At 37.3% G+C, this 576,716-nt stretch overlaps 2 protein-coding genes and 1 long non-coding RNA gene across 29 annotated transcripts in view; 2 read left to right on the top strand and 1 right to left on the bottom strand.

Annotated features, from left to right (window-relative positions):
• The window catches only part of cadm1a (cell adhesion molecule 1a), a 308,628-nt gene extending 178,854 nt beyond the window's left edge, over positions 1 to 129,774 (bottom strand). For all 4 annotated transcript variants that reach the window (XM_048165550.1, XM_048165552.1, XM_048165553.1 and 1 more), the window contains exon 1: positions 129,605 to 129,774. In XM_048165550.1, the coding sequence (XP_048021507.1) occupies positions 129,605 to 129,695 (91 nt within the window). In that variant the 5' untranslated portion in view covers positions 129,696 to 129,774. The remainder of the gene's footprint in view (positions 1 to 129,604) is intronic.
• A 128,221-nt stretch (positions 129,775 to 257,995) lies between these two features.
• Positions 257,996 to 261,373, top strand: LOC125252352. Of its 2 annotated transcripts, none has more exons than XR_007181210.1 (3): positions 257,996 to 258,837; positions 260,178 to 260,399; positions 260,740 to 261,373. It is a non-coding gene; the product is annotated as an uncharacterized LOC125252352 (long non-coding RNA). The 2 variants fall into 2 exon arrangements; XR_007181209.1 differs by having other exon boundaries at positions 258,006 to 258,837; positions 260,864 to 261,373.
• Positions 261,374 to 276,563: 15,190 nt separating this feature from the next.
• On the top strand, positions 276,564 to 556,853 carry ncam1a (neural cell adhesion molecule 1a). Of its 23 annotated transcripts, none has more exons than XM_048166423.1 (23): positions 276,564 to 276,827; positions 469,843 to 469,917; positions 470,915 to 471,124; positions 471,373 to 471,516; positions 472,726 to 472,863; positions 475,889 to 476,006; positions 476,877 to 477,037; positions 478,734 to 478,876; positions 491,608 to 491,637; positions 499,302 to 499,452; positions 502,381 to 502,565; positions 504,734 to 504,830; positions 508,210 to 508,377; positions 512,580 to 512,726; positions 515,288 to 515,302; positions 526,131 to 526,178; positions 531,476 to 531,478; positions 534,713 to 534,837; positions 537,609 to 537,789; positions 546,633 to 546,831; positions 548,902 to 549,018; positions 549,304 to 549,789; positions 556,650 to 556,853. In XM_048166423.1, the coding sequence occupies exons 1-23, from the start codon at positions 276,776 to 276,778 to the stop codon at positions 556,771 to 556,773; spliced, it is 3,117 nt and encodes a 1,038-aa protein (XP_048022380.1). In that variant the 5' UTR covers positions 276,564 to 276,775; the 3' UTR covers positions 556,774 to 556,853. The 23 variants fall into 23 exon arrangements, with proteins under 23 accessions (XP_048022380.1, XP_048022381.1, XP_048022386.1 ...); XM_048166425.1 differs by having other exon boundaries at positions 276,568 to 276,827; positions 512,601 to 512,726; XM_048166424.1 differs by lacking the exon at positions 515,288 to 515,302 and having other exon boundaries at positions 276,565 to 276,827.
• Positions 556,854 to 576,716: the final 19,863 nt, after the last annotated feature.

The following is a 576,716-nucleotide window of genomic DNA, read 5'->3' as shown; positions in this document are numbered from 1 at the left end:
TTACACCCCTACAGTGCAACACAAACCCTTGACACTCAGCTTTAAATGAGTCAGACAGACATGGTGTGATTGAACCAATCTGCAATAAAACAAGTCCCCGCAATGCAGAGCAGATTTATTCCTTTTGTATTCAGTTGATACAGGTGCACGAGCCTACTTATAAAACAGCATGGCTGCCTACACCACAAACACAAAGCAGGATTTCAGCAGTAAGAAGGCCTGTTCCTTCACATAAAATACCTTGCAAGTAAGCCTTTTCTTTCATTTCCATACAAAACCTTGCTAGAAGGACTTCTTTTCATGTTTTTTTTTTTTTTTTTTTTTTTTTTTTTTTAAAAACAAGGCCTTGATCCCTGCCGACAACAAGGCTGCATAATTTATACATGCCTACTACATTGACCATTCACGTTAGGGCTTTGGACAAATACAAACCTGCCACTAACACAGAAGTTAATTGTTATGAATAAAGGACCAGGTCTGTAATTTCTGTGAGCGCTCAGAATCTATATATAGGGATGAACAGAATTAAATTACACTGTGCTTCCTTAACAATGTTATTTAAATTACATTAGGCTTTGCAAAATCTAATCAATAGTTTTTAGCTTGTTTAACCAATTTACCATGACAAATAGCTGGCCCTCCTTTGCAAACAAGCACGAAATGTCACATCAAATGGGCCGCGAACTCACACGGTGCGAAGGATGGCAACACTTCTGAAGAAGAGGCGTTTTTGAGGAAAACATTCCAGGTTTTTTCTACACATAAGTAGACTTCCATGGCTACCGACGTGTTGAAGGTTCAATTTGAAGTTTCAATGCAGCTTCAAAGGGCTCTACACGATCCCAGCCGAGGAATAAGGGTGTTATCTAGTGAAATAATCTGTCATTTTCTAAAAAGGAAAAAAAAAAAATAAAAATAAATATTATATATATATATATATATATATATATATATATATATATATATATATACACTTTTTAACCACAAATGCTCATCTTGCACCAGCTCTGCAATGTGCCACGCATTACATAATCACGTTGGAAAGGTCACACATGACATAGGTGGAAGTACCATGGTAGGGCGAAAAACTCCATCTTATTTTCTCCTCCAACTTCAAAATTGTCCAACATCGTTGTTTTACCTTTTTTTTTTTTTTTTTTTTGTAAAGGCCATTTGACTAAGTCTTTGCACGTTCTCATTGTAAACACTTGCTCGGTACTTCCGCCTACGTCACGCGTGAACTTTCCAAAGTGATTACTTAATGGCGCATCGCAGAACAGGTGCAAGACAAGCATTTGTGGTTAAAAGGACATAATTTTTATATTTTTTAGAAAATGACCGATCGTATTGCTAGATAAGACCCTTATTCCTCGTCTGGGATTGCGTAGAGCCCTTTGAAGCTGGATTGAAACTGCAGTTTGGACCTTCAACCCGGTAGCCGCTGAAGTACACTGTACAGAGAAAAATCCTCAAATGTTTTCCTCAAAACCTTAATTTCTTTTTGACTGAAGAAAGAAAGGCAAACATCTATGGTGACATGGGGGTGAGTAAATTATCTGGAAATTTTAATTCTGAAGTGAACTTCTCCTTTAAGACAGACTAGAAACACAGTGATCAGCACTTTCAGATGTGCTGCAGTTGTCTGTATCATTTAGAACCGAGCATGCTGTGAGTTTCTTCCATTAAATCTGAAAACCACAGATTATATTTAAGCAATAAGGTATTATAGGCAGTGCCAATAACTGAATATAGCAAAACAGTTCAACCGTCTAGAACAGTAGTCCCAAGCCAAAAATGATTTATGCAACTTAACAGATCAAATGTAATAATAATAATAATAATAATAATAATAATAATAATAAATCAAATAAATAATGTATCTGAGTTTATGTATCAGAGTTAAAGGTGCCCTAGATTTAAAATTTGAATTTACCTTGGCATAGTTGAATAACAAGAGTTCAGTACATGGAAAAGACATACATTGAGTTTCAAACTCCATTGCTTTCCCTTTCTTATGTAAATCTCATTTGTTTAAAAGACTTCCGGAAAACACGCGGATCTCAACATAACACCGACTGTTACGTAACAGTCGCCCCAACATTTGGGTGTACGCCCCAATATTTGCATATGCCAGCCCATGTTCCCAACATTATGAAAGGCATTAGACAAGGGCAGCCAGTAACATCTGGATGTGCACAGGTGAATCATCAGACTAGGTAAGCAAGCAAGAACAACAGCGAAAATGGCAGATGGAGCGATAATAACTGACATGATCCATGATAGCATGATATTTTTAGTGATATTTGTAAATTGTCTATCTAAATGTTTTGTTAGCATGTTGCTAATATACTGTTAAATGAGGTTAAAGTTACCATCGTTTCTTACTGAATTCACGGAGACAAGAGCCGTCGCTATTTTCATTTTTAAACACTTGCAGTCTGTATAATTCATAAACACAACTTCATTCTTTATAAATCTCTCCAACAGTGTAGCATTAGCCGTTAGCCATGGAGCACTATCAAACTCATAGAGAATCAAATATAAACATCAAAATAAATACTTTACTCACATAATTCGAAGCATGCATACAGCATGCATGACAGACATCTTGTAAAGATCCATTTGAGGGTTATATTAGCTGTGTGAACTTTGTAAATGTGCTGTAATATAATCGAGATCTCGTGTGGCAGGGAGCACGCGAATTAAAGGGGCGGCGCGCTGAAAAAATCAGTGCATAGTTAATGATGCCCCAAAATAGGCAGTTAAAAAAAAATAATTTAAAAAAATCTATGGGGTATTTTGAGCTGAAACTTCACAGACACATTCAGGGGACACCTTAGACTTATATTACATCTTGTGAAAAAGCATTCTTGGGCACCTTTAAATAATAAAATAATAAATAAATAAAGTAACATATTAACAAATAAATACTTCAGGTGGATGTTTATAGTGTACTGCTTTCTGCTAAAGGCTTACATACTAAATTTTTCATTAACCTCATTATGGGCATTGCGTGCCTAGCTTACATCATAAAGTGCTTTAAATAGAGCACACAAACAGTAGAGTACAGTGCTAGCAACACCAAGACCATGGGTTTGATTCCCAGGGAATGCATGAGCAGATTAAAAATGTATACCATTAAGGCAATGCAAGTTGCTTTGGATAAATTTAGACCTGCCAAATGCACAAATGTGAATGTAAAGAAGTCTGGAAAGGAACCGTGGAGTGAAATCTTTAGAGACGAAGCGAGTCTTAATCTCTGCTGTTCGGTGGCGTTGGCTCTATGGATCCTCAAACCTCCTGTTTGCATACCACACACGCAAAGGGATTGCTGAGGCAGGACAGAACGCCCCTATTAGTGTGCCGTTGAGTGATTTGTTTGTGTCGACTAAAATGTTATTGTTCAGCACAAGTCGTTCATTAAATCCTGCGTCAGTTAAGACCACCTTAATCCGACCCCTGCTCCTGGGAATTCAAATGATTTAGACGGAGACTGTTATAACCAGACTGAAGGTCTGGCTCCATTGCAGCTGCTCACAAACATAGTCATTACCCAGGAGAGAGCTGCTCCAGCCAGGCAGGACAGAGGTGAGGGCACCTTTAATGAGTGGTTCTCCAAGAGAGAAGCTACTCCAAACAAAATCCTTTCATTTTAGGTCAGCCTCACTTCTGGCCTTTTCACTCAAGCTGCTGGCTCAAGTGAAGTCTAAAGGAGAGAAAATTAGCTGCTCATTCTGACATGGCTCTGAGCGTAAATGCTTATTCAACGGATCGCCGAAAAACCAAACCCCGTCTGACTTGGAATACGCAACTGTGTTCTTCTCACACAGGGATTTATACAACTCATGTGGCTAATTTCTGCCTCCAACAATCGCACAACATGTTTTCAGTGTCGGTTTGATCCAACAGATTTATTAAAAAAAAAAAAAAAAAGAATAAATAGGAAATAACATTAAAATAAAATAAAAATATATAAAAAATAATTTAAATAAAATATGAAAAATAAAAATAAAATAAAATAGAAAATTAAGAGATAAAAGCTTAAAACTAAAAACAAAGATACAAATACAAATAATACTATGAATGTAATTGGTGAATTTACAACTAACCAAAAGCAAAAGTTCATAGTAATCTACAGACATCATGAAGCAGTGACATTCAGAGGACATAGGGGAACATACTTTCTCTTTACAAAGACATTTTTCCTTCCCCCATTAGATGATTTCTTCTAAATGGCCACTATACTAAGCTAATATGCAGTCTAGCATGACTTGATTTGCACATCTTCAATTTGTTAAGTAACTAATTGTGTTTTGATTCCTCTAGATGTGCTGTTTCAAACAGATAAACTCCGTTTAGTGTCCATTTGTCCTCAAGGGTGCGACCCAGACGGTGGAAATGAGTCTTACCATAGTCCATTGCAGAGCACTGTTCACCCTCCGGCTACAGCGGGACAGCCCATCAAAGACAAAGGGGAAATGTCGAGGTCTGACACATGAGTATAAAATGCCAAAGGGCCATTGAGCTGTTCATTCATCAAAGTAGATAAACTACCTCTATGTGCTTGAGATGGCTATTGATGTCATGTGCTCTGAGGAAAGTTTCTTCATGAACAGAACATGCATTTACACTCATACTGTAATTACAAGTGGCAAGATCTTCAAAAAGGTCTTAATGATCTTGAAATCAAGAAAATGGGTTTAAGTTGTAATCAAGTCGCAGTCGCTTGCTGAGAGTATGAACGCCAGTGAAGGCCTTTCATTCTTTTTATTTTTTTGTGGTAATGAGCTACTGAGATTCTATAGTTCTGCTTGCACTTGACTAGGTGGAGATATGGATTTAGTTCGACAGGTGGAGTCACTGGAGGCTGTTCTGAATGGAGCGAGTCTGACAGATCAGCCACAAGCTAGCTGAATAAAGGTCTCAGAAGCGTGCAGAGCCATTGCTGCCCATGTCAGAAGAACAGAGACTTTGGCGTGATCATGGGGGAAACAATGACCCTGTACAATTTATGATTGACTGGTTGATGATGGAGCCATATTTCAAGCTCTTTCCACTCTGTGCATTTAGCTTCTCTTCTCTGCTAAAGACTTGAAATGACATGCTGCAGATGATGCGTTTATTATTTTAACAATTAGCAGAAACACGGTGAGCAGCAAAATAGATCAATTTGCTAAAACACTGCAGAAAATGAGAATGTACAATTATTTATATACTGTAGATGACTCTTACCATTTAACTAAACCAGGTTTGTAATGCTTTCTCAGTCACAAGGCCCTTCATGTGCCATACACACAGGCATCTAAATGTAAAAATAATAATAAAACATACAATCTTACCTTTTGATGAAACATTTACTTTTTTGGTAGAAAAAAAATTCTCATGATTTCCAACTAGTCATCTTTTTGAAAATACCTGGTTTTACCAGTCAGATGGCAAGATAGTGCCCAATATGCCATACGTATCTAATCACAAAAAAAAAAAGTTTAAAAGTTTTTGAAAAACCAAGTCAATTACTGCATTTTCATTATTACTTCAGCGTGCACAAGCAGCACACAGAATATCTCTGTTTCCTGAAAAAGTCACATTGCCACATGCTGATGTAATCTGACTGTCATTTTAATTGTATCTTGAGGCAATACCTGGTAGTGTTATGACAAGATATGACAAGAACCATTGGTAAAGACACAAGATGAATTTTCAATGACCATCAAAAAAAAAAAAAAAAAAAAAAAAAAACACCCCTGTAGAGTGACATTTGTTAAAACGTGAAATCAATAAAAGTCATTGTTTAAACATTACACCGAGAGTCGATTTGCACGCAGCGACCAATACATTGATCCCTTCTACTTGCTTGGATCTCCTCTCCTCAATAATTTAGATGAAAGAAAATGACCAGAGAAAAGAGAACAAACATTTGTAATGGGCCACAATGGGCAGCAGCCAGTCTCCCTTTATCTCTTTCATTTCCTCTTTCTCCTGGGCCAAGCTTCCTTTTGTTCTTTGACCCAGTGGCCGTGATAAGTGGCATGTGTGCCCGTTTCACTTCCTCCCACATGCCAATGGGCATCCATTAGCATAGATCTGCTTCACACCAGGCCTAACCTCTGCCCCTCTCCTCTCCGGCACCGCCAAACCTTCCTAGCTACGAATGTGCCATGGCAACACCACTTCAAAAAGAAAACGTGGCTGGGTAGATGTTACAGAAACAAGATAAATCACTGCTTCTCACCAAGAAGCAACAGCTGATAAGCATGCGGCAGGATAATAACTTGTGTGCGCCCACCTCTAATGGAGGAGCATATCTCAGTGAAAATGGAAATTGGCTTGGCAAATAATGATTTAAGGAGGTATGAGATGGAGGAAATTAAACATAATGTTTCTCAGAACAGTAAAAAATAAAATAACACTAGACCGTGGTCCTGCATGCAATTAACTATTCCCATGTACTATTCCCATGCCTGATAACCTTTTGCATTTATAAATAATGCACAAAACCAGAGAGTACGATCCATCACCTGAACGGCACACTTCACAAACCAAGTACAAACAAACACGAATACTCGAAGTGAATCCTTTAAGCCTTGAAGAATGTACGATTTTGGCAGGGCTGATGCAGTCCAGTAATAATATGTATGTAACCCATCTAAATGACATCTTAATACTTTAATCTGGACTCTCTGCAGACATGCTGGTCTATAACAAGTCAAGACAAATCCCTACGTGCTTCATTTCTACTCTCAACATTTGTTTGTAGCCTGATCCACATTATAAACTAAATATAGTAGCCGTTGCACTCTAAAAAGGTATTGTATCTATACTGCATGTGCCACCTTCTCATGTTACATTACTTTGTGACTGGACTGCACATATGCTAGATTTTTATTTTAACAAGTTTATTAACATATTAAAATACATAATCTTAAAGGGTTAGTTCACCCAAAAATGAAAATTCTGTCATAAAGTACTCACACCCATGTTGTTCCACACCTGTAAGACCTCAGTTCATCTTCGTAACACAAATTAAGATATTTTTGAAAAAATCTGATGGCTCAGTGAGGCCTCTATTGCTAGCAAGATAATTTACACTTTCAGATGCCCAGAAAGCTACTAAAGACGTATTTAAAACAGTTCATGTGACTACAGTGGTTCAACCTTAATGTTATGAAGCAACAAGAATACTTTAGTGCACACACAAAAAAAAAAAAAAAAAAATTCAACAATATCTAGTGATGGGCGATTTAAAAATACTGTACTGATTTGTTTCGAATCAGTGCTTCGGAGCGTGTATCAAACTGCCAAAGTCACGTGATTTCAGTAAAAGAGGCTTCGTTACATCATAAGTGTTTTGAAATTTCAGTGGTTCACCACTGGGGGGCGTGACTTTTGGCAGTTTGATTGGCAGCTCCGAACCCCTGATTTGAAACAAAAGATTCATAAATCTCCGAAGCTTCATGAAGCAGTGTTTTGAAATCGCCCATCACTAGATATTGTTGAACAAATTCGTTATTTTGTTTTTTTGGCACACAAAAAGTATTCTCGTCGCTTCATAACATTAAAGTTGAACCACTGTAGTCACATGAACTGTTATAAATATATCTTTAGTAGCTTTCTGGGCATTGAACGTATTAATAATCTTGCTGGTAATGGAGGCCTCACTGAGCCATTGGATTTCATCAAAATATCTTAATTTGTGTTCCGAAGATGAACGAAGGTCTTACGGGTGTGGAACGACATTAGGGTGAGTAATTAATGACATAATTTTGGTTGAACTAACACTTTAATGCAGTAAATAGCATGTCAAATTGTACATAGTGAAACCTTGATTTGACAGCCTGTAATCTCAAATGATATATGTAATCCCGTGTCAAGAACTTAAACCGAAAGTCAAACTCTACGACAATTCATACTTCTGATTTCTGAAACCTATACAGTTTTTCAAACATCCTTCAAATATCCCATCCTAATTTAAATTTCCATAGTGATAATGGTCCACTTGAATATCACAGAGTGTATTGTTATGAGATGTGTGGGTGGATGTGGTGTACAGTATGCTTGTATAAGTGTGTGTACAAGGCCAAGGATGCAGGACTCTTCCAAAGTCTTACTTTAGAATATGGGTTCTAAACATTTTTATTAAATCTAGTTCTATAACGGCACTAAAAAGGGGTTAAAAAAATACAGAAAGAACCTTAACATTGCAAATTGCATACAAGTTAATGATATGAGTGTTAATGATAAAAAGTAACGTTAATTAGGTGGTTATACGTTACACTTTCAATGAATGGTTTCACATCTCTATGCATTGAAGAGCAACAAGTAAAAAATCTTGTCAAATGCTCACTTTTCCACACATGCAAGGCAGATGGCATTTCACATAAAAAACACGTAAATGAATTAATTCAAATAGCATTGAAATAGCTTTATATTTAAAAAAAAAAAAAATACATCTAAAATATACAGGTTCCAAGTAGGCCTACAGGCCCTCCTCTGTTTTCCCCCAAGTGCACAGACATTTATAGAATGTGTCGAGTCCCAGGGAGGTTAATTATGTGGGGCGTGATCTGTTTACTTATTTAACCCGTCTGCAAGATGTCTACCGCCTGGCTATAGGTGGAGAGATGGCTGGAACTGGAGCTAAAATGTTAGACTACTACAGTAATTCACTTTATAATCTCCCTCCACTGTGAGTTTATGGTTTTGCCAATCTAGCTGAACACTATATTATCCCAATTTGAACATTTTTATGTAAGCAAAACATAATTCACAAGGGATAAGGGATAGTTCACAAAAGGACAGAGTTTGGGTCAGTAAAAAAAGAATTCTTATTATTTTTTTTAAATATTGTAATTTATAACTGTAAATGGCAAAATAAATTTCAGCAGCCATTATTCCAGTCTTCAGTGTCACATCATCCTAAATCATTCTCATATGCTGATTTAGTGCTTAAAGGGTTAGTTCACCCAAAAATTTCTGTCATTAATTTCTCATGCTCATGTCGTTCCAAACCCGGAAAACCTTTGTTCATCTTCGGAACACAAATTAAGGCCCCGTCCACACGGAGACGCGATTCTGTGAAACCGCACAAATTTTTTTATAGGATAGGCGTTTCGTCCACACGGATCCGGCGTTTTTTAACGGTGAAACCGCTATTTTTTGAAACCGGGTCCCAGAGTGGAAAAATTTGAAAACGCCGTCTTTGCGTTATCGTGTGGACGGAGCAATCCGTATATTTTCTGAAACGATGATGTCATCACCCCACGTGTCGACCCTAGTCAAGACGTGCTAACCCCACAAAACAGCACCAACAACAGCAATAGCAGACTCTACATGCTTGTGTTCGTGCTGCAGAACCTACTGAGCCAAAATAAAGCGTTATTTCAAAAACGCTGTACTGTTCGTTCAAACTGCCGCCGGCGGGAGGGTCAAAGTAAATGACTAGTTGTGGCAACCAAACGGAATCCTCTCAAGCGAGGACCTCTACATTCCGACTGGTTGCCGCTGAACCGCGTCATAGCTCATTACCATAAAGTTGACTTGATTTCAACTCTCCTCGACGTTCTCACCGTCCTAGACGTGCCGCGCCGCTCTTGCCGGAGCTCGCCGCCGGCTCTCATTGAAAATGAATGACTTCCTGTCACTTTGACGCTCTCGCCGCTGGCGGTGTGAACACACAAGGCGTTTCTCAATGTCAAGGAAGGATCCTCGGAAGCCAGAATTTCGAGGATGCTACGTCATCGACATCCGTCGAAGGACTGTTCCAATGTCGAGGATCCTCGGAATTTCAAACAAGGACTGAGTCCTTCGTTTGAAAAATATCCCATATACAGGAAAGGATGCATATGTGTAGCCTTCGCGCTCTTTGCGCTCTAAAATAACCCACAATCCTATGCGCGCAGCTTTGCAATCTTGTCACAAAAAAAAAAAAAAAAAAAAATGTCGGACGTTAGCGGGCAATATGCTTTCAAATGTAAGTATATTTACGTTACCAAACATTTGTTATAACTGTAGTAAATATGTCAGATAAATAAAGTTTAACGTTTAAATGCCAGTACAAATTACTACCGTATTGATTTTATAAATTATACAAATACAAATTACGTTATTGATGGCTAACTGAACCGGACCGTCATTTAACAATTGTTAGCTTGGTTGCCGTCACCGGCATTTCTTTTACCTTTTCACTGACCCTTTCACCAGTCCTGCCAAGGAAGTATCCTTGACATTGAGAAACGCCTTCTGTAAAGCTTTGCTATAGTTTGTATTCAGCGCGCAAGGTTTATGTGCATGCTCCAAGTCTTCTTCGCTGCTTTAAGTGCATTTCTGTGACAGAATTACAGCGCCACATAATGGTCTGGCATGTATACTACGTCATTTTGAGCCATTTTACTGGTTTCGTGTGGATGCAGATATTTCTTGATACGGCGCCGTGTGGACGGGATTTTTTTTTAGAACGAGGGAAAAAAAAGATCGTTTTGGGGTAAGCTCCGGCTTCGTGTGGACGGGACCTAAGATATTTTTGATGAAATCCGAGAGGTTTTTACTCCACCATAGAAAGCAACATAATTACCACATTCAAGGTCAAGAAAATCAGATGGTCCACTTAAACAAAATAAAAATAACAACTTTATTCAACAACTTTGTCATTCGCATGCATGTCATGCTGACGCAGGAGCTGGCCAATACTGAGTCGGTGTTCGGACGTAGAACACGGAAGCCTGCACCGTCTATACAACGTAAACAGAGTAGGAGGCTGACTGGAGAGAGACGAAATTGTTAAATAAAGTCATTATTTTTGTTTTGTTTTTGCACACAAAAAGTATTCTCGTCACTTCATAACATTAAGGTTGAACCACTGTAGTCACATTGACTATTTTAAAGATGTCTTTACTACTTTTCTGGACATTAAATGACAGTAATTACATTGCTTTCTATGGGAGATAAAAAAAAAATTTTTTTATTGATTTTAATCAAAAATAACAAATTTGTATTCTGAAGATGAACGAAGGTTTTTCGGATGTGGAACGACATGAAGGTGAGTAATTAATGACAAAAAAATCCTATTATCAATGTTGCAACAGTTGTGCTGCTAAATATTTAACTTTTTTTTTTTTGATGAATTCAAAGCCTTTATTTCCAAAAGGCCAACAATTTAATAAAAACCTCTCAGCAAGACAATTACTGTGATAGAACAAATAAAACCAATGCACTGTTCGACTGCTTCATTTTTGCCAAAGATTCATGTGCTTCTTACTTAAGACAAGATAATTTGCTTTATTTAAAGTGAATAAGAATCTCTCAGTGGCAGCCATACTTTCTCTCTCTATCAGCGAGTTGATTGTAATCCTAGCACCATTAGCATCTCCAGGCAATACGGGCTCATCACTTCAATAGTGTTCCTCTCAGTCCTTGATTGTCTCGGATATGCGCCAACTTTATGCACCCAGCAGCGGAATGAAAAGGGGACATTCTTCTAATTCATCAATTGGCATCTAGGGCAGAAGACCCTCCCTGTCCTGCGCTCTCAGGCTTGGTGAGACTGACTGTGGTGCAGCAAGGGTTTGGGATGAGGGTGGGGGATATTCATTACTCAGTATTTCACCCAGCAGAGAGTATGACTGTAAAGGGCCAATCCAACCCTCCGCACCATCCATTCCTATAAACCCCCTGACCTCCCGCTCTCTTGGATCAGTTGCTCGTAGGAAAGTGCTTTCAACCGACCCGGCTAATGTATTATAAATCAATTATCTTCTACTATGGGTTGAGCTCTCTAATCTTTTTCTGACATCCAATTAAATAATATGAGCGCAATACAGATGGGATCCCACCCAGTCTATTCACCGTGATGCTAACATGTTTCAGAAACTATTTAAAGAAGATCTATGAATACAGTGATTGATTTCCATTCATTAAATCTTAAGTCATGCTACAGGCCTCTGCAGCTTACGGAGAAAATGATGGTGGGCTGCACCCCAGGTGACTGCTAACAGCGTATGAATAATACAAAAAAATTTATGAAGAAAATAACTAGAGATATTTAGTAGAGTGCAAAAGCCTGAGATCAAGGATTTAAAATTTTATGTAAAATTTGCAATTTTAATGTTTTTAAAATTGCTAATTTTACATAAATTTTTAAATCCTTGATATTTTAAATTCTATACTACTTCCAGGTACTAATGAAGTAACCAAATGCTAAAACATTCTGAAATTTTAATATTTAATTCATATTTTCACCCAATTTTTGCACGTAATATACATTTATAATGAAAAAACAACAAAATTATAAAAAAAATAAAAAAAATCCAAGTGGTCTCAGACTTTGGACCCCAATTTCATAGATTTATGGAAAAATGTTACAACTCTGAGAACCGTTAGTGGTAGAACAGGATCTGGAAATGTTGCAAACCAGATTTGAACTCATCATACACTAACCGATAAGCCTCAGCTCTGACCAACTATGCACATACTGTAAAATGTTTCCCAAAAACAATTGCTACGGGAGCTTTGAAGAGCTGACTGAACGTAAAGGAAACGTGTTCTGCACTGACTCCGACTCGCTAAATGTTCAGGGTTTTGTTCTTAACACAGTCATTTACAGCGGGAGCCACTGGAGATCTGTTAATGATGCCTCGGGTTTGACTTTTCCATGCGACAGACCTTGCACAGAGTTCTATGGGATAGAAACGGAGCCCCTGAGCACTTCTCCATTTATCTCTCAATTGCTCTCATGACGATACCCTTCTCTATCACAAGTACATAAGAACACTGGTGTGTGCACGTGCCTCTCTGGCTTTGGCCCCGTTTACACCTGGTAAAACCTGCCTCGGGGAACCGATCACAAATTGTCAAGGGAGACAGATCGGCATTAACACCTGTTATTTACATGTCTCCTGTGTCCACAATCTCTGGTTTCGAGATATTGCTGATTACATCAGTGTGTGAGAGAGAAACAAAAACAACACAGAAGACAGTACACTATTGCTTCCGAATATGTTTACTAGAGACAATATATTGGTAATATAGCCATCTTTTTTTTAATTATGACCTATAACATTAAATCACATTTCCTATCTTCGAACTGTCACTTAAAATTAAAGATGAAGAAAATAATTTAATAACAGTTAAATGTAATCTTTTGCAAATCTCAAAAGAAATATCCATTTTTTTATATGGCGTGATGTCTAAAAGTCCTTGAAGCATGGCAAATGACTGATTTTAGTTTTTTATTATTAATTTATTTACATAAGATAATATAGAATTTTAATAACGAACATTGAATCGTTTAAGGCCATAACCTTACACTGCAAATACGATATGATCATGCATTTCAGACCAATTCTGAATGTTATTTGAGTGATCAGATCACACAAGAAGGATAAGAAAAGTTACCAACCACCCATAATCTTCATTTTATGAAAAATACATCCATCTTTCTTGCATATTATAGTATCAGACTTTAGCGATTAATGTGTTATATGTAACAGAAATAAACACAAATGTCAGGGCATGTCAAAACACCTCCAGGGCCAAGAAAACACTTCAGACCCCAGCGGGTAAGTAAGTGTAAGCGGGATATTTTAGTCTCTCATACACACATCGGTAAATGCATGAACTAATGAACTACCTCAAACATACATGTGCAACTTATCTTTCACATATACTTAAAAAAACAAAACAAAAACAAGGAGTGGGGCGATAAAGAGAAAATAACTGCCGCCCGCTTAACATCTGTATTTGAAAATGCATGCGATTTCTCACTTATCACAGGCTGACACAATCACATCTCTTTTGCTTCAAATCCACTTTTCTTCTACTCGCGAGCACAGTGGAGAATCCCGGAGTTTCTGGTGGAAAACAAAAGAAAGCCGGGAGCATAGTTTTCAAGGCTGTGCTGCGTAGGCAAGCGGCCGATGTAGTCAAACAACAAAAAGGGCTAGACTGAGAAAAGGTCGGTCAGGTGGTGATGGGGTCTGCGATTGAAAAGGGTGAGGGAGAGCAAGAGCTCCACGCTGGAGAGGCGAAGCTGGCGGCGGAGCTTTTTTAATGCGGTATTGATGAGTGAGGTCACTGGCAATGATTAAACTCGCAGTCGATCATCAGTGCGTAGCAGGAGCCCTGCGTACTGTTTGCACGGTGATGAGATGAAAAAACAGGGTGGCAGAATGGAGTGCTATGCTGCACCTTAAGCCTTGATTTAGTGCCTTCATGGGGATTGATTGAAAAGAGCAGCACGTCTCTGCTAATCTGTGGGACGGAGGGGCTCTGGAGGCCCCTGCTGCCGCCACACATACTGACGAGAGCTGGAACCAGCCGGTAAGCCGGAGCGTATCCCATTAAAAGAGGTTACGTTCAGATCAATCAGAACACGCATGCGTATACACACTTTGTGTGCACGATTAGAGCATGCAGTCACATACACAGATACAATTACAAACAGCCAAGCGCAAATACACTAACCTCAATAACACGCACATACAAATGAAGTCAAGCTTCACACATATAATTAATATAATATAATATAAATATCTTTTACAATTACAATATCTAAAATGACATTTTTTCATTGTACAGCTAATAGTATAATATATAATGATTTGTAAATTGTAAAATAAAATATTATTATTATTAGTCATCATCATTATATTTTTATAATTAAATGGTTAGTTAAGCAATGAGAATACTTTTTGTGCAGCAAAAAAATAAAATATAAAAGAAATAACGACTTTTCTACGACATCTAGTGATGGCCGATTTCAAAACACTGCTTTGAAGCTTTACTAATCTTTTGTTTCGAAGGAAACACGGTGCATTAAGAGCCGGAGGGGTGAAAACTTTTTGAATTTGAATATCGAGGTAAATTGTACTTAATTTGTCTTCCAGGAAATGTGAAAATATCTTCTTTTGCTTCAGAAGGGAAGCACAAAATGTGATATTTAATCAAAATAAGAAAAATTTGGACTTCCTTATCCTGTTGAAAAGTTTTCTTTTGTCTTGTGGATTATAGGTAAACATCTTTTATGTAAAATATTTTACTCAGGACAGTACTAAATAAAAAATAACATGCATTTTGTATGATCTCTTATTTTGTTAAAAGTTTTGAGCTCAACTATATAATAATATATGATATGAATGTAAACTTAAAGCTGCTGTCCGCAGTTTTTCCTCTTTGTCGCCATGTTTGAAACATGCGATTGCAGTCATATGCGGAACAGTTATCTGTACGTGCGTTGTCAGCGCGTCAGCGCGGATGAATCTAACGTTTGCTGTCAGTCACCGCACCGGTGTGGATACTGTACTTCAGAATCACAGATTCTACGTCTTGAAAGTATGACCAATATAAGAATTTTCACTGGAAAATATCATCTGAACAAGTGAGTAACATGTCTGCCACTTTTGTTTTGACCAACTGAGGCAAAAAGCATTAGGCCTACAGTAAATCGCGCTGCCAATGATGATTAAATCTAACGATCGCTTAGCTCTGATCACACCAAACCGTGCAAATTATTATTACTGTTATACTGTTCTCAAATTGTTAATGTTAACAACATCAGCACTGCGTGACTGTGTATTTAGTGTGTATTAGCGTTACCTGTAGATTTCAATTTCTGTAGCCACTCCACAGTCCAAAGTCTTTTGCTTTTTGACTACAGGTGAATCTCCAGTTGTCAATGATGATTGTCATTTGGACCTTTCTGGATTACAATCCGCCATCAAAATGATAAGTTTAATTATTTCAGCTGCTGTGAGAAAAGGCTATAAATGTGCCGCTACCGTCAGCTTCCTCACGATATAACTGACTCGACGGGACTCCTTCCTATGTTTACGGACGTGACGCAATGATGCACAGAAGAACTGCTGCATGCTTGAATATCCCGCGGAAATCCGCCACGTCGCTCTTATTATAAAACATTATTACAAGCTTACTGTTGTGAATCGAGACAAGATAATTAGATAGTTTTGAACACTGGCTGGTTATGTACTTGTTCAAAAGTTGACTTTGGATAATTTTTAACCAAAAAAAGTTGCGGACTGCAGCTTTAAAATAAAATCTAATCAGCATTATTATTTCTACTACTACTAGATATATTATAAATAACTCAGACAAATACTACAATATATACTATAATTATAAAAATAACCTCTTTTTTTTTTTTTTTTCACAATATTGTCCAGCTCTACAACCTACTATAGCAACTCACACCCTGGCTTTCTAGTAGTATCTACACAAAACTGCACATGCATTCATTCAGTGTAAGTCTCTATGAATAAAGCTGAATCACACAGCAGTGAGTGCAGAGATCGACTTCAATCCATACTGTACAAAGATCACATGCTCAGTGCAGTAGAGAGGGCAAGACCTTCTTCATTCATCTTCTCAACGTTCCTTTAAAAACATCCCTACTGAACGCGTTCAAAGAAAGCATTAGCGGTATCCTTCGACAAGCTAAGATTTCTACAACATAATTTGCCCTTCGAACAACGGCTGTTTGGCCCCTTCAGAAAAATAATTGCAAGTTCAGTCTTTAAAAACGAACATTCTGCAGAGGCCCTGAGAGCGTTGACTACTGAGGAATGGCCTGAGGCTGTGGGATTGGACTGGAATGAAGATGCTAATTGCCTAAACGAGGAGAGGCCTTGTGTCATCGCCACTGACTCTCTCTTACTTCCTACAGAAAAACTGCCAATTGTTTTAACTCTCTAATTAGCTTGGAGGCAACACCCTCAATGACTTCCAGATTAAAGCAAAAGTGACACTTTGCTTCTATGGCAATGTGCATTGCCCTGTCAATCATGGCTTAAATAAAGCTTATAATTTCCAACAAGCGAAATAATATGCAGATAACTAGATTTCGACAAGATTTTTCAAATGAAAGGTGAGAATAATTTCTAAATGTCAATTTAACGTGGGTGTGTGTCATGTGGTGCACTTCATAAAATATTGTTAAAAAAAAAAAAAAAAAAAAACATTTTTGAGGTTTCCTCCAGTCAGAAATTAAATAACATTTATTCGCTTTTCCAGCAATTTTCTTATTTTAAAACCATTTGAGAAAAAAGACATAAGCCTCAGCATACCATTGAGGCTCCTGAACTATGAAAGAATGTTTGAAAGTATGTTTCTCTAGACATATGTGGAGAGTATTCAGAGAAAATATGTGTGGTCTGCATACATTTTTGTACTCCTAAAAAAGCTGTTAGACTCCATTTGCACCTCAATATTTGGCAAACAGCTTTGCATATGGCTCAGCAAACAAAAGAATATTATGGCATTTATCTGATATTTTGCGACGGAATGGTTGAAAACAGTGATAACAGATGGAAAATTACAGAGTAGATGACAACTCCTGTCCAAACAATATCTAAACACCACTACCCTTGCAGGTTAATTAGCAGTGGCCACTACACTAAGAAGCTCAAAACCCATTAATTCTACTCACGATCATCTTGGTGAATCCTTATTCCAACCAGACACGCAAATCCACGCACAGAGCCATTTCAAAAGAAAGAAACTCTGTTTTATGTCTGCATTTTGTGTCAACATTCATTTTTGGCTGTGCTGACGCTTCACTTTAAACCAATAAATTCAAACAAACCTTAGAGGGAGAAGGTCACATTTTTTTTATTCTCTGGCCTCCCAGCAGGCAACAGAAAAATAATCCCCCCATAGCCCTTTAGCCTAGAACTACAGCTACAACACAGGAGGAGCCGCTGAAGCCCCAGGCAGGGATAGATCAGGGCCCACTGCTGCTATGAGCCATACCAAACCATGTACTGACAAACTGAATTAAGGGATAAGTAGACAGCTCAGGCCAGGCTCTGTTTTGCACTCCTCTTCCTTCAAGAGAATGGTCAGAGATGAAAGCTCAGCTAGCATGAGCAAGCAAGTGCATGTGGACCAAACCCGCATCTCACCTGTACACTGTAAAAGGTTGACTATTTGACCCTTTGTAGAGTATTTCATCCTTGAGCCTTATTGATTGACTAGCGCTGTGCACCTTCTTTTTTTTTTTTTTTAAAGAAAAAAAAGTATTCAAACAGTTGAGGACAGATATTTACTGTTAAAAAGTTTCAGGTCAGTAAGTTTTTTCTTAAATTAAAGTTGGATGAAATGGAAGTTGCGATCAGTTTCACCGATCAGGCATAACATTATGACCACCTTCCTAATATTGTGTTGGTCCCCCTTTTGCTGTCAAAACAGTCCTTACCCATCGAGGGATGGACTCCACTAGACCCCTGAAGGTGTGCTGTGGTATCTGGTACCAAGATATTAGCAGTAGATCCTTAAGTTGCGAGGTGGGGCCTCCATGGATTGAACTTGTTTGTTCAGCATATCCCAGAGATGCTCGATTGGACTGAGATCTGGGGAATATCGAGGCCCAATATAAGACCCAGTCCTTATTCTGAATCCTGGGGGATGCAGATTCGGCTGATCCTGCCTGAAGATGAAAACCGGGGCGGAGCCAACCCCCATGGATGGCAGGACCCAAGGTTTCCCAGCAGAACATTGCCCAAAGCATTACACTGCCTCTGCCGGCTTGCTTTCTTCCCATAGTGCATCCTGGTGCCATGTGTTCCCCAGGTAAGCAACGGACACACACCTGGCCATCCACGTGATGTTAAAGAAAACATGATTCATCAGACTAGGCCACTTTCTTCCATTGCTCCTTGGTCCAGTTCTGATGCTCACGTGCCCACTGTTGGTGCTTTTGGTGGTGGACAGGGGTCAGCATGGGCACCCTGACTGGTCTGCAGCTATGCAGCCCCATACGCAAACAAACTGTGATGCACTGTGTATTCTGACATCTTCCAATCAGAACCAGCATTAACTTCTACAGCAATTTGAGCTACAGTACCTCGTCTGTTGGATCGGACTACACGGGACCAGCCTTCTCTCCCCACAAGCCTTGACTGCCCATGACCCCGTCGCCGGTTCATCACTATTCCTTCCTTGGACCACTTTTGATAGATACTGACCACTGCAGACCGGAAACACCCCACAAGAGTTGCAGTTTTGGAGATGCTCTGACCCAGTCGTCTAGACATCACAATTTGGCCCTTGTCAAACTCGATCAAATCCTTACTCTTGCCCATTTTTCCTGCGTCTAAATCATCAACTTTGAGGACAAAATGTTCACTTGCTGTCTAATATATCCCACCCACTAACAGGTGCTGTGATGAAGAGATAATAGTGTTATTCACTTCACCTTGTCAGTGATCATAAAGTTATGCCTGATCTGTGTATATCCAAGTGAAACAGCTTCTTTTGTCCATCCGGAATTGACTGGATCGTTGTTGTTTGCTATTACTGTGATCTCATGTGAGTGTTCCGCCCTCATGCTGGTGAGATGATGACCATGTTATCAGAGAAAAGAAGTTGTTGAAAGAGAAAGAAGTTATTTTGATTAAAGATTATGAGGGCACGTGGATTTTTTAAAGAAAATAATTATTTGCATGGATAAATACTGCAATATTCTATAAAAAATAAGAATTGTCAATTCTAATTTCTTGGTGAGTAATATTTTTATTCAGCAAGAATGCATTAAATTGATCAAAAGTGACAGTAAAGACTTTTAAATTCTATTTTAAATAAATGCTATTCTTTTGAACTTTCTATTCATCCTGTGAAATATATCAAAGGAATAAATTACATTTTAAAGGTGCCATAGAACGCTTTTTCACAAGATGTAATATAAGTCTAAGGTGTCCCCTGAATGTGTCTGTGAAGTTTCAGCTTAAAATACCCCATAGATTTTATTTTTTAATTCAGTTTTTTAACTGCCTATTTTGGGGTATAATTATAAATGCACAGATTCAGCGTGTGTCCCCTTTAAATTCTCGTGCTCCCCGCCCCCAAGCTCGCAACTCTATAATACATTGCATAAACCAAGTTCACACAGCTAATATAACCCTCAAAATGGATCTTTACAAAGTGTTCATCATGCAGCATATCAGATCTTGTAAGTATAGTATTTATTTGGATGTTTATATTTGATTCTGAATGAGTTTGATAGTGCTCAGTTGCTAAAGCTAACATTACACACTGTTGGAGAGATTTATAAAGAATGAAGTTGTGTTTATGCATTACACAGATTGCAAGTGTTTAATAATGAAAATAACAACGGCTCTTGTCTCTGTGAATACAGTAATAAACTAATAAACGATGGTAACTTTAACCACATTTAACAGTACATTAGCAACATGCTAATGAAACAAATTTTAGTTTACAAATAGTAATAATAATAACTGAAATAGTTCAGTTATTATTGCTCCATCTGACATTTTTCGCTGTTATCCTTGCTTGCTTACTTGCATAAAGTCTGTTGATTCGGCTCTGTGCACAGCTCCAGACATTAATACTGGCTTGTCAAATGCCTTGAACATGGGCTGGCATATGCAAAATTTGGGGGCGTACATATTAATGATCCCGACTGTTGCATCACAGTAGGTGTTGTGTTGAGATTCGCCTGTTCTTCAGAGGTCTTTTGCACAAATCAAATTTATATAAGAAGGAGGAAACAATGGAGTTTGAGACTCACTGTATGTCTTTTCCATGTACAGAACTCTAATTATTTAACTATGCCGAGGTAAATTCAATTTTCAATTCTAAGGCACCTTTAAAATATATTCAAATAGAAAATTATTTGAAATTGTTATAACAATATTTCACAATATTACTGTTTTTACTGTGTTTTTGATCAAATAAATTTAGCCTTGATGAGCATAAGAGACTTCTTTCACTTTTGTTTTGCTAAATAAATTACTGTAAATCTAGGTTTGAAGCACCACACATGCAAAATTAAAAAATTAAGATCTGCATAAGCACAATGGCATTGCTTGCATGCATACCCTAACACTCGTGCCAGCGGTCAAGTATAAACCAAGCTGATGATTTCTGCATGTAGCTTCATAATGTACAACACAACAATGGCTTACATCCTGAGAGCTGGCGATTGCTTTGAGACTTCAACATGTTGAGTTAATGGAGTTTGGTTTGGCTTAGACGCTCCCTCTGCCAAACTACTTCCATTAAAAGCTCAGGAATTGGGCAGACATGGGCTCATTTAAATCATGGTAGAAGCAATCATTCGTCTCCCGCATCCACAATTAGCGCCATCTGGTTTAGGGGCCTCCAACTCTTTAATGAGACTCCATTTATCAATTTGGGAGTGGACCCTTCCTGGTTCAGGTAGCAAAATATCAATTATGCCAGGATATCGCAGCCTGCTCTGTGTGAAATAATGTGAACGCTATGGTGTGCTGAGTGAGGGTGGAATTGATGGGTTGTTTCTCTTTTGTCTCTTTGAGTTTTTGTGAGAGGCGCTGGATGTGTTTGTGAAAGCGTGGAGTGGCGTCTCAGCATGTGCGTGAACGCATAAAAGTCTATGCCTCTGTTGCCCAGGGCAAGGTATAGCCCCTTCTAAAGGCCACTGTACAGTAGGCGTCTAGCTGAGCGATATGAAAAGATTGTGGAGAAGAGTGTGTACATGTGTGATGTCTGCATGTGTCTATGAAGCAAAGTATCGGCCTTTCTGGGCTGTCAGTTTGGGTGATGTGTATCAGGAGACAGATTGCTGATTCAGCAGGGCCTGGGGGTTCTGGCTTCTCTCTGCAATGCATTAAGTGTTCAGTGGCGTGTTACATCACCTTCATCGGTCTCCCACACTTCATATAGAACAATCTAGAACACCAGGGCGACACAAGGCACCCCTTATTCAACTGCCAACACAGCGCAGGGTGGGCAAAGTGCTTACCTATGGGGAAAAAGAGGAGAGAGAGAGAGAGAATTTAAGCACCAGCTGCATTATGTTACAGTCAGCAGTACATATTACAGTCAACCATCCATCAGCATAATATATACCATTCTAGGATTATCTTATCATGAACTGGTAAATTTCACATATATGGAAGTCTACAGACACTTTTTGACTTTTATGACATTATTAAAGCTAAGAGATTACAACAACTAAAAACAGTTTTTGTTACAATAGACATTCAAATAAATGCTTTATGCAAAGATTGCCTAACTCTATATTTTTTTTTTTTTTACAATTATCATCTGAACAGTGACAATATTCTATTTCAGTGTTTAATGTATGAAAATTCTATCATTTATAGACAATTATGACTGACATGAAACAGAAAAAATGAAGCAAATCACAATAAGACAAACAGAATATTTGATTATGCATTTCTAATAAAGCTTTTATTTTGTTAAATTACTCAAACGTGAAAATATTTATTTGTGTATATTTAGAAAATATAAAATGCTAGCTATAAAATTAGGCTTAGAAAGATAAAAGGGCCTATAATTTATTTTAAAATGTTGTAATTTCCACCAAGTAATATTAATTTAGGGAATTGAGGAAATGCCACTGTGGGAAACAAAAAGAAAAATAAATATGACAAAATTACATGTAATGCATGTAAATACACTTTTTGACATTGTTAATGGACAAATTTAACAAGAGAGAGAGTGAAATATTTTAAGCAAGTTTATTTACTAAAAACCCACAAGGCCAAATGTCCATAGCTGAAGAAACAACCATAAAAACAGTCAAAGAGGTGTAGAGAGAAAGAGAGAGAAAGAAAGACAGAGGGAGAGAGAGCGAAATGAGGGGGGAAAAAAAGAAAGAAAAAACAGTTGGCAAATGAACTTGAAACTGCATGTGCCCTTTAAACCCTTCCGCTGGTGCCAGGAAGATGCCTCCAGGCAAACACTTTACCGACTCTACTGATTTTCCGGCCTCAGCACAATCAGAGCACATGAGGACGTCCACCATCAGCCGAGCTCTACAAACAAACAAGCGGTGCCATTCTCCAAACTGCTGGACTTCAGGCCCTGGGAGGCTGCATGGATGCTCTGACTTTGCAATCAGCGTCTACATCAGATATCAGAATCTAAGCCGACCAGTTTTCTGACATGCTTACTGTTGACAAGCCCTACAGGTTAGCTTTTCAATGGTCAAATTATGAAAGCTTTAATGTGAACAAATTAAAGAGGAGTCATTTCAAATTACGTAACGATCTTAAATGGCAAAAAAAAAAAAAAAAATATCCGCAAGCTATGGCTCTACTGCGGCAGTTCAAGCTATGAACTTATATAAATATGTGAGGATTCCATCAACTGCCGCAATCAAAGCAGACATCTAAAATTGGCTGTGAGGAGCAGGTACTAATGCTCAAACCAGGGGGGTGGAAGCGCACAACAGGAGCTGGAGGGATTGAATTATCAGGGTTCATTTATTCCACCGACTCCAGCCAGTGCCTGAATCAAGACTGATCGAGCTTTCATTTATCCTGGGCCCAAAGAGCAACGCAGCTCAGGAGCTAATTCTCAAGGAATAAGAAAAATCCCACTGGCAGAGTAAAAAGAGCAGTGGTAGCAATCTTGTGCTATGACCTCGTTTGTCAAGAAATAAAAGCTGTTCCCTTGTAGAACACAATCCCTCTCTTAGTCTGAGGAACGATTATGAGATATGTATTGTATCCGAAAGCATCTCGGTCAGAGTGCCTGCCCCAATGAAGCTTGTCTGGTGAATAAGATACACATTCTCAGCTATACATACAACAGAGCACTTTGGCTTTAGAAAATGATGTGCAAAACTGGGTTCCCACACATTTTGATCAATGAATTTATATGTTTCCATGAATTTACTTTTATTAAAAAATAATTCAACAGAAATTGTACTCGCAAAGAATAATTTCTAGCTTTTCAAATATAAAAACAAACTTATGAAATAATAATAATAATAATATTGACACCTGGACTCCTGTTAGAATCGACGAATCTCTTATTTTCATTGTGTTTGCACTGTTAGTTATAATGAAAGCATTCGTTAGTGTGCAGAAATCGAGTTACAATGACGAGATCACTGCATTCTTGCGCTCAACATGTCTGTGATCAGCTGCCACATTCTCAATATATTACTATAATCAACACTTTTCATGATTAGTAAACCTTGAAAACTGTAATAGTAAAAATGTGATAAAAGTTTCAGAGAGAGTTTCACATAGCTATTTCCATATGCAAAGATGTTAGCCAATCACAGCAGTGGCCGTTTACATTGAAGTCTCATGACAGACACGTCCCTAGCGTTCAAATCAGAGGGCTAAAATCAGGGAAGGAAAAATGCCTTTTATTTCTAAATTATGACAATATTTATACTAACACTTTAAGTGCACCAGGAAACATTATAAAATAATAAAATAATGCAGTTCATGACCTCTTTAAGCCAGGATCAGGGAAAAAAAAACAAAAAAAAACATTACTGTTGTTCATCTTGAGACAAAACAATGGCACGGACATATTTTGAGATATGCCAGTGCAAGTTGCTTTCAATTAAAAAAGCTCAAACATGTATTTTAGTCTGGGACTAGGCTAAAACATTGTCTGTGAAACCAGGCAATAGTATAATAAGATAAATTAAAATGTATTTTAATGTTCTAATTTTATTAATTGATTCTCAGTCCTGGAAAATTAAGCAAGTAACTAAGTACTAAATAAACAGCCAAGAAAATAAAGTCAATAAAAAAGTAAATTAAAGTAGTAGTAATAATAATAATGATAATAATACTATGCTTGTACCGGTGTTCTCCTTTATTTGACAAATATGCTTATTATTTATTAAGTTGTTTTCAGAAATGTAAGAAGATTTCTTCCACCGCATTACATTAAGTGGTATGAGAGCCAATCCCAGCAGGCCACGCTGTCCCCTCTGTGAACTCAAGGCGTATGGCGCCATTGCATGGGTCAGCTTTATGCTTCAATATTGTTACTGGCTAATTTGTGGAGAGCTTTGAATGCAGTCAATCAGACAACAGCTGGCCTCAGGAGGACTCAGCCAATCGATGTCCATGATGCAACCGACTCGCCTGTTCCCCTTTACCACCCAGATCGGCCAGACTAATTAATGAGATCTCATACTCTCAAAGCGGGCAATGATAAAACAATTCCTTGAGAAGGACTCTGAAGGGTTTTCTGAATGTTCATAAAACCGAGCAGAAATCCCTGACGAAGGCAGACAGCTCTCCAAATGCTAATTTGCAGAACAGGCTGGAGATGATGCAGAACAAGGCTTTCACCTAGTCCCGCTATAAATTATTCATACTATTGACTGGCGAAGCAATGCCACTTCATGCACTGGGCGACCACGGGGGTGCCACTTTCACACGCTGGGACGAGCCAACGAATCCTGACCAACTGTGCAGCTCCACAAGGCCAACAGCGCAAAGCACAATAAGTAAAAAAAAACCCACACTAACGCATTAAAACCATAATGAATTATTACATTTTCACAGTACTTATATGTGTAAAGTACACAAACCGCGTGTATATGAGAGCTAGGGTACAATGCAGCCATTGTATACACGGTCTAGAATTATTAATGGATCGCTGCACTACTCCCAAAGGGTTCATGAAAAATAAATTAATGTGTGCTCCTTCATATGACCCACTTTGGTATATCCCTCTGCAGATAACAAAAAGAGTTTCTGGCTCTGGTACTTGATGAACAGAGAGCAGGATAAAAAAAAGAAAAAAAAAAGAAGCCATTTATTTTTGATGTAAGAATAAACAGGCAGGCTTGTGAAAAGGGAGTTATTGCTGGTTTGAATGTGCGCTGTGCATATGGCGAAGTAAAGGGGTGTTCACACACAACTGACTAAAAACAGGGAAAAAAAAAACAAGTCCCTCTCAGACCCAGATCTGCTGCACAGATGGTACCCGACACTGGACCAACTCAGCTAAATCTGATAGTTGGAGACTATTCTGAGCACATATGCAACAGAATGCTGTAGCGATTCCACACAAAAGAAACCTACTGATTCTTTTAGATGTTTTTTTTTTTTTTTTCCCATTATCATGAGAGCTGAGCTGTTCGATAAAACTTGGGCATCATCACTTTGCCGAAAGCTATTCTTTCAAAGTGTGGTAAAACTTTTGAAAAAACTGAAGCGCAAGCGGCTATCTGGTCCAGCTGATTAGCACTGGGCATCCTGCATTAATGGGACATAAAATGCTAGTTGCTTTCTAAAATCCTTTGTTTTAAAAGAGTCATCCGAGACACACGAGAGTTGTTAGTTTGATAAATCGCCCAATTAATAAAACGTCTCCTAACAGGACCCCTGCAAGCACCACAGGGGCCTGCGCTACGCCACCAGTTGCTACGCTAATTAAAATCATCCTTGTTTTATTGTGATACTTAAGAAGCAACAGCGATGGCTATGAGTTAAGATCCCCCCTCCCTTTCCGAGTCGTCCTATCAATTTGAATTAGGCGGTAAACAAACAGAGAAGACGGCGGAGAGTAATTACAAACGCACAAAGACAACCCAGCAAGCCATGACACATGCCAATAACAGGAGGGGAGCTTTTGTGTACAATCATTATGATTACTTCATCAAATGCAAGTTTTTACAAGCCGAACAAGTCAAACATTCATATCGGAGCTTTGATGAGAGTGACTGGCATCTCTCAAGAGCTTGGGCGCAGAGCGGTGCTACAGCATGTGGTCTTTGAATAAACATCTGCAGGAAAATGTCTCTGTCAAAACAAGTCCTTGTAAAGGGCCGCTTTGTTCGACTGCTATTTCATGCTGAATACCGCAATTGATAAACCGGTAATGCCATTTGATTGGTTGGATTTGCATAGCACTTAAAAAAGGTCAACGGTGCCTCTTATCTTTGTGACGTGCATTAAGAATGACAATGGCCTATCATAGTCAATTCCGAGAGTTGATCCAAGCTTTTGATAAAGCAGCATCGCAGGTGTCGCTGCATTTGCGTGCTGTCATTTGGAATTAGTGTCTTCTTTGGATTTGTGGCTTTAAAGTCAAAATGGTGCCAAACGATTCATGGCAAGTTTTAGGTATGGAAGATGAAACGGGGCTGATAGAAAGATGCGGAAGAGGTTAATGGAAATTTCAACACCTTGTTTGTGACTGAACCCTTGAGGAAGACAACAAAGGAAGGAGCGTGACCAGGCGCCAATGGCGTAAACTGCCTTCCCGAGGGACGAGGTGGTAATTAAACTGATCATTAAAGCAAAAATTACTTTAATAATTAATTGGCCAAGTCAGAGTTGTCCTTTACAAGTCAAATTAAATTTCCTCTTGAAGCAGCCGTGGCATTTTAAGATTGGCCTTATCAGTCAAACGATTTCACCTCAGGAGGAGAGGAGTGGACGATCGCATGCGCTCGCATACACTTGATATGGCCACAGCTCGCCGTTTCTCCTCATCTTCTCCAAACGCTCAGAATACACCTTAAAGTTCCAAACAAGATGCTTCTGGCAAGCCACAAGATAAAGCAATTCCCTTCAAAGAGTAGGTTTCCAAATAACTAAAATCATTATTTGAAAAATACTGACTGTGTATAAAAATTAGCCTGGGTCCCACAGACAAATAACCCATAAATAACCCCAATAAATAAAGTTTCCATTTTGCCTTGGTGTTGTTTTTCAAATGTGATTTACAACCTCTGTTTATAAAAATTAATCTGCCTTTGACTCCAGAGAAGGAATGAATAATCATGCATGCATTATTTAATTTTGTTATTCAAATTTCGACTTATCACCTTGTGTCAAAAATGAATAATTCTGCCTCGACAATATCAATTTTAGACAGTTGTAAACTAACAGAATGCTGAAAACTGTTATTAATTGATGGGTACCAGAACACGAGAATGCTTTTAAAGACAGATGGCACTGTGTCATAGAGCAGACTATTAGAGGGCTCTACAAACATCTCTGTAACAATGAGATACGCTAATCAAGAAATGTGAATGCCTCTTTCTCTCAGTAATAGAAGGTCATTGGCATAGGTTCCCTCTCTCTTCTCGCAGCATCTGGAGAAGGTGCTGACTAGATACTCCTGTCTGCCCACTGGGTGCCAAGAGGGATGCTATTTTGTTCGATTTGCATGTGGCAGCTGTATACTTCTGTCCTGCTCTGTCAATGCACCCCTAAACTGTGAGGTTCCCTACTGCATGCTAAAATAGCCAATATATACACTGTAAACGCTCAAAATAATTAATTGGTTTGAGTAGGACAAACGTAAATTAAACAAATTAGTTCAGTCAAATTAACTTTTATGAGTATTTAGTACTTCCTTTTTCTTTCAAGTTCACAGAACTGATATATTTTAAGTAAACTGAACTGTTTAATTGTTTTGAGTTTTATTAACTTATTTCTTTTAATTTAGATGAACTTAAGTTTAACTCTAACTGGGCTGGGATTTCTATTTCCCAGCATGCTTTACCTATGGCACTCAAAAGGGAGAGTAAATGTTAAAATTATATATATATATATTGTGTGTGTGTGTGCGTGTGTGTGTGTGCATGTGTGCAATATTAATGTTAAGTGGGAGATTCAATAGTGATAAATGTTTTGTTATGCTAATTTAGAAGAGTTTCTATTAATGTGGGTTTTTGTAGAGTTACCATCATGGTGACAAGTGGTGCATGCAGCTTGGAGAGCAAGTATGTTAAATGCTTTATGCTGCACTCATTCAGCAAGTGCTATACTATATGCTATTGTTAACATGTTAGCAAATTAGCAAGTTAGCACTTTCTGAATTAGTGTGTTATACTGTAGCTAGCCAAGTTTACACTAATAAAAAATTTCACATTGAGGTTGCATGAAAATAAAGTTAAATGCATGAATAAGTATACTCAAATATTTCAAATTAAGAGCAATTAAAATTATAAAAATCTGCCAGTTCTGCTTACTTAAACTTCAAATTCCTTAACTTAAAAATTGAGGCAACTGATTGCCTCATATTTGCTTTAGTTTTGCCACCTTATTTGGGTTTACAGTGTAGAAGAGACATCAGTTCAGTCTCTCTCAATCACATTTACAGATTCAACTCCCTAAAATGATTTATCATTCTCTGATTCATAACATTACATACCAAAACATTTCTTTCTATTAAGTCATTTGGCAGACATTTTTCTCCAGAGATATTTTCAGTCTGTTTTCCAGTAAAAATATCTATAAAAACTTTGATGTAAATCATTTTACAATGTACATCTTTACTTACAAAAGATGCAAAATCAGCAAAAAGATAAGATGCATTAATTTGCAGACAACTTCTCTAACTTAACAGTCTTTTGTTATCCTAAACATAAATCTCTCTAAATGTTATTGCATTTATGCTTTTACCAAAAGAAAAAAAAAAAAAAAACGCATAGGTAAAATAAAATGTTTTTAAAAAGTTTTTATAACTTTTAAAATAAAATTTATAATTTACACAATTCTATTTCTAAAACAAGACAAAAATACTGTTTTTTTGGCACAAAGATTAAAGCTCATATCCTTGTGGGCTCAACCAGCAACAGTTTGGTTATTAGCCTTGAGATACACCACACCACCAAACAACCCAGTTCCCATTAACAGCTGCTTTTCTCCTGAGAGCCTTTTATATCAGACCTTTTCAGGCTGGAATGAAAATAAAAAAGCTTGGTGTCATTCTATAGTTTGCTTTAGCTCATCTGAGGGTGTGATGGTCTTCAAGAGGATTCTCAAAATTTTTTTGGCTGTTTTAACATCCCTTAGGAAGGAAAAAAGGAAAAATAAAAAAAAAATAAAAAAACTTTTTTGAACTTTTCTTTATTATAATGTACCTTTTCAGACACTTCCTGAATTCAGCTGCACATAAACAAGGGCACGCTATGCCCTTCAGACCTTATCATTTGAGTGCAATTTCTGTGCCGAACAATGACATTAAGCAGCAGCCCTGATGGCTTGAAAACTGCCCAAGGGAGGTCAGCTCTGTGGGCGAAACTCATCTGTAAATACTTGAGCATTCATACGCTGTCGGACATAAGAGACTGGCTGGCTTTCCGTTTGACTGACATTTACATTAGAATTAGCTTCATAGTGCCTCTGAGAATATCAGCAAAAGAACCCCAGCATTTCACCTCTGTGAATGAATCCTTACATGCAAAGCTTCACCACTCATCCTCACGCAAAGATTAAAGACAGTTACAAGACAGCATCACTTTGCATACCACATTATTTCATCCATGCTAGCAGCATATGCAATTTGCATAGCAGACAACACTAACATGGCCACGGGGTCAATGTCCCCAAAGTGTCTAGAAATAGCCAGATGTATCAACTGGAATAGCTGGTGATGTGAAACAATTGCAAAATTTGCTGCAGTTTTGTTTGTTTGATTTCCCATCAAATGCAATTGCAAAATGGCCATCACATCTGTAATTTTTCCAAAGGCCCTCCCCAAAGTTTGGTTCATTAAAATAAATGGTTAAAAATAAAATTAATTAATAAAATATGAATGAATGAATTAATCGATCAATCAATCAAAAGAATTAATGAATGAATGGATCAAATTATCAAATTAACAAACCAACCAATCGAAGGAATGAATGACCGAAAGAACCAATTCAAATTAATGAATGAACGAACCAATCAAATGAATGAATGAACAATCCAATCAAATAAATGAATGAATCAATCAATGGAATGAATCAAATGAATCAATGGAATGAATGAATCAATTAATTAATCAATCAATCAATCAATCAATCAGTTGAATTAATTAATGAATAAATGAATCAATCAATCAAACAAACAATCAAATGAATCAATCAGTCGAATAAATTAATCAATCAATCAAACAATCAAATCAATCAGTCGAATGAATCAATCAATCAATCAAACAATCAAATCAATCAGTCAAATGAATGAATGAATCAATTAGTCGAATGCATGAATCAATCAATCGGTCAAATGAATGAATCAATCAATCAAACAATCAAATCAATCAGTCGAATGAATAAATGAATCAATCAATTGGTCAAATAAATGAATGAATGAATGAATCAATCAATGAATCAATTAGTCGAATGAATGAATGAAAGGAGGAAGGAAGGAATGATCACAGTATTTATACTTTGTGATGATCAACCTGCCAGTATTTTACCATTGAACTCTCAGCAGCTTCAAGGTTGTAACTGCATCTGTGTGACATTCAAGAGAGAAAAAGAAAAATCCCATCAGCTTAATCAAGATCTCTCTTTTTATTCCTTGCTTCTTGTTGTCATTATTATCTTCCCTTCTAAAAGCTTCTTAAGCGACGAGTCGGAAGCGTCCTCCTGTGCTTCGTTTTTGTTGGCCCCAGATGCTCAGCGTGGCATCTTCCAGGAAGCGCTAAATTCAGTGAGCTGGGTGAGTACTGCCCTGAGAGCTCTCCAGTCCAGCGGGAGCAGACTGACGGCAGGAGGTCACCGCGGCAGAGGAAGTGTGCGTGGGCGGGAACGAGTGATAGGAGGAGGGCGTGTGGACCGTAATCTCTTTCTCCTCAGTGATGGGGGCACATTAGTTCACTTCTTGGCTTGACAAGGGAGGGGGGAAAAGCAGAGAAAGGAAAGAAAAAAAAAAGAAAAAAAAAATGTTCCAGCGGTGACAGGCGCTGCCATGTTTTTTCTCTTGTGATGTGTTCCCAGTGGTAGTGAAGGTTGGTGAGGGGAAGAGAGGAGAGATAACCCCAACTTAATCCACATAACTTCCAGTCTTCCACAAGGTGAATATGTACTTTTTTCACTAAAATGGGGCATGGGTGAGTCAGTTCTAAATTAGTTATTTCAGTCTGAGATGCACCTGTAAGGCTGGAGTGCTGAATTACAGAGGAAGGTCAATAAGAAGGTCGGGCTCTCAGCCCTAATCTACATTTAACATGGAAATGTACGTTTATTATTGCTTGGTTTAATTAAAATCGTCCAGGCTGTGACATCCTCGCTAGCCATGGCAGAGGGAGTTCTTCTGGGGCGTGTCGAGGTAGTCCGAACGTCTCAGTTGGATGTTCCGGTGCACCGCGGTTAAGAGCTGATGATAGCAGACGACCTGAAAATTAATTAGTGCCTGTTCTCTTTCATGTCAGGATTACCTTGTGGGTCGATTTGACTTCCAAGTCGCATCAGAAAAAGACCCACACTCTTTCTAATAAGCCATCTTAATGTTAGATTGGACCAAGTATATACAATATTTTGGGACAATGAAAGCTCACTAAAAGGTTTTCAAAGGCATTTGATGTTCAAAAGAGCAATTGCAATGAGTGACTTTGTATTCACAGGCTCCATTCATTAAGAACATCATAATTTCTATGCTCTCAGTCCAAATGAATGAAGCAGAAATACAAATCGAACCCAAAAAACGTGTTCGGCCCAGATCGGCTATTAGCATGCTCGCAACAAAAACAATGACTACTCAGAGCCCGCTCTTAAAAAATAGCAGGCTCTCTTTGGGCCGTACAAATCAGTACGGATATAGCAATGATCATCACGCAGCTTCCAGAGCCTCTTCTAATAAATGAGAACAATAAAAGCCCTTCATTACAATCAAACTTAATGAAACTGCCCTTAAAGAGGAGAACGCAAATATAAACGCATGCTCGCCTGCATATGTATACGAAATCAAGGCAGGCAAAGGCATTAATCAAGACTTTCTCTGGGCAGAAAATTAAATAAGAAGACAAAGAAAGTGCGACCCTTGACACGCTAGAATATTGAAAGACTGTGCACTTGGCCACAGCTTCTCATCTATTTATCATTGACATAAAGGTAATAGAGCTTCACAGCAGCGCTAACGATCAACGACAGCCTCCCTCCAAAATAGATGAAAGCTCCCAAGCAATGAGTGGGGCTTCTAAAACGAAAGACAGTGCGGCTAATGAGTAATTAGGCCGTTGTGTAGGGGTACAGGCCTGGGGCTTAAAGGCCACCAGTAATTTGAGGAACTCGACACGGAGATGACACTAATTGTGTCCGTCAGAATGGCATTGATTCTCATTTGAAATAAAACTGGCCCGAGTGTCTTTTTGATGTGCTGTGCTGACAGCTACTGTCTGCCGCTGAGCTGGCTACCCACGAGCCCCGGTTTGCTGCAGAGCCTCCAAATTGGCTCTGCTATCATGACAGGAGCTGGTGTTTCTGCTGGACTAGGGAATGTTAGTCCATCGCCTGCCCTTTCTCATTCGCTTTAAACCATCAAATCGGTCTTCAGCTCTAAATGGACTCAGGGATTCATTGAGAAAAGCACATTAAGGAAGATTCTTTAATGCACTTGCACTGAGAAGGTTTAACAAATAGGCTATTTTTCTTACCTGTCGTGAAAAGGTACTGGACGGCATGCAAAGTGCATCATGGGAGAGGTAAGCAAGGCCCTGGTCGGTGTGGAGTTTTAATATGAGTTATGGTGATGTTAGGGCTGAACAATAATTCAATATCATTATTTATATTAATTTATATATTATTATTTTTTTTCCAATAACGGTGATATGATTTTTAAACATTTCCAATATTTCAATATACATTACAGCATGTGTCACTGACTGACGTTCAGGGCGCACCCGTCAGAAAGAGCGGAAAGGCAGCGTGTCCAACAAAGCGTTTTTAGCCAGCTGAAAACGATAGGCGCTCTGCTGAAAATGCCTTACTGTGAGCGCTTGAGAGCATTTCTTTTTTTTCAGTTGAGACAGTTTGCTTGTTATGATACGCAATATCCGCAGAAGTGTTACTAGTATCTCATTTCATTGTTTTTTATATAAAAATGTCAATACAATGTAAATATTTGCTCTGGTTCTGGTTTTAAATAATTTTGTTCCGTTATCATGCTTGTTACTGTCATCTGTGGCAGTTGGTCAGTGTTGTATTTGTCCCGCCCCTCCTCCACTGTGATTGGACGGCTGGGTAAAAAGTGAAAGTGATGAGCGCTGCATTTTACCCAAAGTTGAACATTCTTAAACTCTCTGCGGCCGGTAAAAAACACAGAGCCCTCAGCATTTCAGCGTGAAATAGATGCTCAGCGCCTCGTTACGCTCCCCAGCAACGTGTTTTTGTTGTTGCTTACTCTTTTTTTCTGCTTTCTGCAGCAACTCTGAGCACGTTTCATATTCATTATCCTGGCTGAAGCATTTTTGTTTCAATCTATAAGAATATAATTAGCCTATGTTATAGTTTAAAGTTAAAGATATTAATATTAATAAGGTGAGTCTGAGAGTCTTATGTTTATTTGACGGCGATTGCACATTTCTTGTTTGCATGAAGGCAAAATAAAAATAAAAGGGTTTTTTTCATTAATTTATTTTTACTGTTTTTATTTCTAAAATATATCGTTCTTTAGAAGGAGGTTTGTAGGTACAGACATCCGTTGTGGGTGTTCTTGGCAGTTTTTTTTTTTTTTTTTGAGGCTTTTATATTGTTTATATCGAAATCAGAATTATATCGTATCGACCGATATTAAGAAATATATATCGTGATATACATTTTGGCCATATCGTCCAGCCCTAGTTGATGTATGAGGTTCCTTTTCTTGTTTACTTGCCTTGGTTGCAGGAGTTACGATTAGGCAAGCAAAAGACTTCACAACTTCACACAAATCAAAGGGAATGATGGTGACAAGTTCCCCAAAGGCATCACTAATCAGCAATGTACTTAAAACTGTACTTAAATTGAACTTTAAATGGATCATTTGGTGTTCAGACTTGTATGGCTTAATACAACATAAATTATGTCTTTTACTGAAATATGTAGTAGAAAACCCCTGAAAGATTTACGTTATTTAAAAAAAAAAACATGACGTATTTGGACAACGGGCGGCGCCATTTTGTTTGTGTTCTATGTCGATGTCGTCAAATGGTTGCACTCTGTCAGCTACTTACATTACTCTATGGCTATTTTTACCGCAACACAACTTGAAATATAATATACGATGCCACATTGTGCAGCTTTTGGTTGAAAGAGAAGCAATTTAAGTCTTTACTGCTTTACCAGCGATAAGAGGAGAAAAGAATGGGAATTTGTGAAGAATGTGGCACTCGAGACGGATATAAATCACTCAAACCACTTCAGGAGGTGGAAGCATTCCAGTCAAAACTGAACAGGTATGAATGCATCTGGTTGTTGAAACCATATTGGTTGTTGAAACCATAAATTTAACTCCTCCCAAAAATACAAAAAAAATAAACGTGTGAGAGCGTGTTATAGGCTAAATAACATGTTAGCCAGATATGACAGCGCTACTGCAGCACGCATCGCCGCAGCTGATTTTCTCTTCAGCAACACAACGCGCAAACTGCCGCAAATCAAACTGAAAGTAAGTCGCAGGCGCTCAAAACACAATCATCTTCATTAAAGGTACCAGTGCTGTTGCCGTGCTCTCTCTGATTGCGATCTTGATTTTGAAATTAGCTGATAATCAATCAAATGCAGATCATATTTGTTGCTTTCGGTGACGTGAACTCCATGAAATCTGCATATAGTATGGGAATTGAAGATCGGATATATTTTGCGGAGACATTTATGTGATCAAGTGTAAATGCAATCGTTTTTATAAATCAGATAGCTATCCTATCAGAGATATGAAGTGACCAGGTGTAATGTTCTCTCCGCTTTAGCCCTGATGCCTTTGATTATTTTTCATCTGTATACTTTGGTGCAATGGTAATCTAGTAACACAAGTCTTAATATCCGCGGGGTTTCTTTTAAAACACGATCAGTCTTTTCAATTTGAGCCAGAGTGCAAAATTAGTGAGACTGAAAACATTGAAGAGTGTAATGACTCTGTGACTATTACTGTTGTATGGTGTGTAAAAATCGTCAGATATGTCACCTGAATGTATACACACAGTTAAACAAGCTGAGAAGATGCTGCTGTTTATGCGATCACAGATATCTCGTGCATCACAGCGCACGCGCGCTTTGAGGCAGTCTGTCTCAATCGAGATGTGTTATAGGCTTATCGCTACCCTGACAGCAACATAGTGTCGGGCCAGATCCGGCCCACATCTGGTCCGCGTGTAAACCACATGTACCAGATGTGGGCCGGATCTGGGCCACACTATGTTGCTGTCTGGGTAGTAAAGCAGTAAAGACTTAAATCGCTTCTCTTTCAACCAAAAGCTGCACAATGTGGCATCGTATATTATATTTCAAGTTGTGTTGCGATAAAAATAGAGTTGGGAGTAAGGCCGTGTCCACCAGAGCGTTTTTTCCAGCTGCTAGCGTACTTTTTCAATTGTTTTCAATGGGAACGCCGCGTTTTTTAAACGCCAGGAGCGTAACGAGGCGCTGAGCGTCTTTTTCACGTTCAAGCGCTGAGAGCTGGGCGTTTTTTACTGGTCGCCTCGAGTTGAAGAATGTTCAACTTTGAGTAAAAGGCTGCGCTCATCACTGTCACTTTTTAGCCAGCCGTCCAATCAGAGTGGAGGATGGGCGGGACAAATACAACTCCGACCAACTGATATTCCGTATCATAGCAACAAAGCGTCTCAACGGAAAAAAACGCTACGCTGCAGAAGCGCTCTCAAGCGCTCACATACGGGCGTTTTAAGCAGAGCGCCTAGCGTTTTCAGCTGGCTAAAAACGCTCTGGTGGACACACGGCCCAGACCTGCCAACATGTACGCATTTTGCGTACCAGGTACGCATTTTGACCTCAAAGTACGCTGGTACGATTTGTCACTCTATACTACGCAAAAACCCGGTGAGTCCTCTGTGCACGCGTAGTGCTCAAATCCAGCAAAAGAAAGAGTTTGACCAATCATATCGCTGGGTTCATTTCCCCAAATAGCAAGCGGGGATGATTGACCTATCAATAAAAAGAGACTGCAAATCGACAGCAACACAAAATCCCGCGCGATCCTCCTTCCACTCCTGCAGTCTCAGTTGACTGAATTCTCAAGCGAGGACAGTACAGCAGTCACGGTACTTCTGACTCCTTGAGGTAAACGGGTATAACATGCTCAAGTAATGTTGAACAACAAATCTAAATAAAATTGAAATCGCTATATGGCTTAGTGATTATGAAAGTGCTGTGATGTGTGACTGACTGACAAGCGCGAGTCTGGAGAAACAGGCGTTTATTTATTTATTCTCTTGATACGTATAGCCTACATGTGTTGCGTTATTGTGTTAATACTAACTAAAGTACCTAATTATGTTACATAGCCTACTTATTTTGTAAGAAAACTAGCACATTAGTTACTTATGCATTTAAAAGCACCGTTGTCTCAGTGCTGCGCGAGCTCTCTCTCATACACACAAACGCGCGCGAGCACAGAGAGGGAAGATCATTGTAAAATGAAAATTGATGTGCTTGGTTTAAAATTTGTTCTTGCTTGTGTTATTTTTTTGTCAGAAAACATTTTTAATTATCCACCCGTGTTTTTAAGTTTCGGTAAATGACGGACTCTTTAGTTAACACAACCCCTCGTTATATAACTAACTTCTTGATATTCTTGAATTCTCGATTCGTTTTGCACTTATGGGTACTGTCTATTCACTGTTAACTGTTTTCTATAAATATGCTGTATTTGAACAAGACAAACATTCGCTGATTAAAGGTTAGCCAATACAAACATGTTACAAATAGATACCTTTTTTTCTGTGGGATTTAGTATATCCAATATTATTCCAATATCCAAATATTTTAGCATATTTGGATATTGGAATAATAAATTAAGTATTTTAAATGAATCACATATAAACTCAATGTTTACTCTTTTCTAAGGGTTTCTTAATTTTAGACTAGTTTTCATTACAAAACCTGTGTAAAAGACTCAACTGTCAGGTTAGTTGTATGTAAATATAACCTACTTGAAATTGCAAACACAATTTTTTAGTCCATATTAAATATGTGAATGTGATTCACTTGTGGTTGTCAGTTTGTATAAGCACACATTATGCAATGCAATGTTAATCATGAATAAAAAAAATGCTTTTGAGCAGGTGTAGTGAAAATATAAAATAAAAGTCAAAATTAGATTAACGAAGATGGGTGTGTGTTTGTGCTTTGTGTATTGTATTCTCAAAAATGTAAAAAAATATATAAAAATTATAAAAATTGATTTACCAAAATAAAAAATAAAAAAATATATACATTAGACACATACGGCTAAGACACAACTGTCATGCACAATTGACAAATTTCAAAATTTCAAAAATAATTCATACCCTTTTTTAAGTAAAATCTTCAGTTTGCATAAATACGCTCTACTGGAGAAGATTAAACTAAGATTTAAAAAAAAAAAGAAAATAAGTTGTTTCAGAGACAAAGCAAATTTTGATGCAAATTAAATAACTTTCTTTTTAAAAAAATTAGAAAATAGACTTTTTATGTTGACTTTATGAGAAAGAAATTCATAGCAGATACTGTATGGAGCCAAATGACTATTTGTTTGAAAGAAGGCTAGTCAAACATACTTAAAGAAAGTAAATGCTGCGGGTAAAGTATTTTCAAACACAGCATGCTTTGCGCAAATATTCAACCAGTCTCAGCATGCCATGGCACAAAAATAAGTTTTGCTGGGGAAATGAATTGTCGGCAAACATGACGACAATAAGCATTCCATCTAAGGTCAACTTCTCAAAGTCAACTGCAGAAGCTTTGTTTTGTTTTCTTTTTTCCCATGCTGAGGCAAACAGCTACGCATGAGAACAGGCAATACCACAATCTGTCTTTCAGTGGTCTAGGAGGGAAACATAACCCACACTCAAAAACTCAAATAAGATCAGACCACAATTCCCAAATCTGTTTTCTCACATATTGCAGCTATGCTCCTAAATTTTCATTTAAAGCTTCCTTGAACTGTAAAGTCATCTATCTAGTTCTTGTCAACATGACAGAGCTGGAAACAGTTTTAAAAAAAAAACTTTCTCTTACGCTCTCTCAAGGGAAAAGACTAAGTATTTGAAGCAGTGAAACACCTCAGAGATCTTGTACTCTTAATTGTGTCATATCTGTGCTCTGGAGAATGCGGGCAAATCTTCTGGACACTGAAAGGTTCACATTTAAAGCTGCTGCCCAATGGAAGCTGCCTCTGTGCCAGCACGGCTTCTTTGTGCGCCAGTGAATTAAAACCAGGTGAAAAGACGAAAGCTTTCATTACTTCCTGATGAAAGCATCAGCACAGAGCGAAAAAGAGTACCTTTTACAGGCACGCTCAGAATTGCATCTCCCCACCGAGATCATTACATCTGCATGTGATTTTTCATACTTTCCTTGAAGAAAAGAAAAATGAAAATTTGGCCATCGTTGACTCATCCGCACGTCGCTTCAAAACTGTATGATGTTCTTTTGGAAAACACAAAAGATGATATTTTGGAGAATGTTTCAGATGTTTTGTCCTTACAATGAAAGGCAATGCGATCCAAAACAACAAGAGACTTTCATTTTGACTTTTGGTTTCCAGTCAAAAGATAACAAATCACAAACATTCTTTCACCTACTTTATTCTTTTCCATTATACTGATAGAGACAGTAGTGAATGTGATCAGGACACAACACAAGCCTAGTTCAATATGAGCACCAAGACTCAACGTGTCTGAAAAGCGTGCGATAACCTCTAGGCTTCAGCTCCATGAAGCTTTTTAAAACTATAAAAAAGGCCAATTCGTCAAGCCTATTTGACTCTGTAAGATGTAAATCTACACTACGTGCCTCAAACTTCCTTCCAGTCAGCAGTCTTTCACACTTCCGCTTGGGGGAGAAAAAAAAAAAAAAATGATGCAGCACTGGCGTTGTTGTACATTATGCATGCTTCAGACTCCTCCATCACATCCAGTGAGATCAGTTTCACAGATTTAAACACTCATCTCCCCCAGCAAACAAACACACGCTCACACACATGCACACATGGGAGCTAAGAGGTTAGGGCAGGATAACATTTACAATCCGTAATAATAACATAGGCTAGCTGGCACTTTAATCACCCTTGAACTCAGCTTAGCCCGGCCTTATTGCAGTTATTACAGAGGTAATTCCAGGCACTGCTGAGAATCTTTAGATTTCATTTAAGACTTTTGGGATGATGCTGAGCGGTGACAATGGCTATCCATCTTTCTAAACACTCCTAATCTTAACGGAGGATCCCAGCCTCCGATTGTGCCGTTGATGGATAGCTCTCTGTTTTTCCCCCATCCTTTCATCCGGTCTGAAGAGTTTCTGCAACCACAGCAAGCAAGCCATGCAGCCGGGCAAACGTCCTAGAGACTGTGGCTTTAAATGTGTGAATCTGTAAGGTCTTAAATTAGCTTACTGCCAAACAGAATGTGGTTTTAGAAATCTCTATACATTTTTAGAATAATGTCATAATAAAAAGATTTTACTTTTGTCGTTTTTACATTTATGACAGTAACATCGCAATTTACTTCATAAATAATGTGTCTGATAAATATTTCTATTCTTTAATTTATTATCTTTTATATAAAGAATTCTTATAAATATTAAAGGCTTTTTATATTTATTTTAAATATTTTACAAACATGGCTCATCCAATGATATTTATAATGCAGGCTTTATAATACAAGGCTTTTTGTTTTCAAAACATTCAGTCAGGTCTTGACAAACTGCTTTTCTATCTAAATATTACTTATATTAATTTCTTTTCATTTTAATTCGTCATCTTAACATTCAAATTCGATAATGCATCTCATTTCAAATTAAATTCAGATATAGGAATTAAATTAGAATATGAAAGTCTCTCTCAGTTCAATTCTGAATGGCAATGAATGGCATGAAACTCGCAATTCTGACTTTTATTCTTAGAATTGTGAGTTTATACAGTCAAACCAAAATTTATTCAGACACCTTGAACATTTCATTCATTAATACAGTTAATTCACTATATTTTTAAAAAATGGTAATAAAATATGACAAGATCTCTGAGTTAAACTGTGTCAGAAAAAAAAAAAATCTTAATTATGTCAGATAACACTTAAAGGTGCTAAAAAGGATGTTTTGTTTTATACATTTTTGCAATATTACTTGAAACTGTCTTTACTAACTGATAAAAGACTATTTATTAGGTGCACTGAAAGTAATAATATTAATATACATCATCTGTGCACGAGGTAGGGCCTTAAAAACATCAGCCAATCGTTTACGCGATCATCGCGTAAACGATTGGCCCTCTGGCTTGTCAATCACTGTCGTGACGTTCCTTGTGAGAGACGTGCGCGGATTGGCCCTCTGGCTTGTCAATCATTGCCGTGACGTTCCTTGTGAGAGACGTGCACGGACTGGCCCTCTGGCTTGTCAATCACTGCCGTGGCGTTCCTTGTGAGAGACGTGCGCGGACTGGCCCTCTGGCTTGTCAATCACTGCCGTGGCGTTCCTTGTGAGAGACGTGCACGGCTGCGCGCTCCAGTAACTTTCCACACTCCACAGGCGCCGCATGCAATGTTTTTGTCAGGAAACAGGAATAACAACTGCAGAATATGAGTTACCTGCGGTGAGTCCGACATAATGAATCCAAAAAACACGACACAGCGAATGCTGGTGGTAAACACTCGTGTTCCAATACTAGTGCACGAGTTTTGGGAGGCGTTCCTTTGAAATGAGCTGTGAAGGAGGGGGCTGTTCTGACGCATGCGCTCATTTCAAAAACTCAGTAACAGTCTTTGGATTCTCAGTCGATGAAAAAATCCTCTCTATCACCTTTAAGCAAAACGTGGTCAGGTCAAATTGTCTGAATAATTTTTGGTTCCAAATTTTTATCAATTTTACTGGTAGTCCACTGTATGAAGAATTTTTGGGTATAAAATGTCACAATTTACTTTATTTTACTATCATTCCATAAATAAACAAACTGTGTGTAGATAAAGCATACAAATTTTTAAAAATAAATAAATAAAAATCCACTTTACACTTATGATTGTGTGATGCTGGTATTTCGTTTTCCAATTCAACAAATTGTCCCTAGTTCCCTTTTTTATTCCTCTGGTTTAAAAAAAAAAAAAAAAAAAAAAAAAAAAAACCTTACTGTAACTACATCTTAAACAGCAGTAATGAAGTAGTGTAAAACTTCATGTAAACATTTTTCCCCTCCTTTACCTTCCTCCTTCAGTTGAATACAAGAAGCTTTTAGTCACACCTCACAGAACAGATTTGATTGGGGAAGTTTTGGCCTTTAGTCATTCACTCCCTTCCACAAGAGAATGGTGGATTTTAAAGGTAACACTTGAACTGCAGTCACAAAATCTTCGGTTTAGTCACACAAGCTGAGAGGCATGACTGACTTATCCCATGGGTCCACCATCATGCTGTCTTTGATCAGGAGATTCCAAGGATTGTTCTACAGCACTCAAGAAATTTAAAAACTACTGACGTCTTAACTACAGAGAAAAATCACACCTTTTATTCAAATCTGGGTACATGCTCGCTTAGTATGTTGTACCTCAAGTGAGCGATATGGAGAATCACCAAAACAAATATTTTCGAAAACTTTATGCAACCAGGATGCCTATGGGACTGAGAGAGTATTCCTTCTAGTCTGAGTGTTGTCAGCCTGTCATCTACACTAATCCATCACAGTCAGATTATAAGGCAACTATCTCCACCCTTCTAGACAGGACCTTATGCACACAGGGAGAGACCCAGACAAGGGGAAAACAAGCTTAACTGCTCAGGATTCAAGGGTAAACAGCTCCCATCCCCTCTGGATTTAAAGCAAAGCTAGCAATTTTTGTTCTAAGGTGTCCCTGCGAACAACGCCAGATGAACAAATTAAACTCGATTCACTCTGATCTGAGTGGAAATTAGTCCTTTAGCTGACTATTTTATTCAAAATGACTTACAGTACACTTATTACTAAGAAAAAACAACGCTAGAACAACCTTGTTTAAATGGTAGTTTACAAACCATCCTTTCTGCGGTTCAAACCTTGAATCTGCCAGATTAAAGCTCATTAACCACTTCAAAAAAATAAATAAATCAAAAACACCTAGAAAATTTCCCTGAAAAAAGACTGAAAATTCAGCTTAATTAAAACTAGTTTTAAAATATTAAACGTTTTCATACAATAATTCACAATCTGTCATACTGAAAGAAAAATGATCAATTTTACACCAAGGCCATAAGTGCGAAACATCATTTTTACATTTTCACACACAAAAAGCAAAGAAAGGAAGAAAAAGAAAGAAAGAAATTATTTTACACAGTTTCAAGGTCCAAGGCTTGATTTGTCCACTTCTTCAAGGGTGTGAAAGGCCACATGCTTTGAACTTTTTATGGATGGTTAAAAAGTACATTCTGATGTTTCAATTACTGACCTTTATGCACAAATGTGAGAAACACCCCAACTGATGCATGATGGCCTATTTTCAATGAGTAATGGCCTCCCAGAAGCTCTTTTTAAAGCGCATCACTGCGGCTCAGGTGGCACATTGTTTATCCGCCATTGAGAGAACTTTGAAAGGCTGTTTACTGTCAGTGTGTGGTACGGCGCAGTCATTAAAGAATTAAAGCAAGCTTCAATGCCTAAGGAATTAATAGATAAACGCTTCCACGACTAAATAAACAGACACACAAATCCATCAACCATCAGAGACCTCCTGTCATCTTTCACTGTAAGCCAAACATCCCATCTGTAATTAACTCATTTTGGGACAACATGACAGGGAAAAAGAAAAACTCAAAAATTAAATGAAAGAAAAACAGCTCAAGTAGATAAAGTCGCAATGGAAAGTTTGTCCATCCCTAATTTTGCACATTTTAATTGGTTATTTAAAATAAAACTCCAAGTGAGCACATACCCTTTCTTTAACTAAAATAGCTGTAGTTCATGAACGACTTGGTCTACCCATTTTTAAAGTACACATGGTAGTTTATATGACTAAAACTTACTCAAAATCAGAATAAATTAAAGACAAAGCAAAAGAGTAAAATCTCAAATTTACTGAAAAGTGAACAGCAATTTATTTGCATAAAATATATATTTTTAAGCTACTGGCCTTATCTTAAAGGGCACCTATTACACTCTAAAAAATGCTGGGTTAAAAACAACCCAAGTTGGGTTGAAAATGGACAAACCCAGCAATTGGGTTGTTTTAACCCAGCGGTAGGGTTAAATGTTTGCCCAACCTGCTGGGTAGTTTTATTTAACTCAACTATTGTTTAAAAATTACTGTATTGCTTAATTAAAATTAACCCAAAGTATGTTGGAAATGAACATTTATTAATGTTCAATTAATAATTATTAAACAATAAACATTTATTAAATTGCTTATTAATAAACATTCACCTTTTGTCTATTATTGTTGCCTCTAATTGCATCTGGTTTTTAATTTCCCAACTATTTTGGATTCATTTTAAGGTAGCCATATAGCAATTTTTAAACAATAGTTGGTTTAAATAAAACTACCCAGCAGGTTGGGCAAACATTTAACCCAACCGCTGGGTTAAAACAACCCAATCGCTGGGTTTGTCCATTTTCAACCCAACTTGGGTTGTTTTTAACCCAGCATTTTTTAGAGTGTACGCTTTAATATGGTATGTGTTTTATTAGACAGGTGAGCAACTGTTTGGATACATTCATCGACAGAAAACTAATTGTTAAATAGCTCAACACAGTAAGTCTTATTGTTTAAATCTCGTTTTCTTGATTTACCACGAGTACCATGTTTTACCATGACTAATATCGATCTAGCTTACCCTAGCAATAAGTGTCTCACGTCGTGCTTGTCTCTCATTAGCGATCGTTCCAGCAGACTCATTCCACTCTGATGGTTTTCAGCTACACCCTGCTTCAAACTACAGTAATGTTAATAATTCTTTAATACATTAGCCCATCCATGAATATGATTTCGGCCCAAGTCTCGTCGGATTCTTTTCCACCGGGTGTAGACGTGAAGACAACACCTCCCATAATTCCGCGAAATCAAGGCGTTATCAAGCTTTTGAATAAGCGGTGAAAACTACATAGTGTGCCTTTAAATATATAAATTAAATTAAAATAAGCTTGCACAATTAAATATCTAATATAAATTAACGCCAATAAATAAATAAATAAAACTTCACTAGACGATAAAACCAATACGGTTTTGAAATATTGCACGTCCCATTGAGAAATAAAGCAAAGTTTAACAAATGTAAATAAACAAACTTTGAATCAGAGTGGAGATCTTACACTCCAAAAGGATAAAAAAAAAAAAAAAAAATTAAACTAACTTCTGGAAAACTAAAGCTACTACATAAAAATAAAACCAGTTTATCACATGCTATGACAGTCCCAAACTTCATTGCAAATTTGAAGCACGGCATAAATATTAGTAAATGAGGGAAAATTTGACAGGAACACTCTCTCTCTCTCATCTGAGTGGTGAAAGTAGTCAAAATGCATTACAATCAGTTTCTTGTTGATGCACCTGCAGAGGTGCAATTTAACCAGGAGGCCTCGGCTCTGCAGGAAGGCTGAGGAGGAGTGGGGGGGTAATGAGCTCGGTGCAATTCTCTCATTATCACCATGTCTGTTCTCCCATCTCCATTCTCGCATGCTAAACTGTCTCACCCATCAATCATCTTTATGGTCTGTGGGGGGATTCATTAGGCCTGTTATACTTGCAGTCAAAGATGAGACGCCCCACCCCACCACCCACCCCACATTCACATGCAGTTTTAGCAGGGCAAATGGGAGAAAAAACAGGTTATTTTGACACATGGAACATACGCCTAAACATCCAACTATTTAGCTGTGGTGGCTGCTGGAGAGAAAGTGCAGTGGCACAAAAGACAATACCAAATGGCTCAATATACTAAAATCGCAATAACCACACTAACTTTTTTTTGTGTGTGTGTGTGTGTGACATTTTTAGCTATTTAATATGGATGTTGAAGCTAAATATTTTCTCATTACTAATTTAAAGTAACTCATTGTACACGAAAGCCGCATACTGTAAGAGCCGGTGTCTTCTAGCAGTGTAAAAGAGTGCATGGTTTTGCATTTCATATCTTCTCAAGGCCTGTTTCACATAAAGGAAATAGTTGGAGGCAGAGAGAATGGAAAGATGCTCGAGGCAGCATTTAATATACATTTAAAAGGAAGGAACTTCAAAACGTACTGTATGATTAACTCTGAACCTGGATCAATAGTAAGAACCCTGCAGGCCTGAAACAAAGAAAATCCATTGAGTCATGTGGAGATAGAGCTGCTATATCGTTGAACTATCTTTGCCCAGGTTCACCTGTCATCCCTTAAACTAGACCCCCAAATCCCCCTGCTGGCCGATACTTCAAATGAACTCAAACTGAGCAAGGTTTGATTTTAAATCTGGATTTTGGTTTTAGAAAAATACATAGACTGATGAACTATAACTAAGAAACATGTTTTTAAGGCCATTGCTGGGTGGTTGCTATAGTGCTGCTAGGTGTTTGATTATTTAAAATCATTATTAATTATAAAAATATGAAAACTTGGCACAATTTTTATTTAACAAAATTTGAAATAAATAAATAAATATATATATAAAGAGTCTCATGTTGAAAATACTGGCCAACAGGGGAACAAATCTTATTGTTGTGATGATGGATTTACAGTAATTTTGAGATTTTGAGTAATTCTGTTAACAAAAGAGTGCATTGCAGTGATTGTAGTAGAGTGAATCTTCTATAGTCATGTAACCTCATTTTTGGAGCCTTGTCTCAGACATGATTTAATATGATATAACAAGGCCGCCGCACTAACATTTTGGCAAGCATCTCAAACAGTTACGCAACACCATGAGCACACAGAAGCCACTCCACCTCCAAAGCTACATTTCCACTAGAGCCTAAAAATACATTTCATATTATATATTTTTTTTAAAATCCCAGTGAATAAAAAATTCAGGTGCACAGAAACAGAAGGGCCAGGAGGCTGGTCTATTCCCAACCCAATAGTCATTTCCTGAGATTTATTTCATGGTGGTAATGAGCATGTTGCTAGTGTTCCGAATAGTGTTGAACACAACCAGCTTTACAGTAGGTGGCAGAGATCTGGCCAGCCATTATATGTGGAAGCTAATTATGGAAACAGAACTGGTGTTTTCTCCAAAGTGGCGAAGAAAGCCAGTGCCTCACAAATTCAGATGAGACAATTGACATTAAAGAAATACAACTAAATAAAGCAATAAGCCGTGGTTTACAGTGGTATGTTTTCGCGAATTTTACAACTGCTTCGAAAGCAGCTCAACCAATCAGAATCAAGAGGCGGAACTATCCGTTTTATAACAAGTATTAAACGACATGATTATATAGTGCATTTGTCTCTAAAGTTACAAAAGTTGATAAGTAATGAAATGAAAAAAAGTTACTTTTATTAATAATAGTCAAATTACAGATAGTAACAAATATAATACAAACAAAATGTGCCCATTACTGAATTAAGTAATTATTATTGAAGTAAAGTAAAACTTTGATTTTACAAAATTTGATTAAACATTGATGTGACTTGGTATTCATGAATAATACGCTTAGGGATGCAGTGATGCACCAATATTAACATTATGGCTGATATCGACAAGGTGATAATTATTTTCATATTATGGCCAATAACTGACAAACTGATATTAAAAATCTACATTTTTGTCTAAATAAATGAGAAATAAATCACAAAAAAAAATAATAAAATCAATCATTTTAAATGCTACAAGTGAATTCAAGCATCACACCACTATAATGTACAGTATTAAAAAAAAGATATTCATTTTCAGATGCGCTAAAGATTATATTTAAGAGTGTTATTAAATTACTGCTTTTTTAAAGATGTTTAACTTTAAATGAGCACTAGATGATGGCAAAGGTAATCTAAATGTAAAAAATAGTGGAAATGAGCATGCACAATGAAATATGGAATACTGGCCAATTTATGTCTAATAACTGTTATCAGATACCAGATATCAATAAATAAAATAAAAGAAACATCTTAAATATCAGCCAATAACCAATATGACATCAATAAACTGCGCATGCCTAAAGATAATGTAAACATACAAAATAATTGATGTTGTTTGCTTTTTGACAGTGTAACTGTCTACTTTCAGAAGTTCACCACCATCTGGCTGACTCACAGTAAAATACAGAGGGGAAAAAAAAAATAAAATAAAATAATAATAATAATAATTTCCATATTACTGAAATGGAAGTGCAAAATAAATGCACTGTTTTCACAGTTGAATAAAATCACAATCATGTAAACTGATAAATAGTGTTATCTCTAAAAAATAAAGTTGAAGCCGTTTTAGGCAAGATACAAAAGCTTTCTGTTTATCCCCAACCCATGATGGTGGAAGAAAAGACTGAGCTGCCTTTGTTTTTTCTCCGTGTACCTTCACATAGTCTCCTTGTTACAAAACGGAACATACGATCATTAGCCAAAAGTCAGAACGGCAAAGTTCATGGCTGATTGACCCTTTTAGCAGTAGTAATTAATAATGACATTGGGTCTGGCATCTGGACCCTAGAGTCGATTGTGTTTCTGAGTCAATCACTCAGGGCCCCAGTCCTTTCAATCGGCAGCTTGCCTGCAGTCTCCTGGGCTTTCTGCATGCGCTAATGGGCCAACCTTGTAGTCACCAAGTCATAATCCTATCAATAATAAAACAGGAGGTGCATCTGTGAAAGCGCATCCCTCTTTGTCGCCACTTTCCATTTTCTCAAATAAGCTTCTCTAAACCGCCCATCCACCTTGAGCATCCCCCCCTCTGTCTCGCATGCTATCTCACACCCTTCTCAGCCAAAAGAGCTCTTTAATTGTGTGTGAAGGAGTTCGTTGCCAGCTTTGGTTTTATGCAGCTCTGCTTGAAACATTTTCTGCATGAGGTACCAAAGGAACCATGGATGGCATCTAGTAACCCCATAAAATTCTTGAGCTCTAAAGTTCATCCATTTTAACAGCCAAATCAAAGACATTTTCAATGTTAATGTGAACAAATAGTCGTAAATGAACACAAGGGCTCTTCAGATCATTTTATAAACATTCCATTCAAATCATACAAAGTAAAACTTAATGATCTTGTAAATTTTACATGCGTCATTGATCAAACGGTTATTAAAACACTACTGTCACAATACCAAAATCTTCATTAGTTGATACTAATCCCAATTTCTATGGAAGTAAAATAATGAAAAACGTTTTTGAAACAAAACCGCTTTTTTTTTTTCAAGCTGTTTTGTTTCAAAAACATTTGTCATTATTTTACTTCCATAAATTTCTAGTACCAACTGTTAATCTTTTGAACACTTAATTTTTTAATATTATTATTTCTATTATTATTATAATAACTATACAGTACATGACCCTAATTGTTTTAATTTTTAATTTTATAATGTGTATATGTATATATATATATATATATATATATATATATATATATATAACTAAAATAATTTAAATTAAAAAGAAAAAAAAAAGGAAAATGAATCAGTAAATTGTCAAGTCTATTTTTTTTTTTTTTTTAAGAAAAAAAAAAAAGAGAGTTACATGATCCACAGCGGTACAGAATGGGGTCTGCCAATTTGAGTAGTTGATACCAATTTCATGATACTCGAGTGCTTAGCCTGAAAAAGGTCAAAGACTCTTTGAGTACTCCATATTACCGATACTGCAGAAGCATCCCTGAAAATGGTATTCACACTGATACACTATCGTGACTAGCAAAAGGCAGCGACAACATTCCTGATAGGTGTCCCTCATGCCTTTTTGAAATTCTGGCCAGGTGCCTCAACACAGGTAATGTCTTTCTCTCCATCTATTCTCACAAAGGGTGAGCAATCACACTCTGCAAAGAATAAACATCTCTACCTTTCTTTGTCGTCACAGTTTAGACAGAGAGAGCCTAGGACAAGCACAATGGAAGTCAAATGCCTTTTGTACTTGCCGAGACGAAGCACTGTTGCTATCAGCCCTGCCATCACCATCCCTGGATCTGAGAACACTGGGAGTCATTATAGAACCAAGGGAAGCCTAATAGACTGACTGACAGATATGAACTTTCAAAGACCTAAGGGGCGAGAAAGAAATCAAAAGGATGGCAGAACAATGCAGTTCGCCTCCATGGATTTTGAAAGAGTGCAATCGGATGGAGATCCACAATGCGCAAGCTGTGGAAAAACATCCTTTATTGCAGACTACACACTGGAACATGAGTGATTTGGTGTATTAGACTTTGAGAAAGCCATTGACACTTGTCTCAAGAAAGCAAACAGATGGTCAACAGTGCAAAGACGACATCTATCTATCTATCTATCTATCTATCTATCTATCTATCTATCTATCTATCTATCTATCTGACTAACTTTTTTACTGTTTTGCAAGTTGATAGTGTGCGGGATTTTCCTGTTTTTTTCATATTTTGACTCTACCAGTCTTTTTTCCTACGCACCTACCTATGACCTTCAGGTGTGCAACGCTAATTGATAATTAAGTTGACTAGTTAAACATTAAAAAAAAAAATCGAAATTGAGAATAAATCGTTCTGAAAAACAAACACATTTTTTTTTTTTTTTTTGCCATATCGCCCAGCCCTACTATCTGCCTACAGCACCCACTCACCCTCCCATCCACCTATCCATCCTCTCACTTTGTGGCACCAGAGAAGGTTTTACGGTACGACTTGCTGCTGCTAAAAATAGCAAAAATTAAAAAAATAAATAAATCTAGATGAGCTAGTCATCCTCACTAACTGACTACCTGTTCATTGGACAACTAGCTGACCATCCTGACCCATCCAGAGTAAGAGAGCTCAGCTAAAACATGACACCAGCAATCTGGCTGAGATTTTGGCTCCATCAGGTTACCATGCATGCCGTTCAATTAGCTGGAGAGCGCACACTCTTCCGGGCCCAAATGAAAGCAGACTGTGGTGCATTAGGGGCACTTGCTCTCCATCTGTGAGACAGAACAGAGATGCATACGCAGTGATGAGGAAAGGCTCTGGTGGCTGAGTAGGGCCTCTGGTGCCCAGGTTTTACGCTCAGCTGTTTCCATGCTAATTGCCCAACAAACAGAAGGGCTCAAGCCTCGCCCTTGCACACACCAGGGCCCGAAGTGAGGCGGCAATTTATGGTGCCTGTCTCACTGATGGCACCAGTGTTTGACAGCAGTCCATTAACCAATGCAGAAAGATCCAAAACCGCCACCACAAACGTTCTCCATTCCCACTGGGGCTCCGCTGAGACATGGAATGCTGTAAATACTACCGACACATGCTAATGAGAACCACTAAAGTTTAAACAGCTAATGTCAGCTTTTCTTCACATTTAGGTCCTGCTCAAGTTGTAGAGAATGAGCTAGCACTAAAAATCGATAGGAATGTGATGTTAGCCTACTGTATATTCTCATGTGTACTGTATGTCCAGGGGAGCAAATTGGATTCAGATGAGTGGAATTTCACTTATGGGGAAATGACAATTGCCAATGATTTTTTTCCTTGCCTGTGTGTTTTTTTTTTTTTTTTTTTTTCTCCCCAATAATACTTGTAAATTTAATTGAACATAACAGGATATACCTGTCACTCACAAGTCCCATCACAAACATGTTCATGCAAATCAACCGTGCTGATGCTGATGCCTAATGGAAAATGACAGATTCTTCTGTACCTCTGATAAGCAACATCACAAACAACTATAAACTGTGTTCCTAGATCCCTGGAGCACAGTGGCACTTGATACCATTATGAGGGAATAATAAACATTAGCACCAGACCTATGGTTAGTCCCGCAAGAGATGAGATAAGGCCATGGACACCAATGTTTAGCAACAGACACCTCATATTAAATTTATAGGCCATTACAACAGCTAATAGAAAACACTAGTGACTCACATCTACAGCTGAAGCTGTGTCCAATGACCTCTGATTTTATTCTCAGTTTAAGGCCCGATGTACTTCAAAGCAAAGTTCTCTTTTCACTCTTCATTTAGGGGTATATCGAAAAATGTGAGCAGCAGAGGTGTAAAGTATTTAAGTAAATGTAATTAGTTACTGTACTTAAGTATCTTTTTGGCTACTTTGTAGTTGTACTGAGTATCAAAGATATTGGCAACTTTTACTCTCTACTTGACTACATTTTTGAACAAATAAATGTACTTTTTACTCCACTACATTTGTGATGAGTAATGCAATTACACATTACATTTTGCATGGCACCTAACTTTTTCTGCAGCAGTTTGATTCTGATATAATGAAACAATTTTTCCATCTAAGGTCATTGAAGGTACTATATCTTGTGCGTTTTGCCTTTACTCAACTTGTCAACAAGGCTACTTTACGTGAATGTGAGTGCATTAGCAGTTATTTTCTGAATCGCAGGTGTTTGATTTAGGATATGAGGTCATGACTGCAGCCGGTGATGAGGCCGAAACCAGCACATCTAGTGCAAGTAGACTTTGACTATTTAATTTTACTTAACATTATTTTATCCGCTATACTGAGGAGACCTTTTTGACAGATATTGGTTTACATATGACCTTTTAGTGCGCTTGAGCTTAGCTGAGACTTGAGAGTTTGTAGACTTTTAAGAAGCTGTTGTCAACCTTGATTTATTGCAATATTGAGGTGTTCAGTTTTATTTTGATTTTACAAAATAAACATGATTTCTCATCTTACAAATCAATTGTTTATTATTTTCACCGGCATGTCTCTCAGGTTATGAGGACTAGTGCATCTTTGAGCCTACATTCAGTATAAGTAAAATACTTAAGTATTGTTAAAATCAGATACTTCAAGGCTTTTACTCAAGTCGTACTTGTAACTTGTAAAGGAGTCATTTTCGATGTAAGGTATCTGTACTTTTGCTCAAGTATGGTTTTCAGGTACTCTTTACACCTCTGGTGAGCAGCAATATACTGTTATCGAACATCTGACACTGCTAAGAGCGACGGTTAGATGAATATGTAAATACATGCTTTACTCTCAAAAACAAAATAAACAACAAAATTGAAAAACTAGCAAGCATTTGATCATAGCAACGCAGATGTGTGTGTTTGCACAAGCTCTGTAATTCAGCACTCAAGTAAAAAAAACATGTTTATATTATACCACTTTATACAATAGATTGCTTAAAATCAAGCAGCTTTACCATATTAAACATGAAAAATAGTGTCAGTGTCACTTCATCAAAAGTACAACTTCGTTTTCAACTATAAAGCAGCTCTCCAGTGTTCACTTTTCGAGTGAGTTCGCTTTGGCAAGCCGTTTCGAACTTCCAGAACAAACTCCAAACGAACTTCGGTTGGGCCTGAATTTGATAGAAATTATGTCAGTCCGTTTTTCGATTTAGTTTGATTTAGAAGTATATAAGGGCCTTTAAACTCTTAATAACATGCTTAATATAATGCAATATAATACACATTACCATGATATTGATATTTCACTCATACCATCCACCCCTACATCTAAGAAACCTTAATAATGAAGGTCAATTCCATTTTTTTCCTCCCATGCGGCAGATATGATCCATCAGATATGAGCCACAACCGTGTAAGCAGGAAAAAAGCACATGGATTCCCATATTTACCGATTAGTTTCAGGCCTCATTCATAGTGGAAATATATCAGACATGAATCGGATACATGCATTTGCACCTGCCGTGTAAGCTGACAGATCCAACGCTATCTCGTGACCAATTTGTATGTATTTTACGAGGTGGCTAATTCATATAACCTCACTAGTACAAATTCATACAAATTTGGAAATTCATACTTTGATTTAGCAAAAAAAAAAAAAGTGCAAATTCGTACGAATTAGCCACCTTGTAAAATACATACAAATTGCCGTGAGATTGAGTTGGACAGATTCGATATTCCCCTGTAAATGCGACTCCTGCGTAATTGAAAAGTGAGTTTTTTCGCAGTACAGACATACCTATAACAAATGAAACATCTCTAGTTGACTAGCAGAGTATTAATTTTGCGCTTTTGTGTTAAATAAGTTATGTACGCAGCATGCTTCCACTTTACACTGCACTTGCCAAGTGCAGTCTAAAATGCAGACATCGGATACAGGTCACTTTTAAAAGAAATGCAAGCACGTTATCCAAAAAAAATGGCTATAGTCACAAAATCAGAAATGATCATCAAGGTCTGCAGTGTAAATGCAGCCTTAGAACACCATGTGTGGTTAAGAAAATATGGAAAATGGACTTATGGAAATATTGTACATGTGACCTGGCCATATGCAATAGAATTACTTAAAATCTTCTAGGCCACATTATCAACACTCACAGATTTGTTGATGCAAGGCATCCATTTTTTGGCAAGTAAACGAGTAGGTCATGAATTTGCGTTTGGTGCACTACGAATGCACAATCTAATGAGAAAGTGAGTGAAATTTTCTCCTTCAAACGCTTAAATCATTACCTCACTAGGATGGTTTGACTCCGTTTAGTGGCTTAATGTGATTCTAAGCCTGCAGGTGAAGCAAAAACTTTTTTTCAAAAGCAAATCAATAAATCAATTTTGTCAGGGCCTCTCGTGAGGCTTTTTTTTTTTAGCCCGTTTTGCCCAAAATCATTTTTTAAAGCTGTGGACAGAACAAGGTCCATCTTATCAGCGCAAACAAACAGCGGTCTAAAATGAAACCGAACAGCTGTCCTAGCAAGGGCAACAACCCCACTGCACTGTCCGCATGGCTGTTTCCCTCCATCTGCTTCACGGCACATAATCATAAGACTCTTAACAGGCCTTTTAGTGCTGTTTTGACTGACAGCGTCCTGATTAAAACAAGCTTGCACATGTTGAGACAACTCCCCAGACCAATTACAAATGACCAGCTTATTATTATAGCTCCCCTCTTTCTTTTTTTTCCCACCAACTTCATCTCCTCAAACAAATTTGGCCCTATCCCCACGAGATGCGTGCATATATGCTGGTTGCTTCGCTTTCGTTTGAAAACTGCTTCTGAAAACGTATTCCCAAAACATTAATTTGTGTCAGCGTCTGTTTTTGTTATCCGCCGCGTTCTAAATGATTCTCTACGTTTGATCCCCTTGTCCTAATAAAAGTGGATGCTGCCAGACAAATGCTCCTTTAGGGTACTATAAACTGAGAAGTCGATACATCAGGGTAGGTTAAAATTTGCACAAGATGACAGAGAAGAAGGAGGGCTTGAGGGAAATAAATGAAGACAGGAGAAACCAGGTCAGACCTGACAGGTCAGAAATAGCCACTGTCCTCCGCAAAGCTCCCAGCGTTTATCACAGAAGACTGGTCAAGACTTCCAAGAGGCGAGTCAAGTAGATTAGCCTAAGAAAAACGCTCAAGCATATTCATGGAAGGGAGCACATCTGAGTACATTTTGTCCAAAGACAGATGTAAAGGTGGTCCCTGCTGACTCGTCCGTTGGCAGATGTCGTGTCACCTACGTCAACGACATGGAAACGAGAGATAGAGCCGTCTCGAGCTCCACTGTGCTGCTTGTGCTGCCAAAAGACACAAAACAATGGTGGCTATGTTTAATGAAATTTCTCTTTGATATGCCATTGCTTTGACATCAATAAATGTCAAACGTAGGTCATCTTTGCGTCTTCAGAGAAACTCAGAACTGCTGTGTCCAGCGCTGTGCTCATTCCACGGTCTGTTAAATGTTTTAAAGAGCACCTCAATCTGGGAAAAATCTCAAATTGATAATGACTTAGCACTTTTACAGCCTGTTAATATAGAAGAGAGCCATTCATTCTCCCTGTTCAGGCACTAGCCTCACTTACGTAACTTATTACCCTTTTGAAAGTTTAAAGCCTGCCTGGGTAATAAACAAAACCACTTGCACATGTTAGGGTCTGTTCGAGCATTGCAGGAGCTTTCGTTTGCACTTTCAAACAGCAGGGATGCCATTCTGATTTTGAAAAATGCATTTCAGCATTTAGGCCCTCCAGAAACCCAAACTTCAAGGGAACTATTGTGTTCAATCTTTGATGTCATTGGTGCTTGTTATTTTAGGCACCCCAGTCTGGGGTTCGGTGATGCTATATTTTTCATTGAGTTGGCTATGTTTTCGGTTATATAACTGCTGCTTGTGACTCGGTGAGAGAGGAATACCATTGAAAACCTTGATGAAGGAGACAGGGCTGAATATCACAGGTGGCTGGAACCGCGGGGGCTGCCCAAATCTCCATTACTGACCCTGCAGTGCAAAGCAGCAGAAGGAAGGATGCAGAGAGGAGCGCAATATGGCTGCTTTATTTTCACCTGGCCACACAGTTTGACCCCTGCCAATGTGTCAGCCCTCAGGAAGAGCTTAAAAATAATTAAGAAGCTCATACGTGAGACTGACGGTGTCCTACGGCGTGGCGATGGAGGACATGGTCTTGCTTTATTCTGTATTTAAAGCAATTGTTCAATAGTCAAAATTCAAACATGTATGATTTTCTTTCTTCAGTGGAGCGCAAAAGATGACATTTTGAAGAATTTCAACTGATTTTGTCGCTACAATAAATGTCAGTGGAGTCCTAAACCAGTGGTTCTCAACATCTTTGACTCGAATTCCCCCTGTTGAAATAGATTTACATTATACTAATATATTAACAATCATTTTTAAATATAAAAACAGTTGAGAACCACTGTGAACATTTGACCCCATTGATTTTCATTTTAATGAAGAAAAAGAAACAAAACATCAAAATATCTCCTTTTCTGTTCCACAGAAGTTAGTTTGGAACTGGTTTGGTATGACGAGAAAAAAACACTTACATTTTTGGGTGAACTATCTCTTTACATAATTTCACACAGGCAAAACTAAATATCAGCATTCATGTCCAATCAGATTAAAGAAACTAACTGATACAACAGATCTTGGAACATTTTTTGCCTTTTTACCCTTCATGCTATTCTCAGGAATGTTGTATCTGTTCTAATCTATAAGGGTTTGTTTACAGGTGCTGGTCTGAAAATATGTCAAGTCTGGAGCTGCATGTCTGCACAAGCACTGAAACCATGTGTACAGCCCAATTGCATCAAGAGGTCTCAGATGTTCACCTGGCAGATCTATGTTTAATGCAGCTTCCAGGGGCAAAGCTCTTGACTGGCGACCTCCACTCGTCACGCAGAGAAGAGAAGGGTGAGAAATCAGGGTCTCTACCACTCTTGCTGCTGACCGGCATCCTACACACACACACACACCCCTCACCTTCACCCACTGTGCACAGGTGGCCGGTTCATTTCAGTTTTGCACAACTTATCTATCATGTACTGACCACAACTGTGCACAAACAGCACAAAAATAATGTGAATTAATCATTTAAAAATATCAGCATTAGATGATAATTCAAACTAAATCTCAACTGTCAACTAATCAACTAATTCCAAGCCATCATGATTTTCTTTCATCTAAAGAACTCTGCTCTTGTCCATACAATGAAAGTGAATGAAGACCAAAGGTGACCAAGTTCCAAAATGACCAAAAAAAAAAATAATAATAATAATCCACACAACTCGTATTCCAAATCTTGTAGAGTCATATGATAGCTTTGTGTGAGGAACAGACCAAAAAATACTAAAATCTTCCGATATATCTTTCAAAAGGATAGTTCACCAAAAAAATGAAAATTCTGTCATGTATCATGTACTCAATCAAGCTTACTTTCTTCTGCAGAACACAAAAGAAAATATTTTGAAGAATGTTTTGGTAAACCTTGACTTCCTTTGTATGAATATGTTATTTTATGTTCAACAGAAGAAAGTCATACAGGTTTGGAAGGACATGAAGGTGAGTAATATATACACACTTGCGCAACTTTGAATATGCACAACAGATCTTAATAAGAATGAGAGAATGTTTTCTCTAACAAAAAGCTGTTACATGGGTAAGAAGTCGTGCATAAAGTGCTCAAATCATCAAGTATATTCCATTTTTGTTGTGCTCTTCATTTTGTCATCCTGGAACTTCAGTTTCATTGAATAGAATAAAGCAGAGTGAACATGGTGCCTAACATCTTTGGACTGTTCTATGGAAGGAAGAAAACAGCAAGGACATTATTTTTCAGTGACCTATGCCTTCAACATGAGTTTAATTAAACGGCTTTGCAATCAAAACATCTCAGCTCTTATGAAAAAGCTACTCTTTCGCAATCAGACCTGGTTAAGGTAATAAACACCTATTTTGTTCCTCATATGCTTTATGCCTTTTAAATCACATTGGTCTTTTCTGCAACACAATGAAAGATAATTTCATTACTACGGCAGCATATAAATAATTAAATAAGTAGAGCTTCAGAATTTCCTTGTGTCAAAAGCCTTCTCTAATTAAAAGAACACTATTATTATCTCATCATTAAATTGACAAAATAAACAGCACTCTTTCCACTTTCAAAACTGGATGGCACATGTCACTTTGAAAAACAAAATTATAATGATTAACCTTATTTTAAAGTCTCAAACAGCTGCTAACATGAGGAATAAAAGCTGATTTCACACTGTCAAACTAAAAATCTAAATCTGAGAGGTAGCAACATGTCACCATCACCTGCTTCATGAGTCAAGAACACACTCAACGGTTGGAAAACACCCTCATCTGTCCCTACTGACACTCAAAGAGCTGATCAAAGGAAAAAAATACACTTTATGACTGTCAAAAGTCTGTTCAATCATGGTTTAATAAGCCATTATATCACATGTATAATGACCATAAAAGATATCCCTGTGAGCCGATCGACACGGTTTTCATTAGTGCTCAGCAAGAGCACATTACTTCTAGTAAGTCTTTGAGGTTTCTTCACAAGAATGCACATAATGTTCCATTGAGGCGCTGTTCAATGGTCTGCAAAACCCAAGGGTCGTCTGGAAAACCCACACAAAAGCACATTCACTAGGCTCCCCCAGCAATCCATATTTAAGATACTGAATTCAAGTACAATTCGATAACAAGTACGGCATGTTGCAAGTGACCACTAGGGACTCATAATCGGCACAGCGACGGCTTACAGAAAGAAACTCAAGAAGATTAAGGCCCGAACAAACTTCAATGTCAAGGCCCCCTTGCTAATTCTTCCGAACTTGCTTGACGCAACACTTAATCTCTTTATATTCACCTGGACAGAGGGAACAGCTGACAACAGATGCCCAAAGACGAGCACTCAGGCGTGTCGCAGATATTGGAAACAAAAGTTTAAAAGAAAACAACCGTGTTACATCCTGTTGCATCAGATGGCAGCGAGACTCGGTCGGAGTTGCTTTAGAATTCATCATCCCTAAACTACCACCACTTCAAACATCAGAAAAACAATGTTCCTGCATGATTGATCTTTCTGGCATAAACATTTCTGCGCTTTGAAAAAGTAACTGTGCAGGCAGGCAGAGAAAAACGGGTGGGAGCAGGCGGGGGTAGTGCTAAGCCACACGACTCGACCGGATTAAAGTCTGTGTTCTGAAGGCGCCTCATAAAAAAAGATCTACACAACTGCATGTGAAACCGGGTCAAATGGGAGGACTTGTGTGCGATGACAATTGCTTTGTGTCACGAGCCATTCCACCCTGAATACTGATTAATGATTTCATGCTTGAAAAACAACAGTAGAAAGTCAATATCTGTGTTAAATATAGATTTTTCATCGGAACTGTTTGCCCATAATTTAACTTTGTCTATAATTGATCAGTGGTTTGAACACTGTCAGGTTGAATGTCACGGCTCGATATCCTCTTCTATTAAAAACATGCCTGTTTTCTGACAAAACAGACATCCATATAATTCAATTGACTGCTTCGAGAAGATGCTTTCAAAATATTGTACTGTACCTTTTTAAATTATTTATATTCCACTTTTAATATTATATTACATTATCGAAAATAGCAATACAATAGCAAAATTTTCTTGGCGATATGCTATTTACACTGTATAAAAGTAGCAGTTCTTTGCAATACGTGCAAATAGTTGATAGATAAGTATAAATATAGTTGATATTTATACTTATAGAGGCAGATACTCTTTGCACCTCAGTATTGCTGAACATTAACAGTATGCAATATTAATAGTGTAAATGATTATATTTATTAAAATTATTCAGTGCATACCGCCTTATTGGGAAAATAAAGCCCTCCCTACACCTACCCCTAACCATACCCAATAAACACTTTATTATTAAATGATCGTTAGGGACTTTATTTCCACTTTTCAATTATTTTCTCAATTTTTATTGAAAATAAATACCTTTCCGATCTGGTAATTAAAAAAAAAATAATAATTTTTGATTGAACTGTGTATCCTAATGAAACACATAATGATTGAACAGTGTATCATATCACTTTAATGTAATGTCTCTAAATGCATCTTCTCAAAATAGTCAATAGACACATTTTAAACCTTAAGGCATAAAAGTACTATGCAATAAAACACTTCTTCACCTCCACTTGTGTGCTCAATGTCAATACGTTCTCAGTTAATTCCTTTATTTTAACATTTCATTAAACTGTCAGTTAAAATAATCCATATGAGATGAGATAAGGATATGGAAAAAAATAAGGAAAAAACAAGAGAGATGTTGAGCGAGAAAGAGATGGAGGAGGAGGAGAGAAAGAGATGGACCCTGCTGTGGCACAAGTGCAAATTCCTGCCAGGTGGCGATGGTTCAGGGTATTTTTAAAACTCTCCTGCCAATGAATCACCTCAGTGGTCATTTCTCAGGGGCATGCACAGGGTCTGCATCCAATGCCTGGACAAGGAACAGAGCCAAATATCGCCATCACTTACCTATAGAGAGAAAGAAAGAGAGAGACACATAAATAAATGAGCCCGTTCTTTCATGACTGGCATTCTACATACTACATGTACATGAAGAGCTACGGGATTATCCTTTGAGTACAAGAAAACACTCGAGCTGAAGGTTGCTTAACAGACAGCTGCATATGGCCACCGTATGCTTCTAAGTATATCAAGACAGCTTGAGATACTTCGGTCACACGTTTCAGGTAATTTCAGCCTTTCGCACATTTTGAAGAAAACCAAACACATTTTAAGGGTCTGTTAACAAACAAATATCTGCCTTCCGTCAATGTGCTTAAGGCAGTTAGCAACCTGTGGTAACATCTGGTGTCCACTCTGGGAAAGGGCCAGATTGCAGTTTACGATTCTAAGAGAGCAAGCCATTGTTGGCACTGTCATTACCTGAGCTAACAAACTACACAAACAGGGGAAAACAGAGGCTATAACAGAGTGTTGACCGTTAGCATCCTGATGCTCCTACAGACAATAAAATTATAGCATAACACATGTGAAGGGATGCAATATAACCTATACTTTTAATAAACAACTTCATAATGACCAAAATGCATTCACCTTATAATCATATATGTGGAATGGACTGTAATTTTAACTCATAACCGCAGAATTATAAATGGCATTAACTATAAAGAAAGTTTATAGGACTGGCAGTCACAATAATCAAAGTCCCTAAAAGAAAATAGAAGAACATATTTAAAAATGGATATGAAATGTCAAGCTATGTTTATTCTCCAAGTTTAAAATAATGCCACTATATTCTTGGCTTGACTTTATGCAGATGAACTTTAATAATCAGTTTCATGAGCCACTTACTGACCATAAAACAGACATCCTTTAAAGTTTCATTATAAATGAAAGGTCAATGAAACCAGAAGACTCATAAAGCCAACATTCAATTTTTGTGAAAAATAATAATAAAAAGAAGTTAAATTACCAGAACTTACGGTCTTTCCCCAGTTTGATCAAATTATTACAGCCATTTATTTTTGAGTTCCTCTCTGCTTGCTTACAGCAACGTAGAATTAACTGCTCTAGGAGACTTAAGAATGATAATGACTCAATTATACGACATGGCGCTTGGCCAAAAGCAAGAGAAAAGAGGTAAACTAACTGTATACAGAGCTGCTTATCATCACCTTAGCAAGATCCAGAAAACAATGACATATATCAAAAAAAAAAAATAAAAAAAATTACAAAGCAAAAATAAATAAATTACACTGTTTTACCACACTTTATTCATACCGGTTGAGTCATGGAAGACTCATTCGTTTCCCCGTGTGGCTGCATCATTAATAATTCAGAGGATAAATATTTTCTTAGACTACAGGCTGTAAGCGTGCTTCTGACAGATCTGAGCTTGCCTCAAGATGACGAGGCCTTGAGCTAATTTTTAAAATGTTTCAATGACTTTCACTTCTGTTGACCCACACTGAAAAAGAATCACAGCAAACATATTCATCAAGCATGTGCTGATGTCACTGCGGTCTTTACTGGCATGTCTTCAAGCTAGTGCATGTCAAAAAAAAAAAAAAAGGGAAACCTTTTGATAGCTTCATCATTTTAAGTGGGGTTGTTGGCCTTGAGGTCTGCTGGTGTGAAGTTTGTAAAATTGGGCCCTTTTCCAAATTAAAAATTTGAAGAGAGAAAAGGCAGCAAACATGAATTTTGTAGTATGTCTATAATATAATATAATATAATTAATATAATATAATATAATATAATATAATATAATATAATATAATATAATATAATATAATATAATATAATATAATATAATATAATATGGGCTGTCAATATAAAGTGTTAATTATGGTAAAAAAATAAAAAATAAATAAATAAATAAACATGTTAAAATTACTAATGCATTTAATGCAACAGCCCCACCCCCAACCTACACAGCTCATCTTGCATTCCATACAGTTGATTGGTGATGAACATGAAGCAGGGCAACAACTCAATGTGTGATGAAGTCTCTAGAATGCAGTTAGAATGCCCCTAAAATTCAAGATATCAGGGCAAAAATGTTCCTGAATGAGTTTTTGTCCCATAAATATCAAGGTATAGTTAAGCAACATCATGGGAGTAACAAGCACAATATCACACAAGTGCTGTTTTTGTCCCGAATAGTTTGAGTGCAAATGTGATTGATTTTATACAACAGTTCAATAAATAAGAACTTAGTATCGTGTTATATTTTAGACACAATTTGTCTGCTTTTGCTCAGTTTTTCCAATGAAAATATTACCTATAAAGCCAGAGCAGAACTGTTGTGCATCTCCCAGCAACACACAGCGGTGTTTCCTTTCTGAATGAATCCGCGTTTTGAACGAATGATTCAATGGCACATTCATAAAGCGAGCCGTTTACTTAATTCCTGAATAAATCAGCTCTTTGAAAGGTGCCATAGAATCAAAAATTGAATTTATCTTGGCATAGTTGAATAACAAGAGTTCAGTACATGGAAAAGACATACATTGAGTTTCAAACTCCATTGCTTCCTCCTTCTTATGTAAATCTTATTTGTTTAAAAGACCTCCGAAAAACTGGCGAATCTCAACATAACACTGACTGTTACTTAACAGCCAGGATCATTAATATGTATGACCCCAATATTTACATATGCCAGCCCATGTTCAAGGCATTACACAAGGGCAGCCAGTATTAACGTCTGGATCTGTGCACAGCTGAATCATCAGACTAGGTAAGCAAGCAAGGACAACAGCGAAAAATGGCAGATGGAGCAATAATAACTGACATGATTCATGATAACATGATATTTTTAGTGATCAATTGTCTTTCTAAATGTTTCGTTAGCATGTTGCTAATGTACTGTTAAATGTGGTTAAAGTTACCGTCGTTTCTTACTGTATTCACAGAGACAAGAGAGCCGTCGCTATTTTCATTATTAAACACTTGCAGTCTGTATAATTCATAAACACAACTTCATTCTTTATAAATCTCTCTAACAGTGTGTAATGTTAGCTTTAGCCATGGAGCACAGCCTCAAACTCATTCAGAATCAAATATAAACATCCAAATAAATACCATACTCACATGATCCGACGCATGCATGCAGTATGCATGACGAACATCTTGTTAAGATCCATTTGAGGGTTATATTAGCTGTGTGAAATTTGTAAATGCACTGTATTATAGTCGAGAGCTCAGGGGGCAGGGAGCGCGATTTAAAGGGGCTGCAGCGTGAATCTGTGCATAGTTAATGATGCCCCAAAACATCTTGTGAAATCTGGTTCTAGGGCACCTTGAACAAATCAAATGAATGAATGATTCAATGACATTCATTTAGATATTTACTGCCACCTACTGGCAGTTTTAGTTTCTTTAATATAATATAATATAATATAATATAATATAATATAATATAATATAATATAATATAATATAATATAATATAATATAATATAATATAATATAATATAATATAATATAATATAATATAATAATCTTTTGTTGCTCTAATTCCTAATAAATCTAAAATGGTGATGTACCAGTAAAATTATTGGAAGGCAAGTGTAAATCTGAACTACCAGCCAGGAGAGAAAAAAAAAAAGAAAAGAAAGAAAAAAAAACCTATTGTTGAGTCCTGTAATGGGGTCTCCATTTGATTTGTTGGCTAGAGTGTCTCTCATCTCCCCAGATGCACAGAGCTGGTGTGATATTCCCACACAATCTGTGAGCCTCGCCTGCCATTACACAGAGAAGTGTTTCATTTTGAGCTCATGTGACATCTCCCACTTATTGCGTTCAATCTGTACACATTAGACTATACGCCGAGAGCTACTTGAGGACCTGTCACTGTGCTGTCTAGCATATGCAAATACGCCATACATAAATAATAACGGGTAGGACAGAGCATAAATAATCCAGCACTTCAGGGCAGAATCGGAGAACAGCTGTCCCAAAGGAGTGGCAGACACTTGGGCAGGCACTTCCGCCCACGTCCCCTCCCTCCTGCCGGAAAAATAAATAAATAAATGAATAAAAAGACAGTCACTTCCTCCCTCACTCTGCACAGCGTTTATGAACAGATGGAACATGGCTCTTGTTAAGGTTTCTAACGCAGCCCCTTGGTCCCCTACGGTTCCCCGAGGTACAAGCCGTCTGGTGAGCGCCCGTCCCATCGTCCGGAGGAGCGGGAGGGTCAATCGGCTATGGACGTGTACAAATCACCACATCAGATGAGAACTGCTGACAGACCGCTGCTGTGTCTTTTTAGCTGCCGCCCGCTGAGGTAATTAGGGTTATGGTAAAGAACATTCTGGGGGCTGCTATGCTTTAATTTTTATTCCCTTAAGATGCTGCTTATCCCATGCAGAATTGTGTAAAAAAAAAAAAAAAAAAAAAAAGTGAATGTTGCACTCATCAACCAGTTTGTGCCAACAAGGACAGCGGGCTGGACTGTCAATGGTGTAAATATCACATTACGAAAATGTCTCCATGATATTCTCACAGGAGGAACCTAAAGAACTCTGAGCAGACGGCTTTTGGAGGAAAGAGGGATGAGGAAAGTGGGGGTGGAGTTCTAATCTGGTTCCCAAATATTACTGAATTTCCATGTGTCAGATGTATTTGTCACGGTAATGGTGACATCGGTCAAATGCATTTCTTGGTCAAAAAGCATATCTTGGTGATAGGTTAATGTAAACACAGTTACTTAAATAAGTGTAAACAGAGGGCAAACAAAGTGTTAAAACAGAAGATCTGTTAATCTGTTAAAGTGCAAATGCAATCAACAGACTAATATTAAATCATACAATACTGACAAGAAAAAGAGAAAACCACTCACTGCTCTTGGATAACTAAAGCCATGTACAACTGCAAAATGAACAATATTCAGCTTTGAGTGAGTGAATGAGTGAGTCAGTGAGTCAATGAGTGAGTCAGTGAGTGGGTGAGTAAGAGTCCGTGAACAAATGAATTTGAGGTTGTTACTGGGGCCATAAAGAGACAACTATGTACCTCATCTACCCCTAAAAGCTGCAAATTGGTAACTTAGATAACTTACCATGATGGGGTAAGGTGTAGGGTACTGTCCCAGTGACAAGCTGTTGTACCCCTAAAGGTACAAGTTTGATTTTATTTTTTCCTGAGAGTTCAAATAAATAAATAAACAAATAAAACAACAATACTGCTTCTCAGTCAAACTCAGAGATCATAAATCCATATTAATTTAAGTGGTTTTACCATTTGATTTTGTTATGCTGATGTACCAAATACCTGAAAAACTGATTACTTAATTTCTTTTTACTTTAATAACTACTTGGAATTAATGTGTGTTTAAATATGAAATGCTTAAAAAGCTACGTGGCACTTCATTATACTGCCAGATGTACTTAGTGAAGCTGGCAGTCTCTAAAAAATATGGAACATAATTAATAATAGTGAGTACAAATCAATTATATCATGATTGTGACGCATGAGTTACATTTTAACTGATGCATTCACATAGGACTATAAAGCACACAAACCACCATGAGAGCCGTCAATCTTCTAGTTCACAACATAAGAGGAAAAGTAATAAATTCCATGTTATGATTTCTCATTTTGTCTCAGAACTCAAAACATCCTTTCTTAATCATTCCTGATTATAATAGTCTGCCTGCTGGGCACCCTGATGTCATCTGAAGGACTGGATGAATTAAGTCATTTATGAAAAAATGTATCCGAGCACATTCCTGACAAGACCACGAGTAGATTTCTACAGAGATATTTCCTTTTTGCCAATTCTCTTTCAGATAAATCGCAGCTGAAATTGGCAGGTGATGTACATCACAGCTTTAGTGCTGTAACTGACATGCCCTGAAGCGGAATGTGTCGACGGGAAAACAAGAACAAAGTTCCCACTGCTCATTCCAAAAGCACAACAACACAGAGTTCGAGACGAGTACAAAAAGAGGGGGCGATATAGTGAGAAAAAAAAAAAACTTTGTGACAGTAGCTAGTATGATGTCTACAGGATGTAAATGAAAACAAGGTTAATACATTCACTTCTCATTATCCCTGCTGGAAGGAGCCACACATATCGAGTAAAGAGCAGGAAATCAAAACAGTGTGAGGTGCAGGCAGCACGCCAGCAGCTCCACAGACAAGACACACTCTGTTCCTCTCCATTCCAGAGAGCTTGGAGAAAAGAAGGGAAAGAGAGGGAGCCATCCGGCACGCTCCTAAGCCCCACTTAATGTCACGCCCTCAGAACCGGCTCCCGGGCGGCAAGAAAAAGCATTTCAGGTGAATTATGACATACTGATGGTGTGGTAAACTGGTGAGCTGCAAAATGACTATCCAAGGCTTTGGGGAAATGCCGTAAGCTCTGTGCATATGACAAAGCGGAGTAGGAATAAATACTACCAATAATGCTCCATAAAATGTTGTTTATAAGTGGCATATAACCCCAAACTTTTCCTATATGAAGAAATGTGAGGCATTTAAATGCGTTTAAGTGTGTCATTTCTTTTGCCAGTAGAAAAATTGTTCCAAAAAAGAAAAAAAAAGATTTTTCATTTTTTAATTCAGGGGTAGAAAATTAATGAACAGCTTAAATATTTAATCTCTACCGAAGATCACACCGTGCTGTCAACAGTTGTTCCTCAGTTCCAGACAACAGAATAATTGTCCTCCACTGCTTCAGTTGCAATTCTGCATTCTTAAAGCGTTTATTGCAACTACATAAAATTCATCAAGATATAAATTATTACATTAGTTGTAAATTAAATCTGTTTAAATACTAATAGAAAAAGAAAAGAACACTACAATGTCTTCTTAGGTATATTATAGGCCTACATTACGTACGTTCGCGCAAGAACCGTCGTTCTGACTGACTAACAACCAGTGCACAACAGATATATTAAAATACATATGTACTCTTCTGATTTTTATAATGTAGTTCTTGTGTTTTGTTAAAATATATTATAATTGATATCTCAAAATTATGTGCATGAATGTACACAGGACCAGTGTTGAGGGTAACCCATTACAAGTAACTTAAAGGGTTACTTCAGGATTTAGCATTAAGCTTTGTATTAGTAGAATACCACTAGTATTTTCGAATTACCATGCTTTCCCCCTTCATATCAGCCAGAGATGAGAGATTTATGCATTTTTATTCTGTAAAAAAGCCTCCGATGACGCAAAAATCGTCATTTTGCGTCATCGGAGGCTTTTTTGGCCAGAGGCTTAAAACTACAGCCAGTAATAGCAGGTAGTTCCGCATTTTTTCACCACGCCCATACATATGCGCGTTTAAGGTTACTCACGGACATAGATCAAAGATTTTATCAAAAGTGGGTGTCAATTATATTTTTAAGCTTACAGTAATTAACATATTTTGTTATAGTCTGCACTACATCAGTGGTTCATCTCGCAAATTTATCGGTCTCTGCAGTCATCTCAACCAATACAGCAACAGGCTTTTGTGGTAACGTTAGCATAAATAGATAAATAGACTAACTCAGTTTTACAGAACAGTGGCTTTACTTTGATAACAGTCAACTTATATGCAACTTATATGTAATTGTCTATCTAACGTTACTTTGCTAAGTTTGCAGTTTTACTGCTACCTACAACACTACATATAGGCTACTGTGTTATCAGTCTAGTATCAGCGAGTCTTACCTCTACGCGAATACGCTTAGTACCAGATGCCCAGGCTGTTCGTCCTCTGGGAAAGTGAATATCGGTCGCGGTGTCCTTCAGAATGGTTCTCTTCATTGCAAGGATATTTGGTTCGTAGTCCTCGTGCTTGAAATGGAGACTACATATTCTGCGTTTTTTTAGGTTTTCTATAACGGTGTCATCTCCAAACTTCGGGTGTTTGATGGCCTGCAGCCACTGTTTACATCGCTCCAAATCTTTAACTTAATCGGAAAATTATGGAAACTTACTTGTTAGGGCTGTAACGATATGCGATATGAAACCGAAATCGCGATACGCAGGTCCACGAACCTGTATCGCGATGTGAGAAGGCAGAATCGCGACACACCCCTTCCAACTCCCAGAGTTATCCTTCCTGTCCAGATCCAATGCTACCACATTTTTAAATTACTATAAGTATTAGGGGTGTAACGATTTATCGTAGATGGTGTGTCTCAATCAGCTCTCTAGTTCAGTAAGTGTTTCGGGCACACATTGAATCTTGCAAGCAGGTTTAAACGTTTCTCATGTCAGTCTCTTGCATGGTCGCGTGAGAAAAGTCGTGGCTTTCTTTCACCGCAGTGCACAGGAACAGCTGTGCTCACAGAAAAGCAAAAGACGCTTGCGATGCTTTGCTTTAAGAAGTTCTGTGGGGCCGTTCACATATTGCGTCTTTTCCGCGTGCAAGTCAGTTATTATTTTCAAATGTAGCCGCGCGGCAAGCGCGCTCATAATGGGATCAACGCGGTCGCGACGCGCATGCAATTCTCAACTTCTCAGAATGCCGCAAGCGCACCGCAGGTCGTGTGACAAGAATCAACCGATCAGCTATGGCCTTTCCGTAACAAAACATCAAAAGCTCAGCCGAACAGCTGATCATAGCTGTACATGGTGGTTTTTATATCTTATCTCCATCAATATATCTCGTAGTAAAACTAATGCAAGGGCTAGAAATCATTTATCCTTAGCAGAAACATCCTGATCCTCTTGGAGAGCTCAGTTCATGGTTGCATAGCAACGACCGACGCCACGGGAGCGCAAGCGCTTTGGAAAGAAGGAGAAGCGGTGCGGCCGCGCCTTCCACGCGTTTTTAGACGCGATATGTGAACGGCCCCTATTCATAATTCTAAGTTCATGTTAAATTTAACATTTTTTTTCAGTGACAGACAGCCCTATTCAGCTGTTAATTTGAATACAGAAGGTTTTTATTAAAATTTTATATTTATTTATTTTATTGAAATGTGATCTTGTATGTACAACAAGGAAAATTATTGAAATTTGTTCATGTTTTTTTAATAAATCTTGTTTGAATTTCAGTTTCATTTTGTTCAAAATATCGTGATACGTATCGTATCGTGAACTCCGTATCGAGATACGTATCGTATCGTGACCTGAGCGTATCGTTACACCCCTATTACTTGTCCTTTCCTGGTTTTGGGTGTACATCCAGGTACAAAGCAATTTAGCACCATTTCGCTGTAAATGTATGAACTAACTCACGATTTATAGAATTAATATGTAACAAAGCAAGCCTAGTTGTTTGAATTTTCCTGGTAATGCCGCCTGTAACCGATAGGCGTGGTTTGGGCGTGGCCTCGCAAGGGCAGCAAAACAAGTGCATTCTGGGAGTTGTTGTCTTTCATCCACATTAGTCAAAAATACATTTTCTGCCTTTTCTCAGTCTAGAAAGCTCCAAATTCAAAAATAATTTCACATTTCTACTACATAAATGACCAATTTTAAATACACATTCATCTTTCCAGGGGTGAAGTACCCCTTTAAGTTACATAATTAAATTTTTCAAGTAACTAGTAAAGTAACGCATTACTTTTTTCTATTTACAAGAAAATATCTGAGTTACTTTTTCAAATAAGTAATGCAAGTTACTTTTTCCCCATTTATTGACTGACAGCTCTCCTGTCCCCATGTTGAGAGAAATAAAGTGCAGAGGTGTTGCGTGCGCTGTGAACATGATGGTTATTGTAGTTCTAGACTAAATGTGAAAATGCATTTACTCATCTCACTCATTGCCCAGGTGAGAAAAAATAACACAAAAGTAATGTAAATAATTACTTTTCATAAAAAGTAGCGAGTAACTAAATATTGTAATGCATTTTTTAAAAGTAACTTTCCACAACACTGCACAGGACTGCAATGCCAAGATTTTTGATTAATTTATTACATTTTCGGTTTGTTTCTCACCAAACACTACAGTATACCTTCAGAACACTTGGAATATACGGTACAAGTTGCATATAATTATTTTATGACATATTTGATTTAATTGAGTGTTAGATGATGACAAATCTAAGAATTTATGTATACATGCAAAAAAAAATGTAGGAAATGTGCATATATAATTAAATATCCAACATCAACCAGTATAGTGTAGACTTAGATTTAGCAGTTATTTATCGATTTCATACCAATATATCATGAATCCTTAAGGTATATAATGGGGGGAGAGAGAGAGAGAGAGAGAGAGTGGGAATAGGGAATACAAATGGCTTACTTATAGTTGAATAAAGAAAGTATTTTAACGTTTAAAAATCGCACACATCACCTTTAAGGCTGTAAAATTGTGCGACCCCATTCTAATCAAGGGCGCCAGGATGCCTTGAGTCCCACCACACAAGGCTGACCCACCCACTTGGTGGTTTGCAAAGAGAGGCACAAACAGGCATTAAATCTGCTTGGGCCACATCCCTGCAGCCCGCCTCTGCTGCGGCGTGACACCTAATCACTGAACAAAGGCTGTCTGCTGGCCAGCGCTCGCCATCAATCTCTCTAATGTAGCCAAGCAACTTCCACCCATACGTAGAACCTCTGCAAACACAATATGGGCCAGTTTGCATTACAAACCACATGGGAAGAGCAAAGGGCACTCTGTGCAGAGGGGAGGTGGGCTTTTACAGCTTAAGCATAAACAAAAAGAAAACAAAAAGAAAGGATATAGCGAGGGGGTGATGTATTTACTTTTCCACAGAATTACCACAGGTCCATTTAACACAACCCGCGGCAATCAGCTAAAGTGCAGCTTACCCCCATGCAGCCGCATCTCTCTGCTCTGAAATAATGCCTATTATAGTGTTTCGGTAAAGAACGGTCTTGACAGGTAAATGCGTCTCCAAAGAAATGTTCCATGATAAAAACAGTCAGGCCCGGATGCACATTATTTCTCATTCATCATTCTTACAAGTTGTGGAAGGACTCTCATTTCTCCCCTTGGTTTATCGTCAGGCGCGCTACATACTGCCATTGCTCAGCAAATCTGCAGCGTAGCATGCTAATGGAAAACAGTCTAAAAGAAGCGATTTGACTGGAGATTAATAGGCCGGCGGAGGCAAAAGCCGCCTTTAGTCTAAAGCAAGAACAATTTTGCAACACTGCACTGATGCTATTGCTTTTAGTCTTTAAGACTAAGTATTTAAGATTGGCAAAAAAACATTATACTGTAATATGTTCTTTTACCACGATATAAGATACAGAGGGGGACAAGTCATCCCCAAAAAATGTGAAATGGTCAAATTTCCACCCCAATATTTGATATTTTTGATGTGGCTCTGTTTATTATTAGACTGGTCTGCTTCAGCGGTCTAACGGCACTCACCAATGTCAAAATAACTGAGATGGCCAATCATATCGAAGGTGGCTGACTTTGAATGAATGAATACCAGAACAGCGCTGCAGTTTTTAATGATGAAAGAGTGTGAGGTAGCTAAACGTTTGACAATTGTTTTACAACAGAAATGTTAAACAGTAATATCCAGTGTTGCTTCTAATTTCTCCTTTTTGAATTGAGAAAGTTTGAATCATTTACATGATTTATGCAATTCATAACTGAATGTGATGAGATAAACCTTTTGGCATTTTGCATTTTCGTCAAAGTCAGCAGACAGATAAGTGTGAATGTGTGCATTATTTTAAAATAAAATATTATTAGCAAATAAGGCAAACTTCAAATGTTCTTTTTTATTATTATCCATTTACATCCTCAAATGAAATTAATTACTTTAAATAAATAAATAAATAATTAAAAACATTACCCCCTCTAACCCTGACATCCAAAAGTTCAAGACTTGGTTCAGCCTTGTATAAAAATACTTAATCGTGATTTGTAGCATACCGTCCACCTCTAGCCAAACATATCCAATTTCGGCTGATCTTTGAGGAGCATGTGTAATGTCTCACACTGCGTATGATCACAGTCAGAGGAGAGATATCATGCTGCGGTTGAATGATGTAAAGATATACGACAGATGCGCTCTAGCCAAGCAGCTAGTTTAGGTCAGAGTTGCTAATCCATACCCACAGCAGAGGGCCAGCTTTCATCTAGTTCCATCACAGCCTTTGCTGCTATGCAAACAAACACCTCCATATGCTTCCTCGTGAAGGTTAACCTGTTACTCCTCTCTCACTGTATAAATATTACATTTGGTTTCCTTTCAGATCCAGGACAGAGTAGTCGAGGGATGCTCTATAAATACTGCCTGACAGGCTACATACTTTCCGAGCGTGTTGGAGTCTTACTCTTCTAGATGTGATGTCGACCGTGGTTCTGATCATGGTATGATGTAGTAGTAAACTGCTGCAAATTAAAAGACCCCGTGAAATTGCTTCTTGACACGTGGAGTTTATTCTCCTGTGTTTATGTATTTGCCTGTTGAAAAATTGAAATTTGAAAAAAGAATGATAAATAAATGTATTAAAATGTATTTATGATTTATTTCAATAGTGTATGCTTGAAATGTTTAACAAGGTATCATTATAAAATTTGTATAGACATATATGTATATATATATATATATATATATGTATGTATGCATGTATGTATGTATATTTTTGACAACACTACATTGCAGTTTTTTTTTTTGTTTGTTTGTTTTTTTTTTCAGATGCCTTTTTAACCCTCTGGTCCTCTTCGTTTAGGGGTCACTTGGCTTCTTCACGGTCAAAAATTACCAAAGCCTTAAAATGTAACCACCCATAGATATATACATACAGTTGCAAGAAAAAGTATGGGAACCACTTGAAGATTCTGTGAAAATGTGAATAATTTTAACAAAATAAGAGAGATCATATAAAATACATGTTATTTTTTTATTTAGTACTGTCCTGAGTAAGATATTTTACATAAAAGATGGACCCATACGGTGAACGTGATTTCACCAAGTACAACAAGTTCCTGGATCAACATCTTTGTTGATCCTGGAACAATATTCCAATCAACCAATAAGATTTGAGGGACAAGTTTACAGTTAATTTCAAGTTTAGGCTTATAAGCAGGGTTAGGTGCTTCTATATCAGTGTTATTCACCTATTATTTCCCTCTGATTTTATGGATGTTATGGGTAGGGTTAAGTTTAGAGTTAGGTATAAGGTTAGGACAAAATTCAGACAGAAATGTTCCAGGATCAATAAAATATGCTGATCCAGGAACATGTCTTACTTGGCGAAATCACGGTGACTGTTTACATAAAGTCCACAAGACAAAAAAATAGCTGAATTTACAGTTACTGCTGGAAAGGGTTCAAATATGCAAAAAAAAATGTTGAAAACAAGAATCTGGAGGATTTTTCTGAAGAACATTGGGCAGTTTAACTGCTCAGGACAAACAAGGGACTCATGAACAACCATCACAAAACAAAAAAACAGTCGTAGATCATCCAGGTAACAACACAATATTATATTCAGAACAAAGGGTTCCCAAACTTTTGATATTATATATATATATATATATATACACACACACACACACACACACACACACATACACCTGTACTGACAACAATCATGATAAAGTATAATATGATGTTAATGCAGAATTCACACTGCACTATTTTAGGTTCGATTTCACTCGGCGAAAGATTTTGCGAAATCACCGACAAAATGCACAAACTCAGAGCTAAATCGGTGCTTGTTCATGCGAGTGACAATCATGCAATGTGAATTATCAAAGACGCGATCTGAGAGAATTTGACGATGCATGCTAAATATCTGGACCTGTTTGCGATTCAAAACCCTGCTGTGGGAAATGTGTTCTGACTGAAAATTACATTGGCGATGACCTACAGCCAATAATCGTAAGATACAGGTCATACATTTTTCATTCTCAAAAAGCAACAATATACACCAAAGAAAGTTGAAAATGTAAAAAAAAAGCATTATAAGTCCTCCTTAAAACGTCAAACTCAACTCCAAAGGATCTCAGACACACCAGCAAGAGAATACAGAGACCAGACTTAAAGCTCTTTAACCAGAATATCAATGGAACCTAAAAAGAGACGACTGTAAATGATGAACTACCTTAACAACTTTACACTGACCCACTGGGCTCATGAAAGAGAATAGTTAGGAAGCCAGACTCCACATAAACAAGCCTCAGAATCCATACTAAAATCTATAAAGCGATTAAATGTTTTACTTCCACCACACATTTAGAATATAGACTCTCTCTTCTCCTGCTGTTTGCACTGAATTCCTCATTGTGTGTTCATGTGCTAGCGGAAAAAGTGAAAATTTCCAGCATTTGCCATGCACCCAATATTAGCATCATTTAAAAGAAAACAGCATCTGGAGCACCATCACAGCTCGCTGCTCACCCTCTCAAATGATTTAATTACAAGCCTGCAGTTGAGTATGTATTTTAAGCCATCATTATCTACAGGAGAACACGTGGTTGGAGAATGTGACAGGTTTATACCACATAAAAAAAAACCTTAATGAAACCATGCAGCAGACCATAGCGAGCCAGACAGAGGGCATCTATCAACTTCCTGAATCTGACAGGAAGTAGTGTTCAAGACTCAGGTTCTCTCAAGTTTACATGTTTTATTCAGGTCTGGATATAGCTAAAGGAAGAAAACTAACAAGAATCCTCAGAGGATCGAATTAGGCCAGTTGTTTCATTTGCGCTGGGCCTCCCAAAGCCCTTTTCAACCTCAACAAAATGAAACCTTCGGTCCCACATTACATTTCTACACATAGAAGGGACTCTGAGGCAATCCAGACAGAAATAAGTCCCCTGAAGCAAACTCATTAACTGGGAAAAACTGACAATGCATCCTTTCATGTTCAGATCAGGAATCTGGCAATCTAGTGGTTTGGACAAACATAAGGTTCTTTCTCCAGCCACACTGCAAATAACTGCCCATCCTCCCTTTCTACCCAGCCAAAGTGCATAAAATGATCACAGCCGAGCAGTCTATGAATTTATGACAGCTGACAAAATCTAATAATCCAATTTGAAATTCACTTTCTGTATCATACAACTTTTATGACTTGTTTTACACAATCCAATATGTGAGGTATGTTTCTGCTGTATGTAATGCAAGGACATGCCAATCATCTGTAACTTGCTGCTGGCATCCCCCATTGCATTCTCCACTCATTCTTTGTGAAATACAGAAATATATGGTATACCTGCTGATCAGCAGGTGACATTTCATAATTAAAAACTGCTACAGTGGGGAATCTCTTCAGAGAAACCCTGTGGCTTACTAGCTTATTTGCTCTGCGATGACAAAATGTCAGCGTGATGCTGTCTTCCTACGACCTCAGTACCGTGCCTGGCCTGGAGACAGCAGAAGCTGAATAAAGGGATAGTCCAACTCAATTTTTATGTTTCTTTAACAAAACTAAAACAAACAGATTTTTTTTTTTTCCTCTTTGGAAAATGTCTTGTGCTATTTTTCAAATGCCTTATAATGTACAGACTTGTCTTTCCCTTAACCCAGACATCCAATAGCTGTCCAATCTAAAAATATGAAAATCAAAGAATATTACACTTTTTTAAACTACTGTATGAGGATCGAAACAAAGTGAAATGAACCACTTCAGGTTCATATACATTTTAACACAAATTATGAATGATGCTAAGTTGTAACATCATTTCCCCAACCACCAATTCTGCCACTAATTCGATATAATTATATATATACTGATTATTTAAAAGAAAAAAAATATATGCATGTGCGTCATTTCCTATGAGAATCTCAAATAACGTAAAACCTGAAAATAGAATTTTATATGGCCACATTTTCATACACATTTTCACATACATCATATTATTCCAAAATAAATTTTAAAGGATTAGTCCACTTTTAAATACACTTTTCCTGATAAATTTACTCACGCCCATGTCATCCAAGATGTTCATGTCTTTCTTTCGTCAGTCGAAAAGAAATGAAGGTTTTTGAGGAAAACATTCCAGGATTATTCTCCTTACAGTGGATTTCAGTGGCTACCAACAGATTGAAGGTCAAAATTAAAGTTTCAGTGCAGCTTCAAGGGCTTTAAACGATACCAGATGAGTAATAAGGGTCTTATCTAGCGAATCAATCGGTTGTTTTAAAAAAAAATACAACTGTTTATGCTTTATAAACAAAATATCGCATTGAACGTACTTTCCGCTTCCACATTCTTCATATCGCTCACGCGGAATGTTCTACGCCTTCCCTATTCAAGTTAGGGGAAAAAAACGAAACTGCGCGTTCGCTCCGTAAGTAGAATAGGGAAGGCGTAGAACATTCAGTGTGAGCGTTATGAAGAATGCGGAAGCAGAAAGTACGTTCAATGCGATATTTTGTTCCACTGAAGCTGCACTGAAACTGTAATTTTGAGCTTCAACCTGTTGGTAGCCATTGAAATCCACTGTAAGGAGAATAATCCTGGAATGTTTTCCTCAAAAACCTTCATTTCTTTTCGACTGACGAAAGAAAGACATGAACATCTTGGATGACATGGGGGTGAGTAAATTTATCAGGAAAAGTGTATTTAAAAGTGGACTAATCCTTTAAATGCCATTGCCACAACTAACATTTTCCACAACAGAATGTGTGGAAATTTAATATGTGATGGAAATGGCTTTTTTATCGATAGATCAAAAACTAATGTACATAAGTAATAAATAAATAAATAAAAATAAACAATTCCTCTTTGATAGTATGTCGATGTTCACTGTAAAAACTTTAAAAAATATTTAAAAAAATAAATAACTGAAAGTGTAAAAAGTCTAAAAGTCTACAAGGCCAAAAGTGAGTATAGCTGCAGAAACTGTGATTACCACAAGCACAGGAGCAGAAGAACATAACATCAGTGTGATGAGCTGCTGGATAAAGCACAGAAAACAAAAACAAAGGCTCTAGGTTAAACAAAAGCAAAATTGGATGGTACCACAAATTATCACATTGTTTTTAAGAGCATCTTTGGTATTAACAATTTGTGTGGTCATTATATGAACGGGAAAGCATTTTTCCAGTGTCATGAACTCACAGACTATAAATCGGTATACACAAATCTGTCTATTCAACTTCTGGACCACTGCTCTTAAATAAGCAATGTGCAACATCCAAAGCTTTTTAATTAATGCTTTTGGATTTCAGCAAAACTTTCCATGGCAGGATAATATGAGCACGCTGAGTCATTTATTTCCATGTGCCTTGGGACCCAATTAGAAAATAATATTAATAATCCACATACCAGTCGCACTCTTTGCATTGCTAAAGAATGATATGCTTTTCATCACTGTGCACATAACCTTCTCATGGGCTGTCAAGTTTTATGGATTAATCCAAGAATGCGGAAAATAAAACTGTCATAATCAGCTTTTCTAATTCCTACATGAATGTTCTCCATGGCAGCCCATGAACCAGTCCGGAGGGATTGTATGGACTATTGAGCGTGTTAATATAAAACAGGATTTGAACGCTTTTGCCTAGCTGTTTTGGCGAGGATCACAGATTAAAGGAAAAATCCTGATGTTTTCAGTAAGACGTTTAATATGAAGGCTGACAATCGTTTTGCTCTGATGTTGAAATAAGAGCCTGAATTTTATATATATTTTTTTTTTAATTTAGGGAGAAAAAAAAAAAATGTAATCTATTAGCAGTTGCAATTTAATTTCAAAATCGAACGAATGGGATAAATCAAATGGAATGTCTTAAAGCTGCAAGGGTTATGTAGTCAGAATGACGGATTGGGGTCCCATTATTCAAGATTTGTTATTCAATAAATCATTGATGTGTTCTATGAATAACCGGAGTGATGGCCCAGGAGTGAGGGACTGCTCGGCCGGGCTGCTGACACAGCACATTGGGCCATACTTGAGCACACAATCACATACACATACACATAGTCAGATCCCACAGCCATGATTTATGGCCATGCACGGGGTTGTAGTAATACAGTGCACAACCTTCACAACTGTCTAAATAAGAGATGACTGGCTCTGGATCCATATTCCACAGTGTACGCAATGACCATCCAGTGTGGTTTTAGAGAGCAGAAAATTCTATTGGCCGTAACAAAGACTGTCTGGAGTCTGCACTCACTTGCACTTAAAATACTTTGTCATTTTAGGTCATACAGATAAGAGTAATACATCTTTTGAATCGGTAAAGACCATGTAAACTTGCCTCACAGAGATGAAAAATATCTATAGAAAGCGAAATGTCTACTATTAAATGATCCAATTCAAATGGAAAACAAATATTCTCAGGTTATGTAGGTAATCCATATGAAACATGCATATAGGTGCATGCACTACTGCGAAGATGACAAGCCAGCATCGTCAACATCCCTGCAGCCGAAAAATACAGAAAACACTAGTTTATCAATTAATTATTAAAATGTTAAAGCAGTCTCCTTGCTGTTTTTCTCCAATGCATTCATGATCATCACTTCTGACGGTGCGCTGTGGCAATCGTTATGTGTGCGCTTTATTATGATTTATATGGTTTAATAATAAACATGCGACTAATTGCTTAAAATGAACGACTACTAGTCGACCAGAAAAATCTTTAGTCGAGGACAGCCCTATTTTAAATCTAGTTACACTGATTTTTATTTTAACCCACAAAAATATGTGTTATTTCTATGAGAGTCATATCATAACTGAACATTGTTTGGATACAGGGCAAAAAAAAGTTTTTACATAACTTGGAATGCAACATACATGCAACTCAAAATCTCACATACAATGGTGCACAATATCATCTTTAGTTCAGTTGTATCTGAATCCATTTTTTTTTTCTATAACACCTTTCTCATATATCAAACTATATAACTTTCACTATGTACTGAATAGTGAAAGAGTCAGCGGTTTTGGACACAGAATGCATGAATGCTGAAAACACATCTGTTGCTTGCGTTCTCTCATGCGCTTTGCGGGTTTAGCACTTGGGCGAGATGGCATGCTGTATATGAGTTGAAGAAAGATTTGCTGATTTTTGTACTCACTTTCCACACTGACAGGACAGCTATTCTCAAGAAAGCCTTGAGCTGATCATTAGTACAGCAACCAATGTATTTATACTGGATATTTCATTCAGCAGCAAAATGACAGTCCTAAAGACCGAATCTGAAAACCAAATAAGATTTGTCTGCACTGCGAACAAAAGCCTGAGAGAAAAGTAACGGAAAGGCAAGTATATGACTAAGCCATTCTCATATTAAAACCCTTGTAAAGATATATATTACAAATGCATGGAAATCTCAGTACCGAAGATCAAATCAGATGAGTTCACATCAGTCAGGTCATTTGAGGGAGTTGATGTACGGCTGCAGAGATACAGCAGTGTTGACTAGTGTTTGACGGAGGCATCTCTCATTCCGCTCTCAATTGTTCTGCCTTAAGGCTGACTGATGCATCACCGTGAAAGTCAAGGCGTCTCCCTAGCAACAGAGAAGTTACAACAGCTCTTGTCAGGAAGCATTTCGATCACTTCTGGCTCCCCAGCGAGGGCCAACGTTGCCTCCGCCTCACCTAGCACGAGGCTTCAGCCAGGCCCCCTGAATAGGGCTAAACCTGGGCACCGAGACACAAAGCCTTCAGAGATTTACACCACCCCCACGTCGCCCCGGAGTATATCAGACGTTGCCTGAGATGGATAGATAGATTGCAAATTGAGAGAGAGAAAAAAAAAAAATAAGTAAAAGAACAGTTGGTACCAGTCATGGCATTCTCACACCACATCAATGAGTACATTTACATGCACCCTCATAATGGAATTATCATGGGATTTTGTCAATATTGCTATTTAACTTTACCTCATGTAAACACAATACTTTGATTAAACTATTGCAATTAAGCTCATAATCGTAGTAAATAAATCTCAAATAAATTGTGTACACATTTTAATAGCAATAAACAGGCATCTAAACACCTGTTCTCTGTCCTATACATGCTGGATACCATGTGTTATTCAACTTCATGAATGAACTAAAGTTTCCCTCCACTCCAAATTCTAAACTGTCAACACAACTTGCTGTGCAGTCTGTATCATGATGCAGAGATGGCACAAACAAAGCGGTGTAGCGTAGGCCAAACCCAGTTACAGTGGCATTGCGATGTTCATCACGGTGCAGAATAACCTTCCAATACATTCATAGAAATGTGATTTGAATTTGATATAAGTGATTAAAACAGTGGCCAGTAACACGCCTACTGTACAGGAGTTCATTGTTTATGGTGTGGGGTATGCATAAAATGGTGATAAAAATAACCACATATCATAGCGAATAATCAAAATAATTAAAATTACATGTAAACGGGAGTGAAGAGGTTTCCTCATGAACTGATCATCTCTTCATTACTAGTTATAGCACAAAATAACATGAATGAACATCAGAAGGTATGTTGTTTCAACCTCGGAAAGATGTCAATACACATAATTTTCAAGTTCAAGTCCACTGACGTTACTTATTGTTTGGTTTGTTTGTCAGACAAAATGGGTAAACTCTTGGCAAATGTTGAATTCCTTTCTATGGTATATTTCATCAAAGTTGCCCTAAAACCTTCTTAGGACAACTTTGATGAACTTTTTTGAACCACTTCAAATGTTGACTATAGTTCAGAAGTACATAGACTACCCAGGGAGTAATTCTAGAGCACATATGTCATTATGACTTTTCTTAAAAAGCATAAAGTGTCCCAATATTTACTTTAGGCATTTGCTCATGTACAAATTTATGTTCACTATATACTGATTATCATCATAGGGAACTGGGAAGTGAAATGAGACACAGCCAGAGAAACAGTGAGCTGAATGAACATGGCTGATTACCTGAAAAAGCAATCCGTCACGATGGGCTGGAGAGTAGATCACTCAATCTGCTCGGTGAGAGCTCAACGGGGGATCAAGAACCAGCCCTGCAGTGCTGAACTGCCCATCTCTCCCCCATCAATCAACCCAACTCCTCCAGGAGTAACAACCAGCCAACAAAACCAGCCATGGCGACACATAGAGCAATTACAGTTTACACAGTGGCACAGTGCTGCTACCCATATGAAACTCACAAACAGTGAAGGGCCACCACATACTGTAGAGTATCTGACAAACAGAAATTGTATTTCTTGGCCATTTTAACTCTCAATAGATAGTATAGTGGAAAAAAGGACAGGAAAATGGGATCAAAAAGTGTTGAAGTAAACAAAATTCATAAATTCATAAGGATTGTACTAGCTGGTGATTTTGCATCAATTTGTGTGATCGGACTAGTATTAAAATATATGATTTGTAGGTAAAACATTCACCATGAAAATTCATCACTAAACTAGGGATGTGCATGAGTACCTGATGTGACACTGTCGATCAATCATGAAAACGATGATTGCCGTGACATAATAATATTACATATATTTCTGATTGGTGGTTACTGCGGCATTTTGAGAGGTATCCGAGGTCCGACTGGATAGCATTTCACCAGACTGGCAAAAGAAATTGAAACTATGGATTTGAAAGCAAGCGGTGATGGCTGGAATCACTTTGATCATGGAAAGTGCAGTAAAGTGCAAGATGTGCAGCGCCAATCTGCCACATAACATTATAATGAGAACACTTTTGTGATAGAATGTTGTAAATTCTTTGTGCTTTACTTCCCTGTGTGTGTATATAAATTTATATAAATATATAAACTTTGTTAGCTGCTGGCTGTAATAGACACAGAAAGAAAGCAGTTCACCTCACCTCAATCCTGTACTGTGCAAAAAAAGTATGGTTACAATAAAAATGAAGTAATCAAATTGTATGTGTGCATCAGGGAAACAATACTAGAGTATTAAGAAAATTATCATGAGGGCCTGTACAGAGTCATTGGCTAATAACATGCTGCTACTTCGCTTTTTAAGATGGGGTTAAGAATTTTCAAAGAGAGCATCAGTTGCACTTGACTTGACTTAAGAAAACTAATGCCTTGACCCCATCAGTCAATGAAAGGCTGTTTAAATCCAAAGTGGTTTTACTACTTTAGATCAATTCAGAGAGAGATATGGCTCAGTATAAGTGCCATTAGTGCAATGAATATCACAGAGAAAACACCGTAGGAGTCAGTTGCATTTGTATATACACCTGTACAAACATATTTTGTCTAGTTTGTATTTTTATATACACATATATTTATTCACATATATTTTTATTACCTGTGTCTTGTTGCTGTCATTTTGTCAATGTACTGGAAGCTTCTGTCACCAAGACAAATTCACTGTACGTGTAAGCATACTTAACAATAAAGCTCATTCTGATTCTGATTTATTAAGTGCACTAGTGCTGCCCATATGTCTATATCACTATCTGTATCACTGTATCATCCTTAAGGTAAAAGTGTATAATTTCAGCACCACTAGCATTATCAAACAAAACTGCAAAAATAATGATTGTTTTCTAAATGGATTTCCTGAATATTCCCTCATCTGTTCACACTTGGCATGTTTGGTTCGATTAAAACAAAGCCTTGTGCGATTACTCTGTTAGTGCGGTTCATTTGAGCATGTGTGAACGATGCCATCCGAACCCTGGTGCGCACCAAACAAGCGGACCGAGACCGCTGAAAAGATGGGTCTCGGTCCGTTTCCAAACGAACTCTGGTGCGGTTTGAATGATATATGAACGCAACACAGACAAAAGACATGTAAACAAACCAAAACAGGAAGAGGAGACCCTAAAATGGACAGAATCTTCACATATATCGTTTTTTCTCATCATAGTCACGAATTTGCCCATCACAGGCATCAGACGAGCGTCTCCACGCAGCAGATTGTTTGTGTGAGTGGTGGAGGGATTCCCACCGCTGTTTTGACTCCTTAACACATTTTATAAGCAAATGAACCAAATGGACCAAATGAACGGAACTACAAGTGTGAACGCACCCTTAAAGGGTTAGTTCACCCAAAAATGAAAATGTTGTCATTAATTACTCCCCCTTATGTCGTTCCACACCCATAAGACTTTTGTTCATCTTCGTAACACAAATGAAGATATTTTTGATGAAATCTGTCATCATTCTGTCCCTCCATAGACTGCCTTCCCAACTAGAACTTTCAAAAACTTAATAAAGAGATTGTAAAACTAATCCATGTGAATTGAGCGGTTTAGTCCAAATTTTCTGAAGAGACGCGATCACTTTATATGATGGACAGATTTAATTTAGGCTTTTACTCGCATATAAACATTGATCAGCTAGCATTCTAGCTATTAATTCCATACACAGCTTGGATAGTAGAACATATTTAACATTGAACAAAATACACACTTTGACTTCACCTTTAAGAAATCACACAGTTACTGGCTTCAGCCCATACGGTTTGATTAGGCAGTTATTTCACTGACTCTGCAGCTGTCACTGCTGCCATACCACAATATAAGTAGACTAAACAGCATGTGAACTTCCCATAATTGCGAACATTTTAGCCTGTGGTAAGGATACTAAATATTAAATGAAGGCCAGGGTTTAATTTTTTTTTCTTTTCAGAATTACTTCACTAGTCCACTTAATCCATCTCGTAATGCACAGGGGAAATTTCTTGTAATGTGCTGTAAATATGTATAAGAGCACCTTGTTCCCTTTGAACGAAGTCCGAGTGACAGCAGGAAGAGGAGAGCTAACCATTTCCTGCTCTCATTAATATAAACTGAAAATGAAAAATTCCTCTGAGTGCTAACCCTCCCCTCCAGCCCCATTCTGAGAGCGACAGGGTCACTTTACAGAAGAGATAGCTTTGGGAAAGGATGCTGAGGGGTTAAAACGGAATCCCATTCGGTATAACGTTACGGATCCTTCATTTCGCCGGTATCTGATGGAGGCCTCCGACTCGGTCCTCCTCAGCCTCTCTATGGAAATATACGCCGCTGCCTCTCCCCACAGCCCCCTGCGTCCTCAACAGATAAATGCATGGGAGAGAGACTGAATGAGCCTCTAGAAATTATCCTTCATCCACGCCAGCAAACCAATTACCATGACTACGATAACCCCATTTTCCAGGAGGGGAATGTGGCACGGTGGATGCTATGCCTTTAAGAGGACGAAACGGGCCTATTAAAAGTCAGTCATAGTTACTTTTTTTCCCCTTGTAATATGCCATCTACCCCGTCGCATCACCCCCCGTCTGCCCGACGCGCTTCCTCGGCCCCCCCACCACACTCTAACGTCGCCTACCTTTCCACCCCCATAAAAACACATTAACAGCAGTCACACGCACTGCGCCTGGTGTGAAAGTGACATTTTTCTAACAGCACTTCATTTACATTTTCCTACAGTATCTTTAACTGATAAATGTCATTTCTGTTCCTCCTGGCTATAACTCATGCTGTTCCGCGATGAGTAGCTCTTGTTGTGGTGCCAAACTTCTGCTGTAAGCTCACAGCTTTGATTTATTCCTCCTGCCTTGCTCTGACAAACTTCCTGATTTATGCTTTGTTTGGGAAGCTTTTCGATTTCTACCAGCGTAGGGAAGTCAGCAAGTGCTGCAGAAAGGTAAGGATTAACGTTAAGGTAGTCAGGGAGAGACACACTAAATCAAGTCCTACTGTTAGTCTTTGAGGATGTGCTGTAGTCTACGAAATTTATTTGATTAAATTCTCATTTTCAAAGTCATTTGCACAACACGGCAAACAGTAAATTTAGATTATTTCCATGCGTCGGATATTAAAAATCTGACGCTGTAAAATAAATCAATAAATCGCTTGTTGTAAAATACATCTTCCTTGTGAGTACACACTGTGTCTCTTACAGCAGTGGTTCTCAATTGGTTTTGCTTCAAGATTTAGTATTGTACTTTGGATATCATTTGGAGACCCAACACAGTACTACAACTGTTTACTGTACAAAAATAAACAAGATTCATAAAATCATTGAAATATATCATTTATAATATCGTTTATATGTTTGTTTACTATATAAAAAAAATGTACACAAGTATAAATTAGTGTTGTCAAAAGTACCAACTTCGGTACCAAGGCGGTACTGAAATTTTAAAAATGTGACACTTTGAACGCTGTTGAGCGGATTTGTAAACACCTCTGATTGGCCACTGTGTTCAGGCTGTCTGTGATTGGCTACAATGATCAATGCTTCAAAAACATGTAGGGCTGAAACAATAAGTCGACATTATGGACAGCGTTGACAATAAAAAATTGATGACACATTTTTGTTGTTGAATAGTCTTTTGATCTCATATGACCTATTTGAAGGGCCTGCAATAACGACGCTTTGGAGTGCACGGTGTAAACGAAGCCGAACCCATAAAATGTGGGAGTTTAACATAGCATAAAACATAAACATAATGTTTAGCATAACTACAAAAAAAAAAAATATCTGTCATGCAGGGCCACCAACTCATTCAAACTCACTGTTCTCATGCCACACATCCATTTTCTCACGCAATGAAAGATGCATACAGTGGGGATCGAAAGTTTGGAAACCCCTTTCAGAATCTGTGAAAATGTGCATTTTTAACAAAACAAGAGAGATCATACAAAATGCATGTTATTTTTTGTTTAGTACTGTCCTGAGTAAGATATTTTACATAAAAGATGTTTACATATAGTTCACAAGACAAAAAAATAGCTGAATTTATTAAAATAACCCCGTTCAAAAGTTTGGGAACCCTTGGATCTTAATACTGTGTGTGGTTACCTGATGATCCATGACTGTTTTTATGTTTTGTGATGGTTGTTCATGAGTCCCTTGTTTGTCCTGAGCAGTTAAACTGAGCTCTGTTCTTCAGAAAAATCCTCCAGGTCCTGCAAATTCTTCAGTTTTCCAGCATATTTTGCATATTTGAACCCTTTCCAGCAGTTACTGTATGATTTTGAGATTCATCTTTTCACACTGAGGACAATTAAGGGACTCAAACACAACTATTAAAGAAGGTTCAAACATTCACTGATGCTCCAGAAGGAAACACGATGCAATAAGATCTGGGGGGTGAAAACTTTTGAACAGGATGAAGATGTCCACATTTTTCTTATTTTGTTGAAATATATATTTTTTTAATTTAGTACTGCCCATCGGAAGCAACAGAAGATACATGCATGTTTCCCAGAAGAAAAATTAAGTACAATTTACCTTGATCTTCAAATTCAAAAAGTATTAATGCATCGTGTTTCCTTCTGGAGCATCAGTGAATGTTTGAACCTTTTTTAACAGTTGAGTTTGAGTCCCTCAGTTGTCCTCAGTGTGAAAAGATGGATCTCAAAATCATACAGTGACTGCTGGAAAGGGTTCAAATATGCAAAAGATGCTGGAAAACTGAAGAATCTGCAGGACCTGGAGGATTTTTCTGAAGAACAGAGCTCAGTTTAACTGCTCAGGACAAACAAGAGACTCATGAACAACCATCACAAAACAAATAAACAGTCATGGATCATCAGGAAACCACACACAGTATTAAGATCCAAGGGTTCCCAAACTTTTGAACAGGGACTATATGTAAAAATCTTTCATGTAAAATATCTTACTCAGGACAGTACTAAACAAAAAATAACATGCATTTTGTATGATCTCTCGTTTTGTTAAAAATTTTCACATTTTCACAGATTCTGAAAGGGGTTCACAAACTTTCGATCCTCACTGTAGCAGAGCAAAGAGGACACGGACAGCGCGCCAACCGATAAGACAGATCAGGTTACTTTTCATATAAAACAAAGTCTCAGCTTTTAAATTCTGTCAATTTTACTATGGGATTCAAACAATGCATGTGGTTTTGGCGCTCTTTAATGTGGCGTGACAGATCGCTGTAGAACCTCTGGTCAAGCGGCACGTGAACCTATTATCTCTTCCTCTTTTTTGCTATTACAACATGAAATAAACATGAAAGAACATCAAAAAGTATGTTGAAAGGTACAGTACAACTTAGTGAAATTAATCCATCTCTAATGTAATCACTTAATCAGAGTTTTAACCTCAGAAAGACTTCAATAAAACAGCTTGCAAACAAATGTGTCACAAAATGTTACATTTACCTCAGAAAAACCATTCAATGACCATAAACTCATTAGTTAGTTAAAAAAAAAAGAAAAAAAAAAAGAATAGAAAGAAAAAAAAAATCATGCACAGTATTACATATTCATATTTTTACTCTTATTAAAAAGTTATTATTACAATTCCCAGACTTAATAAAAACACAGTACCAGTCATTTTAACAGTTGGACTATTGATCACTTCAGAGGAGGAAAGAAAACCTGAAGAAGATTAGTCTATTTAGTTGGCTTGAAATGTATTAAAAATAAAAAGTGATTTCCTTGTCTTATTTATAAAAGTATAACTAATTGCTAAAGTGGAATAATCAAACAAAGCGTACTGATTAATCAGTGTAATAATCTTTGATTAATCGTTCCAATAATCGTTAGATTAATCAATTTTCAAAATAATCATTTGTTGCAGCCCTAAAAACATGTTGTAAATAGACATCAATGACGCCCTTCACCGAGCTCTTACACAGACACACACGGGAGCATTTGAAGACAGTAGGGTTGCGATGGCTGACCGACATCACGATGGAGAGACAATCGACACATGCACTAATCCTAGTCTCTTCTATAGACTATAGTTAACCTAAAATCTTTGAAGGAATTGCTCTGTAAATTAAATTGAGAAATTATTTGTAAATTATTATTGTACAAAAACAATAATAATGTCCATATGAACACACACATACATATAGACACATACACAATCTCTCGCTCTTACAAACTGTATTCATCTTGCTATCTTAAACATACATATGCACCTACACAATTTGTTGCCTTTTTTATTATTTACATTTACCTTTTCCCCCCTCCTCGTTGCGGTCCATGACCTTATCAGAACAGGTCTGTGTTTTTGAGTTGTGACCCATAAGGCCAGAAGTACTGGCCTTTACCTTTTTACGGCCACTTCTTTGTCAAATACATATCAATAACAATAAAAGCCAGAATATAAAGCATAAATAAAAATTCATAGATATGTATGTGTGGTTTCTGTCAGGAGTTATTTAGCAGAGAAACACACAAGACAGGAGTGGTGAACTTCATCTGTCTTGTTTACTCTTTACTTCCGTTCTCACACATGATGTCAGAACGCAACACTTCAGTATTTTGAAGAAGAAGTCTGGTCACAATGCCAATTCTTTTTACGAACACAACAGTATGCCACTATGTCAGCTCTAAAATATGAAAGATTTATGTTTTTATCATGTAATAAAAATGCCCTCAGCTATTTGTGCAAAGCATCACAGCTTGAGTGAGCTCTCTTGGAAACCATCCTAACCAATTCTCTCACTACAGCAGCAATACAGCTCATTCTGAAGGTTAAACGGGCCTAAGACGAACGGAAGGCTATGGGCCTTTGCCAGCCCCGAAGATAAATAACTCCGGTAGATATGTAACTCATTCATCTTCACCAGGTTTCACCGTAGTCTGTTTGTGTAGCTCTGTGGTGCTGATCTGCTTTGACTGGCATGCCTCCAAAACTTGCTTGGTAAAAAGAATCAGCACTGAGCCAAAAAAAAAAGAAAAAACACTGTTGTTTCTACCCCATCTCTATAAACAGTTACAGCACTTGGCTCTTCACTCCAGATCTTTATTTGCTTTGAGTGTATAACGCTTCACTCAACACTCACTCTATAGACCTAGCAGGAGTTGTCTTTAGCTTGGGGAAGGGTGAAAGGACATGGGTCTCCTAAAATGCAGGTTGAACCTCCGCACTGAAAAATGGAGATATGAATTCCCAAGGTCGGAGAGAGAGTTTGCAAGCGTGCAGTTTTCCCGTAAAGTTCTTGTAAAGCTTTTCTGTCACTTTTTGTTAGATGTTGGTGAATTTAGAAAATGCAGAAAGCCAGGTGCTGTGACCAACCAACCCTTATAAAACATACAATACAAACTGCTGCTGCTGACATGAGGTTTATCTGTATATTTAGCAGTTTTGAGTCAGGAAAAACATGTCCTTGTGTTTTTGTCTGACACAAACAAAAACAAAAAAAATTATGATATATATATATATATATATATATATATATATATATATATATATATATATATATATATATATATATATATATATATATATATATATATATATATATATATATATATATCTCAAGAGTGCAAAACAAAAAACAAAGAGTATTATAATTTATAATACAAAAAGCAAATATCTTTGCAGATTTTCTACACTGCATAAGACAGTGTCATGCAGGCAAGTCTAACCAAAGAGCTATGAAAAAGGGATGCACTAAAAGACATCAGCAGTGAGATCAGAAGTGTGTGCAGTGAGTCATGCCTTCCATTTGCACCATTCTGATCTAAATTCCCTCTGTGCAAAGCAAGAACAATGTCCAAGAGTGCAGTGGTGATGGACGTCTGCTGGATCCAATGTGCATTGACAAAGCAGGAAAATGGAAAGTCGGCGGCATTAAGAATCTGCACACAAGTGGCAAGTGCCGTGTTACACTTTAATTAAGGGTGCTGCATTCACATAATGGCTGGAATAATACCAAGTATTGTCATTTACAGACACAGAGAAAGTGACAATAGGAGAACAAGATATGAATTCAGACATCAGCAGGGAAGCAAACAAAAGGCTGTTGAGAAATAGTAAAGGAACCAAGCAAATTACATCAATACAAGAGATAAGTGGAAAAGCGGTTAAAATGCAAGATTGAGGCTCTGAGAGAGAAAAACAAAATTCATTTGTCATGGTTTAACCATGGACGGAATAAGAGGAGAAGTCATAATACTTCCTGAAAAAAAAAACAGCAAATGAAAAAAACACAAAAAAAAAAAAAAAAAAAAAACCTTTTGTTAACTCAATCTCAAATAAAGAAAAGACGCATTGACATGTATATAACAGGGAGGTATATCAGTCTCTTATAATATATCTGTTGATGTCCAAATATATATATATATATATATATATATATATATATATATATATATATATATATATATATATATATATATATATATATATACACATATATACATATACACATATACACATATACACACATACATATATACATATATATATATATATATACACACATATATATATATATATATATATATATATATATATATATATATATACACATACATATACACACCAATTAATTTTTCATGCTACATGAAAAAAAAAATTATATATTATAAATATTTGGTGGGACAAAGATCCTTTGAGGATTTCTTTGTCCCAAAGATTTCTTTGAGCATTTAATGTGACAATACCTGCCGTTCTGCAGTACCAGTACCCACTGATAGCTGGCTGCTTAACACTTCAAAATGCTCCAGTGAGTGTTTGTGTGAGCGCTCTGTGAAGAATGTCAAAGGTTTCTATTTACAGCGTGTTTTTGCATCTTTGAGCTTTGTAGAAATGGCCAATCAGATGTGCTTAAGTTAGTCAGAATCAGTTTTTGTTCAGTGCGAGCTTTGAGTTCTACATGCTTGTGAATCCTTTCACTGTAACCAACAAAGTATAAACACAATGTCAAAAAGATAGTCGCTGCACAGCATAGCTCATAAGATCATTGATTATGATGGGAGTTTTCACAAGAGTGCAGCTTTGTGTACCTCGCATGTAATCGGTAGCTTCAGTGACTCAATGGCAACGATATTTCCTCGCTTTCTATGTATTATATATATATATATATATATATATATATATATATATATATATATATATATATATATATGCAATATATAAAAATATAAAATATAAAAAAAATATATATATAAATATATATATATATATTTTGCATGCTGCTAACTATGCATTGCATATTTAAATGGTCGACTGAATCAGATTGACAGTGATAACCATATGGATGGAACAAAAAACAGTCTGATGCTTTGTTCATCAACTCTTGCCAGTGTAAATGCAAAATAATAGACATGACGCTTTTTATATATAATGTGTAATGTTTTATTTGGTTGTTCAATTTTATTATTTACTTTTCAAATCAATCACTCAGTGACTTTTTACATAGAAATTTCCAAAATATTAAATATAAAATAGTTCTAATCACTTTGTATTATGATCTGTGTCGACAGTAATTATTTAGTATTTCATGAATACATAGAATAAGTTATTACAAACGGTTTCTTTGGATTTATTTTGGATTTATTGTCAGTATTGTGCTTGCAGTTCACATGGATAGGGTACTGCGTGTAAATTAAACCATGTAGACCATATATTTTAGACATAATAATAAAATAATAATAATGTTTGTTAATATTATGTTAATAATATTATGCAGCCTGACACTGGGATAGGCTCCAACATTCCCACTACCCTGTAAGGATCAAGTGGTTTGGAGAATGGATGGAAATATATTAAATAAATCTTTTTTTTTGTTTGTTTTCCAAAAGTAATTGGAAGTTTCCATGGTTAATGTTATAATTAAAAAAAATAAATAAATTCTCCATTCCCAATCCTAGTAGCACCACAAAGGAAAATCTAAATTGCTCAAGCATTTTTATACTTTTGTTACTTTGGCATGCACAGCCACTAGGTGTTAAAGATGTGCTCAATCAAAACACTTAGAAGCATTTGTTACTGATGATGTGCTGCCCCTTTCAACTGTTTCTTTTGATTGCAGTCTTCAAAAAAAAGAGGAGAAGTGAAATGAACGGATTAATTTATACTGTGGAAAAAGACCCTTTAAAATGATCAACAAATTTGCTTTCCTTCACAAAAAAAAAAAAAAAAAAAAAAAAAAACATTTGACAAAACGATTAATGTTTTATGAGAATAACCTCCAGGAAACAAAAGGCCAGATGGTATCAGTACCCAGAATTTCACATCTTTATAAATTTTTCAACGTGCGGTAGAAAGCTTTTTATAGAATTAAGATATGTGTGAGGCTCCAGGCACACAACAGCAAAATGAAGACAAAGGTTCAAATTAAGCAAAGCTCTCTTCTCCACAGACAGCACACACATCAAATAAAGACAGTTCACACTGTGTCAGTACCGTCAAGTGACACTTCCTGGGAGTTTTCGTGATACTTGGCCAATAACGCCATCAACTGCAATCCTTGACAATTAACTGATTGAAACACCTCAGGGCTGGGGTTACACTTGTTATAGACAGCTTAAAATCCTCTAGTCAGACTGACAATCAAAATAAACTTTGCTACTCTTTGATGGCAGAACAACCTTTAGCCATAGCGCTGACATGACGAGACAGGATTCCTCCTTGATAATCCGGAAAGTTAACGCAGCCTCTTTTTAAGCAGATATTCATTTGTATTCGCCACAACTCAACAGCATCAATTACGTTCTCAAATGCTGCAGTGTAGGTTTAGCCCAAGCTTTTACACTCCCAACTTAACTCATTATGGCTGTCAAATGTGGGAGAAGCTTATTAAATTAACAAGCCTTTCCACCCAGCAAAGTGATTTAGCTTGATTTACAGTTTGTCAGTGCTGTAAACAAAAACAGGCTAAATAGATGGGAGGAAAAAGTTAGGCACAGGCTTGAAAGAAATTGATTGAGATTTCTATCCGCTGTAGACTTGTAATGCCAAGTAAACAGACCTCAAAAGACAAAACTAAAGGCCTGTTTACTCTGACAGGGATCTAAAGTCAAGTGCAAATTTACCATTGCCACTATGACAAGTTGATAAGTATAACTATGCAAATATGCAGCGGTGTGATGTCGCAACTACAAATTGGTGTGAAGACAGTGCAGCTTCTACATGATTTGTCTCCATCCACATGCAGCGATATTAGGGTAGCACTAAAATTTACTCCCATATTGACCAATAATAATTTTCATGCTATGGCTAATAATGGATAAATAGTCAATATTAAAATTCTAAATTATTTTGTCAAAATCAATTGAACAAATAAAAAAAAAACATTTTAAAAGGCTACAAGTGAATTTAAGCATCAATTATAAAATGTACAATATGAAAAATGAATATTCATTTTGAGATATGCTTAAAAGCTTACATTTAACAGTTATTAAATTAGTGATTTTGAATAACAACTTTAAGTGAGAGTTACATAACAGCATAAGTACTTGAAATGTAAAAATGAGGAAAATTATCGTCATTCTAAACACCACTTTTAACTCCGGGTAAAGGAACGTTTCACATTTGTAATTTAGAAGCATTTGTAATCTGGAGCAGTGTCTCAAACTTGTGCCAAACTTGTACAGTGTGAAACGATGCGGTGTTGGAATGTTACAACTAGATGCTTAGCAACCGACAACCAATCATGTGCCTTATAGTCACGCACTTTGAGCAGTCACTGAAACACTGCGTGATGTATAAATAGTAATTTCTGCGTATGATAGTAAAAAAACGGCGATGGAAAACGCGACAATTTAAGTGAAAAAGACGTGCAATGCTGCATTTGTCCAGTCAATGACACCACAAATATGCAAAAAAGCACTTTAACCCGGGGTTTAGGAATGTGCAGTGTGAAATGGTACAGTAGCTTATGAATACCCACGATTAACTGTCAACCCCGGGTAAAGTAGGAGCAATGTGAAACGTGAAGCGATAACCCAGGATTCCATTTACCAGGGGTTTAGAATGACCCAGGATTAACTATTTCAAGTGTGAAAAGACCCAACAAGGTGATATGATAATAAATAAATAATTTGGCAACAAGGCAGCCTATTATTGACAGTACATATGTCAACAGTTTGTGCTTTTAACTCATGCCTTCACCTTATTTCCATATACCTTCATCAACAGGTTGGAGGAACACCTAGACTGCAATTCTTCACAGCAGTATAAGCATTTCCTTCCATTGCAGATCAGTCCTCATGGACAGGATGGAGAAGGGTGTGATGTCTCACAGGACACTGAGGCAAGGGCAGAATGGACACCCACGATGCTGTCGGGAGGGTTGCTGATGCTATCTTTCAAAACCGGTCAGCAGCTTCAGCTCTGAACAGAGGCGTTCGGGGAGCGGTAGAGAAAGATGGCCTCCCACATGATCAATTATCCCATCTTTTCACACTATCACCAGCATCCTCCTGTCTCCAATGACCTTTCTCATCTCTCAGATCCAACTCGTCAAATTTAGTCCATTATCTGGCTTTAGGCTGGTCTCAGTCCTCACAGTCACAGCAGGAAAGAAACTTCCTCTTAGGTCTGTTTAGACACAGGAAGCACCTTTAGACAAATTTACAACTCTGACACTATGGTTTCTATTAAAGAAGGAAGGTGTCAGATGATGAAGATACAGCTTTGCAAGCATTTAAAGGGAGGTAATGATTTTTATCTTTAGATGTATTCGTGCATAAGGGTGTTGCGCCAGCAGCAATGCAAATGCCTCCTACACATTCAATTTTTAGATAAAAATAAATGTCATTTCAGAAGTCTTCATCTAATACACCAGTAAAAAAAAGGGACGACGGATATAAGCTTTTAATGGTAACTTAGAAATGACTTTGGCTAAATAAGAAAAAATTATTTTGACCATGTCTTCAAGAATATAACTGCATTACATTGTATATCTATGAACATAACGTATCTTTAAATTTCTCCATTTTCAAACTGAAAAATGCCAGTGTTTTCTGTTTGCTTTAACCCTCTGGAGTCTGAGGCTGATTTGGGGCCTGGAGAAGTTTTGACATGCCCTGACATTTGTGCTTTTTTCAGTTGTTGATAAACATATAAATGACAAAAGTGTCATTACACTGTATTCAGCACAAACTAGGCTACAATAATATGTGAGGAACATGTATGTACATTGTTTGTGTTTTTGAAGGAATAATGTTTATGCGTGGTTACTGAAAAAACAAAAAACTTAAGTCACTGAAATAAGTATAGTAAAAAAGTATATATAAAAAAGTATAGTAAATCTGTGTTTACAATACTTTAGGGTATTGGAGGTTGTAAACTAGAGTTTTTGCTTCAAAATTGTGTAAAAATTATGCTGCCTACTCCTTCATATAAAACAATATATTGATTTAGTTGTAAGACACTTTTTGCCAAGAAACACAGTATGCGTGGAGGCGTGAATCACCACTGAAAAATGGGCCATTCTCACCTGAGAAGACAAAAGAATTGGATAGTAATGAGCTGAAATGACTTGCATATTAATGAGGCATTTCAGTCAGGTAGGCTGTGAAAAAAACCTTCTGTGATGTCTCAAGCTCATCATGATATATGAAACATACAGAAAAATATTATTACAATATAAAGTAATGGTTTTATATTATACTTTAAAATATAATGTATTTCTGTGATGCAAAGAGTCTGAATATAGGCTTTTAGTTTAAAAGCATGCACATTTGGAGAAATATTGGATTCTCATATGCTTATGTCAATTTTCTATACAGAGGAATTATATATATTTAATATTCATTGTCATTACTATGAGCGCTGGTGTTTTCAATTCATCCTTGAAGTCGGACGGCGCTCTCTGTGCATTTTTTGTCCACAAATTCATCTAAAAGAAGAAGAGGCTATTCCATGAATGGAGTTTCCAATTCATACTGCAGCCGGAGGGCGCTAAAGAAACAAAAACTCATCTAAAATTCATCTATAGAAGAAAAGAAAACAGGAACTAACTGCATGTCTTAAGCTCGCTAACCATGACTTTTACATCCAGATAAACACTTTTCAAGACAATAAATACACGATTGAGACGATGAATGCATGTATTGCCTCTGAATTTGCGTCTGAATAGCGCTGGCTCCGTGGGCGTGGCCGCATTAGCGGATAATGAGCTGAATCACGGACTTCTGACATGGCTCTCTTTTCATACAGATTACATAAACACAGAAGGTTTGTTTTCGATTTGACTTACATGATTTAAAACCTGACATCTTAACGTTTTTTTAGACTTAAGTTTAATTTTTCTGTGATTAGTATTCACTAAGTTACAGTTCATTTTCTGAGAACTATCAGATTGGACTTCGTTCAGAGGGAGAGGAGAGATCACGCATCATGTTAGTTTTCTTTATTTTACAAAAAGCACAACATTGTGTTTTTACTCTGAGTGTATACAAATAAAAGAAGATATTCTATAGTTTCAATTGATATATTACTTATGTCTCTATGACAAAAAATGACGGAGTATTTTAAGTCTGTTTTGCTGCAATGTGAAAAAAAAAACCTGCAAAACGCGCCGGCGCGTTTTCAGACCTCAGAGTGTTAACCACACAATAGGTCTGTACAAGTACTATTAAAATATATAATGTAAAACTGTAAATAATTAACTAAATAAATAGCTAAATATAATTGGTTTGAGTGGTTACAATTGGTTTGAGTAGGGCAAACTCAAATTAAACAAATTAGTTCAATCAAGTGAACTTTTATGAGTATTTAGAACTTTCTTTTTCTTTTGAGTTCATGAAACTGACACATTTTAAGTCATCTGAATTGTTTCATTGTTTTGAGATTTCTATTTCCCAGCATGCTTTGCCATGACACTCGAAAGGGAGAATAAATACTCAAAATACTCAGAAATTTCAAGTGAGGAGTAATTAAAATGTATGAGTACAAAATTAAAATCTGCCAGTTCTGCTTACTTTGAATGTCTTAACTTAAAAAAAAAAAAACTGATGTAACTGATTACCTCAATTTTTTTCTAATTTTGCCAACTTTGGGTTTACAGTGTAGCTACACCACAATTTTCATGACATTCATGAAATCACTTCACTGAAAAGAGGTCTTTAAACTGATTCCTTGAACTTCATCACTAATAAAAAGTGCATTGAATATATAAATGCAACATTCATTATCTTCTTTAATATTATATTGTCAAAAAAGCAGACTTCTGTGTATCACATCAATAGCTCATCCTTCTTAGAATAATGTGATCTACTGCCCGAACATTGTTTACGAAGTGACTTTCTAAAGAGAATGACAGCATTGAGCACATCTAACAACTTGTTTACTAGAAGATGACTTAATGGCTTGTTGCAGGACCATGAAACCTCAATTACAGTTGGGCACTTTGGCTTGAAACCTGGAGAAGCCTTGTGTAGTCGTAAGGACCTCCGTGTAATTCTGAGAGACAGATTTTCCAATTTTATGTTGGGGGAATAAGAGGTGTTACACTTTGGGATGTACATCACTGTCATTGAGAATGTGACCCACAACAAAATTGCTATTGATCTGGTGCTGCAATCATGTTAACAAGAGAACAGTCCTCGTAGGCTCATATGAAAGCAATACAGGTGTGTGTGTGTGTGTGTGTGCGCGCGCTTGTCCATGAGGCTATCAGTCAACGTGCACTCACTTGGCATTTACCATTAATGTCAAAATAACTGACTAAATTGTTTTGAAAATTAATAGGCACACTTTCAAGAGGATGTTTTAAATGTGCACTCTTTCCTTCTTTGGCCACCATCACTGTGCATTAGCCTGTCAAGAAACACAGGACTTTCTCCCAACTAAATAGTAATTACTTGCTCGCTCCCATCAACCCAGCCCATTCTGCAGCACTTTACTGAAATAATAATCAAGACATGTTTTCAAAAAGCTGTGCGCTAAGTATGACACGCTAAGCAGGTGGGTCTCAGCTGCTCGCCATTCCTTGACCATTTTTTCCCCCTCACATGGCGATTTGTTCAATAAATTGCTGCTTCAAGCCATTTCACGTCCTAACAGTAGGGCAATTAGACATGTGTGCACGAAACCTTCCAGTCTCATTAACATTAGCTGAGAACTGTAAAATGGAGGCTAATGGGAGAGGAATGAGCTGGATTCATTAAACAGCTCTAGCGTTGGAAGACATTACAGGTTCAGGGATAGCCATAACATGGGCGGCGATCGATCTAGTGCTTGAGCTGAAGTGACGGTATTGCTTAGGTTGCACGTCTCTGGACTGGTGTGAAAATGATAAATTTAAAGGCCCGTTTGGCAGGGTAATTAAAACGTTTAGACTACACTGAGCAGTCGTTTTTCCTGGTAACCGTTTGAGACAAAGTACCTCAGATAACCTTTGTTTTAAACACTTTGCTTGAGGGTTTGTTGGCAGTACAACAGAAGAGTCCACCGAGTGTCTTTCTTCAACGTAGTATGAGAAACAAGCTTCTGTAGGCTAATGAAGTGATTATGCAAATGGAATACCTATCCATGAGTATAATGTTGCCATTGTTAACTACAACAAACTGTTAAATGCTTTTGTTAACTGAAACAAAACTGAAATTAAATAAAATATAAATATAACTAAAACTGTTGCTAATAAAATGTAACTGAAAACTGAAATTCATGTATCGGTCAAAAATGATTATATTGATTATAAATGATTATATAATATTTATTTTTTATTTCAGTGAAATAAATGTGCTATATTCTAGTACAATAATGTTTTTTTTTTTATTTAATATTTTGTATTTTTAGGGGATTTTATGGTACTAAATTATATTTACTCAGTAGTTATAATCCATTTATTCACTTTTTGAGCATGGACCTAAAAAATAAAATTTCCAATTTAAATTGTCATAAATTTTGAATGCTTTAGAGAACAGACTTAATTTTAGTCTCTTTTTAAAGATGACAAAGAAAATTATTTCTGAAGTGACAAAAGTTTAAAAAAAAAGTTAACTTTAAAAAAAAAAAAAAAAAAGTTACAGAATTTTACATTAATTGTTATGAAAAATGCACAAAAATACTATTTTCAAATTTTATATGAAATATACATTTATTTTCAAAAACATGTTTTTCTCTAAAACTGCAAGAAAAATAAAAGCCATGAATCTAAATAAGTTGTGTTCCAAATTTGAGCTTGATATCTCAAAATATAAGCTTTCAGTAAGATTGTTTAGCCACAGTACCAAAAGTTTTCACTAGATGAAATTAGTCTCCCATTCATTTCCAATGCGGTCATTTTTTACCTCAAGGAGCACAAGTTTTTTTTTTTCAGGACCATTTAACCTTTTCGAATCATGTCCATGATTTTTTGTGTGTGTGTGTGTGTGTGTGTGTGTGTGTGTGTGTGTGTGTGTGTGTTCACATAGCACATGAACACACATGTAACAGTTCACATGCATGTAACAGTGATTAGTCCAGTATGTTCTGCTGTCTGTGTCAACCTAAAACTTGGATGTTTTGTAATCTTTTGGAATAATTAAAATCATGCAATTATCACAAGCCGTTGTGATATGCATAGCACAATATGTACATTTGTGATAATTTCAATATATTTTGCAGCCCTAATGCTAACTGTAGCTCAAGGTCTAGAACGTGGATTCTGCTGTGAGGCATGTAAGGTAAGTGTGCGCCCACACAGAATCATGCTGGGGATCAAGGAAGGTGCGTTTCAATTCAGCTTCAGAAAACATTTGAAGGCTTTCTAAAAGGACAAAACTCTGTCCATTCTGCATTTAATTTTTTTAAGGATCATTCTCACTCTAAAAGGGCACTTTTTGTCAGTACTAGGCTAACTCAACATTGGTATTATAATGCAAGGTGTCATTGATATCAAAAAACAGTATGTGAACCAATCTTTAGACTTTGTTTCAACACAAAAGGACTAAAAAGGGTTTCAAGAGATGCAAGATGTCTTTTCAACTGTTAAAACGAAGCTGACCAGACAGTCGACACCGAAGGCCCTTGCATACTGAAAAAAATAAAATAAAATAAAATAAATAAGTGATAAAAAAAGTGGTTTAGGATTTATTTTGAATACATTTTTTTATATTAGGGTTCGGTTGAGGGTTAGTTTCTTGTAATTATGCATATTTACTGTTTTATCTATAGCAAGAACATGTGAGATAAACGTAAAAAAAAGTTACAGAATTTCTAGTAATTATTATTATTATTTTAATAGTTACAAAGAAATGGAAAGTAACACATTGAATTAAACAAGTTTAAGTAGACTAGTTGACTATAAAACTGTTTAGTCGGGAGCAGCTCTAAATAAAAGCCAATTCTAAATATTAATGAAAACTAACTGTATATAAATAACACTTAAAGGTGCTAAAGAGGATGTTTTGTTTTATACATTTTTGCAATATTACTTGAAACTGTCTTTACTAACTGATAAAATACTATTTATTAGGTGCACTGAAAGTAATAATATTAATATACATCATCTGTGCACGAGGTAGGGCCTTAAAAACCATCAGCCAATCGTTTACGCGATCATCACGTAAACGATTGGCCCTCTGGCTTGTCAATCACTGCCATGACGATCCATGTGAGAGACGCGCGGCTGCGCGCTCCAGTAACATTCCACAGGCGCCGCATGCAATGTTTTTGTCAGGAGACAGGAGTAACAACTGCAGATTATGAGTCACCTGCGGTGAGTCCGACATAATGAATCCACTAAGTGTGTGCGCGGCTTTAAGCATAAGGCCGATTATGAATGTAAATTGATACTTATGACTGATCGCGCTCAAACGCGTCCAGTCAGAGCCAGTTGCTTTCAGTCTGCGATTACAGTCGGTGTTCAAATTCCATGTGAAAGTATATAAATCTGCTTCAGGAGCAGGAAACAATCACTGTATGTTGAGCATAGTCAGAATGTTTTAGCTAGTCGTTAAATGTGTGCCCGGCTTAATAACACAGCGAATGCCGGTGGTAAACACTCGTGTTCCGATACTCGTGCACAAGTTTTGGGAGGCGTTCCCTCTAAATGAGCTGTGAAGGAGGGGGGTTGTTCTTACCCATGCGCTCATTTCAAAAACTCAGTCGACAAAAAGAACCTCTTTAGCACCTTTAAGTAACACTGCATAAGTATTATAGCTCTCCAGTGGCATACCACTTTAATATACATTCATATAGAGTTTTCATCCAGACAATTAACTGTGCAAAAATTAGCTCCAACATAAAAACAGGGATACAGGATTTGTCCAAAAAAGTAATAATCATCATATCGGAACTATTTTGACAAATACTGCAAATGTGATTTCAACTGTGACATGATAACCAGCTCAATGCTGCTTATTATGGCTAAAAAAAGATCAAAAGCATAAAATCACATTGAAGCAGCAGCTCTCAAGTCAAACATGGAGTTTGAAAAATACAACCTTAAGTTAACTTGTGAGCTATGACTTTTGTTCCCAAATGAAGTCATGTTTCACCTACACACCAATGTCTAGTTCTTCTAAGGGTTTCCACTTAAAGAACCAAACTCAGAGCTCTCTCATTTGACTCAAAAGTTACTACATGTTGTACTTCAACTTTAAGTGAATTTTTGGTCCACTTTAGCTATAATCGGATCTCAGCACACTTTTCACTCACATTTATTATCTGAAAACCCAGTCGTGGAATATTTTTAATATGATACTGAACTACTATTATTAATATTGAACCTGGAACGTTTCACATTCACAATGCACTTTAGTTAACATTAGTTAACATCGCAATGAATTTAAAGAAAACCAAAACAGCGTCCACCACCTCTTGACGTGGAGTTTGGTGTGGTTAAAAACAACATATGAGCATCATGCACTGGAGTAGTCTATGTGTAGCACAACAGGCAAAAAGAGCACTTGACTTTCAACTTTAAAGCATGCAGAATATGCATTTATTTAAAAAAAAAAAAAAAATGCAGCCTTTAAATAATATAACAATTTCCTGGCCTAAAGTATGCTGCCCAGAAAGGAAGCTGTTATAGTCTTAGCAGGGAAGTGAAGAAAAGCCAGGTATACACTAATTTATGGTATAATTATGCCATTACTAAGGTAAGTTAATTACTCTCCAATCAACCATGAATGACAATGCAACATTATATTAAGAGACCCCCATGCACCTTCATAAACAAGTGCTATTCTACCTGGATTTACTTTCTACTTTAATTACAGCTCTGCTTATGAGAGGACACGTTGTTGTGGTGCCAGTACACATAAAGCTCAAGGGTTAAATAAACAACAAGCACGACTAAATGAAAGCTCCTCTGGCCCACAAGTCTCGTTCTCAAAGCCAGTAAGTTTGACAGGGGTCAGATTAACCAAGCTTTAAATACCATCATCAGGCCTCTGGAGAGCCCTTTTCCCTTGCATTTATTTCAGGGCTACAGAATTCCCTGAGCACAGAGAGATGGATGCACATGAAATATTAATGGAGTGAAGTAAGAATGCAAAGTGCATTGTCCTGAGACTTTAATTTTACATATCCTTACAGGGCAGTTCTTTCCTGCTGTGCTTGTTAAATGAAAGAATTATGAAGTCCAGCCTGGTACACAGAGCTTCGGCAGGGGAATTAGAGGCTCGCCGTCATGTGACACACAAAAGCGGCTGGAAGCAGGGATCTCATCCCAAAGAGACATATGGCAAATGAGAGCCTTACTATGCAATCACACAAAACAATACATCTTAAATGCTGGTTCAGGGTTTTCTCAATTGTAGGCCTAAAGCTGTCCAACAACAGTAAAACCACCCTGGAGCTAGGTCTGTATATGATGCTATATACTGTGCAGCTATAGCAATATTAACAAGTCTGCTTTATCATTCATACCACAGTATGATTTTAAATCATTTTTATATGTTTTAGGGGTGTAAAATATACACCCCTAAAATATATTTACACAGAAAATTAAGTATAGGACGGTTAGGCTTAAGCTTTGAATATAGTTTAAGTGAATATACTCCTAATGCACAAGTTTCATTTTTCATTATTCTATTTATTTTGTACTTTTTTTTTTTTTTTTTTTTTTTTTTTTTAAATCATCAGCCATGCAAAAAATATGTCGTAACACTTTAGTTTAGGGTCCAATTCTCACTATTAAGTAGTTGCTTATTAGCATGCATATTACTAGGATATTGACTTTTTATTAGTATTTATAAAAGTAGATATAAATGCCTTATTCTTCATGACCACATTCTTCATCTCATAATCCTACCCAATACCGAAATTTAACAACTACCTTACTAACTATTATTAAGCAGTAATAAAAGGTTTATTGAGGCAAAAAACATAGTTAATAGTTAGTTAATCGAGAGAATTGGATTCTAAACTAAAGTGTGACCATTTTTCCTATTGTACCGGAATCGTACTGAACCGTGACCCCAAAATCAAGGAACTGTGACTTCTGTGTTCCATTACACCCCTTATATATATTATTTTAATATATATTAATTTTATTTTATTTTATTCTCATACCTAAAGTTTAGCACAATTGCTTTTGAAAAGATTGTCCTTAAATGCTCTTAAACTGAAGAATACCAAGCAATCCATTCAGACTTTCAAATCCAGATTTATTTACTCTGTGAGTTTGTATTATATCTTTGGTTTCAAATCATGGGATTTTCTGCATGAATAAAAGCATATCCTCTAAACAAATCTGGTGGCTGACAAGCTTCCAGAAAATCAGTAATGTTATTGACCTCTAAGAATATGTTGCATAGCTTCTGTTTAAGCGGAAAATAATAACCGTCTCTCCAAGAAAAGATCGAAACTGATCACTGGGCAGTGAAACTGTGCCAAAATAGCAGCAGTTCATAGAAGCTCACAGTAGGAGGTCACCTCCGAATGCTGAAGAGTTTAATTTACACACTCCGCTTTTCCAATTTGCCCTTTGCCCTAACTATGAATTTCTTTGTGACAGCAACTAGCCAGACTGTGGTGGGAGAGCTAGAAGTGAAATCTGTATCCATGCCTTGCAGAGGATGTCAAGACACCAGTGATTTAGCTCTATTCTGTCTGGGGAGATGGAGGGAAGCTAATGATGGATGTGTAAAAGTAACATTAGTGATGAAACATGCAATCACAAACACTCTATATTAGAAGGACATACAGATGGCGGCTCAAAGGGGGAGGTCCTGCATCAAGGATAAGCTGAACGCTGCACATCTGTCAGTCTACAGCAGTCACAGTGGGACCCACATTACCGCATCTCCTCTATTAGCCTTCCTCACTAAAAAGGACCAGGCCTGGGCTGGCTGCAGAGCTGAGATCAGGCCCACTGGGTGAGGTGTATAGATGATTCATCAAATCCTGCTTCATATAGTGGAATTCAATCAAGAGACAAGCAAGGGTAGAGTGCACCCTTGGCCTTTTAATAGTAACAAATATTTCAAAATGCACTTACAAGACTATAGGCACAGCACAATACAAATTGTATGCCTGAGATAACTGGACCAAGCTGAGTTATCACAGCGCGAGCGGAACGAAACAAACTGAAAAATGCTAGGGCAGGTTTTTGAACTTATACTTCTAATAATAATAATAAAAATACTTTGTAGAGTTAGTTCAGTGCTTATGGTATTCAAGAACGAGCTCTTATCCAAAGTTACTCTGGGCCTAGAGGTTTCATTACTCAAGCTTGACATTTAGCTTTTAACCAAGCTTACCTCATTTGTCTCAAAATATTTTAACAATACAGCTTCAGTACACACTGTATAAGGAGAGCTGGGCATGAGTTTACCCCATGTCTCATCTAAGATGTTCAATAACGGCGATACTCATAGGATTTTATTATATATGTATAGAAGAATGAAGATAGAATTTTGGGACACACATACACTAAAAAAAGCTATGATAATTTTAGATATAAAGTGGGTCATGGCTTGCAGTGAAATGTCAAAATTATATCATTTTAGGCAGCTGTCTTACCATTTTATATCCAAAATAAATTAGGCCATTCCTGTAACAAAAAATAATATCATTGTAGATTTGTTTGGCGGTGGAATGTAGCAGCATCCAACTAAGCTTTGCTTTTCTTCCTTTCTCTTTTATTTTTTATTTATTTATTTTTTACTGTCATCACCTCTTTCTTCGGGTTAGGCCACATACCCAGCTCAGCAAGGACATTGCAGCTTTCAAAACAAGTTCTGCGTTTGCAAATTATCAGCTTCTTTGCAATCCACTTCTTGGCTGTCTTGGCAGGATAATTCATAATCTCTAAAAGGAGAGGGAAATAAAAAAAAAAAAAAACAGCACGGGAAGAGAGAGCCACGTTGCAACAAAATCTCTCTGACAGCAACAAATCATGGATGCCGACACGAGAAGTCTGCACCACAAGTATGCATCCCTGTTTCTAACATTAGACATAAAACGCATGCAAACGCTGTTAGGTCGTCACCACTGAGCACCAAGCACACTATATGTGATGCTCTAACACTCAGGAAAAATGAACACTACCACATTTTAGACCATTCTTTTGTACGGCTATGGTTTATTTGAAGTGCAACAGATACTTCAATGAATTTAATAAAGCTTTTTGAAAGCTGCATGACTTCCGCTGCTTTAGGTTTTGCCCTTGCTGAATTTTGTGAGTGCCATTCTGCAAGAAGGAACAATTGAGCCTAGTGTCAATCAAACAGCACAATCTCCATCAGGCTGTCAGAGTATAGGGTTGGATGACGGCTGATATGGCTTCCCTAAGTTGTCCCTTAGGTATAACTATTCATTGGATTGGATTAAAAATCCGGCCAATGCAACTGCATCGATCTTTAAATTCACTATTAAATAATGAATCATTCCAATATGACCAATAATTGATTTAAAATGATAAAATTACAGTACTTACACTTACACACACACACACACACACACACACACGCACACACACACACACACACACACACACACACCTTTAAGTATGCAAATAAATTATATAAAATTCATTACTGTCACGGATGATGAAATGAAACGGACACTAAATTACACAGTATGCGATTAATTTTATTTTTAAATCCATTATTGACCACCAGTGATAAGTTTATCTTTCAACAATTGATAGAGAAATGTTTCTTTAGCAGCAAATAACATATTAGATAAAAGAAATGTTTCTTTAGCAACAAATAACATATTAGAATGATTACTGAAGAATCATGTGACACTGAAGAATGGGGTATTTATTGGCTGCTGATAACTTCAGTTTGCCATGGCAGGAATAAATTACATTAAAACGATATTTTAAAAATAAAAAAATGCATTTTAATGTATTTTAAATTTTAATATTACAACAGAAGTGAAAACATAAATGTTTTAGGAATTATTCCAGATAAAAATGTCTACATATACACTTACATACACACACATACAGTCAAACCAAAAACTATTCAGACATTTTTTATATTTTTGATATATTTTTACTAGTGGGTGCAGGACACTATAGTTCATTTATGTAAGTGAAGATAGCAAAATAAAGTGAACGCTGACATATTATACCCAACAATCCTTCATACAGTGGACTACCAGTAAAATTGATAAAAAAAATAAAAAAACATTGGAACCAAAAATTATTCAGACACTTTGACCTGACCATGTTTTGCTTAAGTGTTATCTGACATAATTAAGATTTTTTTTTTTTTTTTCTGACACAGTTTAACTGAGATCTTGTCATATTGTATTACATATTGTGTGTGTGTGTGTTTGTGTGTGTGTGTGTGTGTGTGTGTGTGTGTGTGTGTGTGTGTGTGTGTGTGTGTGTGAGAGTGTGAGTGTGTATGATGTCATCCCATGTAGTCATGATGGGTCCCTGTTAATGTGGGGCACAGTGGAGACAATGTCATATTCATGGTTTTACTTCCTCTTTTGACCCCCGTACTCATTAGCACGGCTCTGGAATGAATGGTGCATTATCTGGTGTCCATCCTATAGTGTACACACATTCTGTGGCAACTCCCCGCATGCTCCTCTCTCACATTGTTCCATAAAATCCAATGTCTGCTCACAAGGCTTACGCCTCTCCCCTACTCTCAAAGGAGTGGGGTCAGTGAAGCAGGTAGTGTTGCCATGGAGACAACTTTCTAGTTTATTTCAAGCACCCAGGTGAGGTTGTAACCTTGACCCGTGTTATTATCAATAAGAATTATTGTAAACCGTCACACTCTTAAATCGTGCAGCCGCGGTTCGGTTCCAGAGAATGAAGATGCCAAGCGAGAGAGAGGGGCGAGAGGGAACAGTGGGCCTTTCATTAAATTGTGAACGAGTCAGGGCTCTTCTGAAGGAGCTGCAGATTGCTGCAGCTAAAGCAGTGTCTTCACCCTGTTTGCTTTGCAAGGCCACTCGCCGCAGTGAAAAACTTTGCTTCATGCCCTGACCCCCTGCACGCTGCTGCCACTCTCTCCCGTATTGTCATAGCCCATCCTCTGGATTCAAGTGGGCAAACAAAGCCAGGATATCAAGCTCTGTAAATGCTGACTAGGGCTGCACGATTTTGAAAAAAAATGTGATAACCTGTTAAATAATGTGGGTCATGGACGGTGTGTTTCAATTCATCTTCAGGAAACATTGGAAGGCTTTCTAAAAAGGAAAAAAACTCTGTGGATTCCACATTTAATGATTATAAGGATCATTCTCACTCTAAAAGAGCACTTTATGTCAGTACTAGGTAGTGTTGTCAAAAGTACCATCTTTGATACTAAGTCTTTAGTGAGATGCTTTGAGCGCTGTTGAGCGGAACACCTTTGATTGGCCATTGTGTTCACTCGCTCATCAGATATTTCTGTGATATGCTACAATGATCAACGCACAGGAGCAAAAGCACACAGAAGTGTTTGAATTTTAAAGCATTTTGAAAGCAGGCGTCTATCAGCGGACCGGTTGAATTTGAAATGCTCCCGTGTGTATCTGTGCAAGCGCTCTGTGAAGAGTCACTGATGATTATTTACAACATGTTTTTGAGGTGTTGATCAAAGTAGCCAATCACAGACTCATCTGATTAGCACGTGAACACAATGGCCAATCAGAGGTGTTTACGAATACTACAGCACTCAAAGTGTCACATTTTTAAAATTTCAGTACTGACTTTGTACTGAAGTCGGTACTTTTTACAACACTGGTACTAGGCTAACTTAACATTGTTATTATAATGCGTGTCATTTTGATATCAATATACAGTATGTGAACCAATCTTTAGACTTTGTTTTAAAACAAATGGACTAAAAAGGGATTCAAGAGATGCAAGATGTCTTTTCAATTGTTAAAACAAAGCCGACCAGACAGTTGACACTGAAGACCTTTGAATACTGAAAAAAAAAAAAAAATAATAATAATAATAATAATAATAATAATAATAATAATAATAAAAAAAGCGGTGCAGGATTTATTTTGAAACTATTTTCACTCAAATTTTGGTTATACTTTATTGTATTAAGGTGCCATTGTTACGGTGTAATTATACAAGTACGTACTGACAGGGTTTGGTTTAGGGTTAGTTGCTTGTAATTATGCATTATTTACTGTTATTACTATAGTAAGTACATGTAAGATAAACGTAAAGAAAAAATTTTAGAATTTTAATTTTTTTTTTAAATAATTACAAAGAAATAGAAAATAACACATTCAATTAAACATCAAATTTTGCAGAGGACTGAAATACTTTATCTTGTAAAACGTGTACCGATAATCTTTGTGAAAAATATTTTTCTCAAACTGGTAAATAAAACATTTCACCATTACTAACTACGTTCCTAACTGTCGCCAAAGCCGAGCCCTTCAGCCATCTGTAGGCTCTCTGTACCTCTGTAGCAAGATGGTTTGGAAGCAAACTGAGAAAATCCATCACCCCATCCTCCACAACAAACAGCACTCGGTTTTTCAAGCCTGACCATGGTAGGCTGCCATTGGCATCAATACTCAAAGAGAATAGGGAGGAGGGAAGTCAGCTTCTGCTTGAATTAGCGATACTCCACATTCGCCCCAGAGAGCTCTGAAGTCACGGATGTGCAAAGATAGGATTACCGCCAAAGATATTCAAGCCAATCCTCGAACATCAACAATTATGGGCTGAGAGGCACAGCCACATACGCTCATAGAACAGCAGCACTTGATTTACTTTCTTATGTGCTTATACTGAACGCAAATCAGTGGCGTTATGCAACACCAGCTGTTGTCTCCCTTCAGTAACTGCTGCGTCAGAGGAAGATCGCCTTGTCGCTCTTAAAGGGAGCCACAATTCTGTTTAATCCTTCCAGCCCTATAAACCATCACTGACTGCATGTGCATGCACAAATGTATCAACAATGTGTTTAGCACAATTTGGACAAAACACCCCTAGAGACCCTATACTCTCAGTTTACAATTTACAAATGAATGATACTGGCATTGTGGGAGAATGCCCACTAATTTACAAAATAAAAATATAAACATATAAACAACATAAAATATAAAAGTACACATGACAAACAATGTGTGTTGACATGGTTTTAGTATGGAGGGGGGCTTTATAACCTTACAACTTTGTAAAAACACAAAATGTATTTTTTATAAAATTACAAGCATCACTTTTCTGCTTTTAAATCCTTCTAAAATTAGTTGAATTTATAAAAAAAATAAGTTAAAATTCAAGAATACTTAAGTGGTAATCAACTAGGGCTGCAACAACTAATCGATAAAATCGATAATGAAAATCATCGACAACGAATGTCATTAATAGCGTCTGCCCACCATGCACGAAAACTTACAGCGCTAAATAACGCATTTCTATGGACAAAATGGATCTAAAAATAGTGGAGGAAACTGAGAGAGCTGCTGCGGGAAATTACATGATCCAAGCTGCCAAACATGAGAATTCTTTAAGCTTCAAGCTAATGCATTAGCCTAATGTTTAACATGACTTGCCCTGACAGGCACTTTGACAGATGTGTGTGCTGTTTAATGTGTGATATGTTTCCTTAGCGCAAAACATTCAGTTTACAGTTACATACTTTTCTGTAAGTGTTACAAATTCACACAAGTATTTCCATTTTGCATGAAGGCTCTTCTTGACAGTCTGCTTTAAACTTCAGACGCGTGCGCGTCAAACAGATGGGTGGCAGAGAGGGAGACAATTAATTTTCAGCACAAAAATATGATGAAATATCAGATGTTGAAAGTTAAATTTAGGTTTAGAAGTCAACATGTAATTTTTCCAGTATTTTATGAGAGTGGTAACTGTAAAGAGTTAACGGCATGTAATTGAATACAAATGTATTTACTGGATACAGAAATTACAGAAACAGGTTACTGTGTCCAGAGTGAATGTGTGTGTCTGCAAAACATTCTTCTTGCCCGTTAACTGAGGTTGTTTTTTTCCTATATTATCTTTATTACTATCTTCATTTTTAATGTAGGGATTTAAACTGTCCCTTTACTTTATAGCTTTATTTGCATATAGCATAGATATTAGGTGCGTTTACATGACAACGTTGTACTAAAAAACGGCAACGTTTTTTCTTTGTATAGATGACAATGTTATCAAAACTATCTCTGTTCACTAGGGGTGAAATGGTTCTTGACTTCTTGAAAAAAAAAAAAAAAAAAAAAAAGTTAACACAGAGATGATACAGTTTTCAAAAATTTGTACTTTGAAACCTGTTTTTAAAAGTTTGCATTTTCACACCCCCAAAACTCTGTTGTTGTGTAAATGTAAGGCCAACATGCATAAAAAGTTTTCCATCTTATTTGAAAACGTTGTTGTGTAAACGGCCCCATAGATATATTCCCTAAATATGTTTTCATAGCGTTCACATGGCACATTTGTTTGAAGGACAGCATTGGGCAGGATGTGGAATAGTGTGTTTTGTCAAAATTGGGCTTTATCCGATTAATTAAATAAATAATCAGCCAACTAATTGATTATCAAAATAATCGTTAGATGCAGCCCTATAAATCAACATTAGCCACAAATGTTGTACCGAACCCAGAATGTTTATTTAGTTCCAGCCACAGTGGCTGAGTTACAGTATATTAAATGACATTTCCTTGGTTGCAAAAAAAAAAAAGAAAAAAAAGAAAGGGGGAGGGGGGTGCACTTTGAAGGTAAGCTTATTCTGCCTTGTTAATGCACCCCTTCATCGTCCGAGTATGGGCTTTTTTGTGTCAGCAATTCAGTACATGCCTGAATTATAGATTTCTTGCAAATTAAAACTGCAGGCAGACTGTATGTTTTAGCCCATTGACAAAACTGGAACCTTGGAAGTTGATGCTTGGCGCTTTGCAGATTTGAAGATCAGTCATTCTATTGTGCACCCTCTGGACCAGAGGGAAGCAAGCAGAAAAGAGGATATGTTTTTTTCCCCAAGCATTTTCATTCCCGTTTTCATCCCAAAGCAGCAGATTTCTGTGCTCCTAAAGGAACTGGTTCCAAAAAAAACAACTGTGCTGTGGTAACGCAGACTAAAGCTCTAATTACATTTATGGGCTTGCTCTGCAGAAGTCATAATTATACTACCTTTATTATGCAAATTAATGGGCTGATTTCAAAGAATTAATTACCCTTGTCCAAAGTTTGATTGGTAAATGGCTGTTTTCTGGTTCCAGCTATTTTTGTTGCATTTTGTACAGTTGGAGCATTTCAGACCGAAGATTCTGAGACGAAATTCCTGCAAAACGAAGTGATTGCTTTCCTTTTGATTATCAATACATGCCACTACTTAAGTGGCAAGATCATTTCTACAACCCCATACTTGTGCGGTTGGAAATGAATAAATAAACAAAATTAAATTAAATGCTGCAACCCTTTTCTTATCACATGAGTGCCTTTAATTGGAGTAATTTGCATCGCTCATCTGATAGGACTAACTTAATTTGAAAGTCTCTGTTGCTTTTAACCTCCATAGAGCTGAAGGAAATCAGTGGAGTGAAGTGATGCAGCTTTAAGACAAAGACTCAACTCAATGCTTCCTTTTTATTCAGATGGAGTCCACACAAAAACTCAGCAAATGAAATGCAAGAGCAGAGCCGGCCACAATGGACCGCTTGAATGGGCTGAAATGAGTTAGCCGAACAAAGAAGAGGATGAATAAGTACGGACCGCAAGACCCGGTGGATTAATGGCCAGTGGAGGTGGGGGATGATTCTGAACCTGAATGAGAACTCTCAGGCCAATCAAACTCAATCAAACCAAACTCTTAACCTCTGCTGGCGGATGACCTCGAACATAGAAGCGCCTCTTCTCCTTGTGCTCATAATCATGACTTAAGGACTCGAGAGATAATCACATATGCGGTTTCTGTGGAAGGAACGTATTTAGACTCAAGTCAATATTCGCCTTTTAAATAGGGCAGAATGTAACAACTCGCCGTATCGTTAGCATAAAGGAATGCCAGACAGCGCACATACATAGCGGAGACATCTTTGTCACCAAGAATATCATCTACTGTAGTAATTTAAAGGGTTAGTTCACCCAAAAATGAAAATTCTGTCATTAATTACTCACCCTCATGTCATTCATGTCATTGATGAAATCCGAGATCTCTCTGACCCCTCCATAGACAGCGATTCTATGGAGTTCTATGTCAGAACACCGACTCATTATTGGCCTGCTCCTGCGTCAGCATCACACACGTGTGTCGTGCTGCTCACATGAACAGCGTCGGCCAATACTGAGCCGGCGTTCTGATGTAGAACCTGGAAGCGCTGAACATAAACACCATAGGAGAATGACACAGAAGAGAAGATATTGTTGAATAAAGTCATTATTTTTGTTTTGTTTTTGCGCACAATAAGTATTCTCGTCGCTTCATAAAATTAAGGTTGAACCACTGCAGTCATGTGGATCATTTTAACTATGTTTTTAGTACCTTTCTAGACCTTGAAAGTGGTGGTTAAATTGCTGTCCATTGAGGAGGAGTCATACCTCTCGGATTTCATCAAAAATATCTTGATTTGAGTTCCGAAGATGAACGAAGGTCTTACAGGTTCGGATGAATTATTAATGACAGAATTTTCATTTTTGGGTGAACTAACCCTTTGAGACTTTATCTTGTTTTTGTCATCTAGATTTTGTTCTTTCACAGGTGTGGTCACACCATATGTGTGCTATCTGAGAATTGCACATGTAAATGCCTGTAGCGTCTACTTTCTATAAAAGCATTAGTAGGCCATACTTTTAATATCTGAGAATGTATGACATTATGAAGCTGTGCCAAACACTTAAGCACATGATAAGCACATCAAGAATGACATTCTGATTGTGACAAACACTTAAAGAAATGTCAAGCGCTTCAGGAACAGAGCGATAGGATACAGCAACAATCCTCTGACCATGCTGAGAGACAGCTTGAAAATATAAGCAGCCCTCTTTTCCACCTATTCAAATTTAACCGTTAGGTATACGAGATGACAGATTGCAAATTTTTCACTTGCGTACTATAACCTTTATCTGATAGCGACCAAAAAAGAAAAACACTAGGATAGCATAAGCAAATTACTGTGAGGCTTATATCTTCACTAAGCTCATTTTCCACTGAAATGCTTTTCCAACATCACAGATAAGGCTAGGAAAACACTCCAAGCTTGACATCTTGTTCCCTGACAGGGTGGATCAGAGCAGAGCTCCTCATGCTCAGATAAGAGGGGGTTAAAGCAGAAATAAAGCCAACACCAATCCCTCAGACTCCCAGCGCGGATGTTGGGTGCGCCAGACGGGTGAGCCAGGCCCCCAGAAGGCTTCGTTGGCAATGTTCAGCCACAGAATTGCTGTAAGTGCCTCGTTAAATGCCGAAACCTGGAAAACAATCGCGTTAATGAGTGAGAATGCAAGACGTCACAATGCACTCGATCCAGCGGGGTTCTGAACCCGGCCCCTGGCTTCTCAGCCACAGCGCCAACGACACAATATTACAATTAGCATGCTGATTAGCACCTGCCAAGACTCACTGGGAATGACAGGGGGCTAATGACAAAGTGGGCCAGTGTTGTATGTCATGTTCATTGGTAAATATCAACCACTTGGTATTCAGTATGCCCGCATATGTGCCCTCTTCAGCAAAAAGGAATTGTTTAGTTGAAAGCAAGACTGAGGAAGACAGCGGCCACCGGTGTGTCTCATTATTTCCATCCATGTCTGAAAATCAGGGCTGCAAAAAAAAACAAAAAAAACAGAGTAACAAAGACTTTAATTGTCCACAACCTTTATTTAATGAGCAGCTTCGAGACAAAATGGCCTGTCTGTAATGTTTTATCACTAATGACGCAACTTGCTTTTCATGCAAGGAGGAGACTCAGATGATACTCTGAATACACACAGTAACAAAAAATGCGTAGAAATTCTCAGAGGGTGGCTCAGGAACTGGCTTAATATGCAGTTAAAAGGGGATTCCAACCTTGTGAGGTTACTTTATTTCCCAGTGTTGAGTTTATTTTTTATCACAGCATTGTTTATCACCTCACTTCCTGTTCCCAGTGAATCAATATGCGGTCAATCTCTAGGCAAGGAGAACGCATCGATTTGGTTCTTAAGGCTGTACAACCTTTAATCTCCTGAAACGTCGCCGAGCTCCTGAATGCTTTGAGGGCACTTTATGCTGGACTGTGCAAAAGCTAAACAGGGCAGGAAATCTATGCACAATCAACAATCCAGCCTCTTACGGCTAACGTAATGGCAAAAGGGGGAGCGTGTTTTGGCTCTGTTGAGCCAACCTATGAGCTGAGATTTAGCTCTTTATTGATCCTCTTCCATGTCCATTTTATTGGTCACATATGTGAGTTTCAAAAAGTGCCACTAAAACTAAATCTAGTGTGAATAGTAGTGTGTATCACTTGAAAGTTGTGTTTGCCACAACTCTGATTTGCTGTGAATACATTCAAAATATATTCTACAATGCCTTTCTCTGATTGCGAGCAGGAAGGTAATTATTTCTGTGAAAGAACAGAATGAAGATGATGTTTGGTAATAGGTTCTTCATGAGGGTCTTTGTAGCAGGCATTGTGAGATGCCAAGGCCATGTTAATAAATATGTACACTGTCCGCTGTTTGATAAAGTTTGAAATTAATTAGTGGCTGCTAAACAACTGAACTCATCAGGCCTGTATTTATGAGACAATACCCCTGAGTGTTCGGAGAATAATCCAGAAGTTTGAGCTGCTATTCATTATTGATGATAAAAGCATAAGTTAGTTCTCATGTTCCATGCATAACACTGAATTTAACAGCACAATGGATCACATTATGCTATGTTTTATACCAAACCTTGATCAGGCTTTTGTGTCAGATGAGAGTAACTAAAACAACCCCACATTTAAAATGAATGACTACTCGAGCAAATCGCAACGATTTTGCAGCACATGCCTCGAGAATAAGTTTGTCTATTAGGCAGATGTGCCTGTTTTTCAGCCATTTAAATTATTTACATCGTTTTTAGATTTATTTAACAGGCCTCAGTAATCCAAAGAGAAAGATCAGACAGATCATTTTGTCTGAGAACTTAAAAGTAGTGTTAATTTTGTCATTTTTTTTTTTCTTATTTTTTTAGTTAGTCTTAGTCACGTGTTAAATGTCCTTTTTTAGTTTTATCATATTTAGTCAACCTACTGTTTTTGTTTTGTCAAGTTCTGGTTGATTAGATAATCACAATTATTTTGCTCAAAACTGTTATCTTGATTACAGAGCACAGTTTTTTTTTTTGTCATGAGAAATTTCACTTTCACCTAGACCCTGTTTATACAGTACCTTGTTTTAACAGGCATTTTTGTCAATCAGATCACAAGTGGACAATGCTAAACACAGGTATAAACAGTGTCTAAAACGTTTTGAGTTTGTTCACTTTCGAACACTTCCAGAAGTTAGCGAAAACGCAATCGACCGGATTGCAAAACGGTTAAGTGGTCAAATGCGTTCAAACAGCCACAAAAGACCACCTAGGTCCGCCTTCTGACCTAACACGTAAACATTATGGGAAGTGCGCTAGCCAGATGGGGTCTGTTGGCTGAGGAGTCTGGTATGAAGAACATACCAAGCACAATTTTCTCTCACCATTCCTGATTTCTAACACACACTCACAGCGTTTGGCATTGTCTTGCGGCTGTCAGAGCAGAAACGAAAGCTGCTGCTCACTGTATGTTTTGCATCGTCTCCTTTCACGTTCATATGTAAATTGAGCTTATTTTGTCCATTAGATTAAAAGATCGTGAAAAGCCCAAACATTTACCCACCCATAGACCCTACCCTTGAAGAAATCAGGACAGAAGTGGTTGAAAGTGTACAAAAGAGACGGATTAAAACACCAGATGTAAACGGGAATGTGTGTACTTTATCTACTTGTGATCAGATCGACCAAAAAGCATCCAATTCTGTCATCACTCACCCGTAAGACCTTCGTTCATCTGCGGAACACAATATCTTTATTTATGTTCCGAAGATGAACGAAGGTCTTACGGACATGAAGGTGAGTAATTAATGACAGGCATTTTCCTTTCATTTTTGCTTGGTGAACTAACCCTTTAATACCAGGTATAAACAAAGGCCTAGAAGCACAAATCAAAAGGAACATCAACTCATATTCATGGTTTGTTTTGAGCATTTTTAACTGATTTTTAATCTGATTCACAAAATTTGAAACAAACAAAAAAAACAAGTCTTTCTTTTGTCAAAGAGGTTGCATAAGTGCATTTATTCCACAACCACAATCACAAACAATATGATAAAGAGCAATGTTTGATCTATTACAGTTTATTACTGAGAATCAGTGCTTGACATTAACTTTTTTGCTCACCAGCCAATGTGGCTAGTGGTTTTCCAAAGTTACTAGCCACTCAGCATTTTCACTGGCCACAATTTTGCTGTTGGGAAATTACATTTTATATGATTAAAGTTGACTCTGGCATGCTTAAATTACTTGATTTTGAGTAATTTTACTTGATTTACAAGATTTAAAACCCTTTCAAACTTACAAATGCAGATTGACCACCCAAATCAAGACTATACATTGTATATATCAGATATGTACAGTTATTTTTGTTAGGCTATATAAAAAGAACAAAGAAGCAAATTACAAATAGTAATTTAATTTTTTTTTTTTTTTTTTTTTTTTTCCAGATACATATGTTTATTTAGCATACATGTATACATGTATTTAACATTTTTTGATGTTTGATTAACATTAATGACAGAGGGGTATTTATTTGGGGGCTGCTGAATGCATGGATGTCATATCCATTTTTACCCACCTGTTTACGTCCACTTAGCCGTAAGCCATAGACGACTGTATTCACGCGAGATACTCCACACGATGCATTTTGACATCTGTGTGTGCGTGTATTCAGGCGCAAGGAGAACTGAATCGCGCATGCGAGCGCTTCTGTTGTGTCATTTAGCGTGATTCCGCCTATCCCACCTTCACTAACCGCAAGTTAATCGATAAAGAATTGTGACTGAATCGTAATTTTGTGATACGACAAGCTTGGCTACTTTTCATTTGGCTGTAGGCTGAAATTATATTCAACCCGCCAAAGTGGCTAGTGGGAGTGGCTGTCTTACCCGCCACAGCTGAAATCTACCCGCATTTGGCGGGTTGGCGGGTGTTAATGTCAAGCCCTGCTGAGAATGTTTGATTGCAAATTTAGTCATAGCAAACAGCACAAGTGACCTCGTGGAAGAACATAGACTGGCTGTATTGCGCTTTCATTTAAACATAATATCGCTATGGAATCACTAAACTCCAGCATACATGTTTGTTGGTGTTTTCAAATCCTGTTTTTTTTTTTTTTTTTTTTTTTTTTTTTTACGCAGTGCAGGGAGAGTGTGCACACATAGTTGCCAGGTTGCAAAGATTAAGTAAAACACTGGGCAGAAAAATGTATCCTTTTAAGAGGAAAGTTCAGATTGGGAGATTGACTGGGGAAAAAAAAAAAAGCAGAACTATTTTTAATGTGGCAACCCTAAAAAAAAAAACTCATGATGTTCCAAACCTGTATGATTTAATATATTCTACAAAACACAAAAGATGACATTTTGAAGAACACCTCAACCGTCTCAGTTAGTTTGGACCCTGCTGACTTTCACCCCCTCCACCCCCCGCAAAACAAAACAAAACAAAACAAAACAAAAAAAAACAATATTTTCTTTTGTGTTCTACAGAAGAAAAAAAAATCATACAGGTCTGTAAATGTAAATTACAGAATTTTTATTTTTGAATGAACAAGCCTTTTAAGTACACAAAATGCAGTGGTTCTCAATTCATTTTGAGGTGGACATAATGAAAGTATTATTAATCTCATCACTTTTCATTCAGACTGCAAGCTCAAAATGAAGCATTATTCTTTTGCTGTGATTCAAGAATGGTACTGGAGATACTGACACTACATTTTAGTGCGCTTTCTTTCCAAATAATGCAGTTTTTTTTTTTTTTTTTTTACAAAAACTGAACTAGTTGTGAATAATTTCAATCCTCAAACCTTCATATAATCAACTCTTTATACAGAAACTCACAAATCTGTAATAAAACTTCAATGAATCTACAGAGGTTCATTTCCAGCTTTCTAGACATTCGTTCTTCCCTCTTGCCATCTGTTGAGAAAACATGAATAAGTGGGTGCATTATTTAGCAATTAACGAAAAGTACACTAAGTGAGTTTGCTAGAAATGACATTATTGCAGGACCTCTACAAGGCACTCTACAAGGGTTTATTAGTTGGCACAAGACTGAAACACATTTATTTGGACTGCCTAAAAAGAGAAGATGCAGAACAAAAAATCGTGAACGTAACAAAACTCAAACAGAACCAGAGTAGTATAAAGCATCCACCTACACCACATCCAGTGCACTATCGCTCCCCATTAGCGACTACACGCATGCCCCACTCTTTATCATGGTCCTTAAATAGGGCTGTGGAATTATAAAGGAAGTCATTAGATTTAATTAGACCAATTAGATCCAAATTGGAACTGAATGATGCGGGTGCATGCCACCAAACAACATGGCACCGATAGAGTGAATCCTAATTGAAGTGCAGACTAGACAGAGGAAGGGATAAAAGACAAACGGCAACAGGCACATTTATGAATAAAATTTAGCCTCAAAAGCAACCGAGACCCCATTCCCGACCCATATATGCATGCATCAAGCTCACAGAGAACCGGGGACCACACTGCCTTTTTTGTGATTGGCAGTGTTTAGAAGAAAATTACAGGCCTCCCTCCCCACAGGTTCAGCTGATTATTCTCAAAAGACAAGCCGAGCTGCACCATAATCTCCGTGTTTCCATGGGGTCCTGATTGTAGCACAGCCCTGGAAGTTTGATAGAGCAAACTTCAAAGGAATGAGCGAGGTAAGGTGCCTGCTCTCTCGGGATTGCGGTTGTGCAGGCGAGGGTATCGAAGCATGAATTATCTATTAGTGTGACTGATATTACAGCAGGGGCCCTATTTTGAGACTGAAATAGACATATATATCATGAACTTGTGGCTGCGTGGCATTTTTCGTGCTGCCGCTAAAGGCTGATAATCTAACACAGTCATTAGACCACTCTTATTAGACCAGATTTGACGAGCCATGGATGTACAAAAATGCTACACGTGTTAAAAAACACAGCACAATTGAAATTACATTTATATCCAAAAAATTTTTTTTTAAAAAAATACACACTTTCAAAAGGAAAAATGAGTCTATTCATGCTGGAAAAGTGCTAGTGAATCCCTTAGATGATAAAAAATTAACATTTAACTGCATATAAGATTTTACTCTTCCATGAAAATCAGCATAAAGACAAAACAGCCAACTGAACAAGCTATTTTAGACAAATTTTAAAGAAATGTGGGAGGAATCTCAAAGATCTGCAATAATATTCTGTGTGCACAGGCTCAGCATTTGGCAGACAGTTACAGTTGAAGAGAACGTACTAGATGATCCAAGAAAAACATTGTCGAGTCCCCCACCAGCCCCTTTCACAACAATGTACACAAGGGCAAATATTTAACAGTAACAATTTGCAGAACACAAGCGCAGCACATCACTTACGTATGCCCTATAATTTTTGAACTGTGAAAAAAGACCTTGGGGAATTAAAATATGGCATTTGTATGGAGATCGTATATTTGTCATCATTCACCACTTGCTTTGTGGACCACAATCCCTACTGCTTTGGAATACCACTGGGAAACAAAGCCAAATGTTCCAACATCTCTTCAAACTTTCATTTCATCTTTTTCCCCCCTGTCTCTATTTCTGCTTTATGTTCATCTGACTTGAATTTCACATGCTACTGTATGCCCTGAACCGTAATTTTCCAAAGCTACAACAATTTCCTCTTTTCTCGACCCAGAAAGGGAGCTGGCTATCCTATCTGTGCCTTCTGTCTTGTTACTGTTCAGGGATGACCGTCTGACCTGAAGAAAAAGAAGAAGAAGAAAAAAAGGCAGATGGCTTCTTTAACTAAGCTCTTGTCTGAAGCCCAAATATGTCTGTTGTCAGCACAGTAGGAGAACAAAAGAAGAACCACTCAGTTAACAGGATTAACAAATCCAGATTGGAAAGATTTTGTCTACATGGCATAAGCACACATGAGGAGGGTTGCTAGTCCGTTGCATGAGCCTTTAAGACCCTAAGGCAAGCTAATATCCTTTATTTCATCACACTTATCACTAAATCGTATCAAGTATTTAAGAATCCACAAAATAGTGGATTAGACATCCTAGCAAAAAAGATGATTAAACAAATCTTCATTCATGTGCAATAACATTGGTGACCGGAAATTTGAAAGTCTAGTTAAACTGATGATATACTCACCAAACTAGATATTTTAAGCTATAAATATACCATTTAAAGTTGGGGGCCGGTAATATTTTTTTTTTTAATTACTTTTTTTTTTTTTTTCTCAATGTTTTTTGAATAAACTTTATGATCAAAAGTTTTTGATTAAACATACATTGAAACAGTAATAATCACTGTTAGATGTCACTGCAGATTTAACAGCACAATACTATAAAAACCTACAGTACAATACCACATTTCTACATTACAGTAAAATACCGTAATTTATATATTGCATTCTAGGTCATTCTGATTGTAACTGGAATATTTTATATTAGTAACTGGAATAGTATATTTTAGTGTTGATGTGACCTACCTAGCTGTAATATGCCAGGCAATAATACAGAATTGCAGTAAATAATGTGCCACCAGACGTCACATCAAGCAAACAGAACATAACTGCTGGTGACAGGAAAAGCAGAACGGTGGATTTCTGGAAGTTTGGTAAGTTAATTTTATTATTAGGTTCTTACACTATAGTGTACATCATTTTTAGTGTGGAATAAAACTGCAAATTTAGCCAGTGAACGTTGCAATCTCTTCCCTAACTCAGTAATTTCTGGTTGAAACATAGTTACAGAGTTAGATGTCTACCCGCTGTTTCACTCTGCTGCTTTCCTGATGTTTTAAATTAACTTAGGGTTTATTTCGTCCAAACCATATTCTATGATTTTTGGAACAGTGGAAATTCAAACTGAAATGGTTTTGGTGAGTTTTATTCAGTTTCTGTCAAGTTTGAATGTAGTTTGTTTTTATGATGGTGTTCGAAGTAAAATTACTGTGTTTGTCAATGGAGACAGGTGGGTTTGAGGAGATCGATGAGTAAACTAAAAAAACAAAACAAAAAACAAAACAAAAAATGAAATACATGCCATGGCAAAATATTCAGCAAGGTTAAATATAGGGTTTTTTTTTTATTGACCTAAATTGTTGGAGTGTATGTGTTAGCCTAATATACATCATTGAATCAATCATATTTTGATTTCTTACAGCTCTACAGTGTGGTCCACTCGTCTTTGCACCCTGGGAAGGGCATTGTTGTTACAAGGTAGTTTATGAGTATTTTGTAAGTATTAGCCTAATTAATAGATTTATAAACTTTTAAATTTAGTAGGATTTGGTTTTGCTACAGAATTTCCATTCGCCATTTCTCCTTTACATTGTCTGTTCATCTTTATTGAATACATTTTATAAGATGAATTAAACTGTTAATATATTATGCATTCATTTGATTACCACTGTTTTGATAATTTTGTATTAAATAATAAATCCAGAAAAAAAAATAAAACAATTTCTTGAAAAAAAAAAAATAATAATTCAGGGAGCCATATTATTGTAAATAATAATAAGTTAAGTTAATTAAGTTTTATGAATTCAATTTAGTAGAAATGCATTTTATTGTTAAAATCTAATTAAACTATTAAAATGAAATCCAGAAGAATAAAAATGTATAAAAAACTATTTAGAAAAAAATAAATAAATAAAACATTTCAGGGCCATAATTTTTGTTTAACTTTTTCAATAAAATTATTGTTAACATTGTTAACATTTTTTTTTCTTCAATTATATAGACATGCTTTTTGATTACTAAAATTTAATTTTAACCATTAAAACAAAGTCCAGAAAAATCTAAATGGAAAAATACCAAAAATAAAATGGATTTCAACAGCTATGCTGCTTAATACTTTTGTGGAAACCAGCATGTTTTTTTTGTTGTTGTTGTTTTGTTTTTAATTTCTCTGAGGAATAGAAAGTTAAAAAGAATAACATTTATTTAAAATGGTATTAGTATATAATATTGTTACCAAAAAAACAAAAAAACAAAAAATTGTAGTTTTGTAAATTTGATTGGTAGTGTGTCTATATTGTGTGGTTTTGAAATGGTCCAAATGTTAAGAACCAAACCACTTTTGTAACAAATTCAGTAGATAAACAACTGGTATTTGGCAAAGTGCAAAATGATCAAGCACAGCCTGAACATTTCTACATTCCAATTTGCAGGTCTCACTCGTGTGCCGATTCAGTGCTCAAGCATCGCTGTGAAATGAACTTGACTTTTAGAATAACTACCATAATAATAACCACACCACAAAAACAGAGCTGTAGCCAGAGACATTCACGCATTAAAGGTGACACTTGATTCTTAAGTAGCCACAGAGCACACATAAAGAAACTTCATAAGAAGCTCAGCAATTATATAATTCTGCATAGGACAGTTCCTGCTCTAAAGGACACCCTGGGAATGCTATGCTGAAATAAACTAAATCTGCCTAGGCCTGGAATCTCTTCTTTATGTAAAAAGCACAATAACATGTCTCTGCTGATGGACAAATCTGACGGGGACATCAGTGGATGACAAAAATGACTGAAAGCAGCTTATTGCCAAACACTATTGCGAGTCCATCAATGTGCTCTGAGTGACCGGATTACTGAATATCTGTTCAGGGAGTGCATAAAAACACATGATTACAGGCATTTGGGACTCAGCGTCTGCTTTTCTATATTAAAAATGAATAGATTCTTTTACGTCACTGTTGTAATGCCTAACAGTAGCATGTATTTTTCAATAATAACCATGTTTTCATACATCTATAAACATATAGGCCTGTTCTTCTGTCATATATTCCTGCCAATTTATTTGCAGTAAAGAGAAAACCTTTTTTCTTCAATTGGTTTATATCTGCACAATGTAAAGCTTCACTGCAATGTTATGCAGATATGCAATTCTGGTTCTCTGCACATGCACAGTATCTACTTAAGACTAATGCTGCATCCATACCCATCTGTCTAGCTCATTTGTACAAAGCCCCTAACTGTAAACAGTCAGTGATTATGGACTATATTTTAGGGATGGGTCACAATAGTCCAACAACCATCTAGTCAAAACTATTTGGTTTCTTTCCCTGCCATGGACGCAAGAAATAAACCACTTGGCTTTACTTTTGAGCTACAGCTACTCTGTTTTTTTTTTTTTTTTTGGCACAAATTGCACAAACAATCGATTCTCCTAAAATGTTTCAAGGGAATCCAGATCTATAATAACAGTTAAATGTAATTCTAACCTGCCTTTGATACTGACATGAAAACCACGATCCCCGTGGCGAGTTTGCAAATACAAACACTATTTTTAATCTGATGTTGACCTAAGACATGAGACTTCTGAGTACTGAGGAATCCTTGCCGTGTGGTTAGATGAAGCGCAGATCACCCCAGCGGGCCACCATACCGCATTTCACCAGACACTGAGAGATTACAGCCTGACCCATTTTGTTTTATTAGGAAAAACGAATCCTTTTGACATAGTAGGTCAGAGGAGCCAGTACAAATGGCTACATTTTTTCATTGTAAAACAAACATTGCCTGCATGCACTGCCTTTCACATTTGCTCTTCAAGTGTGACCTGATAAAATTATTTTAATAAACCTTAAGGTAGAGTGAAGGGGATAGAACGATGAGTGTCAGCCGTGCTGATATAAAGCCCCAGCGATCTTAAATAACTAGATGAAACGGGGAGTGAGATACAAATTGTAATGTACCCAATGATTCAATGTCAGAACACAATAAAATGACAAGCGCAAAAAATAGGCTCGCCGAGCGCTTGTGCGTTGGCTGTAATGAATGGACTGAAACTCCAAAAGATTGCGTGCACATTTATCTTTTTGTCTGCATGCTGCGACTCTAAGCTACAAAAAGCTCTGAACAATACAAGCTGTGAACAAAGAGAACTATCAAAGAACAAATTGTTATCCAGAAAGAAGAGCCAACAACTTCCAAGCCATTTAACATCTTCAATGGATCCAACAAGTTCAATTCTTGCTGGATGGACCAAATATGTAATCCAGCGTCTTGAGATTTCCGAACTACGAACAGACCAACCTCTAAGCATTTTGACTTTGTAGTGATTTCTGAACCAAAGAGTCCTATTTTATCTTCCTGTGTACTACAAGAGGAAAAACTCATTGGTGTTTAGAAAGCACTAAATCCTTATTTGTACAGCCAGAAGATAAATGGATGTGCTTCCCAAGGGACCTTACTTTATGATAACATTCAGTACATATCTCTTGTCTCTTGATGGGGACTAGATATATGTTGAGAAAAGAGCAGCGATTAACCTTATATGCAAGACTTCTGAGTGGGTGAATTGGTCTTAATGGTAATGCTTATGGGTGCTGGTAATCTCTATTTAATGAGAACTTGCTCAGTGTGAGCTGCAGTATAATGATGAGGTAAACTGCTCCATCATCAGCAGCTCTCCAACACAGGATGGGAAGTGGGAAGTTGCGGTGGCGCTGCGTTTCACAATTTGACCCTTTGGTTCATCTGTTGTCTGCAAAACAATTTTTACAGTCACAATGAACGTTAAATAACGGTCTCAGTTTCCGCCAAGCACCAAGGTACAACTGCATAATGCCAGACTATAAATGATGTTCAATGAAACAACTCAATATTTGAAAGAAATCTGCCTTTTTTGTGCTTATTTCCTCTAAAAATGTAAAGGATTAGTTCACTTCAGAATTAAAATTTCCTTTTTTGGAGGAAAACATTCCAGGATTTAATCCATTTAGTGGACTTAACAAGGGTACAACAGGTTGAAGGCCCAAATTTCAGGTTCAATGCAGCTTCAAAGGGCTCTACACGAGGAATAAGGGTCTTGTCTAGTGAAATGATAGGTAATTTTCAGAAAAAAAAAAAATTATATACTTTTTAACCACAAATGCTTGTCTTGCACTGCTCTGTGATGCAATTTGGAACTTCAACCCTTTGTACTAGAGTTGTCAAAAGTACTGACTTCGGTACCAATCGGTACTGAATTTTTAAAAATGTGATGCTTTGACGGCTGTTGAGCAGATTCATAAACACCTCTGATTGGCCATTGTTCACGTGCTCATCAGATATGTCTGATTGGCTTATGAAAGCACAAAGAAGTGTTTGAATTTGAAAGCGTTTTGAAAGTGGGAGTGTTTGAAAGCATATCAGCGGACTGGTACAATAGACGGGTGCTTTCAAATGCTCCCATGTGTATTTATGTAAGCACTCAGTGAAGAGCGTCACTGGTGACTATTTACAACATTTTTAAGCGTTGATCATTGAAGCCGGGAACACAATGGCCAATCAGAGGTGTTTACGAATCAGCTCAACAGCGCTCAAAGACATTTTTAAAATGTCAGTACTGACATGGTACCGAAGTCGGTACCTTTGACAACTACTGACATCGGCTAAAATGCAATTCAGTATACAGCACTTTAATAAAGCACATTCTGTTTGATATTAATCTTTTGGGTGATACATCATGGGGCGGCTGATTACATGACATTGAATTCTTGGGGATTCTCTTACTCAGCAAACAAGCATCCCAGTTTGGCTTCTGTAGAATAAAGCATCCTTGTTGGATATTTCACCCAAACAAAGAGCAATTTAGAAGAAATTAGAATCAAACAAGTTACTCATTTGCTGGTCAGCATGTATTTCGCCTTCGGGGGCTCCATTGTGAAGAAACAAGGGAATGTCATTACAGAATTTTAATCAAGACACAACTGCCTTTATTTACTGAAATAAATACATAATTGAATCCATGATTCATGTTCACAATGGGTTTGAATAGGGGCTTTTGTCTTTGTCAAAGTCAATGAGTTCATTGATCATCTAGCGGTGGAGTCTTGTATTGCTTTCAGCATCTTGACTCATCAATCATTATCATCACGTCTGTCAGTGGCGTTTAGGCAGAGGCAAATAAACTGACCTTTGCTTAACTAAAGGAATAGTCTCCAATCCAAAACATCCAATCCCAACGACAATTTATTGCTTGCTGATTTTCTAATCATGACATGTACAGTATTTCATTTTCAGTCACCAAATAATTGAATCATGCCATAAACTGAATAAAATGGCTTCTAATAGAAATATACACCATGAGAATGTTTGTCATCCACTCACACACGTACTGTATAACAAAAACATTACCAATAACACCAGTAATCTCTAGAGATACAGCCCAAACTGAAAGAATTAAGAGAGCTCTTGTCTCTCCTTGCGCTGTCATTTACAGAGCAAAGCAACCAATCAATAGCGAGGCGGGCATGGCAGATTCCAGACGTAATCCTCAAAATATTCTTATGTGGATTAGCTTCTCCTCCAGCCATTTTCATTTTCACTCTGTAAGGTATTAGTCTGACAGCCAAGTGGAGCAAAACAAATAATACACACTTCAAATGGGAAGAAACGTCTAATAACAGCAACCTGGTTAAGCTGCTGCTTGCCTTTTCTCTATTTCCATATAAACTTATTTGCTGTAGGCCCTAAACAAATTATATGTGCTATATGTTGTGTACTAAACGTTCATCTGATTTGAAAAGCATTATCGCTGGCTAATGGAAACTAGGGAGTCCCTGAAATATGAGGCTACTGTCAAAGCAGGGCTGTTAAGCATAAGCCTCTGTCCTTTACATTCAAAGACATTGTGTGAAAACACAAAAGCACAATTAAATAAAGCTTAAAGCCTCCAAACAATGGGCACAGAAGACACTCCAAGTGTGTAAAGAATTAGAGGGGGTAGTAAGAGTAAATTGATGGAGATTTTGTACTAGTTTGGAATCGACAGTGATTGTTAGCTGGTATAGGAAATGCTAGGTGTCACATTATGAAGGCATTATTAGAGTAATTTTAGGGGTTCAAGACTAATTAGACAAATGTTTGTTTTCTCTAGCAGTGATTTGCTAATGCAAACATAGTTCAAACCCTTTATCATATATCATAATATTTTGCTACAGTCATGTAAACACAATAAAACTGAGATATTATACATTCAGACAAGAGTCAACTATTTAATCAGAATATGCCCCCAACATAATATGCCAGAGTTTTTGTTAAAAACATTGACTGCCACCTACACACAGTTGTTCAAGTAATCATAGACTAACACACAAAAGGTTTGCAGAAATAACTATTACTCATCATCACATCATACTGTCTCGTATACATATAAAAAAAGACAAGTTGTGACAGATCAAATAATAGATATTATTGCGACATGACAAGACTGAATGTCTATTGCGCAAAGATCTATGAGGACATCTAACTTAAGAAACCGGTTTTTCATGCTGTAGATCTCTGAACACTATGTCTGGCACGGAGCACCGCACCGCACCGCAACGAAACGCATAAAGAAAGGTAAAGGTAAAGGTAAAGAAAGGCACTTGTTTTGACACATTGTGTTTCCAATCACTGACTATTTTTTCAACAAAAGTGAAAGCAGCTGTATTATTGCACACGTTTTTCCGAGCATCGTCGCCCGGAGGGATAATAGGCACTATTTACACTGCAAACGAGCGACACGACGCGGCAAACGCAGAACCTCCAAGTTACAATCGACGCAAAGGGACAAACTACGCTCCAGAAGCGAAGCGTGCATTGCAGCTTCTGAGCAGAAGCAGCACGAGCGTCGACCAAGACGCGTTATTATTTTATCAAGTGAAAAGACCTGCACTTGTTGACTCCGTTTGAACACCACGACTTCTGTTGACAAGAATAATACTCTTCTATAAAGAATATTCGGAGATAAAAGATGAGAGCGGGTAAATAAACGGTTAGTCTGTTACTTAGAGACTGCGTTGAATGACGGAGGAAATCTTGCCAGTGCCAAGAGCAACAAAATACAAAACATTCCCTCAGCGGCGAAGACAATGCGAATTATTTCAAAAAGTGATGTGTTTGTTTAAAACACAGCTTCCACAGCTCCTAAAGTTCGCTATTTGAACATTTATATATATATATCGAGAAGTGAGAACAGTACAGAGAAACAGCGCGCGGATGCTGGCAGATTACAGCGAGCGGTCACACTCATATGCGCTACTCTGACTTAAAGGGACAGTTCACACACACACACACACACACACACACACACACACACACACAGAAAAATAACATTTCTGTCATTTATTCACCCTCGCGTTGTTCCATGTGGAGTCCGAAAGCATGACTATCTTTCTTCCGTGGGGCACAAAATAAGACGCAGAATGTTAGGGACCGACAGCCTCACTTTCATTGCATCTTTTTCCATAGAATAAAAATGACTAAGGCTGTCATTCTGCATCTCCTTTTGTGTTCCACAGAATACAGACAGATGTGAAAGAACATGAGGAACCGCAAATGACGAGCATTTTAATTTTAGGAGAACTGTCCCTTTGAAACACAAACAATGTTTTGTGATAAAAGGCGTTAATGCATATTCCTAAACTTATTCCTTAAACTTAAAGGAACTCATTCACAGGGTTATGTGAGCTACATGAAGCTGATGCGTCGCTGTCCGTGATGATGCATCGTAACTGCTGCATCTTTTCACAATCCATTCCAATGACTTGCAAACTCGCAAAGGCTCAAATAAGACTGCGATTAATGTGATTTCAGAGCCACAACTTAAAGAAACATCAACCGAGAAACAAATCCATCACAATAATCCATTGAAACAGAAGCTGTTATTTAAGAACGAAGCTTTGCGTTCAGTAAAGGTCAGTGCATGTTCCCCTTTCCAAAAGACTGCTAATATCGTGGTAACATCTCTACAGTGTAGCCCATCTTTAACGCAACTAATTTACTGGTAAAACAATTTTAGTTTCTGTAAGGGAGAGAAACATCCCGCTTCTCCCGCACGAGAGACCCGCAGCAAGAGCAAATGAAAAACACCAGCAGACTTTATCGCGTCAAAGTTAACAGAAATGACCAGAAAATCCACATTTCGCACGAACGCTTCAGTTTCAACAACACGTATGTAACTTTGTAGCCCACCGGTACTTTTAACTATCACTTTCAATCAAGACGCCACACTGTGTACAAATCTCGGCACGCGGCGAATGTCAGTCACGCTGGCGCAACCATTTTTGCCTTGAAATACAAGCAGATTAAAGCAAAAGCACAGTTCCTACCTGTATAGATAGCTGCCGAAATGGTGAATAAAATGAGGAGAGTAGCGAGAGATCCGTTGCTCGTGTTCGCCATGTTGGACACCTGCTTCATTCTGAAGCTCGTGAGTGAGTTGAGCTTCACCTAGAGCAACGGGAGCTGCGCGTGATGAGATGCTGGGAAAGGGCGGGAACAAATGCCCATTCAAAAAGAACGTCAGTGCATTTAATACAATCCTTATAGCCTACACAGCCGAGTCTCTTGATGTTATTGAATAGAAAATATATTTTTATGTGTAGCGATGTAAAAGACAAATGTGTTTGTTTCTGTAAAAACACCCTGTTGATCAAAATAAAGAGGCCTCCCTGTTCCTACACAAAAAAGTGCCATGGTAACCATATAGTTTCCGGCAGAATGCCACAGTGCAGTTATTATACAGTTAGCTTACTGTGTTTATTGTTAATAAAACCATAACATAAACATATTTACCATTATATTAATATATTATGTTTTGGATATCATTCAAACTTTCATAATAATATATTATTAATAATAATAATAATAATAATAGTAATAGGTCTAAAAATAATACCGTTTTCAGTGGTGCTAATACCACTGCAGTTGTAGCTACTAACTAGGCTTATATAACAAAATATTTAAGCAGCAACCATGATTACCATGGGTTAACTGTTCACAATGTAACAGTATAAGGTCTTTAGAGAAAAAGAGCGCCTCTAGTGGCGTTACCTCTGTTTTCTTTCTCTTTCTCTTTCTCTTTCTCTTTCTCTGACACAAACACTGACATTAAAAACTGAATGGTAGAGTGTGTGTGTGTGTGTGTGTGTGTGTGTGTGTGTGTGTGTGTGTGTGTGCAGTCAAAAGATTACACCTAGCAGAATAAGAGGGATCATACAAAATGCATGCATGTTATTTTTTATTTATGAATTTATAATCCCATTTATGATCCCATTCAAAAGTTTACATAGGCTACACTTGATACTTAATACTGTGTCATTACCTGGATGGATGGATGGATGGATGGATGGATGGATGGATGGATGGATGGATGGATTGACTGACTGACTGACTGACTGACTGACTGATTGATTGATTGATTGATCGATCACAAGTTCCTTGTTTGTCCTGAGCAGTTAAACTGCCCAACATTCTTCAGAAAAATCCTCCAGGTCCAAAAATGTAAAAAAAAAAACGTAGGCTAGGCTGTGCTAAATCCTGAAAAGAATTAAACATTAACCGCGTTAATTACTGTAAATGCACTCAACTTTTTGAATGGCATGGGAATAAAACAGGTGAGGGATATTAAAGCTACATTTTGCCATTACTGAAGTAATACAATTTTGAACCTCATAAATTGTCTTTGTTTGGAAAAAATATGTTTGGAAAGTGAAAGTCTTGAATATGACATATTAATAGAAGCACTTTTATTAGGTGTAATCAGTTCAAATGCATTCAAAGAGAGGAGAGAAAAAAAACTTCCTGTTAGATCTCTCTTCCCTCAATATGAAAGGGACTTCTCATCAACATAATTATGTTGACTTTTTAATATAAGTTAATTGGGTGCTTTCTCAAATTGACTCGCTGTTGGAGCCAGGGTTGCAAATTGATAAGGTAATCCAGGTAGCTCTACCCTTGGTGGCTCATTATGCTAATTCACTTGGAAGGCTCACAGGGCAAGTGCTTTGATTTTCGGGAGATGAACAGGAATTAAAGAAATGTTTATACAAGATTCAGATTTGAATGATTCACCCTAATGCTTATGGCTGAACATGTTTTTCCATGCCTTCCTGGGTCCATTTTTACAGTAATTGTCACAGGAATTATTCTTAGGGCATAGTGACTGATGGGTCCTGGAAAAAAAAACAGATAAATTTAGAAGTTCTGAAAAAACCAAAAGTAGAAGTAAGCACTGAAGTGCTTCCTCTTGGAGTTTTTTTTATCCCCCTTAAGGATTATTTTATAATAAGCATAAAGTTCACTCTTCTTAGTTTGACAAAGATCAGGGAAAAGTTTCTAACATTATAAGGTTTCTAAAGTTTTGTTTTAATACGATTCAAGGTAGCATATAGGATCAAAGCAACAACTTACATTTTTATGCAGTCATGAGATACATAAGCACTCTTTCATATAGCCATATAAGATGCTCTGTTGTCACTGATGTAAAATACATTTTAGAGTACACCTTTCCTTTAAAGAATATCAAAGCCTGGGTTAGATGAAAGAAACCCCCCAGAGTGGGCAACAGACTTCACAATCTTATGTCAGAGCCAAACAGTCATGTTTTGACCTTGCTGTCCTAAAGGTTCTTTTTTCTTCTTCAGAAAAAAAATCAGTATGAGAGCTCTTTAGTTAATGAAATCTTCCTGTTATTTATTGATTTGCCTCAAGGGTTTTGTTCTTGCTTGCAAATAAGTGATATTCATTTGGTATCAACACTAGAGTGCACACATTGTCCCATGATACTAACTCAGCAGGGCTCCTCTATAATTATTCATTTAATGACTTTCCCAAAGCACATGATTGTGACAGGAAAAAAAGTATTAACTCTAAATGCAGGATTTGTACAGTAGAAACATTTGGCTTAGGGGTTGACTAACTTTGTGGGAAATAGACTATATTACAAAGCAGTATACTGGTCCAATAATTCTGCTAGGCGTATAGGCATGCGTACGATGAATTGAATATATTGCTAATTAAAAACTATAAAACAGTAGCATAAGGATAAATCCTTCACATTGTACTGTTTATTAGTAGGCCTATAACTTTAATATAATTGTCAGATTAACCAGTAAGAAACAGTAAAACAGCCATTTTTGGGGGCTCGTTTGGGGGCTAGATGTGGCATAATAATGATTATCACTGAAAATTATTTCGACTATTCCTTTAAAAAACTATAGGCCTGAAGGCACAAATGGAAAGTTCATATTTTTGTGTTAAAGCACTTATATCATAAACGTGCAATATTTTAGCTGTAAAGTTGGCTTTATTATGTATGTAGGGTAGACCAGGTACAGTTGATACACTTTTTGCTTTCACCGTTACCACACCAAAACTATGGGACTGAAAAGAAGTGAAAAGAAGTGATTTTTCATATGACATTTCCTTTACTTGTCTACTAAAATATTATTAATTATTAACATCCATAAGTAGGTCATATTTTTCACAATTAGCTCATAAACACAAGAAGCTTTTTTGTTCCAACTGTACCCATGTCGGGTACAGTCGGGTACAGTTGGAACAGTACCCTAGTACAGTTGAGACACCCATCCGGAATGCTGTAAAACCTGCATGACCAATTTATTTCAAATGTAAAATACCTTTAAAAATGAGAATTTAACAGTTTTTATTTCCATTTAGTATTTTATTTGATTATTTTGTTTAGTTAAAAGTAGTCAATTTGTAAAACATTGTAGCCTACAGTAATGGCAAACAGCGATACAATATTTAATTTCAGTTCATAATTTTAATATTAACAGTTGAAAAGTTGAGTAACAGTAAAAAACATTGAACAATTGCAAACAGCAATAATAAAACAGATGAAATCTATTAATTTTTGAAGCTATTCAATGTGGAAGCGACGTGGTGAAGTGAAAAAATTACCTTAGAAAAAAAAAACTTTCGCCGATATCTTCGGACTGGAGAAGCGCATGTACTTCAAATTTCACACGATCGAAGAGGGCGCTAATACGCATGTGCTAAGCAAATTTCACAGAGCAGACTTGTTGCGTACGCAAGTTATTTAAGGTGTTTTAACTGTACCCTGAACCAACTGTACCTGGTCTACCTATTGCATGTAGTGGCAATGTTGTTTTGTGTTAATTTGTTTAGTTAATCGCTTTTTAGACTTTTTCTGGATGGTTTTCGCTGTAGTACCCTTTGGACATATGGAGACGGAAAAGAGACCGACTGTTCTTCTGATTATTTAAATCAGCAATAGAGCAAAATACCCGCTCAGCGAAATCTTTTGCGCGTACCTCGTGCCAACGTTACCCCGCGTTCACTGGCGTTACCTCAAGAAAACAACGTTGAATATTGATTATAACTTAACACATACAAGGTAAGTAAGCGATTCTATAATACTAATATCATGTTATCAGGTATAGTATTTAAGTAGGGTGGCTAGGTGTAACGTTAATTTTAACGTTTGTTGGCTGGCTCCATTTACTTCCGTTTTGCAGTAAGTCCCTCACACAAGCAAGGCACGAGATAGATTTTTTCTTTGGTAATCTTCATTATCTCACAAATGCTGTTGACTGAGTTTAACCTTTACTGTTTTGAATAGAATAGCTAAATTTTGGCCCTAGACTAGATATTCATTTTATGGTGCTTTGTTGTAACGAGTCTAATCTGTAGTTTTTATGAGCATAACAGTAGCTGAGCATATATATGTATGTAGAAACAGCGTATAAATCAATTTGTTTAGGTACTATTTTAATATTAAAGATCACTTTAGTATAATAAACTAGTATAACAGTTAAATGTCTGTATGTCTTAAATGGTGTGTTAATGTTTAGCAGCATTTATACTTATAGTTCTCACATAATCAGAAAGATAGACCTAATGTTTTTGTAAATAAAATCACTTTCTGCCATTCAAGAATTTATGCCCAAGTAGTGGTTTCAGTCTGAGGTTCAGACAGGAAATGCCAAAGCATGGCGAATCTGATCTGAACATGTCTATCCTCATAAATCTTGTAGAAACTTAAAACTCTACTAGATAGGAACAGGTCAGAAAGTAATGCCAGATTCCACTATGCACAGCATCTATTTCCTATACAGCTCTTGCTCTTAAAGTGTTCGGATAAATGTGACATTGAGCCATACGGGCTCTTAAACGACAGCTATCATTTAACACTGACTCAACTTGAAACGAGTTGGTTTCAGAAAGCTTTACTGTTCAGGACTCGTGTCACCAAAGGAATCTGAAAGTGAAGGCAAAAGTAATTGAGGTGGTATTGGGAAGAAGGGGGATCATAGAGGGAGAAAATGACAGTTTCCTCCTGATATGTGCTGTCTCCAATATGAGGACATGATTTAGGAAAGCATTGCGTCATTCATTGATTTCTTCTCCAGTCAAAGTGTGTGACAAGTAGAACAAATTACCAAGGTGTAACAGAGAGTGTCTGGACCCCTGCGCATGCCACAACATTCATCACTGTCAGAGAGGACCAGTTTATTATGAAATGCACAAATCATTAATCTGTGGTGGACACAAAGGTTTTCTGTACTGCGAGATAATGAGGATGACAGTCGCTGCCATTGCGGAGTGTTTTATGGAAATCACAGCAGCCTGTTGTTCATTCATTGCAGTAGCTCGTGATTGCATATCAGTGTGGATCATTCTGTCACAAGTTTGATAGTGCACTGGGTGGAGGTGCCTGTAGTTAACCTCGTCCCCTGAGAAGTCTGACCAATGTCATTATTATTGTTTTTTTGCTCGCTCTCCTTCTGTGTCTTTTTTTGTCTCTAAGGGTATATACCCTATGTCAGAGTATGTGAATATGTGTCTTTATGGACCTTGTTAGGTTGCTATTTGTCTTACCTGTATGGTACACAACCACCCTCTCATAGGCATATAGTCTGTTGCTGCCTGTGTAACTAGGCTGATGGCTTAGACTCCCTGTGGCATATTCACAGTGTGTCTGGAGGCTAGTTATCTAGGCAGCTTGTGGCTTTCTCATGATTGGGCCTGGTAAGCCTGACACTACTGTAATTTCACATTCTTAGCCTTATTAGTTGATGCAAAAGTTTTCTTGTTAGCTTGTTTTATTTGCATCATGAACATGGTCGTTAATTAACTTCATTCACGCGTGTTTGCATGAGATTTTCTAAGTGCCACTGTTTGGGTCTTTGAAGAAACAGGCCTCATTAAATGAGTTGTTTGTCCAAGCTTAATTTCTGCTCAAAAGTCTTTATGTTGAGATTTAGATCATTCTTGTTAGCATGTTATAATGCCTTTCCACATTCGTCCAAAAATCTGCTATACAGCAACCTTGCAGAATTCCACAATCTAACTCTTTTTTTTAATCTTTATGGACTTTGTCTTTATACTAGGGTTGTGTTGCATTGAGAATATTTTTTTAATGTATAATCAAACAACAAAAGACAAAGAGAAAATCACTCTGCTTCTGACTGAATAACTTTAGTTGTAAGGATTAACCTGTATTTAATTTATACAATAAAGACTATCCAGTTCTATTTTACATTTGTTTACTTTATTCAATTTCTGTAGTATTTCCTAATACTACTTTTAACTATTTATCCGGCATTGTCAAGGTTTTCCGTCATTTGTGACACAGTGCTTGAGTTTTTTTTTTCCTGGCAATCCATGCTTTTACAGTTATATGGTAACTTGGGAGTGCTATTATCTGCATATGTATGGAGTGCAAGGGTTACACTTTATTTTACAGTGCCGTAGTTACATTGTGATTACTCAAATAAGTACTGTGTACTATTAATTAACTACATTTACTCACTATAGAGTTACAGTTATGGTATAATAATAATAATTTACTGTTATTACTACATGTAGTAATGTGTAACTATGGCATTGTAAAATAAAGTGTTACCGAAGTGATACATGATTGTGCACATGTAAGCTAATGCGATCATCAGACATTCAACAGAATAGGCTATAAATTCTGCCTAACTTTATTGAATGAAAGATCAAACCCACGAAAATAATGGTGGGGAAAGAGTTAATAATGTTAGAAAAACTTTAATCAATGCTTATTTCATTTGTATCTTTATTTGGTTGTATTTATTTGTGTTACCCCCATAGCACCATACACTTCAAATATATATATATAAATAACTTGAAGTGTTAGGGCTGGGACAATAAATTGATTCTCAATTTGCGATACAATGATTCTGGATCGATACTGATATTTTCTCTCTCTAATTGATTCTGAGCTTAGTTTTAGCCCCAGATAGTGCTCTAGGCTAGTTTTTAACCTCACAAGTTCAGAATGCTTTTATGATGCAAGATTAATGTAAACAAAGCCCACTGCGAAAATCTTTGTAATTAACTTCAACCTCTTCGAACATTATGAATGATTATTTTAGGTTTAAGTGGTGTGTGTAAAGGAACTGGAAGCAAGCAGAGTACGGGTGTTTCTAAAGCACGTATATATATATATATATATATATATATATATATATATATATATATATATTTTAGAATTTTGCCCAATTGTGTTTTATTGGAAAATAAATGATAGGGTGAAGGGAGAGATCAGGAAATGACAGACGTTTGACAGAACTTTGGTTACTTTTGGTTCCTTATTTCTTAGGAATTCGTTTTCAATGTAACATTTACATTGTTCTGAGTTCTGAGAAAATGCTAACTTTAGCCTGCTAGCATTAAAATGTGTACGTCCCACCCTCCCTGCAAATCGCAGTCCAAAGCCACTCTTCCTCGAAAACACATGAATGTGCACAGACCAGAAGTGAGACGAGACAACGTTATTGAATTACATCATGTGTCATTCACCAGTGAAAAAAAATAAAAAATTCAGTACAATACAATAACGAATGTAAACAACTTTTTAAGAAATGGAATTAGATGCAGCAAATGGATATATTGGACATTTCTAACAGCACAAAATAAACAGCATCACTATCTTTATAACCAAAAAGGTGATAGTATTTCAGCAAAAATGCAATGTAAACATTGTCAGAATATCTCACTTAGACATTGGGTGCTGCTGTCGTTGAGTTAATTATTAAAGGTACACAAGCTACATTATGCTATCATTATGCTATCATACTATCAAAACACATCAAAATCGAATCATACCAAAGTCCCTTTTATATTCTGTAGTCTTTGATCATACCATGTACCTACCAGTCCAAAACAAATACTGCAACCATGGCATCATCTTTCAGACCCTTTGACTCCTGCTGTTGTCTCCAGCGTGGAAAAGCAACACTTTTTTATTTTGGGGTTTTAGCTCTTTAATGAATCAGCCTTTTTTCGTTGTAGCTCTTTCTAAGACTGTCTTTCTTTTTGTCAGTTCTTTTTCAGTTCCACTTGTTGTCGGCTCAGAAGGAAAGTTAGGTTGTTGCTGTTTGTCTGCCATTCTTGCTCTGACTCTGCACAGAGTCACGCTGATGACGTCTAATGTCTGCGTGAATGGGCTGTGCAGAAGTATGCAAACACACTGCTTTGTACATTTAACATTTGACAACCACCATAATAATGCAGGTGGTAAAAGAGAAAGCCACATGAAGAATCCGAGTTCATCACAACTAGCTTTTCCACAAGCTGAAGTATATTAATATAAAGAAGGTGCATAGAGTCATTCATGCAAACGCAAAACACCATCACTTACATAATGCAATAAACATTCATTAAACAACAGAAGATGTAACATAAAACCCGAATGTACATAACTGATAACAAAAACTATTAAGAAACATATTTAAACAAAATACTTTCAAATGTGGAGTGTCAGACAAGGAATTGTGGGAATATCAATTTACACGTTTTGACTGTAAATTATACATTGAATTGTTCTTTTTTACTTCTAAAAATTTTACTGTGAAAATTACATAAAATGTCTGGTAAGAGCTTTTACAGTTTTTCTCTGTATATAGTATGGGAACTTAGTGTTTTTACAACATTTTACCGTTAAAATCACATTAATTTTTTACAGTGTATGCCTTTCACAGACAATATATATTTATAAAAATACATTTAGACCACATAGTGATTGCTGTCAGGATATGAGAAGACTTTCAACCAGCACGCTGCAAAAAATGCTTTTCTTACTTAGAGTTGTTGTCTTGTTTCTAGTCCAAATATCTAAAAATTCTTAAATCAAGGAGCATTTTCTAGAAGTAAAGATTTGTTTTCAGAAAAAAAGTTTTTCCTTAAAACAAGCAAAATAATCTGCCAAATAATGTATTTCAAACTGAAAACAAGATTAATTTGCTTACCCCATTGGCAGATTATTTTGCTTGTTTTAAGGAAAAACTCATAATTTTGACTTATTTTTTTCTGAAAACAAGACAATTTTTACTTGTCTAGAAAATGCTTCTTGATTTAAGAATTTTTAGATATTTGGACTGGAAACAAGACAAATTAAAGCTGCAAGCAGCGATGAAAGGGCCCTCGCACCCTGGCTCACTGCCACCCGGTGGCCTTACAAAAAATTGTGAACAGTGGGCGATATTCATTTAAGCGGATAAATGGAGGATAAATATGGCAAAGTCATTTTGATACACCACACTACCTGCTGCCAGCAGGTGCCGCTTTGACAATAGCTAAATATTGCCATGTAGATGTCTTTAGGCCAGGACTATAATCAAACGTAAAGTTTGGAGCAGATCGGACATTGTATGCCTGAGTTACAACAACTTCCTGTTTCGTGGTGTCAGTCGCATACATTAGCACTTAGCCAAGTGTTGTATGATTTAACATGTTTCTAGCATGTTTGGTACTTCGTGGCATATACAAATGTGTTTCTGGGAATGAATTGCAGTGAAAAGCATGCCATTTCCTGTTTCCAACAGGTGGCACTATCACTAACTGAATATTGGCAGATAGATGTCTTCAGGCTAGGACTCTTATCACACATGTGAAGTTTGGGGCAGATGAGACACTGTATGGCTGAGTTACAACAGCTTCTTTCATGGCGAAACATCAAATTTTCCCACACAGCGGAGGTATCGCGGCTTCCGGAACGTATCCGCGAACAGACCCACATCGGCGTCCACTTGCGCGCAGTGATGGATCTGCAACGAAGGCGGATCGCTGACCCATGGAACCTTACCTCCGCGGTGGGTCCGTTTGGGACCCGCAAATTGATACAACTATATTGGTTATAGTAAAGGCGCGTGCGTGTCCGCGGATCTGACATGGGTCCGCTTAGGATCCGTTGATTGACAGCAGAATTTACGGCGCTGCCCGGAGGCAAAGCTGATCCTCTGGGCGGCGTCAAAACGAATGTGACAGTCACGCGGGTTTGGCGACTTGAATGCGGATCCGCCTAGGAGTCTCCTGCTGTGTGGGTTATCAGGCCACCATGGACACGCCCTTCAACGAAAACTCAAGATCTTTGCAATATAACATTGCTAAGGCCTTAAGATTAGACTGACCATATATGATGTGGTTCTGGTTAAATCTCTATGAGGAATTAATCACAGTGTGAAACAAGTCATTTCCTGTTGCCCACAGGTGGCACTATGACTGTAACTGAATATTGCCACTATACTCTAATAAAATGTGAAGTTTGGGGCAGATCGGCCATTGTATGCCCAAGTTATAACAACTTCCTGTTTCATGGCAAAACATCGAACTTTGTCAGGCCACCACGGACATTCCCTTCAGTGAAAAGTAAAGACCTTCACAATTTAACATCGTGAAAGCCTTAAGATAAGACTGACCATATATGATGTGCTTCTGGTTAAATCTTTATGAGTAGATAATCACAGTGTAAAACATGACATTTCCTGTTACCCATAGGTGGCGCTATGACTGTAACTGAATATTGCCATGTAGTTGTCTTCAGGCCAGGACTCTAATAAAACATGTGAAGTTTGGGGCAGATCAGACGTTGTATGCCCGAGTTACAACAACTTCCTGTTTCATGGCGAAACATTGAACTTTGTCAAGCCGCCACGGACACGCCCTTCAGCAAAAAGTCTAGATCGTAGCACGAAGGGCGCTTAATTGAAATTTTGTAGGTGGCACTATCGAGCCATTTTGCTACACCTACTTCTGACGCTTGTACAAAGTTTCATGAGTTTTCAAGCATGTTTAGGCCCTCAAAAATGCGATTCATTTCAGAGAATAATAATAATTGGCTGAGCAATTACAATAGGGTCCTCACACCATCGGTGCTCGGGCCCTAAAAATCTAACTAAGAGAAGCATTTTTTGCAGTGCATAACAAAAAAACAAAACAAAAAAAACACACACACAAAAAAAAAAATCTGAAGAGAATTGTTACAATACAGAAGGGTTGGAGACTGGAGATCACAGTTAATGATGTTTATTAGACATACAGCAAAGATAACAGTCGTGCAGGTGAGTATAAGGTGAACTTTGGAGTGAATGATGAGATGTAGATGAATGATACTGTCCTTTGTGTTTGTAGAGGTGAAGATCCTGGATAAAGGTGGAGACGAACGATGCTGGAGACAGAAGATACTCACACACAGACTGGGAACACAGGAGGAGACTTGGAAACGCTGGAGACAGGCAAGTAGATCGCTAGGAGTCCTTAAGGTAAGCATGAAGGTAAGTCTAGATGCGAATGAGGCCGGACAGTGACTGAGTGAGTGTGAGTGTCTTTTGTACTAATTCTGAAACCAATTTTAGATGTAAATTCATCTAAAATGGATTTCTTGTAAATTGTTAGATGAGTTTCTTGTTAGATGATTTTCTTGTTAGATGTAAATTCATCTAAAATGCTGCTGATGAGGTGCAGGTGCGTGTGATCAGTACTCAGGAGATGGAGTGCGCTGTGATTGGAGCCCCCCCCCCCCCCGGTACTGAGGAGGTAGTTGGAGCTGATATATGTGACCGGGTTGATCTGCTTGGTGATGGTGAATGGGCCAATGAACCTGGGACTCAGCTTTCGGCAGGGCAGAAGCAGTCTGATGTCCCTGGTTGACAGCCAGATCTTCTGTCCAGGTTGGTAGGCTAAGGCATTGGAGCGGCGAAGGTCAGCTGTCATCCTGCGTCTGCACAAGGCCCGTTGAAGTTGGCGGTGTGCGGAGTCCCAGACCCTCTCATTTCATTGACCCCCGGGTGGCCAGTGCCTAGTGACGTGTGGGCAGGCCATGCCCTGGTAGTGTATTGCAAGCCTGGTGGGCAACCCAACAGAGTGTTGGCGGAAGCATTAGAGAAGGGCATGGTTTCCTCAGACCAGGTGCCACTGCTGTCAATGTTGTACCCAAGGAACTGCACTGAGGGCTGATGGAAGGAGCATTTCTCGGCTTTCAGGAAGAGGTGGAACTCCCTCAGGCGTTTCAAGACCTCTGCAACGTGGTGGCATTGTTCGGCCATGCTCCAGGAGTAGATTAAGATATCATCGATGTAAACCAAGATGAAATTGTGGAGGAACTCCTGGAGCACCTCATGTATGAAGTCCTGGAATATGGAGGGGGCGCTGACCAGGCCATACAGCATCACGAGATATTCATAGTGTCCAGTAGGGGTCACAAAGGCGGTCTTCCACTCGACCCCCTCACGTATCCGGATGAGGTTGTACACACTGTGGAGGTCCAACTTGGTGAAGACAGTGGCACCACGGAGATGTTCTAGCGCAGCTGGGACGAGAGGAAGGGGGTATCTGAACTTGTCGGTGATGTTGTTAAGAGCCTCCGTCCTTTTTCGCCACAAAGAAGAAACTCGAAGCAGCAGGGGAAGTAGACGGACGGATGTAACCTTGCGCCAGAGCTTCCTTGATGTAATCCAGGATCAACAGGGGGTAGATCCTTCCCCTGGGCACTGACTCACCCGGAAGCAGATAGATGGCACAGTCCCATGGCTGGTGTGGAGGTAGCTTGGAAGCTCTCTGCAGGCAGAAGACGTCACTGAAGGGGGCGTAACACTGCGGTATAGAGAGCATTTCTCTAATGGACTCTCAATGGATGTGGCACAGACAGAGAGATGTTCAGGACTTGGAGATGATGGAACAGGAAATTCAGAGAAACAGCATGAGAAACAGGTGTCGCCCCACTTCAGGATCTCGCCGGTCTTCCAAGAGATGACTGGATTGTGCTTTGGCGCTCTGAACAGCAGATTCGATACACTGATTCATTTGTGCTCCGATGCTTCCTGAAGCATTGTTTTGAAATTGCCCATCACTAAATAAGTCATTATTTAGTTTTTTTGGTGCTCCAGAAATATTCTCGTCACTTTATAATATTAACATTGAACCACTGTACTCACATGAACTGCTTTAAATATGTTTTTAGTACCTTGAGAGAGGAAATGTCATTGCTCCCTATGGAGGCCTCACAAGGCCATCGGATTTCAACTAAAATATCTTAATTTGTGTTCCGAAGATTAACGAAGGTCTTATGGGTGTAGAACGGCTTGAGGGTAAGTAATAAATGACAGAATTTTCATTTTTGGGTGAACTAACCCTTTAAGTGTTTGCATTGCTTTGGCAGAATGTGTCGTCCTTGGACATTGAGAAATTGTTTATTCCATCGCTCCATGAGGAACATTGCTAAGATTACAGCTTGACAGCAAGAATTTAACAATCTTTTGAGCATATCCCAATTCTCAGAGCTTTATAAACTTCAGATTCAATACAGGTTTGTTGGTTCTTGAGTCATATAATCTAGCAGTGTTGTGTCAGCAGTATAAGAAAGTGCATACTTTTCCTCAGAGGTTTCACTGCAGAATTTAGATGACCTTTTGTCCTTTCCCTCAACCAGGTTAATTATTTTATAATAGTGTTGCAAAATGTAGAACTGATAGAAATGTGAAATTGTATTGATTCTTTGTCACTATCAGCTCTGCCCTGAGTTAAATGCATGCCTCATCAAAACACATCCCTGGTTGGTTCATTTTCTGCTCCATATCTTATATTTTCACAGTTGCACCAAACTAAAATGAAATCATATTGCATGCTGTTGTGTTTCAGTACAAATATTGTTGCAAATAAATTCCACTCCCTCTGACTGCGCTAATGCACCTGCATTATTGACAGAGGGGTGAAGACATGAAAGTTGACCCACTGTCTCTGGAGAGGAGTAGTTCACAGTGTCCTCTTGTAATGTGCCGTTGTGAGGTCAGCCAAAGAGCAGGCCACTGTCACTCTGATGGGAGGTCAAACCACACACGTGACCACCCCTGAGAGACTATGTGCTTTATGACCAGGTTTGTTGCACATTATGAACTCTGTGAGAACAGGATGAAAAACACTGCAGTGAAAGTAGTGTCCAGGACTTCAGTGTTGTCTATAGCAGCGGTTCTCAAAGTGGGGTATGTGACCCATAGCCAGTAGGGCTGTGCGATATATCGCATGCGATTGTCACGCGCATTTCGTCAGTAAAGCCGGTTCCCTGATTACCGCTAAATCGCCATCACCTGCTTTCAAATAGAGCGGCATTTAATATACAGAGCCGTAGTTCACTGACAAGCTACGCAATATCGCGTTCATTATCGAAGGCGATTCATCTGCGATAATGAACGTGATATTGCGTGGCTTGTCAGTGATCTACGGCTCTGTCTATTAAATGCCGCTCCATTTGAAAGCAGGTGATGGCGATTTAGCGGTAATCAGGGAACCGGCTTTACTGATGAAATGCGCGTGACAATCGCATGCGATATATTGCCCAGCCCTAATAGCCAGGGGGTCCGCAAAATCATTTGTGCACCCTAAAACCTGATTTATACTTCGCACCGCGAGCCTCAGCTGACTGCACGCGCATCTCCCCAAACGGACAAGACCTTGACACTTTGTTCTATTATTTGAAACGATAGGGGGCGACTCTGAGAAATTGCTCTCTAAATCATCAGGAAGCAGCGGTGAGAAGTAAGGTACACATGATAATGTTTATTACTAAAACCACACTGCTAAAAGAATCATGTAAAACCCAGTAAACCTTGAGATTATTACGTGTGACAGTAGAACAAAATATAAGGATATGACAACATGTATACAACTATATTAACAATCTTGAATATTTTCTAATTTCACTAAACATTTTCATTTATTTTTGTGAACATTTTTATTTAACATCTACCTTTATTTTCATTAAAAGGGATTATTTCTGGTATTGTTGGCACATTTGCCTCACATTCGTGCATCTTCGGATACGGAGCCACGCGGAAAGTTACAAAATTTGCCGTGTACACCACAAAGTGAAATGGGTTTGTGCGCACTCAATGCACACTTCCACCAACGCCGCGATGACATTTTTGTCGCAATCACCCAAGCGAACTCGCGGATGCATCGAGTATAAATGAGTTATAACAGTTATACTGTTATTTATGGTCATACAGATAAGAGTACAGCATTCAAAAACGTTAATGTCTAATTTTTATTTGTGTACATTAAAAATGACAACAAAATGTCACGCCTTTGAAAAAAAACCAAACAAACAAAATATTCAAGATTGTTAATATAGCTGTATACATGTTCTCATATCCTTATATTTTGTTCTACGGTCACAAGTAATAATCTCAAGGTTTACTGGGTTTTACATGATTCTTTTAGCAGTGTGGTTTTAGTAATAAACATTATCACGTGTACCTTACTTCTCACCGCTGCTTCCTGATGATTTAGAGAGCAATTTCTCAGAGTCGCCCCCTATCGTTTTAAATAATAGAACAAAGCGTCAAGGTCTTGTCCGTTTGGGGAGATGCGCGCGCAGTCAACTGAGGCTCGCGGTGCGAAGTATAAATCAGGTTTTAGGGTGCACAAATTATTTTGCGGACCCCCTGGCACTTAGCAGAACCGCTGCTATAGACTACACTGAAGTCCTGGACACTACTTTCACTGCAGTGTTTTTCATCCTGTTGAGAGTTCATAATGTGTTATGTAAAGAAAGCTTCATACTTCAGTTGCAATATACACGTAAATCAATCAGCATCTTCACATGCAGAGAAATGAGATTGGAATAACAGCAAGTCGACCGTATAATGACTGACCAGTGTTGTGCCGAATTTCGACCTCCTGCCAGATTTTTACCTCCCTAGTATAGAGGGTATGCATCGACGTCACTTTCCCGCCGAAAGCGCGCTCCCTCAGCTGGACTGAGTGGCAAAAGAAGCTGCTGCGTGACTGGATTTAATAGAGGAAACTGCGAAAACGCGAGTAAAACTGACGAATTACACTAAAGATTGGAATTGAATGTGTTCCTTACAACTTGTCAAATAAACCTAATCCATGGATATTGCATGCAGCCCGGAATCGTGTTTCCTGACATTTATATGTGCCTGATTTCGACGGCGGGGAGACACATAAAGCAAATCTGCCTGTGAATATTTTATATAACTACATTATAGGTAGGTTTAAATCCACGTAATCACTTATATCAATGTTATATCGTCATATTGTCCAGCCCTAAAACATATATAGTTTTACTATAGGTTTTTCAGTGTTGTTTATTTAAAAACACCCAATTATGCAGAATATAAGATGGAAAATATTTAATTGATGAGTTGTCAACATAATATATAACAATACAATATATACGGTATGATTTTACCTCAAAATCCAACAATTTGACACAAAATGATTACTGCAAATCCATGTTTATCTGCTGGAGTCAAGTTGTTTCTGTGAATTACAGTGATCCATTTGCTTCTTTTTTCTGTAGCTTTCAGCGGTCTTTAAATATATACCTCAGGGTTTGTGTCAAAGCTATTTGTACAGTCAATCACAAAGCTCTTTCCCGTTTTGGATGTGTTTTTGAGTGTTTTTGCGACATTCACGCTGAAAACCAATGCTGCTGCTCAGTCTTTTGCCACTCAGTGGACGTGACCACAGTCGTAACGGTCGACGGTGACGTCACGTGCATACCCTCTATTGGTAGGTTTAGGAGTAGGTGTGGGGGAGGGGTTAGGATTTGGGGTGGGGTTAAGATTAGGCAATCAGGTAGCGACTTCAACAAGGGGGGTAATAATTTGCCAGGAAGTCGAAATTTGACAAATTAAATTAAGCAGAACTTTTTATATATAAATGTTTGGTCGAGGTCCAAAGTTTCCTTATTTGTGATGTCCAACCTCTGTGCAGTTTCAGTTTTGATTCAAATTAATTCATTTAGGCTTGGCATTTAAATGTTGTTTGTATTATTATTATTATTTTATAGGGCTACTTATTTTTCATTCTTGTTTTCTTCTGAATACTGTTAATTTAAGGATTTTCTGTGGAGTGAGGGGAAGTAATACACCTACACGTTTTATGTGTGTGTGTGTGTGTGTGGCCACCGGTCCCCACAATGTAAATTAATTAATAAAAATACTAAATTATGTTTTTGTGAGAAAATAAAGGTATGCACAGTTTCCAGTGATGGTTAGGTTTAGGGTTAGGGGTAGGGTAGGGGAATAGGAAGTACGGTTTGTACAGTATAAAATGCATTGCGGGCTATGGAAAGTCCCCAAAAATTAACAAAAACCTAACGTGTGTGTGTGTGTGTGTGTGTGTGTGTGTGTGAGACAAAGTTTGACACACTCAGGTGCAACTTATGTTTTAGAAATTTAAAATTGTGCTGTATTATTAAAAAGTGCATAGGGTGGAGACCAAAATATTTTTTTCCCTGTAAGAGGTCCCTGGCTCCAAAAAGTTTGAGAACCCCTGGCCTATAGTATGGCAGTCTAACAAAAATGTGCTAAAAGTAGGGATATGCACTCACCCACTTTACTTTACCATGCACAAATGCTTCCACCAAAAATCTACATGACCAAATGTATATTTCATGTAGAAGAGCTAAAAAGATTCTGGAATTGCAAGCATTTATGTAAGTCTCATTTGACCTGGTCTTTCAAATCAAGTGGCTACAGTCCACTTCACCCTCATCTTGAGTGTCAGGGTGAGAAGACATTTTGCACTAATAGAGGGTCCACATAAGAGACAGTTCCTGACCTCCATTTGCCTCTAAAGCCCACTGGACACTCTTTTAAATCAGAGAGGGTGCTGACCTCCTATATGCCCTGACTTAAAGAGTCACCGTTACAGCTAATGCACCTGCTCAGTCACTCAAATATGTTTCTAGTCAGTGAATGGTTTCTGAAGCACACCTTTAAATGTAGGCCATATTGATTGCATTCAAATGCATGAATATTTTGATAGAATTTGAAATTCTGTCGTATTATGACTATGTAGGCATTACTTACAGTAAATAATTTTGCCTGATTGCCAACTAGATATGCTAATATTATTCTGGAAATATAAATGAATATTTTGAATACTCTGAATTATAAATTACTTTTTTGAAAAAGTACAATCCACATTGATTTAATCTATTTATTAAATTATTTCTTAAATTAAAGCACTGAAAAATCACATACATTGCAGATTAATATTTAATGAATAATATTTAAATGACAAAAATATATGTTTATTTATCCTAACTAGAGCATGTAGATTTTTATTAAATAATAAAATACTGCTAAATCTAAAAGGGCTTTGTTTATTTCAGACAAGATTTTACTTGCCTTCTTTTTGTGCATTCATGATCTTTAGAGAGTCAATCAATTCCATCGCTTCTCCTTCCTGTGGTACACTTCAGAGACAGATCTAATAGACACATGATGAGATGAAAAAACATTTTGTTCCTGCCACAGACTGTGTTGAGTGGCAAGCTGCTCCTCACAGCCTTCCGATGGTAACCACCAGATCCGTCAAGCAATAGGCTGATTGCCACACTGGAAAACAATGGCACTGTATGTAATTCCCAACAGGAGAGCAGGGGCCAGGGGCCAGCATGTACTCTGACTCCAAGCTTCAGGAGGAATTAATTCTGAAAAGACCCATAAATCACTCAGACTGGATGTTCTGGCATCTCCAATTTGTCCAAAGTGGACAGGAAAATGAGACGAGTGGCTGGGTGATCATGATTATAATTATCATTCTGAGACATTTTTTGATACTGTACAAAGTAATGATTCAAACACAAAGGTGATCATTATTGTTTCAGAACATTCATATCATTCTTTTTTTTTTTAATTAGTATTATATTTTCTCCCGAGTTCCACTTATTATTGGTATCATTCACCAATAATTGTGTACAATTGCATTTTTATGTGTGGAGAAAAGGTTGTAATTTAGGATCACTATTTTATTTTGTCTACTTGAGTATTTGAAAGAAGCTCTCGCTTAATACTCCAAAATAAGCAGGGTCACGTAGTTATTCAGTTTACATTTCTTTATATGTATAATATTATTTATATGTTCATGGATTATGCATTACTCTGTGCCCCAGTTTAAATGTTTTTAGATGATTAGTGCATTAATTTTAATGAGACATTTTTTAAAGGTGGTAAAAGTGGTCTTCTGTTTATTAAACGGGTCCTTGATTATGATTTCACTCTTTTAATTTTAAGTTAGTGTGTAATGTTGCTGTTTGAGCTTCAACAACATCTGCAAAGTTATGACACTCAAAGTTCAATGCAAAAGGAGATATTTCCTTTTACAGAAATTGATTTTTAAGGACTACTGTAACAAATTAAACTTTTCTTTAAGTCTCATTGTTATCACAGGGTTCTATTAGGTTAGTGTTGGTCAGTATACCTTAACATTATCAATTTAATAAAGCATGTACAAAGCATAAGACTCTCATTGATCAATGCATGTATTAACAAACTTCATTCCAAACACATACAACCCTCTTAACTCAAAGAATAACATGAATTGAGTCCATGAATCAAAAGGTGCCTTGAACAAAACCTACAAAGTCCTATAGAACCAAATACCAGCAATCAGATTCCAGAACAAAAAAAAAAAAAAAAAAAGTCCAAAAAAGCAGTCCAAAAAACAAGAAAATCCCAGCAAAAAAGGAAAAATAAGTAAGTGAGAAAAAGTAAAAAAACCCAACGGTCTCGCCCACATTAACTTCTCAGGGATTTCTGGATTCCTAAGGCAATGCCACTGAAGAAGAAAAAAGTATTCCTCCAATAATCCCAAAAGGAGAAAAGGTGATAATCCACTGGAACAAAGCCTCAAAAAACACCAGGCACTCCTTTGTTAGCCTGTCTTTCACACATGCCACCTCATGAGCTACCACAGACCTCAAAATGGCCGCCTCTCAACTTCCTTACCCAGAGGCCTTTTACAATAAGAGTCCTTCCTTCCTCCCACACATTCCCATTCAATGTAACACATCCCCTGTCCCACAGAAAATGGTTTACATACAAATAGTTTACCAAAAATATAAACAAATAAATAATCATCAAAACATTATGTTTTATCTTTTATGGAGGTGTCACAGAGTCCAGTAACAATTTCTGAGAAACACCCCAGTTCTGACACAAATCAATCAAGAGCTGACTGAGGAATTGTGGGCCTCGATCTGATAGAAGGTATTTCGGGACCCCCCACCGATTGAAGATTTCATCCTTTAAGATTTGACAGATGCGTGGAGTCTTACTGTCTCTCAAAGGGAAAAGCTCAATCCATTTAGTAAAGTAGTCAACCACCACAAGAAGATATTACCCTTTTTACTTTTCAGAAAGGGTCCCATGAGGTCCACGCCAAGCATGTAACCTGGCTCTTTTACCTCAGTCGATTGGAGAAAACCCAGAGGTTTTATATTGTAAGGTTTGTATTGTTGACACACAACACACTCTTTAACATGTTGCCACACATTCTTTCGAATTTCAGGCCACCATGCCACCTCCAAGATTTTCAATAGGGTCTTCATCTTCCCGAGATGAGCTCCTAAAGGGACTTTGGCACTACTAACTGGTATTTTCCACCACCAGTGTATGGCACAACTCTGTATAAGATGCCCTGCTGGATTTCCCATCTTATCCGATCACTTTGTTCATCCTTCATGTCTACTTTATCCATCGATTCCTTTACATGCTCATCTTGTCCTTGGGCTTCAGCTATTTCAGCCAACAATGTAGGCAACTCAAAGATCCATGGGGAGGTCCTTTTTGGTACACATGCTGCCACAATTGCTTGATCTTGGCTGGACCTAGATATAGCATCAGGTACCACGTTCATTCTCCCTTTTCTATACTGAACCTGGAATTGGAACCGTTGTAGCCTCAAGGTCCATCTGGTGAGTCGAGAGGTAGTCTTTGGAGCGTTAAAGGCCCAGGACAGTGCTGCATGGTCAGTATATACTACAAAGGGTACCCCCTCGAGGTAGTGGTGCCATTTTTATACTGCCCACACCACAGCCAGGCACTCTTTCTCCGACGTAGAATAGTTTAGTTCGGCTCCCCTTAGACTCCTTGAGGCATAAGCGATAACCAATTCTTCCTCTCCAATCTTCTGTGTAAGTACAGCTCCCAGACCAGTAGCACTAGCATCGGTTTGGCATTTAAACGCCTATAGTCAACACAGAACCGTAGGCTTTGATCAGGTTTAGGCACAAGTACCACTGGGGATGCCCAAGGAAACTGTGAGGGCTCAATGATGCCATCTTGGATCATTTTTTGGATCTCTTCTCGAATAATTTCCTTCTTTAGCGGTAAGACTCGATAGGCTTTACACCTTACTGGGATGTCATCTGTGGTTAGAATCTGGTGGGTGGTCAGATTTGTCCTTCCCAACTTGTCCGAACAGACAGAAGGCCATGCATGCAATAGCTGTTTTACTACCTTCGGATAACACTGTATTAGATCATCCTTTAATGGTGATTTTTACAGCATTTAATGGCTCAGGCATTCCAGACTCTAGGGGCAAAGCCATGTACACATTGATAACTTGCTCATCCTGCTGGCTCCATAATGGTTCCTCAAGTGGCTGGCAGAGAAATGGAAACACAGTCCTCCGTCCATTGATACACGGTTCATAATCTCTCTCTCCCACATGTAATCGCACTCCCGTTTGACCCAAGAAATCCAAGCCTAACATAAGGGGAAATGCAAGTAGTTTGTCTGCCATCACATAAATGTCAACTGTCCACATCATTCCATGCCACTCGTAGGTAATGGGGACTCGGCCTTCTGAGGTCTGTGTCTTCCCATCAGCCAACACAAAGGTCCTATTAAAATGTCTCATGGGCTCACCTGGTCCAGCCAGTGCCTCCCACAGATGGCACTGCATCAAGGTAAATGTGGAGCCAGTCTCTAAAATAGCCTCCACTTGCTTACCACAAACTCCCAAAACCACTCGAAGCAATGGAGGAGTGGTCGACTGCACTAGTGCAAGATGTTGAGTTGGTCCAGACAGGGGTTTGGAGGTATTAACATGATGGGCTGTTGGATTTTTCTTCCCTTTTCATTGGCTTTAATTTGGTTTACCTTAGCCCAGTAATCTCTTTTGGAATTGAGGTCTCTTTCCACCAGTGATCCAACCTTGACTAATTGCTCCACTGTATGCACAGCACCCCTTAGGCTTCCTGCCAGAGAATGATTGCAGTTATTTAGGATTCTTCTAACCACTTCTTCTTCAGGAAGATCAGCCTTCCACGTTATGCATAATGCCCTATAATCATAAACAAAATCTCTAATACATTGTTCAGGACCTTGTATCATAGCTTTAAGTTGTTCCTCTACCTCAGTGGGAAGGAATGCTTCCAAGAATGCTTTTTTTAAACTCATCCCAGTTATGGACCTTATTTCTTTCTGCCAGCCAGCAACTCTTGGCCGGTCCAGAGAGAACAGCATTTAAGGTGGCTACAAGTTCTGTGTCTGACATATGTCGGAATGTCAAATTTTCACACCACTCCACAAATTCCATTACATCACTGGTTTCTCTGGTTTCTCCAAAACTAGGGAACTCTAAATTGATTGGGGGTTTAGGATAGGAAGCCGTGGGCATCGTTGAATGCATTCTCTCACTATCTGAGGTAGCAGCCCCAAAAGAAAAACGTGTCATGGGAGTACTGGTTTTCCTGATACGGTCAACTTCCTTTCACCACTGTTCATCCCTTCTTTGAAAACAATCTATAACACCTTTCTCCTTGCATGAAAATTTCAATGTCATCAAAGCGTTGATTTACAGCATCTCTGAATACAGCTTCACAGTTTACTGCACTCTCACTGGGAGTTTGAAGACCATCTTTTAATGTGTTAATTTCAAAATGTAATTCTTGGACAGATTGAGAGAGGTTTGATATTTCAGAATCTATTCTTCCCATCTCATTTCCTACGGGATTCACAATGGGTTGCGCATCCTCATCACTTTCTTCTGCTTGGCTGTCAAAATACATTTCACCTAGCAATGAGCTTATCTCCACTATGGATTCTGGATTTCTATATATATTTCCAGGTGGAGCAGTCAATGAGTCAATGAATCAAAAGGTGCCTTGAACAAAACCTACAAAGTCCCATAGAACCAAATACCAGCAATCAGAGTCCAGGAAAAAAAAAACAAAAAAAAAACAAGATAATCCCAGCAAAAAAGGAAAAATGTGTAAGTGAGAAAAATTAAACCCCAACGGTCTCACCCACATTAACTTCTCAGGGATTTCTGGATTCCTAAGGCAATGCCACTGAAGAAGAAAAAAGTATTCCTCCAATGATCCCAAATGGAGAAAAGGTGATAATCCACTGGAATCCACTGGAATCCACTCCTTGGTTAGCCTGTCTTTCACTCATGCCACCTCATGAGCTACCACAGACCTCAAAATGGCCGCCTCTCAACTTCCTTACCCAGAGGCCTTTTACAATAAGAGTCCTTCCTTCCCCCCACACATTCCGATTCAATGTAACACATCCCCTGTCCCACAGAAAATGGTTTACATACAAATAGTTTACCAAAAATATAAACAAATAAATAATCATCAAAACATTAATTGAATAATGTTTTCTCTTTTATGGAGGTGTCACACTACAACAAACGGCTGGTAGGGACTACAACGAGCTTCTTTCTGGGTTGGTGACATCACTAACCCTAAAGTTCAGCAGCCCTGCGCACTGATTTGAGCATGACAAGTAGTATCTTTAGTAGGTAAATAACAGATGTGATGGTGGCGCTAACACTGGATCAAGCAACTAAATGTGCCAGGCTGTGGAAAAACACAGTAGCTGCACTGGATTTAGAGAGAGCCTGAAAAAAAAACAAAAAAAAAACAAACAAACAAACAAAAATGATGCTGTGCCTTCTATAATGGATCCGATAGGAATGGCACAACACATTTATGTGAGTAAAACGTTTTTACTGCGCCACTATTGCTTTGTTACAGATCCTTAGATATGTATGGATTATATGTGTACGTCTAACCAAAATCATGATTTCTGATATGTAATGATTCATGTAGGCCTACAGTCTGTTTTTGTCTCAGAATTGTTTATTGTCCATACATCAAACCAGTGACTAAACAGTAAACTTTGCATTATTTCTCTTAGTAGGATGAGAATAATTTGTTATTTAAACTGTGATTAAAGTGATCAAAAAACGCTCCCTTTACAATCACTGGAGCTGTCAATCAAACAGTGTGGTTGTTCTGGACTCTCGCCAAAACTCCTGTTAGAATCAACAAATCTCTTATTTACATTGTGTTTGCTCTGTTAATTATGACGAAAGCATTTTTTAGTGTGCAGAAATTGAGTTACAATAACGAGATCACTGCAGTCATGTCTGTGATCAGCTACATGCTCATCACTGCAACCTTTCATGCCATGGTCTAAATATAATGATATAATCAAAACTTTTCACGATTATTAAACCTTAAGAACTGTAATAGTAAAAATGTGCTAAAAAAATGTGCTTAAATATTTAGCTATTTCCATATGCAAAGATGCTATCCAATCACAGCAGTGGCCGTTTACACTGAAGTCTTACAGCAGACACGCCCCTTAAAAAAGAGCATTCAAATCAGAGGGCTAAAATCAGGGAAGGAAAAATACCTTTTATTTCTACATGAACAATTTTTGTTTACATTATAAGTGCACCCCAGGAAACATTATAAAATAATAACCCCTTTAAGTGCATTTCTTATCTTGTATCTCTGTTTGGTGCAATTTGTTGCATAGCTGTAGTGAGGTGGTTTGTAGGTTTGTGATATGCTATATCCGCCCCTCATAATCATGGTTTCTTTGAAACTAAGGACTGTCACTCACAGGCTTAATTTGACAACTCAGTAAAAATAGACTACGACGCAAAAGCAGCGCATCAGGGATCCTTTGTATGATTGCGTGTAATAGGAGAGCTCTGACTTTAGTTATGCATCTCATTTTACAGATTAAATGTGAATAAATCAGAGAAAGTATACAAATGATGGAAAATCAATAGACAAAAAATAGTATTGTAAAACCGAATAAGAGAATCCTCATTATGTATTACTGCACATAACAATTATCTCTGCAAGAATATTTCAAGAACATTATGCCACTATAGACATAATTACAGCAGTCATATAAAGCATCAGACAGTCATAATGCTGAGCTAATTTATGCATTCATTACATTCCTTTAGGGGGTACGAATGGGCCATCACTATCAGTGGACATTGCTGTTTTGGTGAGGCCTTTGCTAATTACATATTTACATTATCTTAAGTCTTAGACCAAGTTAGATTATTGTATTATTTATCAGGGAACAGCTTGTGAGCTTCTAAATTTAAAGCAAATGCAGTCTTTATAAATTGATGGAGCTGAAAAACCTCAATGTAAAAGCATACCTCTCGTTTTTTAAACTCCATGTGGAAGCATTTCTTCACTTTACTTGGAGTACTGCTCTGTAATCGTCAGTGTAGTGTGAAAAAAAAAAAAAAACATGTTTATTTAATGACTTTGAAGAAGGTTGCATATCCCAGCTCTATGCCTGATTATATAATCCTAGTATACCATGACTTTTCTACAGATAAAATCTGTTATGTGACTCATTACGGGAGCAGAAACTTGCATTATTGATGTTAGTATGTTCAGTGATTCTAATTATCATTGTTTTGGCAGAAATATTGACATTAAAACTCCAAAAGTTACTAAATTGTTCACATCCAGAACAAAAGTAATTTAAAAACAATTTTGCTGACAAGTTGTGTATTTGCCAATGGAAAGAAAATAACAAATAATTAAATTTCAGATGCTTTATAGACTTTTTTTGTGTCACGTACTTGTGTCGCAAGGCTCGCTGTATTTGCTATTCATTATCCCCATTGCCTGGAGAAAGAATAGGTTTTGAACAGAGGTTTGTTGAATTTTGATGGCGCCATCTGGAAAAGTGAATTTAAAACAGAGCGCTGTTCATTTCAAAGGACAAAATGTAAAAATGAGTAGGGTTCGAGAGGAAGATAAGTCCTTCATTGTCAGACTAGATCTATCTAAATTAAATCAGTGTGTTCATTGGGAAATTCTTGTTGAAATGTGGAATGTGACATTTTCCTGCTTTATAATAGCATGTTTCTAAGTTGGTGGGAACTGATCATGAATACAGAGCAGAGAGATGTTGAAATGAAACAGTCTTCCATGTCCAAGCTAAATGACTCCTCTTGTGTTATGAGATATTTGATGTTTGACAAGATTTTTCTCTCACGACAGCTTTATAGTAAGAGCCTTTATTGGTGGATTTTATTAATTTTGATATAAATATACAGCATAAATAAATTAGACATTTATTTTTTAAAAATTCTACTTTCAAAGAATATACTAAGGACTTATTTCTGTACGAATGTTTTTTATGCTACAGTTTAATTAAAAGGAGGCACTTTTTGGTCCCTGTAGACCTTATGTAGCCCTTTTTGTAATTCCACAGCATGAAGGTAAGATCTTACAGATTTATGAATGAACCGCTAATTTTAAAGTCTTTCCATTCTACTGACATTTGTTTGAAGTTGACATCCGCTTCAAACATTACAATGCTCATGATAACTTTTGTTAACTCTACATTAAGTAAATCCCAGACTGGTCATTTTTCCAGCACCTTATTACGACCTATATTTACTTTTTAAAGTCATGCGCCCTCTGGCTGGCATAAAAATAATGACAGTGTTGTGTTAAGTCTGTCGTCACGAAATGATGTATGACTTTGTTACCAATCAAAATGCATGTTCATTTAAATGCAATGTGTGGACTTTTTACACCATTTGTCCTATTTCCATTTAGCAAAAATCATTTTTTTATTAACGACTACACCCACCCCACCCCACCCCTAAAACTAACACATGATTGCATATTGTTATATAATGCTGTTCTCTGCCAATTGAGCTACGCAAAACCCGAAATATGATGCAGATAAAAGGGAACAATGCATTAAAATGAAAGTGTCCTGTTGTCGATAGGGGCGCCACTTTAGTAAACGCTCCAATGGGTCGTATTTCAGGGAAGTGACAAACAACCTATATAGAGGTATTGGTTGTAGAACATGTTGAGAAATTTACAAAACTACCGCAAAGTTGGAAGTTCAGAGACAAAATTCTAAAGTTGGCTGCGAGCCTGTTTCTCTGGCCCATAAGGTCTACAGCATGTACACTTGTCTTGAAAAGAGGCACAGACTCTGTTTTTGATATTTTTTAACTTTTGGAATCTGACAACTCCGTAGCTTCTGTGGCCTCATGGGATAGAAAAATGTCCACTGGTTCCACACTTCAGATTCTCAGCAGGTGCAGTAGGTCATCAGGGTTTTGTTCACCTACTGGATCATGACTATTGAGCATTTGGACATCCTACTTATTTGACATACTGCTTTTTGGATATTATATAATAGTAAATGGTGCAAAAGTAGTTACAAAAGTGTTATAATGAAAAAAAAAAAAACACTTCAGCAGAGCTGGCACATCATCTCAAACTAACCTCCCAGTGGTGTTCACCTTTACGGTAGAGGGTTGATGGGTAAACCTAGCATGACTACCATCTTCTTCTATCTAGTTAAATTGGAGCACTGCTGTATAATAAAAAAAGCTGTGTGTTTTGACAGTCACATCTTTTTCTTTTAATTTTGCAGCAGAGCTTCGGAACAGAGAGACAAATAAAACAGTGGCTAACAGGAAGTTAGGAAGAACATGAATATTTCTCAAGCCAATTTGACTGTTTACACCTGATCAGTTCAAGTGCTTTCTCTGATTGGATAGCCATCCAAATGTGAAAAGACCAGTTGTAAATGCCTGTCACATCTAGTTTTGGTTTTGTTGGGAGTCAGGAGCCGCCCATAGAGGGGGGATCTGTCACATCTAGTTTTGGTTTTATTTCATTCTCATGTTTTATTTTGAAGGTTAGTCACGTCATATTGTTTTGTTTCCATTGATTTTTTTTTTCCATGTTTGCCATGTGCTCCCTTGTCATGTGTCCCATGTTGTCATTGGTTCATTGGTTTTATTGTGCACAGGTGTGTCTTGTCTAGTCATTAGTCCCTGTGTATATATTGACCTCATGTTTCCTCAATCTTGGTCAAGTATTGTCCCTGTACCACTGTTGGTAAGCTCCATGTTGCTTGTGATTGTTTTGCCATGCCATGCCATGCCATGCCATGCCATGCCAAGCTAAGTAAAGTCTATGTTTTATGTTTAATGGAAATAAACTGCACAATGGTTCGTCAAGACTTGCCTCCAGTGGAATGCTTACAATGCCCTCTGAAACTCGTTTGAGATGGATTTAAATCCTATCAATCAAACCACTTTTGAGACACGTTCAATATGAAACTGGACAAGTGTAAATGCATGCGGGTGTTGAAACCACATATGTAAATTTTACTTCTTCCAAAATGGTAAAGAATAGACATTTAAGAACATGATATCTATTACATATGAGATGCTATAGCCAGATAATACAGTGTTATTGCAACATGCATCACCACAGATAAGGCCCGCTGGAGATGAGTATCTCAGCATTTTATAAAATCTAGTAAAAACTCATGAAGTGACAAGGTGTAAACAAGCCCAATGTTTTTAACTGGTGTTAGCCACTCATCATGGTCCAGGTTTGCATGATATGTCAACTCAGACATTGTTATGTAGGATACATTATGCTTTACTCTAATGTCTGAGAACAAAAGAAGTTTATATATTGCTAGTCAAGTCATAAATTGATACTCTTCTTTGATGATGGTATTATCAAAGGTAAACATCTCTTTGAAAAAATGTCCCTTTTTTACCTCTCTCTCGCCCTCTCTCGCTCTCTTCATAATAGATGCCCAGTGCATAACAAAAGATTTCAGGCAGGATTCAGGAAATATGACAAAGTCCATGCAGCACAGATGCTCTTGCCATCATTCACTGCTCACGATAGACAATGTGAATAGCAAACATTAAAGTAAACGGTGAAATTGTTGAAATGTTATGATGGTTTGCTCTTGGGGCAAAAGAGGTCAAGGCTTTGCTCACCTGAAGATGCTTTGTAGTTCTGTAACTTTTTGCACTGTTTGCTTATGCTTTTTTATTATTTACTGTTTTTCTACTGTTCTACCCCCCCCCCCAGTTCTGGTTTGAGAGAGGGGGAGTAGCTTTGGGACAGGGGTCTCTGTGAGTTCAACAGGTTAAAGTCTGTAGGCTACTACAAACAAGTAAGCACATATTTGTTTCCTGCAGTTACACTGATCAGACAAATGCTACAATTTTTAATACTATGTACAGATCCTTCCCAGTTAGAAAGCACTATACTCCAATAGAGGAGATCAGACATTAAAAAAGGTTGGTGGTAGCTGGTTGACTGATGTTGTTTCTAAATGAACTGCCACCACTGTCTGTTTCTGTCTTTACTTGCTTTTTTTAGTGAAAAGCCTTAAATAATACAGCTGTCTGTCTGTGATGGATATAAACTCATGATAAAAATGGGAGATTTAGGTTTTAAAAAATGAATGAAATTGTCTTGTGTTGAGACGACCCTGCTATCAATCCCGGGATTTGCTGAATGTAATCTCCAACACTAAATTGAAATTAACTTTTCATTTTATGGACCATGGAGGAAGAACACTTAATTTCCCTGAACATTTTACCCCAAATTTTGATAATATTCATTTTAATAAAATGTATCTGGTGTTTATTATTATTATTAATAATAAATTAATTGTTTAATTTGATAATCTGTTAATTGTTTTGGTGGAATTAAACCTAATTTAATGGAATATGTATCAGTTTCTTTTGAGAAAAACACATTCTATTCATCAGGAATAAATTGTTATAATTAGGTAAAATGATTGATTTCATCTGATTACTGAATGTTATGTATTGTTAAAAAACTGAAATATAAATCTCTGTTTGACTAAAATGACTTATGTTTAATTTCTTTGAATTGTGATTCAGCAAATTCCTCTTTCTGTCTATTCAATTCCAAATTTCAACATCCCTTGGATCATGGCCAATTCCAATTCCAGCTCATCAACTGAAAGGGAGCCATTTCTTACATTCTAAATTTTGCTCAACTCTGCATGACTGCTCTAATCATGACTTTCAACGAACTAAAGATCTCTACAGTTCCATGAATGTTGTTTTGCACTAAAGCCTGAAAGACAAGCACTTTAAACAAACTAAATGCACTGAATCAAAACTAACAGTAATGGGTTTCTCAGCTATATGCTGAAGTTATATAAATCAAATTAAAATAAACAGTAAGTAAATGTACTTAAATGTAAAAGAAGAAAAAGACAGAAAGCAAACTGGTAGTCAGAAAGAACCCATCACCTCAAACTCATTAAAAACTAGGGACCAACACACACGCCTGCTCCAAAATATTCTTTTCATTATGATATCTGACAACCTGCAGTATCCCAGTAGGGGAGTTTTAGACAGCCTAGGTTGTTAACTTTATAGTTTTCACATAGACCCTATTGGAGTTAATTATTTTAAATCAAAGTGTGGGTGAAGACGAAAGAATATAATGTCAGAGAGTCTGTGTTTACAAGCTTAGTGGTTTTAATAGCTGTAGTTTGGTCTAAGGTACTACATATTCCCTTTAGGTCCTGCTGCTGTGTTTACATTATAGAAATCAGAGTAGGAAGTAATTGTAGAAAAACCTGAAATTTAAAGTTAAAAGAAGGAAAGAAATAAAGAAAGTAACATTTATTAACTTTTATTAATATTTAATAACTAATTATAACATCTTGATTGACTTCTAAAAATATCTGAACATTTGCACTAGAAAGCTGTGGATTATCATTAATTTGAAATGATGTTTTCATAAATTAGATCTAAAATGAGCCATGTTTATAGAAGTTTATATAAACACATGAGCAAAGAAGAACAGAATGTTCAGGAGCTAATTGGAAGGTCCTGGTTGGCGAGGGTATGCTCACACATCTAGTTATTAAAAGTTTAGTGGCTAACTTTAAGCAACTACTAATGAACTTTTTACACATTCGCTGAATTCAGCCCACATATTTACACTGTTATCTCTAATTCCATCTGCCAGTAGTGATCTAGCGTTCCCCCTTTGACCAGGTACATCTGTGCACATGTCAGCATCACCCCAGGCAATGGCAATGGCTCGGTCACTTTGCTATCAGGACATATGAAACGATTACCTTTCAAGTCCAATCCAACAAACAGTGTTTGCAACCCAGTAAGGGATGACAATTTCTCCATCATGCAGACACTGTAAACCCGAATAAGTTGGCAAAACTCAAAAAAATTAGGCAATCAGTCAAAATTTTTAAGTTAAGAAATTCAAAGTTTAAGTAAGCAGAACTGGCAGATTTTTATTTTGTACTCATACATTTTAATTGTTCTGAACTTGAAATGTTTGAGTACACATACATCAACACCAATGTAAACATTTTTATTAGTGTAAACTTAGCTAGCTACAACAAGCTAATTCAAAAAATGCTAACTTGTTAATTTGCTAACAATAGCATGGTATATCACTTGCTGAATGACTGCAGCAATATAAAGCATTTAACATACTTGCTCTTAAACCAAGTTGCATGCAGAACTTGTCACCATGATGGTAACTCTCCAAAAAAAAACAAAAAAAAAAACATATTAACAGAAACTCTTCTAAATTAGCATAACAAAACATTAACCACTACTAAATCTTCAACTTAATATAAATCTTGCACGAAAAACATTATATAACACTTAATTTTAGCATTTTCTCTCCCTTTCGAGTGCCATGGGCAAAGCATGCTGGGAAATAAAAATCCCAGCCAAGTATCAGTTAAACTTAAGTTCGTCTAAATTAAAAGAAGTTATTAAAATTCAAAACAGTGAAAGTTCAGTTTACTTAAAATATATCAGTTCTGTGAACTTGAAAGAAAAAGAAAGTGCTAAATACTCATAAAAGTTAATTTGACTGAACTAATTTTTTTTTAATTTAAGTTTGTCCTACTCAAACCAATTAATTATTTTGAACGTTAGGGTTTACAGTGCACAAAACCTGAGATCACTCTCCCTTCAGCACTGCTCACATTCTCCCTCCTTTCACATCAGTTGTCATTAAACGTCCCAATGGTGTAATTTGCACTTTAAGATCTGTTCAGCATTTTTTCGGAGAAGACGTTGATGCGGATCATTCTTGTGTATAAGTATTATTATGCATCCTTTTGTAAATAGCTAGCGAGTCGGGAAACATTTAGAGCCAACAGAATTCCCTTGTCAGTCATCTGCCGTTTTTCACTATGCTAAAGACCCACAGTCCATTTTCCATCTGCCTCTCTGAGTCCTCATACAAAACAATGAGTCCCAGGATAGCTCCACTGACTATGTTATCAAAAACGTACAGTATGCGAATGTAAATTCACAGTTCACTGCCGTTATGACAAAACACAGAGCGGATTGTAAACAAATAAACCATGCGCGCACTTGTATCTTGGGAGAAGCGGGATACTTGATGTGATAGGGGTGTGGGACTGTGTTTAGAGTTTGTCTCATGTTTACTCTTGGGGCTTTTGTGCTTCTTGGACATCAGCCACAAAAATATGTGGCTATTGTTGGTGAGCCGCAGCCATTGTTTGAAAGCGTTGTTTTGCTTATCCTTGCTCTTTCACCACTATGCTTCGTTTTCAGTGACCGTTTCTCACAGATTTCAGTCCCTGGATCCTGCTGTCTGTTTCTTTTTATCTGTTTAATTCCCTAGCCACTCTTGAGGACTTTGGAAATCTTGCTTCAGATAGGCAGTTTAATTAAAATCATAATTAAAGATGATCTAATCAAGAGAACGCACCTGCTGCACTTCAGGAACAGTGAGCAGTGGATGGATTACAGTTGCTAGTGTTAAGTGCTACCTTGTTCCTAATTGGTTTTAATGGCATATGTTCTGTGAGAATCCAACACCATTCTATGGCTGAGCTTATATCACTTGGATTCTTAATTTAATCTCGATCACTCAAGCCACTTGAAAACACATTTGGGAGTTTGGATATACTGTAAGTGACATGAATATGTGCAGTTTTTTTCAACCAAACAAGAAAGTCAGACTAGCAATAATTTAACTCCTCATATATGTGCATTTTAAACTTCATGAAGGGTGTTTTTTAATATACATACTACCGTTAAATTTCCTCCAACTCAATCTCATTGGGGTTACATTTCTGCAAAATGATATTGCATTGATTTTTTTCACATTTTGCAGCACTTTCAAAGCAAAATATTCAGTGAGTGGTGTTAAAAAACATGTTTAGATTTCTCCCAAACAGATGAACCTGAATGTGGAAACATTTTATTACATTGGTTGTCGTACTGTACGTATCGCAACAGCTAAGAAATGAAATGTCTCGTGAGTGCCTATGTCCTAAGTTAAAGGGTTAGTTCACCCAAAAATGAAAATGATGTCCTTAATGACTCACCCTCATGTCGTTCCACACCCGTAAGACCTCCGTTCATCTTCGGAACACAGTTTAAGATATTTTAGATTTAGTCCGACAGCTTTCTGTCCCTCCATTGAAAGTGTAGGTACGGTGCACTGTCCATGTCCAGAAAGGTAATAAAAACATCATCAAAGTAGTCCATGTGACATCAGTGGGTTAGTTAGAAGTTTTTGAAGCATCTAAAATACATTTTGGTCCAAAAATAACAAAAACTACGACTTTATTCAGCATTGTCTTCTCTTCCGGGTCTGTGTATATCCACAGTGATGCTGCTTCTTCTTCTTCGGCGGTTGGCATCCAGCTTATTGGTGCATTACCGCCCCCTTCTGCTCCGCACTGTGACGCGATTAGGACATCCGCGATATGCACACCTACGCACCATTTTAAAAAATATAGCAATACCAAAATACAAACAATGTAGAATAGCTTGAATACAGCATGCGTCTCCCTCAGACTGTAAACGAAGCTCGGGCGCACTACATAACACGTCGTCAGCGTCACTGTCCGGAGCAGAAGGGGGCGGTAATGCACCAATAAGCTGGATGCCAACCGCTGTAGAAGAAGAAGAAGCAGCAGCATCACTGTGGATATACACAGACCCGGAAGAGAATACAATGCTGAATAAAGTCGTAGTTTTTGTTATTTTTGGACCAAAATGTATTTTAGGTGCTTCAAAAACTTCTAACTAACCCACTGATGTCACATGGACTATTTTGATGATGTTTTTATTACCTTTCTGGACATGGACAGTGCACCGTACCTACACTTTCAATGGAGGGACAGAAAGCTCTCGGACTAAATCTAAAATATCTTAAACTGTGTTCCGAAGATGAACGAAGGTCTTACGAAGTGTTGAACGACACGAGGGTGAGTCATTAATGACATAATTTTCATTTTTAGGTGAACTAACCCTTTAACCAGATGTGATGCGATAAGATTCCAGTGACAGCTTGTATGTATAGTACGTGTTTGGAGTTTTGCAAAAATTTAAAGGGTTAGTTCACCCAAAAATGAAAATAATGTCATTAATTACTCACCCTCATGTCCTTCCACACCCGTAAGACTTTCGTTCATCTTTGGAACACAATTTAAGATATTTTTTTGATGAAATCCAATGGCTCAGTGAGGCCTCTAAAACAAAATAATGACTTTTCAACAATAACTAGTGATGGGCGATTTCAAAACACTGCTTCGAAGCTTTACAAATCTTTTGTTTCGAATCAGTGGTTCAGAGCGCCAAAGTCACATGATTTCAGTAAACAAGGCTTCGTTTATGCGATCCGAACCACTGAAACAAAAGATTCTTAAAGCTTCGAAGCAGTGTTTTGAAATCGCCCATCACTAAATATTGTTGAAAAGTCATTATTTTGTTTATTTTTTTGGTACACAAAAAGTATTCTCATTGCTTTACAATATTAAGGTAGAACAACTGTACTCACATGAACTGTTTTAAATATGTTTTTAGTACCTTTCTGGATCTTGAGAGGTTCACTGACATTGCTCACTGAGCCATCGGATTTAATAAAAAATATCTTAATTTGTTTTCCGAAGATGGTGTAGAATGACATGAGGGTGAGTAATAAATTACATTATTTTCATTTTTGGGTGAACTTTGGGTTTATTTATTTTTTTAAAAACATATTTAGAGCTTGTGCTATTTTGAACACCAGTTATACGTGTGACCTCTTGGATGTTATGGTGAGGGTTTCAACTGTAATCATCTCTGGAAATAATCTCGGACTTCAGTCCGGAAAGGCGGCGTCAATCAGACGTGGCACCAGGTTTGTTTTGTAGAGTTGATAGTGCCATTGTTGCATTGAATTCCAAGATAGCCTGCTAACATTTAATCATTCTACTAACAAGAGCACATTTTGACCTTCAGACTTCAGGAGGGGCTTCCTATAAAACCTCATATTCAACATAAAGTTCTCCAGTCAGCAAGCATGTAATTGAATGGCCTCACATTTCTGTCACAGTAACCTCTAAAAACATGCCCTCAGCGTTAAAAAACAGTTCCCTGAAAGGAAACAAGAAGGTTTCAATGGTTGGTACACCCATCAGCAGACTTATGAATCTCATGATGATAATCTTTGTGTGTGTGTGTGTGTGTGTGTGTGTGTGTGTGTGTGTGTGTGTGTGTGTGTGTGTGTGTGTTCCATAGAAGAAAGTTTGGAACAATATGAGTAAATTATGACAGAATTTGAATTTTTTGGGGTGAATTATCCATTTAAGCTATTGATAAATTATTCTATAGAAGACAGTGTGATTTAATTTCTTTGTTTTAATAGCGATAAATAGCCAGTTGCCAACTTCATTGTCAGAACTTGCAGAAAGGAGAGCTCAGCGGCAGTAAAGTTTAAATATATAGTATTTTATCCTTATCAGGAACTATTATTGAAAATTGAATTTTGATATTGCAGCATTAATTTCAATACATTATTTGCAGTCATCTTGTACCTTTTTGTATCTTGTATCATTTTTCAAGTGCTTTTTTTCCCCCTTTTCTTTGAATCAGTGTTTGTAATGTTATAATTCATCTCAAAGCTGGTTGGTTTAAGCCATGGCTTAGAACTCACAGAGGAAACGTTTTGAAATCCCTATGGAGAAAATGAATGGGAAAAATACTTCCAGAAACCAATGGGGCGGTCACTGTTGCGCTCTATTGCACATCACAACTACATATGTGTCCCGTTAAATCAGACACTGGATCTAATTTTCATACATGGTTCATGAACAACACAAGAAAAATAGGAACGACTAACTATAGACAATAGACCATGGCTTACTAATGATTTTAAATTAATGGGAAAATCTTTATTCTTTACTTGTCAGTATTCACGGTAATAAATGTCATATGATTAAACAAAAATGATTAAATTCCTTATCCTTGTTATATTAACTTTGAGTTTAAGCCCTTCAGCTGTGCTTGACTCATTTTAATGATCACCTCGAGCAATTATCTAAAAACTTGCCATCTCTACCAGTCAATTAGGCTGCTGCTACAAAAACATCCCTGTGCTTCCCTGAACTCAAATTATAAGTGGATTTTTGTTATACTGTAGACTTGAAGCTATGTATGTTCAGTACAATTTCTTCCGTGTTCACACTCTTCAAAATACATAATTGGCCCAGTGCGGCAGCTGCTGAAACCTTATTTTGGTCTTACAACAGTGACTTTTAAGCAAATTCCATGCTGTGTAAAGTTGGTATGTGACAATAATTAAAATAGTCTCATATTAAGCTTTTCACCCAAAACATATCTGCATGTTTCATTTTAGTAGATCAGTTTATTTCAGAGTTTATTTTAATCATCAGTTCTGTTATTATTTATGATGAAAATAGAGTTTGACAGTGTGCAAACTTCCCACACTGTTTTTTATAATGTTCTTTAAAAAAAAAAAAAAATTGGTGAAATGTCATATCCTCTCATAACCTAGCTCAATATTCATAGGCAGTTATAAATAAGACATTTATAGATTTGTGGCTCTGTGGCATTATTGAAACATTTCTCTGTTTGTTTGGGAATCCTAATCAGCATAGCAACAGTGACTCAACCAATGACTGGAGTTTGGGGGCGGGGCTGGCTGTCTGACTGACCAATAGAAGACCATATAAAAGAGTTTATTTAAATGGTCTGTCAGCATTAGCTAATTCTAATTTACAACTGATTTAACCAGTGTTTAATATTTAGGAAGTTACTAAAAGTTTGAGTTTTTGAATAAATGTGAACACAATTGACATGTTTTGTATGAATGTATGTGTGAAATAAAGGGAAATGATGGCTGTGGAGGACAAAGTTGTATAAGAGATTTTGTTATAGATGGCTCCGCATTATCATTCAAAGGCAATATTTTGTCTTCTGGATTTATTGAAAAGGCAGTCTCTCATCCCCGCATGGGGAGCATACATCCACAAACTCTGATACGGTTTGAAATAATCATTGCCAAAGAAAGTGGGACTGGAGAAAATGAATTTTCTTTTACAATAAAACAGAATTTGAAGAGCCACACTCGAGTGAGGCATTTTAATATAGTATGGCTCATTAAACTCTGCTGACTTGGCCTGGGTGGCAGATGAACATTAGCTTCACAACTCATAATGTGGAACTGCTGTCTTGAAGCAATTTGGGTGCTCTACAGACCCCATGAAGCTTTGAAACTATAGTTTTTATTCTAGGCAGAACTGTCAATCATGATGCAAACTGAAAAGAGAGCATCTTCTGACTGTAATTTACGTGCCACACATCACCAGATGAAAATCCCATTTATGATTAATCTGTAGAGTGGAGACAGATACTGTGTGTTCTGTCTGAGAATCTTTGAATTGAACAGTAAATATCGCTGTCGTTTTTCAACTCTTTTGTCTTTCATATTTACAACATATTGATGAAAAAGTGGCGGTAGCTAAGGATAATATTCATATAGTAGTGGAGAATAATGGACGCTTTCAAACGAATATGCACTCTAGAAATGGCTGGGTTAAAAACAACCCATTTGACAACCCAACACTAGGTAAATATTGGACAGAACACATGCTGGGTTAACCCATTTTAACCCAGCAGGATGGGTTCATATTGACTAAATGTTGGGCTAATTTTACCGTATTAATGGTTATTGTTTCTGTAGTAGCATCTCTATAGTTTCCATTTGCTTGCAGCAAATGTTATTTATATATTTAATTTAGGCTATAAATTATTTAATTATAAATATTGGTAATTTAGGAAATGAAGAGTCTGAATCAAATAACTTTATTTAAAGCACTAGTTCACTTTAAAATGAAAATTACCCCAAGCTTTTCTCACCCTCAAGCCATCCTAGGTGTATACGACTTTCTTCTTTCTGATGAACACTATCAGAGTTATATTGATAAATATCCTGACGCATCCAAGCTTTATAATGGCAGTGAACAGGACCAACGGGTATGAAGCTCAAGAAAGTACATCCATACATTATAAATGTACTCCACATAGCCCCGGGGGTAAATAAAGGCCTTCTGAAGGGAAGCAGTGCGATTGTGTAAGAAAAATATCCATATTTAACAAGTTATAAAGTAAAATATCTAGCTTCCGCCAGACCGCCTTGTATTCAACTTGTGAAGAGTGTATCGCCTCTCACGGTTCAAAATGCTTACACTCTACATCCTCCGCCTTCCGTATTCAACTTACGAAAAGGTGGAAGCTAGATATTTTACTTCAGACTCTTCAAACTCTTGGTCCCATTCACTGCCATTATAAAGCTTGGATGCATCAGGATATTTATTATTATAACTCCAATTGTGTTCATCAGAAAGAAGAAAGTCATATACACCTTGGATGGCTTGAAGGTCAGTAAAGCTTGGGGTAATTTTCATTTTAAAATGAACTAATCCTTTAATGCCAAATTCATTAATAACAACATCATAAAGCATTTATAAAGTGACAGGAGCTAAAGGGGCAAACTCAGTGATCTTCTGGCATCTGTGGGAAGAAAAGAACCGTATCAGTACGGTTTGAACTGTCTATTCAACAGATAACAATATTCGCATTTGCTGTGTTAAATAACAGCTTTATGTCTCCTCTGTCGGACATTAGTCTTACCTTCTGTTCAACGCGTGGCACAATCGTCACTCCCATAATAATCAACGGAGATGTTCACGCTGTAATTATGGCAGTGGTAGCTAATTTTAACCTTGGTTGTGTCGAAACGTGCCGTTCTCGTGACACCAATGGGAGATGATAGGCTACTTCATTATGTCTGCGTCATGTTTCTCGCTCGGCCTGCAACACAAGCGAACCTATCAGATGTGAAATGATGTTAGCTGAGCAAACAACGGTAAATGTAATTGGGAAAAAAGCTGTTTTTTTTGTTTGTTTGTTTTGTCTGTACAGTAATTATTTCAGACACAAGTGTATACTAGCCTTAAAGTTATTCAGGAAGATCACCTCAGGAAGTTTTCTCTTAGGACAAGAGACAAAATGGCAAACTCACAGAATGAATAAAAATAAATAAATAAAACAACTCATTAAATTTGTAAAGGACAAACTTAATATTTAAAGAGTTTCAGACTTTCTCTATATTTATTTTCTTATTCATGGGATGTGCCAATGGCATATCCGGATAAGGATACAAAATCTGTTCTTGATCAATTAGCAAAAGCTTAAATATTAACAAAACTTAGACTCAGAAAGTTAACAAATCCACATGTATTTGATACTGTAAATAATTAACGGTAAATAAATGCACGCTGTCCATCAAACAGTGTATTTGATAAAAGGCAGCTGAACTTCTCTTTTATTTACCGAAGCCCTGGTGTTTAACTGATGCCAATCCTTATCTCAAGTTAACATTTTATTATTGTGCAGATAATTGATCAATACAGACAGGCCTAATTGGTTCCACCGGAGCCAAGTTTCTGTTCACATTAATGTCATTCTGTGTGAGTGAAAGATTTTTTAAAATAGCCTGAGACCTTAAATGATCTTTCAATGAAAAAAAAAAAAAAAAAACCTGAAGCCCAGTAAATTGCCCCCCCCCAATCCCCCCCCCGCCCCCTAAATAAGTAAAGTGCTGAATTTCATTCTTCTCCTGTTAGCTAACCCTAGGGATTTAATTAAATCTGTGAAAGAGAAATAATGGCTTGTAATGTAATTAATAATCAAATACAAAATTGAATTATTAAAAATGCATTTATTATGGCAAGCAATATAACCTATTCTGACATGCTTGAATTGGACAGGGTTGCCATTTTTCTAAATGCAAAGAATATAACCTGTATCCTTTGCAATTTCTCAAACAGTTTGACATTAGAGGTATTGCAGTATCAAATCTTTCTATCTTAATGCTTTCAATCTGTTTGTATATCTCAGTATCCAAATGTGCCTCTTCAAAAGATGCTGTAACATGAAGGAAAAAGTCTGTGTCATTTCACAACATGATAAAAATTTGATGTACACAGCCGTTCACTTTTACAGATAGTCAAGGTTGGGCTGTTTACAAGTTTTAAGTTGATTTTACTGGTTGCATACCAAAATAAACTGTTTCCAGGAAGATTTGAGTCAGGCTTTAAGCACAAAGAAATACTGTTTAATACTATTTACCAAGCTCTGCTTTAACACTACATTAACCCTGACACATTCACTGATTAATTGGTTTAGAACTTTTGGATGGAATGGAAGAGATCCAAGGACCAACACTAGAAATAGTTTCAATGAATATACTTTGTGTTCTTTGTGATGTCGGAACTTGGCTCTGTCATGAATATGTGTGGTAAACCTCTCAATGTCTAGTGTCTTCATATTCTTGAATATCATGTTGTATATTTCAGGCAATACAATTGAAAGGCAGCATGAAAGTTGTTATGCCAATTATGGCATGTTTTAGTTGACATCCAAGAGAATTAACTGTTATGAAACAGCTTGTGGCACAAATGTGCCTTACTTAAGAAAATAGAAAGAGGTGATGAATCTACCATCACATCCTTATGTTCTAGTAATGTAAGCAATGTTTTCTTTCCAACTACAACTTGCATATGTCATGCATCAAAAAACGGGTTTTCCTAATATGTAGATTGTCTCAATCATTGATTAAAAGTCAGAAAAGTGAAATTAACCTAATCAAGCAATATTTGAGGAAAGGGTATATACTTCCACTTATTTCAGTAGCCACAGTCCCTATAAGTTGCATGGCTTAGAGATAAATATAGCTAGATATTGATTCTTCATCCTTCATCATAGCAGTATATGTGTAGTGCTAGAAGAACGACCTCCTAGGCTGTTTTGCAGGTAAAAGAGTCTTTGTTATCTAAGTCACAGAATCGATCATTGAACAACAAATTTTAAGCAGACTGTCATTACAGATCACATGCGGAGTGATGAATGAATGAAGTTATGTTGCACTCAAGACAGTCACCATTAACTGTTTACAGATGAAGTGTTGTGCCACAGAGTTTCTGTGTAACCGTCTTGCTTCATTAAATCAATGTCTTGCATTAATTTGATCAAATCCTGTCCTGTCCTGTCTTTCGTCATAGGGCTGAGAAGTTTACTCTAGCCACACTTACAGCCAGTATAAGGCCCAGGAAAGCATTATTGTGACACATTTGGCTTGTTAATAAATCAAACTCTTCTCCACGTGAGCAGAAAACCAATGGTAAACAATGTCCTTGTGGTGTCCGAAACGGCATAATGAAATACACTGTTGGCTCTTTATCTTGTTCATAGACTCCAGTGGTGTCCTCCTTGTGTCATACTGTGTCATTCTCAGAAACCTCCAATCATCAATACTGTACTGCCAGAGAAACATAATAAGAGAAGTGAGTACATTTATACTCACTCCCTCTTCATCCTTCATTCTACAAGTCATTCTGTAAATTATAGCATTAATTTAGATTAATTATGGCTGTTTTTTACTGTTATACAGTGCATTTTACATCATCATTAGATATATTTCTCAAAATTAAGTTCTGCACTGTCAAAAAATGAACACATTTAGCCATCAAAACATTTTTATTTTGCAATACAGCACAACAAATCTGTCCACCGTAATGGACATTTACAGCAGTTAGAGCACTCTGGGACTGAAATGTTATTCCACCATGGTCCATTAACAAAAAAAAAAAAAAAAAAAAATGGTGTTATTATTAGGCTTGCCACTGTATATGATGATATTTGTTGCACTTGTTACAAGGAACAGTACCATTGTGAAAATATTGGGAAACATTATAAATTAAGCTTACTTCTCTCAATCTCTCAAATCTTCATCAAAAAGATCCTCATTTGTGTTCTGAAGATGAACGAAAGAGTTTGAAACGACATGAGGGTGAGTAATTTATGACATAATTTTCATTTTGGGGTGAACTAACCCTTTAATATAGCAAACCAAACACCACGATTTAGGATCCAAAATGATTACTGGAATGAACAAACAAACTACAAACAATTTTCAGTTTCATTTTAATTTTTAAAATAAATTAATTAATTAAATTCAAAGTTTGGTAACATTATGAATCCTTTTCACATTTCCAGGGTTCTCAGGAGTGGTCATCATAGTTGGGTAAACTTCTATAGTAGTGATTGGAAACTATAACACATTTTTTTCCAATAACAAAAGAAAAAAAAAATCCACGATAGTACTTCTGTGGAAAACATATTGAGAGATTGATTACTGTCATGGTTAGCTGTAGCGTAAATACAACAAGAATGAAGCGTGACACCGATCGACGGAAGAAATACTATATTTATTAAACAGAAAGAGCAATAACACTACACATTAAACAGGACGTTAAAGCAAGACAAAGACAACTAAAGAAACAAGGACAACTAATGAAAGAACTAAAACTCAGGCATCTGAAACTAAACAGAACAGATCAAGACATGAATGTGACAGTTACAGTGGTCAGAAGAGAGAAAGATCAATTTTCAAATTTGCCATCAATCTCTCAGCCATTGTGTTAGAAACACCCTCGCAGCTGTTAATTTAACACAAAGGGCCCTGTTTTAACGATATAAGCACATGGTCTGAAGCGCATGGCGCAGGTGCACTTAGGACGTGTCCGAATCCACTTTTGCCAGTTTAATGACGGAAAAAATGATCAGTGCGCTAGTTGCATGGTCTAAAAGGATTGTACCTAGTCTCTTAATGAGTCACGGGTGTGTTTTAGGCTTAACGTACACAAATAAATCAGATTGTCATCTCCCATCCGCTTTAAAAGCCAGGTGCGCTTGCACCATGGCGGATTGCTGTTTACATAGCGGAATATAGACAAACTGACAAGTCAGTTTAAATGCATGTGTGTATTGCCACGATTGGTAAAATAATTTCATTCTTCATTACTGCAAATAGGTAATTCTGATACATGCAAAGACTTTCCATTATGATATGTAGCCATTTTATCTTTATCTACACAATAATAATCTTTTACATTGCAATCCTTTTATTTTTAATATCTGTCATGTTTGTGTGCTGCTGTGCTTCCCTGTGTGTGTAACAAGCAGAGTGTACACGCACCCGCATATAGGCGCATATTACTAACGCGCCCTTTAAATACCACAAAAAAAAAAGAAAAAAGTTGCCTCAAAATCGCAACACGCTAACAATGCGCCTGAACACACCTCATTTTCAGACCAGCACGCCCATGGGTGAACAGATGGGCGCGAGTACATTTGCTATTTAAACAACGTGAGTGCTGGATATGAAAATGAGAACTGCGTCAGGCTAAAACTAGCAAAAAACACTTGCGTCGCGCCTGCCGTCGATTGAAAGCATGAAAGTATTATTTTATTATTTATTTTTCCACTTGCAAATGTTTTTTTTTTTTCCATTGTAATTTTACTTTCTTCAAATTCAAACCCTGTTTGCAACAATTCAAATTCAAATTCAAGAACTGAATTTATTTTTCTCAATGCAATTCTGAATTATGCACAATTATATATTATTATGTATTCAGTATTAGTTAAGGAAATTACTATTGTTGTCCTAAGACATTGTCAAAAATGGATCAAAGATTCATTTTGCCTGTGGTATTGCTAAGGAACCTATTGATGAAAGGTCCCGTTGGGTTTTGAATATTGATACAAAAGTAGTGATGCAAGGGCAAATTAAAAACCAAGCATACCTCAGACATCCTCAGCCCATCACTAATACATTATGACAAAAAAGATGATGCACCGTAATGCAGCCTTGAAATAGCATTTTCAATGATTTAAAAGAGGCCTGTTTTGATGGTTCATAGACAGAATACAGCATGAGGCACTCAGACCCCCTCCTACATTCGCCTGGAGTGATTCTAGCCCTTATAGAGCTGCTGCTGTCCGTTCAGCCACAGGGCCGGCACACAGTCAGTCATTTTAATTAACAGCAAAGGATGTGATGTGTCATCTATGAACAGAGTTGGGGGAGCTGCGTTTGTTAGTGGTGTGTGCTCGAGCTTTAGTCGTCACCGGCCCTGTGTGGTTAAGAAAAGAAAATTAACCCCAGGGGGAAAGGGGGTGAGAAATGTGTGTGTGAACCCTGGTCTCAGATCAGCCTGTCCAGCAGTCTCAGTAAAGGAATGTTCAGCATCAATATAAGAGGAACAAATCATAGCATGCTTAGATGCCGATGTTTTTCAAATCTGCATCATGCTGTTAAAACCGACTAAATTAAATTACTGACCCTGCGATTGAAAGCCCACTCTCAGGAAACGGCTCAATAATATGCAAGTGTGCTTCCAGCATATTCTTCAAGGTTATTTGGAATTATGTATTATAACAAAACTCTAGTCTGCTATTGAAGCGGTACAATTTTGACAAAGACGTTTTTGAAATAACTGGCATTTAGTGCGTTTGGGTTCAAGGAGATATTTCAGACTAGAAATTCACATCCCCCTAAGGTAAGCAAATTGAAAGCTCATTAAGCATTCCAAAAGCCAATTCTAATAATCACTGCAAAAGTACATATTGTGAAGGCTTTTCGTGTGCATTTACCGGCAAGCAAAAATTGCAGACCATTTCGTAAATAAATATGTTTGTTTTTCTACAAAAACACGTTTGGCAACACTCGCAAAAATATCTGAATAATTTATGTATCATTGTCAGAAGCAACAAAAGCATTCTGACGCTAGAAATGTCTTCCTCCCACTGTGCTGCACGGTAAAACTGTCTTAAACGTAATGTCTCTGAAGAGGGAAAACTTTTATGGCCACAGCCGAGATGAGACTGAATTGGTGTCATAGCCCATCTGGACAGGTTGCTATCAAGGAGACAGAGAACAACAAAGCGGCGCTAGTAAAATCCAAGAAAAAGATGATGAAATCGAGTGAAATTCCATTTTGATTGATATGTAATGCAGCATGTATTCCAGAAATGGAGAACGGAGCCTTTTTCTGCTCAATGTGCTGCCCATACGGCCTGGAGGCATCTGTCACTAAGCCATTACTGTCCGCTGACAATAGTGGGTGTACAGCCTGCAAATCACTAGCATTACTAGTCACACAATCCCCTCTCATTTATTTATAATAACGAGAAATCCCTTATAATTCAGCAATAATGCCGTATTAAAGCGTTTCGTTGGCAGGCACGATGAAATCACATTAGGATTCAAATCTTAATTTTAAAAGGCCTTGAATCTTTAAATGTAGAAGTTATTAAGAGTAAGCCATCTATTTTTTAAACCATATTATGAGTGTCATATCACTCAATTAAATCTCTAAAGTTAAAAACAATCATTTCTCAGAAAGTAAAAAGGTTTCAGAATTTCAGAAGCAAGTGAATTAGACATCATTGCAGAAGATGTTGTGTTATAGTTTTTATGACTCATACGTGTATGATGGCAGAAAGTAGTTTTGATATCTTGACTCACTTTTCAAAAATGAATGAAAAAAGTTAACATCTCAGTAGTCTAAAATAACTTGAAGCCCCAAGGTCATTGTAATTAGCAGTTTTTTTGTTTGTTTGTTTGTTTTTTTACTCAAAGTGAATAGTTTCTTATTTCAGAAATTCAACAACATGAATCCAGCCAAAAAATATATTTACTGTAAATTAATCTATTTTAAATTACATACATTTTGGTTGTTAAAACTTGTTTAATGTCATGTTTTTTTTTGTTTTGTTTTTTTAGAGAGGTTTGGGTATAGCATAGGCTGCATGATAATATCCATCTTCATTTCAGATGCTTTCAGATGGGAAATACAGTGAAAATGACACAGTCTTATCCATGTCAAACTGTCAAATCAAGTTCCCTCTTGAGAATATTCAAAAGAGGACTTTAAAATATCAAATCTGGTTGATAATCTTGGTGCAATTTTAGATACAAACAAATTTAGAAAGCTTTACACAATAGCTCTTTCTGGTTCTTGAATCTGATTGGCTGATAGCTGTGCGATATTTAATGATAACAACACTCCTACCTTTTCACCATTTGTATCACTCCCCTTGAAGCGACTGTTATGGTGGCCAAGTAAATCCATCTTGTTGTACCACGAACTGTAGTTTTTAGAGTTTTTAGGCGAGAATGTAGTTGTTTAAACCTGAAATATGTGACTCTTATTTAATCATAGCACCTATTTTACAGTTTGTTTAGACATTTTTGGAGATGCGAGCTCCAGGCCGTCAGTGGACGTTCAGTGCTCGTGTACCCGCCGAGAACAGCTTCATCTCGGCCAGTGCTTTGGGGATTTGCTGCTGGCTCTTATAGTGGTTAAACATAATATATAATTCATTTTGGGTACATAAAATGGGCAATCTTTGATCTTGTTAATCTATTACTTGTTCCAAAGCAAATCATATTGTGCTATGTTAAATTTGTTAATTTAATATTAAGGCTATATTTAACTTACATCCAGCACTGCTTTTGTACGTTTGACTGAATTGTACAATTGGGTTTATTTCCTGTTGTCATTTATAATGGCTATTGTTGTTAGTTTAAATATTGTTGTTCAATAAATACTAGTTTATATAAATAACCTGTTGTACTTGGTATTGAGAAAGGGTCCATTAGTGTGTAATATGGACTGAACGTTTCTTCAATCTTTGTCGACGGTTTGTTCTCTTGTCTGTCTAAAGGCTGGCCCACACTAAAAGATGTTTAAATTTTTATCAGATTTGAGAGTTCACAAACATGACAATGAAAAAAAACAAACAGATTTAACAATTTTGTCCCTGTAGTGTGTAGAATGCTTGTGACGTGAACAAAATAGCACACCACACACTAACAGATTCCATCCATGACTGTGAACATAGGAAATTGCGCTGTCAAACGTGACTTTAGACTTTTGTCCTTGGGGTTCCACCCACACAACAGTATTTCTGATCGTAAACATTCAACATGTTGGATATTTACGATTTGAGCAGATTCAATCACTCTTAACATACGTCACACCACAGGAAAATCTGATAAGATAATCTATAGAACCTTCAAGACAATCAGGACTTCACCTAGGAATGTCAGAAGGGGAGAATTGGGCCCAAAATCGGCCCGATTATCTTGTAGTGTTTGGGTGCCTTAAAACACTTATGCCAACATCACTGGTCAAATATGATTAAGGTGTTCTGTAGACACATCCCTGGATTGCTGTGTCACATTGACTTGCTGTTGAGTCATATCTACTTAATTAGTAACATAATTGTTTCTGTCCTCCTTGCAGTTATAAAGAAGAAATATACCAATGTATCTTAAAATTTACCACACACATTTCACATATGCTTTACACTCTGGGGAACGTGGGATACCACTGACATGACTTAGTCATGGAATCAAATTATTATTCATTGTCAACAGAATTTGAAACTCATGCAGCTTGAATAAGAATTGCATGGCATTTACCCTCTATAACTATCTAAATAATTGCAAATAATCAGACAAAATAGAGAATTACCTGATCTATGGGTAAAAGTAAAGATGTAACTTAATGTCATAAAACCAAGCTTAAATTGCAAGAGTCAATTGTTCAAATGTAACTCTCTAGCCTCATGCGTTGCTTTCATAGCACGTCTTCCATTTTCACAATTATTTTTTCTAAGTCAGGTTCAATAATGTCTCAGTTGCTAATGAATGCTGTTTCCAAAGAAAAGTATTGACTGGACTATGTATGTGGTGCATACCTTTGAAGGTATGTCCAAACAGTACACTGAAGGATCAGATTTTCTTGTCTTTTTTCCCCCCTTCTTTCAACTAGGTAGAACTGGACACCTCATTAGTCACAATAAAAAATTAAGATAAATAATCCTGTCATATACACAAACAATAGCAGCATGATGTGTTTATGTTGCCCTACTGCCCATCTTTGTTATTTTAAGTTTATCATTTCACTGGATATATTTATTTCACTATAAGAGTTCATTACTTGTACAAGAGTTTATGATTTAGTAAAGAAGCATTTAAAATGAGTTTCAGTCAGTTTTGTGTTTTATTCAAATGTCAGAATTCATTCAATACATTTTTTTTTTTAAATAAGTGGTATTTCTGGTTGTGGCATGATGCTTTCTGTGCTTGAAAAAAAAAATTATCTTTGCAATTTAGTGACTGAAGAGACTTGAGAGTTGGCAGATCTAATAAAACTTAATTCTATGCACTATTAATCAAGAATATTATAATTATCATCTTAATTTCTAATTCCTAGCATTCAAAGAAATGTTTAAAATGTAAAAAAAAAATGTTTAAAATATGTATTACATTTTATTTAGTTTTATATATATATCAGTGTATCAGTAATGATAGACAGCTCAGTATATGAGATTTACGGATTTTTAAATAAAATGTCATGGGTTTATGTGGAAGTGTTTTTGTTCTGCTCTAATGCGAAAGTGCTTTTCAGCTGAGATGACTTTTTTGGTGGATTAATCTTTAACCTGCCAGAATGTTTTGCTTCTGAAACCAATTGGTACCTTTCAGAAAGAAAACAACTAAAGATATATTTCCAAAAAGAATGTGATGCCTTTAACTGGAGATTTAACGTCAGCTCAAATCAAGCACTGAAAAATGGGTTGCTGTAGTCTTGCACAGTTTTTCTTGTGGCCTGCTCTCCCCTTCAAATATCGAAAAAAGATCCTGAACAATCCCATCCAATTTAGTCATAAAGATCAAGTTCAGGGCCTGTGGAAAAACACAGACGTGCATTTTGAACCTCCGGTGATAGGGATGGCCGACGGAAAGCCGTAATAACTTTGAGGCGTACTTCATAGTTACTGGAGATGGCTTTTACAAGGATATGTGATACTTGCTTTGCAACAGGGAGGTTAACAGTGACACCCACAAATATTATAGCCGGTATGCTCTCCATACGAGAAAAAGCCAACCTCTCCATTTACAAACACTCTCTCATTTGTCACTGTCAGATTCAGCCAGATATTTATTTAACACCCAATTTCATTTCAATTTAACTAATCTCAGCATGGTGCATCAAACAGAGTAAGTAAGACATCAATCTACTCTGTGTTCTCAGCCAAGCCTGTTAATTTAAAGTCTCACCTAAGTGCTTGCGTGATATTCCTCCCTGTTGGGAATTCATCAGGTAAAAGTGCGTTCTGTCTTTTATACGGACGTGTGCGTGTCCTCCCACTGACCTTGTGGAAAATTAAGCATTTCATAAACCATTTGGAGCGTTTTGACTAAATAACAACCGGCTCCTTTGATGCCACTCATATTCTGAAATATAAGCAAGATAAATTAGAGTATCTGGAAATAGTGCAACCCATTTGATCATTCTCTTTAGAGGGCTGTTGGATTCTGTACTCCAGACCATTTTGCTGTTCTAATCCAAAAGGAGTGACAAAAAGAACATATGACATTTTCATATATCATGCTTCAAAAGATGTGCAATGTTTGTTTAGCTTGCTAACTGATACAGTACTTGGCTGTATCAGTGGCTGGTGGTCTATTAGCCATTCAAATTTCTTTCCAGTGTCACTTTAAAGAAAAAAAAAAAAAATCCCTTTACCATCTTTAATCTGATCTTTCAGGCAATATATCAAGCTACAGTAATCAAGCAGTTTTGTTGGCAACAAATACATTTTAAAAGTTTATTATACATTTTAAAAATTGTGCTCATATTTATGTATATTTTATTGAATTAAGATTTTAATTAAGAATTTACACAACCTAAGAAACTTAATAAAAGTAGTAGTGATGATGAGGATTATTATTATTATTTTAAATATGTTAAAATATATGTATAAGGGAAATTGTGTATCTGTTTGTAATTATAATCTTAATTTAAATATACATATGAAATTTATTAAACATTATTGTATTTTCATTTTGTCATAAAACATTTTTTTCCCCAAGTTCAAATATTTTAATAATTTCTAAATTAATATGGGGTATCACATACAATATTTGTAAAATGATTATAAAAAGATGAGCAAAATGCTAATTTTTAGCAAAACAAAGTTTTAGATGAGGTTTAACATGATCACACTAGAGGATAACAACTTTCCAAGAATTTCATGATAGTATATGGTTCGTTGACGAATAAGGTTTTTAAAAGTGTAAAAAACATAATGAAGATATAATTAATTTTGAAGTTTTGTTAAGTGTTAACATTGAGATTATGTGGTTTTTTATAATCAATTAACACTGCTTTTGTCATTTTTTACAAGATGGACAAAATTTGTCACCAAAAAATTTCGGTTTTACCGAATGACACTTTTGGTTATACCAATGCTAACAGGCTGATATCTACTGTAGCTAGCTAACAAAAGGACAATCAAATATTTTAGATTTAGTACAAGTTTTTAAAGGTGCCATCGAACTGAAAATTGAATTTACCTCGGCATAGTTGAATAACAAGAGTTCAGTACATGGAAATGACATACAGTGAGTTTCAAACTCTATTGTTTCCTCCTTCTTATATAAATCTCATTTGTTTAAAAGACCTCCGAAGAACAGGCGAATCTCAACATAACACCGACTGTTACGTAACAGTCGGGATCATTAATATGTACGCCCCCAATATTTGCATATGCCAGCTCATGATCGAGGCATTAGACAAGGGCAGCCAGTATTAACACAGTCTGGATCTGTGCACAGCTGAATCATCAGACTAGGTAAGCAAGCAAGAACAATAGTGAAAAATGGCAGATGGAGCAATAATAACTGACATGATCCATGATATCATGATATTTTTAGTGATATTTGTAAATTGTCTTACTAAATGTTTCATTAGCATGTTGCTAATGTACTGTTAAATGTGGTTAAAGTTACCATCGTTTATTACTGTATTCACAGAGACAAGAGCCGTCGCTATTTTCATTATTAAACACTTGCAGTCTGTATAATTCATAAACACAACTTCATTCTTTATAAATCTCTCCAACAGTGTAGCATTAGCCGTTAGCCACGGAACACTATCAAACTCATTCAGAATCAAATGTAAACATCCAAATAAATACTGTACTTACGCGATTAGACATGTTGCATTACAAACACTTTGTAAAGATCCATTTTGAGGGTTATATTAGCTTTGTGAACTTTATTTATGCAATGATAGAGTCGAGAGTTCGGGAGGGGGCGGAGAGCACGAGCAATTAAAGGGGCTGCAGCCTGAATCGGTGCATAGTTAATGATGCCTCAAAATAGGCAGTTAAAAAAATTAATAAAAAAAAATCTATGGGGTATTTTGAGCTGAAACTTCACAGACACATTCAGGGGACACCTTAGACTTATATTACATCTTGTAAAAAACGTTCGACGGCACCTTTAAAATATTACAATATTTTCCATGTTTTATATCAGTTGTACCGAATGACCTGATGTTCCGGAACATGCGTATGAGCAAGTGAAAACGTGAAAAGAGTTAGTTACTTTGTTTTATGACCATGTGGTCATTTGCAGGTGTCTGAATGATGTCACGTCCTGTCACATGATATTGACTGCATGGCTTGATCTAAAATGTTCGCTTGGTTATATTGGTTACTCCGAAAGACATCAATAAAATGTATTTTTCCAGACATTCTTTCTCATAACAAAACAACGACTTCTACACATAATTTTAGTACCATTTTTCACTATGTTGATATATGATGTTATATAATAAAAAGATTATACATTTATTACATTTTAAGATATTTTAATCACAAATGAAATGGCTGTATTTGCCTTTGGATGGTTAAACCAAATGACCTTTTGACACTTCAAAAATCCTTAAAATACCTTTATATGTAGCAAAATATAATTTAAACCTTTTGGATTCAATAAAAGAGATCTAGCTATACTACCTCACATACTTTGGATGTCATATCTTTGTTTTTTATTATTATTAAGGCCTTTGGACAAAAAAATGACCCGTCACGTCATTGACCCATATTCAACGAGTGTCAGTGAAACAACTGTTTGTCAAATTGTTCTTGGATTAATTCTTAAATTCAAGAGCATATGGGCAGAGAATCCACAGTTCATGAAGAACTAATCATACTAGTGCATAAACAGAAAATAAATGAAACCTATCCAGGGAAGAGGACCCATCACAACACATCCAAACACAACGCTGCTTGTATTTGTTCTTCTGTAATAGATAGCAATTGCAGTTGAAAAGCATGGAATTTTGTGCAGATGGAGAGAAAACAAACAATTATGAATGGCTATTAAGTGTCCAAAGACACCAACCATGTCATTGCATTTGAGAGAGAGAAAGCTTCTTCTGCACTTGACTGCTCATATAAATGTTTATGGTCTTTCTCACTGACCCTTTAAAAAGTTTATCACGGTAAATTTACTCTGTGATTATCAAGTTCTTGTTGTTTTCCCCAGGCACAGGATGCAATTACTTGTCTTAATGGCAATTTTGATGGTGACCTTTTGTGCACACAGAAAAGAGATGCACAAATGACTTTACAGCTTCTTTTGGACAGACAGCTGGTGTAACTGAGATGAGTTTACTGAGGTCTTCACACACTGCACAGCTTTGTGTGACACCTCATTTTCTCATTTTCACTTAAAACCACAATACAATTGACAATTACACATTTATATATTGAAGAAATCAAACACTGCGTTGCTTAATTTGTCCCATATTCACTCATGCCTTGATATCTTCTGATATAGGCTGCGGTACGAGGTGTACAAATTTAACAGATGTTATAGCTTATATTAAAGGATGAGTTCACTTCAGAATTAAAATTTCCTGATAATTTACTCCCCTCCATGTCTTCCAAGATATGTTTGTCTTTCTTTCTTCAGTCGAAAAGAAATTAAGGAAAACATTCCAGGATTTTTCTCCATATAATGGACTTCAACGGTTACCGACGGGTTGAAGTTCCAAATTGCAATTTCAGTGCAGCTTCAAAGATCTCTACATGATCCCAGCCAAGGAATAAGAACCTTATCTAGCAAAACTATTGGTCATTTTCTAAAAAAAAAGTAAAAAAAAAAATTATATACTTTTTAACCACAAATGCTCGTCTTGCACTGCTCTACGATGTGCCACACATTACGTAAACAGGTTGGAAAGGTCATACGTGACGTAAGCGGAAGTACCGAGCAAGTGTTTTCAAAGTGCCCGTGCAAAGACTATGTCAAATAGCCTTTTCAACAATGATGTCGGACGATTTTGAAGTTGGTTTTGAGCCGCGGAACTTCTGCATATGTCACATGTCTTTCTAACATAATTATGCAATGCGTGGCGCATCGCAGAGCTAGTGCCAAGATGAGCCTTTGTGGTTAAAAACTATATATATATATATATATATATATATATATAATATATATATATATATATTTTATTTTTTATTTTTTATTTTTTTTTTAAGAAAATGACCGATCGTTTTTCTAGATAAGACACTTATTCCTCGGCTGGGATCATGTAGAGCCCTTTGAAGCTGCATTAAAACTGCAATTTGGACCTTCAACCCATTGGTAAAAGTCCACTATAAGGAGAAAAATCAAAAATCATAATTTCTTTTCGACTGAAGAAAGAGAGACATAAACATCTTGGATAACGTGAAGGTGAGTAAATTATCAGGAAATTTTAATTCTGAAGTGAACTAATCCTTTAATTTGTATTTTATGCAAGGTGAATTTCTCTATTCCAGCTTAATATGAAGAGGCATCTGCTCACCAAGGCTGCATTTAGTTGATCAAAATACAGTAAAACATTCATATTGTGAAATATTATTTCTCATTAAAATAACTTTTATATTCGATTACATTTTAAAATGCAATTTATTGCTGAATTGTCAGCAGCCATTATTCCAGTCTTCAGTGTCACATGATCATTCAGAATTAATTCTAATATAATTTGCTGCTCAAGTAACATATCTTATTATCACAGTTGAAAACGGTTGTTCGTTTTTGCATTCTTTGCTTAAAAGAAAATTCAAAAGAACAGCATTTATTTAAAATACAAATATTCTATAAGAATGTAAAACACTTTTGGAAGTGTTTTCTCCACGTTAATAATTTGTTGTTGCAATTTCTAATAAAAAATGCCCCCACATTGTAGATTTTTGCCTTGAAACTTGTTAAATTTCTGCCTCTGCTTAATAGTAAAACCACTGAGCAGTGCACCTTTTCTGTGCTCGAGAATACGGAGGAAGGTTTGAGAGCATTGCTGTGTTTTTGCACCCGAAGAGCAACTGTTCAAGTTAAGTGGCGTGCTCTAGGGCACAATGACCATGGGCAAAAGAGCAGCATGGATATAAATACCAGCAGCCCATAAAGGAAATATCCCTGGTGTCCCACCTGCCAGAATAACACTCGGATTGCAGGTGGGAAGCTTTTCCCCCTAGTGCACCACTGCTTTATACACTAAACCTACGTCTAAATCTACAGGCCTGCTGCCATAATGGTTCAAATGTACCCTACCAGGAACAGTCACAAACCTGTCAAATGTTTTATCAGTAACATTATACCATTCATCCAGTGTGCCCAGGGCAAAGATTTTGAATGCGATTCTGCATGCATTCGCTGGTTTTTGTAGCTGTACTCATATAATTTTATATCCATGTTTATACTTGCCTTAGTACAAACTGAAAGTATTTTTAAGGTGTTGGAAAAGAAAAAGTACTTCAAGTCTTTGTTGGAGCGTTTTGGGCTGCTTTGATCACTCTAATGTCAGTGCTAAAGTAAGGATCATTTTTTATTAAGATATGTTTATCTATAAAAGCCCAGCCTGTTCATTATAATCCCACATTAATTCCTGACCTTTAATGGGGCTCCTCTGTCACTGAAATACGGGTCAATATTAATATCCACGTATTGTAAGGATGATCAGGTTCCATTATTTAGATCTCCCTTATTAGGAAACCTTTTCCTCCCTGCTTTATTGCCTCATAAACTTATAATTTCCACATTTATCATGCTCCAATGATTTCCACTCCTCTAATTCCCAGGAAGATCAGAGGGCAGAGACAGAAAGGGGTTGCAGGCATGAGCGACCGAGTGAACGAATGAGCGAGCAGGCAGCGTCGTGCTCGCAAAGAACAGTGCCTGTCTGTTATGTGTGTGCTGAACGTGCTCACATGACTCATGTGTGCTTTCTGCTTGGTTACACTCTCACAGGTGCTTCACATTTCGGCAGTAACAGGAGTGGACGCGTATTAACTGTGTGCTCTGAGTGCAGGCCCATCTCGTTCCCCCGCATTTCAATTTCAGGAAGAAAGAATGCAATGATGGACACAGAATCGGACAGGTTGACAGTGCGGATGCAGAATGGTGTCATCGGGCACTCGCCCTGTGCATTCGGAAGGTTATCTGACACTCTGCAGACAAGATGTACTCTGTTTTTGGCTGGAGTCTGGTCTGGCTGCCTGTCTCTGAAAAAAAGCAACTTGAAGATTTGTACTTGAGCGTAAAATCTATTAAAATAGAAGGATTTCAATATGACCTGTTACGACCTGCTGCCGCTGCCCGTGGATAGATAGCCTCACATTCAAATGTATTGTTGGCTCACTTGCTCATCAAGCTCGGTCTGCTTGCTAAAGTTACTGTTATCAAGTTGCTGTAATACAAAGGTTTGGTTTTTAACATTGGTAGGGACATTTTAACAGTTGAACTATTCAGATCCTCACACTCTGTATCTGAATTTTGATGGAATTCTCATTTTTAGAATCCGATTCACTTTAAAGGTGCCATAGAACGTTTTTTCACAAGATGTAATATAAGTCTAAGGTGTCTCCTGAATGTGTCTGTGAAGTTTCAGCTCAAAATACCCCATAGATTTTTTTCAATTAATTTTTTTAACTGCCTATTTTGGGGCATCATTAACTATGCACCGATTCAGGCTGCGGCCTCTTTAAATCTCACGCTCCCTGCCCCCTGAGCTCTCGACTATAATACAGTGCATAAACAAAGTTCACACAGCTAATATAACCCTCAAATGGATCTTTACAAAATGTTCGTCATGCATACTGCATGCATGTATCGGATCATGTGAGTATAGTATTTATTTGGATGTTTACATTTGATTCTGAATGAGTTTGATAGTGCTCAGTTGCTAAAGCTAACATTACACACTGTTGGAGAGATTTATAAAGAATGAAGTTGTGTTTATGAATTATACAGACTGCAAGTGTTTAATAATGAAAATAGCGACGGCTCTTGTCTCCGTGAATACAGCAAGAAACGATGGTAACTTTAACCACATTTAACAGTACATTAGCAACATGCTAATGAAACGTTTAGAAAGACAATTTACAAATATCACTAAAAATATCGTTATCATGGATCATGTCAGTTATTATCACTCCATCTGCCATTTTTCGTTATTGTCCTTGCTTGCTTACCTAGTCTGATGATTCTGCTGTGCACATCCAGACGTCCTGCCCTTGTGTAATGCCTTGAACATAAGCTGGCATATGCAAATATTGGGGGCGTACATATTAATGATCCCGACTGTTACGTAACAGGTGTTATGATGAGATTCGCCTGTTCTTCGGAGGTCTTTTAAACAAATGAGATTTACATAAGAAGGAGGAAACAATGGAGTTTGAGACTCACTGTATGTCATTTCCATGTACTGAACTCTTGTTATTCAACTGTGCCAAGGTAAATTCAATTTTAAATTCTATGGCACCTTTAATATGCTCATTTGGCTTCTCGCAATGTCATGAAAGTAATTAGTAGTGATTTTATAAATCAGTTTATTTCATTAAATGATTTTATGAAGCGATGCATGATATCTGTAGCATATCAGATATTTTCAGATATATTTAAATTAAAGGCGATCACCTATGCCCCTTTTTACAATATTTAATATATAAGTCTCAGCTGTCCCCAGAATATGTCTGTGAAGTTTCAGCCCAAAAAAAACATAGATTTTTTTTTTTATTATACCATGTTTTAACTGCCTATTTTTGGTTGGGAGAAAAAAAAAATGTGCTGATTTGGTGAGTGTACCTTTAAATGCAAATGAGCTTGTGCTCCCCTCCCCCATGCTTGCCATTCCAATACACTGAAGGTGCATTCCAATTCGTGTACTATACTATGAAGTTTTAAGTATAAATAGTGCAAGTAGTGTGTTCACACTGAAAATTCCAAAAAGAAAAAGTACACTTGAAATACCCGGATGATGCACTAAATCAATGGAAAAAATGAAGTGTGTAATGTTGGACACTTCATGCACTCAACTGTCGCAGCTTTAATTACGTAGCGGAGGGGGAGGGGGTATCAGAATCCTTTGTTAAATGACAAAATAACCTTATACAATTCACGCACTACATGGATGAGTACATAGTGCATAAGTACATAGTGTATAAGTGCATAGTGTGTCATTTGGGACGCAATTTGAGGCATAAGTAACACAGGAGAAGCTCACACAGCAAATATAACTCAAAACAGATCATTACAAACTGTTCATGATGCAGCATATCAGATCACATAGGTATGGCATGTATTTTGTGGATGTTTGCTAACATTTGATTCTGAATGCGTGCTGCACGGCTAACGTGGCTAAAGTTGCACACTGCTGGAGAGACTCAATAAGAATTGAGATGCGTTTATAAATTATACAGACTGCGAGCGTTTTCAGGTTAAAAATGAAAATAACGACATGGCTCTGGTTTCTGTGTATACAGTAAGAAACAATGGTAACTTTAGCCATATTTAACAGTACATTAGAAACGCGCTAACGAAACACATTTAGAAGGACAATTTGCAAACATCACCGAATATATATAAAATTGGATCATGAACAGTTGGTATCAATCCATCTTTGAGAATCAACTTCTGTGCAAGTCCTGTTTTTTACTGACCCTCATGTGCAAAGCAGTCTGGTGTAAAATTACTTGTACATACTGGTATATGAATTTATCTGGACAGAAGCCCTTCATAAATAAAATTACACCACTGCGTCCTTAGTGGCTCAGATGCCAGGAGTTTATGGAGACTCATACTTTACCATTAATTTAATAGTAATTTTACTATAATTTACTATTAGAGCCGTTAACAGATCAGTAATTATGTTTACATAGCTGAGACATATCACAAGCTAAGGGACGGTCATTCTTGAGTGCTGCTGTCCTGCAGAGTTTTGCTCTGTCCCAACTCGCCTTCCTACACGTATCTTTAGTAATCCTGAAAACATTCAAGTGTGTTTGACCAGGGTTGTAGCTAAACTGTGCAGGACTGCACTCCAGGACCAGTGTTTTCGTTGTCACTTTCGAAAACAATGGTGGATTCATGGGTGGAAACGTACAGATTCAGGGGTGATAATATTATAATATCACAAGGGGAGTGAAATCTGAATGGCTCGTTTTTCACATGCTTGCAGAGTAAGGTTTACCAAAACAAAGTTACTGGGTTGTCCTTTTTCACATTTTTCTGGTTTGGTAGATGTACTATGGACCCAATTATAGCACTTAAAGGTGCTAAATAGGATGTTTTGTTTTATACATTTTTGCAATATTACTTGAAACTGTCTTTACTAACTGATAAAAGACTATTTATTAGGTGCACTGAAAGTAATAATATTAATATACATCATCTGTGCACGAGGTAGGGCCATAAAAACATCAGCCAATGCGATGATCGCGTAAACAATTGGCCCTCTGGCTTGTCAATCACTGCCATGACGTTCCTTGTGAGAGACGAGCGCGGCTGCGCGCTCCAGTAACTTTCCACACTCCACAGGCGCTGCATGCAATTTTTTTGTCAGGAGACAGGAGTACACTCAAAAAAATGATTCTAGCTGCTTGTTCAGTTTATTTAAATAAAATAAGCTGAACCAACACAAATCTTTAGTTTTTTACTTAATTGGCATTTGCACTCAATTGTATTATGTTAAATGAAATTAAATTTGCAAAATGTTAGGTTAACCTAAACCATTTGTGTTGGGATGACATGAATCATTTATGTTGCATTGATTGAAACTGGGCAGTGGATTTCTAGTTCCCAGCATGCTTTGCGTAGGGAAAGATCAGGACAGTAAATGTTGAACTTAAGTGCTGTTTAATGTATTTTTAGTAAAGGGAAATACCTTTTAAAGTTTGATGTTCAGTTATATTTGACATTTAAAAGAGTTTATGTCGATTTTTTTGAGGTTACCATTATGCTGAAGTGTAGACCTTGTGGTTAGGCTATGGGTGGCTGCATGAAATAAATCTATGTTGTTCTCAACAAGCTTTAACTGTGCTAAAGCCAGTGATGAGAAGTTCTTTACCTGATCATTACTTGCATGTTATAAATGTTATTTAGCATATGAAAAAGTGATATTTTAGTTTAGTTTTTATAGAAATATAAATAAATTAGTTTGAGGGCCAGCACATAATTTACACAGTCTACATATGGTCATCAGCTTTATCCCTCTCAATGGTCATGAACCATGTATGTCTGTGTACAACAGCTATTCACAACCTAACCACAAGCGCACATCTTCACCATGATGGTAACAAAAAAAATTTTATATATATACGCTACAAACTCTTTTAAATGTTCAAAATAACTAAACATTAAACACTAACAGGTCTTTCCATTTCCTTAAAAGTGCAGAAAACTTGAGCAACACTGCACAAGGGCACCAGTCTGAATTGCAATAGCACTGGTTGGATCAACAAGAATGAATTATGTTCAGGAAACATTCACAGAATATGTCAAATGAAACTGGTGTGATCTCATTCAATTAGCATGAATTTTACTCATCAGTACAATTAACCTATCTTAAGTTCAAATAAATCAGTTCAACTGTGTGGAAATAGGTGTCATAATTGAATTAAGTTAGACCAACAAGTTATTTTTTTGAGTGTAACAACTGCAGATTATGAGTTACCTGCGGTGAGTCCGACATAATGAATCCACTAACACGACACAGCGAATGCCGGTGGTAAACACTCGTGTTCCAATACTCGTGCACGAGTTTTGGGAGGCGTTCCCTCTAAATGAGCTGTGAAGGAGGGGGCTGTTCTTACGCATGCGCTCATTTCAAAAACTCAGTAACAGTCTTTGGATTCTCAGTCGACAAATTCCTCTTGATCACCTTTAAACACAGAAACAGTTAGATTTTTGTGATATGTCCCCTTTAAATGTATCAGTGTTGGTCAATATTGAATATTCAGTTGTGCAGGCTTGCCTATTTTTACATTAAAAAAAAAAATTCATTTAAACAGAGATAGTTTACAGGTAATTGTAAAGTTCTGCTAACCTCTACTGCTCATTGCTGCTTCTTGCTGGTTCAGCTGATATTTTTTTAGCACTAGAATCTGCCTTATTGTGATGTAACAAAGAATGTATTGAGTACAAATGCCTCAGCTTATAGTTTATTGTTAACAGGGGCAATGCACATTAATAAACATAACTGTAAATGTGCCAGAATTAGCCAAAAGGGCTATTTTTCATCTGTAGACCATTGACAGAATGTTAAAAAGCCGCATACACATCATAAAAAACAAACAACGCTGCTGAGTTGTCAGTAACCATTTTTTAATATGAAACCGAAAAGAACCAAAAGTATGTAATCTTCTAATTGTTGATGGGATGGAGTTCCATTCCCTTGCAGCTCTGACTGAAAATACAGACTGACTGAATTTGCATCTTTTGAGAGAAATAATACAGTCCCCTGTTTCCCCACCCTTTGTCGATCGGTGAGCAGTTGTTCTAATATTCACAAACCGTTTTAGTGGTGAAGTCAGGCTATGTATAGTCTTAAACAGTAGACAAATATGTACATATTTAATCAAGTTATCCCAGCTTAGCAAATTGTATTTTTTAATATTGAACAATGATGAAACTGAACTGATTTCTGATCAAGAGTTTTTAGTGATTGTTTATGCAAAGACTCCAGTGGTTTCAAAGTAGTTATACTAGCTTGCGACCAAGTAGTTAAACAGTAAGTAATATGAGAAATAATCATGGAATGCACATACATCAAAATGGACTCAGACAACATATAATCGCGAATAAATCTAAAATTTGATAGACTAAATCTGACCCGGTTGGAGACCTTTTTAACCTGAGCCTTAAATGAAAGTTTGGAATCAGTCAGAACACCGAGGTACTTATATTCAGAAACAACTTGTAATCTTTCCCTGATACAAAAACATCTGGTACTACACTTAAATTTTAGTTTGGGTAAAGAACATACTCACTGTTTTAGAGATGTTTAACTGTAAACATATGGAGTTTCTTTTGTGTCTTTTTTATTCAAACAAACATACACGTTTGAGAGTAAAACTAATTATTTTGTAATTAAAAAATATATATATATTGCAAAAAAAGTCTTCTTAAGGCTCAAACATAAAGAAGTTGATAACAGAATTATTTGCAGTGCGTGTAAATCTTTGAAAACCTTTATTTTTCCTTGTGCACTTCGAGAACTTTTCATCCCAAACCCACACATTTTACTCTCTTTTCTGCTGTCTTTTTTGCGGGTCAAAATATTTTGCTTGCGAGGTGAATAGTTTTGCAAGCTGAAAAGTTTTGTAAGTTGAAAAGTTTTGCGAATTGAAAAGTTTTGTTTGCACGTGAAGCTGTAGCTCAGTGGGCGGTCTCTACCAACCAGGATGAAAGCCATTTTTCTATTGGTCACCCTCGATTGAAGTGACAAGTTGGCCACGCCCACTACGGTTTCCAGCCTCTGCTGCTGCCCACCGAGAAGATAAGAGAAGCGAGAATGGCAAGCAACAGGTCGTTTACTGGGTAAGATAACTAATTTAATATCATAAACGCAGTGACAAGTGAACTGAATGATTCTCTCTTCTTATGCTGTCCCATTTAAATACTTAAAGTTGGCTAGACCAGTCTGTAGTTAGTGTTACCGTTGACTAGATTTTATTTACGTTAGCCAACACTAGCAGCCAGAGCCACCATTAGTAACGTTTGCCGTGTGGTCGATGTCCAGTGTTGCTAGCTGAGCTGACATTCATAATCACATTTGGATTTTCTCAGCGTAAAGGTTGAGAGGCACTATTTTCGATGTTCGTAGAGTTGGGCCTAGGTTCTGGGGTAAAAAATATCGGCTTGTTAACTCTTGACGTAAGGAACGCCGTTTCTGGGTCCAAGCCCCGGCTAGTTTGACTTGAGAATGCCATCTCCGCGGCCGTTTATGAGCGCTATTTATTCATAATAAACATTTATCATTTTAAAGTTACACGTTTAAAATACTTACAGTCTATACAACAGTCTCCATGGTCACAGCGTCACAGACATTAATATTTTAACGATTTATAAAAGATGAATCACTGTCTGGCCATCTGGGATTTTGGTATGGAGATAAAGGTTATGATTATAATTTTTTTTGTAGTATTACACCACATTATGTCAACCTTTACGCTGAGAAAATCCAAATGTGATTATGAATGTCAGCTCAGCTAGCAACACTGGACATCGACCACACGGCAAACGTTACTAATGGTGGCTCTGGCTGCTAGTGTTGGCTAACGTTAATAAAATCTAGTCAACGGTAACACTAACTACAGACTGGTCTAGCCAACGTTAAGTATTTAAATGGGACAGCATAAGAAGAGAGAATCATTCAGTTCACTTGTCACTGCGTTTATGATATTAAATTAGTGATCTTACCCAGTAAACGACCTGTTGCTCGCCATTCTCGCTTCTCTTATCTTCTCGGTGGCAGCAGCAGCGGCGGGAAACCGTAGTGGGCGTGGCCAACTTGTCACTTCAATCGAGGGTGACCAATAGAAAAATGGCTTTCATCCTGGTTGGTAGAGACCGCCCACTGAGCTACAGCTTCACGTGCAAACAAAACTTTTCAATTCGCAAAACTTTTCAACTTGCAAAACTTTTCAGCTTGCAAACCTATTCACCTCGCAAGCAAAATATTTTGACCCGCAAAAAAGACAGCAGAAAAGAGAGCAAAATGTGTGGGTTTGGGATGAAAAGTTCTCGAAGTGCACAAGGAAAAATAAAGGTTTTCAAAGATTTACATGCACTGCAAATAATTCTGTTATCAACTTCTTTATTTTTGAGCCTTAAGAAGACTTTTTTTGCAATATATATATTTTTTAATTATAAAATAATTAGTTTTACTCTCAAACACAATATGTTTGTTTGAGTAAAAAAGACACAAAAGAAACTCCATATAAACAGCATTGTTCTAGCCAAGCTGTGACATGAACCAGGGATTCTGTAAGTTCATTTGCAACTTGTGACACACTACTTTCATCTATATAAATAACAGTGTCATCCGCATACATTTGAATGTTAGTATTAGGACAGACTGATGGAAGATCATTGATGTACAATGTAAAAAGTAAAGGACCCAGAATAGATCCTTGTGGAACACCAGTGGATATACTTAGAGGGGCTGACTTATAATTCTGTATAATAACATATTATGTACCACCAGACAAATATGATTCAATCCATCTTAAAGTATGTGGAGAGAAGTTAAAACCTAATAATTTAGACATAAGAATTCTGTGGTTTACCATGTCAAAGTTTCAGCAAAGGCCCTTTGAGGCAAGCCAGTCCACTGGGTGGCCATCTTGCTAATGCCCTGTTCCTATTTCTATTCATGCTAGTACAGTTCCTGCCTACATGAATGAGGAAAGGCTGAAATCTCTTAAAATAATACTCCTCATATCATAAATATAATTTTGCAACATTTATATGATTGATTGATTGATGGATTTATTGGTTGATCCATCTGACCTACCGACCAGCAATTCTCTGGTAACTGGTTAATTTAAATGAATTTAATTTGTAAAGAGAAATACAATACTTCCATTTTCTAAATGAAAACATGACACACAAAATTTATTTTACATTCAATAACCATATTCCCTTTAGTCACAGCTAAATTGCTATTGGTAAGCTATTCTGCAGTCTTTTAACTTTAAATTGTTCATAATTTGATCTATATTTATACAATAGTAGAACTCAATTAAACTCTTAAATCTTATGTTTCTGCTTTCCCAGTCACCGTGGGAGAAATCATTTTTCAGTATTCTTTCATATTCTTTATCCTCAGTCTTTTTGTAAATGTGTTTCTTTGCAAATAGAGCCTATTGATTCAAAGCATAAAAACACTAGATTTGACATATGAAGTAACTGAGATGAAACTCTTGAAATCTATGCATTGTGAATTAATTGTTATTTTGATGAATTAGCCCTTTGGCTGGAGCGATCGAGATCTGAATTTACAGCTGTTGGGCAGAGAGCCGGCGTTACTGTGAGTGTTTTTGTAGCATAATGAACCGAGCCGAGCAGTCGCTGCAAGGTCATTGATGCACCTCGGAGAATAAAGAGGAACTCTTGGCATCCTGTCCTCCAACACTGCAAGGGTAAAAACATCCATAATTCGCCGTCTATGCTGTAAGTTTGGTCTGTAAGCTCTCAGGGGTTCTTTAGACCACCTGTCCCCCCTTAAAGCTTTTGATGCTGACTGGCATTCTTACATGTGAAAGTCATGCATTGAAATCCATAAGGACATCACAGGCGTTGATGGACATGATTAAAATTCATGAATCTCACATGCAATATACTTTGAACTTCAAACTCGTTAAAGATACCTCAAATACTCTTTTTTTTTTTTTTTTTTTTAATTGCTCTTTAAACGGTCAATGATACTCAATGGACTGTCAATGGACTGAATGTCTCCTGAACATTACACAATTTCACCAAACTAAATAATTATAATAATAAAAACACATAGGTGGTTTATTCAGACATTTATCGTATGGAGAAAAGTTGGTAGAATGCTTCTATTTGAACTATCATCTTGAACTGGGTCCAAGTATGAATTAACAGATGCTGAGAATCCATATTAAAGGGTTAGTTCACCCAAAAATGAAAATTCTGTCATTAATTACTCACCCTCACGTTATTCCACACCCATAAGACCTTCCTTCATTGTCGGAACACAAATTAAGATATTTTTGATAAAATCAGATGGCTCAGTGAGGCCTCCATTGCCAGCAAGATAATTAACACTTTCAGATGCCCAGAAAGGTATTAAAAACATATTTAAAGGTGCCCTAGAATTAAATATTGAATTTACCTTGGCATAGTTAAATAACAAGAGTTCAGTACATGGAAATGACATACAGTGAGTCTCAAACTCCATTGTTTCCTCCTTGTGTAAATCTCATTTGTTTAAAAGACCTCCGAAGAACAGGCAAATCTCAACATTAATATGCACGCCCCCAATATTTGCATATACCAGCTCATGTTCAAGGCATTACACAAGGGCAGCCAGTATTAACGTCTGGATCTGTGCACAGCTGAATCATCAGACTAGGTAAGCAAGCAAGAACAATAGCAAAAAATGGCAGATGGAGCAACAATAACTGACATGATCCATGATAACATGATATTTTTAGTGATATTTGTAAATTGTCTTTCTAAATGTTTCGTTAGCATGTTGCTAATGTACTGTTAAATGTGGTTAAAGTTACCATCGTTTCTTACTGTATTCACGGAGACAAGAGCCGTCGTTATTTTCATTTTTTAAACACTTGCAGTCTGTATAATTCATAAACACAACTTCATTCTTTATAAATCTCTCCAACAGTGTAGCATTAGCCGTTAGCCACAGAGCATAGCCTCAGAATCAAAATGTAAACATCCAAATAAATACAATACTCACATAATCCAATGTATGCATGCAGCATGCATGACGAACACTTTGTAAAGATCCATTTTGAGGGTTATATTAGCTGTGTGAACTTTGTTTATGCAATGATAGAGTCGAGAGCTCGGGAGGGGGCGGAGAGCGCGAGCAATTAAAGGGGCCGCAGCCTGAATCAGCGCATTTCTAATTATCCCCCAAAATAGGCAGTTAAAAAAATTAATAAAAAAAAATCTATAGGGTATTTTGAGCTGAAACTTCAGACACATTCAGGGGACACCTTAGACTTATATTACATCTTGTAAAAAACGTTCGATGGCACCTTTAAAGTAGTTAATGTGACTACAGTGGTTCAACCTTAATGTTATGAAGCAACGAGAATACTTTTTGTGCACCAAAAAAAACAAAATAACGACTTTATTCAACAACTTCTAGTGATGGACGATTTCAAAACACTGCTTCATGAAGCTTCGAAGCTTTACGAATATTTTGTTTTGAATCAGTAGTTTGGAGCGTGTATCAAACTGCCAAAGTCACGTGAACTATTGAAATTCTGAAACACTTATGACGTAACGAAGCCTCGTTTACTGAAATCACGTGACTTTGGCGCTCCGAACCACAGATTTGAAACAAAAGATTCATAAAGTTTTGAAGCAGTGTCTTGAAATTGGCCATCATTAGATATTGTTGAAAAGTCATTTTTGTTTTTTTTGGGGGGGTTTTTTGCCGCACAAAAAGTATTCTCTTCGCTTTATAATATTAAGCTTGAACCACTTTACTCACATGAACTGTTTTAAATATGTCTTTATTAGCTTTCTGGGCATCTGAAAGTGTTAATTATCTTGCTGGCAATTGAGGCCTTACTGAGCCATCGAATTTGATCAAAAATATTTTAATTTGTGTTCTGAAAATGTCTTTCGAGTGTGGAACAACATGGGGGTGAGTAATAAATGACAGAATTTTAATTTTTGGGTGAACTAACCATTTAAGATAAAACAGAATAGTATCATGCAAACATCCATTTGATTTATTTTTTATTCCACAGCAATATTGATTGCTGTGATCAATCAAAAGGGTAAGTAAAACAAGCCCTATACCTAGAAATGAGCAAATGTTATGGGAGTGCTTATTTTATACTTGTTTTCACTGTGTGAGAATCCTAAAAATCGTGTTCAGATGAAGAATGAGGAAATCTATTGATGAAACAGCATATACTGTAGTAGTAAGTTTAATTTTAATGATGTTTTCAGTTGATTTATTGGGTTGGTCCGAACCAGAGTTTGATTCCACCCTCTCACTCCACAGGTCTCTGTTCACATTGTATTGTTTGGGTGTTATTGTATGTTTGCATCATCAATATGAGCACCATCATGAGTACTAGCTGCAGCTGTTCATCACAGTAGCTAGGTAACGACACGGTAGGGGAAAATGCTTCACTGTTTTTCACTGTTATTGAAGAATTTGTCCCTTTGGATTCGCAAACAAAATCTTACATGCAGAGAACGACATTTGAGTTTATCAGCAGATTCAAGAGGTGCGATGATTGAGAGCTTCTCCAATTTTTTCAGAGACTAGCATTTATTTTTTATGTCTTTGCATGCTTCTGTCACATTTATTATATAGTGCTTTAGTGTAGACTCAAGTTAGTTTGGCATCAGTTTGGTTTATTTTATTGATGTGAAAGCATCCCCCCCCCCCAAACTCACTTTTAAAGAAAAAAGTATCTTGTAACTGGTGCAGTACCTTCAAAGATACTCCATTGTACAATATCTACACTACCATTCAAATTTTTAGGGTTCAACATTGATTAATAAGAAGAAATGTGTCTTGAGAAGCAGATCATGTGACACTGAAGACTGGCGTAATAGCTGCTGAAAATTCAGCTTTGCCTTCATTACATTTTAAAATATATTCAAACAGAAAACACTTATTTTAAATTAAAATAATATTTCATAATATTATTGATTTTACTGTAGCCTTGGCATGAGATACTTCTTTTAAAACATTAAAAATGTAGTGTACCTCTAGGTATTCGTACTATGTGATTAATATAGACATTTAAATTGACTTTTGAAAACAACTTTTGCATTAGCGGCTGTCTTTCTTCTAGCAGAGCAGTAATATCTGGAGAAAATCCATCCATGCATGCAATGTAACTATACCAGTGTGAAATTTGTACATTTAGCATTCATAATATGAATAATGCACAACTGATCAGATAGCTAGATAATAACTCGACGAAATCTCAAATGCTTGCTCTAAGGTTTTAACATAATGCCTATAGTCTAGTTATATTAGCTCTAAACAAATGAAAGCTTCATTATGTTTGCATACTCAAGCTGATTTTTATTTCTTAACAAAAATAATGAGATGATTAAATAAGAAGAAAAGTCATGGTTATAGTGATTTTTCTTTTTCTAATTGTGAGAATTTTAGCTGCTGTGACAGCTGTTTGTGAAGTTTAGCACTCTTATCCTTTGGCAAGGTGAATCTTGTCACTCAAACTGTGAAGATATGGCACATGTAGAGGAGGAAGTGGCATTAGATGAGATGCCAGCTCTGCTTGCCAGTCAACACTGAACCTTCAGAAATATGTTCAAGATTTCATCAGATCTTGGAATTGATAGCCAGTATTTGATGCTTTACACTCTTCCTGTTTCTGTTATATTATAAAATGGATAGTTGATTGGCATCCTTGTGGAAAGATACAATTAATGAATTTGTTTAAAAAAAACAGTTTAATGAATATTTGCTTTTAATATATGTATAATGTTTTAATATATGTGAAGCACTCATTTATTCTGAGTTGGTAGGTGCAACAATATGTCTGAAAAGAAACACGATTTATTAACCAAAAAAACTTTATATAACCAAGAAAGCAAATAATTGGCAACTTGAGTCTCAACTTTCAAATTATTCCAGTTGTATTACAAAACTTAAATGATAAATGTTTGAGTTTTGATGCTCTTTAATGTGGTGTGAACACATTCATAAGAAAATTGACAATGTGTAAAACAGCTATGTTTTCCCATGAGATTGCGTTGGGTCATATACAGCAGCATGAAGTGCACGTGAAACAATCATTGCTTGCTCTTTAATACTAGCATGTAGTTAAAATGGATGACTTTGGCCGGTATGTTTAATGATGCATGTTTGATATCTCATGTAATCACCCAAATCAGTGTTTCAACAGCCTCATTTAAAAAATAGATAAAAGCATAAAGTTACAATTGTAAGTGTATTGATGTTTTTACTTATTCTGATATTTTTGTGAATTTTCGTGTGTGAAATCCAGTCATTTTAACTGGAAACCACAATTTCACATGAGGGTGAAAGACAGAGCTGCACAATTCTGGATAATTTGAGACCCACGATTTGTAAGTTTAAAATAGAGATCACGATTTTCCCACAATTCTGTATAGACAACTAAACAAACAACATGTAATTTAGTGAAGTTAATAAACATTATTTCGGGAGCAGTACGGCCATCTAATCTTCCAATTAATACCAAGGTATAAAACCAGCATCTTACCTCTTCCTGTTGTTAGTTCTTTCGGCATCCCTCCTCCTCCCCTTCTCCTCCTTTTGGTACTATTTTTGCCTGTTATATGGGGGCATTCGGAGCTCGAGTAGAATATCCTTTCCAAGCCCCTCTATAGCAGACAGCAAGCCAAATCTGTTTAACACTTACGCTAACATTATATGGGCACATGAACTTGTGAACTAGAGGTTCTGACAAAAGGTTAATTGCTGCAGACAGTCTATTTAAAAATGTTTATTATTTTTTTAATGGTTTGAATGAATCATTCAATTACTTATAAGTACTTGAATCAGCATTTTTGAACGAATCTCTTAAATGATTCATTGACAATTTTTTTTTTTTTAACAGTCACTTGTCACCACCTACTGTTGTAGTGATTCATACATGAATTAATACAATCGTTATTTGGTTTCACAAGTTTATTTCAAAATGTTATTTACTCTATTTTGATCGCTACCGAAGACATCACTGTTTATTTCCAATTTATAAACTATTATCCCAGTATTTCTGTGATAATTTGAATTACTGTAACACAGAAATAACGATACTGTGTGGTTGAAAGACTGTTTGTGAAGCTGTTTCATACATGACAACTGCTTTCTCTGGGTCAGCGGCATTTGAATGTTCGCTGTGATGGTACTTTTCAAAGGTTTCATTGTCATTTAGGAATAAGATCGTGTGAGTGTTTGAATCCAGACTGCGTTCTTTTAACGATTAATCGTGCTGCTCTAGTGAAAGATTTCCCCACGTTGACCAACAGAAAGTGAAAGGGTCTGCTGGAACTTCAGTGCACCAACATCCATTGGCCTTGACTGTATTGTACTGTATATCAAGGCCTCTCAAACCTTATTATTAATTGTTTGTCTGGCAGAAATCAAGTAGTTTGCTTACTGTTCAGGGTTTAACCAAGCAAACATTTGCCAAAGGTTTTTGGTTCTCTGCATTCCTCTCATCTCAAGTTTATCTGTGACCCATGCGGAACAGTCCTTGCTGTCAAGCTGACAGTGTCCTCTTGCTTTCACCCTTTAATCTCTGCTCCAGGTCTCTGTGCCAAATTGGATTCCACCTACGCAGACCCACCACCTGTTCTGCCCAGCCATGATGTTGTCCTCCAACACCTGCTGACCCCTCCAAGCACTCAGGTCTGTCTTCAGATTCATTTCTGCCCCATTACTGCTCTAAAACTATGGCGTATTTCCACCCACAGAGTGTCAATAATATCTCCCATGAGTATTTCAAGTTAACATTTTCTTTGTCGGAAACCTATGGCATGTGTTTCTTAAAGAAGGCACATTTGCATTTGACAGAATCAGCAAGTGCGTCGTTATACAAAAATCACTGTTAAAGTCTCAAATATTTTAGTTTTTTGACAGGTTGTTATAGAAATGCAGATTGCGTGCCATTGGGAAACACTGATTTAGCAACAACATGGAACCTAAAAAGCATGTTTTTACCTTATGTTAAAGGTAATGCTCAACCAGCTTTTTATGATATATGATTCATGAATATATTAATATGTAGCTGAGTTTCACTCGAGAATATGCAAATTCCAGTGTTGAGATGAGATGTAGAGAACGTCTTTGTCATTATAAATCTACCTCTGTGAGATCCATGTATCACTTGTGTATTATTACAACTCAATTGTAGGATGGAACAAGCAACATCTACAATAACCCTGAAATGTCAGCTTCACTGCATGTTAAAACTGGCCATGCAGCTAATCATATGCATGCTGCAAGATTCAGGCACACATTTTCCGCATCTCAAATCTGTTAATTTGTCAATGTTGAACAGCAGTGTTAAGAAGGATGTTTATCAGCTGAGGGGTTTATATCATGCAGGTAATGAACCATGCAGTGTGCTCATCAAATAGGTAGTGCTGCCTGGCATTTTTCAAGTCAGATTCACTGTGTTACTGGAATACCACTAGAGCCCCAGATCATGCTCGAAATATACTATGAGATATTCATGCTGGTTCCGCTCAGTTACATTGCAGTCGGTGTTGCATTAGAACGTTCAGCATCCTTCTGCCATTTGATGCAATCACTGGACCTCAGGCTACTGCTGCCTGGCCATCACATGCTCACTTTATCAGCATAAATGTTATTTAATATGCTCTGGTGACAGGGAACTTGGAGGGAACTTTTTGGCACTACTGCAACATTTCTTGCACAGGGTAGTCAGTTATACAGTGTGTCCTTTGACAAAGGTCATTTTCAGAAATATTTGACCACTGAATGCTGCAATTGATCAGTAAGAACCCAGTATTCTAGAGAACTGTGTTATATTTAGAAAGCTATAGTTCTGTTTCTCTGCTTTGATTGGCCAAGCTGTGTTCTACAGGCCAACAGTACTGGGACTGGGACGTTTCATTTTCACTTCGCTTTTCTGTGTTCACATGCTTCAGACACTCTGTGTATTTGTAGTGAGGCTTTTACAGTGACACTTTCTGTAGGTTACATTGTTTTTCAGTTGGTGAATACAATACTGTCTTCATGAGTGAGTCATTGATTCAGATCCTCAGTCAATTTGTTCAAACACGCTGATTCATTTAGGAATGTAACGACTGTCCTTGTGAGTGAGTCGTTGAATCATTCGCTCAATTGAAAACACTGATTCATTCAGAAACAAAACACCACAACTGTGTTGCTTGGAGATGTGGCCTTGGCCTTTTTTGGAAGTATTTTTATTGCAGAGCAAAAATAGAGAAAGTAACTGTCAATTTTGTATGCAAGATAGTCAATAAAGTAGCATTGCTCTCATAAACATTTTATTATTTTATTCGCAAATATATATACAATATATATTCCCTTTCATGGAAATGGTATTCCCTGGTGGCTGTGGCCTCTTTCAGCAGGACAATTCTCCCTGCCACAAAGCAAAAATGGTTCAGGAATGGTTTGAGGAGCATAATAATGAGTTTGAGGTGTTGACTTGGCCTCCAAATTCTCCAGATCTCAATCCAACTGAGCATCTGTGGGATGTGCTGAACAAACAAGTCCCATCCACGGAGGCCTCACCTCGCAACTTACAGGACTTAAAGGGGACCTATTATGCAAAATTCACTTTTGCATGGTGTTTGGCTATAAATGTGTGTTGGCAGTGTGTGTACACAACCACCCTATAATGATAAAAATCCAACCACTTTTTTTTAATCCCCATAAATCATAAGCAGTGTCTCAGAACAAGCAGTTTCCAGATCCCTGGCAATGTGACATCACTTTAGCCACAGGCCCCGTCCACGAATGTTGACAGACACTGCCGTTTTAACATAGAACCACCCTGAGCGCGTTCACAGTGAGTTCACAGTCCACCATTGTTGCACTGATGAGAACGTCTCCCAAGCGTTTTAGGTGTTCTGTAGCTGGATGGATTAATCCACATAGCTCTCTCCATTTACTCCCTAAATCTGAGCCACTGAAGATGAGGTGGATTCATTTTGTTTTCAAAGAAAATGCTCCCTCAACTCTACTGAAATCTGTTTATGTCTTCACAAATCATTTCACACCGGACTGCTTTGTGAACAAATGTCAATGCAAAGGGACAATACAAAACAGAGGTTGTGCTAAAAAGTTGTTACTCAAGGGTAGATAGGTAAACTGTTTGTGATCCTGCTTACATTCTCCAGAGTGATACTGGATATGGCAGTAATGAAGGTGAGAGCACTTTATTACAGTTCATCGGAGTTGATTTACGGATGTAAAGTTTACCAGTTTATTAAGCATCACCCAAAAAGGCATAAGGTCTTTATATATTTGTTTACTGTTAGCTGTAACGAGTGTTTCTGTGTACTTCGCTATGTATGTTGATGATAATGCAAAGGAGAGAGAGAGGTTATGGATAATATTTTAATGCACACTTGCACTGTGTTTTATTAAGCTCTTAGAGTGATTTTGGAGTGAAAACAGACGCTTCATTTTTTGTGTGAAGTACAATAAATGTTATAAAACTCATTGGCAAACTGGCTTGTACTAATATAGTGGATAAAAATAAGAAGTCAATATAAGTTATAAACGTAATTAAACTAAACTATACCTGTTCTATCTCCATGCAGCATATATTCGCAGTTTCTGACATTATAGTGCGTCCTGACTGAATCCTGACAGGGGAGAACGATCTCTTGAAGCTCCGCCCTCTTAGGCCGAGCGCAGCAGCTCATTTGCATTTAAAGGGAACACACCGAAACAGTGTGTTTTTGCTCAACCCCAAAAAGTGGCAGTTTTAACATGCTATAAAAAATCATCTGTGGGCTATTTTGAGCTAAAACTTCACACTCTGGGGACATCAGAGACTCATTTTAGGATAATAGGTCCCCTTTAAAGGATCTGCTGTTAACATCTTGGTGCCAGATACCACAGCACACCTTCAGGGATCTAGTGGAGTTATGCCTGATCGGTGTAGCTCCATAAAATAACAGCATAGTTTTCAACATGATTCGGTTTTTCAAAAAGTAACATCTGTATACATCATTCAGCTGGCCTGATCTTGGCCAAGTTCAGAGAACTTAAAGTCCCTGTAAAGTCATTTTAAAGTATGTGTTCTGAGTTTGTCACACCGCAGAAAAATGTGTTATTAACCACCCAGCCAAATTTAAATGATTAAAAAAATCTGCAAGTAAATGAAATAAGTTATCAAAATCTCGAAAAAATAGGCAGCGCTCTCTGCTCTCAAACGCTGGGGGCGTGTCCGCTGTCGGCGCTGAAACCACACCCACTCGCGAGAGCTGCCGTCTCAACTTACTTGTCTAATGAGTCAAACATACTGATGCATATAAAAAGAATCATTTTTAGAGGGTTGCAAATTTTAGTAGAGTTACTGTGGACTACCTACTAATTATAGCATAAGCAAACTCAGCAACTTACACTCATTGGTGGGCACGAACTGCCGACTGTTGTCGAGTCGACAAATGACGGTGCCGCGAGACGGGAGGCTGAAGGCCGGGGCGGGAGAGACTCTGTCCGGCCCCATATATCATCGTTTATCGGTGGGACGGTAGGAAGGCCGAGGCGGGAGGGGGGCCGAGGTCTGTTCAGTCACATTCACCAAAAACAGCGGATTATCTGTGAATCCCAGCTGTCTGATTAAAGTTTGTAAAATTATCCGGTGTAGAACGATCACTTTGGAATCCTTCATATCATCGTTTTAGGAAATTTAAATAAGGAGACCAAGCATATTGTATATTAAAACAACCATGTAATATGCATTTGCGTGACGAAGGCATTACTAGCTAAATGTGCAAAGGGCTGTATAACTGTAATGACACTCGAGATTGAGCGAGTGAACCGCTGTAGAGTTAGAGGCGGCGCCACGCTCGGTGCGTCATCGACAGTTATATAGTGTTAGGGGAGGGGCTATGCTCGGGGGTCCAAGTGTGTCATCAGACCCCCGTTTTATCTCCGCCCAAAAAATCCTGAGCAGAGACTTGGTGAAAAACTGTTTAACGCTCTAACTTCACAATTAAGCATTACTCAATTCACAGACTTTGTAATGTGTTTCAGCAATACATTTGTAACATTTATAAAGTGTTTAGAAAGAATTCTCAGAATTGACTTTACAGGGACTTTAAGACTGCAGGCGAATCAGATTTTTTTTTCTCAAATCAGTTATTTTCAGGCAGATTGTCAGCACTATTACTTGCAAGTGATCAAATAGAATTTGTGTGTCCAGACATAACCAAACTGTCTGCATTGGTTGCTTTGGTAACAAAGTAGGTGTACCCACATATGTGACGAGGCTTTCAAAACGGATGCAGGGAAAATGGAGGTGCATCAACTCACTCTCCAAATAAGTGCCCTGTTAAGTTGCAGTGCAGAACTCCTCCGTCACACAGGAAAATGCATAAATCTTTGGACATACCTTTTGAACACTGTATAAATACTTCTGGCATTTCTCTCTTTAGATTTGACATTATCATTTTTCAAAAAAAAAAAAAAAAAAAAAAAAAATTGAGCATCCAGACACATCTGTAAAAATCTAATTGGTATCGCATTTCAAATCACCTCTATATGTGCTTTGAATCAGATTTTTTAAATAAATAAATAAATAAATCAGATTGTAGACTTTCAAAAATCCATCTGGATAAAATCTAGACATGCAAAAAGAAAAAAGAAAAAAATTGGATTTTGCTGGCAGTCTGAACATGGCCCAAGATCTGAAAGTCATCATGCAGTTTGTATGTGAGATGTACAAATCTTTCATCCCCTGTGTTCAAAATATAGCCCTGAGCATCCAGTTTTTCTGAATTGGACATATGGTTATGAAAACAAAAATAGAAAATATGAAGCCTTTTTAATTTATCAGGATTTCTGCATGATTGGATCTAAAAAATGTTTTCCCTCAGGGAGTAAAAATAAGGCCTGTCTGTCTGTCAATCTGTCTATAGCATCTGCTTAAAGAAACCAGATACATCTTTATTGGGGAAAAAGAAAAAAAAAAGAAAAAAACAGCCAAGGTCATTGATGATAAAGGTAACCTAGTATTATAAATTAGTAACTGCTTGAGGCTGCTTCAGATCCTGCTATTCCATTTCAATGTAACACATATACAAATTGATGGCTTTGGTTTTTTTGAACATTCTTTGGTAACTACATAAATCCCTTACTTCCATTTGAGTTATTTTATAGTTTTGATAACTTTACTATTATTATGAAATGTGAAAATAGACATCATAAGATTAAGTAATGAGTAGATGTGTACCGAATCTTGCCTGGTACTCTGTATAACCTGCTTCTGAAGTTCTTGACCTTCTTCTCTTCAAATTTCATTCAAACCTTCCTAAGTAGATTGTGAAGGATTTTGGGTTCATTTTAAAATTACAGGCATTTGCGTTCGAGCAGGGCAATAACTGAGCTCTGAAGGAATGTAGAAGCACAACTGAGCAAATAGTATGTTATTTCCACCATTGCCCATTATAGTGTTATCAATGTGGATGCCCACACACACATGCAATTGTATAGTTTTTATGTGTATGTATGAATTGTGTGCTTAATATGTTTTGTAATTGTGACTTGAGCTAGCTAAGATGTAAAGTCATGTAGATTTATGGTATCTTTATGTACATACAAACTAATAATAGGCAAACAATACTTTGTAGTTTCACATTGTATTAAATATTTATTCTTAAGACAGCTAAGGGATTGCACTTGAGTTCTTTATCATTTCACACACTGACAGCATAATTAATGGAAAACACACAGGATTGAGAACCAGTAAAGAAAAGGGATTATAGTTAGAATTTCTTTCAAAAATTGATGCTGAAAAATAGGGATGCAATAATGAAGTGTTGATCAGGTGTTACATATTGAATCTCATTCATATCAGTTAAAAATGGGTGCCAAACGATGTATCTGTTGTGCTTGGCTTGATGCAGTATGTAAAATATAATGTCTTTCATAAGCTTCTGTATCTTAACCTGTTGTGCCAGTGTCTTTCTTAGAGACATGAATACTGTTCTTTTTCTAGTTGTACAATGCTGTCACCAGCTGGTTAAAAAGGGTATTGCTTGTCAAATAGTTTGTAGTAACTTTGAGGGGTAAGACTTTAAAATGAGGTTTCTTTTGTTAACATTAGAAGATTGTTTCTGCCATGGAATTAAAAAAGGTTGTTGCAACATTTGATCTAAATTCACACATTTGATCAGCAAACACAGGTAAGGCAAAAATACAATAATCCAGAGAACAAGGCGAAACTCTAAACCATGGAAAACACCAATATCATATACACAGGCCTGGTAATGTCACAACACAAGGAATGGAGTGCATACTTACCAAAGAATGTTTCCGATTCCAAAAAAGTTGGGACACTGTACAAATTGTGAATAAAAAAGGAATGCAATAATTTACAAATCTCATAAACTTATATTTTATTCACAATAGAATATAGATAACATATCAAATGTTGAAAGTGAGACACAATAATGCACACAAATAATGCGCAGCTCTTAGAGTTTGAGCTTGTTGGACTCACATATAAAGAAATGCAGTCAGTGCTTATGTCAAGCAGTTCAGTAAAGTTGGCAATATATTCACAGATTCGAGCTTCCCGGATTAATAACTTGTGAGCTAAATGTTGTTAAAACACAAATGCAGCTACTTCCAATCATAGTTACCTAGACAACAAGCTACAACAACTCAATTTTCCTCAAAAACGCTTTATAATAAATTGGTCTCTATGAGCAGGCGGCGGAGATACACGTCTGAAGGGACCGTCTGAAAAGTGCAAAACCCAAAACCCTATTGCTCATTTTATATTATGAAAAATACTCAATAACTTCACTGTAACACACTGTGTACTGTCACCAAATTTAGTTCATACATCACTGCTCTCCTGCTGGTTAGGTACTACAACAATTAGTTTGACAAGTAGCACATAAACTTTAGCACCTTCTTTACACAAATGATGTTGGTACACAGCTTACATACATACAACAGCTTTTGCGTGATAATTGCTTACTGGATTTGATGGCCTTTCAATTTATTTAATATTTTTACTAATAACAGTGAAGTTATTGATTTTATTTAATAATCATAAAAGTTATGCATTTTTTATCAAACTAAGCGTTGTAGTAAAATTAAATTATGTTAAATTAAATTATGTATTAAATTATGTATATTTAATCTATTTTTCAACACTTCAATAACACAATGGGAAAGTGTCCAATCTTTCCACCCAAGTTTATCTCCAGCTCTAATTAAACACACCTGAAGCAGCTAATCAAGGTCATTAGGATCAATGGAAACTTCCAGGCAGTTGTGTTGGAGCTAAACTCATCATGAAGAGGAATAAACACCTCTGAACTATGGCCAAATCTCAGTTCATTTTCTTTGAAACTACATAGCATTCAAGTAACAAGTTTATCTTGTATAATGAAAGAGCTTAGGTTTTTTTTTTTTTTTTTTTTTTTTTTTTGAAAATGTCTTTAAAGCTGCAGATTCACCTTATGTAGACCTTATTCTGTTTAAATATCACAAAATAGCCATGTCATTCACATTCTCAAGCACAAGATGTTGTTTTTCATTTATTTATTTATTTATTTATTAATTATTGTGTTTCAGTGGAAACAGGCTAAACAGGAAGGAGATTAGTTGCATTCCTCAAATTTAATACAGATTCCGGAATATGAATGATTATTGAATGATTAAGCAGTAATCAGGGAGCAGGAGATAAGGTACAGGACAGCATCAAGTCCCAGGTCAGGTGATGATCCTATCGACTACAACTCAATGTATTATTATGTATTAAATTGTCCATCTGCCTTCATTCCTATTAAAGATTATATATGTGTATATATATATATATATATATATATATATATATATATATATATATATATATATATATATATATATATATATATATATATATATATATATATATATATATATGTAATTAGATTCAGTAACAATAAGTTAAATGCAAATAGCAAGCATAAAAAACAAACAAACAAAAGAACATAGAAATAATAAGACCTTAATAATAATAATGCAACTTTGTTTGAAACCCAGAGAAGTCAGGTGGTTCAACAAACAACACTACTGTGTAGGATGCACCTGTGTTTTCTCTCTAATGAGGAGGAATTGATTAGACTACTGAGAAGTGCACATGCAAAACTAAAATGGGCGTTTACCAATCAGTGGCCAATTTCAGAAACACGTGCATGCATGATCTTATGGTCATCAACTACAAATCACTGTTAGTTCAATGTCATTGTCTCAAAGCATTTGTGCTGTTGGCTTTTATCACAATTTCAATGCTGATCCTACACACTTTAAACATTGAAATGTCAATCTCAACCAAAATGATGGTTTGGATCAAAACTCAACATTGTATCAATGTTACCATGCTGTCTGGGCAATTCCCCCAATGCTGCGACAAAAAATAGTGGAGCAATATCAGAAAGGAGTTTCTCAGAGGAAAAATTGCAAAGAGTTTGAAGTTATCATCATCTACAGTGCATAATATCATCAAAAGATTCAGAGAATCTGGAACAATCTCTGTGTGTAAGGGTCAAGGCCGGAAAACTATACTGGATGCCCGTGATCTTCGGGCCCTTAGACGGCACTGCATCACATACAGGAATGCTACCGTAATGATAATCACAATATGGGCTCATCACAAACATTGTCGTTGAACACAATCCAACGTGCCATTCGCTGTTGCCGGCTAAAACTCTATAGGTGAAAAAAGAACCCATGTCTAAACATGATCCAGAAGTGCAGGTGTTTTCTCTGGGCCAAGGCTCATTCAAAATGGACTGTGGCAAAGTGGAAAACTGTTCTGTGGTCAGACAAATCAAAATTTGAAGTTCTTTTTGGAAAATTGGGACGCCATGTCATCCGGACTAAAGAGGACAAGGACAACCCAAGTTGTTATCAGCGCTCAGTTCAGAAGCCTGCATCTCTGATGGTATGGGGTTGCATGAGTGCGTGTGGCATGGGCAGCTTACACATCTGGAAAGGCACCATCAATGCTGAAAGGTATATCCAAGTTCTAGAACAACATATGCTCTCTTCCAGACGTCGTCTCTTTCAGGGAAGACCTTGCATTTTCCAACATGACAATGCCAGACCACATACTGCATCAATTACAACATCATGGCTGCGTAGAAGAAGGATCCGGGTACTGAAATGGCCAGCCTGCAGTCCAGATCTTTCACCCATAGAAAACATTTGGCGCATCATAAAGAGAAAGATGCAACAAAGAAGACCTAAGACAGTTGAGCAACTAGAAGCCTGTATTAGACAAGAATGGGACAACATTCCTATTCCTAAACTTGAGCGACTTGTCTCCTCAGTCCCCAGACGTTTGCAGACTGTTATAAAAAGAAGAGCGGATGCCACACAGTGGTAAACATGGCCTTGTCCCAACTTTTTTGAGATGTGTTGATGCCATGAAATTTAAAATCAACTTATTTTTCCCTTAAAATGATACATTTTCTAAGTTTAAACATTTGATATGTCATCTATGTTGTATTCTTGTCACAGGTGTTTTGGTTTTCATGTCTTTTATTTTGTGGTTTGTTTCATGTTGCTTGTTTTTGTCATGCTTCCCTTGCTCCTCATGCTCCTTAGTCCATGTGTCATGGCTGTTTTTGGTACTGTGGTTTTCAGTTCTGTTCTGTTATTGGTTCTTTTGTTCCTTGTGTCACTTCCCCATTGGTTGTCTTAGTCATGTGTTCTATCAGTACTTGTATTTATAGCCATTGTCTTCCCCATGTTCCTTTGTCATGTATTGTTTTTATGTAACCTGATTTGGTGAGTGTCAGTGTCTGTTTTCTAGTCAAGTCAAGTCAAGCTATGTCAAGTCACGTCTGTGTTTTTGTACCTGTTTGTGTTCTGGATTATTCTCATTAAATACTGCACTTGGGTTCTAACTACACTCGCCTCCAGTGGACTCTTTTCTGTTACAATTCTGAATAAAATATTGAAATTTGAAACTTCCACATCATTGCATTCTGTTTTTATTCACAATTTGTACAGTGTTCCAACTTTTTTGGAATCGGGTTTGTACAATTGGGAGTCATATGTGCATGAACTGATAACATTTACATTTAAATGTATTCATTTAGCAGACGCTTTTATCCAAAACGACGTACAAGTGAGGAATACAAAAAGCGAGTCGTCATGACAAGGCAAATCAATAAAATTTTTAGACATTGCTCAGAGTATCATAAGCTACAATAGAGAGGGATTAAAGGAAGTGAAAGGATAGGTAATGAAAGGATAGGTTTTTTTTTAGGATGAGGTTAAGTGCTCACGAAAGAGATGAGTTTTCAGCTGTCTTTTGAATGTTGCCAGGGATTCTGCATTCCGGATGAAGGCAGGAAGATCGTTCCACCAGCAAGGAACAGTGGACAAGAATGTTCTGGAGAGTGATTTCATGCCTCTTTGTGATGGTACCATGAGCCTTCGCTCCTTTAATGAGCATAGGCTTCTGGTAGTGGTGTAGACTCGTAAGAGTGAGTGGAAGTAGGAGGGTGCTGAGCCTGTGGTAGATCTGTAAGTAAGCGTCAACACCTTGTGTGACGTTGGCTCTTTTGGGCTCGTTAAAGACGAGACATGCTGCAGCATTCTGTATCATTTGTGGAGGTTTGATTGTGCATGATGGCAGTCCAGCCAAAAGAGCATTGCGGTAATCAAGCCTAGAAATGACCAGAGCCTGGACGAGGCCTTGATTTTCCTGATGTTGTGTAGTGCAAATCTGCATGACCGAGCTGTCTTTGCAATGTGGTCTTTGAAGGTCAGTTGGTCATCAAGGATTACTCCAAGATTTCTGGCCGAATTTGATGGGGTAATTGAGGATGTACCTAGCTGGATGCTGAAATCATGCTTTAGAGTCTGATTGGCAGGGAAGACGAGAAGCTCAATCTTTACCAGGTTGAGCAGCAGATGATGTTCTTTCATCCATGCCAAGATGTCCGCGAGACAGCTTGAGATTTGTGCAGTTACTGTGGGATCATCTGTTTGGAATGAAAGAGTTGTGTGTCATCAGCATAGCAATGGTAGGAGAAACCATGTGCCTGTATGATGGGACCAAGTGATATAGTGTAAATGGAGAAGAGGAGGGGTCCAAGAACTGAACCCTGAGGAACCCCCATGGTCAGTTGATGAGCTTTGGATACCTCCCCTCTCCAGGCAACCCTGAAAGACCTTCCTGTGAGATAGGATTCAAACCAGTGAAGTGGAGTACCTGTGATGTCCAGTGATGAGAGGGTGGACAGAAGGATCTGATGATTCACCATGTCAAAGGAAGCAGATAGATCAAGCAGAATGAGAACTGATGATTTGGAATAACAGATGTGTGTGATCAGAAGTCCAGTCCATGTATGTGTATTCTGGTATATTGAGTCTGAGGTAGCCATGTTTGAAGGTTGCTGTGCTTGTTGGGAATTGTAGTTTGCTGACCTGACAACAATGAACAATTGTATTAACAAAATAATGCTGTTAAGAATCATTTTTAGCATATTTAGCATTATTTTTTGCATTGCATTCTTTAAAATAAATAAATCCTCTTTTACAATATTTATTTTAGCTAATGTTAACAAATTAAACCTATAGCATACTTCCAATATGATGGCCATCAACAGAGAAACAGGCTTTTTGCAGCCAGAATCATAGTTACGACCCATTCTTGCCAGCCAAAAATATTTTGAAAACCCTAATCATGTTATTTTAGCTAAGTTTATATCTTAAAAACTTTAACTATTCAAAATTTTGTGATTAATAAAAATTTTTAAAGGTTTTTGTTGTTGTTGTTGTTGAAAGAAGATTCTTATGTTTACCAATGTTTTTATTTATTTATTGTATAAATAAACAATATTGTTACAATATTGTGAAATATTTGTAGAACTAAAACTTTTTTCTGTTTTAATATTTTATAAAGTTGGACTCAACAAATGTAAATATTCTCCTTCTCCTAAGTCATCTCACGGTGAATATGATTTCATCTTTGTTGATCCTGGAACAACATTCCAATCAACCAATCAGATTTGAGGGACAAGTTTACCATTTATGTCAAGTTTTGGCTTACAACCTGGGTTAGGTGCTTCCACAACAGTGTTATTCAGCTATCATTTCCCTTTGATTTTAAAGATAAGTTATGGGTAGGGTTAGGTTTAGGGGTTGGGAAAAGGTTAGGACTAAATTTATGGACAAAATATGTTGATCCAGGAACATATCTTACTTGGTAAAATCATGGTGACCCTTATCTCACATATACACTGTATATCCTGTAGAATTCCAGGGGATATCTCAATGTCATATTTGCCTGAATAACGTTCAATTTAAATGACAAGTTTTGAGGTACAATTTTAACAGAGAACGTCTGCGATGTCATGAGCTGATTCAGAAAGGATTAATATTTCTGCCTTTTTGACTAAAATCATTTTGTCTGTTGTCTGGATGGGCATTACAAGGTCATGCATTCTGGCTGTGTGAATCCCATTGAAATAAACTACTCTTCATTATATCTGATATATTTATTACATTATGTGGTAAAAAAAATAAATAAATCATTTTAATATGCTGCTATCTTTGTCACATTTCCAGCCATTTCCGGACTCCAATTCCCAGAATCCTCCCTGACAATCACCCACACTCACTCATCCAATCAGTAATCACTCATACCCCGCTGCAGCACATTACCCGGACTATATAAGCCAGTCACACAAACACACATATTGCGAAGTCTTGATCACTACTGAGCGTTTTCTTGTGGACTGTTTATTCCCTGATCTCTGCATGTGTTTGCCTGCCGCCTGCCCTGATCTCTGCCTGTGACCTGACTCTGTTTATCTGCCGCCTGCCTCGACCATTGCCTGTCCCTGTTTATGTCTTTGCCTTTGCCCCTGTCTGCATTGTCCGTTATTTTAAATAAAAGCTGCAAATGGATCTCCACTCTGTTGACTCATCATTACAGAAGACTTCGCCACCACAAGGTTCCAGCAGCGTCCCCGGAGAACACTGGGCCGGTAGGAATATCTTCATTGCTTACTGGTCAGATATACCGTCAGATATACTGTGCACTCATTGACTTTTTCTGCGAGGGCGTTAACCAGCCACTCAAAGCACAACTGGTTCGCAATGGACCCCGTTCCTCCCTTAGTCATTTCCTGGATTTTGCCTTGTCTGTTGGCTCTCCATTTACTGTTGGTGTCGCAGAGAAATGCGACATCTCGCGCCAAAGGACACTCACAAAATGGCGGCCCCCATCACAACAACACCAGTCCATGTCTCCGCTGATCTTCCAGACTCGCGTCAAGTCTCCACTGATCGCCCAGAGCCACGTCACGTCTCCGCTGATCACCCAGAGCCACGTCACGTCTCTGCTGATCGCCCAGAGCCATGTCACATCTCTACTGATCGCCCAGAGCCACGTCACGTCTCCGCTGATCACCCAGAGTCACGTCACATCTCGAGACCTGTCCAGGAGCGGAGAGGATTGTTGTCCAATGTGAACAATCCTCCACTGACTTCAGCATGTGCAGCTGGTATTCCGAAACCTCCTCCGGCCACGTCACACTCAAGCCCGCCGGTTGCTACGCACTCAAGCCTGCCGGGTTCTGCGCACTCAAGGCCGCTGGTTGCTACGCACTCAAGCCTGCCGGGTTCTTCGCACTCAAACCCGCCGGTTGCTATGCACTCCATCTTGCCTGTGTCTACGGACAAGATGGCCGCGTCGCCTGTGTCTACGGACAAGAGGGCCGCATCCGCTGTGTCTACGGACAAGATGGCCGCCTTGCTAGCGTCGCCGAACAAGCTCCTTGCCCTGCCGGCACCACCCGAGTTCCTTGCCCACAAGCCCACTACAGACCCCACTTTAACCCATGAGCCCGCTGCTACTACCATTGATTTCCCCAAGAAGTTTTTTGGGGGGGGCATATACCTGTGGGTGGGGAACTTGTGGGTGGGACTCCCGTACTGCCATGGCTGCCTGACTCTCCTGACCCGCCGTGGCGTCCCAAGGCTTCTGTACTGCCATGGCCACCCGAGGCACCTGACCCGCCGTGGGTGCTCGAGGCACCTGACCCGCCATGGTGTCTAGAGTTCCTGGACCTGCCCTGGAGACCTCCAGACCCGTCTGCACATCCAGTGTCACCTGCCAGTAGGTCTTCAGGGCGCCCACCCCCCCTGCCTGTGACCCGACTCCTTTTATCTGTCCCTGTTTATGTCTTTGCCCTTGGCCCTGTCTGCATTGTTCATTATTTTAAATAAAAGCTGCAAATGGATCTCCACTCTGTTGACCCATCATTACAATCTTATAGTCACACACTCTTTATGAAGTGTGGAAACTATAATGCATTTTTTTTTTTTCAGGATTTTTTAAAGAATAAACAGTTTAAACAGTAGCATTTATTTAAAATAAATTTTGTAATGCTATAAATATATATATTATATATTTTTAAATAATTTTAATGTTCTCTTTAAACATTAAATTGAACAAATTCTTTGTTCTAAAATCAGTATTAGTTTTGTTCATTAAAAAAAAAATCATAGTGATCCTAAACTTTTGAACCGTAATGTACATTATGTTCATAAACAAATTAACAACATGGTGAAATAAATGTCAGAAGGAAGTTCATAAAAGTTTTCATAAATGTAGATGCATTTTCCAAAGGCTCTTTAGGCCAAGATTCTTCTTTTTACAAAAGTCACAACACAATTTTCCACATCAGATGATGAGTAAGCTAATGTGAGCATTTCAGGCTGTATCAGAGCTGCTCTGTGCAGCTTATCAAGGCCTCATTGGCTGAGTAGGCGTGTCCTGTCACTCAAAGCACAAAGCTCAGACATATGGCTGCACGGAGGCGGGAACTGACTGACAACAGCCTTGCAGTTCCTCTTTTCAGCTAATGAGAAGCTGAATTTACTGGTTTGAGCAGCCTACATACAATAACCATCATATGCACCTCAAGGGATTCTGTTTTTGCCATCTGAAAAACAGAATATTTTGTGATAAACAAGTACAGCGTGGAGCCAGGGCCTCTTTTGCTACAGTATACGTTACTATTTCATGCCCTCATCATATATATATATATATATATATATATATATATATATATATATATATATATATATATATATATATATATATATATATAAATATATAAATTGATATAAAAAGTCATGGCAACATATGTTTTCATCACAATCATTTAAAGGATTAGATCACCCAAAAATGAAATGATTCTGTCATTAATTACTCACCCTCATGTTGTTCCAAACCTGTAAGACCTTCATTCATATTCAGAACACAAATTAAGATATTTTTGATGAAATCCGAGAGGTATATGACTCCTCAATAGACATGTATTTAACCACCACTTTCAAGGCCCGGAAAGGTACTAAAGACATCGTTAAAATAGTCCATGTGACTACAGTGGTTCAACCTTAATTTTATGAAGTGACAAGTATACTTTTTTATGCTCAAAAACAATACAAAAATAATGACTTTATTCCAATAATGAGTCGGCGTTCTGACGTAGAACCTGGAAGATCTGAATGTAAACAGGAGGTGTAGGAGAATGAAACAGTGGAGAAGAAATTGTTTAGTCGTTATTTTTGTTTTGTTTTTGCGCACAAAAAGTATTCTCGTCACATTAACTATGCAATTGATGATGTTTATTAAAACCAAGTATAAATCTCATTAATATAGTTTTTTAAAGCATTTTTACATTAATTCCAAAATAATAACGAAAGGCAGTATTAATTTAAACAATATATTTTATTTGTGAACTGATGTTTAGCTGTTCTTTTTAATAGTCAACTTATTTTTGGATCATCAGTCATCAGGCCCTATAAACACTGGTCACAGACACAAAGATGTACCTTTAATTTCACCAACCTGATTGCTCACTAAAAACCCCTCACAGTCATTACGTTTTTAGGCCATTTCAAGATTGATTTTGACATGACATAAAGTAGTGACATGACATAAAGCAGATGTTCAAACATGCATCTGGCCAATTCGCCAAATAAGCAAGCTCGACAAATTCCTCCACATACCTCTCCAGCGAACGACCGTCCTGCCGGAACCCACAAAGACGATCCGAGGCTGTAGTAGGCTTGGGAGACACTGGGAGCTCGGAGAGTTCTGAAACAAGGAACAAGCCCATCCTTCTTTGTGGAAATTTCCAGCGGTTTTGGTCCGTTCTTCTGTTATGTGTGCTGCTGAAGAGATGACGCGAGTACGGAAATCCACAATTAATGGGCTTTATTTACAAACAGGATACTCAGAGACAGCTTCACACACTTAATCAAACAATAACTAACAACAAGAACGGGAGATGGCGGGAAGACTGATGAGGGAAGTGCAGACAGGTGTGCAGAACAGGAGGATGCTGGGAACTGGAGTCCGGGAAGGCGTGAATGTAACACTGAGTTTACTTTTTAATTAATATTCCCATTAAAACCGTAATGTTGTTGATTCAGACTGATTTGCGACTACACACGAAAACAAGAGGCAGGATTTATCACACGAACCAATCATATCCATTCATAACCAATCTCACGTGACTTTCCCCCATTCATTCTCAGCTACCCCCCGCTAAACCCACTGCATGCTTTAGGGGGTCTGTTATAAGTTAATGGGATCAGGGGAGGCATGAGAGATGCGGACTCTGACTGTAACTTTATTTGCTGGTCTCGCTGTTGGACAGTGTTACTTTAGAAAAACTATTAAATATACACTTATGTCACATTTTGCAATATTTGTATTATTTTGTGTTTGTAATATGGATTATTTTCTCATCCTTTTTCAGTATTCTTTGATGAATAGAAAGTGTAAAAGAACAGTATTTATTTGAAATACAATTTTTGTAACATTACAAATTTTACTGCACCCTTTCTGAATAAAATATTTCTTTCTTTAATTATTATTATTTTTATTTTTTTTGCTGACCCCAAACTTTTGAACATTTATTATTATTATTATTATTATTATTATTAGGCCTATTATTATAAAATGACTATAAAATAAAGAAGGTAAAAAATGTAGCAAAACGACAAAGCAACCCACTGAGTCTTGTTCTGCTAGAGTGTCAAACTGAGTTGTCTGTCATTTGAAGATGCTATTTGGAAGCAGCAGTCAGACAGTTGTTATGTAAGACTGTTCTTTCTCCACTGGGTATTGTTGCTTTTTAATGCAAAGTGAAGCACCTACTTTGAAAAAGAAATGTGAACTGTCTAAAAATTCAAAAACTGCTTAAAAGGATTGGCAATGTGGTATGTTTGCTCTCCTGACGTCTGACACTGACAAATGAATAGCATGTAGATGTGTAACAGTATTATACACTGATCTCTGAAATTATGGACAAGCACTTGATTCATCTTTGTATAATGTGTGTTTTTGTGGACTTTAAGTGCTATTTCTCAGCTGTTACTTTGTGTCTTTTCAACCTTGTAGAACAACTGAAGTAGCGATAACATCATTTTAACACAATTCCCCAGTTCCCAGAGTTTTACAGCATCCAAGTATCTTTTCTCTTGAGAATTTTACAGAATGAATGTGCCATGTTCAATATTTGCATATCTTTTGCATTTAATGTCTCTATCTTGAAGACCCTGGAGATTCTAGAACTCCAGCTTATTTCAAAGAAGTTCAGAATGTCATCATTTATGTACAATAGAAGTTTCTTAAAGGGATAGTTCACCCAAAAATTCTGTCATTAATTACTCATGTCGTTCCATACCCATAAGACCTTTGTTCATCTTTGGAACACAAATTAAATATTTTTCATAAAATCCAATGGCTCAGTGAGGTCTGCATTGCCATAAAGACAATTAACACTTTCAATGCCCAGAAAGCTACTAAAGACGTATTTAAAACAGTTACCTTTTATATTTATATGTATGACATGATTATGGCAAGCAAATAGCAATTTTTTAAAGTGTGTTCATCCCTGCCCTTGTTTCATCACGGGTGGGGATACATATGAGATGTGTGTTGTTTGTTTAGGAGTGGAGCATGCCCAGTCAGCTCTTGAGGGAGCTAACTGTGTGCATTGCAAAAAGCTTTCTATGAAAACACTCCGTTCTCGCCGGGCGCTCTTTGATAAAAAGGAGGGCGCCTCGGCTGGTGTTCCCCGCGGATCGGGTCCCGCTTCTGCCGAAGCAGAGCAAAGGCTTAATTCGTGGGGATCACAAATGGATGTCAGAAGGGTTTGAGACAGGCCCAGCCCTTTCTCTACCCTCACCTGGCAGACCCAGTGTCTCTCCTCTGGTGGCAGAAGCACATGCTGCGGTTTCTTCCCCCCAGCTCTGAGAAGTTGGATGTTGTTGGTGGCGATGCTGGAGATTCCATGGGTTGAAGAGATGCTTGCGGGCTATCTCTCACCTGAATCAGCATTGTCTCTTAAATCCCCGATGTTACCCACCAAGCCGTTAAAGGATTAGTCCACTTTTAAATAAATTTTTCCTGATAATTTGCTCACCCCCATGTCATCCAAGATGTTCATGTCTTTCTTTCGTCAGTCGAAAAGAAATTAAGGTTTTTGATGAAAACGTCTCCGGTTACTATGGTAACTTTGATTCCTTGAGAGACGGGAACGAGACATGGCGTCAGAAGCTGACGCTTTGGGGACTCCCTTCCTTCCTAATCCTTCCTGAAATCTAATTGCACAATGCCAGTAAAGTTGCAACTCTCAATGGCCAATGCCAGCCAAGACGGCAAAAAGGGGGCGGTACCCGCCACTATATAATGCGCTGTCCTGGCGGCATAAGCTCAGAATCTTCAGAATGAACAAAAGTACAACAGACCTGAGCAGTGAACACGGCAGTCTATGCCATGTCTCGTTCCCGTCTCTCAGGGAACCGAGGTTACCATAGTAACCGGAGACATTCCCTTTCGAGAACGGTCTCTCGACAAGGCGTCAGAAGCTGACGCTTTGGGGACTGTATAGAACAACGCTGTGGGAACAGCAAAGAAGGGAAGCTCAGCCACGGCGGAGCTACTATGAACAGTTAACACAGAATAATCCCCAACAAGTACACACTTACGATATGCCTATAACGTAGTTACTCATCTAACATTGTATGTATTCAAGAATATAATATAGCCTACAGGGTACATACAGGTTAATGAAGCATGTGGGCGGCCAGGCCAGGCACAGCAATTAAGAACATACACTTAACCCTCAGGGGTCTGAGGATTTTTGGGACCCTGGAGAAGTTTTGACATGCTCTGACATTTGTGCTTTTTTCAGTTGTTCATAAACATATTAATGGAAAAAGTGTCATTACACTGTATTCAGCACAAACTAGGCTACAATAATATGTGAGGAACATGTATGTACATGTTTGTGTTTTTGAAGGAATAACGTTTATGCGTGGTTATTGAAAAAACAAAAAACTTAAGTCACTGAAATAAAGCCAAAATATATATATCAAATCTTTGTTCACAAGACTTCTGGGTATTTGAGGTCGTAGACTAGAGTTTTTGCTTCAAAATGAGGTAAACATTATGCTGCCTGCTTGTTCATATAAAACAATACAGAGATTTAAATTTTCTAAACCATCTTTGGTCAAGAAACACAGTATGCATGGAGGCGTGACTCCTCATGTATAATGGGTGATTCTCACCTGAGAAGACAAAAGAATCACATAATAATGACCTGAAATGACTTGCATATTAATGAGGCCTTTCAATCAGGTAGGCTGTGAAAAAACCCTGTGATCATGATTCAAATCTCATCATGGTGTAAATCAAACATACAGAAAAAACAGCAATACTGTGAAATATTATTACAATTTAAAATAATGGTATTCTATTATATTCTTTAAAATATAATGTATTTCTGTGATGCAAAGTGTCTGAACAATTATGTTACCTCTATGGCATTTCATATAGGCTTTTAGCTTAAAAGCATGCACATTTGGAGAAATATTGATGGATTCTCATGTTTATGTCAATTTTCTATACAGAGGAGTAATATTTATTCATTATTTATTGTCGTCACTGTGAACGCTGGATACTGTGTTTACAATTCATACTTGCAGCCAGAGGGCGCTCTGTGCACTTTTAGTCCACAAATGTCAATGCTAAAGAAGAATAGGCAATCCAGGAAATAACTGAACTAACAGAGGCCAGAGATCGCTAACTATGGCTATTCAAAACACTTTTCAAGACAATAAATACACGATTGAGACGATGTATGCATGTATTGACTCAGAATTTGCGTCTGAATAGCGCTCCCTCCGTGGGCGTGGCCGCATTAGCGGATAATGAGCTGAATCACGGATTTCTGACATGGCTCTCTTTTCATACAGATTACATAAACACAGAAGGTTTGTTTTCGATTTGACTTACACGATTTAAAACCTGACATTTCAACGTTTTTTCAGACATAAGTATAATTTTTTTGTGATTAGTATTCACTAAGTTACAGTTCATTTTCTGAGAACTATCAGATTGGACTTCCTTCAGAGGGAGACGAGAGATCACGCATCATGTTAGTTTTCTTTATTTTACAAAAAGCACAACATTTTGTTTTTACTCTGAGTGTACACAAATAAAGGAAGATATTCCACAGATTAAATTGGTGTATAACTCTTAATTGTATGTGCAACATTAACGGAGTATTTTGAGTCTCTTTCACACTGGTAAGAAAAAAAACACGGTGGTATCGCCGGCGATACCCTCAGACCTCAGAGTGTTAACGAGCGGCTGCTTCCGGCGTCGGTATAACATGAGAGAAGTCATCAGCAAGCCCGCACTCATTGCGAGGACATATACGAATCGCTGACATTGTGCCCCATATTCCAGGTCGCCACGGTGGCATAACGTGCTTGGCAACATCATGCATCACACAGCTCGCTCTGCCAATATGAAGGGGCGAGCGCCACAGACTGGGTGTGACACATGCTCCACCCCCAGATTTCACTTATACGACCTAGTTGAAACCACCAGACTCAGCTAGCGGCCGGGAACTGCAGGTAGAATATGAGTCTTACTCAACACCAGGACTTGTGAGGCTAGAGGACACACGTCCAAATTGTAAAACCTGGCGAAGGTATTCTGTGACGACCAGCCCGCCGCCATGCAAATGTCTTTGATGGTGACGCATTTAGTCCATGCCCACGAGGATGCAATCGCCCTCGTTGAATGCGCTCTGACGCCGATAGGGCATTCCATTCCTTGGCTAGAATGGGCCAAAGTGATCGCATCAACCACCCAATGTGATAGCTGCTGCTTAGAGACGGGATGACCTTTGGTACTGCCGCCGAAACACACAAACAGCTGCTCAGGATTCCTGAGCCATGCGGTCAATGTAAACTCGCAAAGCTCACACTGGGCATAACTCCTGATGAGGGGCGTTATCCGCTGACTCTGGGGTGAAAGCCGAAAGAGTCACTTGCGCTCTGAACGGCGTTGACAGCGATTTAGGCACGTAACCCAACTTCGGTTTGAGTGCGACGTTACAATCATCTGGCCCAAACTGCATGCAATCAGCGTTAATAGAAAGTGCTTGCAAATCCCCCACACGTTTCACTGAAGCGAGGGCGAGCAGCACGGTTTTAAGTGAGAGCTCCTTTAAACCGACTGACATGAGCGGCTCAAAGGGCGGCCGCGTCAAAGCCTCGAGCACAAGAGCTAGATCCCATGACGGCACCGTGGGGGGGCGAGAGGGTCTTAGTTGTCTTGCACCTCTCAAAAATTTTACCACTAGATCGTGCCTGCCCACTGAGCGCCCATCGATAATGGTGTGAAAAGCTGAAATAGTTGCCACATAGACTTTAAGAGTGGAAGGCATACTGCCGCCGTCCATCCGCTGTTGTAAAAAATCCAGAATGTCTGTTTTCCGGGGCAGTTTTCCGGTTCGCGACCATTCGATTCGCACCATTTCACAAATACTGCCCATTTAGAAGCGTACAGGCGTCTTGTAGAAGGGGCCTGTGCCTCTGTAATTGTGTCCATAACACGGCGGGACAGAACGCTCGGTTCTACCGGTTCCCCTGCACTACCCACACATGAAGTTTCCACCATTAGGGGTTGGGTTGCCAAATCGATCTGCCCGCCTGCGACAGGAGGTCTTGTCTCAGTGGAATCATCCAAGGGTTCACTTCTAAATGGGCAGTATTTGTGAAATGGTGTGAATCGAATGGTCGCGAACCAGAAAACTTCCCCGAGTCAGACATTCTGGATTTTTTACAACAGCGGATGGATGGCGGCAGTAAGCTCAGGGTCTTTGGGAGGACCATCTACTTTCCTGGCACATAAATCGTCTGGAAATGATGGCGGTATTTCGAGCTCTCAAATACTTCCTCCCAGACCTGAAGGGCCATCACGGACAACATGTCGGTGGTCTCTTACATCAACCATCAGGGGGGTCTGAGGTTGCGTCACCTTTGCAAGCTGGCCCATCAGATCCTCCTATGGGCCCAAGGGAAGCTTCTCTCTCTGAGAGCATCTTACATCCCAAGGCATCAGAATGTGGGGGCAGACATCCTGTCGAGGCAGGGGTCAAGGCCCGGGGAATGGAGACTTCACCCTGAGCTGGTGGAGCTCCTGTGGAAGAATTTTAGCCAGACAGTAGTCGACCTATTTGCATCAAAGGAAACAACACTCTGTCCGATGTGGTTCTCTCTGTCACATCCAGCCCCTCTGGGTCTGGACGCTATGGTACAGACGTGGCCAAGGCTACATCTGTACGCCTTCCCCCCGATTCAACTCTGCTCCCAGGAGTTCTGGAGAGGGTTCGCCGGGACAAGGTCCATCTCATATTAGTAGCCCCTTTCTGGCCAACCCGAGTTTGGTTCTCAGACCTAGTGTCTCTCCTCGACGGCTCTCCTCTGGAGATTCCTGTCAGACAGGACCTCCTGTCTCAAGCGGGCGGCTCGATACTTCACCCCCGCCCAGCGTTGTGGAAACTGTGGGCCTGGCCTCTGAGGAGGATAGGTTCATAGAATCCGGTCTCTCAAATGAGGTTGTGGAGACCATACTCCAGTCCAGAGCTCCCTCTACAAGCAAAATGTATGCAACTAAATGGAAATTGTTCTCTTCTTGGTGTAGAGAACATCTGTCAGACCCTGTTCATTGTCCTGTCAATTCTGTGCTAGAATTTCTGCAGGATAGGTTCTCTGATGAATTATCTCCTTCCACCTTAAAAGTTTGTGGCAGCTATATCTGCTTACCATGCTCCGATGGGTGGCTTATCTTTGGGGAGAGATCCTTTAGTGGTACGATTTCTTTGTGGTACTCTGAGGCTGAGGCCTTCACAGCGTACAAGGACTCTGGCCTCGGACTTGGCTGTTGTTTTGGAAGGATTATCATCTGCTCCTTTTGAACCTCTAGAAGAAGTTTCAGAAAAATGTCTTACATTAAAGACTATCTTTTTGCTGGCTATATCATCTTTCAAAAGGATTGAAGATCTTCAAGCACTGTCAGTTGCTCCTTCATGTCTGGAATTTGCACCTGGTATAGTGAAAGCCTTTCTTCAGCCTAGACCTCGTTATATACCTAAGGTCCCCACCAATGTCCCAGGGCCTATAGTGCTGCAGGCCTTTTGTCCTCCTCCTTTTTCTAATCCAGATCAGGAAAAACTTAATCTGCTATGCCCTGTTAGGGCATTAGACACTTATGTCCACAGAGCTGCCCCGTGGAGTAAAACAGATCAGCTTTTTGTCTGTTACGGGTCTCCTAAGAAGGGAGGTCCTGCGTCTAAGCAGAGGATGAGCAAGTGGGTGGTTGAGGCTATCTCACTGGCTTATGAGTCTACTGGACAGCCTTTTCCCTTGGCCGTCTGGGCACATTCTACTAGGAGTATGGGTGCTTCAAAAGCTTTAATTTCAGGGGTTCCCCTCCATGATATCTGTGATGTGGCTGGGTGGACTTCACCCCATACTTTTATTAGGTTTTATAACCTAGACTTTGTCTCCACTCTGGGGTCTGTTGTGCTGAGTTACAGACAGGCACTTAGCATTATGGCTTAGTTGGGATAAAGTTCCCAATGCGTCTGGATGCAGCTCGAAGTTCCCATGTAAGGGAACATCTCGGGTTATGTATGTAACCCTGGTTCCCTAAAAAGGGAACTTTGGCAGTTTGATACGCGCTCTGAACCACTGATTTGAAACAAAAGATTTGTAAAGCTTTGAAGCTTTATGAAGCTGTGTTTTGAAATCGCCCATCATTAGATATTGTTGAATAAAGTTGTTAATTTGTCTTTTTTGGTGCGCAAAAAGTATTCTCGTCACTTCATAACATTAAGGTTGAACCACTGTAGTCACATGAATTGTTTTAAATTTATCTTTAGTTTCTTTCTGGGAATTGAAAGTGTTAATTGTCTTGCTGGCAATGGAGGCCTCACTGAGCCATCAGAAAAAGATATCTTAATTTGTGTTCTGAAGATGAATGAAGGTCTTACCGGTGTGGAATGACATGAGGTGGAATGACACGAGGGTGAGTAATTAATGACAGAATTTTCATTTTTGGGTGAACTAACCCTTTAATATCCATGAAAAATAGTCTGCATTTTATCCATATAGTATTTGAGTAATTATGAACTAATATTGTCATAGATGCATACAATTTATGTTGTATCCAAATAATTTTCAAATACATTTGTATAACTTTCTCGTTCATGAACAGAGAAAATAATAAGAATGTATCAGTCACTGTTTTTTTATGAATGGGCTATGGAGATTTTAAGCTTCTGAAAGGACACAAAAGCACTTTAAATGTATCATAAAAGTAGTTCATATGACTCATGCATTATATTGTAAGTCCTCTGAAGCCATGTGATAGCTTTGTGCAAAGAACAGACCGAATTGAAGTCATTATTCACTGAGAATTGATGTATATCCTAGTGCATTAGTGCACATGCTGTATCATATCTCTTCAATGAGTTCCAGCTCCCATTCGTTATCCTGTATGCACGGAAAATCGCAACCTGCACAGAAGGAAAGAAAGCAAGTCAAATGAGTTTGGTACAACATTTTGGAAATTTATTTGAAATCTCCTAATTTCATGGTATCAGTGTCTGGGGAGAAATACGCATATGGAAATTATATGCAGTTGAGGTTATGCATAAAAATATCTGCTCCATGTAATGGAAATAGACATTTTGCATTCTCACTGGGATTTATAAAGTAAACATTATATATTTATAAGTGATGTTTTTGCGTAATAGTGGCAGTAATAAAGAACTGTTATTGACACATGAGGCAGTGTGAACTATATTTGACCTGACAGCAAATTATAAACGTTGTTGCTCAGTTTACATCTCAAGAGGTTAGGCATTCATAACCGAAAATATTTAATGTGTGTTTTTCATCATTTATTATCTATTTCATCCCAATAAAACAGATCAGAGGAATGTCAAATCTCTTTTTTTTCTATCTCCCGTTAGATTACATTTCTTAGCCACAGAACGCGGCAGAGTAATATTTTACTGTCACTTTTCACTAGATAACAGATGACATCACACCACATGACCTCAGTATCACAGCACAATCCTTCAACAGCTTCTTGATATTCTGACAGTGTTTATTCACATGTCAAACACTCGCACTAAAATGTTGCAACAATTCTCTGCAAATAATTAACAGCTGCATCACAGGAAGTCAGCTCAGATCAAATCCTTCCAAGCACAATTTTTGTGCTTTACATCAGTTTAATCATTTGCATTAAAAACAAAAACATTTAATTAAATCATATCTAAATTGCAGGTTAAGCATTCAATGAAAATCTCTCAGAGAGCTCCACTATTAATATATACTCTTTTGGTTGACATAATGTTATGATGTTGAATTTGACATTCAACACTAGATGGCAGCAAGAATCCACTACTGAGGTGTATATAAACACTAATCTATCTAACAGATATTGTTGAATTATGAGTGTTAGGCCATATTTCTTTTGGTGTGATCTTAGCTGACAGTCCCCCCCCCCCCCCCCCCCCAACAAATACTTGCAACACTTCAGAGATTAGTTTCATTTACAGTACTCATCCTTCAATATGATTTTGTTGAATGTGAAAAGAGGGCAAGCTGTTGAAACTATTCACTTTCTGATTTATAGCAGAAAAGAGATTTGTTGTCATACAAACTGTATAATATTACAGAGGAAAAAGAAACATTAATAATATACATGAATATACTTGGACTGGACACAAATAGTTGCTTTTTATGTAGAACATGATGCAGATTCACTATGTAATAATGTCAGTTTAAAAGGATAGTTCACCCAAAAATGAAAATTTTGTCATCACTTCCTCAGCCTCAAGTTGTTCCAAACCTTTGTAAGATTCTTTCTTCTGTTGAACACAAAAGAAGATATTTTAAAGAATGTTTGTAATTAGACAGTTAACAGTAGCCAATTGATTCCTGTAGTAGGAAAAAATACTATGGAAGTCGATGGCTACCAGCAACTGTCTGGTTAAAATATCTTCTTTTGTGTTCAACAGAAGAAAGAAACTCATGCAGGTTTGGAACAACATGAGGGTGAGGAAGTGATGACAGCATTTTCAATTTTACGTGAACTATCCCTTTAAACCCACATACATGAAATTAAAAGGGATAGTTCACCAAAAATGAAAATTCTGTCATCATTTACTCACCCTCAAGTTGTTCCAAACCTGTATGAATTTCTTTCTTCTGCTGAACACAAAAGAAGATATTTTGAAGAATATGGGTAACCAAACAGTTGACTTCCATAGTGTATAAAAAAAAATACATGCAAATATGTCTATCAAAATATGAAGATATGACTAGCAAAATAAAACTGATAGATTATCAATAATGCATTAATGGGCGCATCTCAATCAGCTCCTATAGCTTCCTAGGTTGTGAGTTGTATATTGTGTACACAATATTGTGATAAGGACAGTAAGGACCCTGGCTCACTACAGGACTCTATTTCTGGCGACATGACCACTTCCTCATTGTACAACATCACTACTGGTATTTATGAACATCAGCAAAACTGCTATCTTTCTGACATTATTTTTTAATGTTAAAGTATATTATGATAAATACTGTGCTTGTTACATATACGTGCAACATATCAGCCGTAAATAAATTTTAAAAATTATGAAATTTCCTACTTCCCATTTCTGAAGTGATTACGAGCTTGCCTATTTGCCTATTTATTCTTACCTATTTCTTTGGAAAATCTTATTAAAACCAAAATGATATTTAGCGTCCCATTCATTGACAACCATATAAACATGAGCCACCCTATCTATAGTCAGCTTGCTAACGATTCTGGAAATTCTGAGTCAAATACAGGCCATTTTCGCTGTATATTAATCATACAGTAAGCTTCAAATGATTATTTATGTATGTAAATATGCTGTACTTCAATGAAAAGACAAGACAAGGCAATGTACTGTAGCTGTTGTGGAAAGAATTAATAAATAATACCAGTCATGACAGCAATCGTTCTCTCCTCCGCCATGTTTAAAGTCTGTGGTCCGCCCATATCAAAATTATCCCCGAACTTCCCAGTGGTAAATACGATTTTGAACTAGGAAACTACGATAATTCTGATAGCATGTGAAGGCAGCAATATAGTGAGCATCGAATCTCCCTGGTTTTCACAGTGTGGGACTTTTTAAGGAGTGAACGTTTCAGTGCACTGGCAGGATTTTGCTTTTGAGACAGCCTTTAAAATGGCCGACTCCCTGATTAGTGCCCTAACTACTGAACTAGGGAGCTGATTAAGATGCACCCAAAGTTTTCAAAAAAAGAAACATCTAAAAGGAATAGCTGAAGGTGAAGCTGAAGAGTGAATGAACACCAGTAAACTGAAGCCCGTTCTACAGTATATAACATTTCTTATATGAGATTAATGAGCTATACAAGATACACAACATTAATGTAACATTACAACTTGTATCTGCACAAAAGGATCCAAATGTAAGTGAGCTTGAATTAAGTTAAGTATAGCCAGCTGTTGTGGATGCGCTCTTCCCATAACAACAACGCTGAAACACTGGCAATTACAGCACAAATCATTTACAACGTTCTATTACAATAGCGTTCTCATTATAATGTTAGCAGATTGGTGCTTTACTGGTGCTTTACTGTATTTTCATGATAAAAGTCACTTCATTTCGCCAGTCTGGACTGCATGCTGACCTAACACTAACCAATTGGATCTCAGGTACCACCCAAAATGTCGCAATAACCAATCAGAAAAAAAAAAAAAAAAAATATATATATATATATATATATATATATATATATATATTTAAAGTCACAGCGATCGTTGTTTTCATGATCAATCATTACTGTCACTTCTGAGTACTCATGCACATCTCTAATTTTAACTAATGGAGGATTCATGTTGTGAAACTGGTTTCTCAAGAACAGACAAAAAAAAATAAAAAAAAAATACTATAACTAGGAAACTAAAAGAAAAGTATATGAAACAGAAAAACAGTATCTTGTTTATCATGGAACTGGTGTCTCTTCTGGTCTCACATCCTGCCCATGGTTATAACACAACACTGTCTATGAAAAGCTAAAGAGGGAATCTAATCTCCAGAGGCTTGTACCTCACAGACCCAATTATCTGCGCCTTCCTGCCTCTGTGTCCCTCAGCGGTAGATGAGCAGCACAGTGCAGCTGCACTGGAGATGAAGCTCAGGGAAGGACAAAAGAGACAACTGAGCTCTATACTTACTTTACACGTTCTATTCAATGTCTTCGAAACACAATATGATTTTAAATATCATCTAACTGTGGCTCTTTTTTTCCGATGCTTTCATTGTCTTTGTTGCGTATTGAGCAAAGAAAAAAAAAGTCAATAGCTTCAGCAATACACACTCTGCAACAGGTAAAATTACAAGCACCTTTCCATAGCTTTAAGGTATAGTTCACTTCAAAATGACAATTCAGTCAACATTTACAGTGGGTACGGAAAGTATTCAGACCCCCTTAAATTTTTCGCTCTTTTTTATATTGCAGCCATTTGCTAAAATCATTTAAGTTCATTTTTTTCCTCATTAATGTACACACAGCACCCTATATTGACAGAAAAACACAGAATTGTTGACATTTTGCAGATTTATTAAAAAAGAAAAACTGAAATATCACATGGTCCTAAGTATTCAGACCCTTTGCTGTGACACTCATATATTTAACTCAGGTGCTGTCCATTTCTTCTGATCATCCTTGAGATGGTTCTACACCTTCATTTGAGTCCAGCTGTGTTTTATTATACTGATTGGACTTGATTAGGAAAGCCACACACCTGTCTATATAAGACCTTACAGCTCACAGTGCATGTCAGAGCAAATGAGAATCATGAGGTCAAAGGAACTACCTGAAGAGCTCAGAGACAGAATTTTTGGCAAGGCACAGATCTGGCCAAGGTTACAAAAAAATTTCTGCTGCACTTAAGGTTCCTAAGAGCACAGTGGCCTCCATAATCCTTAAATGGAAGACGTTTGGGACGACCAGAACCCTTCCTAGAGCTGGCCGTCCGGCCAAACTGAGCTATCGCGGGAGAAGAGCCTTGGTGAGAGAGGTAAAGAAGAACCCAAAGATCACTGTGGCTGAGCTCCAGAGATGCAGTCGGGAGATGGGAGAAAGTTGTAGAAAGTCAACCATCACTGCAGCCCTCCACCAGTCGGGGCTTTATGGCAGAGTGGCCCGACGGAAGCCTCTCCTCAGTGCAAGACACATGAAAGCCCGCATGGAGTTTGCTAAGTTGGTGAGAAATAAGATTCTCTGGTCTGATGAGACCAAGATAGAACTTTTTGGCCTTAATTCTAAGCGGTATGTGTGGAGAAGACCAGGCACTGCTCATCACCTGTCCAATACAGTCCCAACAGTGAAGCATGGTGGTGGCAGCATCATGCTGTGGGGGTGTTTTTCAGCTGCAGGGACAGGACGACTGGTTGCAATCGAGGGAAAGATGAATGCGGCCAAGTACAGGGATATCCTGGACGAAAACCTTCTCCAGAGTGCTCAGGACCTCAGACTGGGCTGAAGGTTTACCTTCCAACAAGACAATGACCCTAAGCACACAGCTAAAATAACGAAGGAGTGGCTTCACAACAACTCCGTGACTGTTCTTGAATGGCCCAGCCAGAGCCCTGACTTAAACCCAATTGAGCATCTCTGGAGAGACCTAAAAATGGCTGTCCACCAACGTTTACCATCCAACCTGACAGAACTGGAGAGGATCTGCAAGGATGAATGGCAGAGGATCCCCAAATCTAGGTGTGAAAAACTTGCATCTTTCCCAAAAAGACTCATGGCTGTATTAGATCAAAAGGGTGCTTCTACTAAATACTGAGCAAAGGGTCTGAATACTTAGGACCATGTGATATTTCAGCTTTTCTTTTTTAATAAATCTGCAAAAATGTCAACAATTCTGTGTTTTATGGGGTGCTGTGTGTACATTAATTAGGAAAAAAAAAGAACTTAAATGATTTTTGCAAATGGCTACAATATAACAAAGAATGAAAAATTTAAGGGAGTCTGAATACTTTCCGTACCCACTGTACTCACCCTTATGCAACGATGTTCTAAACACAGGTGATGAACCAAAGCATTATGACCACCTGCCTAGTATGCTGTTGGTCCTCCATGTGCTGCCAAAACAGCACTGACCAGCCGAGGCATGGACTCCAAAGACCTCTGAAGGTGTCCTGTGGTATCTGGACTTAGCAGCAGATCCTTCAAGTCCTGTGGGTTGCGAGATGGAGATGCTGTGGATCAAACCTGTTGGTCCAGCACTTACCACAGATGCTCAATTGGATTGAGATCTGGGGAATTTGGACTGTTGGTAAATTCTAACCACTGCTGACCAGGAGCAACCCAGTCGCCTTGCCGTCTCAGAGATACTCTGACCCAGTCGCCTTGCCAAAACAATTTATTTGGCCTTTGTCAAAGTCGCTCAGATCTTTATTCCTGCCCTTTTCTCCTGCATCCAACACGATGAGAACTGATTGTTTGTTGACCATCTATCAGACCTTAATATGTGGGCTTGTTAGGAGATGATATTTGAAGCAAATTTGAAAAAAAAATACAGTAAAAACAGTAATATTGTGAAACATTATTTCCATTTAAAATAACTATTTTCTATGTGAAAATGTAATTTATTCCTGTGATCAAAGCTGAATTTTCAGCATCATTACTCCAGTCTTCAGTGTCACATGATCCTTCATAAATTATTCTAATAAGCTGATTTGATGCTCATTTCTGATTATTATCAATTTTGAAAGCAGTTGTGCTGCTTCACACTTTGTGGAAACTGATTTTTTGCAGGATTTTTGATGACTAGAACGTTCAAAAGAACAGCATTTATTTTCCGCAGTTTATTTAAGCATTTATTTAATGTGCCTTTGCTGAATTAAAGTATTAATTTCTTTCCTTTTTTATTTTTCTTTTATTTTAAAATCTCACTTAACCCAAACTTTGTACAATTATTGTACAAACAGTGTACAATTATTTCCACAAACAAACAAAAAAATAAATAAATATATAAAATAAAATAACTGCAAAACTGCCAAAAAAAAACAAAAAAACATTGATAATAATTAAAAATTATCTTAGAATGATTTCTGAAGGATCATGTGACACTGAAGACGGGAGTAATGATGCTGAAAATTCAGCTTTGACATCACAGGAATAAATTAAATTTTAACATTATATTCACATAGAAAAAATATATATATTTTTTTAAATGGTAATAATCAGGGCTTGACATTAACCTTTTTGCTCACCAGCCACTGTGGCTATTGACTTCCTAAAGCATTTTCACTGGCCACAATTGATATTGACATCGATACCATGGGGCAAAACTGCCATATAGATATTTTTAATATGCTCTCATAATTAGGCTGCTGTCACTTTAAGAGCTGACGCACGGATCCATTATACTGTTACACATGTGTTTTCTTTCTCAACTGTTTACGTTCACTTGAAACATAACTGACTGTGTTTACATGAATATTCACAAAGATCAGCATTTTGTGTGTGTTTGACCGTTTAAGCGCAATAAGCAGCATAAAAGAACTCAATTTATTACTGAGGAGGCTTTATGTGCTCTCTGGGTGTGAGCACAAAATCTGCGGGAATGAGTAATAAGTGCAATCCCACGCTGTAATTCAAGCCCTGTAACACCAGAGCAAGTTAAACGAGTGGGTAAGGGGATTGTGGGGTTGTGCGTCACCTCAAATTTTTGAACAGTATGCTAAATTGCCCCAGAATTGTATGTATACAAAATAAAGTCACACAGATTTGGTAAAATAGACTTTTCATGTCTGGGTGAACACAATCTTTTGAAGTTACTTTAGTTCAACCTTGATTTGAAATTGTTCTGTAGATTATGACATAGAGTAAAGAACCATAAAATATGTTTTACCTTGTCTGTAATTACAGTATGTTTCTATTTGCATATATATAGAAAAGCATTCAAGCATAGATGTAAAAAATTGCACACGACATTTAGACAAATTTTTGTTTCTAATTAGCTAGAATGCAAGTAATTTGATGCACATCAGTGTTATATTGTGCTACTTGCTGTTATAGATTACACAACCTTCTAATTACAGGTATACACATCGGTAGAGCAATAATTGTTGTACCAATTACAGTTAACATCTGATAACTGGTATAGTGGTGTGATAATTAGATGAGAAGCAGCAGTGGAGTTGTATGGTTCTGATGTGCTATCGCTGCACATTGGAACGCCACTTTCAGTCTTTTACCTGTAACTCATTAGCAGAGAGATTTCCATACAGATTAGACAATCGGATGAAATCTAGTATGAAATTATTTTCCGAATGTGAGTTAACTACGGCCCTTGTTTAACTTGAGACTCGCATACCGTATGATATTACCTCAGAAAATGTGTCCAGAATTGAATTATATGTGGAAAGATTCATTCTCCACAGCAAAGCTTCAGCACAGAGCTAAATCTAACCAGTAACACATGCATCATGATATCTACCTATGATAATACCTGGGAAAAAAGTTTGATACAGTCACAAGCAATGTGAAAAACTGCATTTTGGTGGTACACAGTGTAGTCTAGATCAGTAAAAGATTGAGATGCTTCCTAGATTTGACACATTCTGCTCAACTATTTTCCAATTAAATATATGTCCAATATGAATCCATCTGTAAAACTCTATTAACCATGTGCGTTTCACATCATCAGATTTGCTTACCGTTTTTACTTAAAACCCCTATAGTCAAACCGCTGTGAGCTATGGATGCTGAAAAAGTTGTCACTGCACCGAATAAATTACCTATCAAACCTAGTATATTGCTTCCATAGCCACATGTCACATCAAATCATCCTCAGATAGACAAATCCCTGAACACACACCTTCTTTCATTCTGATGTGGCAGAATATCCAAAATCTGATTTATTGGTGTTACTAAAGATATGAATACTTACTGAGCAAGAACAAAGTCTTTTTAAAGAAACTAAGTTTACTTAGCAACCATCTTGGTAAAACTCCTGGGCACTTTTTTCTAGGTAACAAACAGTCAAGTAGAGTACTACAATGGAAAAGACCAAAATCTACTAACCCTTTTGTAAACATTATGTTGCAGTAACATGACAGTACAGGGAAAAAATCAAAACAAAAAACAAAAAAAATATTGTTCTCTCAGATACTCATCAATGTTGGCAACCTTTAACTCTAATAATGTATGTCAACAAAGTCAAATAAGAATTTTGAACCTGGTTTTATGGTAATGTTTAGATAACTGTTTTGGAAATGTATGCAAATGTGTGCAGTTGTGGCCTAATGGTTAGAGTCAGACTTGTAACCCGAAAGTCATGGGTTCAAGTGTCAGTACTGGTAGGAAATGTAGGTGGCTGGAGTGAATGAACAGCGCTCTTTTCCACTCTCATTTCCCACAACTGAGGTGCCCTTGAGCAAGGCACCTAACCCCCAAATACTCCCCTGGCGCCGCAGCAAAAATGGCCGCCCACTGCTCCCGGTGTGTGTTCACGGTCTGTGTGTGCAAGGGCGTATATATGATTTTGAAACTGGTGGGATAAAGTATTAAGGTTTCAATATGTTACTTAATGAATTCTGTAATGTTTCAGGTAACTAATTAAGATAAGGATGAAGTTTAACAGACTTTTTACTCCATTGATAGTGCAATGCAATTGTCAATGTGTCTACTGTCTTGTTCCTTGCTATTTTAAGAAGCCAGACTTGTCTGTTTTCTGTCATTAGCAGAAATGATCTGTTGGCATATTTGTTTCACATCAATATTGTCCAGTTTGTCCTGGCGGGCATGGCACACAGCAATTGTGCTGTTGTTGTTCTGAGCCATGTTTTCAGTTTCCTAAGAACACTGAAACTTCTTTCATCCTCAGCTGATGAGACTGGGATGACTAAAAGCAACCTGACAAGGGTTTCACCTTCAAACAGGCCTCTAACTTCAACCTGATAAAGCCTTCAACAGACCAAGCAATGTTGGGTTTTCAAGTTTTATGGGCTTTTTCCATAGACAGTGATTTTTTTATATTGCACAAACTGTATATTCTATCCCCCTACACTAACCCTACCCCTAAACCTACCCATCACGCAAAACTTTCTGCATGAAAAAAAATCTTTTCTGCATTGAAAAAAACTGCACTGACCCTGAATCGATATGTGACACGATTTTTCACAGAACGCTCTTATGAGAGACTTTTAATCTAAATGAGATGTTTCCTGGTTAAATTAAATAAGTAATTCATAAAACCACAAGACACAATCGGATAACAGTGGTTATACTGTATATAAATATATTTTAATTTATTATCGAAATTATTGCTAGTGACCAATCAGTGCCACTATATTGGTACCCAGGTGAAAAAAAAAGTACATTTCTATAATATACATAAAGTGCTCTATTTTCGTGCACTAATTTTGTACTTAATATATTAAAAATTCTTCTTTAGTATTTCTAAAGATAATCTTAAGAACATCTATGTGTACTCATCTGTGCTATTTTGAGACACCATGAAATATGAACTTAAATGTGCTTTTAATATACTATCTCTGTATTTAAAAAATGTATTTAGATACCACTTATAGTACATTTGAACCCATAGTGTACTACTAAAAGTGGTAGCTACTGTAAATATATTTTTTAAATACAGAGATAGTATACTAAAAGCACATTTAAGTTCATATTTCATGGTGTCTCAAAATAGCACAGATGAGTACACTTAGATGTTCTTAAGATTATCTTAAGTAGTACTAAAGAAGATTGTTTAATATATTAAGTACAAAATTAGTGTGCAAAAATAGAGCACTTTAAGTAGATTATAGAAGTGTACTTTTTTTTTCACCTGGGTAGGGACACGTCCCAAGCATCCCTACTAAATTCTACTAAGTTCAATACTCGCTGCTGTGTGTGTGCACTTGGATGGGTGAAATGCAGACAAAGTCCCTTTCAAGGAAAGTCTGTTCACTCGGCGGCTATATTTGCAATGCCTCCTGGCAGCTATTTCGGGCAACCAAGACCAACTCCTATCTTTTTGAATAGGGGAATCCTAAAATCTGCTTGGCTGATCTCACAATTAAATAACATATTCGAAAACAGCAACAAAATCTGACATGAACTATCCCATAAATGTTGTTTCTTATGCACAAATAGCGTTAAAAAGCTTATTTTTCAGCCTAGAAGAGCCAATGCGCGTGTGCACTCCTAAGCGCGAGTCTCAGGTTTCTATGGGAACCGAAGCTTCTAACGGCAGCTGCAGTGACGCAATGACTTTTTCAATCAGCGATTGGCTGTTTTACTTAGAAGGCGGGACGTATTCCGCCATATTGTGCGTTACAGTTTCTCCCATTCATAACTAATTGGAGTGAACCATCTTTCTATATCTATAGTCTTTGAATGCAGAGCACAAATTCTGATTATGGGACACCATACTTGGCTACATGTTACTTTTAAATAATAATAAATTACATAACGCATTCTTTGCATATTTAATCATAACAGTTCAAAAAAAAGTGTTTTTGTTTTGTTGTTTTATTTTGTTTAGTTTTCTGTTTTGAAACCAGAGCCGCTTTAGCCAAAGAGCTGACCTGCATAGTTTATCATAGACAAGTGAATTACCAGGGTTTCTGTTAAAGACTTAAAGATGTTTCTCATTAATTTCTCATTAAAATTCACTGTCGTTTACTTGTTAATTGTGGGCCTCTTCCAAGGGCCTCTTGCTGCTAATTATACAATGGCACTCTTACAAAAGTGTATTTATAGAGCCTATTCATTTGATTTATTTGTAACAGAACTCCAGAGTCAGCTTTTGGTAACCACGCCATCACATTCACCAGCAAATGCAAAGTTTGTACAGTATACATACACACACATACAAAATCAATAATGCTATGTAGCTATGTGAAATAGTTTAGTCTCCAGCTGCATGGGAAGCTGAGGACGCCTGGTTCATGTTATGATGCACATGTGCAAAAAATAAACAAGCATCCAGTCCTCGGTCTGGTTTGTGTGTGTGTGTGTGTGTGTTGAACAGGTGCTGTCATTACCAGACCTGTCCTCAAATATCACAGCAGTGCACTCTCTTGTCCAAATGTGGCAGGTGCTTTTTCACAGGTCACCCAGAAAGGTCCCGCAGTCTAATGGCAAACACGACCGGAATCCAAACACCCACAGACAGATGCGGCCACTCGTAGCGGCCCAATTTTAATGTGCATTTATGTCCAAAGAACATTTCCTCAGGTGTAGAGCCACCTGTTAAGGGTTGTAAAGATAGTGGATGACATAAAAGTCATGTATAGTAAACAAGTAGATACTTTTCTTTCTTTTTTACTTCAGTTTTTTCATGGTAATGGCTCTTTTCACTAAAGTACTGATGATACAAGCTACTTAACACTGGTGTCAGTCATGCATAAGGAAAAAATGCATCATGTCTGTGTTTTTTTTTTACTTGATGGCATCTTATTAGCATTTTAGTCCATTTACACTCTTTCTTGAGAATTAAAGATGAAGCAAATATACAGTGTATCAAGTATTTGTTTTGCATAATTATCTCATATCAAGCATATTCATGGTAGATAATGTGAATTGGGCAATGCTCCACTGGCTTGTGTTGTCCTTAATGGAGGGTTATCAATTTGACGAGTGTTATTGTTGGAGCATAACACAGACTAAATGTCAAAAACAAAGATTAAAATATGTTGATTTGTTCTAATGCCTTTGTAGCAGCTGGTGTGTGAAAGAGAAATATGCGCTGTTAATCATAGGCTGTATGGCATTATTGAATGTTATTGATTGACTAAAGTAAAAGCATAGTGATCAATAGCTCAGAATGTAAAAATACATTTTGTATGGAATAACTTTGTCCAAACAACAAATAAACTGACAAATAAAAGCTATGTAGGCGTTACTACAAGCATCCACACTCTTGCAATTCAAATTCACATGCATCTGTATAATATTATTGTGGCAGAAATTATTGACTGACCTTGGAAACAATCAATGAACCATGATGATAACAATGAGGGAAAGTTCAATAATGATCCACCGACAGAAAAATAGGATGCCAGACAATCTGATGTTTTTCAGTTAAGTAAAAGGGCAAAGAAGGGGTCATTGAATACATTGCTTTTAGATGAATGCCTGTCTACCTCAATTAGCTTCTTGTGAGCGTAAAGATGATACAAAATGTAATCTGAATATAGATGTTTATAGAGGAATATTATCTGGTAGGCATTTAAGGTGGTGACCATTCATCCACTGATTGTTTTACACACTGTCTAAAATGCTGATAACTATCAAAAATCACCTTATTATAAAAACCAGACAGTATAAAAATATATTTACATGAGATGCTGCTGCTTTCTGTGTGTATTGAGAGCTGTCATAATCTTTGGTAACAGTTTACAAGAAAGTTCAGTTTATTAGCATTATTATTGCATTAGGTTTTGCTAATAATATATTTTGCAGCATTTATTAATCTAGAAAAATATTAATATATAAAGTATTTATAATTTATAAAAGGTACATTTTAAAAAATGCTGGGTTAAAAACAACCCAAGTTGCGTTTAAAATGGACAAACCCAGCCGTTGGGCAAACTTTTTTAAATATGTCTTTAGTACCTTTCTGGCATATGAAAGTGTAAATTAACTTGCTGTCAATGCAGGCCTCTCTGAGCCATCGAATTTTATCAAAAATATCTTAATTTGTGTTCCGAAGATAAACAAAGGCCTTACAGGTGTGGAACGACATGAGGGTGAGTAATTAATGACAGAATTTTCATTTCTGGGTGAACTAAACCTTTAAATCAAGTATTGTTTAAAAATTACAGTATTGCTTGCTTAAAATGAACCCAATGTATGTTGGAAATGAACATTTATTAACATGTTTAATAAATGAACATTTTAGTTTAATGAATGATAATTTATCAATAAACATTTGCTAAATTGCTTATTAATAAATGTTTACCTTTTGATTATTATTGTTGCCTCTAATAATTTTGTATCTGATTTTGGGTTCATTTTAAGCCAGCCATATTGTAATTTGTAAACAATAGTTGGGTTAAATAAAACTGCCCAGCACATTATTGCCAAGGTAGGGTAGGCAATTTGATTTAAAAACACTTTTTGTTATACTGGTTGAAAGTAGCAAACAAACAGCAGCCACCTTTTACAGTTCCTCCTGAACCAAAACAATGAGCATTCACGCCATGTCATAACCGTAATTATGAGATGTCAACCTGTGACATAAATGTTATATGCTTTGAGGCATGAGGTAATTAAATGACATCTCATGACGCTTTGCAGACTCTGCTGTACGCGTTCATGTGTTTTGACTTTGGAGACGCTCTCAAGGGAGGGTGGGATCTCATGCTTTCAATGCTAGCTTGCTATTGCTAGCCTCTCCGAAATTGCCTACCCTACCTTTAACCCAGCCGCTGGGTTAAAACAATCCAATCGTTGTGATTGTCAATTTTCAAACCAGCTTGGGTTGTTTTTAACCCAGCATTTTTTATAGTATACTTTTGTTCATTTTTTTAATTCATGTTTGTTTATAATATATTCACATTAATACATACAACATGAAATGTTAAAAAAATATTAGCAGTATATGTGGAAAATAATAAATGCTGTAAATGTATTGATATTGTTATTGATTATCATTATACCACTCTAAAAAAATGCTGGGTTAAATATGGACAAACCCAGGGATTGGGTTGTTTTCACCCAGCCATTTTTTTCAACCAATTTTGGATTTATTTTTTTAGCCAGCAATATAGCAATATAGAAAAAAGGTGTGGTTTTGCTCACCCCCAGATAGGGGCAAATTTGTGGGGTATTTTAAGCTGAAACTTGACCAGACCAGAGACTTATATTACATCTTGTGAAAGAGGGCATAATAGGTGCCCTTTAACCCAACCTGCTGGGTTTGTCCATATTTAAACCAACTTGGGTTGTTTTTAACCCAGCATTTTTTTTAGAGTTTAATGCATTAACTCACATAAGCAAATCGAACTTTAAGGTGTTACTGAATCTTTCATGACTTTTGCTTGGTTAAAGAACAATTTGTCATTTAGTTAAGCATATCTGTAATTATGAACATTTATAAATTATGTCATTGTAGACCAATACTTCTATATCATGCACAGCTGTATGCTAGCATTGGTAAGTGCAATATCCCGGAGTACTTGCTTGAAGCAATAGCGTTATATTTCATCAAAGAGACGTGAAGTTTATGAATAGAGTCCAATTAATTACTTTGATATTATTTCTTCTTCCCCCCTTGGTAAGTTAAATCATTTGCACAGACAATGATGATATGCTTTTCATATAAAGGAGTGGCTAAATTGGATCTCTTCTCTAAAAGGTTTCTGGATCCAAATTCATTTGTGTGGAGGGGAGGAAAGAAAGAGGGAGTGTAATATCTAATATAGATTCATGGGTCTTATTCCCCTGACACACACTGTAAAACTCACAATAAAGTGTCCAGTCTACACACTCATGACATTTACAGGGAGGTTCGTTTCATTGAGGATATCAGTGGCAAAAAAAAATAAAAAATCTTTGTCTTTTAACAAATGAGCAACACAGGCTGGGTTATGAGTTTCAGGTCTTTAGCATATTTGACCTCTGTGAGAGAGAAACACATGATGTTCGGTTTCCATGTTATAACGAGAATAAGAAATGATCTTATAGGATCGTTTTCTTGTATGAATTTTTATGGGAATGTGATTAGTGTTCGATTCTTAAGTAAGCACGCCAGCAAAGAGCCATAAGTAAAGGTCAACGAATATCAACCACTGGCATTTTTTTCCTATTTTTCACTAGGTTGCAGACAGTGTAAATGCCAGCAATGATCTTTTCCTTAACATGTTCATTTTGTATGGATATAATTTGCAACCATAAAAACCTTTAGCTCACAGCAGCTGAGCAGAATATATAGGAATACAAAAGTCCAAAAGAGCTTACAAAGTAATGACTTGTGAAAGTCTTCAAAAGGTTACAGTGAGTAAAAAAAGGCACTTATTTAGGCTGACTGGTGCTGTCTGAGCCCAGAAATGGTCTGAGCTCACTCAAGTGTAAAATAACACAGGTAGGATTTCAAAATTGACTGAGAGAAACTCTCCTGTAAGAGCTGACTGAAAGAGGAAAGTGCTCTTAAATTACACGTGTTTGCATGAGAGTTAGTGGAGTGCTTGATGCCTCACTAGATTTCGATTGCCATCTGTAATTGTGAGTCTTGTTGGAGATCTTGGGGGCTTGTACTTGTGGTTTTTGGACTTGTTCAGGTGGGTCAAGTACTGTAGCATAATGAGAAGTTTGGGTTAAAGTTTCACATGTTTTTTTTTTTTTTTTAAATGTTGAGAGTTCAACCCATTTACACTTATAGGTCAAAGGTTAGATATGATCATCAGAATTGTACAATACCAAAATGTGGACAGTAAATTGCATATTTTCTAATATTCCTCTTAAGGAATATTAATATAATTAATATAATTTATAATTTATAATATAATTAATATATAATTAATATAATTTCTATAATTTTATATTATATTATATATATATATATATATATATATATATATATATTTGTGTTTATTGCATTTATATTCAGGAGGAAGAGCAGGAAGCAACTGTCTGCCTTGCTTCCTCAGCGAAAACTCCTGTGGTTGTAATGGTAATTAATTACTGTTAGCTTTTTCCCAAATGTCTAGTATCTAAAAAACTGACTTGCTGAACTAAAAAGGTGAGGCAGCTTTGTTATCTTAGAGAGAGTTATCTCTTTTAAACACAGTCCATCAGCTTTAGCTCTGACAGGGAAGTCACTTCAGGATGGATTTTTAGTCCTATGGTCGTTATTTTTGGCTGCTCTTGATACTGTGAGGTTATAAAAGTAAATTAGCTATTTAACTCTTCAACCTCAGTCAAAAAAAAAAAAAAAAAATCTTGACAATAAAGTAGTCCACAAATAGGCTTGTGTTATTGTGAGTATCCTTGCACAAGCCCTTGAGATTTCATATTCATCTTTTGTTGATTTTAGCAGTTTCCATCTTCTAGTTCTTACTGGTTATTCTGGGGCCGGATTCATGAAACATTCTTAAGAATAACATTTTTATTAACTGCTATTTTCTTATTTCCTAACTTAAAGGGATAGTTCACCCAAAAATGAAAGTTCAGTCATCATTTACTCACCCTCAAGTTGTTCCAAACCTACATGAATTTTTCTTTTTCTGCTGAACACAAAAGAAGATTTTGAAGAAAGAACATTGACTTCCATAGTATTTAGAAAGAAATTCATACAGATTTAGAACAACTTAAAGGGTTAGTTCACCCAAGTATGAAAATTCTGTCTTTAATTACTCACCCTCATGTCGTTCCACACACGTAAGACCTTCGTTCATCTTTTTGATGAAATCCGAGAGGTATATGACTCGTCCATAGACAGCAATATAATCAGCACTTTCAAGGTCCAGAAAGGGACTAAAGACATTGTTAAAACAGTCGACGTGACTACAGTGGTTCAACCTTAATTTTATGAAGTGACGAGAATACTTTTTGTGCACAAAAACAAAACAAAGTCAGTAATCAGTAATTGCAAAATCCTGGAGTGCATGCTTGAAGTAACAGCGTTATATTTCACTAGAGAGATTTGTGGCTTATGAAAAAAGTCCAATTAACACCTAGGAACATTCATACAAACTTTTTACAAATGTATCTTAAGAAATGTGTTAACTGACCCAAGTGTTAGTGTTGCCACCCAGTGGATCCACAATATAGTGCAGCCAATTCCAGTCACATGCGCTAATGAAATTTGTCAACATGCACTCTATGCTAAAAAAAAAAAAAAAACAGAATCATATAAGCATATCGAAAGTGTTTGCTGTTAGCATACTTCAATAATATTTGATGAAATAGTCCATTTATGTTGGCGCCAATAGCCTTGTGTGAGCAGCACGCCGATATATAGTGCCGTTCAATGTTGGGGAAAGTTACTTTTAAAAGTTAATGCATTGCAATATTGCGTTACTCCCTAAAAAAGTAACTAATTGTGTTACTTAGTTACTTTTTTGAAAGGCAATATGTTACAAACAATGTGTTACATATTGCCTGGAAAAGCAATGTGTTACAATACTTTTGCGTTACTTTTTCTCACCTGGGCTGGGCTTGCTTGTTTGTTTTTTAATAACAACAAAAAAAGTTCTATTTTTGGTGAATGTTAAGGCCCTTTCACACCAAAAGTGAAATGAATAAGCCTCAGGCTGAAGGAAATGCATATTTACATCTGTACAGTAGATGGCGCAGCTCAAACAAACCTTTCAGCTCTGCTGCCGTTCTGGATTAAAGAAGAACAGGATACAGGAGAAGGAAGTTCAACACTTATTTCTAAATCTAATATAAAGTAATTTTTGCTTATTAGTATGCTTGAATTAGATCATTGAAGGTCAGCAGCAAAGACATTGGTTAATAAAGTGAGATTAAATACAATTATCGCAGGTTTGCGTAAAATTCTGAGATTGCATTTTAAAATAGTATTTATTGAGGAATTTGAGAAATACTGAATGTTTTTTGCATTTTATTTCTCATAACATGGGGACAGGAGAGCTGTCTGTCTGTAAATGGGAAAAAGTAACTTGTGTTACTTATTTGAAAAAGTAACTTAGATATATAGGTGTAAATTGAAAAAGTAATGTGTTAGTTACTTGAAATCTGATTAAATCTTAATCTGATTATGTAACTCAAGTTAATTGTAATGCTGGCAAGTTTGAGTCCCGGCTCACGGTCCTTTCCCGATCCTGTCCCCCTTTCTCTCTCCCACTTCACTTCCTGTCTACAAACTGTCCTATCACAATAAAAGCAAAAATGCCAAAAATAATAGTGATTAACAAACAATCCATTTATATTGCATTGCACAATGTTACTTATACTTTTCAGAAGTGAATGGAATTGAAAATAATTCAAATGGAAGGTTGATAGAATTGAAATTTTGCTCACTTCTTCCACCATCTTGGATTTGTCTTTCTATAGCTTGTTGCAGTCCATGATGAGATTCCTTTACCATGAAGGTTTCTTGCAAGAATAAAATTAGGTATATTAGTAGGCAGCTTAATTAAGATGCCTACGTTTTTGAAGAGTTTTCACACAAGAATCGCATCTCCATAGGCAGCTCATGAAGTATGAAATAGAGCATTTGTGTGTTGGTTCTGAGACCATGTGCCATGTGATGAGTGAGTTCTACTAGAAAAGCCGGAAGTTGAGAAAGTGTCTGGGTGAAATTCTGTGAAATGTTGATTAAATCCCAGAGTAGCCTTCTAGCCCGGAGAAGGGAAACAAGCAAGGTTTTTTGCCTTGAACAAGCCATCTCTTGAGTAATGACTCGGTCTTATTTGTAGCAGTGGTAAAAAGGATTCGCTGCAGGGCTCACGGTTAGCAGGGCAGAGGTTTTCAGTTGGGAATTTGTGCAAATGAATGTATATTATGATAATTCTTGAAGCTTTACTGTGTGCAGAGTTCTCACAGAAGGCTTGTCATTTGGAGGGATGATATCCAGCTGACTTCAATCGACTCTGTGTCAGCCTGCTGAATGTATTGTGAAAAATTTCAATAATCAATGTTTGCATGCTTTTTCTTGGAGACGTGCTCAACTTCCTGTTGAGTCATGGGCACAGAATGCATTTGAGGTGAGATTATTCTCATTTAATGTGGTCAGATCGGGTCAACTCAGGTCAGATGACCTCAAAAATACCAACCATAACCCTTTGCTATACTTGTGGGTTTCTATGACTACCCAAGTGAGCAAAGTGATTGACCTTTCTGGGGCTTTGATAAATTGCTAACCATTATTTTCCAGGAAAACCACCTAGTAAAAAAACACCATCTGTTACAGGTAGGCTGCATAAAATTGTAAAATATGTGGACAGCTTCTTGGATATTAAAAACTACAGATTTACTTGATTTAAACCTTACTTTTTAGTTTAAAAACAAAAATCCAAAAAGAGATTGAATGAAGTAAGCACCCAAATATGTTGGAAGAGAGAGATATTAGATAAGCCTAGGGAGATTTTAACATAGGAAAAATTATGAAAATTTAGTGGAATATTATTCGAAAAAAACTCATAAATTTATCATAAAGAGAATTTAAGCTGCATATTGCTTAAAAATGATATGGCATATTGTATTATTGAAAAGTTTTCACAGTAAATACATGTCATGCATTGCAATTGTCAGGAAATACTTGAGACAGCGAAAGAGAGAATGCTTTGTCTGCCTCTTGCATAATGTATGACGTTTCTAATTCAGTTTAAGTGCACTTGGCTGAATTGGCTGCGTTTTCGGCTGAAATCCGCCATCTTCTCCTACTTGAATCTCTCACACCTTGACTGCAAGTGATTTTTATGACTTATGATTAAGATTTATGTGACCACTGAAGGGAGACGAGCCAATACCAAATCCAAAACCAAGGTCAAGCCTTGCCAATCACACCAAGTTAAGCCAGAGGTTAGAGGTCTGTTTGCTCTCTTTTTTTTCAGTGCACTGACATCCATAATGTTCAGAACAGTTGCTTTAAATCACTTCATCCAACATGAGGAATATTCTGTTTTCGTCGCTCCCATACATTATCCGGTTCTGTGCGGAAAGCTTTATCATGTCTACATGGTGGGTTGTTTGAAGTGAAAACACCTTGGAGAGAATTGTTTGTGATAACTCAGTGTTGAATAGATGTTTCCTTCAAGAATGATCTATTCACATGACCTCCTGCAGTGAGGTTTACCGATGGTTTATCAGGCTCAGCTAGGAACACATCCAATGTCTTTGAATGCGGGAAGGGATACGCGACCACAACAATAAATAAACATGGACATAGTTTCAGACATTTATCTTGCTATGTTAGACTTCATTTCCTAAACTCCCCTCCACTTCTGCAAGAAATATTCTGGAATATTCTACAGTGTCTTTGTCAAAAATGAATGTGAACTTCAAGTAATCTTATCTTGGCTCTGAAGATTTCCGTCCAGTGTTTGCTTTTGCGAGGTGAGATTACTGAGTGTACTGGTTCCTTGAAATGCAAACCCGTTTAAACTTTGTATTTCAAAGATCTGGAGGGCAGATATCTTGCGGATCTGGGGTAAATATTCTGTTTCCAGTTACTGTGGCTTTGTACTAACAATATTTTTCCTCAGTGTTCACTCAACTGCACTGGCTTGAACAAAAAGAATCATTTTACTTATAAATATGAATCAGTTGGCATGTTTGTGTTAATGTCCTATGCTGATGTCATAACAATAGATTTTGCATATTTACAAAGACCATCGTTAAAGGATTAGTTCACTTTCAAATGAAAATTACCCCAAGCTTTACACAGGACATACTAGGTGTATATGACTTTCTTCTTTCTGATGAACACAATAGGAGTTATATTAATAAATATCCTGACACATGTAAGCTTTATAATGTCAATGAAAGGGACCAACGAGTATGAAGCTCAAGAAAGTACATCCATCCATTATAAACGTACTCCACACGGCTCCGGGGGGTTAATATCGTCCTTCTGAAGCAAAGTGATGCGTTTATTTAAGAAAAATATCCATATTTAAAAGGTTAGTTCACCCAAAAATGAAAATAATGTCATTTATTACTCACCCTCATGCCATTCCACACCTGTAAGACCTTCTTCGGTACACAAATTAAGATATTTTTGTTGAAATCCAATGGCTCAGTGAGGCCTGCATGGCCAGCAATGACATTTCCTCTTTCAAGATCCATTAATGTACTAAAAACATATTTAAATCAGTTCATATGAGTACAGTGGTTCAATATTAATATTATAAAGTGATGAGAATATTTTTGGTGCGCCAAAAAAGCAAAATAACGACTTATAGTGATGGCCGATTTCAAAACACTGCTTCATTAAGCTTCGGAGCGTTATGAATCTTTTGTGTCGAATCATGATTTGGATCACGTGTCAAACCGCCAAACTGCTGAATTCACGCGACTTTGGCACTCTAAACAGTGTTTTGAAATCAGCCATCACTATATAAGTCGTTATTTTGTTGTTGTTTTTTGGCGCACCAAAAATATTCTCATCGCTTTATAATATTAATATTGAACCACTGTACTCACACACAGTAAAATCCCCAGAGTTAAATCAACTCTGCTCAGAGTACATATGGTCCCTCTCTAAATAGTGTCAAAGTTACACTGAAGCAGAGTTAAAGTTAATGAGATAATTAAGCAATTAATAAGGCTGTGACTAAAGAAAATTGTAGTTCTTGTATTTCTCTTTTCTTCAATGATTCTGCTTGTTAACAGCAGGTGTTCATCACTAATACTCAATCATCACTTAATTAATTGCTTAATTATCTCATTAACTTTAACTCTGCTTTAGTGTTATTTTAACACTATTTAGAGAGGGACCATATGTACTCTGAGCAGAGGTGATTTAACTCTGAAGATTTTGCTGTGCATGAACTGATTTAAATATGTTTTTAGTACATTAATGGATCTTGAGAAAGGAAATGGCTACGCAGGCCTCACTGAGCCATCGGATTTCAACAAAAATATCTTAATTTGCGTTTAGAAGATTAACGAAGGTCTTACGGGTGTGGTACGGCATAAGGGTGAGTAATAAATGACATTATTTTCATTTTTGGGTGAACTAACCCTTTAACAAGTTATAAAGTAAAATATCTAGCTTCCGCCAGATTGCCTTCCGTATTCAACTTACAAAAAAATTGTAAAACTCTTGTAGTTCAAAACGCTTACGCTATGTCCTACGCCTTACATATTCAAATGACAAAAAAAGCGTAACTGTTATGCAACGTCAGTTGTGCTTTCTTCGTAAGTTGAATACGGAAGGCGGTCTAGCAGAAGCTTGATATGTATATGGATATTTTTCTTACACATACACATCGCTTTGCTTCAGAAGGACTTTATTAACCCCCCGAAGCCGAGTGGAGTAGTTTATTGGTCCCCTTCATTATAAAGCCATTATAAAAGCCTTTATAAAGCATGGATGCGTCAGGATATTTATTAATATAACTCTGATTGTGTTCATCAGAAAGAAGAAAGTCATATACACCTAGGGTGGCTTGAGGATGAGTAAATCTTGGGTAATTTTCATTTTAAAGTGAACTAATCCTTTAAATATGATTTATAGACAATGAGATACTGTTATTTGATGCAGTTTTTAGTCTGTTAAACTTAATGCATTAAGAATCATGAACACACATTGATCAACCATTTATGGCTGGTGAAAATTCAGCTTTGCCATGACAGGAATAAATTACATTTTAAAACACACACAATGAATTGAACCTTATTTTGGAGAGTCAACTGTTGTTGTTATTGGCCATGTAATAACTATGTCTGAAATAAACCCAAGGTAATGTCACACAATTTGCTGCTGGAAGTCTCGCTTACATTGACATACGTTATCCTGTTACCATGGTCACACCAGGTCCTTATGTTCTCGTGGCCATGGGATGCATTGCTCTTTGTGAATTCTGGTGGTCACTAGTTGACCAGCAGTGAGTTTAATCTAACAGCCCAAAGGAGCAGAGCTTGAACGTCATCAAAAACGCCTAACTCACCAGATGACAGCAATTGCCCTTCTGTGGCCTTTGCCAACATCGATTCCTGCGTAACTTTCTTTAGACAGGTTTTTATCACTCTGGCTTTGAGGCATGTGTTATCTCGCTTCTCTCCCACAAGCTGATCAATGCAGAGATATATTTTTTTTTTTTTTGGTTCAGTGAGGAAAAGACCTTGTGGCCACAAAGAATATGCCAGACAAAGTAATATTTGAATAAGAGCAATGTGCAGCTGCAGTTATTATAATTTTTTAAATCCCTGATTACACATTAACATAGCAGCTTTATGCTTTTGGTTGGAAATAAACACTTATTTCACTTCTTCATGGTTCCATGACAACAAAAACAACAGCACCTTATTTTATTTGAAAAACATTACAGGACATCTTTAGTAAAAATGTGAATGTGTGGGACACATCTGACATAAATATTTTTTCACTGTAGGTCAAGCAGTTATCTTAGTTTGAAGGAATGCATGAGATGTTAAGCATTCAAAATGTAAATGACAGTTAATTTACATGAATGTCATTGGCCTTTTTCTTGTCTCTATTTGCTTAATGCATTATTAATGGTGTTTTTTTCTGTTCCTTACATACACTATTGTTCAAAAGTTTGGGGTCGGTAAGATTTTTGAATTCTTTTTTTGAAGTGTCTTATGCTCACCAACTCTACATTTAAAATATATTGTAGCAAAAACAGTGATATTGGGAAATATTATTACAGTTTAAATAATAAAATATTATTTCAACATTTTAAAATGTAATTAATTCCTGTGATGGCAAAGCTGAATTTTCAGCATCATTACTCCAGTCTTCAGTGTCACGTGATCCATCAGAAATCATTCTAATAGGCTGATTTGATGCTCAAGAAACATTTCTTATTTGTTATCATAGTTGAAAACAGTGTAAAAGTCATTACTGTTACTGTTAATTCAATGCATCCTTGCTAAATAAAACTGACCCCAAACATTTGAATGCAGTGTATGTGCTAATTCTTAGCTGAGTCTCTGGGCCCTATCATACACCCAGTGCAATGCAAGTGTTTTTTGCTAGTTTCAGCCTGACGCAGTTATCATTTTCACGTCCAGTGCCACGTTGTTTAAATAGCAAATGCACTCGCACCCATCTGTTCACCCATGGGCCTTCTGATCTGGAAACAAGGTGTGTTCAGGTGCATTGTTGGCGTATTGCTATTTTGAGGCAACTGAAAACAACTGCACCATTGACCAAAAAAACGGGTTTTTATTTAAAGGGCGCGTTTGTAATATGTGCAACAGGTGGGTGTACAACGCATGTACACTCTGCTTGTTACACACACAAGGACACGTAGCAGCACACAAACATTTTTAAATATTAAAAATAAAAGGATTCCTTTCTGGAGAAGCGTTCAGTCATTCCACTTGCAAATTCCACTATGTTAATAGCGAATTCACCATGGTGCAAGCGCAAATGGCTTTTAAAGGGAATGGGAGATGAGACGTTGATTGGTTTGTTGCACGTTAAGCCCAAAACACACCCATGACTCATTAAGACACTAGGAACAACCATTTTTTTTCATCATTAAACTAGCAAAGGTGATTCGGACACGCCCTAAATCGTTAAAACAGGGCCCTCTGTGTGCTTTGCATGAGGACATCTATTTGTGTGTAATTGGGAGTTGCAAACCTTTCTAGAGTCGATTTCAGTTAGGATGCTGTCTATGTAGGCAGCATGCAGCAAAATAGTGTTCCTTTGGAACAGAGCCATTGTCTTCATCACTAGAGTACTGGCCAAATTATGAATGTAGCCTATTACTTTTGTTCCTATATATCATTTTGATGAACAAGTTTGTGTTTATTTCATATCTTCCAAACCAGAAGAGTCTCTCAGGCACATTGTATGTGAGTCTCTAAGATTTATTAGCTAGGCTTCCATTAATTATCCTTTATCATCACAACAAACTCAGTGATTGTAATTTAGAATAATATTTAAGAACCTTGGCGTATATTTGTATTTTATTCTTAATTATATGCTATTAGCCTCTCATCTGTTTGACACAACATTAGAAATGTTCATCAAGAAAGTAACATTGTAATGCTGTATGTACATGCTAGCTACAATTTTAAAGTGTTTATTGTTATCGGAAAAACCAGCAGTAAGGGTCATTTTTAATTGGATGAACTACCACGAGAGACAGCAAAATATGTCACCATGTTTGACACAACATGCTCTAATTAATTAGAACTAATGGTAAATCTTTACATGTTGCCTCTCATTAGCAAATGCCACGCTAATGTCACGCTAATGTTTATGCGGATGAGATGTACTCAAACTCATCAGTAGAAGAATTTTACATTCCACAGAAGCCTCACTGAAGTGCTTGTCTAATCTCAGGTATTAGAATATCCTGGAGACGTCCATGTTTGGGAGGGTGTCCTCACAGTGTTTGGAATTAACATACTTTACATACTGCAGAAATTCTTCTCAGTGTGGACCACCCAACCATTAATATTAGCATTGTCCTGACAGATCATAAAAATATGGGCTGCGTCCGAAATCGCATACTCTATACTTATTTTTAATAAGTAATTACTTCACAACTGTTAAAAAAGTGTTCTATATAGTATGAATGTGTATAGTATGAATGTAATATGAATGTGACCAACCAGCATCAGTTGTGTCACTTCACTGCTATTCACATTCTCTCCTGTGGGCTCATGGGATAGTAAAGTGTCCATTGTATGCACACTTCAGAGTCTCGCTGGAAAAATTAGGTCATCTGGTTACTTTTTGTCTATTATTTTATGAATAATGTGAATTTGGACGTACTTATTTTGTCACATGCTTTTTACACCTACTATGTAGTGGGGAAGTATGCGATTGCGGGTGCAGCCATGGTTTCCTTCCTTAAAATATTTTAACATAACTGAGTAGCATAAAGTAGCATTTGAGTAGCTGAATAGCATTTTTTTTTAAAAAATAAGTATCTTATGCTCACCAAGGCAGCATTTATTCGATTAAAAATAGAGTATAAATTCTTATATTTTTAGAATTTAAAATATATGTTTTCTATTTGAATATAAAGTTTATTTTTTCATGTGATAGCAAAGCTTCATTACAGTCTTCAGTGTCACATGATCCTTTAGAAATCATTCTAATATGCTGATTTGGTGCTCAAGAAGCACTTTAAAAAAATGTTATCACTGTCTTTCTTTCTATAATGAATAGAAAGCTCAAAGGAACCACAGTTATTTGAAATCAAAATCTTTTGTAACATTATTAATGTCTGTTTAATGACCTCAAACTTTTGAACAGTATTGTTTATACAGTATATGCCTTTGTCAGATACTTTTATCTAAAGAAAAAAAAAATTAATTTCGACTTTATATCTCATAATACAATGTGAATTTATGTATCGCAAGGCAACTTTCTGACAATTGTGACATTTTCACAACACACAACATGGTGACCAGCACCCCCTTTTTTTTCAGCTGGGAATATGTGTGTTGTGAAACAGGCCTTAAACATGTCAAGGTTTCTGCTCATCCTTGGATTGACAGAGTGGCTGTCGGAAGGCTGTATGAGCAGTAATCAAACAAACTGCAGCTCTAGCTTTATAATTCACAGCTTTTTACCATATCTCAATGCCATGCTGTCCTTCCCAACCATTAAACTGTGTGTGCCCCTAGGTAAAGAAGATATCAGCTCTTCTCCTCTGTAACATTCTCATAGTCTGCTGTCAAAAACACACGCGCACACACATGCAACCTGAGTCTTCACCCTCCTCCGCTCTCAGAGAGAGATGCTTGTTTACTGCGAGTTGCCAACTTGTCCGTGAAAGCCTCTGTTGGGAGTTTGCTGTAAATATGGTGACAGGCAGGAAGTACTTCCCCAAGGAGAGGGTAAGAGGTTGCAGTGGGTGGGTGTGGACAGAAAGCTAAGTGAAACCTACCCTGATGTACAGTACAGTCCAAAAGTTTGGAACCACTAAGATTTTTAATGTTTTTAAAAGAAGTTTCGTCTGCTCACCAAGGCTACATTTATTTAATTAAAAATACAGTAAAAAACAGTAATATTGTGAAATATTATTACAATTTAAAATAACTGTTTTCTATTTGAATATATTTCACAAAGTAATTTATTCCTGTGATGGCAAAGCTGAATTTTCAGCATCATTACTCCAGTCTTCAGTGTCACATGATCCTTCAGAAATCATTCTAATATGCTGATCTGCTGCTCAAGAAACATTTAATGTGTACAATTGTACAAAATATTTGTGTACAATATTTTTTTTCAGGATTATTTGATAAATAGAAAGTTCAAAAGAACAGTGTTTATCTGAAATCTAATCTTTTGTAACATTATAAATGTCTTTACTGCCACTTTTGATTGATTTAATGCATCCTTGCTGAATAAAAGTATTCATTTCTTTAATTTCTTTTCAAAAAAATAAAAATAAAAATTCTTACTGACCCCAAACTTTTGAACGATAGTGTATAATGCTATAGAAGCTTTGTATTTCAGATAAATGCTGTTCTTTTGAACTTTCTATTCATCAAGGAATCCTGAAAAAAAAAGTACACAACTGTTTTCAACATTGAAAATAATCATAAATGTTTATTGAGCAGCAAATCAGCATATTAGAATGATTTCTGAAGGATCATGTGACACTGAAGACTGGAGTAACGATGCTGAAAATTCAGCTTTGCATCACAGGAATAAATTACTTTGTCAAATATATTTAAATAGTACACAGTTATTTTAAATTGTAATAATATTTCACAATATTACTGTTTTTTACTGTATTTTTAATTAAATAAATGTAGCCTTGGTGAGCAGAAGAAACTTCTTTTAAAAACATTAAAAATCTTAGTGGTTCCAAACTTTTGGACTGTACTGTACATGGAGTCTATTCTTGGATGTTTTGCTAAATATTGCAGTTTATTGATTTGTTTAGCATTATATTTATTAAAGGAAAACATCATTATTAGTATTGCTTATACTGAGGGTATCCTTTGATGTTGAAACCAATAGCCTTGTGTAACCTCTCCTGTTAAAACGCCTGCTCTAAGCGGGACTCGAACCCTGCTCCACCAGCATGGGAGTCAAGCACTCTAACAAGGAGGCTAAAGGCCGCAGTCTCTAGTGTGCCTCTTGAGATCAGGGGAGTGAGGTTTACACGCACATCTCTGACCGGCCTATGTCTGTCACACTCACCCCCCTAAATCTCACTCCCATCCGGGTCATGGCACCAATGTAACCCCTCCTGTTCGAACTGCCCGCTCTAATTGGGACTCAAACCCTGGTCCGCTGGCATAGGAGTCGGGCACTCTAACAAAGGAGGCTAAAGACCACAGTCTCTTGCAAACCTCTTGAGGTTTACATGCACAGCTCTTACCGGCCTATGTCCGTCACACTCACCCCCCTAAACCTCACTACCATCCGGGTCATGTTCGAACCACACAAAAGTGGATGACTGCCACATAAACAAAATACAAAATAAAGTCTAGGCCTCATTAGCACTTGCACGACCAGCCTCACTCCGTTCCCATGTCTCTTGGCCCCACCCTGCTTGCCACACTCTCCCACATTGCTTCCTGTACACACTATACAAATAAAGGTGAAAAATGGTAAAACTAAATCATTCATATTAAATGATTCAATGCTATATATATTATATAGTATAGTATAGTAATGGAGGCTTGGGCTCAACTGTCAACTTGAGATTTGAATCCATGGTGGAAGAAAGTAGTTCTGCACAAAAGAGCGTTTTTAAAGATGCTCCGTTGTTGTTCTCATTTATTTACACACTTGTGCCATCGAACTGTCGTATAAATGCAATATCACACTAGCTGTACGATATGGCTGTATATCAGCATGGCTGTGATTCAGCCATAGGTAATCACAGCCTGCTGATATACACAGCTATGAGTGTGATATTGCTCATATATACATGCTGAAAACAAGTATTTCATTGACAAGATTTACTTCTACCAACTGAAATGCCTGGCAACACACAAAAAAAACTAGCATTGTTGTTTTGTATAAACAAGCCAAGAAACACTCATTTTTTTTCTGTATGATTTCAAATTAAGTACATACCTGTTCGTCTCTCATGACTGTAGCGTTGGCAGTGCATGTCTAATAATTGAAGACAATGAATCAGACAACTGAATCGGTTTCACTGAGCACTGAAAACAAATCACAGCAGGTCTGGCTGGCAGCAGACACTGGTTTATGAAGAAATGTCGAAAATATGTTTGTGAAATATGCAGTCTCCTAGTGGCAATATTTCACTGACAGTGGATGAGACAGCAGGGAATGTTAATGGAATTTTCAATAGAGAATGGGCCATAGGAAATAGCGGAAAGACAAACACCTCGTTGGGCAGGGTGCAAGACTGGGCTTTACAGCTAGATTCTTCAATGTTTTATTTTATCCTTTTGGTATCTTCATACTTAAGTATTTGCTCTGAAACTGTTTAATACAAGGTGTAAAATACAGTAAAAATAGAGTTTTAAAGGGTTAGTTTACCCCAAAAAATGAAAATTCTTGAAACACAAATTACTGTAAGATATTTCTGATAAAATCCAATGGCTCAGTGAGGCCTGCATCACCAGCAAGACAATTAACACTTACATTGCCCAGAAAGGTACTAAAGACATATTTAAAACAGTTCATGTGACTACAGTGGTTCAACCTTAATGTTATGAAGTGACGAGAATACTTTTTGTGCGCCAAAAAACAAAAACAAAGTAACGACTTTATTCAACAATATCTAGTGATGGGCGAACTCAAAACACTGCTTCATGAAGCTTCGAAGCTTTACAAATCTTTTGTTTCGGATCAGATGTTCAGAGCATGAATCAAACTGCCAAAGTCATGTGAACCATTGAAATTTTGAAACACTTATGACATAACGAAGCCTCGTTTACTGAAATCACGTGACTTTCAAGCTCTGAACCTCTGATTCGAAACAAAAGATTTGTGAAGCTTCGAAGTAACTAACCCTTTAAATACCCAAATGCATGTTTTTCATTACATCAACATATGAATTCAATTCAATTCACGTTTATTTGTATAGCGCTTTTTACAATACATATTGTGAGCTTTACGGAGAATGCATGTCAACATTACAATTTAGAATTATCTGTTATCAGAGTTGACTGTCCAAATTATGTAATTTCAGAAATGTTCATATATAATCACACAGTTAGCTAACAATGTAATCATTTAATTTAAAATAACAAATTAATTTAAGGTAGAAACAATGAGAATTGATGAATAATTTAATTATATAGACCAATAAACTACAATATTTACAGAGAAATATATTTTACTATAACATTTTAATACACATTTGGAGTGGACAAATATGAATTGTTTATTCAAATGCGTTTTAAATTGATTAATTGAACTGATACTTGAAACTGAACCAAACTCACCCACTCTAAAGCCATTTTTACTACTTAAGCTGAAATCAAAGATGCTATTAAAAAGTTCTTTCTTAAAGGTGCCCAAGAATGCTTTTTCACAAGATGTAATATAAGTCTAAGATGTCCCCTGAATGTGTCTGTGAAGTTTCAGCTCAAAATACCCCATAGATTTTTTTAAATAAATTTTTTTCACTGCCTATTTTGGGGCATCATTAACTATGCACTGATTTTTTCAGCACGCCGCCCCTTTAATTCGCGTGCTCCCTGCCACACGACCTCTCGATTATATTACAGCACATTTACAAAGTTCACACAGCTAATATAACCCTCAAATGGATCTTTACAAGATGTTCGTCATGCATGCTGTATGCATGCTTCGAATTATGTGAGTAAAGTATTTATTTTGATGTTTATATTTGATTCTCTATGAGTTTGAGGCTATATGCTCCGTGGCTAACGGCTAATGCTACACTGTTGGAGAGATTTATAAAGAATGAAGTTGTGTTTATGAATTATACAGACTGCAAGTGTTTAAAAATGAAAATAGCGACGGCTCTTGTCTCTGTGAATTCAGTAAGAAACAATGGTAAATGTAACCTCATTTAACAGTACATTAACAACATGCTAACGAAACATTTAGATAGACAATTTACAAATATCACTAAAAATATCATGGATCATGTCAATTATTATTGCTCCATCTGCCATTTTCGCTGTTGTTCTTGCTTGCTTACCTAGTCTGTTGATTCACCTGTGCAGATCCAGACGTTACTGGCTGCCCTTGTCTAATGCCTTTCATAATGTTGTGAACATGGGCTGGCATATGCAAATATTGGGGCGTACACCCCGACTGTTACGTAACAGTCGGTGTTATGTTGAGATCCGCATGTTTTCCGGAACAAATGAGATTTACATAAGAAAGAGAAAGCAATGGAGTTTGAAACTCAATGTATGTCTTTTCCATGTACTGAACTCTTGTTATTCAACTATGCCAAGGTAAATTCAAATTTTGAATCTAGGGCACCTTTAACATTCTAATGCGCAGGATTCTTTTTTTTTTTTCTTTTTTTTTTTTTTGAATTGCAATGTTCACAGTGTTGTCAGTTACCAAAATCAGCTCTAGAAGGACAAGGGAGCAGTTTCTGCTTTCACATATGTATGGTTGTACCCCTTTCTGGGAGGTATCCTGCAAACAAAATCAGACACTTGGCCATAGGAAATCTTATATCTCGCCCTGTGTCTTTATTGCCTCTCAAGTTCACTCATGCATCTTGGTCCACTCCTACATGGCTCCACAAGGTCTCCATGTCAGTTCAGGAGTCATCATGGAATTTAAGTTCCTCATTAAAGCCATTCTAAATAGAGATAAACATTAGCACAGTTCTTTTTAATATACATTTTCTGTATGCATCACTTAACAACTTGGCATTTCTAAGCACGTAGTTGCCCAACAGTAGATTAGTAAACAAAGTTTTGCCTTCTATTTGTTTACTTACTTGCAGTTTCAGCAAACTGTCTGAACTGACCTGTGTCTGATTACTGCACATTTCTACTCCACTAATTTGAAAAATAATGTCATTTTACAGCTCACACTGGGTACAGCTGATGGAATTCCAGCCATATTATGTAATGTAATATGTAATATTTCCTAACAACCAAATACTGTTTCTTGGTAATTGTATATTCAACATCGCATTATGTTTGTTATAATTACAATTATATACATATAATTGAGACTAAATATGTGCCTGAACATGATGCATAATCAAGGTGATTCAATTTGCATTTCATCATGATAGTTTGTGTCAACACAACATTGTCAGTTTTTTCCTCCAGCGCAGCAGCTTGCGCTCAACCGGCTGTTGGCGGTCAGTGTTGCTCATTATATCAGACTAAGCAATAACTGTAATGGAGTGGTAAAAACAAACAATTGGCCCAAGCAAAATTTATGTTGGCAGCGAGCATAGCATCCAAATCCTGCGCAGCTATCATGTTAACTGGATCGCACCAGACACTGAAAGCTCTGACTGGGTTCAAATTTTACATTTTCAATTTAAAACATCCCAAATGCATGCCATTAGTTTTATGGAACAAATCACCAACTATTTTGATCAACCAGCCACTCCTCTTTGCATAAAACAACAACAAACGTCAGCAGGTTTGGTGTAGCTTTAAACTTTATATGCATCAGTGGACTGGTAAATGTACAAATAGGCATCTTAATCACTTACATTATCAGTTATTAATTCTGCTAATTGAGCTAGATTGAGTCGAGGATATTTTATAGCCTGGTGCCCAAGGCCTGACTGCTGAATGTTTACCTCTGCTTTAATGTTAATGCATGATCCCTCGAGAACTCCTCAGCTCTGCTTAGATTCATCACTCTGCAGGCAGGAGCACCACAGACCTGGAGTTGTTCCATGGAAACTCTGCGCTCCATCTACCATGCGCCGCGTCGGTTTTGAAGTCATTGCAGCAAACAAGGTATTTATGTAATTGTCTCAAATTATAGGCAATTTACCTGCCACCAACTTTCCCCTGTAAATTTCTCTGACTCTGCCTAGACCAGCACCAGATAGAGTTTATTAAAAGTTCTGACCCAGTCAGTAAAAGGAAAAATGCACTGCAGTGTTTAATTAAGTCTGTCGTTAAACGTTGAGCTCTTAACATAAATCATGCTCTTGTTTCATCAGGGCAAAATTCTTGCTTCCTCATGCTTACAGCTCATACATTTAGGGGTCAAATCTCAAAAGTCTTCTTTTGCTTTTGTTTAAGCCAGAAATATTCCCCATCATAATTCTTCAATCACAAGGCAGTTTAAACTGTGCATTAGTTTCATCATGACATGTTAAACAGCTTTCGGAATTGCATCAGATGTCGTGGGCAGATAAAATGGCTCATTAATCAGTCGATATAGTGAAGATGCAACATATGAAGCAATATGGAGGCCATGCAAACTCCACTGATTGCTATCCAGCTGAGTCGCATTACAAAAACCCCTGCAGTCTTATTGCAACCTGTTATTAGTTTTGGATGGGGTTTCCCCATAGCCGCACATTGAAATGAAATGGAAAACCATCCAGATGTCTATCTGAAAGTGCTGAGGCTTCTTCTTTGGGTCCTTAAAGGTAAAGTGGGCCACATTTTTTCAGGCTATAGAGTTAATATGAATAAACAGCAACAAAGAACCATTTGTAGGTCGATTTTCCTTGAAGGTTGTAATCACTGTAACTTCTGTGGCACTATAAAAAAAAAAAATTAACAAAGAGTGTGAGGGGCAGGACTATCTATCAATGCTCTATTTGTTTCTTTTTTCTGTGGAACACAAATTAAGATATTTTGGAGAATGTTTGAACTGTTTCGGTTCGTACAATCAAAGTCACTGGGTCCAATCTTGTTCTTCAGTGTATGGACAAAAACATTCTTCTAAATATCTTCATTGTGTGCCATAGATGCAGGAATGCAGGTATCATGAGAAATGTTAGCCATGGTTACAATCCTCAACAGCAAAGCTAATAAACATTTGCTAATCTGCTAGTTAGTGTGTAATGTTTCTGTTAGAGCATAAATAACAAGTTATGACACTCAAAGTTCAATTCAATGGGAGACATTTTCTTTTAAAGAATTTGCTGTTTAAGGACTACAGCAAATGGCTGGTAGAGACTACAGTGAGCTTCTTCCCAGGTTTGTGACATGACTAACCCTAAAATTTACATAAACCCTGCCCCCAAGAACATGCAACAAAGGGGGTGAGGCCATATTGGGCTGCTTTAGAGAAGAGGAAGAGTTGTTGTAGTAGAGTGTTGTTGCCATGCCATCATTTTACGCCGGACTTGAGGGTCAATTTAACACAAAAGACTAACATGCTAGTCGATGAGTTGAATCAACTCCACAGCAACTACTTAAATCTATCCACTAACCATTCAGAAATGCTCAGTTGCATTCTAAAGTTGTAACGTCTTTCTGAGTTTCTCCATCAGTGTCCGACTCCGGTTTGAACAATGTACGGCTGAACACCGTTATTGACAATTATCATTTTGGCTGGGTCCAGCTTTGTTGTTGTTGAGCAACCGAAGCACGAACTGTTAAAGCTCTGCCCTATTTTAGAAAGTGGGCCGGGAGCAGCAGCTCATTTGCATTTAAAGGGACACACACAAAAAGAGCGTGATTTTGCTCACACCCAAATTGGGGCAAATTTGTCAAGCTATAATAAATGATCTGTGGGGTATTTTGAGCTGATGTTTACAGACACATTCTGGGGAAACAAGAGACGTATATTACATCTTGTAAAAGGGGAATTATATGTCCCCTTTAAAATGTTGTCAAACATGTCTTGGTTCACCTATTCTTTCTCTTAAACGAGGACGTCTGCAATGAATTCCTCTGAGTAACATAAGCAAACCGTGTAATAATTCATTCTGAAGCGACTGTATTGAAGAAGCCACACTTCACTGCTCTGTACTTCCAGACTATGGAGGGGGTTCCCTGGTGTTCCTGGATGTGCTTCACGTTGAGGATGGGATTACACTCAAGTCTGATGAACGGGCCCACTGGGACCAGGAACTTGAGACATCTGGCGTCGGGGGTGGGGTGGTCGTGTGGAGTAGTCCCCCCCATCAGGAAGCCCTGACAGCCCACTGACAGATAACAGCTGCTGGGAAAGCCTCCCACCGCTTCAAGCTACTGTTCCGTGAGTCTGCAGCTTGTGTCATTTCTTCAGCATCAAACTTCCTCTTTTTTTTTAGAAAACTCCAGAATCCTGATGCAAGAATAGTCTCTGTGCAAAAATAAATTTGCTCATTTCTTTAGCATTGCAGTAGTTATGTTAAAGGGCCACTAACAACAAAGCCACAGACTATTTTAAAATGGATATTAATTTTTCAATGTGCATTCATTTTGTCATGGCTCTTTTTGCTGTTAGAGGAGGAAGATGACTTGAGTTTATGTGAGTTTATGATTTCTTTTATATGTAGCATAACAGTACTGGAACGCCTCACTGTTTTTATCACTTAGCTTTTCTGTGTTTGCAGCTTTCCAGACCAAAGTATGTGATCAGTGAAGAGTGGACACAGTGCCAAGAATGTGACTTTGCCTTAAGTGAGGAGCGTTTTTTTTTTTTGGAAGTTGGAGTATCTGTGTTTTTTCCCCTTGCAGAGTTTCTCTTACCAGTGAAGATGGAGGAAATGGAAAACCTGAAGTGGATATTGGGCGATTACAGAGTGCTTTGAGCAGAGAGGTGAAATTGCTGTTAGTATATAAAAATATACAAACTACTAGACAATTTTTGTCTAAAATGTACACTACTTCTCAAAAGTCATTACATTTTTTTTTTTTAAAGAAAATAATATTTTATTCAGTGAGGATGCATTAAAATTAATCAAAAGTGGCAGACTTTTGATTTGATAAACATGATTGCTATTATAAGAAATGCTGTTCTTTTGAGATTTCTTTTCATTAACGTATACTGAAAAATTGCCACGATTTCCACAAAAATATTAACCAGCACAACTTTTTTTTTCAGCCTTAATGTTTCTTGAGCACCAACTCAGCACATTAGAATGATTTCAAATTTTTTAAAATAAGTTATTGTTCAATAAGTTTATTTAACTGTTGTGTTAGACTGTTGTACAGTAAAAGCAAAATCATACTCTCAACTGGGCTGCTGTACTTAAAGGGATAGTTCACCCAAAAATGAAAATTTGATGTTTATCTGCTTACCCCCAGGGCATCCAAGATGTAGGTGACTTTGTTTCTTCAGTAGAACACAAATGATGATTTTTAACTCCAACCTCTGCCGTCTGTCAGTCAAATAATAGGAGTGAATGGGAACTTCTACTATAAGAGTAAATAAAACTTGCTTAGACAAATCCAAATTAAACCCTGCGGCTCGTGACGACACATTGATGTCCTAAGACACGAAACGATAGGTTTGTGCGAGAAACCGAACAGTATTTCGAGACATCACTGTCGTTTTCAGAGCGTGATCAGACCTTACTAAGCGAATGCTGAAAGCAGTTGGACATAGTGGTGTATTAGAGGTAAAAATTATATAAATACTGTTCAGTTTCTCGCACAAACCAATCATTTCGTGTCTTAGGACATCAAAGTGTCTTCACGAGCCGCAGGGTTTAATTTGGATTTGTCTATGCAAGTTTTATTTACTCTTATAGTAGAAGAATTGCCACGATTTCCACAAAAATATTAAGCAGCACAACTTTTTTTTTCAGCCTTGATGTTTCTTGAGCACCAACTCAGCACATTAGAATGATTTCTAATTTTTTTAAATAAGTTATTGTTCAATAAGTTAATTTAACTGTTGTGTTAGACTGTTGTACAGTAAAAGCAAAATCATACTCTCAACTGGGCTGCTGTACTTAAAGGGATAGTTCACCCAAAAATGAAAATTTGATGTTTATCTGCTTACCCCCAGGGCATCCAAGATGTAGGTGACTTTGTTTCTTCAGTAGAACACAAATGATGATTTTTAACTCCAACCTCTGCCGTCTGTCAGTCAAATAATAGGAGTGAATGGGAACTTCTACTATAAGAGTAAATAAAACTTGCTTAGACAAATCCAAATTAAACCCTGCGGCTCGTGACGACACATTGATGTCCTAAGAAACGAAACGATAGGTTTGTGCGAGAAACCGAACAGTATTTCGAGACATCACTGTCGTTTTCAGAGCGCGATCAGACCTTCCTAAGCGAATGCTGAACGCAGTTTGACATAGTGGTGTATTAGAGGTAAAAATTATATAAATACTGTTCAGTTTCTCGCACAAACCAATCGTTTCGTGTCTTAGGACATCAAAGTGTCTTCACGAGCCGCAGGGTTTAATTTGGATTTGTCTAAGCAAGTTTTATTTACTCTTGTAGTAGAAGTTCCCATTCACTCCCATTATTTGACTGACAGACGGCAGCAGTTGCAGTTAAAAATCATCATTTGTTCTACTGAAGAAACAAAGTCACCTACATCTTGGATGCGCTGGGGGTAAGCAGATAAACATCCAATTTGCATTTTTGGGTGAACTATCCCTTTAATAATAGTGCAGATGTTATTCAGGTGCAAGCTCAAGGCTGCAGGCCGAGTGCTGCAGGTAAACGCAGGTGTACTGATATTAAAGCCCTCTTTCCTGTGTGATCACTGATACTGCTTAAATATCTCTCTTATTATTCTATTCTAGGCCTATCTGGTTATGGGTGTAGTGCCTTTGTAGATACTGGAGCCTCTGGAGATAGAAACCATAGCTGCCAGCTGTCTGTTTCTGCTTTGTAACAAGTGAGTTTTGTTGAATGTGTAGCTAAAATCAACTCTGAAACCACTAAACGGGAAGAAAACAAAAAATCCCCTCCCTGAAAACTCAAAATTTGAAATATTAATGCAGTATAGAGCTGGAAAATCTAACATAGGGAAGGACCAGTTACTACTTCTTACCAGGAAAGGGGCTGTACATAGTGAGTACGCAGTAGAGTTCATATCCAGTTTCGGATATATCCTGATAATATATTTTTCTGAGATAAAGGTCAAACTCATATCTGTCAGGATCCTCAAACTTTAATTTCCTGCTTAGCAAGAGCAATGAACTAGAGCCTAGACTAAACCAGCCCCCTAAAGTTAATTTATGGATTATGTAAAATATCCTCTCAGCTCCTCCTTAAATTCACTTTAAAGTCTCTGATTTATTCATGTTGTACTCACAGAATGCCACTCTTGTGCTATGGTCTTTGTCCCTAACTATCCATCTCCAGAGGAAGTTCATTCATTACCTCTGATGATTTGATGTCTTCCACAAAAAAAACAGCATCTGGATCTACGCAGAGGTGTCTGCTGGAAGTGAAGATTTTTTTTCGCCATACCTGTGCTGTGAACGGCTGTAAAGAGTACTCTAATTCTACTTTGTTTACTGTTTATGGTCATTATAAGTAAATGAGACTGTTTCCCATGTGAGTTCTTCATAACTCTAGACTATGAAATCTGCTACTGTGCTCCGGCAGATTATAAAGACCTCCATTTTTTCGGTGAGACAGGGGCGCTTTCATTAGCGATCGGCCATTTAATAAGCATGCCATTCATATTATTTCAGTTAGCTTAACAAGAGGCACGCTCGCTCTGTAGTCTTTTGTTGGACTCGGCGGATGTCCACAGAAGCACAGCTTTATAGGAAGCCCAAACTTGTGAACCGGAGTATTATCCCGCAAAGCCAAACCCAGTTCACTACGCCGAGCGGAAAATTTCAATGCTCAGTTGTACCAGATTACAGCAAAACAGATGCCACCAGCCATTCAAGACACAGATAAATGCGTTCATAATTACCGAAGTGACATACAAATGCCACGATGCTCAAGTGTGAGGATTACGGGGCAGAATCCATGGCAGAGCGCGTCGGGATACAGAACATTAGTGACAGAAAGGAATCGATGGGTACGGAGTAGGCACTCTGCAGCCTGGGAATGCAGTCAGATGGCTCTGATTTCACAGCCCAGTGAACAGGTTCCCAACAAACACACACAAAGTCAGTGTAAGCAGGCTGAGAGAAACTGCTGTCCCCCCATAATTCATTCTAATTACCACCCTGTCAGGGATGGTTACTTATCAGTACAGTGAAAGCTTATTATTGCCTTTCTCTTTTATCTATTTCCCACTGGCATACTGATAGTCTCTAGAACATTTCTAGGAGTTTAGAAGCCTCGCTGGCTAACACCCTCTGCTGATTTCTGTGTGACAGGTAATTAGTATATAAAGCGGTTTATTTGAGGGACTGGGTTGTGCTGCATTTTTCATTTTAAATGGGTGTTAATTGGGAAAATTGCCAATGGTCGATTTAAGACCCGATTAACAGGCTATTGGTCTAATAGAACGTTTAGCAGAGCTTATGGTGAGTCAGGCCAAGTTGCACCAATATAGGCTGTTTTTACATGGCTTATAACATGTATGCGGGTACGATAACTAAAATAATAAACTGATTTGGACCCATGAGAGAAAATATAGTTTCGTAAGAATTGCTTATGGATGGATGGATAGACAGATGGTCCAAGTTCACCAGTTCCTCTGCACATTTTTGGCTGAACTGAAATCGATGTGAATTAGGCATATTGGACAAGAGAGAATGTGCAAGACACATAAGTGTGAAAACAGCTCAATCCAAACTTTTTCCTTCAGCCATTTTAACCTTGACTAGTTTTAGGGAAATACCCAGCTAAATTGCAAAAGACAGATCAGGGTTAATATTTTATACCACTACAATTTATTTTAGTCATTTCGAAGTGGTGCATGCATGCAAGATATATGGGTCCATTTCTTTTACATTTTTGTAGTTGCTGAAACGTTGTTAGTGACTTGCAAGTATAATGATGTTGTTACATGCTGTATCTTCACATGCTAGTGTTAGACTCTAAAGTAGATTCACTTCTGTATGACGAACAAAAAAACAAGCAAAAAAACAAAACAAATGAGATGAGCTCATTGTTTTATGGACTGTGATGTGAGTGATGTTACACATGAGTAAAATAGGCATTAAAACAGTTAAGAGAGGTTTTTCTCTTGTAAATAGTTTGTATTTTGTAAACCTACTTAATGCTTTTTGACTTTGGGTTAAACTACATGTAGAGTTAAATTGTATATAGCATTCTCAATTCAATTCTGAATGTCGCACAACCCTACCCCAATATATACCTATTATGCCCTTTTTACAAGATGTAATATATGTCTCAGGTGAAGTTTCAGCTCAAAATACCCCATAGATAATTTATTATACCATGTTATTGCCCATTTTTGAGTGGAAGGAAAAACGTGCTGTTTTTGTGCATGTATTTTTAAATGCAAATGAGCTGCTGCTCCCCACCTCGCTTTCCAGAAGAGGGAGGAGCCTGTACAACTCGTGCCTTGAATACTAACAAAACATCTGTTTGGTTTTGATTATCATCAGTGTTGCCAAGTCTGCAGTTTTCCCGTGGATTTGGGCTACTTTTACACTGTTGCCGCGGGTTGTTTTTCATGTCTGTGGGTTGAATTGATCCAAAATAACATGATATTTTGCCCCTGGAATGCAAATTTTACCATGGGAGCCCCAGCAAAAATGCTAATTTTACCCCCCCGGAACGCAATTTTTACTGTGGGACTCCCCTGAAATGAGATTGGGCTAGTTTTTAGGAGCAACTGGGATGGTTTGTTGTGAAAACCTGGCAACCCTGATTATCATCACTATCGTGGTCACGCTCCCATGACAGTATACAGTTCTTTAGTTTGACATGCGTTTTAAAGCCATATCAGTCTAAAATTCCGATATATGTTTTTTTGAGCACAAACATCTGAAGCATGCGCACAGGAAGTCCCACATGTGTCCCATGACTATTAAACTAAGCTCTCTTTCATGTCTTATTGCGCTTAAACTGTCAAAAACACACAAGGTTATGTCAAAAACATACAAAGTTCACATAAACACAGTTGGTTATGTCTGTGAATGTAAACAGCAAGTAAAGAAATCACATGTGTATATTATAACTGTGTATTAAAGTGAAAGCAGCGTAATACACTGCTATATGTGCAGTTATTATGACTCAAAAAAAAATAATCACTCACTGTTCTTGATTGAATAACTTTTATAGCTTTAATAAGAATACATTTCTTACTTGAATGCTGCTGTTAATTGCTCGGGCTTGGAAATAAAGATGGCCGACTGTGTATAGCTCACTCAGGGCGCAGTCCGTCAGCAGTTGTGGGTGGGGACCAATGTGATGTCACATTGCATAAAAACTGCAAACGGCTTATTCTGAGACACTGCTTATGATTTATAGGGATTAAAAAAAAAAAAAAAAAAAAAGGAGTGGGTGGATTTTCACCATTGGTTGTTGTACACTGTAAAAAATTACCGTGATTTTAACAGTAAAAGACTGTAAAAATGCTGCGGTGAAAAACTGTCAATTGGTTTACAGAAAGTTTCCGTACTATATACAGTGAATAACTGTAATAGATCTAACGGTACATTTAATATAATTTTACGCTAAAATACTGTTAAATTCACAGTTTTTGGAAGTGAAAAATAACAATTCATTGTAAAATTTACAGTGAAAAACCGTAAATTGACATTCCCACAATTCCCTGCGTGACACTTCACATTTGATATATTTTCGTTGAAATAACTCTGTTTCTTCTTAGTTTTTCTCATTTTTTTCTAATCAGTTATGTACATTAGGGTTTTATGTTACATCTAATGTTGTTAAATTAATGTTTATTGCATTTTTAAAATTTCATGCATGTTACCATGATGTTTAGTGTGTGTGTGTGAATGACACTGTGTGCACCTTCTATATGTTAGTGCTGTCCTTCTCAGCTTGTGGAAAATCTGCTTGTGATGAACTTTGATTCATCATGTGACTCTTATCACTACTGTGATTGGTGACTGTCAGTGTATTATAAAGCTACAAAACAGATATTAGTACTTCATTAGGTTGGTAAATTAACATTATATCAGTTAATGAAATACGTTATTTTACCGTAAATTTAACAGATTTTTTTTTACGTTGCTACTGTATTTTTTACGGTAAAGTTCTGGCAACCACAGCTGCCGTTTTTTTACCGTAAATTTTACTGGGATTTTTTTTTACAGTGTATACACACACTGCTGACACACATTTATGTTCAAACACCATGTAAAAGTGAATGTTGCATAATAGGTGCCCTTTAAATGATCTATATAGCTACATTTAAGTTCTTAGTGTCACAAAAATAAAACTGTTTGCTCGGTGCCATTTGGCACAGCTCAAGCATTTTAACATTAAGCATTTATGATCATATAGAGACTTAGAGCTCATGCCACAATGGTTTAGCGCATTATTACTTGTGTAATTTTGCAGTTCAGAGTAATTAGATGAGCCAGAATATAATGCCTTATCCCCATCTGCTCAACAGCCTGATAACTTCAGTGCTTAACTAGGAGTTGAAACTGAGGTATACATATGTTTTCAAGAGCACTAAAATCTGTTACCAGCAACTTTCTGCACAATGTTGATCTTAACAAAGACTTTTGTTTATGAATAAATGCATGCTCCTTTTATTGACATGAATGAGAATTATATGGAAGTCATGTTTGGAAAACCATTTGTTGTGAGACAGGCTAATGTTTAAGGCTAAACTTTGATTATTTTCAAGTCTTTACAGCTGGTGGGGCCACTGTACTTAAAGAGATAGTTCACCCAAAAATGAAAATTGTCCCATGATTTACTCACCCTCAAGCCATCCTAGGTGTATATGACTATCTTCTTTCAGACAAACACAATCTGAGATATATTTAAAAATATCCTGGCTCTTCCAAGCTTTATAATGGTAGTAAATGCCGCTCATGATTTTGAAGCCCAAAAAAGTGCATCCATCCATCATAAAAGTAATCCATATTGCTCCAGGGGGTCAATAAAGGCCTTCTGAAGAAGAAGAAAAATATCCATTTAAAACTTTTTAAACTATAATAACTAGCATCGAGTTACGGCAGAAGTGTAACCTTTGACTATCCCTTTAAGTCTCTTGGCCTTGTTAGCTCTGAGAGACGAGCAAAGATTGTGAGAAACAAAAGAGGGGGCCATCATTCATTACCAGCCCCTCAGTAGCTCTCTACTGCTGGCTCTCATCCTGAAACGTCCCCTGCAGGCTGTGCCTTCAAACACCATGCGCCTTGTTTATTGAGAAAGGGACAAGTTTGAAATGACAAACAGAGGGGAACAAATAGGATCTCAGTGAAGCACAGAGATTAATCTTTACATCTGTGTTAGAGCACAAAATAAATTGAGCAATGACTTGACGGAGGGAGGCACAAGGAAGTGCATCTGTCAGTCATCTGTCCTGAGCACAGTGGAATTAGTCTTGGGATTAAACATGCTATTAAAAGATATTGTACGGTTTTATTGCCTGTTTACACTGGCTATTAGCTATAAATAAGCAGTATACATAGTTCATGGCCTCTTCTAGTAAATAAGATTTAAGGTTAATGAGATTTTCCTTGGGTAGTGGTTTGTTAAATGTCACGTTATATAAGGAATAAGACACACTCATGTTTTTGTTCTTTATTTCAGTTTCAGTTTACTTAAATAAGTAAATGTAACTGGGATGAAGTGAGAAGTTATTCAACAGAAATTATATGTTAAAATCTATCTATCTACACTGCCTGGCCCAAAAAAAAAAGTCGCTGTTTGGATTTAAATAGCCAAATGCTTAATAGTCTATGACTGGATCATTATTACAGTGATTATTATGTTTCTAACATGTTATATGTTTGGCTACAGTTCTTCTAACCTTAATTGATGGAGTGTGTAGCTTTTCATTTTCTGAAGCAACCATGTAGGAAGACACATCATGGCCATATTCCAGGATGACAATGTCAAGATTCACCAGATTTAAAATTGTGAAAGAATGGTTCAGAGATCATGAAGAAATATTTTCACGCGTGAATTGGCACCTGGAGTCCAGACCATAAATTTATTGAGAGTCTTGTGCTGGAGTAGACTTTACAGAATGACCTGGCCAAAATGAGCAGCAATACAATGAGTTTCAACACAGACTTACACAGTACAAACAAAATTAAAAACAATTACATTTTACTGAATCATCTTCCATTTGCCGAATTACTACTTTAAACTGATCCAAAGACAGCAAGTTTTGTAACTTCAATTTCGATTGAAGGTGATTCCAGTCAAACGGGGCTGCATACACAAAAGCCTTCTTACCTAATTCAGATCTAGAAAAAGAGTATAACAGTTTTGAGAACGTAGAACATTTTTCTCAACAGTTTTCTGTTGAATAAGACAGCAAAGATATGAAGGCAACATCCCCAAGATGGCTTTATAAATAAATAAGTACCAATGCATTTTTCTCTTACTAGACAAAGAGGGCCAACCCACTCTGTTATACAAGGCACAATGATGAGTTGAAGATTTACAATTTAATATAAATCTTAGAGCACCATGATAAACAGCATCTTAAGTAGAGAGAAGATATAATGGTGCAAATGATACACTACGTCGCCATAATCAAGTACAGATAAAGTAGCAGAAGCGAATTGCTTTTTTTTGCATTAAATGACAAACAAAACTTGTTCCTAAAATAGAACCCAAGCTTAATTTTCATTTTTTTCTTCAGTTGAGTAATATGAGAACCAAAGGATAAAACATTGTCAACAATGATGCCAAGATATTTATACTCTTTTACTAATTCAATCACGGTACCTTGTAGGGTCTGAAGAGAGATCAAATTACCTTCAAGTTTTTTTGAACCTGAAAATAACATATTCTTGGTTTTATCACTATTCAGAACGAGTTTTAAATTGGAAATCTGTGATTGGATGACATCAAAAGCTGACTGAAGCTTATACACAGCTTGCTGCCCAGAAGAAGCACTACAGTACATAATAGTATCATCTGCAAAAAAATGAAGGTTAGCATCTTGAATGTCATAATCGAGACTGTTTATATAAGTAGTGAATAAGAGGGGCCCCAGCATAGATCCTTTGGGAACACCTTTAGCAGTCTCCAATGAATCAGTTTACTTTCAGTTTGTAACCAAAGAATAACATAACTTGATAAACCAACGCTTTTCAATCTATGCAGCAATATTTTGTGATCCATCGTGTCAAAAGCTTTAGATAAATCAATAAAAAGAGAGGCACAGAAATCACCATCATCTATTGATCCCACAATATCATTTAGAACTTTCAAAACAGCTGTTGTAGTACTGTGTTTTTTGCGGAACCCAGATTGATTAATAGACAACACTTGGTTTGTATTCAAATAACATGTTAACTGTTCACTAATAACACTTCAAAGCTTTGAAATTGGTCTGTAATTATTTAACACAAAAGGATCTCCCCCTTTTAACAGAGGAACAACAAAAGCTGATTTCCAAATTTCCAGAACGACACCAGTATTTAATGAGAGATTAAAAATGGAAGTTAAAGGGCATGTAATAATATCTGCAGCTAGTAATAATATCTATCTGTCTATCTATCTATCTATCTATCTATCTATCTATCTATCTATCTATCTATCTATCCCAATCCAATTCATCCATCCATCCCATCCATCCATTGATCCAAAACCAATCCATCCAAATTCAATCCATCCATCCATCAATTCAAATCCAATCCCATCCCATCCCATCCCATCCAGTCCATCCATCCATCCATCCATCCATCCATCCATCCATCCATCCATCCATCCATCCAAATCCAATCCAATCCAATCCAATCCAATCCAACCCAATCATTCATCCATCTATCCAAATCCAATCATCCATCCATCCATCCACAAATCCAATTCCATCAATCCATCCATTCATCCAAGTCCAATCATTCATCCATCTATCCATATCCAATCCAATCAACCATCCAAATCGATCCATCCATCCATCCATCCAAATCCAGTCCATCCATCCATCCATCCATCCATCCATCCATCCATCCAAATCCAGTCCATCCATCCATCCATCCAAATCCACTCAAATCCATCAATCCATACATCCATCCATCTATCCAAATCCAATCATCCATCCCATCCATCCATTGATCCAAAACCAGTCCATCCAAATCCAATCCATCCATCCATCAATTCAAGTCCAATCCCATCCATCATCCATCCAAATGCAATCATTCATCCATCTGTCCAAATCCAATCCAATCATCCATCCATACAAATCCATCCATCCATCCATCCATCCAAATCCAGGCCGTCCATCCATCCATCCATCCATCATCCATCCATCCATCCATCCATCCATCCAAATCCACTCCAGTCCATCCATCCATCCATCCATCCATCCAAATCCACTCCAGTCCATCCATCCATCCATCCATCCATCCATCCAAATCCAATCCAATCCAATCCAACCCAATCATTCATCCATCTATCCAAATCCAATCATCCATCCATCCATCCATCCACAAATCCAAATCCAATTCCATCAATCCATCCATTCATCCAAGTCTAATCATTCATCCATCTATCCATATCCAATCCAATCAACCATCCAAATCGATCCATCCATCCATCCATCTAAATCCAATCCAATCATTCATCCATCTATCCAAATCCAATCATCCATCCATCCAAATCCAGTCCATCCATCCATCATCCATCCATCCAAATCCACTCAAATCCATCAATCCAAATCCACTCCAGTCCATCCATCCATCCATCCATCCATCCATCCATCCATCCATCCATCCAAATCCAATCCAATCGAATCCAACCCAATCATTTATCCATCTATCCAAATCCAATCATCCATCCATCCATCCATCCATCCACAAATCCAATTCCATCAATCCATCCATTCATCCAAGTCCAATCCTTCATCCATCTATCCATATCCAATCCAATCAACCATCCAAATCCATCCATCCATCCATCCATCCAAATCCACTCAAATCCTTCAATCCATACATCCATCCATCTATCCAAATCCAATCATCCATCCCATCCATCCATTGATCCAAAACCAGTCCATCCAAATCCAATCCATCCATCCATCCATCCATCTATCAATTCAATTCAAATCCAATCCAATCCAATCCAATCCAATCCCATCCATCCATCATCCATCCAAATGCAATCATTCATCCATCTATCCAAATCCAATCCAATCATCCATCCATACAAATCCATCCATCCATCCATCCATACAAATCCAGGCCGCCCATCCATCCATCCATCCAAATCCACTCCAGTCCATCCATCATCCATCCATCCATCTATCCATCCATCCATCCATCCATCCATCCAAATCCACTCCAGTCCATCCATCCATCCATCCATCCAAATCCAATCCAATCCAATCCAGTCCAACCCAATCATTCATCCATCTATCCAAATCCAATCCAATCATCCATCCATCCATCCAAATCCAGTCCATCCATCAATCCAAATCCACTCCAGTCCATCCATCCATCCATCCATCCATCCATCCATCCATCCATCCATCCATCCAAATCCAATCCAATCCAATCCAACCCAACCCAACCCAACCCAACCCAATCTACCAGTCCATCCAAATCCAATCCATCCATCCATCCATCCATCTATCAATTCAATTCAAATCCAATCCAATCCAATCCAATCCAATCCCATCCATCCATCATCCATCCAAATGCAATCATTCATCCATCTATCCAAATCCAATCCAATCATCCATCCATACAAATCCATCCATCCATCCATCCATACAAATCCAGGCCGCCCATCCATCCATCCATACAAATCCACTCCAGTCCATCCATCATCCATCCATCCATCTATCCATCCATCCATCCATCCATCCATCCATCCAAATCCACTCCAGTCCATCCATCCATCCATCCATCCAAATCCAATCCAATCCAGTCCAACCCAATCATTCATCCATCTATCCAAATCCAATCCAATCATCCATCCATCCATCCATCCAAATCCAGTCCATCCATCAATCCAAATCCACTCCAGTCCATCCATCCATCCATCCATCCATCCATCCATCCAAATCCAATCCAATCCAACCCAACCCAACCCAACCCAACCCAACCCAACCCAATCTACCCAATCATTCATCCATCTATCCAAATCCATCCATCCATCCATCCATCCATCCATCCATCCATCCATCCATCCATCCATCCATCCATCCATCCATCCATCCATCATCCATCCATCCATCCATCCATCCACAAATCCAATTCCATCAATCCATCCATTCATCCAAGTCCAATCATTCATCCATCTATCCAAATCCAATCCAATCATTCATCCATATATCCAAATCCAATCCAGTCATCAATCCATCCAAATCATCCAACCATCCATCCATCCATTGTTAGCTTAAGCATAAATGTTTAAATGCTAAACTCAATAATATATTTAAATTTTTTGAAGTCTCTTATTCTTACCAAGGCTACATTTATATACATGTATAAATTATATAAATGTACAGTAAGAGCCATGTGAACTATTAATATGATTTCGGATTTTACATTTTTACATTTTTAAAAATGTAATTTATTCCTGTAATGGCAAAGCTTTATTTTCAGCATTACTCCAGTCTTCTGTGTCACATGATCCGTCAAAAATCATTTGGATATGCTAAGTTGTCTTCACCTAGCTGGGTAGTGTTCTAAAGATGCCGATTCCCCATCATTTATACATAGAAGAGCTGTACATCACATTGAAGCACACAGTATGTTTATTTTCCTGAAAACTGGCCTTAATAAGATGTTCTGAAGTTTATAACATAAACAAACATTTCCACTGAAGAGCTGTAAACCCAGGCTGCTGTTTTCCTCCCCATCACTCTCTGTGATGAAAGAGGCTATGTCTGCATTTTTCTCTTTTCTCTAGCGTGCAGAGGGCCAATTTAAGTTCTCTATCCTTAAAAGGCTCATTCCAAATAGTGTATGTCGATCCACCATAGCAGTGTGTGGAAGAATTTGCAATGCTTTCTCCTCGCTGTAGAATTCTGATTGAAAACGGAGATGGAGGAGCCCTCTCCTCTCTAACCTCTGCCAGTTCATGGAATGCAGTTTCACACTCAGCTACAAATTACTGAGATAAGTCTGAAGCAATGCTCTCCTCATGCAACTCTTGTCTTGTCTGTAGGGAGTTATTGTTATTGACCTTTTCATGGGACAAAACCAGGACATTGGCAAATCACAAACCATCTATCTTTACTTTCACCTCTATCACCAAAAAGAGATCTTAAGAGTCTTTAGATTTCTTCAAACTCATCTATTCTATTCAGTTAAATAAAATAAATAAATAAACAAACAAAGTCAAATTAAATATTAAAATAAAATAAAGAAAAAATAAATGTCATACTCTTGTATGTTTGAGTTAAAGGATTAGTTCCCTTTTCAAATTAAAATTTCCTGATAATTTACTTACCCTCATGTCATCCAAGATGTTCATGTCCTTCTTTCTTCAGTTGAAAATAAATTAAGGTTTTTGATAAAAACATTCCAGGATTATTCTTCTTATAGTGGATTTCAATGGACTCCAAACGTTTGAAGGTCAAAATTACAGTTTCAGTGCAGCTTCAAAGCATTCTACACGATCCCAGACGAGAAATAAGGGTCTTATCTAGAGAAACCATCACTTTTTTTTTTTATTTTTTTTTTAATACATTTTAACCATAAATGCTCATCTTGAACTAGCTCTTCTTCTTCTTCTTCTTCTTCTTCTTCTCTATTAGAATTCCAGCAGTGTAGACACTACTAAGTGTATTACTGCCCTCCTCAGGTCAAAGTTTGAACTAAATTGTCATATACAATATGCTAGTGCAAGTATATAACAATTATTTCAAACTTTGACCTGTGGAGGGCAGTAATATGCTTAGCAGTGTCTACACTGCTGGAATTCTAATAGAGAAGAAGAAGAAGAGAGCTAGTTCAAGATGAGCATTTATGGTTAAAATGTATAAAATTTTTATTTATTTTTTTAGAAAATGATTGATGGTTTCTCTAGATAAGACCCTTATTCCTCGTCTGTAATCGCATAGAACAATTTGAAGCTGCACTGAAACTGTAATTTTGACCTTCAACTGTTTGGAGTCCATTGAAATCCACTATATGGAGAAAAATCCTGGAATGTTTTCATCAAAAACCTTAATTTATTTTCGACTGAAGAGAGAAGGACATGAACATCTTGGATGACATGGGGGTGAGTAAATTATCAGGAAATTTTAATTTGAAAGTGAACTAAACCAGTTTAATCAGTTTTTTAGGACCTTGTTAAATAATATAATATTTTATTAATTGTTTAAATAACATACTGATAATTGTCTGGATTAGTTCACCCAAAAATGAAATGTCTGCCATTATTTACTCACCCTCATGTCGTTCCACATCCGTAAGACCTTCATTCATCTTCGGAACACAAATTAAGATTTTTTGATGAAATCCGAGAGGTTTTTTTATTGTCCATTGAATGCAAAATGAATGAATGTCCAGAAAAGTAGTAAAGACATTGGTAAAATAGTCAGTGGTCAGTCAGTGGATCAACCTTAATATTATGAAGAGGTGCAAATACTTTTTGTGAGCAAAAAAAAAAAAGAAAAATAACGATTTTATCCAACAAATTCGTCATTTTCAAACACTATTTATGTTGCAGCGCTTATGGGTTCTACGCTACTGCGTCAGCATCATACGCATGCTTCGTGCTGCTCATGTGACCAGAGCCAGCCAATACTGAGCCGGCGTTCAGACATAAACACAGAAGCTCTGCAACGTAAATAGCATATAAGAATGACGGAAGAGATGAATTTGTTGAATAAAATCGTTATTTTTGTTTTTTTTTTGCGCACAAAAGAAAGAAAGACATATGGGTTTGTAACTACATGAGAATGAGTAAATTATTATTTTTAGTTTTTTATCTTTATACATTATTTTCACAATCAGTATTTTATAAAGTTTAAGCACCTGCTGACAATTAAACTTTCATTTTTGTACCATACTCTACCAGGGAGATAAAAACAGATTTGTTATTATTAAAACAGTAGGGTTAATTAAATCAATTTTAAGAGCTAAGTATTCCATTTTCCCCTCTTTTTTTCTTCTTGCAGTTGCTTGAGAGGTGAAAAGTACTGTGGTTAAAAATAGTACTGCCATACAGCACCACACATCGGCTTTATACTCGTTATATGACTCTGGTGAGAGGAGGAAACAAAGCCCGCCTTTGAATACCGGTAACCATTGTTAAGTTTATAAGAATTCCTAATCCAAATAACCCCGGCGGTCCATGACGAGATTTTCCGAGCGCACCATCTGCTGTTTGTGATTTGCAGCGGCACCACACTGAATGAAGTTCGCGCACTATTTTACGCCCGTGTATCCAGCGCACTCAATATACGCTCGCGCCGGCGGATGAATTCGTGTATTACGTGCTGCGGCTCTTGTCACTCATTCGCTGTGCTGCTCGGAGCGCATTCTGTGTCAACGGCTGAGGACCAATTCATGATATCACAGCAACCTGAAATAGGGACAAAGCATCGTAGTCATTTAGATATTTACTGAACCAACTCTCCCTATCTATTCTACACGGAGCCTACCTTTGGAAGAGATTGCAATGCTTCAGATAAGGGATCTCCTTTGGACATTGCTTTTCTTTGGTTATGCAGGTAAGATGCACTTGTATCAGTTGCACTGTTAGACTGTATCCTTTCGCATCCTTGTTTTCCCCCGCGGTGTCCTCCACAGCTCATGAACAGATATAGTGCGTGTAAGGATGAGGATGCGATGTAGTTCGCGCTGGTTCATTCAGTGCTGGAACTGCCTCTGTTTATATCTAGCTATATCCGTTTCATAAAACAAACTCTGTTATTATCATCCCTGCCAAACTGGTACACGTTGCCAATCTGGCGCCAGTTATGTGGGATATGAAGTCTCGCATCTCTGTGTAAAAAAGAATAGTACTTTTAAGAGGTTATTCTTGACATTCTAAGTGCGCGAAATCGTGTTGTTTGTATGGTTGTGTGGACATTGCTGCGCATCGGCTCCTTTGAGATTTGTGTTGGGAGACAGAAAAAAAAACAACCAGCTGGTGTGTTGTGTAAACATATTTTCATCCACGCAGTCACAATAGCCGACCCAAGTTGATTTTTTTGGTGTTTTTAATGTGTTATTGTGTTTTCATCGCTGTGTTCATATTCGGGATGGTCGCCGTGGTGCTGATGCGCAGCTTAGAGCGCTCGTGTTGACTTTGAGCGGCGTGAACATCTCTTCATTACCCTTGGATGAGTTTATCCCTGTGTTTATTAGAGTAATAGTTCAATAAAAAAAAAAAAAAGGAAAAAGGAAAATGGTGTTATTTATTCATCCTCAAGTTGTTCCAAACCTGCCTGACTTACTTTCTTCAAAGAGAGGCAGAGTCACAGACTCAGTCACTATTCAGTCTTATTGTATGGAAAAAGATGCAATGTAAGTGAACGGTGACTGAGGCTGTCAGTTCCTAATATTCTGCCTAACACCTCCTTTTGTGTCCTACTGCAGAAAGTAAGTAGTCAAACGGGTTTGAGGGTAACATGAGGGTGAGTAAATGGGTGAACTGTCCCTTTAAAGACTGAAGTTACACTTCTCATGCATGTATAATGAATGTCCAGGCTGTTTATAAGCAGGCCAGACAACCAATTAGAAAACCAAGTGAAAGTGTAATTTATGAGTAGATGCATAAATAAGAATGATAAATGGAACCATTCCAAAATGTTTCATTAGTTTATTCTGTAAATGATTTGAATGCATGGATGATCATTTCCAGCCAATCAGACACTAAGGCTTGGGCGGGAATGAATTATATTCTGACACCCCCTCCCCCTTCCCTCCTCCCCAACCCCCACCCCCTCCTTCCCTCTCTCTCTTTTTTCAAAACAGAAGCTTTAGGATTGACATAATGCACATACATATTTGCACACATACAGCATTTAAAGCATAAAAAATCCAATAAATAACAATGCAGCAGTAATTTATCTCATACTGTTTGCCCAGATGTTTACAGACATTTTATTAGAACAAATCACATTTGTACTCACAGCAACATTTAGTACTAACATTGTGCAGTGGTTTTGTGACAGATATGGAATACAGATTTTGCAATAGTTATATTAATAGAATATACAATGTGAGTCCATTATATATTTAGTCAAGTGCATGGTGAAATGGAATGGGGTTGTACACTGATAGCCGTTAGTGTTATGATTGTATGCATGATGCACAGGGATGATGTTATTTTATAGTCGGTGGTCCTGTCCCACTGGTTGCCCTTTTGTCGTGGCAGGATTTCATAAACCTCGCAGCAGGTTTGAGGTTCCTCCTAGCAGCTGTGGGACTAGTGTGTCCTAGTGTTTTTGGCGGGTTATGGAAAGTGTCCTTAATTTGTGTGTAATTAGGGCAGGATGTTAAAAAGTGCAGTTCTGTTAGTCTGTACATGGTGATACTCTCCTTTTTTTAAACCTGTGTCCTATTTGAAGAATGTTGGAGTTCATGAAATTATCATTAATGTCTAGAGTTTTACTTTTAGTTACAGTACAGTTATAGTGTTGGGCAAACGTGTGGGTTTAAGCAATGCTGTTTTGAGGTGTAACGGTACTGAACACCTGCATCTGTCATTCTCTTTTTCTTTCCCTCTCCGCCACTCCTTATCTTTATATCAGTAAGTGATTGTCGTAGTGTAGAGGAACATACTGCTGTATGGTTCTGACATGTTAATGTTGACAGAGAGCTGTTTGCGTGTGCTGAATAAAGATAAATACTCATAAGCCCACAACACAAAAACTGTTTCTTCAGGCAGTGCTTCAACATATTAAAAGTCTAAAGAGCCAAATAGGGAGTCTTAAACATCAGCCTCTGAAGTACTTTAAAAAGAAATAAATGAAGTTTGGTAAGCTTTAAATATTGTACATGTCCGTGACCTCAAGAGGAAGGCAAAGTAGAAGATTAGTTAACACTTGAAGGAAAATAAAGAAACAATTGCAAGATGGTGAACATCTGGAAATCCTCCTTCTGTGGCGAGTTCAAAGCTAGTATGAAAGTACTGGGAGAGATTAAAATGACTTCGCTCTCCACTTTCCATCTTTTGGCTGAGTTACAGTTAAAGAGAAGAAGGGGAAAAAACAAAACAAAACTTATATATATGGTGTATATATATATATATATATATATATATATATATATATATATATATATATATATATATATATATATATATATATATACCATATATAACCATTTTCTTTTATGTCAAAAACCTTTGTCAAAAATCATGTTCCATGAAGATATTTTGTACATTTCCTACCATAAAAAAATTTATTTTTGTGAGTGGATATGTGTTGCTAAGGACTTCATTTTCTCAATATTTTGATTTTTTTGTACCCTCAGATTCCAGATTTTCAAATAGTTGTATCTCGGCCAAATATTGTCCTATCCTAACAAACCATACATCAATGGAAAGCTTATTTATTCAGCTTTCAGATGATTTATAAATAGTACAATTGGCCAAAATTGACCCTTATGACTGGTTTTGTGGTCCGAGGTCACATTTATATTGTGGGTCACATGCATACCATAATTAAATCAACTGATTTCAACTCAAGGACATGTCTTCTTTATTGCACATAAATGATAGACTCTACATTTTTATTTAAATATTTCCCAGAGAATGTAAGCCTGCTGAATGATGATTTGTTATAATAGAATTATCATTACTTTCAAAAGTCTCATTAAAATTGACTAGATATTTTATCTCTATGGGTAAGTGGTCCACCTCTGAACCTCTCCTCTCAGAAAAAAAGGATTCAGAGTCCTTCTTTATGGGCATAACAGGGTGAATTTTATAGTGGTATTGCTTTACTAAGACTAAGGCCAATGAAAACATAACCATCAAATCAGAGCTGAAAGGAATTGTGATCTGGTAGAGCGATTTGCCCCCATGCTGTAGGATCTCTGGATGTTTCTCCAGATAAAAAAACATTTAATGCTTTCATTCTGTACTGTTCACACTGTGACTCCTTATTGTAAAATGTATTAATTTTATTTTGCGCAAGCTGACTGAAATCCAATCATCCCAAATGTTCTCCAGTTGTTTTCCATTTTGTGCTGTTTGATAAAGATGGGCTGTCTATGCATATTAATCACTCTATGAAAGAGGCTCAGACTGATTTGCATTGTGTAAGCTCCGAAGGCGTCCTGTAGAGTGTTGGAGGGAAAAAAAAAGAAAAAAAAAAGGGAGGGAAATGGGTTTGGTTTTGTCATGCTGAAAAGCCACCCCCTGATCCCTGCAGCCCATCTCTGAAAGGATTTCTCCTAATTCAAGTAGAAGGGCCTCCTAAAGTCGCGGGCTGAGAGGCAACTTTGAGGAGTGTAAACATTGTCTTACACCCCCCACATTTTATACCAGAAACACAACTCTTTGCCTCTCTTTCTTTCTGCCTTGCTTGCTCTTGTTGACTTGTGGAAGTGTGTTGTTTCTGTACCGCTAATGGCACCCAACAGAATTGTAAAAATAATTACTGTTTTCACACAACTTACAAACACTCTGCCCATCTGCTATTTCTCAAACAAATAAATGCCCAAAATTCACTCCATTGGATGAATCAATAAATACATTTAAATGCACATTGATCTAGATTTTTGCATTGTTGAAACATGGTCGAATCTACATACAAACCCGATTCCAAAAAAGTTGGGACACTGTACAAATTGTGAATAAAAAAGGAATGTAATAATTTACAAATCTCATAATCTTATATTTTATTCACAATAGAATATAGATAACATATCAAATGTTGAAAGTGAGACATTTTGAAATGCCAAGTATTGGCTCATTTTGGATTTCATGAGAGCTACACATTCCAAAAAAGTTGGGACAGGTAGCAATAAGAGGCCGGAAAAGTTAACTGTACATATAAGGAACAGCTGGAGGACCAGTTTGCAACTTATTAGGTCAATTGGCAACATGATTGGGTATAAAAAGAGCCTCTCAGAGTGGCAGTGTCTCTCAGAAGTCAAGATGGGCAGAGGATCACCAATTCCCCCCCAAAATAGTGGAGCAATATCAGAAAGGAGTTTCTCAGAGAAAAATTGCAAAGAGTTTGAAGTTATCATCATCTGCAGTGCATAATATCATCCAAAGATTCAGAGAATCTGGAACAATCTCTGTGCGTAAGGGTCAAGGCCGGAAAACCATACTGGATGCCCGTGATCTTCAGGCCCTTAGATGGCACTGCATCACATACAGGAATGCTACTGTAATGGAAATCACAACATGGGCTCAGGAATACTTCCAGAAAACATTTTCAGTGAACACAATCCACCGTGCCATTCGCCGTTGCCTGCTAAAACTCTATAGGTCAAAAAAGAAGCCATATCTAAACATGATCCAGAAGCGCAGGTGTTTTCTCTGGGCCAAGGCTCATTTAAAATGGACTGTGGCAAAGTGGAAAACTGTTCTGTGGTCAGACGAATTAAAATTTGAAGTTCTTTTTGGAAAACTGGGACACCATGTCATCCGGACTAAAAGGACAAGGACAACCCAAGTTGTTATCAGCGCTCAGTTCAGAAGCCTGCATCTCTGATGGTATGAGGTTGCATGAGTGTGTGTGGCATGTGCAGCTTACACATCTGGAAAGGCACTATCAATGCTGAAAGGTATATCCAAGTTCTAGAACAACATATGCTCCCATCCAGACGTCGTCTCTTTCAGGGAAGACCTTGCATTTTCCATCATGACAATGCCAGACCACATACTGCATCAATTACAACATCATGGCTGCGTAGAAGAAGGATCGGAGTACTGAAATGGCCAGCCTGCAGTCCAGATCTTTCACCCATAGAAAACATTTGCCGCATCATAAAGAGGAAGATGCGACAAAGAAGACCTAAAGCAGTTGAGCAACTAGAAGCCTGTATTAGACAAGAATGGGACAACATTCCTATTCCTAAACTTGAGCAACTTGTCTCCTCAGTCCCCAGACATTTGCAGACTGTTATAAAAAGAAGAGGGGATGCCACACAGTGGTAAACATGGCCTTGTCCCAACTTTTTTGAGATGTGTTGATGCCATGAAATTTAAAATCAACTTATATTTCCCTTAAAATGATACATTTTCTCAGTTTAAACATTTGATATGTCATCTGTGTTGTATTCTGAATAAAATATTGAAATTTGAAACTTTCACATCATTGCATTCTGTTTTTATTAACAATTTGTACAGTGTCCCAACTTTTTTGGAATCAGGTTTGTACATCCAGGGGAGCCTGTGCTAGCTGGGAAACTGCCATTGAGATGAATGAGAACGCTAATGTATGGCTTTCTCCAAGTATTATAGACTTCCTTGGCTCAGGCAAGCAGATTGCAGTTCTGTTTGGTGTCTCCAGGGGCGGAGAAATTACACTCTTCACCTTTAAGGTGCAGCTTGAAAGTCCCTTAATCCCATTGAATGACTCATCTGTTATGATGTAATGCGTAGCAATGGCCATGACATCATCGAAATGTGACTGGGTTATAATATAGACTACTGTATTTGAATGCACCACTGTTGGTTCCTCTGCATGATGCATTATTTTTGATTTCTAGAGTTTTAGTCTTGTAAAAATGATTTGTAATATAATAACGTGCATTCTGCTGAACTTTAAACATTGGTCTAGCTATTCTGTAGGCTTTTATAATGGTAATAACATTCAGATGTTGCCGTCCAGAGACATTCATATCCAAGATTCAGCTTCATTGTACCCCACTTCAAGGAATTTGGAGTAGATTTCCGGTTAAAACCACCAAAAACAAAGTCTGCGCATACTTTGAGTTCCTTACCACACTGTGTTCAAACAAAAGCAGCTCAAAGCACTTTCACAAGGTTACGGTTTCCCTCTATTTGCGGTAAACTGAATAATTATAGAACTATTTTCACAGCTTTATCCATTCAGAGTCAACCACTTTAGTGAATGTCACAATGAGATGAGGTAAAAGTTTTGTTCTAATTTTGTTTTACCAAATTAATGCAAAAAGCAAAGCTTCAAAAGGTGATATGTGATGGAACCCATTTGATTTTAAGCAGTTAGCAGCTCAAAACATTACCTAAATGTGGCATAATAGCCTTCACGTGATCATATTATGTTACCATTTCTTTCTTTTGCCAGAGCTGATGTGTTAGATAAAAGTGCTTGTGTAATGATGATGCAGAAGCAAACGAACACATGGTACCATGTAGGGCTGAAACAATTAGTCGACATTATCGACAACGTCGACAATAAAAAATTGTCGACAAATATTTTTGTTGTCGAATAGTCTCTTGATCTCATACGACCTATTTGAAGGGCCTGCAATAACGCGGTGTAACCAGTGGGGCGCTGTAGCGCAATACTGTAATGCAGCCCTCCCGGATCCAATCCAATAAAAGAAGTCAGCGCTTTGGAGAGCATAGTGCAAACGAAGTCGAACCCGTGAAATGTGGAAGATTAATACAGCATAAACATAACAAACATAACGTTTAGCATTACTACAGAATACTGTCATGCAGGGCCACCAACTCTCATTCAGACTCACTGTTCTCACGCCACACGTTCATTTTCTCACACAGTGAAAGATGCATCGCAGAGCAAAGAGGACACAGACAACGCACCGACAGATCAGGTTACTTTTGATATAAAACTAAGTCTAAGCTTTTAAATTCAGTCAATATTACTACGGGATTCAAACAATACTTGTGGTGTGGTGACGCTGTTTAACGTTGTGTGGCAGATCGCTGTAACACCTCGGTTCAAGCGGCATGTGAACCTATTCCTCTCTATTACAGCGCGAAATAAACATGAATGAACATCAAAAATATATCACTAGTATCACACAAAATCTAACATTTACCTCAGGAAAGCCATTCAATGACCATAAACTCGATAGTTTGTGTGTGTGTGTGTGTGTGTGTGTGTGTGTATATATATATATATATATATATATATATATATATATATATATATATATATATATATATATATATATATATATATATATATATATATATATATATATATATATATATATATATATATATATATATATATATATATATATATATATATATATATATATATATATATATATATATATATGTGTGTGTATGTATGTTGTTGTTTCATTTTTCCCACATAATTACATTATTTTTTTTAACTTGAAGAATATTGGTCTATTCAGTTGGCTTGAAAATTATTAAAAATACACTTTTAAAAGCTGAAGTGATTTCCTTGTTTTATTTACTAGTTGAAGTAACTTACAGTATAACTCAATATTTTAACTAATTGCTAAACTAGAATAATCGAACAAAGCTTACTGATTAATCAGTGCAATAATCGATGATTAGTCGATTAATCGTTCTAATAATAGATAGATTAATCGATTATCAAAATAATCGTTTGTTGCAGCCCTAGTACCATGATGCAGTCAGATAATACTGAATAGAATATGTGAGCACAGTGAAGAGAACCAGCACATTGAAATAGGTCAAAACCTTGACATTAAATTAAATGAAACAGACTTTTAGTATGTGATGTCACTTTTCAGTCCACGTTCAAAAGTTACTTGCTACTCAGTAGAAATGATCATTTTTATTCAACAAGGACACATTCAATTGAACAAAAGTGACAGTAAATACATTCATGATGTTACAAAAGTTTTTCATCAAAGAATCTTAAAGGTGCCCTAGAATCAAAAATTAAATTTACCTTGCCATAGTTGAATAACAAGAGTTCAGTACATGGAAATGACATACAGTGAGTCTCAAACACCATTGTTTCCTCCTTCTTGCATAAATCTCATTTGTTTAAAAGACCTCCGTTAGCTTTAGCCACGGAACACTATCAAACTCATTCAGAATCAAATGTAAACATCCAAATAAATACTACACTCACATAATCCGAAGCATGCATGCAGTATGCATGACGAACATCTTGTAAAGATCCATTTGAGGGTTATATTAGCTGTGTGAACTTTGTAAATGGATTGTATTATAGTCGAGAGCTTGGGGGAGCAGGGAGCGTGCGATTTAAAGGGGCCGCAGCCTGAATCGGTACATATTTAATGATGCCCCAAAATAGGCAGTTAAAAAAATTAATAAAAACAAATCTATGGAGTATTTTGAGCTGAAACTTCACAGACACATTCAGGGGACACTTTAGACTTATATTACATCTTGTAAAAACTGGTTCTAGGGCACCTTTAAAAAAAAATGTACCACGGTTTCCACAAAAATATTTAGTAGCACAACTGTTTTTAACATTAATAATATTAAGACATGTTTCTTGATCACCAAATCAGAATATTAGAATGATTTCTGAAGGATCATGTGACACTGAAGACTGGGATATTGGCTGCTGAAAATTCAGCTTTGCCATCACAGGAACAAACTGCATTTCAAGAATGCACAAGAATGCATTTCTTAGAAACACAAATTAAGATATTTTTAATCAAATCCTATGGCTCAGTGAGGCCTCCATTGACAGCAATATAATTAACACTTTCAGATGCCCAGAAAGCTACTAAAGACATATTTAAAACAGTTCATGTGACTACAGAAAAACAAGAAAACAAATGCGCCAAAAAAAACAAAATAACAACTTTATTTGACAATATCTAGTGATGGGCGATTTCAAAACACTGCTTCATGAAGTTTTGAAGCTTTATGAATCTTTTGTTTCGAATCAGTGGTTCGGAGCGTGTATCAAACTGCCAAAGTCACACCCCCCCAGTGGACGTTTACTGAAATCACGTGACTGGCAGTTTGATACACACTCCGAACCACTGATTCGAAACAAAAGATTCGTAAAGCTTTGGGTTTTATTTTTCTGAAAAAAGAAAAGAAAAAAATGCTACTGCTAAATAGACACAACTCTTTAAGTGTTCTTAGTGGGAGTTATGACTCAAAGATGTTTTTAAATCACAACATTTAACTGATGTTAATAATGAATTGCTTGCCTGTGGAAGACCCATGGTCCTTTTAGTTGGGGATGAACAAGTTCATGTTCAAAAAGATCATTCTGGAAACCCTGCAAGCACTGGCCTAAATTTGAAGAATAATAACCTGAGAAGAGACAAAAGAGTGAGTGCAGGGGGGTTGGAGGGCCAAAGTACAAGAGCAAAAACAAAGACATTAGCTTTGTATTAGAAATATGGCTTGAAGTCCAAATAAAGCAGTGTGATATGAATATTTTTAGCACATTTCAGCCTTAATTTTCTTTTGAAATCTAAAAATATCATCTCACTGTGTTTCCTGTCTGGTTGAGTGCTTTAGGTTGGACAAGGCTGCTTGTATGTCTCCCACTGCTTATCAAAAGCAGTATTACATCTGATTCTGCCACAGGCGTGCTGATGTAATCAGATCAGACAAACCTGATTCTAATTTAAACTGCAGAGATTTTACAGCCTTCAGGCGTGTGCTTTATTCACAGACCACCATTCATTGCAAATGCATACGGCATTGTAGTACTACTGCAACCGCTCTCATTATTAACCAATGTTACTGAGCTCTAAACTACACGCATCCACATCTTTTCTCTCATAGGCATCAACACAGTAAATGTGATGGCATAACTGATGAATCCACATGGAAAAGAGCATTCTGGTCTCCTGGGCATGTTGCAAGAAAATACCATATTTCAAGCACAAATACTTTCTGCCAAGATGCTTTTTTGAGAGTTGCGGTCAGTTTATTGGCAAGCTCGATCCATTGCATTGTTGCCCATGTAGATTTCTCGAGGGGGGACGAATCTGTGTTCTCTCAGTTGTGTTGTTGAAAACCTCTGTGCTTTGACTGAATTCTCAAAGCTTTGATTTGCATGTTTGTATCCATAAATCTATTCCCAGGTTGCAAATGTAGTAATACATGGCCTTGACATTTGATTTGCTACTTGTATGAAATCGTAGAAAGGGACTCGGGGCATTCAGAGTGGTTCCAGTGTGCGGTAATTCATTTCCCGCCAACAGTTTCCCAGCACAAAGCCATGTGGCTGTTGACATAATCAATTGCTCCCATAGTTGGCAATTCAGTTGAATATGGAGAGTCTGATGTCGCCACTGTGATTGCCTTCTCACCTTTGATTGCTTTTCCTGTGCTTTCGTTGTTCTCGTCATCCATCTTTCCTTTCACCTGAATCACAGCCAGACCAAAGTGTTCCTGCTTCAATACCATTGTTGGGAAAGCTGCTTTGAAACTGTAGTTTGCCAAACTATAAGCTACACGTTATTTAAAAAGAGTGTCTATTTACACCAAGTGCAAATAGCGTTCCTTGTTGGCAAATGCTATTTACACTAGCTCCTCTCACCAATGTCTGGTTGGGCCACTCAAGTTTTAAAAAAGACGTGCTGAATTCAACGTCTTCAGTGGCACAGTAGTAGCGAGTAAAGCCCGGATTTTTGGCTGTCCCAGACGAAAGATTGCCATTGTGAAACAATCGTGGCTCTTAATCGGTGGTCCTATGTCGTACAATGAGAGAGGTTCAAAGACGGCCGTTTTCCCGGTCTTGCGACCAAAGATAGCCTACAATAGTTTTCTGACAGTGTCAGAAAGTCAGCATGATCAACGCACATTGTGTTTGCTGCTACGACCTATGTCTACTGACCAGCCAATAAAAATGCAACATGGCACTAAAACTTAAAACTGCTTACCTCAAGCTCTTTTCCCTTCTTCTTTCACCACTTCCTTTTTATTTTCAGCGCACAGAAAATCTACAACTGCCAAAGTGTGATTCAACATGGTCTTTTTGTTTATCACTAGCGCATGCTGATGACATTTTATTCTTCTATAGAAACTTGCATCGTAGCCTACGAGTCAACAGGTGTCATCATCGTATAGTCTACATGCATGTCGTGCCCAAGTTTAATAGGTCCATGTCGCACAGTGTGATTTGTAATGATCTTATAGGATTGCTGAAATCGTACAGTGTATCCCAGGCTTAAGGCTCACAGTCCTGGCTTTTAACGCGATCGACGCGGGTTCCAATCCGCCTTTTGCCGAGCTCACTCTTCACCATTTTCCCATCACATATCACATCAGAAAGGCATTTATTTTCAATAAAAATGTAAATAATGTTCTAAAAGTGGAATTAAACTGCCTCGGCAAAAGCCAGCATCCATTTAATAATTTTAATAAATATAATAATTTACATTCTATGATATTATTACATCCTGTTAATGTACAAAAATATTGAGGTGCAAATAGTATCTGCCAATATAAAGTATAGATAGCATCCATTTACTATTTACTCTTATTGCAAAGAACTGATACTTTTACATTGTGTAAATAGAATCTATTTTTTTCACCTAGTGTAAATTGCATATCGCTAAGAAAATGCTGCTATTGTCACTTAGTGTAAATAGAATATATTACTATTTTCACTTAGGGTATGTTTACATGACATATGGTTAAAACGGAGAAGTTTTTCCACGTAAAGACGACACCATTGTCAAAACCCATTCTTACGAATCCGTTAAAATGACTAAAAATGCTGTATTCTGCTGGCAGGACATTAGATGGCGATTAAACACTATATACTGAACAGGTAATGCGCATGTGCATGACGCCATCGTTTTCACAGATTTACATTTTTGTTGTTTACATGGAGACCATTTTCAAAAACTTGCACTTTGAAATCCGTTTTCAAAAGTTTGCGTTTCAGGCCACCAAAATGTTGTCGTGTAAATGAATGGCCAAAATGCATAAAAAGTTTTCCATTTTTGGTTGAAAGCGGTGTCGTGGAAACGGCTCCTATGTTTAAATATAATATATTGCTATTTGCACTTTTTGTAAATAGCATCTATCACTATTTTGCACTTAGTGCAAATAGCCGCTGCTTATTTAAAATAGTTACACTACAGTCAAGCCACCCTTTTAGAAAAGTAGATAACTATATTAATAGTTAATTTTTTAAAAAGTAGCTCAATATATAGAAGGCAATATTTAAATTCATTCAGACATGAACTGGTCAGCATTATATGTGCATACCAAAATATTCATTAAAGTGACTAAAGTCATGTGACGTGTGGCCAAGTATGGTGTCCCATAATTGTAATTTCCGCTCTGCATTTCAACCATACAATTGCACACACACAGCAGTGAGTATTGAACACACACCTGGAACAGTGGGCAGCCATTTTTGCTGCAGCGCCCGGGGAGTGATTGGGGGGGTTAGGTGCCTTGCTCAAGGGCACCTCAGTTGTGGGTAATGAGTAGAAGAGAGCGATGTTCGTGCACCTACATTTCCTGCTGGTACTGAGATTCGAACCCACAACCTTCGAGTTTGACTATCTATTAGGCTACAAAATAAATCCTATAATGTGATCCTTTTAAATGTATATTTAATATATAAATAAAAACTTTGATTTATTGAACTAAATCATAAATATAGTGATGAAAGTAGTATTTAGTATACATTAGCTACATTATGGGCTCAAATTAATCTGTGATTCATGTATTAAACCAGTTCATTTCTGAACAAATCAATTAATTGCAATTAATCGGGCTTTCCAACATGATATGAAGTGAGAGAGGACCATCCAGAAGAGTTTTTATTGACTGTATTTGCTTTTGATAGAGCATTGACTAATTAACTGTGCAGTATTTTGCTGCATTAGTTGTTGAAAAAGTATATTGTTACTGTCAAAGCTGCTACTTTGTTTCTTTGAAGTTACTCCCCATCAATATGAAATGTATAGGATTCAGTGTTAGTGAAAGAGGCAAGTTCAATCTTACAGTAGTTGCTGTTTTTGAAAAAAAAAAAAGAAAAAAAAAGTGGTCAATAGGTTTGTTTCTTTGATTACAAGGCCACTGAGGAATAGACTTGATGCGTGCTGCCATACATCCATAATATTTACCCCATTAATCTTGGCCTTGGGCTAAAAACAAGCAGGGTGATTTATTCATCCATCCTTTCATCCTGTCTTCTTGTTTTGATAGGATGCAGGAATGGGGCCTGCTGAGAGACTAACTCCTGTAAAAGTCACTGTCTTTTCCAAGGAGTTTAGAGGTTTTAGGTGATAAAGAACAAAAATAGTCTTCTCTTCCTTTGACTCGGCTGGATCGTAGTGCTCTGAGCAACAAAGGTTAAAGATTTAAGCAAAAAAGAAAAAGAGTGTCTGCTTTCTCAACACGGTCATTTTTCTTACTCCCCTTGATCATGGATGTATGAAATTACCTTTGCTGTGTATGGAAACATTACTGTGGATTATGTATTCTGAAAAGATGTTTTCATAACAAGGGTTTACATTCTTGCATGTATCCAGTGGGTTACAGTAGCTGAAGGGGCATCTGTAAGATCACTGGCGCAAACTCCTGGGTTTGAACATCTGTTTAGGTTTTAAGAACAAAGGAAAGAGAAGCCAGAGATAACCGATATATGTTCTCAGTTCTGGCAGCAATGCATACCTCTCCTGAAGCCAGCATTCTTAAGGAGCCAGAAATAGGGTCTAGGTTTTGTTTCACTGTATTTTATTTTTAAAAGGGATAGTTCACTCAAAAATGAAAATTCTGTCGTTATTTACTCCCTCCTGTCATTACAAAACTCTCATCCGGGTCATGGCACCCCTCCGGTAACCCCTCCGGTTCTACTCGGACCACTCTGAGCAGCGTTTCTGATTTGAAAATTAGATATTATTTATTTATTTTGGATAGGCATAAGGTAAGAACAAATGTCCTCTAACCATTTCTGACTTTTAAAAGTGCATTTTTCAATTTTTTTCAATTTTTTTTACATTTCAGTCTGAAATGTCAGATGCCAGTAGGTCCTTACTTCAGGACTAATGTGATATTTAAAAAATATACCTCAGTACTTTAAAAACTACTTTCCAGCTATTAAAGATGTGTCCTATCTTAGCTTAGACAGCACAGAAGGCAGGTGGTCTTAGAGTGTATTGAGCTGATTATTTTTAAACTTGGTCCAGGTGGGGAAAATCTATGACGATTGAAAACAATTTAGTGCAACATCAATGGATGTGCAGCAGATTGCTGTAAAGGCTGAAGGAGGTGATTGTTGATCTTTGTATCTAGGGGGCCTCATTTGTTTGTCTGTCTCTGGCTGGGACAGATGGTGTGGAGTGGCTGCAATGTAGAGTCGTGTCAGTAGAGTAACAACTGTGAGTTTAGTGCTATTCACCTCATCTCTGAAGCATGCTGTTGAGAGGAAGGCACAGAGCAACATTCGTTTTAACCTTCCCGTGGTGCATAAACAAGGCCGTCAAACAGGTGCTCTGGTCTAAAATGTATTGCCCATTCAAATTTTTTCACTTCTGCACCTGGTGTATCACCATACAGACAGAATTTGAAAGGAATAGTTCAAACAAAAATTACTATTCTGTAATTATTTACTCACCAAACTTTTTTTGATTTTTAAAAAAAATGTATTTCTTTTTGGTGGAATACAAAAGGAACAACATGAGAGTGAGGTAATAATGACAGCTTTATAAATAAAATAAAATTAACTGTTTAACTATTTATTTATTTATAATATTCTGTCACTATTTACTTACCAAATTTTGTTGATGATATTGAGTGAGTGAATAATTACAGTTTTGTAAATAAAATAAACTATTTATTTATTTATAATATTCTGTCACTATTTACTCAGGAAATTTGTTTTATGATTTTTTGTTTTGTTTTGTTTTGTTTTGTTTTGTTTATTTTTTTGGAGGAATACTCTGTGCCTTTTGTATTCCTCCAAAAAATAAACAAAATGAAAAAACAAACAACAAAAAAACATCAAATAATATTTGTTAAGTAAATAGTGACAATAACTAACTAACTAACTAAATAAATAAATAAGTGAGTAAGTACATAAATACATAGTTTATTTTATTTACAAACCTGTGATTATTTACTCGCTTTCATGTTGTTGCTTTTGTATTCTGGAAAAAAAAAAAAAAAACATCAAAATTGTTTGGTGAGTAAATAGTGACAGAATATAAATGGATGAATAAATAAGAGTTTAATAAATATGAGTTTATTTTATTTACAAAACTGTCATTATGTACTCTCATATTGTTCCATTTGTGAGTAAATAACAGTTTGTAAATTTAAAAAAAAAATCTATTTGTTTGTTTATTTATTTAGTTGTTCTTGTTAAATATTTTTCATTTTAGGTAAAACTATTTCTTTCAGGACCCAAATATTTTCTTCCACTTTTAGTTGCCTTACCTGCTACAATTATTGTAATACGAAATAGTCTGAAGAAAGTCTCTTAGATATGCAACAATTATCACTGCCCTATCACTGAAACCCTAGCTTGGTTTGAGACAGCTGTAATCTCTGTTTTAAACAACATCCACATCCAGAAGCCATGAAACCTTCATTAATCATTCTAATAGAACTGTAAATTACAACCAGAACGAACAGTAAACATCATAGAAAATAGCAGCCTTAGGAAGTAAGTGAAGTGAGTTTCTCAAAGGGCTTCCGCTGGGTTGATCACACCCGCCATTGCCGGTGAGAATCCAACGTTTGTCGGGTGTGGCAGCAGATGCGGCATGGCCGGCTTCCCATGGGCAGGCAGTTTTGATGGCCTCTCATTAGAAGAGCTGCTCCTATTGTTTATGGATCCTAATGAGCATCACAGCGAGCAGCCAGGGAAACAAAGAGGAGAGGCATGGAAAACACAGACCTCGCCGTCAGAACAGAGCATGTCTACTCTTCCAGAGGACCGAGTGCACAGCTTCACCCTGGCTTTTGTGAGAATGAAGGCTCCTCATGGCTCCCTAGATCTCACCGTCTCATTACTGTTATTGGGAAAGACAGTCTCCAGACAGTATTTTTGCCCAAGATGTGGAAAAGCCTTAATTAGTTCCCTTTCTAACGTGCTTATGCACCTCGGTGATGTCCAACAGCGACTTGAAAACCGTGTCTGATATACACAAATTTAGTCAGGAGGCGGACACAATTCCTGCAGTAATTAGTTTGTTTTAAACCCAACAAACAAGCACTCTTTTTAAGCTGAAATAAATGTTTAATGTCTTTTGTTCTTCTCTGGAGACAGATTTGGGGAGGCAGTGAGATTATGGGCACAAGCAAAGACCGATTCAATAAGATAGAATGCATGTAATTTGGAGAAGTGACTTTTTGACTACGATGTTAGAGGTTTGGGTGAGTTTTGTTACTGCAGCTTAATTGAGAACGCATAAAACACTGACCAAGGCAGTCAGCCGTAGTGCGTGACTGATTAATGCTATCAAATATTCTGCAGCCTCTAAGGGAACAACTGGTATTACAAGAATTGGAGAGTAGGGAATATATTCACAATGATTTTTTTTAAATAACAAACAACATTATGAATATCGGGAGGATTTTAATGCACTTATATAAGGCCATAAATGTCCTAAAGAGTATTTTATTAGATTTGTTTTGTGATCCATCCTCATCTTGACAAAAAGATTGTTGATAAGTTTGAATTAGTACAAACTATTTCAAATCGATTCAACTCTGATTCTGATTGATTTGAAAAAAATGTTGAGAAATGTTCACTGAAGACATTTCTATCAAAAAGTTCTATTAAAATATTATATTTTACATAAATATTATGTGCTCAGTTGGTGAAATATGCATTAATGTATTTTTTATATTTAATGTGTATATATATATATATATATAATATATATATATATATATATATATATATATATATATATATTATATATATATATAATATATATTCATTTTTACTAAAATTTACTTGTAATAAACATTTTGCAAACATTGCGGTTTGGTCAGAATGATGTAATCAGATTCTCAGATTTTTTTTTTTTGTCGATTTCAGAACAAATGTACAATTTTTATTACAGTACATAAATATATATATATATAGTGCCGCTTGAAAGTTTGTGAACCCCTTGCAGAATCTGTGAAAATGTAAAAAAAAATTAACAAAATAAGAGAGATCATACAAAATGCATGTTATTTTTTATTTAGTACTGTTCTGAGTAAGATATTTTACATAAAAGATGTTTACCTTTAATTCACAAGACAAAAAAATAGCTGAATTTATTAAAATGACCCGTTCAAAAGTTTGTGAACTCTTGGTTATTAATACTGTGTGTCATTACCTGGATGATCTATGACTGTTTTTCTTTGTTTTGTGATGGTTGTTCATGAGTCTCTTGTTTGTCCTGAGCAGATAAACTGAGCTCTGTGAATCAGTGGTTCACAAACTTTTGAACGGGGTCATTTTAATAAATTCAGCTATTTTTTTGTTTTGTTTTTTTTGTTTCGTGAATTATTTGTAAATATCTTTTATGTAAAATATCTTACTCAGGACATTACTAAATAAAATATGACATGCATTATGTATGATCTCTCTTATTTTGTTAAAATTTTTCACAGATTCTGCAAGGGGTTCACAAACTTTCAAGTGGCACTGTGTATATATATATATATATATATATATTTTAAATGTGCTATATTAAAAAATATGACCAAAGACTATAGAATAACATAAGACATGTCACTCGTATTGTTTTGAATGGGAGAAAGTGGAACATGCAATATGGCGGAATTAGTCCCGCCTTCAAAATAAGAACCAATCGCGATTGGTAAAGTCATCGACTCACTGCAGTGGCCGTTAGAATCTCCAGTTCCTATAGAAACAGTCATATGCACACTTCCGATAGAGAAGGCATGCGCATGCACATTAGCTTGGGCCAGTCTAAAAAATACAGTTTTTTGTAATGATTCGAGCGTTTAGAAACCAAATTTATGAGACAGTTGTTGTCAGATTTCATTGGTGATTTCAATTATGAAACTTAATCGAAAGCTTGGCAAACAGCTTTGGGAAGCTTTGATGTTTCCCCATTCAAAGAGATAGGAGCTGCACTTGCATGCCCAAGAGGTGTTTCAAAGATGGCCGCCGAGTGAAATATATTTTATAATTGTATATACTGATACTGATATCTATATCACCCAGCTGGAGAGCCTGTTCTTGTATTAGGTTTCAGAGTGATTCATGATATGATCATCATTATTCTATTATTCATTACAGCATTTCATCCATAAGCCCTTTAAGGTGCCAAATGAAATTTAGCCACTAACAAAATTGTTGATTTGACCGTCTGGCTGCAATGCGTCTGGGAAATCTGTCTTGTGCACAGACCAGATGACCTCATGGTCAGAACTGCCCATCTACTGTGAGATTGAAAAGCGTCTGTGTAGGTATTAGGTTTCTGGGCAACAGAGTGACAGACAGCTGTGCATTTCTTTGTAATGGAGGGTATGCAGATAAAAGGCAAATGTCCAGGGGCGGGTGAGAGAGGGACCAAGGGCTCAGGGTATGGATGCAGCTGTGTTTGAACACTCACATTACTGTTTCATCACTGAGAAGACTCCACCAGAAGAAAAGTTCACTTTCCTCAGTGCATTGTTCTTGGGCTCATTTGAAATGCATTGTGAAGTTTTCTAGGAATCTTGATATTGGATTTTGAAGAGACCGATCACTAAGGTGAAAAAAATATGTTTTCTACAAAATTACTTATTTACAATTGTTATTATTATTATGGTTTTGTTTTTATAGATTATCCACCATATTGGAGATGTGCTGATGGGACTATTTTTCATATATCTCCATTATTTAATCCAGTAGTGCTCAAACCTGTATTTGAAAGTCCACCATTTCATTGAGTTTATCTCCAACCTGCTTCTAAAGACCTGGACTGTGTCCGAAATTGCCCCCTATACCCTCATTCACTATTCCCCATTAGTCCACTAAAATTGTTCACTTCAGGGAGTGAAAGAAAACAAATGAGTGAATTCGGCCACTGAGTGCGTCGGAAGGGATGCAGATTTTGCATAGTTTGTGCTTGCCTTGTCGTTTAATAATCATTTGAAACTTAGCAAACTGGCAGCTCCAGCAGTAAGATGAAAAGATTTATCTTGAACTCTGTCATGGAAACTATGTATAAACCATAATTAAACAATTTAATAATCAATTGAAAAGAAATTTAAACCTGTGAGATATTACGCTGTAGCCGCACTGGGCCAGGGGGGATGGAAAATGGTGGATGGATGATTCACCTGCTGGCGCCATCTTCTGGTCAGACGTGGGAATTCATTTGACACGTGACTCTCAAGCCCAAAGTATACTTTATACTTTAAAGTATATGTTTTTTTACGTGCTAGCGTACCAACACAGTAAAACACACAGCCTTTTAAAGTATACTTCATTTGACTCGTACGCGTACACAGGCGTTCAACGCATGCACAGTTTTGAGCAATCTCTCGCCACGAGTTACAATCCATGTAAATATCTTTGTATACTTTCATGCTAGAGTTGTACAAATGAGGGTACTTCCCAACCTTTCGCACAATCTCTCGTCTATGCTTTCCGGTTTGGTCTGTTCATGCAGTATTTCTTTGACTAGTTTGTGAATTGATGCCCCCAGGGCATGGTTGCCACCTTGTGGATAAACTAATTACTGCAAAAAAAAAAAAAAAAATGAATGTACGACCTGCGCATACAAGTACATGCGCGGTTAGAAAAATCTGGCGGGACTCTAGTCGTTGAGCGTACATCGGTTGTATACTCGTTATTGCTTTGCATTGTGAGATTGAATAAGTGTACTTGATAACGTCCACTATGGTTTTGGGCACCACTACAAATGGCTGGCACCTCAAATAGTGCCTTATTTAAGGGTACAGGGGGTGATTTTGGACACAGCCCTTGATTACCCAGTACAGGTGTGTTTAATGTTTGAAACTGAACTCCTTAGTTTAAACTGTTGGCCTCCCAGATTGTGCGCTCATGATTTAATGAAAATAACAAAATATGCATTAAAGTGAGTGTTAGATAAAATAATTTGGAGATCAAGTATTTCGAAAAGATCTTTTCAGGTTGAGCGATCTAGCACAGAAAGCAGGTATACCTGGGTACCAATGACTAGACAGACACATAAAGTGCAGTTCAATCATGGCACACAGTTTATTGTCCAGGGGTACATTATATAATTAGAATACAAGAAGTGAAACTAACAGTTCAGTAACTGAAGTACATAAAAGGACTGTTCGTTCACTCATAACTATGACGTGTTGCAATATTTTGCTGAATGCTGCAACAGCTTCTACAACTGAACACTGTGTAAAACTCTAGAGGTGGTATATCCATTAATAAAGTTTGGCTCTTAGTGCATACAGGGGTGTGTAAGGAGTTAACACTGTTTGGCTCAATAGGCCATCTATCTTCCAGCTTTGGATAACCCTAGGGCTGGGCGATGTATCGAATGCTTTTGTCACGCGCATTTCTTCAGTAAAGCCGGTTCCCTGATTACCGCTAAATCGCCATCACCTGCTTTCAAATGGAGCGGCATTTAATAGACAGAGCCGTAGATCACTGATAAGCCACGCAATATCGCGTTCAAAATCGACGGCGATACATATCGATATTTGGACATGAGAATGCTTCTGGCCACTTTGAAAATCTATCCACAATTACCAAAAGGTATTTCAAATTACCTATTGAAGTAAATTTGCACATTCTGCGGATGCGGAAGCGGCAGTGCGTCATGTTAAACTGGTCTGTGCGGATTTACTTTTGCACATGTAAGACATGCATCTAACACGAGCTTCGCAGTTTTGTGTACATCTGCAATACAATATAATTGATTGATTACTTGTACTACTTTTGCACAGCTTGTGTGTGACAAGCCATGGTAGTGCCTGATGAGGATTATTAATCCTAACTTTCCTTTTTGTCTCTCAAGATCCCATCTTTATCTGAGGTACATCCATGTTTTCCCCAATGCTCCAAGTCAGACTATGTTGTTTGACTCTGCAGGATCTTAATGTCAATGTCAGGTATATTAGTCATATGTGTAGTCATAGTTACCTGACTCTGGTTACCCACAACAAATGTCGATTTGCTTCATCTGCATTTCTGTTTCCCACAGCTTGTTCGTTATCCCCTACTGCGTGACCTTTTACCTTTACTATGGCCACTTCGGAGGGTAACTGCACTGCCTTAGTCAATTGTCCTATTAGGTTAGAGTGAGCTAATGGGTTTGCCATCTGCTGTTTTAAAGTCTCTAGCTTCCCATGTCCCATGTTGTCTTCCCCATGCATACTTTGAATCAGTGTAAATAGTTACACGTTTTCCTGCCATCAGTTCACATGTTCGAATTAATGCTACTAATTCAGCAGTTTGGGCCAAATTATAATCCAAGGCGAAAGCCTCTATTACCTCTCCAGTGTCTGACACCACAGCATAGCCACAAAGGTAGACGCCATCAGAAGGTTTTGAACATGACCCATCAATATAAATATTCTCCCATCAATATATATGTGTGCCCGCCATGTTCTTCCAGGGCCGATCTTATGGATTCGCCCCTGGAAGAACATGAGGAAGACAACCATTTCAGCCATACATAATAGAACTCCTAATAGCGCAGGGTTAATGGATGCTGTTGGCTGAAGAGTAAGGTTTTTGGTAGCCAGCAGGATTGCCTCATAGCCTGAGCGTCGTTGCTCTGTCATATGCTGTGTTTGCATATTGTGTGAAATAGCTCCTACCTGATGAGAGGTATATAGGATCAGCGGATGTGATAACACAATTCTTTCTGCCATCTGTACGACCAGAGCAGCCACAGCTACAGCACGAAGACATGCTGGCATACCTGAAGCTATATTATCTAGTTTCTTAGATAGGTATGCTAATGGTCTATACGTGGAGCCATGCTGTTGCAACAGGACGCCAAGAGCCACCCCTTCCGCCTCGCGGACATCCAGGATCTACAGTAGTTCACTAACCCCAGAAAACTTTGAAGCTGCTGTACAGTTCAAGGGGACTTCATTTTTCTGATCATCTGGACCCTATAATATGAGATCGCTCTCAAACCTGGCATTATGATGTGTCCCAAGTATGTCGCTTTAGACTAGACTTACTGAAGCTTGTCTCTCGAGGCCTTGAATCCAGCTTGGGCGAGCACATTGCAGACGATGATGGAGGCCTTTTCACAGTCCTCTTTTGTCTCCCCGGAAACCAGGATGTCATCTCTGTATTGAAGCACACAGACTGTCGATGGCAAAACAGTCATTTTAGCTAATGTTCTTTGCACTGCTTCCGAGAAAACGGCGGGCGAATCAATGAAGCCCTGAGCAAGGCGTCCACGTCAGCTGTTTACCCTGAATCGTAAAAGCTAAAATGGGCTGAGTATCTGGATGTACAGGTACAGAGAAGAATGCTGCGCAAAGATCAGTAACCGTGAAATATTTGTGTGTACATGGAATAGAGTTAACAAAAGTTGGAACGTCAGGGACGATCGGTGCCAACGGTGTTATCAACTGATTTATAGCCCTTAAGTCCTGGGTCAAGCGCCATGTTTTTCCATCAGCCTTGACCACTGGGTTCACAGGCGTGTTGTACGGCAAATGTATTGGTACGAGGACACCCTGCTAGACGAAAAAGTTAGGGTCATCATTGATAAGTCGGAACTGACTCTGGCTGGGGAACTCTAGCTCCCCTATTGTTGGTTATTATGCCCTGTAGTGGGATACGTGGCTACTGGTGGTTTATTTCTCTGTTGCTGTGGCTTCACCCATTGCTTCCTCTTTTGGTGACCTTTTAATGCCCTACAATCACAGCGTATATGACCTACAGTAATAGCAGACTACTGCTGAGTTTCTTTGCCGAGTCAAGGGTGGTTTTACTTCTGCTTTTTGGTCAAGCACTTTCCCTTGAGGTTTCTGTTTTGCACCTATGCGTTTGACTAAGAAAGCTCTCAGTTCCTTAAAAAAGGTATCATGGTTTTCAGGCTCTTACCAGTAGTAAAAATGTTGTTTACCAAGCCTGTTGGTTTATCATTTTCACGTTTCAACGTTGGACATTCATCAATTAACAATGCCTCAGTGACATCTCCTTCCAACGTTCTTAACAGAACTGCTCTGTAATCTGCCCCTTTAAGGTGAGCATATTTTGTATGCGTTTGCAGAACAGTCACAAATTTACCTGGATTCTGAGGAGAAGGCCGGCTTTTACATATTGATTCCATGTCAGACATTTTTAGTGGTTTTAGTGATTTTTTCCGCGAACTAGTATACGCTGCCATGATCCGAAGTACAGTGTGATCAGTACTGCACTTCCAACCACCCCAGTTAAAGGGATAGTTCACCCAAAAATGAAAGCATCCAAGATGTAGGTGACTTTGTTTCTTCAGTAGAACACAGATGATGATTTTTAACTCCGACCGTTGCCGTCTGTCAGTCAAATAATGGGAGTTAATGTGAACTCGAACAATAAGAGTCAAATAAACAAGCACAGACAAATCCAAATTAAACCCTGTGGCTCGTGACGACACACTGATGTCCTAAGACACTAAACGATTGGTTTGTGCAAGAAACCGAACAGTATTTATATCATTTTTTACCTCTAATACACCACTATGTCCAACTGCGTTCAGCATTCGCTTAGTGAGGTCTGATTGCGCTCTGACAGCGGAAATGATGTATATGCTCATTGAAGTATATGTGCGAGACATCACTGCCGTTGTCAGAGAGCGATCAGACATAGTGGTAAAAAATGATATAAATACTGTTCGGTTTCTCACACAAACCGATTGTTTCGTGTCTTAGGACATCAATGTGTCATCACGAGCCGCAGGGTTTAATTTGGATTTGTCTATGCACGTTTTTTCGACTCTTATTGTTTGAGTTCCCATTCACTCCCATTATTTGACTGACAGACGGCAGCGGTTGGAGTTAAAAATCATCATTTGTGTTCTACTGAAGAAACAAAGTCACCTACATCTTGGATGCGCTGGGGGTAAGCAGATAAACATCAACTTTTCATTTTTGGGTGAACTATCCCTTTAATAGCTAATTAAAGCTACTGTTGCCAGCCGTAGTGTCACAATGGAACTGATATTCCACTAACATTTGGTGATTCAACCCAATCTTCACGTTAATAGTTATTTGTAACTACTGTTATACTACTAACAACAATGGAAAATGAATTCCACTAGCTACTAGTGATTACAAAAAAACCTCTCGTATTTCCACGAGATGTTATAATAGGATCCTACAGGGGTAAGTGCATACTTCCTTCAAGAAATATCCCAAAATACTTACCCCCTTTTCCGTAGGTCCTCCGATCCGATGTTTCTAGAATCTCACAGTGAGGATGAAAATTAATATATTGCCAGTCATTATTTAAACACTTCAAACCCTCGGCAGGAAACTAGAACTCTGCAGCGCCTCCCATGGCAAAACAAATAAGTGTGTTATTTTCCTTTCCTGTTATTTGCTCCGATTAATTGGGCAAAAAAAAAAAAAAAAAAAAAAAAGATGTTCAACTTCTAATATATTCATTCGTATTGTCTTGTAGTGGCTCCAGTGTAACAGCTAGTTTGGGCTGGTTGTTTAAGGTGGCAAATAATCTCTATGCAGCTCTCCCATGATTGATCACAGGGCTATTTGTCAATGATACAGCGCATTGACAGCTCACATTTCATATAAATGGACAGCATTCCCATTTCAGAGTGATAATAGATAGCTAGGAGATTAAGAATGACTGTCTTGTGCACCTAAGCTTATTACTTTTTCTTTGAAAACAAACTGCGTCGATTGTCAGTAATCTGTCATTAGAGCAGTCCGTCTCTAATGGACTTGGAGAGGGTTGGACTGCAGAGCACACAGGCCTCTCACCACAAATATCCTCATTAATCGTTGACCCTCGATTTATTCCACTGGCAGGGGACTTTAAAGCTTCTCTAGGAGACTCCATGGTTGTCCTTCATTCAACTGTGTCATTAGGCATATTTGCTCTCCTGGTTTCTAATCGGTATCCACTGATGCCCATTATCTGTTTGCTACTTTACTCTTTGTGTGTAGGTGTGCCTGAGTGTGGGAGTGTAGATGCTGCTGTGTAGGTGTGCCTCTGGGTAACTATAGTAACCATGTGGGCTTGCTGGCTCCATTGACTTATGACATCATTCTTAAAGCAGAAGATGCTGATATTAATGTCACAAAATGACATTAGTTTTTTGTTCAGCATTGAGTTTGAAAGACAACATAAAACTCTTTGCAAAGCATGTAGGTTCTGTAATGCGACATTTTTTTATCCTTTGGGATTTAAGTCACTTTGGATTTATGTATCAGTGGCGTGCAGTGGTGTTCTGAAATGAAATCCTCACAGTTTTATGTTTTATATATAAATCAACTGTAAATGTATGTCCTAGTTACACTTAATGTGGTAATTTTCCTGGTTAAATAGACATTACTTTACATAACATGAAAGCAAAAAAGCAAATACAATTCTATTTTGTATTTTTACAGTAAAGGGGACCTATTATGCCCATTTTACAAGATGCAATATAAGTCACAGGTGTCCCCAGAATGTGTATGTGAATTTTCAGCTCAAAATGCATGTGTCTTTAAATGCAAATGAGGCTGAGCTGCTGCTCCCCGCCCCCTATCCAGCATAGTTCTGTGCCTTTACATCTTGTGCCTTGGATACTCTGCCAAAAATGTTCATGTCACATTGGAGTTCTTCGTCAACATGAAAGTTTATTATTTGCATGTGTTTTAAAGCCATATTAGTTTACACTTCTGATATATACTTTTCTGTGCGCACTTATCTGCTCTGCAAGATGTCGGCATTAGCCAAAAAAAAAAAAAAAAAAAAATCAATATTGACCAATCACTAGTCTCAGGTAGTCCATATAGAAATCGGTTCAAAGAAACATCTGCTAAAATACAGAACTTTCTATATCGATAAACTCCTTCCAATTGCAACTTCAAAAACTTTCATTGTTTTCATTGCAAAGAATGACACAGCTGTTACACCCTTATCACAGTCAATCTGAAAAGGAAGCAAATCAATATATTCTTCCTTAAATCCCTGTTGCACTGGAGATAAAAATACATCATGAATATGTAAAATGTGTGATTGGAGAATTCAACTGTACAAGCACCGGCAGAGCTTAATCTACCTGCTTACATTCAAACAAAAACATGCATCACTGTTGACATTTTGCTGGAAAACAATGCACAGTATGAAATATTGTAGACACAGAATGCATTAGGAAAAATAAGCAGAGTAATACCACTTCCCTCAAGGATCAGGTTGCTGGCGCCAACTAACCTGCACGGTACGCAGAGGTGCTTCTTGGCCAGTGCCTGGAGAGAACACAGACTTATGTGAGGATGAATAATTAACTGTTTTTTCAAACCATCGACTGGGATGGTGTACAGACAGGGAGTCCTGCTGGGTCTGGGTGTGGCTTTGGGTAGAGGAAGGAACAGCCCTGTGGTTATGATAGTGGCAGGTGAGACTGTGGCATATGGCCTGGCGCCAGACTAGCGGGTGAGATTTTCTCTCAGAGAGATTTACTTCAACTGCTCCGCAGGGAGCTAGTGCAGACTGCTAGACCCGAGTCTTGACCCCAAAGGACCGACAGGCTTTCACCAAACCTCACCTGCGACATGCAGTGTCTGTTTGGCACAGTTTGATGGGGCAGGGGAGATGAGAAAAACACTGAACTTTGACACAGTGAGCAATAATGCATGAACATGCAAACTGTTTCATTTAAAAAAAAAAAAAAACAAACAAACAAACAAACAAAAGATTTAAGAAAAGCCTGAAATCCAAATGGACACTATTTACTTCATTAAAAGCTTTATTAAAATAATAATACATTATTAATGGTGTTTTTATGCACGTGTTATCAGTGAAGATTTCTGTATTGTAACAATAGAATATAAACTTCAATTAAAGCACAAAAATAATATTAAAATTAATAATCATCATATTAATATTAATATTAGTAATATATATTAAAATTACAAATAATCATAGCCATAATAATCATTGTAATAGTCATCATAATTCTATTTAATATATATTATGATAATATAATTTCTATTATATTGTCTTAGTTTTGTCAACATTTTAGTGAAAAGTGAAAAGCAATATTATAAATAATATTAATCAATATATTAATGTAACTATTAATTATTATTATTATTATTATTATTATTATTTATTAGTCACAATAATCATCATCATCATCATCATAGCCATATGTATTAGAATTACAAATAATATTAATTATCACAACAATTATCATAATGCTACATATTATTATGATGGTATCATTTTTATTATATATTTTTATTTATTATATAGGCTTAGTTTTGTGCACAATTAATAGTAATAATAATAAAAAAAAATTATTAATGTGACTATTTATATAGTATTACAGTAATAATAATAATAATAATAATTTTCTCCTCTGAAATGCTGACAAAAGTCCAATCAAACCCCAAGCTTAAAATTAAGTCCTATCCTACATCATTTTCTTGAATATTCTTTTATTCATTATAAAATCTGTCATATATGGCATATGTTAAATGCATCTTAAATGGCGTTTTATTTTGTCTTTAACTTTATGTATGATTGATTCCCCTCATCCAAGATGGCTGGTTTTTGGGAACACCTGTGGGGAGCGAGAAAGCTCAGTGGCGGCACAGAGGCTGCCTGGCGCGGGCTGCACATTCTGAGTGTGCATGGAGTTGTCTCATAGGGACAGCACACTCTCTCGGGCATTGCTCAGTGGGCTTGTTTGCCCTGGCTTCTCACGCTACCTGTTATTAGAAGATACAATCAGCCCTCAGACTGCAGCTTTATCTCTCTCTCTTAAGTCCACTTCAGAGTGGCAACCTTTCCAGATTTCTCTACTAAGGGCTGGAAAAATAAGAACAAAACAAAAGATTTAGGCCAGAAAGCAAGAGAGAAAGTCAAAAGGAGAGAAATTGAGTTGTTGTTGGATCGGGGTCATAGAAATGATTTTTAAGGCAATGTAGAAATATCATTTTAGGACATGGGTATTGATTATCTTCAAACAAAGACGAATATTGACGTTTCTGGGATTTCAGGATATATAGGTAACTATGTCAGTATCGATTGCTTGGGTAGTCAGTATTGGTCTAATTTGGCTTCTATTGGAAGCAGATTATATCAGGGCTTATTTTTTTCTAATTCTCCAGCAAACTCCTTTCTCTACCAAGTTATAAAAATACGAATGTGTTGTAGATCTTTTCTTACAAAAAAGTGTTTCAGTGTCCACATGTACTTTACATGTAAAAAAAAATAATTATTAAAAATAAATATTGGCTATCGGAAATACACAGTTTCTTTCTAATTAGGTTAGTCTAATCAGGCCAGACACACATAAATGTCCATGCTGGCTAGGCTTGGTTAATGCTGGTTAAGTCCTATTCGTGCAAAAGCATATCTTTCTCATGGGTTGCTTGTGATCAGGAAAGTATGATGGTTGATGGTTAACCTAGTTAGGAAGCCTGCTAGGTACACCAGCATCCTATGATAGAAACCAAGGGATGTATGTATTACAGAAACTTCCTATCTCAAGTCTTAAAGGATTAGTTCACAATTAAAATTTCCTGATAATTTACTCACCCCCATGTCATCCAAGATGTTTATGTCTTTCTTTCTTCAGTCAAAAATAAATTAACCCTTAAATGCATACCTCGGGTCTTTAGTGGCCCGGGACGTCATTCACTACCCTCCTCCTCGTTCATTTTTTAAAGTTAGGCGTCAACCTTCTTGGTATTCCTCAATCAATTAATTATAAAGAATATAACAAGAAAAAAAAAACATAAAATGAGTGCCTATTTTTGTATTCATTTTTTGTAAAAATTGTATAGGGTCGCAAACGACCCGAGGCGTGTATGAGTGTACATATATTTTTTCTGCACGACAATAATTGAATCTTAGATGACAGAATAAGTGCAATTCACCTTTACACCACAAGGTGGCAATGTCTGATACACAATGTTGAAGTGACGACTCATTCAGACAGAAAACGAAATAATAAGAGAAACATGAAATGGCTCAGCGATTTACTGCAGAGCAAGTACTGAACGCAATCAAATATTACTGTAACTGTTACTGGATGGATCTGGCTGTTAGTGATCGAAATATTGATTTTGAATATGTTGAAAATTATATAGATCTGAGAATATGTTTGAGATTGCGAATGGGCTCATATTCGTGACCTCAAACATAAAACTAGCCCATTATTTGCTGAATTTACTGGGAAATGAGCTCTGACGAGGACAGTGATGATGGCATAAAATATCTGCTCAAACGGAGCCCTTTCAAGCTCCAAAAGGTAACAAGATATGATTTATTTTATTCTTCTGTAATTGTTACTCTAATATCAGAGGAGTTTTATATTATCACGACAGGTAGAGATCCTTCCGTGTTAGATATAGATCCGGGTCGATAAAGACCCGAATATGTAAGAATGATTGGCGAAACAGTCATGAATTTAAGGGTTAAGGTTTTTGAGGAAAACATTCCAGAATTTTTTTTCCAATAGTGGACTTCAACAATTACCAGTGGCTTGAAGGTCCAAATTGCAGTTTAAATGAACCTTCAAAGCACTCTACACGATCCCAACTGAGGAATAAGGGTCTTATCTAGCGAAACAATAGGTAATTTCCTTAATAATAAAAAAAAAAATTGTATACTTTTTAACCACAAATGCTTGTCTTGCACTGCTCTGCGATCCACCACGCATTACGTAATCACGTTGGAAAGGTCACGCAAACAAGTGTCTACAAGGCGAACGTGCAAAGACTAAATCAAACAGCCTTTACAAAAAAAAAAAAAAGGTAAAACAACAATGTTAGATGATTTTGAAGTTGGAGGAAAAAATTAGATGGGGTTTTTTGCCCTACCGTGGTACTTCCGCATACGTCACGTGTGGCCTTTTCAATGTGATTACGCAATGCGTGGCGGATCGCAGAGCAGTGCAAGATGACCAGCTGTGGTTAAAAAGTATATAATTTTTTTTTTTTTTTTTTTTTTTAGAAAATGGCCAATTGTTTCGCTAGATAAGACCCTTATTCCTCGGCTGGGATCATGTAGAGCCCTTTGAAGCTGCACTGAAACTGCAATTTGGACCTTCAACCCTTTGGTAACTGTTGAAGTCCACTATATAGAGAAAAATGTTTTCCTTAATTTCTTTTCGACTGAAGAAAGACAAAATCTTGGATGACATGGGGGTGAGTAAATTATCAGGAAATTTTAATTCTGAAGTGAACTAATCCTTTAAGTTATGAGAATTTTACTGTTTTAAATCTGATCTTACCTGAAATCACAACGGTTACTAAACAAATAAGGTATGATTCTGAGTTGGTATGTTTCTGTTTCAGTGTTCCCTAGATATATGAAAATGTGTTTGCTATTATGATTGTTACACCCCTGTGCTGGATACATGGTAAGACGATTATTGAATCAACGCTGTGCCTGGCATCTCTTGACGTGGAGATCTAGGGGTCTGAATCACCGTCTTATCTAATATGAGGTTGATGAGCGGTTTATCCACAAACACTCAATGCGATCTGTGTCTAGACTAATTAAGTTGTCTGGCTTAATCAAATGTTTTGCCAATTTTGTGTCCTGTATGGCGGAGCAGGGTCTACCAGGAAAGCTGAGCACATTAACACTGCTGATAAATCAGATGTACAGCTGAGATACAGTTGTACAAGTACTCATTTTTACTGAAAAACCTACTCAGCGGGTCACTGTTTACCTTTTTGAAATGACTCACAATATGCCATGCAGCATCAGCGGTCTTTTCTGTTTGGAGAGAATGTTGAGATGACTAAAAGAATATCCACATGGCTAAGAATATCTCCTTTGACATATTTATGCTGCTTGCATTGTCATGAATGATGCAAAAATATATTTTAGAAACTCATGTCTTGCTTATAGTTTCCCTCAGCTTGTTGTTTAAAAAAATTTGTTTGTACTTTACCATTCAAAAGTGTGGGGTCAGTGCGATTTTTTTATTTTTTTTTATTTTTTATTTTTTTATAAATACTCCTATTATCCTTTTTTCGAAACTGTGTGATGTAGCTGTTTGTGAATGTAAAATGTCTGCAAAGTTATTATCTCATTGTCTCCTAAAAGAAAGAATCGATTCTGGCAATTCCCATCTCACTTCCTGTTACATACCTATGTACTGTATCAATGTAACAAATTAGCATAATGCCAGCCTAAAGTCTTCATTGGGTGCCAGTGAATAACTTGTATTTGACCCGCCCTCAAATACTGTAGTTGTATCTGAGGCCTGGAAGAGTTTGGTTCATGTTGTCGACATGTCGAGAATATGCTGCAAATCTACTTTGCATTCACACAGGAGGAGGACTCACTCTGGAGTTGATACAAATACAAATTGATACAAATAAAAATTTGTTCCTATCACTGTGTATTAAGGGCTCTGAAAAATGTCAGATATGGTAATAGACGTTTCGATTCTGACATGTGGTGTAAGCAGTCGACTAATCTCAACAGACTGTTCAGACTGACCAATTAGAGCAGAGTAGGCTCTCAGAAAGGAGAGACTGAATCTTCAAGCGAACCGTTTTCAGACTCTGAGAAATGAGGTGATGTACATTGTATACTCACTAAACCTGCATAAAAAACACAGTAAAAAAAAGTTATATTATGAAATATCATTACAATTTAATATAACTTTTTCTTATTTTAATATATTTTAAATTTTAATGTATTTTTGTGATAGCAAAGCTTATTTTTTTATTGGCCATTACTCACCAATGTCACATGATCCTTCAGAAATCATTCTATTATGCTGATTTGATGCTCAAGAAAAATGTATTATTATCAGCGTTGAAAAAAAAAGTGCTGCTAATTCTTTTTTTTGGAGACTGTGATGCATCATTGTAACATTATAAATGTCTGCTGTCAATTTAATACATCCTTTCTGAATAAAAGTATTAATTTCTTAAAATAATAATTATAAAAAAACTTAAAGACCCAAATGTTTGAATGGTAGGGTATATGAGCTCTTTAATTCAACAATGTCCAATCTTGCTCATGGAGGGCTGCTTTCCTGCAGGGTTTAGCTTCAACCCTTATTAAACAAACCTCAACCAACCAATCAAGGTCTTCAGGATTACTAAAATCTCCCAGGCAGGTGTGTCGGAGCAGGTTGGATCTGAACTCTGCAGGAAAGTGGCCCTCAAGTGAGCTCAGACCATCTCCGATGTTTAATTATGCATGTTCATTTTCCCTACTTTTACATTTAGATTACCTTTGCCATCATCTAACGCTTACTTGAAATTAATCTTTAAAAACTGTAACACTTTAATAACACTGTTACATAATCTTTAGCAAATCCCAAAATGAATATCCATTTTTCATACTGTACATTATAATGTTGTAATGCCTAAATTCACTTGTAGTTGTTTTATTTTGGAGCATGAAAATAATTATCTCTAGAATTTTAATATTTGTACATCCCTGAAGTCATGTGATCCATAACCAGCGTAGCAGAGCTAATCTAGTTGGTGCAACCCCCTAGGATGTGATAGAGTAGGTGTGGCTCTGTTCTCTATCTTCTTTTCCTCCTTTTTTCATCTCTCCCAGGAGTGTTGTACTGCATCAGGTTCTGTCCTAGCTTCTCGCTCCACTCCTAAAATAGCGACAAGGAGAAAACAGGAAAATGTGTCAAGGTTAGAGTGAAAAAGCTCACCCCCTCCCCAGCGAGATTAGCTAACGTGACTCTACTCCACTTTTAGAGGAAGTGATGAAGCATTCACAGCAGAAACAGAGCAGAGAAATTAAACGCTGGAGCTCCAGATGAGATTTAACCTGGTTTCTGAGGAATTAAAAAAAGGAAAGGAAGTGTGAGTCATCAGCACTCAGTGTCTTACTGTCAAGCGGGATAAACAGTTTTATCAAATGGTTCAGGTGGCTAGCAAGGTCCAGATAGGCCCTGCTGGTGTTGTATATGTAAATACATTGTTATGGCACAAATAACATCTTGCAAATATTCTCTGTGAGAAGAATAGATTATATTTTGCTCAAGGTGTGCCGATAATGGAGTCCACATACGTGTGATACTCGCTCCTTGTGTGGTCTTTAGGCTCAAATTCCTGCCACAAGTGTTTTGCTTTGGAAAGCGAGCCAAGGGAGTGTATATTCCTGCGGCCAGTCTGTTTGGAATGTGTGGAAAAGTTACAACTGTCTGCCGGATTTATTTTTAATTTGGGCTTTTGTGTCGTCTTGGGAATTACTAGCTGTTTTTGTTTCAATCGCAGCTACTTTTTTAGTTTGACAACGCTTTGTTTTTGAGAGATGACATTTATTCTCTGTTAGAAAATATACAAAGAAACTAGTGAAGTCTGATTTCCCCATGGTTTCCCTCTGTCTTTCCCTGATCTCTCTTGTTCTTTTGCTGACTCCCACTTTTGTGTTTGTGTGCTGATGTTAACTGTCTTCTCCCTCTGGAAATGGCAGCCCATTGGTCCTCCTGGGTCACAGTAGGTTGGCTGCACCCGTAATGACATTTTCATGGCTGTTGTTCTTTTATGACCAGATGTATTTGGAGTTCTGGTGCTTTGGGATTTGAACTTATCCAGCAGATGATAGTCGACAATAGTCTGTTATACTGCTCTGAAAAGAACTGTACTATTTAACTTTTCATGCTCAGAGAACAAGAATAAACATTATTTATTTATTCAGTGAATGGGATAAAACTCACAGACATTTTTAACCATGTACATAAGGAGACAGTGTGCTGTGTGGATAAGTAACAGAGGCTTACAGTAATGACTTTCTTCTGAAATGCTTTCATGTGTAGCGAATTGGGTTGGCTAGATATCAAAATTTTGGCTTTGGTGCAATACCAGTCCCTAGAATCTTGGTAACAATAATAAATTGACACCATTGATTAATTATGATAGATTTGCATATCATTCAGGGGAAATTTTATTCTATATATATATGTGTGTGTGTGTGTGTGTGTGTGTGTGTATATGTGTAAGCAATAAGGTACGAGTACCTTATTGCTTTTATAAAATGGTTACCACACAATACAAATATTAAAGCCAAAAAATATGTCAATGCAACTTTCATGACGTAAAATCACTAAAAGCCTTCCCTGACCGTGAACAGCAACAGAAGTTACATTATTACATCATTATTACATCAAAGACTGCATTTATGAGTGAGCCACTCAGTAGTGAAGACTTTTATATTGAAAAGACTGAATTGATGTGAACACGGAACAAGACGCAGCTGACAAATGCTTTGACTAGCGCTGTCAGTCGCGGAAAAACCTCTTAACTGTTAAAAGGACAAGATAATACATCGGGCATTTAAACAGATTTTTTATTATGAGCATAGGACTGACCTGAAGGAAAATGCTAAATCTGAATGCAGGTAATAAACTCAATCGATCTCTTTCTCACAATACTCTTCTACATAATAAGGCCAATTCACACCGCACCGACAAACGCCAACAAACACCAACAAACGCCAACGAACAAGTTGGCCGTTGGATTTAGAATTCTATGAGAAAAAACTGTCATGTTCACACCGCCCCAACAAACATAGACCAACGAGTGACGTCTGACTGGGAAAATTCCACAACTAACCGTTTTATAATTAATAATAATAATAATAATAATGTATTAGTACGTTAAAATTAACATTAACAAAGATTAATAAATGCTGTATAAGTGCAGTTCATTATTAGTTCATGTTAACTAATGTAGTTAACTAATGTTATCTAATGAACCTTATTGTAAAGTGTTACCATATATATATATATATATATATATATATATATATATATATATATATGGCGAGTGTGCAGAACTCGGTGTTGAGCGGATTCTCTGTGTTCAGTTGTGTTGAGTGAATTCTGACTAACTTAAACACATCTGCTTGGCCATTGCGTTCACGTGCTCAACAGATATGTCTGTGATCGGCTATAAAGCTCAACACTGCAAAAACATGTTTTAAATAGAAACCTTTGACGCTATTTACATATTTACATCATATTAAATGATCAAGTAAATCTTTAATGGGACAATGATTCATTTGGGTGGCTGCCAAAATATTTTCAATACAGGATAAACCCTGCATTGTAATGAGATTTTCTTAATTTACTTGCAACCTTACTACAGTCTCATCTCACATTAGTACCACACTTTTCTGGGTTTCTTTTCTTTCTACAGTAATTCATACCGGTTTTCATTATCCTTGAACTCTAATAAAGCACTTTTATTAATTCTAGGCATCTTTAAGCAATCATATATTTTAGACTGCTTAACTGGAGTCAATCTACATGCAAATTACTTCCCTGAGGCGTCAGTAAAGTTGCCGGGTCAGAGTTACTCACCCGGTTGAATGGGATGGCTTATTTGTCTAGACTTGTGTAAGCATAGTCCATATTCTAAAGACATCACTTAGCAACATTAGTTTGGTGAGAGTGTATGACTAGAATGAGAGGATGGTTGAGGAACTGATTCTCGGCATGTGTTTATGGTCCCTGCGAATATATATGGGGAGGGCTGTGCTCAAACAGTTGAGAAGGAGGGGATTAAATTGCTTTTTGGAATGTTTTGGAAAGATTTTGGATTATTTGCGCAGCACGTTCGGATAGCTAGTTTAATCACTTTGTATCTATTTGTGTTACTTTTTTTTGCACAGATTTAATTTCCCCAATGGCAGAAGAATTATCTTGTGTTTTATGAACACTGTCCATACACATATACAAAGGTGGGATTTTGCTTACCGTGCAAAAATTGCTGCCAAATGCAATATATAGAAAATGAGGAAAGAATATGTTGATGTCCACTATCATTACATTATTTTATAGTCTCAGGGCAGCCACGGCAGACAGCGACTTTGCGGGAATTCTAATGTCAAATTCTTTTGCGGTCAATGTAATGGTCTGCTTATCTGTCTTTACCATGCTTACACAATTTTAGTGCATTGTGTAAAAGCACTAGTGATATACTAAACCCATTCTCAAATGTCTGTCCGCTCCCTCAGCAGTTGTTGTGCTGCTAGAACAGTACATAAGGATGCCTTTGAGGGCCTGGACAACAAGACGACTATTGAAAAGCAATTGGAAAGGACAGTCTTCATGCAGCTGTTGGCGAGACTGCTGGTGGTTGTCAGTGGCAGGCCTTGAACATGCCTCCCCTTGTGTGCACATTTTAGCCGTTTTAGCTTTTCATTTCTGTTCCTTGACATGGCTGTCACAATACTGTCACGCATTGTCCATTAACAGTCTCACTGGAAATCACAAAGGTACCTAAGGTCTCAGAAAGACACGATGGCTAAACTTTAAGTGAATGTTCTTTTCCTCTTCTTTTTGTGTACTGGAGTGAAACTAGTTAGGATTTAATCCCCGCAGACTCAGCCAATAGTAAGTGCTCATTAAGGAAAATCTATGGAAAAATCATTTTAATATTGCAAAACATGTTTTCAGAGAGATCTAAGATTAAGTTGAGAGCAAATCGAGTCTTAAGTTCCTAGATTTTCCTCAGTAATCTTGCACGTCTCTCCTATAGCGATTGTGTGTGTGTGTGTATGTGTTATACACACTGTATTATCACTTAAAGTTCTGTTTCATGTTAACTTTAAATGCCATGTAACTGAATACTCCTGCATTGACCTTTGAGGAGTAATAAACTTTTCCTGTAGGTCAATATTCAGAATTGCAGTACTAGCAAGTTTTCTGTTTGCTGCATGTGTCATTTTTTTTTTCCAGATTGTTTTTGCATTGCATTGCATTGCTTTACATTTACGCTCAGTGAATTTTAGTGTTGTTAGAACAATAATTTATCATTTCCCCAGTCTGGCAGGGCAGCCTTTTCATTTGCCAGAATTGTTATCTTCTATCTGATTTTCTCCCAGTGATGGATGGAAAGCCAATGCATACATTTGTTTTTGTATACCGTATATTTTTCAAATGCTTGAGGAGTTTTTATTATTTTTTTCTATATATAGTGCCAATACAAGATGTAAAGCTCACTGAGAGCTCTATTCAGCTTGCAGGAATTATCTGCTCTTTCTAACGGAGTCAAAAGTTTAGGTTGGCTCTGGGTTTCAAGGTTTCTGGGGCTATAAAAAAAATAGACCTAATACTCCAGTTCCTGCTGCGTAACCCACAAGATGGTCAGAGTTGATCTACACTTTCCAAGGTGCAGGTGAGATTGATGGCATCCTCTTGCTTTGTCTCAGTTTTCAGGCTTGTGTCTCAGTAAGAATTCATTTATAAAGGCATCTGAACTTTCTTTGCACCACTGTTAATCAGCATGACTTCAGTCTGATAGGACATATGTGCAGCACTGTCTGAATGCTAGTGCTCTGCTCTCCACAGGAAACTCAGTGTGAAAGGCGTTGTGTAACCTTGCGGCCACAAAGGGTCACATTAGCAGAAATCTTTGCACGATAGGTCATTTATTGCCGTAGATTTAGGCACAGCTCTTCTTATAGGATGAAACTGGCACTGGTACTACAAAAATTTCAGTTTCTTTCATTTAACATGCGCAACATTTTTCACAGTGCACTGGAGAGCTGTGATAAATGCTGTAGAAGTCCTGGAGTTTAATCAGCACTTTAGAACCCCAGGGGCTGATCTGAGTCACAGGACCCCTGTCAGCCTTTTGCACCAGACCCTCTGTTAAAATGTACTTTGCGTTTCAGTGTGGTGTTCTGAGCCAGAAAGGTCCTGAGGGATGCCTCAGGAGCACATCATGATTGCCACACATGAGGTCTTTGAACCAGACGGTGATGTGACACTGAGGTCCATGGGATTCAAAGGCTTACTGCTTACTCTTTCCCATTGCTGAGTGTGCTACGGTCATTCTATGAGAAAAGGAGAAGAGTATGAGGATTTCTTTATGGGTGACTAAGAGGTAGTTACTTCTTTGGCCTTCTCTTAAACACTGGTTCATTTTAGATGGACTCAGCTTTTCTGCGCATCCAGTGTACCGGCAAGCCACAGTCAGCACTTTTCAAGGACAAGATCTGTAGAGTTATGCTGGTCTGTTTAGATGACAGGGGTGAAAGACCTCATTTGACAGGGGTTTTCAAAGCCTTTTCTGTCTAAAGATGTGTCAGCCTCAGTATCCTCAGCATCACTGTTTTTAATCAAGTTTTCCCAGACACTCCCCTGTCTTTCATTGGTCAGGTAAACAGACTCCCGTCTGTACTGTGCAAAAGTCTTAGGCACATTAAAGGTGCCCTAGAATCAAAAATTGAATTTACCTTGGCATAGTTGAATAACAAGAGTTCAGTACATGGAAATGACATACAGTGAGTCTCAAAGCATTTATTGCATGATTTAAAGCAGGAGCGCGTGATTTAAAGGGGCCGCAGCCTGAAGCGGTGCATAGTTAATGATGCCCCAAAATAGGCAGTTAAAAAAATTAATTAAAAAAAATCTATGGGGTATTTTGAGCTGAAACTTCACAGACACATTCAGGGGACACCTTAGACTGATATTACATCTTGTAAAAACTGGCACCTTTAATATTTTCACCTAAAAATGGTTTTAGTTTTTTATATCTTTTGCTGTAGTGTGTCAGTAGGAAATATCAGTTTACATTTCCAAACATTCTCCATTGAGATTTTTGTATGCACAAGTAGTCTAACAACAGCCTGTATGCTATATATATGTGACCAGTCACGGAAAGTAGGGACACAAGTCGGTTTTGGGGCATTTTGAGTTATTCACAGATTCTGAAAGTGCAGTCTCCAAGCTTTCCAACGATGTGTGACACATGGAAATCTGATAATATTTGGAGAAGTTGTGGCCATTTGAAGGTAGGCAATCAAGAAAGCTCAAGAGGGAGAAAAACCCCTTTAAAGTTTGTGCAGTTCTCACCTGTTCTCACCTGCTGGGAGTGACAATAGGGCTCATTTACATCTCATTTAGATAAGCCATACCCCCTGTAAAGCTGCATGGACCGCATACTATTAATAATAAAGGTTAATGTGCATTGTAAATGTCAGTAATTTTTTTTTTTTTTACTTTTATAAAAATGATTTAGAGGCTGAAATATGTGACTTTTTTGTCAAAACTCTATTTGAACTTGTGCATTGTAGATAACATGTTGCAAGACACTCCTTTAAAATCTGCCCATCATTTTTAATGTTATTATTTTAATGTTTATGTAAAGAAAAAGTACATATTGATGCTAATTTTATTTTTTATTTGCTGGTTTTCCACATAAAACTTGGTGAATTGACTTTTTGAACAGGATTCTGTGATAACCGTGATCATTTTGGTCACTAATCATGAAATGAAATGTTCTCACCTGAGAAGCCTGTTAAAGAAGAATAGGCAATCCAGGAAATAACTGGACTAACAGAGGCCAGAGATCGCTAACTATGGCTATTCAAAACACTTTTCAAGACAATAAATACACGATTGAGGCGATGAATGCATGTATTGACTGAATTTGCGTCTGAATATTTGCGCCCTCCCTCCGTGGGCGTGGTCGCATTAGCGGATAATGAGCTGAATCACGGACTTCTGACATGGCTCTCTTTTCATACAGATTACATAAACACAGAAGGTTTGTTTTCGATTTGACTTACACATTTTAAAACTTGACATTTCAACGTTTTTTCAGACATAAGTATAATTTTTTTATGATTAGTATTCACTAAGTTACAGTTCATTTTCTGAGAACTATCAGATTGGACTTCGTTCAGAGGAAGATGAGAGATCACGCATCATGTTAGTTTTCTTTATTTTTCAAAAAGCACAACATTTTGTTTTTACTCTGAGTGTACACAAATAAAAGAAGACATTCTATAGTTTCAATTGATATATATTACTTATGTCTCTATGACAAAATATGATGGAGTATTTTAAGTCTGTTTTGCTGCAATGTGAAAAAAAACCTGCAAAACGCGCCGGCGCGTTACCCGACTCCAGAGAGGTAATGTCTTATTATGCCGCTTTCATCGTCGCTCAGATCGTCTTCAGAATCAGTGAGCGCTTGTTCATAAGCATCCGGCTTGTCGAAGAAGTACTTCAAAACATTTTCGGTGTAACGGCCACGGTTCTTCATTGAATTTTGATATCAGCTAGAGCCGGCCAGAACGCTGCATAATAAGTAGCCACGCTTCCCAGTATGGAAATACACACAGACAATGACACGCCCCTACTGCGTGCTAGAATCTCCGAAAAACAAGCCGATTTCGACCTCAAAATGTACGCTTTTAAATATACCAATACTGCTATCTCAAACACGGAAAGGCTTCTTCATGATCTCAACTAACAGATTCTGCAAAAAAACGAAAGTCACCAATTTTGAAAAAAAATGCTTCTTTCTCATTTTGCTCGAGAGTTGTGCTGCCGACTTGTGTCCCTGGATTCCGTGACGGGTCACATATGTATATATAGGTTTCTTCAAGCGTCTTGGAGATGTTTCCGCAATTGTTCTGGATTTAGTCTGTCTCAGTTTTTTTCTGTTTCTTTACGTAATCCCAGATGGACTCAAGGATGGTGAGATCAGATCTCCGTGTGGAGCATACCAGCTGTTGTGAGACTCCTTGTGCATACAAAAAAACTGGATTATGACTAACTGGATTATTGCAAAAGGAATGTTTTGAAATGTAAACTGATATTTCTTACTGACACACTATAGCAAAAGATATAAAAAACTGGCTTAAAACTATTTTTTGGTGAAAATACTAACATGCCTAAGACTTTTGAACCGTACTGTACATTTGCAGTATGTGCGTGTGTGTCTGTGTCTGTCTGTCTACAAATATAAATATATTTTTTATATTTATATATTGAGAAAACCTCATTGGTTGAGTCAAACTAACCACATATTTTTATTATATTTATACAAATACAATTATTTCATGTTTATAAATGCAAGTAAAGTTTGCATTTTTATATATATATGTATGAATATACATATGTATTAGTTATAAACTGGTAAAAAAACCCTTCACCTTTATTTATTTAGTTATTTTTGCCTTTTTTTTAAATAAATGTATTGAAGCTAAATTAAGAAAATGGGCAGAAGGGACAAGAACAGTATTTTAACCTTTTCCCCCCTACACGAGTCCCATTGCTCAATGTGTCTGGAGCATGTGTGCTAACCACTAGTTTTTTTTTTTTGTTTTTTTTAACTGAATTAAGTAGTAGTTTTTAAATGTTTTTCAGAACAAAGGTCCAAAAAGGAAACAATAGTACGGTATACCAAATGTATAAATGTACTCTAGTTACAGATACATATCCCTGATACACAAGATAAAGAGGTTCCAAACAGATCACACTGGTAAAATCAGAAGGGTGTGGGGAGGAAAAAATAAAAATAGATAAATAAATAAATGCTACAATAACAAGATAATAATGATTAGGTAAATACATTTAAGAGTTACAAAGGTATAATGCAGTATGAAAACCAGTACGAAGTTATGACATTCCTAAGTGAACTAATGCTAACCACTAGTTTTGACCCCATGCATTTTTAAAAGATGAATTACAATAATTGACTGTTTTTGCACAGTTTGAGCTTTTCCCAAAGTGCAGTGTTGATCTATTATTTCTGGCAATCCTCAAACTCTTAATAGCACTCGACATGTGGACTGGTCTGCTCAGACAGCAACAGAGATCATCCAATTATGTAAAACAACGAAAGCTTTATTATAGCTCCTCAATTTGATTGAGTCCAGTTGCCATCTCACGCATAGTAATAGGTTAGGAAGCATTACTCCTAGTACCTGTAAGTCAATAGGTCCAGTGAACTACAGTTTTTGCTGCCGCTCTCCTGGTGTTGCGAATGACAGCGAAGTGTTCTAGCTCATGCTAATCAGTTGTATATTGCTGTGCTTTGCTGTGTGACATGACTGCCCTTGTGTCACCTTCCTCTCCTCCCTCTCTACACCTCTCCGAGACTCTAGTTAGCATTTGCAGAGTGATTAATGGCAAAAATCTTCATCCACTCAGGGGTGCCTCATTTTCCAGCGAGGACGGGAAAAAATCCACTAACATGAATAAGTAGTTTTCAGTTAGTTAGTCTAATTATTCCATAAAACCTCTGAGGTTTCAGGGTTGCGTATTAAAGAGAGACGCTCGGAACTTATTAAAAATTTAAGCTTACTTATCTCAACAGGAGTGACTTGAGCTGAGTGCTTAATTTGCAGGCCTTAATGAGGAAATGATTCGACTCTTGTCACTTAAAGTGCCTGTCAGCCTTCTTAATGGCCTTGTTTTCCAGAGGGCTTGAAGAGGACTCAAATTAAATGGGACCATCATGGTTCTTTACCTTTTAATAAAATGGTTGTGGGTTGCTTTGCATAACCAGCTTGCATTCAGGGATTTACGTTTATGCTAAAAAACATGCGCTTCTTGTATTTAAGTAGTATCACATGAGCAAAAGTACTAATTCTGATTCAGTCTTAAAGGATGTTAAATTTTTAGATGAGGTTTGGCTAATTTTGGTTTTTGTTTGAATATAAATTTCTCTGAAAAGACTCATTGTGTCCTCGAGAGTCCTTAAAAGAATTTAGTCACATTCAAGTCATTCCAAATCTGTATGGCTTTCTTTCTTTCCAAAAAAAATAAAAATAAATTATCCATACAAAGTAAGTCTACTGGGTTCAGTGTTGTTTTGGACCCCACTGACTTTCATTGTATATACATAAAAGATTTAATATTCTTCAGAATATCTTCTTTTATTTTCCACAGAAAAAAAGTCAGTCGTAGGTTTAGAATGACCTGAGGGAAGACAGATTTTAAATTTTTATGTGAATTGTCCCCTGACCAAATTTTCTACCAAATAGATTGTATTATGGCTGCTAAATCAACATTTCAGCCTGTTCTGCACTGCATGGCCAGGTTTGTCCCTTTGTACCTTCCTCCTTGGTTATTATTAGTCCGAAACTTGTACCATGCCAGCTCCTATGTAATAAAATATACCAGGCAAACACAAAAGGATATTAACTTGCATTGAAAGTTTTATTTGCGGTCTGGAGTTCCCCCCACCAATGCTGCTTCAGATTTGACTGACTGACCTCAACATCTGGAAGCTTTTATAAATCTATTTTTTCCATTCATTTATTTGTTATTTAGAAACTTACTTAACTGTACAAGTGTAAAATATATGGAATATCTGAATCGATGGCAGCATTCTCCAGTGGTTGGCTGTAAAGCTGGTTGCATGTGCAGAATCAAATGCAATATTTTCGCCGTAGTCTCTTGCGTCTCAGAGGATATCGTAGGATCAGTAGTCTGTGTTTAGGTTTTACTGGCTTCTGCTCTGCAGGCTTTCATATTTATTCTCGGAGTGGATCAGAGGAAAAAACATCTGTGAGTCATTGAGACAAAAACGAGAGAGCCCTTTAAGTCCTTCAGACATTACACACACCATAGCTTCTGCTTTACTGCAGGAGCATGAATTTAAATATAAGCTAGTTTGTCCCAAGCTGATGCTAATGACCCTTATATTTTTCGAAGACTACAACCCTTGTCGCATGGAAATTATTACTCTATTTTGCTCGGATGATTTCTTATTTTCTGAAACCAGAGTTTGTTGACAGGTGCTATTTAAGGGGCGTTTGGAGGAATCCTAGAGGAAGTGCATTGACTTTTGTTGGGTTGTGTTGGCTAGGTAAGCAGCAATTTTCACCCAAAAAATGAAAATTGTCATTATTCACTCATTCTCATGTCTTTTCAAACCTGAATGACATTTTGTCCTTAGTGAAAACAAAAAATTTTCAATACGATCAAGCTCAATAAATGGCAAAAAAAGCAATATTAAAGTATCATCAGTCATCCATTTGAGTCGTACGCTATATTTCAAGTCTTCTTAAGCCATGATAGTAGCTTGAATAGTGATGAACAGAGTCAAATGTAAGCCATTATTTCTAAAAATCTTCCTCTGTGCTGCATGTAGGTTACAAAAGCCAATGATATTAGATGTTGATTGTGGCACCTGTGCATCATGTGTGTTGTTCATACAACTTTTGTTACCAATGTCAAACCTTCAGAGAGGAAGGTAATCAATGGATAATGTAGAAACCTAATTTATTGCTTGCTGTTTGGTCTTGGTCAACCACATTTATGGTGCTTTTTTGTCATTTTGGAGCTTAATAGACCCACTCCTCATTTAATTTCAAACAAGCTAGGATATTCCTTGGAAAAATCACCTTTTTTGTTCAACAAAACCGAGTGAGACATTCAGGTTTGGAACAAGTGAGTGAGTGAATTGATGTTGAGAATGTGCAGTGTGAGCTTATTGGTGTTGGATCGTGTCTCAGCAGAAATTACTGTCCTACGAGTGACCTTACTGTACTAAAGATTTCACAGATATTTTGGAGCTACCAGAGGATAATAGACAACAGGAAATCTAAAGTTTGTGTGGTCTGCAAAAACAGGGTCTTTTGGGTATCTAGGCACTTTTTATCCTCTATTTTCGCTCAGGGTCAACTGTGCCATTTGGGAGCACAAGTTTCAGCCCCAGTGTCCCTTTATAGACTTTCAAATGAGTTTCCTAAAATTGCGACAGCTGTCTATTTTAAAACCTGTTTTGATAACGACCAAACAGGATTAAATTTCCCAAAAAGAAACTGGTTTACTGGTTACCAAAAAGATAATAACTTTCACTCCACTGTTTCACGGCAAATATTGGTCATTTTCAGGTCCATTTCTTTTTATACTACACAATGTTTTTCACAGAATCGCTATTAGGACACAGAAGCTTACTCTTTCAGGCATTTTGAGGCTAAATGTGACAAGAGCCAAGGATGTTATCACTTGAAATCCCTGAACACCATTCTATAATACATGACAGCTGTCTGATGACAATCACAGGCAACATAAGCGGGTGTGTTCCAGTTCATTTTTCTTTATATGATAAAACACAATCATGATCATGCTTAGTGTAGAAAATTGATAAAAGCCCTCTGAACGCCATTTTTGCCACCATGCTCACCAATGGCCAATTAATTTCCATAAGTCTTAGTCTCCAACAGATTTCTGACAGTGAAATTTGGACTGTCGGCCTTGGCTTTTACCCAAGATCTCACTGGGATCATATCATGCAATCTGTTAAGCAACAGTCTTAAAAGGCAGAAAAAAATCACACAGTGTATACCCGGCTAAAGTCGACATGAACTCCCTCCTGTAGGCTAGCAGTGGGGTGTTGTGCATGTTTGTTCCATCCCTTTGTAATACAGTCTTCTCTTTTTCTGTTGACTTAAGTTGCATCAGTGTACACCAAGTTCTTCAACTAAATAAACTTTAGAAGACCGGTGAGCATGTTCACTTTCATCCACTGCAGAAACAAACGTGTCATTTTGCTCCTTCCAAAATATTCAGCAAATTTAAAACGGCTGTTATTTGTGTTCTCAATTCATACAGTTTTTGCACACGAGGGTCGATATGCTGACCACATGAGGTACAGTATATTTTTATATTTTGAATGTTTAACTGTTTTTGTCAATACAGTTTAAGTCAGTTGGGTCCAAAACCAAACCCCAAAGACTTTCATTGTATGGACAAAAACAACAACAAAATATCCTCTTTTGTGTTCCACAGAAGAAACAAAAGCCACTTTTCCACCTTTGGGCCAAACCATTCTCTTTGCTTAACCGTTCCATTCTGTGCCGATCCGGCCCAGCCGGCACGGATATGGTTTCATTTTCCACTGTGTGGCTGATAACGGAGCTCTTTGGAATGTAATACAAATGAATCAGTCATTGCCTTGGTATTGCAGTGGTTTACTGATGATATGAGATGTAAATTTTAATTTTAATATCACTCAAATAGCGGGATTAGTCAGCTACAGAGAAACTGGTAGCCAGGCAATTAACAAGTGACCAATTCTGAGTTGCGACACTATAAACACTATAGACGGAACATGTAATATGCATGTGCATGACGTCATCATTTTCACAGATTCGTGTTTTTGTTGTTTACACGGAGACCATTTTCAAAACCTTGCACTTTGAAACCCGTTTTTTTTTTTTTTTTTTTTAAGTTACATTTATGGGCATTTTGTGCCTTTATTTGGAGAGAACAGTAGAGAGCAGACTGGAAAGCATTGGGCAGAGAGAGGGGGGCAGGATTGGAAAAGGATATCAAGACGGGAATCAAACTCAGGTCGCCATGAACGCATTTGCGCCATATGTCGGCACACTAACCACTAGGCTATCGGCGCCGACTTGAAACCCGTTTTAAAAAGTTTTATGTTTTTAGTTGAAAATGGTGTCATATAAAGAGCCCCTGAGCCCCATTTGCACTAGTGCGTTTTCGTTTTTAAAACACATACGTTTTGCTACAATTACGCCTGCGTTTTTGAACCTCGAAAATGGAGACTTTCGAAAATGCTGCAGAGCCCGTTTTTGATTAAAAATGGCGGGGTTGTGTTTCAGTATAAATGGACCAAAACGGAGACTTTTGAAAACGATGGCATGGCTGCCCACGTTCGCTCTGTGTATCCTTAAAGGGTTACTTCAGGATTTAGCATTAAGCTTTGTATTAGTAGAATACCACTAGTATTTTCGAATTACCGTGCTTTCCCCCTTCATATCAGCCCGGGATGAGAGATTTATGCATTTTTATTCTGGAGGCTTTTTTGGCCAGAGGCTTAAAACTACAGCCAGTAATAGCAGGTAGTTCCGCATTTTTTCACCACGCCCATTATGCGCATTTAAGGTTACTCACGGACATAGATCAAAGATTTTATCAAAAGTGGGTGTCAATTTTGTTTTTAAGCTTACAGTAATTAACATTATTTTGTTATAGTCTGCACTACATCAGTGGTTCATCTCGCAAATTTATCGGTCTCTGCAGTCATCTCAATACAGCAACAGGCTTTTGTGGTAACGTTAGCATAAATAGATAAATAGACTAACTCAGTTTTACAGAACAGTGGCTTTACTTTGATAACAGTCAACTTATATGCAACTTATATGTAATTGTCTATCTAACGTTACTTTGATAAGTTTGCAGTTTTACTGCTACCTACAACACTACATATAGGCTACTGTGTTATCAGAAATAGAGTCTAGTATCAGCGAGTCTTACCTCTAGGCGAATACGCTTAGTACCAGATGCCCAGGCTGTTCGTCCTCTGGGAAAGTGAATATCGATGGTATCGCGGTGTCCTTCAGAATGGTTCTCTTCATTGCAAGGATATTTGGTTCGTAGTCCTCGTGCTTGAAATGGAGACTACATATTCTGCGTTTTTTTAGGTTTTCTATAACGGTGTCATCTCCAAACTTCGGGTGTTTGATGGCCCGCAGCCACTGTTTACATCGCTCCAAATCTTTAACTTAATCGGAAAATGATGGAAACTTACTTGTCCTTTCCTGGTTTTGGGTGTACATCCAGGTACAAAGCAATTTAGCACCATTTCGCTGTAAATGTATGAACTAACTCACGATTTATAGAATTAATATGTAACAAAGCAAGCCTAGTTGTTTGAATTTTCCTGGTAATGCCCCCGGTAACCGATAGGCGTGGTTTGGGCGTGGCCTCGCAAGGGCAGCAAAACAAGTGCATTCTGGAAGTTGTTGTCTTTCATCCACATTAGTCAAAAATACATTTTCTGCCTTTTCTCAGTCTAGAAAGCTCCAAATTGAAAAATAATTTCACATTTCTACTACATAAATGACCACATAAATTTTAAATACACATTCATCTTTCCAGGGGTGAAGTACCCCTTTAACGACTGTGTAAACAATAACATGGAGATTGAACTGGATTTGATGTCATTTTTAGCAGCCATTGTGCAGTTAAACTCTGCATTTTTTTTATACTGCAGCTACCTACATGCACAAGAGGCAACTGTTTACACTTGTACGTGCATGAACGGTCATGTGACATGCGTTTTCGGTCATGTAGTATAAACGGTTTCTGAAACACTGTGGAAACGCCAGTGTAGACGAGAATTGTTTTCATTTTAAAACGCTGTTTTAAAATGAAAATGCACTAGTCTAAACAGGGCCTAAAAACGTGACACAACCTTGTAAGTTTGATTGGCCTTCAGTAAGTTAGATCGATTGTCTGTTTTGGGTGCTTGATGTTGTGGTGGATAGTTTTTTCAAGGATCATTGACCTCATATACAGTATATATCAATTGCAAAGTGACCAGATCTGCTCATGTCTGCATAATACAAAGATAAACATTTATTATAACTGGGATATTGGAGTGTGAGAAGGATTTTAACTAAGATAAGTAAGACAGAGTGTGTCCATTAGGCCCTTGGCAGTCTGTTGAATATATTGTTTTGGGTAAGTGACTTGAAGAATTAAAATCATCGGCACCGGCCTGTTTAAAGAACCTCCATTACCCTTATCAGAGAGGAATGATTGCAATGTCTTTTCAAATGATTTAATAGAGTGATTCTTATTGGCCGGCAACAGAGAGATACTGATTAAAAGTTTAGGATTATGAATTAAAGAAATCTCTTTAATTAACTTAATCAAAAAAGGATAGCATGCCTCTGTAAAGTTTGTCTTCAAACATCCGTTAATTTTCACTGCCCGAGGGCATTTTTGTGTTAATAAAGTGCTCATATATTAGAAAATTATTTTTTTTTCGCTTTGGCATTCATGCACTTTTTATTTTGGCACTCAGAGTTCATTAATTATTGAGATGCTGGAGCACCAGCATGGCACAGTTCTATCAAAAGCACTCTGGACTGAAATCAGAAGAGCACCACCGATATCGCGCCGTTCCTTTCCCCTGTTCATTTACATAGCTGATTATTAATCGTGATAACTAATTAGCGGCTCTCTCCCGTCTCGTTTCTCTGAAATCTGGCTTCTTGTGTGGTGTCAGACCCCCAAATGAGGTCGGCTAAAGCAGACGGGCTTGTTTAGCTCTTTATTGACCGCTGATTTAAAAGAACAAGATTATCCACTATCGAGATTTGACTGCGCCGACAACGGACCCCACGAAGTCCATGGAAAGTTTATCATGGCGAGAGGTTGGAGTCAAAAGAACACGGCCTGCTTGTTCTTACAACGTGGAGTCCAGAATAATTAGATAATTAGAAATAATTCTGAATGCAAAATGTAGCCGTTTTGTGCGTCTGGTCATTGTTAAAGCTGGCAACACTTCAAAACAGCGTCTGATGCAAACAGACCCAGTTTGGTGTGCGGGTACAGATCGCTTTTGTTGACATCAAAAACATGGTGTTTTATTCTAGATTTACAGGCCGCATGTTCACAGAGCTCTCATAAAACACTACCTCTGTGGTTTTCATTGTTTGCTGTTTCAATAAACCACCTGGTACTGTGTGATACGAGCGTTGTGGTATTACTATGGGAAAGCAGCTATTTTGTTTATTCTTTGTAGGTTGACAAAAATGGCATTAATGGTATATTTTATTGTGGTGCAAAACTCTTCCCCCTAGCTTTGGAGTCTAGCGGCTTTGAATCATATTTTTCATCAATTTTCGTCGCTACACCTGTGAAGTATTTTTCTTCCTCCCTACTTAGGTTTTTCTGCCAAAATCTCCCATTTTCCCAGGCTCTTTTTCTTAGAGACAAATAATCACCCAGACTCCTGACGTCCACGATGATTCAGACCCCAGTGTTGGAGAAGCTACACTGAAACTGTGGTTTGCCAAGCTAGAAGCTACTCATAATTCACAGGTGCTCTTTTGAAAAGTCATTTACTACACTATAAGCAGGGGTGCACATTAGCGGTGTGCATGCGCGACCAAAATAAGTAAATGTTCAGACCGCTCATTTGCATACCAACATGGTTGACAGCTGTTAATGCACAATCACCATTTTAGATTGACTAACTGTAATACTGTATAAGATTTCCATTTGAACTCAATGCATAATATATCTGCTGGTTTCAGAGTAAAACGCAAAGCTGTGACATTCACTGATGCACTTCACTCTGCAGAGCTAAAACCGGCAGTGCATATACTTCCTGGCAACCCGCCAAAATAAAAGCTTGCTTATTTTGGGTTTGAAAATGTTGAAAATTCATATAAAAATGAAAAAAAGAAAAAAATGAAAATGTAAATAGTAGCATTGTGTTTTATGTTTATTATAAAATAATTGTATTTTTATTTAATACTCATTTTTTAATGTTAACATATAATCGTATTGTCACACTTTATTTTATTTTAAAAAAATAAAGTACAGTAATGCTATTATTAATTATGTCATTTTTATTTATTAATTACATTTAATGGGTCTCACTATGTGCATTGTGAACTGAATGCATAATAAACTGAAAACATATTAGTATGGAAGCCCATTTACACAGCAGAGTAACTAAAAAGTAATTTTGATTCTCTAATTTGACTCTTTATTTTCCATAATTGCATCTCCCAACATGACGTCATATCTCATAATTGCAACTTGATTTCTGATTTCCTTGAATCTGAAGTGTCTAATTATTATAAAAGATGATGTAATTGACACACAGAAAGTCAAATCTTTTTTTTTTTTTTTTTTTCTGTACAAGCTGATTTACTAGAGCGCAAGTACATAGTAGTTAGGACACCCACTATAAAGTGGGACTGCAATTCCTAATCCCAGCTATCACAGTCCAGTTTGGTCTCAACATATGGTGACTTATTTTTAGAACAAAAAGTTCGAACAGGCAACACGGACAGATACTTGTGGTCCAAGTCATGGCTGTGCAGCTGTCACAATGAACTATCAGAATTAAGCACATCTTGTGTCTCGACCAACGGCACTATGGCACGTGGGGCATCTGCATCCGCTCCATGAGGTCGTACATACAGAGAGCCAGGGATAGAGATGCTTGAGGACACCTTTCATCCTGATTCAGTGTCCTCATCTCGCTCTTCTTTTGAATGGAGAGTTTCCCTTAGCTCCGGTGGGGCCACGCTCCTGAATTACAATTGAAATCTCTTAAAGCACTGGTTTTTTTTGAAAAGACCCTTTATCTGCATGCACCAGCACTTTTTAAAATGAAGAAAGATATGAATAACAAAAGCCGAAAGTGCTATTTATTTCCAGCGTCCTTTCTGAGTAGATTGTTGAGTTGGTTCTCCATATGTCATGACTCGTGACAGGAAATTCTGCATATCAAATACAATGTTTAATTGACGTGCTTTGCAGATTATGTTGTGTAATTTTCCTAAATATCTAACCTTTTTAACCGTACCAGCACATTTCCCTGATAAAGTTCCTGTTTGAACATTGCTTTGAGTATGTTAACAACTAGGGTTGTGTATTAGACTGGTACAGAAAAAAAAAATCGTGGAAGCAAAGAATTAAAATGCCTCAAATGTCGCACATTTCTGTATCTGAAGGCAATCAGATTTCTATTCAACACACTTCACCAGTTTAAAAAGGTTAATTAGGGGCATTAAAACATGAACCAGTGCTTAATTTGAGAATAAAAAATGTAATGTTATAAAGTATATGTTAATAGAATTTATTTCTTTAATTAATGTATTTCATTAATTTAAATTATTATGTAACTAATTATTTAATTTATTTAATGAATATTTTGATCTACTGTGTAATAATGTAATTTATAGATGTAATATATGTGCTACAGAGGCCATCAGATTCTTGCAACAGATGCTCAGCATGTGAGACTATAGATTAAGAAAGCTCTTTTTGAGCTCTGTTTTCTGTCATTATTCATATTCATGTCTATTTGAGCAACATATTTTAGATGTTATTTTCCTGTTCATTTATGATTTTTATTTTTTTTGGAATTTTTGAGAATTTATTTGGAAATGCATTTTCTGGTATTTTTTTTTTTTTTTTTTTTACTTGTATATGCCGTTAGACGGTTAGTTGTTGTTACTTTTTAATTGAATTAAGGGTTATATCTCTGTACATAACAGATTTTGTGCATATTTCAGTTATTAGTTAGGTAAATGTTCCTGTTACAAGTTATGCACAATTATTATGCATATTTGATGGTCAAATTATTATCTATGAAGTGTTCATTTAGTATTAGTACCAAGGTTTCAGTGCATTTTTATATATATGTGACCCGTGCTGGCAAAATGAGCCGGAATGCACATGGGCTAATTTCAAGCTACAGTTTTGGTTGAAATTGAGATTTTCACAAAAATTAGTTAATTAAGCCCTCATCTAGCGATCCCAATTCTCCAAATACCAATTAAACATTTAAAAGTATCATTATTTGTATGTTTTCTGAGAGGAGTACCTTTCCCTTGTCAGTGAAAAATTCAGTTTTTCTCTGCTCACTTCTCGACTACTGGAGCTTCCTCTCAGCACAAGTTTGTTATCGTTGTAAAGCGTAGCATTCCAACTTTGTGAATTTTCATAGAAAATTCTCGATGACATGAGTCTGAACCAATTAAATGTGATTTTCAGACTCATGCTGATGTAAACAAAACGGGTAATGCTACACTGTTGGAGAGATTTATAAAGAATGAAGTTGTGTTTATGAATTATACAGACTGCAAGTGTTTAATAATGAAAATAGCGACGGCTCTCTTGTCTCCGTGAATACAGTATTAACCGATGGTAACTTTAACCACATTTAACAGTACATTAGCAACATGCTAACGAAACATTTAGAAAGACAGTTTACAAATATCACTAAAAATATCATGTTATCATGGATCATGTCAGTTATTATTGCTCCATCTGCCATTTTTCGCTATTGTTCTTGCTTGCTTACCTAGTCTGATGATTTGGTTGTGTACATCCAGACGTTAATACTGGCTGCCCTTGTCTAATGCCTTTTATAATGTTGGAAACGTGGGCTGGCATATGCAAATATTGGGGGCGTACACCCCGACTGTTACGTAACAGTCGGTGTTATGTTGTGATTCGCCTGTTCTTCGGAGGTCTTTTAAACAAATGAGATTTATATAAGAAGGAGGAAACAATGGAGTTTGAGAATCACTGTATGTCATTTCCATGTACTGAACTCTTGTTATTTAAATATGCCAAGATAAATTCAATTTTTCATTCGAGGGCACGTTTGGTTAACTGGTAGGGAAAAACATCTTATGTGTAACATTATATTAGATTTGTTTGGTACTGTAGGTTTTAATATATAGACTGTCTGTTTCATTAATGTCATTCAAACTATTGTGGAATCATGGAAAAAAAAGTTGAATATATATATTTTCCTATACATATTGGTTTTGACTTGGTTTGTGCCAAATTTGGTGGTATTACCAGGATTTTAAAGTGTGGTTGCTAGGAGATTTTGTTTTGGAACCTTCAGAAAGAACCTTCTTTAACTCGATTTTTCTAAAAACTGACTTTGCTGATTCTATCGATTTCAAACAGTTGTAGCTCAGTCATTTTTTTGTTGGATTCCCACAAATCATACATCGCTTTGAAGGTTTTTTAATAGAGAATGTGAGAATAACAATAACTCATTGTTGAAAATTTGCTCATTGCCTACTCATTTTGGCGTTTTTCCACTGCACGGTACGGTTCGGTTTGAAACAATACGGCTCGCTTAAATAGTACCACCTCGGTTGAGGTTCCAAGTGTGCCGTACCGATACTAAATGTGACGTGTAAACTCTGCAGATCACTGATTGGTCAGAGAGAATTGTCACTACCAGCTTCATTGGACTTTAAACACGAGACACCAAACCCGCTAGGTTTAAATAGTCAGTATCATTTGTTCATGAAACGACTTGCTTTAAACGACCATCGCACGCAACTTGAAAAAAGAAATGGCTGTATCGTGGTCAGTAGACTAGGTGCAGACTTGTTGTTAGCCGAGTAGCGGATCCACGGCAGTAAAGGCGGGGCAATTATAATGATCAGTCTATAATCCCACCCACTTTGAAGCGCTACTAAACTGCAGTGGAAAAGCAAACTGAAAGTAAAAGCAAGCTGAACCGCGCCGAACCGAACAATGCCGAGTCGTTCCACATAGTGGAAAAGCACCATAAATGGCGACGTGTATTTTCCGAAAGTCTTTCAGAGCACGTTTTTCCCATACAGGCCTCTTTATGTGAACTTTCTCCCCTGCCCTTTTGCACTGCACATATTCACCATTGCTGTACTAATTACAGCTTGTGTGCTGGGTCACATGCATGACATTCTCACACAGACCTGTTCACCCCTCACATTTATTATGACCTGCTGCTCTGAAAATGTCCCTTGATGGACTAGCTGTGCTTTCTTTCCCCCCTTCTGTTTTCTGCCTGGTTACCCCCATCGCTCCTCCATTCATTCTGACTTCATTAGATGAATGAGGAAGTGTTTTGTGTGGTTGTCGGTTGGAATTCTCTGTGTGGTCCGTGATTGGTTTTGGGCCTCTGGATTCTTGTGGCCTCCTCAACATGTACTCAGGCGATTGTTTTCGATTGTTCAGCACACGTATTGTCCAGCCGAAGGAACTGGTTTGGTTAAAACATCGTAACAGAAATATCAGAGACTTGCAGGGGACAGTATGGTCACAACAACAAACACAAAGAGTTTCATCTCTTTCTGGGCTTATGATAATTGTGTGACCTTTGTGCGGAAAGGTTGAGATGTAAGCTGAGATAGTGGTAATCTTTTAAGCCAACACAAATTTAATTACTGACTGGCAAATAGCCTGGTTCTTCTCCTGACGTGGTTCTGAACGCCCGCTGACAATGAAACCATAACGATACCCTTGAAACTTTTTAAAAAGACTTCACTTTTATTCCGTCTGTCATGGTTGATCAGGCCGTCCTTTTCATCAGGATGGCTATGAATGTGATTATATGATTACTTTGCTTGAAAGCCGTGTGTCTTGTTTTCACTTCTGTTCTCGTTGAGAGTGATTTATTGCCATGGATTATACATGAAAGATATCTCCTTGGGGTACCTCTGAGTGCAAGATCAAGACAACTGTTTAATTTCCTGCAGGCTAAGGTTTTATGTAGAGTCATTTCTGGTTACATGTGAGGATTAGGGAACATAGCATGTTATTTTCACTGTATAATATTTCATGTGGCGGCATATCAATTAATGTTTTCGTTCTTTCTTTTTCTTTCTTTCTTTTTCCGGCTTGACCTTCCCCTGTGAAACACCTCTTCGGTGACTTCCCTCTTTTAAGGTAAGGTATTATATTTCTCAATAATAATTATCACCACATTGCTGTTTCTAATGGATACATACTGTATATGTATTCATTTTTAAATGCATCTAAAAAATATCCAGGTCTCATTTGGCCCCACAATCCAAATAAATTAAATAAATTAAATTTTGCAAGAGGTTTTAGGACCATTTATTGTATTATTATTATTATTAGTAGTAGTATTTATTTTTTTATTTTTTTATATATTTTTAAAAAATGTATTTATTGCATGATGGCATTTTAGAACAGCATATTTCCCCCAGATTCTCATGATAGTTGCCTCCAGACTTTCTTCCTTTTTTTTTATAAAAACACTATGTAATGTGATGGTTTTAACATGTTGACAGTTTATAGACTTTGTATATCTGTAAAATATAATTTTTTGCCGTTATAGTAAAGAAAGTTCATTTTTTGGATTGCTATAATGGAATATTTGTTTATTTTTGCATTACACTAATGTGATTATTTTTTAGCTAATCAATTTAGTTTTAACCCTCTGGAGTCTGAGGCTGATTTGGGGCCTGGAGAAGTTTTGACATGCCCTGACATTTGTGCTTTTTTCAGTTGTTCATAAACATATTAATGACACAAGTGTCATTACACTGTATTCAGCACAAACTAGGCTACCATAATATGTGAGGAACATGTGTGTACATGTTTGTGTTTTTGAAGGAATAACGTTTATGCGTGGTTACTGAAAAAACAAAAAACTTAAGTCACTGATATAAGGCCAATAAAAGTATATTAAATCTGTGTTCACAAGACTTTTGGGTATTGAAGGTTGTAGACTAGAGTTTTTGCTTCAAAATTATGTAAAAATTATGCTGACTACTCTTTCATTTATAACAATATACTGATTTAGTTTTTGTAAGACACTTTTTGCCAAGAAACACGGTATGCGAGGAGGCGTGAATCTCCATGAATAATGGCTCATTCTCACCTGTGAAGACAAAAGAATTGAATAGTAATGACCTGAAAAGACTTGCATATTAATGAGGCATTTCAGTCAGGTAGGCTGTGAAAAAAAACTTCTGTGATGTCTCAAGCTCATCATGGTATATGAAACATACAGAAAAATTTTATTACAATATAAAATAATGGTTTTATATTATACTTTAAAATATAATGTATTTCTGTGATGCAAAGAGTCTAAATATATAGGCTTTTAGTTTAAAAGCATGCACATTTGGAGAAATATAGGATTCTCATATGTTTATGTCAATTTTCTATACAGAGGAGTTATTTTTTATTTAATATTCATTGTTATCTCTATGAGCGCTGGTGTTTGCAATTCATACTGCAGCCGGAGGGCGCTCTGTGCATTTTAGTCCACAAATTCACCTAAGAAGAAGACGATATTCCATGAATGGTGTTTACCAATTCATACTACAGCCGGAGGGCGCTAAAGAAACAAAAACTCACTTAAAACTTATCAATAGAAGAAAACAAACAGGAATTTACTGAATGTCTTCCAGAGATCGCTAACCATGGCTTTTTCATCCAGATAAACAATTTTCAAGGCAATAAATACACGATTGAGATGATGAATGCATGTGTTGTCTCTGAATTTGCCTGTGAATAGCGCTGGCTCCGTGGGTGTGGCCGCATTAGTGGGTAATGAGCTGAATCACGGACTTCTGACATGGCTCTCTTTTCATACAGATTACATAAACACAGAATGTTTGTTTTCGATTTGACTTGCACGATTTAAAACCTGACATTTCAACGTTTTGTTAGACATAAGTATGAATTTTTTGTGATTAGTATTCACTAAGTTACACTTCATTTTCTGAGAACTATCAGATTGGACTTCGTTCAGAGGGAGATGAGAGATCACGCATCATGTTAGTTTTCTTTATTTTACAAAAAGCACAACATTTTGTTTTTACTCTGAGTGTATACAAATAAAAGGAGATATTCTATAGTTTCAATTGATGTATTACTTATGTCTCTATGACAAAAAATGACAGAGTATTTTAAGTCTGTTTTGCTGCAATGTGAAAAAAAACCTGCAAAACGCGCCGGCGCGTTTTTAGACCTCAGAGTGTTAATATTTACTTTTTTGCATTAGAGGTAATGCAAATTGGGGGTGGGGGGGGGGGCTTAATTGTTATGAAACTGTCACAGTGAAAAAAAAAGAAGTTTTGTTATAGTCTTAAATACTAAATATGTCAAAATGTTAAATTGTATTTGACATTTTGTGATGAAATGTGACCTTGTGAGATTCAATGTGAGATTCACTAGTGTGCCACACTTTTGTATTATTTCAGTGCACATGACATGGATCGTAATTCTATTTTATTTATTTAATTATTTAATTCTTTTATTTTTTAAATGGAACTAAACATCACAATGGCCAAGAGAGACGCGTTCTCTCACACACAAACAAACAGAGACAGACAGATCCAAGTAGCATAAAGTTTACGAACTAACAGAGTTTGGTTTCTGTTTTAATGCTGCAAATCTGGTTGTGATTAACCAGCTCAGTGAGTCTCTTTGGATGCTGTCCATTAGCTGCCTGTCTTTCTAAACACAAGCATCTGCAAGTAACAGGCCAGAGCCCTACTCCCCTAGAGAGCAAGAGCAGAGGCCCACCATGCTGTCTGCTGACCGGGGTCAAGGGCAGGCCTGGAAAACAGTGGCAGCTACCTGTCATCCCCCTGATATGTCACATTAGGCAAGAGCTGATGCATTAGAGTGAAGCAGCAGGCCTAATGAGAGAGAAACATGACCTTAAGCTCACTTCCTTTACTCTGGAGGTTTTGAAGGGGAGTTGGTGTCTTTTTTCAGTGTTGTATGCCTTGAGGGAAATGCTAATTTGCTGTTGAAACCATTTATTTCTTTTTATGATTTCAAAACAGTAGTTATATCTGAAACCTAGTTGAAAAACAGAAAGAAGACAAATAGGTGAATATACTCCTGTAATCCCCGCAAGCTAGTTCCTGTCAGCAAAGACAGGGGCAGGTTAAGTACAATACTCCATTAGACAGGCATGATTACATAGTAATTAATGCTCTTTGATGGAGGATTGATTATTTCTCTTATTTCCAAGTACTCAGGTAGTTGTGCCCATACCTACCTCATTTCCACCCCACCTACCCCCATCTCTCTTTGCTAATCATCCTCTCCAGACTGTGATAAATACTAATATTATTTATTTTTCTAGAATTTAAGTGATTGAGCCAAATATTTATGTTGAAAATCTTATCAATCTTATCTGTCTGTCTATCTATCTACAGTATATATGACAATATTACTTAGTTCTTCATAATTGAAGTGGTGTCAATTATGTATATTCCATTTTTTATTTATTTGTTTATTTATTAATAATGTATTATTAATTGTTAATATATGTATTTAAATATACAGATGACATCTCCACCTAAATTATAGAAACAGCAATTTATTTATTTTGTTTAATATAGTGGTACTTGTTTAAGGGGTTAGTTTACTCAAAAATGAAATATCTGTCATTAATTACTCACCCTCATGTGGTTACAAACCCGTAAGACCTTTGTTCATCTTTGGAACACAAATTAAGATATTTTTAATGAAATCCAAGAGTTCCCTTTCATGGGAACATCGACGCTGCGTAGTCGCTTTGGGAACGCCTCTGCGTGATTACGTCTTGAAGCACTTGTGTAATCGAACCAATAGTGTAACGGGACGTCAGAGCGGGTGACGTCACGGACCAGGAAACTATAAAGCACCCCTGAGAACAAAGAACGCTAGCTTCTGCGTCTTCAGCAAGCGCTCTGTGTATTGTGTGTCTTATTTGGTGTTGTTTGTCTGTTATACAGCTCGAAAATATCTCTTAGTCCGAGGGCAAGAGTATATTCAGTCCACCAAGCACTTTATATATATATATATATATATATATATATATATATATATATATATAAAGACACATTTATAAATATGGCGACAGGACAAACAGGCAAGCAGCAGTTTATTCAGTGTGCTTCTCCCTGCCCTCGCTTCATCACGGGCGGGGATACACACGAGTTATGTGTAGCCTGTTTGGGAGTGGAGCATGCCCAGGCAGCTCTCGAGGGAGCTGTCTGTGTGCATTGCGAAAAGTTAACGCTCCGTACACTCCGTTCACGCCGGGCGTTCTTCGAAAAAGATAAAGAGGGCGCCGCGGCGAGTGTTCCCCAGGGATCGGGTCCCGCTGCTGCTGAGGCACAGCGGCGGCTTCATTCCTGGGGTTCACAGATGGATCTGGTGGAGGGGTTAGAGACGGGCCCAGCCCTATCTCGGCCCTCACCCGCCAGACCCAGTGTCTCTCCTTTGGTTGCGGAAGCACGCGCTGCGGTTTCTTCCCCCAGAGGAGAGGCACCAGCGCTTCACCTGTCTAGCTCTGAGGAGTTGGATGTGGTGAGCGTTGAAGCTGGAGAGGAGGACTCGCCATCCTCATCTCCAGCATATGAGGAGCTGCTGGAGGTTGTGACTAGGGCAGTGGCAAAACTTAATATCGAATGGCCAGCAGAAAAAAGCGAAGCGCGTCACAAAAGCAAACTGGATGAGCGCTTTCTCCCTGCCCGGTCACAGCCCCAGCGCCGTGGATTACCATTCTTTCCCGACCTCCACACTGAGGTGACGAGGTCGTGGAAAAAGCCAGCACAATATCGTGTATATAACCCTCAAACATCTATATATTCCAATATATTGGGGCTCAAACAACATGGCTATGGGACGATGCCTCGGGTCGAAGAGACGCTCGCGAGCTATCTCTCGCCCGAGTCCGCGTCGTCCCTAAAATCCCCGACGCTGTCCACCAGACCACTAAGAACAACATCAGCTCTGGTGGGCAAAGCATATGCCTCAGCAGGTCAGGCCGCAGCGTGTTTACACACAATGTCTGTCCTTCAAGCATATCAGGCTGACCTGCTGGGGGAGATCGATGAGAGCGGTGAGGCTAGCTTTGAAGTAATTCAGGAACTTCGTAAAGCCACTGATCTATCTCTCCGTGGCATTTATGGCTAAACTTATCGGACATAAGAGAAAGAGATAAGAGCGTCTTATTGGATGCGCCGCTGTCTCCCCTGGGCCTCTTCGGCGACTCTGTCACTTCGTTCGTCGAGAGGTTCCAGGAGGCAAAAAAGCAGTCAGCGGCCTTCCAGAAGTTCCTCCCTCGCCGCTCTCTCCCGTCCGAGGCTGCGGAGCGGGAGCAGCCTCGGGCGTCTAGCAGCTCCTCATCCGCGCAGAGAGCGCAAGAAAAACAGAGTGTTGCTGCCCGTGCTCCCCCGCAAAGAGCTTGGGGACCGGGACGGGCAACACAGTTGAAGCCTTCCCGGGGTAGAACAGATCTGAGGACTGTTATTATCGCCAGGAAGGCTTCGAAGAAGTCCTGACGCCAGTGGCCCAGGACTTCCGAGGGTAGCCCCCTCCGGAGGGGGTCCTGTATTAAAATCTATAAAATTAACTCCCCTCCGGCACCCTCAAGGGGCCGTTCTGCCAACCCTGCCACCTCGTGTGCTTCAGGGCGCAGCAGTCCCCACCGACCCTCTGAGGGGGGTCGGCCAGCGCTTGATTCGGCTGCTCCCTGCCGGTACGCCGCTTCAGGGCGCCGAGCCAAGTGCTCAAAAAACACCAGAGGCCAGTCTCGAGAAACTGGTTCCCTTAGTGAAATTTCTGGAGGAATGGAAACGTCTTCCCAACATTTCTCAATGGGTACTGCGTATGATAGAAAAGGGTTACAAAATACAATTCGGGTTTCGCCCGCCCCGGTTCAATGGGGTCCTCCCTACAGTGGTGGGCCCCCAGCAGTCTCTGGTTATGGAACAAGAAGTTATGACACTTTTGCAAAAAGGAGCTATAGAAAGGGTTCCTCCTCCCAGCAAACAGTCAGGGTTTTACAGCCGTTACTTCATCGTTCCGAAGAAGGATGGAGGGTTGCGTCCCATAATAGATTTACGTATGTTAAATCGTTCAGTACAAAAACTCAAGTTCAAGATGCTAACACTCAAACAGATCACCACTCAGATCAGGTCCGAGGACTGGTTTGTGACAATAGATCTGAAAGACGCTTACTTTCATGTGTCAATCCATCCTTCACATTGGAAGTACCTCAGGTTTGCTTTCGGGGGCGAAGCTTACCAATACAAGGTTCTTCCCTTTGGCCTATCCCTTTCACCCCGCACCTTCACGAAGTGCGTGGATGCAGCCCTGGCTCCTCTGAGACTCCAGGGCATCCGCATACTGAATTATATCGACGATTGGTTGATTTTAGCTCAATCAGAGCAACAGGCAGTTCTACATCGAGATGTAGTTCTGTCACACATGAGAAGGTTAGGGTTGAGACTCAATGCCAAGAAGAGTGTGCTTCTACCAGCTCAGGCTACCAACTATCTAGGGGTAGTTTGGGATTCTACTACGATGCAGGCACGTCTGTCTCCTGCTCGGGTGAATTCCATTCTCTCAACCGTGAAAGGGGTGAAATTAGGCCAGTCACTCACTGTAAAACAGTTTCAGAGACTGTTGGGTCTGATGGCAGCGGCGTCCAACGTGATACCTTTTGGCCTGCTGCACATGAGACCCTTACAGTGGTGGCTCAGGACCAGGGGGTTTTCTCCGAGGGGAAATCCTCTCCGCATGATCAAAGTCACGCGGCGATGCCTTCGTGCTTTATCCATGTGGAAGAAGCCCTGGTTCCTGTCCCAGGGTCCTGTGTTGGGAGCTCCTTGTCGTCGCGTAATGCTAACGACGGACGCATCTCTCACAGGCTGGGGGCGATCATGAGTGGTCGCTCGGCTCAGGGTCTTTGGGAGGACCATCATCGTTCTTGGCACATAAATTGGCTGGAAATGATGGCAGTATTTCGAGCACTCAAATACTTCCCCCCAGACCTGAGGGGCCACCACGTGCTGGTCCGTACAGACAACATGTCGGTGGTCTCATATATCAACCATCAGGGGGGTCTGAGGTCTCGTCAGTTGTACAAACTAGTCCTTTGGATTCTCCTGTGGTCCCAGGGGAAGCTCCTCTCCCTGAGAGCAGCTTACATCCCGGGGCATCAAAATGTGGGGGCAGACATCCTGTCGAGGCAGGGGCCGAGGCCCGGGGAATGGAGACTCCACCCCGAGGCGGTGGAGTTCATATGGAAAGAATTCGGTCGCGCAGAAGTCGACTTATTTGCCTCGAAAGAGACGTCTCACTGCCCGCTGTGGTACTCACTAACTCATCCATCCCCCCTGGGGTTGGATGCCATGGTACAGACGTAGCCGAGGCTGCGTCTGTACGCCTTCCCCCCGATTGCTCTGCTCCCCGGAGTTCTGGAGAGGGTTCGGCGGGACAGGGCCCGTCTCATATTGGTAGCCCCGTTCTGGCCAACCCGAGTATGGTTCACGGACTTAGTGTTCCTTCTAGACGGCTCCCCCATGGAGATTCCAATCAGGCAGGACCTTCTGTCTCAAGCGGGCGGCACAATAATTAATCCCCGCCCGGAGTTATGGAAACTGTGGGCTTGGCCTCTGAGGGGGCCGAGCTCATAGAATCTGGTCTCCCAAAACTCCATCCTGGGACTTAGCTATTGTACTCGAAGGGCTGTCTGCGGCTCCCTTTGAACCTTTGGAGGAAGTACATGAGAAGTTCCTCACGCTAAAAAACGTATTTTTGCTGGCTATTACATCTCTTAAAAGAATTGGAGATCTTCAGGCACTTTCAGTTGCTCCTTCATGCTTAGACTTTGCGCCTGGAATGGTCAAAGCTTTCTTGCATCCTAGACCTGGGTACATACCCAAGGTCCCTACTCATGTCCCAGGGCCTATTGTACTGCAGGCCTTTTGTCCTCCACCTTTCACAAATGAGGATCAGGAAAAACTAAATCTGCTCTGCCCAGTGAGGGCTTTAGACACCTATGTCCACAGAGCTGCCCTGTGGCGAAAAACAGAACAGCTGTTTATATGTTACGGGTCCCCTAACAAGGGAGGTCCCGCGTCTAAGCAGAGAATGAGCAAGTGGGTGGTCGAGGCCATCTCTCTTGCTTATAAGTCGTCCGGACAGCCCTCGCCTTTGGCCGTCTGGGCACACTCTACCAGGGGTATGGCTGCCTCAAAGGCTCTGATTTCGGGGGTTCCCCTCAATGATATCTGTGATGCTGCTGGGTGGTCATCTCATCATACTTTCGTTAGGTTCTACAACCTTGACTTGGGCTCCACTCCAGGGTCCTCAGTACTGTCATCCTGAAAGGTGATTCAGACAGGCATTTGGTCTTATGGCCTAGTTGGGATAGCGTTCCCAAAGCGACTACGCAGCGTCGATGTTCCCATGAAAGGGAACGTCTCGGGTTACGTTTGTAACCCTGGTTCCCTGAATAAGGGAACGAGACGCAGCGTAGCTTAGCCATACTCCCTGCACGCCTGTGAGCGCTTGCTTCATCCGTATCAGAAGCTAGCGTTCTTTGTTCTCAGGGGTGCTTTATAGTTTCCTGGTCCGTGACGTCACCCGCTCTGACGTCCCGTTACACTATTGGTTCGATTACACAAGTGCTTCAAGACGTAATCACGCAGAGGCGTTCCCAAAGCGACTACGCAGCGTCTCGTTCCCTTATTCAGGGAACCAGGGTTACAAACGTAACCCGAGACGTTTTCTGACCTCCTTATATGCAGCAATGTCATAACCCATTTCAAGACATCGTTAAAATAGTCAATGTGACTATACAGCGGTTCAACCTCAATGTTATGAAGTGACAAGAGTACTTTTTGTGTGCAAAACAAACAAAAATCTATGGCGCTCTTACGTAGAACCCGGCGTGTGTAGAAGCGCTGTGTGTTACTATGTCAACAGTGTAGGAGAATGACAGGAAAGAGAAGAAATTGTTCAATAAAATCATTATTTTTGTTTTGTTTTGCGCACTTTAAACCGCTGCTGTAGTCACTGGATCTTTTTTTTATTCTGGCATGATTTTATAACATTATATATTAACATAGTGCAAAATGGTATTAAAATTATGTGTAGAAGTCATTGATTTGTTATAAAAAAGAATGTCCGGAAAAAATAAATTTCATTGATGTCATTCGGAGTAACCAATATAAAGAGACCATTTTGGATCAAGTCATGTGGACAATATCATGTGACAGGATGTGACATCATTCAGACACCTGCAAAGGACCACATGATTGTGAAGCAAAGTAACTAACTCTCTCGTAACTATTTGAAAAATTCATGTTTTCATTTGCTCATACGCATGTCCCGAAACATCAGGTCATTTGGTACAACCGCTATAAAACATGGAAAATGTTGTAATATTTTAAAAACTTGTTCTAAATATAAAATGTTTGATTGTCCTATTGCTAGCTAGCTAGATATCAGCCTGTTAGCATTGTTTGAAAATATTGTCATTCGGCATAACCAAAAGTGTCATTTGGTAAAACCAAACTTATTTTTTTTTTCTTGTAAAAAATGACAAACGCAGTGTTAATTGATTATAAAAACCAAATTATCTCAATGTTAACACTTAATAAAACTTAAAAACCTTATTCATCAATGACCCATATATATATATATATATATATATATATATATATATATATATATATATATATATATATATATATATATATATATATATATATATATATATATATATCATAATATATTATATATATATATATATATATATATATATATATATATATATATATATCAAATATATTTTTTAATTGGTTGTAATTGAAGTAATTGAACCAAATAAGATACTGTATGCATTTCTCTCTCTGTCTTTGTTAATAATTCCTCTTCAGACTGTGCTGCCCAGATTGCTCTGTAGCATCCTACTCAGTGTTAGACAGTAATGGATAGGTTGGACTAGAGCTTTATATGCTGGGCCTGTTCCAGAGCTGTAGAGGTGCTTGTTTTCGATAATGTTTTTTACCACAGGTTGAAGCATAGTGTCAGAGTCGTCTGAGTATAAGATGCCACCTGGAAACGGCCGCCAAGATCAGGAACAAACAACTGCACTAACGGCACTGAGCCAGGCGAGCACTGATTTGTCATCAACACACGCCTGTCAACGAGCCACGCAGCCTGATGCTGGCTCTGCTGTATGTCACATTTGATAAAAATGCATTTTAAGCTGCTTGCCATCAGCTGCCACTTGCAGCTACTATCGAACCCTTGTTTTTGAACTGTATCAGTATTCATTCAAATGCACCTAAAAAGTACTAGAACATTGAGTGGCCCATGTAAAAGCTCTCTAAGCTGCATGAATTTATTTAATGATACCTGATAACTCGCAAATCCCAGCTGCTAGCTGTTATTATTGTAGGCCAAAATGACGAAAATGTAAAGTAAGGCTACATTGGAAATTCAAAAAGTAAAAAACAAAAATCTAGCATTTGAATTGTGTGTTTTTGTAGACCAAACGCTTAGTGGTTGTGACATATTGATCTCATGTTTTCAGAAAGCTCACAGACACATTTCCCTGTGGCAGATGCCTGTGGGTGTCTGGCAGCCATGTTATCAAGCTCTTTCTGTAGCAATAACTTTGTAATTGGTATAGACATTTTAATTTGGCTTGTGACAGAACGTGAAGGCTATGGCATGGTCATTGGAGTTTTCACTGTTCATACTGTGGTCTCTCTCAGTGATGCACTTGTGTGCCATATAATATCACAAACCAGTTAAAGGGAAACGTACAGTCTCTCACATCCGCTAAAATGGATCACGGATTTTCATTACATCACCTCGCACTTCAGATTCTCATCAAATCTTCTGTCCAATCAAATGCTCTCTAGAATCTGAAGTCCCGCCCCCTCCTACACTATAAACAGACGCTAAAGCTGTGGCTGAAATCAGTCAATTGTTCACACATTTACTAGTTTCTAAATGGTAAATGGCACAAAGTGCACTATATAGAGGATAGGGAACAATTCAGACAGTGTAAATATGCTTTCCATTGACGCGAATGAAGTCCGTCTTTGCGTTAGTGTCACGTGAACTGCTGCAACGTGAGCACAATCTGCTCCGGTCCAGAGACACAAGAGCACAGAACGGATCACACGCAAGTCAGCACAGACTACGTGAAACGCTATTGGCTATTTTGAAAAAAGGGGAGGAACTTCTAGATCCATCCCGCCCTGTCTTCCTGTTTCATAGGAAATTACGTCAGCACAGTGAATAAAGCTGTATGTCCCAAGGCATTTTAGTGTGCCTTTAAAGAATGTGGGTAACCAGACAGATGACGGCACCCAATGACTACGACAATAGGAAAAAACATACTATGGCAGTCAATAGGGGGCGAAATCTGCTTGGTTGCAAATATTCTTCCAAATATCTTCCTTTGTGTACAGCAGAACAAAGAAATTCATACAGGTTTGGAACAACTTGAGGGTGAGTAAATGATGACAGAATTTGACAGAAAAAATGGAACTGGCGCTGCATTCGTTCCATAAGTAGAATAGGGAAGGCGTAGGACATACAGCGTAAGCTTTTTGAAGAATACGAAAGTGCGGTTTTGGCGGAAGCACTTGGAAGCCGATCATTTGTTTATATAAAGCATATACATTTACATTTTTTTCGAAAATGACAGATCGTTTTGATAGATAAGACTCTTATTCCTCGTCTGGTATCGTTTAAAGCCCTTTGAAGCTGCACTGAAACTGTAATTTTGACCTTCAACATTTTGGAGGCCATTGAAGTCCATTATAAGGAGAATAATCATGGAATGATTTCTTTTCGACTGAAGAAAGAAAGACATGAACAACTTGGATGACATGGGGGTGAGTAAATTATCAGGAACATTTTATTTGAAAGTGAACTAATCCTTTAATGCTTTATTTATCAATACATTAATACAAGTAAATACATGAACCCTCTTAGAATTGCATCCAGCAAGGTAAACCCAAACCAGCTTCATTGGTTTTAGTGAGTTAGTCTACTAGTTCTTCAGGCAGCACAGCTGCTCATCACTGGTCTATTCCTTACACTTACCATCTTGACAAGGCTCAGAAATGAGAGGCCCTTTTGGGCGGTTGTCATATGCTGTAGCCTACACTCTTTGCTACTGATGACTATTATTTCACACTGTCCTCTGTGGAACTACCAAATTGTCTCACTGAATACAAATTTCAGAGAGCTACAAATAGTTGACTTAAGTGTCAGCGCTACGCGGTTCTCTAATTTGGCGTGTCAAAAGGATTGCGGTTGGTTGTGTAGAACGTCAGAGAGAGAGAGAGAGAGAGAGTAGGATGAGAATATTTAACGGCTCTGTCTTCTCGTAGAAGGATCCACAGCACTGACATCCATCTATTTTTACAAGCTGTCCTCCAATTGGCCGCTGGGGGCTCGGTATCGGCTGGTTGGGACTTGTGCTAGTGTATGCCATATGTCGGGCAATTTTTGAAAGCAGGGTGACCTCTTTATTGCGAGCAGAGCTAATGACTCTTCTCCCTTACGGCTTGACACTTTCAGACGTTTATTGTGGCCCTTTTCCCGCCCTTTCATACCCTGCCCTAGCTCAGCTACTATTGAGAGCCCTGAGATGGAGGTCAGACATGTAAAGAGTCTGTAGTGTCCGCAAAACACAGCTTCACTGACATATATAAGCAGAGCCTTGGTTCAAAGGCAACCACACTCGTGTTCCCAAAAGCAAGAACCATATAGTCCTACCCTCGAAATTACACAACAGCCCACAATTACAACCCTGAGAAAGCTTGAGTTTTAAAAAGAATTATGGGCGGAGTACTGCGTGAGGGAAGGAGTCCAGTAAAATCTGCTTGAGTCACGGATTTCACTAGCTTCGATTTGGCTTTCATCTCCATGCCATTTTTAGATCATGTTATTAATGGTGGTGCAGTTCATAAGTTGCGCTCGCAGAAGACTGGCTTGAAGAAAATTAATATTCACCACAAGGTTGTTGTATTTTATCGCACCGAAATAAAAACAGCTCGCGCCTTCTTTTCCGCACGGCCTCCATTGGTGTCTCAGAAATCAAATTAACTATAATAAAGATGTGATTTATCGGACCATTTGATGTTGTGACATCTATTTCATAATGTGGAAGAGGATTCCTAAGTACAGAATGTGATTAAGTAGTGGGGGGGATAAAACGTAATTGTTTTACACATGGAGTATTAATATCTCGGCTTTAGCTCCGCCAGTGTTTTAATCTTCTTGCCGTTATAATATACTTAATGTAAGCCTGTACACTGTACATTATAGCATGGCTTATGATAGGCCAGCATCCCAGACCCCCTTTATATTTGACATTAGCATATGTTTTCGGATTATAATCGGATAACATTTGTTCTTGTTAGAAGCCAGATGTAAATGCACCCAAGACACATTGTGATTGGCTCACTGAAACCACATTCGATGAAAGTATAAATGCTAATGCATTGTCATTATGTGCATACACCTACTCAATATATAATACAGAGAATATACTGTGCTGCAAATAACTATCATCTGTGATTTTGATGCAATGGTTAGTAAGTTATTTGAGCTCTATTTTTATGCATCAAAAATATTGTAACTAAAGGCTACAAACATTCATACACTTTTCCCTCCTGGTTTAAGAACATTTTTCTGTATTTCTAATTGCTATTAGCATTGTTTACTGTGGGAATATTCCTAAATTAGATATGCACAATACACTAGATACCTTCCTTCTGTCTTACTTTCATCATTACTTGAAGAAGGCAGTTCGATAAGATAAGTTTTTGGCATAATAAAAAAATTGGTTTACAATATTTGTGACTGAGCACTTACATGTTTTCTCGCCTTATTTTTTTGGTGTTGAGCTCCTCTCTTAATGCCAAGGAAGCAGTCTTCTATTTTTTAAATACTTTTTTAAAAGACTTTTTTAAACCAGTATATAGTTATTTGTTAATGTTTTTAAAATTTAGTAAATGAGATATTTACATTTCGCAGACACATTTAAAGGGTTAGTTCACCCAAAAATGAAAATTATGTCATTTATTACTCACCCTCATGTTGTTCCAAACCCGTAAAACCTGTAAGCTACTAAAAACATATTTAAAACAGTCCATGTGACTTCTGTGGTTCAACCTTAATATTATAAAGCGACAAGAATACATTTTCTGCGCCAAAAATAACAAAATAGCGATTTTGTTCAGCAATATCTAGTGATGGACGATTTCAAAACACTCCTTCATGAAACTTCAAAGCTTTATGAATCTTTTGTTTCGATTCAGTGGTCTGGAGCGTGAATCAAACTGCTAGAGTCAAGTGAGCTATTGTTTCAAAACACTTATGACGTAACGAAGCCTCGTTTACTGAAATCATGTGATTTTGTCGCTCTGAACCACTGATTCGAAAAAAATTCTTCGTAAATCTTCTAAGCTTCATGAAGCATCGTTTTAAAATCGCCCATCAGGTTGAACCACTGTACACACATGAACTCTTTTAAATATGTTTTTAGTAGCTTTCTGGTCATTGAAAAAGGGAGAGTTATTGCTGGCAATGGAGGCCTTACTGGATTTTATCAAAAATATCTTTGTGTTCTGAAGATGAACGAAAGTCTTACAGGTGTGGAACGACATGAGGGTGAGTGATTTAAAGGGATACTTCAGGATTTAGCATTAAGCTTTGTATTAGTAGAACACCACTAGTATTTTCGAATTACCGTGCTTTCCCCCTTCATATCAGCCCGAGATGAGAGATTTATGCATTTTTATTCTGTAAAAAAGCCTCAGATGATGCAAAAATCGTCATTTTGCATCATCGGAGGCTTTTTTGGCCAGAGGCTTAAAACTACAGCCAGTAATAGCAGGTAGTTCCGCATTTTTTCACCACGCCCATATGGGGTTTCACTAACGCAGCAGATGCGATTGGAGTCTGAAATGACAAGTTCAATAACGTTACATAATATTTCAAGGAACTGAAGTTATTCTGAAGTGAAAAAATGTGGGTTTTTCGTTGCCCAAATAAGAAGGCAATACCTCTAACATATGCGCGTTTGAGGTTACTCACGGACATAGATCAAAGATTTTATCAAAAGTGGGTGTCAAATATATTTTTAAGCTTAACATATTTTGTTATAGTCTGCACTACATCAGTGGTTCATCTTGCAAATGTATCGGTCTCTGCAGTCATCTCAACCAATACAGCAACAGGCTTTTGTGGTAACGTTAGCATAAATAGATAAATAGACTAACTCAGTTTTACAGAACAGTGGCTTTACTTTGATTACAGTCAACTTATATGCAACTTATATGTAATTGTCTATCTAACGTTACTTTGCTAAGTTTGCAGTTTTACTGCTACCTACAACACTGCATATAGGCTACTGTGTTATCAGAAATAGAGTCTAGTATCAGCGAGTCTTACCTCTAGGCAAATACGCTTAGTACCAGATGGCCCAGGCTGTTCGTCCTCTGGGAAAGTGAATATCGATGGTATCGCAATGTCCTTCAGAATGGTTCTCTTCATTGCAAGGATATTTGGTTCGTAGTCCTCGTGCTTGAAATGGAGACTACATATTCTGCAGTTTTTTAGGTTTTCTATAACGGTGTCATCTCCAAACTTTGGGTGTTTGATGGCCCGCAGCCACTGTTTACATTGCTCCAAATCTTTAATCGGAAAATGATGGAAACTTATTTGTCCTTTCCTGGTTTTGGGTGTACATCCAGGTACAAAGCAATTTAGCACCATTTCGCTGTAAATGTATGAACTAACTCACGATTTATAGAATTAATATGTAACAAAGCAAGCCTAGTTGTTTGAATTTTCCGATAGGCGTGGTTTTGGGCGTGGCCTCGCAAGGGCAGCAAAACAAGTGCATTCTGGGAGTTGTTGTCTTTTATCCACATTAGTCAAAAATACATTTTCTGCCTTTTCTCAGTCTAGAAAGCTCCAAATTGAAAAATAATTTCACATTTCTACTACATAAATGACCAATTTTAAATACACATTCATCTTTCCAGGTACCCCTTTAATGACAAAATTTTTGGGTGAACTAACCCTTTAAGCGCAGCGATACATTAGGTTAGCGTGTAGTCTCTATGTACAGCAAGTGCTGTTTTTCATTTTGCATGAGTAAATGTAATCGGATCTCTGTCAAGTTTGTCTGTTTGAGCCATTTATACCCTGACCAGAAACATTGACTTGTGTCTCTGCCTTTAAATAGCTGTGGTTCAGCCTATTCCCGGCGTGTCTGGAGCTATAAGTTTAAGCCTTTAGCAAGACCTGTTCAGCCTGCATTTATATTGTTGCAGCATGTCAAATTATTCACTCTAAACTCTCCACACTTTTAGTTTTATAATACATGGTGTTTTTCTGCTGTTGTTATTTGTGGGAAATGTTTTCCTGGTTGCATACGTGGATATTTTTCATTTCTAATAGCTTTTGCCTCTTTAGACAGCAGACTTGATGACAGCACAGCACAGATGACTGATTTCGCCACGCCATTTTTTTCAGCATAATCATATATGCACATGTTTAATGCGTTTTTAACTAGAGGCCAGCTCAATACGAGAGGTGGAGAAGTGGTTTCGAACATACGTGCTAGTGCACACCAAAGAGAGAGCAACTTGGTTTAATTGCATCAAGGCTTTTATCAGCCTAATAGAAAGCAGCTGCCTACAGGCTTGACAGGCAGAAAACTGTTTGACATTAACTGCTTGGTTGCCTGACATGGAAAGCTCAGACTGCTACAGGCTAGGTTATTCAGCACAGCAGTTTGTCATTGCTCAGGCAAAGAGCATTACTCCGGAACGATCTCCAGAACAGCATCCAAAGAAAGCTGGAAGTCTTTAGTGCTTTATGTGTCACTGTGACATTTTTCACTGTTAAAGTTTTTTTAAAACTTCATCCCAGTTTGAAGGGATTCTGTCATCATTTATTCACTCTCACGTTGTTTTAAACCTGTGCGACTTTATTTCTTGTGTGGAACAAAAGTAAGTGTGGTACATTGTTGTTTTGGACCCCAAAGACTAAAAACAAAAACAAAAACTTTTAAAGACAAAAACAGTTCTTCAAAATATATTATTTTATAATTTCCATTTTTTTGACTTAAAGTGTTAGTTCACCCAAAAATGAAATTTATGTCATTAATTACTCACCCTCATGTCGTTCCACATCCATAAGACCTTTGTTCATCACAAATTAAGATATTTTTGATGAAATCTGTTTTTTTAATCCCCCATAGAAAGCGTAATTACCACATTCAAGGTCCAGAAAAGTAGTAAAGACATCGTTAAAATAGCCAGCAGTTGTTCAGCCTTAATGTTATGAAGCGACGAGAATACTTTTTGTGTGCAAAAACCTCTCTGATTTAATCAAAAATATCTTAATTTGTGTTCCAAAGATGAACGAAGGGCTTACGGGTTTGGAACAACATGAGGGTGAGTAATTAATGACAGAAAGTTTCATTTTTGGATAAACTAGCCCTTTAACTATACTTATAAGTAAGCAGTTTGTACCTCGATTCCCTGGAAATCTGTGGAAACTGAGCTTCTTAACTCACTTGAAGAACTTTGGCTTGCATGGTTACCCAGGTTTACCGGCTAAATTTTGCTTTCCAATGCATTTGCATGAGCATTTATGGTCTGAGCTTGCTTTGCAGCACTCTTCTTAGGCAATTGCTATTCTAGTTGATGGTTCATGTAAACATATGGTTCTTGACGGAGGTATCTGGGATCAGTCATCACAGATTAGCACTTTCAGTAATGGTCTGAGAGGCTTCCACTCCCCTCAAATCAAAATACGAGCTGTCAATGAATGGCTGGATGCCTCAGTGAACACTCAAATAAGGCTACACACTTGGGTTAGACTGAAAGAGAAGGAGAAATCGAAGGAGAATGAGGTGGATGCTGGAGGTCCTGAGGGGTCTGCGGCCATATGGCTTGAGGTAATGGTAGAGATCAATGTGTTGAAGGAGAGTCTGTTGTGCCATTTTGCACAGTGCTGAGAGGAAGTAGAAGAGACCGCCTCATCCATCACAGCCCTCCCCTCTGCACCTAATCAGATCCCCCCCATCCCAGTCCTGCTGAAACTCAATTACACTTCTGACAGAGGCTTTTACTGGTTCTCTCACACTCCCCTGCTTTGCTTTTGTCTGCTCCTGAAACGCTATCCTTTACTGTAATGTTTATTCATGCATTTATTGTCAATACATTGATCCATTAAGCCTCGGATCTGCACCTCCACCCCCTCTTTTATGATACTGTCAACGGATTTGCCATTAGCACCTTACAGTTCACTGAGAAAGATAGCGCTATATCCTAACTGCTAGATGTGAAGTGATAAACAGTGATAAAATCTTGTTCATTTATTCTAATATGTCGTTTTTGTCCTAACCAACTTATGTCAGTTTCTGACATTTCTGAACATTCAGTTTGCATTAGTTGTCTATTTAGTTTTAGTTAACAATAACAACATACACATATAGCTATTTAGCTGTTTTTCCACTGCTATCTCAATAAGCCTGGTGAAATGTCTCATTCCATAGACATTTAAGAACCGTTAACAGCATTACCGGATGTTTCTTACAAATAATGGCCATTTTTGTTCTGTCACAATTTAGCTTGCAATATTGAGCAACATTTATTTTCCTTTCAAAGTGATTTTTATACGCCTTAAACCTCAGTGAATACATTGTTTAAAGGGACAAAGAAACAGAGGTTTGTTTTTACTGATTGTCAGACTGACCGTGGCAAGCTATAAATTTTAATTTGAAGGCAAAACAAGATCGGAATTTAGCTTTTCATAGCCTCCCACCAACAAACCACAACATAAAACTGAAGTTTGCAGAATCAGTGAAGTCAAACAATGGAGAATAGGGAGTCAACACAACTGAACACGCAATGTAATAAAAGCAGTGTTGAGGACCATGACTTTTTTGTATTTGTTAATGTTCAAGAGGATTACTAAGTATCTTTTTAGTGGCTAACATGGTGCCACTGTATTTCTCTGAGTGAATAACAATGCTTTTATGTGGAAATTATTCGATAAAGAAGTAAGAACAAGAAAAACTCCCACAAGTAGAAAATCATTCTCACTTTAATTTTCACCCTACATCAAGTTGCCTTATTCTAATAGTCTCAATTAATCTCTTGAAAGGTAATCCACCAACGATTGTCAGCACTCGCCAAACCCGCTTATTCAAGAAGAACGTTTCGCATGACTTCCGTTGACTTTGTACCATTAATACTTACAGGGAGCAAATGCATTTTTAAAACAGCAGTTTATTTATTTCCAGTGCGATGAATAGAGCTGGAGCTCAGGGTGGGAAGGCATTTGCATGGAGTGAGATTAGGTTAAGCCACGGAATTGTGTTCATGAAGAAAGACTGAAAGCTCTTCCACTACTGAGTGAGATTTCATTAGCATGATTCACGCTCGCCATGTCACAGACTGAGAATCCAAGAAAATGGAGAACTTTCAAAATACAGGTTCTCAAATGAGATGCCTCCTAACATGTAATTAGACTTTCAGCTCTCAAAAGTACAGAGAATAAACCAGAAAAATGTGTAACTTAGAACACCTTCCTTCCTTCAAACCTACAAGGAGAAAGCCTACAATAGACGATTACCTCATTCAGCTCTCTATGGTTTCAGTGAGAATTCGCTAATGTGTAATGCAGACCTGCAATAATGAAAGAATGACTATTTGAGGATGTATATTAGACATTTTTCATATGCTTAGTACATCTCAGAGACATAGTTTTGGCAGGTGCAGTGATTTTAGCAGAAAATTGTGCGTATCAAGCATGTAGATAATTTAAAGCGCAAAACAGTAGAACATTCCTTCATCCTGAATCATTCTGCTCCTTGGAGAACACATGGATCACTTTCCTGGATGCGGCTCAACAAATACACATCAGCCTATTTTAGCATTGACGTTCCACTTACTGTGGTCATCTGCGTTGTGTTTTTTTTCCATCTGTGGTCTTGACCGTGGCAGTGTGTCAGTTTTCCTACTCTTGAGCATGGTTGAAACGTTCTAGTGCTCTTTTTTGTCGTCTTTTTTGTTTTTTTTGACTAGGAGAACAAAGCGATGAAATCTCAGATTACGGACCTTGAGGTAACCCAAGCGGATTTGTGTGTGTGTGTGTCTGAAGAAATTATACAAATACAAAGGCAACTTTTTAATCAGGACAAATGTAAATTCTGTGGTAGATTGTGTGCTGTGTGCTGCATATATATATATACAACCCGAATGCTGGGACTAATTTTGAATAAAATGAAAACTAAAAGACTTTCAAATCACATGAGCCAATATTTTATTCACAATAGAACATAGATAACATAAGAAACGTTGAAACTGAGAAATTTTACACTTTTATCCACTAAATGAGCTCATTTCAAATTTGATGCCTGCTACAGGTCTCAAAAAAGTTGGCACGGGGCAACAAATGGCTGAAAAAGCAAGAACTTTTGAAAAGATTCAGCTGGGAGAACATCTAGCAAACTAATTAAGTTAATTGATATCAGGTCTGTAACATGATTAGCTATAAAAGGGATGTCTTAGAGAGTCTCTCAGAAGTAAAGATGGGCAGAGGCTCTCCAATCTTTGAAAGAGTGCGTAAAAAGATTGTGGAATACTTTAAAAACAAAGTTCCTCAACATCAAATTGCAAAGGCTTTACAAATCTCATCATCTACAGTGCATAACATCATCAAAAGATTCAGAGAAACTGGGGAAATCTCTGTGCGTAAGGGACAAGGCCGAAGACCTTTATTATGATCTATTTCAGGGAAGGCCAAAGCAAAACCACATACTATTACAACAGCATGGCTTCGTCGTAGAAGAGTCCGGGTGCTGAATTGGCCTGTTTGCAGTTCAGATCTTTCACCTATAGAGAAAAATACGCCAAAGATGTCCACGAACTCTTCAGCAGCTGGAAACCTATATCAGACAAGAATTGGACCAAATTTCAACACCAAAACTCCAGAAACTCATAACCTTGATGCCCAGACGTCTTCACACTGTTTTGAAAAGAAGAGGAGATGCTACGCCATGGCAAACATGCCCCTGTCCCAACTATTTTGAGACCTGTAGCAGGCATCAAATTTGAAATGAGCTCATTTTGTGCATAAAATTGTAAAATTTCTCAGTTTAAACATTTATGTATTCTATGTTCTGTTGTGAATAATATATTGGCTCATATGATTTGAAAGTCTTTTAGTTTTTATCTTATTCAAATTAAAAAAAAAAATTCCCAACATTTCCGGAATTCGGGATATATATATATATATATATATATATATATATGTGTATATGTATATGTATATGTATGTGTATATATATATATATATATATATATATATATATATATATATATATATATATATATATATATATATATGTAGACAGGCTTCAAAATTGACACCTTCAAAGCACCAAATGTAAGTGAAATTTGACTTAAAGGTGCCCTAGATTATGTTTTTAAAAGATGTAATATAAGTCTAAGGTGTCCCTTGAATGTCTCTGTGAAGTTTCAGATCAAAATACCCCATAGATTTTTTTTATTAATTTTTTTAACTGCCTATTTTGGGGCATCATTATAAACGCGCCGATTTTATGCTGCGGCCCCTTTAAATCCCGTGGTCCACGCCCACAGAGCTCACGCTTGCCTTGAACATTCCCTTAACAAAGTTTACACAGCTAATATAACCCTCAAAATGGATCTTTACAAAGTGTTCGTCATGCATGCGGCATGCATGCGTTGGGTTATGTGAGTATTGTATACTGTTATATTGTTTACATTTGATTTTGAATGAGTTTGATAGTGCTCCGTGGCTAACGGCTAATACTACTCTGTTGGAGAGATTTATAAAGAATGAAGTTGTGTTTATGCATTATACAGACTGCAATTGTTTAAAAATGAAAATAGCAACGGCTCTCTTGTCTCCGTGAATACAGTAATAACCGATGGTAACTTTAACCACATTTAACAGTACATTAGCAACATGCTAACGAAACATTTAGAAAGACAGTTTACAAATATCACTAAAATATCATGTTATCATGGATCATGTCAGTTATTATTGCTCCATCTGCCATTTTTCGCTATTGTTCTTGCTTGCTTACCTAGTCTGATGATTCGGTTGTGCACAGATCCAGACGTTAATACTGGCTGCCCTTGTCTAATGCCTTTTATAATGTTGGAAACGTGGGCTGGCATATGCAAATATTGGGGGCGTACACCCCGACTGTTACGTAACAGTCGGTGTTATGTTGAGATTCGCCTGTTCTTCGGAGGTCTTTTAAACAAATGAGATTTATATAAAAAGGAGTAAACAATGGAGTTTGAGACTCACTGTATGTCATTTCCATGTACTGAACTCTTGTTATTTAACAATGCCAAGATAAATTCAATTTTTCATTCGAGGGCACCTTTAAAAAGCAAGAATGATAATCTGACACTTTTTTTTTTTTTTTTTTTTTTTTTTTTATATAAGTGAACAAATCAAGACGTTTCCTACTAGCAGCTTGAAAGACGTTACCTCAGTTGAATCAGTCAATGACTTAAAACAGATTGGTGGGTTTTAGTGCAAGACTAATCTAATAAAATGTCATGTAAGTGCATTATTGACCCCTGGCCATTTTACAGATTTCCATTGTCTCTGACCAGAACACCACGGCCAATCTAATTACAGAGGAAGCGTAATGGACTTGCATACAGGGATTACTCTCTTAACACGATCAGCAGTATGGATTACCATTTCTACATCTGTGCATCCTTGAAACTTTATACAAAATGGAACTGGATCTACCAGCATTTCAATTACCATTGCAGAGCGTCAAGGCGTCCAGTCACTCTAATGTATGTCCATATTTGTGGTAAAAAGGTCAATTCAATACTTCTCAGTGGTTCGCCAGCTATACAATTGATCTGCTGCTGTGTGCGCTTCTTTTGAGTAATTGTTTTACGTTAATTTGGTTTTAGTGATCATTAAGCATGAGTACAAACTATTCTCTTGTCCTCATTTGCTCTCCTCTCAGATGGGTCTCTCATATTTATTAACCTGGGAGGCTGAACTGTAACCCTTAAATGCACATGCAACACCAATTAATCCCAGCCTCAGGCTGTTTAGCTGCACTATAAAATACAGCCAAGTCAGAATTACTCTGACTCATGGATGCTATTACTAAACTTCTATTTGTACTCCTCTTTTTACCCATAAATTTCTAGGTTGAGAGCATCTATAGTGTCCACTTTTCCTCCATATGCCTCCCTCTCTTTTATTTCCCGCTTTTTTCTTCTGGTGTCCGGACAGCTGTATTCAGCTGGTCTCTTTGTGCTTTTGTTAAGCTCAAGACGTTAGTCTGCAGAGAGTCAGAGGGACACTCATATCCGACCAGCTGTCAGACACATTGCTCAGGCTATTGTGGGGCATAAAGGCAGAATCTGAAGCCTTTGGAGAGTGTAGCAGCCTCAGCGGCCTTATGACACTGAGTTTTTCAAAAACTGTGCGTGACTGTTGCAAATATATATATATATATATATATATATATATATATAATATATATATAAAAGCACACATTATAGATTTAATATATTTAATCTTTCCCTACACTTTTCTTTTTGACACTTCTTCTAAGCTTTTTTACAAAAATAGTATTTCATGCTTCGATGATTCAATTCCACACTTCATGAGTACAAATGACTTTATATTTGTTAAACTTTCCATTTGGATTTGATTTATAGACAAATTACAACATGAAACAGTTGTATTGTCAAATGAAAATCTGTTAAATATATTTAATTGAATCTCACACATCAACACATTATGCTTCATATCACACAACCGAAATTTGCAAATCATTAAATTGTTTTGTGGTACTCTGTTAGTTCTGGTGTGATGCACAACATTTGAGTAATGTTAATGGTCGTTCATATATCCTTGTGTTGTAATTGACAAGACTAGATGCTCCCGAATGTTTGTGTAAAACATTTACGCTCTTCAGCGACTAACATATATTTCATTTAGAAACATTTAGGGCTTGGCTCATAATTAGTGCCAGTAGTTTGTGTCTTGTGCTGTTTGTCTATTCTTTCTCCTTTAAATGCTTCGGTCTTTTCAGAAGCACAAAGAAACGTCTTTATTTGTGGGTCCGGGTGGGCTGTTTAACTTGAGGCAGTGATTCGAAGTCTAGAGGGGAGCTAACCATGACTCTTTCTCCCACTGGTCACATGCTGTCTGCTTTCTACAATCTTGAGAGCTGCTGAGTGCCTGTTCAGCTCAGCATACAGCAGAGGAAGCCGTCTCAGATTTTTATTTTTTTTTTCCATCATTTATTTACAGCCCAGAAGATGTCAGATTACAAGTTAGGCTTTTGCATATTTCATGGCCTCACAGCTTTTTCTTGGTCAGATTCGAGATTGAATTGCCCTGCTTTTCCTTCAGTTTATTACCAAAACAATGCAAAATGAAAAGAAAGATATAAGTCGTAAGACCATTCCATTGTGCAGCTCATTGTCATGCTAATGTACAGCATTGTCCGGCTGTGACCCCAGTCATTTTGAGGCTTCCTTGACAACAGGCTGGAATCCAAAAAAAAAAAAAAAATGTTAGAGAGGATCATTGAAAATGCTGAATGTGCACATTATGTGGCATCATTTAATATTCCAGACTAAGCGTGGATTAGCATGAACTGCTTAACAGATACAGTATGTTATGTTGAAACCGAATGATCGTTACAGTCTTTGAATTGATAATGACTGACTGTTTTTAAAGCGGAAAATATTGTCTCTCTCCCGCAGTGATTATGTTTGTAGAGAAACATTTGAAACATTTGCTAATGTTAATACGTTAGAAAACAAAGTGCTTGTATTTTTTCTAAATATAAAAATAAAACCATCCACCCAAATAGAAAACCCATTTCCCACTGCCATAGCTCCTAAATTGTATTTGTTCTTGCATATGTTGCCACATGAAGACATGTTACACACTTTTCACATCTGTAATGCCACCAATGAATTGATCCTAACTGATTGTGATGTGTGGATTGAATATGTGGAAACGTGAGTGCTGTTTGACTTTTTATTGAATCATATTTTAGCCTGTTCTTGTGTGGATTCAGAAGAATGTAGTGGAATATAGTGCATAAAATGTATTTTATTTTATTTTACTTTATTATTTTATTTTGGAACAGCATGAAGGTGAGTATTTTTTTTTTTCTGTCCCACTTTTGAAAATATACTCTATCCGGAGGACAGCATTAGTTAGCCCAAAAGTATGATAAGATGTTCTGCAGTGATTCCAACTTTTCTGACTTTTTCCGAATGTGAGAATTTGTTACCTTAGATTTTCCTAGGTTCGACAGCTTCGCAGCCCAGACTGTACATGGGAATGGGTTTGATTCGAGCCGTCTGCCAGCAGCAGACAGAATATTGAGACTGACTCTATTTGATCTTTGACTGCGAGGATACTGTTGAGTTTTTTTATGAGTTTCCGCTGTCGTTTCAACTTTACAGCTGCATATAGTTACCCGTTTCAGCGTCACCCAGATGTGGGTTATATCACGGAAGAATCCAACTGGAATAAATGTGTCAGGACTAGAGTAGTATGAGGATTTTAGCAGATGACACGTGGAAATAAAATATGTGTCTGCTGCTGTGGCTTGGGAAGTTGAAATGAGACGCTCCTAATCATTTCTCCAGCACATGAGTGGTCGCTCTGAGTGCTCACCCTATGGGAACCCAGGCATATGAAAGAAGTGGCATAGACTGTAGGCTGGTAGTGAGAACTCAGGGAGACAGGAAGTCATCCAAAGAGGCTTGAAAAACCAGAGTCTCTTAACATCTGTCTAGACAGCATTAAAATTCCTGGGTGCTAGCCTGATATAAGAGTGTCATCTGGAATACACACACTCACACACACATACTTGTATATGTGGTTTACGGGGACTCTCCATAGACGTAATGGTTTTTATACTGTACAAACTGTACATTCTATCCCCCTACACTACCCCTAACCATAAACCTACCCATCCCAGACAACATTCAGCATTTTTACATTTTTTAAAAAAAACATTGTTTAGTATGTTTTTAAAGCTATTTTAAATATGAGGACTCATGAAATGTCTTCATATGTCATGTTTACGTCGTAACACCAGTGTAATAACCATGTCATTATACAAATTTGTGTCCTCATAAATCACAAAAACGCGCACACACACACAGAGACACACACACTCTCTCTCACTCTTCATCTAGTTTGGAATTTAGAGCTACTAGATCTAGATATAAGTCATATTTACTGGATAAAACACAATAGTTCAGTTGAAAAAGAAAATGATTTACTTACTCATGATGCTCCAAACCTGTATGACATTATTTTTGCTAAGCAGAATACAAAAGGAGAAATGTTGTTTTCCAAGCTCTATTCCATGCAATTACAGTGAATTGGGACTCAAGCTTTCATTCTTAAAAAATGGGGCAAAAGCATCATAAAGGCCCATATGACTTATGAAGTGATATGATAGCTTTGTGTGAGAAAAACTGAAATTGAAGTAATTGAATAAAAAGTCTTGCGTCGACTCTCTTAGGCAGAGGAAATAACCATGTGTGATTTACAAACAAATCATTCTTTTGAGTCAGATCTTTTTATCTGGCTGCCAAAAAAAACGTGAAAAATGATTCAATCACAAATTGGATTTACTCTTTTGCAGGTGAACAGGGACTCAAACATTCAAGCTTCAAAAATTGGGCTTCGTAAAAGTGGCCCATATGACTCATCAGGAGTGATGCAAAAGCTTTGTGTGAGAAAAAGACTAAAATTTAAATAATTAAACATTTTAGAAGTAGCTAATGTCTAAATTTATGAACAAATCATTGTTTTGAGTTGGGTCGTTTCAATGATAAATGATTCGTTCACAAAACATTGATCTGGTTCATTAGTTCAACTCACTTTAAATGCTCAGGGATCTTTTAGTCAAATTTCAGTCTGAAATTTGTTGTATGACATTAAAAGACTTGGAATATAGTGTCATGAGTCATACTGACCCCAAAGCTTATTTGAAGCTTTGAAAGCTTTAATCCGCATTCATTGTAACTGCATGGAAAAGAACAACCAGTTCAGTTTTCATTTTGAAAAAAAGAAAAGAAAAAATAAATGATGAACAAATTATCATTTTTGGGTGTACTGTCCTTTTAAAATGGTTCCTTTGCCTTGCATTCTGAACATTCTTTCTCTTGTTGCCTTCTAGTCTAGTCAGCTTGAATTTGGATCACATCCGTGCAGTTTGCGTTTTGTTGCTCTGCAGTTTCTCAGCTATGTTGCTTCGATAGTATCACCTGATAATAATTTACGGCATGAAAGCAACGTGTCCTTTCTCTTCCACTGAAGGACTCAAAGTGCTTGATCCCTAGACCGAAGAATAATTTACATATTTGCAACACACCTACAGTGTAGCACATCGTTCATTTTCTCAGAAGATAACAGCACATAGGACTTAGATCGTTACTTTCCTCGCCTTGAGTTGGAGGTGTCTCCTTCAGGAGGACTTTATCGTACGATAACAAATAAAGAGGTCAGACAGATCCCAGAAGCACGCAGCATACAATTCTTGACCTTCAAGTCTAGCGTTTTGCCAGAGTGCTGTGTTAAATGAAAGTGTGTAGGGGTGAGTGTGTGTGCTGCTTCCGCTCCTGGGCATTACTTGCTTTTGTCTGTGTGGTGCAGAAAAGGGGAATGTATCTTCAAAAGCTCTCAGAGATTGTTAGCTGGGTCATCTAAGGGTCAATAAACCCAGGGACCAGTCTGAATAAGCCAGTCATTCTTGAACTAGGAAAAAAGGGAGTAGTGACGGTAGAAACATCAGGGCCATGAATTATTTTTGTGATTCAGTTTGCGATTCAGTTCTCACTTGCTGTTTTCGTTGGCCTTCACTCAAGCTGTTGGAGTAAACTGTTTTCATTCTTGAGCAGAGATATCATACAACGTTCTTCTTGAATGGGCAATTTGGCATCATGAGCGTCTTTTGATTTTGAACTGCCATGCTTCCCGCAAAGGCTTTTGGAGCATGACGTGCTCAGATGTGGGATTATAAAAACTGAATAAAAAACCTCATGAATTTTTAGTGCAGTTTGCAGGCACCACTTCACTGAACACACTTGGGACCGCAGTGTTGTTCGACTCTCGGTTCACATTGTCCAGTATGAAAAGCCCAAAGCTGGGGTAACTCAAATAGAGAGACCCTAGACTGGATTAATGCCCCAAAGCATGTTTGATTTCAATTTGCTGCATGCCTGGTTACATATGTAGCCATGAAATCATGGGTTCTTCTTTGGCTATTCCACAGTCATTGCCGTTTCCTCTCTACGGTTGTTAAACCTAGAAAATCATTACAACTCATACAGACTGGCACATGTGAATACAGATTCTGTACAGCAGGGCCAGCTGACGAGTGGACAGCGTGTTCAGCCTCAGAGCAGACACGAGACACAAAGTAGGCCAATTCTCTGTGGAAAAGCTCTGTCTCTATCTGAAGCCAGGCTGACCATTTCATCTGCGTTATGCCGACAAGAGTCTTGAAGTGTCTGCTGTATTTCAATTAACATGAAGAAGCCTGCTAGCCCATTTGATTTCTTCTTGTTATTTCTGTTTTTAAAACCATTTTAATTTTTATTCCATCAGAAGTGAATTCAATTGTATTCACACTACTTAAGTAAAAATAGTTTGGAAGGTACCTACTGTTTATATATGTGACGGAATGCGCATGGGTTTTCACAAAAATGAGTTCATTAAGCCCTCATCTAGCGACCTCAATGCTCCAAATAGCAATTAAACATTTAAAAGTATCTTTATTTGTATGTTTTCGGAGAGGTGTACCTTTCCTTTGTCCATGAAAAATGATGTTTTTCTCTGCTCGCTTCTCGACGACTGATGCTTCCTCTCAGCACAAGTTTGGTATTGTTGAAAAACACAACATTCTAACTTTGTGAATATTCATAGTGAATTCTCAACAACATGAGTCTGAATCACTTAAATGTGATTTTCAAATACATGCTGATGTAAACAAAACGATCTTAGTCACGCTGACTGACAGATCTGAAGCGCATGCACAAAGACGCCTCAGACAGCGCGTGATCCCAATAAACACAGAATTTTTTTTTTATTTTTTTTATTTTTTTTTATAAATATCTGTCTTGGTGAGTATTCACGCAAACATTATCTGTTATGACTTAAGTGAACTTTTGGTTAACTGTTGGGGAAAAACATCTGATGTGTAACATTACAGTAGATCCATGTGATACAGTAGGTCTTATATATAGCCTGTCTGTTTCATTAATGTTAATCAAACAACTGTGGAATTATGGAAAAAAAGTTTAATATATACAGTACAGTCCAAAAGTTTGGAACCACTAAGATTTTTAATGTTTTTAAAAGAAGTTTCGTCTGCTCACCAAGGCTACATTTATTTAATTAAAAATACAGTAAAAACCAGTAATATTGTGAAATATTATTACAATTTAAAATAACTGTTTTCTATTTGAATATATTTCACAAAGTAATTTATTCCTGTGATGCAAAGCTGAATTTTCAGCATCATTACTCCAGTCTTCAGTGTCACATGATCCTTCAGAAATGCTCAAGAAACATTTAATGTGTACAATTGTAAAAAATATTTGTGTACAATATTTTTTTTCAGGATTATTTGATGAATAGAAAGTTCAAAAGAACAGTGTTTATCTGAAATCTAATCTTTTGTAACATTATAAATGTCTTTACTGCCACTTTTGATTGATTTAATGCATCCTTGCTGAATAAAAGTATTCATTTCTTTAATTTCTTTTCAAAAAAATAAAAATAAAAATTCTTACTGACCCCAAACTTTTGAACGGTAGTGTATAATGCTACAGAAGCTTTGTATTTCAGATAAATGCTGTTCTTTTGAACTTTCTATTCATCAAGGAATCCTGAAAAAAAAAAGTACACAACTGTTTTCAACATTGAAAATAATCATAAATGTTTATTGAGCAGCAAATCAGCATATTAGAATGATTTCTGAAGGATCATGTGACACTGAAGACTGGAATAACGATGCTGAAAATTCAGCTTTGCATCACAGGAATAAATTACTTTGTCAAATATATTTAAATAGTACACAGTTATTTTAAATTGTAATAATATTTCACAATATTACTGTTTTTTTACTGTATTTTTAATTAAATAAATGTAGCCTTGGTGAGCAGACGAAACTTCTTTTAAAAACATTAAAAATCTTAGTGGTTCCAAACTTTTGGACTGTACTGTATTTATTCCTATAGATATGGGTTTTGACTTTTGACCAGGGATTTTAAGGTATTGTTGCTAGATGATTTTGAACCTTCAGAAAACTTTAAAGGTGCCCTAGATTCAAAATTTGAATTTACCTCGGCGTAGTTGAATAACAAGAGTTTAGTACATGGAAAAGACATACATTGAGTTTCAAACTCCATTGCTTTCTCTTTCTTATGTAAATCTCATTTGTTTAAAAGCCTTCGGGAAAACACGCGGATCTCAACATAACACCGACTGTTATGTAACAGGTGTACACCCCAATATTTGCATATGCCAGCCCATGTTCCCAACATTATGAAAGGCATTAGACAAGGGCAGGCAGTATTAACGTCTGGATCTGCACAGGTGAATCAACAGAGTAGGTAAGCAAGAACAACAGCGAAAATGGCAGATGGAGCAATAATAACTGACATGATCCATGATATTTTTAGTGATATTTGTAAATTGTCTATCTAAATGTTTCGTTAGCATGTTGCTAATGTACTGTTAAATGTGGTTAAAGTTACCATGTATCTTTTCTTACTGTATTTCTTACTGTATTCACGGAGACAAGAGCCGTCGCTATTTTAATTTTTAAACACTTGCAGTCTGTATAATTCATAAACACAACTTCATTCTTTATAAATCTCTCCAACAGTGTAGCATTAGCCATTAGCCACGGAGCACAGCCTCAAACTCATTCAGAATCAAATATAAACATCAAAATAAATACTTTACTCACATAATTCGAAGCATGCATACAGCATGCATGACGAACATCTTGTAAAGATCCATTTGAGGGTTATATTAGCTGTGTGAACTTTGTAAATGTGCTGTAATATAATCGAGAGCTCGTGTGGCAGGGAGCACGTGAATTAAAGGGGTGGCGCGCTGAAAAATCTGTGCATAGTTAATGATGCCCCAAAATAGGCAGTTAAAAAAATTAATTTAAAAAAATCTATGGGGTATTTTGAGCTGAAACTTCACAGACACATTCAGGGGACACCTTAGACTTATATTACATCTTGTGAAAAAGCATTCTTGGGCACCTTTAACTCGATTTTTCTCAAAATTGACTATGCTGATTCTATTGACTTCAAACAGGTGTAGCTCAGTCATTTTTTGTCGGATTCCAACAAATCATACATCATCTTGAAGGGTTTTTAATATGGAATAAGTCAACTCATTTTGATAATTTGCTCATTGCGACTCATTTTGCCAGCATGGGTCACATATATATTGACATTCATTACATGAACAAAAATCTTTTTCAAAATATCTTCCTTTGTGTTCCACAGAAGAGAGTCATACAGGGAACTATCCCTTTTAAATACACTTTAAATATGAAAGAAAAGAGTGCTTTCAGTCATCTTTTGAGTTTTCGCTTTCTCATATATTAAGTCTGGGCATTGACCCGGTCATAACAGTTTGTGGTGCTCATTTCCTTGTGTTCGAGTGAACAAATAAGTTCTACTAGATATCATCAGCACCTGCCTCTGAGGTTTCCATGGACATTTTAATCAACATGGAAAAAGAAATTGTCTCAATAGTCTTAGAATGATATATCAGAAACCACAATGGGGAAAAAAGCTGCCCAGAGAAACGATTTGCACAAATTACAGCTCACAGCTATTGGCTATTTTCCAGGAAAGCTCAGACAACTGCTTGTATCTTAGTCAGCTTGTATCTTGTAGATCTAACTGTGCTCTGTCCTATGCATCTATATTTCAGAGACTGAGCGTTGTGTGTTTGCTTAATATCACAGTGGTTCAAAACAACACTTACAGAGACTTTTGATAGAGGTCATGATGGTTGTCAGCTTGACAGATCTCAACTGTGTGCTCAGATGCACAATATGCCGATCACAGGGATCCACTTAAAATCGTGCATAGAATTCAAATAGGAAATGTCATTAGTAATTGGGTATGCTGTGACCTTTTTTATCGGCGAGGTGTGCCAGGGTTCTCTCCTTTTGCTGCATCCCTAATTGCCTTCCAGGGGGGCTTTTTGCTTTCTGAACACCCACTCCAGAACAAGACAGTTAGAGATACAGTACCTGTTGAAGAAGATGCTCAGTGCATTCGTTTTTTTCCCAGGCTTGTTGTGTTTTATCATATAGTCGCCATCCTAGATTCTACAGGACTAGAGAATGGATGACACCCTGCTGCTTTATAAATTGTAATGTTAGCTGGAGGAATGAGTAATGTTTGACACGGATGCTGTGTTTCAGCACACTGGTAGTGCATTATGGACTAGCGGTGATGTTGAAAGAGAACTTGAAGACAGATCCATCTCTACTGACAGGTCAGATCCGGATGGGTGAACCGTGATGGAGGCTTTGGGCTTAAGCTCACAGTCCTGTCTGTCTTCTCTTCTTGTGAGGGGGGTTGATGATAGGTTGGATGTTGGCCAGTTAATACATTTACATTCAGTGAGAGTCTCCTAGTGAGATCCAGTCTGAAGCCTTGAATTTTCAGCCATTTGTCATTAATATTTTCTGGGGGTTTTTTAGTGTCTCTGTTATTATTTCCCTCAATTCTCTGTTCTGTTTGCCAATTTGCACCTGATGCCACATATTGATCTTTTTTTGCAAGTGCATTCGGAAAAAAATAGATGTGTATTAGTGTGCACAATGTGTGTGAGTCAAATACAATATATATTTCCTAACATTACCCAATAACAGAATTATGAATTCTAAAAAAAAAAGAAGTAGATTGACAGTAACTGTGTATTACCTAAAACATCTGTCGCAAAGCAGCACCATATCTATGTTATTCCCAAAAACGCATTCGTAAGTTTTACATTTTGTGGATCCACTACTTTTATCCATCTCAGGCTGCCTGATGCCCTTTCTGATATTTCTGAACCGGTGGCCTCTGCTAACCAGTGACCTCCATAAAACCTTGTTGGATTTCACAATATTTTTGTGTGTACTCCCTGCAAATTTGAAAGAAATCAATGTTTACATAATTTAAAATTCCTGCTGTATTCATCATTTATCATGTACTTGGTAAACAAAGTCTGTTTCAGAGTTCAAGGAACCCCTCTCATTTATATTTGAAAGATAAAAGATCACTATTTGTGCACATTCCTAAATCTGAAAAAGTCAGAGCATAAAAATCGCCTGATTTAATCAGTCTCAGTAACCCTTGGACAGCCTTTAAAATAACTGAAGTTGGAAACTTAAGCCAAAGAAAGCATTTTTTTTTTTTTTTAACTGAAACACATTTTATCTCAGGAATGCATAAAAATAATAATAACTTCAACTTTCTTAAAATAATAGCGCAATTCACAGTTGGTAATGAGGTGAGTCTGTAATTACGAGCCCCCGTTCTAACTCACTGAATTACAAACAATAGTATTAAATTAGTCTAAATTATTTTGATTTTCATCCAAGCATTATTGGAGCCCTTAATTGCCAAAAGAGAAAGCACATTTTGAGAAATGCTGTTTTTTTTTTTTTTTTTCCACTGGTTCTGCAGATGTTCAAAGGTATCTGCACTTTTGCTATTTAAATGGTGTCTAGATTGTAGTTTCATATTATGATTTTGTGAAATGCATTTATTGTACACTAAGGGACCAACAACACCTCAGAGTCTCCTCAAGGGCAGATAATCTATTTTGAATTAGAGCAGATTGGCCAATCACAGTTTGTGTCATTGTGTCTTGGATGTAATTATCTCTGGCAGGTGAGAGGCAGATGTGGCAGCAGTGTCTCTGGCTGTCTGAAGCCTGAAAGATCCTGCTTTCTCAGGCTGGAGGATGGATGAGATTGTTAAACATCATGTCTCCCATGATCTGGTTGATTTTTACTGTTTCTGAAATGCCAAGAAATAAGCCCTATAGTCATTAAATATTGACTTTTTTCCCTAATATATATATATATATATATATATATATATATATATATATATATATATATATATATATAAAAAATCTTTCAGAAATCTTTCAAACATCATTAGATGTGATATTATAGTGTCTTTTGTCTAATTTTTGTCTAATTTTTTTTTAGTGAGACCCTTAAAAGTTAGTTCACACAAAAATGAAATTTCTGTCATTAATTACTCACCCTCATGTCGTTACACACCCATAAGACCTTCATTCATCTTTAGAACACAAATTAAGATATTTTTCATAAAATCCGATCGCTCAGTGAGGTCTGCATTGCCAGCAAGACAATTAACACTTTCAGATGCCCAGAAAGCTACTAAAGACGTATTTAAAACAATTCATGTGACTACAGTGGTTCAACCTTAATGTTATGAAGCGACAAGAATACTTTTTGTGCACCAAAAAACAAAATAACGACTTTATTCAACAATATCTAGTGATGGGTGATTTCAAAACACTGCTTCATGAAGCGTTACGAATCTTTTGTTTCGAATCAGTGGTTCGAATCAAAGTCATGTGATTTCAGTAAACAAGGCTTCATTACGTGATAAGTGTTTCTAAATTTCAATGGTTCACTACTTGGGGGGGGGGCAGTCTGATACGTGCTCTGAACCACTGATTCGAAACAAAAGATTCGTAAACCTTTGAATCTTCATGAAGCATGAAGTGTTTTGAAATCACCCATCACTAGATATTGTTGAATAAAGTCATTATTTTGTTTTTTGCGCACAAAAAGTATTCTTGTCGCTTCATAACATTAAGGTTGAACCACTGTAGTCACATGATCTGTTTTAAATATGTCTTTAGTACCTTTCTGGGCATTGAAAGTGTTAATTGTCTTGAATTTTCATTTTTGGGTGAACTAACCCTTTAACATCTAAATTTCTAAACTAAAGAAGTGCATAAGAAAAAAATCGAAATAAATTAGTCGACCTCACTAAATGACTAGCTAGTCAGTTGAGCATTGTGACCCCTAAAGCTTTCCTTTCTACACCACTCCCTTTTTATATTGGTAGGAAGTGCAGTTTTCTGTATTTCAAATGAGAACCTTGCAGTAGTTATGGTCCCGTCCAACCTTTAAATCAGTAAACAACTGTTCAGCTGGCTATAAAGATGAGTGTTTCATTTGCACGTTAGTTTTTGAGGTTCTTCATGGCCAGACGTACTTCAGCATCTGGCTTTGTTCACTGCAGGTGCATCTGCATTCAGTGCATATCACTTAAAGTGGTGTTTCTTATTCATTTAAGCTTGTCAGTGGAGTAGTTGCCCTGTAATATAAGACATGCCAGTGTTAATAATGGAGACATGCTGTGGGAAGTTGTTTTGGTTGCTGACCGAGCGTCATAAACAGAGCAGATGGAGCGTATCTGTAAAGCAGAAGAATGTGCCATATCCACATTAGTAGATGTGTCTTCATTACAGTATTGAAACATTGAAACATCATTAAATAATTTAACCAAAACAGGTGAGGTTGAACAAGAGGTAATGATCATGTCTGTTTCTGGTTGCAAAATTTGTGACCCGTGCTGTCAAAATGGGTCAGAATGTGCACGGGCTAATTACAAGAACAGGAAAGAAAGAAAGAAAGAAAGAAAGACATGAGGGTGACCATTGGTCGGTTCTGTTTTTGTCACTTTTAAAGGCTGTATTTCAATCCGATCCATTAAAGCAAAACAAACAAGGGAGCAGACGGTAATGAGAAACAGAGAATAGAGACAAACACTCAGGACACATTTGTCTGTCCTTGATTGTAATCATGTCGTTCTCGAACAGTCTGTACCACTGAGAAAATGGCTGTTGAATTAAAATGTAACCTGGAGAGCAGGCTGTAACCCTGCGGTCAAAGTAAAGGAAACACATTAGTAAGGGTCTGTTCTCTTTCACTTTTTCTAAACATAAAACGTGTACTGGGAATTAGTATCCTGATGGTTTGCGTTGACATTTTGACTCTCAACTTTTGCGTTTAAGCATTATTTGGGGTCTAGCAGTTTCTGCTGAGCAGTACAAGCTGTATGGGATGCACTGCAATTGTACCTTATTAAAGTCATTGTAGGCAAGCAAAAAGGGCGTCTGGTTTTACCTTAGCAAATCTGTGAGTACTCTAGTGGTCTGCATTTTAAGGACAAAAAGCCTTTAACAGATTTTATGGAGACATTGAATATTACTTAACTCACTCCCTTTTGACTTAACTAATTTCACACTCGGCTGCCTGAAGTAAGAAGATGGGATCTAATCTTTAGACTCAGCTGTTTGTATCAAAGACTGCCACTGACTTTTTTTCTGTGAGAGTACAGTAAAATATTGAGCGGTGAGGCGTCATGCATAAGTGAATATCCTTACCAAAAAGATCTGATTACAAAAGAGAAAATCACTGTTGGATACTGTTTATGTATTTTAATATGGTTTCTTTAAAAAATACTAACTGTTTTTTTTCATTTCTCTTGTCTTTGGTCATGTGCTTGCTGTCATCTGAACCTTTGTCTGCTTCACATGAAGGTAAGACTCCATTCCTCTTATATTGCAGTTTGGGATGCACAGTACACTGGGGGCCATAGCAATATATTGTTTTGTTTTATTTTAATAAATATTTTTAAAATAATTATTGGAAGCAGATTGACATTTTTTTTCTGTTACAAATAGTAAACTAAATTTATTTTTTTTTTTTCTTCAAAAGATATAAACTTAACTTTTCTATCTATCTATCTATCTATCTATCTATCTATCTATCTATCTATCTATCATATAACTTCTGCTATCTATCTATCTATCTATCTATCTATCTATCTATCTATCTATCTATCTATCTATCTATCTATCTATCTATCATATAACTTCTGCTATCTATCTATCTATCTATCTATCTATCTATCTATCTATCTATCTATCTATCTATCATATAACTTCTGCTATCTATCATATAACTTCTGCTATCTATCTATCTATCATATAACTTCTGCTATCTATCTATCTATCTATCTATCTATCTATCTATCTATCTATCTATCTATCTATCTATCATATAACTTCTGCTATCTATCTATCTATCTATCATATAACTTCTGCTATCTATCTATCTATCTATCTATCTATATCTATCTATCATATAACTTCTGCTATCTATCTATCTATCATATAGCTTCTGCTATCTATCTATCTATCTATCTATCATATAATTTCTGCTATCTATCTATCTTTCTATCTATCTTTCTATCTATCTATCTATCTATCTATCTATCATATAACTTCTGCTATCTATCTATCTATCTATCATATAACTTCTGCTATCTATCTATCTATCTATCTATCTATCTATCATATAACTTCTGCTATCTATCTATCTATCTATCATATAACTTCTGCTATCTATCTATCTATCTATCTATCATATAACTTCTGCTATCTATCTATCTATCTATCTATCTATCTATCTATCTATCTATCTATCTATCTATCATATAACTTCTGCTATCTATCTATCTATATCTATCTATCATATAACTTCTGCTATCTATCTATCTATCATATAGCTTCTGCTATCTATCTATCTATCATATAACTTCTGCTATCTATCTATCTATCTATCTATCTATCTATCTATCATATAACTTCTGCTATCTATCTATCTATCTATCTATCTATCTATCTATCTATCTATCTATCTATCATATAACTTCTGCTATCTATCTATCTATCTATCTATCATATAACTTCTGCTATCTATCTATCTATCTATCTATCTATCTATCATATAGCTTCTGCTATCTATCTATCTATCTATCATATAGCTTCTGCTATCTATCTATCTATCTATCATATAACTTCTGCTATCTATCTATCTATCTATCTATCATATAACTTCTGCTATCTATCTATCTATCTATCTATATCTATCTATCATATAACTTCTGCTATCTATCTATCTATCATATAGCTTCTGCTATCTATCTATCTATCTATCATATAACTTCTGCTATCTATCTATCTTTCTATCTATCTTTCTATCTATCTTTCTATCTATCTATCTATCTATCTATCATATAACTTCTGCTATCTATCTATCTATCTATCTATCTATCATATAACTTCTGCTATCTATCTATCTATCTATCATATAACTTCTGCTATCTATCTATCTATCTATCATATAACTTCTGCTATCTATCTATCTATCTATCTATCTATCTATATATATCTATCATATAACTTCTGCTATCTATCTATCTATCTATCTATCTATCTATCTATCTCTATCTATCTATCTATCATATAACTTCTGCTATCTATCTATCTATCTATCTATCTATCATATAACTTCTGCTATCTATCTTTCTATCTATCTATCTATCTATCTATCTATCTATCTATCATATAACTTCTGCTATCTATCTATCTATCTATCTATCTATCTATCTATCTATCATATAACTTCTGCTATCTATCTATCTATCTATCTATCTATCTATCTATCTATCTATCTATCTATCTATCTATCTATCTATCTATCTATCTATCTATCTATCTATCTATCTATCATATAACTTCTGCTATCTATCTATCTATCTATCTATCATATAACTTCTGCTATCTATCTATCTATCTATATCTATCTATCATATAGCTTCTGCTATCTATCTATCTATCTATCTATCTATCTATCATATAGCTTCTGCTATCTATCTATCTATCTATCATATAACTTCTGCTATCTATCTATCTATCTATCTATCATATAACTTCTGCTATCTATCTATCTATCTATCTATCTATCTATCTATATCTATCTATCATATAACTTCTGCTATCTATCTATCTATCATATAGCTTCTGCTATCTATCTATCTATCTATCATATAACTTCTGCTATCTATCTATCTTTCTATCTATCTTTCTATCTATCTTTCTATCTATCTATCTATCTATCTATCATATAACTTCTGCTATCTATCTATCTATCTATCTATCTATCATATAACTTCTGCTATCTATCTATCTATCTATCATATAACTTCTGCTATCTATCTATCTATCTATCTATATATATCTATCATATAACTTCTGCTATCTATCTATCTATCTATCTATCTCTATCTATCTATCTATCATATAACTTCTGCTATCTATCTATCTATCTATCTATCATATAACTTCTGCTATCTATCTTTCTATCTATCTATCTATCTATCTATCTATCTATCTATCTATCTATCTATCTATCTATCATATAACTTCTGCTATCTATCTATCTATCTATCATATAACTTCTGCTATCTATCTTTCTATCTATCTATCTATCTATCTATCTATCTATCTATCTATCATATAACTTCTGCTATCTATCTATCTATCTATCTATCATAACTTCTGCTATCTATCTATCTATCTATCTATCTATCTATCTATCTATCTATCTATCTATCTATCTATCTATCTATCTATCTATCTATCTATCTATCCAATCAGTTTTTTTTTTTAAATTTTCTTAATATTTAGGCTAGTTTGAGTATGCTTTCTGTTATTTTTTTCATAAAAAAAGAAAGAAAAAAAAATCAGAACCTTTCCCCTCCCTGACCCATTAATCCCCCCCTCAAAAAAAAAAACAACAAAAAAAAAAAAACATTTCCCCCCTTTGTGCATTCCTAATTGTGTACTATTCAGCTACAGGGTGGCAAAATGACAGTATTAAAGATATAATACTCTGTCAGTTTGAAGGACTAGAGCTCTTTTGATCATTAGAAGAAAATTTCCACAGAAATCCCACAGGAGCCTTTGATTTAAAGATCAGGTAGGTGTGAGGTATTGTTTGGGTTGGATTTTTCTTTTTATTCTTGAAGAAGTGCCAGGTAATGATAGAAGAATTGCTTTCTACAGCTCCCCTGGAGCTTGACAAGCTGTATATTGGGTGGGTGTTTGGTGTTCAAAACATCCATCACACATTATATGGTTCTTCTGGTAATAATCTTCCTCTGTACTCTCTGCTGTGTCAGACATTGTTGTTTTAGTTTATCAGCACCATAAAATAGACCGAATAATTTTCTTTCTACATTGCATGCATTCGTGTGTGTGTGTAAATATATGCGTGTTTGAAATATTTCTGAGATGCTGATAGAACTGTTTTGTCCAAACATCAACTGCCGTGATCGGTTTTAATTGGGCCTGACATTCATGTCGGGTAAACAATTATAATAACAAATCAGCCTTTGCTTTCTTAGCTGTCTTGTTGTAATAGGATTGCAACAGTTTTGTATTATGAATTATGTCCAGTATGTAACAATACAATCAGGATACTGAGTAATGACAATGCATATTTATTGGTATAATTAACCTCTGTGTGACTTTTGTGAACCTTGTGTTTATGATGCCCTGAAGTAGATTTGGTTTTGTAAATATGAGTATTTAAAGAAATAGTTTGCACAAAAATGAAAATCACACTTCGCTGTGTATCTTTCCACTGTTTTTGTCCATTCTTTTAAAGTGAATGGGGTCTTCTAAAACATTATCAGACCCCTTTGACTTTCATTGTATGAACTAAATTTCAAAATATCTTCTTTTGAGCGCAACAGAAGAAAGTCATACAAAAACTTGAGGGGGAGTAAATGATCTGAATTTAAATTTGTGGGTGAACTATCCCTTTAACATGAGATATACATAACAGCTATATGGATGGATCTCATGCACACGCACGCTCTAGGCCAAGACTTAGCAAAGCCACTCACGTCCCAACGGCCAGTAGAGCAGAAAGCCGTTGGAACTTATTTATTTATTTCCGCAGCTTTTTAGTCTTGAAGATTTATGACAGAACATTTGCAACATTTCTGAGGCTGTTTACACAGGCCAATATAAGTGCTGAGAAGATGATATTAGTGATGAAAGGCCTGGAGTTTTCTCATTATAGCACCGTGGTACAGGTCTGTGCTCGTGGGCAGCTCTCTGATGAGTCTGCCACCTACGACGTGCCTCTACAGGTGCCTGAGAGGGGGCGGGGCTTTGGCTGCTACTGTTCTGTGCTTCTGATGTTCTCGAAGTGTCAGTACGCAAGTACGAGTGTGGGTGTGATCACAAGTGTGTAACAAAGCAAATGTTACAAATGCACTCTAAAGGTCGGACAGACAGCATTCAGCGCAGTCATTCCCGACATGCTTATCATTTACTTTAATGCTCACAATGAGTACATAGGGTCAGTATTTAGGGTAACTGTATTTACGAAGGGGTATGACTCTTGACTACATGAGAACAGGAGCTATAAGCCTTTTTAAGTCAAGTTAATGTCAAGTTTCTTTTTCCTCAATAATGACTGTAATCATTGGGTGCATCTCAATCAGCTTCCTAGGTGGTGAATCTGTATATGGTGTACACTATAATTCAGGCACTGATAAGGACACTAAGGTCCTTAGCTCACTTACTGGTATTTTTGAACAACAGCAGAACTGATATCTTTTTGACATTATTTTTTTAATGTTATTTAAAGTAGATTGACAAATACTTTGCTTGTTACACAACATTTCAGCCATAAATAAATGATAAATATTAGCTAGATTATGTTCATTACCTGTCTAGCAATGAATGTTTCTGCAGCAATATAATTAAATAATGGTTTGTACTTTCCATTAAGGGAACATAGTGAGCATTGAATCTCCCTGATTTTCACAGTGCATTGTGGGAATTTTTTAGGACTTTTTTAGGAAGCAAATGTTTGCACTGGTAGGATTTTGTGACTGAGACAGCCTTTAAAATATCCGACTCCCTTATCAGTGCCCTGACTACTGAACTAGGGAGCTGATTGAGACAAATTGCAAAATGTCACATGACCAGAGCAGTTTAATTCTCGTTTGCACCATCAGTTGATGATGGCTGCATCAAAGCTCCAACACAAAAGGTTAGTAAAGTATGTTAACATAAAGATATTGCAAAGATTTTTGGTACACATTATCTGTAAGGTGTCTAGTATTAATATATGAATTCACAATTATTCAGTTTTGTTGAGTGTGGTCATAGAATGAGTAAAGATATTGATGGTAACAATAGTGACCGGTGGCAAAATACAGATGGTTGATTTTTATTACATTTTTTTTGTCTCAGTATTCCTATATTCCTATGTTTTTGTTTTTTAATCTCAGTAATATACCTATAAGTGTTGTATAAGGGTTTTTATGTTTAATAGTAACCCTAAAATTACATGAAAGAGTATAAAATGTGTTAAATAACTGGGCTGATATAGGCTATATAAGAATTTTCGGTGTGTGTATATATATATATATATATATATATGTATGAAGACTTCAGATGCAAAAGCCTCTAAGTGCTGTCTGAAATTTTCTTCTAAAATGAGCATTTTTATCAAGCTCATATGTTTAGGTTCAGTAATTTCACTTTAATGGCAATTAATAGGTCATTTTCATTGCCATTAAAGTGAAATTACTGAACATAAACATACAAGCTTGATAAAAAAAGCTCATTTTAGAAGAAAATTTAAGATGGCACTTAGAGGCTTTTGCATCTGAAGACTTCATATATATATATATATATATATATATATATATATATATATATTGATTATTTCAAGGGGCAACTAATGATATTTAACTAATGATATCATTTGGATATTTTCATGTATTGGAAAATTTTGGGATTAAACGGGTTAAGATTTCATGGCATTTATGATGTCTACTGTACTCACAGTGATATAGCTACCTGCTAACAAGGACAGCTAGGGTCGATTATCTTAGCTAACAGCACAGTTGACTTACCCTTCCAATGACTACAAAGCAAGTTTTAGCCGGCCTGGCAGACTCCAAAGTTGAATATTCATCAGAAAATTAGTTCTGTCAGGATCACTATTGTCAAAGATGACTGGCAGTTAGCATACAGTTTGGATTGGCAGTATGGTTCTGTTCTGGGCAAAAACAAAAACAGCAATAATCCCCCAAAACAAAACCATATGCTGACAACCCCCCCAACCACAAACCGACTGCAAAATCTGAATGAAAATGAAAGTATACTGGAAAGATGGAAAGACAACAGGACATAATGGAAAGGAGCAGCATATCCCTCTGAATAGCGAACTGGAGGTAGCATGCCCCTTACAGGAGGGAAGTAGCAGCAAAGGGGTGCTCTTCTGTTACAAGCATCTGAGAAGAGCAGCATGCCCCTTTAAAAGCAGTTACCTGAATGAGCATAAGACAACAGCATGTGGTCAATACCCAAAAGCTTAAGGAGCAGGCTGGATAACCTTAAGAAACAGATGCCTTAAAAATCATGTTGTCAATAATCTGATAGCATTCATCAAAACAGTGCTTCCCACAGATTTGAAATACTTGTAGCTGTGTGGAAAATCCTTTTACCCACAGCACAAAAAATGGTCAGAAGCTACAGTAGTTAACTTCAAATTAACAAATTAATGAAATTATATGAAATGAATTTAATATAAATGAATAATATAAATGAATTGAATTAAATACAGTTGTGTAACCAAATAATAACCAGGGATGGGAGTTTACATTTTAGTGACTTATTTATGAACAAGACCTTTATACACTCGGACTCTTATTTTGAAATTTGTATGCTTACTATTGCGGGCTGCTTATTCAAGTTTAGATGAGGTAGATAATAATATATGTTCTTACAACCATTTACAATATTTTACAATACTATAAAGTAAACTTTTGTCAATATTGAACAGCATTAGTCATATTAGCATAAGCAATCACTTGGCATAAACGTGCACTATAGTATACAGTATACATTGATGGCAAACCACTTAGAAGTAGTCTGAGCGCTGCCTGAGTAGAACGCGCAACAGCGTTTAACTTTGAAACGTATGGCGCATGCATGAAATTATAGCCTTTTGAAATTTAATCACATAAGGTATCGCGATCTGTGTTTTCCTATCCACAAAATGTGGAAAGCACTGAAAGAGCTTAAAAAGGAAACTTAGCTTTGCTTTGTGAAGACGTTGAGATTCATGTAGAGTGAAATACAGCCAGCTGTGATGTTGATTCTTTATCTCCTTCTTGATATCCTTCCCATTTGTGTGATGAGTGCAGATCTCATCTGAACATGTTTCAGGTCACTTCCAAATCGAGCAGTTTATAATCAATGCGGCGAATTAATGTGTTGGTTCAAGAACTTGAACATGAAGTGAAATCCTTGTGAATTCACTAAATTCCTGATTACACAACTCATAGTGGCCGAATTCGCCATTTAATTATCTCCTGAGCAATGCGCTAAAGCTGCTGATAATACTGAATGGACCGTATATATACGAATGCGGGGATAGGCGTCTTATTCCTATAGGTCAGTGTGAGTCAGCTGAGTGTCAGCTGATGCAAGCTTGACTAATGTGACCTGCCAGAACTAACGGTATACGCTTGATATGGCATCCATTTGTACCCCTCCAGGCTTTTGTAGGCTTTTAAAGAGTCTCCTGAGTAGGACAAGGGGAAGTTGATGATGGTTGTAGATATCAAGATACTGCAGGTCAGGAAAGCTATCTGTTCCTTTATCGATACATGTTAAAAGCACCCCGGGGGCCTAATAGGGATCTGTTATGTTTAATCTATTAAGTTTTGCTATGTATAGGTCTGCCAGTATGGTAATGTAAACAGAATGGGTCACGTAACATCCGGAGCTCTATATTTACAGTAAGGGCGTGTTCACACTTGGCATCTTTTTTGACAAGAAAAAAGTTAAAGGATTAGTTCACTTTCAAATTAAAATTTCCTGATAATTTACTCACCCCCACGTCATCCAAGATGTTCATGTCTTTCTTTCTTCAGTCGAAAAGAAATTAAGGTTTTTGATGAAAACATTCCAGGATTTTTCTCCTTATAGTGGACTTCAATGGAGCCCAAACAGTTGAAGGTCAAAATTACAGTTTTAGTGCAGCTTCAAAGCGCTCTACACGATCCCAGATGAGGAATAAGGGTCTTATCTAGAGAAACCATCGCTCATTTTCTAAAAAAAAAAAATCATTAAAAATTTTTTTTTAAAAAAGTTAAAAAAAAAAAAGTTTTAACAATAAATGCTCATCTTGAACTAGCTCTCTTCTTCTCTATTAGAATTCCAGCAGTGTAGACGCTGCTAAGTGTATTACTGCCCTCCTCAGGTCAAAGTTTGAACTAATCGTTATATACTTGCACTAGCATATTGTATATGACTAGTTCAAACTTTAACCTGTGGAGGGCAGTAATACACTTAGCAGTGTCTACATTGCTGGAATTCAAATAGAGAAGAAGAATAGAGATAGTTCAAGATGAGCATTTATGGTTAAGTTATGTTTTTTATGTTTTTTTTTTTTTTTTAGAAAATGAGCGATGGTTTCTCTAGATAAGACCATTATTTCTTGTCTGGGATTGCTGTAAACTGTCATTTTAATGTTCATTTTCGTTAATAACTGAATTGTTTGTGAATAATATTTAGCACTCCAAGCAGACAACTGTCTCCGAATTTTTCTAGGTTTTCCAATACAAAACTTTCCATTGCTCTAGCAGCTATGGGCCCCCCCTTTTGTTCGAGACAATGGGCTGTTCAGTGCGTGACACGGCTGGGCTTTGTCTTACTACGTAAGTGCTCCCCATGAGCGGTCTCAGTCCATGAAGGGCTCCCGGCGCAGATGTTAGGAGTCTATTGTTGATCGTGATGTAGTGCTTGCTGAAGAGAGAGGTGAAGACCAGCACCAGCCAGACAGAGGATGAGGGTGGGGGGCCTGCTGGGATGATAGAGACAGCATTACCTCATCCCAACGCTGACCTCAGGGCATGAAGACATGGCTGTTCAATCCACATAAAGTAACACCCTCCACCACCCCACCCCCCGCGTCCCTCTGTACATCATAACACCCCAGGGGTTGCGGGTATGGAAAAATCCATTAGATGCTACAATGAGGAGGACTATAATAAAGACATCACTAATGTAATAATAAAAAGTGAAATGCCTTTCTCTGTCTCCTACCTGTACCCTAGCAGCAGCACTTCTGTTTAATTACGTAAGCGCCAAGGCTTCTATAGTTATGCATATGTTGTTTTGCATTGTGAAATAATGGTGTGGTCACATTAGCAAAATTTCATGCGCAGAAAAGGTCTGTTGTCTGTAGCAATGTGTAGGGTGACCACCAGTCCTGCATTTTGCGGGACAGTCCCGAAATTGGGAGCTTTGTCCTGCATCCCGCAAGACTTAAGGAGTGTCCCGCATTTCATTTATGTCTGGAATTTTTTTTCATCTCTGAAATTACAATACCACAGTAAGAAATATAATAAAAACTGTGACTGGCATTTAAAAATCTATTTGGGCAGCCGTCATATTCTAGCTGTGAAAATAACCAACCAACGCAATTGTAGAGAGAGGTTTTCCTGCTGATGACAACTGAGTGGACAGCACAAAGGAATAGCTAAGTGTGGGCCTCATCAAAGTCGGTAAACACAGCTACACCAGCAAGGGTTTCATCTCACATACTGGATATGAACCTCAAGAGCTGCTCTAAAGCTGCCCAATTTGATGATTTAAAGCATGTAATCATCCATCTTGATGTTAAATATTTCCAACGAACATGCGGCGATCACGTGGATGCTCAAGCGCCACCCAAATGGTCGAGCACCTATGGAAAAACACGAGATATTCTCCACTCATTTTAACCAATAAAAAAATCGATTGCGACTTTGAGACCCGACTTTCTTCTCACGTTAATAGTTCATTTAATGCGGGTTCTATGACGTTATTATAGTGAAAAATGTGGAGAGCGCATTATTGTAACACGAGTGCGCATCAAATGCGCGAGCAGGTGGATTCCCTTCTCGCTCAAAACTGAGCGAGATATCTAAGCCGCTCTTGCTTAGATATCACATGTGCATGCTCAAAGTCCTCCTGCATGTGCAGCCGTGAATCTAGAAGCCTTTCTTCTCTCCAGGATTTATTGTTGCCATAAGCACAACATTATAGTGTGGGCACCCACCGGCAGAAACATTAATCGGCTCATATGCCAAGTTTGCCAACAAATGTAAATCAATATTTACATAGCGTAATAGTTGTAAATTTATCCGTCTCGCGTGTCCCGCGTTGTCCCGCAAAATCACATCTACTGTCCTGCAACAGATCAGTAGCCAGGTGGTCACCCTAGCAATGTGTGAAACTCAGCTCACGCGGAATTCACTTTCAAACCAAGCAGATTTCAATGCAGCAAATTTGCACAAGCAACTAAACCCTATACAAATCCCTTACGTTAAATTCACAATTGTGTGGAATCCTATTGAAATGACTGGGTTTGATTGGGCTGTGAAAATTTGCCAAACAACTGTAAATGTGACCACACCCTAAATCAGACTGTGCCTTACACATTGCATTTTCAGCATTACCTGTCAACCAATCAAAATGCAGCGTGAACTCAACCAATCAGCATTTTCAGCGCCCAAGTCCCACCCCCGAAGGTTCCTGAACTTTGAAAAAGTACAACCTCGTGACCAGGGACTTTCTGAGGTGGAATTTTTTACCTAGAACTTCATTTAGACCCTGGTCACTGAGGTCAAAACACACCGAGTACCATCCCAAAGTCCCTAGTTCATGGGGAAAGTTCCTGCAGTGGAAACGTGGCTATAGTGTAAATTTCTGTTTGAGAAACTGAGAAGCTGAAAAAGATTCAGTGCGTAATTGAGCTGTCTGAACCAAAGCAAACTGAATTGTGAATTTCTGACCTTTTTGCAAACCCGTTTACCATTTTAAAAAGAGTGATTCATTTGCAAATCTGACATCGCAAGTTCTGGTTCTAAATAGTTAATTTGAACTGACGTATATGGTAATCTCCATATTCAGACAAGAATATATCAATAATATTTTGCTGGGGCAGAGCGGTTTTTCACTTGGGCTAGTGTCCCAGTAAAAAGGGTAGTAAGGGTAATAAAAACGTAGTAAGCAGTACTGCAAAATTCTTATTATTTTATTAAGACACAATGCTAAGAACCAAACCAACTTTTGTTTTATAATCTCAGAATCACTAATTTAAACAGTCTTCTAACTTATAAACTTAACTAAAAACAATCAGTGACTAACAAACTCAATGACATTATATAAAGATGTCAGCTGTCATGTACAGAGAATTATGGAAAACCTGAAGAGATAAACATTTAAAAAAAAAAAAAAAAAAAAAAAAAAAAAAAAGACTTTGTTTTGAAGCTGAAACAGTGTTTGAGGCTGAAACAATGGAAACTTTTTAGTGTTGTATTCAATTATAGTTTAAAATTTTCTTCGTAAAAATTAAACATTGCAGATACACGTCAACATTTATTTCTAAATATAAAATATTCCAATATTTAATCAAAAGAAAAAACTATGGATGCCTGACTGCCACAGTAGAAGTGCTTATGTGGCCTAGCATTCACATCTGCGTTTGTGTACTTGTATAGGGTATGTCTCTGGAGTAAACAACATGTGGAACAGGCATATGAATACGTTTAAAGACCAAATCGCATCATCACTGTAATGACGGGGCACACAAGTGCTCCCCAGATACTGCTGCCTGGGTAATAACAGCACACCCATCTGAGTCTGTCATTTAGGGTTGGGCAACAGAAGTACGTACTTGATATTCAGAGCACAAGTGGCTAGTTGCCTGTGATCGCCTTTGACTGAACAATTTTTACCGCTACAACTGTCGATTGTCATTATGGGTGTGGTGTCTTGGGATGCATCGTAAGCACCTTGTCAAAAATGATTATGTTCATGAAATAAGTTACAACTCCAGGTGGCCTGGACTTTTTATTAAGTTTATAAATGTTAATGAGACTTCCACGAAGAAATATTATTTTATTAATTTAAGGTTAATAGACTTAATTAACCTCCAAACCCCTGAAACTGATGTGTCTTTTTAATGCATGAAGGCACCATTTTTTAGCATCCCGGATATATTGAAGGCCCTTAAGTGAGAGGAAGATGTTTTGTGGAGAGTAAAATGGAAAAATCTATCAGTTTTTTGAGAATGGATGTAACATACAGCAGAGATGGTGTGATAATACAACAGAGATAGAGCGGAACGGAATGGAATATCCATCCATTCATCCATCCGTCCAGCAGGGGGGAGAAAACTAAACATAAAATTGCTTTTTTGTTCTTCTTTTTTATTAAACATTAGTTTATTGAACAAATTTTGTCCCTCTCTTTAAATTAATTCAATTATAATTTACATTTTCTTAAGGATAAATATATATAATAAATATATTAAATATAATAAATATATAAGCTAATATAATGCATATATTTAGTGAAATGCTCCTGTTTAGAATTTATTTCTCTAGTGAAGTATTATGCTGTGGACAGTAAATGACTTGCCTGAGGTAAATATGCTACTTGAGGTATTATTCTCAAGCTGTTTTACTGATGTCTTTCTGCAGTTGAAACGATGATTGAGAGATTATATGTATATCTAGATCACCTGTTGTTCTTTTTCTGCGCTTTTTCCTGTTGTGGCAGTTAGCAAACAGCATTGCATTACCACGTACTGGATTCTGAATCGCCTGTGACTTACTGTATTAGTCAACTAACTGCATGAACTATGCTATCTATCTTGCAATTCTGCATTCTGTTTGCCACCTCAGTTGGAATTTAAAAGGCATTCTTAATTCAATTCTGAATGGTGAACAACTAGTAACAAGTAGTTGTAGGTTATTAGGTTCTACAAGTAGGTTCTCGCTCCTGTACCGCAGTCATATATAAAGAGTCTTGTGCCACAGACAGTTGGAGGGCTTCCGGACATGGCTGCCTGTCTCAACAGTCGTCAGTCCTCCATGATGGATCGTCTAGTAGACTCGAGTCTGGAATGTGCCCCAGATTAATGGCCACCTAAGTTTAGCGTGAACAAATGGACGAGGTTGCACAGTGTGAACTAGAAGTCACTTACACTTACACTTCCTCACCTCCCAGACACAACACCGCCCTGTCATGGCATCCAAATTCACCGCATGGTCCAAATATTGCCACTCTCTTGTTTGGTGTCGAACTCTGAGCAGCAGATTAAATTGTAAGCTTAGTGGAATCTTGCAGCATTTGAGTGGCCGCCACAGCCTCTTAATAGCCTGACGGTCTAATCTTTCCTTTAAAGCCGTCTCAGAGGAGACAGGAAGTTCGTTTGTCAGGTTATAAATGAAAACCCAAGCACACTGGATTCATTTCCAGCACCAAGGCCAAGTTCCCTCCCTTTCCCCCCCTCCTGCTGCCTGTGGCCATGGAGAGAAAGAAAGTATTTGTAAAAGTCTCCAAGCAGCTTTGATGGGCACAGTGGCGGCACAGCGGAAAGAGAGAGAGAGAGATGAGCTGACATGTCTGTCTTTCTCTCGGGAGCTTTCTGGAGGGCTGTTGAATGGCCACACTGGTCCCATCTCTCATTGCGTAGGAGAGGTTTCAAGCGAAGAAAAAATGGGGTGAAGTAAATTTGTCCTCGCTAGTACTGTCATGTCCTCCCTTGGCCTGACACCTTGAAGTTCTGAGTAGGACGGTGCATAAAAAACAGAACAAGTGCAGCAAAAAAACAAAACAAAAAAAACCCCAGCATTGTCGGAGAGTGGGCGATCCCATCAGCCACATGATGTGATGTGATTTATTGCCGTCACTGTGAGGACTCATGCAGCTTTGTTTATGCATGTTATAAGTCATTTTAAATTAAATCAAAGGGATAGTTCACACAAAAAATGAAAATTCTGTCATCATTTACTCTCCCTCATGTCTATGACTTTCAAGAACACAAAACAAGATTGTAGCGCTCTTTCCGTTAAGATGAATAGAAACTGGAGCTTTCAAGCTTCAAGAAGTACTCCAAAAATATTTGAATGTGTTTTTTATAATCTATGTATATCAGATTTAATTGAAATTTAAATGGATTAATCTTTATCTGGTGTACACATTATAATGTCATAATAAACGTTACATATTTAAAGGTACACTATCTAATTTTTTTTGTTCAGAATGAACAAAATTTAAATAATCAGTCCGTACATCATCAATACTTCCTCCAGATGTGTTTTTGTCTTACCCTGATGCACTATGGTAAGCCTTTTAGTAAGCCTATAAATGTTTATATTTTAGACCTGTTGATCCGTAAATAGAGAAAAGTTGCTCTGGCTGCTTTGGTGTGGGAGTGGCATAGGTTAGTTGTCACAGCGAGCAAAAAAGGTTGACATGGAGCACGCTAAATCTTGAACCTCCAGGGAATAGCCCATTAAAAAAATAAAATAAAATAAAATACACCAAACAGAGGAGAGCCTGCTGGCATAAAGAGAATGTGACAGAGCTCGTAATAAAACAAGAATCAACATTGACTTGGCTTTTCAGAGATGACAAGAACAGGGATTTGAAATGTTGTAAAAGTGTCATGGATATGGTGTTTTTATTACTCAACAGGTGAGTAAGATATTATATTAAACAGATAAATTTCCATATGTAGCTCTCTAACAGAGATCATTGTGAAACATTATCAATTGTGAAGGGTCATTTCATTATGGGTTGTTGTAGTGCTGTGGTGGAATTTATATTCAAGGAAGTCTATTAATGGGTATAGTTACAGTAACATCTTCAGAGATCCTTTCAATCTAAGAGATACTTTATATTCCAACAAAGAGAACCTTTATATCTCATAAGCCTAGTAGTGAATGTTTTATGAGTAGTAGGATACCAATATTCATCTGCACAGTCATGCACAGACGAAGCACAACCAAAACAATGTTCTTCTGCAAAATTCATGCAGTTTTGTTTTTTAACCACTAGAGGACCAAAACGTTACACAATGTAACTTTAATTAAAATTTATTAAGAAGTTTTGTGTTAGAAACAGGCCAGATTAATTGTCATTGAACTTGAAAGTCTAATTCATGAACAAATCATTCGAATGGGTTTTGTGAACTAGATCAACTGATCCAAACAATTATGATAAAATTTATTAAAAGTATCAATGTTTACATTTTTATTTGTTCTTCACACACAGCTGTTGTATGGCTTCAAAAAATTTGCAATATTGCACAAAAGCCATACAGACTACTTATATGATTTTTTCCCCCCACTTTTTAAAGTCCCAGTGCATTTTCACTTTCATTATTTTGAACATTTTCACCAGGAAACGGATTTAAAACAACTTGAGGGTGCGTAGGTGATGACAGAACTATTCCTTTAAGCTACGACCCATTTCTATAGGCATAGCTTCCACTTCCCACCAAAGCTTTTATTCAGCTTCTTTACATTATTTTAAAGCCCCATTGAACTTAAAACACTCTCAGTTTTCAACACACCTCAATAGCAGGGTAGAAAAATGAAGGCTGTCCCTCCCCCCCGTGAGGTGGGAAGGTGTTGAGAAGGACGATGAATGTATGGGAAAAGTCTTAACCTTGTTAGTGTAAGGATAAAAGAGGCTGGAGTGGGAACTGGCGCTACACTCTTTCACAGGCCTCTCTGTTGATTCTTGACCCGCTGCCTCCTCACTCAGTTTGGCAGGCATGTTAGTCCCGTACCACTCTCTGTGCAAGCGTGAGGGGTAAATCATCTTGTCAACATCGACTCGTCTCCCTATGATAAGTTCACAGGTTCACATTAAGTGCTGTCATTTCCCTGGGCAAGGCCTGATTATTATTTCTGCTAGCGTTGTTGTTCCTCAAAACAACTGGGTCTCATTCACTAATATGTATGTGTATTTACAGTATATGAGCAATATCACACGAGTAGCTGTGCGATATGGCTGTATATCAGCATGGCTGTGATTCGACCGTAGGTAATCACAGTGTGCTGATATACAGCCATATCGCACAGCTACTCATGTGATATTGCGTTTATACAACAGTTCAATGGCACAAGTGTTTAAATAAATAAGAACAACAATGGAGTGTCTTTAAAAACCCTCTTTTGTGCAGAACTGCTTCCTTCTGTCCATGGATTCAAATCTCAAGTTGACAGTTTAACAGTTGAGCCCAAACCTCCGTTACTAATTCTAAAACGTCACTTCAGAACTAGTAACGAAGGAAGCTTATTGTATTGTGTAGAGCATTATGAGAGATACAATGCAACTAAACGACTATCTGCAGTCATTCTTCAGGTCAATGTCCATAATATTATATCCATTATAAAATAATCAGTTTGAATGTCCGCAGAGGAACGCGACATCTTTGTCTTTGTCCTTTTAAGAGTTCTCGCAGCGCTAAAACTTCTTCTGACTCACTCATAAAGAGAGTCTTTGCCGCCATCTCATGGCCTAATAATGTAACTTTAAATATGGCATATATATATAAAGTAATATTTATTGAACAATATTTAAATAGCCATTATAAAAGACATAAACTCAAGCAAACAATTGGGTCACATGTACAAAAGTAGTGCTTCAGTACAGGATTTAAGTTAAATGTAGACTAAATATAAAGTTATGAAATATAATTTTCCCCTTAACCCAAATCGTTTTGCTCTGGAACAAGTAATAGATTAATACGACCAAAGATTGCCTGTTTGATATACCCCAAATGAATTATATTTTTAACCACTATCTACATAAGAGCCAGTGGCAAATACCTGAATGATTGGCCGAGATGAAGCTGTTCTCTGTGGGTACATGAGCGCTGATGGCCTGGAGCTTGCATCTGCGAAAGTGTCAAAACAAATAGTAAAATAGGCGCTATGTTTTATATGAGTCACATATTTGAGGTCTAAATAAATACATTCATGCCTAAAAACTCTTTAAACTACAATTTGTGACATAACAGTATTTTTATAAAAAAAATATGGCAGATTTGCTTGACAAGCCACGACAGTCGGCATAAACGGAGTGATACAAATGGTGAAATGGTACCAGTATTGATACTGGGAGAATATTGCATGGCTCTCAGCCAATCAGATTCGAGAATCAGAAAGAACTGTTGTGTGTGTGTGTGTGTGTGTGTGTGTGTGTGTGTGTGTGTGTGTGTATGTGTGTGTGTATATATATATATATATATATATATATATATATATATATATATATATATATATCTGTGTGTATGTGTAGATATATAGATATATGTGTGTATGTATATGATATATGTATATACACACCCACATATATTAGTATATCAGTGAATGGGACCCAGTTGTTTTGTAATTCAATATTTTATTTTAAATTTAAAATATTTAATATTTATTTTTAAATAATTAATAATTATATAATTAAAATATTAATCATAATAAAATATTTATTTTAATTTAATCATGATTTATGAGTGAAAGCACACAAGTTTTATGTACGAACTATGAAGTACACACTTTTTTTTTCTTTCTTTTTTTTTTCTTTTTTTTCCCTCTTTGCCCCAGTTGAAACATTTTAAGATGAAAAGCCATAGAGGTGGTAAAATTAGAACCATTAATTTTAACGAGACCACGCTTGTTTCAAGGGTGGGGAAAGCGGCCTGTGGTTTATTAAGGGTAATTCTCATCTTGTTCAAACAAGACATACCTGTTGTACCATCGAAGCAGCAGACCGGCAAAACAGAGTCTCATTCTCAGCCTTGTGAAAAATCGTATTAACCTAAGTGCTACCTGTCGGTACATCTCCCTGCGTCTGCCGTGATGTTAAGAACCTCTCGAGCCCAGCTCCTCCTAACGTCACAGTCCGACGCGTCTCCATTTGGCCCTGCTCGCAAGATTCATTACAGTGTCGCTAGCATTTACACACTCTGCTTCATTGCTACGTTCAGCAAAAGACAGGAGCTGTCACATCATTTTTCTCTGCTCCTGCTAAAAACGTTCAAGATATAGGAACCGCTACAAGCCATTTGATCACATAACAACAGTTGAAACAACAGAGCAATTTCCTTGTGAGTCTGTTTTTATGTTCTAGAAAATATTTACGTTAGCAGCAGAGGATTTGCTCGTTTCGCTCTGACCTTTTCCAAAGCTCTGCGATTCTGTCAGAGGCCCGAGAGGTTTTTGGCGCCTTGTTTCATTTGATCTCTTTTTAATCACTTCAATATAAATTGTGTCAACACGAACACTAATGGATGTGTGTAACACACTAGGGAAGTGAAGGAGATCAGAGAACATAAAAATGTCCAAGTTAAGAAACGAGCACTTTAAACTTTCTCTTAAAGTCGTATATATATATATATATATATTTTCCTTTAAGCGTGCATGTAAACTTTGCTGATGATTTGTTAGTCTGTTGAAAAACGGCCGGCTATTTTTTTTCTTAACTCAGCGGCATGGCCATTGTTATTCAGTACGCGTGTTCCCGGCGCTCTCAGCTGCAGAATATGTTGTCATGACAACCAGTTGGCCTCCTGTTGCTGATGTTGATCAAGACCTATGTGTGTGAGGGAGTGTGAGTGTGTATGAGGTGAGAGGAGAGAAGAGCTTTCATTTTGTTAAAGCAAGGCAAAGCTTGTGGGAGGGTCATCCGAGCCGCTTTTATGGGTGATGATCTGAGACAATTGCCGGTCTCGAATAAAGCTGGATTTGGTTCCATAACAGAAGTGATGACAGAGAGAGAGAAACAGATTATTAACACTTTAAAGAGACACAGATCTGAGACTCTGAACTTTGACACTAAAGCAACTTGTATGAAACTCAGCTTAGAGTATTTCATATCCGTACCAAGGGTTTCGGTATGTTGCAACTGCAGGGTATGATATCTGTTGTCAATCTGCATACTTTTCTTTTCTTTCTTTTTTCTTTTTCTTTTTTTTTTCTAAAATCACAGATCAAACTACAATGCACATATTTTTTGTTATTATAACACATTTTTTTTTTTTTTTTTTTTTTTTAGTAGGACACTTATTTATTCCATTTCTAACATTAACATTTATTTATTTTAATTTGTTAATTATTTTATTTTATATTTTATTTTTATTATTGTAAAATATTTGTAATCAAAATAACAAATTAATAATTAACAATTATTAATTTTTAATTTTTTAATTCATTTTTGTTAGGACTTATTTGCAATTTCTAACATTTAGAATTTTTGGTTATTGTATAAATGTATTGATTTATTTTTTCAATTAATGCTTTATATATATATATATATATATATATATATATATATATATATATATATATATATATATATATATATATATATACTGTATATAACTCAACTTGGCTTTTCACATCCATGGCAGACATTTTGCAGGGTATGATTTATCAGTTTTATTGGTGCATTTCAACATTTACATTCATTTATTCATTTAGCAGCCACTTTTATCCACAGCGACTTAGAAATGAGGAAAACTAGCACTAGCAATTCATCATACGGGCGTCAACAGTTTACAAAACTGAATTGAATTTTCTCTTTGTGTGTAATTCAGACCCTAATGTGGTGAATTTAAACAGGATTTACACAGACAGAGACATTTGCAGAATTAATCTCTGATGTTTGTCCTCATTAACAGTTGTAAACAGACAGTTTTTTACAACAAGGGCTAATGTGTGCGATTTATGTCACATTAATGGATTTAGACCAGACCACAGGACTTAGGAAAGCATAACTTTCTGTTTAAGGGAGAAACTGCTAATAATTATTTCCATTGCGCTCTCTTAATGCCCAATTGAAATGTTCTAGAAATGATGATGAGTTGCTTCCTGGCCTGGAGTTATAAGTCTGAGTAGCAACATGTTCAAATAATCCAAATCTAATCAACAGCACATTTGCTTTACTGTCAGTGTAGCCGATTAATCATCTCCACTCACTTTTCACACAAAATATACAAAAGAATATCGAATGGAAAGAAGAGAATTTGATTTGCCTGAGCTTCAGAACTGAGCAAAAGTTAAATATTGAAGCATATGGAGATTTTAAATAGACAATAAATGGGTCGGATGTGGATGTACAGGGGCTCCAGGGTATGATCAATGTGCAGCACGCTAATGGAGCAGGGGTGACTTGCTTCTCTTCTTTCATCACCGGTGATACAGTTGGATGCTTTATTTATTCATTCTGTCAGAACGATCAATAAGATCTCATTCCACCAAAGGCACAGAAGCAGATCATCTCTCCACTCTTTTCTGAGCTCCTCATTTATATCAGCAAAGAACCAAATCTGATGAAAAATCCCACTCAAACTAGCACCAGTGATGAGCAGAATGCTTCTGCCAAAGCTCAGGTTCGTAGTTTGTACACCACTCTCATGAATTCCTCCTGAATGGGAGGACCTGTAATTTGTGTAAACATATTTTTTTTACAGTATTTAAAAAAAAAATGTTCTCAAACTCTGCAGCCGAAAAGATCTCCTCAGTGCGTAATAGTTTGTCTTTAAATCTGTCCATTAATCAGTTTTCACTTTTGATTTGGTTTTTAAATATAGGGATTGCATGATACTATATTGGTAATCAGATGATGTTAGATTTTTTATTTTAATTTAGTGGTAATGTCAATATTGGATGTATATTGACTGATAAATTGGATATGTAATCTAACACTCACAAAGTTTATCTTTCAAAACACAATTTAATAACACTGTTAAATAAAATGAATTTAATGAATGTACATTTTTTTTACTGTGTATTAAAATGTTGTGATGTCTAAATTCACTTATGGTATTTCATTTTTTTTAATAAAGTTTAGAATAGAAGTTAGAATAGAGTTTTGATATCGGCCGTTTATCAGTTGACTATAAGATAAAATACAGTAAAAATAATATTTATTGACTTAATGGTAACAGACAGAATTTTACTTGATTTTATTTATCTTGCACATATTTACTTCAGACAGGAAAAAAACGTCACTCTCATAACAATCTCGGAAAAGGTCAATGCAGAACTAACTATGTCAATAACTGTAATAGTTCAAATACATGGTTGTTAAAACAATTGTAGCCTGTTTGTTTACTCCTGATGGAGAACAACACCTAGTGGCCTCCATATAATTTGAGACTCTTGATTTAAATACTGTATTTTGCAACAGAGGGGTGTGAAGGTGAGTTAACAGCTCAGTACTAATGGACACTTTGTGTCACTTCATAATGGAAGTTACAAGACTGCAAGCTTGGCAGGATAAGGACAAGATGGGTATGAGATGTGCAAAGTGCAACAACACCAATAACATTGTCATTTAACGCAGTTGTAGAAGCCATGTTTTGGACACCTACTGAAACAAGGGCAGCCGGTAGTGATGAGCTGCGTGGGAAATAGTTACAGTGCCCTAAGCACTGCGATCTCGCACATTATTTTACCAGTCGAAAACCAACAAAGAAGACTCCGAACAGAAGTTTCAAAACTAAGCCTAAAGGTCCAGAAACTCTGTTCTTTCCATTACTGTGACAATCGCTCAAGGTGGTTTTTATAGCTCTCACTTGAGTGTTTCGTTCACGCCTGTGTGGAAGGTATATAATGTCTTTCCTGTTGAGCTTTTGGCCTTTTTATCGATCTGTCCACTGCTCACACGTTTAGAGATACTTGTCAGGGAGGCTGTGGCAAACGAACCTCCAGAGGAAGGACTAGAGGGCAGTCACAAAATACACGAGATCCTCTGAGATGTCAGAAGATGAGTTTTTGTGGAGTTCTAGTAAGTCTGCTCAAGGTCAGAGTTTGAAGATTAATGAAAGCAGCTATTCGTTCTTCGTTTTGTCTCTGCTGTCTTCTCACCATTTGCTCCTGAATGCAGTGGAGCAAAAGTAGAGGAGCTCATGGCAGCTCTTACAGAGCGTGACAGAATGTCCCTTAATCTCTGCAGGGAAACGCACACAGATTTGAAAGAGCTTTTTAATCTGTATGAGTTATCTTACAATGGCAATTCTTAACTGTTTGAGCGTTGTCGGTTACACTTTAGAATGGGGAACACATATACACTATTAACTATGACTTTTCCCTCAATAAACTCCTAATTTATTGCTTATTAATAGATAGTAAGGTAGTTGTTGTAGTGGTTAAGTTCAGGTATTAGGTAGTATTAAGGGATGTAGAATAAGGTCTTGCAGAATAAGGCATTAACTCTTGTTAGCATGCAGTGCTTCTAATTCTGCTAGGCAAACAGCGCTGACTTGTGACTAAAGCTCAATTTATAATAAGTTTCATTTACAAAGAAACCAGGTGTACTTGTTCTGGGAAAGAAATGACAATGCAATGACAGTGCTATTTCGGCAAATCTACTGCCTGCTTAAACTGGATTGCAGGTGCGTAGTGAATATGAAACTGGTTTTCACGCTGAAATACCGTACGCTAAATTGGTTCAACTGTTTAATTCGCCCCATGGTCTCTTTGAAAAGCTTTAAGGCTTTGCTAAATGAGATCTATAGCGCTTCCCGAGCCTCTTCCTCTGCCTTCTCTTGCTTTTCATCAGTGTTTTTTTTTTAATCTCTTAATCATATCTCATTATAGAAGAGGAAGAAAACCTTTGAAGTTTTGAACATTGTGTCACATTTTAAGCCGTGTTAACCGTGAAACAACAGTGGTGGCATGTAGCGCAACCACATAGAGAGAGTTCAGTGAGCACACTTCCCCTCTCTGCCTGTTTTTCTCACTTCAGACATGGGCCCAGCGGATCAATACTTTCCATTAGCAGCAATGTGATGATTGTGTGGGGTCAGTCCACAATGGCATCGGATTTAGCCTCTTTATTAATTACGAAACAGCCCGCTGCCACCTCAACTGAGCGGTTCCTGCATTTGGCGCCACGTTGATGTGTTGTGGACTCCCACAGAGCATTGCAGTGGGTCAATTGGTTTTGTTAGTTAGGGAGGAAAATATATATATAAAGAAAATAAGAGTTTCTTTGCTCTTTTTTTTCTCCATGATAGAAAGCTTTTGCTCTGTTACATGCTCTCAGACTGACCTTTGGTTAGATAAGCAGGCCATTCCACGGCTGAGATTGTCTATATAAGCAACATGAGTTGCTGAGCTCCCTGCAGAGCAGAAGATGCCTCTGTCATTATGTGCTTTCTTACTGCTCTGTATTCCTTTTAGAATTTACATCTCAGTTATGCCCGTTTTACCTTTCTCTAATGCAGAACTGCAGAAGGCGCTCTTAGAAAGTGCATAATGATCTTAATTAAACAACAGTCGCCCAAGGTTATAAAACTGCTGAGCAGCAAATGAACAGGGGAAGCTTGCAATCAGCAAAACCTTCTGCAATATCACAATGAATTTAAGGTGTACAGAGAGGGTAGAGTTAGTCTGAAGTGCAATTGTTCAATAAATTAATAGCCACGTAGGTTGGTGCCTTTATGAATTGTTCAGGAGGAGGCACCATCACACTAGGCTTTGCCCTCCGTTAAATTCCATTCATACATATTCAAACGCAAATAAGTTTTGCATTCCAGAAAGTTCAAGTTTGGTGAACTTTTGGTGTCCCCTTTAAATGAGTCATTTCTATCTACATACACCATGGGTCCCCTTACATGTTAAGTTGCCATTTTGCACCGGCATTTTTCTACAGTAGCTCTAAATGGACAAAATGCTCTAAAGAGCGTGTTTCATCACTATGTTGTTGTTTTTCTAAATCGTTCATGTTTATAGAGGCAGCTTGCATCGTCACTATGTTAAATATGCACGAAGAAGTAGTAGTAGTCGTCTGGTTTATTAGAAGCAGAGACCGGTCTTTGTTAGAAGTAACACGTAACCTCAGTGCTTGACTGGCTACTCTCTTCTGTCTCAGACCACGACATCTTTGACATCTTCTCTATGTGCTTCGAAAGGGAGGCACGAGTGCCGTTGGTTGCAGTTCCCAACCTCACCTCTAGATGCCGCTAAAATTTACACACTGCACCTTTAAATCAATGCACTAGAGTTTGACATCATATCCTGTTTGGGAAATTTGGCATACTCTAAGTCTAGTGTTCTTAGTTTTTGCTTTTCTGACTGAAATTACAAAGTCCATTGAATAAAGTTGGCTAATGTTATTAAAAGTTTGCAAGTGTTTCGTGATTGTAATGGCTATTTTCTTCTATCAGATGATTTTCATAACAGCAATAGTAACTACATTTTATGCTGTTGTATTCTCAGAGATGATACTGCATATTGCCCGCCCCTACATTTGAAGATTGGTTGATAGTTGGTCAGAGACTCTCTAAACTCAAATCTCGCCCAATAGTCATTAATAAAGTAGTGTGCAATCCAGCTGAAATGAAGAGCAAGCAAACTTTTATCTGACATGAAATCTCTGCAGAGTGATAAAACAGTTTGGATAAAGGAAGAACGTCGATTTTAAGTTCACAAAAGGGAAATACGGACAGTAAAGCAAACATTTTTAAATTATTTTTTTTTTTCTCCAACATCTCACTCTTACCCTGACTTTTTTTTTTTTTTTAATCACTACTTCCAGAACTCTCAGTACTTTGAGTTTTACTGCCTTGTGTCTGGAGGTTTTGTGTATTTGCTGTTGAATATGAGAAAGACCACAAAAGTGCTGTTTTGTTTACCAAACATTGCATATCTTTTTGACTGTACATTGAAAAGTATGTAGGGACTGCTCAAGTCTGCTTGTTTAACTTCGGGGAAAATAGGAAGCAGTTGCACCACGATTCTTGCAGAATTTCGGTGAGAGATGAAAGCTTAGATATGCAGCTTGAAACTTGTTTGTCTGCACAAGACCTGAAGTGGGAATATTTTCCAGCTTGCTGTGAAGTACATTGCTTTGATCAGTTGGTTTCTCATCCATGTAGTTCCTCATGGTTGGGAATCACCTCTAGGTACATCCGTGAGACCCAAAACTGTAGGGAACTATTGAAAGATCTTCAGAGAAACAAAATGAGTTGAATGAATGAGTCCAGGGCCCTTTCAGAAGCACTCTGCTGATGCAAATGAATGATGACATCTGCTGACAATGGAAAAATCACCTCCTAATGTCGGCAAAATGGGCTGTCCTGGGAAAAGAGAGCAATTTGGAGACAGCCGTGCGAGGCTGACACCGACTCCTGCTGAATGCTTGTATGTCCCCATTCGTTCGGCCACCATCTATTTATTGTTTGTGATGGCAAAACCTGTTTCCTATTTATCGACATTCTGCATGTTAGATTGCTTAGATTGGTTTGAAAACAGAGACATGGTCTTTTAGTTCTCACATTTCAGTGCCAGTATGCCCAGGTTTGCTGCCACATGGTTAACACCTCCATCTGTTAAAATACAGTTCCCTGACTTATTGTGTTTTCACCACACTCGTTTGTTGTCATAATTCCTACTTATAGAAAGCAGATGGGCATAATTAAAAACAAACCAGTGAAACTATTGAGGTATAGAGCACTAATCCAGCAGACATAGAAAACCATAATCCCGAGACAAAGAATCTCTTTTATCGCTTCAGGTAAGCAAGGGATAATAGCTTCTGTTTGTTTACGTTTACCATCCGTCTTCATCTCTGGCTCCCCACATCCATTTATTTTTCATACTGAGCAGGTTTAACTTTCTTCGGCCCGCAGATCCACGCTGAGCCTGTGCAGTACAAGCTGTTTATTCATAACATCTGGAGACGCGAAATCTTCACAGGCTGCCGTCCTCATTCGTCACCCAACAATCACGTTTCCCTTAGAAATTCCCTCAGAGCAGTGAGTTTTCCAAATATTGATTAAATGATGTTTAGGAGTCGCTCGACAAGGTCTTGTGGCCCACTGTGATTTGGATTGCTTTTTCAATCTTTAGTCATAGAAATAGTATTGAAGCAGGATTCTACTGAAGGTGACCACATTAATCTAGCCAATGAAATTCCTTTAAATACGAAAAATTACATTTTCACAGAGAAACTGAGTGAATTTATGTTATTTGCAAAGGTTTTGTTTTTGAATGGACCAATTGTGAAACCACAACTGATGGTGTTTTGTTTTCTTCCAGTAGTGGTTCAAAAATGCAAAACTCTTGGATTATGGCTTCATTTTTTTTCTTTTTTTAAAGATGTCATCATTGATTTTCTTTTGTGGGGTAGAATGAATAACTTGAAACAGCGGGGCCACAAGTTGTAGTCAAAACACTGTCAAACTATTTATGCTCTGTAACTGTTTGAATGTAAATCATTTTTTGCTTTATGGATATGATATGTATTTGTGCTTGTTGTTACAAAATAGAAAAGGGGAGAGCAGTCTAAAGGCTTCAGGGTTTCTGAAGCTATATAGTTTTTTTTTTGTTTTTTTATTAGCAAGATGCAACTATTAGCATAACCAGAAGAAAGATACCAGGTACAAAGTTTGGGTTTGCTAGAGCTAGTTTGTTTGTGCTTATTCTGTAATCTGATCTTTAATAACTTTAATGTGTCCAAACTAGTATTATAGTCATGAACATTGAATGTGATTGTCTTCCCTATTGGTTTGTTATTATTTTAGCAATCTAGAGAAATAAGTCATTTTGCTCTTACTGAGGATTAGTGGTGCAACGGATCATCAAACTCACGGTTCAGATCATATTGTGGTTTTTGAGTCATAATTTAAAGTACACTTTAAATACTTTGATACCACAGCAAAAACTGTACTAACTAATAAAGTTTAAACTTTAGAAAGACAAATGAACAGACAGTAAAAAATAAGAATACACAAATTAAAACAATGATAAATTACAAATAAAGTTAGGTCAAACAGTAGTTTTCAGATACAGAAAAGTAATAATATAAATAGAAATAAAATTAAATATAGATTAATCATTGTTAAAGCTGTGTTTTATTGTTTGAGAATTAAAGGGTTAGTTCACCCAAAAAATGAAAATTCTGTCATTAATTAACAAAATCTAGTGATGGGCGATTTCAAAACACTGCTTCATGAAGCTTCGAAGCTTTACAAATCTTTTGTTTCGAATCAGTGGTTCGGAGCGTGAAAGTCACGTGATTTCAGTAAATGAGGTTTCGTTTTGAACTTTCAATGATTTGCGTGACTTTGGCAGTTTGATTCACGCTCCGAACCACTGATTCAACTATGATCCGTTGAACCCATATTGAGGGTTGAGGAAAGGCAGATTCTTCACAGTTCATTCTTTTTTTTGTTTTCTTTTTTTTTTTTTTGGTGTGTGTGTTTGTTGGCCTAGTCGGGTCAGTAGTTCAGATTTTAACTTGCTTAAGCTAAATGTGAAATTTTCACTGACTCTGAGGCAAAACAGCAATTCTGCATGCACACATACTGAATTGACAACATAAATGACGCATAGGCCTGACTTTCCAAGTGAAGTCCCTGTTTCCATTCACTAGATTTGTTGGCTGTAGGATCCAGACCTGTCATGGACTTCCTCTATGTGGAGTCATTTGCAGCCGCGTTGAATGAGGCCTAACGTTTTTCACTGGACCATGTCCTGCTCCTGTTTTATGTTTAGATTCAAAGCAGAGTCAAATTACCCATTTTCCCCAGGACAGACATTACCCACACCACTAGAGAGTGGAAGGAGATTGTTCGCCATGCTGCCTCCTCGGTCTCACAGTATGCAGAGAATTCACATCACTCTATTCACAACAGCAGAGTGCCATTCATGATTCTTACCCCCTAAAGCTGGGTGTTTTTTCCCCTCTGTCCTTTACAGTTGTGTCACATTGTATGTTGTGACCCCACTGCAATCTTAAATAAGTCAACATCAGACTACTTAAAGGTGCCCTAGAACGTTTTTTCACAAGATGTAATATAAGTCGAAGGTGTCCCCTGAATGTGTCTGTGAAGTTTCAGCTCAAAATACCCCATAGATTTTTTTAAATTAATTTTTTTAGCTGCCTATTTTGGGGCATAATTATAAATGCGCCGATTCAGGCTGCTGCCCCTTTAAATCCTCGCACTCCCCGCCCTCGAGCTCGCGACTGCCTTAAACAGCATAAACAAAGTTTACACAGCTAATATAACCCTCAAAATGGATCTTTACAAAATGTTCATCATGCATGCTGCATGCATACATCGGATCATGTGAGTATAGTATTTATTTGGATGTTTATATTTGATTCTGAACGAGTTTGAGGCTGTGCTTTGTGGCCAAAGCTAACATTACACACTGTTGGAGAGATTTATAAAGAATGAAGATGTGTTTATGAATTACACAGACTGCAAGTGTTTAATAATGAAAATAGCGACGGCTCTCTCGTCTCCATGAATACAGTAAGAAACGATGGTAACTTTAACCACATTTAACAGTACATTAGCAACATGCTAACAAAACATTTAGAAAGACAATTTACAAATATCACTAAAAATATCATCTTATCATGGATCATGTCAGTTATTATCACTCCATCTGCCATTGTTCACTATTGTTCTTGCTTGCTTACCTAGTCTGATGATTCAGCTGTGCACAGATCCAGACGTTAATACTGGCTGCCCTTGTCTAATGCCTTGAACATGAGCTGGCATATGCAAATATTGGGGGCGTGCATATTAATGATCCCGACTGTTACGTAACAGTTGGTGTTATGTTGAGATTCGCCTGTTCTTCGGAGGTCTTTTAAACAAATGAGATTTACATAAGAAGGAGGAAACAATGGTGTTTGAGACTCTCTGTATGTCATTTCCATGTACTGAACTCTTGTTATTCAACTATGCCAAGGTAAATTCAATTTTCCATTCTATGGCATCTTTAAGGCAATTTTGATTGTATAACCACAGCAGGAAGGAAACGCTAAATAGAAAGGCATATTGTATATTTACATATCATATAGACTATTGGTTCTTTATTAGACAGGTTTCAGGTCACTGCAGGACTGCGACTTCATAGGATGCTAATAATCATTGTTAATTGGCCATTTGTGAGCATGTCTCACTAAGTGATCCAGGATTTTGCCTTATCCCCAAAATATTTCTCTAAGGCAAAATCATGGCGCACACTGTGCACCCAGCTTTACTTGATCAATCAACACTGATCTCTGGGAGTAATCTGCTGAAAGACTGTTTGGATTGTACAGTGAGATAAATGACTCTGCCTCTGTTCAGTGATGATACAGGCCGGTACAGTGCCTGCAATCTAATCAGACATGTTTGAGGGTGTTTGCTCTTTTCTGACAGCACTTCAGGGCTGTCAAGATGCACACTGTGAGCTGTCTTCTAATTAGTTTTTGCCTTAATTTATTTATAAACATATCTGCAATTTAAATGAGCTTAAAGTATAACCAATAACCAGTATGTGAGCTTGACTTTGAAAAGTCCTTTCTGGTTTGCCAAATTTATCGTATTTCACAGCCAAGGATGACTTGGGAATTCAGTGTGTATTTACAGTACCTGAAACACTGCTTGTTTGGATGTTACAAAAAAACCTTTATTTTGTTTTTTAACAAAATGCATTGGCTGGGCGTCACAGGAACCAAGATATATGACATTATTCTTCCTGAAAAATAGTCAAAGCCATTTAGTCTTATTGAATGTCAACCGAATTCATTACAAAACATTTTAATCATTTATATTCAAGTGGCTTGTTTTTCTTTGCAATGGTCATTTTTAGTTTTTTTCTCCATCAATCTAAATTCCAGGTGCTACTATGAAAGTGCAACATTCTTTAACAACTGTTAATGCTTTCTTTATAATTAAAGAAACTACAGACATCTCTCAGGAAATATGTGGGGAGAGATCAATTAACAACAGAAAGATTTGGCAAAGACGGTAGTGCCATTCGTGTCACGTAATGGCATTTAATAAGCACTATGCCAGCTGAAAGTAGGCTAATGCTAATTGAACTGTGCTTCAAAAGACAGTTCAATATCATAGTCTTAACAAAGCTGACAAAACATGACTATAAACACTTCTCATCTAACAACATGAGATAAAACGCGAGAAGAGAAGTCAACACAGACACTTTAGGAGTTGAAATGGTAGCGAATAACACCATCCACAATAAAATAGCCACTTTCGGCATTCAGGCCTGAACATATTGTGTAAGTGTGCCATTTGTTTTCTCAGCAGGCATTTAACTTTGCAGTAAATGGCGTTGTGTGATGCCTGTACTGCAGGAGTGTTGGGAAAATTATGGTACTTAGGTAAGGAGTCTAGAGTGAAAAAACACTTCTTTTTGTTAAGAAATTAGTATTGAATCCTATCAGGGGATATGTTATAGCATGCTACTGTATATTAAAGGGTTAGTTCACCCAAAAATGAAATATCTGTAAAAAAGACTGCCAAAGTCACATGATTTCAGTAAACAAGGCTTCGTTACGTCATAAGTGTTTCGAAATGTCAATGGTTTACCACTGGGGGGTGTGACATTGGCAGTTTGATACACGCTCCAAACCACTGATTCGAAACAAAATCTTCGTAAAGCTTCATGAAGCAGTGTTTTTACATCATTCTTCACTAGATATTGTTGATTAAAGTCGTTTTTTTGAAGATGAACAAAGGTCTTACGGATGTGGAACGACATGAGGGTGAGTGATTAATGACAGAAATTTCATTTTTAGGTGAACTAACCCTTTAAGTATGTCTACATATGTATATGTTCTCAGTAGAACAGTAGAATATCATAATATTCTTAAACCTTTTGTTTTTTATAATGATTTATATCACTATCCAACGCATTTTTATTAAATATGATTTGGTGAATATTATTAAATATCTTTCCTTATAGTCTTTTTTGTGAGTCTTTTCATTTGATTCATTCAAAGAACTGAGAAAGAGTCATTTGTTGTGAATCGGACTAAACATTCAATTCAACCATATGATTTACTTTTTCTTTTTTTTTTTTCTTCCTATGGTTCTGAGAATTCAGCACCACAGGAACCACTGCCATAATCTCGACAGAAACAACACCATTACAAATTAAAATTCTTTCTTGAATTATTTTTTGATGAAAATGCAAAATATCAAGACATTTTTACAGAAAATTCCAATGAAAATATCTTTTTTTTTTTCAAACTGGATGCCATTTGCTTAATAAATATGCAGCGTAATGAAGTCATATGATAACTATGTAGCATACTACTGTTTGTTGCATAAAACATTTGTTGCATAATGCTTTCTTTTTCACATAATCTTACTTAATAATAGGCTGTATACATTATATACTGCTCAGTATTCTGCGAGAAGTAAAGTGTTCTATTCAGAACACAGCCACAGTCAGATTAGAATATCTGACATTAAGATGACACAAAATATGTCAGAATAAGATTATATATTTGAGTAATATAGTTGCATATAGTGAGTATTGAACTCTTGGATTAATTCTTCACTTAATCTGCCTGTTCTGAAATAATCCCCTTGTGAGGTTGTGTAGAGCTTTATTAGTGTGTGCAAATTTCCAGACAAGCTGCCCCGTAGGGTCGTACTCTCTTTAATAGCATAATATCAAAGTTTTTGCTTGCATACGGTAGGTCGTCCTTGCGATCGCTCGGTTCTTCTATTAACCAGAGGCCATCCAAAGATGCTACACTAAAAGAGGCTGGAGCGTTTGTTTAAGCACCCTTCCCTGGTTTCACGCGAATAATTAGCTCCGTTGCCATGGTGCATTGTAGGGCCCTGTCGTTTTGTGACCGAATAAGCACAATGACATCAGCCATCCATGTCCCAAGGGAGCAGAGGTCCAATGAAAGGCCTTTGTTTTCCCAGTGTTCATTAGTGTGGTGGGCGACACTTGAGGTCCCTGAAGGACTCGGTAAATTGCCTCTGACTCATCAGAAACACGGAGAGGCCTAACCGCCATCTCGTGCCACAGCGAAGAGCAAGTTTTTCTTCAATTGTAGGGGACGAGAGACAGCTGCCTACTTGTTATCTCTTAGATGTTGCAAATGTTTGCGTACGTTTCAAACACAAGAATGGTGTGTTGCCCCATATAAATAGCTCACTGTGATTCGTCACTTCATGTAGCCATCAGACCATCTCCTGTTGATAAATTGCCTCTGCAATAAACAGAATATTTTTAGATCCGCTGCATCCTTCCTTACCCTTCCATACTGGACTTCACATCTTTTTCATCTGCTCTGAGGGGTTTTATTTGTCAAATGATTACTGACTCAGACAAAAATATAGAAAATCTTTTTGTCAAATTGAGTATTTCCCTGCTGCGAAGCTTGATAAACACTCGCCATCCCCATTCTGCACCTGTTTTCGGGGTTTACTGAGAGAACAAGCGCTCGGAGAGAATAGGGGTAGGAGGACGTCACAGGCTTGCTGAGACAAAGGGATGTAAATAATTGTCAGAGGAAATAGGCAATACGGATTCAGTTGGAGCTTGTGCCATATGCATTGTCCCAAAGGATCACTTCCACAGCAGATGTGAGAGCTTGCCACGTGTCATCATGTAATGTGTGTGTACAAGCATGTTTTATTGAGAGTATATGATCAGTTGTATAAAGGTGCCTATATGCTTGAAAAAGAGAGCTTTCTGGATAATGTGGAAGGTGTGTTTTGAAGGTGTGTTATCTAGCAGAAGATTCAGAGGGGGACAAAAACTACTCAAAACTGAGGTTCACTTAGGCCCAGACCCAATTCTATTTTATACCCCTTTGCCTACCCCTACTCTTTGCCCCTTGAAACAGAGTGGCAAGGAGTAGGGGTGAAAATATTGGGACACCACTACTACACCCTTACACATCATCATACATTTTCGCTAGCTCCTACATCAAAGGAGATGTGACGATGTTTATCACAAACTTTCAAGATGCCGTCATCAGCTGTATTTGGACTTCAGAAAACACTGCTTGTTTTCAGCTCGAACACGTATGAGCCTTCGGGTTTCCTCAGGCTTCCCTGCTTGAAACAGAATACATGTTGCAATAAGCATAAAACTGTAAGCACTGTTCGTTTACATTGTGTTCACGTATTCATGGATGTAACCACAAGAATACAATGTTTTGATACCAGACGTTCAGTAAAAGATAAGCAAATTCCCTGCCACTGGACTTCTATTTCTGACACGGTATGCTGTCAAGTCGCTGCGTATCAGACAGGAAAATATGTTGTGGGACTATTGTGCAGCCAGTTAATGGTGTAATGATTGAAAACTTAAGCGACTTTCTTTTTTTCTTTTTTCTTTTTTTTTTTTTTTTTTTTTTTACAAATGCTTCTTTGAAGAACATGATCGTAAATATGAAGATTGCTGATTGAATGTAACATGAAACAAATGATTGTTTGCTTGCTTGGGCAGCCATGTTGCCGTTGTAGCTGGTGTGTGCATGTAAATTTGGGATCCCAAAAAATCTTTGTTTGAAAGGCCCTTCCCCCTACCCCTTCAACCAAAAGATAATTGAGACATCCTTCACATGAACGTGCAAAATAGAAGTGTAGGGGAAAGGGGTAAATAATTGGGCCTTAGTGTTATCTCTGCATATTAATCATGGGATAGGAAAAAGTATTTTTGCTAAGTAACTTTAGAAAAATTACTTAAATATTCTCTAAAATTGTGTTTTCTTCACCATTCTGTGGAAGCCTGTTTAGTTTGTTAGATAAAAGAGGTAAGATAAAGTACATTGTGAGCTGTAAAGTCAAAATTGAGAGAAAAAAACATCACATTGTGAAAAATATTTCTCAACTACAATAAATAAATGTGCACTTGTGAGATGTAAAGTAAAATGCAAAATTGAGAGAAAAAATTAAATATTATTAAATGTCTCTCGCAACAAAAATGAATACATTTGCACTCGCGAAATGTAAGGTCACAAAGTTGCATTGTGAAATGTAAAGTCAAAATTGAGAGAAATGTTACATTGTGATATCTCTCTCTCGCAACTGCGATACACTCGTGCTTTCGAAATGTAAAGTCATAATAAAGTTGCATTGTGAAGTCAAAATTGTATGAAAACACATCACATTGTAAGATATCCCTTGCAACTACACTTCCTAAAGGTTTTTTTTTTTCCAGATATACCATATTTGTTTGGTTTCCCAAAGAACTATTCAGTGAAGAACATTTTAAATAATCTAAAGAACCTTTATGAGACTGTATGAGAAATAAACGTATGAGAAATAACTTGCAAGATGTAAGGTCACAATAAAGTCACATTGTGTAATGTAAGTCAAAATTGAGAGAAAAAATATCACAATGTGAGATATCTCTCTCCAGCTATGATAAATAAACAGTTTGCAAGTCGTGGATGTGAGATGTTTATTTTTTATTTTATTTTATTATTATTATATTTTTTTTTTGTATTTTAAGGCATAAACATCCACACAATCCTCATTGAAATGAATAGATTGGCAGCATTCTGTGGTGCAGTGTAAACTGTGTAGAGTGTGAGTGTGTGAGAGAGAGAGAAAAAGAGGTTGGAGTCTGGCCAGAAAAGATGATTTGTGTCTTGTTAACATATGAGGTAAAAATTATGGGGGAAGGGAGGAAACTGTGTGTGCGTTTGCTGGTCTACAATTCTTGTTTATGGTGTGTGGAAATCCCACCTCTGAAAAATAGCGTCCTGAGCTCACAGAGGCTAATGAGATGCAGATGAGGGCGGCTTTAAACTCAGTGTATGGGAATAAAGTAATCGTATCAGGAGCTGTGGAGGCTGCCCGACCACAGATTGACTCTACATACTTCCCTCAGCAGTCATCAAGTGCGCTCTAGTGTACCATATTTCACAATATCAACTTTACTCAAATGCCATTGCAGCCACATGATTGAAACATACTGAAGACAAAACCAATCATGTGATCTTAGTCCAGCATTTTGTCAGCGTAAATTATTTATAAGTTCTTAGTGCAGTGTAGGTTTTTAATTAAAAATCAGATAAACGATCACTGTTTGCGTACTTTTTCTCATTTTTTTCTTTTGTTGAGTCAGACTACCTCTGTTAGACTTTGAATAAGCTATCTTAAGAACAAAATGACGAAGCTTGTTATTTTTCCATTGATTTGGGCTTATAATCTTATCTTGAATAAAGCTGACTGCGAAGAGGGTTTAGCTTTATTGTGAGGATAATCAGGCCGCTTACTCCAAATCTGCTCTCTTAACACTGTGGGGTGAAAAAAAAGGCCTTCACGTCTGCTTTGCCCAGATTTACTAAGGGTTTTAGGGCTGTATTAAGTGGCTGTTAAGAGTGTTCCTTCAAGTACAGGCACTTGTAGGTCCCAAGGGTTTGTTTTTACTTTTTTTTTAGGCTTTTTAAAATATATATATATAATGGAAGTCAATGGTGCCCCGCAACTGTTTGGTAACAAACATTCTTCAAAATATCTTCAAAACAAAGAAATTCATACAGGTTTGAAACAACTTGAGGGTGAGTAAATGATGACAGAATTTTCAGTACTATCCCTTTAACATCCCATTAAAACTAAATATAGATAAATGTGAGGTCATGCAACTGCAAAAGCTAGTTGTTTACCTCCAATATGCACCATATAAACTCGCAACAGTAAGTTTATGCCACTCTATGTAGAAATGAACTTTTATTAGCAGTGAGACACAAAGGATTGTACCCCTATTTTGGTGGTGTTTTGATGAATTCTCTAAGACTTGCTATTGTTACTCACAGTGGGGTTTGTTCCCTCTTCGTGACAAATGACGGAGCACAAATGGAGAAGAAGAATAGGAATTAGGCATAATGGAAATGTGGCGCCCCATTCTGCAGCCCATTATGACGGTTTAAGAAGGGCTGCCCTCTTCCTAGTGATGCTGCGTGCGAAGCAGCTGCCGCTGTGTGTCTGGCATCGTTCATGCTTCTTGAGACTTCAGCTTTGCTCATACCACATACCCTATGCCCCACCCCCTATCATCCCGTTCGCTACACCTGCCTCCTTCCTGCTCCATCCTAACAGCCCAATTAAGAAAACAGAGAACTGCCAGTACGTGGAAAATGGCAGGATCTGCATTCGTCAGATAGAGCAGGCAGTAGGCATTGATGTAGTGCTGCAGAGGCTATACCTTGAAGCTTAAAGTAGCTTTTCTGAGATGATCACATTCTATCCTCTTCTGCTTTCATAGATAGAACAGCATGATCAAATTATTTTTAATCATTCCATGTCTGTTGTGAAAACTACTTTGTTTCCAAACCAATTTTCAGTATGAAGTTCTTGCTAATTACAATATCAATGACTTGAAATTGAAATTACTTTGATGTTTCATACCTTATTTAGGAGTGTAATCAGGCACGTCTAATTCAGTCAGATAAAAAACTAATTCACTTGCACTGAGGTTTTAAATGTAAAAAAAAAAACTTTACAAACTGTAAATGCTAATAAACTGATGAATCATAGGAATCATTAATTAAAAGCCATTTTATGTCTGAAACATGAAATCCCCAAGCAGCACTATAAGGCACTGTGATTTAGTAAATGTTGAATAATTTATCATGGCAGTCTGAATTAGTGTTGTCAAAAGTACAGACTTTAATACCAAGGCGGTACTGAAATGTTAAAAATGTAATGCTTTGAGCGCTGTTGAGCGGATTCATAAACACCTCTGACTGGACATTGTGTTCATGCGTTTATCGGATATGTCTGTGATTGGCTACAATGATCAACGCATGAGAGCGTTTGAAAGCACTTGGACGTGTTTAAATTTGAAAGCTTTTGAAAGCAGGCGTCTATCAGTGGACTGTAGGATAGACACCTGCTTTCAAACGTTCCCGTGTGTATATGTGTAAACGCTCAGTGAAGAGTGTTATTTATGTCTATTTACATGTTTTTGAAGCGTTGATCATTGTAGCCAATCACAGACATATATGTTGAGCGCGTGAACACAATGGCCAATCAGAAGTATTTACAGATCCGCTCAACAGCGCACAAAGCATTACATTTTTAAAATTTCAGTACCGACTTGGTACTAAAGTCGGAGACAGAGGGGTCTAAAAGTCTTGTAAAAATGCTTTAAAGGTGCAATAGGTGATTCTCTACTAGGGATGTAACGATTCACTCAACTCGCGATTCAATACGATTCACAATACTGGTTTCACGATTCGATTTTCTCACTATTTTTTTTTTACAAAATGAGATTTAAATGTCTTTTTAATTATTTCTCAGACAAAATGCTGCATATTTCTTTGTGAAATTGAAATATCTTTATAACAAAACTAAATTGAAATTTTAAAACAAATCCTAAATCAAATAAATAAATAATACAAATAAAAGAAATCTCTTCGTATGAGTCCATGAACAAGATGTGTATTTGCTCTATTACAGGCTGAACTATCTGTAGCCTTTTAAAATTAGAGGCAACCAATGCATTTTAATCACGATCCCAACAAAGATGCTACATACATGCAGCATGAGCAGCTTTTAATTTGAATTAGAATGTATAATTTTTAGCTTTGAAGCAAAAACAGAATGTTCAGACTTTAGCTTTGTGAAATTATGCTACATAAAACTTCATAACAGCAGTTGGGCTGCATGAGAACGCAAATTCACTGTCTTGACAGCAGGTGCCGCTTATGGAACAGTGGCAATACAGCGCTTCCATTGTTTCTGCTGTAAACAAAGCAGCACTGTGCGCTAAAACTACTTTAAAATGCATTGTACCCAAGTAAGATGAAAAGAAAATACCATCTAAACTTTTCTGAACCCAGCCAGGCTCAGCTATACATTCATATAAACCCCGCAACCAGATATATTGCGATTCATTTAGCATCTCAACTGACTTGAATCGTCATATGTTTTAATCGATTTTCAACCGGTTCCGGATGCATCGTTACATCCCTGTTCTCTACAGAACATTTTTGTTATACTGGTTGAAAGTCTCCTCATATCCTGATAGAAGCGGTCTAAATGTAATTTTTATAAATATGTATTATCTGTGGAAGACGTACCTGTAGGGCCATAAAATGTTCATCCAATCATTATTCTGTCTGAATTAAATAATATGATGTCCTATCTGCCTGTCAATGTATGTTTTTACATACCCTCGCACACCCTGACTGGGCAGACATCATACATCATCAGTGCATTACATGCTACGCAGAGTTTATGTAGTCGGACGTCAGACACGGAGCACCGCAACCAAAACAGCAGCCACCTTTTACAGTTCGTACTGAATTAAAACAACAAGCATATGCTGTGTTCATGCCATAACTGCCATAATTAAGAGATGGCAATGCATGATGTTCTAACCAGAACTGTTCACTTCCTTCGCAATTATGGGTTTCCATGTCAACAGTATCAACACCGAAATTAATCTGCAGCAGTCAGGTACAAGTTGTTTATGTTCATTATTATTATAATGTTATGTGCTTTGAGACATGAGGTGGCTTAACGCCATCTCTTGTGACGCTTTGCCGAGAGCAGCTATGTGTGTGCATTCATGTGTTTTGGAGGAGGCGTATCTTTGGAGACGCTCTGAAGGGAGGGTGGGGTGTTATGATGTGAAAGTTAGCTCGCTATTTCTAGCCTCTCTGAAAATGTCCTATTGCACATTTAATTGCAAAAAAAAAAAATAATAATAATAATTTATAAACAATTTAGGTGAAATGAATTGAGGAAAAAAACATTATTTGTTTATTTCAAGGTTTAAATAAGTTTTGGACCCCCTGTGTGTGTTAATCGTATCCTGCCTTGTGCATTTCACTCAATTAGAGTTTCCAAATGAAGAGAAATCATTAAAAGCTTCTTCTGTATTTCTTAAATCACATTAGCTTGAACGACGACTGGGTTTCTCAACTGCATTTAAAGCCAAATGCCACCAAAAGAGTGACACCTGAGACCAAATCTTTAAAATGAGACTGTATCCATGGCACTGAAAGCTGCACTCCACACAGCTGGTGAGCAGCAGAGATGAGATACTGGATAGATGAGGCAGTAACACAGTAGGAGATGTTATTCAGCAGAAGAGCTCAACTGAAGTGGAGGTTTGATATACCCGCAGCAAAGCATCTGCGTCCCACTTTCTCCCAGTACCGCACCGAAATGTCCTCCACCGTTTGCTGTGGTAGTGATGCTCAGAGTGGCAGACTAGTGCATATTACCTTCTGTTGCTGCAAGGATGGAATTGTTGAGTATATCATCAAGCACAATACTTCCTTAAGCCAGCTACGCCAGACTGGCTTGAAGAACTTAGACAACTAATGCAATCTGTTACCTGTAGTTGATTAAATGTGTTCAGGAGACTGAAAATTAATTGCGAGGATGCAAAGCGAACCTGCTGTTTCTAATCTTGCTGATTAATTAATTATTGCCCTGAAAGAGGTGTTAGTGATGGAGGACCAGGAAGTGCAGTGAAATAAAAACAAAAAACATTGAAAAAGCAGAGTCTAATTAACTCCAAGCAAATCTACCAACATCCCCTGATCAAAATATATATAATATTAATAGTTACACATTAGTTTTTAATGTTTATTTATTTTGTTAAATGAATTTTTTGATTAATACATCCTTTTGTAAGAAAAAAGGGTTGTTTGAGCTTGGAGTGACAAGGTGATTAGACAATGACAGAATTTTGGTTTAAAATTAAAATAAAATTTTCTGGTAGACTGATAGTCGTTCATTTTAAGCGATTAGTCGACTAATCGCACGTTTATTAATAAACCATATAAATCATAACAAAGATCCTTCAATGCCTACATAGCCTTATCAGCATTCAAGCGCAAGCATAAAGCTTGCCACAGCGCACTGGCAGAAGTAATGAATGATTATGAATGTGTCAGGGAAAACTAGGGGACTGCTTTAACATTTTAATAATTAATTGATAAACTAGTGTTTTCTGTATTGTCGGCTGCAGTGATTAAGTTGACGATTCTGACTAATCATCTCCGCAGTAGTGGACACGACTATATGCACATTTCATACAGATTACATAACATGAGAATATTTGATTTCCATTTGGATTGGTTCATTCAAAGGTAGACATTTCGCTTTCTATAGATATATTTTTCATTTCTGTGAGGCAAGTTTACATAGAGTTTTGGTTCTTTTCTCTTTTTTGGCACGCACAAGTTAACAGACAGACGGCAGAAAGCGCACCCTGTTTGCTTTTATTATTTTACAAAGCACAAGTTTTGTTGTTATTGTGAGTGCACACAAATAAAAGTAGACTCTTTATGCTGCGTTCACACCGAATGCCTCTGGGGCGTCTGATTTACATGTTAAGTCAATGTAAATGCGCGTCTAGACGTCCTGTGGCGCGAATCGGCTGTTGATGTGCGAATTGAGCGTTCACGCGTCTGATGCGTGAATTGAGCGTCTGACGCCCTAGACGGCCGAGTTAAAAAATCTGAACTTTGGCGCGTTATATTTCGTGGCGCGTTATCAGGGACTCTGCTTTGGTAGTAACGTGTTTATGACGTGATCATCGGTGGAGACCAGAACAAAGATAAAAGTCGCTGTGTGTGGCCACCCTCAGCTCTATGATGTGTCATCATATTTTTATCGAGACAGGAATAAAAAGAACATTGCCTGGAAGAGGATAAGCAAAGAAATCGGACAATCTGGTTAGTTGTAAAACGCTTTGCATGATTTTAGCCGTTGATACTAGCCCACCTGCTAGCTAGCAAAAGCCGGCCGGCATAACCGAGTTAAATTACCGCTACTGGTTTCCAGCTGACAAGATGATGTGTTTATTCAGAGGATCTGTGCAGAAAGAGATGGAAGCCCCTCCCATGACGCGAATTCGCGTCTGAACACACTTTGTTTAGACGCGCGAATAGAGTGAATTTGACGCGCGTCTGAGGCGTCTGACTTCAAAATGTTCAAGCGTCCAACTAGACGCGTCTGGGGCGTCAAATTCGGTGTGAGCGCAGCATTACAGATTCAAAAGATGTAGGCCTATTACTCTTATGCTGCGTTCACACCGAACGCGTCTGGGGCGTCAAATTCGCGTCAGACGTGTTTAGTTGGACGCTTGAACATTCTGAAGTCAGACGCTTCAGACGCGCATCAAACAAAGTGTTTTCAGATGCGAATTCGCTTTATGGGAGGGGCTTCCATCTCTTTCTGCACAGATCCTCTGAATAAACACATCATCTTGTCAGTTGGAAACCAGTAGCGGCAATTCAACTCTGTTATGCCAGCCGGCTTTTGCTAGCGAGCAGGTGGGCTAGTATCAATGGCTAAAATCATGCAAAGCGTTTTACAACTAACCAGATTGTCCGATTTCTTCACTTATCCTCTTCCAGGCAAGGTCCTTTTTATTCCTGTCTCGATAAAAATACGATGACACATCATAGGTGGCCACACACAGACTATTATCTTTGTTCTGGTCTCCACCGCTGATCACGTCATAAACACGTTACCAAAGCAGAGTCCCTGATTGGTTAACGCGCCGCAAATTTTCGCCAAAGTTCAGATTTTTCAACTCGGGCATCTAGGGCGTCAGAACGCTTAATGAACGCTTAATTCGTGCGTGACCGCTTAATTCGCGCCGCGCCATTCGCGCATCAACGTCCGATTCGCGCCGCGCTATACGCTTGATTCGCGCCGCAGGATGACTAGATGCGCGTTTACATTGACTTAACATGTAAATCAGATGCCTCAGACGCGTTCGGTGTGAACGCAGCATTATCTGTATGGCCAAAAACAACGAGTATTTTAAGTGCAAATGATCACACCGGCGCCTCCTTGTTAACTGTCATGCACAAACACTTGAATAGCCCATATTTTTCTAGGTTAACATTAAAGCGAGTGGCCATGTTAAGTTGCTACTACTTTCGTGTTTCAGATGATAAGCCATATTTGAGGTTTATAAATGATAGACGAGAGTTTGCATGTCCAGCTTTTAATGATCTGTCCGTCGCAGACTGCGTGACCTTACTATTTCCTGCGATTAAGCGACTAATACAATTTTGGTCGACTAATGGTTATTAGGGGGCAGCCCTAAGGTGGGACTCACTTGGATTAACCTAATTTAGACAGATGAAGGTGTGATTTCTGCTAGAGAGTTGTAGATTAAGACTTTAGATACTTAATCCTTAAATATACAGTTTTATTTTATTTTTCAAAATCCACTGAGTGGGCACACTCAGTATGAATGGCCACGAATGGTTACACGCTTAGGTCGAACTTTGTTTGCCGCTGCACTGTTGTGCTCTGTCGTGTATTTGCTCTTTGCCCTCACCTCGTTCCAGAGTCTGCTAGCCATCAACAAAATGACTGATTTGTGTCAGGATTTACAGGCTTCATGCAGGCATCGGTGCCGCACTAACACGGTGGGGTGAAAGCCAAAATAGAGATTAGTAAAAGAATTCATCCACTTCTCTGAGTCAGTAGGGTGAGGATTTTCACAGCAGCCGCTGTAGACTATTTTTTCAGCCTGACTTTCCCACAGGTTTGAAGCGAATGATGGATATTATAGGGCTTGATGAGGCCATGTCCCCCAATTGTGAGTTATTCCAAGAAGAACTGAAATATTTTCTTCTCTTTAAATGTGTAGGATTAATTTGGAAAGTGGAGAGAGACATTATAAACCTTATCAGCATGACTCATTAAAATTAATTAGCTGATAAAATGATCAACCAATAGTGGCATCTAGTTTACCACACTAATTATGTACGAGCTAACCGTTTTTTTCCAACCGCAATTTTGTGTCCTCACTTGGTCCTGAACTAAGCTGAGAACTACAGATCCGAGCCGTATCTAGTAGTGATTGATCATTGAAGCATCTGTTATTGAAGCAAATCTCTGATGTTTATGCAGTTGAATAATATCCCCCTTTTCCTTCCTGGAATGACTCAGACTAGATGAAAATGCCTTTAGATTCCGAGGTGGCTTGAAACCGCTTACACCGAAAGAAACAGGAAACATCAAAGAAGGCCTGGGTAGAGTTAAAAGACCAATCAGCCAGTCAATCTGTGAATTGCAAATTCAATAATTCAGAGGGAAATTACTCCAGCAGAGGGAATGTGAATAATTTAGAATATTATGACTTAAAAGTTCCTCCATGCGAGGGGTAAGGATGATTAATTCAACATCTGGACTAATAGAGATTCAGTCAGAGCTTGATTTACGCGGCACAGTGCTTCTGCTCTCACACGGCGTCTTTGTGCCATACATCCTTAGTCAGAGAGCCTCACTGTAGGCTATGAGCCATTGAATATGCTTCAGTTGCGGTTTAAAGAAAACAGTGGGTAATCTTCGTTCCTCAGCATTCATGCACCATTCAGGGCTCTAACATGCAATACAAGTCACTCTGCTTAGTTTAATGCTCTAGGATGATCTGATCCTATGATAATTATAGGCAGCATATGCTGTCCTGTGGTGGCTGAATGATAGGATGCTATGCTAATTATGTTCCCTAGAATGGCTTTAGATCCTTAAGCTCATTAAGCGGCGGTTTTGAATCAGAAACCGGATTTTTCATGATTACATTATTACAACGTAGTACTAAAATGGTGTGCAGAAGTAAACAAAATGTTTTAAAAACCACAATGAAATATTTTAATCTGAATAAAATGAACATAACATTTAACAGTATTCTTCTTCTTCTTGTTTTTATGAATTATATATTTATTTAATATTATTCATATATTATATAACATTGTTAATGGTGTCCATGTATAAATTGTTATATTTTAATGATTAAATTCAATAAATTTTTATGAGTTGTTTAATTGAATTTTATTAAATTTTATATTTTCATTTTGAATTTAATACTATAAAATATTATAATAAATTTTTGCATGAATATTAGAAATATTAGTACAGTGCTGCATTACTTTTTACTTCTACAGGTTTTACTTATAACATTTCGTCTCCCTCGTTATGACAGCTACAGCTTTGAAATAGGTGTCTTTTCTCAATAACACTGATGTCTGACCTCAGGCCTACCGTAACAATGCCAGGTTTTATCCAGTCATGGCTGATTCCATCAATATCCTGCCCAAAATACTTCTTATGCAGAACGTAGGTAAAAGCATTCAGAAAAATCAAGACATTTTCAGGCAAAACATGTATTGATTCAGCTTCATTTAGAGGATATTACAGCGCAACAGTGAAAGGAATGAAGGTTACAGTTGGCCAGACACACATTATGGCTCCGATTGATGGGATTTTTTTTCATGACTAGAGAAATCGATGGCTCACTCATCTCAGAGTGAATGTGGGATCTGTCATGTAGAGAGAATGAAGCAGTGATGTAACGCTTTCCCACGGTTTATACGCACCAGTCGCCTGCCTTATAGAAGCAAAGGTCATTGTATAACAGTGTTGTCTGCCTGAACTACACTTTAGCACACTTTAAACTACACTTTAAAAAGTACCTGATCTAATGCTTAAAGTCATACAAAAATCATTACTAAAATTACTACATTTTTAGGTTATACCTTTTTGAAGGGTATACATGAACTTGTATCACTCTCTAACAACATTCAACACAATTAACATACTTCACATACACGTATAACAGGACAGGACTATACAGGTGTTCATATAGAGTGCTGCAGTAATGACATTTTTGTAGGCCACCCCAGAAGTTTGCATCACCCTGGTTTCCTTTGACATTTCAATTTCCATTGGATTTTGGATTGCAGAAAATAAGCTTGCTGGCCAACAAAAAGTTTCTGGTTCTCACACGTTTTGTTATATCATGATAATCTTCACAAATGCCTTTTCATTTTGAATCCTAAATGAAATTGCCATTAGGGCTGCACGATTTATCGCGATTAAATCGCACACAATTTGGCAAAGGCTGCAATTATTTAATGCGCAGCTTGTCAGAGCTGTACACCTCTGTGATCAGTAGTAAATGCTTTTCCATCTGAAAGCCAGAGGGCGCTCTTGCGCAGACACTGCTGTAGCTGAATAAACAAAAGATTGAAATGCTTTTATTGATTAAACATGACTAATAAACACACGACTGCCTTATTCTGTGTAAGAAGCCACATCAACTCACAGAAGGATGCTGAGAACTGTCGTTATGAAATGAAAACATGCTATTAAATGTTGTCTTTTGTTGGACAAGATGCTAATAAATGCTCCTCATGTCTGGAAAGATGTTTGACGCGTGTTGATTTTTCGAATGTAAGCGATTCAAACTCGCAGTGCTTTTAGATGGAGTAGCATTTGGAGCCATACTTCATAGACAGGCTGCACATAAAAAAGTAATCGCAGCCTTTGCACTTTCATAATCGCTCTAAGAACCGCGTTTAAGTGATAATCGTGTTCAAGTTCAATGTTATTTTTCGTATCGTGCGATAAATCATGCAGCCCTAATTGCCATAAGTAAAAAGCTAAATCTAGGCTATAAACGAATTACACCACAATTGCATAACTTCAGCGTCACCATCACTAAGCTTCTGACAACTCCTTCAGTCTTTATTTAAAAAACATTCGCTCTGTTTGTGTGATGACGTTTGATGGCCCGACAACCTCTGTAGTCCCATTTAGCCGCTTGTTTAGCAAACTCGACAAGAAGCATTAAAAAAAACTGAACTCAAAATTTAAAGGGTTAGTTCACCCCAAAATGAAAATTATGTCATTAATTACTCACCCTCACGTCGATCCAAACTCGTAAGACTTTCACTCATCTTCGGAACACAAATGACGTTTTTTTTTATGAAATCTGAGAGATGTCTGTCTCTCCATTGACTGCCTTTGCAACGAACACTTTGACGCTTCAAAAAGATCATAAAGAGATCGGAAAACTAATCCATACGAATCCAGCGGTTTATTCCAAATTTTCTGAATAGACTCGATGGCTTTTTATGATGAAAAGATTTAATTTAGGTTTTTACTCACATGTAAACATTGATCAGCAAAGCAGAAGCTCAACCCAACATGAATAACGCACAAGAACACAGCTTTTCTGGAAGCTCATACATGCTGCGTAACACACAAGAACAAACCTCACTGGTTACACCGCACGTTTGAGCTTCCGGAAGAGGTTTGAGAGACCGACATCTCTCAGATTTCATCAAAAAGATCTTCATTTGTGTTCTGAAGATGAACGAAAGTCTTGTGAGTTTAGAACAATGTGAGGGTGAGTTATTAAAGACAAAATTTTCATTTTGGGGTGAACTAACTGTTTAACTCGTTCAAAAAACCCACTGACTTCAGTTGCATAGAATTGGACATGTTAAAATGTTAACTTATTTCCTTGTTTTGCCTAAAAGTGTGTCAACCCTGCAGCACTCAATAAGAAGAATGGGCTATGTCCACAAACTTAAAAATGCTGGGAAGGTAGGAAGGCATCAAGGCATATCTGAATCCAGTGTTAGCTTCACTTCCTGTCTACTGAGATACCTTCATCTGATCGATTTTTGAAGGCAGCATAGATGTATCCTTCGCTGCCTTTGATATCCCACAATTCTGTGTGTTCAATTTGGTGACAGTTGAGCTAGAAAAAGAAACATGGCATCTGAACGTTGCGGCTGCCACTCAGTGGTGCGTTTCCCGAAAGCAAGAAGTGGTCGTAAGTCCCATTGAACTCTATTGGTAACGACGGAACTTGCGACCATACCATAGTTCGCTTTGGAAAACGAACCCCAGTTTATGTTAAATGTACATTTTTTACCAACATTTTCCACTTCTGATGTCATTTCTAACGAGAAACTACTATTGTAGTAATGAAATATTTGCTTAGTTATCACCAAAGCTCGCTCTATTTTGCTGTAGATCATTAAACCGTTACGCTGCATCAGAAGTCTGTCCGAAATCAGTTTTGTGAAGTACCTTCGTTCTCAAACGCTGCCTACAAAGTCATTGCCTGATAAGGCAGCGAGGCAACAAGTCGCAGCTCTGTTTTCGGATGCAGCCGTAGTGTCCACTTTGATTCTTTTAGATGCCAATTTTGTGTTGCCCCAGTGTGTGGGGTTAAAAAGGCAATTTACTGCAAAAGTCTATAGGCTTGACACAGTACAGAGACTTTATAGCTTGATCTGAAAGAACAAACAACAGTTGTTCAGAACATTTCAGAAGTATGCTACTGTCAGGAAATCTCTCTAATGTTTGTGCCGTAACAGCCGCCAGCCCTTTTTAGAGGTGAGTGGGTGTATAGTGCATTGACTGGACCCTGTTAGGGCGCCGACACAAAGAAGCAAGCGCGCGTGGAGCCCGAGGCATCCATTCTAAAGTTAACCGTCGCTCTTTCTGTCTCTGGCGTTCTGCGCGGCGCCGGGAGATGCTCCAGATAAGGAAATGAATGAGTTTGTCTTGCCCCGTGTTTCATCAGTATGTTGCCTATTGTTCCTGGAAGATCTGTCATCTTGCTATCGTTTCCCCCGGAGACTTTCTCTTTATTCCTCAGTCTCAGACCAGATTTTCTCTTAGCCGAGGCCTCGTCTTTCAATATGATTGCAGGCCTGTACTGAATTCAGCTGAGACAGGATGGGTCTCTGATAAGTTGATTGTTACATTTTGTAAAAGATGTTGCTGACTCTTAATTTGCAGCCATGCTGTGCTTGTGGATTACATAAAAATGGATTGGATTATAGGTATTGCTTTTTCATGCTGTGGCTGAATTATTCACAACAGATCTCATTGGTTAAATTCAATGCAGCAGGTGTGGGAACTATGTCTGGTTTCATGTGCACTCTTACACCTGATATGAACAATTTTAGCTGTAAATCGCAATGCAAAACAATCACACATTTGGAAGTTGAAAATGCTTGTCTTTGATTTAGTTCATTATATTAGGATTTATTTATGTATTTATTATGCATTTATATTATAGATATATAAGCTATATAATACATACATACATATATAGATATATAATACATAAAAAATCAAAAATAAAATATTAAGAATAATATAAAAATATTATGTAAATATTATAACTTATGACCACAATGTGAAGGTGAAGCAACAAGTGTGGTCATGCTTCATTTAAAATCTGAGGATGATATCTCCAAAACTATGTATTTTATGAAACATTTTATAAGAACATGCCGTGTGTTTTTAGAGAAGGCTAATAAAAATGCTAATGAAATTATTTATGGCACCTATAACTCCCCTGCGCTCTAATGTCTGGTGCTGAGAAATACCACATTCACGATTCTATTGTTCTCTCTCAACAAATATTAGCACCTCTGCCGGTATGACACTTAATCTTCATTATTCTTTTATCATTATTCTTTTGTTTTTATTCTTTTGTTTTTATTCAGCCATTATTACCCTTTATTCTGGCATTACATTGCTTGCCTATCCACACCACTTTCATCCCAGATTCATTTACCTTGGCCTTATGTGAATTCTTTTCACAAAATAGATTGTGAAATAAATACAACTCCTGGTGCAGCAGGTGAATTAGAGCTACAATTAGCATCAAGCTACGTAACACAATTTAAAAGATCAATATTACGCTTTTACTCAAAACTCACTTTAAACCACCATTGAGTATTTTTAATAACTTCCGATTGTGATCTAAAATGGATTTTGGTCATAAAATGTTGTTGAAATATGTTATATTAAGCATTTTATATGGAGCTAATCGCTACACCTGCTTAGCATGTAAACTGTAAACATTCTTTATTCATATGAAAATACCCCAAATCACATAAAAATCACACACAAATCATATATCGTAATCGTGTGTTTATTCTCTTCATTTTTGATGTGTAGAAACGTTTCTTTAGGTTTTTTCACGGAGCTGCGAAGGAGGAAGTTTACACAGGACATGGTTATGCAGAAGGCAGGAATTATGGCACGTAAGATGATTGACATCCCTAAATGGAATCAGCGGTTCATTACAACTCGCATAAAACCCGGAACAGAACGGCAGCACACTGATGTAGTGACTGACATATGTAGTCATATAATCAGAGAGTGTCCCCTCGAAATCCGATCACAGGTCACAGGAGGCACATTTGATATGCATGTGCCAGGATGATGCATCTCGTCTGGCAACTTGTGTTCGAATCCCCTGAGATGGATCTAAATACTAGCTGTAACAGGGCCTTAGGTCAATTATTTGAAGGCAACATGAGCTCAGCTGCTCTGTACTGGAGATGTGTAGGCAGCACTTGATTCTGCTCACATAGTCGAACAGACAACGAAAAACCTGAACAACGTCTGCCGACCGCAAGGGAATTCATTGTTTGGTTATAATTCTTTGAATAAAAGTAAACAATTATTCTACTATATCTAACAAACAGATTTTTTTCTCATTGCATCAGTTAGAGTATTTAGCCCGAGGGTGCAAAGATGGTGAATGAACAGGATGAAATTGTAAACCTAAAGTTCCTCTGAGAGTCAAAACAAACAACTTTAGTGCTTCAGTTAATTTTGTAGTCTTATCTTGATGTTTATCACTATTCTCAGTGTAAAGTCATGACATTTTTCTGTTTGGACACTGTGTGTTCTTTTCAGAAATGTCCTCTTTCCCTTTTAACAAAACCGGCCACCCGATAACAGATCCATATTGATGCTTTGCTATCAACTGTATGATTGCTCTATGATATAATACTGCTTAAAGTTAATATTTTTATAACAACTGATATACCATATATTTGACTGTTGTCCAGACAACCGATTTCCTACACAGCTGTGAGAGCTCCTTGTCTCTCAAATTACTCTGTGGTCTCTTTCTTCCCACATAATGGAATCATTTCACTCAAGTCAATATTTCATATCTCTATATGTATTATTTGATAAGTAGCTGGATAATAAGGGGATAATGTACAGTCAGCCAGCCATTTTCACACAATAAAACATTTTGGGGTGATAGAAGACCGATCACCCTTTCTTTGTGACTCAATCACTTGCTCCAGTTGTATTCGTGTGTGTATAAATATAGCAAAAGAAAACAAAACCAATATTGAATCTACATGACTAGAAAGAATAAAAAAGATTAATTTCAGCAGTCAGAAAAGACAAAGATTCAAATTTACTGTAAGAAAGAGTCAAATTTCACCCTTAGAAACCCCCTTGCAGCAATGTTTACTAGTTTTTTTTTTTTTTTCTGTCATTTAAAGCCATGGTAATATAAGATGAAGTGTACTGTTTAAAATGTACGTTATATTTAAATGAAAATATATGTTTTAAAAAAACGGCTACATTTACAATTAAAAAGTTCTTGTAGTCATTAAAGGTGCACTAGAATTAAAAATTGAATTTATCTTGGCATAGTTAAATAACAAGAGTTCAGTACATGGAAATGACATACAGTGAGTCTAAAACACCATTGTTTCTTCCTTCTTATATAAATCTCATTTGTTTAAAAGACCTCCGACGAACAGGCGAATCTCAACATAACACCGACTGTTACATAACAGTCGGGATCATTAATATGTACGCCCCCAAAATTTGCATATGCCAGCCCATGTTCCCAACATTATGAAAGGCATTAGACAAGAGCAGGACATCTGGATCTGCACAGCAGAATCATCAGACTAGGTAAGCAAGCAAGGACAACAGCGAAAAATGGCAGATGGAGCAATAATAACTGACATGATCCATGATATCATGATATTTTTAGTGATATTTGTAAACTGTCTTTCTAAATGTTTCGTTAGCATGTTGCTAATGTACTGTTAAATGTGGTTAAAGTTACCATCGCTTATTACTGTATTCACGGAGACAAGAGCCGTCGTTATTTTCATTATTAAACACTTGCAGTCTGTATAATTCATAAACACATCTTCATTCTTTATAAATCTCTCCAACAGTGTAGCATTAGCCGTTAGCCACGGAGCACAGCCTCAAACTCATTCAGATTCAAATGTAAACATCCAAATAAATACAATACTCACATAATCCGATGTATGCATGCAGCATGCATGACGAACACTTTGTAAAGATCCATTTTGAGGGTTATATTAGCTGTGTGAACTTTGTTTATGCTGATAAAGGCAAGCGCGAGCTCCGTGGGCGGGGAGCGTGAGCATTTAAAGGAGCCGCAGCCTAAATCAGCTCATATTTAATGATGCCCCAAAATTAATAACTAATTAATTAGTTAAAAAATTAATAAAAAAAAAATCTATGGGGTATTTTGTGCTGAAACTTCACAGACACATTCAGGGGACACCTTAGACTTATATTACATCTTTTAAAAAGACGTTCTATGGCACCTTAAAGATTAAGGCAGGATTAAGGGTTCTGCCTGTAGGTGAAGATAGATGACTGTATTTATAAGTCACATATTCAAACAATTATTTTAAAACCGCTGCTCCATTTATGGGGAAAAAAGTAATATATTCACTAAACTAATTAATGCATATGCTCAAAAACGGGCAATTTTGTGGCGTTATTTGTAAGTATATGCATGACAGAGCAAAAACAGAGGAAGTAACCAGCAATATGTTGTCAAAAATGTTAGTTACTCAATATGAACTTCTTGTTTAGTGAACTGTTTCTGAATATCAGTAACTAGGTATGCAATGGTATAAATTTTTCATGTTGCCATAATTGCTGAAGCTTTTATCATGGTATACGGTATTATCACAATATTGATTTTTTTTGTTTAAGTGTTGTCATACTATAACAGTTTTAATAACTTTTTTTCTTATAACAAAAAGAAATAAATGCATTAGAAGAATTTGTCATTGTCAGTTTGTGGTGAACATAATTACCACATTTAAGGTCCAGAAAAGTAGTAAAGACAATATGAAAATAGTCAACGTGACTACAGTGGTTCAACCTTAATGTTATCAAGCGACGAGAATGCTTTTTGTGTTTATTCAAACCTGTCATTCTCCTACGCTGTTTATGTTGTATAGACAATGCAGCGCTTCCTGGTTCTATGTCAGAACGCTGACTCATTATTGGCTGATGCTGTTCACGTGAGCAGCGTGAGGCATGCGTGTGATGCTGACGCAGGAGCCGGCCAATAATGAGTTAGCATTCTTACGTAAACATGGAAGCAAATAAACAGCGAGAGTGAGGTTTACTTGCACAGCTGTTTTACTAGCTGGCCTCCATAACACTCCCCTCCCCAAACCTCACTCCCATCTGGGTCACGGCTCCAATGTGACTGGTCCTGCTCACACTGCTAAGAGCGGGACTCAGCGCCACTGCCATTGGAGGCCTAGCTGGCCTCCATTACACTTAGACCCCACTGAAAAATTGATAATACAATATAATTTCAAAACGTAATTTCTTTTAGAGACATATACAGCAGTGCCCTTATCAAGCAATATGTTTCACACTTTTTCAGTTTCATATTACAATGATAACTGGATGTAGTTACTCTGCTAGGACAACTGTGGGAACATGTCCTGTTGATTCCACTATACTGTGTATATGTTAAGTTGAAAACAAACCTTATAACAGCACAGATTTATGGTGTGGTATTAAATGTACAGACTTGAGCTTTTTGAGCTTGGGCACTCCTCTCAGTATGTGCTGCTGTGGCTCACTGACCTTGAGTTCATCTCCTGCGATCCGCATTGATCATTATGCTTTTTTCACTCGCCTCTTGTTCTGACGTAGTGAAGAGGGCTGTAATGTTTTATATGGGGAGGAATCTTATTCTGCACCCTTTAAAGATCTTTGTTAGAGTGATTTTATGCTCTCACACACTAATTATTCTCTCTCTCTCTCTCTCTCTCTCTCTCTTTTTCTTGCTTTCTCTCTCCTAATGGATCCTGCACCTGATTTATATCTTCCCCCTTTGGCTGGTTAAAGGTAAGTCTCAGTTTCACCTCACAATCTTTAATAAGTGTCATATTCAAATGCTGCACTGATCACACAAGGGAAGGTAAACAAAATGCTGCATTACGCACTAGCACAGGGGAAATAAATATAGGTTATGTGCTCTAAATGTTTTACACTTATTTTCTGTTGCTTCAATTAAAAATATGCTTTTGTTAATGTGAAGGAATAGCGTACTTGTTACTGTATTATTGGATATTCGGTGGCATTCATCAACGTGCCACATACAAAGTCATGAATTCATAAATAACCATCAGTCTTCTACGTTTGCCAAACAGTCCCTTGTTGGCTGTGGACAAGTGCTAAAGCTTTGCCACAAAAACAACACAGCAACTTAATTTTCAGCTCTGGCTCTGTTTGTTCACACGCTTGTCAGGTCTTCCCGCTCTCATCAGACAAAAAATAAACAGTATTATACTGACACAAAGGCAGGACTCAATTAATTCTGATGCAAGAGAACAGAAAAGATGAGAGGAGAATGTGAGAAGGGAAATATGGCTCACGCTTTGTTCTTTATCTCCCAAATGCTTGCCATAGCGGCCCTGTCTATAATCTCCTCTTTGTTTCTCCCTTTTTGTCCCTCTATTCATTTTCTCTCTTTATCTACAGTTTAGGAAAATCTGTACAAAAAGAGAGCACATTGCAACTGTGAAATTCAAATGCAAACACAAGGTTTTGCCCACAGGGATATTCCAGTCTCTACGGTTTTTTAGCCTATTTCAGGCAACAGCTCAAGACGGAGTAGGTATCTGTTTTTGAAGTCAGGTAAAGAGAAAGCCATAGCCGAAGTAAAGCTCCCATCCTCAAGCCTTCTGTTTCTCCATCATGACTTCCGTTGATGTTTGCCCACAGTCTGTGATGCAGAATGCTGTTGTAGTAACTAGACCACGTCAGCCCTTACTGTACTGCCTGAGAAACCCAAGATGTTCTCCAAGCTTTTCAAAGTGTAATGCCAGTAGTCTTGGCATCAGTCAGTGAGTTTCCAGCACTAAAGGGATAGTTTACATTTAAACATGTAAATGTTGTCATCATTTACTCATACTTGTGTCGTTTTAGACCTGCATGACTATTGGCCCTTTTCCACTGCGTGGTACTTCTCGGTTCGGCTCGGCTCGGTACGGCATGGCACAGCTCGGCTTACTTTACTTTCGGTTTGCTTTTCCATTGCAGTTAGTACCTCTTCAAAGTGGGTGGGATTATAGACTGACCATTATACTGCCGCCTCTACTGCCGTGGATCTGCTCCTCGTCTACCAACGAGTCTGCAACTCGTCTACTGACCAAGATACAGCCATTTCTTTTTTCAAGTTGCATGCGACGGTCATTTAAAGCAAGTTGTTTTGCGAATAAATGATACTGCGGAGGCTGGTGTCTTGTGTTTCAAATCCAATTACGCTAGTAGTGATCATTCTCTCTGACCAATCAGTGATCTGCAGTGTTTACATGTCACATTTAGTATCGGTACGGCTCACTTTTGTTGTTTGATTAACATCAATGACACAGACAGGTATTTTAGGCTACTGTCACTTTAAGACCGAATGTTTGGATCTAATATACTGACACATATCAAAGTCCCTTTGAAGGATCTATATCTATAATATTTGCACATATCTGATTTTGTTTGTTCATTTAAGCCATAACCGACTGTATTTATGTGAGATACTCCACATGATGAGCATTTTGACAACTGTGTCTGTATTTGACCATTCAGGCACAAAGAGAACTGAATTCGGGATTGAGTGCTGTCTATAATGCGCGATACCGCATTGAGTTATTTTTTCACAACTTAGGGTACGTTTTTTTACGACAATGATATGGTTCAAACGGAGTAGTTTTTCCTTTGACTTTTCCGCGTACAGATGACACCATTGTCAAAAGGATCCCCATTCATACGAATCCATGAAAATGACTAAAAACGCTGTATTCTGCTGTCAGGCCATTAGATGACGATGAAACACTAAAGACTGAACGTGTAATGCACATTTTCACAGATTTGCATTTTTTTGTTGTTTACACGGAGACCGTTTTCAAAAACTGTGTTCAGGCACCCAAAACGCTGTTGTCGTGTAAATGAACAGCCAAAACGCATTAAAAGTTTTCAGTTTTTAGCTGAAAATGGTGTAGTGTAAACAGCCCCTCGCTGTATAATTCCTTGATAATCTTTTTGAAGATCCTTGTTAAATGTACATATCTTTGCGTCTGACTTGTGATCTCCTCCGGGGTCTCTAATATCCTGCCTTCACTAACTGCAAGTTAATGATAACGAATTGTGATTGATAGGTAATCTATATACATCTAATCTGTATGCTGATCTATGTACAGTTTCCTGCTTTGTCATAATTGTTCTTAAGTATTTGCTCTCATATTCACTGTGTGACCACTGCCTGGTCTTTATTTGAGAGCATATGATTCCCAGTGCACACAGACTCACCAGATTTTTAAGTGCACTGTTATCTTTAAATTAAATAGTGTGATGATATATATATTAGCCACACTGCTCCGGCATTGACCACTAGTCCAGTTAGTTGTTTTGGACCCAATTTATGTTCTTTGAATGGACAAAAACAGTTTAAACTCTTCAAATGATCTTCTTTTGTGTTCCACAAGAAAAAGAAAAGTCATACTGGGTTTCATAATTGGATGTCCTTTTCCTTTCATCAGATCGGGTCCAGCTTTATATTCTTAATGACATTAAATTTATGAGAAAGCAACTTGAATTTGCAGTTTCAGATTAAGAGAGTGTTTCTACACCGTAATGACTGCATGAAAGGTACATTTGTGCATGTCAGTTTAAAAACAAGAGACGCTGAACTGAATAAGCAGATACGGACCACAGCAGGCAGTTACTGCAGGGCATTTGAAGTTTATTGAATCCCTGGATCGCCTTTGATGTGTAGGCTTTGAACACAATTCCAATCTGTATTACATAAATGGTTATTTGGTGAAAGATATTTCGGGTAGCAGCTGGAGCGATAGCAGCTCTTGACCCAGACGTGACCCCTGTGGGTGTTAGTATTGCCATTGCGTGGCAGAAATCATCTGATATCATTGAGCAAATCCCTAGTTGTTTTGTTTTTCGTAATATCTTGATGCCCATAACTTCAAAGGAGACTTGTTAGATGATGAAATTGTGAAAAATACTACAAGCAAAAAATGCAATAAATAAATATGTAAAAATGGCTTTTTGTAAAAAATAAGAGCAGTCTCCTCCTCCGCATTCCAAGCATTTACATTACGGTGGGAGAATAAATACAAAGCTGTAATATTTGCGTTATAATGAGTTGCCGAACAGAATATGACATCCCTCAGCTGGTTGCCTTCAACCTCCGCCACGTTAAGCTGTTTTTCCCAAAGCTGCGCTCTCGCATCCTATTCATAGTAGGATTACAGGCGTGCAGGAGGGACGGCGCAGGAGGGAATTGGGGGGGGGGGAGCAGGTGTTGCCATAGGAACGCTCCGGCAGGGACGGATGGGATGAGGATGGGTGGGGGTCGGTGGGCGTGACCGTCACAGCAGCCACTCTGTCATCGAGCTGACAGCGCTAGGTCCTTTTTTAAGCTAACCACTGCATGTGGAGCAAAGCTTCTCTTGTTGTACCTTTTCTGCTTTCTTTTCTGCGTTCATGCCGACCCCACCTCCTCCCAATCTGGCCCTTACATTTCAGCCGAGGGCAAACCGACCTCCGAGCCGTGAAGAAAATAGAAAATAGGTAGAGATATTAAAACAGATGGCATGCACGTGCGCACGAGGCTGGCTGTGCACCTACTGACCGAAATGCTGTGATTGACAGCTCTTCATGCTAGCTTGGGCCATATGTCTATGTGTGTATGTGTGTTTGTGATTTGTCTGGATTATCTGTTTAGTATTGCAAGGGCCTCATGTGCCATGTAAGGTGTCTCCCAGATCAGCCTACGCAGAGAAGAGGCAATCTCCAAAAATGCCTCTATGGCAACAGAGGAATTAACACTCCTGGAAAATTGCTCTGAGAAAATCAATTAGGATTTTTAGACTCCTGGCAACACTATAAGATGATTTGGAGCCCAAACCACCCCAGTACAATGCATCGCCTACCTTGGCTCGGAAATATTTGCTTGAATTGACAGTCGCTCAATATGCAACAAAAGTTTTAAGTGTGCTTGAGAGTGATTTTGGCAGCCATAGCAGCTTTGTTTTCTACTCATCAGACCATAATCATAAAAAATAAAAGCCGGTGGGCCTGAAGCTCATCACTGAGCAGACAAACTGTTCTCTTTGAGACAGATGAGAAGCCTGTTTTGCAATATCAGATAGTATTTCTACAACTGGTAGGCAGACTTTATTTTACGTTCTCTGAGATTGCAAGAAGAGTAAACAGAGCTAAAATAGTTTCTGATAAGAGAGCGGATGAAAGAAAAAAAAGAAAAATTGGGGGATATTTGAATGATTTGAAGTCTGTAACTTATAATCATAAAAAAGAGTTTTTGATGGAGAATTGCAGGTATTCCTTGATTCTTGCCAGCTTTTTTTTTGTCATTTTTAGCTTTCAGTTACAGTACAAAGAAACTTATCTATGATTGCACCAGTCTTTTGTAACACAAAAAAATAAATAAATAAAAATACAGCTTATCTGTTATGTGCTTCGTGAAGAATGTATCACCAGTTGGAGACTTAGGCTGTCTCATTCATTGACAGGATGAAAACCGAGACAAACCAACCCCAGATCTGAGGTTAGAGACAGGGCACAGTAATATTTTAGCTCACAAATGAAGATATTTTTGATAAAATCAGTGAGGCCTCCATTGACAGCAAGATAATTAACACTTTCAATGCCCAGAAAGCTACTAAAGACATATTTAAAACAGTTCATGTGACTACAGTGGTTCAACCTTAATGTTATAAAGCGATGAGAATACTTTTTGTGCACCACAAAAAAAAAAAAAATAATAATTACAACTTTGTTGAACAATATCTAATGATGAGCGATTTCAAAACACTGCTTCATGAAGCTTCGAAGCTTTACGAATCTTTTGTTTCGAATCAGTGGTTCATAGCACGTATCAAACTGCCAAAGTCACGTGATTTCAGTAATAAGTGTAATAAGTGTTTCATGTAATAAGTGTTTCGAAATTTCAGTGGTTCACCACTGGGGGCGTGACTTTGGAAGTTTGATACGCGCTCAGAACCACTGATTGGAAACAAAAGATTCATAAAGCTTCGAAACTTCATGAAGCAGTGTTTTGAAATCGCCCATCACTAGATATTGTTGAGTAAAGTCGTTATTTCGTTTTTTTTTTTTTTTTTTTTTTTTTTTTGGCGCACAAAAAGTATTCTCGTCACAGAATTTTTTGTTTTTCAAATAACAGGACTCTTAGATGACAGATAAACTATTATGAAAACAAAAAAATCAGAATGCTTTAAGGTGAACATTCTGAAGTTTCTACCATCCACCCAAAAAATACACACATAAACATCATGATTTTTATAACCAGTGACTTCCTATAAACACGTTCAAGGGGTCCAAAATAACACATCAGCAATATCAATGCGTGTCTCTGAGGGTAAAGATGTTTTATGTTTCTCACATTTTCAGCTTTCTTTTTCATATAGCTCTTTGAGTAAACAGACCCTACTTCTTTGTGGATCAAAGAGAAGAGCCGCTTGGCTTGAGTGCAGAGTTCTTGGTTTATGGCGAAGAAACTTGAAAACAATAAAAAACAAGTGAAACTTTTTTCTTTTTTTTTCTAATTTACAGTGATGGGGAATATTTCATCTGAAGAGAATTTAAAAACAAACCATACACCTCTTTTTCCCCTTCTTTTTAACATATGCAGACTTAACTAATCGGTGTAGAAGGTTGTCAAGGCAACAGTTCTGACCCAAAGAAATTCCTGACAGGCACAGAGTTGAATAAATGGTTTTGGGAATAAGGGAATGCTCCATATACCCATGAAAAGGGGTTAAATTTAGCATATATAGGAAGGAGAGAGAGAGTAGGCTGTGCAGTATTTTAAAGTAAATGGCACAAGCTCTAATGTAGACCACAAGGTACTGTATGCTCTTTAAACTGGCTCCTATATAGGCAAATGCTAGCAGAAAGAAGACATCCTTGTCATAAAAGATGACCTTTTTACTTCAGCTCACCTCAAATGGACTTCCAGGAGCGTTTCTAATACTCAAGTCTCCTTGTATCTCATGGACCTTGTAATCTGACACACACAAGCACTGCCTGCAGAGGAAATGATGAAGACACTAGTGTGTCCAGGACTGCTATGAATCTGAATCTGCTATATTATGTCATCTTGTAAAGTAAGTTCAATGCAGTATGGTTTAAAATGACTTCACTGCAAAACTAATAATTTAAAAAAAAAAAAAAAAATCGTGACCAGTATAGTCTGACTCACGCCAAACGCCGCACTGTCAAACATACTCAAAGGAGTCCACCCGTAAATATCTTACTTAAATCCTGGTTGATATGTGTTTGTATTCGGTTTATAATTATGCATTCCAAAGATGTTGTAAGCCTTGTGCTCTCCTGTCAGCATTGCACTTTTCCTGTGTGTCATTTCAACACAATGCTTTAGTCAGGAAACTGCATATCATCCAGCCACATAGCAGTCTGTATTTCCATCATCTTTTGTTTATATTGAATAGAAATGGGAAACACATTTTGGACTGCGAAAGCTGTCTGGGGCAGATGAAAGGAAGATGAGAGGGTTTGATCTAGGTGTGTACACTGACTTGGTTTGGGACCGATGAAAAGTTCCAGTCCCAGAGAGACAGAAGTGTTTGATAAAAGTTTGTAGGATATGTGTGCTTTGTTTCATATGCATGTCTATAGGATAGCTGTCCCCCCACTGTTCCCTAGCTTGGAGACAACAGTAGGCAGGAGCTTAAAAACTGCCCCATGGGCTCTTTGTTACCATGACAATGCCGAGGGCAAAGAAAAGTCACAGCAGAAGCCTTTGCCTGTGTCTGCCAGCGAGAAACCTCTTTTCAACACATTACACTGAAAGCCCTAGATTCAGCAACCACAAATATTCAGCACAATAAAGGATTTGGAGAAACGGCATGTTTTGGGAACTCACTTCTGATTAGCAACAGATGCTAGATGACAAACTCGCTAACATAAACAAGAGGAAAAAGGAAAATCCTGTATACAAACTTTCTCCGAAATTTTTTCAGCACTATTTCTGAGTTTCGGCAACAGTTGGGCTAGATTTCTTTTGAGTTTCTTTTAGTTTGTTTCTATTTTTATCCTTTTATTGTTGTTGTTGTTGTTTTTATACTTGTATGTATGGATTTAATGTAGCTTCATTGATGATTAAGTATGTGTCCTGACTTCCTTGCACATATTTTGTGATATTTTTAGTTAGTGTCTTTTCCCCCACATTCTGTGTGTATTTAAAATCATCCTTTTCAAAGCACCGCTGTTAAAGCCATCCAGACGTCTGGTACTGTTCATTCAGACTTGTGCTGTTTTTTGAGCATCTTATGTCAGTGTTACACTGTAAACCTGAATAAGTTGGCAAAACTCAAAAAATGTGAGGCAGTCAGTCGCCTTATAATTTGATAAGTTGAGAAATTCAAAGTTTAAGTAAGCAGAACTGGCAGATTTTTATTTTGTACTCATACATTTTAATTGTTCTTAACTTGAAATGTTTGAGTACACTCACTAGTACATTTAACTTAAAATTATCATGTAACACCAATGTAAATATTTTATTAGTGTAAAACTAGCTAGCTATATAACAAGCTAATTCAGAAAATGCTAATTTGCTAACACGTTAACAACAGGATGGTATGGCAATATAAAGCATTTAACATTCTTGCTCTCAAACCAAGCCACATGCACCACTTGTCACCATGATTGTAACTCTCCACAAAAACACATTAACATAAACAATTCTAAATTAGCATAACAAAACATTAATCACTGCTAAATCTCCCACGTAACAAAAATTTTGCACAAAAAACATTACCTAACACTTCATTTTAGCATTTACTCTCCATTTCGAGTGCCATGGGCAAGTTTCAGTTAAACTTAAGTTCGTCCAAATTAAATTAAAAGGTTTTATAACATAAAACAATGAAACAGTTCAGTTTACTTAAATTATATACTTTCTGTGAACTTGAAAGAAAGAGAAAGTGCTAAATACTCATAAAAGTTCATTTGACTGAACTTATTTGTTTAATTTAAGTTAGTCCTACTCAAACCAATTAATTATTTTGACCCTTTGGGTTTACAGTGAATGTTGTGTAAAGTATACTTATAGAAACGTATATCAAGACCCCTCTATTCTTTTCCATTCCATTGTGCTTCATCAAGTTGTTTTTGAAGAACACATCCTATGTACACATCCCTTCACAGGGTTCCCACCTAGAAATTTTAGGGAATGTTATAATAGTGATTATTTAAAGGTCTGGAAAAGGTGGAATGTAATAAATGTGAGATTGAGCCAGTAGTCTCTGTAACTACTTATGCAGTAATCATGAATGATTGGAAAATTCAGGGCTTTTTTAAGACTGATAAATCGATGAGTCGTTCAGCCCACCGCCTAGTCCCCAGAGGTGACGGATGTTGTCTCAAGCATTCAGTTAGTAAAATAAATGAATAAAATATTCCTCCTGCCACTTGGAGAACTGTTCAGGCTTTTTCATTTCTTTCTTTTTTATTCCACTCAAGCTCTTTGAATGTTAAATTCGCCACGTCTTCATGGAGACTAACTTGTCTCATTTGTCTCTTTTTGAGTGCGGCATTGAAACACTCATTTCAAAGACCAGCACACAGAACTGCGCTGAATGCTACCGTCCTGCCTTTTTATTTTCTTCTTTCTCTTCCCATCCCTCTCTCTCTTTTGCATCTACTCCCTCTCGTCTCGTCCTGCTCCTGCTCCTGCTCCCCCTATCTGAATTTCCACTTCTATCCAGGGAGGTTAACAGCATGAGGAATTCAACATAGTCAGCCCATATCTCTAAACACATAAATCAGAAGTCTTCACTCTTAAATGGATTACTGAATCCGGGGACAATTTTAGCTTCTGGGCTCTCTTCCTGCTAGACTCAAACCCTGTTCCCTTTGAGGGTGAGACGTTTGACTGACAGACTCAATCTGGACCGGCACATTTCTTCACCTCTGCGCCCAGCCCGTGTTCTTCTAAATAAGCTTTTCACTGGCCCAATTTCCAAAGCTCTCCATTAAAACGCTCCAAGCCCAGTCTCACTATTACTTACCCGGGATGAAATGATAATCATGGAGTCTTGTTTACATGGGTCTCTGCCCTTGGATGACATCCATGACTGCACAGAGACAGCTCAGGGCTTGCCAGACAATCGGTGAGTGTGTGACTTCTGATGGCCTTTTCTTTCTAAATGACGCCATCTGTTCTTATTATCAGCGTGCTATTGTTTGATAAATTATCCTCCCTTAGGGGCTCCTGTGGTAATGAAGTAATCTTGCTGGAGGACCAAGTGGAGTGGCCAATGTAGAACAACAACTTGGAGGAAGGTGTTTGTATGAGAAGTTGTAATGATGTGATATCAGAGGTGACATCTTAGTGTTTGCACACTGTTCTACAACAGTGAGACATGCTTTAACACAGGTCACGGAAATCAGGCAAGGAACTGGAATATCTTACTTCACAGCTCAGCTCTTTAAGTTCAGATGCAGTATGTCTTCCAAGGTCTGAGGATGGAAATAGCTCACATGCAGCCAAATAATAGTCTGTCTCTGGAAAATGGAGGACCCCAAGTCACGTGACCCTACTCAGAATGAATTTCTAAGCTTTTAACCCATTAGAGGAAGGTACTGCGATATGTCAAATTGTATTATCCCATAGGGAAATTTGATTTGCAAGAAGAGATTCAATACAGGGCACCATAGATAAATGCATAAAAAGATTAAATTATGACATTAACTTGATTACAACCACACATTTACTACACATTTAAGTAATTGAAACAGAGATAAAGAAATAGATGTGGGTGAAACAAGATCAAAACCACTTTCTGTCTGTCCTGCAGATTCAGTATCGTAATTGCTGTGAGAATCAGAGAGTTGCCTGATCTTTCAGTTCACAGTTCAGTGCTCTAAAACGCCATCCAGAGGGGATCAATTCAAACTGGTTGCCGGGGAAGTAGATGATGCTGTTGGCCTTCCTGAGGACAAGCCTCTTAAAAAAGGACTAACACTCACACTCTTTATTGGTTATTATAACCAATTTTTTCTTCTGTTGCAAAGACTCACAAGTTACCACAATGCGAAAAAGGTGCAGTAAAACGGCCATCAGCCAATTAGTCGATTTCAAAATTGATTACAATTTAAAATTTTAAATGACCATTACATTTTTCAACTGCACATTTTTTATTTGTTTCAATGTTTATATGTATTTGTTTGACAAGAATTTATAAGTTATTTTTATTTACTTTTATTATCATTGTGGTAAATTAATTATTGTATATATACTCAGATTAGAGAAACTTTTATTAGATTACATTTACCAATGCAAGATTCATTTTTGGAGGCTCTTAAAAGCTTGGCATGAACATTTGGATCTCTGGATAATCTTTTACAATTTACAATTGCATGTGTTCTTGTGATGCCATTAGCCATTAGCCATCAGTCTGCATTATTTCACTTCCGTTTGGAGAGATAACAGAACTCTCCAGGTATAATAGACCTCCTAAGCCAAACCCTTAAGAGTCTGTAAGGCTGATCAGCCTGTCAGGCACTAGAAAAATCTTTGTATATTAAATGCCCCCTACAGATGTGCAGTGGAAACTGTTATTTTTCCAGAGTATTAATTTGTTCTCTGAACTAAGCTCTCAGTATGAGACACAGTACGACTGGCATATAAACGCACATGGCGGCAAACAGAATTAAATGCATTTTAAACAGTAGTGTGTTTTTATTGCCCTTTATTATATTGACAGAAAGGCAAACTCAATGCCATTACTCGTGACAAGTCTGAAGTCAAATATAACTGCCAAATATACAGTAGTTGGCAGTTCATCAGAGAACATGTTCAGTTCATGGATTCAGTCTTGGCTACGCCTACCCCTGTCGTCCTCCAATTTCAAGGGCACGACACCACATAAACAGTTTTGTGTGTCTGCAGCTGTTGTCAGGAGGCCCTTTCTCTCCTCCTACCTACGGTCCTCTTTCCTTACCGCCAGAAGCCTTCTTATGGCATCCATTATTTAACCAGCACAGATCCTGCACCTCACTAACAAGCAGTTCTTTTCTCACTGTATTCAGAGATTCTCTCATTATGCCCCCCCCCACCCCCCGTTATCAACACGCCATCATTAGACACATTTATTCCAATGCAGGGATGGAACATGGATAACGCTAACAAACGTACATGTGTGTATGGAATTTAGAAGGCGAAATGTCTTCTGAGAGGAGATTACGAAATGTCGGTGAGGATTTTTCGACATCTGCTCGCTGAGCGCTCTGGCATCCTCTCTTCTCCGGTTATCACGTAATGGCATCCTGTCTGTCCCTCCTGAGAGACACAGGAGTCGACGTGAACAATACAAACAGAATCGTCACACCTTTTCAAACTGAGGGAGTAAGTGTTCCCCTTGATTTTGGAATCTAGCTCCCCTAAAAATGTATATTTCATCATTAAGTTAAATGGTAAAAAGTGACTCAAAATTTTTTTTTTTTTTTTTTTTTTTTTTGATGATATGAGAATTATAATTATTATAAATTTTATTTTGTTTAAAATACTATACTTAAAGGGTTAGTTCACCCAAAAATGAAAATAATGTCATTTATTACTCAACCTCATGCTGTTCCACACCCGTAAGTTCTTCGTTAATCTTCGGAACACAAATTAAGATATTTTTGTTGAAATCCGATGGCTCCTTGAGGCCTCCATAGCCAGCAATGACATTTTCTCTCTCAAGATCCATTAATGTACTAAAAACATATTTAAATCAGTTCATGTGAGTACAGTGGTTCAATATTAATATTATGAAGCAACGAGAATATTTTTGGTCCCCTTAAAAAAAAATACTAAATAATGACTTATATAGTGATGGCCGATTTTAAAACACTGCTTCAGGAAGCATCGGAGCGATATGAATTGGCGTATCAAATCATGATTCGGATCGCGTGTTAAACCGCCAAACTGCTGAAATCACGTGACTTTGGCGCTCTGAACCGCTGATTCAATTATGCTCCGAAGCTTCATGAAGCAGTGTTTTAAAATCGGCCATCACTATATAAGTCGTTATTTAGTTTTTTTGGCGCACCAAAAATATTCTAGTCGCTTTATAATATTGAACTACTGTACTCACATGAACCGATTTAAATATGTTTTTAGTAGCCTACCTTTATGGATCTTGAGAGAGGAAATGTCATTGCTCCCTATGCAGGCCTCACGGAGCCATCGGATTTCAACAAAAATATCTTAATTCGCGTTCCGAAGATTAACGAAGGTCTTACGGGTGTGGAACGCCATGAGAGTGAGTAATAAATTACAGAATTTTCATTTTTGGGTGAACTAACCCTTTAATGTGTTTCATATCGCCGATCTCATCATGTTAAGTGAATGACCGCAGCCAATGGCAAGGTTCCATTCATGAAGGAGGGAGGAGATGGAGCCATAGATAGATAGATAGCTGATTGATTGATTGATTGATTGATTGATTGATTGCAGTAAGCAATATAATATAATGCACAAACCCCTGAATACAAACAATCTATTGCTCTGCCTTTACTGTGCGTCTTTGATAGCGATAACCGGGAGCCTTTATGGAGGCATATACTGAATTTATGTGCCTGGATTTCATGATGCCAGCTTCCCTCCTTGACATGATAAATCAGATCATGATAACACTCCTTCACAAGGAAAGATAAGCTTTTAGATAGGGCTTGGTGGCACAAATAGCTGCAATAAATGCAGATGCAATAATCTGCCACGGTAATGGTGAGAAAATCATAAGGTCATTGCAAATGGCAGATTCCCCCAGTACCCAGTTATTCTGCGGTAATCTGTGAATTCAGATGGTCGGGCACGAACAAGCTGTGATGCTCTGGTTCATACAGGTAACGTTTGATGCATTTATATGGAGATTGCTGCACCTGCCAGAAGAAAAATGGTAAAAAAAAATTATGTATCAAACCAGCACAAAGAACAAACCAAAGGCTTTTTAGCTCAGTTATATGGTCTCCCCGACTGCCTTCTGTCAAACCTGTTTATGATACAGCGTAAAAGACAGTCTGTAGTAGCATTTTCTATTGATAGGCCGGGTTCAATTTATGGCTTGCACATTTTCAATACTTTTACAGCCTCATTAAGTTTAAGAATGCGACAAATGGTACATCTCAGTTTTCTCAGACCCAATTGGTGCTCCTGTCTGGACCGATGGTGTTGTTGTCACATAGGTGATTAGGTGGTTTGTTATCAGTTGCGTGCTCTCACTCAGTCTCATCCATGATTCAAAGCCGAAAAGCTCATGGTTACTGTGAAAAATTCTCAGGTAGATCCACCCATTAACATGTTGTTTGTCACACGTGGTGGGTAAACCAACTGGAGTGATGACTCTATTGTCTTTGGGTTGTTGTCATTTTAATGGCCATGGTGGGAAATCAAGCTAAATGAACTTCATAACTGTGAGTGCAATCAACGCAATTATCCATTTTGATTGTCACCAGACACCCTCAAATTAGATTAGAAAATATGCAAGTTGCTCGCAGTGGTCGCCTGAGTTAATTTGCCCGTAATTTAAAAATCTTGCCATTTTAGTGCTCTGATCATTACTGTAACTTAACCGATGCGACCTCTAGCTATGCAGAGACACTGAAAAGCCATAGGAATAATCAGGCAGCGTGCAGCAATCGCTTGTGGACTATTAGTCAAATATAATTTGCTCTCCACTTTTATATCATTTACGCTGGTGTGCATTTTTCAATAGTGGCATTAAATGCTCTCCAAATGTCCTCGATTTTATCAGTTCTCCAAACCGTCTCACAAAGGGCACTGCTCTGTTCAATTTATTTCAAAAGGGAGATGAAAAATGTCTTTCTAAGAGATCAGTGACAAGATTAAATGTGGAGGGATCTCTTCTTGACTTGTTGGCTGACTAGCATATCCACGATAACGCCTCACAGACGGACCATCTATTTCAGTTCGACCCAGCTAGAACGCTTTCACTCGCTGAGCTGTCTAATCTAGACTGGGGATGAGTGAAAAGTAGTGCACCCATATAAATAACTAAGTTAGTGCAGAAGCAAATGAAAACGTACTTTTGTGAAGACATGCACTGTCCTACAAAGCATTTAGACCTGAATTTGATACAAAACAAAATATCAAACCAAGTGACACTGGCAAACCACTAATGCTGAAGCTTTTCTCAAAACTAACTTCACTTTCAATATAAATAGAAGTTGAAAACAATAGTTTGGGCACTCTGTTGTTAATTTTAACCTTTAATATTATAGTATTGTACATGGATAGTTTATGGTTGCCAGTCCATTTGACAAATTCAAATCCCTAATATACCCTAGTGAAAAAAAAAAAAATCTATACAAAAATGTATTTAAAATACATTTATTTCATAGTATAGTATCAAGTATAGTACAAATCTATTAACATATTTACTGACACATCGCTTGAGACTTAATGATATAAAATATTAAACTATAAATATAAAAATAAGATATAAAAATAACTACTTCATTCAACAATTTCTTCTCCTCCCTGTCATTCTCCTACACTGCAAAAAAAATGCTTTTCTTACTTAGAGTTTTTGTCTTGTTTCTAGTCCAAATATCTAAAAATTCTTAAAGGTGCCCTAGATTCAAAATTTGAATTTACCTCGGCATAGTTGAATAACAAGAGTTCAGTACATGGAAAAGACATACATTGAGTTTCAAACTCCATTGATTTCTCTTTCTTATGTAAATCTCATTTATTTAAAAGACTTCCGGAAAACACGCGGATCTCAACGTAACACGACTGTTACGTAACAGTCGGGGTGTACGCCCCAATATTTGCATATGCCAGCCCATGTTCCCAACATTATGAAAGGCATTAGACAAGGGCAGAACGTCTGGATCTGTGCAGAGCTGAATCAACAGACTAGGTAAGAAAGAACAACAGCGAAAATGGCAGATGGAGCAATAATAACTGACATGATCCATGATAGCATGATATTTTTAGTGATATTTATAAATTGTCTTTCTAAATGTTTCGTTACATGTTGCTAATGTACTGTTAAATGTGGTTAAAGTTACCATCGTTTATTACTGTATTCACGGAGACAAGAGAGTCATCGCTATTTTCATTTTTAAACACTTGCAGTCTGTATAATTCATAAACACAACTTCATTCTTTATAAATCTCTCCAACAGTGTAGCATTAGCCGTTAGCCACGGAGCACAGCCTCAAACTCATAGAGAGTCAAATATAAACATCAAAATAAATACTTTACTCACATAATTCGAAGCATGCATACAGCATGCATGATGAACATCTTGTAAACATCCATTTGAGGGTTATATTAGCTGTGTGAACTTTGTAAATGTGCTGTAATATAATCGAGAGCTCGTGTGGCAGGGAGCACGCAAATTAAAGGGTCGGCGCGCTGAAAAAATCAGTGCATAGTTAATGATGCCCCAAAATAGGCAGTTAAAAAAATTAATTTAAAAAAATCTATGGGGTATTTTGAGCTGAAACTTCACAGACACATTCAGGGGACACCTTAGACTTATATTACATCTTTTAAAAAAGCATTCTTGGGCACCTTTAAATCAAGAAGCATTTTCTACACAAGTAAAAAATTATTGTTTTGTTTTCAGAAAAAATAAGTCAAAATTAAGTAAGTTTTTCCTTAAAACAAGCAAAATAATATGCCAATGGGGTAAGCAAAATAATCTTGTTTTCAGTTTGAAATAAGATTATTTTGATTACCCCATTTGCAGATTATTTTGCTTTAAGTGACTTGCTACAGACTGCCATTAATGTTAATAAAAGAATAAAAGAAAAAGAAAATCACTCACTGCTCTTAATTGAATAACTTTTGTAGCTTTAATAAAAAATTATACAAATTAATCTATATTTTAATCTAAATTATGCAGTGAAGACTGTGAAGTATTTTGATAACTGCTTTGATTCTGGATATTTCCTACCCGTTAGATCGAATATTCAAAATAAATCTTTATGTTTTTTCTTCGTTAAATGTTATTACAACATGAAAATATATTAAAAACTTTAATGTTAGGTGTTTTTTGTGCCTGTACCTGTTTTATGGTGGCAGTCTCAAGGCTGTCTGGTACCCAAATCAGTTGAGGTCTACAGGTTTGTGTGTCCTTATCAGCAACAGAAAAGCTTTGGGGCTCCACTGGCATGTCTGCCGCAAATAAACAGCTCTCAAATCCATTTTACGCAGAGCAACAAAAGCCTGTGGCACCTATTTCCTAGTCCAAGAAAAAACTGCTCAATGTGTTTGCTGTGAGATAGTAATTAAGCAGCATCTTCTGAAAAAGTTGAACAGTAAAAAAAAATGCAAAGGTGACACTTTCGACTATGTTTCGACTATTGTTTTTGCCCACACAATCCCATCAGTATATGTCTTAACCTTCAGATAACCGTCGATTTGGATAACCATCTTCATTTTTGCATGAACAATCACCTTACAAAACTGAAGGCAGTGTGATTGAAGAACATTGAGAGGTTCTGAGATCAATACTGTTTCTCATATCCATGACCAATTTGTGAGTCTTTTCATACTGCTATGGCCTTTGGTAATAGTTTTATCTGATGGAGTTTGTTTACAGCAATTCGTTCAGAAATTGCACCGCAACAGTCTTGCGCTTAATGAAAAGCAAAGAACCTGCAGGGGCTCATCACCCGCTTAGTAGGCAAAGATTTGTTTTCTTCATTGTCCCATTCTGAAAAACTGTATGCATTTATTTGAGCAAACACTAAACTGACTCATATTTCTTTTATTTAGAACGATTGTGCCTAAATGATTAAATTTAAATGCATAGTTCACCCAAAAAAAATTAAAAATGCCACCAAGTGCTCACCTTCATGTTGGTCTCAACCTGTATGACTTTCTTTCTTCTGTGGAACACAAAAGAAGGTACATACTATTAAAGTAAAAGGGGTCCAGTGTTTTGGACAAATGACTTTCATTGTATAGATTAAAAACATTCTTCAAAATATCTTTGTGTTCCGCAGAAGAAAGAAAGTCATACAGGTTTGGAACGACATGAGTTGTTGGTGAACTATCCCTTTAAGCCTAACAGAACGCCTACAAAACCCCCTTGGACAGCAAAGTAAGAACAAGTGGCCCATTCTTTCTGTATTATGATTTGAAACCCATCGGGGAAGACCCTTAGTGGAGGAGCTTCAGGCCTAGAGGAATGTGGTGGATAGAAAGCGAAAATTTCCGGAGGCCCAAATGTAAACATGGAGCACACCTACAGTCACCTTTCACTTGCAGCAGGAGTGCTGCTCTCTTCACCTTTTAATGACATGGACATCTGCCAAAGTACTCACTCTCCACATTCACTGCCTCTGATTGATGACATCTGGGCTAGACCGGCGGAAACAATCATTCTGAGAAGCGACCCCACAAATCACGGAGTAGAGTGCTGCAGAAGAAGTTCGAGATGCTCCTTATCCGACCACTAACGGAGAGCTCCACAAATCTCAGGCACAAAGGAAAATAGAAAGTGAGGAGGCAGACTTTTTAATACTTCCCTTAAATGTCAGCTGTAATCCTGTGGTGCATGAGGGAGGCAGAAGAAATATAATGCTGCTTGATGATTGTATTGCTCCTGTTCTCTGTGGTGTTCTAGACACACAATGAGTCAGTCACAACATGTTGGATGTCTGGCCAGGTAAACATAAGGTTGTATGTTGTGGGTTTGAGCCAACAAGGGGTGATCCCTCAGTTATCACCTGTTCTGGATGAAAAAGTATAACACTTCATGCCCAGATTCAAGTTGTCTGTGTTTACTCTGTTGCTTTTATTAAATGCAATTGAAGAATGAAAGAGATTCAGTGTAGGACATAGGGCTGGATTGCTAGTAGATGCACTGTGTGACAGCAGAAATTATTAAAATAAAAAATAATAATAATATTGAAGGCATGGAAATGTACAAAATGGATAAATGTTGCTTTTAATGTTGCTATAGAAAAAAATAGGGTTTGAAAAAGAAAATGTTCTTTTGATAATAGAAGAGAGACTTCTGGGACCCTGGTTAGGTAGTCCTTGAAAAACTAAAAGAGCTCAGGCATATAACCAGTGGGTCTGAATAGCTTGGTATTATTGTTGGGTTTAGTGCACATTTCAAAGTAAAAATATTAATGATTTCTTACATTATTAGTTTTGTACATGTGCACAGCAACGTGCACTCTTAAGGTAAAGTGCTCTTCAAGAGAAAGGGTTCTTAAACTTTTTATTGTCAAATTATCCCTTTAATTTGAAACAAATTTAAACTTTAAAATAAGAAAAATTAATTAAAAATCTTCTATATTAGCTGCTTTTCGTACTGATGCTATAGGCTTATTCATTCTTTATAATAATCTTACTTTTATTGTTTATCAAGTTTCATTTAAAAAAAAGAAAATAAGCAAATAATATACTACTAGTACTTTTAATATGTAAAATATTTATTCTGGATTATTTAAAATACATACTTAATTGCTTTTATTTTTTAAATAAGTACTACATGCTTCTGTAGTATACACTGTCTAAAAATGAGATATATTTCCAGCAATATATCGAATATACAGTCAAACCTAAATGTATTCAGACACCTTGAACATTTCATTCATTAATACAGTTTATTCACTATAGTTTAAAAAATGGTAATAAAATATGACAAGATCTCGGAGTTAAACTGTGTCCGAAAAAAATAATCTTAATTATGTCAGATAACACTTAAGCAAAACATGGTCAGGTCAAAATGTCTGAATAATTTTTGGTCCCAGATTTTTATCAATTTTACTGGTAGAAGAATTTTTAGGTATAATATGTCACAGTTTACTTTATTTTGCTATCCTCACTTACATAAATAAACTATTCCCCCAGTTTCACAGACAAGGCTTAAGCTAGTCCTAGACTTTTTTCTGGTGTTCGTTTATTAAAGATACTTAAATATCCTACTTGAACTAAGGCCTAATCCTGGCTTAGGCTAAGCCCTGTCTGTGAAACCGGACCATAGTGTCCTGTACCCACTAGTAAAAAAATATAAAAAAAATATACCTAGTGTCTGAACAAATTTTGGTTTTGGTTTACACTGTTATTGTGAAATAAAAGTACTCAGCATAATTTTAGTCATACCATCCAGCCCTAGTCATTTCAAAAGCAAAGGATTTGATTGAAATAATCACATGAATCTTTTCCTTTAATATCAGTGGTGGGGAATCTGTTTTGTTTAGCTGGAAGTGTCACTGTTGCGAGACCGTGACACATGGCTAAATCATAATAGACTGTAGAAGAGGAATCAATGATTGGATTTGTATTTGTGACATGTGACGTTCAGATGAAGTTTGTTTAGTCTTGTGTAGAAGAAGTGCTGAACTGTTTGGCTGGTATTCTGAAGCCCAGCAGCTGTCGAAAGTCACTCATGCGGTAGCTTCCATTCTCAGCCATTCCAGTTGGATACAACCCAAAATCTTTCAGTCTTAGAATAGAGCAGAATCTTACTGCCTGTGGTATACCGGAATGCCAGGAAAACCCTTGACTGAGAACGTCAACGCCCATATGTTGAGCGACGCCATTAGTCGTCCCCCTCTCTCATTAGCTGAGCAAAGTCTTTGAAGCTATAAGGAAAAATAGAGGCTTACTCTAGTCAAGATTTATTTACTTTTTTCTTTGCTGAAAAGGTTTAGGATATATTAGTGGTACTTTACTTCCATACAATTTTAAGCATTGACAATACTTTTATTGAGGGTCTTTCTTCAATTATGCGCACTTTTAGCCCTTTTGGTGCGTTCAAGTCCTCCTGGGAAGTTCGTATTTACAATTTGGGAAGTCGTGTTTCAACGCCAGGTGTGGTCAAGTCACTTTTGCCATAGCAAGGTGGTGGTGTACCTATGGAAGCTTTTTTCTGCAACTAAATAATAAACCGTCATTATTTCCAAGCAATGATGTGCTGAGTTAGCTAGCTAGCTAACCTACCCGTCAGATTGTCCTACCTGGGCATACTGCATGTGCACACATCAATATTATATCATTGTTGTCATGATAAATAACACAAAATTACTGTATATGCATTATTGTAAAGGTAGGTTTAGTGTTGGGGTAGTGTAGACATTAATAAAGCACAATCTGATAAGTAGCATTTTTCGCTATCGATTTATACTTGTTCTAACGATTAATGCTATATCATATTGTGCTACTACTGTTAAACTACTGTACTTGCATTATTATAAGGGTAGGTTCAGGGTTGGGGTCGGTGTAGATGTTAATAAAGCCATAAACCACGTTAATATCACGCTGGAAGCACAATCTGATAGGTAACATTAGCATTTTTCGCTGTCAGATTTTGTTACCTACTGTTTCAATGGGAGGTAGCAAAATCTGACAGGGTAGCACACATTTTCAGAACACCGGCATTTCTGCCCTTGAGTTTTAGGTTTCGGGAAGGGGAAAAAATTCCACCACCCCGTCCAAACTTTTAGGATACCGGGTATCAGATTTACACAATCCATACGCACAATGCTTCGGCATGTGTTCCTCGCTCTAAAGCTTGACAGACATCCCGCGCCTAGTTACGGTTGCTAAACCACGATTGGCCTGTGGTGGTTTTCGGGCGTGGCTTAGCGAAGGGTCAATTGTAAAAAGCACTATACAAACATGAACTGAATGGCCTCAAATTGTCAAATTATTAATAAGCAACAAGCCTACTAAAAATATGTATTTTTCACCCACAGTAATGTCGGAGACATTGTGTACTTAACCTATTAGCTGTACATTTGTAATTAGTAGAGAGGTTCTTGCTCTCTTAGGTGGCCTTGTTTGTAATTCTAGGTCTTAATTGCTTGCATGTATTTCTGTGAACACATATCAAAGTGAAATCTTGTTTGTTGGTCTCATCCTCTTCCTTCCTGGGAATAGAGGTCCTCTTTTCATCTCCGCACGGAAGCTTGCATGCACGAAAATGCACATAACCGCACATCTGACTGCAGCTCTTTTGGATGAGGATGATACAGGCGGTTACACATTTGCACTGTTCATTTTGTGTCTAAAGCTTTTTGTATTGTTGAGTGGCACAAGTATTATTTTTCTGTCTAATTTAATGATAGACTGCTCACTTTTTATGGATTCTTCTCAACCGGCAATCTATTAGTATATTTGGGGAGATTTGGAGAGCTTCCTCTCTTTGTAGCTTCCCTAAGTTTTTGCTTATGGTTAATGGATGGAGACTGAGTTAAGAGCAGTTGAAACAAGGTTTCCAGAGGCTTTGCGCTATCTTGGTTATTCAGAACGGACTGTGTAAATAATGATACGGCATTATGCATTCATTGGGTCTCAGCGGCAGACTTTCATTTCTCATTTGCTCTTTGAAGGAATGTATCCTTAGAGAGCCGGCGTAACACGTGATGCAGTTGTTCCTGAAATTCACTCGCTTTTCGGAGTACCCTCACTAACAAAGTCCCTGAAGCATATGGGTTTGTTTTACTAAGTGTCACTGTGAAACATTGAGAAACATATTTGAACTAGACTGGTCATGGCAGTAGGCAGCAGAAAGGGACTCAGCGAATATGAGCTCACTTGCTGTCTATGGATTCACTACATTAAAGAAATATTCTGTGTTCTGTTCAAGTCAAGCTCAATCCTCAGCAGTTGTGGCATAATGTTGATTACCAGAAAATGTATTTTCACAGCAAAAATCTGGGTTACAGTGAACCACTTACAATGGAAGTGAATGGGGCCAATCCGTGAACTTCTCTGTTTCAACAGTACTGCTAAGCTTTTCAGTATAAAATAAAATTATATAAAAAGGTCAAATGTTGTATCTGTTAACATTAGTTCTGTCATGACAACTCTCAGAGTGTTTGGCATGGTAATGGGTATGACCATGTTGATATGTTTGGTCTTGGCGGAATAGCTCTGTTATGCTGCTTCTGCTTTAATTCCTGCTGCTGCAGAGCAAGTATGGGACTTGCTATTGCCGTGACACTGCTGTGAGCAAGTAAGATATGCTGCTGCTGTACTATATAACGTACAAGATTTACCCATAGCAGATCTATACAGGTGGAGCTGGGGAAGGTGGAGGGTTTCTGAAAGCGCACTGCACTGCTAAGGCAAATGCTGCTAATGTATTTGAAGGTTGAGCACGCAAATTCATTGGCTACTGATACAGCAGGAACCAATCATCTGTGTCCTATAGATAATGATGTGATTACGAGCAGGTTGAGTTAAAGGACCTATTAGCCTGCACCATCTAGAGTTTCATGACTGAACTTTGTATTTAATGCACTGTAAACTAACATGAATGTAAACATTTTTATTAACTAAGGCAAAGGCAAATAAATGCTGTAAAAAATATATTGCTTATTGTTGGTTTGTGTTAATTAATGCATTAATGTTAACAAATGAGACCTTATTGTGAAGTGTTACCACACTCTATAATGTCAAAATGGCATGGGTTTTAAACAGTTTACCAGCTCAAATATTACAGAAGTTATAGCAGAAAAGTTATATAAGAAATATATGTGCGTTTATGTCCTATTATTTTATAATTTGCCCCATTTACTTCCATTGCCCTACTTTTTGCCTTCTTTTTTTTAAGAAAAGAGGGACTAATTTTTTGTGTGTGTGTGGTAATCAAATGCTGTCAAGCTTAATTTGCATTGAACCAGGACTATTCCTTCAAGGGTGACGTGCAAATAATTTGATGTTAAAGGGATAGTTCACACAAAAAATGAAAATTCTGTCATCATTTACTCACCCTCAAATTGTTCCAAACATCTATGAATTTCTTTCTTCTGCTGAACACAAAAGAAGATATTTTGAAGAATGTCTGTAACCAAACAGCGGATAGTCCAAACTGTTTTTTTTAGTGTTTAGCAGAAGAAAGAAATTCATATAGGTTTGGAACAACTTGAGGGTGAATAAATGACAGAATTTTCATTTTTGGGTGAACTGTCCCTTTAAGCTAATCATAATTTCACTAGTTTAAAAAGTGTAAAGGTACGCTCCAATTAGTAGGCAAAAAGGTCCATTGTCTATTCTTAATAGTGTAGTGATGAATGAAGCCTAGCTCACTCAGAAGTCACTTTCAAACCAAGCAGCTTTCTGTTGGTAAAGATGAGTGAATCTTGTGACTAATCTACTAATCGACTGATGCGAAATCTGCATGGGGAAATCATGGATTCATATTGAAATTACTGAATTTCGCTGAACAAAGTTAAATGTGAACGCACCTTAACGTAGCCCATTTGAGTTCGTTTGAGCATCCCATCTATCCATACACAGCATCATTCATTGGTTCAACCGATGGTGTGAGTTTGATTGCGAGGCTATCTGTTATTTTTGCGCTGCTGTCTTGAGATGCTAGTGGTGCAGAGCAGTTGCAGGTGCTGTTGTTAGCTCCTGATGCTAACCTGAGAGAGTAGCTGCACTCAACTTAGCTTTTCCAAGCCGAATAGGAAACAAAAGCCGGCCTTTGCCTCAGACTGCTTTTGCAGATCAGGAGCATTTATCAAAATGTCAATATGCAAAGTGAGGGCCTTTTGCTGTGGCTAATGAATACAGCAGAGGTGGGTCTGTGCCTCCATTTTCCTCGAGAGAGCGTAGATCTACAATTAGAGCCCTATCGGCCTTGTCTCTTCCTCCATCAATACATGCTTTGACTGGACCTGCACGCGCACGAACCACGGTACTTTATGGCCTGTTGCCAGGCAACGGAAGAGAGGAAATGGGCTCCTAGACCTGATAGGTCACTCTTGAAGAGGAGGCCATCCAAAGCAAGGATCTATCTGCTCGATAATGGACCAATCTCTCCATCCCTGATACATGAGCCAAGAAAGATAAATTGTGCACAGCTCACAATATGTATATGTAATATGGTTTTATTATAATCAGAGCTGTAGATTTAGCACAGTAATTTAGTGTAATTATAATTCAATTTATAATTAAATAATAATAATAATGCTGTAAAATATATATATTTTTTGTAATATCTTTTTAACTATTTACATTTCTGACACTGTAATTTTTTTATGTATTTTTATATTATTATAGTTGTTTATTTATTAATTTTTGCAGTTTATTTTCTGCAAATGCTTATATATGTGATTAATTATAATTTGATTAATTGATTTGCATATCCCATTTTTTTATTTCTTTTTTTTATATTTTCATTTGTTTTTAATTAAAGGGGGGGGGGGGCAACATGGCGTCACATTATGTAACTCTGTAAACTTAAAAATAATAATTTAAGTATTAGGGTTTACTCCAAAATTTTGAGTTACACAAAAATTTAACTAAACTCCTCGTTCAGAAAATGTAATTGTTTTAAGTTGCATCAATGATTTAACAGACTTTAATTGCATTGTACTCAATCTTTATAAGTTAGTAGTACTGTTCGGGTTTATAGTGCAACTCCCCACCCATCAAATCAATATCTCTATGATATGAAAAACTATTTACCCAATAATTCAGGGCATTTCTCAGGGTCTTAACTTTACAGTCCGGCTCCTATGATCAGGCTCGTCGAGAAAAAGGAGTCAGTTAACATTAAATGAATATGTGAGGGGAAAAAAATGCTTCTGCTGGGCTTAATTGCACTTTTGTACTGTAGCAAAGAGATTGTTCTAAGTTCAAGTACTCTCAACTGCAGTTAAAACACACTAGATAGCGTTAGCAGTGCTCAGAGGGGAGAGAATTACTGTCAGCAGTGACCTACTCAAACACAAACACATGGAGCTTAATAACAATACATTGCTCGTTTGCTCTGTCACACACATCATTTAGCAACAATTAGCATTACTATTGGAGGCCCAGTGCATAAAAAGAACACCATCTCAGTGTCTCTTTATCCATTTAGCTCTCTGGGTAATATTGAATTTAGTTATGTGTGAGCATACTGTATCAGGTAAGGTTGGGCATTTTATGTTGGCCTGTGGCATTTTTTTCTGCAGTTGCTGTTGAGATAGGACACGCTTAAACCACTTATCTGAGTCAGATTAAGCCAGTAAAAATGATGGTCTCTGCTTACACTGCCTGCATAAAATGATGAAAAACTGCCTTATTTATGCATGTATTTTTTGCATGAGCCTTATCAATTTAAAATTGATAATGATTAGGTGTGTTTTGTTGCCTAGAATCATATGGATATCCACCAGTAAGCAAGAACACAATGCAGTATGTTGTGAATAAGATGCAGTGCAGAATAAGTTCAGCGCATGCTGTCAGATTGCGGCAAGGAAAAATTAACAGGTTCGGTCACTGGGGACGTTACAGCCAAACACATAAATCTTATCAGACAAGTCCATGACCCAAAAAATGCCACCATTGCCTGAGCTGATCAATGCTAGGCTTTATATCTTGCACTAAAATGGTTTGACTATTCAGAGAGTCTGTGTGTAGTTTCCACTGAAAGGGACCATCTCAGGCTAAAGGGGGCAGCTCTTTTTGTGCACTTCATTAGTTAATTAGAATACAGGCACACTGGCTCTATTGTGCGCACTATCCTGAGGGACAGACAGAAAGAGACAGAGCCCTGCACTTGTATTCTCATAAATGCACCTCCAAGCTTTGAGAATCCAGCGACCGGAAGGACTAAATCATAAAATTAATTTCGCTTAGTCATTCTTGGGTATATTGACTCGGCCTAAAATGAAACCTACTTTTATGCAAAAACGTGAATTCAGAAACTTCTAGCTATGCAAACTCAATTTTGTGTGCTGTTGCGATTTGACTCCAATTCATGATGCAGCACAAGTACACTGTAAAAAAGAATTGTTGGTTTAACTTAAAAAAGTAAGAGACCTGGTTGCCTTGAGTTCATTGAAATTAAAAATTTCAATACAATAAAGGCGGTTGATTTAATCAACAGAAACTGAAAATATTATGTAATTGAATTAAGTTGATTTGACAAAAGAAAAAAATCTTGTGATGACAAATCATGAAAATATTGTTTTAGTGTACACACTGCATTTTCATTGCACCACAAGGGGCACTGTGGCAGTTATTCGCATAAATATATGCATTTACTGTCAATTTGTAATTATATACAGTACAGTCCAAAAGTTTGGAACCACTAAGATTTTTAATGTTTTTAAAAGAAGTTTCGTCTGCTCACCAAGGCTACATTTATTTAATTAAAAATACAGTAAAAAACAGTAATATTGTGAAATATTATTACAATTTAAAATAACTGTTTTCTATTTGAATATATTTCACAAAGTAATTTATTCCTGTGATGGCAAAGCTGAATTTTCAGCACCATTACTCCAGTCTTCAGTGTCACATGATCCTTCAGAAATCATTCTAATATGCTGATCTGCTGCTCAAGAAACATTTAATGTGTACAATTGTACAAAATATTTGTGTACAATATTTGTTTTCAGGATTATTTGATGAATAGAAAGTTCAAAAGAACAGTGTTTATCTGAAATCTAATCTTTTGTAACATTATAAATGTCTTTACTGCCACTTTTGATTGATTAATGCATCCTTGCTGAATAAAAGTATTAATTTCTTTAATTTCTTTTCAAAAAAATAAAAATAAAAATTCTTACTGACCCCAAACTTGAACGGTAGTGTATAATGCTACAGAAGCTTTGTATTTCAGATAAATGCTGTTCTTTTGAACTTTCTATTCATCAAGGAATCCTGAAAAAAAAAAAGTACACAACTGTTTTCAACATTGAAAACAATCATAAATGTTTATTGAGCAGCAAATCAGCATATTAGAATGATTTCTGAAGGATCATGTGACACTGAAGACTGGAGTAACGATGCTGAAAATTCAGCTTTGCATCACAGGAATAAATTACTTTGTCAAATATATTTAAATAGTACACAGTTATTTTAAATTGTAATAATATTTCACAATATTACTGCTTTTTACTGTATTTTTAATTAAATAGATGTAGCCTTGGTGAGCAGACGAAACGTCTTTTAAAAACATTAAAAATCTTAGTGGTTACAAACTTTTGGACTGTACTGTATGCTGACACTTAATGTCAAATTTAATGTAATCTTTAGCAAATCTCATTTTTCAAACTGTACATTGTGTCACCTAAATGAACCTCTAGCATTTAAAAAAGATTGTTTTTACTTTTTTGTGTTCAATATTTGATTTATTTAGACAAAATAGTAATGAATTTTAATTTCGGCCATTTATCTATTATAATCAAACAACACAAAAGTAAATTTCTGTATATTAAAACCCGTATGTAAAATTGCTTTTATTTAAACATTTATATGTACATTTATTACCAGTTTAGTACCAGTTCTCTCTCCATGTGTCTTTTGGTTTATTTATTTATTTATTTATTTATTGTTCTGTTTAAAAAAAAGATGAAGACTTTGTCCGGAGGACTCCTTTAATTGTGTTTTTAGAATTCTACCATAATCAATTTTTCAACAACGATGATTAAATCTTTAATGGTGCACATTTTCTAGCTCAGCTGATGCCTCAGGCAGATTGTCAGATCGAGAATGATGTTGTTGAAAGCTGGAGTAACTCTGGCAAACATAATGAAAGCCTTTGAAAATGACCCAAGTGCTCTTCACTGATGAAGCCTCTGACAGACTGCTCTGCATGCATGAACCTGGCTGCCGCTCCGCACTCCGCAGCTTGTGTCAGATGTGTGTTTTTTTTACCTTGAGGCAGCCAGAGGTTCTTTACATGCATTTTATCTGTTCTGAACCCTTTCAGCCTCTCTAAACACACCGCCTTGCTCTGAGGCTCAGAAATCTCTGTCCTGTAAACCCAGCCCTGTGCTCTGCCTCATTAGTAACCCATTAGAAGGACACTCTCAGGCCAAGGGATTTATGGGGTATTTTCCGTAAGTGAAATTGCAGCCGTGTGCGTCAGCGGTGAGCGCAGACATGGTGGTGGAATGTCTGAGTTCGATCCGCACAGCCTGACAAAGGAGAAGGGCATCAGTATTCCAGGTGTCTGCCCACATCAAAGGGAATTCAGCAGAGCAGGGAGCTGTTTGATTAGCCGGCATCGATACAGCTTAAGATTTTAGGCTGCTTAAGACAGCTGACAGCGAAACAGGATTTCTTGTCTCCTTCTAAGTGTTTTACTAGTCTTCTCATGTCTGAGTTTGCAACGGTTTGTGCCTGCTGAAATTTTTACTGATAGGAAGAGTGCTCCCAATAGTGTGGAACGCTTACCAGTTTAGCTCATGAAATTAATAGATTCAACTTTTGTCTTCAGATAACTGACACTGACACGAACCCTATACAATATATCCCTTATGGCCTATGGATTAGGAGTGGCACTTGAATCAATTATCAATTTATTAATTAAAAAAAAAAAAAAAAAGCATTTATATGAATAAATAACTTCCCAAATTGATGAATAAATCACTTTTAATGTCTTATTGTAGTTACAGTAAATATAGCAATAAAATAATACATTAATAGGCATACTTAAAACTACATTCAAGTTGTTTAAAATGTTAATGTAGCAATAAAATAATACATTCTTAAAACATTTAATGCAACTTTTAAATCACATTTTTTAAAAAGCAATTGTGTTTCTTTAAATTCTTAAAAATTAGAAAGTTCATTCACTGCTCTAATGTGTTTAGCACCCAAAAATGGAAATTCTGTCATCATTTACTCATCCTCATGTCGTTCCAAACCCATAAGACTTTCATTTAATTTCAAAAAATGAGATTTTTGTTGAAATCTGAGAGATTTCTGTCCCTCCATTGAAAGATTTAATTTCAGGTTTTATTCACAAACATTGATCAGTGAACATGCATAGAGCACTCAAATTTGGTAAAAAGAAGCTCAAGGATACTTGCTTAATCCATGTGAACAAATGAGGTTCATTGTTTCATGCCATTCCAGCACGTTTGAGCTTCCACAAGAACCAATGAGGTTTGTTCTCGAGCGTCGAGCAAGGACAGTTTCCATTTACCATATCTGAGTGAATAAAACCATAAATTAAATCTGTTCATCATATAAAGCGATCACGTCTCTTCAGAAGTCTTGGATTAAACTGCTCAATTCATTTTTTGTGGTGAATAAACTTTTAATGGAGGGACAAAAATCTCTTAGAATTCATTAGAAATATCTGCATTTGTGTTTTGAAGTTGAATGAAAGTCTTATAGAATGACATGAGAGTGAGTGAATTGATTACAGAATTTTCATTTTTGTGTGAACTATCCCTTTGACTGTCCAATGGCATTTTTAACTCGATTGGTAAATGGATAAAGATAGGCAATTGACAAGTTAAGTAAAACAATTGTTTCTAAAAAATACAATGTCAATTTTGTATTCAAAATGATTTATACATCTGAGAAATATCCTTGTGGGCACTGCGCCTCAGGCGACCCGAGTTCGAGTCGTGGCTCAAGGTCCATTGCCTGTTCTTTTTCCTGTCTCTTTTACTACGGAAGAGGATTAGGGCCAAGCAATAATAAAAAAATAAAACCATCTCAAGATTAAAGTTGTTAAATTTCGAGAAAAAAATCGTTAAATTTTGAGAAAAAAGTCGAGATAAAATGTTGAGAATAAAGTCATTAAATTACGAGAAAAAAGTTGTTAAGTTACGAGAACAAATTCGTTAAATTATGAGAAAAATGTCGTTAAATTTCGAGAAAAAAGTCGAAATAAAATGTTGAGAATAAAGTCATTAAATTATGAGAACAAATTCGTTAAATTACGAATTTGTTCTCATAATTTAACGACTTTTTTCTCGTAATTTAATAACTTTATTCTCATAATTTAATGACTTTATTCTCAACATTTTATCTCGACTTTTTTCTCGAAATTTAACGAGTTTATTCTCATAATTTAACGAGTTTATTCTCATAATTTAATGACTTTATTCTCAACATTTTATCTCGACTTTTTTCTCAAAATTTAACGAGTTTTTTCTCGTAATTTAATGACTTTATTCTCATAATTTAATGACTTTATTCTCAACATTTTATCTCGACTTTTTTCTCGAAATTTAACAAGTTTATTCTCATAATTTAAGACTTTATTCTCAACATTTTATCTCGACTTTTTTCTCAAAATTTAACGAGTTTTTCTCGTAATTTAATGACTTTATTCTCATAATTTAATGAATTTATTCTCAACATTTTATCTCAACTTTTTTCTCGAAATTTAACAAGTTTATTCTCAACATTTTATCTCAACTTTTTTCTAGAAATTTAACAAGTTTATTCTCATAATTTAATGAGTTTATTCTCAACGTTTTATCTCGACTTTTTTCTCAAAATTTAACGAGTTTTTGCTCGTAATTTAATGACTTTATTCTCAACATTTTATCTCAACTTTTTTCTCGAAATTTAATGACTTTAATGTCGAGATGGTTTTATTTTTTTATTATCACTTTGCCCTAATCCTCTTCCGTACTTTTACACTGTCCTAATAAAGGCAAAAATAAAAAATAAAAAAAATTAGTTTTAAAGTTTTAATATGTCTATTTATTTGTTCATTTAAAAAACAAAAAAAAAAGATTTTTTTTTTTTTTTTTTTTTTTTTTTTAACTGGCAATCGTACTTCTCCATAACTGTAAGCTCAGGACTGTCATCATAGTTAGGGGAGGAGCAATGTGACACTTCCTGGGTCTCATAGCCCTCAGAGGAAATCAAACTGGGGCAGGTTTACTGGTACCGGACACGGATGCCCCCAGACAGCCATGACAATGAAACTCAACTAGCATTCTCTTCCACTCGCAGCACCAATCATAAAGAATAAAGCTCAAGTCTGTTTTCCCTGGCTCATCATTAAGAGACCTGAGTGAGGCTGAGGACTGAATGGGAGCTACAATTTCTGGCTTTAACTCCAAGCAGAGACCCTCAGGAGTGTTTGGTATTTTAAAAACAGACATTGCTGCCCAGCCTTTTGTGAGGTCCTTAATCTGTACTGTTCCTCCATAAGCAGCATGAAGACTAGGTAGCCACATAATTGCTTCCATATTTTAATGAGAGTCATTTATTTTTGTATCATTCATTGAAAAATAAACTGCTGCCTTTCCAGAGTAGTTCAACCAAAAATGTGTTTTTAGATCCAAATCAATAGCTGGATCGCCATTATAGTACAGCAAAATGACTTCATAACATATAATACGTCCTGTCTAGTTTTGAATGATAGTTCAAGAAAGACTCGTTAAACAATCAAGAGCTTGTAAATCAGATACACATTTCCCAATTCTGATTCACAAGCTCTTGATTGTTTGATGAGACTTTTGAATGATTCTTTAAAGGATTAGTTCACTTTAAAATGAAAATTACCACAAGATTTACTCACCCTCAAGCCATCCTAGGTGTATATGACTTTCTGATGAACACAATCGGAGTTATATTAATAAATATCCTGATGCGTCCAAGCTTTATAATGACAGTGAACGGGACCAACGAGTATGAAGCTCAAGAAAGTGCTTCCATTTATCGTAAAAGTACTCCACACTGCTCCGGGGGGTTAATAAAGGCCTTCTGAAGTGAAGCGATGCATTAAGAAGTAAGAAAAATATCCATATTTAACAAGTAAAATATGTAGCTTCCGCCAGAACGGCTTCCGTATTCAACTTACGAAGAAAGTGTAATGCCTCGCGCAGTTCAAAACGCTAATGCTACCTCCAGACCACCTTCCGTATTCAACTTACGGAAAAAAAGCGTAACTGACATTCCGTTGAATACGGAAGGCGGTCTGCCAGAAGCTAGATATTTTACTTTATAACTTGTTAAATATGGATATTTTTTTTACACAAACGCATCGCTTCGCTTGAGAAGGCCTTTATTAACCCCCTGGAGCCGTGTGAAGTACATTTATAATGGATTGATGGGCTTTCTATAGCTTCATACTCATTGGTCCCGTTCACTGCCATTATAAAGCTTTGATGCATCAGAATATTTATTAATATGACTCAGATAGTGTTCATCAGAAACAAGAAAGTCATATACACCTAGGATGGCTTGAGGGTGAGTAAAGCCTGGCGTAATTTTCATTTTAAAGTGAACTAATCCTTTTAAAGGCCCTGTTCAAAACAGTCACGTGTTCATGAATCAGACACTACACTCCATGTTGCTGATTAATTTAAAAGAACTCAGTCAAAACTAAATGAATGAGACTACACTGGTTGCACAGTATGATTTTGATTTAGTAAAAAGAACCTAAAGCATGATTTATTTATTTTTTGTGATTCTCGCTACACTGGTTGCTTTTTGATTTAGCAAAAAGATCTGGCTCAAAAGAGTCATTTGTTGGTGAACATCCCTGAAATGCAGGTCACGATTAATTGGAAAGTCAATATTTTTACACAGCCCATTTTCTGCCTTTCAATATAAGCGTGGTAGCATGCTTATGGGGGTCAGAGTGGGACAGCAGTGCGCTTAGAGTTGTTGGCCGGTTTCCAGACGCCATGTCTGGTCTGAAAGCAGGATGGTAATTAGCCCGAGACAGGCACAGCTGACAGACTGCCGCATCAGACACCCCAGCACCCTTCAATCCCCCACCACACGGCTTAGTCAGGATTACCGAACATACCATCACTCTGCCCGGTGCTCCTCTGTCTTCATCGGCGCTGAGGGACATGGAGAGACCACGGTCCGCAGCGCAAACAAATTACACGCTCAGCTAAATGGCATGCTGGGTATTTATTTGCAGGAGAGACATTCTCGACGGGGTTTACTAGGAGTTTAGCTTGGAGGAACTGTTGAATTCTCAATTCAGACAGACGGCCGTTTTGTTGGTTAAAGTTGTAGTTAGCTTCTCAAGCTGATGTTATGAGACCAGACATGTGCTGCTGGGTATTGAAGTGATACTGGAGGTTGAGAATTGGTTTACATGGGCTGATCTCCGAGGGAGGAGTTTTCTGCCTCAACTGGCTCGATGCAATGAGCTCACTCAGAACATTGCAATTGTCTTTGTGCAGATCAAACGCCTTTTCAATCTGACAGGACCGGGCTGTTTCAGTTCCTTGCCATCATTCCTTTTCGAATTAAATTTGAGATTAAGTAGCAAAGCCTTGCCAATGTGGACTTAGCAAGTGTACATGACGAGCAGGTTTGGAATCATAAGGATGGCTAATCTTCCGCTAGTGCTGCAACAGGGCACCTGTTCCCTATGACTTTCAACAGTAAGTCAATTAACTTTAATTACAGCTTGTGGCTCAAGGTCCCACAGTGAGAGGCAAGCCATCAGGACGATCTACAGCCACACACTGAACCCTGAGACATTGTCTTCTCCCCAGCAACCTGCATCCGTCCACCCACCTCATAAACAACGTCATCTTTTTCTGTTTAATTACTGCTCCAACTGATATCACACCTCGAGCACACTGCATCTGGTTTGCTCATTCACAGACAGAGGTGTTGCGGTACATTTGATACATTGGAAAAGCCAAATACTTCACCATACTTCAACCTGTTCTTTTATTCTTGCTTGAAGGAATAGTTCACCTTGAAATAAAACAAAATATTTATAAATATATAATTAAATTACAATTTAATTTAAAAATGCTGGTCGATACCGATAATGAATAATAACTATAATAATAAATAAAATGAATAATAAAGCAATAAAAAATCGAAATTAATATATAGCATTTAAAATGGTTTATTTTTGTTACTTAGTGTTTTGTTTTGTTTTTTATCCTTAAAACAAAATTCTGTAGAATTGTAATATTGGTAATTTATCATTTTTTGTCCATAACATGAAAATAACAACATGATTTATTATTATTATTATTATTATTATTTTATAATAACTTTTAATAATAATCCAATTTTATTCAATAATAAAAAATATTTTTATTGTTGTTATTATTTACTCATAAACCATACAAATACTCACATGAATGAATAATCAATAAACAAAAAACTTTTTTTTATTTTTTTTTATTTAATCTTTCTGTGGGTGAACTGCTGCTGATATCTTTCTCTGCCAACATATAAAAAAAAAAAATGCATTTTACACAAAATTTTTATGGCCACCAGAATATTTTGTTGTTGAATGAATATCTGAACATACAATAGATAAATAAGAAAAGAGCCTCTGCTTCATGCATTCTTTTTTTTTATCAACACTTAAATGTGGGTATGTTTCATTAAAAAAAGCAGCATTTTGAACAAAAAGATGTTTTTGTCAAAGACTCTGTCCAGATCGGATTCAGAACTATGATCAAAATATAGATAGGGTAGATCACGTCCATCAACACCCCCTAAGTTTGAGTCCACATTTCATTCGATAATGTTGGGCAGTGTTGATTTATATGCTGTTTAACGTTTGATGATCGCTTTATTTTACATGTGCGTTCGCAATTCTTCTTTTGCTTGTTTCTGCTTCTTCTTCGCTTGTGTTTTGGACCAGATATTCGGTACTCTTTCAGAAGATGTGTAATAGCGCCCCTTACCATATAACAGCGAAAACATGGATTGTTGGAAATTTCCCTCAATGGCGGGGAAGCGTTGTGTCATAAATGATGGAAAATTCTGTCGATTTTGAAGGAGTTAAAAGAAAATGGACAGTGAGGGAGATGAGATTTCCTAAGCCCTTCTGTGTGATCGCCAGTCAGAGAGCAAGTTCTATCTCTCTGATGTTTAGTCACCCATATCTGCATTAAGTACAATTAGTATCCTGCAGGCAGTGTTCAGTCACTGTGTGGTGGGAGGTGCCCCTCAAGTTTCAAGCTGACGCTGTAGATCGTGGGGCATCTGCACCATTAAAGGTAATAACATATGTAAATGAAATGAACTTGTTTTTGGCAAGGGATGTTCAAGTCATTTGAATTTATGTTAGTCACACGTTGTGGCAGCCTTTGAGCGAGTGGTCTAATTTATCATCCCGAAGACGTGCCTTGCTTTTAAAGTGCACATTTCGCTTCACCGTTATTATGATGGTGGCATTGGCTACTCGTGGCAGTAGTATATTTTTGTGGATATGTCACGAGAGGGAACAACAACGTTATTTAACAACTATGCGTTTATTGAACTTACTGCATGAACTGAACATTTCAGTGAACTGCATAAATCAACACTGCCCATATATGGGTATCCCTGCCAATACAGGTACAATTTGATTGGCCGACATAATAAGGCTGGTTCCACACATGATGCTTATCGAACTTATAACTGCAAACTGACACCTGATGTTATTGTAACAAATAAGGCCCTGTTTACACCTGGTATCAAGATGTGTTTTGGTCTATCGGTTCACAAGTAGACAAGGAACATACATTCCCATTTACATCTAGTGTTTTAATCAGTCTCTATTGTCCACTTTTCAACCTGTTCTGATTTCTTCGAGGGGAGAGTCTATGGGCAGGTAAACGTATGGCCTTTTTCAGATCTTTTGTTCTAATGGATGAAATAAGCTCGCGGAAATTACATATGAATGCGACCAGATACAGTGTTGTTTCTGCTCTGATAGTTTCAAGACCACACCGAATGCAGTGAGTGGGTGTTAGAAACCAGGAATAGTGAGAGAATATTGTGCTTGTTATGTTTTTCGTCTTCAGACCAAACTTAGGGGGCATTTACACAACACCGTTTTCAAAAAAGCGTAAATCTTTTTATGCGTTTTGGGCGTTCATTTAAATTCATATTATGTGTTCAGTCTATAGGTGTGTAGTGTTTCTTTAAGAAGTAACATCACCAACTACTGGCCCGGCATGCATAATACAGCCAACAAAGTTTAAATCTCTTCTGGCAATTGCGCTTCCCATAATGTTTACTCATAAGGTCAGTAGGCGGACAGTAGGTGGTCTTTTGTGGCCGTTCAAATGCATCCGACCACATGAGCATCTACACTAAGAAATCAATGTGTTTTCAACTACCTCTGGAAGTGGTCGTAAGTGGACAAGCTCAAAATGGTTTAGACACTCTTTACACCTGTATTTAGTGTCATTCACTTGTGATCTGGTTGATGAAAATGCTTCTTAATACCAGATGTAAACAGGGCCACTGCTACTGTCGAGATGATAATCCTCAACATAACCTTTGCTGATGGCAGCTGATGTTTTTAGCAGGAAGTGAAGACACGTTTTGAGAGACCAGCTAACTACATTAAAGGTGCCCTAGAATTAAAAATTGAATTTATCTTGGCATAGTTGAATAACAAGAGTTCAGTACATGGAAATGACATACATTGAGTCTCAAACTCCATTGTTTCCTCCTTCTTATATAAATCTCATTTGTTTAAAAGACCTCCGAAGAACAGGCGAATCTCAACATAACACCGACTGTTACGTAACAGTCGGGGTGTACGCCCCCAATATTTGCATATGCCAGCCCTTGTTCAAAGCATTAGACAAGGGCAGCCAGTATTAAGGTCTGGATCTGTGCACAGCTGAATCATCAGACTAGGTAAGCAAGCAAGAACAATAGCGAAAAATGGCAGATGGAGCAATAATAACTGACATGATCCATGATAACGTAATATTTTTAGTGATATTTGTAAACTGTCTTTCTAAATGTTTCGTTAGTATGTTGCTAATGTATTGTTAAATGTGGTTAAAGTTACCATCGTTTCTTGCTGTATTCACGGAGACAAGAGAGCCGTCGTTATTTTCATTATTAAACACTTGCAGTCTGTATAATTCATAAACACAACTTCATTCTTTATAAATCTCTCCAACAGTGTAGCATTAGCCGTTAGCCACGGAGCATAGCCTCAATCTCATTCAGAATCAATGTAAACATCAAAATAAACACTGTACTTACGCGATTAGACATGCTGCATGAAGAACACTTTGTAAAGATCCATTTTGAGGGTTATATTAGCTCTGTGAACTTTGTTTATGCTGTTAAAGGCAAGCGCGAGCTCCGTGGGCGGGGGAGCGCCAGATTTAAAGGGGTCGCAACCTATATATCGGTGCATAGTTAATGATGCCCCAAAATAGGCAGTTAAAAAAATTTATAAAAAAATCTATGGGGTATTTTGAGCTGAAACTTCACAGACACATTCAGGGGACACCTTAGACTTATATTACATCTTGTAAAAAAACGTTCGATGGCACCTTTAAAGTATGTTGGTTTAAGAGGTTTAGGTTAGGTTATTCTTTAAAATTAGCTTTCAGAAAGGAAGATACAAGAGAATTTATAAGGGGGCTTCAAGATGACTTAAAATTATTTTAAATAATACAAAACGAGCATTAAAGTAAGCCAACTCAAGATATTTATTTTTATTGTCTTGAAAAACATGAATTTACACTGTAAAGAAATATATTTTTCAATGTTATAAATAAAACAAACATTACTGGAGTATGTTAAACCTGTAAAAGTCATGTAAATTAATTAAATCTTCTAAATCCATGGGTTTTTCATAATGAATATACATTTTTCTAGTTATGCCAAACTCTAAAACACTTTAAAAATATTTTATAGGGTAAAAATGATGAGTAGAAAAGGTTTTAAATCATTATCCTATAATCCAATAAATCATGAAAAACTGGAAAAGTCATTGGGCTTTTAAATATTGTGGTGGACAATGGGACGCCATGAATTCAGAAAGATTGAGAACCACTGCTCTAAAGCCAACTGTCATCATTCCCACCATCACAAGCTTGTAATTCCTTGCAAGAGTCCTGCCTGTTTGTCTGTGTAAAGTTTAAATGTATCAAAGTAGGAGTAGGAGCAGCAGGTCAGTAGCACAGGGGGCTTTATCTTGCTTTGTGGTCCTTGAGACGGACGTTTGCTCTTATTCTGCAGTCATGCACTTTGGTTGCTACTTTGCCGTCTACCATCAACTCCGGGAGAGCATTTACACATACCTCTGAGGCGAAGGTCGACAATACTACTTATTTTCTAGATCACAGCTGTTTTATTTATGCTGCCCTCAGGTTTAGTAGCATTTTGATCCTGGGATGAACAGAATATCTTCTAAAAAGAAGACATATGTTATGTATCATGTAGCCCTCTTAGACATAAATGGAGAATTTTTAGGTGTGGATTAAACATGTCACTTCCTTTGTCCACATGTATAGGCTCATACTTATGTTGGATTTGTGTTGTCTATAATCCTATTAGCTTTATGGATTTTGGTATTACATACAAGCATTCTCATCAACACTTGTGAACTTCTCAAAGTAAAGCAGAACATATCAAATAATTAGTTTCATGTCAGAGGCTTTGTTTATTCAGCTGTCTGTCTCACACATCTCTTTAATCGTCGTTAATGGACATCTGTTGGTTCTCCATAGTGTGGACATGGAGTGTAATTTCTCATTTACATTCGAATGTTCTGCTTTGATTCAGTGCTTAATTATTCAGAGATGAAGAGCTTCTGAAAATAGTTTGGATGGTGCAAATGTTAGTTGTGGGTGTTTGTAATTGTTTTTGAATGTTCATTGATTTTGCCCCTAGTAAGTTGACGAAGGAAGTCAATGTTTTTGCGAAACTTTGAGGGATGGAACTGCCCTAAATATGAGGAAAGTGATGAAGTAGCTGCTAGTCACTTATTTCTTGCATTTCTCTGGATCACAGAGTGATAAAATAGAACCTCAGAGCTACTCTCCAATCTGTTCTTACAATATGGTGCCGTGTAACCTTGAAAATCACAAAACAGTGGACTATGACTCTTTTCCCTAAGCTGTTATTACTTTTTGTAATTGCCTTAAAGTCAGACTGCTTTAAAATATAAGCAGGTGTTTTTTTCCCCCCCCTTGTCTAAAGACAAAGTTAATGCTGCATTCTCTGCATATCATGCATGCATAGACTGAGACAAATGCTGGAACTGGAATAGTCGGCGCAATTGGACCGGATGATCAGCGTGGTAATGAGGCCATCCAATAACTTTCTCTCACCCCGAACGCCCTCTGTGTTGGCATCTGCTGGAAAAGTTCCACCTAAAGGGTATCCCAGGCTCTCCAGTTTCCATAGTAACTTGCCAAGGGCCCCCGCAGGGTGGTGCATGAAGTTTTTGGAGTTCAAAGTTGACATGCCACCCCAGAGATGCTGGTTTCCTTCATTGGCTGGTTGGGTAAGAAGTGAAATATTAAGCTGAAGCAGCTGTTCTCCGTGGAGTTTCTCTGTTTCATTTACTGCCAACATCAAATTAACCACTGTATTAGAAGAAATACATGGTCACAAATATAGTTCACCACAAAAATCCTCAGACATGGATAAGCACAGGATGGAACAGTTTGTGAGAGATATGTAGGCTATATAATGTAATATTATGTAATTTAGTACTGTTCAAAATGTTTGGGGTCAGTAAGAAATTAATTATTTTATCCAACAAAGACAATTAATTTGATCAAAAGTGGTTTATGTTACATTTATGTTACAAAACCTTTAATGTTACACAAAATAATAAATGCTGTTCCTTTCTCCAACTAATACTTTCTATATGCAGCCTTAGACTAATGGTGCAGTCACATTAGCTAAATTAAAGGGTTAGTTCACCCAAAAATGAAAATTCTGTCATTTATTACTTACCCTCATCCCGTTCTACACCCGTAAGACCTTCGTTCATCTTCGGAACACAAATTAAGATATTTTAGTTGAAATCCGATGGCTCCGTGAGGCCTCCATATGAAGCAATGACATTTCCTCTCTCAAGATCCATAAATGCACTAAAAACCTATTTAAATCGGTTCATGTGAGTACAATGGTTCAATATTAATATTATAAAGCAACGAGAATATTTTTGGTGCGCCAAAAATAACAAAATAATGACTTATTTAGTGATGGCCGATTTCAAAACACTGCTTCAGGAAGCATCGGAGCACAAATGAATCAGTGTATCGAATCATGATTCAGATCGCGTGTCAAACTGCCAATGGCTGAAATCACGTGACTTTGGCGCTCCGAACAGCAGATTCGATACACTGATTCATTTGTGCTCCGATGCTTCCTGAAGCAGTGTTTTGAAATCGGCCATCACTATATAAGTCATTATTTTGTTTTGTTTTTTGAGCTCCAAAAATATTCTTGTCGCTTTATAATATTAATATTGAACCACTGTACTCACATGAACCGATTTAAATATGTTTTTAATACCTGTATGGATCTTGAGAGAGGAAGTGACATTGCTTCATATGGAGGCCTCACGGAGCCATCGGATTTCATCTCAAATATTTTAATTTGTGTTCCGAAGATTAACGAAGGTCTTACGGGTGTAGAACGGCATGAGGGTGAGAAATAAATGACAGAATTTTCATTTTTGAGTGAACTAACCCTTTAAGAAGAAATTTCACAGGTCAAAAATGTTGATTGCATATATTCAATAAGGTAGTGATGCATGAAGCACAGCTCACAGAACTCACTTCCAAATCAAACAGCTTTCTGTTGGTCAATGCGGCAGATCTCTGAAAAACACGAAGCCCTGAAATCTGCATCTCCCTTAAGTCTCACTTTAGAGACTTCATTCAAAAACATTAAAAAATGTTACGAACCCCAAACTTTTTGAACACATATTGTATATTATATACACATATATTATATATTATATTATATTATATAAAAAAAAAACTCTTTCAAATGTGTATCTGTCATTTTGAACAACCTATAATTCAGTAAGTGCTCTAGCTGATTCAGTGAGTTCATTGAGTGAAATATTTGTCAGACTGGGTCAAACCAGTTACGCTTGAGTTGTGTGTTAGTTTGAATGATTCTTTAAAGGAATAGTTCACCCAAAAATGGAAAATTCTGTCATCATTTACTCACCCTCAAGGTGTTCCAAGCCTGTACGAATTCCTTTCTTCTGCTGGACACAAAAGAAGATATTTTGAAGAATACGGGTAACCAAACAGTTGATGGGCCTCATTGACTTCCATAGTATGAAAAAATACTTTGAAAGTCAATGGGGTCCATCAACTGTTTGGTTACCAACGTTCTTCAAAATCTCTTCTTTTATGTTTAGCAGAAGAAAAAAAAATCAAACAGGTTTGGAGCAACTTGAGGGTGAGTTAATGACAGAATATTCATTTTTAGGTGAACTATGCCTTTAAAAGAGTCATTAGTTTGTGACTGGACTAGTATCACATTCTGTTCCAGGTGGCATCTTATATAATGAAATGGTTCGCTTTGATTATGTAGCTGTCACACTGATCTCTGTGTTTAATGAAAAACTTAAACTATGGGATGTGTAGAGGCTAAAACAGACACTTAACAGGTGTCTACCCATCATTTATGAATATTACCAAATCATTAATCACTGACAACCTGAGAAAAATTCTGAATGGAGAAGCAGATTCATATTCAATCTCAGATGCACCTCACCTAGTGGTGTGTCTAATAAAATCATGTCTTGAAATGAGTTGAGGTGGAACTCAGCAACTCCATGCTTTGTACTAGGTGTGTGTGTGTGTGTGTGTGTGTGTGTGTGTGTGTGTGTGTGTGTGTGTGTGTGTGTGTGTGTGTGTGTGTGTGTGTGTGTGTGTGTGTGTGTGTGTGTGTGTGTGTGTGAACGTGTTTGAGCTAGCCTTAAATCTGCTGAGAAGGAATGACATCATACATATCAGAGTTTGCCCATGCTCTTTCATCTTCCTTTCATAGCTCGCCTGACATGGCATTTCAAAGCACCTTATTTCTGCAGAATGGTAAAAATAAACTTGCTGTCAGGAAAGTTTGTCAGTGGGAGAATCTCTTTAATCTGGCCCACAGAAATGTAAGCTTTCTCCGAGTTGACACCCAACGTCCGGCACACGTCAACGTGTGGACAGCTCATCTCCTCGAAGTCTTTGTGAAGCCTCTGTGATTAATAGTCCTGTGTTTTGCCAACATCAGTGTCTCTGCCTCCGTTACACAGGGATTAATACACCATGTTTGCTGGCATGTTTCGCCAGAGTACGGAGATGAATTGCCGCAGCTGTGTATTTACATGAATATAGTGATTTAATGTAGAGGATGTAGCTTTGTGTCAGACGCAAACACACGGATTGGTAACACATCACTGAACTTGGGAAAATGCAGAGCTGTTTTCATTAGCTGTCAAAGACTAATACATACATTTCATAGAAAATTTGACATCTAATAAATGCAGGATTTTACGAGCAGAAATATGTGATCGTAAAGTCAAGAGGAAATTAGATTGGATGTAGATATACAATGTAATATATATTACTCATTTGAAAGATAGCATTGTAAGAGAGCTATAGCCCATATTCAAGATGCTACATTTGATTTGTTCAGGCTTATTGTGGGTACAGTGTGAAAATTAAAGCTCTTTCTTGCTGCTTATTGCTTTATAATGTTACTCTGCGTTTGGCCCAGAAAGGTCTATAATACCTGTAGAAAGATATTGGTTAGCATTCCCATTCATCTCAATGGCGGTAGCTTGCCAGGGCCGTGCTAACCAACCAAACCTTTACACCTTGTTTGGACATAGACAAATACTGAGAGTTTCCTCACAGAGTTTTAGCATATTAACTCACTCTCCTAATTTGCTAGTCTGTTTGCATCTGTATTGTTATTGTGCTATATATTCAATCTGTCAAATCATGATATGATATGCTAATTTTGCTAAGTGGCCTGCAGTTATCTATGAAGATTAAGAGTAAAAGATGCTACAGTAGATGATCGTGCTGGCGACACAGCGAGTTACCACCTCTAAGGCTGAGCTGTTTCGGATTTATTTTGTAATTAGGCTTATCGATTTGCCATCCTATTGTGCTTTATGTGTTCATTTGCCTTCCTTGTGCTCTCAACAAGGACACAGCACTGCACTTTTGCTGTATTGACACTCGCTACACAAGGAGTCCAAACATTTGGCTTCATTCAATATACAGCCTCAAGACTGCATTACCAAGTCAAAGAAGTTAAAAATAACACTATCATGACTGTACCGGATTTCTCATGCTCTGCGTTTATTTATTTTGTTGAGTTGTTCAAAAGCTCTGGTGTTTTTGAGTGGAAATTGGACTATTTCTTAAGCGTAAATGCTTTCAGTGAACAAACAACTTAAGTCGTAGGCAAATTTAATATGTTGGCCTTTTCCCTGGTGCAAGGTTTTTTTTTTTTTCTGCTTATGAGTTTTTTTACACAATATATGGATAAGATATTGGATTACAGTGTTTTCTTCAGACTAAGTATATACAGAGACTTTTCAAGCTCAGAGAGCAAGTCATATAGCTGGGGTACTGATTGAGTGCACTTAAGACTTGATTATGAAGACATTTTTCCTTTTTTGATATGTGCTGAAAGTGTAAGCGCACTGTCTGGAAATTCATTTTGAGCAAACAAGACAGAACCACTGTTTCCTCCCACGGTACTTTAATGTCAGCAAATATTTCTAGTTGCATTTCATATATAGACACAAACAAATAGAGATGTTCTTTGCTTGACTGCAGATACTGGAGCAAATATTCACACAACCACTCATGACACTTTCTATCTTGGAGCTTTATGATGAAATACGGGTCTGTAGGTCTGTGTTCAGGGTTGTCGTGGTTAGCAGATATTTGCATTGTCCTTGATCTACTACTTATTAAATATAAATGTAATACACACATACACTACCATTCAAATGTTTAGAGATGGAAAATGTTTTTAAAGGCTGCATTTGGAAGCCTTTAAAAAGCCCTACTATGGTAATCGATGGAAGCTCCCACCCACCACCTCCCCCACCGCCGATGACTACCATAGTAGGAAAAAAAATACTATGGTAGTCAATGGGGGATGAAATCTGCTTGGTTACAAACATTCTTCCAAATATCTTCCTTTGTGTACAGCAGAAAGAAGGTTTGGAACAACTTGAGGATGAGTAAATGATGGCAGAATTTCATTTTTGGGTAAACTATCCCTTTAAGGTTGGGTGAAATACATGTTCACAGAAGGTTTTTCACCTTGGGAGAATGCATATCATCATTGTCATGTTGAAAAAATGCCCAACAACACGGGGAATGAGGAGAGAGTAGCATCTTCTGTTTCAAGTGTGTGTATTACATCAATCATTCATAACAGCATTGATAAAGCACAACTCCCTCACACCTTCAGCACTCATAGATCCCTATATAAGAGATTTACAACCACTGAACTTTACTGTGGGAACCAGGCACTTCTCACTGTACTCTTCCTCTAGCAACACAATAACATTTTGGATGCTGTTAGATGCAAAATGATTGACTTGGTCTTATGAGACCAGAGTATGGATTCCCAGAAATCTATATTTTGTAAATATGGGCCTGGGAAAAGGCTGACTGACTTTATTGTGCTTTGGCTACAGTGGGTATATAGTTCCAGTGAGAACAACAACCATGCATGTCGCTTCTGCGGGTTGCATCTTACATAGCTTTTGCTGGCTCTGAGACGCTCGCTTGGTATTTCTCCTGCTCTTTGTCTAGCAAAAAATCCCTCATCACTAAACGAAAGCCCCTGATTATTTCAGGGGCCTTGTCACAAGTCCATAGTTTTTGAATTTCTGTGTTACTTTTGCTATATTTTCACACTTAAAACAATGATTTGGTAATCCTCTTGTACTACTGCCCTCTTTTGTGAAATAAGTCTGACAGTTCTCTCCCAAGTGGTTCCATTGTTGTCAGCTAGTCTTGAGAATGATTCGGTGGACTATATAACACTTTTATTTGTCAAGAAATTACTTCTTTTTAAATGTTTTGGTTCAACATACTTAGTAACTTTTAGGTGTGTGTACTCATTTTTGCAACACAAAATTTGTATCACTTTGTAAAGAAAATCTTATTTTCCTGAATAATTTTGACATGCTTGTTTTGCAATTGATTAAGCAGACTTGCTGGAACCCTTACATGTCTTCTAAGTAAAGAGTAATTGCTGAATTTGTTAAGTTTCACTCATTTATGTTGTGCACTGTATATTTATTAGTAGGATATTCATAAGAAATTATTATAAGTAAAATAATGTAATTATAGAAAGAACATTGATATAGTGAAACCCATTAAAACTAATACAGCAGGCTGCTGATTAGTTAAAAAGAAAATACATTTCCATGTCTAAATAGATCTTAGTTATAAAAGTTGTAAAGCTAAATGTAAATTCAAAAGTCTTTTTGCAGTGTAGAAGAATTAGATGTAGAGCACTTTGGGTAAATCTGATATATTGAATTAAATGTTTTTTTTTTTTTTTTTAATTACCCATGATAGCAGTGTGTACAAGCGAGCTCTGAGTTGCAGAATGCTGCTGTGTAGATCTATCTCGTGTGGTTTGGTTCTTGGTCAGTTCCTCTTTAGCTGCAAACAGGAAACAAAGCATTCCTGTAATTTCTTGACAAATTATAGTGTTTATGACTGACAGGCTCAATGACACTGCCTGCAGTGATTCTTCTGACAGAAAAAAACAATCAGATGTTGTTTTTCTGTAGGTACAGTTCCACCTATGAGATAGAGCAGTTTGCCTTCATCACTTTTTCTTGGGATGTGATGGCATCCATTGCTCGTGGAGCTAATGGCTGCTTGCTGCCTGGGCTCATCTCATTCACCGCAGTTGATGCAGGAAGATGAAATGTATTAGCCTCATATCTGGAAACTAATATGCCATCATTTACAGCATTACGGTCCCCAACTGCACACGAAAGAAAATGTTCAGGGAGCTCCATCAAGTGCCTTCCATTAAACTGGAAAATTGAAGCTTAAGGTACCACTATGAAATATCAGTGTAGTTCAGAACCCCTAGGTAATTGTGGGTGGAAAATAAGTTTGCGAGAGACCTATAATTCACCGTATTTCTGATAGTGCAGAGCCCTAATTGTCATATTAGTCCGAGAATCATCCTGCCTAACACTGGGGTTTTTCAATAAGCGCTTGTGACAGTACTTGGGGTTACCATGGCTACGGTTTACTGCACATTGCTCTTGTATGCCACCACCCCGCGCACCCGTTTCTGTACCGCAGTACATACTCATCTCCGTCTGCCATATTAACAGAGCTGGAAAAGAGCCAGCGCTATTGACGTGTTGTTTTCTTCAGGTCCAAAAATGCACGGCCTTGTGCTCCTCAAACACCCACTGACAACATCCTTCCCAGGAGTGCGTTTTAATTGGTTGGCAGACCTAGTCACTGGGGATGTACAGCATATGCTGCTTCTTTTAGTTTCAAGACAAAAAAGTGTGATTTTATGTAAACTACCTTAGTAATTAAATAGCAAAGAGAAGCTTTCTGCTGAAAAGCTTCAGTTAGGATGTGTAGGAGGAACATGTACAAATGTGTATGGGTATAATTTAGGAATGGGTCATGATAGATGGTAACCAACTACACTAGGTTTCCCAAAGTCATGGATCAAATATCAGGGGACTTTAAAGGATTAGTTCACTTTGAAAATTAGCCCAAGCTTTACTCACCCTCAAGCCATCCTAGATGTATATGACTTTCATCTTTCTGATGAACATAATCGCAGAAATATTAATAAATATCCTGATGCATCCGAACTTTATAATGGCAGTGATAGGGATCAATGAGTATGAGCAGAAGAAAGTGCTTCCATCCACATCCATCCATTATAAATATGTGCTCCACATGGCTCCGGGGGGTTAATAAAAGCCTTCTGAAGCAAAGCGATGCGTTTGTGTAAAAAAAAATCCATATTTAACAAGTTATGAAGTAAAATACTCATACTCATTGATCCCAACCACTGCCATTATGGATGTGTCAGGATATTTATTAATATTTCTGCGATTATGTTCATCAGAAAGAAGAAAGTCATATACACCTAGGATGGCTTGAGGGTGAGTAAAGCTTGGGCTAATTTTCATTTCAAAGTGAACTAATCCTTTAATTGATAGATAATATTCATTACTATTCAATAGTTTGGGGTCAGTAAGATTTTATTACTACTACTACTACTACTACTATTTTTATTTGAAAGAAATTAATACTTCTATTCAGCAAGGACACATTAAATTGATCAAAAGTCACCGTAAGGACATTTACTGTATAGTGTTGCAAAAATAACACGTAAATAGCACTAAAACAACACGTCATGGTTTTCACAAAAATATTGAGAAGCACAGTTGTTTCAAAAATTGTTAATATGAAATGTTTCCTGAGCACCAAATTAGCATAGTAGAATGATTTCTGAAGGATCATGTGACACAAGTAAAGGCTGCTAAAAATGTATTTGGAAAGTTTTTCACAATATTGCTGTTTTACTGCAATCAAATAAATGCATCTTTGGTGAGCATAAGAGACTAATTTTCAAAAACATAAAAATCATACCAACCCCAAACTTTTGTATTGTTGTGTTTATTTTTCAAGTTCTGCTCTCAGACATTTAAACTGCATTATTTTATTATTTTATAATGTTTCGTGGTGCACTTATAATGTTAGTATGATTTTTACATCAAAAATTGTAGAAATAAAAGGTATTTTTCCTATCCTGATTTTAGCCCTCTGATTTGAACGCTCTGTTTTAAGGGGCGTGTCTGCTGTGAGACTTCAGTGTAAATGCCCACTGTTGTGATTGGCTAACATCTTTGCATATGAAAATAGCTAAGTATTACATGTGGAACTCTCAAAAAAACTTTTACAGTGCTCAAGGTTTACTAATCGTGAAAAGTGTTGATTATAGTATTATATTTAGATAGTGGCATGAAAGGTTGCAGTGATGAGCATGTAGCTGATCACAGACATGTTGAGCACATGAATGCAGTCATCTCCTCATTGTAACTCGATTTCTGCACAATAACAAATGCTTTCATCATAATTAACAGTGCAAACACAATGCAAATAAAAGATTCGTTAATTCTAACAGGAGTTTTGGTGAGAGTCCAGATCTTAGTCTCTGATAAACTTGCGCTGTTTGATTGACAGCTTCAGCGATTGTAAAGGGAGCGTTTTTGATCGCTTTCTATAAATAATTTAATCACAGTTTAAATAAAAGATTATTTTCATCCTACTAAGAGAAACAATGTGAAGTTACTGGTTTGATTTACTGACAATAAAAGATTTTGAGACTAAGAACATCTGACTTTACATGAATCATTACATTTCAGAAATCACTGGTGATTTTGGCTAGACATGTACACATAATCCGTACATTTCAAACAATCTGTAACAAAGCAATAGTGACACTGTAAAAACTTTTTTTTACATAAGTGTGTTGCGGCATTCCTGTCGGATCCAATATAGAAGGCACCGTATCGTTTTTTAACTCGTTGATCTTCTTCTGCAGAGGCGATCTTTCACCTATCTATGACGTAATAAATAGGCACATTCCACAAGAAGTCTTTGTTTCAATAAAAACTGTTTTTGGACTAACAAGGAAGCTTTCAATTCTGAAACTTACAGTATTTTCTTGTTATATGATGACCTGTTATATGTCAAAAGCTCAAGGAAATTTTGATTTCTCAATTCATGACCCCTATAATACATGTATTAATATACATCTAATGAAATGATAAAGGATATTTGATTCATCATTCAGGGAACCGACTACCTAGTTGATTTTAAAAATACATAGTTTTGCACATTTCCTTGTATGATTGGTGTATTGTATCTGGGTTATTTCTAAAATATGTTTTTCTCTCTGTCTCCCCAGCTGCTTTGCAAGTGGATATCACTCCGGCCCAAGGAGAGATCAGCGTGGGAGAGTCCAAATTCTTTTTGTGTGAAGGTAGGAGGATGACCCTCCTGTGATGAAACATATCGGGGGTCACGTCACATTTAACCTTCATGAAGTGCTTTTGATTTCAAACCTGCCGTTACTGCTCTTTTCAATGCATTTAAACAAGCCCTTTCAGTCTGATGGGTGGGAGAGGTTGACTAAAGCTTTGAAGTGCTTATTTACTGCAGATAAATTCATTGACCTCTCTGACTTTTGCAGCGAATCAGTTTGTGAATTTTATTCCTTGATTTTTTGGTACAGAGCAACATGTAATGTTAAGGAATAATGGTAGATGAAAAGCAAAAACAACTTCTATTATAAATGAGGAACATTTGAAATATTCAGAGGACTCATAAAAGGGGAAAAAAAGAAAATGTGACTATATTATGTTTGGTTTACAGGTATTTTCATGGGTTTTGTGAAATATTTTATGGCACATTAACCATCTTGAGTGTGTCCTTCAGTAGCACTGGATGATATATAAAAAATTCTAAATACATATTATGAATATCATTCATTAATGTTGTTGTAATTATTTCTAAAGAGCAACATTTATGATTGTTGTTCATTTCCGTGGATCGGTTCAAACTGTCTGTCAATGAATAATTGAAAACTCTGAATCTAAAATTGTGATGTTCAAATGTTAAATTCATATCAAAATTATGTTAAATATATTAAATACTAAAATATATGAAATGTAACATATATACGAACATGTTATAGTAAACATAGATGTGGATAAATGTGTTTTATGAAAGTGTTTTGTTATAAAACATGCAAAATATGGAAATGTAATGTAATAATGTGATTTTAGCAATATTGTCCAACTCTGTTCTTTATGGAGATGGATTTTGAATACACTAATGCACACAGATTAAGATGAATTCTTGAGTAGACAGCCCGTTTAAATGCATTTAAGGCAAAAGTGCAATTTGTCTTGCAGCTGATGAGCTGACGGCCTGTCACAGTGTCTTCTCTCTGTTTGTCTGTCTGTCTCTGTTTTCAGTTGTTGGAGATGCTAAGGAAATAGACTGGTTTGCACCCAATGGGGAAAAACTCAGTCCAGGGAGACCAGACATCAGCGTCAGCAAGAATGACGAATCCTCGTCGACACTTACAATCTACAATGCTAACATCGACCATGCAGGCATGTACAAGTGTGTGGCCAAAAGCGGGGACAAGGAATCTCAGGGCACTGTCATCGTAAAAATTTTCCGTAAGTAACATATTAAACACAAGTAAAATGTTATTTATTATAAGTATTGTTTTAATTTAACTATTGAAGTTGTAAAAAAAACTTCCTTCAGGGATTGTTTACCTTTCTATGAAATGCAATGCAAAAAAAAAAAAATCTTTCTCAGTATAAATATAGAGTCTTTCTCTATAAAAATAGAGATTAAGAACAGGATTTTTGCAATAGTGGGAAAAGATGATCTAAGAAGTGCATTTCAAATGTTTTTTCAGAGAAACTCACTTTCCAAAATGCTCCGTCGCCTCAAGAGTTCAATGAGGAGGATAATGCTGACATCATCTGTGACGTCATCAGCTCACCACCCCCAACTATCATCTGGAAGTATAAAAAGACAAGAATCCAGCCTGAGACTGATGGTAAGACTTGCAGTACCACAAGCAGATCTCTTTCAGTCTCTCTCTTTCATTCCGCCAGTGTTATCCTCATATTTCATGTCTCTCCCATACTCACTTTCATATTTCCTGTCAAAATCATGTGTGAGCTCTCTTAGCACTGTGACAATGAAAACAGCAAAAATGAAGCACCTGTATTTTTATTGCGAGAGCTCAAGTAGTCAAAGTTTTATGCTGTTTTCATCTGCACCATTTTGGTTGTCGATTCAAGCCTCATTTTGGATGAAACTGTTTTAAACTCGAAAGGCTCCTCCCTCGGAGACCGCTGGAAGAAACGGTGACCGCAGTTCTCTGCTGTGAGACGTGAACTCAGTCCTCTGCTAGATGAGATTTTCACTCCAAAACCACTAATTGTAGCGGAGCTTGAAAACCAAACTGCTTTATGTAAATAACACATTTTCCACATTTCTCTCATTAACCTCTTGTGTGCTCTTTTTTTGTTTGACTGATGTTTCTTGTAGTTCGGATGACGTACAACATAAAACACTCTGTCTATGTGACATACACTCTAAAAACAACCCAAGTTGGGTTAAATATGGACAAACCCAGCTATTGGGTTGTGTTTGACCCAGCAGTTGAGTTAAATGTTTGACCAACGTGTTGGGTAGTTTTATTTACCTCAAATATTGATTATAAATTAATATTTGGCTGGCTTAAAATTAACCCAAAATAGATTGGGTTGGTCCATATTTAACCCAACTTGGTTTATTTTTAATTATTTTTTAGAGTGTACTACTCTTACCATTTATGCAGTATACTGCTTAAACACAAAAATACCAGGCAGTGTCCACTGTATTCTGTGTAGTGTACACTAAATAGTAATCAAGTATTCCATTTACAACATTTCTAGGCTAGAAAGCTGTGCTTTATCTTGCTAGATTTGTGTTTTCATTGTTTTTAACACATCAGTACTGTCTTACTGTTTTACTGTCTCCACAGAGTTGAAATTTTATGTGCACCTTTACTTTGCGTCTTGAATATAGATAGCACTGCAGAAAAGCCCATAAAGATGATTTTATATGGGAGAAGATGTGCAGCGAGTCATTTTGCTGCCCAGCATGTAATGAGAGGCTCGTTAACATGGTCTCCTTATCTTACTCAAGAGTAATTACAGTCTCATTTTGATTCCTCTCTCACTTTTCCTCCCTCTCTGTTTCTATCTCACACCTACAGTCCGTTTCAAGGTCTTAAGCAACAACCACCTCCAGATCCGCGGCATCAAAAAGACAGATGAGGGTGACTACACCTGCGAGGGCCGCATCATGGCCCGGGGAGAAATCGACCTCAGGGTCATTAAGGTCATTGTCAATGGTGAGGACTCAATCTCAGAGACACCTGCTCTTTTGCCTCACATGACACGGGAGCACAGCGTCTGTATACATTTACAGCAATTAGTCGGTCATTTATTACTCACCCTCATGTCGTTCCACATTGGTAAGATATTCGTTCATCTTCAGAACACACATTAAGATATTTTGGCTCAGTGGGGCCTGCATTGCCAGCAAAATCATTTCCTTTTTCAATACCCAGAAAGGTACTAAAGACGTATTTAAAACAGTTCATGTGACTACAGCGGTTCAACCTTAATATTATAAAGTGACGAGAATACTTTTTGTGTGCCCAAAAAAACAAAATAGTGCCTTTATTTAACAATATCTAGTGATGTGCGATTTCAAAACACTGCTTCATGAGGCTTCGAAGCTTTACAAATCTTTTGTTTCAAATCAGTGGTTCGGAGCGTGTATCAAACTGCCAAAGTCACGTGAACTATTGAAATTTCGAAACACTTATCTTGTAACGAACCCTTGTTTACTGAAATCACGTGATTTTGGTGCTCTGAAGTAGTCTGGCTATCACCAGACCAAGCTCAATTTAAAATTGAACATTGGTCTGGGGAGTTTGCTATGTATTTCCTACTGCACGAGAGGCGTGATCAACGAGCATTAGTCACGCAATTGGATAGTCCTTCAACCAATCAGATCAACGATCCGGGTGACGTTCTTTGCAGAGCGATGCGAAAACTCCAGACAGGTTTACCGTGTGTCTCAATCAGCTCCCTAGTTCAGTATCAGGGAATCAGCCACATTCACTTTCATGATATACTGATTCACGACCTAGGGAACTAGGGAGCTGATTGAGACGCAGGTTTAGTTTGTATTGGTTTGTAGCATTGATCCGCGGTTCGCAGAAGCAGCAATGGCATCGAGCGATTTTTGCAGGTTGTGCAAAAAACATGAAAGTGATCGGTATTTACACCCACTCGAGCAATTTGTTTGCTAACTAAAGAAGTCATTCAGCATCGTCGAGAGGTTAAAAGGCGACTCTGATACTGTTCTGGTTCAGTGTAAATGAACGCGGAATATAGCCGCCCTAAACTACGTCATTGTCATGACAACCAAAAAGAATTCCAGTCAGCTCAGGCGGCGCGAGATTCAAGAAGCAGAGAGACGAAACATAAAGAGCAAATAATAAAAATATTGTCTACCATCAAGGGGCATTGAAGTAAAAGAGTCCTGTACTCACATCGTGAAGCAAACCACCAAAATAACAGCAGAGAATCGTTGTGTGTCATCAATCGCCGTTTGTAATCTTCCTATGAAGAGACTGTCGGATCAACGCTCTGCTACATTTCTCTCAGATAAGGTAAATGCTTAACACAATCGGCGTCACTGTGATTGTGCATTGTTATTTTGGAGTGACGGTCGTGCGATAGAGTTTGAAAGCTGCTTGCCGTCGCTTCTCTATCGTCATCGTGTTAAACCCGCCCATAGGGAGCAAGGTGGATAAGCCAGTCTGTGATTGGTTCCCGCAAAAGTGTAACAGCGCAGCAGAAATGAATGCACGGGTTTCCAGACTGAGTTGCCGAGCGAAATCAAATCGCCGGCAGATCAGGCTGGGTTTACCCAGACTAGCTCTGAACTACTGATTTGAATCAAAAGATTCATAAAGCTTCAAAGCCTCATGAAGCAGTGTTTTGAAATCGCCCATCACTAGATATTGTTGAATAAAGTCATTATTTTGTTTTTTGGTGCACAAAAAGTATTCTCATCGCTTTATAACATTAAGGTTGAACCACTGTAGTCACATGATCTGTTTTACATATGTCTTTAGTAGCTTTCTCTGAAAAAAAATTTAAAAAGGAAATGATATTGCTGGCAATGCAGACCTCACCGAGCCATCAGATTTCATCAAAAATATCTTAATTTGTGTTCTGAAGATGAACGAAGGTCTTACAGGTGTGGAACGACATGAGGGCATGAACGATAATGACTGAATTTTCATTTTTGGGTGAACTAACCCTTTAATTAAATAAATTTAGTGAAACACGAATGTGAAAGTGGCATGGCATGACGTGATGTGTGGCCATATATGGTGTCCCATACTCAAAATTTGTGCTCTGCATTTCACCCATCCAACTGCACACACACACACACACACCGTAAACACACTCCCAGAGCAGCGGGCAGCCATTTTTGCTGCGGCACCTGGGGAGCGACTGGGGGTTAGGTGCCTTGCTCAAGGCCACCTCAGTTGTGGGTAATGAGAGTGGAAGAGAGTGCTGTTCATTCACTCCCCCCCACCTATATTACCTGCCTGTACTGAAACTCGAACCCACGACCTCCAGGTCATGAAGAAAATGTATGCCTAAAAAAAGAAACACAAAACAAAATTTTGAGAAATCAACTTAAATCAAGAATTTTTCATAGATTATAATCTTATTTTGCTTAAGTACATGTATTTTATTTAGATTTTTTTAGAAAACAATACATAAATGCTGGGTTTTTTTTATGCTGTGTATAATGGAATATATATTATATCCCAAAAAGAACTTTTTTTTTTTTTTTCATAAGAGCAGAAATAGAAAAAAGCTCCAAAATTGACAAAAAATGTACCATTAAAGTAGACTAAATGACTTGTGCACTGTATTCCAAGAGTTATGAAGGCAACCAATGACATTTACGTTGTTATTTAGTGATGAATGGGATCAGAAAACTTTACAATGTACTATATAGTTTATTTACCTTTACATTTATGCATTTAGCAGATACTTTTATCCAAAGCAACTTACAAGAGAGAAACAAAGCAATTTGTCCAGGAACCAACCATATTCATAATATACAATGGCAGGTTTGTTTGATAATTATAACTTTTATAATGTTTTTATTTATTTCTTAGTTTTTTGTTGTTGATGTTGTTTTTGTTTTTTTAGATGGACCTCCTCATTAAAGGAAAATGAGCTCCACAGAATTTTTTTTTTTGTCAATTTCAGGTGATCTGTCCCTTTAATGTCAGTATTTACCAGAATGTTCTTTTCACCTTTCTCATTTTCTCCCAGTTAAGCCAAGTATCAGGACCCGCTACACCGAGCTTAATGCCACTGCAGACATCAACCAGGCCGTGACGTTGGCCTGTTACGCAGATGGCTACCCAGAACCCACAGTCACGTGGGCACGGTACGTGTCATTTCTCACCCATTCTTTTTTAGCGGCCCCTTTATCTGTCTGTGCCAAAACAGCACTGAAAAAGTTCAGCCAAATCTCTATAGGGAAAGCTAAGCTTTTCCCTCAATCCAGGAAGGGAGAGGGATCAGAGTTATTGAAGCTTGTAAACTAAAAGTGCTGTGAATGGCAGAGGCACCATTTCATCCTTTCAGCTGGCGTTAGCTGTGGCAGCTAAGGCAGCTGGCAGCTTTCAGTATGGCTTTAACTCAAAACTCCAATGACTTCTTTAACCAAGTCGTGACTGGCGCGGGAATGAGAGGGCGAGATCGCATCAGGTCTGAGCTTTGCCTCGGGAGAACGAGGGATAAGAGCGCTCACCACAACCTCATTCATTTCCCTCCATCACTGACAGTGCTGTCATTCGGGGGCCGTTTGAAAATGTCGCTCAATTGCTGCTGTTACAAGCAAAAAGAACAGGTATTTGGATCCAAACTTTGCATGACTGATTTAGTGTCACAGGGAAATGCCGCACACAGCATTCTTACAAATAAAAAAGCCCATCAGCTTCATGTTTATGACTTTCAGACATTATTTACAGCTTTTGTATTGGCTCCGAGACAGGGATATGTCAAGAAACCGAAGATGACAAAGCAGATCTGCTTTTATTTCACCAGCTTCATCCTGGACTATCAGCATCATGAGAAGCTGTGCACTGCAGGATGAAGAATCCATTTCATGGGCAGGCACACTTTCTCTCTGTATTTTCTGGTGTACGCGGAGATGATGTATTCATGACTTTGCCGAGCAACTAACAGCTCGAAGGCCAAACAGTAAACCTATCCTCTCTTTTTTTCTCTAACTCTCACTCTCTCTATCCTGCAGAGCTAATATCGTGCTGGAATCCAATGGGAAGTACAGTCTGAATGAAGATGGTTCAGAGTTGACCATCAAAAACGTCAATAAGCTTGATGAAGGAGATTACCAGTGCATCGCTAGAAACAAGGCTGGAGAGAACAGAAAGGAAGTCACACTCAGTGTGTTTGGTAAGCGAAAGAATTGTGTCATTACCGTTGAAGCTGAAATGAAAACAAGCGTACATACGAGTTACCATTAAAATGTTCTCTTCATTAGGACCGTGCAATAAATCAATTTAAAATCTAAATCGTGTTATGGTCTTGTGCGATTATTAAGCCGTGAAATGTTGCAATATTATTAAATGAATATCTAAACTGTATGCACTGCGTGTTTCAAAGTTATGTCATCTATAATGTCATCTACTACACGTATAGGGCTAATGGCGTAGTGTTTTCAGCGTCGCGGAGCAACTCTTCAAGTTATTTTACAAATTGCTGCATACAGTTACTGTAGGCTACAACAGACTTAAACATGGATAAATGATTATCAACAGGGTCGCTGAAAAGGACAAATGCAGATGTTTCTTCATCTTCAAGTAAGGATAAATCTTCAGCAATGCCTGACATCAAAAAGACTAAAACTAAAGCTAAACGAAGAAAAGAAAATACAGAAAGAAAGAAAATACAGTAGTGTCTATCTAGCACTAGTCTTCACATGTATGGGAGTGGAGAACAAGCAGCTACAGCTCTGTGTACATTTTTTTACTTATTTTATATTATTTAGCTTGACACATTATTTTACTGGAAGAAGCTTCACGTCAAGCCTGATCTCTGTTTGCAACTTTCTTCTTTTCAGCCTGACATACAGTGCTCGGTAAATGTTAAACAACACCAAATTTTATTATAAGGTCTAATTGTTATGTGCCAGAGTCTCTTGAGGCTCATTTACAACGTGCTTTTGCAGTGTTGAGCAATGTAGCCAAGCACAGACGTATCTGTTGATTTCATGAACGCAATGGCCAATCAGAGGTGTTTATGTTAGGCTGTAGATTTTGTTCAGTTATGCAAAAGCAATGGACAGGACAAAAATACGCAGATGTATGTACATAAAGGCTAGAGCAACTGAGTCCTCATTAACCAACGTGACACAATCTGTTGACAGGTCCATTAAAATTCTTGTTTGGTTGTGTGGGCTGTGTGTCGGAAAAGGTTGGAAACCACTGATTTCAATAATTAATAATTATTAAATATATAAATAGTATCTTTAAATGGAAAACTGAATGTTGCAATGAAAGTGTCAATGAATGTGGACTACACCCCTATCACATCCAAAGAGGACAATCTTTTAGGTGTGAATACAATGAGAACTGAATTCATTTTCGCTCAGTTCACTTTCTGTTCAACAGTAACTATCGCTATCAACAAAAAGCCTAGCTTCCTAGTTTATAGATTTTATGTCTTCGTTTTTTTTCATTGATATCAAATTTGCATGAATGCAAGTTTTGAAATGTTTATGTCACAGTTCAAAACTACAATCACAATATTTTTATTCCCCATCATGGGAAGTTTCCTCCAGCCACCATGGGCTTCATATTGCTTAGATTAGAGCCTAGGCAAATAAAGTAAATCAAAGTACTACTCCACTGCATTCATTAAACAAAAGTTCCTCTTTTGAATTATAAAATATAGCAATGTGTTGATTAAATATTGAAAGTGCCCAGCCAGTGCAGCGCTCTCATCTCATCAACTTAAGAGCGCTGTTTTGGTATTGCAACCATTGTAAAGGCTCAGTAATTGCACAAGAGGAAAATTATTGTTTGTTTTCACTTTGGAGGGTCTTTCTAGTTAATGTTTTAGTTGTTGTTGTGTATGTGTGTGTCAACAGTGCAACCCAAGATCACGTTCCTAGAAAACCAGACGGCTTCTGAACTGGAAGAGCAGATCACACTAACATGCGAGGCCACGGGTGACCCCACCCCCAACATCATCTGGAGCTTCGGTCGCCGGGTCTTCACCGAGAATGAGCAGGTGCTGAGGTTGAGGGATCAGGGGTCAGTGGGCAAAAGGCTTGGTACTAGAGGTCTACGGCTCGAATATGCCAGTTGGAACAATATAACGGTAGAAATTTGTATATATTTGACTATTGTTTCTATCATGGTATTGAGTGGGTGTTTCAGTCTCTTTACAATCAGAGAGGAAATGAGAAAAAGCTTGATTTAAAAAAAAAAAAAAAAAAAGAGTGGTGTAATGGAACCGGCTGCACCTGTTCTGCTGCTTTCAAACAAGGATAGAGAATCAGTTGATTTACCTCAAGAATTATTAAGTGACACCTGCATCAATCATGCATTTATGTCTAGTAATTAAATATGGTTGCCAAAAAGGTTTCTAATAAGCCATGGAAGCTGTACTGAAATGCCGGATGAAAGGCTTGCTTTAGAATCAAAGCGAACTTTTATCATGTTCAGTTAAAAAAAAGGGGAGCTCATTTTTGGCTTCAATTAAAATGAGTAATTCTGAGCTGTTAAATTATCTGATGAATATAATTTTCAATAATTAGCTGTATATTGATAAGGTTTCATTAGTTATACACTACCGTTTAAAAGTTTGAGGTCAGTACAGTTTTTTTTTTTTTAAGATATTAATAGTTTTATTCAGCAAGGACACATTAAGTAAATCAAAAGTGACAGTAAAGAAATGTATAATGTTTAAAAAAGTTATTTTGAATTGTCTGTGCACAGTATCATTCTGAAACTCAGAGCTTGATTATACACACTGTAATCAATTATAAAACGCATCATATAACAAATCAAATTTATCCATTTGATCCTATAACTCAGTTACATTTTGAGTGGAAACTGATATTTATATGTATTTTTATCTGCAGCCCACTCTGTCATTGTTAAAATCTATTTTAATAATTTCACTACAATAATGTTCTTGCTATAACATTTTATTTATATTATTCATGATAATATATGAACACAAATACATACAGACACGTACTGTATATACATATTTGTTGAAACTTTTCAAAAAAATGAGGGAAAAAAACTATTTTGAATCAGTAGAAATGCTTTTATTAAAAAAAGTATCACAGTTTACACATCAACAACAACAACAACAACAACTAAAAAACAGCACAACTGGTTTTAACATTGAAATGTTTTTTGAGCACCAAATCAGCATATTAGAATAATTTCTGATGGATCATGTGACACTGAAGTATGGAGTAATGGCTGCTGTTTCAGCTTTGCCATCACAAGAGTAAAGTACTTTTTTTTTAAAAATATATTAAACTAGAAAACTTTATTTTTTGATCAAATAAATGCAGCCATGTGTGCATAAGAGACTTCTTAAAAAATATGTATAAAAAAATCTTACCCCAAGCTTTTGATCAGTAGTGTATATTAATTGTTTCATTCATGACTGTTCAGAACTTTTCCATAAAAATCTGTATGTGTATGTTCATACAAAAAGGCCAGTTAGTTAGTATTCCCAGAAGAGGCAGTTAGTTAGTATTCCCAGAAGAGGCATGTTGCCATTTTCACTAAGGGACAGACTGTGTATTGTTATTGACCAATATTTTGAAAAATGTCAGGTTGTAATATGATGTAATCACCACAATCAAAAAATGCAGCATTTGCTCTAGAGGTGTCAAAACAATACCATACACATTTTTGGGAGTTCTCTGTAGGCCTATGTTAGTGAGTAAATGACTTTCTATCTCAGAAACAGCAGGCTCACCAGTGCTCGGTCTCTCTGCTCTGCTGGAGTCTGAACCTCAAGCACACTACCTAATTAACAGCCTCAAAATACTCCATTTCATATTTTATCATAGTACAGCGATCAGGATTCGTCGAATCTGCTAAAAAAGCAAAAAGCTCTTACTGCTTCTCTGATGGGGATCCCCCAACCACTTCAAACTTGATTTCCTCTTCTCCTCTCTCAGAAAAACCTATCCTACATATCCAGTCTTAGCTAGGGAAATTTGAGGTTGTTGTAAGTGGGTTTCGGGCCTGCCACAGATCTCAGTAGACAGGTGTGAAGTCCAGGCATGTTTACAAGTCTCTGAAGCCTCAAATAATTTTTAGTAAATGCTTTAATTATATGCATCAAATCCACAAGGCATCATGGGAATTAATCCTTACATAAAATCCTTTGTGTATTATTAGAATATGCCACTGGTCACCCTATTTTTATGCCAGCACTTGGTAAGTGACCAGTTTGCTCTCATGCTGGTGGGCTATGTTGTGTAGGTGGGCTGTGAAAAAGCAGCTTATGTTTACTTGTACATCTGGCTCACTATGAAGATGATATTTGCGTGACAATAGCCCACCAGATTGCATCCTTCCCTGCGTTTGCATTGTATTCTCTCGGGCTAGTCGAGCCAATATTCATAGCTGTCAAAGAAAAAAATATTTCCAGCTGTACGGTGAAGGCTTTCTTCGTTTATGATCATTTTTTATTGTTGGTCCTAAGCTCAGAATGCCAGACGAATATGCTTTGTAAGGAATAATCTTAGTCTTGATTTTTCATGCTGCTCTGAATTGATATTTGACTCTTTCTTATGTGACTTCTGTACTTCTCATGAGTGTTTTGCACCGGTAGCATCTTGGTTACAAAAGTGGTTACATTGGAAAGTTGGTTGTTCCATTTGTGAATGTCCACTTAAAGGCCTAATCTTGTAAACAATGTTTGATTTTGTTCATTTTGATGTTAGGATAGGATATAAACTGTGTTTAAACAACCAAACACACTTGGGGCCAGATTTACTAACAGCTTGCGCCAGAGCAAGCCCTCTTTTGGCATTAAAAAACTACTGTCAGGCTTTACTAAAGACACATGGTGAAAAATTAGTGCGGAGAAGGCGCAGACACCGTTACTTTTGTGGCTGACCTTATTACATATGAATTTGTAGGAGATTCCCTTCCAGACACAAAATTTATTGAAGTAGAGAATTTAAATGAATCACGCAAGGTGATTTACTAAGGTTTGCGCTAGTCAATTTACTGGTTTTTGTGCCATTATTTACTGCCGAAAAAGCATGTCTCAGACCAGATGCTAATTTGTGCTGCTCTTGGTAGATTGCGTTAGTCATTATGGAAATGATCCAGCTGCATCTGTGTTCTTTAATTTTTGCGTCGTCAGTATATCATGCGCAGAACTTTTTGGAATTGCGCTCACACTAATTTGCCCCGTTTAGTAAATCTGGCCCTTAAACTTTTATTTTGGAACATAGTGTCTGTTATTTTAGCATGTCTTAAGCAGGTCAGTAGCTGGTAGGGCTGCCCTCTAATAGTCAACTAACCATTAGTCGACGAGAAGAGGCTTAGTCGACCAAAATTGGTACTAGTCGGTTAGAAAAAAATAGGTTGCAGAAAAAAATACTCCACAGGAAGTGGTGAAATCACGCAGTCTGTGACGGACAGATCGTAAATGGCAGGAAATCCAAACATTTGCCTATCATTCATCATTCATCGACCTCAAATATGGTTTATCACTTAAAACATGTAAGTAGTCGCAACTTTACAAGTCCACTTGCTCTAACGTTAACCTAGATAAATGTGCACTATTATTTGGCGCATATCCCAGTGTTTGTGTGTTTGTTATGATCGCACTTACTGCGTGACATGGAGGCGCCGGTGCGATCACTTGCATTTAATTTAAAATACTCCGTAATTTTTGTTCATACAGATAAGAATAATCCAACATTTGAAACTGTAAATGCTTTGCTTTTATTTCTGTAAACTCACAATAACAACAAAACATGCTTTTGTAAAAATAATGAAAACAAACAGGAATCCGTTTTCTGCCGTCTTGGTCTCAAGTGAACTTGAGCTTGTCAAAAAAATGAACCAAAGCTCAGCATATACTTGCCTCACAGACATGAGAAATATATCTATAGAAAGCTTGAAATGTATATTTTTAAATTAACCGATTCAGATGTAAAACAAATATACTCAGATTATGTTATCCGTATGAAACCTGCATATAGGCGTATCCACTACTGCGTAGATGACGTCATCTCTGCAGCCGAAAACACACAAAATACTAGTTTATCAATAAATTGCTAAAATGTTCAGTCTCTTTCTGTTTTTCACGCCACATTCATAATAATTACATTTGCCGGTGCTCTGCTGCAAGCTTTATGCATGCGTTTGAGCTCTGATTAGGCTATGTATTATATAGGTGATTAAAGGCTCATTATTATGATGTATGTGGTTTATTAATATAAACATGCTATTAGTCGACTAATCTTTAGTCTAGAGCAGCCCTAGTAGCTGGTCCAAGCTTGTCATCAGTAGGTGGATCAGCAAACATGTTCCAAAAAACAGCTTGATCAGGATGGTAGCTAATATTTTAGTAGACCAGCTAATAACTATCCAGGTTAGACCATCTAGAAACCAGCTACTCTGTTCAAAAACACATACTATATTAACCTGGATTTTCCTGCAGGGTTGTAGCAGTTCATTTGCACTGATATTGTTGATCTGCACTTGTCTCTCACCTCATCTCATCACCTCTACAGGATGTAGTGAAATGATGCTTTTATGTTCCCTTTCTTCATTTTCCTCCCTATTATTCTTCCAGAAGAATTAAAAGTGTTAACACTCACAAAGTCAATGTTGATCAGGTACCAGTACAACAATTAGCATCAGAAAAGATTATATGAATGTTCACACATATATGGTGATTCTGATTCCAAAACTAAATTTGGCATGAAACAGAAGTTGCGAAAGTCTTTCCAATTATCAGAGTCAAACGGCTTCTTGAACAAGAAAAAATATAGGGTGGCACCATCCGGAATGAATTGGATCGTTGTGGTTTGCTATTGCTATGATGTCATGTGAGTGACAGGTTGCAATTTGACAAAAACTTGTGGGGCAACATTGTCAACCAATTTCAGTGCTTCTATATTTTTCTGTGTGTTCGCTAACTGGAACTATCTGTGCTTTCAATGATTCCAACCAATCAGAATCAAGTATTCAGACACACTGTGCTATACGTAAGTGTATATCTTTCGATGGCTGCCCGAGGATTGCCTTAAGTGAAATGCGCTAGCAGTGTGTAATGAGGCGTACCTTAAGTCAATGGGGCCTCATCACCGCTGTCATTACATGAAATGTATGGTATTTAATAGTAGCAGTGATCTGTGGTTATTTCTGGTCATCTAATGCATAGTCAGAACAGCTAATATAACAGGAACACCACCAATGTAAATTAATTTCCATTGATTTTTTTCTATATCTAAATAGGTCCTCGGATAGGCAAAAAAAAAAAAAAAAGCATGAGAGTTCATCTCAATGTGAACAGCCTGTAATCAGACCAGGGCCTTCAGTGGGTGAGCTGGCATATTAATATGGATATGATGAGTCAGGAGCATGTCTGAAGTCTCCTCAAATCCTCTGTCCCTCATACGTGTTCTGTATTCCCAACCACAAATTTCCAGCATCTGAATAAGTAAGAAATGCACAGAAACCTCAGAATTCAGAGAGCTGTGACTACCAAATGAGCAATGTCTGAGCCGGACTGGAACCGACTGGTCTCCCCTGAAAGATTTTCTGTCTGCTTTCTGTTCTGCTTGTTGGATGAAATAGCCATGGTTATGGCATGAGAGTTCACAGAGATAGGACATTCTGACATAAGAGGCATGTTTTTGATCATTCATCCAGAAGGAAAGGCCGTTAAAGGGATAGTTAAATTAAAAATTAAAATTCTGTTATCATTTGCTCACCCTCATGTTGTTCCAAACCTGTTGGTTTTTCAGCGGAACATGAAATTAGAACTTTTGATTCATTTTTCCATACCTCAAGAGTTTATAGTATCCACATCAAGCTCCTAAACAGACCCAAAACACTACAAAATTAATACATATGATTTGTGCACTATATGCCAAGTTTTTGCCAAGGCCATAAAATTACTATAGATAAACAGACCTCGATGCAAGTCATTATGCACTGATAATCTTCATATTCACTTCACCTCGAGAGCAGCTTTCAAATAAAATATGCCACCTACATTGGGATAGTTCACCCAAAAATGAAAATTTGATGTTTATCTGCTTACCCCCAGCGCATCCAAGATGTAGGTGTCTTTGTTTCTTCAGTAGAACACAAATGATGATTTTTAACTGCAACCGCTGCCGTCTGTCAGTGGTATAATGCAAGTCAGCGGGATCTTGGACTAAAAGAGTAAATAAAACACGACAGACAAATCCAAATTAAACCCTGCGGGTCGTGACGACACATTGATGTCTTAAGACATGAAACGATCGGTTTGTGTGAGAGACCGAACAGTATTTATATCATTTTTTACCTCTAATACACCACTATGTCCAACTGCATTCATCACTCGTCTTTTGGTCTGATCGCGCTCTGACAGCGGCAGTGATGTCTCGCGCATATACTTCAATGAGAGCGAGACATCACTGCCGCTGTCAGAGCGCGATCAGACCAAACGAATCGAGTGATGAATGCCGTTGGACATAGTGGTGTATTAGAAGTAAAAAATGATATAAATTCTGTTCGGTTTCTCGCACAAACCGATCGTTTCTTGTCTTAGGACATCAATGTGTCGTCACGAGCTGCAGGGTTTAATTTGGACTTGTCTAAGCAAGTTTTATTTACTGTTATTGTAGAAGTTACCATCCACTAGCATTATTTGACTGACAGACAGCAACGGTTGGAGTTAAAAATCATAATTTGTGTTCTACTGAAGAAACAAAGACACCTACATCTTGGATGCTCTGGGGGTAAGCAGATAAACATCAAATTTTCATTTTTGGGTGAACTATCCCTTTAAGCTAGTCCCAGACTAAAATACATATTATAGCCTTTTTTAACTGAAAGCAACTTACACTGACATATCTTAAAATATGTCAGTGCCATTGTTTTGTCTCAAGATGCACACCAGTAATGTTTTTTTTTAGGCAATGTTTATGAAAGCTACTTAAATGCTCTAATTGAACTAAGGCCTAATCCTGGCTTAGTCTAAGCCCTGTCTGTGAAACCAGTGCCCGGTTGCATAAAGCACCTTAAGTGTAATTTTCCCTTAAGATCGCCCCTATGTTTCCCTTAAACTTAAGGGTGTTGCAGAAAATAACCGTTAAGTATTACTTAAGGGTTTCTTTAGGTGAAACGTCATAAACCCTAAGAATTTCCCTTAAGTATGTATTTTTCACTTAAGTAATCCCTTAAAAAAACGTAAGTGTTGCATAAAGCCCCTTAACCGTCATTTCCCTAAGTATAACATAAGGTTAGGAAAACTTCACCTTAAGTGTTACACGGAGTGAGCAGGTTCAATCCAAGTCTTCTAACGAGACACGATCGACCGTTTAATATGATAAACAAATTGTACTTTAGCGGTTTATTCACATAAACATTGATGAGATCACATATGTAGCACATATCTTATATGGTCAACGGAAGCGCAAACGTGATTGAGCTTCCGACACAGCCGTAATCATATGGATGTCTTTCAATAAATGGACATAAATGATGAAAGAATATTAAAAATATCTTTATTTGTTATCCAAAGATGAATGAACGTGTTATGGGTTTGGAACGACATGAGGGTGAGTGAATGACAGCAGAAATCTCAGTTTTGAGTAAACTATCAATTTGAGTTTCTCGTCTGGTCGTTCTCTTTCATATTTGTTTTTTTTTGTTTTATTTTTCCTTATCCATCTTATGTTGTTTTCTGTGAAAACTTACCACGATATGTATTAACAAATAACGTGTCCATGGCAACAGTAGAATTTTATAACAGCAAAACCTGGGATGCTGTCGTGAAACACTTAACGGTTTCCCTTACCTAAGTGAACAGTTTAAGAGATTATATGCAACACCCTTAAGTCATTCCCTTAGTTAAGGGGAAATTTTAAGGTGAAAAAAACTTAAAGGCACAGGCCTTTAAGAACTATATAAGATCTCTTCAAAATTCTTTATTTGTGTTGTACAGAAATAAGCAATAGCATATGGGTTTGGAATGACATGAGAATAAGTAAAAAAAAAAAATTTAAAAAATGACAATTTGAATTTGAATTAAAGGGTTAGTTCACCCAAAAATTAAATTTCTGTCATTAATTATTCACCCTCATGTCGTTCCAAACCCGTAAGACCTTCATTCATTTTCAGAACACAAATTAAGATATTTTTGATTTATCAAAGAAATGTAATTACCGTCATTCAAGTTCCAGAAAAGTAGTAAAGACATCATTAAAATAGTCAAAGGGACTACAGTGGTTCAACCTTAATGTTATGAAGCGACGAGAATACTTTTTGTGCGCTAAAACAAAATAAAAATAACGACTTTATTCAACAATTTCTTCTCTACTCTGTCAGTCTTCTACACAGTTGATGCAGTGAACGCAGCGCAGTGCTTCCATGTTTACGTCCGAATGCCGGATCAGTATTAAATAATGAGTCAGCGTTCTGACGTAGAACACCGAAGCGCTGCACTGCGTTCACTGCGTCAACTGTGTAGGAGACTGACAGGGTAAAGAAGAAATTGTTGAATAGAGTCGTTATTTTTGTTTTGATTTTGTGCACAAAAAGTATTCTCGTTTCTTCATAACATTAAGTGTATACAAAATGGTGTATAGCTCCTAATTGTATGTGCAACATTGACAGAGTATTTTGAGTCTCTTTCACACTGGTTAGAAAAAAAACATGGTGATCACGCCGGCGTGACCGCCGACCCGAGGGAGTTAAGGCTGAACCACTGTAGTCACGTTGACTATTTTAACAGTGTCTTTGAATGACAGTAATTACGTTCCGAAGATGAACGAAGGTCTTACGGGTTTAGAGCGACACAAGGGTGAGTACTTAATGACAGAAATTACATTTTGGGGTGGACTAACCCTTTAACTATCCCTTCAAAAAACAATAGTTACTCAGTGTTACGCACTGAAAATCACATGAGTCAAGGGACTTAACATTAAGTGAAGATAAGGACGCTTCTGTGGAGTCGCTGCCCCTTCATTTATCATTTAAGCCACTCTCTCTGGGACCTTGTGAGCTGTCCTTGACACAGCTACGGTATGAATCATACAATCAAAAGAGGCATTTCAGGGCTGCTAGCTTGTTGTGGAGTCCAGTGCCAATCTGCCCTTTCTCTGATGATAGTCCCTTAATGGCACCCCTGCTGATCTGAGGTCAGTACGGTCCATGCTATACGCCGCTAATGTTTTAAGCATACTTCCCTGTGTCTGTGCTCTCAGAACCATTAACATGCACCCTGCCAGGATAACCATGTCACAGGAGCACCTGCAAAAAACCTTTTAAGATTTGCTTTTTCTCTCATGTGACTCTGAAAGTTCATGTTCATTGACAGATAATCTTGCTGCTCTTTACAGATCAGTGTCATCCCGAGGCTGTTTATATGCATGCAGAGTGTAATAAGACAGAGGTTCTGTTTTAAATGTCAACAGGAGAGTTTGTGACCAGGAATGTGTTTTAAGAGAAGAGGGTCGACCTGCCAAGATAGCAGAAGCAGGTGCCAAGCACAAGGTTTTAACCCCTGTAACCTTTTGACAAGCTGTCAGTGGGCAAGTAATTAAATCAATAGAGGAATAAAGGATGTCAAGCCACTATAATACAAGAGTGGCCTGTAAATGCTGGTGGACTTGTTGTAAAAAACTAAGGTTTTGTTGTCTAACACTACTGCATGTCAGTCAGACATAAGTGTTTTTTCCTTTAGTTTCAGCCCAGAGTCTGATGGTACTGTATGCTTATTAGACAAAAACGTTGCTAGCACTTACTCTATCTTAAAAGTTCTTCTGTTCTTTTTATTTTATTTTTGTCTTTTTTTTTTTTTTGTAAGATGATTAAAGTCTAAACAAATCAAGACATCAGTTGTGATATAAAATCATATTGTGTAAAATAAAGTCAAATTTGCAGAGATAGTTAAAAGTACAAACAGGCTTTCAAAGTTTTTCATGCATTAAAGGATTAGTTCACTTTCAAATGAAAATGACCCTCAAGCCATCCTAGGTGTATATGACTTTCTTCTTTCTGATGAACACAATTTGAGATATTTTAATAAATATCCTGACGCATCCGAACTTTATAATGGCAGTGAGCTGAAGAAAGTGCTTTCATCCATCATAAACCTGCACTGTAAAAAAAATCCCAGTAAAATTGACGGTAAAAAAACGGCAGCTGTGGTTGCCAGAACTTTACCGTAAAAAATACAGTAGCAACGTAAAAAAAAATAAAAATCTGTTAAATTTACGGTAAAATAACGTATTTCATTAACTGTTATAATGTTAATTTACCAACCTAATGAAGTACTAATATCTGTTTTGTACCTTTATAATACACTGACAGTCACCAAACACAGTGGTGATAAGAGTCACATGATGAATCAAAGTTCATCACAAGCAGATTTTCCACAAGCTGAGAAGGACAGCACTAACATATAGAAGGTGCACACAGTGTCATTCACACACACACTAAACACGATCATGGTCACATGCATGAAATTTTAAAAATGCAATAAACATTAATTTAACAACATTAGATGTAACATAAAACCCTAATGTATATAACTGATTAGAAAAAAATGAGAAAAACTAAGAAGAAACAGAGTTATTTCAACGAAAATATATCAAATGTGAAGTGTCACACAGGGAATTGTGGGAATGTCAATTTATGTTTTTTTACTGTAAATTTTACAATGAATTGTTATTTTTCACTTCCAAAAACTGTGAATTACGGTATTTTACCGTAAAATTACATTAAATGTACCGTTAGATCTATTACAGTTATTCACCGTATACAGTACGGAAACTTTCTGTAAACCAATTGACAGTTTTTCACCGCAGCATTTTAACTGTTAAAATCACGGTCATTTTTTACAGTGTGTACTCCACATGGCTCTTGGAGGTTAATAAAGTCCTTCTGAAGTGAAGCGATGCATTTGTGTAAAAAAATATCCATATTTAACAAGTAATGAAGTAAAATATCTAGCTTCCGCGAGACCACCTTCAACGTATTCAATGTACGAAGAAAATGTAAAACTCTTGCAGTTCACAAAGCTTATGCTACGTCCTACGCCTTCCCTGTTCGACTTACGGAAAAAGTGTAACTGAAGCGACGCCAGTTTACATTTTCTTTGTACGTTGAATACGGAAGGCGGTCTGGTGGAAGCTAGATATGCATTAGGATATTTATTAATATAACTCAGATTGTGTTCATCAGAAAGAAGAAAGTCATATACACCTAGGATGGCTTGAGGGTGAGTAAAGCTTGGGAAATTTTTATTCGAAAGTGAGCTAATCCTTTAAAGCAATTTTTTCCCCTAAATGGCAAGTAACAAGCTGTGGTTGATCTCTTCAAGATATCAATGAACAGATATCAATCAAACTATTTCTTTTTATCTAATTGGGCAGTACTTTGTCAGAATAAGCTGTAAAGTAGACCAGACAGATGCAGTTAGTCAAAGTCTGGCTACATGAGACTACTTTTTAAATTGATTCACTTAGACAAAGACCTAAGCGGTTTAAAAAACGCTGTGCTTTGTTCAAGTAAACCTAATGGTTTTACATATTTAGCTGGAACTCAGCAGACTACAAGTAGTTCTTTAATCACAAATTATTCTGCTTGATCAGTGTCAGATTTCATAATGGATCCTGAAATCCCATTTGTCTGCAACATATTCCCTTTGAAGCAAATTGTGTGATTAGCGGTGAAAATAATAGAATGCTGCCTTCATGACTAGCAAGCTTTCATTGAATCGTTGTCGCTCTGTCATAAGTCAAATGGGTAGGTTGTCTGCTATTCATGTCTGTTTGATTTATCAGTGGTTCGAGTCACGTCTTCAACAGCCTCTATTGTGAGTCATGCAAATTCTCGCGATGCAATTCCAGATGGCAACGTCATTGATTGATTTCTGGTTAACAAATGAGTGGTAGGTATAAAAACCTTCACTGAAAACTACTCATCACTGTCCCGTTCAAAGAATACAGGGATCTATGTTGTCAAATGGAAGAATGGCTCTCGTTAAGGCTCAAAGCTGCTGTGTGTGACTTATGGGACATAGACGAAATGAATGAGGTGATCACAGTTAGCAACACAGGCAGTAGATCTCGGCAGATAGATGAGCTCTTAGAAATATTGCTTTAGTGTTGAGGTGTGTGCACCATTTCATATGTATTCCTATTGTGTTATTAATTATTGATGGACTGCCATTATTGCTGTGGCATTTTGATGGTTTGTTGGGGGGGGGGGTCTGACCTTTAACATCATTTGCAAGATCATATGCATGTGTCACCTGGATGTCTGAGCATCCACTCATTTTGATTTCCCAGCCTGCAGCTAAATGTGTCCTTTTCCATCCAGTTTGATTGTTGTTCAGGTAAAAATGATGTGTCACACTTGATGTTTTGATTATGTGCCTCTCATCTGGTGTGACACAAGGTTAGTTCAAGGTTTTATATTTGGTTATTATTTGTATTGAAGTCATTTATAATAAGACTATATACTTATATATATATACACACACACATAAACAAATAAAAAAATAAAAGTCAATTTATTATTAAGAAGTCTATTGCCTGTGGGTAATGTTACAATTACTAAACCAATTTGCTTTTGATTTGATTAAAGTCAAGTTGTCAACTTTGGAGCTTCACAAGCTGTCTGCTCTGAAAAACGTGCATGTGTGATGCCGGTCTAATTGAGCGGCTGCTGGTTTTTCTTTTTAAGGCTTTTTCTCATTTCTGTCATGTTTTGCTTTACATGTGTCTGTCTATCCAGGCTTCATGGACTCGACCTGAGAAACACAAGGTAGGGCTGCTTCACATGTAGCCAGGATGCTCACTAATCCTAGAGAAGCCCTTTATCACTCTAGAACATCAAGTGTTGGCTCTCTTTTACCCTCAAAATCCTGTAGACACACACACCCACACACATCACATCTGATGAAATGGCATCCCTAGACTACAATGATTGTCATTTCATTTTTTTTTATATGCAGCTCTTTTTTTGGATAGCTTCTGTAAACAGAAATTGTGACAATCCTATTAGGTCTTTCTAGGCTGTGAAGATTTTTTCTTAGTAGAATAACTGAGACCTTTTTTTCCTTCATGAATTCCCCTTGGACAAACTTTCTCAAGGGACTGAGGAAGAAAATAAAGAGGGTGTTAGAGCAAGGCTTGAAACATGCCAGGTACTTCTTTAGAGTAAGAGCCAACACTCAGTGTTCTCCCATAGACTCAGACAGGGGAATGTAGCAGCACTAAAGGAGACACTAACACATATAACCAACTCCAGCTTCACACAGCACAAGCTTCTTGTAACATAAACATACTAACCCTCACTTGGTAAACTCGTACGCCACATGTCAGAGATGAATACAATAACTTTGAAGTCAATGTGAAACCCATTTTACTTCTGTAACGTGGTGCATTTGTGTTAAACAGAATGTTTGATGATAAAAACATAGGGCAGGACTGTATTTTATCCATTGGAAGTTGGGAAAAGAAGATACAGTACAAGGTCTTTTTTCAAGTCCTTCTGTAGTCAATCATTTTATGCCTTAAAACTCATCTTTGATCACCAAAATGACATATTTAAACATTTTTTCCTGTGAACATTCTTCATGTCTTGAATGTAACTCTACACCCTTGCCTCATTTAATATACGAAGATCAATGAATATGCTAATTAGCCCCGCCTCCACTCGCTCACGCCAGCTCAGAGATCTAGCTTCCGCCAGACCGTCAGTTATGCTTTTGTCATAAGTTGAATAGGGAAGTTGTTCTTGCGGAAGCTAGATATTTTACTTTATAACTTGTTAAGTATGGATATTTTTCTTACACAAACGCATCGCTTCGCTTCAGAAGGCTTTTATTAACCCCCCGGAGCCGTGTGGAGTACGTTTATGATGGATGGATGCACTTTCTTGTGCTTCATACTTGTTAGTCCCAGTTCGCTGCAATTATAAAGCTTAGATGCGTCAGGATATTTATTAATATAACTCAGATTGTGTTCATCAGAAAGAAGAAAGTCATATAGTCATAAAGCTTGGGGTAATTTTCATTTAAAAGTGAACTCATCCTTTAAGAAGAATCATTCACAATCGACCAGGAACTTGCATTAAGAGGAAAGTAAATAGGTTAATTTTGATTTCATGTTGATTTTAGCTGTAGATGCACAGTATTAGCAAGCGATTCCATGCTTGGATCTGAAATGTTAGACTCTTGCTTTATTCATCTGTCAGAGAGAGAATTCATCACTGTTCTGCACTGCTGATTAAGAATGATTCAGATGCATATGGATTGTGTGAAGGACTGTTTATCTGATCTGCTGAGATGAAAGGCCACAGTTATGGGATTGCCCACACATCACTTCATGTTTTTAATCCTCAGGAGTACAGATAAAAAGCACCATGGTTCTTTAAACATGCGCTTTTCTTCTGAGTCAAAGACAAGGAAATTACTGCATCAAGAGTTTTGAAATAATTAAGAGTTTGCGAGTTGATGCTTAAAGCTATAAAAATTGAGGATTACAGTCTGTCTACATTATAGACAGTTCTGACTCAAGTGTTGTGTGACTGACTGGCGGCTGCTTTTGAACGCTCACACATACTGTGTGCTTGCTCTGTGAAGTGCACCCGTGCCTTGCTTTAACGCTACATACACGAACGGTCAAATGCACTTCGTTCAAAATGCCCATCATGCCGAGGTGTTAATGTAAACACAGTTGTTGGTTATGTCTTTAGTGAATGCAAACAGGTGGAACAAAAAAAAAAAAAAAAATGAATGTGTGATGTGCCAGAATATCAGATACTTGTGCCTTTAATTGTAAGTGGACCTGCTACACTACTATTAATCAGTAACCAATATTAATATTCGTGACTGATTAAGAGTAGCAAAATAATAGAGTGTAGCACTCTCACTGCTCACAGCTTGATAACTTTAGCTTTCATAAACCCTCCGCAATCAAACATGAGCACAAAGTTAAGCCTAAAAACAATTTTACTGCTAATTTTATTACAGAACTACTTTTCAGACATACTCAAATGGCACTGAATCACTTTTAATGGTTTATATCTAATAATCATCCAAGATTATGCTAATCATGTATTTTTTATATTTTAATAATAACTTATTTTAACAAATGAGTGTGTTCTGCCAGCATGATCTCAATATCATTTTATAGATTTTTGAATGCACATTTACATGCATTTTTATGCACTACCACAAAAAAATAGCTGTTTACTATTTTAATATATTTTAAAATGTAATTTATTATCAATATATTATTATGAATGTTTAACACTTGTGCTTCTTAATATTTTTGTGGAAATTGTGATACTTTTTTCTCAGGATTCATTGATGAATAGAACATTAATCATTTAAAAAGAAAATTATTTGATTTATCCTTTTTTAAAATAAAAAATATAAATTGATCAGTAAACACAGCTTTCTGTTTGATATTTGATACTGTATGTTTTATTTTCTATCCAAAAAAAAAAATATAATAATAATAATTCAAAATGTTTAGAATTTCAACAGATATCAAGTTTGTTTTTAGCGAGGTAGTTTTTAAATTAAAGGGTTAGTTCACCTAAAAATGAAAAATCTGTCATTAATTACTCACCCTCATGTCGTTCCACACCCGTAAGACCTTTGTTCATCTTCGGGAAACACAAATTAAGATATTTTTGATAAAATCTGATGGCTCAGTGAGGCCTCAATTGCCAGCAAGATAGTTAACACTTTCAATGCCCAGAAATCTGCTAAAGACGTATTTACAACAGTTCATGTGACTACAGTGGTTCAACCTTAATGTTATGAAGCAACAAGAATACTTTTTGTGCGCCAAAAAAACAAAATAACAACTTTATTCAACAATATCTAGTGATGGGTGATTTCAAAACACTGTTTCATGAAGCTTCGAAGCTTTACAAATCTTTTGTTTCGAATCAGTGGTTCGGAGTTTGTATCAAACTGCCAAAGTCACATGATTTCAGTAAACGAGGCTTCATTACATCATAAGTGTTTTGAAATTTCAATGGTTCACCACTGGGGGGGGCGTGACTTTGGCAATTTGATACACGTTCTGAACTTTTGAAATGTTTTGAAATCGCACATCACTAGATATTGTTGAATAAAGCCGTTATTTTGTTTTTTTGGCGAACAAAAAGTATTCTTGTCGCTTCATAACATTAAGTTGAACCACTGTAGTCACATGAACTGTTTTAAATACGTCTTTAGTAGCTTTCTGGGCATCTGAAAGTGTTCATTATCTTGCTGGCAATGGAGGCCTCACTGAGCCATCAGATTTTATCAAAAATATCTTAATTTGTGTCCCGAAGATGAACGAAGGTCTTACAGGTTTGGAACGACATGAGGGTGAGTAAATGATGACAGAATTTTCATTTTTGGGTGAACTAATGTTGTGAGGACATGAACGTGAACGACGCTCTATACAGTTGACAGGTCGGTGCTGCATCATCACGAAAATGTAAGGCTTTCCAATGTAAATATTCAAGCGCCAGACCACAAGAAATGGTGTGCTATGTGAGAAGATCAACATCTGAAAACATCCGAAGCACGCACCCTGCAAGCCGCTTCAGACAGCGCACAAATACTAAGTTGAGCTCTCTTTCATTCCTTCCTGTGCTTGAACGGACAAATTCACACAAAATTATGTCAAAAAATGCGCGTATCCTAGTAAACATAGTCGGTTATGTGTCTTCAAATGAGAAAGAAAACCCGTGATCAGTGCGTGCATTCACTCTTAAAGTGACAGCATCCTATTAATCCTGCTGCTGTGCTGTATGCATTTTTAAGGTTAACCAAACAACAAAGGGCAAAAAAACACTCAATGCTCTTAGAATTTAAAAAGAATATTAAGACTATGCAGTGTTATTTATTTGATTAACATACTTTATTCAATTTCCTTGCCTGAAAACTGCTGCTAGACCTGCCTGAAAAGCAATGTTTATTTCATTCGTATCCATAGGCCCTATATATGAAACACAAAAAAAATTCACTTCCATTGATTTCTGCAATTCTGATATTGTGACAGCCCTTCTAGAAGTTAATATACTTTTTGCTCTCTCTGATCGTAACAATGTCAGTAACCGGTATGTACGTACTACAGTAGGTGACCTTGACCAAATTCAATTAGCATTCAATCTTGGAACGTCCGTCCTGCTCACTGTCTAGACTTTTTCTTCTGCAGCCAACCTCAGGGCAACTATTTCTCAACACGTCTTGCATCAGTCCAAGCTAGGCCATTTTTATCAAAAGTTCAGATTTATTTTCTTCCGCATTTGGACACCCTGTGATCCATCTTGTCTGTGCTAGAGTGCTCCTCCAGTTTCTTGTTAGCGTGAAATGTGAAGTGCAGGACACGTCTGACTCGCTTTCCTCAAAGACAGTCAACAGCACCTTTTTTAATGTTGTCTCTTTGTCAGCGCAGTCATACAATATGATTGCCGTCACCTACTATTTTCTCCCAAGGGAAAAGAAAAAAAAATCCCCTTTTTCACAAAAAAAGACCTTGAATGTGAGCTCTGAATTTGATCCACCGTTGGCTGTCTGCTCTTTCAGGGGAAACGGATGGGCAGAATGGGGCTTCCAACGTTCTCTATTAGGCGAGATAAGATGCGCACGGGCCCGTGATTGCATTTCAGTGCTGAAACGTTAGCTGAAACATTCTCTTGTCTCTCCTCGCTTCTGTTTTCTGCTGAATTTGACAACTGACGAGGAGGCAGAGGCACAAAGTGATTTGCCGGAAGCGTTCAAGGTTAACGTTCAAAGAAATCGTGAAGGTTTATATGCGACCAGCCCTTCATACACACGTGAAACAGGAGAGACTCTGTGAATGCGACTTACTGTCAATTACTATGCAACGGGAGGGGACTCGCTCGACAGACCTGCATGCTAACAGCCCTCTGAACGTGAGGCACAAGCAGGATGGAATTTATGGTCGAGACCCTGGTTGTTACTTAAAGCACTCAATCCCTCAGATCGTGACTAAGCCACCACACCTTAAATCAAGTTTGTGAATTGATTGGATTTCAGTGCCGCATACACTCCATTCCGCCCCGCAGTCAAATTTCTCACTGACCATTGAACAGGCACTTTATAAATGAAGTGCCACTGCAGGTTTCAGAAACATCTTATTTCCCGGCTGTCTTTCGCATGCTGTCAGGGGACCGTCTGTGGCACTGATGAAAGGTGCACGCTAATGTTCACGTTTTGCAGTAGCTTCACTGAAAGAAAGATATGAATCATATGCTGAGTTTGCGGTGAGTTATTCGATGCTCAAAACAGTATCCCATATGTAATTCAGTACACACACGTACATCCAATAACATCGTCGTAGAGTAGGTAGAACAACGTACGCTTTGCTAAGCACGAAAAAAAATGTAGAGCGCATCCGGCTCTTCCGGGCTTATTTTATTCATTCTGCTGCACTGAATACTGCTTATGAATGTCAACAATGCTTATTGTTAATATTGAGGTGTGACAGCTACACCTTTTCTCCTTAAATGCCCTGTAGCTAAAGAACAGGATTGAGTATCCATGTGGTTACTGTGGCTGGTGGTTTCATGTTTGTTAACTGAGTAATATGGTGTCAGCTGGCATGACTAATAAATCTATTTAAATGTGTCATGGAAGAGGTTGCACTCTCTAATTAACATGGGTCACATTATGCAAGTCAAATGCACTTAGTCAATTAATTGTCTTGTAAATTACACGAGTGTCATTAATCTGTGGATTTCCGATTGATTTCTTCTTTTGAAGATCGCAATGTCGAATCTGCATAGTTGATGCTTAACATGTCCATGGACATTTTTTTCAGTCCCATTCACAAGGTGCTTAACTGTAAATGTGTAGCCAATTAAATATGGAATAAAAAAGCATAATTAAAAATGTTTTGCCTTGAGGTAAAAAACTAAGATCTCACTAAATGTCAAGGTCTATTCACTTTAAGACATGGTCATGGATATATTTTTTGATTAAATTAATAATGTTTGTGAGAGCTCCATTTTAACCTTGTGGAGCGAAAGAAGAAACAGACCAACTTCAAATAAAAGACAACATTTCTTCTTATTTATTATTGATTCCGCCTGTCAAGAAAATGTTGTGCTCTTGAGAAAATAACTTTTCTCACTTTTTATGAAAAAAATAAATAAAAAAGTTTAATTTGTGGCATCAATCAGTGTGGAAATCTTAAAGTAGGTCCGTGTAACTTTTTTTGCCTTCACTTCATTTTAAATGGTCATGTGGTGGGACAAATTAACATTTAAAAGTACAAATTTTCCATGTGGTTCTCAATAGGCATGAGGTCATAAAAGCTGCATGTTTAATAAGTATGAAAGAATTAGCAAAATGCTGCAGAAAATAGTTTGAGGTCACGCCACAGTATGCAAACTTCCCAGAAGTATTTAATGTCAGCTACGCATGTGTAATCATGGGTAAAGATGTGAATTTGCTCCTTTCAGAAGCAGATATGAAGGATCTTTTTAGTTGCTTTTAAAAACTTAAGGCTTTGAAATGCAAACAACACAGAGCAACGATGAAACACATGCCGGGTTTTCATTGTAACAGCTGGAACTACCATTGATTGCTGAATTCAAAGCCCCTCCAACCGTAGGATCTCAGATCACCATAGTAACCCAAGATGGGCAGCGGAGTAAATGCAGTACGAGCTAAAGAGCATGCGCTTGTGTGCGGACTGGAGCCGGGAAGGAAAACTGTTAGCAGATTGTCCCAGCTGTGCTGTTTAAATAGGCTTTGAGGAGAAAAGGCTTTAAAGTGGCCCCTGCTGTGTGGTCCACTTCATTATTGATCCCTGCCTCACTGTCTCCCAAAATACCCCCCTGAGCCCTAGACAGAGGCTGAAACACAAAGAAATACCATACTCTACCCTTCAACTGTCATCTGTAGTTGTGTGAAGGAATGATATTAAAAAACCTGGATCATTTTTCACTGAAGAAATGAAATCTGTGATCATTTTCTCACCCTTTTGTTGACTTGTATGACAGACCTACAGTTTGGTATTCAAAAGAAAACATTTGCTTGGTTGGATTGAATCATTTGAGTCAGATCGTTTCAGTAAATCAGTTGAATGATTCATTCACAGATGGACATCACTGCTTCTCTCATTTAGGCGGCGGATGTCAAGATTGTATTCGAAAATCTTACATTTTAGTCAGTTTCTCACCTCAAATAACTCGTCAGTCAGTTGTGAAGCTTCCTCAGAATGTTGTCTTTTGTGTTTCATGCTGTATAAGAATGTCATACAGGTTTGGAACAACATGAGGGTAAGAAAATGATGATTTTTAATTTCATTTTATTTGGGTGAACTATGACTATAAAGATCCCTTTATTCCTCTAACACTAGCATTTAGGTTTAACTTCGACTAATTTCATTGTATTTTGCATATCTTTTTCTTACTCTCACTCTCAATTTTCTTTTTTTCCCTAGAGTCTGGATGGCAACGTGATTGTGCGCAGTGATGCTCGCGTGTCCTCTCTGACTCTAAAGTACGTGCAGTTCACCGACGCCGGCCAGTACCTCTGCACTGCCCGCAACTCCATCGGTCAGGACATCCAGAGCATGTACCTGGAAGTGCGCTGTAAGCTGAGCACTAAACTTCTCTCTTTGTCCTTTTTTGTTATTTTGTCTTGTGTTCAGGGAAAATGTTTCAAACCTCAGTGAAGTTGACAGATTGTGTTTTTCAGTGTTCCTTTGATCCTTGTTGGCTACTTTCCTGTTTTTGGATGCTGAACCTATAGCATTGTTCAGACTGTCAGTCCAAATCCGATTTTTGTGCTTATCCGATCATATTTAGCTAGTGTGAACTGCAGAAAAATCACATGAAATGTGGTTTTTAAGAATCCGTTACAAGCTACATTCATATGTGGTTTGAAATCCTATTCAGATCGCATTTCTGGAAATCCGTTTCAGTCTGACCGCTCTAATCGGATTCTGTGTGCTTTTTGTGTGCTTTTTCACACCACGTAAAAGGTAAACGTCAGACGCTGTTATAGGAAATTTGCTGAAAGTTGCTTTAGAAAAAAGGTTGTGTTGTTGCACAGTGCTGGTTGAGCAGAAAGTTATATTGTGGTACACAGTGTGCACTGTAAAAAAATCCCAGTAAAATTTACAGTAAAAAACAGGCAGCTGTGGTTGCCAGAACTTTACCGTAAAAAATACAGTAAAATTTACGGTAAAATAACGTATTTCATTAACTGATATAATGTTAATTTACCAACCTAATGAAGTACTAATATCTGTTTTGTACCTTTATAATACACTGACAGTCACCAAACACAGTGGTGATAAGAGTCACATGATGAATCAAAGTTCATCACAAGCAGATTTTCCACAAGCTGAGAAGGACAGCACTAACATATAGAAGGTGCACACAGTGTCATTCACACACACACTAAACACCATCATGGTAACACACATGACATTTTAAAAATGCAATAAACATTAATTTAACAACATTAGGTGTAACATAAAACCCTAATGTATATAACTGATTAGAAAAAAATTAGAAAAACTAAGAAGAAACAGAGTTAATTCAACGAAAATATATCAAATGTGAAGTGTCACACAGGGAATTGTGGGAATGTCAATTTACGGTTTTTCACTGTAAATTTTACAATGAATTGTTATTTATCACTTCCAAAAACTGTGAATTTAACGGTATTTTACCGTAAAATTACATTAAATGTACCGTTAGATCTATTACAGTTATTCACCGTATATAGTACGGAAACTTTCTGTAAACCAATTGACAGTTTTTCACCGCAGCATTTTTACAGTCTTTTACTGTTAAAATCACGGTCATTTTTTACAGTGTGGACAGTCAGTAATTTAGATCAGATTCCAATCGGATACACCATTTATTGGATTTAGACTGACAGTGTGAACATAGCCTATGAGGATCCTGACTAACTAACTTAACTATCAAGACTGCCTTGTTTACTAGAAGAAGCTAAATTTTGTTAGCTGAACCCACCACAGGCCAGCATAAACCAGCTTAAAAAGCATGGAAATTGTCTTTTTAGTACAATATTCACAGATGTTATTCACTGATTTTTATGATATGAAACAGTCAGTCATTTATCTTCTTTTCTGAGTTTGTAACAAAAGAAACTGATAGAAATTGATAGTTTGAGGGGTTTTTATACAGTGTGTCTGTTCGACAAATTAAAGTCAATTTCCATCAAATAACTCATCTCAAATCACAGTGCCATATACTCAGATGTGTTTTATAGCTTTTGGGCTTTTTTCTTACATTCAGAGCTCTTCATATGAAATGAAACACTGCCATCTTCACATTCTTAAAAGTCAATTTTCAGAGAAAACGCTTATTTTATCAGATTATGTTTACTGGAGTTGGCTGAGTGCACTTTTGTGCCATTTTGCCAGGTAGATAATTACAGTAAAGCTAGCTTTAAAGTTATTTTCATCTGCTTGTGCATTTTAAAGCATTTCCACAATCGAATTCAGAAAAGTAGGAGGGAGTGCAGCTTGAAGTGCAATGAAAGTCTAATTGGATTAATTTTTCTTGCCCTAAAAATCTTCTCCCGTTCCTGAGATAGCATCACAATGTGCAATTGATAGAAATTGTGTGGAAATGCAGTTTGCCACAGCCTGGTTTGTGAGTAATCAGCTTCTTGGTTGAGTGCATGGAGCGTTTCGCAGTAATTAGCGATAAGAAAAGGTGCTTTGTCTGCTTCAAATGATCCTAGATGAGATTGTTCACTCCCATACTGCGACACTTTCGGTCTGGGCTAGAGTCACTTCTTCTGTGTGTAGAAAAGCATGACTCTACATTTCTTTTATTTCCCACTTTTTACTTCAAGTTTACAGTTGAAAGAGGTTTTTTCCCCCCTTTTACTTGGTTGTTTATGTTGTTTTATTGAAATAGAGCTCAACCTCACAGTAAAAGTGGAGGAAGTAGGTCGGCAGCTAGTTTATTCCAGCCATTTAGATTCAGTAAGCATCTTCATGCAAAGTTTCACTGTTTACCTAACAAGTTCACCTAATATTGCACATGAAATCATTTTGAGCCTTACGTTTCCCAATATTTATTTATTTTTGTGATAAGATTTCATTGCCTGTTTCATCCAAAGAGAGACATTATGTTTTGGGGGGGGTGGGGGTGCCCAGATTATCTAAGTAGCGGTGTTGCAGCCTGTGGTTCTGAGATAGCGATAAGATTTGAGTGGATATGTGTCTTATCAGAACAGCTTTATGGGAAATGTGATTACTCAACTGCATGTATCAATCCTGGAGTGGAAAGTCTAGTTAGCAAAGGTAAACATCAGGGGAGCAACACTCACAACAGACAATAGAATTCATGCTAGAGCTACTGCATGGTCTGTAATAGCAGATATCAGACATTGCAATTCTGAAAGGCAGTTGAGGTGATGATGGTTAATGTATGCCAGCTGGAAGCCATCATATTCTTTGCCTCAAGGTCTTTCTCTATAACAGTCCTTGTGTTGGTTGCACTTTGCTGACACTGTGTACCGTATAATTACAGATTCTCCAAAGATCCAGGGTCCTGCGGCGGTGGTCACCTGGGAGGGTAATCCGGCTAACATCACCTGCGAGGCCCTCGCTCACCCGGCCGCTTCCGTTTTGTGGTTCCGTGATGGCCAGATGCTGCCTAGTGCTAATACCACAAACATCAAGATCTACAACACTCCCACAGTCAGCTTCCTGGAGGTACGGCATCAACACTCAAACCCATCAGCCTTTAGATGCCCCCTCATTAAAGTTTCAACACTAAAGACATGTTTGACACTAATAATTGCTTTCTGAGCTCATTTTCAGTATACTTCAGCACCCTTTAGCATTTGATATTAAATCATAGCAATAGTGCCTGCATTGAGAAAACACAATAATTACTGTTTTTTTTTTTTTCTTTTCTTCCCAGTAACCCATGTTCTTCTTTATGTATAAAATAGTGCTGGTATACACATCTGCACACCCATATCAGCCCACAAGTGCTGAGAATATAATGACTTGTTTTTATTGTGTGGCAGTATAATTCATGTCATTTCAGTTCTTCATACTTAGCTTGACTTTTTGATTTTGTTTTTGCATTACTGGCTGATAACATTAATTACAATAATTAAGTTGCTTTCTGTATAACAACACATTGTGAATAACCAGCATGGAGCGTATTGTTTTTAGAGTCTTGCAAAGCACAGATTGTAATATTTAATCTGTTGCGTCTAAATACAGAAAATATTACATTTCGTGAAATTTTCTCTGTGGAGGCCTTTTGAGGTCAGATCACAGCATTATGAGCCTTCATTATAATAGTTAAATTTACATCTTAAAGGGTTAGTTCACCCAAAACTGAAAATTTTTTCAATGATTTACTCACCCTCAAGCCATCCTAGGTATATATGACTTTCTTCTTTCAAGTCCTTAGCAATGCATATCTACAAAAATATTTTTTTATATATATTTACGGTAGGAAATTTACAAAATATCTTCATAGAACATGACCTGTACTTAATATCCTAATGATTTTTGGCATAAAAGAAAAATTGATCATTTAACCCATACAATGTATCGTTGGCTATTGCTACAAATATACCCGTGCTACTTATGACTGGTTTTGTGGTCCATGGTCACCTATGGATATTTTTCTTACAAAAACCCATCGCTTCACTTCAGAGGGCCTTTATTAACCCCCTGGAGCTGTATGGATGCGTTTTTTGGGGGGCTTTTTGCTTCAAAATATGGCCCCCCCCATTCACAACCATTATAAATCTTGGAAGAGCAAGGATACTTTTATTTCCATTATTTTAAATATATCTCTGATTGTGTTCGTCTGAAAGAGGAAAGTTATATACACCTATGATGGCTTGAGGGTGAGTGAATCATGGGATAATTTTCATTTTTGGGTGAACTATCCCTTGACTTTTTAATGCTGTAAAAAGTCTGCATTAATTTTTTTGCATAGGAATCGCAATCACGGGAAATTATATATCTCAAAATTAACTGTTTTTAGTTTTAGGAACTTTTTTTTTATTAAAACCACATTCTAGAAAAGCTTCTTTTTTTGTCACAGTCAAATATTTACTGATTTTATATTTTTATAAATATATTTAATATTTACAAGTCTTTATTTAAATATTTATAATATTTACTGGTCTTAAATCTTTAGCGCTTACCTTGTTTTGAGATTTACACTTTCTAGATGACTAATCAGCGAAGCTATTATACACTTCCACAAACACTCGCATATGTCTCGTGGTTCTCAGTAAGGTGGCTTTATAGGGTTAGTTCACCCAAAAATGAAAAAATGTCATTTATTACTCACCCTCATGCCATTCCACACCCGTAAGACCTTCGTTAATCTTCAGAACACAAATTAAGATATTTTTGTTGAAATCCGATGGCTCAGTGAGGCCTTCATAGTCAGCAATGACAATTCCTCTCTCAAGATCCATTAATATACTAAAAACATATTTAAATCAGTTCAGAACAGTGGTTCAATATTAATATTATAAAGTGACGAGAATATTTTTGGTGCGCCAAAAAAAACAAAACTTATATAGTGATGGTCAATTTCAAAACACTGCTTCAGGAAGCTTCGGAGCATAATGAATCAGCGTATTTTTGACCGTTTTGTGAAGCTTAAAATTTTCTCTGTCACTCTCTCTGTTCCCACGGCACATTTTGCTGTTGAAGCTAATGGAGTCAGTGCGCTGCCATTCTCTATCTGTCTCTCTCTCTGTCACTCAATAATTATCGAGCAAGTTGAATGCCAGCAGTGCAGAATAGGAGGTCACTGCTATTGCCAAGGCAATGAGCTTCCATTAACCAGCTAATGTCTATGGTGGTGCCTTAACATGTCTTTTTTTTTTTCCTGACAGGTCACTCCAGAATCCCAGAACGACTTTGGCAGTTACAACTGTACAGCTACTAATGTCATCGGCACTGAGTCAAAGGAATTTGTTTTGGTTCAAGCAGGTTTGTAAATGTTCAGAGGATGATGAACAAAATTAGTAACTGTTTTACACTTATGAAACACTATCAAACACAAATTGTTGTCATTCTTGAGATTCTAATTAGCTATTCACAAATCATTTCTCACAAACGGTGTCTTAACACTGGAAAACCACTTCTAAAATCCCCCTTGGTACCCATTCATAATACACAAGGTACACGAAAGGTAAATCTCCCCCAGACTGAGATGTTTTAGCTTTAGATCAGAGCCTGCGCTCGTATTTTTTAGGCTGAGACTCTTGGGTAATAAAAACAGCGGGGTATAATTTTCAGGCTGCAGATTCGACGGTTAAATGCGACGCTGCCTCTGATATTTTTGGTGCTCTGTAAAGTGGGGCAGATGTGAAATGGTGTGGAAGGCAGTGAGGTGATTATTTAGTCTCAATGCGATGAGGCAGTGCAGGAATGACGCCTCTTTTCTACCTCACATGATTTTGAGCCACCACACTCCCACAACCACAGTTTTTATTGTGTGATAAAGTCACATTTCTCTAAAAGTGTTTTACTGAGTAAATGTGTTCTGTGAGGGAAGGAGATTAATTTGAAAAGATTTGTATATTGGTTGAATTATACTGTTTTATGCCCTCTCTAACTCATTATTTTGCAACTCCTTGTCATCTAACTCGGCTGTTTAGGTTAGGGTTAATAGAATAAGTTGACATGTACTTGCGAAGGTACATACAGAATAGTCAGTAGAATGTCTGAATATCTGTTAGCAGATATTAAAGGTGCCCTAGATTCAAAAATTGAATTTACCTCGGCATAGTTAAATAACAAGAGTTCAGTACATGGAAAAGACATACAGTGAGTCTCAAACACCGTTGTTTCTTCCTTCTTATATAAATCTCATTTGTTTAAAAGACCTCAGAAGAACAGGCGAATCTCAACATAACACCGACTGTTACGTAACAGTCGGGATCATTAATATGTATGACCCCAATATTTGCATATGCCAGCCCATGATCGAGGCATTACACGAGGGCAGCCAGTATTAACGTCTGGATCTGTGCACAGCTGAATCATCAGACTAGGTAAGCAAGCATGGACAATAGCGAAAAATGGCAGATGGAGCAATAATAACTGACATGATTCATGATAACATGATATTTTTTGTGATATTTGTAAATTGTCTTTCTAAATGTTTCGTTAGCATGTTGCTAATGTACTGTTAAATGTTGTTAAATTTACCATTCACGGAGACAAGAGCCGTCGCTATTTTCATTTTTAAACACTTGCAGTCTGTATAATTCATAAACACAACTTCATTCTTTATAAATCTCTCCAACAGTGTAGCATTAGCCGTTAGCCACGGAGCATAGCCTCAAACTCATTCAGAATCAATGTAAACATCAAAATAAACACTGTACTTACGCGATTAGACATGCTGCATGACGCACACTTTGTAAAGATCCATTTTGAGGGTTATATTAGCTGTTTGAACTTTTTTTATGTTGTTTAAGCGCGAGCTCTTGGGGCGTGGAGCACCAGAATTAAAGGGCCACACACCCTGAATCGGCTCATTTCTAATTATGCCCCAAAATAGGCAGTTAAAAAAATGAATTAAAAAAAATCTATGGGGTATTTAGAGCTGAAACTTCACAGACACATTCAGTGGACACCTTAGACTTATATTACATCTCTTAAAAAAAAAGTTCTAGGGCACCTTTAAGCAGACAGTCTACTAATACTCTAATGACTGGTAGCTGACATAGTTGCAAAGTTACTTAAAGTTAGTAGAATGTCTAAAGTGGACAATCGAAAATAAAGTGTTACCATCTTTACTTCCCTATTGTGATGCATATATCCGAATGAAATGGCTTCTCAAACGAGAAAATGTAGGGGGACTTATTTTGTCCATCAGGAGTTGACTGGATACTTGCTATTGCTACAGTCTTATATGATTATTTTTAGATAATTCTAACTCTTTTCCTTACAAATATGATATATTTGTATTCAAACCTATTATGCCTGCATGGCCTTATGCGATTCCATTATGGCACAATGTTGCCTTGAGGCAACACACAGTTTTTATGTCCTCTAAAACATTTGATGATATATAATGTAAAGTTCTTGAAAATGCTTCTTTGCTTACCAGTGAAGGTGACTCATATTTTTGTGAGTGATTAGCTGGACACAAATAAGAAAAATGCACTTTTCATTGGAGAAAATATCGAGCCATGTGACGTATGCTGAAACAGGACACAAAATGGACCCTGTGGGTCATGTGACCACTTTTTTGCACTTTCATTGATTAGTATTTGAGTTCTTCTCCCCTGAGATAGGTTTGATCAATAGATTGGTCTTATTTTATTTTTTTTTTTAAATAAAAAAAAATAAAATAGACTATGTTGCCTGGAGGTAACACGGTACCATAGAGGGTTAAAGACTTAGGGCCCTATTTTTACTCACAATAAAAATAATATCGATCAACACAGTCTCGGAGGTAAGAAGTGGATTATCCTTCACCCGAAATGTTTGTCTTTTCATCCTGAGATGCGAGGCAAATGTTGTATCACAGTAATTATAAGTTTCCATTAATCCCTTCTCTCGATTGGGATGTTCTCCTTTATTCTGGATGGCAAGGGCAGTGACTGTAACATCGAGTGTATTTTGCAGTATTAAACACGTATTTACAAAATTCTTCAAAAAGAACACAAAGAATGGCCTTCTCAGCTGCCATAGTTGCAACTCCTGCGTCATCAGAACAGTGTGTTCAACGCACCTCCGTTTCCGTTTAAAAAACATTTTGCAACGTTTTGTTGGGGCTGAACGCAGCCCTAGTCACAAAAAATGATCAGATTCATGTTTCTAACTTCGAGATACTTGAGGACGATATGCAGAGGAGTAGACAAAGCCAGGGCCGACTCAAGGTTTGGCAAACTTCCCCACATTTAAAGGAGAATGTGTCTAATTTCAGTGACTAAACAAAATTGCAGTCTGTGTTTGAAACTTGTTTGAAAACAGTAGTTTACCCATTTATTTATCTGTCCAATGTCCAAAGGTTGCAGAAGTTCAAAACATGCCTGTTTATAGCTTAGTTTCTGTAAGTTTTTATCTGAAAGTTACATAGTACATCAAACTCTTCTATCTCAAAAGTTCACAGAAAATTTGATTTCTCATGATATAAGCACTTTAAACATTATTTTGGTTTGTCTGAAAGATATTTTACTTGTGCTTCAGGGGAAAACTGTACTGGCCACTGCAATAACAGTTCCCTTGGTGAACCGTTCCCCAAGCCTATAACAATTTTTTTATTGTTTCAGTTTGTCTATTGCCTCACTCACATTTTTGTGGTGCCCTGCTTGTGTGCGAATAGATATATTCCAGTGTGTGTGTTCTCTAGATGTGCCTTCGGCCCCCTCTATCGAGCGCGTGGAGCCTTATTCCAGCACAGCAATGGTGGAGTTTGATGAGCCTGCCTCCAGTGGAGGAGTGCCTATCCTTAAGTACAAGGCTGAATGGAGGATAGCAGGCCAAGACTGGACTGTCAAAGAGTATGAGGCTGAGGATGGTAAGTAGCCAACACACACACACACACACACACACACACACACGTGCGCTATGATAACATTTATTCAGAACTGGAAGCAATGAAGAGAGAAAAACTAGATAGATGAGGCTTTTGGGAAGCTATAAATGCTTTGTTTCATTTGTATGAAGGTCAGGCCTTTGTTTTGTACCGAAAGGACCACCAATTCTCACAATTGTGAGATATGTAGTTGAAAATTAACTTGACTCTCAGATGGAAATGGGCTTCCATAGATTTTGTTGTGTGATTTCTGATGTTCATTTTTGGGTGAACTAACCCTTTAAAGTTTAGCATTCATGGGGAGCTGGATTTTGGTCCATTGAGTTTTCATTGTGGACAAAATGTAGTGTTGCTCGTCTCTGTTGCAGCTAGTTAGGACAGAAATTTTGATGAACAAGGAAGAGCTTTTATTGCTTGTCAATTTGTTGCTTTGCGTCCAGTTAAGATGCTGCGATACGCTTACAGAAGAAAACAGCAGTCTCTATGACTCACAAACAGCCAGCCTCCTGTGGTCAATATAACAACCAAACACTTTCCACAGCTGCTAGCCATTTCAAATTGTGTCAAAATAACCTTCCCCGCTGCCATAAAACCTCTTTCATTGGCGATATTGCTTGGCAAGCATGAAATGCAATTCAGAGTTGACCAAAAATAGAATGCGCAAATGTGAGAAAGGGACAGGGTTCACTTGAATGCTAAATAAGAGTGCTCGGAGCAGTTGTCACAGCCTGACATGTGCTCTGTTTGTCTGTGGGTACTGTCTGTCTCTCGGGGTGGCGGGGGGGAGAGATGTCAGTTTGCTCACTGCTGACAGCCTGCTCGCTCTGCCAGACCTCCTTGGGACATGCGTCAGAACAAGCCTCACACACAAACACAGCCTTTCACGAATCAGTCTACCAGCCACCTACACACACAAACCCCTGCTCAGCCAATGTCTTTTTGATCACTCAACCTTTTGTCAGTCAGTCTCTAATGGCATGTGATACACTCATGAAACATTTCAAACAGGATGTACTATACTGAATGAGTAAAAAAAAAAATATCACAAACAGAATATTACTGGCCGTTACTGATGAATGATTGATGTATGATATCAAGAATGACTTCTTTTGAAACGGTTCTTTTTTAGTGGTTTAGTCTAATCGCTCAAATAGAGAACTTTTTAAGGTGATATTATGAAAAAGCATACCACATTTCATATTGTATAACATAATTGAAAACATAGTCATGAACAGTGAACTAATACTGGACTAAAGCAATATCACAAGGAAAAAAGCTATTGTTCTTTAAACAGTTCTGTACACTACCATTCAAAAGTTTGGGGTCGGTACAATTTAGTAAAGAAATTTATAATGTTAGAAAAGATTCAATTAAAAGGGAAAACTTACTCCACTTCAGGGTAACGTTTGCAAGTTTTAATTTTTTTTTCGTGTTCATCGCTATTTCAAAATAAATGTCTGAAAACGCCTTATCTGTATCACTGCAAAAAATGCTTTTCTTAGTATTTTTGTTTCGTTTCCAGTCCAAATATCTAAAAATTCTCAAATCAAGAAGCATTCACTAGATAAGTGAAATGAAGATATTGTCTTGTTTTCTGAAAGAAAAATCTGTTGTTGTTTTTTTCTTAAAACAAGCAAAATTATCCGCCAATCTCATAAGAAAAATAAATTAAATTTTCCATTTGAATAAATTATTTTTCTTACCTCAGTGGCAGATAATTTAGGTTTTTTTTAAGAAAACTCACTTGATTTAGTTTTTTCTTTCTTTCAAAAAACAAGATATAATATCTTGTCATTTTAATTATCTAATAAATTCTTCTTGATTTAAGAATTGTTCTATATTTGGACTGGAAATAAGACAAAAAATACTAAATAAGAAAAACATTTTTTGCAGTGAAAATATTCTTGTTGCAAATTAATAAATTACTGCTCCTCTGTTCTTTATTTTGAAAATCAGTCACCAAATTTGAAAACCAATTTGTTTTCATGCCAAGAGTTCAAAATATAATATCCCAATAAATTTTTGTCAGAAAAAAATGATAGATTCACCATTTGTGATGCAGCGGCGAGCTATAATGCACATACACATTCTGTTTATTAGTGGTTGAATTCAAATCAGATACTGCCAAACTGCCCATACTACTTCTGAATAGGATGTCTACTTCATAAAATGTATGAAAATATGGAAATATATGGTTCAGATCACTCAAACCATAAATGGAGGCACCCTTAAATGGTCAGTAATGCAGCTTGGATGTCATCTAGTGAAAAAGTTTGATACTGCGCCTAAACAAAAGCTAATTTTTTGAGATATCAACCTAAAATTTGGAATGTTGATATTTTTGGCTTTGATTTTCTTGCAGTTTAAGAGAAAAACATGTTTTGTAATATATTATTATAAAATATAAACTAATTATATTTTTACATTTTCATAAACTTAAACTATAACTTTTTTTTATTTCACTTTCATAATTTATTTCACTTCTACAATAATCTGACTAATGTCTTCTTTAAAGGAACACTCCACTTTTTTTGAAAATTCCCCTAGAGTTATTCAGTTGAGTTTTACCGTTTTCGAATCCATTCAGCCGATCTCCGGGTCTGGCGGTTCCACTTTTAGCATAGCTTAGCATAGTTTATTGAGTCTGATTAGACCGTTAGCATCTCGCTCAAAAATGACTAAAGAGTTTCAATATTTTTCCTATTTAAAACTTGACTCTTCTGTAGTTACATTGTGTACTAAGACCGACGAAAAAATGAAAAGTTGCGATTTTCTGGGCCGATATGGCTTGGAACTATACTCTCATTCCGGCGTAATAATCAAGGAACTTTGCTGCCATACCATGGGTGCAGCAGGTGCAATGATATTACGATGGTATGGCAGCAAACTTCCTTGATTATTATGCCGGAATGAGAGTATAGTTCCTAGCCATATCAGCCTAGAAAATCACAACTTGTCATTTTCCGGTACACGATGTAACTACAGAAGAGTCAAGTTTTAAATAGGAAAAATATCAAAACTCTTTGGTCATTTTTGAGCGAGATGCTATCGGTCTCATCAGATTCAATGAACTATGCTAAGCTATGCTAAAAGTGGTACCGCCAGACCCGGAGATCGGCTAAATGGATTAAAAAATGGTAAAACTCAACTGTTTAACTCTAGGGGAGTTGGAAAATCAACCTATTTTCAAAAAAAGTGGAGTGTTCCTTTAAAACAAGACCAACCTTAGGTTTATATTCCAAAGCATTTTTGAATTACAACCATTTAAGTTTGGATAGTGCATTTTCATGTCTATGCGAAAAAAGGGAGTGACAATTCTTTAAAACAGTTTTTCTCAAAATTCCGTTACTGAAAATCATCAGTGAAAAGGGCTCAAAACCAGCTTTCATATGGTATCAAAACCTGTGATAGGTAAAATTTCACCATGTTTTGGGTTTTCGTAGATCACAAATGCAGCATTGGTAAGCATAGAGACATTTCTTTTTTCTTTTTTCAAAAACACTAAAGAAATCTTACCAACCCAAACATTTAAATGGTAGTATACAGTAAGTTAATTAATTTATATTTTAGACAAAATGTGGCCAGTTATTTTGTTTACTTTTATTCCCCCAAAGATTGTCCAATGTAATTAGACAACAAGAACTAGTGGTTGTATAATACGAAAATGAAATGTAAAATGCTGCATGGGGACTCTAAGTGGAGAATCGTTTATAGAGCAAACTAAAATGTATTTTACAACAAAAGTGAAACTCAAAATACTTTGCAGGGCCTTCTGGGAAAATGATAGGAAAGTGATGACTTGGCCCACACAGTATCTTTGCCCACAGATCTACCCACAAAAACTTCTGCAAACTTTCTCAGAATCAGAAACCCATTATTCATAAAGTTTTACTCACCACTTGACCAATGTGTTTATTTGTTTATTCCATATATATGCTCATCAGTTATACTTTTTCGCACTGTATCTAAATCCATTCTGCACATTTTCCCTTAAAATCAGGATTTTTTATTGATTTGAGCCTGTTCATTGCGACAAATCATTTAAGTGAATCAGTTCTCTATAATCCTACAAGTCATGTGCTGGGGTAATATGTGCCATTTGATAAGGTCATATAGGTTTGGGATATGCTTTGACATATTTAATCATCTTATCCTATATTTTTATGTCTGATATTTTATTGCAGCTCTAAATCTGTCCAAATCAGGTCTCAACTTGATCACTATTGTTGGACTGAAGCCAGAGACCACATATGAAGTCAAGATATCAGCCATCAACGGCAAGGGTGAAGGAGAGAGCAGTGCCCCGGAAAGCTTCAAAACCCAACCTGTCCGTAAGTGCCTCTCTCTTTCTGCCTTTTTCTCTCTCAGTCCCTCTTTATCATATGTCCCTAGCACTCTCTTTACCCATCAACCCCCCCCCTTCTCAGTGCAGCAGCAGACCTCACTACCCACAATGCATCCCTCCCCTGGACCTTGCTGGATCTCACTCCCAGGAGATGCATTGCTTGTCCTGCGTGTACTTCTGTATTTTATATGTGGACGTGCGTGTTCGTTTTAGTGTGTGTCCGTGTGTTTAAACAATTTCCTGAAAACTGTTGTGTCACTGCAGCCTCTCACCTCAGCAGTGCTTCCCAGTGATGTGGCGCTCCTCCCCCGTCCGTTCTGCCGGTGCCAGCATGTGCCAGGCAACAGCTGTGTCTCGTGTCTGCTGAGAGCCGTGTGCTCTGTTAAGTGTCGTCCGTGTTGATTGGGCACTTTTCTGTAGAGTAGATGATGAAACCCTCTTTAACCTCATATCCACAATCAGATCAGGATCAGACTCTCAGAAAATGTAATATCAGTAATAAGATCTAATCTCAATGAAACTATGAAATTTTCCATAGATATTTTGCATTTGTACAGCAGTATGCTGTAATATGTGACAGTTGAAGATAATTCCATATAGTATGAATGTAAAGGGCTTTGCACACCGAGTCCGAAATTCACATCCACATTTTTTGCACATTAAAAAAATAAATACGACCTCACATTGTGTCAGTCACATTTACAAACTGCCTCTGAAACTTTCATCTCATAAAAAAATTTCAATTTTTTCTCATTTTTCTTTGTTTTTTGCATCCATAGCAAGCATTTTGAGAAGTGTTTTGACAATTCAGAGCCACCGTACAAGCTAGCGGCAAAATCCAAAATGGCGTCTGACAAGTTGAACCACTTCATCTTGCAGCACAAAGCACTGGAAGTGTGGAATACATAGAGATGGAACATAAAGACAGATTGTGCCAGTATCACTAGCAAAGCATCAAACTGAGCCACTGACATCCTGAAGTAAACTTTAAAACCCCTCGGGATAATCCGGCAGCTCCCTGATAAGAAGGTGGAACTCTCCTTCCTTTCTCCACAATCTCAGGATTGAATGGACCTAATATTTCCTCTTTCTTTTCCTCTCTCTTTTTAAGTAGAGAGAGGACAACAAAATCATCTTCTCTGCTTGAAGACTCCATTTTGGATTTTTTTCTCAATGGATTAATTAATACACATCAGACTTAGCGTGCATCGTTTCTGTGCGTGACGAATTTTTAGGATGGCGAATACAAAAAAAACGCATACGAAAATTTCAGACTCAATGTGCAAAGACCTTAAGCCTGTTTCTGCCTCAAATAAAAAACAAAAGTAATGACTGTATTTCTAATATTTGTAATTCTGTCAAAATTGCAACTCATAATTGTGACTACATCTCACAATTGTGACTTTAATTTTTCATAATTGTAACATTAGACCTCAATTGTAACTTAATAGCTCACAATCATGACTATTTCTCATAATTGTACCCTTATTGTCAGACAATAGCTCGCAATTGCAAAAATATTTAAATTTACACTTCATAAGTGTCACTTTATATGTTACAGTGTCACTTTTTATTCTTTTAAACTTTATCTCGCAATTACCTGGTGGAAACAGGCTTTCATAGCTGTATAAAAGTAAAGTGAGGTGAAATCTGAGGTTGGTTTGCAGAGCTTGATTGCAGAGCTCTCCGCAGTAATGAAACATCATCCTTATTTAGATTTTGCAATGAAGTTTTCAAAATTCCTACAAATCTACTGGTTTAATTATTGCATGTCGCACGAAGCCGTTGGCCCAGAATGTTCTACTCAGAAGCAGATTAGAAAGTCAGTTTGCAAGAAAAGTGGGATGAGCAGAAACACAGTTCTACTTTGATTATTCAATTTCTTCTTGCACTCGCAGGGATTAAGTGACTAAAGTTTAAATTGGAGAAATAGTCTTTTTCCTTGTCGCTTTATTAATCCAATTTATTGATCCAGTTCAGTTGATCCATCTCACAAGCACTTTGTAATAACATTACAAAAAAAGGAGTCGTGCGGCAGAAAGCTTGATTTCCAATTGAATACCCAGAAGCTTAGGATGGAATCTTACAAAAAATGGGTAAAAAGCTAAAATAACACAAAACAAGACTTGTTTATTCTTCAATTGGGAGTACAATAGCTCATGGCAGGAGTGAATTGCTCTATTGATGCAAGTAAGAGACAGGCTGACATGAAATAATCTTATTTTTCTTATCATTTTTCATCTTTGCTTCAACACCCCCTGTTTTCACAATCCCTACTTTCACTCTAATGCCTGCTCTCATTTCACAACAGCTAATTGGGTCACACAGTTTTGCCATTTTGGGACTTAGCAAGTCATCCACATAATATAGTCTGGCTAAATGTGAGTCAGCAAGGTGATTTTTTCCCACTGCTTTATAAGATGAACCCCAAAATGGCAAATTGGAATCGGCCTTCGCTCCATTTTATTCATTCTTGTTCTCATGTTCACTGTTTTTTTTATGGTTCTCATCATGTTTTCCATCTTGTTTTGTTCCACTGGACATCAGGCTTCCCTTTCAAAAGTAAGTGTTCCATCTCTCTGCTCTCTTTCTTTCACGTTTCTGTTTGTTTTTTCCATTTGCTTCCATTTCAGCCATTGCAACACTCCTGCCAAATCTACTAGTAAGCCTTTAGAGAAAGTAGTAAAAGCTTGAATAGAAAGTTAAAGACTCCATGAAATGTGTTCTACAGTGCAATTTTCTTTACTGTGTTTGAAGGAAGTTGTGTATATGGAAAGGCACATCCCTTTTTAAATGGCTAATAGGCTGTTACTTTAATCATAAACCTTGATTTGACCTTCAGTCAAATGGTAATTTTAGTTTACTGAGAGGGGACATGACATTGGTCGCTGAGTCGTTGGATGACTCAGTCATATTTTTGGACCTTTCATCAACTATAGTATATAGATGTGGACAATGGAGTAGACGATTCATGAATTTCATGGGGTCTTTAAGTAAGAATGTCTTTTTGCTTCAAGTGCACTTCATATTAAATTAAATTAAAATTTCTGAGGGATTTTCACTGAATTTAAAGCACAATTGGTTTTGATTATAGCCTGTGCTTTAAAGAACTGTGGCACCTCACATTATATATGTTGTTGTACTTTCACTCACACAAGGGTAAAGGTTTGCTATGAGATCATTTAGACCAGTCCTTCCATTCCTTTAGGCTTAATTGAGAAAATTGCCTTTTTTCCCACAAAACCTACAGTAAGTATGCACCTGGTTCAACTCAATTATGCTACATGGAGGAATTAACACTTGATTAATTGAATCAGGTGTGTTAGGTCGTGCCTTGAAACTAAAATTTGCTTGGGCTCCCTCGGGTCTGTTGATTAAAAGCCACCATTTAAACTTACATGCTAGTACGTTAGTATAAAAGATTGCTGTTGGTATATAGATTTCCCTCTAGTCAAAGTCTGTTTCCAGTTATCTCTCCATTTCCCTTTGTAGTACTTCATATAAAATCCACAGAAGTCTCAAAACAAGCTCTTTATTTCACACTCGTAGGATAGGCGCGACCTTGTTGGTTAATGTTGGTGTTTATTGGGTGTTTAATAACCGGCATAATTTGGTGTTTTGAATACCACCCAATGGGTTTTTGGATAAAAACTCAACACACTCATGTGTGAGGGTGATTGTTTTGCAAGAAGCAATTGTAAAACAGTCAAATTGTAGAATGACTATTGTTTGTTTATGCAACCAAACGCAAAAAACAAAGTGATGAAGAGGTTGCTAATTTAATTGACAGTATTTTCTTGTTGTGGCTCTCTATTGTTTTCATTATCCCTGACAGGGATCATTTGACTGCGGAAGCCTTCTCATGATCATTACACAGTGGAATAAAAAACGGGGCGATGGGCGAGGCAGAGATTGTATCTTGTGATGTGGTCGTGTTCAGATGAGATTGATGGCATTGTCTGCTCTTTCTCCGGAACTATACCTGCATGAATTTAAGAGGCGATTGGCGGGACAATGATCCAGGCACTCCAAACACTTACTAATCATTTATCAATTTGCACATGACAAACCGAGAGCGCCGGCAGCATCGACACTTGTCAGATTATGGCTACACACATCTGGTGACAGTCCAGATTGGGTTTATTTGTCACGAGTTTCCAGACCAAAGCGAAAATCACTTCTGAAGCAAATCTTCAGAAGAAATCCTAACAATAGCAAAATGCTTTTGCAAGCTTTCTTTTCTATCTTTGAATACGAACAATCGTAATCAAGTTGCTTATCTCAGAAACAATGAGTCTTGCTATATCTAGGGCAGAAAATTACTTCTTAAAGCAATAATTCACCCAAAAATTCTGTCATCATTTACTCATCTTTCCAAACATATGCTGTTATTTTCTCAAAGTCCTTGCTTTCACCAGCCTAAATTGGTTTTCTAGTCATAAATGGTCATCCAATCTGGCCTGGTTGGTTAAACAGCTTAACACTGATTGGCCAGGCTGGGAGACCAACTTAGACTGGTTTAACCCTCTGGAGTCTGAGGCTGATTTGGGGCCTGGAGAAGTTTTGACATGCCCTGACATTTGTGCTTTTTTCAGTTGTTCATAAACATATTAATGGAAAAAGTGTCATTACACTGTATTCAGCACAAACTAGGCTACCATAATATGTGAGAAACATGTATGTACATGTTTGTGTTTTTGAAGGAATAACGTTTATGCGTGGTTATTGAAAAAACAAAAAACTTAAGTCACTGAAATAAGGCCAAAAAAATAATATTATATATGTGTTCACAAGACTTATTGGAGATTGTAGACTAGAGTTTTTGCTTCAAAATTATGTAAAAATTATCCTTCCTACTCCTTCATATAAAACAATAGAGAGATTTAAATTTTCTAAAACATCTTTGGTCAAGAAACACAGTATGCGTGGAGGCGTGAATCATCATGAATAATGGGTGATTTACACCTGAGAAGACAAAAGAATCGCATTAAGAGCTCTAATGACCTGCATAAATAATGAGCTCTTTCAGTTAGGTAGGCTGTGAAAAAACCCTCTGTGATCATGTCTCAAAGCTCATCATAATGTAAATCAAACATACAGAAAAGACAGCAATACTGTGAAATATTATTACAATTTAAAATAATGGTATTCTATTATATACTTTAAAATATAATGTATTTCTGTGATGCAAAGTGTCTGAACAATTATGTTACCTCTATGGCATTTCATATAGGCTTTTAGCTTAAAAGCATGCACATTTGGAGAAATATTGATGGATTCTCATATGTTTATGTCAATTTTCTATACAGAGGAGTAATATTTAGCTATTCAGTATTTATTGTCATTACTATGAGCGCTGGATACTGTGTTTTCAATTCATACTTGCAGCCGGAGGGCGCTCTGTGCACCTTTAGTCCACAAATGCCTGCTAAAGAAGAGAAGGCAATCCAGGAACTAACCGAACTAACAGAGGCCAGAGAGTTAGTTCACCCAAAAATGAAAATTCTGTCATTAATTACTTACCCTCGTGTCATTCTACACCCGTAAGACTTTTGTTCATCTTCTGAACACAAATGAATTTCTTTTTGATGAAATCTAAGAGCTTTCTGTCCCTCCAAACACAACTTTGACACTTCAAAAAGTTCATAAAAACTCATAAAACTATTCCATATGAATTGAGTGGTTTAGTCCAAAGACTTGATTGCTTTTTATGATGAAAGATTTAATTTAGGCTTTTATTCACATATAAGCATTGTTCAGCGAACATAAACAGAAGCTCAACCAAACCTGAATGAAGCGCGAGAACAAACCTCTTGCGGAAAGCTCGAACATGCTGCGTAACCAATGACATGCTGCATTTATTCTTGTGTGTTACGCAGCATGTTTGAGCTTTCACAAGAGGTTTGATTTTGCACGTCATTACTCACTCTCAAACTGGCTATTGAACTGCCATTGCAAACAAAAAATCGGAAATTATTCAGAATAGTTCCTTTTGTGTTCCATAAAAATAAAAAAAAAAAAAAAATTATAATAAATAAAAAAACACACAATGCAACACAAAATTGAAGCAACATGAAGGTAATCACCAAATGTTAATTATTTTGGGTGAACTATTTCTTTAACAGTTAGGGAAGTATGACAGATTGACTCCATCCATTATAAAGCAGCAGCATATCTGCAGTGAGTGGCATAGTTTGACATAGATGGAGTTTCAAGTAAGATGTACAGTAGCGCTCACAGGTGCTTGTCAGAGATTTATCACCAGAGGCCATCCTGCAGTCTCAGCCAATAGAGTGCCCAGAGTGCTGGAGGAAGAGGGGGACGACACAAAAGGCTATGTTGCAAGTAATAATGTGAGTGAGTCTTTCTCTACTCCAGAGGAAAGATCCGTACCTTTTGCCTCAACACCCTGAAGAAATTGTAAAAGAGCACTCTATAATTCACATTACTGCGGTATGTGCTGCAGGGACCAGCAATTCAAAGCGAGAGAGCTCCCTCTCCATTTTATGTGCTATGAGCGTGAATGAAGAGGCTTGAATTGTGTATGGAGATGGAGTGATGACAAAGCTAGCTAGGCCTGTCACGTAAGCGATAGAAGCAGGAGTGATGGACACCTCTGGAAGTTTTCTGATTGATAATGCCACCTCTGCAGCTCACTGCAGTAGGATCATCTTGGGTGACAGCTAAAATATTCACAGCGACAAATAGGAACTCTTTCCATGACTGTGTGCCAGGCTTTCTGATTGCTAGCCTGTGTGTGGGTCACCCCACTTCCAGAGGGCAGGTAGACTCCACTGACAAGGCCTTCTTTGATATGAAGGTGATCACCGCGGACTGCAAATGTGATTACCGCAGCAGGGAATGCACCTATGGAGACCTACAGTGGAAATGGCCTTTGATAAGAAAATAGTAAAATATACAAGGTTAAAGGAGGTCAGCTCAGGACCTGATGCTGAAGTCAAAGGCAAATTTAGGCATTGTTTAAAAAAAAACAAGAGTATACAAAGCAGTATGTGAGGCCCTGTTTACACTAGTGCGTTTTTGTTTTAAAACAGCGTTTCAGAAACCATCTCCGTCTACACTACATCGCCGGAAATGCATGTCACATGACCGTTCATGCACACTGTGCATGCGCGTACAAGTGTAAACAGTTCTCTCTTGCACATATAAATAGCTGCAGTATTAAAAAAATGCAGAGTTTATCCGCACAATGGCTGCTAAAAATGACATCAAATCCAGCAAAGATTGCAGTTCAGTCTCCATGTTATTGTTTACATGGTCTTCAAGGATACGCAGAGCGAAAGTGGGCAGCCATGCCATCATTTTCAAAAGTCTCAGTTTTGATCAGTTTATATTGAAACACAACCCTGGCGTTTTCAACCTAAAATGGGGTCTGTGGCATTTTCGAATGTTCAGAAACAACGGTGTAACCGTAGCAAAACGTATGCGTTTTAAAACGAAAACGCACTATTGTAAAGGGGGCCTGAGATTATTGCTCTTGATGTCTGATGAAGGCCTTGACAATGGCCTTTTTAACCAATAAAGTTGGATTTCTTTAAGAGTGAGTGTTGCACCTTTTTCCAATTTATATGAATTTTTTATTTTTTGGTTGCACCTCCTCTTTTGTTGGTAGAGCACCACTTTTTACCATATAATGTTATTTTTAATCAGATAACAGGTCCTTTTATAATAATTTGGTGTTTTGTACAGCACCCAACAACACTATTCACAGATAAAAATAACTTTTTTAAATGTATTTTTTGGAGAATATCTCAACTAAATAACAGTAATTTATTCTCAAGTTAAAATGATTGGTAACTCTTTAGTTTGGGGACCAATTCTCATTATAAACTAGTTGCTTATAAGCTTGGACATTACTAGCATATTGGCTGTTTATTAGTACTTATAAAGCACAAATGAATGCCTTATAATGCATGACCATATTCTACATCCCTTAATCCTATCCGATATCTAAACTAACCACTACAGCAGCTACCTTACTACTGTAGCTATTAATAAGCAGTAAATTAGGAGTTTATTGAGACAAAAGCCTGTGTTCCCCAAACTAAAGTGTGACCAAATGATTTAGCTGTACAGCCCAAACAAAGATGAAAATAAATAAGCAATATTATTATATTTTTATTAATTATATTCATTATAATGTTTATTAATAATAAAAATATTAATAATGCAGTTGTTATTTCTGCAAAGTAGTTTTACAATCTAAAACGTTTAAATTTGCAATGAATAACAGTAATACTACTACATATTTTTTTCTGTAAGAACAAAATATTCATTATGAAAGTTATGCTTTTATTGTTATGGTCTAATGAGCATTTACTTATTGTTGTTCTGCATATCCAAATGTTAAAATAATCTATAATGTATCTGCTCTGTCTCAAATAGAACACCAAAGCTCTTTAATAAACTTAACGCAGATGGAAGGTAGACTGTAAAACAGTTTACGTGGCACTTCATCAGATTGTGCTCAGTAATTTAGTACCCCTGAGAGATGGTTTACATTAGATCTATTACCTAGCACATCTGGAGGTTCTCAGTAGTTGCTCTGCTTCAGTGTCGGTGAGTTCAGCTCTCACAGATAGAGACACAGGCCAGCGACCTACCAGATGGTCCACATCCTCAGGTGAAGTTCTGGAGTGCTTTAATTGTGATCCCCACTGCAACGGCATTAACATCCCCTTGACATGAAACACTTATGATATGATAATCCTTATTATTCTGCAGAGCAATTTTCTTCTCTCTCTGAGACTCTCTGCGTGCTTTGAACCTCGCCCTCTGCTCTGTGATATCTACAAAGCACTACACAATGTAACTGCCCCTCAGCGTTTCATCAGACCACAGAGGATAATGCAGTTCCATTTTAGCATATATTTTCTCATCTGCAGAGCTGTAGACCAAATTAAAGAACAGAGTAGTGTTATGTGAGATCAATAAGCCTGCAGTAACTACTTTTTTGCAAGTTAAAACACTGGAAATCAGAGAGAAGAGACAGTTTATCTACATAATATTGTCTTGAAGCTAAAATAAATGTGAAGTTTTTTAATCAATGTGGTTAAAGAAGTAGTTCACCCCAAAAAGAAAATGCTGTACTCATTTACTCTCCCTCATGCCATTCCAAGCATTTATGTACCTTTATTTGTTTTGCATAAATGGAGTAATTTTGAAAAATGTGGTCACTCTTTTCAGTGCAGTTACAAGGAATGTAAACCGGAGCTTTCAAACTTCAAGAAAGGTGCAAAAACATCATAAAAGTGGGACTTCTGAAATCATATGATAGTTTTGTGTGATGAACAAGGTGACATTTAAGCTATTATTCATGTAAAATATATTGACTTCCAGCCTAGCTTTCTTCATGAGAGAAGTGATTGGGGAATGAATCGTTCTTTTAAGTCTGATCTTTTCATGATCCATTCTAAAATTCAGCTTACTGAATCAATGATTCTGTAACACTTAACTCCTGGTTGTAAGATTTTATCACAAAGTTATAATATGTTAGGTAACACTTTATTTTAAGGTGAGGTAGTTACACGTTACTATGTACTTACTATGTAATAACAGTAAATTATGCATAATTACAGGTAACTAACCCTAAACCAAACCCTAACCGTAACAATATAGTAAGTACATGCACTGTAAAACCGAACAGTGAAATTAAATGAGTTTGTTTCACTCAAATAATAATGAAAGTTCATTGTACTTAATAGAAAAAAGTTGCATGAACTCAAAATTTCATTGTAGTAAGCTGAACTTAATATGATTGAGTTGAGCTGCAGCAGATTTCTAATTCCCAGCATGCTTTGCGTCAGACCATATAAATAACTGTTGAAATTAAGTGTTATTTTGTGTGTTTTTGCACAAGATTAACATATGGAGATATAAGTTAATGTTTAATGTTGTGTTATGTTGGGATTCAGGGGGGTTCTGTTATGTTAGTTGAAGAGTAGAGTCTGCGGTTAGGTTGAGGATGAGCTGCAAAACATTTAAGACCACTAATGTCTCTCTGATAGTTATAATAGCATGTGTTATTTGCTATGTAACATTTAACCAAGATCTGAATGTGATGTTTATGTAAATTAACTGTATGTAATTAACAGTATGATGAGTTGGGAAAGGGATGCCGGTGACGGGATTGTTAGTGAGAGACACCTGTGCACCACACTGGCCTTGATCCGCTTCCATGGCTCTCAGCGCCGCCCCACTTGTCACAAAAAATTTAAGTTCTACCAACTTTAAAAAAATGAGTTAGTTTACTTAAATGATTTGAGGTAATAAGTTTCCTCAAATGTTTTGAGTATTCTGAACTTATTGGGTTTTACAGTGTGTGATTAATTAATATTGCTCAGTACTTATTTGAGAAAGTACAATGTAACTATGTCACCTTAAAATAAAGTGTAACCATATATTATAATGAAGTTGTAATATAGTCATATAGACTTTTTCTGAGGCTTCTATGGTGTTTTAAATCCTTTTGTCAACTTTAAACCAGCAGTTTACATCTGAAAAGAGCTACTGGTACATTATTAAAATTCCTCCTTGTGTGTTCCATGGAAAAAATAAAGGGTTCATTTGGGTTTGAATCAACAGTAGGGTAAGTGCAGAACATGAAAAATTTTCATGTTCGAGTGAACTGTTCCTTTAATCCTCCAAGGACTAACTCACAATTCTGTTAGCACTTCAGGCTCTTTTTGTCACCAAGTATCTACAAATTCCTTGAAATAAATTTGCAACTTGCACAGAAAGAAAGAGATTAAAAGGCAGAAGCTCTGCACTCTTTTGTCTAACAGTCTTTGAAACTAGACATAGTCTGTCATCTGTCAGACACTCAGCTCACAAACAGACTGCGCCTCTGTCTAATTGCGTTAAGCTTAAAAGAGGAAACAGGGGATATTTCACCTCCATCATATCATTAGCTTCCACTCAAAGTACTTATCGTTTAACTCCAAGGCTCTGAGGTTCAGCTCAATGAAAGCCAGCCTTCTCTCTTAGATTGGATAGATGAGAGTATACTGAAAGTGATGGTGTCTGAGCCACTGGCACTAATGCACTTTGCTAGAAAATATCGCACTTTGAATCGAGCGGTGTCTTTGCGGCTTGAGACGGCCATAACATTTAAATACAGGTTATTATGGGCATCTCGGTTCCCGGTAGTATGTGGAATGTTATCAGCTGTTGTCATAAACGTTAAATTGTTTGTGCTTGCTCCAGAAGTGTATGTTTTACATGAATTCAGCTGAATTCAGTGTTGCTCTCTCAAAAAACTTGTGAAACGTGGTTAGGTTCATTCATTTTTATTAATTGTTTGAAATAGCTCTCTGCTTGGTTCAGTACCTCAGCATCAACAGTTTAACTGTTTATCCAGTACGCTGCATGAACAAAAGTGTGTGGGTACATCTTATTTTGCTGTAATGTTTATGTAATATTGCAGATTAAGAATGTTTTAGGACCAGTTCACACAGAACACAGTTTTTTCTGTTCCACTTGGGGTTAGTAAGATTTTTTGATGTTTTTGAAAGAAATCTCTCTTATTTGGTCAACTGTAAAAACAGTAATACTGTAAAATAGTATTACAATTACAATTACTATATTAATATATTTAATGACAAAGATTAATTTTAAGAAGCCATTACTCCAGTTTTCTGGCCGTGATACACCAAGCCAACAACAGAGAACTAGCGCTGACAAAATCCGACTGTGTTGTTGCCTTGCGTCGGCTGCATCTGGGCCAAAAAGCTGCGCTTGAACTCACCACAAAGACAACTATCCAACTAGTATGTGCATTCTGTGCCTGCATGTAAGGAATTAACTGTCTATATCAGCCGGTATCAATAGTCAATAGATATACAAACCGTAAACAAAGCAGCTCTTGCTTACCATTTTGGATATCAATCATGTTGATCACTTTATCTTTATCCCAGGCAGCTCATGTTATGACAGTATTCACATATTGGAATACCGTCTTGACTTCTTTGCTCGTTTTCATCACTTTTGCTTTTATCCCCCAGTATTGACTCATTCGCTGAACTGAACAGCCAATCAGAATGATCTCTCTCACCTACGGCCCTGTCGCAGATTCAACATACTGAACTGCCGCCAGCGTGAGCCCAACTACAGCCAATGTTTGGCTTAGTGTATCACAGCCGTTCAGCGTCACATGATCCTTCAGAAATCATGCTGATTTGGTGCTCAGAAAAATTCTTATTGTTATCAATGTTGAAAACAGTTGTGTTGCTTAAAGGGTTTGTTCACCCAAAAATTAAAATAACCCCATGATTTACTCAGCCTCAAGCCATCCTAGGTGTGACTTTCTTCTTTCAGATGAAAACAATTGGAGTTATATCAAATAATGTCCTTTATAATGGCAGTAAATAGAGGATGAGATTTTGAAGCCCAAAAAAGTTCAACCATCCATAATAAAAGATATCCACATGGCTCCAGGGGGTTAATAAAGACCTTCTGAAGCAAAGCGATGCTTTTGTGTGAGAAAAATATCCATAAAACATCCAACTTTAAAAACTAAAATAACTAGCGTCCGATAGACGATTTACGGCGAAAGAGTAAACTCTGACCCAACGCATGACGTATTGACGAATGCGGAAGCGCAGAGCAGAGAGCAAAACAAAACACCGGTCACGAATTAGAAGTCTAAAACGAGAATTTTTAAAGAGAAATGTCAGAGGATTTCGATATAAGAGAAGATGAGCTTGAGATTGTTGCCCAGTAATATTTGTTTGAACCGCAAGAGGCGTCTAAGCTTATGAGACTCCTACATCGTGTCAGAGGTTACTCGTTTGGCGTATGGCCGTCTGCCGGAAGCTTGTTATTTTAGTTTTTAAAGTTTATAGGATAGTGTATATTACATGGGATTCACTCAAAAAAAAAAAAAAACTGTTGTCAAATGTTGTATTTAATTCTTTTTAAAACAAAGTGTTGAACGTATTCCAGTAAACATTTTAGTATTGTGGTGCCTGTTTTTTGTGCAATTAAAATGACAATCTATTTGGCATAATAATTTTAATTATTTCTTCTCATTAGACTTTAGTTTCCCACCTCACATATCCAACTAGACAACTAAAGCCTAATGAGATTGAATCATTTAAAATAAAATTGTGCCATGCACATACATTTTGTCATTGCTGTGATCCAGATGGCATCCCAGCAAAGCCACTGGTGCTCCCATTTCCACATAACTTTGGCCATATAGTTGTCTCTGCACTGAGGCACTTTTAATTTGGGTCGCATGCACTTCTGCCTGAATGTTGCTACGCTGTGATGTACACTAGTTATTTGCTATGAAGCTGTTGCAACAGTGGCTCTACTATCAAGTGTGGCAAATGAAAGCCCATCTCACCATGTTCTCACCATCTTCCAGTGTCTTCAGAGACTCCAACTTCTATTCCTCCAACCACTGCCGACCTTAGTGAGTATGCCGACTGTGTGCAGTGTCGTTTGCCACTCTTTATCCGCCTGCTACACGTTTGTTCGCCTCACCTAGACCATTGTTCCTGAAGTCAACACCGCTGACGTTGCAGTAGAACGACAACACGCGTCTGATAGAGAAGCGAGATTGTGTAGATGTTAGTGAGGGCGGGGGAAGTGAGTCACTGAGATTGTGCTCATGATCCTCAAGCCTCCGTAGAGATCCATCACTAACTTCCGCTTGTAGAGCAGCTCACCTGTCTAACATGTCACTGCATGGTAGACATACAGAAGTATGATATGAACCGTCATGCTTTTTTGTGCTAATAGTTATTGGGTTTTACAAACTCATGATGTGTGCTGATTTTTTTTATGCCATTGGATGTGCAGAAAGTTGTAGAAACAGCATGACACATGCAGTTCTCCTATTGTGCTCGCTGAGATATTAATGAGATGTGTTGCATACTGTCTTGAATGTGGAAACTAATGGAGCTGTCTTCAAAACATTAATCAAAAATGTCAACGTTAGCATTCTTAGGAGTACGAGGCATCCCTCGGAGATGCGAGAATGTAGTCATTTAGCAAAAAAGAGAGTTGTGGTACGAGAACCATCATTCTGGAACAACCGGTGTTTAAGTGCCCATTGGTGATGGCTTATGGATCACATTGGACTGGGTTCAAATATACAGACTTGTACACAGACATATATATTTATATACTGTACAGACATCTGTGTATTTGATGCTTTATGTTTGCTCATCTGTTTCTATACAAGCGAATTTTGATCCTAAACACTAAAACATACTCTCTCACTTCCCACAATCATGTGAGAGATGCCACTAAGCGTTAGTCTGAAAATAGAGTTACCATGACAGCACGGATTACACCTGACCTCTCAACAAACAGACAGCAAATTGGGTGGGTCTGAAAAGGGGTTTTGGAAGACAGCTATTCTGTCTCATTCAGCCAGAGAAATGACAGGGTCTTTATCTTAGGAGTAGGCAGTTGTTTGACTATTGTCTGCTTAGTTGACATTGAGTGGCAGGTTTAAGATTGCACCAGACTAAAACTTCCTCAGATGTCAAAGAAATTAACACATAATAGTGTTTTTTGTTTTTTAAAGATTAGGTTTTTGGTGTTGTATGAGTAGATAAGCAAACAAAAGATCTGTTCTTTTGTATGATAATGAGTCATAATCAGCATGAAGATTTCAGACTTTCTAAATTGCTTGACAGCTATAGTTTGTAAGGAACCCTGGTGGTTTATACTCGTTTCAGATGGCTTCAAAGTGAACGTGTGGTGCTTTTTCTGAATCTTAGTGCATATGTGTTTGTCTAATTTGTCCTAATGTGTTCTTTTTAATTGGTATTGTTATTTGTCTCAGTTTGCAAACTTAAAGAATTAGTTCACTTAAGAATTAAAATTTCCTGATCATTTACTCACCCCCATGTCATCCAAGATGTTAATATCTTTCTTTCTTCAGTCGAAAAGAAATTAAGGTTTTTGAGGAAAACATTCCAGGATTTTCCTCCATATAGTGGACTTCATTGGGGTACGAGTTGAAGCTCCAAATTGCAGTTTCAGTACAGCTTCAAAGGGTTCTACACAATCCCAGCTGAGGAATAAGGGTCTTATGTAGCAAAACGATCTGTCATTTTCAACAAAAAAAAAAAAAAAAAAAAAAAAAAGTAAACATTTATACTTTTTAACCACCACATTACGTAATCACGTTGTAAAGGTCATGTTTGATGTAGGGGGAAGTACTGAATGTGTTTACAAGGCGAACATGCAAAGACTTAAAGGTGCCATCAAATGTTTTTTACAAGATGTAATATAAGTCTAAGGTGTCCCCTGAATGTGTCTGTGAAGTTTCAGCTCAAAATACCCCATAGATTTTTTTTAATTAATTTTTTTAACTGCCTATTTTGGGGCATAATTAGAAATGTGCCGATTCAGGTTGCGGTCCCTTTAAATCGCGTGCTCTCCACCCCTGGAGCTCGCACTTGCCTTAAACAGTGCATAAACAAAGTTTACACAGCTAATATAACCCTCAAAATGGATCTTTACAAAGTGTTCGTCATGCATGCGGCATGCATGTGTCGGATTATGTGAGTATTGTATACTGTTATATTGTTTACATTTGATTCTGAATGAATTTGAGGCTGTGATCCATGGCTAACGGCTAATGCTACACTGTTGGAGAGATTTATAAAGAATGAAGTTGTGTTTATGCATTATACAGACTGCAAGTGTTTAAAAATGAAAATAATGACGGCTCTTGTCTCTGTGAATACAGCAAGAAACGATGGTAACTTTAACCACATTTAACAGTACATTAGCAACATGCTAACTAAACATTTAGAAAGACAGTTTACAAATATCACTAAAAATATCATGTTATCATGGATCATGTCAGTTATTATCGCTCCATCTGCCATTTTTCACTGTTTTCCTTGCTTGCTTACCTAGTCTGATGATTCAGCTGTGCACAGATCCAGACATTCTGCCCTTGTCTGATGCCTTGAACATGAGCTGGCATATGCAAATATTGGGGGCGTACACCCCGACTGTTACGTAACAGTCGGTGTTATGTTGAGATTCGCCTGTTCTTCGGAGGACTTTTAAACAAATGAGATTTATATAAGAAGGAGGAAACAATGGAGTTTGAGACTCACTGTATGTCATTTCCATGTACTGAACTCTTGTTATTTGACTATGCCAAGATAAATTCAATTTTTAATTCTAGGGCACCTTTAAGTAAAATGCCTTTTACAAAAAACAAAAAAAATTGTAAAACAACAATGTCGGACGATTTTGAAGATAGAGGAGAAAATGAGATACTGGTACTTGCGCCTACATCACGCGTGACCTTGCTAACGTTATTACGTAATGCTGGAAGTTGTTGATACTAGTATAAGATGAGCATTTGTGGTTAAAAAGTATAGAATTTTTTTTTTTTTAAATGACTGATCGCTTCACTAGATAAGACCCTTGTTCATCAGCTGGGAGCTGCACTGAATCTGAATTTTGGACCTTCAACATGTTGTACCCCATTGAAGTCCACTATATGGAGAAAAATCCTGGAATGTTTTCCTCAAAAACCTTCATTTCTTTTCGACTGAAGAAAGAAAGACATGAACATCTTGGATGACATGGGAGGGAGAAAATTCTGAAGTGAACAAAATCCTTTAAACACACCTGAATTAGCAAAAAAGTCTTACATTTAATACATTTCCAAACATTTTAATGTCAAGAATTCCCAAATATGATCACTACACCCTAAAAAAAAAAAAAAAGGTGCTAGCACTAAAAGTGGTTCTTGGCTCGTAATCATAGGGGAACCACTTTTGGTGCTATGTAGCACCATATCTTTAAAGGTCCTCTACAGCACCTTTGTCAAATGGTGCTATGTAGAACCCATAAGAGGTGCCATATTGCAAATATTTCTTCAACAAAAATGGTGCTAAACAGCACCAACAGTGGTTCTTTGGCTCGTAAAGAACCTTTAAAGGGGCTTAACAGGTTCTTTGAATGGCAGTGGTGCTATATAGCACAGGGATGGGCAACTTCAGTCCTGGAGGGCCACTGCCCAGCAGAGTTTAGCTCCAACCCTAATCAAACACACCTGAACCACCTAATCAAGGTCTTTAGGATTAGTAGAAAGTTATTGGCAAGTGAGTTTTTATCAGGGATGGAGATAAACTCTGCAGGACACTGGCCCTCCAGGACCGGATTTGCCCATCCCTGATATAGCACCTTAACCACCCCAAAGAACCACTGAAGAACCGCTGAAAAACCATACAGGGGCTTAACAGGTTCGGCATATGGTAGCGTTGCTATATAGCACCTCAGTCATCCCCAAAAGAACCGCTGAAGAACCGCTGAAGAACCACTGAAGCACCAAGATTTGGTGCTATACAGCACTTAAAGGGGTTCCCCCTAAGATTACGAGCCAAAGAACCACTTTTAGTGCTATATAGCACCATTTATTTTTTAGAGTGTACCTTCCCAAAATGTAAAATATTAGATGTACATAATTTATATGTATACAGAAAATGTGCAAAGTTACGATTAGCTTTTAGATTAGTTACATTTTATCTGGAAAATATTTATTTAGTCTTTTTTTTTCCTCCCCATTTTTATAGTATAATTTTTCAATTAAACATAAGTATATTTTCCAATTTAATTTTTAATATAGAATTTGTGTAGTACTTCATAATAGGTATAATTCCAAAGTGTTAGTGAGTTAGCTAAAGGAATTCTTTAGAAAGCTATTCCACATATTTAATTATTCTAACATTTTTTAATGATTTTTTTTTTAAATATGCTTAATGCTTGTGAGTATTTGGAGTATTACTCGAATTTTCTGTGATGAAAACCTATTTTAGCAGATGCTCTTATGAAGTGTGACTTCCAAGAGACTTCCATTCATGCATTTTTATGTGTCTGAAGGTGTACATTCAGCATCATATCTCTCAGCTGCAGTCCTGAGCTCATATATGCAAACTTCTCAAGCTGAAAGTGCTGATCTAGGATCAGTTTTTGTGTTTTATATCTTGATGAATAATCCTAGATCAACATTTTATAGTATTGTCTGGGACAATACACATAGGCAGTCTCTGCCTCAGTGCTTCTCATGTTCCCATTCTGTAGCGTCCAGCTTCATGTCCAGTAGATGATGCCGGTTTCTATCTGTATCGTCAACATCACAGAGTTTCCTCTGCCTTTGGCTGGCCTGCTCTGTTTCAGCTGGTTTTTACAGTACCATTGATGCCATTCAATCTGCACAAGCATTTATAATTTATTGTACATTGCAAGAGAGCTGTATTTGAATCCTCTCATCGAAAGTACCTCTCGCAGTCAGAAGAAATACTGCTCCTGGTGAAGTGGATTCATAAAGCAATTTGGACCCTGTTTTTACCCTGGATAATTTCAGTGTTATTCATGAGAGATAATCTCAGGCAGATTTGTTATTTTTTAAGTACTTTGATTTGAATTTGTGTTTCAAAAAAATCACTGTCTGAGAATTGTTTTATGGATCTACAGACACTGTATCTAAAGTTACAGAGAAGTATTTATGTTTATAATTTGTTTTCTTTTTGTTGTTTGTGTTCCTGTTTGTACTTTTTGGTCTTAACACGTTCCATGTTTGTATAATTTTTTTCAATGTTTTGTATTTTCCATGTGACCCCCTCCCCCTTCCACTTTCCTATCCACCAATCATGTGCGTGCGTATCATGTGACTTTGTCATATGACTCTTGCATGGTGCTGATGATGTCGTCTTCGCTGGTGAACAGAAGGTAATTTTTTTGTTGATTTATGTTTTTGTTTTGTTTTTTTTAATTTTGGTCCGATTCCCATTAACAGTGAGAATAGACAAGCTAATGAGGGGAAGATAAAGGAAACTCCCACCCAGTACCATCAGGATTTATGAGCCATTTCATTTTTGAGTCATTCATCCTTCAGAATCCTCACACCACCACCTACTTTATTTGGCTTTTTGAAAACCATCAACCCTAGACAGTAATAGCAGAGCTTTATCTCCTACACATACTGCTAAGTGCTCTGCATGTTAAACTTTTTATTGATTTTCAATTTATATTTTACTCTACTGACTTTCATTTTTGCCCTCCCACTCTTTTTTAATAAATGATGCAATCTCCTTTTTTTTATTAAACCGAATAAACAGAGTTGCTTAAAGACTGTAGAAAAATATAATTTTTTTGTATTCATCTCACAAAGACACCTTTTCACTTGTACAAATTACCATAAATAACATAGGTCATCATCCTCTCATTCATTTGCACATCATAAATGTGCTTAATATGATAAATTTGTGCTATAGTTGCAGTGTGTGCCTAAAATATGCATACCACAGACTAACAGAAGCACTGACGTTATGCTTTTGCATGAACACATTCGCACACGCACACTTCTGTTCTCTGTCTCTTGTCTGTATACTGGAAGCCTCTCATGCATGTCCTAATTGTACGTCTTTGTCTCAATAATGTATTTGCTCGCTGTCCCTGTCTGCTGTTCCTACTTGGTAATGCAAAAGAGGAACAGTTTCATTTCCTTGTATTTGAAGAAAATACTTCTATTCTTTCTCTTTTCTTACCGAAACACTTTTAACGACATGCTTGGTTTGAAATGAGATGGTGTTTCTGTCATTTCTCTGTAGTGTCTTTCAGTTTCTGTTACTGAAATGTGTCAAGTTAGGATAGCTGTTGTTATTATTAGTCATGATCGAGTGGCACAATATTCCATGACCCTTGAATCTAATCAGCCTTCAGCATGGTAGAGCATGTTTGCCCTCTTTCTCTCTGTAACCCTAATCTGTCCCTCTTTGTCTTCTTAGCATCTGGAAATCCTTCAGCTAACTGGAAATGACTGGATCTCAAATAACTTGTTTAACTGCCATCATTCCCGCACTGCTTGTCTTAAATTAACTTGTCTTCATTTAAATTGCAGCATCCAATTGCAAACTTTAATCAAGCTTCAATTCATCATGAAGAAAACACCTTAGGCCTCTATTTTCATGCATGTTTAACTAACTGCCTGATGGTCTGACATTTTCAAAAATGCCTCTAACTTAAATTAAACTTAATTACAGAAGACTACAAAGAGATTTATCAGGAAATGAGACCATAACAAACAGCTACATAGAGGTTTATGGTTTCAAGTTTACATACTTTGCATAACTCTTTGCAGAATCTGTTTTTTGTATTTAGTGCTGTACTGCATATATGTTATTATATTATATTATATTTAGGGCTAATCGCGATTAATCGTTTGCAAAATAAAAGTCTGTGTTGCGTAATATATGCGTGTGTTCTGTGTATAATAATTATGTATATATAAGTACATGCACATACATGTATATATTTAAGAAAAAAATTATATTTATATATAAAATATTTATATTTATATGTAATATAAAATATATATAAATATGTAATTATTATACACAGAACACACACATATATTACGTAACACAGACTTTTATTTTGCAAACGATTAATCGTGATTAATTGTTGTGCAGCCCTAATTATATTATATTATATTATATTATATTATATTATATTATATTATATTATATTATATATATATTATATTATATTATATTAATTACTGTTCAAAAGTTTGGAGTTTGTACGTTTTTTTTATATATATGTTTTTGAAAGACGTCTCTTAGTCTCACCAAGGCTGTTTATTTGATCTAAAATGCAGTAAAACAGTAAAATTGTGAAATATTATCACAATCAAATCATCATAATATGCTGATTTGGTTCACAAAAAAAAAACATTTCTTATTACTGTTAGTGTTAAAAACAGCTGGTCTTCTTTTTATATTTTCTTATATTTATGGGAAAAACATGATTTTTTAGGACTTCTTGAGAAATAAGTGTGTGTTCGAAAGAATATATATATATTATATATTATTATATATTAAAGAGCATATGATCCATGTTCTTTTGCAAAATAAAATGATAAACATCTTGCAGATTCTGCCAGGGGAATGTAAAATTATGAACAGAACTTCAATCCAAACCATTAAATTTAACTTGTTCATTATATTTTTTAGGTCAAACATTCAGATCTCCTATTGCCTTGACCTAAAATTCATCTCATTGTCATGTTTTGTATATTTGGTGGTGTATTTATACACAGTGTCATGTCAGTTCCTAATAGGAACGCTTGTCTAGCAGCTATTTATGATGATTAATGGGAGCAGAGCGCTGTGGCCTTCTCGCAGGCTCCTCTAGTGACACAGGTAGACAGCTAACATCCCAAACAAGCCCCCACACATGTGCATTTCCCACCCCCTTGGCCCGCTGATGTTATTAAATGTAATGGCTGAGAATCTCCAATCAAAGCATGGAGGATAATTAAGGGAGTTCTGTCATTAAGTAGTGGGCAAGTCGAGATAATGAGCTCCCCCAGAGACTGCATTACAGCGGCACTCTCTTCCTCCATCACTGCCACCAACACAGGTCCAGCTCTCATTACAGCCCTCCACATGCCCAAGCGATTCAGCTCTACTTTTACAAGAGCCAAGCGCTTTCATTAATGTTCCACATTTGGAAGGATAGGAGGCAGAAGTCATCATTATACTGCCAAAAAGCCTCTACGATGAGATGTCTCGACAGTTTAGCCAAAAACGAGAACAGCAGGACTGAGACTTTTCTAAGTGACTCAACTATAAAGTGTTACATCTCACCCTTTGATCATTAATTTTACAATTTCCGTGCATAGTTTAGACTATGCATAACCATATAAAATCTTTTTTTAAATTCTCCCAGCTGGGTCAACACTGTAAATTAGTTGTAAGCTAAAATTAGTCAGGAGTTTGATTAGCTAACCTATTTCTGCCATTCATATATTCAGAGATAAAGAATACCTTGTGGATTACAAAATCAGCTGTTAAAGGATAAGGGGATGTTCACCTGTGGAAATGCACCTGGGTTAAGGGAACATTTTGAATTTGTGCTGGGGTCTTCTAACAGTGTTTTTTCTGGCCATTTTCTCCTCAGGGGAACCTAATCCTCCAAAACTGGAGGCTAAGCCAGAGTCCACAGGCAATGAGATGAAGGTCCACTGGATCAAGCAGGATGATGGGGGCTCTCCCATCAAACACTATTTAGTGCGCTACAGAGCTGTGAGTATGATTGGACGTGAGGGAACAGACTTAACTCATCCCGTCATCTGAATTATTTATACCGCCATTGCAACAGTGACATGCCTTTGGGTAGGTTGCAGTGTTCACTGCTCAGTGATGTATAAGAGTGTCCAAAATAAAGAAAAAGGGAGAAAATGAACTATTGTATTTGTATTCATGTTGGTTTCATACGGTTTTGAAAAATGCATTGTCAAGAAAAATGTAAATGTCTAATGATTCTAAAAATGTCATGTGGCATAACAAAAAAAAGTTTTCTTCAAGCCAAATATACATTTTTAAGATATTTTAAATATTTTAAGATACGTATTGACCTTCACACATATATACCGGAAGTTTCATTGTCGGCCACATACGTCATTAAGGTTGCCTCATTTCAGAAAAGTAACCATTACATTCCAAAAGAAGAATGAATTTACAATAATGCACACCACATGAGGAATAACTGTGAATTTTATGGTTACTTTTCTGAAATGAGACATTTTTGATGATGTATGTGGCTGACAAAATAGTCCCAAATAGGGCACAGCCTCCAAAATGAGACACAGCAACAGTGATGATTTTTGTTGTTGTTGTTGTTTATTTTAGAACTTGTAAAGAACTGTACAGAAAAACAGGCACCAAAGACAAAAGCTCTGGGGGTTGGCATTCAAATACAGACTCATTGTATGTGACAATAGAATTACCTTTTAAGTTTTTCAAAACTTTAAAAGACTTCATTAAAAGAATGAGTTTTTTATAGAAAACCTTTTATAAAAGAGGAGATTTGGATAATTGACATTTAGGAATAAAGAATTTGCCATTCAGGATAATGAAATTTACAAGATTGTCAATACTTTAATCGTCATGCTCATAATAACAAATAATTGCTTTCACATTCAAAGTTATTCAAAGTTAAAAACAATCTTTCCAAAATGTCTGGACACTTTGACAACCAAAAAACAAACAGCATAGAGACATCCTCAGTACTATTACGAAAAGAGCATTCTTTCCCAACATCCATAAACTTGTTTTTTAGACTTATACAGTACAGTCCAAAATGTTTTTAAAAGAAGTTTCTTCTGCTCACCAAGGCTACATTTATTTAATTAAAAATACAGTAAAAAACAGTAATATTGTGAAATATTATTACAATTTAAAATAACTGTGTACTATTTAAATATATTTGACAAAGTAATTTATTCCTGTGATGCAAAGCTGAATTTTCAGCATCGTTACTCCAGTCTTCAGTGTCACATGATCCTTCAGAAATCATTCTAATATGCTGATTTGCTGCTCAATAAACATTTATGATTATTTTCAATGTTGAAAACAGTTGTGTACTTTTTTTTTCAGGATTCCTTGATGAATAGAAAGTTCAAAAGAACAGCATTTATCTGAAATACAAAGCTTCTGTAGCATTATACACTACCGTTCAAAAGTTTGGGGTCAGTAAGAATTTTTATTTTTATTTTTTTGAAAAGAAATTAAAGAAATTAATACTTTAATTCAGCAAGGATGCATTAAATCAATCAAAAGTGGCAGTAAAGACATTTATAATGTTACAAAAGATTAGATTTCAGATAAACACTGTTCTTTTGAACTTTCTATTCATCAAATAATCCTGAAAAAAAATATTGTACACAAATATTTTGTACAATTGTACACATTAAATGTTTCTTGAGCAGCAGATTCTGAAGTATCATGTGACACTGAAGACTGGAGTTATGATGCTGAAAATTCAGCTTTGCATCACAGGAATAAATTACTTTGTGAAATATATTCAAATAGAAAACAGTTATTTTAAATTGTAATAATATTTCACAATATTACTGTTTTTACTGTATTTTTAATTAAATAAATGTAGCCTTGGTGAGCAGACGAAACTTCTTTTAAAAACATTAAAAATCTTAGTGGTTCCAAACTTTTGGACTGTACTGTATATATTTTATGTAAATCGACAATGATGAGGGTCTGCAGGGTTCCTCTCTATGACATCATTTCCTTTTCTTTTTTTCTTTTTTTTTGCATGTTGGTGGCACCGTATGTCTTTGATTTGGAGGACATTCTCACATATTATTAAGGAGTTTTGTTAATATTTACATAACTATTTCAATATTTAAAGGTGCAATGTGTAAATTTTAGGAGGATCTATTGACAGAAATGCAATATAATATACACAACTATGTTTTCAGTAGTGTATAAAAACCTTACATAATGAACCGTTACGTTTTTATTATCTTAGAAAGAGTCATTTCTATCTACATACACCACGTGTCCCCTCACATGTTAATTCGCCATTTTGCGCCGCAATGTTTCTACAGTAGCCCTAAATGTACAAACTGCTCTACAGAGTGTGTTTGCTTGACTACCTACTCTTTTCTGTCTCAGATGACGACATCTTGTCTTGTGTTGGCCACCGTAGCTTCTCTGTATTGCAATTTGCAACCTCACTAGCTAGATGCCACTAAAATTTACACAATGCACCTTTAAATTGTTATTTATTATATTTTTTTAAATATTTATATTTAAACTTTATGAAATCAGGAGGAGAATTCCATCACCCTGACATTGTCAGGTCCCTCCAAAAAAAAGTACATTTTTACTTCAGAAAATAACATGCTAATCATAGAAGAGGTGTATTTCAAGTGTGAATTGCATTTGTATGTATTTTTGAAGAAATTAGGTCCTGACAAAAAAAAAAAAAAGAGCATCATGTCATTAAGCCATTTAAGCCATCTGTGCTTAAAGTGTGTCCACTTTTGCATCCGTAGAAACATCGCCAGGATTGGAAGCCAGAGATCCGCCTGCCCAATGTCAGCGAGTACATTGTGCTGCGGGGTCTAGAGTGGAACACGGAGTACGAGGTCTCCGTTATAGCCGAAAACCAGCGAGGGCGATCTAATCCCGGCAAACTCTTCTTCAGGACCTTGCCAGAACCCACCGCCATCCCAGGTACGGCCCACCCCCTAACCCTGAAGCACAGCCACTGCCAGCCAGAGCAGCCAACAGCCCGACCGCCTCACCTCAACCCCTGTTAACCCCATCCTACTAGCAGGTCTTGTTGTGGATTATACGGGCCACCCTTGTGTCAATTCAGGTTGTGGCCTGGCCTCCTCTAGAGATAGATTGAACACAATCTAAGAGTAATAAGAGTGATAAACGTCTGTGAGAGGTGGCCACGGGTGAAGCCTGGAGACCTTCAGCTCTTCTCCAGAGCCCTGACCCCTCTGGCAGCCTCCCCCTAACTCTCGCAGCCGGCTTTATTGCTCATCTTGGAGCGATTGCAGATGATATCAGTGGAGATGAGATTTTCTATTTGGCACTCGGGAGGCAAAAAAAGCCACAGCAGGTCCGTTAAACCATCCTCCCCCTCACCACGGGCTCGTTTGGTCTGTGCTCCAATGGCAGTGCTGTGTTTTTGTTTTCTTGTGAGCTGCTTCCCCACTGATAAAAATTGGGCCTTAGATCATCCCTCGCTCTCTCTCTTTCTCTCTCTGTTCCTCTGTCTCTTTTTCTCGGGGCTGAACCGAGGCTCAGTTCAGGCTCATTGCAGCAGACCGATTGAATTGGGCTGACTATCTGCCCGCTCTCAGTGGGGATGCATCCTCTGGTTTTGCATGATGACGCCTCAACAGGATTAATGGTTTAATGCTTTACTGAGGACCTAACAGGCATCTGCCGGTGCATGGCCAAGAGACCTGCTTTTTCTCATCCGCTTAGTGGGAAGCAGCCATATAGCAGTGGGAGCTTTGGATCTCGGAGCACTTGTGCAAGACAGGTTCAGATGGATAGAAAAGCCTTCCTTTGTCCCTTTTCCCAACTCGCCACACTTACACATTGCAGAGTTGTTAACCTCAATGTGTAACATGTGGGAGTTTAAAAAGCGGATTTATTTTTAGCCTAACATCTGCATCGCCTCAGATGGAGCAGCTGCCGTTAGAAAAGATGGTCCAAAAACAGCTGCCCAGACAGCAATTCAGGCTTCTCCATCTTCTTATATTCGGACCAGTGTGCGTGAGGCAGGTTAGAAGCACGTGGAACCATCTGGGACGCTTTTTTTATTATTACACAACATATTCCTTTGCTTTGCAGACATTGAACACATTGAGAGTTTGGCAGGAATTAAAAAAGGGAGGCAGTGGATTTTGGTACGGTACAGGGAGCGGGTTGAGCTCAACCCTGGTCGCAAGACAAATCCTGAATCTCTACTTCCTGTAATCCAAATCTCCCCAGCTACAGTTGACATGGAGGAAAAGCTGTTCTAATACAATGCCCGTTAACGTTTGTGCAGTTTAAGTAACATCAAAAAACTCATTCAGTCATCCAGCACAGTATTACACTGTATTGCATCATAACCTGTTTGTTTCACCTTGTCTTCTGACTCGGCAACATTTCCCTGGTGTTTGCGACTCAAAAAGATGAAAGCCTGTTTTTTTTTTCCTAATTCCAAGTAGAGTTATTTTAATTAATTATCATTTTCTGGAAGCACTTAGTTAAAGCCTGAAGTGTGTATTTTTTATTTAATAATAATTCATTTTAAAATACTTCTCTATATAATGCAGGGGCAACTAAAAAGTAAGCCATTTATAGATGAAGTTTCTCCAAAAAGTCCAACATTGACCAATGCCGTGAGTTTGGGACGGGGCTATCTGTTCAACCGACCGATTTGCAACTCAGTTTTGGTGATGATAGTCGCTCAGAAATGACACACTTCACCTTTAAAGAAAGATTTACCAAAATTTGTGGTAAAAATGATCATTTCAAATACCAGGAACGTTGTCTGATCCGTGTTTCTTGATTGTATGTGTCTTGGTGTTCCTTATCATTCCGTATTTCCCATCATTTGGCTATCGTTGTCCTTTCCTTCTCGACTTTGCTGTCATTTGCTGTGCTTTTAACATGCTACGGCCTTTTTACTTTGGTTTTTACTAACTTGCTTGAACTTTCCTTTGATATTCTTTTCTAATCTTGATTAACCTTTCAAACTTAATTTCTGTATTTGACCTATTCTTTGTCTTTCTCTTTTTTCTCTCTCCCTCTCTCCCAATTTCTTTCCCTGTTTTTTCCTTCCCTCCCTCTTTCCCTTTTTCTGTCTCCATGTGTAAAATCGGACATCACCGGACCATCGCATTTTCAAACACGCACTCAAAATGTTTTTTGTTTTTTTCCATTTTTGCCTGTTTTTTTCTTTTTCCCGTGTTCTGTCCCTGTGGTCTTCGGGTGTCTTTTTTTGGTGTGGTGGTGTGGGATGTGTGGTCTCAGCGACCCTTGGCTGCTCCTCTGTGACGTCCGCTCTCGTCACTCTCATGTTCTCCATGCTGACTGTGCTAGTGCTCTCATAAACCGGGGCTCGCCAGAGGAGAGGAGCCCCGTCCACTCTTCAGCCACACCCTTCAGTTTTCTACGCCTTCTGATCCTCTCGCAGGCTAAACAAACAAACATAAAAGAATATCAGTGACATGTTATCGGAATTAAGCAGAGTGTTCGGTGCTTGTATCATTCTGTTTTCTTTTTTGTTTCTTGTCATTTTCAGTTTCTTATTAGTTCTATGTTTAAGCAAGGCAGCGTTGGTGTATTTGAAAAGGTGTTTTTCAGACCATGGACTTTTTGGGAATGTTGTAGAAAATCTTTCCCTATCAAGACGCCTAGTCTCTTGATGTTAATCTCGATATAATCATTCTATAGGGCCCATTTAGGAGATAAAAAGTCCTTTTTGATCACCTTCATTAATTTTTTCATTATTTTTTTGTTCTTCTTCTGTTTATTATTAAGATATTAACTGATTTTGGAAGGGAGTTTTTAAAGAATAGGCACCAAATGTGTGTGTTGACATGAAAACGTGTATTTTGTGACAAAATGTACATAATTTTAGATGATTCAGAAAATATATACTTTCTGTAATGGACTTTTATTTACATTTTCTTCTCTGCTTCTTACTTGAAAAGACCATTCAAAACTAATGCTACTGCTGTTAAACTCATTCACGTCAATAAGTGTCATTTTCAACAGTGTAATTTAATTCTGTTCTGTAATACATTTTTTTGTATACACATACCAGTATGGTGTCATGCAGTAATCATTGTAGGTTTTAAGAAAATACGGTAAGCTAGATTTGTTCATTTTGTGTTTTAACGAACACAACATGGTTTTGAGTCGAGATCTTGCATGGGACCGTAATGAGTGACCGTTTCATGTGTTTGTCCCATAATGACATGGTGCTCAATGTCAGTTCAGAGGGACCCACTGAGCTTTTTACTTTTAAAGAGCAGGAGTGTTCTTCAGTACTTCTGATTGAGCATCTCTACTCTGAAATGGTAAATTCCTTAAGGCTGTTTTTATTGCTTAGACGGGATTTAACATAAACACCCCCCCAGACTGAATTTTAATGCGAAACCCACAAGCGTTCTTGCGTGCATGGCACCACCTCCGTTGTAAGCGTATAAATCAGTTTTGAACATTAGCGATGGCCGGGTTCAGGCATGGATGTCGATTGACCTCCAGCCGACTGTCCGTATTAAAGAAGGTGGTGGTCAGTTTACATGTCAAAGGCTGCCGTATGCCATCGGGAGCAGAGATATGAGTGCCCATTATTATGCAAGACCTATGCAGGCATTTCCTGGGAGGGTGTCGAGTAAAGTGCAACTAATGTAATTAAGTGTCTTACAGTTAAAAAAAAAAAAAAAAAAGCTCATATATAAATAAGGCAGGGTTATGAAAATAAATGGGAGGAGGGAATGGGGGTCGTTTGTTCAATAAAATGGAGTAGCATTTGTTTCCCATTTTGGAATGGATTCTCATGGTAATAAAGTGATGCGCCCCGGAGTTTTGACTCCTGGAAACGCATGTGCCAATCAGTTTGTCGGGCTCATCATTCATATTCAGGTGCGTTTCTGTCCTTAATCATTGTGTGTTGGTGCTAGGTGACATTTCATCAGAAAAGCAACACCCCGTTTGGCCCCGTCTGGAATGTTTAATGCCACCCCGGATGGATCATCAGCTTCATTCAGACTAGCAGAACCAGAGGCAAAATGAGTTGAGAATCCAAACTTGGCACTGGCAGAAGTGCCACTTGTTCACACTTATCACTGAGAGTGACTGGAGACGGAGACAAGTGTCAAGTCTGGAGGTGTCTGAATAACCTGAGAGTCCTCGGAACAGACTGAACATTTGTAATGACCGTACCGTGAAGGTTAAAACGGGCTGTTAGCGATAGGTTACATTCAGCAGATTTTCACAAATTGTTAAGGCTGCACATTTCAATTTCAATCCTCTCTATTTTTTATCTATGAGGGTAAAAGTTGGGCAAATTAGCATGAGCTAGCATCTAGCCCCTGCTATTTATTATATTATATTATATTATATTATATTATATTATATTATATTATATTATATTATATTATATTATATTATATTATATTATATTATATTATATTATAGCCAATCAGCATTGTCAATACAGCATTTTCCTGTGGTTGTATTGTAATTAAAGTGTTAGTTCACCCAAAAATGAAAATTCTGTAATTAATTACTCACCCTCATGTCATTCCACACCCGTAAGACCTTCGTTCATCTTCAGAACACAAATTAAGATATTTTTGATAAAATCCGATGGCTCAGTGAGGCCTTCATAGACAGGAATAACACTCCCTTTTTCATTCCCCAGAAAGCTACTAAAAACGTATTTAAAACAGTTCATGTGACCACAGTGGTTCAACCTTAATGTTATGAAGTGACGAGAATACTTTTTGTGCACCAAAAAAAATAAACAAAATAGCAAATTTATTCAACAGTATCTAGTGATTTCAAAACGCTGCTTCATGAAGCTTAACGAATCTTTTGTTTCGAATCAGTGGTCCGTAGCGTGTATCAAACTGCCAAAGTCATGTGATCTCAGTAAACGAGGCTTCGTTACGTCATAACGCTGCATTCACACGGGGCGCCGGCGTTAACGCTTCTCATTTACTTTGAATGGGTGACGTCATGCGTTGCCGAACTGAATTGTGGGTTCCATCGCGTTGCTTCACTCGCGTTGCAAGCGGCAGAAGTTGAAGATTTCTCAACTTTTCAAGCGCCAACGCAGGCGTCATCCAATCAGATGGCCCTATGCAAATTCCCTAGAGCAGTCGCTAGCCAACTGCGTTCGCGCAACACCGGAAAGTAATGTGATTGGCTGTAATCACTATAACGGTCGCGTCAACACAAGCTTCAGTGACGCCCCGTGTGAATGCAGCATAAATGTTTTGAAATTTCAATAGGTCACGTGACTTTGGCAGTTTGATACACGCTCCGATTCACTGATTCGAAACAAAAGGTTCGTAAAGCTTCGAAGCTTCATGAAGCAGTGTTTTGAGATCGCCCATCCTAGTTATTGTTGAATAAAGTCGTTATTTTATTTATTTTTTTGGTGCACAAAAAATATTCTCGTCTCTTCAAAACATTAAGATTGAATCACTGTAGTCACATGAACTGTTTTAAATATGTATTTAGTACCTTTCTGGGCATTGAAAAAGGAAATGATATTTCTGTCAATGGAGGCCTCACTGAGCCATCGGATTTTATCAAAAACAAATTGTGTTCATTTGTGTTCTGAAGATGAACAAAGGTCTTACCGGTGTGGAACGACATGAGGGAGAGTAATTAATGACAGAATTTTCATTTTTGGTTGAACTAACCCTTTAATCACATGACATTTACAGTACAGCTCAGGTTATTGGCTTAAAAATATGTCCAGAATTGAGTGCCCATGATTAATGGGAATGCTAACAGCTAACCCAGCTGTATTCCAAACCTCCTCGATTCAACCCAACACTCAACTATAACATGCACTATTTTTTTGTTCAGCAACACACCAATTTTTTAGTATTCAGAATGGGATAAGGTTTGGAATATGCGGAGATGGCTGGAGCGTCCAGAAGACCTTTTAAACACACTGCTGAGTCAGCAGAGCAGGACGTTTTTGGCCGGTGAGGGAGCTCAGTTAGACGGCCTTTGTGCTCAGATGTGTGCCGTGATTTATCGCACTTGTTAAAATGCAGGCTGAAGCTCAGGAAAACAACTGCGGCCCACTCCTCGCCCCAAGCTAGGAGAAGTGCTCTCGGCCCTCTCCTGGCTGGCCGGTAGATTAAATCTGTCAGCTCTACCTCCTGTTGCCCAGCCTCCGATACACTTCCACAGAGCATGGTGACTGCTGCGATGGCTAGATTTCATCACAAACTCTACAGCATGAGATTACCTATCAAACAGGTTTCTTGGTTAAAGTTCACATTACGTTTTGGTTTATTCTAGGTACATTGAGCAGAGTTTTCTGAGAGCAGTACATGATATTATATATATTTTTTTTTTCTGATGCTCAAGTAGAGCTGCAGGTTGTTAATGTGGTGTTTTTCATTCCTTAGAACAGCTCTGTCTAATGCATTTTTCCTCCAGGTCTCTGCTGAGTGCATGCATAATTCATGATCTCCTTGATACATGTAGATGTGTTTTAGGTCTTTATATGTTTCCATCAATGATTTAGAAGGACGTTTCATTAGAGACACTTCATACAAAGTTGCCTAGAACTCGATATATGCCTAATTGCAAATTCACTCAGCTTGTTTTTCTTAATTCACAGTATAATCTATGGCTGTATACTCACAAGAATACTTGAATAAAGTACCAATATGTGTTAGGCTAACAATACACTAAGTTAGCTCAATTTTTGCAGCCCGTATATTATTTAATCAAAGCTGTGTGTGTCCATACATACATATATATAGAAGAAAGTGAATTGGATTACTCTACAAAATTAATAACTATTGCAAAACAACTGCTTTATGATAGTAGGTTTTAGATTTTTTTACTTATCTCAGTTGTTTATATATACACCCACATGTATTTTATTTTATTTTATTTTATTTTATTTTATTTTACTATTAAAATCTGTCCAAAGTTTAATTTTAGCCCCCTCATATGTCCCTTTATTAGTCCAAAATCATGTTTTTCATCCAAACGGTTTACCTTTTATGATGACCTCTTGAAAATGTATCATCTTCATAACATCAAAGTGCTCTTCCCACATCTGAATCAAATATTGCAGCATTGCTAGATTTAATAAAACATAGTGGAAGCATAGAAGAAGACTGAATCAGTATGAATTGCCACATGTTTACTGATGTAGTGTAAAGAGCCATATAGGTGCATTTTGTTTACTGATCCGGACCATGCATGCCTGTTTTAGTAAATCCTGTAGTTATTTAGCATTTTCATGGTGTAGCTTGTCATTCCTGGTAAGTAGTCTGTGTTTTCATGCGCTGAAAACACAGTTCTGCTTGTGTTTGTCCATCTCGTCTCATCTTTGTTCCTTTAACATGGTGTTTTCTGTATTTCCATTAGTATGGCTTCCGTTTGTCTGTGTGTGTGTGTTTGTATATGTTTACGCAGGTTACCCCGCAAGTGAATGCGCTAAGAGCTGAATATTAAGATTATCTTCACCGTTCCATGCCAGTGCAATTTCTCTGTTGAAATATGTGCATGCATATGAACAGAACAAGCCTTGTAGTTAATGTTCTGAACAAGACTGCTGAAGTTCTGTACAAAGAGACTTAATTATGTCTCTGAATAAGCATGCTTTGGGTTCATTTCCATGTGAGTAATGAATGCCCTGCTTCAGAATGACGCTGTATGTGATGTTATGTTGTATATTGTTTGGATAACACATGGAATGCATCCATTTTGACAATCTGTGAGAACCTAAACATCATGGGGGGAATTCACTATAGAATGAAGTGATAGTGCTGTTTATTTGCAAATGCTTGTTTCAGTGATCCTGTGAAGAAATTATGCAAATCAAGTAACGGTGCAAACATGCCCACAAAATCTGTGCTATTTGCACTGCGGAATTCCTGTTCTTTTCTGGAACTGTACAGCATGGTTTTACCACTGTGATCCAAGCACCTCTTTAAAATGTGTAAAAGGGACTCATCTACACTCATTTGGACACACGCCCGGTTATAATGCGTTTCGCTATCGCTTGTTGATCATTTGATGAATCACTGCTGCTTTGATTAATAGAAAATGTACACAAACAAATAAAATTCTGTTAACCACTCTTGGAAGGCATGACATGACGTTTTGTGAGGTTCAATCTAAAATATTCCTAATTTACACAGAAAGCAGGGCATGTTTGCACTAAAAACAATTACTTAAAGGGTTAGTTCACTCAAAAATTTACTTTTTTTACTCATTTACTCACCCTCAAGTCATTTAAAACCTGTATGTATTGTGTAAATTATTCTGTAAATTAAGTTTTTTTGTCCACATAATGGATGTCAATGGGGTCCAGTGATGTTTTGCACCACATTGACTTTCATTGTATGGAGATAAACTGTTGAAATTTATTCTGTCTTCCACAGAATAAAGAAAGACATGAGGGTGAGTAAATGATGACAGAATATTCATTTTTGGTGAATTATCTCTTTAATTTAAACACAAAGCAGTACATTTCAGCACATTTAGTATCTGGTTAACTGGATTGCTGGTGGTTAGTGAAAAAGATGCAGGTTTTAAGGTATATTGTTTGGTGAATTTGCCCTAATGTGGTTACTATTGGTGTGTATTGGGTTTAGTTCTAACTGCCTTCAACAAACCAATCTCTTCACCTCACCTTAAAATAGTACAACCAATAGATTGTATATAAATGTAATGAATTTCTAGATTGCTTAGATCACTATGGCACTGTGGAAAAGCCTCACACTTTAAAGCCTGGCCTGCAATGACATCATTTCATTTTGACTTTCTTCTCTTCCTCCTTCCCAAAGAAACCAGCTCAGGTTTGGGCACCGGGGCTATCGTGGGCATCCTCATCGTGGTCTTCATCCTGCTCCTCTTCGGTGTGGATGTCACATGCTACTTCCTCAACAAGTGCGGCCTCCTCATGTGCATCGCTGTCAACTTCTGTGGCAAGTCTGGGCCCTCTGCCAAGGGCAAGGATATCGAGGAGGGAAAAGCCGCTTTCACGTGAGCCTGTCTTTTCCTTCCCCTCTCATCTGTGTGTGTTCCCTTGTCCGATAACGTCATCCATCACTGCTCTCCCATCATTATCGCCCCCATCAGCTCTAGAGGAGGGCTTGAGGCAGGGCTGATTGTGACATATCTGACTTCATGAATGTGAATGATGTGAATATTGGCTCATGGCAGCAGTGTTAAGATAAGAGAAGAGGAGGAGAGGTGCATGCTGGTTAGGAATGAGAAGATGCCTCTGGTTGCCTGTGTTTTAGTAGTTATTGAAAACTCTGTTTCGAGAAAATAAGCTTTTTTTAGCATCATATTTTATAAAACATTTTTTATGAAATAATGTTTTTTCTTTAAGGTTTTTTTCTTGAACTGGCATCAGTTTCATAAACATGATAAACGCATATAAATATGTAAAAAAATATGGTTCTAAATGCACTGTTTATCATGAATGTAACTGACTGACGCTAGAGACTGTGGTCTTTAGCCTTCTTGTTAGAGTGCCCAACTCCCATTCGGACGGACCTGGGTTTGAGTCCTGCTTAGAGCGGGCAGTTCGAACAGGAGGGGTTACATTGGTGCCGTGACTCAGATGGGAGTGAGGTTTAGGGGGGTGAATGTAACGGACATAGGCCAGTAAGAGCTGTACGTGTAAACCTCATTCCCCTGATCTCAAGAGAAGCTTGAGCGACTGACACTAGAGCGACTCCCATGCTGGTGGACCTGGGTTCGAGTACCGCTTAGAGCGGGCGGTTCGAACAGGAGGGGTTACATATATCCAAATAAAATAAATGAACAGTTTTCATGTAATATGATTTTTTCGTTACCTGCCCTGCCGACAGTTGTTAAATAAATAATAGCTTTTTAAGTACCATATGTTTTTCAAGAATTTTTTTCCTCACATTTATTTTAAAGGTGCCCTAGAACGTTCTTTCACAAGATGTAATATAAGTCTAAGGTGTCCCCTGAATGTGTCTGTGAAGTTTCAGTTCAAAATACCCCATAGATTTTTTTTAATTAATTTTTTTATCTGCCTATTTTGGGGCATCATTAAATATGCACCGATTCAACGCGCAGCCCCTTTAAATCTCACGCTCCCTGCCCCCTGAGCTCTCGACTATAATACAGTGCATAAACAAAGTTCACACAGCTAATATAACCCTCAAAATGGATCTTTACAAAGTGTTCGTCATGCTTCGGATCATTATTTGGATGTTTACATTTGATTCTGAATGAGTTTGAGGCTGTGCTCCATGGCTAAAGCTAACATTACACACTGTTGGAGAGATTTATAAAGAATGAAGTTGTGTTTATGCATTATACAGACTGCAAGTGTTTAAAAATGAAAATAGTGACGGCTCTTGTCTCCGTGAATAGAGTAAGAAACGATGGTAACTTTAACAACATTTAACAGTACATTAGCAACATGCTAACAAAACATTTAGAAAGACAGTTTACAAATATCACTAAAAATATCATGTTATCATGGATCATGTCAGTTATTATCGCTCCATCTGGTATTTTTCGCTATTGTTCTTGCTTGCTTACCTAGTCTGATGATTCAGCTGTGCACAGATCCAGACGTTAATACTGCCAGCCCTTGTGTAATGCCTTGAACATGGGCTGGCACATGCAAATATTGGGGGCGTGCATATTAATGATCCCGACTGTTACGTAACAGTCGGTGTTATGTTGAGATTCGCCTGTTCTTTGGAGGTCTTTTAAACAAATGAGATTTACATAAGATAGAGGAAACACTGGAGTTTGAAACTCACTGTATGTCATTTCCATGTACTGAACTCTTGTTATTCAACTATGCCAAGGTAAATTTGATTTTTGATTCTAGGGCACCTTTAACTCTATAACAGCTGTAAATTAATATAAATACACTTTTGCCAGAAAATGATGCCATGTGATTTGATTATAACTGTCAATCCATTTTAACTGATGCTGCTAATTTTAACAAATCATGATCTACTGTATGTTAGCCAACGATGTTCAGGGCATATTTGTGAGCCAAATAGCCATTTGTGATGTTTGTTTGTCTTGGTAACTCTGGTGTGTCATCTTTTACAGTAAGGATGAGTCTAAGGAGCCCATTGTGGAGGTAAGAACTGAGGAAGAGCGCACACCAAACCATGAGGGAGGAGGCCCCACTGAACCCAATGAGACCACCCCTCTGACGGACCCTGAGTGAGTCCCTAAAAACACACACTCAATCCATGTCTGGTCGTTTGTTATTAACTTCTCCTTCAGCGGTCTCTCTGTGGTAGTTTGATTCTTTAGATTCTACACACCCCTCACGTTTTGCGATTACCTAACATGGTATGTTTTATTTTGAAATGCATGTTGGACTTACTTGTGTATGTGTATTTTGCCTTGGCTTTCCTTCCCTCCCTCCTCTCCCCCTCCTTTTTCTTTGTGTGGATCTCTTTTCCCCCCGTCTCTCCTCTTTCTCTCTTCCCGCTGTCCTCACAGGCACGCTGCTGACACCACAGCAACAGTAGTGGACTTGCTTCCCTCTGTAACCACTAACTCAGACCCCGGCACTGACAGTCCTGCTAGCGATAGCACCACCCTTACCTCAAGCACCGCCCCTGCGGCCGACCCTAAAGCGGCCCCTAAACCTACTCCCCTATCCAGCACCCCCAAACCTAGCGTCACCTCTCCCACCTCCCCGCAAGCTGCTCCTGCAGCCGTGGCCCCTCTGGTGGACCTGAGCGATACGCCCTCCAGTCAAACCTCAAAGTCCTTAGAAGCCCCCCAGCCGTCTGATTCAACCCCTGCAGATCTGGCCAAAGCCGCTGGCCAGAGCCCTGTTGAGCCGGCCAATCCCCCCCAAAGTAAGGACTCTCAGGTACAGGGAGGAGCCCACCAGACCACAGATAGTGACCTTGCCAAGGATGCGCTGGGCAAGCCTTCCAGCGAGTCCTCCAGCACACCGTCCGCACCCAACCAGGACGAGTATGGCCACCTCTAGATGTTTAGTTGTGTTTGTGTCCCTGTCCTTAACCATCTCCACTTTCTCACCCGTGTTCTTCATCACCCCCCCTTCCTCACTCAGTTTCTTCTCACTTCTTAATGTCATATCAGAATTTCATCAGGTTCCTCCTGCATCTTCAATCTTGGTGTATTGCCTTTCGTATTCCAATGAAAGATGACTTGGTACGCTGAGACAGCTTGTGCGGGTTTATTTGCACCTCAGTAAAAAAACTGTTCAGGGACGGCGTTTCGAAACACACCAGCATTATAAATGTGTAAATTTGTTCTTTTGGTTTTGTTTTTCAGAGCGAGCTAATTGATTCCTCCATTATCGTTGGCAGAGCCTCACAATGAGCCACGCAATCGCAAATGGCACAGTTCCACAGCTGATGTTTTTAAATGATGGCTTTCAAAGCTGAAAAGGACAGTGAGAAATAAATTAGCAGCCTTAATGGTGCTATTGAAAAAGGACCGTCTTAGAGAAGGCTAATGCATGATCATTGTAATTACATTAACACAGCAGACGAGGTGCAGTGTCATTTGTGGCCCCGTGGGTGAAATGGCCAACTTCAGATGGCCAGCTGATGTACAGATCAAGTCAACAAGGTTATTATTGGTAACAAACACTGAGGGAAAAAACAGCAGTGAAAAATATTTTCATTAAAGGTGCACTATGGACGTAAAATAAAAACAACTCTGCATTTAACTTGCAATTTGTTTCAACCAGATGGTAAAATCTGTACTGCATCTTTAAATATATTAAGAATGAAAGTTTGTAAAGAACAAAGTTTAAAAAATACTGTTGTTTAATTATAGAGAAAATTACTATTATTTCATTATTAGATATTGGCAGATGGTTGGATTTAGTAATAATCTCCCAATTGGTTTATTCTGTCCAAAAGAGTTAGACAGAAAAAAGTGTCTGATTGTCATGTAAACATCAATCACAGTTCACTTCACTTTTTGTATGTGATGTTTAGGAGCAGATACACTGCCCTTCAAAAGTTTGGGATCCTGAAAAATGCATCACAGTTTCCACAAAAAATAATAAGCACCAAAAGTGTTTTTAACATTAATAATAGTTTAAAAAAATGTTTTTTAATGGTTCTCTTCACATGTCCGTCAAAAATGACCTATTTTATTTTTTTATTTTTTATTTCAATGAAATGAATGTACTATATTTTAGTTATAATAATGTTTTTTATTTAATATTTTGTATTTTTAGGGGATTTTATGGTACTAAATTATATTTACACTGTAGTTATAATCCATTTATTCACTTTTTGAGCATAGATCTGAAAATGAAATTTCCAACTTCAACTATCATAAATTTTAAATGCTTTAGAGCATTCTAATTTTGATCTCTTTTCAAAGATGGCACTTTGTAAATTATTGCAGAAGTGAAAAATGCATTTTTTTTTTTTTTAAGTTTACTTAAAAAAGTTACAGAATTTTATATTTATTGTTATGAAAACTGCACAAAAAATATTATTTTAAATTTTTATATGAAATATATATTTTCAATAACACTTTTTACTCTAAAACTTCAAGAAAATCAAAGCCATAAATCTACAGTAAACAAGTTGTGTTCCAAATTTGAGCTAGATACAGTATCTCAAAATATGAGCTTTCACTGAGATTCTTTGGCCACAGTACCAAAAGTTTTCACCAGATTTTTTTCACAAAAATATTTCGGTCAAAAATGACCAAAGAGCACCAGAGGGTTAAGCAGCAAATCAGCATATCAGAATGATTTCTGAAGGATCATGTGACACTGAAGACCACAGGAATATATTATTATAATTACTAAATAAAATATGAATATAAAATATATTAATATGTAAAATATTGTGTTTATTTTTTGATAAAATAAATGCAGCCTTTGTGAGCACAAGAGACTTCTTTCAAAAAATGACACACCCTAAACCAGGGATGGGCAACTTCAGTCCTGGAGGGCCACTGCCCAGCAGAGTTTAGCTCCAACCCTAATCAAACACACCTGAACCAGCTAATCAAGGTCTTTAGGATTAGTAGAAAGTTATAGGCAAGTGAGTTTTTATCAGGGATGGAGATAAACTCTGCAGGACACTGGCCCTCCAGGACCGGAGTTGCCCATCCCTGCCCTAAACCTTCGAATGGTAGTGTAAATATGCAATCACCTGCACCACAATAATAAACCAGCATTCAGTTGTTATTGAAAACAATGTCTTTGTGAAACATTGTGAAGACAACACAAATTAAATTAGAGTCTTGTTTAGCTGATCCAAACAGCCTCAAACAAATCTCTTGAATATATTCCAAAGATTCTCTGCCATGAACTTTGCAAACTTTGCCAAATCCAACCTGGACTTGTTCTCCATCTGACACAAGATCTGTGTGGATTTGGTCCATGCCTCTGAATGCGCCAGAAACGCCAGAATGATGGTAGTTAAAATTCAGTGCAAAATGTAGCACCATTATTTTATAGCACATTTGCATCGTATCAGTGCCTCTGAATAGCAGTGGTTTCATTCTTTCATTGGTGCATATTACAAAATTAAACGAACATTTCACATCTGACAGATTCTGTCCTGCTAGCTTTGTAGAAGTGCCTAATGGAGCCAGAAGTAGCAGCGTCTCCAGAATTGCGCGAACCAGCTTCCTCAGTAGCGCGCTCTCTCTCTCGCTCAGTTGCGAAGTACAGAGAAAATCGGCTGTTAAACAGTCAGCCAAGACTTCCAGCAGGGAATTAACAGGAGCATGGCGTTTGTTAAATATTTACCAGAGACTTTGTTTTCCCCACTTCCATTTGTGCTCTGTAGTTTGCACTTTCTATGTATGGCCCAGCCATCCCAGTCAGCAAGTCAGGTTTGCTCTCTTTCTCTTTCTCTCTCTCTCTCTCTCTCTCTTTCTCTCAGCTCAGCTCACTTGTCTAATTTGAGCTGGAACACTCCAGGGAAGCTGCCTCTCATTGGCTGCCACCTGGGCTTATTGGCTCCATCTGTAGATATTCAGCTACCTGAGCTCTTCCCTGGTTTTCACAGAACCTGCAGAATATCAATAGAATTCATGCCATCTTTAGACTCTCAAGATGCCTAAAGTCAGAGTTTTTTCCTCTTTCGAGAATGAGAGTTTGCACTTTGCAAGATATTTCACAGTTGATTCAAACTGACAAATGACAGCTCGCGTTTGTCCTGTTATTCTAAGGTTTGCTTGCAGTACCACTGCTCACTCAGAAGGAATAATGAAGCTTTGTGTCTGCCACAGTCGTTCAGCGAGACTCTGCACACTTGGCCGCTCTTCATAAGAGCCAAGAATGTGATCAGATAGCTTTATTGTGATGAGTGTAATGACATTCAGCTGTGGGATAAACAGCTCAGACCTCGGACACAGCTCTTGTGTCGTACCACCGAGATTGTGTAGATAGTAAAGTGAGACACCCTCACTCCGCTACGCCCATTCTCTTTTACACAAAGACTCTCTGTGACTTTGCCATATCCGAGAGCTCGACACCGCCACCGTTGGTCCCACGCCACTTCGTGAAAGAAGCTGCCGGCTGTCATTGCTGTCCGGGCACGTTTGACGAATATAATGAACAGTCATTCACAGCTCATATCAGCCCCGCAGCAGGGCAGGTGTACTAAAAATAGAGCTGAAGGGAACGTGTTAGAAATGTGACAGGGACTGTCCCTCTCGATTCCCTGCCAGCAAAGCTCATCTTTAATTTTCGTGGTTCATTATGCATTTATAAATGATTTGGCACATCAGTACAGTCAATTCCATTACAGGAATTATCAGCGCTCGGAAAGAATCAGCCTACTGCGAAATAATTTAAGTAAACTTCCTTTTTTTCAAGGCTCACTATGTGCCCTGTCAGCTCCCTTGAGAACAAATGTCTATGTGCCTGTAAAATATTCAGTAATAGGCAGTTTGCAGCGGATGATTTTCATTTATTTATGATTTATTATTTATTATTATGCCTTTTGCTCCAGCCCGACCCCAAGAGACAAGAGCTCTGTGTATCAACAAACTATTACACAGGCAATAAGCGCGAAGGGAGAGGTTAACATTTATGTAGTTTATGAGGATTGTCTCTGCAGCTGAGTCTATGCAGCAGAAGGGCTCTCTGCACCAATGTCCTGCTCTTACTGATCACAACAAGCTTTATCTTAGCCAATATCATATGAATCATACCTGCATGCACTGTTCCTCTGTCTTCATACATGCTCATGAATAATCTTTAATGTTAGCTTAAGATAAGCTGTGAAATTGATTGGCTACACTGAAGTCTGTTCCCTCAAATCTTAAAGGGACAGTTCACCCGAAAATGAACATTTGTTATCATTTATTCACCCTCGTGTCATTTCAAACATGTATGACTTTGTTTCTTTTGTGGGACATAAAAACGATGTTTAATTATGTACTTATTGCTTTTTTCTATACAGTTACAGTGAATGGGAAATTAAGCTAAAACAAAAGCTTCCTAAAAGTGGTCCATATGACTCATGCACTAGATACACACTACTGTTTAAAAGTTTAGAGTTAGAAGATTTTTTGTTTGTTTGTTTGTTTGTTTTTTTAAGAAAGAAATTCATACTTTTATATAATAAGAAATGTTTATGAGCAGCAAATCAGCATATTAGAATGGTCTCTGAAGCTGAAAATTCAGCTCTGCCATCTTAGAAATAAATTATATTGTATAATATATTAAAATAGAAATTAATTATTTTAAATTGTGATAATATTTTACAATATTACTGTTTTTACTGTGTCAATGCAGCTTTAGAGAGCATAAAAGGACTTAAAGATTTTTGGATTTAAATGTCCGAAAACCACTAGAAATCTTTTTTTTTTTTTTTTTTTTTTTTTTTTGACTTGTGTACTTGCATTATCCCAAATGTTTCCAAGAATGTTTAAATCCAGAAAAATAAGCAGTTTTAATCAGGACACAGACCATGTCCATGCGTCGCCTATCAATGACATCATACCAGCGTTACACCGTGTCCTAACCAGACGCGATGCGATAAGATTTCAGCGACGAGCAATTTGACTGTCCACACATGGGCTGCGTCCGAAAACTGTAAAATGCTGCCTTCTGAGGATACATTTCAAGGTAGGAAGGCATCAAGGCACGTCCGAATCCAATGTTAGCTTCACTTCCTGTTTCCTGAGATACCTTCATCTGATCGATTTTTGAAGGAAGCATAGATGTATCCTTAGCTGCCTTTGATATCCCACAATCCCATGCTTTCCATTCTGTGACAGTTGAGCTAGAAAAATAAAGATGGCGTCCGAAAGTTGCGTTTGCTGCTCAGTTTGTGTATACATGTACGATTTTGACCAACATATTTCAATTTTGATATCATTTCTATCGAGAAATTATTACTGTATTAATTAAATATTTGTTTAGTTCTCACCAAAGCTCGCGCTATATTTATATCATTAAACTGTTACGCTGCCTCAGAAGTCTGTCCGAAATCAGTTTCGTGAGGTACCTTCATGTACAAACGCTGCCGTACAAGTCATTCTCTTAAAAGACAGCGAGGCAGCAAGACAGCTACCTAGGTTTTTGGACGCAGCCTAGACGTGATGCAAAAATGAGAAGCCATAAAATCAATCAAAAACCTCAGCCAATCAGAAGAGAGTGTGGGCGGGCTCTCTTGGCAAGAGCACAGCAGACACAATGAAATGGGCAAATATGTTAAAATTCATAAATATTACACAATTTAAACATTATTTAAAGTACATACGGAGTGACTGAAACAATCTTTGTCATAGAATACACGTGTTTGTTCGCAGTGAGTTGACACTTTGAATGTTCTTGTGCCCATTTATTTATTTTCAAGATCTGAGGTGAATTAGCCAGTGTTGTTTTCAATACAGCTAAAGAGCTGGGAACACAAAACGATATTCAAACTCACGTTAGACGCTTTTAACATTAAATAAAGCACATAAACAGTACCTGATATTATCATTGCCATACTTTGTGTTGCTGTTCCAGCCACGACGTTGCAGAGAAATAGAAACCGTTTCTAAATTAGAATATTCGCGTGTCGCCGTCGCGGCTGGTTAACTTACGACAAAACTCAGATTCACACAGAAAAAACCTTTTATCGCTTGTCGCGGCGTCGCGTCTGGTTAGGACCCGGTGTCACCCTCGGTTTCTGGTTTTATTTTGTAGAAACCATGGAAACACCAAAGACGCTTTAATGTATTATGTGTTTTATTAGACAGGTGAGCAACTGTTTTGATACATTCATCGACAGAAAACTAATCATGTTATATAGCTCAACACAGCGAGTCTTATTGTTTAAATCTCATTTTCTTGATTTACAGCGAGAACCATGTTTTACCATGACTAATATTGATCTAGCTTGCTGCGTCATCAAGCTACCCCTTTGTTTTGAATAAGCGACATCTAGTGGCGAAAATTTAATAGTATGCCTTTTAGATCACTTTAATTCATTCAACTGATTCATTGGCAAGATTCGACTCAACTGTATCAAACCTTCACAAGTCAAGACATTGCTACTTTTCTCATGAACGTACCAAGGAAACCTAGGGCTAATGTCAAGATTTTCATCACACAATGTTATCATATAAGACGTACAATAAACATGAGTCATTTGGGCCACTTCTGGTTTGTCATGTTGTATTGTATTGAATGCCTAGGATATTCTTTATCTTTTGTGTTCCACTGAAGAAACTCATACAGGTTTAGTAGAACATGAGGATAAATAAATCATAACAGAACTTTCATTTTTGGGTGAGCTGATCCTTAGAAACAGTATAAAGGGAGGAAGCAGCCAAACAGATGACTGAAAGGCACTGCTGATGATCTTCTCTTCTCTTTTTCCCCCCAGTGGAAAAACCATCGTAGATGACAAAAGCAAAGCGCCAGAGACAGAGGTAAAGAAAACTCCGGCGGAGGTGAAGACAGTCCCCAATGAAGCCCCTCAGACGAACGGCAACGAGAGCAAAGCGTGATCCGGAATCGGCGACAGTCGCAGACAGACAGCACCACACCACCACTACCACCACGTCTCAAATACAAGGGTTTCTTTCTTCATTGTCTTCTTTGAGTTCGCAGAACAAAACACATCTGTAGATGTATAGAGCGCCTAAAGAGTTTGCGCACATGCCTTTTATTTTTACTTTTCATTTGTTATTACTTTCATAAACGCAAGAGGGAAAAATCCTTCACCTCTAGTCTCACTCTCCTCGACCTGTCTGAGTAAGATCAGTGTCTTTCAAAGATGTTCAGTATGAGAAATGAATCACAATGAGGAACCGTAGATTTTGCCTTCACACATTCAGACCACAGTGCTGTTTCAGTTATGTTTCGTCTTATTACATGCAGTATTGCCATCGTTATTGTCTGCCACATAATAATGTTTTTGGGAACAGTTTTGATGTTTTACTTGTGTTTAAATAATGTACAAAAGCAACCGCCATTTTATTTTATTTTATTTTATTTTTCACGTTATTTTTTCAGAGTTAGCAATAGATTTTTAGCATGCTTGCTTTGCCGAATTATTTTTCTATATGTCCTTTTTTGATTGTTTGTTTTATTCCAGCCCTGAGTGTTTACAGCATTTTACTCTGAAATCCCACATTAAAGGGATAGTTCACCCAAAAATGAAAGTCCTGTCATCATTTACTCCCCCTCAAGTTGTTCCAAACCTGTATAAATTTCTTTGTTCTGCTGAACACAAAGGAAGATATTTGGAAGAATGTTTGTAACCAAACAGATCTCGGCCCCCATTGACTGCCATAGTAATTTTTTCCTACTATGGTAGTCAATGTGGGGCGAGATCTGCTTGATTACAAACATTCTTCAGAAGAACAAAGAAATTTATACAGGTTTGGTTTTGTAACCAAGCAGAGATCGCCCCCCATTGACTACCATAGTAGGAAAAAAAATACCATGGCAGTCAATGGGGGCCGAGATCTATTTGGTTACAAACATTCTTCCAAATATCTTCCTTTGTGTTCGGCAGAACAAAGAAATGTATACAGGTTTGGAACAACTCGAGGGTGAGTAAATGATGACAGAATTTTCATTTTTGGGTGAACTATCCCTTTAACACGCCATTTGCAAACCTGAGACAAAAGATTACACAGGGTAGAGGTCTGAACTAGTGGTTAGGGTTATACAAATCACCACTACTTTTTTCTTACATGCTCTTTCATATTACAATGCATCCCATTTCCCCTGAACCTTAGGGTTTCTTCCATTTACTTTAGGTCTTTAAAGCAAGATTGAGAGTCAAAGTGGTCTCCCGCTGTGATCTTCGCTTAAAAATGTCTCGCAAGTCTTTTAAAAAAAAACATTAGGAACAACCCATAGCTCTTAGATATGGATCGAACGCCTCCTTTAGAGAGTTCAGTACAAGCACCGCTGCTGCGTTACATGGAGATACAGTTGTTGCACTCGTGGCCTCAAAACATCAGGCGCACAGCTGTGTGTAACACTAACGGATCGTCCCGTAAGGTTACTCCACTGGCATTTGCCCACAATGATAAACATTGCATTAAAAAAATGAAGTAGTGCCCCTTTGATACTGATAAAAAATTCAAATGTTTGTTGTTGTTTTTTCATGTCTTAAATGGCCAAATTTTTGGTTTTCTTTTTTATTTAAGCCATAGTACTCCGGTGTGGATCGTAGCATAAAGAATATTCAGCCTGACTTTTTTTGTACAGTGTTTCTCATTCTTTAGGCTGCAAGCTTGTGCACTGTGAATGCGTGAAAATCCTAGTGTGAATACAGTGTGTTCTTTGTACTAGTATAAAAAAAAGTTTCCATAGGTTGTGAAAGCCGTAGCTGTTAGTTCAAATGATGTTCATCATGATAAGAATTAAAAAAAAAAAAAAAAACGATGTAAAAAAAAAACCACAATGGCAGCAGAAGTGAAATACGGACACAAAAGGAGTTGGTGCCTTCAATATAAACATCCTCTCGTATGCAGGCCTGCGGTCTGAACAGGCCGCAGTGACGCTACTGTCTCTGTGACAACATACCCCGCCGCTGTCAGATGGTCCAGATCTGTAAACTGTGAAAATAATAGTTTTGTTTTTTGCTCAAATGTGTCGTCACTTGGTCTTCTGGGTCTGAGGGTGTAAATGGATCGTGGTTTTCTTTAAAAACTTGACTTCTCAAATTCTCAACAACATTGCCTCTATTTAACTGATGCAAAATAAGACGTATATATATATACATATATAAATATATTCACATAGATGAATTTTGTCTGCTCACCCGCCATTAATTTCAAAATCACTCGTTCATCCCATTTGGTCCAATGCCTATTTTTAAACCTGAAATAAGCATGCGATGTATTCTGAACTGGTGTTAAGGTTACCAATTGAATTGCTAACTAGCTGAAAATGTCAAAGGCTTTATTTGTTGTACATTTTTCTGAATGTCAGTAAACTTGTCATTCATACATTTTGACTTTTACAAGTCAAACATGAAGTGCTTTCGTGGCATTGGACGGTAACACGTTTTAATAACTTTCGTTATTAAGTCGTTAAACATAAATGGAACAGATCCGTAAGTTCATTAACAGTTTTATGACATTATATAAATAATCGTTTCATGACACTTCAAAGTCTTTGAATGTACATTTGTGTTCTGTTAAGCATGTGTAATGTATTAATACTGAAAGTTATTTGAAAGTGTTTCCAGTCTAATAAGCATCTGAGAGGCTTGTAGAAACTTTACCAGAAGGCGTACAAGCTCTTCCTTGTGATCTCTCTGAAAAACAAGCTTTTGATTCATACTGCCATTTAATGTGGGACCAATTTTTTTGTACGTTTACACACGGTTTACCACCGCGATCGTGCCATCACGCCACTTTAAAGACAAACGATTGTTTCCGAAAGCATCTCTCGTCATCTCATTTTCATCTCAGACCTTTATAAGACATCCATCGCTTCATACCCTACTGAGAGGCCCTTCTCACAGCTGTATACAGATTTTTACAAATCAAATGTCACTTCCACCTCTCTCCCCCCACTGCCACTGCTGTAAATACTAACCAACAACGAAATCTGACTTCATTCTGTCAAAAAAATTCTTGTGTTCAATAAAATGAGAAAAATATTTGTCTGTCTCCAATTGTTTCCTTTCACATGCACATGATCTGTTCTGGGCAGGATCTTAAGGACATAATGAGACTACAAGCTTGTGTTTCATAAATATGGGTTTATAATTAACATTTCAAATTTCTGGTTTTCGTCCAGTTATTATTATTTGTATCCAAGACCTTAAGGTACTTTACTATACAGAAATTGACTTTTAAAAATAAACCCACCCTGAGGAATATTCACTGGAGTAAAAAAGTGTGACAACTAGCCCCTATTAGTCTCCTCTATATCTGTTCTTAGTTACAACCTATGCTTGGCCTTGGAAAAGAACGTATATTAGTGTTATATTTTACCAGAAAATAAGATATAAAATAAGTTATGAATATTTTAGATGGTGTTACAAATCTTTTTCTCAGAGTCCAAGAATAAGGCAGGCACGTGCTGCGGGTGCGCCGCATCGCCACCAGATGGCGCACAAGACCACCATCACAGCTTTTGGTTGATTTTTGATTTGATAACAGTCAGACAAAATGAGGTGACTGCGAATAAACTGCATGATTTGCAATTTGTGTCTGGAAAGCCACATGCTATGTGGCATATTTCTCAGTCAATAGAGTATTTCTGGAGAAGTTTGTGGTTCTCTGATAGTGAGGTGATTTAATGAAAATTCAAACCCATGAGGTACCGACACTGCTTTTTATGTGGATTTATTGTGAAATCGCTGTAACATGAATTAAGTCCACTGTTGCACTGGGTTGAGCGTTTCTGATGTGAGCACTTGCACTTTGTTGTCCACTGGGTGGCACTAAAGCTTCGCGCTAAACTTAAATAATGCGACGCTGACAGCTGTTGACTCACAACAGGCCCGTTTAATTAAAAACATATATAAAGGCAGTGTTTTGACACATATTTTGTGTATGTTTACCATATTCGAACAACAGGTCTGTTTCACCGCGGAGCCAGTGAAAATGTGACAGTAAAACGATAGGAACTGGATGTAACTTCAGTTTCCTCTGTGGTTAGTCCAGAAATCTGCTTCTAATTCAGAATGGCTTTGATTAGTTGCCTGTTTATGTAACAGAGACAAAGTTAAAGGCAAGAGTCCAAGATCCAAAAGAGTTAGGCACAAACTTTTCGCAAATATCATGCTGTTCTTGACTGTATGGTACATCATGCTCATATGTCATTAACATCTTTCACTGCTTGGTTTCTCATTTCTACAGAACTTTGCTGTTGTTTTTACAGCTAAATTTAGCACGTGCATCATCACAGTGCTCATAAATAGAGCTTCTCTGTGACTCATGAGTTTCTGAGTTCCTGGTCAACATGGACAGAAGAGCTGGGGGGGATTCCAGAAAGCAGGTTATAGGCCTACCTGTAAGTAAGCATGATAACCTCAGCTTTTGGGTCCAAAAATAGAGGTAATTTTCAGGGTAAGCATCTATAGCAACTTATTCCCTGAACATAAACTGCTTCGGATGAGTTTCTGTTCCAGGATTAGTTGACTTCAGAGCTATTGGCGCATGCATAACCTATAGGGAGTCCAGTGGGTATACGGCCACTTGAGTCTCCATAGGTCACATATGCGCTGATGGAGAAAATGATGAGAATAGTGTAGGTCTGAGTGCTTCTCAAAATATGGTGACAAATATATCCCCTTACTTTTCAGTGATTTTACAAAAAAGGCATCATTATATAACCTTTTGTTTTATTATAATATATTTACATTATATTAAATGATATGCTATAAATATACAGTGAGTGGCAGTTCTGTGGGTGAAAATGTCTTGTTGATGCCAGAGGTCAGAGGAGAATGGCTGGACCTGTTCGAGCTCATAAAAAGGCAACAGCAACTTAATTAACCATTTGTTACAACCGAGGTCTGCAGAAGAGCATTTCTTAACGCACGACACGTCAAACCTTGAAGCACATGGGCTACAGCAGATGAACACAACACCGGGTGCCACTCCTGTCAGCTAAGAACAGGAAACTGAGGCTATAATTGCATGGGCTCACCAAAATTGGACAATAGAAGATTGGGAAAACGTTGCCTGGTCTGATGAGTCTCCATTTCTGCTGGTAGGTTCAGAATTTGGTGTAAACATGAAAGCGTGGATTCATCCTGCCTTATAACAACAGTTCAGGCTGTTGGTGTAATGTAATTCTTGGCACACTTTGGTCCCTTTAGTACCAATTGAACATTGTTTGAAAGGCACTGTTGCTGACCATGTCCATTCCTTTATGACCACAGTATACCCATCTTCTGATGACTACTTCCAGCAGGATAACTCACCATGTCACCAAGCTCAAATCATCTCAAACTGGTTTCTCGAACATGTAAATGAGTTCACCTCCACAGTCACCAGATCTCAATCCAATAGAGCACCTTTGGGATGTGGTGGAATGGGAGATTTGCATCATGGATGTGCAGCTGACAAATCTGCAGAAGCTGTGTGTGTGATGCTATCATGTCAATATGGACCAAAATCTCCGAGGAATGTTTTCAGTACCTTGTTGAATCTATGCCACGAAGAATTAAGAGCATTCTGAAGGCAAAATTGGGTCCAAACCTGGTGCTAGCAAGTACTAAAAAAGTGGCCAGTGAGTATATTTTGAAAATTACCCATATCAGATTCCGAGTTTGATTTTTATTCACCTCATAAAAGGTTTAATGCCAGGTTAATTACCATTAACTTATGTAAATGATCCTGGCAGTTTCCACTGAATGTTGTATTATAAAGCAGACTCCATGGGGGAGCTGAGACCCCATCGATCGGGTACTGATCTGCGTACCTGGAACCTGCGTGAGCTGTCATTGTCTAAAGTGCCATTGAGTATTTGGGTATTTGCAAAGAGCGTGTTTGGCCTCAAAAATCTCATATGGGACCTGTTCATATCCAGTGGACAGAGGAGGAAGATGAAACTTTCTTAAACATTACAGATTATCTGTGTGAGAGTCCAGTTTCATTTTATTAGTGTTCACACTTTGTAAATCAAAGTAAGTAAGGTTACGCTGGTTGTAGGAACATCCTGTTCTGAAAGAACTTGTTTGACATTGTTGAAAAGAGCAATATGTGGCAGGCTTATGTTTCAGCAGCTCTTCTGGTCCTGGCTGACCAATGGGTCATGGGATTGCTGAAATCGCACAAAGAAAACCATATAATAAATGTGCTTTCCTGCATGCCAACTAAAAGCCCTGAGTTGCTCATAAATAAATGTACAGTACAAACATTTTAACATTTATCCATTGTTTGCAACAGCTTAAAGGGTTAGTTCACGCAAAAATGAAAATTCTGTCATTAATTACTCACCCTCATGTCGTTCCACATCTGTAAGACCTTCGTTCAACTTCAGGACTCAAATTAAGATATTTTTGATAAAATCCGATGGCTCAGTGAGGCCTCCATTGACAGAAAGTTAAAGGCGATAGAGAGGATTTTTTCGTCGACTGAGAAACCAAAGATTGTTAGTGAGTTTTTGAAATGAGCGCATGCGTAAGAACAACCCCCCTCCTTCACAGCTCATTTCAAAGGAACGCCTCACAAAACTCGTGCACGAGTATTGGAACACGAGTGTTTACCACCGGCATTCGCTGTGTCGTGTTAGTGGATTCATTTTGTCGGACTCACCGCAGGTAACTCATAATCTGCAGTTGTTACTCCTGTCTCCTGACAAAAACATTGCATGCGGCACCTGTGGAGTGTGGAAAGTTACTGGAGCGCGCAGCCGTGCTCGTCTCTCACAAGGAACGTCATAGCAGTGATTGACAAGCCAGAGGGCCAATCGTTTACGCGATGATCGCGTAAACGATTGGCTGATGTTTTTAAGGCCCTACCTCGTGCACAGATGATGTATATTAATATTATTACTTTCAGTGCACCTAATAAATAGTCTTTTATTAGTTAGTAAAGACAGTTTCAAGTAATAGTGCAAAAATGTATAAAACAAAACATCCTATTTAGCACCTTTAATTTACACTTTCAAACGCCCAGAAAAACAGTTCATGTGACTACAGTGGTTCAACCTTAATGTTATGAAGCGAAGAGAATACTTTTTGTGCGCTAAAAAAACAAAATAATGACTTTTCAACAATATCTAGTGATGTGCGATTTCAAAACACTGCTTCATGAGGCTTCGAAGCTTTACGAATCTTTTGTTTCAAATCAGTGGTTCGGAGCGTGAAAGTCACATGATTACAGTAAACAAGGCTTTGTCACGTGTGTTTCGAAATTTCAATGGTTCACGTGACTTTGGCAGTTTGATACAATCTCCGAACCACTGATTTGAAACAAAAGATTCATAAAGCGTCATGAAACAGTGTTTTGAAATCGCCAATCACTAGATATTGTCGAATAAAGTCGTTATTTTGCTTTTTTGGTGCACAAAAAGTATTCTCGTCGCTTCATAACATTAAGGTTGAACCACTGTAGTTACAAGAACTGTTTTAAATACGTCTTTATTGGCTTTCTGGGCAATGAAAGTGTAAATTAACTTGCTGTCAATGCAGACCTCAAAATTTTAATTTTTGGGTGAACTAACACAATTTCTGCTTTCCACAATACTTGTGCTACTGTCGTTGTTAAATCAAGCACATGGATCTTAGTTTTTTATGGTTTAACAATTTTTATTTCATCCTTGGAAGCAGCTCCTTCATTCTAATCTCTAATCTAGTCTCAAATGAATTCTATTCCTATAATTTTTAATTTTGTCTTTGGTTATCATTTATATTGGAAAAAAAAAAAAACATATTTTAGTGTAATCAGTTATAGTGTATTTTATTATTTTCATTTTTTATTATTGTTGTTATTTTAGTGTCATATTACGTTCAGTTTATTACTGTTTTTACTTTATTTTGATTATTTCACCATGACTTTCCTGTTAGTCACATGCTTTACTGGGAAAAAAAACTCCTAAATCTTGCACTGCTCCTCCTTCTTCTTCTACCTGGCCCATTCAAGTCGTTCTTGTTCTCATGGAAGAATGTTGTTGTCCCATCAGATTAAGCTGCATAGTAGCATGAGCCACAGTCTGCCGATTGCCAATCCCGTCCCTCTCTGGCAGTCGGCAGACAATATTATGTAATGTTGGTCCTCAATGACATATGGTCTATCAAAAGGCTGATTTTTATATTTCCTGTTTAGATGCGCTCACTCTAAACTTCTCAAGATGTTGATGCAATAAAAAAAAGAGGCTTTCGAACATTTATTTTGGTTGAAGCCACTGCCATATGGTTTAACGCTTTCTTCTGGACCGGGGCGATACAGGAAAACATTGACATCACTTTTATCTCACTCTCTCTCTCTTTCGTCTTCAATAACAGCAACACATACCAGCAGATTAGAGGCCCCTGTAGTCCTCCCAACCCCCGGTACTTAACAATGGCGTTAGCCGGAGCTATACAGTTGGTCCGGTCCTGGGTGGATCTCACACAGAGCCTCAGTCTGAGTAACATGCTTCCTGTTACTGGAATTATACTATAAACACTTGCTGTTTATGGCTGGAAAAGATAAATCTGAAGTTTGATCAAATCAACACTTGGACAGTTACCATTCTTTTACATAACATGGTAAAAAAAAATTAGAGCAGCCTTGTTTAAACGGATTAGACAGGATTGAATAACACTTTTAAATGACATATTTTAGTTCGACCTGTGTGTTGGAAGTAACTTTGCTAGCTGCTTGGAGATTTCTCTTTGGTTTTGACTGCCTGCCCAGGCCCATGTTGTGAAAGCCAATGTGCATTCCAGTTGAGAACATTCTGCTTCGTATCCTCCTCCATCTCCTAAATCATTCTCCCGTCATAGCGTTCGGAATTATTTGCTTCTATTTTTCATTCCAGCGCGTCCACGTCAATGGGCCTCAAAGACGCTCTAGCTGCTATAGCTCTCAGAGGGAACTGAGAACGGCCATCACCTTTTAACCTGAAGAATTGCTCCTGCAGCCACAGAGACCTCAATCTTAGTTGGAAAATACATGTCTCTTGCGATTCAAAATTTTTAAAGTCCAGTTTGACAAATCAGCTATTATAAATCAACGTGGTATATAGACGGTCAATCATTACAGCTTGCAATTCATTGACAGTGCTGCAGAAGTCATAACTCAAACAGAAACGAGAGACAGTCCAGTATACTTTGATATATAGCATCTCTGTTAAATGGTGTGTTCAACATCTGTTAGAAGACCAGCTGGTACCCAGGAAAATAGCAAGCAGGGGTTTCTTATAAATTAGCCTCTGTTCTCTATACATGAGCCCAGCTGGATTTGTTAGCCCCTTTTATCTTCCTCCAGGTGTAACTTTAAAACATATATATATAGAAGAACATCAAATAACCTGTTAGAGATAAGTGTTAACTGTTCACTAAAACTAAACAATATCACAGAGCAAGAAAGGTCGGTTGTTCTCCCCGATTATGGCCGACAATATTTCACAGCTGTGCTGCACGATTCAGACCAAAAACATGATTGCAATACAACAATTTGCTAAGCAAGACGTTAAAATTCAATAACTTATACACACAATATTGTCAGTTTGTCTGTTTTTGCTATGCCAAAGAAAATAGTTACTGTTATGGACATTTATGATGTATGATATTTAAGATTAAGAATAGATTCCTGAAAACTTTACCAAATTATCTACATATTTCACAAGGAACTTTGTCATTATCAGTTTGAGGGTAACACATTACAAGAAATGTGAGTTATGTAATCCGATAACTTTTTAAAGGATTAGTCCACTTTTAAATACACTTTTCCTGATAAATTTACTCACCCCTATGTCATCCAAGATGTTCATGTCTTTCTCTCTTCAGTCGAAAAGAAATGAAGGTTTTTGAGGAAAACATTCCAGGATTACTGTCCTTACAGTGGATTTCAAGGGCTACCAACAGGTTGAAGGTCAAAATTACAGTTTCAGTGCAGCTTCAAGGGCTTTAAACGATACCAGATGAGTAATAACGGTCTTATCTACCAAATCGATCGGTCATTTTAGAAAAAAAATACAACCGTTTATGCTTTATAAACAAAATATCGCCTTGAACGTACTTTCCGCTTCCGCATTCTTCATAATACTTACGCTGAATGTCCTAGGCCTTCCCTATTCAAGTTACGGAAAAAAACGAAACTGGCGCCGCGTTCGTTCCATAAGTAGAATAGGGAAGGCGTAGAACATTCAGCGTAAGCGTTATGAAGAATGCGGAAGCGGAAAGTACGTTCAAGGCGATATTTTGTTTATAAAGCATAAACGGTTGTATTTTATTCTAAAATGACCGATCGATTCGCTAGATAAGACCTTTATTCCTCATCTGGTATCGTTTAAAGCCCTTGAAGCTGCACTGAAACTGTAATTTTGACCTTCAACCTGTTGGTAGCCCTTGAAATCCACTGTAAGGACAGTAATCCTGGAATGTTTTCCTCAAAAACCTTCATTTCTTTTCGACTGAAGAGAGAAAGACATGAACATCTTGGATGACATAGGGGTGAGTAAATTTATCAGGAAAAGTGTATTTAAAAGTGGACTAATCCTTTAAGTAACGCATTACTTTTAATTTTGAAAGTAAAGAAATGTTTATAGTACATCTGTTTGCATTATTGATGGGAATGAGGCTCATTTGAATATCACTGGACATGGACGTAGTAAATCTACAAGGCTCCGCTGACTAATATGTTTAATTAGAGGTGATGTATTACAGCTTATTAATTATTTACAATAACGGCAATCATGTCTGCAGTCATAGGGACGAAGAAAATAACTTTTTAAGTAACGCATTACTTTTAATTTTACAGCAAAAGATCTGAGTTACTTTTTTTAAATAAGTAACACAAGTTACTTTGTTTTTCCATTTATTGACTGAGACTTCTCCTGTCCCCATGTTAAGAAAACATTTACTCGCTTCACCCGTATCACAAAAACAGTAAAATGCAAACTTAGAATATTATGAAAATCTGCAATAATTAAATATGTTAAATTACACAAATATACTTTATGTATTTAATCTCACTTTATTAACCAATGTCTTTGCTGTTTCAAATTTGTGTTTCTTTTTTTGTTGTTGTTCGTATTGATGTAAGAATGTTGAACTTATGTAAGAGTGTTGAATTTCCTATCACCGACATTAATGAAAAAAGAAGAACTTAAACATGCAGACCCCTAGTTGCATTCATTTATTTAGTTAGTCAATCAGTTAGTTTGTTGTCTGGTTAGAAACGTTCAGTATTGTACCAGGTCACTTAACTTTCTACTGTTCAGCAAAGTTCTTGCATTAAAGCAAAACATTCGTTCCTATATGGATCAGTGATTTTGAACAAATTGGTTGAGTGAATGATTCAAATGCCTCACTTATAAGAACAATCACTTGTTTAGTTCCTAAATGAATCTTGTGTTTTTAAAATAATTGATTGAGTATATCTTATTAGGACAGTAACTTGTTTCGCTCCAGACAGAATCAGTGTTTTTGAACGAATCTTTCTCTCAAGTCACAATGAAATAAAAATGGACAATTCTTATTTTTTATGGAATATTGCAGTATTTATTATAAATGATTTATCTGTACACATCATTCGTTTTTTAATTCATGTGCCCTCATAATCTTTAATCAAAATAACCTCTCCTCACTCTTGCTATTACATCTTTTCACTTCTCTGATGATGTGTTTACTGGCTTGAAGGCGGGACAACCTGTCACTCACATGACATCACAGCAATAGCAAACTACAACGATCCAATCAATTCCTGATGGACAAAATCAAGTCCCGCCCTTCGTATTTTCTTGTTCGATAAGCCGGTGTTGTGCTGAATTTCGACCCCCTGCCAGATTATTATTGGTAGGTTTAGGAGTAGGTGTGGGGGAGGGGTTAGGATTAGGGGTGGGGTTAAGATTAGGCAATCAGGTAGCGACTTTAGCGAGGGGGGCAATCATTTGGCAGGGGGCCGAAATTCGGCACAACACATTTCATGCCGAGTTTAATCAAAATAACTTCCCCTCTTGCAACAACATCTCTTCTTTTCTCTGATGATGTGTTTACTGACAACCTGTCACTCACATGTGATCACAGTCCACTTGTGTTGTATTGATGTAAGCTGCATAAAGACTGCATCTTACTGAAACATCAAAATGCAAACAACAAACAGTAGAAAGTCCCAGCGCTGGTGGATTACAGCAGCAAATCAAATTCAAATTTTGGTACTAGCTGTTGCATAATAAGATTTACAGGTTTTATTTTTTAGCTGAGCAGATAATGATTTTCTTTGCAGACCTACGGTGTAAATTAAGTGAATGCTAATGATGTTAATTCTAAATTATGTTCAAATGCTCCCATGGGCTGCAGCAGTTACTGTACACTGAGAAATGTTTATAGTGCATCTGTTTGCATTATTGATGGGAATGAGGCTCATTTGAATATCGCTGGACACGGGCTCAGCGTAGTAAATCTACAAGGCTCCGCTGACTAATATGTTTAATTAGAGGTGATGTATTACAGCTTATTAATTATTTACAATAACGGCAATCATGTCTGCAGTCATAGGGACGAAGAAAATGAGGATAAAGAAGGTGAGGTAATGAAGGTACCAAAATAAAATGGAACAATGAGAAACGAAGAGCTGGCGTGCAATTCTCTGTCCTTTCCGCCGTGATGTTTCTTGGTGTTTGCCGTAGATTTGAAGGGAATGCAGGAGGAGAGACGTGAAGCCGATATCCTTGAGCGGTTAAAGGCCTGTGTGCCTCCGAAACCGCTGTGAAAGGTGGACTCGGCACTGGAGAAGAAAAGCAGCGGCCTCGCAGGGATTAGCCACAGGAGATTCCCTGTGGATAGCTGTCCCTTTTTTCCCAGGGACACTGTAATATGATTACTCTGTTGTTTGCGCCCGGTCCAGTGGTTAAGCACTATGGAGAGGAGGGTTCGGCCACCTCCAGGATGGACAATGAGAGAATTTTTTGGAGGGAAAGTTGGAATTCTGCTTGACTGAGGACAGCTGGGGTCTTACACTTAGAGAGGAGAGAAGGAAAAAAAGTGCCTTTTCTTTAGCTGAATGAAAGGCAGCTGTGTGGTGCTCTGTACCACTGCGTTCAGCAGAGGTGCACCAGGCAGGGTCAGCAGGACTCTTTGGATCTCTGCAGAGGCCCCGGGCTCCCCTCCTGCACCCCTACTGTTACACAGAGGAAAGGCATTCTCCGACAGACGTCATCGCAAATGTTTATCTGTACAAATAACAAACAGTTTTCCTTGTTGCCCTTTTGAAAAGCTCCAGGACGTGTTGTTTGTGAAAAATAAATACTGTCGAATTTCATCACATGTGTTTCATTTCATTCCAATTAGTGAGTGTAAGCACACTCAATCCAAGGCAGCGACCCAATGTAATAGTTTAAGAATCGGGCACTGGTCTAAGCTGGTTAGAGCACTTTCATGCTACTATATTTAACCTCTTATTTGAGGCCTTGTATGATGAAGTGTGTTTTTTCATTTTCTTCAGGCACAGGATTGCTGTGAGCGCAAGCCTCAGTCAGCGCGGTTTGTTTGACAGGCCTGTCATTAATCACCATTGGCATTGTTTAAACTATATTGAGTGTCCAGGTCTTGTTCAACAGGGGGACAATAGTCTCTCTAAGCTGCTTCAGACCTGAAAGAAAGTTTATAAAATTTCCACCCAATGGAAACTGCAGGGAAGCTCCTTTTAAAAGGGGTTAGTATTCATTAGAACACTCCGGTTAAGGGCCTGGGCCGCTCCCATAAAAGGAAGCAAACCACCCACAACCCTGATGGAAAAGTGCACCTATGATGGACAGCACATTCTCATCATTTCTGACAATTTTGAAGGACTTTGTGCTTTCTGTCCTTTCATTTAAGTGACGATGCCCTGACCTTAATCAGAGTTTTACTACCACTTTTTAAATGACAGTAATCGAGAGAAGTTTTTCTATTTAAAGCTCTCGTGATTAATGACAACACACTGTATGAAATATTGAGATGACCCCCACAGTACCTCGAAGATTCAGATCATTTGGTATTATCGGTCATTAGGATCAGATGAGCCCGTTATGGGGAAGAAAAGGCTAGGTGTATGAGACAGTAATGGAGAGACGTCGAGTACAATCAACATATGATGTGAGAGAATGACTGTATCTGTAACTCAGTTATTCATAAAATGTTATGTGATTAATGTCAATGAAATGTATTATATAACTGAGTCAGATAGATGTAAACTACAAGTACACAATATAACTAGAAAAGGGATATGTGATACAAAATCTCTGTTATATAAATGTATTTATTTTATATGTACACTATAAAAATAACGAAACAAATTTACGCAGTAAAATACCGTTTTCTATTGAAACAATAATCTACCATAAAAACAATGCATTCTGGGTAATATTTGTCATTTTAAGAAAACGACAAATAATATTACCCGGAATGCATTGTTTTTTTTACAGTATATTACTGTTTCAGTGAAAAACGGTATTTTACTGTGTAAATTTGTTTCGTTTTTTTTAAATGTTAAATGAATAACAACATCAGGGAACAATAACAGCAGTTTAAAATCATCTTTTAATATTAATAGTTATGGCAAAGGTATGTTTAGTTGTCCTCTGTGTATTTTTCTTGCACTTTAAGATGTTACATTCGTGCGGACAGGAGGATTTTTAAGTATTGTTACAAAAACAACACAAAACATATATAACTTTTGAAGGAGCAAAATTACTTAATGTAATTTTAATGTAAATAAAACTGAAAACCTCAAATTTACACAGAAAGAAATTTAAGATAAAAGTTTTAATTCAACTCAGTTTGCCCAAAAAGGTGTTTTTAAAATATTTCTGTCAACCGTTTACTAAAACTTTACAATATTCTGTGAAGAGATAAAGGATTGAATAATGTGTACAGGCCAAAAAAAAAAAAAAAAAAAAAAAAAAACTATTGTAATGTTACACAAGAAGGGGACGGAGACACAGGTAATATTTAAGATGTGTTTATTAAACAACCAGAGGATGAATGGCAGAATGCAGGTGAGTAAATGGCAGGATAAGTTCGTGACTGGATCTGATGATGTTTCTTATCTTTTCCCAGGGAACGTGAATGCAAGCAGACGTGGAGCAGACAGGACACGATGACACTCACTGAAGACACGGAGACACTAGGCGTCACAGAGAACACTGGAGACAGGTAAGCAGGTGTTAAAGGAGTCCTTAAGGTAAGCATAACAGGTAGGTATGCGTTAACGAGACCGGACAATGACTGAGTGATCTGGAGTGTCTTATGTAGTGCTGCTGATGGTGACTGTGATGAGTGTCAGGTGGAGCTTGTTAATACTCAGGGGAGGGAGTGCATTGTGATTGGGTGAGTGAAGAGCCTGTGACATGTAACTGTAAAAGATGCGACAGCAAAAAGTTCTCATACTATGTACAGTAAGACATTTAGCATAATTTTACAGTAAAATACTGTTAAATGTACCTTTGTAAGTAAAAAGAATGAATCATCTTATAATTTACAGTGAAAAGCTGTAAACTGACATTCCTAATTCCCTGTGACACTTCACATTTGATGCTTTTTAATTTTATTAATGGTTTCTTCTTAGATTTTTTTGTAATCAGTTATGTACATTAGGGTTTTATGTTACATCTTATGTTGTTAAATTCATGTTTATTGCGTTATTTGAGTGTCATGATGTGTTAGCATGATGGTGTTTTGTATAGCATGACAGTATTAGTATTGTGGAAAGGCTACTTGTGATGAACTTGGTGCTTGGAACTCCATAGTGGATGTAAGTATATGTCTATTTTTATTGTATTTTATTTTTTTGTAAATTAAAGTTTTAAACTGTGAAATATGTTTGTTCTGTAAATATGTTTACATTTTCACTGTATTTTTCACTTAATTATTCCGATAACTGCAGCTGCCAGACAACAGATTTTTTTTTTTTTTACAGTGTATTAAAGGGATAGTTCACCCAAAAATGAAAATTTGATGTTTATCTGCTTACCCCAGCGCATCCAAGATGTAGGTGTCTTTGTTTCTTCAGTAGAACACAAATGATGATTTTTAACTGCAACCGCTGCCGTCTGTCAGTGGTATAATGCAAGTCAGCGGGAACTTTGACTATAAGAGTAAATAAAACACGACAGACAAATCCAAATTAAACCCTGCGGCTCGTGACGACACATTGATGTCCTAAGACACGAAACGATCGGTTTGTGCGAGAAACCGAACAGTATTTATATCATTTATATGTCCAACTGCATTCAGCATTCGCTCGGTGATGTCTGATCGCGCTCTGACAACGGCAGTGATGTCTGGCACTCATTGAAGTATAGAGGGTATGCATCGACGTCATTTTCCCGCCGAAAACGCGCTCCCTCAGCTGGACTGAGAATTACCCTAAAGGTTGGACTCGAAAGTGTTTCTTACAACTTGTCAAATAAACCTAATCCATGGATATTGACATGCAGCCAGGAGTCGTGTTTCATGACATTTATATGTGCCTGATTTGACGCCGGGGAAATACATAAAGCAAATCTGGCTGTGAATATTTTATATAACTACAATATCGGTAGGTTTAAAATCTGCTTAATCACTTATATCAATGTTATATCATCATATTGTCCAGCCCTAAAACATATATAGTTTTATAGTATAGTTTTTGACAGTGTTGTTTATTTAAAAACACACAATTATGCAGAATATAAGATGGAAAATATTTAATTGATGAGTCGTCAACATAATATATAACAATACAATATATACGGTATGATTTTACCTCAAAATCCAACAATTCGACACAAAATGATAACTGCAAATCCATGTTTCTCTGCTGGAGTCCAGCTGTTTCTGTGAATTGCAGTGATCCATTCGCTTCTTTTTCTGTTGCTTTCTCTAGTTTTTAAATATATACCTCAGGGTTTGTGTCAAATCTATTTGTACAGTCAGCCGCAAAGCTCTTTCCCGTTTTTAACGTGGTTTGTGTGTTTTTCGCGACATTCACGCTGAAAACCAATGCTGCTGCTCAGTCTTTTGCCACTCAGCGTGCGTGACCGCAGTCCTAACGGTCGACGGTGACGTCACATGCATACCCTCTATACGTGCGAGACATCACTGCCGTTGTCAGAGCGCAATCAGACCTCACGAATCGAGTGATGAATGCAGTTGGACATAGTGGTGTTTTAGAGGTAAAAAATTATATAAATACTGTTCGGTTTCTCGCACAAACCGATCGTTTTGTGTCTTAAGACATCAATGTGTCGTCACGAGCCGCAGGGTTTAATTTGGATTTGTCTGTCGTGTTTTATTTACTCTTGCAGTCAAAGTTCCCGCTGACTTGCATTATACCACTGACAGACGGCAACTGTTGCAGTTAAAAATCATCATTTGTGTTCTACTGAAGAAACAAAGACACCTACATCTTGGATGCGCTGGGGGTAAGCAGATAAACATCAAATTTTCACTTTTGGGTGAACTATCCCTTTAATGTAATATTTACTGAGTGTTACAATTGTCCCTCCTCCAAGTCTGCATTCCATCTTGCAAATACAAAATAGTAATCAGTGGCTGGAATGTGTCTGTCCTAATATATAGAGCGCAGTCAGAGATTGTGAGATCTGTGACCTCTGAGAATGAGATTCTTGTCACTTGAAACCAGTAAAGGTTTACCAGCACAGTTCTATTGTTCAGCCTGCTGATACCACATCAGTATTGATCAAGAGATCACCTTGTCATCTAACCAAACAGGTATGAGGCTGGAGGGAGAGTGGAGGCAAATATGCACTCAGCAGAGTAAACGGCTCTGTCAACATGACTATTTCAATCCATTAACAAAGAGAGTGTCACCCATTCTTCTTAATGAAAAGAAAACTTAATGCTGTAAAAAGAGATGCTGTCAAAAGTGTGATTAAGCGCGCTTTCTAAAGAGATTTAAAGTACCAAAAATCTAATAAATAAATAAAATCAATCGCTCTGTCCCACATACTACTTAAATGAGTCAAACCATAATGAATTACCTAATAATGTCATTTGGAAGATGTCTTAAATCTAAGTAAGCCTAACTCTAAACATGTAATTGGCTCAGATATGCTATAGCCTCTATGGATTGCATGATAGCACAGATACCTATACGGGATGAAAGGTCTCAAAAGGAATTTTTAGCCATGCAAAGGGAGGGGCATTTTGTACAGGAGAAAATCCAGCCAAGGTCAGAGGTAGGGGTCAGAGGTCATGGGGGCAGGCCCTCAATGCATAAGACACCCCCAGGATTATACAAGCGTAAAAAGAGACTATTCAGTCAAAGCCTCGAGTGAGATTCACAAAGATCCACTGTTAGCTCAGTGTATAAGCAAAACCTTTAGGGCATGTCAGTACCATACCTCAGTACATCCCTAATGATGCTTTATAAACTAGCAAACATCTATTCTTAGTGCATTCAGAACCATTTTAATGGTGTTATGCGTCGTAATATGTATGTATAATTATAATAATTACATACATTCAATGATAAGTGCCAGCAACTGTACGTATGCATGTTGCAAAGCACTCCTGCAGAGCCAAGGCCAATGAACTGCACATAAATGCATCTTTCAGTAAAGAACATCATCATAGTGTGTGAATATATAAGTAAAGTATGCTTTGACCAAGAGGTTATTACGTATTAGAGTTATATGAATGATTTTAATGCGTGCTACATTTAAACATATGCAATTTGTACATTCTTGAAATTACTTTATAGATGGTAATTTCACTATTTTCAAACCTGTGTTGGCTTGTGCTTTCCACTTTTGATTATAAAAATGTCAGTGCATAATTTAAGTCTTATCCAGTAAAATGTGGATTAGATGGAGATTAGGGCAGTGCCTTTGTCTTTATCCCCAAGTAAGCCAGCACAGCATGTAGCTCAAAGGTGATGGCACTCTATGATCTCCCATCTCTAGTGCAGATACTACACGGTTTCCCTCCATTTTCAGGCTGTCATGCTCTGTAGACAGTCGGGATAAATCGCACTAAAAATATGAGTGACAAATAGCTGACGGCGGTTGGAATGGAATGAGAACGTTCGGTTTGCCAGCATAATTTAGTGAAAGGTAGTATGCGTGGTTTATTTTGCCTAAACTAATTAAGTCTATTTTTCATTAAAGCTGCAGTCCGTAACATTTTTGATTAAAAATTATCCAAAATCAATTTTTGAGCAAGAACATAACCAGCCAGTGTTCAAAACTATCTTCTTACCTTAGCCCGATTCACAACGGTAAGCTTGTAATAATGTTTTATAATACAATCGGTACTGGTGGGTTTCCATGGGAAATTCAAGCTTGCAGCCGTTCGTCTTTGCGTCATTACGTCACGTCTATATACATAAAGAAGGAGTCCCAGCTAGTAGGCTAAATGGCATGTGAGGATGCTGCTGGTAGCGGATCATTTATAGCCTTTTTTCACAGCAGCTGCAATAATTAAACTCATCATTTTGAAACCTGCAATTGCAGAGATGGCGACAAAGAGGCAAAACTTACAGACTGCAGCTTTAAAGTCAGCATATATAATAATATTCCACCAAGAACTGTTGTTTGACTATACAAACATTTAATTAAACATTTTAAGAATAGTTGTAACATTCACACTGAATGACTGAATAAGTAAAATTTTAAATCAAAGAGAGACCTTGTCTGTATACCCATTTAATGTTCCTTTCTTTTTAAAACATCTTGAAATCTCATGTGTGTCATTCAGTAATTAGTTTGAATCATTTCTCTGATGATCAATTCATTTCTCAAAGAGGTTGAAATACTTTTACCCTAAATAAAAAAGGAGTTGGTTTTTAAGTAATATCACAAGAGAAACTTAAGTTAACTACATCATGACTGTCAT

This window comes from Megalobrama amblycephala, linkage group LG18 (assembly GCF_018812025.1).
Source record: "Megalobrama amblycephala isolate DHTTF-2021 linkage group LG18, ASM1881202v1, whole genome shotgun sequence".
Taxonomy (NCBI): Eukaryota; Metazoa; Chordata; class Actinopteri; order Cypriniformes; family Xenocyprididae; genus Megalobrama; species Megalobrama amblycephala.
The sequence above is the reverse complement of the archived record's forward strand: the minus strand, read 5'-3'. Positions and strand labels throughout refer to the sequence as shown.

Bases quoted from the DNA above. Each gene is read 5' to 3' on its own strand.
- ncam1a (XM_048166423.1), top strand. From the start codon at position 276,776: ATGCTTCAGATAAGGGATCTCCTTTGGACATTGCTTTTCTTTGGTTAT. The intron at 471,517-472,725 runs GTAAGACTTGCA...TCACACCTACAG, and splicing joins AATCCAGCCTGAGACTGATG to TCCGTTTCAAGGTCTTAAGC. The intron at 478,877-491,607 runs GTGCTGAGGTTG...CTGTCTATCCAG, and splicing joins TCTTCACCGAGAATGAGCAG to GCTTCATGGACTCGACCTGA.